Below are 445,642 nucleotides of genomic sequence, written 5' to 3' on the forward strand. Positions count from 1 at the left end.
ATATTTTAATTTGTTTAACACTTTTTTGGTTGCTACATGCTTCCATATGTGTTATTTCATAGTTTTGATGTCTTCAATATTATTCTACAATGTAGAAAAAGTTGGGTCTCTCCTGTGTGACCCTCCACTCCAACACTTCCTGGCCTCAGACAGGAGACGCTATGACACCATGGGGTTTGTAAGGCTGGAAGAGAGGAAGGGAAAAAAGAAACGAGAGAGAGAGAGAGAAGGTGGGAGAGTAGACTGCTGCTGGGGCTAAAATAAGAGGAAAACCAGTGGTGCGCTGTGGGTGTGTGATGGCAGGAGTGTAACGAGGTTGAGGTATGGGCTGGGTGGGGAGGGGTGGACTGGGCTGGGTGGGGTGGGCTGGGCTGGGCTGGGAGTTTGGGGGTGTTGGAGGGCGTGAGGTGTTGCAGACACGGGCACTGTACCTCTTCACATGCCCTCATCAACACCAGCACAACCCAATCCCTCTCACCCCAGCTTCGCTCTCTCCCTAGCTTTCTCTTTCTGTCAACCCATAGAAACACTATCCTGCCCAGCCCCATGCCCCTTGCCTCCCAGACCTGCCACCTCCTGTCTCCCCACCTACTGCGGTGACATTGGATCATTTTATTTTTTTATAAAAGATTTGTTATTTCCTCCGTGCTCTCTCTTTCCTTCTCTCTTTCTCCCTCTATCGTTCTCTCTCCCTTACTCTCTCTCTCTCTCTCTCTTTCCTTCTCTCTTTCTCCCTCTATCGTTCTCTCTCCCTTACTCTCTCTCTCTCCCTCTCTCTTTATCTCTCTTTCCTATCCTGCTCTCTCCCTCTCTCTTTCCTATCCTGCTCTCTCCCTCTCTCTTTCCTTCTCTCTTTCTCCCTCTATCGTTCTCTCTCCCTTCCTCTCTCTCTCTCACCCTCTCTCTTTATCTCTCTTTCCTATCCTGCTCTCTCCCTCTCTCTTTCCTTCTCTCTTTCTCCCTCTATCGTTCTCTCTCTCCCTCTCTCTCCCTTCCTCTCTCTCTCTCACCCTCTCTCTTTATCTCTCTTTCCTATCCTGCTCTCTCCCTCTCTCTATCCTCTCTCTCTCTTTCTCTTGCCCTCCCTCTCTTCTTCAGTCTTGGAGCTGTTATTGCGGGCCGCTGTCAGATTCAGGTCAGCGACGGGAGGCGCAGAGAATGCGATTTCAGCTCCCCCACTGCCTGGACGTGTAGAGGGTGAGATATTTGAGGAGGAGGAAGAGGAGGGTGGAAGAAGAGGGTGGGTGTGCGTACTGAACCCACCCAATCCACAAAGTCTGTGAGTGTGTCTGACTCAGGAAATGGAAGACTGAGATGGCACAGTGTCTAACTCATATTACAGGGGTTTTCAGTAAACGCAAATCAAATCAAATCAAAGTTTATTTGTTGCTTGCGCCGAATACAACAGGTGTAGTAGACCTTACAGTGAAAGCTTACTTACAGGCTTAAAGGTGTGTGTGTGTGTGTGTGTGTGTGTGTGTGTGTGTGTGTGTGTGTGTGTGTGTGTGTGTGTGTGTGTGTGTGTGTGTGTGTGTGTGTGTGTGTGTGTGTGTGTGTGTGTGTGTGTGTGTGTGTAGGTAGGTAAGTAAAGAAATAAAACAACAGTAAAAAATACATTTGAAAATAACAGTAGCAAGGCTATATACAGACACTGGTTAGTCAGGCTGATTGATGTTGTATGTACATGTAGCTGTGGATAAAGTGACTATGCATATATGATGAACAGAGAGTAGGCGGGTGGCGGGACGCAATGCAGAAAGCCCGGTTAGCCAACGTGCAGGAGCACTTGTTGGTCGGCCCAATTGAGGTAGTATGAACATGAATGTATAGTTAAAGTGACTGTGCATGTAAGATAAATAGAGAGTAGCAGCAGTGTAAAAGAGGGGTTGGGGGGGCACAATGCAAATAGTCCGGGTAACCATTTGGTTACCTATTCAGGAGTCTTATGGCTTGGGGGTAAAAACTGTTGAGAAGCCTTTTTGTGTAGAGGTCCTGGATGGCAGGCAGCTTTGCCCCAGTAATGTACTGGGCCGTACGCACTACCCTCTGAAGTGCCTTGCAGTCGCAGGCCAAGCAATTGCCTTACCAGGCAGTGATGCAACCGGTCAGGATGCTCTCGATGTTGCAGCTGTAGAACCTTTTGAGGATCTCAGGACCCATGCCAAATCTTTTTAGTTCCCTGAGGGGAATAGGCTTTGTCGTGCCCTATTCACGACAGTCTTGGTGTGTTTGGACCATTCTAGTTTGTTGTTATTGTGGACACCAAGGAACTTGAAGCTCTCAACCTGCTCCACTACAGCCATGTCGATGAGAATGGGGGCGTGCTTGGTGCTGCTTTTCCTGTAGTCCACAATCATCTCGTTAGTCATGGTTACGTTGAGGGATAGATTGTTATTCTGACAAAGATATGGCTTAGCCTCCAATCCTGAAGTAACGAACTGCCCCTCCCCTCCTCACAATGTGATGTGCCTCCTAACCAACGCAACTCTCCATTGCATTCTCCCAAAGCCCCCATCCCCACATATAAGCAGCCCTCAGAGCTAGACTTGCTCAGGAGGTGAGAGGTTAAACGTGGCCATTCGGCCAGACACCCATCATGTCCGTCGCCCCATAATGACTCGTCTGTAGGCCGACTGACTGGAGGACAGGTTCCATCATATCCCAGATCGCATCACCAGGGTCAGCCCTTTCCCCCATAATCCCTCTGGCTGCTGATGACAGTGCGATTTAAGGAAAAGAGAGGTGGAGGGTGTGTGGAGGATGGGAAGAGGGGGCAAGGGGAAGGGTTGGCACCCACAGAAAAGAGAGAAAAAACCTTGACGGAGGCAGTGGATAAGACTCAATTTGAGAAAGCCTGTAGTGGGAAATGACTGTTTTTAGCCCCCATCATGTCATACAGCAAGGCCACTTTACTGGGGCCCGTAGGCAATTTTACAGGCTGCTTTCTGCTGTGGGATTTACTGGATGTGCAGTTAATAGTTTATATAGTTCAGTGGGAGCAGCAGGGATTAAAGATGGAGTGTTGTTCATCAAAGAGAGCACGAGACAGGGGGGATGGAGAGAGTGAGATAGGGGAGAAGGTATTTATCCGTAGACAGCCAGGGGTTTGGATGTGGTACAGACTGCCCCAACTGACCCGTGCTGGGTCCATCATAACATATACTTCTTCACAGTCCAATGGTCATGCTTTAAAAATGATGTACTTTTTGTCTGTGCATTCCCCCATTCATCTGTCTATGTCCACTTCTTTCTCTCTGATTCTCCAATTCTCTGTCCTTCTCCCTGTTGTTTCCTTCACTCTCCATCCCCTCACCATCCATCTCTCAAGGCTTCACTTTTTCATTTGATCTTTCTCTCTTGTTCCCTCTATCACTCTGACTTTTCCTCAATCCCGTTGCCTTACACCATCTTTCCCTCGACCTCCCTCCCTGTGTCTCCTTCTCTTTCCACTCTCCATCCTCCTACTCTCACACCCTTCAGTCCATGTGGGCAGACTGCTGACTCGGGGTTGTATAGATCCTATTGTTCAGCTGTAGGTGTGATCTGAGGTAGAGACAGTAAACATTGCACACTGCTAGTCCTCTGTAGTGGTGATACAGTACCTGTGTGTCATGGACTCTGGCACCCACTGCAAACATCACAAGGTGGCTGAAAATTAAACAGGGGCTCCCTTCCCACCTGTGGCCTAGACATGTGTGAGCTTCAAAACAGCCTCCTAGTGTGTGTGCGTGGTGTGTGTGTGTGTGTGTGTGTGTGTGTGTGTGTGTGTGTGTGTGTGTGTGTGTGTGTGTGTGTGTGTGTGTGTTATTGAGCACAGTATGCCTGTCTCTTTGCATTAGAGTGCCAGGCCCTTCAAACACAACTCTAGCCAGCTGGGTCAAATATTTGGCCCATGCCCTCTCACTCCTCTCTGACATCCCTCTCTCACTTCTCTCTGACCTCCCTCTCTCATTCTCTCACTTCTCTCTGACATCCCTCTATCACTTCTCTCACTTCTGTCTTACTTCCCTCTCTCATTCTCTCACTTCTGTCTGACTTCCCTCTCTCATTCTCTCACTTCTGTCTTACCTCCCTCTCTCATTCTCTCACTTCTGTCTGACCTCCCTCTCTCACTTCTGTCTGACCTCCCTCTCTCATTCTCTCACTTCTCTCTGACCTCCCTCTCTCATTCTGCCACTTCTCTCTGACCACCCTTTCTTATTCTCTCACTTCTCTCTGACCACCCTCTCTTATTCTCTCACTTCTGTCTGACCTCCCTCTCTCATTCTCTCACTTCTGTCTGACCTCCCTCTCTTATTCTCTCACTTCTCTCTGACCTCCCTCTCTCATTCTCTCACTTCTGTCTGACCTCCCTCTCTTATTCTCTCACTTCTGTCTGACCTCCCTCTCTCATTCTCTCACTTCTGTCTGACCTCCCTCTCTCATTCTCTCACTTCTCTCTGACCACCCTTTCTTATTCTCTCACTTCTCTCTGACCACCCTCTCTTATTCTCTCACTTCTGTCTGACCTCCCTCTCTCATTCTCTCACTTCTCCCTGACCTCCCTCTCTCATTCTCTCACTTCTCTCTGACCACCCTTTCTTATTCTCTCACTTCTCTCTGACCACCCTCTCTTATTCTCTCACTTCTGTCTGACCTCCCTCTCTCATTCTCTCACTTCTGTCTGACTTCCCTCTCTTATTCTCTCACTTCTCTCTGACCTTCCTCTCTCATTCTCTCACTTCTGTCTGACCTCCCTCTCTTATTCTCTCACTTCTCTCTGACCTCCCTCTCTCATTCTCTCACTTCTGTCTGACCTCCCTCTCTCATTTTCTCAATTATGTCTGACCTCCCTCTCTCATTCTCTCACTTCTGTCTGACCTCCCTCTCTCATTCTCTCAATTATGTCTGACCTCCCTCTCTCACTTCTGTCTGACCTCCCTCTCTCATTCTCTCACTTCTCTCTGACCACCCTTTCTTACCTTCTCTCACTTCTTCTCTGACCTCCCTCTCTCATTCTCTCACTTCTGTCTGACCTCCCTCTCTCATTCTCTCACTTCTGTCTGACCTCCCTCTCTCATTCTCTCACTTCTGTCTGAACTCCCTCTCTTATTCTCTCACTTCTCTCTGACCTCCCTCTCTCATTCTCTCACGTCTGTCTAACCTCCCTCTCTCACTTCTGTTTGACCTCCCTCTCTCAGTCTCTCACTTCTGTCTGACCTCCCTCTCTCATTCTCTCACTTCTGTCTGACCTCCCTCTGTCATTCTCTCACTCTCTCTGACCTCCCTCTCTCATTCTCTCAATCATGTCTGACCTCCCTCTCTCATTCTCTCACTTCTGTCTGACCTCCCTCTCTCATTCTCTCACTTCTCTCTGACCACCCTTTCTTATTCTCTCACTTCTGTCTGACCTCCCTCTCTTATTCTCTCACTTCTCTCTGACCTCCCTCTCTCATTCTCTCACTTCTGTCTGACCTCCCTCTCTCATTCTCTCAATTATGTCTGACCTCCCTCTCTCATTCTCTCACTTCTGTCTGACCTCCCTGTCTCATTCTCTCAATTATGTCTGACCTCCCTCTCTCACTTCTGTCTGACCTCCCTCTCTCATTCTCTCACTTCTCTCTGACCACCCTTTCTTATTCTCTCACTTCTCTCTGACCTCCCTCTCTCATTCTCTCACTTCTGTCTGACCTCCCTCTCTCATTCTCTCACTTCTGTCTGACCTCCCTCTCTCATTCTCTCACTTCTGTCTGAACTCCCTCTCTTATTCTCTCACTTCTCTCTGACCTCCCTCTCTCATTCTCTCACGTCTGTCTAACCTCCCTCTCTCACTTCTGTTTGACCTCCCTCTCTCAGTCTCTCACTTCTGTCTGACCTCCCTCTCTCATTCTCTCACTTCTGTCTGACCTCCCTCTGTCATTCTCTCACTTCTCTCTGACCTCCCTCTCTCATTCTCTCAATCATGTCTGACCTCCCTCTCTCATTCTCTCACTTCTGTCTGACCTCCCTCTCTCATTCTCTCACTTCTCTCTGACCACCCCTTCTTATTCTCTCACTACTCTCTGACCTCCCTCTCTCATTCTCTCACTTCTGTCTGACCTCCCCTCTCATTCTCTCTCTGACCTCCCTCTCTCATTCTCTCACTTCTGTCTGACCTCCCTGTCTCATTCTCTCAATTATGTCTGTCTTTCCTCTCTCATTCTCTCACTTCTGTCTGACCTCCCTCTTCTTATTCTCTAACTTCTCTCTGACCTTCCTCTCTTATTCTCTCACTTCTGTCTGACCTCCCTCTCTCATTCTCTCACTTCTGTCTGACCTCCCTCTCTTATTCTCTCACTTCTCTCTGACCTCCCTCTCTCATTCTCTCACTTCTCTCTGACCTCCCTCTCTCATTCTCTCAATCATGTCTGACCTCCCTCTCTCATTCTCTCACTTCTGTCTGACCTCCCCCTCTCATTCTCTCACTTCTCTCTGACCACCCCTTCTTATTCTCTCACTTCTCTCTGACCTCCCTCTCTCATTCTCTCACTTCTGTCTGACCTCCCTCTCTCATTCTCTCACTTCTGTCTGACCTCCCTCTCTCTTATTCTCTCACTTCTCTCTGACCTTCCTCTCTTATTCTCTCACTTCTGTCTGACCTCCCTCTCTCATTCTCTCACTTCTGTCTGACCTCCCTCTCTTATTCTCTCACTTCTCTCTGACCTCCCTCTCTCATTCTCTCACTTCTGTCTGACCTCCCTCTCTCATTCTCTCAATCATGTCTGACCTCCCTCTCTCATTCTCTCACTTCTGTCTGACCTCCCCCTCTCATTCTCTCACTTCTCTCTGACCACCCCTTCTTATTCTCTCACTTCTCTCTGACCTCCCTCTCTCATTCTCTCACTTCTGTCTGACCTCCCTCTCTCATTCTCTCAATTATGTCTGACTTCCCTCTCTCATTCTCTCAATTATGTCTGAACTCCCTCTCTTATTCTCTCTCTTCTCTCTGACCTCCCTCTCTCATTCTCTCACTTCTGTCTGACCTCCCTCTCTCACTTCTGTTTGACCTCCCTCTCTCAGTCTCTCACTTCTGTCTGACCTCCCTCTCTCACTCCTCTCTGACCTCCCTCTCTTATTCTCTCACTTCTGTCTGACCTCCCTCTCTCACTTCTGTCTGACCTCCCTCTCTCACTTCTGTCTGACCTCCCTCTCTCACTTCTGTCTGACCTCCCTCTCTCATTCTCTCACTTTTCTCTGACCTCCCTCTCTTATTCTCTCACTACTCTCTGACCTCCCTCTCTCAGTCTCTCACTTCTCTCTGACCACCCTCTCTTATTCTCTCACTTCTCTCTGACCTCCCTCTCTTATTCTCTGTTCCCGGTCACCCCAGGTGAGTCAGCACCAGACTCACCCAGAGCTCCCTGTTGATCACATGTTTTTACCTATCTCTTTCCCTGAGTTTTCTCCCTCTCTCCAGCATAAGGCGCTAGTCAATTCAGGCGCAGCTGGGAACTTTATGGATCGCGGACTCGCTCTTAGGTTAGGGATTCCGCCCGCTGGTGCCGATAGATCAACCCTTCTCCGTGCAATCCCTAGATAGCCGACCGTTAGGGTCAGGGCTGGTCAGGGAGGCCACGGTTCCACTGGACATGGTAACGCAGGGGGATCATAGGGAACGGATTAGTCTCTTCTTTATTGATTCACCTGCGTTTCCAGTGGTGCTGGCGATTCCCTGGCTGGCTAGTCACAATCTTAGGATTTCATGGAAACGGGGCTCTCTAGGGGTGGTCAGAGGAGTGTTCAGGTAGGTGTAGAGGAGTTTCCATCGGTGCCACGACGGTGGAGAGTCCAGACCACGTATCCACTGTGCGCATTCCCTCAGAATATGCTGATTTGGCTATCTCCTTCTGTAAGAAGCGGGCGACCCAATTACCACCTCATCGACGAGGGGATTGCGCGATAAACCTCCAGGTAAACGCAGCACTTACCAGGAGTCACGTGTACCCGTTGTCACAGGAGGAGACGGTGGCTATGGAGACACATGTGGCTGAATCTCTGGGACAGGGGTACATTTGGCCGTCCACGTCACCGGTCCCCTCAAGTTTATTTTTTGTGAAGAAGAAGGAGGGAGGTCTGCGTCCGTGCATTGATTATAGAGGTCTAAATTCCATCACAGTGAGGTTTAGTTACCCACTACCTCTCATCGCCACGGCGGTAGTTTTCAAAATAGAAGCCACTTCCTGTTTTGATTTTCCTCAGTGTTTTGCCTGCAATATCAGTTCTGTTGTACTCACAGACAATATTTTGACAGTTTTGGAAACTTTAGAGTGTTTTCTATCCAATACTAATAATAATATGCATATATTAGCAACTGAGACAATGGGCACCTTTTCATCCAAGCTACTCAATACTGCCCCTGCAGCCATAAAAAGTTAAAATAGTGTAAAATACTTGTATGCTTGAGGAATTTTAATTATGAGATTTTTGTTGTTTTGAATTTGTCGCCCTGCACTTTCACTGGCTGTTGCGGGGGGGGGGGGGGGGTGATTCTGAGCGGAACGGGGTTCCCAGTCCCAGACAGGTTAAAGTCCTGAGGAGGATAAACGACGTGTGTTATAGGTTACAGCTCCCTTCTTACTATCGTATTAACCCCTCAGTTCATGTGTCTCTCCTCAGGCCGGTGGTAGCTGGTCCCCTGCAGGAAAGTGAGGTGCCGGAGGTCCTTCCGCCCCCTCTGGACATCGAGGGGTCCCCGGCGTACACAGTACGTTCCATTCTGGACTCTAGACGCCGGGTGAGGGGCCTACAGTACCTCGTGGACTGGGAGGTGTATGGTCCGGAGGAGAGGTGCTGGGTACCGGTGGAGGGCATCTTGGATCCATCACTGCTGAGGGATTTCCATCGCCTCCATCCGGATCGCCCTGCGCCTCGCCCTCCGTGTCGCCCTTGAGGCCGGTGTCGGCGCGCTGCAGGATCCGTGCGTCAGGGGGGGTACTGTCACGACTTCCACCGAAGGTAACTCCTCTTCCTGTTCGTGCGGCGCTCGGTGGTCGTCGTCACCGGTCTACTAGCTGCCACCGATTCCTTTTTCTTTTCTGTTGGTTATGTCAATATTGGTTTCTCTGTTCTGTTTGTGGATGGTTGTGTTTGTTATTTTTGTTTGGTGTCCTGTTTGGGTCGGTCATTATTTTGCCTGTTGTTTTTGGCGTGCCCTGTCTTACCGGAATAAATACGGTTTCCCTAAACCTCTGCTCTCTGCGCCTGACTCCGCACCCACCACTCCTAGCTCTGTGACATGTTCACTGCTGTTTGTACAACGAGTTGGATTGAAAAATAACAAAAATACCAACAAAAACTACAAGGGGGCATTCACGCTAGTAGTCAAAAATACCAACAAAAACTACAAGGGAGCATTCACGCTAGCAGTCAAAAATACCAACAAAAACTACAAGGGAGCATTCACGCTAGTAGTCAAAAATACCAACAAAAACTACAAGGGAGCATTCACGCTAGCAGTCAAAAATACCAACAAAAACTACAAGGGAGCATTCACGCTAGCAGTCAAAAATACCAACAAAAACTACAAGGGGGCATTCACGCTAGTAGTCAAAAATACCAACAAAAACGACAAGGGAGCATTCACGCTAGCAGTCAAAAATACCAACAAAAACTACAAGGGAGCATTCACGCTAGTAGTCAAAAATACCAACAAAAACTACAAGGGAGCATTCACGCTAGCAGTCAAAAATACCAACAAAAACTACAAGGGAGCATTCACGCTAGCAGTCAAAAATACCAACAAAAACTACAAGGGAGCATTCACGCTAGTAGTCAAAAATACCAACAAAAACTACAACGGAGCATTCACGATAGTAGTCAAAAATACCAACAGAAACTACAAGGGGGCATTCACGCTAGTAGTCAAAAATACCAACAAAAACTACAAGGGAGCATTCACGCTAGTAGTCAAAAATACCAACAAAAACTACAAGGGGACATTCACGCTAGTAGTCAAAAATACCAACAAAAACTACAAGGGGACATTCACGCTCGTAGTCAAAAATACCAACAAAAACTACAAGGGAGCATTCACGCTAGTAGTCAAAAATACCAACAAAAACTACAAGGGAGCATTCACGCTAGTAGTCAAAAATACCAACAAAAACTACAAGGGAGCATTCACGCTAGTAGTCAAAAATACCAACAAAAACTACAAGGGGGCATTCATGCTAATAGTCAAAAATACCAACAAAAACTACAAGGGAGCATTCACGCTAGTAGTCAAAAATACCAACAAAAACTACAAGGGAGCATTCACGCTAGTAGTCAAAAATACCAACAAAAACTACAAGGGAGCATTCACGCTAGTAGTCAAAAATACCAACAAAAACTACAAGGGAGCATTCACGCTAGTAGTCAAAAATACCAACAAAAACTACAAGGGAGCATTCACGCTAGTAGTCAAAAATACCAAATAGTCAATTATAAGAATAAGATCTCTTGGAAATGACATTTTCAAAAGAAAATGGGTTATTTTGCCAATTGAGGCAACATGTTTGTCTGTTATTTTAAGATCAAATTAATGCATTTCTAGAAATACAGACATTTCTGTTTCTCGCCTTATTTTGTTGACTGAAGAACTCTTCTCTCAGCCACATTGATCAGTTACACTAACAAGGCCATACTATGGTGGCCCGGAGAGTCAAGACAAAGCACCTTGTGCACCACAAAATGTATCCAATGTCAACTCAGATCTTCATTTTCTTATGTCAAGCTCTTCTGAAGACAATTGTGAGACGTATTAGAAGTTTTATGAACAGTTAGAGAGATCCCGAAGGCTTGGCAGTTAGTTGTCAAAAACCCTTATAAAACACTTGTTCTGGTGGGGAATTAGCCAATAACCATGGCAAGTGGCTTTGAAGGTGACCCATATTTTATATATTTTTCTATTTTACTGCTGGCCTGGCGAATTGAAAGTGAAATTTGTCCGTGAGGGAGCGAGAGCCGTGTGAAGGGCAAGGTTGTAAAGGCCTAGTGGAGAGAGGATGGGGGAGGCTAAACAACGATCTGGATGGCCGGGGTGGAAGTGGAGGTGTGAAAAAGGTTGGGTGGAGGGGGGAGGAGGGCACTCCCTGTTTGGTCACAGAGCCTGACTACATGGGTTACAGTCCAGGTGGTTTAGGTCAGGGTGTTTTCATTAGGTTATCATGTGTTTAGCACCAGACTACCACCATGCATTGCCACCCTACCACCCCATGTGAAGAGAGAGAGAGAGAGAGAGAGAGAGAGCAAGAGACAGACATATTGTGAAGCTCTTTAATGAGACATCATCGTTTAAAAAGGGAGAAATAAATCTAATCAAATCCTATTTTATTGGTCACATGCGCTGAATACCATGAAATGCCTTGCTTACGAGACCTTCAAATCAAATCAAATGGTATTTGTCACATGCGTCGAATACAACAGGTTTAGGTAGACCTTACAGTGAAATGCTTACTTACAAGCCCTTAAACAACAATTTCAGTTTTAAGAAAAATAAGTGTTAAGTAAAAAATAGATGAGTAAAAAATAGTTAAAGAACAACAGTAAAATAACAGTAGCGTGGCTATATACAGGGAGTACCGGTACAGAGTCAATGTGGAGGCTATATACAGGGAGTATCGGTACAGAGTCAATGTGGAGGCTATATACAGGGAGTACCGGTACAGAGTCAATGTGGAGGCTATATACAGGGAGTACCGGTACAGAGTCAATGTGGAGGCTATATACAGGGAGTACCGGTACAGAGTCAATGTGGAGGCTATATACAGGGGGTACCGGTACAGAGTAAATGTGGAGGCTATATACAGGGAGTACCGGTACAGAGTCAATGTGGAGGCTATATACAGGGGGTACCGGTACAGAGTCAATGTGGAGGCTATATACAGGGGTACCGGTACAGAGTCAATGTGGAGGCTATATACAGGGAGTACCGGTACAGAGTCAATGTGGAGGCTATATACAGGGAGTACCGGTACAGAGTCAATGTGGAGGCTATATACAGGGGTACCGGTACAGAGTCAATGTGGAGGCTATATACAGGGGTACCGGTACAGAGTCAATGTGGAGGCTATATACAGGGGTACCGGTACAGAGTCAATGTGGAGGCTATATACAGGGAGTACCGGTACAGAGTCAATGTGGAGGCTATATACAGGGAGTACCGGTACAGAGTCAATGTGGAGGCTATATACAGGTGGTACCGGTACAGAGTCAATGTGGAGGCTATATACAGGGAGTACCGGTACAGAGTCAATGTGGAGGCTATATACAGGGGGTACCGGTACAGAGTCAATGTGGAGGCTATATACAGGGGGTACCGGTACAGAGTCAATGTGGAGGCTATATACAGGGAGTACCGGTACAGAGTCAATGTGGAGGCTATATACAGGGAGTACTGGTACAGAGTCAATGTGGAGGCTATATACAGGGAGTACCGGTACAGAGTCAATGTGGAGGCTATATACAGGGAGTACCGGTACAGAGTCAATGTGGAGGCTATATACAGGGGGTACCGGTACAGAGTCAATGTGGAGGCTATATACAGGGGGTACCGGTACAGAGTCAATGTGGAGGCTATATACAGGGGGTACCAGTACAGAGTCAACGTGCGGGGGGCACCGGTTGAGGTAATATGTACATGTAGGTTAGAGTTAAAGTGTCAATGCATAGATAACATAGATAACAGCCAGAGAGTAGCAGCAGCGTAAAAGTGGGGGTTGGGGGGTCTGGGTAGCCAGCTGTTCAGGAGTCTTATGGCTTGGAGGTAGAAGCTGTTAAGAAGCCTCTTGGACCTAGACTTGGCGTTCTGGTTCCGCTTGCCGTGCTGTAGCAGAAAGAACAGTCCATGACCAGGGTGGCTGGAGTCTTTGACAATTTTTAGGGCCTTCCTCTGACACCGCCTGGTATAAAGGTCCTGGATGGCAGGAAGGTTGATGTACTGGGCTGTACGCACTACCATCTGTAGTGACTTGCGGTTGGAGGCCGAGCGATTGCGATACCGGGCAGTGATGCAACCAGCTCTCGTTGGTGCAGCTGTAGAACCTTTTCAGGATCTGAGGACCCATTCCAATAGGCTTTGTCGTGTCCTCTTCACAACTGTATTGGTATGTTTGGACCATGATAGTTTGTTAGTGATGTGGACACCAAGGAACTTAAAGTTCTCAACCTGCTCCACTACATCCCCATCGATAAGAATGGGGGTGTTCTCTGTTCTCCTTTTCCTGTAGTCCACAATCATCTCCTTTGTCTTGATCACGTTGAGGGAAAGGTTGTTATCCTGGCACCACACGGCCAGGTATTTGACCTCCTCCATCTCATCTCCGTCGGTGATCAGGCCTACCACCGTTGTGTCGTCAACAAACTTGATGATGGTGTTGGAATCGTGCGTGGCCCTGCAGTTGTGGGTGAACAGGGAGTACAGGAGGGAACTAAGCACACTGCCCTAAGGGGCCTCCATGTTGAGGGTCAGCGTGGCAGAGGTGTTGTTGGCTACCCTCACCACCTGGGGCCGGCCAGTCAGGAAGTCCAGGATCCAGTTGCAGAGGGAGATGTTCAGTCCTAGGGTCCCTAGCTTGTTGATCATCTTGGAGGGGTCTATGGTGTTGAACGCTGAGCTGTAGTTTATGAACAGCACTATCACATAGTTATTTTCCCTTCTGTCCAGGTGGGAGAGGGCAGTGGTGTGCGAATTGGAGTGGGTCTAGGGTGTCTGGGATGATGGTGTTGATTTGTGTCATGATCAGCCTTTCAGTGCTACCGTGCGATAGTCATTTAGGCAGGTTACCTTGGAGCTCTTGGGAACAGGCACAATGGTGGTCAGTTTAAACAAACTGGGATTACAGACGGGGACAAAGATAGATTAAAAATGGCTGTGTGGTCTGCACATGCTTTGAGAAGGCGCCCTCGTATTCCGTCTGGCCCCGCGGCCTTGTCGAGATCACACAGTCATCCGTAAAAACAGGGGCTTCACGCGATGCACAGCATTATATTCCTCGAAGTGAGCATAAAAGGCATTTAGCTCGTTTGGGAGTTCTACAAGAAAGCAAGCAAGAGAGAAAAAGTCCACTTTGCTGAAGCAAAGATGACTTGGATGACTTTAAGAATGATGGTAGACAGTTTAAAACTTCTCCCCAATCGTCACAAATCGGCCAGACTCCTCCGCTGCAATTAGAAACAAACAAGGGGAACACAGCTCTGAAAAGAACAGAGAAATTGACCCACTTAAATATAGTCAACAATAAACTAGCTTCTCTATCTCTATGTTGTTACTGCTTCTGTCTCTCTGTCTGACTCCCTTTTGTTAAAGCAGAGAGAGAGAAAAAAAATGGTATTGTGGCTGAAATTGCTGTTGTGTGATGTTTGCTGTGCCCAAATCGAGGGACAAATTATGCTGTCAGGAACACATCCAGTCAGGATGAAGAGGAGATTAGAGGAGAGCACTTCAAATGTTTACTGTTCATCACCTTTAATGACTGGTAATGCAAGAGGTGTGGCTGTTCCTATTAAATGTGAGTCTGAATCCATAAGAGGGATACTTGGTTGTTAGAGCAAATTATAACATGGCTATTATGTGGTACAATGTTTCTCTGAAAAACTGTTATTACCGTGGGGAGATGCTTTGTGTGTGTGTGTGTGTGTGTGTGTGTGTGTGTGTGTGTGTGTGTGTGTGCGTGTGTGTGTGTGTGTGTGTGTGAGTTCACAAGGGTTAGAGCAAAGTAGTTTGTTGAGAAGGGAGTATTACATGCAACAGCTGCAACGCAACCTCAAAAGCAAATCACTTAGTCTACAATCACCACTTTTCTCTATCTTTTGTGGAGTCTATCATTTCCTACACTAGCAATTCATATACAGACTGTGTGTTTTAGTTCTTACCTTCTTTTTCAGTTACCAGAAGCTGTGGTTAACCTGAGCCCTTATATTGAGTTTTTTGCCTGGCCATTGTTTGTGTTTACATGTTGGTGTGTGAGTGTGAGTGTGTGTGTGTGTGCGTGCGTGCGTGCGTGCGTGCGTGCGTGCGTGCGTGCGTGCGTGCGTGCGTGCGTGCGTGCGTGCGTGCGTGCGTGCGTGCGTGCGTGCGTGCGTGCGTGCGTGCGTGCGTGCGTGCGTGCGTGTGTGTGCGTGCATGCGTGACATTTGGATTGAGTGGCTCGAGGCAACAGTCTCTTCTTTTGTCCATCCCCTGCCCTCAACATGACAACATTTTGTTTCTGTGGCCCTGAAGTGAAGTGTACTTGGCAACCCAGTGAAAAGGTAGAACGCCTTGTCCTGACCTTGTCCACTTGTTGTCTAAGGTTCCTGTAGATGACCTCACACACGCCATTCTTGGAAATACAGACTCAATTTTTTTTTTTTTTATTTTACCTTTATTTAGCCAGGCAAGTCAGTTAAGAACAAATTCTTATTTTCAATGACGGCCTGGGAACAGTGGGTTAACTGCCTGTTCAGGGGCAGAACGACAGATTTGTACCTTGTCAGCTCGGGGGTTTGAACTCGCAACCTTCCGGTTACTAGTCCAACTCTCTAACCACTAGGCTACCCTGTTGGTTGGAGCAAAAAACATAAAATAACGGTTACTAAGTCAGATTGACTAACACACTCGTGACTGAACACTCGTGTACACAGCAGTAATGTTTATTTCTGAAGATTCACCAACAACTAATGTACAGCTTATTCTTGATCCAAATATGATGGAAGATGAAGTGTACTGTTCAGTACAAAGTGTACTCACTAAAATAAATCAATTAGGATCAGGCAAATACCAAAAGCCCTTCAACCAAGATTAGCTCACTGACTAGGGTATGGTTCTGTCGGTCAAGGCCCAAAGTTGGAACAATTATGTTAATCACACGTGTAATGGTGCTCATCATTGAGTGGCTTGTTAAAGTGACAGTCAGAGCTGGGCTGAAGTGAGTGGACCTCTTCACTGTGATAGCTGGCGCTGTTGGCACTGAGTGGCACAGAATAGAGGTGTGTAGCATGGCACACTTGCCAACAGGGGGAGAGAGATTTCCCCAGGATGACAATGGGGCTGGGTTTTTACAGAACAAAGGAAGTTTGTAGATATTCAGTTGCTTTCCTGTCGAGTTTTCCTTATTACTGTAGATAGGTTTACATCCAACAAAATTCTGTACATACAGGCAACTAATGTCAGATAATAATGAGTGAACTAGCTATATTAACTCAACCAATTTTTTTCCCAAAGGTAGGCACCGCATTAGACAAACAACGCCCCTGTCAAAGCCATCAATTGGCAGCGTCCTCAATTGATTCCCCACACAGTTCCTGGATTAGCTAAGGACGACTTAATTGATTCAACACAGTCAAGTGATCTTCCTACAAATATTGTTTTTAACTTTGAAGGAACTGACAGTCAACTAAACCTGAACTGCTTTAGATGCTGAAAACTTCCTCCAGGCAACAGGGTTTTTTCTACAGTGAGTGGCTGCTGGTGGAAAGATAACTCCTGCCTGTCCTGAATTTCAGAAGCGCCCCAAAAACATGGGCGCATGGAGCGAAACAGTCCTATAGCCATGGGTCACTGCCTTGCTTCACTAATCAAGAAGTCTTGAGATACATTTGGTTGATAACTGATAGGCGTTGTAGTAGCATGTGCCTTGCAGCAGTGCACGGAGTGAGAGAGTCTTTTTAGGTTTTTCCTGACTTTGCTGAAGTATAGCATTAATCTTGCCTGGAAGCACTGGGATGACAGAACAGTTAGCATGGGCACTATCAAAATCCAGTTCAGTAGCAGTGCTTTCAAAGGCATCTTCATTGTGTAATGATCGCCTTACAGAGGCTGTGTTTTCATCGGTTGTTCAGCATATCTACTGCTCACCAAGTAACAGCAACATAAGTGTATTGTACTTGAACTTACTGTTCATTTTGAATGTATTGTGAACGTACACAGAGTATGCAAAACATGAAGAACATGACAGACTGACCAGGTGAATCCAGTTGAAAGCTATGATCCCTTATTGATGTCACTTGTTAAATCCACTTCAATCAGTGTAGATGAAGGGGAGGAGAGAGATAAAATAATGATGTTTAAGCCTTGAGACAATTGAGACATGGATTGTGTATGTGTACCATTCAGAGGGTGAATGGGCAAGACAACATATTGAAGTGCCTTTGAACGGGTTATCGTAGTAGGTGCCAGGTTTGTGTCAAGAACTGCATCGTTGCTGGGTGTTTCACACTCAACAGTTTCCTGTGTGTATCAAGAACGGTCCACCACCCAAAGAACATTGAGCCAACTTGACACAACTGTGGGAAGCATTGGAGTCAACATAGACCAGCATAACTGTGGAACGCTTTTGACACCTTGAAGAGTTCATGCCCTGACAAATTGAGGCTGTTCTGAGGGCAAAAGGGGCGGGGGCGGGGAGTAATGTTCAGTATCAGTGTATTGTTCCTACACCAATGTCTTCCCATGATGTGTCCATTCCCCTACATTGTCAACGCATCATTATGTTGTTTCTCTCCTACCTCTTGCAAACCTCTGACGCCGGTCTACAGCAGCACAGGGAGAGGCAGAACAGCACATCTGCCTTTCCCCTGACGCTGATAACAGACAGGAATAGGAGAGAAGGATTTACTAGTTTGCCAGGAACACGTGTTTGTGCAAGTTTCTCAGACAGTGGTCTACTGAGAGCTAGGAGGATACTGCTAAAAACCTGTCCTCTCCCCAGAGCTAGGAGGATACTGCCACAAACCTGTCCTATCCCTAGAGCTAGGAGGATACTGCTACAGACCTGTCCTCTCCCTGGAGCTAGGAGGATACTGCTACAGACCTGTCCTCTCCTCAGAGCTAGGAGGATATTGCTACAGACCTGTCCTCTCCCTGGAGCTAGGAGGATACTGCTACAGACCTGTCCTCTCCCCAGAGCGAGGAAGATACTGCTACAGACATGTCCTCTCCCTAGAGCGAGGAGGATACTGCTACAGACCTGTCCTCTCCCTTGAGCTAGGAGGATACTGCTACAGACCTGTCCTCTCCCTGGAGATAGGAGGATACTGCTACAAACCTGTCCTCTCCTGAGAGCTAGGATGATACTGCTACAGACCTGTCCTCTCCTGAGAGCTAGGAGGATACTGCTACAGACCTGTCCTCTCCTCAGAGCGAGGAGGATACTGCTACAGACATGTCCTCTCCCTGAGAGCTAGGAGGATACTGCTACAGACCTGTCCTCTCCCTAGAGCGAGGAGGATACTGCTACAGACCTGTACTCTCCCTGGAGCTAGGAGGATACTGCTACAGACCTGTCCTCTCCCCAGAGCGAGGAGGATACTGCTACAGACATGTCCTCTCACTACAGCGAGGAGGATACTGCTACAGACCTGTCCTCTCCCTAGAGCTAGGAGGATACTGCTACATACCTGTCCTCTCCTCAGAGCTAGGAGGATATTGCTACAGACCTGTCCTCTCCCTGGAGCGAGGAGGATACTGCTACAGACCTGTCCTCTCCCTAGAGCGAGGAGGCTACTGCTACAGACCTGTCCTCTCCCTAGAGCTAGGAGGATACTGCTACAGACCTGTCCTCTCCCTGGAGATAGGAGGATACTGCTACAAACCTGTCCTCTCCTGAGAGCTAGGATGATACTGCTACAGACCTGTCCTCTCCTGAGAGCTAGGAGGATACTGCTACAGACCTGTCCTCTCCTCAGAGCGAGGAGGATACTGCTACAGACATGTCCTCTCCCTAGAGAGAAGAGGATACTGCTACAGACCTGTCCTCTTCCTAGAGCTAGGAGGATACTGCTACAGACCTGTCCTCTCCCTGGAGCTAGGAGGATACTGCTATAGACCTGTCCACTCCCAGAGCTAGGAGGATACTGCTACAGACCTGTCCACTTCCAGAGCTAGGAGGATACTGCTACAGACCTGTCCACTCCCAGAGCTAGGAGGATATTGCTACAGACCTGTCCACTCCCAGAGCTATGAGGATACTGCTACAGCCCTGTCCTCTCCCCAGAGCTAGGAGGATACTGCTACAAACCTGTCCTCTCCTGAGAGCTAGGAGGATACTGCTACAGACATGTCCTCTCCCTAGAGTGAGGAGGATACTGCTACAGACCTGTCCTCTCCCTAGAGCTAGGAGGATACTGCAACAGACCTGTCCTCTCCCTAGAGTGAGGAGGATACTGCTACAGACCTGTCCTCTCCCCAGAGCTAGGAGGATACTGCCACAGACCTGTCCTCTCCCTAGAGCTAGGAGGATACTGCTACAGACCTGTCCTCTCCCTGGAGCTAGGAGGATACTGCTACAGACCTGTCCACTCCCAGAGCTAGGACGATACTGCTACAGACCTGTCCTCTCCCCAGAGCTAGGAGGATACTGCTACAGACCTGTCCTCTCCCTGGAGCTAGGAGGATACTGCTACAGACCTGTCCTCTCCCCAGAGCTAGGAGGAAACTGCTACAGATCTGTCCTCTCCCCAGAGCTAGGAGGATACTGCTACAGACCTGTCCTCTCCCCAGAGCTTGGAGGATACTGCTACAAACCTGTCCTCTCCTGAGAGCTAGGATGATACTGCTACAGACCTGTCCTCTCCTGAGAGCTAGGAGGATACTGCTACAGACCTGTCCTCTCCCCAGAGCGAGGAGGATACTGCTACAGACATGTCCTCTCCCTAGAGCGAGGAGGATACTGCTACAGACCTGTCCTCTCCCTAGAGCTAGGAGGATACTGCTACAGACCTGTCCTCTCCCTAGAACGAGGAGGATACTGCTACAGACATGTCCTCACCCCAGAGCTAGGAGGATACTGCCACAGACCTGTCCTCTCCCTAGAGCTAGGAGGATACTGCTACAGACCTGTCCTCTCCCTGGAGCTAGGAGGATACTGCTACAGACCTGTCCACTCCCAGAGCTAGGACGATACTGCTACAGACCTGTCCTCTCCCCAGAGCTAGGAGGATACTGCTACAGACCTGTCCTCTCCCTGGAGCTAGGAGGATACTGCTACAGACCTGTCCTCTCCCCAGAGCTAGGAGGAAACTGCTACAGATCTGTCCTCTCCCCAGAGCTAGGAGGATACTGCTACAGACCTGTCCTCTCCCCAGAGCTAGGAGGATACTGCTACAAACCTGTCCTCTCCTGAGAGCTAGGATGATACTGCTACAGACCTGTCCTCTCCCCAGAGCTAGGAGGAAACTGCTACAGATCTGTCCTCTCCCCAGAGCTAGGAGGATACTGCTACAGACCTGTCCTCTCCCCAGAGCTAGGAGGATACTGCTACAAACCTGTCCTCTCCTGAGAGCTAGGATGATACTGCTACAGACCTGTCCTCTCCTGAGAGCTAGGAGGATACTGCTACAGACCTGTCTGTCCACTCCCAGAGCTAGGAGGATACTGCTACAGACCTGTCCTCTCCCCAGAGCTAGGAGGATACTGCTATAGACCTGTCCTCTCCCTAGAGTGAGGAGGATACTGCTACAGACATGTCCTCTCCCCAGATCTACGAGGATACTGCTACAGACATGTCCTCTCCCCAGAACTACGAGGATACTGCTACAGATCTGTCCTCTCCCAGGAGAGCTAGGAGGATAATGCTACAAACCAGTCCTCTCCTTAGAGCTAGGAGGATACTGCTACAGAGCTGACCTCTCCCCAGAGACAGGATGATTTTTGTATCTATTTTTTTAACCTTAATTTAACTAAGCATGTCAGTTAAGAACTAATTCTTATTTACAATGACGGCCAACCAAAAGGCAAAAGAACCCCTGCAGGGAAGGGGGCTGGGATTAAGAATAAAAATATATAAAATACATAACATATAAATATAGGACAAAACACACATCACAACAAGAGAGACAACACAACACAACATAAAGAGAGACCTAAGACAACAACATAGCAAGGCAGCAACACATGACAACAACATGGTAGCGAAACAACATGGCAGCAGCACAAAACATGGTACAAACATCATTGGGCAAAGACAACATCACAAAGGGCAAGAAGGTAGAGAAAACAATACATCACACAACGTAGCCACAACTGTCAGTAAGAATGTCCATGATTGAGTCTTTGAATGAAGAGATTGAGATAAAACTGTCCAGTTTGAGTGTTTGTTGCAGCTCGTTCCAGTCACTAGCTGCAGCGAACTGAAAAGACAAGCGACCCAGGGATGTGTGTGCTTTGGGGACCTTTAACAGAATGTGACTGGCATAACGGGTGTTGTATGTGGAGGATGAGGGATGCAGTATATATCTCAGATAGGGGGGAGTGAGGCCTAAGAGGGTTTTATAAATAAGCATCAACCAGTGGGTCTTGCAGACTCTATACAGAGATGACCAGTTTACAGAGGAGTATAGAGTGTACTGATGGTCCTATAAGGAGCATTGGTGGCAAATCTGATGGCCGAATGGTAAAGAACGTCTAGCCGCTCGAGAGCACCCTTACCTGTTGATCTATAAATTACGTCTCTGTAATTTAGCATTGGGTAGGATGGTCATCTGAATCAGGGTTAGTTTGGCAGCTGGGATGAAAGAGGAGCGATTGTGATAAAGGAAACCAACTCTAGATTTAACTTCAGCCTGCAGCTTTGATATGTGCTGAGAGAAGGACAGTGTACCATCTAGCCATACTCCCAAGTACTTGTATGAGGTGACTGCTTCAAGCTCTAAACCATCATAGGTAGTAATCACACCTGTGGGGAGAAGGGAATTCTTCTTACCAAACCACATGACCTTTGTTTTGGAGGTGTTCAGAACAAGGTTAAGGGTAGAGAAAGCTTGTTGGACACTAAGAAATCTTTGTTGTAGAGCATTTAACTCAAAATCCGGGGAGGGGCCAGCTGAGTATAAGACTGCATCATCTGCATATAAATGGATGAGAGAGCTTTCTACTGCCTGAGCTATGTTGTTGATGTAAAGTGAGAAGAGCGTGGGGCCTAGGATTGAGCCTTGGGGTACTCCCTTGGTGACAGGCAGTGGCTGAGACAGCGGATTTTCTGACTTTATACACTGCACTCTTTGAGAGAGGTAGTTAGCAAACCAGGTCAAATACCCCTCAGAGACACCAATACTCCTTAGCCGGCCCACAAGAATGAATGGTTTACCGTATCAAAAGCTTTGGCCAAGTCAATAAAAATAGCAGCACAGAATCAAGGGCAATGGTGACATCATTGAGGACCTTAAAGGTTGCAGTGTCACATCCATAACCTGAGCGGAAACCAGATTGCATACCAGAGAGAATACTATAGACATCAAGAAAGCCAGTCGGTTGATTATCGACAAGTTTTTCCAACACTTTTGATAAACAGGACAAAATAGAAATTGGCCTTTAACAGCTGGATCAGCTTGATCTCCACCTTTAAATAAAGGATGAACCATGGCTGCCTTCTAAGCAATGGGAACCTCCCCAGAGAGGAGAGACAGTTTGGTGTTTGGTGATAGGCTTGGCGATGATAGGGGTAGCAACCTTAAAGAAGAAAGGGGCAAAACCATCTGATCCAGATGTTTTTGGGGGTCAAGTTTAAAACTTCTTGCTCCTACTTGAGACGCAGATGTCTCAAGTAGACACCTGGAAATGCAAATGCGCTACGCTAAATGCTAAATGTACTCGTTAAAACTCAAACGTTCATCAAAATGCACATGCAGGGTATTGAAATAAAGCTACACTCGTTGTGAACCTAGCCAACAAGTCAGATTTTTTAAATGCTTTTCGGCGAAAGCATGAGAAGCTATTATCTGATAGCATGCAACACCTCAAAATGCCTGAATGCGACGTAAACAAAGATTTAGCTTATCCGGCGCTACACAAAACGCAGAAATAAAATATTAAACATTCAGTACCTTTGACGAGCTTCTTTCTTGGCACTCCTATATGCCCCATAAACATCACTATTGGGTCTTTTTTTCGTTTAAATCGGTCCTTATATACCCAAAATAGCTTTCTATGGAAGCTGTGTCATTCAGAAAAAAACATCGTTTTTAAACGCTGCGTCATTTTTTTAAATAAAAAAAGTTGACGATAAACTTTCACAAAACACTTCAAAATACTTTTGTAATCCAACTTTAGGTATTAGTAAACGTTTATAATCTATCAAAATGATTACAGGGCAATGTATATTCAATAGCTCCTCGTCTTCAAATCAATGGCTGCCAATGTGCACATTCAAAACATCCTGGTGGAGACCGGAAGAAATTGAATCCAGTTAGTTGGATTTACCAAGAAAAAACTCCCTGGAAAATGACGACAATGGCGACATCGTGTGGAATCTGTAGGAATTGCATGCAGATCCATAATTAATTTTGTGCCCTTTTAACAACCCATGAAAGTGACGCATGGAAATTATTTTTAGCTTTCAGAGAGCAGTTTTTCTTGCGTTTTTCGATGAAACACACGATCTGTTATAGTCACAGCCGTGATTTAACCAGTTTTAGAAACTTCAGAGTGTTTTCTATCCACACATACTAATCATATGCATATACTATATTCCTGGCATGAGTAGCAGGACGCTGAAAAGTTGCGCGATTTTTAACAGAATGTTCGAAAAAGGAAGGGGTAGACTTAAGAGGTTCCTTTCGTACCTCGGACTCAGTGACTTCCTGCAGGGAGAAATCTATCGGGGCAGGGGAAAAGAGGGAGAAGCATCGGGGATGTTCGCATTAGAAGGGGTGGGAGATGAGGAGATGTTGGACGGACAAGGAGGCATGTCTGAGTCAAATAGGAATCCTGACTTATTGAAGTGGTGATTAAAGAGCTCAGCCATGTGCTTCTTGTCAGTAACAACCACATCATCAACTTTAAGGGACATGGGCAGCTGTGAGGAGGATTTATTCTCCAGGTCTTTAAACGTTTTCCAGAGCTTCTTGGGGTTAGACCCACAGAGAGAGAACTGGTCCTTAAAGTAACTAACTTTGGCCTTCCGGATAGCATGTGTGCACTTATTTCTCATTTGCCTGAACGAGAGCCAGTCCGCCTGAGTATGCTTGTGCCCAGCCTTTCACCAAATGCAGTTCTTGAGATGGAGTAACTCTGGAAGATCACGGTCGAACCAGGTGCTGAAGCTGTTTTTAATTCTCATTTTCTTTATGGGGGCGTGTTTGTTAACAATACCACTGAAAAAATCAGAAAAGAGCCTCCCGGGTGGCGCAGTGGTTAAGGGCGCTGTACTGCAGCGCCAGCTGTGCCATCAGAGTCCTGGGTTCGCGCCCAGGCTCTGTCGTAACCGGCCGCGACCGGGAGGTCCGTGGGGCGACGCACAATTGGCCTAGCTTCGCTCGGGTTAGGGAGGGCTTGGTCGGTAGGGGTGTCCTTGTCTCATCGCGCACCAGCGACTCCTGTGGCGGGCTGGGCGCAGTGTACGCTAGCCAAGGTGGCCAGGTGCACGGTGTTTCCTCCAGCGCATTGGTGCGGCTGGCTTCCGGGTTGGATGTGCGCTGTGTTAAAGAAGCAGCGGCTTGGTTGGTTGTGTATCGGAGGACGCATGACTTTCAACCTTCGTCTCTCCCGAGCCCGTACGGGAGTTGTAGCGATGAGACAAGATAGTAGCTACTACAACAATTGGATACTACGAAATTGGGGAGAAAAAGGGGTAAAATTAAATTTAAAAAAAAGAAAAAATCAGAAAAGAAGGTCCAAGTGTCTTTGACAGAGGGGATCAAGCTGATTCTATAACATTTTACAGAGGCCAAGACACTGCTACACATCTGTCCTCTCCCCAGAGCCATGAGGATACTGCTACAAACCTGTCCTCTCCCTAGAACAAGCAGGATACTGCTACAAATATGTTCTCTCCCGAGAGCTAGGAGGATACTGCTTCAGACCTGTCCTCTCCCAGAGCTAGGAGGACACTGCTACAGACCTGTCCTCTCCCTGGAGCTAGGAGGATATTGCTACAGACCTGACCTCTCCCAGACCTAGGAGGATACTGCTACAGACCTGTCCTCTTCCTGGAGCTAGGAGGATATTGCTACAGACCTGTCCTCTCCCAGAGCTAGGAGGATACTGCTACAGACCTGTCCTCTCCCTGGAGCTAGGAGGATATTGCTACAGACCTGTCCTCTCCCAGAGCGAGGAGGATACTGCTACAGACCTGTCCTCTCCCTGGAGCTAGGAGGATATTGCTACAGACCTGTCCTCTCCCAGAGCTAGGAGGATACTGCTACAGACCTGTCCTCTCCCTGGAGCTAGGAGGATATTGCTACAGACCTGTCCTCTCCCTGGAGCTAGGAGGATACTGCTACAGACCTGTCCTCTCCCTGGAGCTAGGAGGATACTGCTACAGACCTGTCCTCTCCCTGGAGTTAGGAGGATATTGCTACCGAGACACCAAGGTGAGGGAGAAGACCATGGCAGTGCTCTGCATCTAGGAGAGAAAAACACCAAGACAGAAAGAAACCAGGTAAAGTAGAGAAAGGGAGAAATAATGAGAATAGGGAAAAAAAGATTAAGAAAGCAGTAGAGAGAAAGAGGGAGATGAAAGAACAGAGTGAAGAGGGTTCTAGGTTGTAAAGAGGGAGGTGAAAAACAGAGAGTGAAGAGGGTTCTAGGTTGTAAAGAGGGAGGTGAAAAACAGCGAGTGAAGAGGGTTCTAGGTTGAAAAGAGGGAGGTGAAAAAACAGAGAGTGAAGAGGGTTCTAGGTTGTAAAGAGGGAGGTGAAAAACAGCGAGTGAAGAGGGTTCTAGGTTGGAAAGAGGAACGTGAAAAACAGAGAGTGAAGAGGGTTCTAGTTTGGAAAGAGGGAGAGGAAAAAACAGAGAGTGAAGAGTGTCCTAGGTTGGAAAGAGGGAGGTGAAAAACAGAGAGTGAAGAGTGTCCTAGGTTGGAAAGAGGGAGGTGAAAAACAGAGAGTGAAGAGGATTCTAGGTTGTAAAGAGGGAGGTGAAAAACAGAGAGTGAAGAGGGTTCTAGGTTGGAAAGAGGGAGGTGAAAAACAGAGAGTGAAGAGGGTACTAGGTTGGAAAGAGGGAGGTGAAAAACAGAGAGTGAAGAGGGTTCTAGTTTGGAAAGAGGGAGAGGAAAAAACAGAGAGTGAAGAGTGTCCTAGGTTGGAAAGAGGGAGGTGAAAAACAGCGAGTGAAGAGGGTTCTAGGTTGGAAAGAGGGAGGTGAAAAACAGAGAGTGAAGAGGGTTCTAGTTTGGAAAGAGGGAGAGGGAAAAACAGAGAGTGAAGAGTGTCCTAGGTTGGAAAGAGGTAGGTGAAAAACAGCGAGTGAAGAGGGTTCTAGGTTGAAAAGATGGAGGTGAAAAACAGAGAGTGAAGAGTGTCCTAGGTTGGAAAGAGGGAGGTGAAAAACAGAGAGTGAAGAGGATTCTAGGTTGTAAAGAGGGAGGTGAAAAAACAGAGAGTGAAGAGGGTTCTAGGTTGGAAAGAGGGAGGTGAAAAACAGAGAGTGAAAAGGGTTCTAGGTTGGAAAGAGAGAGGTGAAAAAGCAGAGAGTGAAGAGGGTTCTAGTTTGGAAAGAGAGAGAGGAAAAAACAGAGAGTGAAGAGGGTTCTAGGTTGGAAAGAGGGAGGTGAAAAACAGAGAGTGAAGAGGGTTCTAGGTTGGAAAGAGGGAGATGAAAAAACAGAGAGTGAAGAGGGTTCTAGGTTGGAAAGAGGGAGGTGAAAAAACAGAGAGTGAAGAGGGTTCTAGGTTGGAAAGAGGGAGGTGAAAAAACAGAGAGTGAAGAGGGTTCTAGGTTGGAAAGAGGGAGGTGAAAAACAGAGAGTGAAAGGGGTTTTAGGTTGGAAAGAGGGAGGTGAAAAAGCAGAGTGACTAGGGTTCTAGTTTGGAAAGAGGGAGAGGAAAAAACAGAGAGTGAAGAGGGTTCTAGGTTGGAAAGAGGGAGTTGAAAAACAGAGAGTGAAGAGGGTTCTAGGTTGGAAAGAGGGAGGTGACAAAACAGAGAGTGAAGAGGGTTCTAGGTTGGAAAGAGGGAGGTGAAAAACAGAGAGTGAAGAGGGATCTAGGTTGGAAAATGGGAGATGAAAAAACTGAGTGAAGAGTGTTCTGGTTCGGAAAGAGGGAGAAGAAGGCATAGAGATAAGTAAGTGTGTAGTGTGAAGAGGTCTTGAGAAAGAGGTAGAGAGGAGTAGCAAAAGAGAAGGGAAGAGAAGGGTGTAGAAAGAAGAAAGTGTGTGGACAGAGAGAGAGAGAGAGGAAGAGACAGAGAGGGAGGACAGGACAGGATTGGAGAGTGAAGGGGAGGTGTAGAGAGAGAGAGAGAGACTGGGATAGGAGGGGGAGCAGAGAGCTAGGTGTATGTGGGAGGGGGGGCTGAGTGTGAGAGGGGTTAATAGCACAGTGGAGGCTCAGGGCTGATAGAAATGCAGAGCGCGTCCCACAGCCTGCTGCTCAGTGATGGGCTGGAGGTGAGATCTGGCGCCTGCTATAAAAGAGCTCATTGAAAATAATTCAGAGTGACGGCTGTGCAGGAAGGGAAACAGGGGAGGAGAGGGGGAGGAGAGGGGGAGGTGGAGAGAAAGGGGGAGTGAAGAGAGGGAATGGAGAAGGCATGGAGAGAGAGAGGAAGAAGTAGAGGGATGGATCAGAGTAGGTGAGGAGAGCGAGAGGAAAGAAGAGTCAGAATGGGTAAGAAAGCTTAAACAGTGAGGGAATGGGAGACCTGTGGGAGGGTTCTTGAAGGTATTTTTTGGCGGGGTGTTGAAAGGAAAGAACAAGGGTAAGTTAGACTATATCAAGATCCATTATCATATTCAGAGAAAGAGACAGGAACAGTCATTATGACACCAGCACTATTTTTTTGCCAATGATTTATGACTCTGTTTGATTATTGGAAGGCTAACACACTGACTTCCAGGCTGTATGTGTCCTATCCAAACACTAATCCAAAACATCTTGGCTACCTTGCCTCATGAGTTGAAAACATTTTCCAGTTGGAGCGTACACAAACACAAGCTCCAATCCCCTGGTTGACACCCTAGCGTGTCTCTTTGGCTGTTTAGCTAGGGCTGTATGTCGGCACACAGAGATGAGAGCTGGGGGCTGAGGCCCATTTGTGAGGTCAGAGTTCACAGTGTAGTGGCGTCACTGGGCTGGACGTGTCACCACACAGCCAAATGTGCCTGGCCCTGCCACTTTAAAGAGATGGAGGGATAGAGAGAGGGGTGGATGGAGGGAGGACTGGTGGATGGATGGGGAAGGGAGGAATGGAAGAGTGGTAGATGGAGTGATGGAGGAAGGAGTGGTAGTGGAATGGAGGGGAGGGTGGAGAGGCGAACCTCTCGGCCTTACTATAATAATGTGGACCCCTCCTGACCTCTATTAAACCTGTGTAAAGCTCATCTCAGACAAAGGACAAATTATATGGTAACACCAGCACGTTAAGCACACAGGGAAGCTAGGGAGAGGCATGCAGGGGTTAATGGGGCTTGGTGCTCACCAGCAGGGGGTGGAGGGGGAGATGGATGGGTGTAGGGGGGATAGGGATGGAAAAAGGGGTGATATTGGGTGGTGGGGATATGGGATGACGGTGTGTTGGTGCAGGGAAGGACCCCGCTGGGAGTTGGACCCCTGTACCAACTTTAGACACCCTCCTCCTATCTGAACAGCTGCTTCTAAACAGCCATCACTAACACAGAGAGGCTGCTGCCTACATACAGACTGGAAATCAATGGATCACTAGTCACTTTAATAATGCCATTTTAATCATGTTTACATATCTTGCATTACTAATCTCAGAAGTATATACTGTATGTTATACCATCTATTACATCTTGCCTATTCTGCTCTGTCATGGCTCATCCATATACTTATATGTATATATTCTTATTCCATTCCTTTACTTAGATTTGTGTGTATTAGGTAGTTGTTGTGGAATTGTTAGATATTACCTGTTAGATACTGCAGCACTGTCAGAACTAGAAGCACAAGCATTTTGCTACTCTCGCAATAACATCTGCTAACCATGTGTATGTGACCAATACAATTAGTTTAGATTTGATTTGGACCTTATATCTGGATGATACATACTATGTACAGTGCCTTCGGGAAGTTTGAAGACCCCTTGACTTTTTCCACAAAAATACATAAATCCTCATAAATCCTCATTAATTTACACACAATAACCCAGGTTTTTAGAAATGTTTGCACATTTATAAAAAAATAGTAATACAGAAATACCTTATTTACATAAGTATTCAGCCCCTTTGCTATGACACTCAAATTTGAGCTCAGGTGCATCTTGTTTCCATTCATTATCCTTGAGATGTTTCCACAACTTGATTGGAGTCCACCTGTGGTAAATTAAGTTGATTGGACGTGATTTGGAAAGGCACACAACTGTCTATATAAGGTCCCACAGTTGACAGTGCATGTCAAAGCGAAAACCAAGCCATGAGGTTGAAAGAATTGTCCGTAGAGCTCCGAGACAGGATTATGTTGAGGCACAGATCTGGGGAAGTGTACCAAAAAATGTCTTCAGTATTGAAGGTCCCCAAGAACACACTGAAGCATGGTGGTGGCAGCATCATGATGCGGGGATGTTTTCAGTGGCAGGGACTGGGAGACCAGTCAGGATCGAGGAAAAGATGAACGGAGCAAAGTATAGAGAGATCCTTGATGAAAACATGCTCCAGAGCGCTCAGGACCTCAGACTGGGAGCGAAGGTTCACCTTCCAACAGGACAATGACTCGAAGCACACAGCCAAGACAACGCAGTTGTGGCTTCAGGACAAGTCTCTGAATGTCCTCGAGGGGCCCAGCCACAGCCTGAACTTGAACCAGATCGAACATCTCTGGAGAGACCTGAAAATAGCTGTGCAGCAACGCTCCCCATCCAACCTGACAGAGCTTGAGAGAATCTGCAGAGAAGAATGGTAGAAACTCCCCAAATACAGGTGTGTCAAGCTTGTAGCGTCATACCCAAGAAGACTCGATGCTGTAATCGCTGCTAAAGGTGCTTCAACAAAGTACTGGTCTGAATACTTCTGTAAATGTGATATTTCCGTTTTTTTATTTTATAAACTATATTTGCAAAAACTCAGAAAAAACGTTTTTTGCTTTGTCATTATAGGATATTGTGTGTAGATTGATGAGGTGAAAAAATAACAATTTAGTCAATTTTATAATAAGGCTGTAACGTAAACAAAATGTGGAAAAAGTCAAAGGGTCTGAATACTTCCGGAAGTCACTGTAGGTAGCCTATAGTGTGTGTGATTAATTCATGCATTCATAGAAAATATGAATTAATGAGTATCTGCGCTCGAAAGTGAGTAGGCCTATGGGCCATTTAATAGTCAATATCAGAAGCCGAAAAGCAATGGAGGGGGTTGGAAGCACTACCCCATACCCCCATAGAGACAGTTCAGTTCGTTCAGCCGCCCTGGCTCATGGTGCTGGCCCCAGACTTCAGAACACTATGTCTATGATGAGATATTGAGCTGGCGCTGCACATTGCACACTGATTTATATAAAATACCATCTCAGAGCTTCCAGGAGGAACCCGGGCCTTGTATTTCACTGGCACACAGCCTTTTAGCTCCATCGAGGGAGGGGGTGGGTGGGAAGGGGATAGAACGTTTTTGAAGTTTAGAGCCAACTGTTAAGCCAGCGAAAATCAAATTCATTCCAGAATCAACCTGACAAATCAAATCAAACACACGTCCCTGTGAATACACTAAACAACAGAAAAACACAATAATTTGGAGAAGACGGTTTCTAAACACTCCCCCCATCATCTCAAACTGGAATCAAATCACGGCAGCGGCTGCCTCTCAATAGCTGATCAGTTTAGCGTGGCTGGGAACGTTGCGGTAAACATCGACAGAGTCATTTTCTGGCATATTAATGTTTACATCCAATCAGCAGGATGTGGGGGTGGCCTAATTAACTCAATCAGCTGGTGGAATGTAGTGTGAATGAGAACCCCACCTAGAGACCACACAACATTGATCACTCCAGCCCCCTCTCCACTCAATTGTTTTTTTGACAGCACTTCAGAGCTGCTGAATTACCACAAGGCTACATATGGTGATTAAAAAAGTAGTGGGGTTTTTGTTTCTTTCTTTGCCGTATTCTTCACATTAAGAAGAAACACCGGGCAATAAAAATGCTCGTAAGGTGAGGGGTTTAAATTGTAATAGTTACATGATATGCTTGATCATTTTAGTTCAGCCGAATGTTGTAATTTCGTTATCCGTGCCAGAGCAAGAAATTATCAAACTGGTAAAAAATGTCTTCGTTTTAGAGAGATAATGTATTTTTTCACGGCATGCAGTGCATCAAGAAATTGATTGGTAATGGGACATGGGGGAATGCAAACAATTTCTAGTCAATCAGTGAATTAGCAAAATAATGTTTTTACTCAGCAGCTCCAACCAGACTCGTTCTCTACACCCCACCTCTTTCTCTACTCTACATCACCCTGGTGTTATTTTCCCTGGTCCCAAACACACCCCATCTCTCTCTCTACCCTACATCACCCTGGTGTTATCTTCCCTGGTCCCAAACACACACCACCTCTCTCTCTACCCATCTCTCTCTCTCGCCATCTCCCTCAATCCTCCTCTCTCTCTCTCTCTCTCTCTCTCTCTCTCTCTCTCTCTCTCTCTCCATCTCCCTCACTCTCTTTTTCAAACTAGCCTTGCTTCCTTACCTCCCTCCCCATCTATGAAAAAGCAGCAAATAAAAAGTTACATTAACCCTGCACTGACCTTTCCCATGTAATACAGTGCAGCCTGATGGGGTGGACCGGGAGCTTCATCGAAAAGCTGTCGCTCTGCGCCACCCCAAGCACTGCCTGGGGAACATTTACCGGATAATTAATATATTAAATGCATGAAAAACAGTTACACAGGGGCCCCTTCGTCAGCTCATCCACGGCACAGGGGGAAGAGGGATACAGCCTGTGAACCATCAATATACAAGCATCCCCCTTCAATGGGCCATCATAAAAACTGCTCATAATTTTATGGCTTCATTCACGGCCCCCCGCTGTAAAGGAAGGCCATATTTGTGGAATAGACACCGGCTGGAATGCGCTTTTAACCAATCAGCATTCAGGATTAGACCCACCCTTTGTATATTTCCTCGTAATTCACCAGCTTTTTTATGATTTGGAGGTTTTAAGCCGCCGCCCACCGCAATTATAGAGGTTCTCCTGGCCCTGGCGTGAAGGACGTGCAGGGGTCAGTGGTGGCGAGCTGCGAGCCCCGTGACTGAGCGGGACAGAGGGCTCAAAACAGGCTAAAAATACACACAGACACCGCCTGCTTCGCCACACCGCCTCACACTCAAACTCACTGCCACACCCCCCCACCCCCAATCCACCATCTCTGTTTCCACACACACATACAGTACAATGGCATATGTTTATAACCACTAGACCCCGACCATACACTGTGCTCCTGATTCCATCCAGAGAAATATACGTGAAAAGAAAGGTTGTTGTTGACTAAATGAAATGACTGTTAGGAAATATAAAGGATTTCCTTATGTAGGAAAAGGGACTGGGAGTGAGATTTCCTAGCATGTTGTTTACCAGTCTATCAGCACAGATGGTAAAGGATGTTAAAAGAGGGGAAAGTACTGGAAATACACAGTAGACTTGCTCTAATTCATCAGACATTCCTCCCATGCTCTTCAGATTGACACAATTCGGATTCAGCAGCTGGATTCTCTTTGTCTGAGGTAAACATTGCATTTGGTTTTGGAAATGAGAAATGATTTATTATGAATGTTGAAATAACCGGCTGCTCTCTTTCTACCTGACTCTGTTTCTCCCTATATAGTCCATAATTAAACTGCTGCCTGCAATTTTCATGGAACATTAACTTGAACCACGTGACGATTTTGATCGTCACAAACACACAGACACGCATACACTGACTGGCATGTGTACGTGAGCACAGGCAAATACAGAGGCACGTGCATGCTCACACGCCACAGAGATGTACAAACATACAGACGCACACTGCTCTGCTCACACAGCTAATTTGCACACACTCAATCACAAAATCCACACAGACACACCCACCTTCATACCAAAACATATTTAGACTTAAACACAGAAATGCATGAAACAGGCAAACATCTACAACCCACTTATAGATACAAACAGACACCTGCTCGTGCAAAACAAACCCACACAAAAAACACTGCACATAAAAAAATGAAATATGGCTTGCATTGCCACAGATAGACAATGGTATATTACTGTACATTGTCTATTCAAGATATCACATAAATATACAGAATCAATACAAACACAGGACTTCCTGTTGTATGCAATAAATTGAGATACAGAATCCCAGTAATTGCTGCAGACTGCTAAAATGAGCCCAAACACTCTCATCTCATCCTCCCTTTCCTTGGCTTTGGAATCAGCTAAACTGCATTTCACACAATGCCCTCCCACATACGTAATCGTGTCTGTGTGCCTATCCGTTACCAAGAAATATCCCCCGAGACCCAGCCCATATTAATAGTCCTATTCATTAAATATTACTCTTGTGGTGGTGGGGGTGTAGCATAATACTGTCCCGAAGACAAACTGAGATCCAGGAGTAAGCCTAATACATTTTCTGGAGCAAACGCCCCGATTCCACCAAATGACATTCTGTACCGTTAGCATTTTATAATGTGACACAAATGGCTCTCCGGCACAATTTAAAATCCAAATAGTGAACGGGGGAGTTCTGACAATGCCTCGATCACAGCTTTATTCTATGCTAGCAGAAAACAAACTAAACAGATCACTGGGACTGGGTCAGGTTAACACTGCAACATAAGTCAGTGCTCAGTGGTAAGCTCTAGTCTATGGCATGCTACAAAGGACAATTGACTATATCAATCGTTAATACTACTGAGCGAAATACATGAGCTGTACATTTAGTTCATTGTTTAGGGTTAAGATTGTACTAAGGTATTGTTAGGGCTAACAGTTAAAGTGATGTTCTTGAAGAGAAAACGTGATATACTTTTGTATTTTACAGCATGAACAGATATAAACCACATTCAGTTCTTCAAGGCTTCCACAGTGACTGAGGCAGTAGAATTGGTCTAGCTTCCACAGTGACTGAGGCAGTAGAATTGGTCTAGCTTCCACAGTGACTGAGGCAGTAGAATTTGAGTAGCTTCCACAGTGACTGAGGCAGTAGAATTGGTCTAGCTTCCACAGTGACTGAGGCAGTAGAATTGGTCTAGCTTCCACAGTGACTGAGGCAGTAGAATTTGTCTAGCTTCCACAGTGACTGAGGCAGTGGAATTGGTCTAGCTTCCACAGTGACCAGTAGAATTTGAGTAGCTTCCAGTGACTGAGGCAGTAGAATTGGTCTAGCTTCCACAGTGACTGAGGCAGTAGAATTGGTCTAGCTTCCACAGTGACTGAGGCAGTAGAATTGGTCTAGCTTCCACAGTGACTGAGGCAGTAGAATTGGTATAGCTTCCACAGTGACTGAGGCAGTAGAATTGGTCTAGCTTCCACAGTGACTGAGGCAGTAGAATTTGAGTAGCTTCCACTGTGACTGAGGCAGTAGAATTGGTCTAGCTTCCACAGTGACTGAGGCAGTAGAATTGGTCTAGCTTCCACAGTGACTGAGGCAGTAGAATTGGTCTAGCTTCCACAGTGACTGAGGCAGTATAATTGGTATAGCTTCCACAGTGACTGAGGCAGTAGAATTGGTCTAGCTTCCACAGTGACTGAGGCAGTAGAATTGGTCTAGCTTCCACAGTGACTGAGGCAGAAGAATTGGTCTAGCTTCCACTGTGACTCAGGCGGTAGCATTAGTATTAGTATTTATTAGGATCCCCAATTAGCTGCTGCAGAGGCAGCGTTTGCTCTTCCTGGGGTCCAAACAGGAAACAGCCTGTCAAATGCTCAAAACATTCATATCGTTAAAGAAACCTTGTACTTGCGGAATCATTGGTTCAAATAACTTATTTATCATGAAATACCATAGGAACTGTCACGTTCTGACCTTTATTTCCGTTGTTTTGTCATTATTTAGTATGGTCAGGGCGTGAGTTGGGGTGGGCAGTCTATGTTTGTTTTTCTATGATTTGGGGATTTCTATGTTTCGGCCTAGTATGGTTCTCAATCAGAGGCAGGTGTCATTAGTTGTCTCTGATTGAGAATCATACTTAGGTAGCCTGAGTTTCACTGTTTGTTTGTGGGTGTTTGTTTCCGTGTCTGTGTTTTTCACCACACGGTACTGTTTTGGTTTTCGTTCGTTCCACGTTTATTGTTTTTGTATTCAGTTGTTCATGTTGAGTATTTCTTATTAAAAGAACCATGGACACTTACCACGCCGCATATTGGTCCTCCGATCCTTCTCGCCTCTCCTCTTCAGAAGAAGAGGAGATCCCTTACAGGAACATTCATTTAGATCACCCACACACAAGATACCGATAGTTTCACTGTGTAGTTGTTAGTACAATCATTAAATATTGTAGTATAAAATATGTGATACATGTTTCATTATGCTACTACACGTAAATACATCACTGTAAAAGGACTAGTAGAGAGAATACTACAGACACAGTGGAATCATTGAACAAAATATGATTCAATAAAATCACAACAGGTTTCTTTGAATCAAAGCAAAAATAATTAACCAAAAAAAAAGAAAAAACAGTTAAAGGTCAACTGCAGTGCTCCTCACCTGGCTTACTGTAAAACATAACTGCAGTGTTCCTCACCTGGCTTACTGTAAAACATAACTGCAGTGTTCCTCACCTGGCTTACTGTAAAACATAACTGCAGTGTTCCTCACCTGGCTTACTGTAAAACATCACTGCAGTGTTCCTCACCTGGCTTACTGTAAAACATAACTGCAGTGTTCCTCACCTGGCTTACTGTAAAACATAACTGCAGTGTTCCTCACCTGGCTTACTGTAAAACATAACTGCAGTGTTCCTCACCTGGCTTACTGTAAAACATCACTGCAGTGTTCCTCACCTGGCTTACTGTAAAACATCGCTGCAGTGTTCCTCACCTGGCTTACTGTAAAACATCACTGCAGTGTTCCTCACCTGGCTTACTGTAAAACATCACTGCAGTGTTCCTAACCTGGCTTACTGTAAAACATCACTTCAGTGTTCCTTACCTGGCTTACTGTAAAACATAACTGCAACATCACTTCAGTGTTCCAGTGTTCCTACCTGGCTTACTGTAAAACATCACTGCAGTGTTCCTCACCTGGCTTACTGTAAAACATCACTGCAGTGTTCCTCCCCTGGCTTACTGTAAAACATCACTGCAGTGTTCCTCACCTGACTTACTGTAAAACATCACTGCAGTGTTCCTCACCTGGTTTACTGTAAAACATCACTGCAGTGTTCCTCACCTGGCTTACTGTAAAACATCACTGCAGTGTTCCTCACCTGGCTTACTGTAAAACATAACTGCAGTGTTCCTCACCTGGCTTACTGTAAAACATAACTGCAGTGTTCCTCACCTGGCTTACTGTAAAACATCACTGCAGTGTTCCTCACCTGGCTTACTGTAAAACATCACTGCAGTGTTCCTCACCTGGCTGACTGTAAAACATCACTGCAGTGTTCCTCACCTGGCTTACTGTAAAACATAGCTGCAGTGTTCCTCACCTGGCTTACTGTAAAACATAACTGCAGTGTTCCTCACCTGGCTTACTGTAAAACATCACTGCAGTGTTCCTCACCTGGCTGAATGTAAAACATAACTGCAGTGTTCCTCACCTGGCTTACTGTAAAACATTGCTGCAGTGTTCCTCACCTGGCTTACTGTAAAACATCACTGCAGTGTTCCTCACCCGGCTTACTGTAAAACATTGCTGCAGTGTTCCTCACCTGGCTTACTGTAAAACATCGCTGCAGTGTTCCTCACCTGGCTTACTGTAAAACATTGCTGCAGTGTTCCTCACCTGGCTTACTGTAAAAAGCAAGACAAAAGATTGATTACTGTACTTCTATATTTCCTTCAACCCTGTCTTGTGGATTTGGCCACAGGTTCTCATCCACATCACAACGGATGTTTTCATTAGCCAAACATCTTGGGAAGAATCTTCTGGCATGGCGAATCCAGGCCTGACACTGGTCTGCCGTGATGTCATTGCATGTGTCATCCAAGGCCTGGAGAAATGCGACTTGTTCATGAGGGCGCCTATCATATACCTTCCACCTCCATGTGGAGAAAAAATCCTCAATCGGGTTAAGGAAAAGAGAGTATGGGGGTAAGTACAGGGTGGTAAATTGAGGATGGGCCTGAAACCATGCTTGAGCATGGTGGAACCTGACATTATCCCACACATTATCCCACACAATGACATAGACCTGATTTAGCTCATCAAGGAAGGTTACATTCGAGCAGCGAATCATGTGGCTGCCTGCAACTCAATATATAGAGTATATAGAGTAGAGAGCTTCAGATGTTGTTCGACCAAACATTAGAATGGGCAAGATGCGTCATCTAAGCAACTTTGACCGTGGTATGATTGTTGATGCCACACATGGTGATTCCAGCATCTCAGAAACAGCTGCCTTCCTGGGATTTTTACGCACTACAGTCTCTAGAGTTTACAGAGAATGGTGCGATAAACAAAACACATTCAGTGAGCGGCAGTTCTGTGGGCAAAACACCTTGTTAATGAGAGAGGTCAGAGGAGAATGTCCAGACTCATTCAAGCTAACAGAAAGGCCACAAATGCTCAAATAACAGCTGTTTAAAACAGTGGTGTGCAGAAGGGCATCTCTTAACGTACAACACCGTGAATAATTCAGGCTATTGTGGAGGCAGTACTAGCCAGTACTAGATAGGTGTACGTAATAAAGTGGCCGGTGAGGGTACAGTAATGTCAAATCTGAAAACGTGGTCTGGAAAAGTGGTACATGGGACCATAGAAACAGTGTCTGATAAAGAATGATGATGAAATATTACATCCATAGATAATGTAGTCCATTTGGTTCATGTTCCACGGTAATTGGTGTCAATGGATCTCGTTATTCTGAAACTTTCATGATCTAAACATGGAATATTGTTCATCAGTTTCCATAAAACTATGCATTAAGAGTAATGCAACAATTACTTATCATTTTGATCAGTTGTATCAATTGATTGTGAGATCGTTGTAATGAAATGAATAGACAGTCATCTCAGATGTAATGTGTGAATTGTATTTTGAAATAGTAATACTTTGATGTTAAGTTGTGTCATTTTGAACAGCTGATTTTAGTTCAATGAACAAATGATCTTAACTTTATGTGTATTGTATCCAAGTAATTGGAAAAAGTGTTAGTTTTGAAAAATTTGCATTTTGATCATTGGTTGTGAGATTTGTGTCTAGTGTTTTGAAAAATGACATCAAGGTTCTGAAATTAGTGCCAAAGTGATTGTAAAAACCTGTAATACAACGCAAAATACAATCACAGTCCCCGTCCCCGTCGTGCCGTATGGTGTGTTTTTTTATCTGTTTTTTTGCAAGCTTGAGTTACCTGAGGTGGCCCAGAGTTCCATGTAATCATGGCTCTATTTAATACGGTGTGTTTACCAGACTCTGTTCTGCACCTGGGGACTGTGAAGAGACCTCTGGTTAAATGTCTTGTGTTGTACCAATGAGTGTCCGAACTGTGTGTCAACTGCTTGAACAGACAGTTCAGTACCTTCAACACACCAATACCTCGCACAAAGACCAAAAAGGGACTAAGATGGTGCTGTAGAGGATGGCTGCCGTTTCATGGCTCTTAACCAATGTGTTTTTTCAAATTTTTTGTAACTTATTTTGTACATAACGTTGTTCTACTGAAAAGAGCTTCTGGAAATCAGAACAGCAATTATTTATCTTGAACTGGACAACGAATTTCTCTTTAATGAGTCGGACAAGAGGGATTTACTCCAGTCACCCGAATAGGCCCTCAACATCGTCATTCGCAGAGACAGGAAATATATCGCGGAAAGAGATCGGGGTGCCTTGTGAGAATCCACCGATGAGTGGCTATTCTGCCCTTGCCATCTGTACTACTGGCCAACTACTGGCCAAAGCACGTATATCCCACCAACAGGACATTAAAAACTGTAATATCTTATGTTTCACCTAGACGTGGCTGAATGGGGACATGAATAACATACAGCTGGCGGCAGGATAAAACAGCAGCCTCTGGTAAGACAAGGGGTGATTCTGGCACTAAGACCGCACTTAATGAACTGCATACTGCCATAAGCAAACAGGAAAACGCTCATCCAGAGGGGGCGCTCCCAGTGGCCGGGTACTTTAATGCAGGGAAACTTAAATCTGTTTTACCTCATTTCTACCAGCATGTTAAATGTATAACCAGAGGAGAAAAAACTCCAGACCACCTTTACTCCACACACAGAGAAATGTACAAAGCTCTCCCTCGCCCTCCATTTGGCAAATCTGACAATAATTCTATCCTACTGATTCCTGTTTACAAGCAAAAATTAAAGCAGAAACACCAGTGACTCGGTAAATAAAAAATTGGTTAGATGAAGCAGATGCTAAGCTTCAGGACTGTTTTGCTAGCGCAGACTGGAATATGTTCCGGGATTCCTTCGATGGCATTGAGGAGTACACAACATCAGTCAATGGCTTCATCAATAAGTGCATCGATGACATTGTCCCCACAGTGACTGTACGTACATACCCCAAACAGAAGCCATGGATTTCAGGCAACATCCCCACTGAGCTAAAGGGTAGGGCTGCCGCTTTCAAGGGGTGGGACTCTAACCCAGAAGCTTATAATAAATCCCGCTATGCCCTGGCGAACCATCAAACAGGCAAACCGTCAATACAGGACTAAGATCGAATCATACTACACCAGATCCGATGCTCGTCGGATGTGGCAGGGCTTGCAAACTATTACAGATCACAAAGGGAAGCACAGCCGAGAGCTGCCCAGTGACACGAGCCTACCAGATAAGCTCAATTTCTTCTATGCTCGCTTGGATGCAAGTAACACTGAAAAATGCATGAGAGCACTAGATGTTCCAGACGACTGTGTGATCGCGCTCTCCGCTGCCAATGTGAGTAATACCTTTAAACAGGTCAACATTCACAAGGCCGCAGGGCCAACATCATTATCCCAGAAACCCTAGACACTCTCCAATTTGCCTACTGCCCCAACATATCCACAGATGAAGCTATCTCTATTGCAATCCACACTATCCTTTCATACCTGGACAAAAGGAACAGCTATGTGAGAATGCTATTCCTTGACTACAGCTCAGTGTTCAACACCATAGTGCCCTGAAAGCTAATCACTAAACTAAGTACCCTGGGACTAAACACCTCCATCTGCAACTGGATCAGGTGGTAAGGCCAGGTAACAACACATCCGCCACGTTGATCCTTAACACGGGGGCCCCTCGGGGTGCATGCTCAGTCCCCTCCTGTACTTCCTGTTCACTGCATGGCCAGGCACGACTCCAACACCATCATTAAGTTTGCCGATGACACAACAGTGGTAGGCCTGATCACCAACAATGACGAGACAGCACATAGAGAGGAGTTCAGAGACCTGGCCGTGTGGTGCCAGGACAACAAACTCCATCAACGTAATCAAGACTAAAGAGATGATTGTAGACTACAGGAAAAGGAGGACCGAATATGCCCCCATTCCCATCGACAGGGCAGTAGTGGAGCAGGTTGAGAGCTTCAAGTTCCTTGGTGTCCACATCACCAAGACAGTTGTGAAGAGGGCACAACAAAACCTATTCCCCCCTCAGAAGACTGAAAAGATTCGGCATGGATCCTCAGATCCTCAAAAGGTTCTACATCTGCACCATCGGTTGCATCAATGCCTGGTATGGAAACTGCTCGGCCTCCGACGCAAGGCACTTCAGAGGGTAGTGTGTATGGCCCAGTACATCACTGGAGCCAAGCTTCCTGCCATCCAGGAACTCCATACCAGGCGGTGTCAGAGGAAGGCCCTAAAAATTGTCAAAGACTCCAGCCACCCTGATCATAGACTGTTCTCTCTGCTACCGCACGGCAAGCGGTACCGGAGCGCCAAGTCTAGGTCCAAGAGGCTTCCAAACAGCTTCTACCCTCAAGCCATAAGACTCCAGAACATCTAATTAAATGGCTACCCAGACTAATTGCCCCCCCCCCCCCCTTTACACTGCTGCTGCTCTCTGTTATTTTCTATGCATAAGTCACTTTAATAACTCCACCTACGTGTATATATTACCTAAATTACCTCAACTAACCGGTGCCCCAGCACATTGACTCCCTATATACCCCCAGTATATATCCTTGCTATTGTTATTTTACTGCTGGTCTATAATGATTTGTTACTTCATTTCTACATTTTTTGTAGGTATTCTTCTTAAAACTGCATTGTTGGTTTAGAGCTTGTAAGTAAGCATTTTACTGTAAGATCTACACCTGTTTTATCCGGCGCATGTGACAAATAACACTTGATTTGATTTAATGCAGTCAATCTCTCTTCAATTTTTAGCCAATAGAGATTGACATGCCCTCTGTGTACATCTAAGTGCAATACGTAAAGTTCTGTTCTGGACCAACTGCAATTTTCCTATATCCTTCTTTGCCGTACATGACCACACACCTGGGCAGTGGTCCAGGTGGTCTACGCTCCAACTGTGAAGGAGCTAAACCAAAGGCAGCAGATACAACAGCCAGAGAGTAGGATTACTAGATCTAGGTTGGGTGCCATAGTGAATGAAGTAAATACAGAGGCTTACAGTGAGACCTGGCACCAATCTATCATCTGATTTCAATTACACCAGTGAACCCTGGTACGAAACAGTTTTTATAATAACATCCTGTCTAAAAAAATATCACATTTACATCATGTAAATACACCAATGTAATTGAATGGCCACAGTGTTTTAAATTGAAGTGTGTAAGGAACAATACATCAGAGTGCTGTATTGTAACAGTCAGGTCTGCTGGGTTGAGGAAGACAGTGTATTCCAGAGATATGGAGGGAGGAACCAGTAAGATAGTCATACATAAACCCCCCCAAAATATTTGCTGTTCTACTAATTTAGTCACAAACATTATTTTACAACTGATGATGCTTGATACGCCACCAAAATGTTTATCAAATTGCGCAATGGTTACAGCATCAAACAAAACAAAGCAAATTTGGAAACTAATCAAAACATTTATTTTCGTAGTGCATCAACAATGTTTTTTATTCATATACTAGTTTTACTGGAATACAGATTTGTTTGAGTAGCACCATGGGTATTCTCTAATGGAAGCCAGTATCAGCAGAACGCCCAAAACACTGACACAAACCATGTGTGTTTATATACCCTAATTAGCCACGGTTTATACATAGCATGGCAAATTAAGGCAAATCTCTGGTTTTGGCCAGGTTGTGATTGCCCTCCGACAACATCTCTCCATCCTCCTCCCTGTGCAAGAGGAAAACAAATTCATAAACTGCTGCTATATGAAAGAAAACAAGAGGAAGAAACTGGAGAAAAAAAACATACAGTTGTAGCCAAAGTGGCGAGCCAGCGTTGTGAGCTTACAATACGGAATATAGGTGATCCCTGAGAGCTGGTGCTAAGCAGGCCTAATCCTGTTGACAGAGAATGGGCACAGGGAGCCATGCCAGGGTCGCATTGAGCTGTGGCTGTATGGAGCACCAGGGGAATTACTCACCATGGCAAGGGTGGTCCTCCACCACCACGAGCCTGTCTGAGCCTGGGCTGCCAGCGGGTACCAGAGGCACTGGGGTGGGCATGCCAGCCAGCCACCCAGGGTTCTCCCTTAGCCCCCCACCCTCCTTCCTCCTCACCCACTCTGAGCCCTGCTGCAGGCCAAGCCTCCTATACTACTCTGGCTTGGAAACTGGCTTGGGACTTCCTGTAGGATTTGGTCTTGGTGACATTTTGGTGTCCCCGCCACGATGGCTCCAATTAGGAGGGCACTGAGGGCTTAGCCAAAGATTAGCCAACAGTAGAAGGGACGGGAGAAGGCCTCCGTCAACACGTGTCATCACTGTTACTCCGTGTCCGGTAGCAGGGACAATGGAGACAAAGAAACCTGCTGGCATCTCATCTCTCTTCTTTAGGTTAGATTGATATTATATATTCAGGCAGAAACACAAAGACTGACTACTAGGAGGTGAGTCTAAGACGTCTAAGAGACAGTCTGGCATTGTTCCTCAAAGTGCACGTGTCACTCCTCATGCTCTTAGCTCTGAGATTGAGTCCAAGTGTGGTTGAGGAGACTTAGTGCCAGCGTCCCTGGATCTCAGCTCAGATTTTCCTAAGGCATTACAAGAAGTGTCATAGTTTTAATGCAATGATCTAGATGAAGGGTGATCTAGAGTACAAATGCACAAAGGGAGACATTATTAACTGTCTTCAGTACTTTAGCTTTCTGAGTTTCCCTCCATCTCTCCACCTCCTTTCCCCTTAAATTTTAGAATATTCTGCAGTTAATCAGGTTGTGTGCATGTTAGCAGGGCTATGTAGTGGAACGCCTCTCGTTGAGACCAACAGCCACCTCTCTGCGTCCATTACGCTGGTATTGATATGGACAAAAAGGGAGGGACTCCTCGAGGGGCCGTAAGTGGAAGCCCCCCTCCATTAACCATCCCTCCCTCTATCCCTCCATCCCCCCAGCTCTCCTTTATGAGGAGTGTCCTGATGATCTGATAGATGGGAAGGTAAAGGCCAGCCGTGCCACTCCACTGCATCCAAGAGGAGAGCTGGGACAGATAATGTTACCACACAAACACACACACATACGCACACATAAACACGTACATGCAAATATTCACATAAACATGCAAATACACACACACACACGCACGCACACACGCATACACACACACACACACACACACACACACACACACACACACACACACACACACACACACACACACACACACACACTACAGTGTAAGCCTGTTGCACTGTGTGCCTCTTGCCCTGTCACAGGAATCACATTGGGGCATTTCCCACCATGGCCTATTACAGTATGGTGCGGATATCAGTGGAGCTTCCCCAAAACTGTTCCACATCACAGGCTTCATGTCACAGCCCCAGCCAGCCAGCCGTCAATGCCATGGGGGTAGAGTTCCCTGGCAAGACCCAGAGAGAGATGGACAAATTCCATTTTCAGTGGATGGTTTAACTGGTTTTACTGTGCCGCAGAAATAGGCAGGACATTTCAGGTTGCGTTTCTTCATGCGATCTGCATTGCTGATGCTATGGCCCTGTTGGAAACACACTACATGGGAGAATAAGGTCGAAAGCAGGGCTCTAGCCCAGCAATGATGTCCATGCACTTTGCAGGCAAGGATTCAATCAGGGGATCCTACGTGTACACACTGTGTTGGGGCTTCCATGGGATGATTAAAGAGTGATAATAAGGGTATGGGTCAGTCCATTATGTAATAGCCAAGGTACAATATCAATAGGAATCCCACATCACATTGGTAAGTACCAACACCAAGCAGTGAGCTACGATTCTGAGCCAAGGGTCTATGCTCTTATAGGCCCACTGTGTATTCTGATGTCACTTCTCTGATGACAATCAATATAATAGACATAAATCAAACTATAGTTCAACTATAGTTGTGTGTGTGTGTGTGTGTGTGTGTGTGTGTGTGTGTGTGTGTGTGTGTGTGTGTGTGTGTGTGTGTGTGTGTGTGTGTGTGCAGCCACAGCCCTAGCAGCTGTGAGCAGATGTCATTGTAAGTGAGCAGGGAGTTGGGAGAGAGAGAAATGTGCTGGGCCAACCCTCTAATTTACGCATGAGAGGAGCTGCACCACCGATATTTACATTTAAATTGATGTTTCAGATACTTAATTAAAGACGAGGACTGGGCTCTTCTGGTCGACGGCAGCTTCTTCATCATCCTCCTCCTCGCTGGAGCTCACTGACCGCTCACTGGAACCCTGAGCACTTCCCCAAACCCACCAGTATATTCCACTGGCATCAAGGCCAGCTAATGACAATAGCTGTCTGTTTTGTCCTCTCTATGGTAATTTCAGAGAACATTACTGAACACACAATGCCCCCTGGTGGTGTGTTATGCTCCACCAGAACTCACCACAACATCAGAACTCTTCTTGTACTCCAGCAAGTACTCACTAAATCATGCAACATCATAACTAATCCTGCTTGTATAGTCTCACAGTGACAGCTAACCCACTCTGAAGACCCTGTGTAGCCCTGGAGGGGGTAGTTTAAAACTGGGTGTGTTCTGGCAGGCTGTTTTGGAGCTGTCATTATGAGACAAATATGAATACAACTCTGTTGCTCCTGTACTTTCTGTCTTGGGTGCTTATGCAACATGTATTTAAAACATGATTTTGAAAGTCCTGGCTGGTAAAAAAAAAACACAATGGGGGAAGGGGCACCAGAGCTAGACAAGGAGGGGGGCTACGCTTTGTCTAAGTAATGGTGGGTGGTGGGGGAGACTACTCTAGGATAGCACTATACCACTATGCAGTATTATAATGGGCTCTGATGGGGCCAGGGCCCTAATGCAGAGGCACTCCACTCCTGATGAACGACCCTCCCAGCACGCTCCTCTCCTCTCCTCTCTCCCCTGCCCCTGGACCCTTAGAGGGGCTCCTAGCCGCCTGTAGGACACACCCCTCCATCACCACCACCACTTTCTCCCAAAACAGCATTCTAATAGATTTTAAAAGAGGGTTATTAACATTACCTGCTAATTATGTTAAGGACCTAATTAGTGAAAGAGAAAAAAGGCATTTTTTTGTCTAATTAGGTTTTGTCTCTAAGTACGGCCTGATAACCAAGGGAATGCTGCCTGCACGGAGATCTCCATAGAAATGAGAGTGCAATGAGCCAGGGAGAGAGAGGCTCCTCTCCTTCGGAAAAGAAGTTAACCCTTTAAGTCGGAGACTTGACTCTATTAACAGCGGAGCTGGCAGAGGGCAATTACCAGCCAAATGGTTTATTTAGGATGTGTTTATCTGGGAGTGGGAGCTGCATCATTCAGCGCGTTATAAACTCAATACAAGGCTTCATTACCGATTACAGTCACTGGGTGGTAATACCTTCCTGATAGCCAACTGAAGCCTGATGCTATCAGCCCCGTTGCTGAATTATAAGGAATGGGACCTAATTTTTCAGCCACTCGGCTCGGCTCGTTCCCCTGCTGTTTCCTCCACTCACTCGCTACCCAGTGGGTGTGCTGCCACAGTCACTTCACCAGGGTTCCAGGCTAAGGAATGGGCATGGGAAGAGACAACGCACTAGACAACTACTCAGCCACAGTAAAAAGGGAGCGAACAGACCCACATTAGAGCAACAACATCATTACTGAAAAGAGAGAATTAAGATTTCCGCTGAGGCATTCAAATACACCTACAGAAATATCCAATGAAATACCAAATATTGTATCAGATTCTGGTAGAGTTAGAACAATGCAGTGGAATTTACTATCTTGAAGGACACCGACCTGTTTAACACCTGACTGATGCTACTTCACAGGGCATTGTCAGGGCTCGTAGCATCATCACAGTAAAATGTCAGAGAGCAGGGTCTACACTCTTAGAAAAAAGGGTTCTTCGGCTGTCCCCATAGGAGAACCCTTTTTGGTTCCGGGTGGAACCCTTTTGGGATCCATGTAGAGTGATTCAGAAAGTATTAAGAACCCTTTACTTTTTTATCACAGGAGAGCCATTTGAACATAAACGTGCCTTCTGGAACATGTTAACTTTCATATGCCTTAATAACAAACTTGTATGCCATCTGTAAATACAAATAAAATTGTTAAATTACGAGCCTTGTTGGTTAAGCCACAGAAAAAGAGGGCAACCTTCCCAATAGTCATGATTGGCTGAGATAATGAGTGGGCTGGACATGCAGAGAGAGGAGTTCAGATTGGTTTGCCATATAGAAGGCTTCTGTCTAGCTGGTCAGTCTGTGTTGGTAATCCTGCCGAACATGGCTTTTTTTTTTAAATGTATAGTGTAGTGGAGCTGCATAACTGTTGATCTCCACTTTCTGGCGGATTGAGTTTTGAAATCAGTTGAATTAGAGTATGATAGCTAAAGAGATGGAGTAAACACCTGCCTCTGGATTACATCTTCAAACTAAAGGCAACCATGGCATGGCATCCGTGACAAGGAGACACCATGTCCATCATGAATGATGATGTATATGGGTAAGATAGCTAGCTAGCTACATTTTCAGATGTTACATGTTTCTAATTTTGACTGAAAGTTGTTTCATTTCAAGCTAAAGTGTACTGTTAGCTAGCTAGCTGATGTTAGCTGGATGGCTCCCTAGCTAACGTTACATGTATGATGTTATTATTTGTATCCCAGAGCCGTTTGCTTTGCTAGTTAGAGCCTAATGTTAACTAGCTAACATTGAACCTGGTTGGTTAGCTAACACTACCAGCAGATTCATGCAAGGCGTAGTAACATCATGCTAACATTAGATGGCTGGCTCGCTATAGCTAACGTTACGTGATGTGTATGATCTTACCCGTTGTTTACCTAGCTAGGTTCATTGTTTAGCTAGCTAGCAACATGTCTTAACAATAGACTCCACTATGCAAGTAACCATTTTGGGTGCGTTCATAAATTCAGTCTGAGTATGCCAGAGCACAGAATAACTGATGAATTTACGAATGCACAACACCCGTTGAATATGGCCGGTGTCAGTAAACATCGGCAAAAAAGTATAATGAAATTGTTCCCATCAGAGCTGGTTAGGCTGTTTTCATGTTATCCAGAGGTAAACAAATCATCGGCCAGAGCGCCAAGTGCGTGCTCTGAACGCTCTGAGAGTGAATGAAAAGGTGTAGACAAAGAAGAACTCTTCACTCAGATACCAAAATATTCAAAGGCTATTTTTTCAATAGTGAGTTTTCAAGTTTATCAACTTTCAAAGCAAAATTACTTTCCCATTGTTCTTCAAAAAAGCAGTGTATGATATACCATTTTGTAGCTCTGAGCCGCTACTTTTATCCAATGAAAAAACACAATTTCATAATTTTACGTTACAGCATTATTCTAAAATTGATTAAATAGTTGTTTTCACCCTCGTCAATCTACAATACACACAATAGCCCATAATGACAAAGAAAAAGAGGTTTTCTGAAATTATTGCAAATGTATAAAAAATACAAAACTGAAATATCGCATTTACATAAGTACTCAGACCCTTTACTCAGTACTTTGTTGAAGCACCTTTGGCAGAGATTACAGCCTCAAATCTTCTTGGGAATGATGCTACAAGCTTGGCACACCTGTATTCAGGGAGTTTCTCCCATCCTTCTCTGCAGACCCTCTCAAGCTCCGTGAGGATGGATGGGGAGTGTTGCTGCACAGCTAGTTTCAGGTCTCTCCAGAGATGTTCGATCAGGTTCAAGTCAGGGCTCTGGCTGTGCAATACAATGATATTCAGACACTTGTCCCGAAGCCACTCCTACGCTGACGTGTTCTTAGGGTCATTCTTCTGTTGGAAAGTGAACATTTGCCCCAGTCTGAGGTCCTGAACCTTCTGGAGCAAGTTTTCATCAAGGACCTCTTTGTAATTTACTCCGTTCATCTTTCCTTCAATCCTGACTAGTCTCCCAGTCCCTGTGGCTGAAAAACATCCCCACAGCATGATGCTGCCACCACCATGTGTAACGGTCGTCGTATGAAGGAGAAGAGGACCAAGGTGGAACGTGGTAAGTGTTCATATCTTTTAATGAAGTAATAGAACACTGAACAGAAACAATAAACGACCAACGAACAGTCCCGTAAGTTGAATGACAAAAAACACTAAACAGGAATATAAACACCCACGAAACACAAGTGGGAAAAGGCTACCTAAGTATGATTCTCAATCAGAGACAACTAACGACACCTGTCTCTGATTGAGAACCATACCAGGCCAAACGCAAACACAACATAGAAAACAGAACATAGACAACCCACCCAACTCACGCCCTGACCATACTAAAACAAAGACAGAAATAAAATAACTAAGGTCAGAATGTGACACCATGCTTCACGGTAGGGATGGTGCCAGGTTTCCTCCAGACGTGACTCTTGGCATTCAGGCCAAAGAGTTCAATCTTGGTTTCATCAAACCAGGAATCTTGCCTGGGAGTCTTTAGGTGCCTTTTGGCAAACTCCAAGCGGGCTGTCTTGTGCCTTTTACTGAGGAGTGGCTTCCGTCTGGCAACTCTACCATATAGGCCTGATTGGTGGAGTGCTGCAGAGGTTGTCCTTCTGGAAGGTTCTCCCATCTCTACAGAGGAACTCTGGTCACCTCCCTGACAAAGGCCCTTCTCCCCCGATTGCTCAGTTTGGCCGGGCGGCCAGCTCTAGGAAGTGTCTTGGTCATTCCAAACTTCTTCATTTAAGAATGATGGAGGCCACTGTGTTATTGGGGACCGTCAATGTTTTGGCTCCTTCCCCAGATCTGTGCCTCGACATAATCCTGTCTCGGAGCGACCCCGGGATGCTGGTATTCTAGGCAGAGTTGCAAAGAATAAGCCGTATCTCAGACTGGCCAATAAAAAAAAAGATTAAAATGGGCAAAAGAACACAGACGCTGGACAGAATTATGGCTTTTTCATTGCAACTCTGCCTAGACGGACAGCATCCTGGAGTCGCCTCTTCACTGTTGACGTTGAGACTGGTGTTTTGCAGGTAGTATTTAATGAAGCTGCCAGTTGAGGACTTGTGAGGCGTCTGTTTCTCAAACGAGACACTCTAATGTACTTGTCCTCTTGCTTAGTTGTGCCCCGGGGCCTCCCACTCCTCTTTCTATTCTGGTTAGGGCCAGTTTGCACTTTTCTGTGAAGGGAGTAGTACACAGCATTGTACGAGATCTTCAGTTTCTTGGCAATTTCTCACTTGAAATAGCCTTCATTTCTCAGAACAATAATAGACTGATGAGTTTCAGAGGAAAGGTTTTTGTTTCTGGCCATTTTGAGCCTGTGCTCGAACCCACAAATGCTGATGCTCCAGATACTCAACTAGTCTAAAGAAGGCCAGTTTTATTGCTTCTTTAATCAGGACAACAGTTTTCAGCTGTGATAACATCATTGCAAAAGGGTTTTCTAATGATCAATTAGCCTTTTAAAATTATGATCTTGGATTAGCTAACTAACAGAATGTGCCATTGGAACACAGGAGTGATCGTTGTTGATAAAGGGCCACTCTACGCCTATATAGATATTCCATTTAAAAAATATGCCATTTCCAGCTACAATAGTCATTTACAACATTAACAATGTCTACACGGTATTTCTGATCAATTTCATGTTAATTTAATACACACATTTTTTTGTTTTTCTTCAAAAACAAAGACATTTCTAAGTGACCCCAAACTTTTGAACGGAAGTGTACAGTTGAAGTCGGAAGTTTACATACACTTAGGTTGGAGTCATTAACACTCATTTTTCAACCACTCCACAAATTTCTTGTTAACAAACTATAGTTTTGGCAAGTCGGTTAGGACATCTACTTTGTGCATGACACAAGTAATTTTTCCAACAATTGTTTTCAGACAGATTATTTCACTTATCACTGTATCACAATTCCAGTGGGTAAGAAGTTTACATACACTAAGTTGACTGTGCCTTTAAACAGCTTGGAAAATTCCAGAAAATGATGTCATGACTATAGAAGCTTCTGATAGGCTAATTGACATAATTTGAGTCAATTGGAGGTTTACCTGTGGATGTATTTCAAGGCCTACCTTCAAACTCAGTGCCTCTTTGCATGACATCATGGGAAAATCAAAAGAAATCAGCCAAGACCTCAGAAAGAAAACTGTAGACCTCCACGTCTGGTTCATCCTTGGGAGCAATTTCCAAAAGCCTGAAGGTACCACATTCATCTGTACAAAAAATAGTATGCAAGTATAAACACCATGGGACCACACAGCCGTCATACTGCTCAGGAAGGAAACGCGTTCTGTCTCCTAAAGATGAACGTACTTTGGTGCGAAAAGTGCAAATAAATCCCAGAACAAAAGCAAAGGACCTTGTGAAGATGCTGGAGGAAACAGGTACAAAAGTATCTATATCCACAGTAAAACGAGTCCTATATCAACATAACCTGAATGGCCGCTCAGCAAGGAAGAAGCCACTGCTCCAAAACCGCCATTAAAAAAAGCCAGGCTACAGTTTGCAACTGCACATGGGGACAAAGATCGTACTTTTTGGAGAAATGTCCTCTGGTCTGATGAAACAAAAATAGAACTGTTTGGCCATAATGACCATAATAACATCGTTATGTTTGGAGGAAAAAGGGGGATGCTTGCACGCCGAAGAACACCATCCCAACCGTGAAGCACGGGGGTGGCAGCATCGTGTTGTGGGTGTGCTTTGTGCTTTGCTGCAGGAGGGACTGGTGCACTTCACAAAATAGATGGCTTCATGAGGATGGAAAAGTATGTGGATATATTGAAGCAACATCTCAAGACATCAGTCAGGAAGTTAAAGCTTGGTTGCAAATGGGTCTTCCAAATGGACAATGACCCCAAGCATACTTCCAAAGTTGTGGCAAAATGGCTTAAGAACAACATACTCAAGGTATTTGAGTGGCCATCACAAAACCTGACCTCAATCCTATAGAAAAAGCATGTGCGAGCAAGGAGATCTACAATCCTGACTTAGTTACACCAGCTCTGTCAGGAGGAATGGGCCAAAATTCACCCAACTTATTGTGGGAAGCTTATGGAAGGCTACCCGAAACGTTTGACCCAAGTTAAACAATTTCAAATTAATGCTACCAAATACTAATTGAGTGTATGTAAACTTCTCACCCACTGGGAATGTGATGAAAGAAATAAAAGCTGAAAAAAATCATTCTCTCTACTATTATTCTGACATTTCACATTCTTAAAATAAAGTTGTGATCCTAACTGACCTAAGACAGGGAATCTTTACTAGGATTACATTTCAGGAATTGTGAAAAACTGAGTTTAAATGTATTTGGCTAAGGTGTATGTAAACTTCCAACTTCAACTGTATATATTTTTATTACTTTGTTTGCAAACTGATATGTGACACGTATTAATTCCAAAATAACATGTAAAACAGGCTTCTTTTTTTTGGCTAAAAATGTGGGGCTGAAACATAGCCCCACCTGCCCTGAATGATGGGTTGTCACTGATCTCAAGGATGATCAATGAAACAGGCTGCTCAACTTCAAGTGTCATAGCAAAGGGTTTGAATACCTATGTAAATAAGTTATTTATATTTTTTATTTTAAATACATATCCTAAAATGTATAAATACCTGTTTCCGTTTTGTCATTATCGGGTATTGTGTGTAGATTGATGAGGAAAAACATTTATTTAAATCAATTTTAGAATAAGGCTTTTACATAACAAAATCTGGAAAAGTAAAGGTGTCTGAATGCTTTCCGAATGCGCTGTATGTACTGTACAACCCTCTGTGGAAAGGATTCTAAATGGAACCCAAAAGGGTTCTACCTAAAACCAAAAAGGTTCTACCTGGAACCATAAAGGGTTCTTCAAATGGTTCTCCTATGGGGACTTTTTTTCTGTGTAGAGGAGCAGAGCAGAGTGCAATGCCACATCCTGGCACTAGGTCTGGGGTCAAAGGTCAACAGATGAGGTGGCCCTCATTGGCACACAGAGAATTAAGAGATATCCGATAGTGATGGAGAAATGGTGGTACAAAGAGGGGGCAGAAAACTGGGTTTGCTTGTCATCTCTGGTTACCACCACGCTAAAGGTAGCCTATTGAAGGGCCCTGGCAACAACCCGCTTCCTGTGTGATTACATGTTTAATTTACTTCACATCTAAAAAAATGATCTGCTATGACAGAGCCAATTTGTAGTGATCCCTGTATGAGTGTCAAACAGGCAAACTAAAGGGGGTTGCTGCAGTGAAACCTCTCTTCTACAAGCCCTAATGGAATCTCAATGAACCCCATGCCGCTGGGTCCGCCAGAGGCAGACAGCCAAGGACCCTCCTTCACCCGCTGCACACCTCTCACACCTCTCGCTCACTCCTGTTATTATCACTTCAACCATCCTGGGTAAAGAGCCAGGAGGTCTGAGGGGGGAGAAACAGTACCAAAGGGAGGGAGGTTACCATCACTTACAGCCATGTACCTTGACATTCTCCAGATCCAGTTGGGTAGGGGAGGGGAGCCAAATAGCAGCCTTCTAAACTGACGGAGCCGGACACTGTGTTTAAAGTCATGGCTGATCGTAGAGGAGCGCTGATGTCCAATTTTATTTTGAAACCTTGATTCATAAATAGACAGAGAAGGCATGGATATGTTTAACATAGGTGTCTATCTGGCTGTCAATTTAAAGTGTCTCTTTTTCACCTTACAGGGAAAAGAGAAAAAAAAGGCGGTCTTTGAGTTGAAATTATTCAAATTATACTAATGTTCCATATCTTGGAAAATTGCAGGTGAAATTGGTGTGCTGCAATTGAAGGTTGTGCTGTTATCTCTTGTTCATAAACATTGGGTCGTTGAGTGTTCTGCCCTCTGAAAGCTTTAAGCATATGTCCAAAGAAATCAAACATAAAATATGCAAATTAATGACTATCAGCAAAATAGAAGCAATAGATGATAAATTCAATGCTATGTAAACAAATGTTTAACATTCAAATTGAACCTTCCCTTGTAAAGTTGATGGGACCGCATGCTTCTCTGCATAAAAATGTTACTCAATAACATGCAAAAACAAGAATTTGCTTACGGTCACCTTCAATGTAAAAAAAACCAACATGTCTGCAAAGTATGTCTGCATCTGCAGAGGTTATTATTTGTCTCCGTGTCCTTGGTTTAATCGAATGGCAAACTCCAACACTACAGTTGTATGAAATGAAAATAATGAAACCCACAACCCTGGTCTCTTAGAAAAAAAGAGTTCCAAAAGGGTTCTTCGGCTGTCCCCATAGGAGAACCCTTTTAGGTTCCAGGTAGAACCCTTTTGGGTTCCATGTATGTACACAACTCTCTGTGAAAAGGATCCTAAGCCAGAGAAGATGCTTTCTTTCCCAAACCTGCTACCTAAACAAGTGTCCTCTCCTCTCTCCCTGCAGTAAGGTTAACATAACCCACGCTGCGGGAGTACAGTCTAGGGTCTAGACTACGGTGAGAATGTTTACTGTTTTGCCCAACCCAGCCTGACCCCGGCCAGGGGAGAGACAAGATGAATTTGACAGCTAATGTAAACATAACAGCCAATCATAAATCAAGGAAGCAGGCGTAAGTCGATGATGAGAGTTAATCAATACTGGCCTGACTGGCATTGTGTGAAATGGCACTCCATTTATTAACAGGGGACTCTGAGGAGAAACTTTATTCACATTAGAGTATGCACGGTGACGAGAGGTTAGGGGGAGGGTGGGGGTGAGGCACAGGGAGGGAGAGGGAGTGAGGGTGCTTAGTCACCGCTGCAGCCAGCAGCCAAGCGAGACCTGGCCTGGCAGACTGGCCCATGGAAAAAACACAGGCAATCCAGACAATACAATACAAGAGTCAAAATACAATATGTTCCTCGGTCTCTTACTAATCTTGAAGAGAAATGACTATGTTGATTGTGGTGAACATTTCCTATCCAAAGGAAATATTTTGGTCACTTCACTCTAATAATGTCAGGCAGCAAATTATTTCAAGATCTTTCATGATTGTTACACACTTTATCAGGCTGTATCAGTTCGGCTGTAATGTCTCCAGGGTTTCAGTACACATGGCATCTAAAAAGACAAACGACAGCACTGAGTAGGTCCACATAAAGTGTATAAGATATTTCTAAGTTGAGTGAAATTGTTCTTTAAGAGAGACAGAAACAGACAGAGACAGAAGCTTAGACAGAGTCTGAGACAGAGGCTGAGACAGAAACTGAGACAGAAACTGAGACAGAGACAGAGGCTTAGACAGAGTCTGAGACTGAGTCCGAGACAGAGCCCGAGACAGAGTCCGAGACAGTCAGAGACAGAGACAGAGACAGAGACAGAAACTGAGACAGAGACAGAGGCTTAGACAGAGTCTGAGACTGAGTCTGAGACTGAGTCTGAGACTGAGTCTGAGACTGAGTCCGAGACAGAGTCCGAGACAGTCAGAGACAGAGACAGAAACTGAGACAGAGACAGAGGCTTAGACAGAGTCTGAGACTGAGTCCGAGACAGAGTCCGAGACAGCCAGAGACAGAGACAGAAACTGAGACAGAGACAGAGGCTTAGACAGAGTCTGAGACTGAGACTGAGTCCGAGACAGAGTCCGAGACAGACGCTGAGACAGAGGCTGAGCCAGAGGCTGAGACAGAGTCAGAGGCTGAGACCGAATCAGATGCTGAGACCGGGGCTGAGTCCCAGACAGAGGCTGAGACAGAGGATGAGACGGAGGCAGAGACTGAGACAGAGCAGAGGGTGAAACAGAGGCTGAGACAGAGGCGAAGATGGGGTTATTGAGGTAGGAGTAAAGACAGCTCTTTAGAGTGTGTGAGCGAGCGGACGGACGGACAGACAGACTGGCGGTTGAGAGAGCTGGCTGATTTGAATGGGTCTGGCTGGTCTCCTCTGGGGAAATTGGGCCCTGAGAGTGGAGTTGTGATTTACTCTGGGCCCCTGGCTGGTTTTTCTGTCTGGCTGATGAGCTCCAGGCTCCTAGCTGCTGGGGCCCACGCCACCAGGGGATTGGCTCTGACCAATATGTTCCCTTCCAGTCTAAAGGACAGGGCTAACACGCTACAGGAACCCTGGCCACGCACTCGCTCTTCTCCTTCATTTAAAGTCCCTCTCTATCTCTACCTCCTTTGCTCGCTATCTATCTCACTCTCTCTCTCGCCCATTGCTTTTCTTCCTTTTCATATCAGACCTTTATCCTGCGCTCACTCCCTCTCTCTTTACCACTCTCCCTCCTGATATCGGGACCTTTTTTTCCATCTTGTCTCCTTGCCCCTCATCTCACGCCCCCTCCCTCTCCCCCTCTCCTCTCCACTTGCTCTCCCCTCCCTCCCCCTCTCCTCTTCTCTCTCTCATGCTACTTCCCAGTGCTGCAGTCATTTTTCCTCACCTGAGGCTCATTGCCAGTTCCGGGGGAATGTATGGCTTTATTTGTACGGCGCTGGAGTCTTATTGGATTCCTATTGCTCTGGAACAGGAGAAACACATTCCAGATTCATCAAGGGACAATTTAATTCAGAATTCATGAAGTGTGCATCCGTCAAGGTGCCAGCTCCAAGGTGCCCTGTGCATTCTCTCTAAGCTCCTTCTCTACGGTGCATCCCACTCCATCAGTACCTCCAGGCCCATTTCCCTCCCTGATTAGAAAATACCGTTGGTTTCCTGATGTGGCTCGATATCAGGTTTAAACTAAAAAAGATATCACCTATCTCATAAGGTCTGACTCCTGCTTTAGATCCAGACACCAATCTACTGGTGAAGGGAGACTGGACACCAAGGTTAATAACCTTCACTCACCATACATTCTTCAGACTATAGAATTCCATGTCTTCTTTTCTGTGGCTCACAGAAAGTATTACCCAGGTTTCTACCACTGCCAGCCCTGCAAGATGAGAGAAATCGTTTCAGCCATTCATCAGCCCTCTAATGGGTGCTCTGTGCAGATCTATCTGGCTAATATCTGGACATATACAGTACATAGTTTGTTGGGACCCGTTGGCTCATCTTACTCTGTGGCTTGGAGTTACAGCATGCATTTGAGGTCGTATTTGGGTCATTCCACGAAAACAGTGCCTTTTGCGTCACTTTGATATGTTAAGTATATATTGTGCACAAATATTTGTAGCCATATAAATTAAATAAAGTGAACTTTAATATAGACGACAAAGTATATTCATATAAAAAAAATGAAGGAATTAAGACAAAGTTAAAGTGCCATAATGTATCATTTTGAAATGTCCCTCTGTGCACACTGTGACTTCTAGGACGATTTATAGCCCACTTAAGCCCAACATTTCTCAAAATTTCCACCATCATTGTAAAGCCTTTTTGTTTTGACAAAGTTATTTATTGAATGTGATTAGTGATTCATCTAATCACATGAAATGTCTGTCCCCGATTTTAAGGTCAACCCTGTTACTTGAACTGAACTTGATTTTTATTAAGTTCAATATGTGCTCTTTATGACATAATCTTAAAATCAGGTGAAATAAAAATAAAACATTGACAAAGATACACTCTGTCAACTACCCATTTAAGTCCAGGGAAGTGAGTAAAATGCTGCTTGTGTCATGGAGGTGCAGCCCATAGAAGTGAGGAGTGTTCCATGGACAACCACCCTGTCTCCATCACTACTATATATCTGGCCTATATTTTTTGTTTCCCTCGTTTGAATCTGTAACTGTCCCCACATTCCCCAATAAAGATGACTAACTATAACATCAACTACCCTTTTGAATGAAGCTCTAATCTTCTTCTATATTCAGTCTTGGGGATGAACTGCTGTGCTTTGTGAGGAGCTGGACCATAAGCTATTAACTGTCAGAACTATTGACAGTTGCAGGTGTCAATATGGTGTACAGCAGAAACAGCCAGAAGAGTAATGGCAGAGAGAGAGGATGCCAATTATAGCTGAGGGAACCTTAAATCTACAGGACACAACACAGGGGATCAATATGCATTCACAACCTGACTGTGGTGTCCACTAGAACAGGACAGTCTACACAGGAGCTTTCATCACGAGGCCAGCTATGGGATCATTGGTGCTTCCACTCCCTCAATGGGCTGTGTCACTTCCAACTACACGAGACTCTCAGTACCACAGCCAGAATGTCTTTATTTCATTGTTTGTGGTCAAAGCAACGTTCAACCTTACCTGGAGCCTTCAATCCCCTACGACCACAACAACTAGAGGACAAGTCTACACAACACAAACAACAGGGGTGATTGACACAAATGCACCACAGACATCTGCACCAAGACAGGGGGGAAAAACCTATGTGACCCCCTTCCCACACACACAGACGCACACACAAACACACACACACACAACCCTTTCCCCCAGCCCCTTATTCCAGCCTCCCCCTGTCCTGACCTCTGAAACCGGTTAGAAAATGTCACACAATCTCCCTGCACAGCAGTGGCTGCAGCAGTGCTGGGATCCAATATGTTTCCATAATTGGGCCTGTAACAGGGGCAGAGTCCAAGGCAATTAATCCTTTCCTCCTCTGTTGTTTAGGCCCGGATGGCAGTGACAGGGTGCTGAGTAATTGGATGGGAGCACGCTTGTCCCCTCCACTTTACATTAATATCCCGACTCTAATTCCAAACAGTGACCAGCTCCCTTGGACCAGCGACCAGCTCCCTCCGACCAGCGACCAGCTCCCTCCGACCAGCGAAAAGCTCCCTCTCACACACACTTCCACCATGAGACATCAGGCCCATATGGGGTAAAGGGGCACGTGCCCCCTCAGATTTGTCTTGTTTAAAAAAGTTAGCAATCAAGTTAAAATATATCTAGCTTGTCAAACTATCTTAGCTGGCATACCTGCTGGCATGGTTGGTAGAGCAAGCAATAACTAAATGTACTGAATAAGGCTCACTCACATTCCTTTCCATCTTTTACCCAGATTTTATCAGAGATGCAGAGAAGAATATTTAGTTTCCAGGAAGGTAATGGCAGAGAGAGAGAATGCCAACCACCAGTCAACAACATACAGACAGCTCAAGAGGTATGCTAAGATTTGCAGAAAAATCTAATTTTTTAACATAGAATAAAGCATAGTGATTATGGCTTTAGATTGCAGAACAAAATCTCTTTTAGGTGTTCGAAAAATGCTACATTTTCCAACTTACAGACGGGGGTCCTCGCCCCCGACGACCTGTTGTTAACTGACTTGCCTAGTTAAATAAAGGTTACACATTTAAAGTAGATTTCTGACTTTCTGTGCATAATGGACCACTTGCTGACGAAGGACAATAAAGATCATCAAACAAGACTAATAACATACATTTTGGAAATTAAACAAGGTTTTTGTAACAAAAACATAACACAATACAATATTTTTTTTAAATAAATAATCAAAGACAGATTTTGTCAACATTATTTAAAATAATTATTTAAAAGGAGACCTTCTACATTAGTGAATGGAGTAGGGAACCATTTGTGGAAAGTGGTAATCCTTGCAGCTAAATCCAATATGTTTTAGTAAGAAGGAAGGGTCGAAGAGAGGTGTGAGTTCAGAGGTCATTGAGACCACATCCAGTCTGAAGGCTGTGAGACTGACAGCAGTGTAGTGATGTAAATCATTCCGTCTGAGATGATACGCAACGGCACTGAAACTCACACACCGTTCAGGACATAGCAACAGGAGATACAAGCGACAAGAAAAAGTATGTCAACCCTTTGGAATGACCTGCATTTCTGTATAAACTGGCCATACAATTTGATCTGATCTTCATCTAAGTCACAACAATAGACAAACACACTGTGCTTAAACTAATAATACACAAACAATTACAGTTGAAGTCAGAAGTTTACATTCACCTTAGCCAAATACATTTAAACTCAGTTTTTCACAATTCCTGACATTTAATCCTAGTAAATATTCCCTGTTTTAGGTCAGTTAGGATCACCACTTTATTTTAAGAATGTGAAATGTCAGAATAATACAAATGTTCTATAGGATTGAGGTCAGGGCTTTATGATGGCCACTCCAATACCTTGAATATGTTGTCCTTAAGCCATTTTGCCACAACTTTGGAAGTATGCTTGGGGTCATTGTCCATTTGGAAGACCCATTTGCAACCAAGCTTTAACTTCCTGACTGATGTCTTGAGATGTTGCTTCAATACATCCACATACTTTTCCATCCTCATGATGCCATCTATTTTGTGAAGTGCACCAGTCCCTCTTGCAGCAAAGCACCCCCACAACATGATGCTGCCACCCCCATGCTTCACGGTTGGGATGGTGTTCTTCGGCGTACAAGCATCCCCCTTTTTCCTCCAAGCATAACGATGGTCATTATGGCTGAACAGTTCTATTTTTTTTTCATCAGACCAGAGGACATTTCTCCAAAAAGTACAATCTTTGTCCCCATGTGCAGTTTCAAACCGTAGTCTGGCTTTTTTATGGTGGTTTTGGAGCAGTGGCTTCTTCCTTGCTGAGTGGCCTTTCAGGTTATGTCCATAAAGGACTCATTTTACTGTGGATATACAGTGGGGAGAACAAGTATTTGATGCACTGCCGATTTTGCAGGGTTTCCTACTTACAAAGCATGTAGAGGTCTGTCATTTTTATCATAGGTACACTTCAACTGTGAGAGACGGAATCTAAAACAAAAATCCAGAAATTCACATTGTATGATTTTTAAGTAATTCATTTGCATTTTATTGCATGACATAAGTATTTGATCACCTACCAACCAGTAAGAATTCCGGCTCTCACAGACCTGTTAGTTTTTCTTTAAGAAGCCCTCCTGTTCTCCACTCATTACCTGTATTAACTGCACCTGTTTGAACTCGTTACCTGTATAAAAGACACCTGTCCACACACTCAATCAAACAGACTCCAACCTCTCCATAATGGCCAAGACCAGAGAGCTGTGTAAGGACATCAGGGTTAAATTGTAGACCTGCACAAGGCTGGGATGGGCTACAGGACAATAGGCAAGCAGCTTGGTGAGAAGGCGACAACTGTTGGCGCAATTATTAGAAAATTGAAGAAGTTCAAGATGACGGTCAATCACTCTTGGTCTGGGGCTCCATGCAAGATCTCACCTCGTGGGGCATCAATGATCATGAGGAAGGTGAGGGATCAGCCCAGATCTACACAGCAGGACCTGGTCAATGACCTGAAGAGAGCTGGGACCACAGTCTCAAAGAAAACCATTAGTAACACACTACGCCGTCATGGATTAAAATCCTGCAGCACATGCAAGGTCCCCCTGCTCAAGCCAGCGCATGTCCAGGCCCGTCTGAAGTTTGTCAATGACCATCTGGATGATCCAGAGGAGGAATGGGAGAAGGTCATGTAGTCTGATGAGACAAAAATCAAGCTTTTTGGTCTAAACTCCACTCGCCGTGTTTGGAGGAAGAAGAAGGATGAGTACAACCACAAGAACACCATCCCAACCGTGAAGCATGGAGGTGGAAACATCATTCTTTGGGGATGCTTTTCTGCAAAGGGGACAGGACGACTGCACCGTATTGAGGGGAGGATGGATGGGGCCATGTATCGCTAGATCTTGGCCAACAACATCCTTCCCTCAGTAAGAGCATTGAAGATGGGTCGTGGCTGTGTCTACCAGCATGACAACGACCCGAAACACACAGCCAGGGCAACTAAGGAGTGGCTCCATAAGAAGCATCTCAAGGTCCTGGAGTGGCCTAGCCAGTCTCCAGACCTGAACCCAATAGAAAATCTTTGGAGGGAGCTGAAAGTCCGTATTGCCCAGCGACAGCCCCAAAACCTAAAGGATCTGGAGAAGGTCTGTATGGAGGAGTGGGCCAAATTCCCTGCTGCAGTGTGTGCAAACCTGGTCAAGAACTACAGGAAACGTATGATCTCTGTAATTGCAAACAAAGGTTTCTGTACCAAATATTAAGTTCTGCTTTTCTGATGTATCAAATACTTATGTGATGCAATAAAATGCAAATCAATTACTTAAAAATCATACAATGTGATTTACTGGGTTTTTAGATTCCGTCTCTCACAGTTGAAGTGTACCTATGATAAAAATTACAGACCTCTACATGCTTTGTAAGTAGGAAAACCTGCAAAATCGGCAGCGTATCAAATACTTGTTCTCCCCACTGTAGATACTTTTGTACCTGTTTCCTCCAGCATCTTCACAAGGTCCTTTGCTTTTGTTCTGGTAATGATTTGCACTTTTCGCACCACAGTACGTTCATCTCTAGGAGACAGAACGCATCTCCTTCCTGAGCGGTATGACAGCTGCGTGGTCCCATGGTGTTTATACTTGCGTACTATTGTTTGTACAGATGAACGTGGTACCTTCAGGTGTTTGGAAATTGCTCCCAAGGATGAACCAGACTTGTGGAAGTCTACAATTTTCTTTCTGCGGTCTTAGCTGATTTAATTTGATTTTCCCATGATGTCAAGCAAAGAGGCATTGAGTTTGAAGGTACGCCTTCAAATACATCCTCAGGTACACCTCCATTTGACTCAAATGATGTCAATTAGCCTATCAGAAGCTTCTATAGCCATGACATCATTTTATGGAATTTTCCAAGCTCTGAAAAGGCACAGTCTACTTAGTGTATGTAAACTTCTGACCCACTGGAATTGTGATACAGTGAATTATAAGTGAAATAATCTGTCTGTTAACAATTGTTGGAGAAATTACTTGTGTCATGCACAAAGTAGATGTCCTAACCGACTTGCCAAAACTATAGTTTGTTAACAAGAAATTTGTGGAGTGGTTGAAAAATGATTTTTAATGACTCCAACCTAAGTGTATGTTAACTTTCGACTTCAACTGTATATTTTCATGTCTTTATTGAACACACCGTGTAAACATTCACAGTGCAGTGTGGGAAAATTATGTGAACTCTTGGATTTAATAACTGGTTAACCCTCATTTGGCAGCAATAACCTCAACCAAATGTTTTCTGTAGTTGCGGATAAGACCTGTACAACGGTCAGGTGGACCATTCCTTTTTACAAAACTGTAACACCCGATCCTTTTGCTCAACCTCTCCATGGTGCCCTCGTTCTCTCCCTCTCTCCCCCACTTCTCTCCATGGTGCCCTCGTTCTCTCCCTCTCTCCCCCACTTCTCTCCATGGTGCCCTCGTTCTCTCCCTCTCTCCCCCACTTCTCTCCATGGTGCCCTCCTTTCCTCCCTCTCTCCCCCACTTCTCTCCATGGTGCCCTCGTTCTCCCCCCCCCCCCCCCACTTCTCTCCATGGTGCCCTCATTCCCCCCCCCCCCACTTCTCTCCATGGGGCCCTCGTTCTCTCCCTCTCTCCCCCACTTCTCTCCACGGTTCCCTCGTTTCCTCCCTCTCTCCCCCACTTCTCTCCATGCTGCCCTCGTTCGCTCCCTCTCTCCCCCACTTCTCTCCATGGTGCCCTCGTTCTCTCCCTCTCTCCCCCACTTCTCTCCATGGTGCCCTCGTTCGCTATCTCTCTCCCCCACTTCTCTCCATGGTGCCCTCATTTCCTCCCTCTCTCCCCCACTTCTTTCCATGGTGCCCTCGTTTCCTCCCTCTCTCCCCCACTTCTCTCCATGATGCCCTCGTTCTCTCCCACTCTCCCCCACTTCTTTCCATGGTGCCCTCATTTCCTCCCTCTCTCCCCCACTTCTTTCCATGGTGCCCTCGTTTCCTCCCTCTCTCCCCCACTTCTCTCCATGGTGCCCTCGTTCTCTCCCTCGTTCTCTCCCCCACTTCTCTCCACGGTGCCCTCGTTTCCTCCCTCTCTCCCCCACTTCTCTCCATGGTGCCCTCGTTTTCTACCCCCCCCCCCCACTTCTCTCCATGGTGCCCTCATTCCCCCCCCCCCCCCCCCACTTCTCTCCATGGGGCCCTCGTTCTCTCCCTCTCTCCCCCACTTCTCTCCACGGTTCCCTCGTTTCCTCCCTCTCTCCCCCACTTCTCTCCATGCTGCCCTCGTTCGCTCCCTCTCTCCCCCACTTCTCTCCATGGTGCCCTCGTTCTCTCCCTCTCTCCCCCACTTCTCTCCATGGTGCCCTCGTTCGCTATCTCTCTCCCCCACTTCTCTCCATGGTGCCCTCATTTCCTCCCTCTCTCCCCCACTTCTTTCCATGGTGCCCTCGTTTCCTCCCTCTCTCCCCCACTTCTCTCCATGGTGCCCTCGTTCTCTCCCTCTCTCCCCCACTTCTCCACATGGTGCCCTCATTTCCTCCCTCTCTGCCCCACTTCTTTCCATGGTGCCCTCGTTTCCTCCCTCTCTCCCCCACTTCTCTCCATGGTGCCCTCATTTCCTCCCTCTCTCCCCCACTTCTCCACATGGTGCCCTCATTTCCTCCCTCTCTCCCCCACTTCTCTCCATGGTGCCCTCGTTCTCTCCCTCTCTCCCCCACTTCTCCACATGGTGCCCTCATTTCCTCCCTCTCTGCCCCACTTCTTTCCATGGTGCCCTCGTTTCCTCCCTCTCTCCCCCACTTCTCTCCATGATGCCCTCGTTCTCTCCCACTCTCCCCCACTTCTTTCCATGGTGCCCTCATTTCCTCCCTCTCTCCCCCACTTCTTTCCATGGTGCCCTCGTTTCCTCCCTCTCTCCCCCACTTCTCTCCATGGTGCCCTCGTTCTCTCCCTCGTTCTCTCCCCCACTTCTCTCCACGGTGCCCTCGTTTCCTCCCTCTCTCCCCCACTTCTCTCCATGGTGCCCTCGTTTTCTCCCCCCCCCCCCCCCACCCCCACCCCCCCACTTCTCTCCATGGTGCCCTCGTTTTCCCCCCCCCCCCCCACCCCCCCACTTCTCTCCATGGTGCCCTCGTTTTCTCCCCCCCCCCCCCCCCCCCCACTTCTCTCCATGGTGCCCTCGTTCTCTCCCTCTCTCCCCCACTTCTCTCCACGGTTCCCTCGTTTCCTCCCTCTCTCCCCCACTTCTCTCCACGGTGCCCTCGTTCGCTCCCTCTCTCCCCCACTTCTCTCCATGGTGCCCTCGTTCGCTCCCTCTCTCCCCCACTTCTCTCCATGGTGCCCTCGTTCTCTCCCTCTCTCCCCCACTTCTCTCCATGGTGCCCTCGTTCGCAATCTCTCTCCCCCACTTCTCTCCATGGTGCCCTCGTTCGCTCCCTCTCTCCCCCACTTCTCTCCATGGTGCCCTCGTTCTCTCCCTCTCTCCCCCACTTCTCCCCATGGTGCCCTCATTTCCCCCCCCCCCCCCCCACTTCTCTCCATGGTGCCCTCGTTCTCTCCCTCTCTCCCCCACTTCTCTCCACGGTTCCCTCGTTTCCTCCCTCTCTCCCCCACTTCTCTCCACGGTGCCCTCGTTCGCTCCCTCTCTCCCCCACTTCTCTCCATGGTGCCCTCGTTCGCTCCCTCTCTCCCCCACTTCTCTCCATGGTGCCCTCGTTCTCTCCCTCTCTCCCCCACTTCTCTCCATGGTGCCCTCGTTCGCAATCTCTCTCCCCCACTTCTCTCCATGGTGCCCTCGTTCGCTCCCTCTCTCCCCCACTTCTCTCCATGGTGCCCTCGTTCTCTCCCTCTCTCCCCCACTTCGCCCCATGGTGCCCTCATTTCCCCCCCCCCCCACTTCTCTCCATGGTGCCCTCGTTCTCTCCCTCTCTCCCCCACTTCTCTCCATGGTGCCCTCGTTCTCTCCCTCTCTCCCCCACTTCTCTCCATGGTGCCCTCCTTTCCTCCCTCTCTCCCCCACTTCTCTCCATGGTGCCCTCGTTCTCTCCCCCCCCCCACTTCTCTCCATGGTGCCCTCATCCCCCCCCCCCCCCCCCACTTCTCTCCATGGGGCCCTCGTTCTCTCCCTCTCTCCCCCACTTCTCTCCACGGTTCCCTCGTTTCCTCCCTCTCTCCCCCACTTCTCTCCATGGTGCCCTCGTTCGCTCCCTCTCTCCCCCACTTCTCTCCATGGTGCCCTCGTTCTCTCCCTCTCTCCCCCACTTCTCCCCATGGTGCCCTCATTTCCCCCCCCCCCCCACTTCTCTCCATGGTGCCCTCGTTCTCTCCCTCTCTCCCCCACTTCTCTCCATGGTGCCCTCGTTCTCTCCCTCTCTCCCCCACTTTTCTCCATGGTGCCCTCGTTCTCTCCCTCTCTCCCCCACTTCTCTCCATGGTGCCCTCGTTCTCTCCCTCTCTCCCCCACTTCCCTCCACGGTGCCCTCGTTCTCTCTCTCTCTCCCCCACTTCTCTCCATGGTGCCCTCATTCTCTCCCTCTCTCCCCCACTTCTCTCCACGGTGCCCTCGTTCGCTCCCTCTCTCCCCCACTTCTCTCCACGGTGCCCTCGTTCGCTCCCTCTCTCCCCCACTTCTCTCCATGGTGCCCTCGTTCGCTCCCTCTCTCCCCCACTTCTCTCCATGGTGCCCTCGTTCTCTCCCTCTCTCCCCCACTTCTCTCCAGCTCCTTTTCTGGACCATTTGTAATCTCTTCCAGCGACTGTTCTAAACAAATCAATAGAGCTATAATAGCACTGCTCACGCTTTGTCATTTTTATATCATTAGTTTTCTTTTTATATGCGCTTACTCTCATGCATCAAGAGAGGGGAGGGCAGGGGGAAGGAGTGAATACAGTAGAGCACGCTACAAAACTTTATTTAGTGTTCTATGAATTTCAGATCAGTTATGTTTCATAATGACACAGCAGTGCAGTTTGCAGTCATGGGGGGAGGCAGTAGGGGGAGGGTAATGGGGGGCAGGGGTGGCGACGGAGAAGGCAGAGGGAGAAAAGGGAAAAATCGATAGGAGCAGCACACTTATCCCCGGCATGGCGGAGAGTGGATCTATTGTGGAGGAATTATGATTTATGTCAGGGGTAGAAGGGCCGTCAGGGTGCGTCAGGGACGGAGGTGTGCGCCGATAATGATTAATGCCCACTCTCGGTCCCTGGAGACAACCCAGCCTGCACTGCTCTCCCTCTCCTTCCCTTGCTCCCTCGCTCACCCCCCTTTTTCAATATTTTCCCCTCTCTCACAGGTCTCCTTTCATGTACAAAGAAGGTCTCTCTCTCTCTCTCTCTCTCTCGCTCTCTCTCGCTCTCTCTCGCTCTCTCTCTCTCGGCTGTGCATGGTGTGGGTGATGGATTCTTGGCTCCCCAGCCGTGGGGCTGCAGGACAGGGGCGGTCACTTTTAAAATGGACGTCAGCACTTTGTCTCTGCCAGGCCTGTCAGCATTCACCACACTGCACGGCAGAGAGGAAGCTAGACGGCGAAAGAGAGCGAGAGAGAGAGAGAGATGGACAGAGCCATAGAGGGACCCTGATGAAGGGAATTAATAGATGGAAGAGGCCTGGATGGCGGGGGACGGAAAGAGAAATGAAGCAAAAGGAGAGGGAGAGCTTGTCTCCTCTGTCATGCCCTGGCTGTGGCAGGCCGTAGAGACAACTCAGTGATGTGAGTCTGTCTGTGAGCCTGAAGAAAGAACCATACCACGACACAACACACACGCCTGTCATGACAGAGGACCTGTAACTGTAGAGGGAAAATATCTCAACCTTAAAATCACTTTCAACTGAATGCTAAAAGCAACCCATTCACTATTGTCCTACAGTACAATATTATATCCAAATAATAATACATAGAGATAATAATAGTACATATTGAGAAGTCTGCTGAGAGTCTCTCGCCTCTTTCGAATACAGTCAACATTGTCCTATTGTTCTTTGCAGAACCAAGGATATCGGAAACACCACTGAATGGGGTCAAGTCTTCGCAGCGTCCATTTCTATGTCCTTGTGCTTGGTTTCAATTACCGATTGGTCAACATTCAAAATCTAACGCTATTATGGAGCTCATTGAACTGAATACAGGGAGAGGAATGAAAAACATGTTAATGCAATGACAATCTTTTCCATATCACCTCTGGTCCACTTAAAAGAAAAAAGAGGAAGAAAAGTAGGGGAGATTGAAATTCAATGAGCGATACAGCACACCCAGGAGACATCCATAGTGCACGTTGCTCCACTTTGTGTGGGCTATTCAAGAGGAACCTTAGTGTGGAAGGCAGCCTTTGGAACGGAGTCTCATTATTACCTGTGAGGCAGGGGCGCCCTGTGAACTATTCTAATGTGTGGCCGTGTGAATGAGACTGGGGGTAAGGGAGGTGGGGAGGGGAGAGGGTGGTGTTACAGTCTATTGTGTCCAACCACTACTTGAGTCTACATCTCAGCAACACTTGAGGATGGGCATCGCAGTTATCCGTCTCAGCCGCTAGAGAGTAAGACTAGGTCACACCACACACACACACACACACACACACACTAAATAAAGACACTTATTTACCAGAGAAAACAAGACAAAAGAAAAGAGGCAGGGTAAGAAAATTATCTCAGGCGTCTATTTTCTCTCTGGATGCGAGAGAGTGGAAGGCAGAGATACAGGCAGGTAGGACTGAATAAACAGAGGGAGAGAGAAATAGAAAAAGAGAAGTAGAAGAATAGATGTGGAGCGCACAAGGGGCACTGGGTACAAAAGCGAGGCTGTGGGGGGAAGGTAGGGACGACAGGGGAGGGAGCGGGGCTGAAAACCTCATTTCCACCCTCCACTGCCTTCCTCTGCCTTGTGTAAGAGATTACCCTACAGCACACAAGTTGACGGGGGCGCAGCACCCTTACTGGGGGAGAAGGGGGGTCACAAGAGCACACACACACACAAAAATGATATCCTAACGAGTTCATACAGAAAATATACAAAATATACAGATTTACAAAATATTAAATATGTAGAAAATATACAGGCAAACAAACAGAAAATCTACTTTACAATACCCAACACACGTTCCCTCACTGGCCTCCGGATACCACTGTGGTAATTAAGAGAGAAAGAGAGAGAGGTGTGTGTGTGTGTGTGTGTGTGTGTGTGTGTGTGTGTGTGTGTGTGTGTGTGTGTGTGTGTGTGTGTGTGTGTGTGTGTGTGTGTGTGTGTGTGTGTGTGTGTGTGTGTGTGTGTGTGTGTGTGTGTGTGTGTGTGTGTGTGAGAGAGAGTGTGAGAGAGTGAGAGAGTGTGAGTGTTTGTGCCAGCCTTGAACGTTTGGCCTGAGATGCAGCACCAGGGCCAGTCCTATCTCACCGATCGATAACAAATCAGGCAGCACCAGAGAGAGTAGGAAGAATAGAGGAATGGAGGGGACCAAAGGACTGTTCCTACACCCTGTCTATAGCATGAGGACATCTGACTGTCTATCCCTCACACCTACATCCACCCACCCATCCATCCCATGTGTGTTTGTGTCTTTTTCTAAAAGTGTCTAGTATGAGTGGCTACAAGTAAACACAGGCAGCTAGACAGCCTTTCCTGTCCCTCCAATGTCTCTCTACCTCCATGTTGTCCTTCAACTCTACACCATCCTCTGCTGCCTTATCTCTACTCCTGTTTATTCTGTCTATCACACCACCGGCTTTCAGATCACAGAAATGAAGTGGTTGGAGGGATACTGAGGAATAGACGGTTATTTCAAATGGAAGATTTGGTCAAAAAAAAATCCAGGGAATTTTTTGAAAGGCTGGATTGTGGGAATTGTGCCAACTGAATGAGAGTGATATACAGTGACCCTCGGCTAGCCATAGTGTCTGGGATATGAGCTGCAATGTAAGCTAGCGGTTCTGCTGCTCAAAACATGCCCCCACAGTGGCAGCTATCAACTGTAAATATAGAACTATGCATGCTGATGACACACATTACCTTAATGGGTGGACAGTTGAGAAAGGTTCCAGCTAGCACTTTGTTAAAGAATAGTATACATTACAGTATGTGTCACGTTGTTAAAGAATAGTATACATTACAGTATGTGTCACGTTGTTAAAGAATAGTATACATTACAGTATGTGTCACGTTGTTAAAGAATAGTATACATTACAGTATGTGTCACGTTGTTAAAGAATAGTATACATTACAGTATGTGTCACGTTGTTAAAGAATAGTATACATTACAGTATGTGTCACGTTGTTAAAGAATAGTATACATTACAGTATGTGTCACGTTGTTAAAGAATAGTATACGTTACAGTATGTGTCACGTTGTTAAAGAATAGTATACGTTACAGTATGTGTCACGTTGTTAAAGAATAGTATACATTACAGTGTGTCACGTTGTTAAAGAATAGTATACATTACAGTATGTGTCACGTTGTTATAGAATAGTATACGTTACAGTATGTGTCACGTTGTTAAAGAATAGTATACATTACAGTATGTGTCACGTTGTTAAAGAATAGTATACATTACAGTATGTGTCACGTTGTTAAAGAATAGTATACATTACAGTATGTGTCACGTTGTTAAAGAATAGTATACATTACAGTATGTGTCACGTTGTTAAAGAATAGTATACATTACAGTATGTGTCACGTTGTTAAAGAATAGTATACATTACAGTATGTGTCACGTTGTTAAAGAATAGTATACATTACAGTATGTGTCACGTTGTTAAAGAATAGTATACATTATAGTATGTGTCACGTTGTTAAAGAATAGTATACATTACAGTGTGTCACGTTGTTAAAGAATAGTATACATTACAGTATGTGTCACGTTGTTAAAGAATAGTATACATTACAGTATGTGTCACGTTGTTAAAGAATAGTATACATTACAGTATGTGTCACGTTGTTAAAGAATAGTATACATTACAGTGTGTGTCACGTTGTTAAAGAATAGTATACATTACAGTATGTGTCACGTTGTTAAAGAATAGTATACATTACAGTATGTGTCACGTTGTTAAAGAATAGTATACATTACAGTATGTGTCACGTTGTTAAAGAATAGTATACATTACAGTATGTGTCACGTTGTTATAGAATAGTATACGTTACAGTATGTGTCACGTTGTTAAAGAATAGTATACATTACAGTATGTGTCACGTTGTTAAAGAATAGTATACATTACAGTGTGTGTCACGTTGTTAAAGAATAGTATACATTACAGTATGTGTCACGTTGTTAAAGAATAGTATACATTACAGTATGTGTCACGTTGTTAAAGAATAGTATACATTACAGTATGTGTCACGTTGTTAAAGAATAGTATACATTACAGTATGTGTCACGTTGTTAAAGAATAGTATACATTACAGTATGTGTCATGTTGTTAAAGAATAGTATACGTTACAATATGTGTCACGTTGTTAAAGAATAGTATACATTACAGTATGTGTCACGTTGTTAAAGAATAGTATACATTACAGTATGTGTCACGTTGTTAAAGAATAGTATACATTACAGTATGTGTCACGTTGTTAAAGAATAGTATACATTACAGTATGTGTCACGTTGTTAAAGAATAGTATACATTACAGTATGTGTCACGTTGTTAAAGAATAGTATACATTACAGTGTGTCACGTTGTTAAAGAATAGTATACATTACAGTATGTGTCACGTTGTTAAAGAATAGTATACATTACAGTATGTGTCATGTTGTTAAAGAATAGTATACATTACAGTATGTGTCACGTTGTTAAAGAATAGTATACATTACAGTATGTGTCACGTTGTTAAAGAATAGTATACATTACAGTATGTGTCATGTTGTTAAAGAATAGTATACATTACAGTATGTGTCACGTTGTTAAAGAATAGTATACATTACAGTGGGTCACGTTGTTAAAGAATAGTATACATTACAGTATGTGTCACGTTGTTAAAGAATAGTATACATTACAGTATGTGTCACGTTGTTAAAAAATAGTATACATTACAGTATGTGTCACGTTGTTAAAGAATAGTATACATTACAGTATGTGTCACGTTGTTAAAGAATAGTATACATTACAGTATGTGTCACGTTGTTAAAGAATAGTATACATTACAGTATGTGTCACGTTGTTAAAGAATAGTATACATTACAGTATGTGTCACGTTGTTAAAGAATAGTATACATTACAGTATGTGTCACGTTGTTAAAGAATAGTATACATTACAGTATGTGTCACGTTGTTAAAGAATAGTATACATTACAGTATGTGTCACGTTGTTAAAGAATAGTATACATTACAGTGTGTCACGTTGTTAAAGAATAGTATACATTACAGTATGTGTCACGTTGTTAAAGAATAGTATACATTACAGTATGTGTCACGTTGTTAAAGAATAGTATACATTACAGTATGTGTCACGTTGTTAAAGAATAGTATACATTACAGTATGTGTCACGTTGTTAAAGAATAGTATACATTACAGTATGTGTTTGTAAAAGCAAGGACATGTTGTGATGATAATGTTACCCACCTCATCAAGTAGTAGAGGGGCGACACATGTCTCCGGATAGCACTTTACCTAAGAAAGGCACTTTACTTAAGAAAGGCACGATGTTTATTGATAAGTCATGTTATAGTTTCCAGCTGAAGAGGAGATGCTCACATACAATAGCTGTGGTTATTTGTTTTTTGGAGCACAATGGGAGGTGAAATCCTGAAAGGGACACTACAGACAGGTGGGTTGACAACATCACGACAATGATACACACGCATCTTGGAGGCTAAAGGCAGTGTGTTGTTATGATTCTGAACGGTCAGATAGCTAGCAACAATGACAAGAAGCTGCCATGCGGGGAATCATTTCAGCTACTTGATAACTTGTCTTGAGGTGTTTTGAGGAGACTTATGTCACATCAATGCTAATTTGGCAGATATTTGCTAGCTAGCTAAGCAACAACTGTAACAATTAATTTGAGAGACAACAAGTTGCTCACGCATCGATTTTGTTGGCAAACAACCCGCCCGTCTATTTGGCTCAGCAGTGTCTATGGTATAGTAGAGCTATACTGTCTATCCAAACCCAAAGGTGCTTTGAAAGATTTTGACTCAATGTAAAGTAGAGCCCCTTCAGTACATGGATAATCAGGAGCTCATCTCTGTCTGGCTAAATATAGGGCTGTGACACTCAGAGTCAGAGGTCCGTGCCTCTCGGGCTGACCGCCAGGAGGCTGCTATTCCACATTTTGATCTAATTTATTACTGGCTCTTAAAAGTGAGGGTTGGTTGGTGATGCTACAGACTGGTACAGTCAGAGAGAGGATGTGCCGTGTTGCATTGGGTGGAGCGGGGGGGGTGGGGGGGGGGGGTAGTGTTAAAGTCTTTACCACGCGGTTGGCGAGGAGGAAGGATGGGAGGGAGGAAAGAAGAAAAGAGGTGGTGTCACATCGGCGGTGAAAATAGAGCAGATCCCAGCGGCGAAACTATTACAGCCTGTGAATTATAAAACTATTAACCAGAATGTAACTTCCAATTAAAAGATGATTCAACACCGAGATCTGATGGATGAATTTTGATTAAGTGAGGACTCCATTAGGAGCTTAGGGAGATGGACGCCGGTCGACAGCACCGCTACTTAAGAGGCAACGGTCTAATAAAGATTTGACTCTTTTTGGGGAAAATTAAGGTTAATTACTTTAAATAACATGGCTTGGAGCACATTAAAAAACACATGTTTTATTCTCAGGACATTTAGGATAGAGTATGGGCCATGCTCGTCTGGCTGAGAATATCACGGCAGGTGATTATCGGTTAAGCATACATACAGTACACAAACACACCAATATATACACACATTAAAAGAAAAAATATACCCATGTGTGAGTCCAGGGTCCGGTGAGCCCCATAGCTCTGTGTCACACTGTTGTGATTACTGATGAAGTCTGCCATTGCACATTGATTGGTCAAACACAAGAGGGGGGAGTGGATGGTTATAAAGGGAGTCAAATACACTCACTGTATGGCACTACACTCATACACAAGTTGGTTCAACAGTCCACCTCTTCCTCTGAGACACAAGACACGCATACATCAAATCTATTCTTGTCCGTATACCAATACATCAAGACTACAGAGGCTTTCACGTACTTCAAATTCAAACAATCATGCCAATTCATACAATATAGTAACTTTATGATGCAGATTCACTACTGAGTCTAAAACTAACAAAGGATGCTGTTTTCCAGGCTTGTTTTGATACCAAGACACCCTCAGCCACAGCAACACACAGCCTTAGCGATGTATGCGATCAATGTACATTTCCCACTCATTTGATTTGTTTATAAAGTCTGTGCCAGCTTTGACCACTGAGGAGACTCTAAAGGGGGGATACCCTCCTCGGGTCTTGGGTGGATCCCATTCTGTTCTCCCTTTCACAAGTAACTTTTACATTTGTAACCGAGGAGGTGGATAGGTACCGGCCCTTTCTGAGGGAAGAGGAGGAAGAAAGGAGGAGGAGTAGGAGGAGGAGGAGAGGAGAGAGAGAGCTTGTCTGCTGTGTAATTGACAGTGACAGAGAGCAGTCAGCCCTGATTAGTTCAGGCTTGGTAAGCAGTTCATTACCAGCTGGGGTTGAAGGGGTGGGATGGACAGTGGGAAGAAGAGAGGAGAGGAAGAGGAGAGGAAGAGATGTGAAGAGATGTTGGCTGAGCCTTGCCACTGTGTGTCCCATAATTAGAGAATACAGACAGGGGCCATCACAACATGGCTGATTACTCCTCTGGCTTTAATATATTCTTTACGCTGTGCGATCACTGTTCTCCTCTGGGTTCCTTGTAGTTACTGTGGAATAGAATGTGGTACTGGACTGATCTGGTTCTTCAGATCTTGTGCATGACAGAGGTGGTGAGCTGCAGTGTGATGTGGTTAGCTTGCAGCAGACATACTTGTTAGTTGGACTGTACACACACTACAAGATCAGTAAACCATAGCAGGAGATTTCAGAAGGGGGGGAGAAGGGTTGGTGGGTGAAGAGATGCTCACAGCAGCCTCTGGGCAAATAACTTATGGAAGTTTGAAATAAGAAAATGCACTCGTCCGCACAGGGCAAACAGGCAGGTGGCGAGCCAATCATGTGCTCTAATGTTCTATTTGCCATACGGCACCAGAACCTTCCCGGCACTAAGCTCTCGGTAAAACACTGGGGGGTGGGGAGGGGGGTGAGATGTGGACTGAGCCTCACGGTGGTGAGTAAACACTATAGGGTCTCTCCCCCTCTTCCTCCCTTCCCATCTTTCCTCTCCATCTCCTAAAATTGTGTTCTGCATTGTCTCCCTTCAGTCGGCTGAAATCTCCCAGAGCTACACAACACTGCTCTGTCTACAGACAGCACAGACTGATCAAATAGTGTGTGCGTGTGCGTTTGCTTGTGCGGGTGCAGGTGCGTGTGCATGTCCGTTGGATAGAGAGGGAAAGAGAAAAAGATAATATTTGTGTATTGCCAGGGAAAGGCAGCCTAATGTAGAATTGCAGAAGCCAAGGCCTGTCCCGAACTGTTCCATCATCTAAATTCTAATCAAACATCATTTACAGCTTGTTTTATTTGGGCCTCTTGAGAGACTGTCCCTTCTGCCTCTTTGCCATGGCAACCAGTGTCTCATTTCAGAAGTGTCATGCCACATTATCATCTCTGGCTCACACACTCTGCCTGACAACTTCTCCCAGCCCCTGGTGACAAAATGCACAGCCTTGCTCTGCACCTCGTGGTCTAACTCTCTCTCTCTCAGTCCCTGGTGACAAAATGCACAGCCTTGCTCTGCACCTCGTGGTCTCACTCTCTCTCTCTCAGTCCCTGGTGACAAAATGCACAGCCTTGCTCTGCACCTCGTGGTCTCACTCTCTCTCTCTCAGTCCCTGGTGACAAAATATACAGCCTTGCTCTGCACCTCGTGGTCTCACTCTCTCTCTCCCAGCCCCTGGTGACAAAATGCACAGCCTTGCTCTGCACCTCGTGGTCTCACTCTCTCTCTCTCAGTCCCTGGTGACAAAATACGCAGCCTTGCTCTGCACCTTGTGGTCTCACTCTCTCTCTCTCCCAGCCCCTGGTGACAAGATGCACAGCCTTGCTCTGCACCTCATGGTCTCACTCTCTCTCTCTCCCCCAGCCCCTGGTGACAAAATGCACAGCCTTGCTCTGCACCTCGTGGTCTCACTCTCTCTCTCTCAGTCCCTGGTGACAAAATGCACAGCCTTGCTCTGCACCTTGTGGTCTCACTCTCTCTCTCTCAGTCCCTGGTGACAAAATGCACAGCCTTGCTCTGCATCTTGTGGTCTCACTCTCTCTCTCTCCCAGCCCCTGGTGACAAAATGCACAGCCTTGCTCTGCACCTTGTGGTCTCACTCTCTCTCTCCCAGCCCCTGGTGACAAAATGCACAGCCTTGCTCTGCACCTCATGGTCTCACTCTCTCTCTCCCAGCCCCTGGTGACAAAATGCACAGCCTTGCTCTGCACCTCATGGTCTCACTCTCTCTCTCCCAGCCCCTGGTGACAAAATATACAGCCTTGCTCTGCACCTCGTGGTCTCACTCTCTCTTTCTCTCGTCTTTTTTCGTTCTGTTATTCTCTCTGTTCCTGTGGAAATTCAATGTGTGATATACCTTACCTAATTCGATACAGGACCTCAGACCTGCATCTGTAACACAACAGAAAATATGATTTAATTATAGATAACAGATTACCAATTCTCATCAAAGTCATATAATCATACAGTATTTAGACGTACAAAATATGTTGTGCATTAGAATGATATCTACAATAACTTTAGAATGTGGTAAATGAGTGAATATATGCCTGTATTTATATTCATTTTCTTACGTAGTATTGGTCCAATGACAAATGTACTGTAAAAACAAGCAAGGCGACTGAAGATGGCAAATTACACAGAGATGGAGACACCCCAATAAAAAATATAATTTTATCCCAAATAAACCACATGTTCCATTGATTGGAAACCCACCACTGTTTTGATATCAGCCTATCACAAAACATCAAATCAAAATATTGGTGAAGACCTCCACTTATCAGACCTGGTTCATGTGTTTCGGCACGCAATGCAAATTAGACGCCGTGGAGGAACAACCATGCGTCCTCCGCCATGTTAAATAACCAGCATCAATGCAGGGCTCGAGCCTGAAGAGAGGCAATCAGTTGCAAGGATATTTGCTTACATGTGTATCAGCAATTTGGTGAATTCCGATTTGTCATCCCCCCTCCTCATCCCTCCTTCCCGCTGTGTGAGCGGTGGCGTGCAGAGCAGGTACACATCAGCATGGTGGGCTGTGGGCCAGCTGCTGAGACTGAGGCTGCACTCCTTCCTCCTCCTCCTCCTCCTCCTCCTTTCTCTACAGGGAATGTGATTCCCATCATCAGAGGCTGCAATTTTCACAAAACAATGTGAGATCACACGGCACGGTGGCGAGGCTCGGCAGCCCCTGGCCGCTGAGGTGCCCAGCGTCTATGCAGATTGAGGGATTAATGTCCCTGTATGTGTGTGTGTGTGTGTGTGTGTGTGTGTGTGTGTGTGTGTGTGTGTGTGTGTGTGTGTGTGTGTGTGTGTGTGTGTGTGTGTGTGAGACAGGGGGGAGACAGGGAGGAGAGTGTAGATTGTGTGTGTGATGGTGGATGTACTGCGGTGTACCTTCTAACAAGACAGAGGGTTCAAGCAGGGTAAATGGAAAAAGTAGTCATCTTTCTCTCTCTGCACCCCTCCTTTTAATATCAGTGTATTCAAAAGGAAGCCACTAAGCTGCAAGGCCCCTCTTAAACATGTGAGACAAAGATAAGCAGTGGGCTGTGGTGGAAAGACATAGAGTGAGGGAGCATGACTTTGCCAGGGGAAAGTTTTCTGGCTAAAAAACGAAAGGCTCTAGACAATTTGGGAGGCAGTGTTCCATAAGCACGGAATAAACATAGCATCAATACTGTGCATTGAGGCTGTGTGTGTAGAGACTGTGCATTGAGGCTGTGTGTGTAGAGCCTGTGCATTGAGGCTGTGTGTGTAGAGACTGTGCATTGAGGCTGTGTGTGTAGAGACTGTGCATTGAGGCTGTGTGTGTAGAGACTGTGCATTGAGGCTGTGTGTGTAGAGACTGTGCATTGAGGCTGTGTGTGTAGAGACTGTGCATTGATTGAGGCTGTGTGTGTAGAGACCGTGCATTGAGGCTGTGTGTGTAGAGACCGTGCATTGAGGCTGTGTGTGTGGAGACCGTGCATTGAGGCTGTGTGTGTAGAGACTGTGCATTGAGGCTGTGTGTGTAGAGACTGTCCATTGAAGCTGTGTGTGTAGAGACTGTCCATTGAGGCTGTGTGTGTAGAGACTGTGCATTGAGGCTGTGTGTGTAGAGACTGTCCATTGAGGCTGTGTGTGTAGAGACTGTGCATTGAGGCTGTGTGTGTTGAGACTGTGCATTGAGGCTGTGTGTGTAGAGACCGTGCATTGAGGCTGTGTGTGTGGAGACCGTGCATTGAGGCTGTGTATGTAGAGACTGTGCATTGAGGCTGTGTGTGTAGAGACTGTCCGTTGAGGCTGTGTGTGTAGAGACTGTCCATTGAGGCTGTGTGTGTAGAGACTGTGCATTGAGGCTGTGTGTGTAGAGACTGTCCATTGAGGCTGTGTGTGTAGAGACTGTGCATTGAGGCTGTGTGTGTTGAGACTGTGCTTTGAGGCTGTGTGTGTAGAGACCGTGCATTGAGGCTGTGTGTGTAGAGACCGTCCATTGAGGCTGTGTGTGTAGAGACCGTGCATTGAGGCTGTGTGTGTAGAGACTGTGCATTGAGGCTGTGTGTGTAGAGACTGTGCATTGAGGCTGTGTGTGTAGAGACTGTGCATTGAGGCTGTGTGTGTAGAGACTGTGCATTGAGGCTGTGTGTGTAGAGACTGTGCATTGAGGCTGTGTGTGTAGAGACTGTGCATTGAGGCTGTGTGTGTAGAGACTGTGCATTGAGGCTGTGTGTGTAGAGACTGTGCTTTGAGACTGTGCTTTGAGTGAGTGAGTGAGCAAAAAAGAGAGAGAGAGAGAAAGGGAGAGAGACTTGCGAGTGAAAGTGACACTGTGTGGCTGGTTCCAGGTCCTTGCTGTAATTTCCTGGCAGGCAGCAGGATTTTGCCTTGCCGTGGGCTACAGCTACGGTGGCTGGCTCTACTGTGGAGCAAACATCCAATCAGGGTCTGAACCACTCACCTCACTGACCTTCTGTGAGAGCTAAGCTGCTCCCTCGTTGGTAGGGGCACCACGTGAATACTGGACAAACACACGCCACACACACACACACACCACACACACACACACCAACTGAAGCATTTTTTATTTTATTTTGTATAGTACATTACATCTTCGGGCTCACATGAAGAAAGAACAATAATGAACATGATAAGAACAAGTTTTTAAAAATCCCTCCAAAAAAACACTGTTAGGGCTCAGTAGCCAAGAGAGGAAAGAGAACAGAGCAGTGCCTCAGAGTGCGTTGGTCTGTGGCCTGTGAGAGGCGAGAGCAGCAGGAGAGAAGTGATAGTCTCTCTGCCTCCAATTGATCAGTCAGAGAAAAGGAGAAAGGCCCCAGCATGAACATGAGGAGCAGTACATCAACTATAAGCTGCCATCTCTTTCTTCAACCCTGTCCCTCCCTTGAACAAACACTCTCACACACTCTCTCCTTCTCTCTCTCTTTCTCTCTTTCATTCTCTCGCTCAAATTCTCTCTCATTCTCCCCCTCTGTCTCCCTCTCACCCTCTATTTACACATCCACTGGCCAGATCCTCTTCTGACCATATTGGATGCTTGAATGATGACTAATCAACCAAACTTAATGATGATTCTCTGGAGGCACGGAGGTAGAGGTAGGTAAAGGGGAGATGAGGAAAGGTCTGTGGCCAGGTGTAAATATACCACAGACCTTGTCGGAGCAGGGCTCCTACAGCAGACACCCAGCAGACACCCTGACAGCCTTAGTCTCCAAACCCCACAATGCACACACACACAGCCGGTAGTGAACACAACACAATGTTAGAGTGGTCAGATGAGCCAATGGGCTAAAGTCAGAGACTAAGGATCAAGGTCAGTAAGATCCCTATTGAAGGGATTGTCTGTACATTATGTACTGTATTGGCTACACATTTAGCGTACTCCTGAATACCCTGAATATCCTGCTTACTCAAAGTGTCTACACATTTAGCGTACTCCTGAATACCCTGCTTACTCAAAGTGGCTACACATTTAGCGTACTCCTGAATACCCTGCTTACTCAAAGTGGCTACACATTTAGCGTACTCCTGAATACCCTGCTTACTCAAAGTGGCTACACATTTAGCGTACTCCTGAATACCCTGCTTACTCAAAGTTGCTACACATTTAGTGTACACCTGACTACCCTGCTTACTCAAAGTGTCTACACATTTAGTGTAGTCCTGACTATCCTGCTCACTCAGTGGCTACACATTTAGTGTACACCTGACTACCCTGCTTACTCAAAGTGGCTACACATTTCGTGGAGCAAATTGGCGAATAACTCATGAACCATAATGTACCAATGAGCTGTCAACAATTGTGTGTGAGGGACTCATTTAACACTGGGAGTGAATGGGGGGGGTCTGACGTTGACAACAGGCAGACTAAACAGTGTGATATTACCACTAGTGTGGGACCTACTACTCACACTAAACACTGTACAGTATTATTAACAGGTGTCATTTCACATAACTACAGTTGTCTGCAATAAACAAAAGTATGTGGACACCCTTTCAAATGAGTGGATTCTGCCTCTGGAACCAACGTCAGCACAATAACTGTTCGTAGGGATCTTTATGAAATGGGTTTCCACGGCCAAGCAGCCGCACACCAGCCTAAGATCACCATGCGCAATGCCAAGCGTTGGCTAGAGTGGTGTAAAGCTCGCCGCCCATGGACTCTGGAGCAGTGGAAACGCGTTCTCTAGAGTGATGAATCACACTTCACCATCTGGCAGTCTGACGGACGAATCTGGGTTTGGCGGATGACAGGGGAACGCTACCTGCCCGAATGCATAGTGCCAACTGTAAAGTTTGGTGGATGAGGAATAATGGTCTGGGGCTTTTTTTCATGGTTCTAATTAGGCCCCTTAGTTCCAGTGAAGGGAGATCTTAACTCTACAGCATACAATGACATTCTAGATGATTCGGTGCTTCCAACTTTGTTGCAGCAGTTTGGGGAAGGCCCTTTCCTGACTCAGCATGACAATGCCCCTTTGCACAAAGCGAGTCCCATACAGAAATGCCTTGTCGAGATCGGTGTGGAAGAACTTGACTGGCCTGCACAGAACCCTGACCTCAACCACATCGAACACCTTTGTGATGAATTGGAACGCCGACTGCGAGCCAGGCCTAATCACCCAACATTAGTGCCCAACGTCACTAATGCTCTTGTGGCTGAATGGAAGCAAGTCCCCGCATCAGTATTCCAACATCTAGTATAAAGCCTTCCCAGAAGAGTGAAGGCTGTTATAGCAGCAAAGGGGGGACCAACTCCATATTAATGCCCATGATTTTGGAATGAGATGTGTCCACATACTTTTGGTCATGTACTGAATAAGGAAGCGGCAGGTGGGCCCATGTTGGCCTGATAAAGAGCACAGCAGAAGAGCTGACAGGACTTGAAGTGATGTAGAGTTTCAGCAAAAGAGTTACACTGCTATTAGATTCACTGTAAAAACACAGTATATATCAGTTTCAAAGCAAAGGCACAAGGACACACAAAGATTCTCTGTCTCTCATACACACACGTACACAGACAAACACGGTCGCACACACATACACACCACAGATATAGCTGTGCTTATTTCAATCAGGTGACATTTGTTGTTAACGAACACTGGAGAGGAGGTATGCCACTGGCTAACCTTTCAGCAGTGAATTATGGGAATTTACCTTCATGCCTCAGTGCTTTTGCTGTTTGGCTGCCGTTAGTGTCTAAATCAAAGGCTGGATCTGCTACATCGGCATTTTCCCCTCTGCAAGGGCAGCCGTCGCACAAGCGCTTGATGATGGGTGACATTTACCACGTAGCAGTGTTGTGGCCTTGTGCTATTGCAGACAGCAGCACAGCGCCCAGGAAGCACACACAAGTCAACAGCAGCTCTGCAATGGCAGCCATATTACCTTCATATCCCCTTACAACAACAAAATACTGTGTGTGTGTGTGTGTGTGTGTGTGTGCGCGCCACGGGAGAGCCGAGCGACTGACTCTGCCTGACTACGCAAAACTCGACCCCGTCTCTTCCTCAAGACGTCTCTAATTTATTTTACGGCTCAACGTAATTTTCCCTCAAAATGCTGTTTTCTCTTCTCACAGGCTCCTCTTCAGCATGTATTCTAATTACTGGTGGCTCGCTTTGATCTGAGTCCTGCTCCTCACTATACACTGACTCCAGCTTCCCTGGGATCTCATTTCATTAAGGAGCCTCATCTCTTCGTCTCTTTTTGGCGGGCTATTTATTTTCAGAGATCCAGCTTCAGTTACAGAGGAGGGAGGGAGGGAGGGAGGGAGATATAAAGTGGTAGGTTGTATATCATAGAACTAGTTATTTTTTTAAAAGGGGAGACTCTGGCGGAGCGTTGCATGCCATGTAGTTTTCCCATCCCACGTCGTCGGTCGGATATGTGCTGGGCGGTTCCAAAACATGGTCCGTAGGGGTTTGGGAGAAACGAGAGGTGGGGCTGCTGGGGGAGGCGGGGGTTGGAAACGGATTAGCTCTGGAGTCCGAGTTGAGATTACCTCATTAAAAGTTGAAGCGGAGGGTTAAGGAAGCTTTCGTCTACGCCGGCTGATGTTAAGTGCTTCTGTAATTTTGCGCCTCCCAAATCAATCACGGCGTTAACACGTACTGTATAGCACACTGGACATGCTGTAGGAGACGTCTCAAAGCAGGGGATGGCAGGGGATGAGCTGGGAAATCATTTTAACGTCTCTTTGTTCGTTCAGAAGCAAACTAAGGCAAACTAAGTGAAATGGACAAATCCCCTCCCAAACTATCTCTGCTCTTACTTGCGTATCCTCAATCATCATATATGTTACATGGCTACATTGTTTTTCAACAGCAAATTCTATTGTGATACACCCCCCATCTGATCAAAGGTCTTAACCTACATACGACTGGATGACTGCATTATTCCAGAAACTAAATCCCATGAAGGAAACAGACAGACAGAGGTTAGTCTATATCACCCCGATACTGTATTGAGGAAGACATTCCCAGGAGGCCAGCATTATCTCCGGGAGTCACAATGAAGCTCTTTGCATGTTATTACCCACAAGTCTATTCTTCAGGATAGAAGCAAGTAGGGTTCAAATGAGTCCAGTGTTCTTCTGTCTCCAGCCTAGTTACAACAGGGAGCAGGAGGAGGATGTCAGAAAGGCTTGACGGTCGGACCACGAAACGGTCCACGTTATCTCCCTGGGACAGGACAGAGCCAGGCATTTTCAGAGCGCTGTTTTCAACCTGTGACCGCTCGCTGTGTCGCCATTAACACAGAGTTAATTAAAGCACAACTCGTTCTCTTAGCAGGGGGCCTGAGCCTGCCATTTACAACAAATATACCACACTGGTAACACAATACACACACACACTGCAAACAGACACACATGCATGCATACACATACAGACATGCTGAACAGTTAATCAAATGGCAAACTAGACCCTTTTTTTATTGACCCCCTTCTTTTTTTGCACTGGCTCTATAGACTAGACTGGCTATATTCCCACACACATTCTAACACATACCACACAGATACTACAACACACACACACAAGTAATGGCGCCGGAGTGGATGGCAGCCGTTTTATTGGCTCTTATCCAACTGTGCTATTTTTTGGTTTTTTTTTTGCATTGTTTGTAACTTATTTTGTACATAATGTTGCTGCTATCATCTCTTATGACTGAAAAGAGCTTCTGAACATCAGCACAGCGATTACTCACCTCGAATTGGATGAAGAATTTTTCTATAATGAGGCAGACAGAAAGGATATACTCCTAACTTTCTTTCCCATCTGTACTGCTAGCTAACGCTCAATTGCTGGAAAATAAATGAGACAAATTGAAAGCACGAATATCCTTCCAACAAGACATTAAAAACTGTAATATCCTATGTTTCACCAAGTCGTGGCTGAGCGACGACATTACTAACATGCAGCTGGCGGGTTATACACTCTATTGGCAGGATAGAATAGCAGCCTCTGGTAAGACACGGGGCGGTGGCCTATGCATATTTGTAAACAACAGCTGGTGCACAATATCTAAGGAAGTCTCGAGGTTTTGCTCGCCTGAGGTAGAGTATCTCATGATAAGCTGTAGACCACACTATCTACAAAGAGTTTTCATCTGTATTTTTCATAGCTGTCTACATACCACCACAGACCGATGGCAGCACTAAAACCACACTCAATGAGCTGTATACGGCCATAAGCATACAGGAAACTGCTCATCCAGAAGCGGTGCGCAAAGTGGCTGGGGACTTTAATGCAGGGAAACTTAAATCAGTTTTACCTCATTTCTATGTGCAACCAGAGGGAAAAAACTCTAGACCACCTTTACTCCACACACAGAGACGCATACAAAGCTCTCCCTCGCCCTCCATTTGGCAAATCTGACCATAATTATATCCTCCTGATTCATGCTTACAAGCAAAAATTTAAGCAGGAAGCACCAGTGACTCGGTCTATAAAAAAAAAGTGGTCAGATGAAGCAGATGCTAAACTACAGGATCCACTGATCCTAGGCCATCATTGTAAATAAGAATTTGTTCTTAACTGACTTGCCTTAATAATTGACATCTCCACAGAGGTACTCTGGAGCTCTGTCAGAGTGACCATTTGGTTCTTGCTCACCTCCCGGACTAAGGCTCACCCCCAATTGCTCAGTTTGGCCTTGCCGCCAGTTCTAGGAAGAGTCTTAGTGGTTCCAAACTTCTTCCTTTTAAGAATGATGGAGGTCACTGTGTTCTTGGTGAGGATAAATTTGTATTGAATCCATTTTAGAATAAGGCTGTAACGTAACAGAATGTGGAAAAAGTCAAAGGGTCTGAATATTTTTTGAATGCTCTGTACACTCACACACACAAATCTATTTTAACGCCACATACACACACTCACACATAGAAACACTTTCACGCGCTTCACACACGCTCCTACTACTCTGTTCATTGTCTATCCTTATTGCCTAGTCACTTTTACCCCTACCTACATGTACATATTACCTATGTATATTACCTCAACTACCTCTAACCCTTGCACATTGACTCGGTATTGGTACTTCTTGTATATAACCTCGTTATTGTTATTTTATTGTGTTACTGTTTCCTTTTGAATTTATTTAGCTTTATTTCGTTTTCTAACTTTTCAACTCTGCATTGTTGGCAAAGGGCTTGTGCATTTCATGCCAAAGTCTACACCTGTTGTATTCGGTGCATGGGACAAATAGCATTTGATTTGATTTGATTCATTAAAAGAGCAGCCTTTCATACAGCTTTACTGTATTTTGGGAGACGCCATTTGATCACACACAAAGGCTTTCCTTTGATGGCCGCTTATAGGAGCTCTGTCCAATACTGATGACAGAAAGACTATCTTAAAACCACCAAATAATGCACACAGCTTGCGTAACAGGACTCCAAGAAACAACAATATGTAATGGAAGGACGTGGGGGGCTTTTTCACAACATGGGATCACACGGAGGTGGGGGGCTTTTTCACAACACAGAACCACACAAGACATGGGGGGCTTTTTCACAACATGGGATCACACAGAGGTGGGGGGCTTTTTCACAACACAGAACCACACAAGACATGGGGGGCTTTTTCACAACCCGGGACCACACAGGACATGGGGGGCTTTTTCACAACACGGGACCACACAGGACATGGGGGGCTATTTCACAACACGGGACCACACAGGAGATAGGGGGGCTTTTTCACAACACAGGACCACACAGGAGGTGGGTTTGTCCATCTGTCTGTCTCTACAGAGGGTCACAATGGGAGGGGTGTTGAGGGGTGGCGACACCCGCTCCAATGTGCTGACCGGTGCCGCCGCACCACACAGAGCCCTGGTAACACGGCCGGTCGCCCTCCTCCTCCGTCTCCGCTGTCAGATATGCTAGCCTGCTTTACCTGCTGCGATTCCATTAGCAGGCTGCCTGTTCCAGCACTCGAGTGTTTCTGTAGCATATTAAACAGATTAATAGAACAATGCTCCAGGGAGGGAGCGGCCTGTCAATCTCGGCTAAAAACACAAAAGCAGAAAATTAAAAAAGCCTGTGGCTGAACTCCAGCACTGATAAAAAGCCACTGGAATCTTGCGTGGAGAGAAAGGGGGTGGGAGGGACGGTCGGATGGATGGAAAAACACAGATGGTAAATATTTATTCTCCTATCCTGCTTACTAAACACACGGACACACACAAGCACACATACAGACAGACGTACGCTCATTCACGCACACACATTCATAAACAGAGCTGCTACTGTGGTGACCAGAATGACAAGAAGTAACATTTGCTCAACAAGGAAGAACATTGTAACAGCAAGAATCCAACAAACCTTCCCTTACACCAGGAGAGTCAGTATTTTATGGCTTACTTGGATAAACTACCATCTACATTCTCCTTTTAGTCCAGATGCACTATTTTGCAATTATTAGACATCGCCCTCTGTTGATTCAATGTAAATCCAGAGTGCCTCCCTGCATTCTTCCATCCTCTCTTTTCTGATGTGAAGGAATATATATCAGAGGAATGGATCTGTGGGCCAAGCTGTGCCTGGTGGTGAAGGAGGAGATGTCTCGGTCTCATCCTGTGAGATTGGTGAGAAATTCAATCTGGTGCAGCAGTCTGTTTCTGGGTGAGATACTGGGAGATTGAGTGAGGTCTACAGAGACCCGAGAGGCTTCACTCCTGTCTTTAGATTCACAGGCATGGCACTCAAAGACGGAGAGCGAGAGAGAGAGAGAGAGAGAGAGAGATTCAGAGAGAGAGATTCAGAGAGAGAGAGTCAGAGAGAGAGAGAGAGAGAGCCAGTCAGAGAGAGAGAGTCAGAGAGAGACAGACAAAGGCAGAAGACAAAGCCCACATCACGACAGCCAAAGAGCAAGCAGTGTGTATAATGTGTTGTGTTGTGTGATTGGGGCAAAGATGCAAAGAGGTGGTTGGCAGATGAAGCAATATATTCTCTCCTCATATTTTATGAAGTAAAAGTGCTCTGTTTGGGAAGAGGGAACAATATACACTATATATACAAAAGTATGTGGACACTGTAGAATGTTGGCCATAGAATGTTCTTACTGAAGACCTCAGTGACTTTCAACGTGGCACCGTCATAGGATGCCACCTTTCCAACAAGTCAGTTCATCAAATTTCTGCCCTGCTAGAGCTGCCCTAGATAACTGTAAGTGATGTTATTGTGAAGTGGAAACATCTAGGAGCAACAGCGTCTCAGACGCGAAATGGTAGGCCACACAAGCTCACAGAACCGGACTGCCAAGTGCTGAAGCACGTAACGCGTTAAAATCATCTGTCCTCAGTTGCAACACTCACTACCAAGTTCCAGGCTGCCTCTGGAAGCAACGTCAGCACAATAACTGTTAGTTGGGAGCTTCATGAAATGGGTTCCCATGGCCGAGCAGCCGTACACAAGCCTAAGATCACCATGCACAATGCCAAGCTTCAACTGGAGTGGTGTAAAGCTCTCCACCATTGGACTCTGGAGCAGTGGATATGCATTCTCTGGAGTGATGAATCACACTTCACCATCTGGCAGTCTGACGGACACATCTGGGTTTGGCGGATGACAGGAGAACGCTGTTTGCCCCAATGCATAGTGCCAACTGTAAAGTTTGGTGGAGGAGGAATAATGGTCTGGGGCTGTTTATCATGGTTTGGGCTAGGCCCCTTCGTTCCAGTGAAGGGAAATCTTAACACTACATCATACAATGGCATTCTAGATGATTCTATGGCAACAGTTTGGGGAAGGCCATTTCCTGTCTCAATACACAAAGAACTTGTTCTCAACTTGCCTACCTGGTTAAATAAAGGTGAAATAAAAAGCGAGGTCCATACAGAAATGGTTTGTCGAGATCGGTGTGGTAGAACTTGACTGGCCTGCACAGAGTCCTGGTCGCAACCCCATCAAACACCTTTGGAATTAATTGAAACATAGACTGTGAGCCAGGCCTATCATAAACTCAACCCATTTCAACAATCACCATTGAGAACCATGAAAACCTGCAACCCTTTAGCATTCATATCATTGTTTTATCTTCAACAAAACGGATCTCAATCTAAACAATAGAGTTCAAAAAATGCGACAGAAATCAAGCAGAAGCAAAACGCAGGTACAGTACTGATCTCACAATGTGAGTGCGGATGTTGCAAATCATTTTTAATAGTTGTCATCAGATGGTTCATTACATTAAACTATCCTGGCTAATATCCTCTAATCCAATGGCTCTCCCACATCCTGAGGCTATGAGCTCAGAGAGAGGAGGGGCAGCGGGGGGGGGGGGGGGGGAGAGGAGGCAGGCAGTAGCCCAGTGTATAAGCAGGTTAATTGCCCTGATGCAGAGACTGGCTGGATCACAGCAAGAGGAGCCCATTTCAGTTCATTGTAAACCGTCCCATTCTGTTACCCTGTACTGTTCTGTTCCATGCCAGCCAGGCACACAGGCAGACTGACAGGCAACACAGAGGCAGGCAGGCAGGCAGGCAGGCAGGCAGGCAGGCGAGAAGGCGGGCAGCCAGTGAGTTCCAGGGGCAGCACAGAGGCAAGCAGGCAGGCAGACGGGCAGCCAGTCAGTCCCAGGGGCAGCACAGAGGCAGGCAGGCTCGCAGGCAGACGGCAGCCAGTCAGTCCCAGGGGCAGCACAGAGGCAGGCAGGCTCGCAGGCAGACGGCAGCCAGTCAGTCCCAGGGGCAGCACAGAGGCAGGCAGGCAGGCTCGCAGGCAGACGGCAACCAGTCAGTCCCAGGGGCAGCACAGAGGCAGGCAGGCAGGCTCGCAGGCAAACGGGCAGCCAGTCAGTCCCAGGGGCAGCACAGAGGCAGGCAGGCTCGAAGTCAGACGGGCAGCCAGTCAGTCCCAGGGGCAGCACAGAGGCAGGCAGGCAGGCTCGCAGGCAAACGGGCAGCCAGTCAGTCCCAGGGGCAGCACAGAGGCAGGCAGGAAGGTAGGGGTCTCACAGACTGTATGTGACGACGCGTGGTTGAGCAGGCTGTGTGCTCGGGGTGAGAGCGCTGACACACAGCGCCACCTAAAGGAGGGAGATGTCAAAAGCTTTGCTCCTCGAACAAACCAGCTCGGTCTAAACATATACACACAAACACACAAGTTGGTACACGATACTCTTAGTTATCAGGTGTAGGTTCTTGCATTCCCCAAAGGAAGTGTGAATTCTCCAGTACTGAAGATGGAGATTGTGAGATGTAGCCTAAGGAATCTTAGCCTCAGAGTTTGATCAAAACAGGTGGCTCTGGATCTTCTAATATTTCTATACCACCTGTCCTGGGGTCTGTCTCCGCCATCTTGACCTTCATATGGATGCCCTCTACCGCTCCATCCCAGAGCTCTGTGCTCTCTTCCTCTGAGTGTGACACCCTCCCCATTCACACACACACACACACACACACACCTCAAGATCCCCTCCTATCCCTCACTCTCTGAGCTGCCCTCTCTCTCCTCCTCTTCTTCCTCCCCTCCCTGCTTCCATCCCTCGTTTGCATTCCTCTCCTGGGCTGGGTCCTGGATCATCGCCCGCTCGGGCTGCCCGGCTGGCCCTGTCTGTTTTCATTCCCCTCTGAGAGGACAAGTCGTTTGGGAGAGAGGGGAGCAGATGACCAATGGCTTCTGACCTTTTCTCCCTCAATATAACTCCTCCGCACCGCGCCGAGAAAGTGGCAATCAGGCTAGGCAGAAGTGACACCCTGATCTGAGCATGGCCGAGCCCCACACAATCACAGTGTTACTTCCCATCAATATGCGACTGCGGGTGGGTGGGTTGGTGGTCGGTTGGTGGTGGTGGGGTGGGGGAATGGAGGGGTCTGCGGGTGAGAGGAGGGTTAGCTTAGCTGTGGTGCTGCACAGGTCACAGCCAGGATTCCCATGACAACACACACAGATTAACACACACACACTTGTTTGTTTTGCAGGACAGCAAAGACTAACTTGCATGATTTCTCTTTGGTCCAGAAAGTAATTTTTCTGTTTCACCAACTACAAAAAGGATACCATTTGATGCCAGTTAGTCTTGGGCTTTCATTTCGATGCAGATTTTGAGGTGGGGACATGTGAGTTGGAGAAGCTTTCTCTTTATTTTGTGCGGTCTCTCCATCCAATTGGTTGGTGTTGAGCTGCAGTTCCAAAGATCATTCCCACTATGAGAGGATTCATTCAGTCATTCATAGCAATAGATTACAGTGTCCATCCCGGCGTCTCCAGATTCCAGGCGAGTCAATTACATAAACCGGGGGAAAATCACAGGATAGTATTTCACGGCCTGCTCAATATGAGGCAGTTCCATGACTGTTACTGTCAGACGTGGCACATGTGGGAGGAGGACGTAAGCCAGTGTGAAATACAATGAAACGCTGTGCACTCTGGGAACACATGTTAGAACATGAGCTGCCATGAAATAGACTGACTTAGAGAGTGGTTTCAGGACATAGACTGTGGAGTAGTAGGCTCTGTTCTGTAAGCCACCAAAACAAACATGTCTGGTGTCTGAAGAGACAGCGGGGCCACAGTGAGTGTGGCTTCCTAGTGGAACAAAGTATTGTGGGATGCGGACAAAGTATGCACAGTGGTGGATTAAACCGCGTTTAAACCAAGGAAATATGTAAAGAGGAATTATATTACAGATTATTTTCCAAATCACCTTAACAAAATGTCTTGGTGGAGCTGAGGGAAGAGGATAAATGAAGGCCACAGAAATGTATGGGATATAATTAAACAAATTGTATGCCAAACTAAAGTTGTTGTTCAGGCATGAGTTTCCATGTTGAGACGAGAGAGAGAAGGAACACATCTAAGTGATGATATGCCTCAAAAGGGGGCATTATCATTTGAAAAGATCCCGTCAGTGTGGCTTCGTCCCCTCTGTGCTGAAAATAAAATTGCCTGATGTGTAAGATTTACCTTTGCCACGCTTGGCCCTGATCAGGCGCGAGGGTCGCAGCTTCACGTGTCATCTGGTGGCTCCATCGCCGTGCCTCCAATTTACACACAGCGCTGCTCTGTATTTCAAAGGAGCCCCAGCGCCAGCCTCCTGTTAGCTATCGCTATCTGGGCCCCACCGCGCGGAGGCAAGATTAGGCCAGCTGGAGAAACCGCTCGCTGCTCTGTACCCCCCCTTACCCCCTCCACACACCCCATTTACATTTTCATATGAGATTTTCCTCCCCTGCTCATCCCTCCTTCGTTCTCTTCCCCCTCCTGGGCCTTAACTAGCCTGTCCTCCACACATCTTTCTCTCTAGCTCTCTCCTTTCTTCAGATGGGCTGGAGGAGAGAAGTATACCGCCACGCATTGGAGACAGCTGGTATTGCTTGCTCTCTCTCTCTCTCTCTCTCTCTCTCTCTCTCTCTCTCTCTCTCTCTCTCTCTCTCTCTCTCTCTCTCTCTCTCTCTCTCTCTCTCTCTCTCTCTCTCTCTCTCTCTCTCTCTCTCTCTCTCTCTCTCTCTCTACTCAGCTAATGGAATAATGAATTAAACTTTTGATGTAAAAACAAACAGTTCCTTAGCAGTGCAGCTTTCAATTATTTAATCTTTAAGAAAGTGACATGCTTAAGCAGAACATAAATAGATCAAAGAGTTACTAATAAATCTGAATTGAGAAAAAACGCATTCAAACAATATTGGCAAATTAAACAAGTTGGAGATAAAAAAAAGGAACACGCTCTCATGAGATTGTGAGCTGTTCTGTGAATTTGCAACCGAGCCTGAAACATTGTATGGCGAAAAGTGCAAAACGTCTAAATACAGACTGTCTGAGAAAGACATCAGAGTACTACTTCCTCCCTACACTCCTCTAAACCATGTATATGCTGAGATAATGAGAGTACTACTTTCTCCCTACACTCCTCTAAACCATGTATATGCTGAGATAATGAGAGTACTACTTTCTCCCTACACTCCTCTAAACCATGTACATGCTGAGGAGATAATGAGTTCTACTTTCTCCCTACACTCCTCTAAACCATGTATATGCTGAGATAATGAGTACTACTTTCTCCCTACACTCCTCTAAACCATGTATATGCTGAGATAATGAGAGTACTACTTTCTCCCTGCACTCCTCTAAACCATGTATATGCTGAGGTAATGAGAGTACTACTTTCTCCCTACACTCCTCTAAACCATGTATATGCTGGGATAATGAGAGTACTACTTTCTCCCTACGCTCCTCTAAACCATGTATATGCTGAGATAATGAGTTCTACTTTCTCCCTACACTCCTCTAAACCATGTATATGCTGAGATAATGAGTACGACTTTCTCCCTACGCTCCTCTAAACTATGTATATGCTGAGGAGATAATGAGAGTACGACTTTCTCCCTACACTCCTCTAAACCATGTATATGCTGAGATAATGAGAGTACTACTTTCTCCCTACGCTCCTCTAAACCATGTATATGCTGAGATAATGAGAGTACTACTTTCTCCCTACGCTCCTCTAAACCATGTATATGCTGAGATAATGAGAGTACTACTTTCTCCCTACACTCCTCTAAACCATGTACATGCTGAGGAGATAATGAGTTCTACTTTCTCCCTACACTCCTCTAAACCATGTATATGCTGAGGAGATAATGAGTTCTACTTTCTCCCTACACTCCTCTAAACCATGTATATGCTGAGATAATGAGTACTACTTTCTCCCTACACTCCTCTAAACCATGTATATGCTGAGATAATGAGAGTACTACTTTCTCCCTGCACTCCTCTAAACCATGTATATGCTGAGATAATGAGAGTACTACTTTCTCCCTACACTCCTCTAAACCATGTTTATGCTGGGATAATGAGAGTACTACTTTCTCCCTACGCTCCTCTAAACCATGTATATGCTGAGGAGATAATGAGTTCTACTTTCTCCCTACACTCCTCTAAACCATGTATATGCTGAGATAATGAGTTCTACTTTCTCCCTACACTCCTCTAAACCATGTATATGCTGAGATAATGAGAGTACGACTTTCTCCCTACGCTCCTCTAAACTATGTATATGCTGAGGAGATAATGAGAGTACGACTTTCTCCCTACACTCCTCTAAACCATGTATATGCTGAGATAATGAGAGTACTACTTTCTCCCTACGCTCCTCTAAACCATGTATATGCTGAGGAGATAATGAGTACTACTTTCTCCCTACACTCCTCTAAACCATGTATATGCTGAGATAATGAGAGTACTACTTTCTCCCTACGCTCCTCTAAACCATGTAAATGCTGAGGAGATAATGAGTACTACTTTCTCCCTACACTCCTCTAAACCATGTATATGCTGAGATAATGAGATTATTACTTTTTCCCTACGCTCCTCTAAACCATGTACATGCTGAGGAGATAATGAGTTCTACTTTCTCCCTACACTCCTCTAAACCATGTATATGCTGAGGAGATAATGAGAGTACTATTTTGTCCCTACGCTCCTCTAAACGATGTATATGCTGAGGAGATAATGAGTGCTACTTTCTCCCTGCACTCCTCTAAACCATGTATATGCTGAGGAGATAATGAGAGTGCTACTTTCTCCCTGCACTCCTCTAAACCATGTATATGCTGAGGAGATAATGAGAGTACTACTTTCTCCCTGCACTCCTCTAAACCATGTATATGCTGAAGAGATAATGAAATGAAACAGGCATGAAGAAGACGACCCTGATACTTTGACTCCATCAACTGCCAAGTGATCGGGGTGGTTGTCAACTGAAACAGGCCACCTCTCTCTTTCTCTCCCTCCTACCTCTCTCATTCCCTCTCTATCTCTCTGAGATGGACTAGATGCTAATGGAGAAGAGAGGAGAGAGTGTTATTATTTGGGAGGCAGTCCAGGCTGAGAGAAGAACCCTCCATTCTGAATGCCTGTCTCTGGCAGACCTTGTTAACTCTGTTTGGGGGAGAATCTCATTTAGGGGGACGCTGGATGGACTTTAAGCCCGAAGAGAAAGGGAGAAAGAGAGAGAGAATGAGAGAGAGAAATAGAACCGGAGAGAGCTAAGGTGATGCATTGCTCCAGTAAATGCCCATGACTCACCCTGAATATCAAGGGCAGGGAATCACCCTCTCTCCGTCCTATTCTCATTGCCTTCACGTTGAACAAACACAGAGGCTTCACTTTGCCTGCTGTGGGTATGGCTTTGCAGAGATGAATAATCTCTAACTCCCAGCCCAGAGAATGCACTACATTACATCAAGATGTACGTCTTAAGGTGCCATATACAGTAGCATCAATAGAATATTGTGTTCCTTCGAGGGAACCATGTCCCTTTGGGTTCTTCCAAGAAACTAGAGGTCTTTCAAACTCCAAACATTGCTTGCTTCCGCTATATTCAAGGGATATGAGTAAAAATAAGACTGCTAAGATATTTGAGCCTGTGAATGTGTAACTATATGGTTGTGCTTGGATGGTGTGCATGTAGGAGAGAGAAGGAGAGGCAGAGAGACTCATTTTACATTTTCTGCATGTTCCCGATGGCAGACAGCTGACCTTCAGCACAGACACGCTTGGGTGGGTAACAGCGCTCAAATTACGTCCGTTCCAAAGGACTACATGAAACAGCCAGTACGCTTTAAAGTTGTTCAATTAGATTATCCTTTTCATTTCTTTCTTCTAGTGTGCAATCAAGGGACAGACACACACCAACAACCAAACAAGCCGCTGCATATGCTGCCAAGCACACACAGGGAGGGTGAGGGAGGGAAGAGGAGGGGAGAAAGAGAGAGACTGAGACTGTAACCAATCGATGCAGCAGATCAGGATACTGAAAGTTTGTCCAGACCTGGACACAGAAAGTCTTTGAAATGTTAATATGGAAGAATTGTGTCTTATGATGCAGGATGAATACAATTAATAATAATAATACTTGTTTCTAAAACTCAAATGATAAACTATTTGAGGGAATGACGGGAAATGATTCTATTCATTTCTAAATGACCAATTACCAACGCAACTCATATGTGTGTCTGTGCAAAAATAACAATCACTTCCAGGGCACTCATGCTTACACAGTAATACACACACACACACACACACACACATCACAGACACATCAGTCTCCTATCTCACACTTCGCTGTGATTCCGTCTCTCTCCTCCCCCTTTTCTGTGGCTGACACTGCTCTGCATCCCACCATCCTGTCGAGGTGACAGTCATTTGGACAGCAGCTCATCACACATTAACATGCAGCTGTGTGTGTGTGTGTGTGTGTGTGTGTGTGTGTGTGTGTGTGTGTGTGTGTGTGTGTGTGTGTGTGTGTGTGTGTGTGTGCGTGCGGAAAAGGGAAGGAGAGGGTACTTTCAGGGGATTTGCAGTAATTATATGACAAAATGCTGGCGAATCTCTCTGGGTGCTGAATAGAGGCCCACGGGTCAGGGGATGAAGCACTCTCGTCTGGGTAATTTGTAAATGTCATTCAGGTGGGGTCCTCTGTCAAAACCACGCCAGCCAGCAGGGAGTAAGGGTGGAAGGTAGGGAAGGAGGGTGGGAGGCTAGAAAAAGGAAAAGCACAGCAACCTTTAGTCATGCAGATTATTCTAAAACAGGTGCCAGGTCTCCCTCCTTCTGAAGGACCGGTCTGCTGTGGTCTGTTGGGCTGCTGCTGACTGGTCAGGGACTTCCTCATTTTGACATTCAGTCAAAATGTGCATGAATGATACAAATATATTCATGTCATCTAATACTACCGTTGTTGTTTTGACAAAAGGTGCAGCCGATGAGAGGCAATATAGATTTGATTCCAGTTTAAAAAAGTATGTTTTTTGTTGTGTGACACTGAATTTGCAATTCATTTGTGTGAGCATGAATAGCGTGAGTATCTGTGTTTTCTGTCCCTGCTCTCAACAGACAGGTGACAGAGGTAAGACATGTGGGGGGAAGGGTGTGTGCTGTCAAACGAGCCCAACAACAGAGCGTGTTACTCCGGCTTCAAATAATCACTGCGACGCGTATAGCCCAAGCCTCAATCGATGCCCTATTACCATTATCTTTGAAAAGAGCTGGCTCATTTTCCTCTAAGTGGCCGATCAGTGTTGCCTGTAAACCAGGGCATTAGGTGCCCCCCCCCCCCCCCCCCCCCCCCCCCCCAAACATGCCAGCCCATGGGAGTGACACCCCCCACCTTCAGTCACCCTAACCCTGTCCGAGGGGAACCGTGAGGAGGCATGGCCGTCATCCTCAATACAACCTGAGTTGGTCATTTGTATGTAATCATGAAACCATGGTGTCTGGGAATGCATTCTGAACACAAAGCGTCAAGGACTCTTTCTGGCTCAGTCGCTGGAGGAATGCACTAGAGTCACACTAAGGTTTGTAATGTTTGCTCTCACCCACTCACTATTTCTGTGCATATATTTAATACTATGAGCACAAATACAATAAGGTGAAATCAATGGCTTTTTAAATACATGTTTCTTAAAGCCGAAGTTAACTTTTAACATTGGTGATGCCGGATGTAGAAACCTTCAAAAACGTTAAGAATTCCCCTCATTTTGAAGTTAATGCATCACAGTGTTTGATTGTCTGCAGTGTGTTAATTGCTGGGCTAGTGAGCTAAGAGCTACAGCAGCATACATGTGACCCTAAGAAAATGCCAATCAATGGCCCCCACAAGAAACCCTATGTGTCTAGCTAATTGAATTTCAATGAAACCAAGGTTGGGTTTTCTAGTTTTAATCTGTGTCGCTGTTTACTCAACAGATTAATTCAGTTCCAACCTTCCAGGCAACAATCATTCGTATAAAATAACAAATATTGAGCTTCGAAGACACTGTCCATGGACATGAGCCACCAAGACAGGGCATTGACAGAAGTAGTGTCGTAATGCTAAGAGAAAGCATAGACTTCCTTTAATATGATTAAAAAGCCATCATCAATGGACAGAATCAGCTATCAGAAACAGATCAAGGACAGAGTGTTACAGTGGAACAGAGAAAGCAGACAGCTTTCAATTCAGTAAACAAAAGCAGGAGAAAACTCAGTCTAAACCAATACAACAAGAGTTGAAGATTCTAACCGCATTAGAAAAAGTAGACCAATTTATTTCTAAAAGAGAGGGAAAGGACAAATAAACTGCTCAGACATACATTTCCTGCAGTGGTGCGCGAGGCACTCATTGGTGACTTTTATGGCTAGGTAGTGGGAGGAACGGCACTATCAGACTATTGGTTTTTATTACAGAGGGTATGATAGGGCCTGCTGGAGTGATGTTATACTGTTCCTGTCTGGCTGCACCATGACGCACTGTTCCAGTCGTCACCCTCCATGGCTGATCGTTCCAGTCGTCACCCTCCATGGCTGGTCGTTCCAGTCGTCACCCTCCATGGCTGATCGTTCCAGTCGACACCCTCCATGGCTGATCGTTCCAGTCGTCACCCTCCATGGCTGATCGTTCCAGTCGTCACCCTCCATGGCTGATCGTTCCAGTCGTCACCCCTCCATGGCTGATCGTTCCAGTCGTCACCCCTCCATGGCTGATCGTTCCAGTCGTCACCCCTCCATGGCTGGTCGTTCCAGTCGTCACCCTCCATGGCTGATCGTTCCAGTCGTCACCCCTCCATGGCTGATCGTTCCAGTCGTCACCCCTCCATGGCTGATCGTTCCAGTCGTCACCCCTCCATGGTTGATCGTTCCAGTCGTCACCCCTCCATGGCTGATCGTTCCAGTCGTCACCCCTCCATGGCTGATCGTTCCAGTCATCACCCCTCCATGGCTGATCGTTCCAGTAGTCACCCCTCCATGGCTGATCGTTCCAGTCGTCACCCCTCCATGGCTGATCGTTCCAGTCGTCACCCCTCCATGGCTGATCGTTGAACACCCCGTCCTCTGGTAAACTAAATAAATATAAAGAGATCTATGAATGCCCAGGCAGGTCCCTATATTGGCCCATCTAGAGAACAGGGGAACTATCAACCTGAGGCATGTGCTAGGCCAGCTTGATGTCATTTTAGATTTTCACTGTAACCCTTCAACCCCCCTGCTGTCCTATTCAATTCAAAAAAAGGAATGCCGCAACTTCCACGTCGAAACCATTATTAAGTGCCCTTCAAATCGGTAAACCAAGCTGTGAAATTTAAAAAGGAGACTAGATACCAAAAAAGCCCTAAGCAGCCGTTAAGAATATGACCACTTGAATTATCTCAAGGCTAATGACTTTAGCACAGGTGTGAATCTAACTAACTAGGCTACATCGCAGAGAGTAAGTTACCCGTGAACATTCCACTTTGTCATGATAAACAGTGGCAGGGCAGTCTTGAGACTCTCCATGCACTGTGTTTGTGGCTGTATCAGAGGGATAGGGGGAGTGGGTGGGTGTTGTGGGGTAGAGAGAGGGTCCCAGTCCCTCCACAGTGCAGGCCTGATCCACCGAGAGCCTCATGCTGTCGGGGACCATCCCATTTGAATGCTCCGGCTTCCTTTATCAGTGGCACAAGTGGTGCAGAAAAATTGCTTGGGATTAATTTGGGGGGCCTGTGAACACACAGCTGGGATCAGTGAATACAGCTTCCTCAGAGGTGGCGCTCCTTAATACTGGGCTTGACACACTTTTATTAACACTGGGCTGCTCCGTTTAAGTGTTATATTTTTCAATGGTCGAAGGCTACGGTGCAACTTGAAATGGTATTTAGGAAGTAACAACATAAGTGTACAAAGTGATAAGGAAATTAAACCTCCCCAAAACGTAAGGGTTTTACTCTCCCTCTTTGGTTGTGAAGCGTACTGTAATTGTATGTATCTGGCCCACCCAACACAGGATCACAGTGGGATCTGTGTAAATAACTACAGTATAACACAGTGTGGTCTGTGTAAATAACTACATTATAACACAGTGTGATCTGTTTAAATATCTACAATATAACACAGTATGATCAGTGTAAATAACTCAAGTATAACAGTGTGATCTGTGTAAATATCTACAGTATAATCTGTGTAAATAACTACAGTATAAAACAGTGTGATCAGTGGAAGTAACTAAATTATAACACAGTGTGATCCGTGTAAATACCTACAGTTTAACACATTGTGATTTGTGTAAATAACTACAATATAGCACAGTATGATCAGTGTAAATAACTCAAGTATAACACAGTGTGATGTGTGTAGATAACTACAGTATAACACAATGAGATGTGTGTACATAACTATATTATAACACAGTGTGATCTGCGTAAATAACTACAGTACAACATAGTGTGATCTGCGTAAATAACTACAGTATAACACAGTGTGATCTGCGGAAATAACTACAGTATAACACAGTGTGATCTGCGGAAATAACTACAGTATAACACAGTGTGATCTGCGGAAATAACTACAGTATAACACAGTGTGATCTGCGGAAATAACTACAGTATAACACAGTGTGATCTGCGTAATTAACTACATTATAACACAGTGTGATCTGCGTAATTAACTACAGTATAACACAGTGTGATCTGCGTAATTAACTATATTATAACACAGTGTGATCTGCGTAAATAACTACAGTATAACACAGTGTGATCTGCGTAATTAACTATATTATAACACAGTGTGATCTGCGTAAATAACTACAGTATAACACAGTGTGATCTGCGTAATTAACTACAGTATAACACAGTGTGATCTGCGTAATTAACTACAGTATAACAGTGTGATCTGCGTAAATAACTACAGTATAACACAGTGTGATCTGCGGAAATAACTACAGTATAACACAGTGTGATCTGCGGAAATAACTACAGTATAACACAGTGTGATCTGCGTAATTAACTATATTATAACACAGTGTGATCTGCGTAAATAACTACAGTATAACACAGTGTGATCTGCGGAAATAACTACAGTATAACACAGTGTGATCTGCGGAAATAACTACAGTATAACACAGTGTGATCTGCGTAATTAACTATATTATAACACAGTGTGATCTGCGTAAATAACTACAGTATAACACAGTGTGATCTGCGGAAATAACTACAGTATAACACAGTGTGATCTGCGGAAATAACTACAGTATAACACAGTGTGATCTGCGTAATTAACTACAGTATAACACAGTGTGATCTGCGTAAATAACTACAGAATAAAAAACATTGTGATTTGTGTAAATACCTAAAGTATAACAGTGTAGTCTGTGTAAATACCTACAGTATAACAGTGATGTGTGTAGATAACTACAGTATAACACAGTGTGATCTGCGTAATTAACTACAGTATAACACAGTGTGATCTGCGTAATTAACTACAGTATAACACAGTGTGATCTGCGTAAATAACTACAGTATAACACAGTGTGATCTGCGGAAATAACTACAGTATAACACAGTGTGATCTGCGTAATTAACTACAGTATAACACAGTGTGATCTGCGTAAATAACTACAGAATAAAAAACATTGTGATTTGTGTAAATACCTAAAGTATAACAGTGTAGTCTGTGTAAATACCTACAGTATAACAGTGATGTGTGTAGATAACTACAATATAACACAGTGTGATGTGTGTAGATAACTACAGTATAACACAGTGTGATCTGCGGAAATAACTACAGTATAACACAGTGTGATCTGCGGAAATAACTACAGTATAACACAGTGTGATCTGCGTAATTAACTATATTATAACACAGTGTGATCTGCGTAAATAACTACAGTATAACACAGTGTGATCTGCGGAAATAACTACAGTATAACACAGTGTGATCTGCGGAAATAACTACAGTATAACACAGTGTGATCTGCGTAATTAACTATATTATAACACAGTGTGATCTGCGTAAATAACTACAGTATAACACAGTGTGATCTGCGGAAATAACTACAGTATAACACAGTGTGATCTGCGGAAATAACTACAGTATAACAAAGTGTGATCTGCGTAATTAACTACAGTATAACACAGTGTGATCTGCGTAAATAACTACAGAATAAAAAACATTGTGATTTGTGGAAATACCTAAAGTATAACAGTGTAGTCTGTGTAAATACCTACAGTATAACAGTGATGTGTGTAGATAACTACAGTATAACACAGTGTGATCTGCGTAATTAACTACAGTATAACACAGTGTGATCTGCGTAATTAACTACAGTATAACACAGTGTGATCTGCGTAAATAACTACAGTATAACACAGTGTGATCTGCGGAAATAACTACAGTATAACACAGTGTGATCTGCGGAAATAACTACAGTATAACACAGTGTGATCTGCGTAATTAACTACAGTATAACACAGTGTGATCTGCGTAAATAACTACAGAATAAAAAACATTGTGATTTGTGTAAATACCTAAAGTATAACAGTGTAGTCTGTGTAAATACCTACAGTATAACAGTGATGTGTGTAGATAACTACAATATAACACAGTGTGATGTGTGTAGATAACTACAGTATAACACAGTGTGATGTGTACATAACTACAGTATAACACAGTGTGATGTGTGTACATAACTACAGTATAACACAGTGTGATGTGTGTACATAACTACAGTATAACACAGTGTGATATGTGTACATAACTACAGTATAACACAGTGTGATGTGTGTAGATAACTATATTATAACACAATGTGATATGTGTACATAACTACAGTATAACACAGTGTGATGTGTGTAGATAACTATATTATAACACAATGTGATATGTGTACATAACTACAGTACAACACAGTGTGATGTGTGTAGATAACTATATTATAACACAATGTGATATGTGTACATAACTACAGTATAACACAGTGTGATGTGTGTAGATAACTATATTATAACACAATGTGATATGTGTACATAACTACAGTATAACACAGTGTGATGTGTGTAGATAACTATATTATAACACAATGTGATATGTGTACATAACTACAGTATAACACAGTGTGATGTGTGTAGATAACTATATTATAACACAATGTGATATGTGTACATAACTACAGTATAACACAGTGTGATGTGTGTAGATAACTATATTATAACACAATGTGATATGTGTACATAACTACAGTATAACACAGTGTGATATGTGTAGATAACTATATTATAACACAATGTGATATGTGTACGTAACTACAGTATAACACAGTGTGTTGTGTGTAGATAACTATATTATAACACAATGTGAAATGTGTACATAACTACAGTATAACACAGTGTGGAGAAAAAGTACAGGAGCTTTTCTACCAACTGCACTTTTGTCTAAAAATACAGTACATTTTTTAGGGGACCCAGATCATGCACATTTTTGTTGTCCTTCAGCACTTACACACCGGTCTACCACTAGAGGTTCTCCTCCAGTGTCTGTGGTTCCATCTGGTTCTCCTCCAGCGTCTGTGGTTCTCTGTGGTTCTCCTCCAGTGTCTGTGGTTCCAGCTGGTTCTCCTCCAGTGTCTGTGGTTCTCTGTGGTTCTCCTCCAGTGTCTGTGGTTCTCTGTGGTTCTCCTCCAGTGTCGGTGGTTCGCAGTGGTTCTCCTCCAGTGTCTGTGGTTCTCTGTGGTTCTCCTCCAGTGTCTGTGGTTCCATCCTGTTCTCCTCCAGTGTCTGTGGTTCGCTGTTGTTCTCCTCCAGTGTCTGTGGTTCCATCTGGTTCTCCTCCACAGCATCTGTGGTTCTCCTCCAATATGTATGTGGTTCTCTGTGGTTCTCTCAGGTTCTCCTCCACAACATCTGTGGTTCTACTCCAATATGTATGTTGTTCTCTGTTGTTCTCCTCCAGTGTCTCTGGTTCTCTGTGTTTCTCCTCCAGCGTCGGTGGTTCTCTGTGGTTCTCCTCCAGCGACGGTGGTTCTCTGTGGTTCTCCTCCAGTGTCTGTGGTTCTCCTCCAGTGTCTGTGGTTCTCTGTGGTTCTCCTCCAGTGTCTGTGGTTCCATTTGGTTCTCCTCCAGTGTCTGTTGTTCGCTGTTGTTCTCCTCCAATGTCTGTGGTTCCATCTGGTTCTCCTCCACAGCATCTGTTATTCTCCTTCAATATGTATGTGGTTCTCTGTGGTTCTCCTCCAATGTCTGTGGTTCTCCTCCAGCATCTGTTGTTCTCCTCCAGTGTCTTTGGTTCACTGTGGTTCTTTGTGGTTCTCCTCCAGTGTCTGTGGTTCTTGTCTAGTGTCTGTTGTTCGCTGTGGTTCTCCTCCAGTGTCTGTGGTTCTCTGTGCTTTTCCTCCAGTGTCAGTGGTTCCATCTGTGGTTCTCCTCTAATATGTATGTGGTTCTCTGTGGTTCTCCTCCAGTGTCTGTGGTTCCATCTGGTTCTCCTCCACAGCATCTGTGGTTCTCCTACAATATGTATGTGGTTCTCTGTGGTTCTCCTCCTGTGTCTGTGGTTCACTCTGGTTCTCCTCCAGTGTCAGTGGTTCTCTGTGGTTCTCCTCCAGTGTCAGTGGTTCTCTGTGGTTCTCCTCCAGTGTCAGTGGTTCTCTGTGGTTCTCTTCCAGTGTCTGTGGTTCTCTGGGGTTCTCCTTCAGTGCCTGTGGTTCTCTGTGGTTATCCTCCAGTGTCTGTGGTTCGCTGTGGTTCTCCTCCGGTGTCTGTGGTTCTCCTCCAGTGTCTGTGGTTCCATCTGGTTCTCCTCCACAACGTCTGTGATTATCCTCCAATATGTATGTGGTTCTCTGTGGTTTTCCTACACATTGTATGTGGTTCTCTGTGGTTCTCCTCCAGTGTCTGTGGTTCCATCTGGTTCTCCTCCACAGCATCTGTGGTTCTCCTACAATATGTATGTGGTTCTCTGTGGTTCTCCTCCTGTGTCTGTGGTTCGCTGTGGTTCTCCTCCAGTGTCAGTGGTTCTCTGTGGTTCTCCTCCAGTGTCAGTGGTTCTCTGTGGTTCTCCTCCAGTGTCTGTGGTTCTCTGTGGTTCTCTTCCAGTGTCTGTGGTTCTCTGTGGTTCTCCTTCAGTGCCTGTGGTTCTCTGTGGTTATCCTCCAGTGTCTGTGGTTCGCTGTGGTTCTCCTCCGGTGTCTGTGGTTCTCCTCCAGTGTCTGTGGTTCCATCTGGTTCTCCTCCACAACGTCTGTGATTATCCTCCAATATGTATGTGGTTCTCTGTGGTTTTCCTACACATTGTATGTGGTTCTCTGTGGTTCTCCTCCACAGTGTGTCTGTGGTTCTCCTCCACAGTGTGTCTGTGGTTCTCCTCCACAGTGTATGTTGTTCTCTGTGGTTCTCATTTACAATGTATGTTGTACTCTGTGGTTCTCCTCCACAGTGTGTCTGTGGTTCTCGTCCACAGTGCATGTGGTTCTCTGTGGTTCTCCCCCACAGTGTATGTGGTTCTCTGTGGTTCTCCTCCACAGTGTGTTTCTTTGTCCAGATAGGAGTAATGGAGCTAATGAATGAGGCCAGCTCTCATACACCCCAACACCACACTTTGATTGATGGTTGTTGCTGCCTTCAGCCCAGAATTGCACATATACCAGCTGACAGTGCTGCAGAACTGCTGGAGTAGACACTGGGCTTTGAGCACCAGTCAACTGCACCAGACTAGCTATCACTGGCCTCTTCAGCTTGAACACACACATTCACATAAAACACACACATACATACAAACACACATAAAAACAAATACAGGCACACACACACAAACGACTAGACCTATCATCTGTCTGTTTCCTTAATGCTGATGGCTCCAGAGCAACGGTGATATGGTCTCTCTTATAGCGGACACACTCCAGCAGACAGCAGCTTGCTTCCAGCAAAAAGGTTTGTTTTATGTGGAAAACGATATCAAAGTGAAATACTATTGAAGGGTAAATCAAATATGCGGAGCGGGGAGGAAAAAACATAAAGTATCCATTTCAAAGTCATTTTCACCTGAATGTTATTCTAACGCTCTTAATAACTGACGCTTTTTTATGATGTAATAGGACACTGAAGACATCGGCAGTTGGCTCCCCTGAGGCGAGAGATAAAGTGGTGGACAGGCTCAGGAACCATCAAGAAAGCACGGTTCCACTGAACTGCACCGCAGTGCACCGCATTACTCCCACTCGCAAAGGTCACGTTCAAATAAGCTTTGCATTGGTTACACACACATATGGACAGAGAGAAATGAGAGGGAAAATACACAGATATGCAGCAGTGCCTGTCTCATGAGTCCTGTGTCATTTTACAGCACATATACTACTGTATTACTGTATGTGCATCACTCAGGGCCTATAGTGATGACAGGTAGTGTTCACTTTGAACTCTTCGCCTATGAAGACACAGCAATGCTCTGCATCATTGGTCATTTAATGTCCTATTAACATGGAATTCAAACCAGGTGTTCAAAGGGAGACAAGAGTAGGGGAAGTGAGAGCGAGAGCGAGAGAGCGAGAGAGAGAGAGAGAGAGAGAGAGAGAGAGAGAGAGAGAGAGAGAGAGAGAGAGAGAGAGAGAGAGAGAGAGAGCGAGTGCGAGTGCGAGTGCGAGTGCGAGTGCGTGTGAGTGTGAGTGTGAGAGCGAGAGCGAGAGCGAGAGAGAGAGAGAGAGAGAGAGAGAGTGAGACTGACTTTAGACAGTCAGAGAGACACACCAACATAGAGAAAGGAGAACAGAGAAGAGAACCAGAATAAACAGAGTGGTTAGGAAGAGTAGAACAATGTGGGTGGGATACATTACGGTGAGCCAGCCAAGCAGGCAGGCAGTGTGTGAGGAAATGGTCTGGATAGCCACCGCTGCTGTGTGGCGGTTGGATTTAACAAACGTGTCTGAAAGCAATCAAACAATGTCTGGCCCAATCTACGCCTTCATCACGATAAGAGGCAGCAGTAAGGCCGGCTGGCTGGGGAAGCGAACGGCGAGCGGGGCCGCTCTCTAATCAGAAGCCGGACCGGCGTAATTGCCTGCTACAATCTATCTCTGCCACCGCCGGCCACCAGTCTTACACACGTATTAGACAGGGGCCCGGTTCATTTCAATACGCCGTGCCGAGCGCCGTCAAGTGAAATTGGCAGGGTAAATAGGAACTGCTGTTTATTTCCCACTACCACACACACACATACTATACACACACAGCCACATGCACACACATCCACAACCTCGGTTGTCGTATTCAGGCAAAACAGGGGAGTAAGAAAAGAGAGTGCCATTAGCTCAGGCAGAATCCACCCCGACCGACAGAAATTACTGTCAGCGGGGCAGCCCTGCACTGCGAGCCGCAAAACAATGGCGGGGGAGTCCAAATTAAAGCACAATAAATCACAAGGTGTTTAACTGCGCGGAGCGTTTGGGAGCCTTGCCTCATTCTGCAGGAGTGGGTGAGGGTGGGGAAGGGGCATGAGTGTGTGGGGGAGAGGGGTGCGATGTGAAGGTGCTGGGGTTGGGGTATGGGGGATGACAGTATCCCACCCCACACACAGCAGTATGGGAACGGGTTGAGGAAAAGCTCATAATGGGAGAAAAGGCTTATTCTGCGTCCACCTCAAACCAGCTTCAACCACAAACACTTCCACAACTACACTGGGAACAGTTGAACATTGATTGTGATACTCCTGGTATCTCTTAACTGTGATTTTCATACAAGAATTAGGGCTTTCTTTCTGAAACATTACATTTTCATTTCAATTCAATATAATGCTTGGCCACAACAGTGGCCTCGACTAAGTGCTGAACTGGGAGACGATACACAAACCTGTAGAAAAAAACCTGATCAGTGTAAACTGATGAACAACAACAGGAGTGTAGAGGGGCACTTTAACATAATGGTAGCAGTCAATGAAAACCTGTCCCATACCAGACAACACAATCAATATACTAGATGACCCACAAATGACAACACACACAAATTACTACAGCAACAAAAGAATGTTGGACAAAGGGTGGTTCATCGTACAAAAATATTATTCAAGGTCTTTCAGGAGTGTATAGGTAGTATCTTAGTATCTGTCATTTTAAATCAAATTGCTTTGTCCAGTTCCCTTTTTATATGAAATACACTATATATACAAAAGTATGTGGACACCCCTTCAAATTTGTGGATTTGGCTATTTCAGGCTCACCATTGCAGACAGTTGTATAAAATCGAGCACACAGCCATGCAATCTCCATAGACAAACATTGTCAGTAGAATAGCCTTACTGAAGAGCTCAGTGACTTTCAACGTGGCACCGTCATAGGATGCCACCTTTCCAACAAGTCAGTTTATCAAATTTCCGCCCTGCTAGAGCTGCCCCAGTCATCTGTAAGTGCTGTTATTGTGAAGTGGAAACGTCTAGGGGCAACAACGGCTCAGCCCCGAAGTGGTAGGCTACACAAGCTCACAGAATAAGACCGGCGAGTTCTGAAGCACGTAACACATAAAAAATGTCTGTCCTCAGTTGCAGCACACACCACATGTTCCAAACTGCCTCTGTAAGCAACGTCAGCACAATAACTGTTTGTCGGGTGCTTCATGAAATGTGTTTCCATGGCCAAGCAGCTACACACAAGCCTAAGATCACCATGCGCAATGCCAAGCGTCGGCTGGAGTGGTGTAAAGCTCGCCACCATTGGACACTGGAGCCGTGGAAACGCATTCACTGGAGTGATGAATCACGCTTCACCATCTGGCATTCCGATGGGCGAATCTGGGTTTGGTGGATGCCAGGATAACGCTACCTGCCCCAATGCATAGTGCCAACTGTAAAGTTTGGTGGAGGAGGAATAATGGTCTGGAGCTGTTTTTCATGGTTCGGGCTAGGCCCCTTAGTTACATTGAAGGGAAATCTTAACACTACAGCATACAATGAATGACATTCTAGAAGATTCTGTGCTTCCAAGTTTGTGGCAACCGTTTGGGGATGTTTCAGCATGACAATGCCCCCATGCACAAAGTGAGGTTCATACAGAAATGGTTTGTCGAGATCGGTGTGGAAGAACTTGACTTGCCTGCACAGAGCCCTGACCGCAACCCCATCGAACACCTTTGGGATGAATTGGAATGCCGACTGTGAGCCAGGCCTAATCACCCAACATTAGTGCCCAACCTCACTGATTCTCTTGTGGCTGAATGGAAGCATGTCTCTGCAGTAATGTTCCAACATCTGGTGGAAAGCTTTCCCAGCAGAGTAGAGACTGTTATAGCAGCGAAGGGGGCACCAACTCCATATTAATGCCCCTGATTTTGAAATAAGCTGTTCAATGAGCAGGTGTCCACAGACTTTTGGTCATGTTGTGTAAAAGGACAGAGGAGCATTTTGTATCATTTTTGTAGGGCACTAGCACTGCCTTTATGAGGGTCCTTGTGGTTTTTCAATCAGCAATAACAGCAGTATTTGGTGACTACCTATCGGAGAGATGCTCTTACAATGATATTTGATCTCCAGGTTCAAAAGGCCTGAGAATCATTCAGGCTCTCTTTTTTTTAGGTCGGCACGTTCTCCTGCCTGCTGAATGCACCATTTCACACACAATGGAGGCCCTTTCAAAATAGGTCTAGCCTAACAGCTATTTCTAAAATTACTTCTTATTACTTAAAATATGTTTTGAGTCGTCTTTTAAATTACAATGGGTCTGTCAATTGGCTGGACCCTGAATTATTTTTGCCAGAGAAGACAGGCAAACAATTTTGAACTCCTCTGTCTCCCTGAAAGGTGATAAACCATTTCACTTTAAGAGGGATGCACAGCATTTTGTGGGGCACTTACCTCTGGTGATGGGGCATGGGGGCATCAAACCCACTCCTAGAAGCAGTTATGTCTATTGTCTACAACTGATGTGTATCATCTCCTTACACACAATCTAAGGCTAGATATACTACATCTGCAGGGCACAGAAATTATAAGAATTTGATTGACCAGAGTCATTTCTCTGCTTATCGAATGCCCACTCTGAACAACCCAGTATGGCCAGTAAGTGTACTGAAAAATACATTTTCACACAGATCTTTCCACATTATGGTGACTTTAAACAAACTTTTGCAACAGTTAATGATGACCAAGACCACATAACAGGGCAGTTTTATTTCAAAGCTGTATGGAACTGGATCAGTGGCACCTTGTAGCCTTCATAAATGTTAACTGAACAGAAAAATTATAGGAATGTTAGTTGGGTCAGTGATATTCCCATCCAAGACATTACCAGGCTTTGGGGGATGCATTGGAGTAAAATGGTAAGAGGATGTCCTTAACAAAGAAGCCAGTCTTTGATGTCTACCAATGTCACAGTGAGGACTCCATGTCCAATGGCACTCAAAGAGCAGGAGGCATAGGAGACATTACACTGTCCTTTGCCATGCATAAATCAGCTAGTAACTGCTAAATCAATGCTACTTATTGTAAAACAATGGACAGCAGAGCATGCCAAGTGGATTCCACAGCCACCGAGGTGCATCAAAGTCGGAACCGAGAGACTGAGAAACAGCTTCTTTCTACCTACAGGCCATCAGACTGTTAAAAAGTCACCACAAGCCTTAGTCATGGTTCTAGCCGCTACCACCCGGTGCTCTACCCTGCACCTTAGAGACTGCTGCCCTATGTACATAGAGTCGTTGAACACTGGTCACTTTAATCATGTTTACATACTGTTTTACCCACTTTATATGTACGGTATATACTGTATTCTAGTCATTGAACAATGGTCACTTTAATCATGTTTACATACTGTTTTACCCACTTTAAATATATATATATTGTATATTTATATACATTATATGTATATACAGTACCAGTAAAAAGTTTGGACACACCTACTCATTTCAAGGGTTTTCTTTATTTTTACTATTTTCTACATTGTAGAATAATAGTGAAGGCATCAACACAAATAACACATTGAATCATGTAGTAACCAAAAATATGTGAAAATATAAAAATCTAAATAGATTTTAGATTTGAGATTCTTCAAAGTATCCACCCTTTCCTTTGGTGATGCCCTTGGGGCGGCAGGTAACCTAGTGGTTAGGGTGTTGGACTAGTAACCAAAAGGTTGAACGATCGAATCCCCGAGCTGACAAGGTAAAAAATAATCTGCTTGCTTGGGCCAAGAAACAAGAGTGTGCAAAGCTGTCATGAAGGCAAAGAGAGGCTACTTTGAAGAATCTCAAATATAAAATTTATTTTGATTTGTTTAACACTTTTTTGGTTACTATATGATTCCATATGTTATTTCATAGTTTTGATGTCTTTACTATTATTCTACAATGTAGAAAATAATACAAATAAAGAAAAACCCTTGAATGAGAAGGTAAGTCCAAACTCTTGACTGGTACTGTATATATTTATACTCTGGCATTGCTTGTTCTGATATTTCTTCATTTCTGGATTATGTGTGTATTGTTTTTATATTTTTATTATTGCTAGGTATTAATGCACTGTTTGAGTTAGAAACACAGGCACTTCACCTGCACCTGCAATAATATCTGCAAAGCTGTATACCCGACCAATACAATTTGATTTGATTTGTCCGTAACCTACAAGGCTACTACTTCAGCGCAACCATCTTTTCTCCTAAATTATTTGACCATAAGGCAAATGCTGCAGAGGCCTATGACACACCGGCTAGATAAGTTGTGTGCAGTAAACTGGTCCTCAAAGCCCAGTGTCTACTCCAGCAGTTCTGCAGCACTGTCAGCTGGTATATGCTGCTTTCAACCTAGAGGTGCACAACAACAGTCAATCAAAGTGGGCCGGGTGTCGGGGTGTGTAAAAGCTGTCCTGGTTCATTAGCTCCATTACTCCTCACTGTAAACAGAGAGACACACTGTGGGGGAGAACCACAGAAAACCACAGAGACTGTGGAGGAGAACCACAGACACTGTGGAGGAGAACCACAGAGAACCACAGACACTGTGGAGGAGAACCACAGAGAACCACAGACACTGTGGAGGAGAACCACAGAGAACCACAGACACATTGTGGAGGAGAACCACAGAGAACCACAGACACACTGTGGAGCATAACCACAGAGAACCACAGATACTGTGGAGGAGAACCACAGAGAACCACAGAGAACCACAGAGACTGTGGAGGAGAACCACAGAGAACCACAGATACTGTGGAGGAGAACCACAGAGAACCACAGAGAACCACAGACACATTGTGGAGGAGAACCACAGAGAACCACAGACACACTGTGGAGCAGAACCACAGAGAACCACAGATACTTTGGAGGAGAACCACAGAGAACCACAGACACATTGTGGAGGAGAACCACAGAGAACCACAGACACACTGTGGAGCAGAACCACAGAGAACCACAGACACTGTGGAGGAGAACCACAGAGAACCACAGACACTGTGGAGGAGAACCACAGAGAACCACAGACACATTGTGGAGGAGAACCACAGAGAACCACAGACACACTGTGGAGCAGAACCACAGAGAACCACAGATACTGTGGAGGAGAACCAGCCACACTGAAGGATAACCACAGAGATAGAGACAAAAAAAAAGCACATTACATCAGATAAACATTTATGATAATACAACAGTCATTTTGAAAGGTTTTTCAAATGCTTAAGTTAGTCATGAATGTTGTAAATATCTGTGTTGGAGACACATTGTGTTTTGTCATCGCAGATAAGGTGAAATAAATAAATGCCGTCATGTGTCCAGAAACATGCTAAAGCATTAGTTTTTACACTTTTTTTGTGCAATAAGGTATTTGCTTCTAGTCATGTCAAATCATGTAGTGCTTCTGTCACACAGGGACATGGAGAGCCCAGCTCTGAAAATAACAGAGCCAATGCAACATTTCTCTACGGGGTCCTATAGGTTCACAGCTCCATCTAGTGACTAGCATGAGGCATCATGCTATTTCTAAATGTACGGAAAACTTCAGCTGGCATCTAATACAAGACTTGCAAATAATTGAATTCAATGAAGCACCTGAACACAAAGCACTGGCATCATGACACAATATGGACAGCTCAATAACTAGAAATAAACATGAAATAAAATGTGAAAATACGAAAAGATATTCCAATATTCACAACATACTGGCAAGTATAGCAAACATTTCATTAAAGAAAAATGCCTGATGTTCTAAGAAAAGTTGGTCACTTTTCAATGGACATTTCTCATTATGGTATTCTGGTTCTCTGAGTCTTGACGTCTCCCACAGAAAGTAGTTGGAAACAACTTATCATAGAAATAGAGACATAAATGTGTCACCTGTCTATCAGCCATGTTGTAACGAACACACTGCCTATGGCAGCTTTACCTTCTACAATCAACCTGCCTATCTGAAGAGTGGAGTAGAAATACAGGAATATAGAACCTGCCTGTAACCCCCCACCCCCCACCCCACCCGAGTTCCACAGTCTGGGCCTGCTACTGCTACCACCACCGCACCGAGAGGGAATTTACATTTTAATAGGCAGAGCTGCTCACCGCCTCCGAATGAGGGTATATGCTCAGCTGAACAGCAGGAAATGCACCCTACTGCAGAAGTTTAGAATGAACCCCGAGACAATTCCTGAGTCACACAGACGGAAAATTATATTTTTTGCCCAGCCGTCTATCTGTGAAGCCACCACATCATATACATAAACACACATGATATCTGTGGAGCTACCACATCATATACATAAACACACATGATATCTGTGGACTTACAATACCTCATCATATACATAAACACACATGATATCTGTGGAGATACCTCATCATATACATAAACACAAATGATATCTGTGGACCTACCTCATCATGTACATATAAATAAACACACATGATATCTGTGGACCTACAATACCTCATCACATACATAAACACACATGATATCTGTGGAAATACCTCATCATATACATAAACACACATGATATCTGTGGACCTACCTCATCATATACATAAACACACATGATATCTGTGGACCTACCTCATCATACATAGTACCAGTCAAAAGTTTGGACTTACCTTCTCATTCAAGGGTTTTTCTTTATTTGTACTATTTTCTACATTGTAGAATAATAGTGAAGACATCAAAACTACGAAATAACACATATGGAATGCTGTAGTAACCAAAAAAATATATTTTAGATTTGAGATTCTTCAAGGTAGCCACTCTTTGCTTTGATGACAGCTTTACACACTCTTCACATTTTCTCAACCAGCTTCATGAGGTTGGAATGCATTTCAATTGACAGGTGTATCTGGTTAAAAGTTCATTTGTGGAATTTCTTTCCTGCTTAATGCGTTTGAACCAATCAGTTGGGTTGTGACAAGGTAGGGGTGGTATACAGAAGATAGCCCTATTTGGTAAAAGACCAAGTCCATAATATGGCAAGAACAGCTCAAATAAGCAAAGAGAAATGACTGTCCATCACTACTTAAAGACATGCAGGTCAGTCAATGCATGCACTTCAACCGATCGCTGCCCACACCCGCCCGCCTGTCTAGCATCACTACTCTGGACGGTTCTGACTTAGAATATGTGGACAACTACAAAAACCTAGGTGTCTGGTTAGACTGTAAACTCTCCTTCCAGACTCACATTAAGCATCTCCAATCCAAAATTAAATCTAGAATCAGCTTCCTATTTCGCAACAAAGCATCCTTCACTTATGCTGCCAAACATACCCTCGTAAAACTGACCATCCTACCGATCCTTGACTTCGGCGATGTCATTTACAAAATAGCCTCCAACACTCTACTCAGCAATGTAGTCTATCACAGTGCCATCCGTTTTGTCACCAAAGCCCCATATACTACCCACCACTGCAACCTGTATGCTCTCATTGGCTGGCCCTCACTTCATTTCGACGCCAAACCCACTGGCTCCAGGTCATCTATAAGTCTTTGCTAGGTAAAGCCCCACCTTATCTCAGCTCACTGGTCACCATAGCAACACCCACCCGTAGCATGCGCTCCAGCAGTTATATTTCACTGGTCATCCCCAAAGCCTGATTTGGCTGCCTTTCCTTCCAGTTCTCTGCTGCCAATGACTGGAACAAATTGCAAAAATCACTGACGCTAGAGTCTTATATCTCCCTCACTAACTTTAAGCATCAGCTGTCAGATTAGCTTAGCGATCATTGCACCTGTACACAACCCATCTGTAAATAGCTCACCCAACTACCTCATCCCCATATTGTTTTTTTCTTCTTCTCCTTTGCACCCCAGTTTCTCTACTTGCACATTTATCATCTGCACATCTATCACTCCAGTGTTTAATTGCTAAATTGTAATTATTTTACCACTATGGCTTGTTTATTGCTTTACCTCCCTAATCTTACTACATTTGCACACACTGTATATAGATTTTTCTATTGTGTTATTGACTGTACGTTTATTTATCCCATGTGTAACTCTGTGTTGTTTGTGTCGCACTGCTTTGCTTTATCTTGGCCAGGTTGTAAATGATAACTTGTTCTCAACTGGCCTACCTGGTTAAATAAATGTGAAAATAAAAATAATAATAAAAATACAGAACATTTCAAGAATTTTGAAAGTTCCTTAAGTGCAGTCGCAAAAACCATCAAGCTCTATGATGAAACTGAATCTCATGAAGACCGCCACAAGAAAGGAAGACCCAGAGTTACCTCTGCTGCAGAAGATAAGTTCATTAGATTTACCAGCCTCAGAAACTGCAGCCCAAATAAATGCTTCACAGAGTTCAAGTAACAGACACATCTCAACATCAACTGTTCAGAGGAGACTGTGTGAATCAGGCCATCATGGTCGAATTGCTGCCAAGAAACCACTACTAAAGGACACCAATAATTAGAAGAAACTTGCTTGGGCCAAGAAACACGAGCAATGGACATTAGACTGGTGGAAATTAGACCGGGGGAAATCCGGTGGACATCTGTTCCAAATTTAAGATTTGTGTGAGACGCAGAATAGGTGAATGGATGATCTCTGCATGTGTAGTTCCCACCGTGAAGCATGGAGGAGGAGGTGTGATTGTGTTGGTGTGCTTTGCTGGTGACACTGTCTGATTTATTTAGAATTCAAGGCACACTTAACCAGCATGGCTACCACAGCATTCTGCAGTAATACACCATCCCATCTGGTTTGCGCTTAGTGGGACTATCATTTGTTTTTCAACAGGACAATGACCCAACACACCTCCAGGCTGTGGAAGGGCTATTTGTTCATAAACAAACATCCAGAGAGAAACTGAATGTTGGGTACTGCAGTGCTACCTTAGATTTGGAGGATAGGTGTAGACTAGATTACTTAGCATTGTTTTGACCCAGCCTGGTGGGGGACTGGGACTGTGGCTGAGGCTGGGGCGGGCGATGCAGTCAGTGGCAGATAACTGCAGCAGCACAGAAGCCTTAACTCTTGGCTCTCAGTCTGCCCATGCTAAGGGGACTGTAGCGGTTCCAACAATGCTGTCATTAGCCACCAAACAAAGGAAAGGATGTGGATCCATAGGATATGGAAGAGAGGAGAGGAGGCTCATCTTAACTTCTGACTGTCAGACAGGCCTCTTGGGGGCACAGGGGGAGGTCAACACAGTGCTAGCTCTGGAGGGATGGATGGAAACTAGAGCACTATGGAGAATATTAGCATGTTGTACCACTGGTCACTGGGGGCCATAGAGAGACAGTACCTCACTATGAAAGAAAAAGTCATGATTTTATGTTGTTAAAAGGGGACGAGACTTTCCTGTGTTTTCTATACACGGAGTATAACAAACATTAACACCACTTTCCTTATATTGAGTTGCCCCTTTGCCTTCAGAACAGCCTCAACTCGTCAGGGCATGGACTCTACAAGATGTGGAAATCGTTCCACAGGGATGCTGGTCCATGTTAACGCCAACGCTTCCCATAGTTGTCAAGTTGAGTAAATGTTCCCTTTGGGTGGTAGACCATTCTTGATACACACGGGAAACTGTTGAGCGTAAACACCCAGCAGCTTTGCAGTTCTTGACCCAAACCGGTGCGTCTGACACCATGCCATACCCAATTCAAAGGTACTTACATATTTTATCTTGCCCATTCACCCTCTGAATGGCACACATACACAATCCATGTCTCAATTGCCTTGAAAATTCCTCTTTAACCGGTCTATTCCTCTTCATCTACACTGATTAAAGTGGATTTAACAGGTGACATCATTAAGGGATCATAGCTTTCACCTGGATTCACCTGGTCCGTCTATGTCATTGAAAGAGCAGGTGTTCTTAATGTTTTGTACACTGTGAAATTGTGAAAATGATGATAATACCCTTTTAGTGTAGGAGCTGTTTGAAAACACCATCTGAAATTTCCGCTTGTTTTGCAAGGCTGGCGCTTTGGCCTGCGACATCACTAGGCGGTGTAAGTTAAAAGACCAATAAGAAAGAGAGTTTCAAAACTCTCTGCCAATAACAGCTAGTTTTCAGGTTACATATCCCTCCCATTAGGGTCCTCCAACTATCTCCCTCACTCAGACCAATCCCAGACAATCCTTTCATATCGAGATAAAGAATGGCTGCATTGGACCTTAGGAGTTAAGCTGAATTGACTGTTCTGTTCAAATTCATGATCTCAACCAATAAATACAAACAGAGTAATTAGCATTTTCTGTTTTCTGAAATTGTTATCAGATTCTGGTGGTTGTTGGATTTTCTTAGTAGCCTATCACTTTTTTTTATATATGTTGATCTTTCGAAAGATAATCTTGTGAAAATAGCCAGATAAATGAAATGTGACTGTAGATTGTGGAAGCCTAGGTTGTAGATGGTGGCGGGTCCCTCCTCTACAAATAACTGGGATTCATTTATGTTCCAGCTTCATGCCCTTGTTCTCTGTAATGCAGCTTTCCTTCTGTTAACATCAGACTTGTGGTTTCTTATGTTTGATGTCGTGCCATTTATTCCATTCCAGCCAATACAATGAACCCATCCTCCTATATCTCCCCCCCCCCCCCCCCCCCTCCCCCCATCAGCCTCCTCCGGTTGACATAGCTAGGCGCTAGGTGCTAGACTAAGCACATTAATCCTTGAAAATGACCCCCTTTCTCCATTTCCTACTCTTTTTCTCCCCTTTCCCTCTCTTGTCTATTTTCACAGCGTTGGTAGTGTATGTCTGTGGCACTGTGGAGTGTGAAATGGCACAATGTGTCACACAGCTCCAGGCATGCAATCAAGACGAGCTGGGGCCCCTCCCCAGCCTAATTAATAACTATTGAACATGCTAACAACAATCAACACTAATTAAATACGCGCTTGTTGACAAGGGTGCAAGTCTTATCAAAAGCACAAGGCGGGAGGGGAGGGAGGGGATGTTGATGGGATATTTGGGTGTGTGTGAAAGGGGGTGGGGGGAGGGGCAAAAACCGAGGGCTTCTGTTTTCAGTAATTAGTTAACGAAGTGCCCCAAGTCACACTTAATTCCAAGCCGCGACATTACTGTGTGTTTGTCTGCCTGCCTCTCTCCGCTGGCAGGGGATACAGGACAGTCAGCCCAGCTGGGGACCAGACGTAGAAGTCATATAAACATTACTGTGTGTTTGTCTGCCTGCCTCTCTCCGCTGGCAGGGGATACAGGACAGTCAGCCCAGCTGGGGACCAAACGTAGAAGTCATATAAACATTACTGTGTGTTTGTCTGCCTGCCGCTCTCCGCTGGCAGGGGATACAGGACAGTCAGCCCAACTGGGGACCAGACGTAGAAGTCATATAAACATTACTGTGTGTTTGTCTGCCTGCCGCTCTCCGCTGGCAAGGGATACAGGACAGTCAGCCCAGCTGGGGACCAAACGTAGAAGTCATATAAACATCACTGTGTGTTTGTCTGCCTGCTGCCCTCCGCTGGCAGGGGATACAGGACAGTCAGCCCAGCTGGGGACCAGACGTAGAAGTCATATAAACGTCACTGTGTCCCAAATGTCACCCTATTCCCTGTATAGTATAATACCATGGTTGTGTTTACACAGGCAGCCCAATTTGGATTTTTTTCCACTAATTGGTATTTTAACTAATCAGATCAGCTCTTTTGCCAATAATTGGGCAAAAGATGAGAATTGGGCAGACTGTGTAAACACAGCCTTTTTGACCAGAGCCCATAGGGTGTCATTTGGGACACAGCCTCTGTGTTTAAACATACATGTGTATTGTAGAGGTGTACAGTATGTTTGAGATCCATACACTAGGTTGGACAGACATCAGAGGCAACAGTCAGACATATGCCAGTCACGTGACAGTAGAGCTATCACGTGACGACACAGTAGTCAAACTAATCATCAATATGACCTGAAAAAACTGACTGCACATGAGTGGTTGTGCGAGTCCTGGGCTTTATATTGCTGAGTCCTTACTAGATACTTGTGCAGTTTACAATACAAAACTAAATTTTTCCCATTCTGACATTCACAGAATTTTAAAAAAAAGCTGAAGGTCAGTGATGTACAGAGTGATATTACATGTAGGAGGTTTGGTGGAGAAAGAGGTGCATGACGAGTTGAGAGGTCAATCTGGTGGGGGTTTTAAACGCTGTAACTACGTGTGATTACCTGCCCTGTTTGGACCCAGGAGATGTTATGCTACAGCTCAGGGAAGTCACCGCTGATATTATTGTACAACTTGTGCTTCAACCAAACAAAATCAAAATCTCTTAGTTTACAAGCAAGACGTTTGACCCCTTCATGTTTTCAAGTCTGCACACTGCTATAGCCTACATGTTCAAAACAGATTTGACCGGATCAGCACTTCTAGCCTTTTTCTGGAGTTGGGTCCAGGAGAAAGGCTGCCTGGCAGGGTCCATACTATACAACCAGAGTATGTTCCTCCTAACCCCCACCCTGGCCTCTGGCCTGGCCTACTGACCAAGCCCCCATGCTTCAGTCCCACTCTCAAAGCAGGGGTAATTTTGAGTGACAGCTGCCACAAGGCACGGCCCACGTATCGACAGCAGACGTTTGTTCCCATGATCGGTCCCTGATAGGCAATTGAATTTGTGAGTGACCCTAAACAATTGCAGGGACGAGGATAAGCAAACGTCCCTTCCCCAGGCCCCTACTGGGCCCCCACTGGGCCCCCCACTGCCCATCCTAATCAATAAGGACCCGATCAATAGCCAATGACCGATACTGATCACTCTGTCCTGTCTGCTGCCTGTTCCCTTCCCAGCAGCACAGGGTTGGTGTGAGAGGGAGGCTCTACCCTCCCCCTTCACTTGTTGAGTATAGCCCAACAGACAGACAGAAGTATAGTATTGGACATGAGCGTAGACACAAACTCTGCCATGTCCTCTCGCTATCTCTCTCACACACAAACACTTTAATTAAGACAGAAAGAATGCAGATCTAATAATTTAAAACCACCTGATCTTTCATTTCAGGGATAAACCAGATGTTTTTTCCAATAAGACATGAAGAGCATTGCTGTGTCTCTGGGGCAGCAGGTGAGAGTGGGCATAGACTCAGTGGATCAGCTGCTGTGGTAGCCGGTCTGATGTCACTCCTATATAGTTGTTTCTGTAAACAGGCCTCACAGTTAATCAGATTTACAAAACCCCACCTGAGGGGCACTCCAGACCCGCAAACAGGCATGATGGATGTCAGGCCACTCAGCTGCAGTCCCCCTCTCAACTCCCTTCCACCCTACGCCCAGCCCCCTCGCCACATATGGTCGAGGACGTTCCCCCTAACGAGATAGGCTTGAAAAATGTAAGAGACAGGCATAGCAGTGTGCCGCCGGTGAATGAATCTCCACAGAAAAGCACTTGTGGATAAACTGAGGGGCAGCAGCAGCGGCGTGGCGATCCAGCCAGTGAGACCACAGCAGCTGCAGCAATTATAGCCAATTAGCTGTGAATTAAAGGGGAACTAAGAGAAGCATGGGAAGTTTAAGAGACATTCCTTATTGTGTGTTTTCCGAAGAGGGACCGTTTCTATTGATTTATTTCTACATTTGAGTGCTCCACACATCTGTTGGTAAACGTTTGCCTTGGCGGGCCTGGCTGTCTCAGTCTCTCTGAGCCAAGGAGAGTTAGTTAACCGTTGTCGGTAATTAAATGTCTGAGCACCCCCTGAGAAACCTTGTGCTGTCGGGATGTGTTTTCAAGGCAACACTCAGCTAATGCTTAAAGTCTTGTTTGGAGGTTGTGTGGTTTTTAGACATCTTTCTGCATATCGCCATCCCACCTAACTGCGACCCTCTTTTTCACAAAAGTGAAGCAAGTAAATAACATAAAATAGCAATGACCTTCTGTAAACAAACCAACGTTACTGAGATATCCCAGATTCCTGCGCTGCTGCGGTAAACACACACAAGCGTCTGCTGCTGAGACGTTCATTTGGTGCATTGTGAACACAGCTCGATGTTAATTGCACAGATGACGGTTGGCTTTGATCTGCGCTGGCCTGCCAGGATGGAGGCTTTTCTTCAGCGAGCTAGAGAGAGGTGCAATTATGGCCTGATCGATACCGATGTTTCCTTCGGAATTTCTCTATCAATTTCCAATGAAATACACACAAAAACAGCAGCCTTGAGGTGTCAAAAAAGGCCCGTTCACTCCCCCCACTCCAGTCGAAGTTGTTTATGTCGCGTAATTGAAATTCTTTCATTGTCTTTCAGTAGAAAGACAGTCTGTACAAACTACTTAAGTGGACCCTTTCACAAAACAACACTACTGAACAGTAAACATATAAATGGTGTTGGTGCAGAAAGGACTCGGAGGAAAAGTATCTCAAGTCTGTCTGTTCATATTTAACCTTTTCACCAAAATAAAACAACTTCGGGGAAGAAAAGAAAACCCTTCTAGCAATGTAGGCTGTGCTTTTAGACGAACACAAACAGATATTCAACACAGTGTGGCTTTCGTCCAGGGCAAGAGGTCAACTTCTACTCTGGCCTAAATTGGGATCATAGGGCTCTGTGCAGGCCAGTCAAGTTCTTCCACACCAATCTTAACAAACCACTTCTGTATGGACCTCGCTTTGTGCACGGGGGTATTGTAATGCTGAAACAGGAAAGGGCCTTCCCCAAAGTGAAGGACAGAATCGTCTAAAATATAATTCATTGTATGCTTTAGCATTAAGATTTCCCTTGACTGGAACTTAGGGAACTAGCCAAAACCATGACAAACAGCCCCAGACTATTATTCCTCTTCCACCTAACTTTACAGTTGGCACTATGCATTAAGACAAGTAGCGTTCTCCTGGCATCCGCCAAACCCAAATTTGTCCGTCGGACTGCCAGATGGTGAAGTGTGATTCATCACTCCAGAGTCCAATGGAACTGCCAATGAACAGTTCTTGTTCTGATGTTGCTTTTAGAGGCCGTTGTGTGGCCTACCACTTCACGGCTGAGCCGTTGTTGCTCCTATACCTTTCTACTTCACAATAACAGCACTTACAGTGCCTTGCAAAAGTATTCATCCCCCTTGGCATTTTTCCTATTTTTTTGCATTACACCGTGTAATTTAAATGGATTTTTATTTGGATTTCATGTAATGGACATACACAAAATAGTCCAAGTTGGTGAAGTGAAATTAAAAATTTTACTTGTTTCAAAAAATATAAAAAATATATAAAAACTGAAAAGTGGTGCGTGCATACGTATGTATTCACCCCCTTTGCTATGAAGCCCCTAAATAAGATCTGGTGCAACCAATTACCTTCAGCAGTCACATAATTAGTTAAATAAAGTCCACCTGTGTGCAATCTAAGTGTCACATGATCTGTCACAAGATCTCAGCATATAGACCTGTTCTGAAAGGCCCCCGAGTCTGCAACACCACTAAACAAGGGGCACCACCAAGCAAGCGGCACCATGAAGACCAAGGAGCTCTCCAAACAGGTCAGGGACAGAGTTGTGAAGAAGCACAGATCAGGGTTGGGTTATTTAAAAAAAATCAGAAACTTTGAACATCCCACGGAGCAAAAAATGGCACCACAATAAACCTGCCAAGAGAGGGCCGCCCACCAAAACTCACGGACCAAGCAAGGAGGGCATTAATCAGAGAGGCAACAAAGAGACCAAAGATAACCCTGAAGGAGCTGCAAAGCTCCACAGTGGAGATTGGAGTATTTGTCCATAGGACCACTTTTTAGCCGTACACACCGCAGAGCTGGGTTTTACGGAAGAGTGTCCATAAAAAAGCCATTGCTTAAAGAAAAAAATAAGCAAGCATGTTTGGTGTTCACCAAAAGGCATGTGAGAGACTCACCAAACATATGGAAGAAGGTACTCTGGTCATATGAGACTAAAATTGAGCTTTTTAGCCATCAAGGAAAACGCTATGTCTGACACAAACCCAACACCTCTCATCACCCCGATAACATCCTCCACACAGTGAAGCATTGGTGGTGGCAGCATCATGCTGTGGGGATGTTTTTCCATCGGCAGGGACTGGGAAACTGGTCAGAATTGAAGGAATGATGGATGGCGCTAAATATAGGGAAATTCTTGAAGGAAACCTGTTTCAGCTTTCCAGAGATTTGAGACTGGAACGGAGGTTCACCTTCCAGCAGGACAGTGACCCTAAGCATACTGATAAAGCAATACTTGAGTGGTTTAAGGGGAAACATTTAAATGTCTTGGAATGGCCCAGTCAAAGCCCAGACCTCAATCCAATTGAAAAGCTGTGGTATGACTTAAAGATTGCTGTACACCAGCGGAACCCATCCAACTTGAAGGAGCTGGAGCAGTTTTGCCTTGAAGAATGGGCAAAAATCTCAGTGACTAGATGTGCCAAGCTTACAGAGACATACCCCAAGAGACTTGCAGCTGTAATATCTGCAAAAGGTGGCTCGACAAAGTATTGACTTGAGGGGTGAATAGTTATGCACGATCAAGTATATATTTTTTTCACAATAAAAAATATTTTGCATCTTCAAAGTGGTAGGCATGTTGTGTAAATCAATGATACAAACCTCCCAAAAATCTATTTTAATTCCAGGTTGTAAGGCAACAAAATAGGAAAAATGCCAAGGGGGATGCAGGGCAGAAATTGACAAACTGACTTGTTGGAAAGTTGGCATCCTATTACGGTGCCACGTTGAAAGTCACAGTTCTTCAGTATGGCCATTCTACTGCCAATGTGTGTCTATGGAGATTGCATGGCTGTGTGCTCAGTTTTATACACCTGAAGTAGCCAAATCCACTCATTTGAGAGGGTGTCCACATACTTTTGTATATATAATGTGTCATTATACAATTCAACCCAGTTCGATCCAAAAGCTTTTAGTGTCCATGTTAGAGATTCCACACAACACAAGGGGATTCAGCTTCTTAATCCTGTTCTCCATCATGTATAGTATGCCCTGATGACTGAGGTATCTCTTCCCGCTCTTCTTTAGCAAGCCAACTAAATAGAGAAGCATCAGTGTGGAACAGGGACTCCAGTGTTCCCTTTTCAATTTGAATGGCAATAGAACAACACATTGTGGGAGAATCAGCCCTGCAATGGCCTTGACTGTTCATGTTTAGTAAATACCCTCAATAGCTCATAGCAAATCACATAAAGAAAACAAGACAATGCACTTATTTTTGAGTATCTAATTGCCAATTAGTAACCCAATTGCAAAATGCTATAGTTTCTCCCTAATTGATAGCTTTCACAGCAATAACCTCCCTGGTAGGCTGCGTTCGCCTTGGCAGTCCCACGCAGCAAGCCACATTTTACCTCATTAGATTACTGCAAATTGCAGAAACTGGGAAATGTGTTCATTTACCTAAGTGGTGTGATTGAATGTATGTTTATGAAGCTTTTATGAAATCAACATTTCTTCTCGCCACGTCTGTTTCTTGTTGCTTTCCAGACACAGTAGGTAACAGCTACCCTAATTACAAACTGAACAGAACAGGGAAACCTTTTGAACATATGGCAGATCCAAACTCTGATCAAGTCTAGCTACAGTACAATCTAGCTACAGTACAATCTCAAAACACTGGCGACTATTGAAAACATTTTAGGGATCTTGGTGTGAAGCCAACTTAACCTTTTTTTTTTACATCCTCACAAAGAATCAGACCTCGATGATCTCCATTCGTATTACTGCTTATGTCCTACTTTACCCATTTCTGTCTCCATTTCAATTACTAATCAAAGGAGTCCCTACTTTATTTGGCACCATTGGTGTTTGGACAATAGAGACTCTCAGTGGGGAGATGATGCTGTGTGTAGTTGTATGCCTCCTCAGAGAATGTTGGGGTGGAGTGGGGTATGTGTGACAGAGGAAGGTGTGACTGTGAGCAGCGATTCTGACACTTTCCAGCACGTCGCAGCATATTTGTAAACATCGTTAATCACAGATTAGCAGATGGGGACGTTAATTGCACTGGAGGAAATAACGAGACCCAGAGGATGATTCTATTTATCGACTTCCATTGTTACTGATAAAGGCTATGTGTGTGTGTGTGTGTGTGTGTGTGTGTGTGTGTGTGTGTGTGTGTGTGTGTGTGTGTGTGTGTGTGTGTGTGTGTGTGTGTGTGAGTGAGTGAGTGAGTGAGTGAGTGAGAGAGAGAGAGAGAGAGAGAGATGGGATACACATTACCTGAGGAAGAGAGGTCTAAATTTGAATAAACCAACACCACTCTTTTGTTGCCACATACCCACAATCCCCTGTGTTGCTTCAATCCACCAACGGAGGCCCAGCACCATCCCCAGATCTACTCTTCTACCTGACAGTTACTAGCAGTGCCAAGTCCACACCACCTCTTCCCAGTACCATACACTCCCTCGATCACACAAGTCAAAAAAAATAACTCAAAAGCTTAAAAACATGGATAAACCAGACATGCACACACAACATGTTACATACTTAAACAAACCACTATTGTACTCTCTCTATACATGTTATAGTTTGCAGAGTGCCCAGAGAAGGCTAACAATAAGGGTTCAATAGGTTCAGTTGGGTCTAACAAATACTTCAAATCAACCAGGAGAGTCCCTGGAGAGTCCCTGACATGGCAATAAGGAACCTTAACATAAAGAACTGGACGTCTAGGTACTGAGGTGGGCAAAATATAAAGCATATGCAGCAGAACAACAGCCAGAGTAACACATTAACTCAGCATAAGCTATTCATCCATGCTAGATCTGAGAAACACATCCAATCAGACAGTAGCACACATGTATGTCTCCTGTTACTTCCAAATGGTCCCTGCAGTTGCAGAGGAAACCGCTGCTCTGCGTTGCCACGGCGGACATCCAGAGTGATGTGGCTGCCACGGTTCAGAGGTCCAGGGGTCATCCGCTACTCTTCCTCATCCTCCTCCTTCCTTTTGTCCTGAATGCTCTGCCATAGAACACACCACACTATGCATCCACCACTCCCCAGATATAACAGTACCTTCTACAAACACAAAGATAGATTTGCAGAGCACCCTGTGCATGGTTTCCACCAGTTATTTTCAAAAGAGAAGAGCAAGAGAGAGAACACAATTATTTGTGTTTTTTTGCACCAAACGGTAGGATGTCTTCCCTCCACCTTGGCCATTTTGTAAATGTTCTATTGCCTTCTGAAAATAACAGATGCACTCAGTAAATCAGACCTGTAGTATCTAAATCAATCAGGGCCCTCTAAGTTAATTGATAGCTAGCTAATCCAGTCACTAAGTACTGTACTGCCGCCTGGCCTCTGCTTGGGAGTATGTCCAAAGTAAACAGCAACAACAGAGCAGGTCATCAATGCCTCGTTTCACAAGCCACGGAGGGAAGAGGGTGACAGAATATCAATCAACTATAGAATACCTATCAATTATAGAATACCTATCAACTACAGAATACCTATCAACTACAGAATACCTATCAACTATAGAATACCTATCAACTATAGAATACCTATCAACTGTAGAATACTGAACCTATGAATTATAGAATACCTATCAACTATAGAATACCTATCAACTATAGAATACCTATGAACTGTAGAATACCAATGAACTATAGAATACCTATCAACTGTAGAATACTGAACCTATGAATTATAGAATACCTATCAACTATAGAATACCTATCAACTATAGAATACCTATGAACTGTAGAATACCTATGAACTATAGAATACCTATCAACTGTAGAATACTGAACCTATGAATTATAGAATACCTATCAACTATAGAATACCTATCAACTATAGAATACCTATGAACTGTAGAATACCTATGAACTATAGAATACCTATCAACTGTAGAATACTGAACCTATGAATTATAGAATACCTATCAACTATAGAATACCTATCAACTATAGAATACCTATCAACTGTAGAATACCTATGAACTATAGAATACCTATCAACTGTAGAATACTGAACCTATGAACTATAGAATACCTATCAACTGTAGAATACTGAACCTATGAACTATAGAATACCTATCAACTATAGAATACCTATCAATTATAGAATACCTATCAACTACAGAATACCTATCAACTACAGAATACCTATCAACTATAGAATACCTATCAACTGTAGAATACTGAACCTATGAACTATAGAATAAATATCAACTATAGAATACCTATCAACTATAGAATACCTATCAACTATAGAATACCTATCAATTATAGAATACCTATCAATTATAGAATACCTATCAACTATAGAATACCTATCAATTATAGAATACCTATCAACTATAGAATACCTATCAATTATAGAATACCTATCAACTATAGAATACCTATCAACTTTAGAATACGTATCAAGTATAGAATACCTTTTCTACGACAGAATACCTTTTCTACTACAGAATACCTATCAACTATAGAATACCTTTCAACTATAGAATACCTATCAACTATAGAATACCTATCAAGTATAGAATACATTTCAACTATAGAATACCTATCAACTATAGAATACATTTCAACTATAGAATACCTATCAACTATAGAATACATTTCAACTATAGAATACCTTTCAACTATAGAATACCTATCAACTATAGAATACCTATCAACTATAGAATACATTTCAACTATAGAATACCTTTCAACTATAGAATACCTTTCAACTAGCTACAGATCTGAGACTGAAAGGAACAATATTACAGACAGACCACTCTGTTAGAAGAGAGCAGAGTGTAGAACAGGGGTCTCCAGCTCCAGTCCTGGAGAGCTACTGGGTATGCAGGAGTTTGTTCCAGCCTGGCACCTACATGATTCAAGTAATTGCAATTGAAAAAGAATGCCACTGAATGGGGCTGAGAGCACGACATCACTAGAAATGAGGCCTAAAAAAGGAGAAATGTGTTCAGGAACTGCCTAGTTGTGTTAATGAATTATTCTGTGGACTGAGGTAATATAATACAGCGTCTGCAGAGAGGGGCTTGATAACAATTGGATCTGAGGTGAACAGAACAGGACAAGAAGTTCACCCCTCTCCTCCAATCCACTGTGCCACTGTCTGTCGTCCCATGCTCTATTCACCCGAGAAAGGACAGAGAGACTGAGAGAAAGCAAGAGAAAGGGAGAGGAATCGATAGTAGTTGCATGTCTCCCCACACATAGCAGAGGTGAAAGGAGAAGCCTGCACCAGAGACTGTCCTCCTGAGTAATTACATGAGTGAAGCTCTTAACGTACAAAACTGACCTCGCTTTCAAGTGTACCAGTGTTAATAATCAGTGTTCATAATGAAAATAATCCATAGGTTAAGGTCCTCGACAACCTTGCTCCAAGCAACAATTGCAAAGAAGGAACAGCATGGTAAATTGCGGTTTCTACAAGAGCAGTGATATGCTACTGCCCCCTGGTGTACAAGGAAAACAAGGGAACACACAGGGGCATGAACACCAACTTGTACATTGAACCACACCTGTACATTGAACCGCACACACACACACACACACGTACTGAACAAAAATATACAACGCAACAATTTAAACGATTTTACTAAGTTACAGTTAATGTACCGTGCTTCTACACCTGCATTGCTTGCTGTTTGGGGTTTTAGGCTGGATTTCTGTACAGCACTTTGAGATATCAGCTGTTGTACGAAGGGTTATATAAATACATTTGATTTGATTTGATGTATCGAAAATAGTCAATTGAAATAAATTCAATGGGGTCTAATCTATGGATTTCACATGACTGGGCACAGATGAAGCCAGGGAGGAGGGCATAGATCCCACAGGGGAGCCAGGCCCAGCCAATCAAAAGGAGACTTTCCCCACAAAAGGGCTTTATTACAGACTGAAATACTTCTCAGTTTTATCAGCTGTCTGGGGGGCTGGTCTCAGCTGATCCCGCAGGTGAAGAAGCTGGATATGAAGGTCCTGGGCTGGCGTGGCTACACGTGGACTGTGGTTGTGAGGCCGGTTGGACAAACTGCCATATTCTGGAAAACGACGTAGGACGCAGCTTAAGGTAAAGAAATTAACATTCAATTCTCTGGCAACAACTCTAGTGGACATTCTTGCAGGCAGCATGCCAACTGCCCGCTCCCTCAAAACTTGAGACATCAGTGGCGTAGTGTTGTGTGACAAAAACTCCACAATTTTGATCTTGTCTCATCACTGCAACTCCCCAAATGGGCTCGGGAGAGGCGAAGCTGGAGTCATATGCCATCCCATCTGGTTTGCGCTTAGTGGGACTATCATTTGTATTTTAAAAGGAAACTGACCCAACGCACCTCCAGGCTGTGTACGGACTATTTGATCAAGAAGGAGAGTGATGGAGTGCTGCCTCAGGCCTCCACAATCACCTGTCCTCAAACCAATTATTTTGTGAAGTGCACCAGTCCCTCCTGCAGCAAAGCACCCCCACAACATGATGCTGCCACCCCCGTGCTTCACGGATGGGATGGTGTTCTTCGGCTTGCAAGCCTCCCCCTTTTTCCTCCAAACATAACGATGGTCATTATGGCCAAACAGTTCTATTTTTGTTTCATCAGACCAGAGGACATTTCTTCAAAAAGTACGATCTTTGTACCCAACCATAGTCTGGCTTTTTATGGCGGTTTTGAAGCAATGGCTTCTTCCTTGCTGAGCGACATCATTTTCTGGAATTTTCCAAGCTGTTGAATGGCAAAGTCAACTTTGGGTATGTAAACTTCTGACCCACTGGACTTGTGATACAGTGAATGATAAGTGAAATAATCTGTCTGTAAACAATTGTCGAGAGAAATGACTTGTGTCATGCACAAAGTAGATGTCCCAACCGATTTGCCAAAACTATAGTTTGTTAACAAGAAATATGTAGAGTGGTTGAAAAACTAGTTTTAATGACTCCAACCTAAGTGTACGTAAACTTTCGACTTCAACTGTACAAGTCTAAAATCACAATGCGCAATACTAAGCGTCGGCTGTAGTGGTGTAAAGCTTGCCGCCATTTGACTCTGGAGCAGTGGAAACGCGTTCTCCGGAGTGATGAATCACACTTCACCATCTGGCAGTCCGACGGACTAATCTGGGTTTGGTGGACCAGGAGAACGCTATTTGCCCCAATGCATATTGCCAACTGTAAAGATTGATGGAGAAGGAATTTGTATTTATTTTATTTAACCTTTATTTAACTTGGCAGGGGAGTTAAAACAAATTCTTATTTACAATGATGGTCTACCCCGACAACGCTGGACCAATTGTGCTCCTCTCTATGGGACTCCCAATCACGGACGGTTGTGATACAGCCTTGAATCGAACCAGGGTCTGTAGTGATTCTTCGTGGTTAACGAGTAACCACGAAGAACATCTGTTCTGTATGGAACCCAAGTAGTGCTCCTATCTTTTTTACTTGTAATTTTCCTTCCCTGAATATTGTGAGATAATAAGCACATCATGTAAGTCCATTGGACCTGTAGTAGGACATTCTTCAGAATGGCTCATCGGAAAGTCATTTTGTTCACTTTACATGCTTTCACTCCGTGTTGTTAAAGGCCCCTGGGAACTGTGGCCATAGAGAAATAGGCAAAGCGACAGAAATAACTCCTCCCTTTCTTCTAACCATGCAAAAATAACATTTGAATCAGTGGTGTAGGTGGACGTTCTTTTATTCACCAGGCCCAATACTCAAACTTTGTCATTTGTTTAACAAAGTCTATTAAAATGTATATTATCGGTCTCCATAAAGAAAGCATTATGAGTTATTGCTGACTAAGATCAAGAAATTATCATTAGATACGAATATAAATGCAAGTATTTAATAACATTGTGTATTACAGTTCATGCCTTTTACGAGGCAAACTCATGTTACAAGGCATGACCGGTGATGCGCTACTGCCCCCTGGTGTACAAGGAAAACATGACAGCCACACAGGGGTATGAACACACCTGTACATTGTACAACACATCCATTTACTGGTAGCATAACTTCATTCAGAAGCAAAAACAGAACTTTGTGAGCCATTCAACAAAATGGTTGGTAGCATTTTTTTTGTTTATCAATGCTGAACTGAAATGTGTAATATATCTTCGCATTGACCACAATGAAAAATTGAAAACTAAACAGCCCGTAAATGATTTACCACGTGCATTTCAACAGATCTATACATAAACCTGGTTTGTTTATTATACTATTGGTAAGTTCTGAAGAACATCTATCCTTAGGACCACTACTTGGGTTGGGTCCCATATTTTGTTTACCCTGTGCTGAACACAAGTTGTGTCATGACATACCATAACTGCAGTTCCTTCAGTTTCTCCAAGTTCATGGTGAGTATTTAAGTGTAGCTACCCTGTCCTAGTGAATGTAATGAATGGCTGGACTGATAACTGTGGGAAAGTTCAGTCATCAATCCCTTTCCATGGCATTGTGCCACAAAACCGGTATAAATGATTCTCATTAAAACAAAAATAAACAGATTTCACTACAGCCCTTTCTTCATGTGTCATTAAAGGCCAATAGGACCATGGCCATAGAGGAATAGGTGAAGCGAGAGCGATGACTCCTTCCTGCCATCCATACATACAGAAAATATAAAGCAGTTGTGTAGGAGGACATTATATTACTCACCTGGCCTCATACTTTGTAGTAATTTGTTTATTAGTCTATTAACTGACTCCATAAAGATAAATAGCAATGTGCCAGCAAGTATAAGTTATTGCTGACTAAGATCAAGAAATGGTCATAACTAATATAAAACGCAAATATTTAATAACAATGTAAAAGGAATGAATTCCACTATACAAGGAAAAATCATACATTTAAAAGCCATCCTTGGTGATAACAAGGCATTAGTCTAGGCATGATGTGAGTGAGAGAGTCAGAAGCCTGCTCCCACCTCCTCCCGCCTGTGTTTGCCTTCACGGACATTGATTCCCATCATTAGAGAGGAGTGTCCAATATCTTGTCAGTATATTCCAAAATCTTTGCCGTGGCTAGAATCAGTCTCTCAGGACAGGTCGGATAGCCTCTCAATCACCTCCCACAGCTTCCTGGCCAAAGCATCATCCCGCCCCTTGGCACCGACGTCCTGTAGTGCACAGGAATATAAGTAGCGTCCACTCAGCAGCTCAATACGCTCTTAAAGCCCACAGTGCAGGGTGGTCTGAGCTCCCCTCTCAGGCTACTGACCTGGGCGGAGGCTGTAGGTGGAGGGCTACTGACCTGGGCGGAGGCTGTAGGTGGAGGGCTACTGACATGGGCGGAGGCTGTAGGTGGAGGGCTACTGACCTGGGCGGAGGCTGTCCCATCCAGGCGGTTGGCCAGCACCCGGTTGAAGACCACATTGCACAGCTTGCTGTGGCAGTAGGCCCTGAAGTTAAGCCAGGTAGACTGGCCTGGCACCAGATCCTTGACCCAGGAGGACAAAGTCCACAGAGCCTAGACGGTGTAGGTGAGCCGACACGTTGACACTGCTTCAGCCGATCCAGCAGCAAGCAGGTCAACAGGAAGTGACCTAGGTGGTTGACCCTGAACGCCATGCCAAACCCATCCTCAGTGTGGCCAGGCCCCAGCATTCCTAAAACAAATCTAATCGTATTGGTCACATACGTCAAATACAAGAGGTGTAGAGTTTACCGTGAAATACTTACGAGCCCATAACCAACAATGTAGAGCTAAAAATACAAATATTTGCTAAAAAAAGAAAGAGGGAGTTGAGGTAATACAGTATGTTCATGTAGGTAGGGGTAAAAGTGACTATGCAAACAAGGTGACACACAGTGAGATCAGAGGGAGTTAGACAACACATAATGGCCAAGTATTTGTCATCAAATGAGAATTATTTTATCCATGATTCATTAGGGTTAATTTAATAGAGAAAGTACGTTTTATGTATTGGGAATTCATGTTTACATTCCCTCTCTGCCACACCTGCATTGTTGATGAGCAGGCCCAATCTGGGTTCAGTCTTTAGGAAGGTTTCAGCAAAGGAGCGAACAGACTTCAGACTCCCCAGATGCAGCTGCATGAACACCACCTCATTCCCCCGGCTCCCTATAAAACAGAGGAGGAATCAAACTGTGGATTTCAAACACCATACATTTTCAGACAGGTTAAACAAATCTCAAATCAGTATGTATTGAGATGCCGACTCCACAATCTTATATTTACATTATTTATTTTATCTATAAGGCTCCTCTAACCCTTCTGATATCATAGACAGCAGCCTCTGCCTTCTGTTTGCTGCGGCAGGCAGGGATGAACCTGGCACCTCTCTTGGCCAAATCCAAAGCAGTAGCCTTTCCAATACCAGTGTTGCTCCCTAGGGAACAACAAAACACACTTGAATGTAAAGGTCTTCAGCATGAACGCACTTGAAACGTAAGCACACTAAAACAGTCCCCATCACGTAGCAAGGCAACAACATTTGCCTAACTAAACTGTTACAAAAGCAGTCTTCCCTTTCAGTGTCACACAGCAGCATCTTCACTCGCTGAACACGTTCTAATAAAGTATCAAATACAACGCAAATTTAAGACATTATTACAGTACCGAGCATTGTTTCTAAATTTGGTAAGGTAATGTCGTTTGCAAGCTATCAAAGTTCAGCAGACTAACTTGCTGCAGCATGCGCCGTTTTTGTTTTATTACACCAAGCGTTTCCGGGTTTAATTTATAGTTGCTGTACGGAAGTATTCCACCAGATGTCGTATTTGTCGGCTCCATATTGAGGGTATACATTCTAATCAAAATCATTTGTGGGCAGTGTAGTAGTTTATTTCCTCTTTAGGCGTTCTACTTCATTCAAGTGAATCACTCTGAATAATGAAATATTCCCAATCACAAACGACTCATTACATATTTTGCTAGCCTATGTTTTTTTTGCAGAGGTGTAAAGTAACTAATTCCAACTCCTCTCTATACTAACTCAGTCGTTTATCCGAGTACTTGTAGGTTGAGTGTTTTTAAGTCAGTCATTTTACAGAAAATGTCATTAAAGTAACAGTACTTCTACTCGAGTAGGATATTTCAGTACTTTGTTATAAATAACATAAATGTACTTAGTTACTACTGTACATCCATTCCCTCTTCCTTTTTCAATTGAATGCATGGAAAATATCATGTGTTAACGTTCAGGTAATCTTAGCTAATTATCAAGGTCAATTTTTATATTTTAAAAGTAACTCAATTACTTTTACTCTGAGTACTTTTTACTTGAGTAGTTTTACACCAGTAATTTTACTTCTAAAGTAGGATATTTCAGTACTCTTCACCAGTTTTTTTTATTCCAATCCATATGATCAAGGCAACAAACAGCATCAGCTCCTCTGCTATATCCACATGATCTATAAATGCTGTTCCCAAGGCTCAATTGCTACGCATGTAGAGAGCTGGGTGAGGAATGAGAATACATGATCTGAAATATGAATGGATGCGCTGTTAGGTGCTGGCACAGTTATTATACAACCACCAATGAATACACAACAGCTTCATTGAGCAACATGTACTTTATTCCCTTCAGTCTTGAATTGCCCAGTAAGCCTATGCTTCTTCATTCCAACATCCACCGTTTTGGGTGGGTCCTTTCATTATGTTCCAGATATGATATCTACTAGGGCAGAGTGGAACACCCTAAGTCACGTGGGGTAGGCCTAAGATCTTAGAAGTTAATGCACAAGATCAATCCTAGATACCAATCACACATGAGTAAGCACTTTTAGAATACCTGACACTGTTGGTTGATTTAAAGGGTAAGTCAACTCAAATGTCAAAAATCATTTTGCACACAAAGGGGTCATAGGGGTAGGTTTTCACTAGTCCACACAGACTCTCACTGACTTCCCATAGCTTCTTGGCCACCGTGCCGTCTCTGGCCTTAGACGTTCCTGACTGTACAGTTGTGGCCAGAAGTTTTGAGAATGACACAAATATTAATTTCCACAAAGTTTGCTGCTTCAGTGTCTTTAGATATTTTTGTCAGATGTTACTATGGAATACTGAAGTATAATTACAAAGGTTTTTATTGACAATTACATGAAGTTGATGCAGAGTCAATATTTGCAGTGTTGACCCTTCTTTTTCAAGACCTCTGCAATCCGCCCTGGCATGCTGTCAATTAACTTCTGGGCCACATCCTGACTGATGGCAGCCCATTATTGCATAATAAATGCTTTGAGTTTGTCAGAATTTGTGGGTTGTTGTTTCCAGGCCATGGACCCAAAATATCGATGTTCTGTTCCCCGAGCCACTTAGTTATCACGTTTGCCTTATGGCAAGGTGCTCCATCATGCTGGAAAGGGCATTGTTAGTCACCAAACTGTTCCTGGATGGTTGGGGGAAGTTGCTCTCGTAGGATGTGTTGGTACCATTCTTTATTCAATGACTGTGTTCTCAGGCAAAATTGTGAGTGAGCCCACTCCCTTGGCTGAGAAGCAAACCCACACATGAATGGTCTCAGGATGCTTTACTGTTGGCATGACACAGGACTGCTTCTACACCTGCATTGCTTGCTGTTTGGGGTTTTAGGCTGGGTTTCTGTACAGCACTTTGAGATATCAGCTGATGTACGAAGGGCTATATAAATAAATTTGATTTGATTTGATGGTAGCGCTCACCTTGTCTTCTCCGGACAAGCTTTTTTCCAGATGCCCCAAACAATCGGAAAGGGAATTCATCAGAGAAAATGACTGTACCCCAGTCCTCATTAGTCCAATCCCCGTACCTTTTGAAGAATATCAGTCTGTCCCTGATGTTTTTCCTGGAGAGAAGTGGCTTCTTTGCTGCCCTTCTTGACACCAGGCCATCCTCCAAAAGTCTTTGCCTCACTGTGCGTGCAGATGCACTCACACCTGCATGCTGAAATCCTGAGCAAGCTCTGTACTGGTGGTGCCCCGATCCTGCAGCTGAATCAACTTTAGGAGACGGTCCTGGCACTTGCAGGACCTTCTTGGGCGCCCTGAAGCCTTCTTCACAACAATTGAACCGCTCTCCTTGAAGTTCTTGATGATCCAATAAATGGTTGATTTAGGTGCAATCTTACTGGCAGCAATATCCTTGCCTGTGAAGACCTTTTTGTGCAAAGCAATGATGACGGCACGTGTTTCCTTGCAGGTAACCATGATTGACAGGAAGAACAATGATTCCAAGCACCACCCTCCTTTGAAGCTTCCTGTTATTCAAACTCAATCAGCATGACAGAGTGATCTCCAGCCTTGTCCTCGTCAACACTCACACCTGTGTTAACGAGAGAATCATTGATATGTCAGCTGGTCTTTTTGTGGCAGGGCTGAAATGCAGTGGAAATGTTTTTGGGGGAGTCAGTTCATTTGCATGGCAAATAGGGAATTTACAATTAATTGCAATTCCTCTGATCACTCTTCATAACATTCTGGAGTATATGCAAATTGCCATCATACAAACTGAGGCAGCAGACTGTGAAAATTAATATTTGTGTCATTCTCAAAGCTTTTGGCCACGACTGTACAGTTGGAGAAGTAGCGTCCAGAGAGGGGCTCCAGGTTGGTCTGACATCCCTGAAAAATAAAAAGGAGAGCGGCACACTCTACGAGGTCAGATGCAATAATTTAATAACCTAATAACCAATGTTTCAACAGACAAGCTGTCTTCATTCATCCAGGTCAGTCAGACACCCCAACATAGTGTTCTTGAAGAACAACATGGAGATGACCTTCAACAGCATTAACAATACAGTGTCTGCATAACGGCCCAGCTCAGGTTAGATTAAACCCAGGAGAAAAAAAACACAAGCACTAGAGTTGAGTTATCCATTCATAAAACATATATATAAAAAAAATCTATATTAGTTATTTAGACGCTCTTATCCAGACTGACTTACATCAGTGTATTAATCTTAAGATAGCTAGGTGAGACAACATATCGTTGTGGGATTTATTTAAGATACTCTTTAAAGAGGTAGGTTTTCAGACGTTGTCGGAAGATGGTCAGGGACTACACTGTCCTGATATTAGGGGGAAACTTGTTCCACCATTGGGGTGGGTGCCAGAACAGAGGAGAGCTTGGACTGGATCATTAGGCATTTTATTCTACTTTACATTCAACCAAGGTAGAACTAACTTGAAAACTGCAGATACCATTACATTCAAAAGCTTTATAAACCTGACTTAGCAGCACTGACCTGGGTGGAGGCTGAAGTAGGTAACATTTGTGTCCTTCAGTCTCTTGGCCAGTTCATGGGTGAAGAGAACATTACACAGCTTGCTGTTGCTGTAGATGTTAAAGACATCCATGGCAGACTTGCCTACTCCCTAAGTGCTCGAGCAGTTTAAATACATTTTGCCAAAATTATGACCCAGGGACGCCACATTAACCACTCGACTCGGACTGCACTCCTTCGACTGTCCTGAAGCAGGTTGGTCAACAGGAAATGACTGATGTGGTTAACACCAAACATCATCCCCAAGCAGTCTTCTGTGTTGCCCTGAATGTAAATACCTGAGAGGAAACGAGACATCATTCATCCGTAATCACTTCTATGGGTTGATGGGAGTTCAGGGTGCATCTCAATAGTCTTAAGTAGCTTCATCTCCTCACAGCCTTTATTTCATCCTGTAATGATGCAAAGGAACCGGACAGGTGTATTGCTTTCACCTGCCATGTCAGCACAAATAAAGAAGGGTAGAGGGAAGAGAGAAAAGTTTAGAATTATCGAGATACACCCAGAAAAAGAGTGGTCCAACAATACCTCCTCAATCCTCCTTCACCTCTCAATCTGGGTCCAGTCTCATGACGATTTCAGCAAAGGAGCGAACAGACTTGACTCCCCAGGTCCAGCTGCATGAATACCACCTCATTGTTCCCACTCTCCTACAGGACACAGGCATTTCTTTGTTACTCTGTCCCAATTTAATTGAACAATTGATGCCGAACCATTCATAGATTTATCATTTTCCAAAACGCCTCTTTTCACTTCGACTGCCACCGCACGAGGGTTGTGATGTAATAAAATGTGCTATTGTGAAGAAAGTCAGATTGTTGAACATCTCATTCATCTCAGCTCTCCGCTTGCTGTGGCTGGCCAGGATGACCCTGCCACCTCTCCTGGGCAGATCTAGCACTGTCATCTTCCCTATGCTTGTGTTACTTCCTGGAGAATTAGTATTTATAGGATCAATGCAATGTAGGGGAGATCGGAGGCAAATGTAAAAATATATATTTTACTCTATATATATAGACCACTTGAACTATGCCAGTCATTTTTTTTTACATCAGTATCCTAATCATTCATAGGTCAGTACATAAAACAGTTGGGTTACAATACTGACTTTAATCCACAGTCTGGACGTTACATTTGCCCCCAGTGCCAGGGTCAAATGTAACACCTAAAAAATAAACCAAATAAATTCAACTTCAAATACTTCTGTTTGATTTATCACATTATCATAGACATATGTAATGATTTTGCTATCAAATTATGTCTAAGTAACCAACCAATATTTACAGTAACACCCATTTGTGAATGGCCATTCAGTTCCTCTCAAAACATCTGAATAGTCTGATAGTGCCCAAATGATATCTGTTGACAACATATTTGGCAATCTACAGGACAAGGATATTTAATGTTAGTTTTGTATAATTCATAAAAATCTTAAGGTAAAATCACTTTTTTTTTTTCATCATTTGGCTTAGGTTCATTTTAACACTATGTTACAATTGCCCCCAACCCAGCAGCCATGACACAAAACCTCATGTGCCTAGCAAGAGACAACAATGTCAATGTTTAACTAACAGATAGTGATGAAAATGATGCTAGCTCGAGTTCTTGGACATTAAGGCTCAGACAGTACAAGAAAATACAGTGCAATATTTGTCTGAAACTCTTCAACCAGGAAGATAACGTAAATGGGCATGTACTGTACTCTAACTTGTTTCTGTTTGGAGAAGTTCTAATTGTTACAAACACCCCCTGTTACAATTGTCCCCAGTCTCCCCTACAACCTGCAGCAGAGTGTTCGTTGAGTTTTACAACCAGGGAAATCCCCAATGAAATAATATACAAAGACAAACGAATTTAAGAATGCTATATACAGGAAATGTACAGACAAAGAAAATTACATCTACTCTACATTATTACATAACAGTGCCATGAACTTTCCTCCTGTGTCAATGTGGGGAAATACAGGAAGCATTGACAAAAACAGACACCAGTTACGAGTTCTCATGCTGTTTCACATTGCTTTTGCATATTGCCCCTATGACAAAGATGTTATGAAAAATCATATAGGCCACCAATACCACTCCAGCAACAAGAACAAAGGCAGCCATTGAGCTTTCAGATCCTGTGTAGCACTCAGTAAAGAGACCCATAGCACACACTGCGCCCTCTGGAATTCCTTACCATAAAGTTATTCTCATGGTCTAGAATTCCTTACCATAAAGTTATTCTCATGGTCTAGAATTCCTTACCATAAAGTTATTCTCATGGTCTACAATTCCTTACCGTAAAGTTATTCTCATGGTCTACAATTCCTTACCGTAAAGTTATTCTCATGGTCTACAATTCCTTACCGTAAAGTTATTCTCATGGTCTACAATTCCTTACCGTAAAGTTATTCTCATGGTCTACAATTCCTTACCATAAAGTTATTGAATCAGCCTCCAGTATTTATGCTGCAGTAGTTTATGTGTCGGGGGGCTAGGGTCAGTTTGTTATATCTGGAGTACTTCTCCTGTCCTAGTCGGTGTCCTGTGTGAATTTAAGTGGGCTCTCTCTAATTCTCTCGGAGGACCTGAGCCCTAGGACCATGCCTCAGGACTACCTGACATGATGACTCCTTGCTGTCCCCAGTCCACCTGGCCGTGCTGCTGCTCCAGTTTCAACTGTTCTGCCTTATTATTATTGGACCATGCTGGTCATTTATGAACATTTGAACATCTTGGCCATGTTCTGTTATAATCTCCACCCGGCACAGCCAGAAGAGGACTGGCCACCCCACATAGCCTGGTTCCTCTAGGTTTCTTCCTAGGTTTTGGCCTTTCTAGGGAGTTTTTCCTAGCCACCGTGCTTCTACACCTGCATTGCTTGCTGTTTGGGGTTTTAGGCTGGGTTTCTGTACAGCACTTTGAGATATCAGCTGATGTACAAAGGGCTATATAAATACATTTGATTTGATTTATTCTCATGGTTACTCTGCAGCGCAAAGAGCTCTACTTTCTGTTGAGTTGCGGGAAAGCTTAAACCACACCCCATTGGACAGCACAGGGCATTTTAGCTTTTCTTCTTATTTGCTTTGTTTGGATTCTTCTACTGAAGCTTTCATGCTCATCTCTCTCTCTGTAGGGCAGGCATGAGTGCCATCTTTAAATTCTAATTCAGCTGATAAATGGTTAGGAGGATACTTAGGCAAAAGCTATGAATAGTAGCTGGAGCCATCAAAAAACAAACAATCAAGACAAACATTCTTAACATTTTAGGCTTATTTGCTGTTTTGTAAGAAATATAAATAACGTCTCTAATTAAATGTCCCATAAATCATTGTTAGGTAAGAAAAAGCAAGCGCTTCATCCATATATTTCTATTCATGTACATTTTATAAAGAAAAACTGAAAGAATTACAGATTTGTTTTGAAAGAACACAGCATATTGGTTAGTAGGTTGAAGCCCAGTTAAAACTGGAGATTCACAGTGGTTTTCTTAAGAGGATAGGCCACTCAGACTCTCACTGACTTCCCATAGCTTCTTGGCCACCGCGTTGTCTCTGGCCTTAGCATAGAGGTTCCTGACTGTACAGTTAGAAAAGTAGCATCCAGAGAGGGGCTCCAGGCCCTCCTGCAGGGCACAGTGTAGGGTGGTCTGAGACCCCGCCACAGTGTCCTTGAAGAAGAACATGAGGAAAGGCTTCATCAAAATCATGAACACCTTGCTGACATTGCGAAACAGTTCAGAGTTGATGGCTCCTGAAAAACAAAATAAACCCACGTTTATATTGGTTATAACTTGCAAACCAATAAATGTACTATTATTCAGACACATGGGGATTAGAGTAGGCTGTTGGGAGTAGCTATAGGAGGATGGGCTCTTTGTAATGGCTGGAATGGAATAAATGAAACAGAGCCAATCATGTGGTTTCCATATGCTTGATGTGTTTGACACCATTCCACTCCAGTCATTACAATGAGCCCATCCTCCTATATCGCCACCCACCATCCACAAGGCGGGGATGCATAAAAATACTGCATTTCAACTAATCAATACAAGACAAGTCCTTCTAACCCATACTTGGGCACAATGAAGATTTTATACATAACTGGGATATAGTGCACTCACCTGGGTGAAGGGTGTAGCAGGTAACATTTGTGCCCTGCAGTCTCTTGGCCAGCTCATGCGTGAAGAGAACATTACACAGCTTGCTGTTGGCGTAGATGTTGAAAACATCTGTGGCAGAATTTCCAACTCCTAACTCCTTGTGAGTGCTCAAACAGTTGAAGTCGATGGTGCCGAAGTTATGACCGATGGATGACACGTTGACCACTCGACTCGGACCACACTCCTTCATACGGTCTAACAGCAGGTTGGTCAACAGGAAGGGACCGATGTGGTTGACACTAAACATCATCCCCAAGCCGTCCTCTGTGGTGCCTGGCATGTAAATACCTGAAACAAAGGGGAAGTAACTTATTTCCATTTTGGCTTCATGAAATACTACAAAATAAGTTTTACTCAGATTGATACCAGCTGCCTCACTTCCAAAATGTCTACACTGGTGTCAGGATATTACGTGGGTAATATTGGATGGGTATTACCATGTGCCATGGTTGGTGGGCTTGGTTAGTTGAGACAGCAGTCCAGCGAGCTCTTTTGGCTGGAGCATAATTTGTAGCCTACAACACCTTGGCTGCATGTTCAATCGCTATGAAATGTTCCAGCTCTATGAAATGTTCCAGCTCTATGAAATGTTCCAGCTCTATGAAATGTTCCAGCTCTGTACACAGGCTCTTGTGACACCTCACTAAGCACTAACTTCAAATCCATCTGGAAAAGGCTGTCTGTACCAGTAGTGGTCAGTGCCATTTAAGATGAGGGAGGATTCGTTTTTTTTCCCATGAGCATGGCCTTATTTCTATTACAGTATATTGGATGACTCTCATTCATATTCCATTCACCCAGTTCAATGTAACAGCGATAGGTTTAGGAACCTACATGACACTAACATTTTCCCTATACCCATGAGGTTGCTACAACCTAGCCTATGACAGACAGACACATGGACAGACAGTGACACATTCAATACCGCCTTGCACACTCTTGCCTGCATCTAGCTGATCTAGGGTGTAATCAATAGTCCAACAGTTGCAACGAGAGTGTCTATTGGACAAATTCAGGTATGTTTATCCCAGTTTAAATAAATACAAAATTCCAAGCCGCTACACACAGTTTACATCGTTGTCACCATATTTGCTAAAGTAACGTCATAGACAGCAGCATAGCTAATAGAACTAATGTGTTTGTAAACCCCTACAATCATGCAGTAACGTTACAGTACACAGTCAGTGAGCAGTTACACCGTTGGGCCCCGGTGGCAGTAAATTTGTAAATCCAGAAGTTGACCTTGACTTGGAAGAGTTCCAGTGTTGTGTTGGATAGTCACAGCCAGCTAGCTAACATAGCATCCCTCTGTTTGAGCAGGGTGTTTGAGTAGGCTAAACTAATTAGCTGCATTTGCTAGCTAAGTGACATTGGGAAAAAATGACTCTCGCTTGCTTCTTCAATTTGGAATAAATTAATTTGTTCAAAACTGTTCAACTATTGTCTTTCTCTGAGTAAACTACTCACCACACTGTGTGCACTGCAGTGCTAGCTAGCTGTAGTTTATGCTTTCAGTACTAGATTAATTATCTAATCCTTTGATTGGGTGAACAACAGTTAATTCTGCAAGAGCTCTGGTAGGTTGGATAATGTCCTCCGGCATTTGTCATAATTACTGTGAAAGTCTATGGAAATGGGTGAGAACCATGAGCCTCCTAGGTTTTATATTGAAGTCAATGTACCCAGAGGACAAGCTAGCTGTACTCCAGCTACAACATGGTGCTACCCTACAGAGTGCTGTGGAGGCTACTGTAGACCTTCTTTGCAAAATTGTGTTTTAATCAATTATTAGGTGAGATGTGATTATATTTAGTATAGTTTTATCTAAAAAGGATAACTTTTTAAATGTTTAAAAATATATATTTTTATGAAATACACTGAGGATGGTCCTCCACTGGTCTGTACAAGACTAAATACAATGTCATTTTTTTTTTATTTTTTTTTTTTTTATTTCACCTTTATTTAACCAGGTAGGCTAGTTGAGAACAAGTTCTCATTTGCAACTGCGACCTGGCCAAGATAAAGCATAGCAGTGTGAACAGACAACACAGAGTTACACATGGAGTAAACAATTAACAAGTCAATAACACAGTAGAAAAAAGGGGAGTCTATATATACATTGTGTGCAAAAGGCATGAGAAGGTAGGCAAATAATTACAATTATGCAGATTAACACTGGAGTGATAAATGATCAGATGGTTATGTAAAGGTAGAGATATTGGTGTGCAAAAGAGCAGAAAAATAAATAAATAAAAACAGTATGGGGATGAGGTATTAAGTCTCGTACAAGGTTGCGTGTATTGAAAGAGGGCCGTAGCGCTGCGAGAAACAACCACTGCAAGCCACACCTGCATTGTTGATGAGCAGGTCGAGTCTGGGCTCAGTCTTTAGGAAGGTTTCAGCAAAGGAGCGAACAGACTTCAGACTCCCCAGATCCAGCTGAATGAACACCACCTCATTGCTCCCGCTCTCCTATAGAACACATTTCTATGTTACAGTACTATTTTCATACACAAATTATAATAGAGAAATCCTAAAACCGCCGCAGAAAAAAAAAGACTAGCCATACACTACTGGCCATTATAGGGGCTAAACTGGTCAAAGAGTTTTCAATCTCCTCTCACCCTCTTGATGTCAGCGAGCGCGGCCTCAGCTCTCCGTTTGCTGCGGCAGGCCAGGATGACTCTGGCACCTCTTCTGGCCAGATCTAGAGCTGTCATCTTCCCTATGCCTGTGTTACTTCCTGGAGAAAGTGGGCATAAAAAAGTATTAAAGAAAAATATTATATGGGAAGGTGAATAATAAAAGTTTATGATATTACTCTTACATTTATGCAGGTGGGAAGATTTTTAAAAAAAAACATGCTTTTTTCATCTTTGGTCATGATTATCCAACATTGATTAATAAAATAGGAATGGAAATCACTGGAAAAGGACTTACCAGTTACGATGACAGTTTTCCCATGCAGTTTTGCTTTACTTGTGCATCTCTTTCCTTTAACCACAACACTGTGATAAATATATGCAATACCAACTACCAAACCGACAAGCAAATAGGTATACATCCTTCTCTCTCCTGTGTGAAAACACCTTTGCTTTCAAGAGTGTAGACAAGCTAATTTTAACTCATTGGAGAGCTGCTGTGAAAATATAAACATACCCTTATCAGCTTCACAGTGGATTCAGTTTGTTTATCTGGTGATTGCGCAACTGGACAAACCGGAGTCGCTCTCTCAGGGCACGGCCATGGAAGATAAAAACAGTCAAATCCGAGCAAAAGGGTTTTACCCTTAGACATACATACACTGCATGACGAAGAGTACACTATATACACAGAAGTATGTGGGCACCCCTTCAAATTAGTGGATTTGCTTATTTCAGCCAAACCCGTTACTGACAGGCGTATGCAATCGAGCACACAGCCATGCAATCTCCATAGAGAAACATGAGCAATAGAATGGCCTTGCTGAAGAGCTCAGTGACTTTCACCGTGGCACCGTCATAGGATGCCACCTTTACAATAAGTCAATTCATAAAATTTCTGCCCTGCTGGTGCTCCATCGGTCAACTGTAAGTGGTAGAAATGGAAACGTCTAGAAGCAACAATGGCTCAGCTGCGAAGTGGTAGGCCAAATAAGCTCACAGAATGGGACCACCGATTGCTGAAGCGCGTAAAAATGGTCTGTTCTTGGTTGCAACACTCAGAGTTCCAAACTGCCTCTGGAAGCAACGTCAGCACAAGAACTGTTCGTCGGGATCTTTATGAAATGGGTATCCATAGCGGAGCAGTCGCACACAAGCCTTAGTTCGCCATGCGCATTGCCAAGCGTCGGCTGGAGTGGTGTAAAGCTCGCCGCCATTGGACTCTGGAGCAGTGAAAACACATTCTCTGAATTGATGAATCACACTTTTCCATCTGGCAGTCCAACGGACAAATCTAGGTTTGGTGGATGCCAGGAGAACACTACCTGCCCCAATGCATAGTGCCAACTGTAAAGTTTGGTGGAAGAGAAATTGTCATGCTGAAACAGGAAAGGGTCTTCCCCAAATTGTTGCCACAAAGTTGGAAGCACAGAATTGTCTAGAATGTCATGCGGTGGCATTAAGATTCCCTTCACTGGAAAAAAGGGGCCTAGCCCAAACCATGTAAAGCAGACCATTATTCCTCTTCCACCAAACTTTATAGTTGGCACTATGCATTCAGGCAGGCAGTGCTTTCCTGGCATCTACCAAACCCAGATTTGTCCATTGGACTGCCATATGGAGAAGCGTGATTCATCACTCCAGTGTCCAAAGGTGGCGAGCTTTACGCCACTCCAGCTGACACATGGTGATCTTAGGCAGGGCTGCTCGGCCCTGGAAACCCATTTCATGAAGCTCCCGACAGTTGTGTTGACTTGCTTCCAGAGGCAGTTTGGAACTTGGTAGTGCATGTCTCAACTGAGAACAGACCATTTTTACATGCTTCCGCAATCGATGGTCCAGTTTTGTGAGCTTGTGTGGGGGGGGGGGGGGCTAACACTTCACGGCTGAGCCATAGTTGCTCCTAGACTTTTCCATTTCACAATATCAGCACTTAGTTGACCGGGGTAGCTCTAGCAGGGCAGAAATTTGACTAACTGAGCTCTTCAGTAAGGCCACTCTACTGCCAATGTTTATCTATGAAGATTGCATGGCTGTGTGCTCGATTTATACACCGGTCAGCAACGGGTATGGGTGAAATAACCAAATCCACTAATTTGAAGGGGTGTCCACATACTTTTGTATATATAGAGTCAATTGCAACTCCTATTTGCCAGAGCTAGCTGTACATGACCACCACCTACTGGAAAGTTCACTCAAGATTTATTACTGAAAAAAGCATTTTAGACTGTTGACCCCATGTCTCAAAGTTATCAAGAATGCAGCACGAGGAGACATTTTTAAGTTTGTTCTTAAAAAAATCTGTATTTTCCAGAGAGGCAGAAACCGACAAAGAACGAGTGTTAAAGCGAGAGCTGAAACGTTGACACTATTTACACCATGGATTTCAGCATGGAGCACACAGGTCAATGGGAGGTACTGTATGCTTAAAAAAACAACCACAATGGTTTATGTACAGGATATCCAATTGAAAAGCACCAAACATATTGACATTAATACACTGTACATACAAATGTGTGTATAACCATGTTAGGGAGCATGAATGTATAACTAGCTACCTGTGGTGCTAACGTAGCCACACCAACAAAAATGTGAGTACTACAATTTCAATATCATAAAATGAAATGTTTGGGCTACATGAGCTGGCTGAAAAATAAGGAAATGTTATATAACTACACTGGCAAAAATGAGTGAAATATTTGAAGTCCAATGATCTTCGAGAGGAATTGACATCTAAATAACAGATTTGAGGTTGAATTTAACGTGAAAGTATAAACAAAATATATATTTTCCCTGCGTGACAACCAGCTCTGTAGGGTTCCCTTAGGTTTGACTGCAAAGAGGTGAAAAAGAGAGAGTTTGGGCTATGGAACCAAGGTGCACTTGGTGGAGCTTGATAGTCTGTTTGTCTGCCTCCTCTTGGCTGGGGGTGGTACTGGCAGGGGTGGTATTGGCGGTGCCAGTGGTTCCCTCTTCTTTGGGCTGCTTGCTGGTGAACTCAACAATGCTGAAGACAAACTGCATGCAGCCCAGTTTGATGTAGCTGCCGTGGTGAAGCAGCGCTGTGCCCTCCCAGCCAGCCCCGCTGCCACCAATCAGGCTGGAACTGCTGGCCTTACAGTTGCAGGGGAGCCTGGATCCTCCCTGGGGCTGGCAACTCATCACTCCTCCTGATGGCATCAGGCCAGTCCTGGGGCCGGGCCCTGCCTCAGCCCCCTCCTCCTGCTCTCTCATCTTACAATGGCCTGAAGAAAGAGGGCACCGTCACTCACAAGTGTCCTACAGACACACAGTGCTGACCAAACCCTATGTCTCCAGGTTTAAGGTGATGGGGCAAAACAACCAACCACATGTTGCACACAGGAGAGATAGGGGGTTTCAAACTTAGCAAAATTGATAAGTGTGTGTGTGTGTGTATGCTGAGGTGTGTTCATATACTTAGGTGTGTGTGTGTACTTACGGACAATGCCCTGCACTTTGGACACCAGGCCACTAACCGGGCTGGGGGAGGCCTTCTCAGAGAAGTCACAGGAGTAGAGTACGTTGTCCACCGTGGTCCCATGCTCACTGTAGTTGAGCAGCTCGTAGTGCTTGGTGTTCTACAAACAGGTACAAGATAACCATCAGTCATGTTGTCTGTAGTGCTACTTTTATTTCAAATATTGCTCACTGCTCAGCAAGGGGTAAAATAGTTTTTGTTCGACAAGCTATCAGTGTCTGGAACAGGACAGACAACCTACCCCGTCGTAAAAGATGCAGGCGTGTTTTCCAGATACATAATTACAATGACCATAGTTTGTAAGGCACACATCCATGTCAGCACCTACAGTGGGTTGTCAGAGAGAGAAAGACTGATGAGACTTTGTCCCATGTTGAGTAAAGATCACAGTATTTCATAATACAGCATGGGTAGTCCTTACCAGCTCCTATGTACAGGGTCCTATAAGACATGTTGATGGCTCCTCCCTTCCCCATGAGTGGATAGAATGTTGCTCTCGCCTGCACCTTCGGTTCTTCTGTGATCGGGACAGATTTTGGAGGAATTACATTTTATTGTGTAAAATTCTTATGACCCTAAAATGACACTGCCAGCAGTGGGGCGGGGTCTTACCCTCTGTGCGTGGTACGGGAGACTGAGGTTTGAGGGCGACGCTGATGGTGGGAGGAGCGGTTAGACCGCTGCCTTGGGGGGTTGGGGGCGCTTTGGGGGGAAACAGCTGCTGTATCCTCTGCCAGGCCAGGAGTTTGACCAACTCCTCATCCAGGTTACTCAGCTCCATCTCTGTACGAACAACATGTTTCAACGTCATCATAGACTTCGCTTGAAGCAATCCTGTATCACAGCCATCTGTAAAGTTTTAGACTTTATTCAACAATAAAAAAGTTATGTTTTTAAACTAGACAGCAAGAGGTGCTCATCACCTAGGCCTAATTCTAAACAGTGGTTCAGGTAGAATGGTGTTGAGGTCTCTACATACCCCCATCCCCTTCCATCATGGCCTTCATGCCACCAGACAGGTCTGCTATGGAGGTGGAGAGGGAGCTGGGGAACATGGAGCTGCCCTTTAGATCTGGCCCTAAGGAGAAACAGGGAGGTGTGGTGGTGGGCTGTCTTGCTGTGCTGGAGTCTTTAACGGCTCTGGGTGGGGTAAAGACATGGACACCCAGGTTGGGGCTGGGGCCGAGCTTCAGCTCACTGAAGCAGCTCAGAGGGGTGGCCCCTGTCTTGCCTGGAGGAGTCCCGTAGGCCTGACTCTTGACATCCTGCCCTGTAGCTGCACACGTCGAAGGGGAACAACCTTTCTGGGTGCAAGACTCCAGGGGGCTGCCCCTCTCCGTTTTAACCACAACCCCTCTTCTCAGGTGATTGGGCAGCCCCAGAGCAGAGATTGGGAGTGAGGCTAGGGGGTTGAGTATGTGCAGCTGGAGCTCTGTCTGTCTGCAGGCACCTGAGGCAGCGTCACACGCTAATGGCCCATTGGCTTGCACAGGCTGTTCCGTCAGGGGTCCGTTGTGTTTCCTGCACTTCAGACAGGGCCTCACCGTGCAGCAGCAGCTCTCCTGGCCCTGCGAGAGTTCCTTCAATACAGGGGCTCCCTGGGGGCCATCAGATGTATTGCAGGGCTTAGAGCAGGGGGCAGGCAGGGCAGAAGCTGTCCTTTCTGCAAGGGGCAGAGTGCTGCTGCTCTCTAAAGCCACACAGGGCTTAATGTCTGTCTGTTCAGAGTCCCAGTCTGACGAGGACTTCTGCTTGCCAGATAAATGTCGCATGATGCTGCACTGGAGCGCCATGACGTCTCTAAGCCACTGAACAACGAAGAAAAAAAACATTTCAGTGAAAATAAGCACCTTCACCCATCCATCAACTCTCCAAATAAACATCAATTTACAGTTATTACACATTCAATAATTGGCAGGTCATTCCTAGCATGTCTGGACCCATGTCTTCTAGCTGGGCCAGTGTCCAGTGATTTTTTTATCAAGTGCTTTAGTGGCGTCTCAGGCACAGCCCAAAGGAACCACTGAATCTCAGTGTAGTAGACAGATACTAGTGGGTGAGTTTGTGCTGTGTGTCTGTCATGCCTACCTCCTGTTGCTCCGCCTGGCTGGTAAAATGCTGAGGGGAGCAGTCCTGGTTTGGGATGCCATTACAGATCAGCTCCCCGTTACGCACCGCTGCAGGAGCCAACATGGCCGGGGGGTTCTTGTACTGGGACTTAATAGCGTCGGGTACCTGGAGGGGCAAACAAACACCCACACACAACATTATTTACAGGAGCAGTGAAGTCCCAATGTGGTTCTTCACATTCACTCTTAATGTAGATTCGTTGACAAATCAATACATCTGTCTTCATCACCACTAGAGTATTTCAAACTGAAAAGCAAAAACGGATTTCATAACATTATATGGCTTTTACAGACTCAGTGGGCGTAAGCAACCTTGAGCGCCTTCGTCTTGTGGTGGACACCGCTGCGGACAGGCGGGTTCTGTCGGTGGACCCATCGCAGGAAGTCCACCTTGACTGCATGCTGGGATATTCTGTCCTGGAACTGGTCTAAGAGCTTGCAACGGCTGGTAAGGGACAGGCTCCGCCGGTTCAGCTGGAGAACAGGACAGGAGGCCATGTCAGGAAAAAGAGCGACGTCTACTCCTGAATCAACCAGTAGCCAGACACTATGCACTTGTAACACGTCTATAGACCCTAAAGCTCAGCTGGAGAACAGGTCACGTCAGTAACAGAATAACTTCTACATACTAGGGTTGAGAGATATCACAATATTATTGCATATTGGTGATGCTTGATATCACCCAAACACAACTACAAACCCTTTTCCCTATACAGCGAAAACAGAGCCATTCCTATCTAAAAATCACCACATCCGTATTGTTTTTAAGCCTGCCAAAATACTTAACCCCAATTCCATGCATGAGGATGCTTGGCCACCAGATGACACCGGGGGGTTGGCTACATCACTTACCACCAAGTGCTCCATATGGTTGGGGCACATCCACCTGCCTGTGGGCATGGCAGTGAGTGGGGGGTCCAGGCAGTCCATGTGGAAGAGCAGGGGGCAATAGTCACACTGAACCAGGGGGGCCATTCTGCAGTTCCTATAGGATAGAAAGGAGCACAGAGAAGAGCGTAAGCTTGGATTAGCAAAGTCAACCAACCAACTAATGCACGCAGACATACACAAACTCAGAAAATATAAGGAGTCTATTTGGATTCCCTGAATACAGATTGTATTTGAATAATCTGTGTTGATATAACTAACGATGACGTTGCGGGTTTGATTGACTAATCATACCTGGTGCAGGAGAAGCAAACCCTGACTGGCAGAGGAACGAGGCCGTTGGGGTCCATCTCATGCGGTGGCCTCCTGAAAGTCTTCATGATCAGCTCCTCTTTCCTCCTCCGTTTAGTGCTGCCTGGCAGTGCTGTGGTGCAAGTGAGCTCGTTGGGCAGCTGGAACTGCGAGGGGTTCCTCTCCATTGCAGCGGCAATGAGCAGCTGAAAGGGCCTCTTGAGGAGCCGTGGTGTGGGGGTATGGGTGGCGGTGGCTTGCTCAGGTTCCGAGCACTGGGCCTCCACCACCACCTCCTCCGCCTTGGCCATCTCGTCAGCCTCGTTCTGCTCCTCCGAGGGGGTGGCCGTGTCCGTGGAGGAGGTGTTGGATGTTGGCGTGCCCGGTCGGCTGCTGGCCCGCCGCTCAAGGTGCTCCAGACGCTCCAGATGTACGGCAGCCACCCGCAGCCCGGGTCCTGCTGCTCCGACCCCGGGGGGCAGCCTGTCCAGGCGCAACGTAGTGGTAGTAATGGTGGTGGTGCCCCGCTCCAGTTCAGCTGCGGGGGGGGAGGAGCGCTTGGAGAGGGGCCTCTCCCTCTCCAGCAGGCCATTTGTCGGCCCAGCCTTCTGCTCCCGCTTCTGGGGATGACAGTGAGAGACCAGCTAGGATCAGACAGTATTCACCACCACTAGGGTTGCTGCAATACTTTGACTCGTATTTATACATTGAAAATGGGTGTTAACAGGCTAACACATTTGAAGCATAATAACATCTCTGTTGTATCATTTATTGTTGAAACCTCACCTTTCTCCGTACGTTGCAGCGATGACACATCCAGTCACCAGGAGGTAGCATTTCTTCACTCAATGGTGGGTTACTGTAGGAACCACAAAAAAATAGCCATAAAAAAAAGGACTTTTCTGCTTGTCATTTTATTCATAGGTCCAACGTGGATCAATTGCTATGTAAACTTTATACGGGCTAATGCCAAACAAAGCATCTATTCAATTTTGAGGCATAGGCTATAAATCAGGGTATAGGGGAGTGTTTTTTTTTATTTAACTAAGCAAGTCAATGTAGAACAATTCTAATTTACAATGACAACCTACCAAAAAGCATAATGCCTGCTGCAAGGACAGGGGTTGGGATTAAAAATACAATTTTAATATAGGACAAACCACGACAAGAGACACCACAACACTACATAAAGAGAGACCTAAAACATAGCATAGTAGCAGCACTACATGGCAGCAGCACAAAACATGGTGCAAACATTATTGGGGAAAGGTAGGGACAACAATACATCACGCAAAGCAGCCACAGGTGTCGGTGTTCATGATTGAGTCTTTGTTGCAGATCGTTCCAGTCGCGAGCTGCAGTGAACTGAAAAGATGAGCTACCAAGGGATGTGCGCAGAACGGGTTTTGTATGTGGAGAATGAGGGCTGCAGATGATATCTCAGGGGTGAGTGAGGCCTAAGAGGGTTTTATAAATAAGCATCAACCAGTGGGTCTTGTGATGGGTATATAGAGATGACCAGTTTACAGAGGAGTATAGAGTGCAGGGATGTGTCCTATAAGGAGCATTGGTGGCAATACTGATGACCGAATGGTAAAGAACATCTAGCCACTCGAGATCACCCTTACCTGCCGATCTATAAATTACATCTTCGTAATCTAGCATGGGAAGGATGGTCATCTGACTCAGGGTTCGTTTGGCAGCGTCGGTAAAAGAGCAGCAATTACATTAGAGGAAACCAAGTTGAGTATACCGTCTAGCCATACTCCCAAGTACTTGTATGAGGTGACTACCTCAAGTTCTAAACTCTCAAAAAGGTAGTAATCACACCAGCGGGGAGAGGGGTAGTCTTCTTACCAAACCACACAACCTTTGTTTTGGAGGTGTTCAGAACAGGGTTAAGGGCAGAAAACACTTGTTGGACAAAGAAAGCTTTGTGGTAGAGCATTTAACACAAAATCCAGGGAGGGGCCAGGATCAGGCCTTGGGGTACTCCCTTGGTGACAGGCAGTGGCTGAGACAGCTGATTTTCTGACTTTATACACGGCACTCTTTGAGAGAGGTAGTTAGCAAACCATGCCAAAGACCCCTCAGAAACACCAACAACCCTTAGACGGCCCACAAGAATGGAATGGTCTACCGTATCAAAAGCTTTGGCCAAGTCAATAAAAATAGCAGCACGAATCAAGGGCAATGGTGACATCATTGAGGACCTTAAAGGTTGCAGTAACAAATCCATAACCTGAGTGGAAACCAGATTGCATACCAGAGATAATACTAGACATCAAGAAAGCCAGTCAGTTGATTATTGACAAGCTATTCCAACACTTTTAATAAGGACAATATAGAAATTGGACTATAACAGTTAGGGTCAGCTTGATCTCCCCCTTTAAATAAAGGACACACTGTGGCTGCCTTCCAAGCAATGGGAACTTCCACAGAGAGGAGAGACACGTTAAAAAGATCAGAGATCGGCTTGGCGATGATCGGGGAAGCAACCTTAAAGAAGAAAGGGTCTAAGCCATCTGACCCAGATGTTTTTTTGGGGTCAAGTTTAAGGAGCTCCAATTAGCACCTCTGATTCAGTGACTACCTGCAAGGAGAAATGTTGTAGCCGGGCAGGGGGAAGAGAGGGGAGGAGCAGGAATGTTGGGCAGGCAAGGAGGCATGGCTGAGTCAAATAGGAATCCTGACTTAATGAAGTGGTGAATAAAGAAATCGGCCATGTGCTTCTTGTCAGTAACAACCACATCAACATTAATAAGGGCAGCTGTGAGGAGGAGGGTTTGTTCTCCAGGTCTTTTTCCAAAACGTCTTAGGGTTAGACCCACAGAGAGAGAACTGCTTCTAAAAAGTAACTAACTTTGGCCTTCCGGATAGCCTGAGTGCACTTATTTCTCATTTGCCTGAACGAGAGCCAGTCAGCCTGAGTATGTGTGTGCCGAGCCTTTCGCCAAAAGCAATTCTTGAGGTGGAGTAACTATGCAAAATTCTCATTTTCTTTATGGGGGAGTGTTTCCTAACAATAACACTGAAAATATCAAAAAAGAAAGTCCAAGCATCTTATACCAACTTAGAGGCCAGGTCATGAAGGAAGGTTCACTCACTAAAATATTTTAGCAAGTGTATGACAAAATCGGGACAGGTCGTTTTACTGAGCAGCCATTACGAACACAGGCTGTAAAACAGTGATCACTAAGGTCATTACAGAAAACACCAGACTGTTACTTATCAGGTTTATTTGTAAGGACAAAATCAAGTAGAGAGTAACATTTTCTGGATGTTTGGAGTCATACCTTGTGGGATTGGTAATAATCTGAGAAAGATCTAGGGAGTCCCATTGCTTTAGGATTTGGTCAGGTGGTTTAAGCATGTCCCAGTTTAGGTCACCTAGCAATACAAATGCAGACTTAGTGTAAGGGGCCAGGAGAGAGCTTAGGGCATTTAGGGTACAGGCTGGTGCTGATAGAGGACGAGAACACCCAGCAACAGTTAACAAAGAGCTATTTGAAAGTTTAGCTGGTTTTAAGCATTAATCAAATTGTTTGGGGACAGACTTGGTGGAGACAACCGAGGTTATAACCAGAAAGGTTAACATCAGTGTTCAAAACTCTTCCTTAACCACATCTCAGTAATGTCCAACATCTGGATTGGAGCTGTGAACCCACACTTTCAATTGATTCACTTTAGGTAATAAGCTAAATCAGTGAAGCAGATCGCCCCAAATCTGACTTGTGCTCTAGCAACAGTAGATGGGCCAGGGTGTACATGTACATTTCTAGATATCATCAGCAGTAATACAATCAGGGCACAGCAGAGGGCAGGGTGGGCTCTGCAGTGTTGATTAATGACATTTGAATGTGCATTAGATGGCAACAAGTTCATATTGTACAGTAATTTCCTCAGGCAACGTGAATACAAAGCCGGAGAGATGTGGTTATAATTGGATGGGAGGCCAAGAGTCCTTGTAACCAATAGAGAGTCAGAGTCCCGAGTGTGGAAACAAACAGTCTGTCCCTCAGTCGGATAAACAAGCAAGTTCATAGTCAACAAAGCCTCCAGGACTCATGAGGCAAATAGCATAAAGCACAATAAAATAATCGAACGACTTGGGGCTAGCCATTGTAAGTTCAGAGTCACTCGCCCCAACAGTGCGTGTGTGCTGGAGGCGACGACAGGCCAGGGCAGACTGAACAGATTTCCAGGTGGGATCCAAGCAGCAGTGAAGCAGGCAAAGGGAGTAGGTGTCACACCCACAGGGAGAAGCTTTTTTGGGGAGGCAGATTCCTTATAGACAATCCCAGCTAGCTAGCAGGTTTCTGTCCATTGTTTTTTTCCACTTGGAAGAGGTGGTTGTTAGCCAGCTATATATCTCTTCAGTTTCGGCAAATGGTCCTTTACGACATCCAAACAAATGGCTGTTGTGTTTTGGAGATTGTGAGGAGGATATCATCTGATGTGATCAAAGCAACAATATGGTTTCTTATTGCGGTAATGTACAAATGAAGTGTCTTGTCTCCATATCAGTTCAAAATAGAGATCAATCCAGGGGCTACTGTATTGTGATGATGTAATTGACCTGTGCTGGAACAGGTCTATGTTTCAAAATACCACAACATAGCATATCAAAATACACATTTTAATATCTAATGCAAACCTTACTTTAATGCTTGAGTGTTTACAGTTAGAATGGCTTCTTTTCTAAATGCCTGTCTCCATCTAGTGGGATTAATGTGACACTGCCTGGCATGCCCACTTGTCAAAAAACAGGAGTTAGTCAATATTGAAAATTGTTTTTACTTTATCTTTAAAATCACCAACACAGGGAAATTAAGCACAATAATGTTGTTGTACTCTAGACCAGTGTCAGGAAATGTTTTGCTCGGTCTTGGGCAATGAAGACAAACTCTTCCAGAGACAGCTCCCATTCAGTCAGCACAAATATCCACACTCCTTTCTTGACACAATTTCTTATGGCCTATTGAAACCTGGGCCTCCTACTTTACTGGTATTATTAGAGTCCTTTACATTAATCGAAAAATGGGAAATTGTTTGAAAGTTTCATGCTCACTGTTAGTAAGGGGAGACCAGGGAAATTGTAACATATTTAGTATTTGCAGCTTTTATAGACTTGGGTTACTGGTAATATGTAGAGTGGCTCTCTATTTGCCATAAGCATGCATTTCATTTCACCATTCTGAATGTCTAAAGAACATGTCCTTGAAATCTGAACACAGAACATGTTTACCTTATCATGGCGATTTCACACAATTACAATCATGGTCTTGAATTGGTCTCGCTTTAGGTGGTCTACGAACAACACCTAGCTGTGATGCTCATAAAATATATTCTACTACCCAGTTTATACAGCCTGACATCATAATGAATTGTTGGAATGCTTTCTGTTGTTTCCAATCTAGAAGATATACAGCTACTGCATTGGCAGTTGTCAATGTGATTGTATGATGGAACTGAAATTAAAATCACACAGCTAAAGTTACCAGCAATGGCAAATTTTACAGTCAATGACCACCCAAGGGGATATGCAAATGTTCTATTTGCAAAGACAGATTATACTCAGTCCTCTATGTGGAAAACCTTGTACTGTAGCCTAGTTCACAACCAAAACCTGCACTATTGGCTCATATGACATAAACTGTAGCTACCAACCAACATGACACATATCCAGATCTTGCACAACTGTGTGGTGCAAATGTCTAAATGGATGTCCCCAAAATGCACATAATATGCTCATCTCAAATCGAGTTATAAGCACGGTAAATCAGCTTTAATATCATAATTATATTCCTGCTAAAAGTCAAGAGAAACGTCAGTAAAATGGCGCTGGAATAAAACGTTTTTCTTCTTAGGTCGCCATATTGTAAACAGAGGCACACGCTCCCAGAGCAGCCTCGACTCCATTTTCAGCCAGCGTTCTCAGTTAAGAGTTGGTGAGAGACGATGCCTGGAGCCAGCAGACCTAGGCGGAGGCTGGCTGCAACCATTTAGCGGTTAATTTTAACCAAGCCCCCCCCCCCCCCCATTTAATTTAACATCTCAAGTGTGGTATTTTGCACAGCGGCAAGGTTCTGGAAGAAGCTGGATTATCTAAACAGGACAGCCGGCAGTCATTCTGAATCCAGCAAAATATGCACGATCCTTACCAAGCTAGTGGGATACAAGTATCATTTTCACACATACCAACATTGTAGATGGAAGGCGGCAGGACAATGGTCACAACACAGAAGGTCCCCTCCCTCATGACAACTATCACAGATGTCGTGGTTGGTGGCCCTGCTCTTTCTCCGAACGTCCCTTTCACTCCTCCGATTCCTCTTTTCGCCATCCTCTGACTTGGGGGGTGCGAGCAGTGTTTGAATTTGCTGTAACAAGTTGAACACGTATGAGAAATCTGGATCGCCAAATTGAACTACCTTCACTGCCCATTTAGGTTTATTGTCCTTGTTGCTAGCACATCAAACAAATAAAGTTAAGTGTATGATTCAGTATAATCTCAGGAACATAATTGTTGATAATAGGTCAGTAAACTATAAATCGCCTACTGATGGAAGCTAGGGTATTTACTGTAACGTATGCAGCAGTGATCAAAGCAGCTGACAACAAATAGTTTTAAATATGACTGTAGTTAAGCTATAGTTAGAGTAATAGCACGTTTCTCATAAACTGGCTAGTTACACATCACAAAGATAGGTGGTTTGTCTTCAACTTCATCCTAGCCAACGGCGTTAGAACAGAATTACAGCCTCAAAATATAGTTATATGCTTCCATCCTGCTATCTAGCTAACCATGTCCATTTGGCTCGCTAGTTAGATAGTTAAAACACTTAAAAGGTTGCATTTTAACTGAAATTAGCAACGTTGTGGTGACATGCCTCACCTCCATTAAGCCCCCAGAGGTATCCAAGTCGTACACAATCGTTGGCGTCTCCATTTTGTCCCACATTCACCCAGCAAAGCAGTCGACGACTTCTTGCAGAGAATCCTATGCTATGGAACCTAGCTAGTTTAGTTCCACGCCCAGTGTGGCTCTGTCGAGCCCCCCCCCCCAACACTTGTTTCCTCCAAATTGTCTTTCTCGGTTTATTACTGAATATTGTAGAGGGAATAACTGACCCAGTCGTTATCTAGCCGAACGTAGCGACCTCGTACGCAAGCTAGGAATTGCTACGTTAGCTAGCTGCTGTATCTGAATAAGATATAGACACACACTAGACTGATAGCCAAAGTACCTATTTAGACAACTGTCTTGTACCCTCGGTAATTTAGCTAGCTACTATAACGTTAGTTTGCCACGCCAGCCATCAATGTTCGCTTGCTAACTAATGGCAAGTATATCACGAATGTTATGAGTTTCTCACAAACCTTAACTTTGAGCCCATTCTAAACTGTCTTGTTGTCAGGTTGGTGAACAACTGTGAATGTATCTGTGAGGCCTAGCCATGGTTCTTGTTTCTGCTCCTAGCTAAGAGAAGACGCTTGAAAATTCTGCAAACCCGCTCGCTTCCACTTTGCATTGTCAACAGTCAGAATATACAACATGTAAAATGGCAAATTAAGCGTTATTTCCAACCAAGGGTTGCAAAATGCGTTTTGTTTATTCTTCCAAGAGTGCAGGTTCCTCAATAATAGTATTTTTGTTATGAAAAATCAAATGCATCAATGTTGCTAGCGGCAATATCCTCTCCGAGTTGGCGCAACTGCGAATGAAATTACGTTTGAGCATGCGCGTTTCAAGATTGTTAAAAAACATGGCCGCGGCAGCACATAAACAGTTGTCACTAGTTACCAAAGCCATAAAGTCAAAATTGGGTATTTCGTAAAAATTCATGAAAACTAAAATGTACTTTTGGTCTTAATTTAAGGTTAGGAAAAAGTTTAGCAGTGTGGTTAAAGTTGCAGATTTTAGGTAGATAAATTGTAGAAATAAGCGGGTTTAGCCATAATTAAGACTTTGTGGCTGTGGTAACTAGAGACGACGACACAAACTAATAAAAATGTCATGCGCGTGAGAAGCCCTCAAAGACAGCTGGCAAGCTAACTTGAATAATTAGTTGGAGCTGCTAAGTTGTCAAATAACAGCTAGATAACTACACCAGTTTGCTTATATTGATCAACTTTAACGCGCTATCTTCCCCTCTATTTGTGACTGACCACCAACGATGCTTGCAAGCAAAACTACCCTCCTCATTTCAATGTAGCCTTCGCTACGCCCTCCATCTATATGGACAATCATAGCAGAGTTTTCTTATGCTATGGTATATTGGCGATCACACAATTTAATGTGCAGGATGGAAACAGGTTTCCCAAAAAACTGAACAAACTACAAATAAATAAATAAAACTTTCTGTTAAAAATCTGATCCCTACACAGGCTCAAGGGGAACCTGTGAGGACGGGTCTTCAGGTGCCAGTACCCCTTGCAAGTCTTCAGATGTCCCCAACAAATTTCTGCCAGCCACAATAATGTCCAGTTTATTAGACTTATTTGAGACTTGTGCCATACAGTTTATAACTGTGGCAATGAATGCAATGAAATAAACCTTTTTAAATTAACACAGGGTATCTTTCTTGTGGAAGCAAATATTAACTACAGGCTGTGGTGCATCCGCTACCATATCTTCACCAGCATCACTTGTTTTCTTCATTATTTTTAATTGCCTCCGCATCGGAGATTGGATTGACCTCTAACTTTTGCCACCTCAATCTCCTTCACCCTTACAGGGCCTTCCAGGAACAGCAGCGCCTCTTCAACCTCAGGAGGCTGAAGAAACTTGGCTTGTCACCTCAAACCCTCACAAACTTTTACAGATGCACAATTGAGAGCATCCTGTTGGGCTGTATCACTGCCTGGAAGGCAACTGCATCTCCCACAACCGCAGGGCTCTCCAGAGGGTTGTGCGGTCTGCACAACACATCACCGGGGGAAAACCTCCAGGACACCTACAGCACCCGATGTCACAGGAAGGTCAAAAAGATAATTAAGGACAACAACCACCCGAGCCACTGACTGTTCACCCCAATATCATCCAGAAGGCGAGGTCAGTACAGGTGCATCAAAGCTGGGACCGGGAGACTGAAAAACAGCTTCTTCCTCAAGCTTCTACCTCATCAGACTGTTAAATAGCCATCACTAGCACAGAGAGGCTGCTGCCTACATACACAGATTTTAAATCATTGGCCACTCTAATAAATGGAACACTAGTCACTTTAATAAAATGTACATATTTTTCATAACTCATCCCATATGTATCTATCTACTGTATCTTAGTCTGTGCCGCTCTGAAATTGCTCATCCATATATTTATATATTCTTAATTCCATTATTTTACTTAGATTTGTGTGTATTTGGTATTTGTTGAGAAATTGTTAGATATTACTTGTTAGTTATTGCTGCACAGTCAGAAATAGAAGCACAAGCATTTCGCTACACTCACAATAACATCTGCTAAACATGTGTATGTGATCAATACAATTTGATTTGCATAAATTATTTTGAAAAGCAACTGCTGCACCGACACTTTTATTTTGAAAGGATATCACCGCACCGCTTATTGTTGGTGACTTTACACGTGCAGTGGGGTCGCTGTTGTGAAATGTCTAGCGACGTTCGGACTGAGGGTTTTCGCGATGCACTCCCTCACTGACCAATTCAATAATGAGTCAATAAATCAAAAAGTAACACTAGAAATGTACTGTAATGACCTGACTAGATCATAAAGGAACAATTGTCCAGACAGAGGTTTGAGTTTGCGAATTGACGGTTTATTAACCAAACTGTACACAGGCTACTGTAACTGTCTCTTGTGAAGGCCAGACATAAGAGAGAGAACAAAGGCTAAACCTGGTCTTAACTTCCAATGCTCCATCCCCCTGCCCAAACCCCCTCCACTCCGCAAACCGCCAGGATGCCCGGCATCAGAACATTCCTGGCATTCCCGTGATTGGCAGATAGCAGGTTGATTGGCATGTCGGACCCCGCGAACACTGGGTACTGATAAGTACAACACAACCACCTACTAGCCTAACACATAACACACAGCTGTCTGTGCGGGTCGCTACAGTACATAACAATAAATATGCTATATACAGGGGAGGGGGCACAATCGATTTGAACAGAGGGGCAAAGTGGATGACTTCAAAATTAAGTTTACCGTTTGGGCAATCATGTTTCTAACCGGGGGACTGACATGTTTCCCAATGCTGATTTCGAAATTCAGAATATGATCAACAAAGCGCACAGCGACACACTGAGAAAAAAACGTTAAACAGCATCTTGTCAAACTGCTGGGAAAGTTTTGCGACTCTTTCCCGGAGGAGAACAGGAGAAAAGACGACTGGATAAGCGACCCTTTCGAGTTGAGATGGGAAGCGTCACGTTGCCAAGCAACGAATAGGCTCTTTTCGTGGAGCTGTCGGACTGAGCATGCGCTACCCGGAAATGACACTGTCAAAGTTCTGGAGCAGCGTAATGGGAGAGTATCCTGCTCTCGCCTGTCATGCATTCAGAATCATGCTCCCCTTCAGCAGTACCTATCTGTGTGAAAGTGGCTTCTCTGCTATGGCCATGCTGAAAACTAAAAGCAGAAACTAACTGGACAGCCCGCATGACCTCCAAGTTGCCCTATCAAACAGACTTCAATAAACGTATTTAACTGAAGAAACACCCCTGCTTTCTCACTGATAGGCCACACACACACACACAATAAATGAACAGGACTGGTATGTTTGGCTTTTGTTTAACATTATTGAACTTGTATGTGTTACTGTTCATTAACATTATTGGACTGGTTTTGATGTCATGTTCTGAGTCTGATCATTTATTACACCCCATTCCTGGACCGACCGCCTAATTAAATGGCTTATTCTCTTGAATTTATAATACATGTGTTCTCAGTTAATATGGCTGTGTAGCCTAATTACTTTATTTAATACCATAATTGAGAACAGATTCTATTTTGCAAATGAAACCTGACCAATAAGGCAGCTACAATACAACATTATAAAATGTTATCATCAACAGTCCATAATAATGGGTCGCGACTCATTTGTTATTGTCAAATTTGGGTCCCCAGGCAAAACCAGTTAAGAACCGCTGTCAGATCAAAGTTTTGCCCAACACTTCGCCTGATGGCAGTATTATTAGAGTAAACGCCGTAAAATGAACATTGGTGCCATCTGGTGGCTAGTTGTGCTAATCAAAGTTATTTTTGCTGTTAGGCTACTCGAAAAAGTTGGACTGAATTTGAATGAGGATAGCTAGTACTGTACAATATGTTGTCTTATTTGGGGAGTATTTGTCAGAATATTTTACCATAAGCATTTTTTTGTTCAGTCCCCCCATTTTAGTAGACTGGGTGCCAGTGTGTCTGCTCTGTTGTCAAATGTTCTATCTATATCGATGCTTCCTCTCCTTACCATTTTTGGTTAGAAGTGAAAGTTCACTGGCAGGGCAGAGGAAAACGATGGAGCAAGATAAAACTGGGTCAACAACATTCTGCTTATTTTTCTCACAGATCAGGAAACATCTAATCTCTATACAGGGTTCTGTTCCCAAAACAATAATTTGTTACGGACCTGACTCATTGTCAATCTTTCAAAAAATGACGTTGAGGAAAAGCCAGTTAAACCCCTCCCTGGTGGCAGTATTTTTGGTGACCAGTAGATGATGCTGATACTACATGACAAGACAAAAGTGTGAGGCACAAGTATAGCGAGTCACCGTTTCCCCAGCAGTTCGGAATATATTTACGCCACTTATTCCCCATCGCTGTCTGTTATAAATGTCTACTTATATCAGAACATGTTAGACTATTATTCAAACATAAATTACCTAACTATAGATGGTACCAGACCACAGTGCGTGTTGTTGGTCTTGTCTACACTGGTAATCTTACCCACGGTGGGTATAAGGCTCTATAGGGATAAAGATAATGTATGGCGAACCTTATACATTTATGTAGCCTATACGGGAAGACCACCCCTTCGCCGCTACACTGGCTGTAAATCTGCTACTCTCTGAACTACAAACTAGTACACTACACCGGACATGAGTCTGCTACACCTCCAACCCCAAAACCTCTACACTGTCAGAGGTAGCTACAATCTTGACTTACTTTGACTCAATGAGAAGCATGGGTCATCTGACAAAAGCTTCCTCCAGTGTGTTCGGTGTTATGCGGTTTTCTTCACTTCTTCAAAGGACATTCTTGCTTCCTTCAGCTCTTCTTTATTCATGTATACTGTACATATCAGGGCAAATTCAGATGAACGACTAAGAGGGCAAAAAGGCTAAATGCATCTCGAAGTGAACCAGTAATCCTTAATAAATTATTTAATGAGATTGTGTGTCAATTTTTTTCTGAATAATAACTTTATTGAGGACGTTTTGTTCATGAACTGGCTTAATCAGTGTATATACAATGAATCAAAAATAGATTATAGAAGTATAATCATTGTCATCACACCTGTTTGTGTGAATAAATATTATCAAGTGACAATGATAAAAAGAGAGTTTGAATGGTGATGCATTCTCCTATAGAATAAGCTATATTATTTTAGGCAAATACATTGCATCAGTTTTAAGAATCCCCAATCCACAACAGTGATTTCTTAAGCTTTAACCTTCCCTGGTTTTCAAAACTAATGGCACTAGAACTTATATACACTTTGCCATAGACTTTTTCAGAGATTTGCCAATCCAATATCATTCATGAATACCTTTCAATCAGCATGTTGAAGACACACATACAATTGTGTATGAGAAGAAATTAAATGACATTTTCTTTGTATTACTACATCTCTATTTTATGATCCATATGAAATCAACAATGTAATAATCTCAGATGAACCAATGCAGTATCAGAAATATACATGATATGAACATTGCTTAATAAGGGCCTTCATTTTAAGGCACATTCAGATGTTTTTAATCATAGGAGGTTGCATAAAAAAAGAGGTGTGTTTACATGTTTTTGAGAGGGTCAACTTTACAATTTGCAGCTATTGTACAAAAAAAATTAAAAGATGTTTAAATTGTCCATTGTATTTGAAAGGTTTAAGAGTCCAAGTTATTATGATATCCCTCCAATCATCACAATCTAGCTCTTTTGTGGTGTGCCTTGCCTCAAAATAAAAATTCCCTACAAGCTGTGTGACAAATATATCGTGTTGTATTGACACATTCCATTTTTTGGACTAGATACAAACTCAGCTTTCCCATTTGTGAGGTTCGACATTGGACTGACGTCTTTAGGGTTTGATCATCTCAGGATAAAAACTGTACAAACACTGCTGTTAGGCCATTGCTGTTGAAGCTCTACAAAAAGAATCATGTTTTCCAGTCTTTGCAGTGATGGCCAATGTGGGCTGGGCAGAGACATGTTCAGTAGACAGAGGGAAAGGTGGTGGAGGCAAGCGGAGTGAGGTGTGAAGGGGGGGGGGGGGGTCTGAGGAGTGCAGACAAACTTCCACAAGGCAAACCATCTTGAGACCAGACCTGTCAATGCTGAAACACGTAGTTGTGCCTCTAGATGGAAACCTCATACTCTCTTGTGTCCTGTGAAATGAGGACATAGTTCTGAATTAGGGACAAGCTTGTACACAATAAGGTATAGTGAGACAGAAGTAGAGTAGATCATATTCCTACTATGATCACAAAGGCTATTCCTCTTTTTGTGAATGAGCCATGTGATAACTGACATGTGTTTGTAGACTATGATAGGGATATCACAGGGATACGTTTAGTGTCTGGAAGAGATCAGCCCATATAATGTGAGGCTTTTCCATTTTCACCTGAGAGAGGGGACAATGACCTTAAATTGTCTATACACACACACCATTGTCTATACATACCATTCACATACATACAGTATACTGTATATTTATTTATATTCCATTTCTCGTTCTGATATTTCTTTTTAACTTTTAGATTATGTGTGTATTGTATTATATTGATAATTATTGTTGGAGCTAAAAACATAAGCATTTTGCTGCAATTGCGATAACATTTGCAAAACTGTGTATGCGACCAATTTGACTCTATTTTTTATTTGATTTGAGAGGTTTGTACCTCTCCTCTGACCCATTTAAATGTGCTCAACCTACTGTGGGCTTTAGTTCAATAAGCTCACAGTGTGAAATAGGTTCAGAATGTGGAATTGATGAAGACTGACTGACAGACAGAGTGGAGGCTAAATAAGCAGGTTGTAGCCTAGCGCTTGGTCTACCTCATTGTTCTTCAGGAGTGCAGTCATGAAAGGATAGAGAAACAAACAGACAGAGAGACAATTGTTAGTTATCTGAAAGCATGAGCATGAAAGCATCAGACCTGGGTAAAATATTTGACATCTTTCAAATACCATTTGAACCCATGTCTAAACAATGTCATAGCACAAAAATAAAGCTATGCTTTGTCAAATGAACTAGGAAACCTTTTGTTTGCATCAGGTGTAATGAAATGGCCCTTGTCAATGACTGAAGGTGAACGGAGTATAGCTTTACACCCCTCAAACCTATTTCTATATCACCTAACGGTAAATTCGATTTGGAGAATGAACCTGCAATATGGCAAACCAGATGGTGCTTTAAGTGCATCCTCTCAGACACGGATGACAGCGTCTGATTTCAACCTTTTGGGGGGCTTACTGATTCCAACAGGCATCTTAAAGAACCAGTGAATATCTCTATATCAGAACGTACCGTAGTCTCTGTTTTGTAGAGGGAGTTGTCGAAGGTGGACTCTCCTGGGATGTGGTCATATGGTAAGGAGGTGGACATGGGAAGACACAGAGGCTTCCCCTGAACCCTAGAGAACACACACACATGCAGTGACTTCAGAAAAAACTCAGACCCTTTGACTTTTTCAAAATATTGTTACGTTACAGCCTTATTCTAAAATGGATAAAACCTTATTTACATAAGTATTCAGACCATTTGCTATGAGACTTGAAATTGAGCTCAGGTGCTTCCTGTTTCCATTGATCATCCTTGAGATGTTTCTACAACTTAATTGGAGTCCACCTGTGGTAAATTAAATTCATTGGACATGATTTGGAAAGGCACACACCTGTCTATATAAAGTCCCACAGTTGACAGTGCATGTCAGAGCAAAAACCAAGCCATGAGGTCGAAGGAATTGTTCGTAGAGCTCTGAGACAGGATTGTGTCAAGGCATAGATCTGGGAAAGTGTACCAAAAAATGTCAGCAGCATTGAAGGTCTCCAAGAACACAGTGGCCATCAATCTTTAATGGAAGAAGTTTGGAACCATCAAGACTCTTCCTAGAGCTGGCCGCCCAGCCAAACTGAGCAATCGGGGGAGAAGGACCTTGGTCAGGGAGGTGACCAAGAACCTGATGGTCACTCTAACAGAGCTCGAGAGTTCCTCTGTGGAGATGGGAGAACCTTCCAGAAGGACAGCCATCTATACAGCACTTCACCAATCAGGCTTTTATGATAGAGTGGCCAAACAGAAGCCACTCCTCAGTAAAAGGCACATGACAGCCTGCTTGGGGTTTGCCAAAAGGCACCTACAGTAAAGACATCTTAGATCATGAGGAACAAAATTCTCTGTTTCGATGAAACCAATATTGTACTCTTGTCAAGTGTCAAGTCTAGAGGAAACCTGGCACCATCCCTATGGTGAAGCATGGTGGTGGAAGCATCATGTTGTGGGGATGTTTTCAGCGGCAGGGAGACTAATCAGGATCAAGGAAAAGATGAACGGAGCAAAGTACAGAGAGATCCTTGATGAAAACTTGCTCCAGAGCGCTCAGGACCTCAGACTGGGGCGAAGGTTCACATTCAAACAGGACAACGACCCTAAGCACATAGCCAAGACAATGCAGGAGTGGCTTTGGGACAAGTCTCTGAATGTCCTTGAGTGGCCCAGCCAGAACCCGGACTTGAAACCGAGCTAACGTCTCTGGAGACCTGAAAATAGCTGTGCGGCAAAGCTCCCCATCCAACCTGACAGAGCTTGAGAGGATCTGCAGAGAAGAATGGGAGGAACTCCACACATACAGGTGTGCCATGCTTGTAGTGTCATACCCAAGAAAACTCTATGCTGTAATCGCTGCCAAAGGTTCTTCAACAAAATACTGAGTAAAGGGTCTAAATATTTATTTTATTTGTAATGAATTATCAAACATTTCTAAAAACCTGTTTTTGCTTTGTCATTATGGGGTATTGTGTGTAGATTGATGAGGGAAAAAAACATTTAATACATTTTAGAATAAGGCTGTAACGTAACAAAATGTGGAAAAAGTCAAGGGGTCTGAATACTCTCCAAAGGCACTGTAGTGTCACAAGGGCAGCATAGTATACTTACAACATGATTACAGAACCTAGCTGGTCTATAGCTATTGGTTAGACTCAGTGCTTGACTTGGGCAGGAGCTCACCGAGTACCAGCACCCCAAATGTTCTACAGCTTGAGCTCAAAATTATTGAGGAGCTCCTGCACCTAAATATAAACAGTATCGGCAACCAAAATCTGTACCGGCCCCTATTTTCAGTCCAAGTCAACCCCTGGATAGACTACTAGGTATTATGGATGATGATAGCTTTCATAGTTTCAAAGTATTTTGTTTATCTATATAAAGTAGGAATACAAGACCTACTTAGAGAAGTAGAGGTAGATCCCGATGATGAAGACCATGATGAGGGCCACTGGTATAAAGACTGTTAGAGCTATGTTGGCTCGCTCCATGATGTAGTCTGCACTGGCAGCTGGTGAGCAGAGAGGTAGAGGAATCAACAGGGACACACTCAATTGGTATGATAACCTAAAGAGGCACACTTCAATGTAACACGCTTGAAGTTGCTGTGAAGTACTGTATTTCATTTTTAAAATTTGGTCTTGAATTGATGTTTTAATTTGAAAGATCTTACAATTACTGTGCAGACTTGACGGCACTTACCGTCTAACCTGCGTTCATTCATAAACTCCATTGAGGAGGCTGTAAAGAAATGGAGAACATCAGAACACAGATGTTAAAATATACAGACAGATATATTGTTCATCATGAACTACTGTGAACAATGGTAGAGTGAACTACACACACATGGGAGTATGTGTCTGCAGTTCCTACCTCCGCAGACAGGAGGCAGGCTGCTCCACTGTGAAGGGTGTCCAGGGACACAGCGGAGGACAGGCTCCCCCAGCAGCTCATGGCCTCTGAGGCAGGAGAAGCGCAGCGTTTCCCCGGCCTGGTAGAGAGGCTTCTCTGAGATCTGGGTGCTGTAAGATGGGATGCCAGGGTTCCTGCAAGGCTCATAGGTCACCGCTGAGAGAGGAGTGGACAGGACACACACACACAGTCAACATCATATAATGTATTTCTGTAAACAGCTAGTAAAACTCTTGGTGTATTGTATGAATTGGACACACTGCCAATCCAGCTTGTTCTGAGAACCGTATGTTTCTTAAAGCTTGGTGAAAGTGTGGTTGTCCTATGGTTATTTTGCATACAACCTTCCCACAATATTCTGTGAATAGTGCAGGATACCCAGCTAGCACATAACTTTCTGAAAACCAGGTGGAAATTGTACTACTTCAGCGTAAGGTTTCCTCATGGTTCTATTTAAAGTAATGCTCTCAAATTGTTCAGAATTGCTAAGAAACAACGTTCTTCTATGAGACTTGTAGTACTTCAGCATAACGTTTTGTGCCGATTTCCTCATGGTTCTATTTAAAGTCATGTTCTCCGAACGTTATAATAGTTTGCCTAATTTCAATTTCTGTGAAAAAACAAGCATTGTATCATGTAGAGAATCATTATACCATCTAAACCAGTGTGAAATATATTTTCAATAACCAAAGTTATTGTATTTTCAACTGATTGAAGCAGATGTACAAAACCAAATATAAAAACAAAAATGCAAGAATGGGCATAGAAATAAAGCACATAGAACATATCTACAGCTTCTTAGACTTGCTTTTAATGAGAATTACATATCTCCCATTTCTATGGGAATTTGGTCAGGTCGCCCCCAAAAAGTTACATATCGCAGTTTTAAGAAACAACGTTCTTCTATGGGAATTTCAGTACTTAAGCATATCGTTTTCTGCAGTCATGTTCTCAGAACATTAAGAACTTTCCATAAAAAAACAGAAGAAAAATGTGTTTACGTTAATAGAAAGCTCTAAGAATGTTATTTAAAAACATATACATTCCATTCTCAGTGTCAGTCAACAAAACTCTCTATCCTCTATCTTGATAGGTTTGCTGGGATGCCCACTAATTGGGCACAACTGATTTTAAAGGTACAATATGTCACTTTTTGGGTTACCTGACCAAATTCACATAGAAATGTGAGTTATAGATCTGTCATTCCCTTTGAAAGCACGTCTAAAAAGCGGTAGATCAGTTCTATGTGCAGTATTTCTATGCTTTTCGTTTCATTTTTGCATCTTTTACTTTCAGTTTTGTACACCAGCTTCAAACAGCTGAAAATACAATAGTTTTCGTTATTGAAAAGTTATCTCACAGCGGTTTAGATGGTACAGTGATTCTCTACACTCTGAATGCTTGTTTTGTCACATACTGAAATGATTAGAATTAGAACTATTCAAATTTTAGCAACCAAGAAATGGTGGAGCGATTCCTGCATATTGCACCTTTAATTAAGTGTTTTTTTTTAAAAACGGAGTCTGTTTGAATAGTCTAAAATGAGCAGCTTTGTATGAGTTTAAAAAAACATGACATGCTAGCTCCATCCTAGTGACATAGTGGACTAATTCCATGGATTGAGAACAGAAGATCATAGGTTCAAATCTAACCGACACTGTGCCACAATAAAAAAAATACATGTGCTTTCATGATTAATGCCTAAGGGACTGATTGAAATGTACAGAATGGTTACCTGGAGGGAAATGGGGGAGGGTCATGGTTTTTCAATTTCACTCAAGGGGAGGGTTTAGTATTTTTTAAATCTAGTCCAGGGAAGGCTCATGTCATTTGTAATTGATGAAATTTCAATATCCCTCATTGTTGTAGAATTAGCTGCTTATTAGGCTATATATGGTGTTGTTGACTGTACGTTTGTTTATTCCATGTGTAACTCTGTGTTGTTGTTTGTGTCGCACTACTTTGCTTCATCTTGGTCAGGTCATAGTTGTAAATGAGAACTTGTTCTCAACTGGCCTACCTGGTTAAAAAAAGGTGAAACAAAAAAATAAAAATCGATATTGCCCCTCATCTCTGATTATCCGCTGGGCATGCAATTTAAATTGTGCCTATAGGCTATTTAGTGTGGTCTCAATCAAATGATCCATAGCCTATAGGCTACGAAGTGCATGTTTGGAGAAGCACAGAGCAAAGTTATATTTCTAAGATAGCTGCTGGGACGGTGTAAATAAAACCAGGCTGCATTACACACTACAATGGATGTTCCACCCCTGAGCCCTGCTCTGTTCTTGCTGATCAAAAAACGTGAAAAACACATAGACAGGAACAATCACCCACAAACACACAGTGAAACCCAGGCTACCTAAATATGGTTCCCAATCAGAGACAATGACGAACACCTGCCTCTGACTTGAACATAGAAATAGACAAACAAGACATGAAACATAGAATGCCCACTCAGATCACACCCTGACCAATCAAAACATGAAAATACAAAGTAAACTATGGTGTTGTGAGAGGAAGCTCAGTATCTGGTCGACTGGCGGATCTGGGAGAATCTGGTCGACTGGCGGATCTGGGAGAATCTGGTCGACTGGCGGGACTGGCGGCCCTGGCTGCTCCATGCTGACTGGCGGCCCTGGCTGCTCCATGCTGACTGGCGGCCCTGGCTGCTCCATGCTGACTGGCGGCCCTGGCTGCTCCATGCTGACTGGCGGCCCTGGCTGCTCCATGCTGACTGGCGGCCCTGGCTGCTCCATGCAGACTGGCAGCTCTGGCGGCTCCTTGCAGACTGGCAGCTCTGGCGGCTCCTTGCAGACTGGCAGCTTTGGCGGCATCCTGCAGAAAGGCAGCTCTGGCGGCTCCTTGCAGACTGGCAGCTCCTTGCAGACTGGCAGCTCTATGCAGACTGGCAGCTCCTTGCAGACTGGCAGCTCCTTGCAGACTGGCAGCTCCATGCAGACTGGCAGCTCTATGCAGACTGGCAGCTCCATGCAGACTGGCAGCTCTATGCAGACTGGCAGCTCCTTGCAGACTGGCAGCTCTATGCTAACTGGCAGCTCCTTGCTAACTGGCAGCTCTATGCTAACTGGCAGCTCTATGCTAACTGGCAGCTCTATGCTAACTGGCAGTTCTGAACAGGCGGGAGACTCCGGCAGCGCTGTAGAGGCGGAAAGCTCTGACAGCGCTAAACAGGCGGGAGACTCCGACAGCGCTGGAGAGGAGGAAGGCTCTGGCAGCGCTGGACAGGCGAGGCGCACTGTAGGCCTGATGCGTGGTGCTGGCACTGGTGGTACTGGGCCAAGGACACGCACAGGAAGCCTGGTGCGGGGAGCTGCTACCGGAGGGCTGGGGTGTGGAGGTGGTACTGGAAAAACCGGACCGTGCAGGCGCACTGGAGCTCTTGAGCACCGAGCCTGCCCAACCTTACCTGGTTGAATGCTCACGGTCGCCCTGCCAGTGCGGCGAGGTGGAATAGCCCGCACTGGGCTATGCAGGCGAACCGGAGACACCGAGCGCAAGGCTGGTGCCATGTAAGCCGGCCCAAGGAGACGCACTGGGGACCAGCTGCGTAGAGCCGGCTTCATGGCATTAGGCTCGACGCTCAATCTAGCCCGGCAGACACGCGGAGCTGGAATATACCGCACCGGGCTATGCACCCGCACTGGAGACACCGTGCGCACCACTGCATAACACGGTGCCTGTCCGGTCTCTCTAGCCCCCCGGTAAGCACAGGGAGTCTGCTCAGGTCTCCTACCTGGCATAGCCATACTCCCTGTTAGCCCCCCCCCAAGAAATGTTTGGGGCTGCTATGGTGATAGTTCAGGAGAGACGATGGCTTCTTCTGATTAGGCCTAGTCCAAAAAATGCACTATCTTGCGCACAGACTAGCCTATAGCCTATGTTCTGTTCAGTTTGAGAAGCAGAGCGCGAAGGACAGAGGGTCAAATTTGATAGCTTGCTACTACTATAATTTATTTGAATAAAAACAATGTTTCTTGCCCATGATGTATTTATGAGAGTTATTGACCTCACAATAATCCAGATTCACGTAACGTACATTGTGGTGCTGAAACTTGAAGCAATACCCGCGGCACAACCAATCAGAAATGGAAAGCTCATTTTAATTAGACTTCACTAACAACAAGAGGGCTTTGTGTTGAAGCCTATTTCTTTGACAGACAATTAGGCTATTTTGTGTCGGTCAATTCCTCCACCTACCATGCACTCTTTAAGTAGCCTACCTCCGTGTTAGTGAAGGGCTGTTAAATTAAAACCAAGACTGAGAGGGTATGCCACAGGCCTACATTTTTATTAAAGAAATTTGCAAAAAAAGCATAGGCCCACCCCTTGTTAGTTGAAGATTTTTAAGAAAATAAAAGGGATCTGATTATATAAAATCTCTATAACAGCACTTTGGTCAGCAATGCTTTATGCTCGAAACAAGCTGCAAAATACCCGGGAAAGACTAGACTTTGCTTGGGAAGTAATCTAATTCTGTCACTATCAATTGATTAAGCTATTCACTTTCTGTACAATAGAATATGTTTAAACCCAGACAGCTTTTAAGGAAACACTTGTGACCTTCTCTCGTTGGGTTAAGCCACGGAAGACAAGTAGCCAGCAGTTAAAGCTTACATTTTTCTGCGTCGGTAGGTCTACTCTGTCTGGGGTGGAATGGTAGGTCTACTCTGTCTGGGGTGGAATGGTAGGTCTACTCTGTCTGGGGTGGAATGGTAGGTCTATTCTGTCTGGGGTGGAATGGTAGGTCTACTCTGTCTGGGGTGGAATGGTAGGTCTACTCTGTCTGGGGTGGAATGGTAGGTCTACTCTGTCTGGGGTGGAATGGTAGGACTACTCTGTCTGGGGTGGAATGGTAGGTCTACTCTGTCTGGGGTGGAATGGTAGGTATACTCTGTCTGGGGTGGAATGGTAGGTCTACTCTGTCTGGGGTGGAATGGTAGGTCTACTCTGTCTGGGGTGGAATGGTAGGTCTACTCTGTCTGGGGTGGAATGGTAGGTCTACTCTGTCTGGGGTGGAATGGTAGGTCTACTCTGTCTGGGGTGGAATGGTAGGTCTACTCTGTCTGGGGTGGAATGGTAGGTCTACTCTGTCTGGGGTGGAATGGTAGGACTACTCTGTCTGGGGTGGAATGGTAGGACTACTCTGTCTGGGGTGGAATGGTAGGACCACTCTGTCTGGGGTGGAATGGTGGGCCTAAATTATGAAAGTAGCCTACCATGCTCAGACTCCTAATGAAGTCACCGACTTAATTATTTGCAAACAAGACACACTGATTTGGCATTGGAGAAATATGATAAGGTGAACACATAGCCCTATTTCTCTGTCCATTCTTAGCCTATAATTTCGGTAATTTGTGTGGTATTAAAAAATATTCTGCTAATGGGTAAAATTACGTAGAATTGCAGGACATGTTTATAAAAGGCCACTTTTTTCTCAGACCTGCAAATACGATGATAGACTCATGCAATGGTTTTACTATATATAAGATCTTTCTAACCCTACTCTTGTCCATGGTGGTCTACGAACCCATGACCTTTTAGCCTGCATCCCTGTGTGCTATCAACATTTCTGCGTTGCCATCTACTGTTTACAGGATGAAGAACAGTTTGTAAAACTGCATATCTAAGGCTTTGCTCTGTCCAGGAAGTGAGGGTAAACAGTAGACAGTGCTCTGCTATCCACTTTGTTTTAAATATTATTTTGGTTGTAGAAGAGGGTCACTTGTTATTTTTTTTCAAGAGTTCAGTGAGGGTTTAGGTCAAATATATTTTGCCGAAGGGAGGGTCATCCATTTTCAATTTCAAGTCAGATTTTCTCCATGTAACCCTTATTATAAATAACAATCACTCCCTAAACAAATCCCATATCTTCTTGGAGTTAAACAGTTAACCCAAACTAAGCCAGTTGTGTTGTTAAAAGTCTTATTGAAATCTATTCTCATAATGTTATTTAATTACCTTCAAATAACCTATAATTTCTGTTCTCAGAACATAAATAAATCTTAAAGGAAAACATTCAGGGAAATGTAGCAAAACGTTCTTAGAACCTCCCTGCAACCTAAAAATGTATGTTCCCAGGACAGGTGAAATTTTCACTTCCGTTCTCAGAACGTTTAAAAGAAATCAGTTTTACCAGCTTTGTTCCCAGAACCAATGGGAAACCAAAAACGAATATACCCACAATGTCCAAGGAACCATGTGCTTGCTGGGAAGTGTGTATGATGGAGATGTTTTAGCAGGCTGAAGCCCAGGGGGTACGTACAGTCACATTTGGGTAGCCTCTCGCTCCATTTAGGTCCGGAGGAGCCGTGGTTGTAGCAGGAGAGCAGGCTGTTTCCAGAGAGAGTGTAGCCCTTGTTACAGATGTATTGGATGGTGGAGCCTACAGTGAAACGCGGGCTGGACATCACCCTGCGACTGTGCTCCACAGTACCTGGGTCTGTACACGACAGCACTGACACACACACACACACACACACACACACACACACACACACACACACACACACACACACACACACACACACACACACACACACACACACACACACACACACACACACACACACACACACACACACACACACACACACACACACACACACACACACACACACAGACACACACACACACACATAAAAAAACAGAGTTTTACTCATGTGCAGGGAATACAATTAGTTATTTTTTTTAAAATCATTAGCAGTTGTCAATGCTTATTTGTGGTTAACCAATGGGGCCAGAGTGGTGCCTGGGCCTTTTTCTAATTAAAGCCTGCAGACACAAACCCACCGAGCTGGAAAATAAAGAGATTATCTCTGTGTTTCAGTCCCACACAACAGCAAACCATGAACCCAATCCTGGGTCTAGTAGGATAAAGGTCAGTATGGCAATAATGTTCACGTGACAGACGTCCAAATGAGTCTCCAAACCCCTGTGTCTTGTTATCGGTCAGTGATGCTGTGCCTGTCACTGTGTGAGACGTGACCAAGACCAAGGACTTTGTCACACTATCCTGTCTCTACTCCGCAGCATCCAGGTCGTCTGGATAGAACAGGAGTAATGTGTGGAGGAGCTGGAACACAGAGCCTACTCACCTCACTGATACGTTGGTCTATACATAAAAAAGGGTTGTGTTGTCAGAAAAGCAGTGAATGCTTTTACCCATCAGCCTCTGCTTTAGCCTGTCCTTAACTGAAACTGCTTCTCACACCTAAAATGCACCTTCTGTGTGCCAGTGTGTGTGTGGTAGTCACCTCTCTCACAGCTGGGCAGGTCTCCACTCCAGGTCAGGTCCCACTGGCACATGAGCAGCTCTGTACCCACCAGCTGGAAACCTGGGTAGCACTGGTAGGTGACCACCGTGCCATGGACCAGCTCAGGGTGGGAGGTGCTCTTCCAGCCGTTGGTGATCTCTGGGAGCTCTGGACACGTGTCGTTACGAGGCACTTCTGTATCCATGAACGAAGGAGAGAGAAAGGAAGCCAGAGAAAAAGGCACTGACTTCACAGAGCACACAGAGCTTGAGTGGTGTGGTTTTGCATTCAAATGAATGAACCTCAGGACAAACACAATAGAGGACATCCATTTTGTAGGAATTTCAATCTAGTGTGACAAGTGCCATGCAATCGGATGTCTGTCTGCCAGGCAGCCTGGCGGGGTCCGTTCTAGCCACAGCAGAAGCCAGAGAGGGCAGGGCACCCTGCAGACGAGGCTAATGTGGACAAACACACGCAGTAATTGTGTTTGGGTCTCTGACGGGCACAATACCAGACAGCTGCACCACTTGGCTGGGCCTTGCTTTCCATCTCTGTCAGAGGCATGAACAGACTATAAATCTCTCTCTCTCTCTGCCTTTTCTCTCTCTCTCTGCCTTCCCTTTGTCCTCTCTCGCTTCTCTCTTTTACTCACTCTTCTCTCTCCCAGTCATCAGTATTCTGCTGCCTCCTCTTTCTCCCTCTCTCTACATGGAATTCATTACGTCTTATCAGATGTCTGCTTTATGGGTTGGCTCCGCTCCGGTGTCGTGACGACCGTGCTGATGGAAGGGGCCCCTTCCTTTTTATGTTTAAGAGAGTCTCCTCCTCCTGAACCCTCTAGAACTCTCCTCCTCCTTACTCATCTCCCCTCTTCACTGCCCTTCTGTCTCTTTAACTCTTTACTTCTGTTCACACTCTCTCCTAACTCACTCCGGAGTCTTACCGAAGAAGTGCACCACAAAGCCGTTGCCGTAGCCATAGATGTTGGTGGCCGGGTCAGACTGGAACTGGATGGTGACGTCAGCCATGGAGGTGTAGAGTTTGAAGTGTGGCCGTGAGCCACCGTACTGACCGAGCACCGTAGCAGTCAGGTCATCTCCATCATAGAACGTCAGCAGATCGTTCTTCCCTATGTTGAGGCTGGAGCACAAAGACAGAAGGAAAATATATTTCACCGTGCACAATGAATTGGTTTTCATGCACACTCTCACATTACTAGCTCATTTGTCATATAGTTTCTTTGTCATTGTTTTCTGTATCTGTTTTAAAAACGTGAAAGCATCCTCACTAAAATACGTTTGTTGCTTTGAGACGCTCCGTTTAAAGGTTCCGTTTACTTTGGAGCACCACAGCTCTACTGAAAAGAAAGTGACAAAACCATGAGGTAATTTATCACTTTCAAAAAAAATCTCCTGTTTTAAATGTGTCACCTGAGACAGAGCCCTCTGCTTAAGAACCAGGACAGGATGTAAAGTAGGGAGGAAATCACACTCCGCCAGAATCGGGAAGTGACCTGTTACTCTTTCCTGTCTCAAATTAATCACAAGTGGCTCCTGATAAAACTCATTACAACGCAAGCAATTGAACTATTAATCACTTTGGAGCCTAACAGAAGAAAAAAAACGGAAAGATTTGAACGATAAAGAGATTTGGTTCTGTAATACAGTCGTGTATCAGTAGTGTATTGTATGACATGAATAACAGAGAGAGTGTAAAAATGTCTCAATCTCATCGACCTGTTTGCACTCTGTAAACTGAGTTAAGAATCAAGACATTAAAAATATGATGCACATACGACTTGGCAAAGATCAGGTGTATCAGACTAATTAAATGTCAGGACAGCTTAGCCTACCCACTGGGCACAGACTTGAATTCAACGTCTATTCCACTTTGGTTCAACTTAATTTCATTGAAATGATGTAGAAACAACATTGATTCAACCATTGTGTGACCAGTGAGTATTTTCTGCTGATGCATCTGTATTACCCCTACAGAAAATGCTAAACCTGCAGTAATTAATTGACACCTGAAAATGCTTCTCACCTCAACAGAGCGGGACAGATTGAGAAATTGTATCAGCTTGCATTAAATTTGTTGTGATGAAGTTAAACAAGCCTTTGCATAGCTGTGCTGCCGTATCTGCAGCGAAAATTAATCATGCTTTCTATTGTGTGGCAGTGATTTGATTTAGTGTAATTTAAACACAGGCTCAGATTGACTCAGCCCACAGGCCCAGCTGCCTGCCACCATGTTCCTTCAGAATGCATTATCTCAGACAACTCCTCATCTGCAATGGCATTCTCTATTCCCCACCTCTGAGAGAACTTGACATTCATGTCCAGGACAAGTAAAACATAAATACCACCTGCCCGTTTCTAGCTAGTTTGAGCAAAATTAATACCCCTCAATACAAATCACAATTTGATTAAACGCAGTCATTTGTGAGTCATGATGGCTGCTCAATGATCATTAGAATCTTCTCCTTTCATCTCACCCCTGCACCTCTTAATTCCCACAGACTAACCTGAATGAATGTTCTGATGGAATATCCCATTTCTAATCCACTCCTCTCTGGCTTGTGAGATCTTGACTGGACAGGGATCCAGATCCACTGCCCTTCACTCCGCCTCAACTAGGCTAACATATCCAGACAAGCAGGCTCAGAGTCAACACAGTTATCAGTGATACTAGTGATGAAATAAGTCAATGAGTTCTCCTGCCAACTTCCAGCCCTGGGAGACAAACCTAATCAAGGTATAAGTGCTATAACTAATATTTGATGCATCAATGCATGAAATATCCTGTCGCTCTTCTCACTAAAAAGTACACTATAATGGAAGCCAAAATGGAAACTACCAAAATCACTGTCTGTCTTTCACATCATATTTGACTTGCAAACTATTTCCTCCCTTATTAATGCCATAGGACTACTGGGGTGGTATATACAGTGTGTGTATATTGGTATGTACGTGAATGTATGCATGCATGTGTACAAATTATTTACATGAACTAGAACTGCCAAAAGTCATATGCATGGGTGTTTGTGTATTTCTGATAATCATCAAGGCAGAGACACAGCTAAATCACATTCCCATACACTCCTAAACACCATTTAGGCGTTGGAGCACTTCGTCAACATTTGGAGCATCTGAACTTAGGCTGCTGAACTACACCCCAGGTGTACCATCCTCCACACCTGCATGTCATTCACAGCCCCTCCTCCTGCACCTGAGCCCTTAACAGGCACCTAGCTAGCCCTCCTGGTTGGTTGGGATGAACCAGTCGTCATTAGAAGGGCCCTTGAATGAGTGTCCCAGCCGTCATTAGGGCCCCTGGTCCTGTGTGATTGTGGGAGTGGTGAACAGGACGCTGGGCAGTGATGAATGATTATAGAGGAATGAGAGTGTTCTCATTACTGTGGTAAAGTGTTCCTAAACCCTGGTAATGAGCTTTAGGAAGGCACACCGTGCAATTGTGTTCCAGAACACTGGCGTGACTAGTGGGCCAGGAGGGAGCCATCAGACATGGAACATGCGAGTTCATGGCACGAAAGTCTGTGTGTTCAGATTATCACTCCTTGTGCAGCACTGGTTTCATCACTATGATCAGAGGATCCCTGAGGATGTAGTGAAGGATAACAATGGTTTGAGTGCTGCCTTTAAACTGAGATTTCAGATGTTAGGTTCTAATATTTCTCCTTGTTCAGCATATGCTGATATTGATGTTCACATCAAAACTGAAGGAAATGGCGAGGAAATCCTGTAGATGATCTCTCTGTCTCACTCCCATGCACACTCAAGCTGAATTCTCATCAACGCACCGAGGTTGAGCTGAACGTGCTTCACCGTTGTCCCTGAAAGTCATATCTGCCCAAATCGCTTCCCCTCTATATGAATAGGAAATTAATTATGTTGACAGCTTCTTGTACCAAACATGGGGGATGCCATTTAATACAATGCTTCAGAATGTACAACCACAGCTGAGGCGTTCCGAAGAGAGAGAGAAGAGCAAGAGAGACAACATATGCAAATGAGCCAGTTCTTAATTAAGGAAGCCAAATGATTGTACGCATGGTTAATCTATCAGGGTCTGACACAGCAGGGTCTTCTGTTCCCAGCCTTCACCTGACATCACTATCACGGAAAACACTCACTCCTCTCCCCTGCTCTGCTCAACTCAACCTATCTGATTCAGCAGAACACACACCACCTCTGTCCGAACCCCCGTTAAATAATTAGTTTCCGCTCCAGTTGGTAATTAACCTTTGTCTGCTGGTACTTATGTGTCCCATCCAAGAGCAAGATATTATTTTATCTTCAGCCCTTTTCTCTTTCATTTGTTTAACCAGTTACAATGGGGTAGTTCTTTGCACTGGCAGTTTCTGTTTGAAGTCAGGCCTGTGTTTGTACATCAGCTGTAAAGCTTCTCCTAATGATCTGAGTGCAGAGACGTGCTGCAGAGCTCAGGCGCGGGTGAAGATTCTTAGAAAGGTTAGAGCTACTCTGTGGTGGGGCGTTCTCCACTTGAACTGCTATGGGAAGGGGAACGCCAGGACGTTACTGAAAGGGTTCCCATAGCTAACATCCTTCTTCTGCATCTGTATAACATGTTATATCTTATGTTCAGGAGAATCTGTAGTGAAGAACGTAAGAGATAGTTAAGATACGTACACTTGGATGTCTAGCATGATCCTCCTGTCCTCCTCCACGTGAATCCCCCAGATGCAGTCCTGGCCGCTATCGTAGGCCTCTGGCCAGTTAGGAGACAGGACCACTCCAGCAGAGTCAGTCATCTCTCCACTGCATACAGCTGTAACACACACACACACACACACACACACACACACACACACACACACACACACACACACACACACACACACACACACACACACACACACACACACACACACACACACACACACACACACACACACACACACACACACACAGATTAAGCAAAAATACTCTGTTCAACAATATCATATGGCTCATTTCCTACAGAACAAAAACACACAGCATACCTCTGCAGGCAGGCTCAGTCTCGTTCCACTGGGGGTTGTTGTGGTCCATGCACTCAATGATGACAGAGCCCTGCTCCAAGGTGTAGCCAGGGTCACAGGTGAACTCTACCACCGTCCCCACTGCCCACGTGCTGTCATTACTGGTGAAGTTACCGTACTTGACGAACGGCTCATAGCAGTGGCCCACTGCAAACGCTATGAAGGAGAGGATATGTGGATCAGTCACAGAAAAAAAGGCCAGACTGTGACACTGAGCCCCATGTCTGCCATGCAGTGGGCCATTGACTTTGCCCGTTAGCTCGCCTCCTATCAGGGACGGAGCAGACCCAGAGGTTAATTTTATTGGAGGTCTGTTGCGTCAACCCACTGACTGACATGCAATGGTTCAAATCAGGGTGAGAGGAGCACTATTAAATCAGTTCCACCCTGTGTCAGATTGATGAGGGTAATGCTGTTAAAGACAACCCACACACGGTCCATTAGAATAAGCAGCGCTGCTCTCTCACAGCGTAATCCCATTTGCTACAGTAAATTGAAGCCCTAATCAGATTAAATTGATCTGATTGGATAATGACTCCAGGACCTGTGATGTGGCTCTGACTCCAAGCTCTGAACAGCCCTTTGAAAAGGCACCTATAAGAATGAGTTGCCACACGTAGAGAGGATGACTGGGCATGAGCATGGAGAACAATAAAGCATTTGAGAGTTCCTAGCTAAACTAGTGAGAGAGTTCGTAGCTAAACTAGTGAGAGAGTTCCTAGCTAAACTAGTGAGAGAGTTCCTAGCTAAACTAGTGAGAGCAGAGGACTTTAATTGATTCTTATGTTTGACTTCTTTCCATTCCAATTCTTTAGAGGAGGGAAAGATGAGGAGAGGGCCTGAGGCAGTGTCTTTTGGTTATACTAGTCTGCAGGGCATGATGCGTTTCATAAACAACAGGTTTTAGCTCCACTCATTTTACATTGCTGGAGTGTGTGAGGGAAGTTTGAGTGCCCTTGAGTACACTTTCCAGAGACCTGAAGACTTGTGTTAGATCCCCATGCCTGGTCTTGTGGCACACAGGGAACCTATGTTCTAACCACTTGTGTTAGATCCCCATGCCTGGTCTTGTGGCACACAGGGAACCTATGTTCTAACCACTTGTGTTAGATCCCCATGCCTGGTCTTGTGGCCCCACAGGGAACCTATGTTCTAACCACTTGTGTTAGATCCCCATGCCTGGTCTTGTGGCACACAGGGAACCTATGTTCTAACCACTGTTCTTTCTCATTTTGGGGGCACTGAGCAAATCTGAGGTCTTGTGAGCGGAAACTTGAATGTTGGGAGAATTTTGTCCAACTTCCGCCGCGAGTTTACAGTGAACACTGAGGCTGTACCCTTACAGTTTTAGACAGTAGCCAATAGGCTATTGTGGCTAATTGAGCATAATGTAGGACTACCAACAAAACCAATGGAGCAAATCCCATAACATTTTCACATGGAAATAGCTTTTGATTTCTATGATATAGACTACAGTAGAAGTAGTAGAAGAAGTAGTAGAAGAAGAAGATATGTGTTCAATGCAGACCTACATTGCATGAGACTTTTAAAAACGTTTTTATATTATGAAGGGCTTGACATTAATTAATGATTTGACTTGGTCTGTAACACCATGGGCCAAATAGGTGACTGTAAATTGCATTGTATTGTGTTGTATGATGCAAGAATCCACTTTACAAAATAAAATATACAATTATTACCATACAGAGAATTAGACACTGTAGACTACCCCTCTGCCTATTGGTTTATTTGCATATCTCAAAATGTATTTGCATGCCTCAAAATACAACACTGCCCCTTCAATGAATTAAGACATAAGTGTTTTACCTGACTAGCTTTTCAAAACCAGCTTGAAATGTAGCCGACACATTTTGTGCTCTTGCAGGAATCTCTTAATCAGTAACTCCCCATTGCTGACCTATACTTATCTATAACTGGGCTGATAACTCAATAACTAGCAAAGAATATCTACAAATGTGCACACGTGAGACTCTGATCTTAAACTGATCTGAAAAGCGTTTTCACACCTGGTTGACTGAAAGACCACTCGTGGGCTACCCCCGCCAATAGTATTTTACTTCGTTGCGCCCTAACTCTGTCTATAACAAAATCACAGACTCAATCTTATAAAGGGGGCGGCAGGGTAGCCTAGTGGTTAGAGCATTGGATTTGTAACCGGAAGGTTGCAAGTTCAAACCCCCGAGCTGACAAGGTACAAATCTGTTGTTCTGCCCCTGAACAGGCCCACTGTTCCTCGGCCGTCATTGAAAATAAGAATTTGTTCTTAACTGACTTGCCTGGTAAAATGAAAGTTAGATTTATTTTGGGGCTTATATAATGTTGATTCGATCACAGAAAAAAACATTCATCTATATGTTGCAAACTCAATGAAGTTCAATCTCTTGGGTCTTTGAGCAGCATGGCGTTTCTTCTGCGTGGCAGTCGTGGAGGAAGTGCGTGGGAGTGCACGGACGCAGTTTAAAGTGAACGTTGGTTCTAACCCAGTCAGAAACATTGGTGCCATGACCTGGAAGGGTCTCTGTGAGATGGAGAAGGTCAAAGGGGGGTCAGGTGTAACCGAGACCTGAAGAGTTGCGTTAGCTCCCATGGGGATGTGTCTACCTTGGTATCTGATGGCGATGCCGGTGGAGGTGCCTGTTCCATCAGTGGTGAGCTCTATGAAGAGGGGTCTGGAGGTGCTCACCAGGCCCTCGTTGGGCAGGTACTCTACCTCATATGAGTCATACATCGGAGGAGAGTCAATGTTCTTCCCATTTTTGATCAGAAGCCTGAAAGAGAAATTAAAACACATTAGTACCTGGTTGGATTTCTAAGACTGTAATATGTATTGTGGGCACATTTTCAGAGTTAACTCAGCTAACTGGACAGAAGCCCCTAATGAGATGACGCAACAGGAAGGAAAATTATACAGTATTAAAGCATTGGGCTGGACTGTTCTGCACAAATGGCCAGTGATATCATTCAGTACAGTTGAGCAGCTAGCCTACTGACCTGATTAAAAGTATATTTGTTATTGTTACCAGACACAGCTGCTACCGCTCATAAAAACAACATTATCTTAACTCAAATATGTGTGTCCTTGTCAATTCAATTCATTCACTTGAAGCACCTTCTTGTGAAGTGTTATATTGCCTTACAAACATTCACAACAGCTTATAGATGCAATCATAGAGCATTAAGACTCCAATAAGGAATATGAATAGACAGTCAAAAAACAAAGTAGGAAGGTGATTGAAGTGAAATGTATCCGATTATTTCAGTATTTCTCTCTCTCTCTTTCTCCTTTCCTCTCTCACCATTTTCTCAAAATTGGATTTCCATTCTGACACAGAGACACAGATGTTCCACTGAATCTCAATCTCAGATGATGAGGCGATGCCCTGAAGTGTAGCAGAGGAATGGACTGGTAATATGACATGTGTGACAACAGAACCATGAGCCTGCAGTGAGAATCATGTCCAACTGTCACAGAACCAGCAGTAGGACTCTGTTGGCTGCTTGTTGAATGATTATTAAACTCAAGTGAACACTTAGAACTGGATAGTGTACTGGAGTAGAGCACTAAGGTCAGAACACTGTAGCAGACTTGGGTTCAGACAGTATTTTCTTTATTTTAAAGTTATGTACTTTATTGAGTTAGCCTGGTGCAATACAACCAATGGAATAGCCCTCTAAGTGCAAACCCCACTCATCTGGCACCCAAGGTCAAAATATTTGGAAGAAAATGAACACTATTTGAACCCAGGTCTGACTGACCACTCTAGTGAAGTAAACCCCCTGACTGACACCACACCTGTCATCGTCCTCTGCCAGGGCCACCTTCTCAAAGTGGACGTGCACTCGCTGTCCCTCTGGGGCCTCCAGCAGCCAATGGCATGTCAGGTTGTTGCTGTAGTTGCTAGGGAAACCGGGTGACACAATGCGTCCAACCGTGGCATTCCGGACAATGCCACCACAAGCAGCTGGGATGCCCATGGAGAATGAAGTAGGAATGGGAGGAGAGGAGAGAAAGAAGATGGGAAGTGGAGAGAAAGAAGATGGGAGGAGGAGAGAAAGAAGATGGGAGGAGGAGAGAAAGAAGATGGGAGGAGGAGAGAATGAGGATGGGATGGAGAGAAGGAGGAAGGGATGGGAGAAGAGGAGTGAAGGAAGATGGGAGGAGAGGAGAGAAGGAGGATGGGAGGAGAGGAGTGAAGGAAGATGGGGGAGGAGAGGAGTGAAGGAAGATGGGGGAGGAGGAGGAGAGAAGGAGGATGAGGAGAGAAGGAGGATGGGAGGAGAGGAGTGAAGGAAGATGGGGGAGGAGGAGGAGAGAAGGAGGATGAGGAGAGAAGGAGGATGGGAGGAGACGAGAGAAGGAGGAGGAGAGAAGGAGGACGGGAGGAGGAGGAGATAAGGAGGATAGGATGGAGAGAAGGAGGAAGATGGGAGGAGAGGAGAGAAGGAGGATGGGATTGGAGGAGGAAGAAGAAGTAGAGAGAGGTATTTTAGTCTGGGAAAAACATTTGCTTAAAATCCCAGTCAAACAGAATGTGTAACGAAAAAGAATACCTTGGGAAACAATGGCTAGAGATAAACCATGAGAACACAATGAGTGGAGGAGTAAGAGCAAGCTCTGAGTTTGTGTAAAGGGAATAAAAGAGAGAGTGGGTCTGGTATTGATATCAGTGTATCACAACAGATGAGGTGAAGGTCAGCTAGGTAGACACAAAGCTTAATTAAAGCAGAGCAGCAGCCTCAGCCCTAACCTTCCCTGTGGCACTCTGCCCTGCCATCAGTAATCACACCCTGCAGACACCATGCTGTGGGACCACGGTCTGGGGCAGGCAGGCAGGCATGCACGCACACACACACACACACACATACAGTTTAAATGGTTTGTTTGGTCACCCAATATAAGGAGAGAGAATCCTTATACTATCTAAACTATGCCTTTAAGATGCCCAATGCTCAGAGGGAGCCTCCCTGCTGTCCATTCACTGTTAAAACAATGGAGAGACCCACTGTTCCAAATGTTTATCTTATCTGACTAGGGCTAAAACATTCACTTACTATTCATCACTGGTGCTCATCTGAGCAGAAAAATGAGATCCTACATCTAAACTGTCTGCTTCTGAACTGTCCTGCACTGGGGATTGAACCCTGTCTGAATCTGGCTTGTTATGCAAGATGAAATACAAGTAGACTCAAGAGGTGAACTTCCTGTAAGATAAAATATGATGGAGTCTCTGGTGCTCGTGGCTTGTTTTGTTTAGTTCTTTACTTCCTAGGAGAGGTCTGACTGAATAGGATTGTCTGTTTAACATTCACCACCCCAGTACAACATACACTGCAGCTCACACCATTAAGGCCCAAATCAATGATTAATAAACCCCAATGAACTTTTGAGCAACACCAAGCTGAGTAAGTGTGAGATCATTCTAGTGGAATTAATTGCTCCAGCGAGGACAACGTGTTTATGTACTTATACGCCTCACTTGTTGCAAAGGGAAGAACTGTGTTGATGCTCTGGTAGGAATAGTTACAGGACAAATCACAGGGAATGTAAATTCATTTTGAAACACTGTGATAAGGATTGAGAGGGGAAGAGTGTTTTTGTCTATTAATATGTTCAACAACTGTGGAGAAAGTCTGTGTGCATAGCAAGGTGTACTGGTCCCGTTGGGGTAAATGGATGTGAGAGGTGTGTAGCTAGCTACCCCCAGCCCTCACCATGGCACTGCGGCTCCGTGCCGCTCCAGTAGGGGGTGCTGGCGTTGAGACAGGTCAGTGTGTTGGTTCCCTGCAGATGGTACCCAGTCAGACAGTAGAAGTAGGCCTCTCCCCCAGAGTGGAGGCTGCTCACAGACACATCGCCACAGACCGGCCGCTGGGGAAAGGTACAGCTCAACACAAAGGCTGTGGGATGAGAGAGAGGGAAGAGAAGAGAGAGAGAGAATGAGAGTTGGACACAAACGGCGACTAACAGCATCCAAGCTGACTCAAAATAAAAGTGTAACAACAGAAAAATACTTTCTTGCTCATCATAAAGCCTTTTAGAGGGAGGGGAACCAAACCTAAAGAATATAGAGAGAGAAGTGTGAGGATGAACACTGACAGGTCATAGACCCTATCCTACCAGAGTACACGTCTATAGACAGTACATGTCTATAGGACCTGTGCTATTCCAGAGAATAACCTTAGTGTCTCAGGATGATGGATTGGTCTGGCCATATACCTAATGGAGGCCATGAAACTGGCATTTTTGTCTTCCTCCTGCCTCTCCATACAGGTACATTCATGACACATTACACACACATACAGTATGGCTTCCTAATGCATATCATGCTCAACAGAATGCATTGCTTGGCTGAATACCCACTGAGGGACCTAGATCAATAACAGTACTGTTTTTTACTCAAACTGTGAACATGTAATAGGGACCTGGAGTACTGTCTGTATATCAAGAATGACCCACAAGTGGATCTTTAACAAACAACTGGTAGTGTTTTCCCCTCATCTCCAGCTATTTTGAACAGATATATGTGTGGTTCTCGCTCCAGGCTGTCTGTCTGACTGTACTTGTTGCAGCTTCACTGTTATCCTGTTGGAAGGCAGTGCAGCACTCCACCATTGATTCTGTCTCAAGGAGACATTGCCAAGGAGGTGATGACAGTAACAGGGTACCCATAGAGGATATGATGACAGTAACAGGGAACCCATAGAGGATATGATGACAGTAACAGGGTACCCATAGAGGATATGGGTAACAGGGAACCCATAGAGGATATGATGACAGTAACAGGGAACCCATAGAGGATATGATGACAGTAACAGGGTACCCATAGAGGATATGATGACAGTAACAGGGAACCCATAGAGGATATGATGACAGTAACAGGGAACCCATAGAGGATATGATGACAGTAACAGGGAACCCATAGAGGATATGATGACAGTAACAGGGAACCCATAGAGGATATGATGACAGTAACAGGGAACCCATAGAGGAAGTGATGGCACATACTGTACAGTTCAGACCATTCAGTTCAAGTCAAAGTACGCTTCACAGGAGCTCCTCTGAGAGTAAAACTTGGGTCCAGGACTATCTCCCTGGCTGGGTAAGAGCCTGTCTGTCATGAGGACAGCCTGTTGGACCTAGGCTAAATGATACCGCCTCCTCCCCTCCATCCTCCCCCACTTAAAAACCAACATCGATAAAAGGCCAGAAGGAGAGGGTCGTGCAGAGATAGAGGAGAGGCCTGCTGCTGATGGCTGTCTAATCTTTCTAGTGCATGCAATATGAAAGCTAAAAGCGCTCCTCTGAGTCAATGAGCCAATAAGCAGGGCCCAGACACTCCCCTTGGCTATCCATTTTATTTATGGTTTATTGTGGGGTGCGGTGTATCAGCACAGCAGGGCCTGGCTTAGGGGTGAAGGCGTGGGGGTGTTGTTATAGCATCATCACCCTGCTGTTTCTGTTTCAATTAGACTAATACAGAGGGGGCACTGGAGGCTGGCCTAACGTGGAGCTGCTCCCAACCAGGTACTAAATCACACTGGCAGCCAGCCTCCTCCTCTCCACTGTCTCCACAGCTTTCTCCTCCCACTGTGTTATAGAGGCCATAAAATGAGATGGGTTCACTATGGCTGGTAACGATACCGTTGGAACAACTGGCTTGGGAGATTAGCTGGCGGCTAAGTAACACTAGCAGATTCAATGGCCATCTTTATATTCTGAGTAGCCCTCAACACCCGGAGAGGTATGATAGGGTGCACACTGGGCCATAGAGCTCAGTCACATGCTCAGTCCACATTCAGGCCACCACACAGGGACAGCGGAACCAAATATAGCCTACAAAATATCACCACGTTTTTACCAAAATTGTGACTTTACAGTGTTGTCTGTAACACTTTGTCACTACGAGAGCTTCGGACTATAAGGTTCTATCTACAAAAAGTTGATTCTGAGATAATTGACTGTAAAGCTATGAACCCTCATTGGTTTGAATGGTGTCAACAATTGTTATATTGTGTTATTTTGAACTTAACAACATGAACTGAGATATTTAGGCTATGTCGATAATTACATTTAGACAGAAACGCAGATAGAACTTTATTGTCCCAAGCTATCCACATTACCAACCTTTTCACAACCTACAGTGCCTTGCGAAAGTATTCGGCCCCCTTGAACTTTGCGACCTTTTGCCACATTTCAGGCTTCAAACATAAAGATATAAAACTGTATTTTTTTGTGAAGAATCAACAACAAGTGGGACACAATCATGAAGTGGAACGACATTTATTGGATATTTCAAACTTTTTTAACAAATCAAAAACTGAAAAATTGGGCGTGCAAAATTATTCAGCCCCTTTACTTTCAGTGCAGCAAACTCTCTCCAGAAGTTCAGTGAGGATCTCTGAATGATCCAATGTTGACCTAAATGACTAATGATGATAAATACAATCCACCTGTGTGTAATCAAGTCTCCGTATAAATGCACCGACACTGTGATAGTCTCAGAGGTCCGTTAAAAGCGCAGAGAGCATCATGAAGAACAAGGAACACACCAGGCAGGTCCGAGATACTGTTGTGAAGAAGTTTAAAGCCGGATTTGGATACAAAAATATTTCCCAAGCTTTAAACATCCCAAGGAGCACTGTGCAAGCGATAATATTGAAATGGAAGGAGTATCAGACCACTGCAAATCTACCAAGACCTGGCCGTCCCTCTAAACTTTCAGCTCATACAAGGAGAAGACTGATCAGAGATGCAGCCAAGAGGCCCATGATCACTCTGGATGAACTGCAGAGATCTACAGCTGAGGTGGGAGACTCTGTCCATAGGACAACAATCAGTCGTATATTGCACAAATCTGGCCTTTATGGAAGAGTGGCAAGAAGAAAGCCATTTCTTAAAGATATCCATAAAAAGTGTTGTTTAAAGTTTGCCACAAGCCACCTGGGAGACACACCAAACATGTGGAAGAAGGTGCTCTGGTCAGATGAAACCAAAATTGAACTTTTTGGCAACAATGCAAAACGTTATGTTTGGCGTAAAAGCAACACAGCTGAACACACCATCCCCACTGTCAAACATGGTGGTGGCAGCATCATGGTTTGGGCCTGCTTTTCTTCAGCAGGGACAGGGAAGATGGTTCAAATTGATGGGAAGATGGATGGAGCCAAATACAGGACCATTCTGGAAGAAAACCTGATGGAGTCTGCAAAAGACCTGAGACTGGGACGGAGATTTGTCTTCCAACAAGACAATGATCCAAAACATAAAGCAAAATCTACAATGGAATGGTTCAAAAATAAACATATCCAGGTGTTAGAATGGCCAAGTCAAAGTCCAGACCTAAATCCAATCGAGAATCTGTGGAAAGAACTGAAAACTGCTGTTCACAAATGCTCTCTATCCAACCTCACTGAGCTCGAGCTGTTTTGCAAGGAGGAATGGGAAAAAATTTCAGTCTCTCGATGTGCAGAACTGATAGAGACATACCCCAAGTGACTTACAGCTGTAATCGCAGCAAAAGGTCGCGCTACAAAGTATTAATTTAAGGGGGCTGAATAATTTTGCACGCCCAATTTTTCAGTTTTTGATTTGTTAAAAAAGTTTGAAATATCCAATAAATGTCGTTCCACTTCATGATTGTGTCCCACTTGTTGTTGATTCTTCACAAAAAATACAGTTTTATATCTTTATGTTTGAAGCCTGAAATGTGGCAAAAGATCGCAAAGTTCAAGGGGGCCGAATACTTTCGCAAGGCACTGTATTTATAATGAAATGTTAGCAGGATTTTCAGGCTAGTTTTTCCTCCTCATGTACCTGCTCTGCCAGAACTTAAACATGTTCACAATTTATGCATTCACAACCCTCCCAAACCAAGCGTTGAAGATGCTGCTAAGCACCCAGTCTCATGACTAATTCCAGACGCGTTGTCATCTCTTAGCACAGAAGAAGACATGTAGAATGGGTGGCAGTTTGCCGTCACAGCGGTCACCTCAGTCCCCTCAGCCATTTGACTCTTCTCTGCCTGCAATCAGAGAGAGGCCTGTCCTCATAACGCAGCAGCACTAGCTTGCTAACAGAGACGAATGGTCTATTAAGACTCCTGTATTTTACATGACCTAATGGAAGATGTATCCTCCTCCACAACATCCACGAGCATTAATTATGAAACACAGAGGGGATTCATTTGCAGCCAGGCTCATCAGGCCTTATTGAGAATAACCGTGTGTGACAGGCTCACCGAGGAGAGAGGACAGGGGCATATGGGAAATCTGTTTCAGTGTTTAGATTGGATTAAACGCTGCCTCACATTAACCTCCACGGAACAGCGAGAGCAAAGGAAGGGTAAAATGACCTTACCGACCTGTGAGTCTGAAGGCCCCTAAGGGATGTGGTGGTGGGGAAGGGGTGTCCTTTTGCCCATCATAGAAGGGAGAAGACACATGCGAGAATGACATTGAATCTACCTGGCAACAAGCATGCATCTCTCTGCCATATCCCCATGTTGGGAAGTAGGGAACCATATTTATGCTGTACACTTAAAATATGGTAAAAAAGAGTGGACAGAAGGTTTTAGACACGAACAGAAATATATATTTTTTCTGATTGCATAGCTTCAAACTCTTACTTTGTACCCTGGTCATAGACACACAAGTCTACCTCGTTCCCATGGAAATACTACAGTAGCAACACACCTCTCAATCCTACTCAAACCTCAGGTGCCAAAAGCACAAAGGCAATAAAAAGCTCTTGCTTCATTAAATTTACAGCATGCTTTCATGCTCTTTTGGTAATGGGCGTATGGTGTAATAATGTGAATCCATGAAATGTCTCACTACAGCAGATCACCATGGAGTTGCTATAGGAGCTAACTGCCAGCAAATACAATAACTTAATTAAAAGTGAATAGACTATCGGTTGCCGTTGCAGTTAAAAACCCACGGTCCTCCGTTTTTATATGTCTTTGCTAATGCTAATGAGATTGTGATGTGGGGTCTATAAAGAAAAGAACCGAAGAGAGAGAGGAGGGGCTGAAATACAGCAGAACTTCAGAGGTTCACATCGAATGACTGAAAGACAGACTGACTGGACACACAGATGGTGTGGGTCTGTGAAATGTTGGGGTTTGATTGATGTCTGTTCCACATTCACTGGGAATCGAGCAGAGTTCAAGTCTCACACAGAAAAAGTCACCAAATGAACCCTATATTTAGTTTATTTCATGGTTAGCTGGATGCCTTAGGTTTGGGTTATTCTGAGCTGACCTGGATGGATCACTATCACCAATAGACTTAAAACATCCCATCATCACAGACTAACCTGTGGGGACAGAATCATTAGGATGCAAACACATGAAAGGCAGTAGAGGAGAATCGGTCATGCTACCTCTCTGAGTGGGATGATGATTGCTAGACATAATAATGCGTGGCGGACATGTTAATGTCTTCACTTCTGCTCTGCTGTGGAAATATGTAGACCAGAATCAGGATGCACAGATGGCCTGTTAATCAACCCTGACAAGGAACTGCAATGACAAACATTCTCATGAACTTTCCTCTGTGACTCCTCTGCTTATTTTTGTTCTATTTTATAGGTGCCTTACACATTAGAGCCTTGGAGTCAGCAGTTTGGCGGTACTTTGGAATTTGGTGTATTATATTACCTTTACCTTACAAAATGAAATTACTCTAATCCTAACGGTAGTTCATTCATAATTACACTGCTGTGTGTTCATTGACAAGCCCCGTTTATTGACGTTAAGCAGGGTTTGGTTCTTATCAGTCAGTCCATGCCTTGTTTATGCTTGACCGGCTCTTTTGAATACCTAATTCTGTTTGCTGCCGTTAAATTTCATGCTATTTCCCTTCTTATTAAACATTTAATATGGTGGTAATTGAATTCAGTAAGAATCTATTCTCTTCTACTATTACGTTAACGTGAAATCCTCTGGCTGTAATTACTTCTCAACGATAGTTTAATAATAAGGAGATGGATCACTATTAACTGGGCGAGGACAAAGTGAATTTTAAAAATATCATTATATCAGTGTAAGTTTGAAATCAATTTGCCACCATTTTAATGGTTTTCATTAAAAAAGGATTAAGTTACAGTAAACGTGGGCTTCTCGCTACAAGGAAATGATAAGCAACCAGACTTGTAGGTTACCAAACAGTGAAGAGAGAGAGAGAGAGAGAGAGAGAGAGAGAGAGAGAGAGAGAGAGAGAGGGGGAGCGATACGGAGAGGAGAGACAGAGGGAGAGAGAGAGAGAAAGAGCGATACGAAGAGGAGAGACAGAGGGAGAGAGAGAGAGAGAGAGAGAGAGAGACAGAGGGAGAGACAGAGACAGAGGGAGAGAGAGAGAGAGAGAAAGAGCGATACGGAGAGGAGAGACAGAGGGAGAGAGAGAGAGAGAAAGAGCGATACGGAGAGGAGAGACAGGGGGAGAGAGGGAGAGAGAGAGAGAGGGAGCGATACGGAGAGGAGAGACAGAGAGAGAGAGAGGGAGAGAGAGAGAGAGAGAGAGAGCAATACGGAGAGGAGAGGAGAGAGAGAGAGAGAGAGAGAGAGAGAGAGAGAGAGAGAGAGAGGACTAGACGAGAGAACAAATGTTGGTGTTGAGGGTCAGTGGGTCTTAATCTTGCGTCGTCCAGTGGCAGCATTTCTGACGTGTGTCTGACAGGGTGTCGGGGGACGCTTGTCTAACATACTGCCTGGTGGCTGTGATGTGAAGTGTGTCTGAAGACGGCCACAAGGGACCAAGGCCACGTTTGAAAGAGTTTGACAGAGATACACTCCACTTCAATCCCACTGCTCCCTCTGCCACCACACACACACCAGCCACACTAATTCATGTCAATCTAAAATGCTCTCAGTTAGGATCACCACTTTATTTTAAGAATGTAAAATGTCAGAATAACAGCAGAGAGATTAATTTATTTCAGATTTTGCTTCTTTCATCACATTCCCAGTGAGTCAGAATGTCACGTTCGTCATATGAATCGGACCAAGGTGCAGCGTGGTATGAGTACATTCTTTGTTATTATAAGAATGAACACTGGACAAACTAACCAAAATAACAAAACAAACCGTGAAGCTATATGAATAGTACAGACAGGCAACTAAACATAGAACAAGAACTCACAAATACCAAAGGGGAAATGGCTATCTAAATATGATCCCCAATCAGAGACAACGATAAACAGCTGCCTCTGATTGGGAACCATATCAGGCCACCATAAATATACAAATACCTAGACCTACAAAACCGTAGACATACAAAACCCCTAAACAATACAAAAACTAGCGTATCCACCCCAGTCACACCCTGACCTAACCAAAATATAAAGAAAACAGAGATATCTCAGGTCAGGTCATCACACAGAAGTTGACATACACTCAATTAGTATTTGGTAGCATTGCCTTTAAATTGTTTAACTTGGGTCAAACATTTTGGGTAGCCTTCCACAAGCTTCCCACAATAGGTTGGGCCCATTCCTCCTGGCAGAGCTGGTGTAACTGGGTCAGGTTTGTAGGCCTCCTTGTTCGCACACGCTTTTTCAGTTCTGCCCACAAATGTTCTATAGGATTGAGGTCAGGGCTTTGTGATGGTCACTCCAATACCTTGACTTTGTTGTCCTTATACCATTTTGCCACAACTTGGAAGTATGCTTGGGGTCAATGTCCATTTGGAAGATGCATTTGCGACCAAGCTTTAACTGATGTCTTGAGATGTTGCTTCAATATATCCACATCATTTTCCATCCTCATGATGCCATCTATTTTGTGAAGTGTACCAGTCCCTTCTGCAGCAAAGCACCCCCACAACATGATGCTGTGCTTCACGGTTGGAATGGTGTTCTTCGGCTTGCAAGCCTCCCCCTTTTTCCTCCAGACATAACGATGGTCATTATGGCCAAACAGTTCTATTTTTGTTTCATCAGACCAAAGGACATTTCTCCAAAAAGTACGATCTTTGTCCCCATGTGCAGTTGCAAACCATAGTCTGGCTTTTTATGGCAGTTTTGGAGCATTGGCTTCTTCCTTGCTGAGCGGCCTTTCAGGTTATGTTGATATAGGACTCATTTTACTGTGGATATAGATACTTTTGTACCTGTATCCTCCAGCATCTTCACAAGGTCCTTTGCTGTTGTTCTGGGATTGATTTGCACTTTTCGCACCAAAGTACGTTCATTCAGACGCGTCTCCTCCTGAGCGGTATGACAGCTGCGTGGTCCCATGGTGTTTATACTTGTGTACTATTGTTTGTACAGATGAATGTGGTACCCTCAGGCATTTGGAAATTGCTCCCAAGGATGAACATGACTTGTGGAGGTCTATAATTTTTTCTGAGGTATTAGCTGATTTTTTTTCTTTTCCCATGATGTCAAGTAAGGAGGCACTGAGTTTGAAGGTAGGCCTTGAAATACAGCCACAGGTACACCTCCAATTGACTCAAATTATGTCAATTAGCCTATCAGAAGCTTCTAAAGCCATGACATAATTTTCTGGAATTTTACAAGCTGTTTAATGGCACAATCAACTTAGTGTATGTAAACTTCTGACCCACTGGAATTGTGATACAGTGAATTATAAGTGAAATAATCTGTCTGTAAACAATTGTTGTAAAAATTACTTGTGTTATGCACAAAGTAGATGTCCTAACCGACTTGCCAAAACTATAGTTTGTTAACAAGAAATTTGTGGAGTGGTTGAAAAGAGTTTTAATGACTCCGACATAAGTGTATGTAATCTTCTGACTTCAACTGTAGGTGAAAAGACTCCAATTCCATCTCAAAAACTGATTTTCCTGCCTGATTCCCTGGTTTTGTAAATGCAGGTTTTACAAATCCAAAATGTTTAATTGATGTGTCCATGAGAGTTTAGGATATAATTAAGGAAAGAGCAGACTAAACTTTGAAGAGGTACATGTGTAGGTGGAGATAGGATTCATGTTTTGAGCTTCTAGCATCCCTTTTGTCGCTGTCTGAAAGCAGTTGTGTCTTTTTCTTTAATTCAGTGTATATGTGTGTATGTGCCCACATGGTCCTATGTGTGATTGCAATAATCAAATGCATAAATGGTATATGGGAGGACACCGTTGGCCTTTTGTCTAACTATGTATTTCTAATCACTCACTGCATATACACTACAATGGACACCTTAGTCCACCACAAGTAATCATTAGCCCAATCATTATGGTTCTGCATTATCACTGCCATTCAGGGTTGGTTCAATGGCAATGGAGGCTGGACCTGAAGGCCTTTGTCTTATGGAAAAGGGTCTGTTTTTAACCTCAAATGATCTTCTAGAGCAGTAGTTCTCAACTGATTTTGTCTCGGGACCCAAATTGTCTATAGAAGATTGATGTGACCTTCTTGTCAATTGCTGGAAGCTTCATGGTTTGTTCTGAATTACAGTGAATTGTTTTGACATTTATCTGTCAGTAGAGATAGTGGGTTCAAGCCAATGACACTATTTATGAAAACCAGTGTCATCTAGTCTTACATGACCTTAGAGGGCGTGCCAAAACTATAACCGCTGTATCGCTGAAATTGGGCAGGAATTTCTAAACTGAGTTAAGTCACTATTGATCGTTTCGGCAACCACTCCGCCCTTCTCCATATTTCATCAGTGGATTAATTGAGATGTATTTGTTGACAGGAGAGGCAGTAGAGACCTAATGCCTGGTAGGCAGGCTAACAGCAGCATTTGGCAGGAGACTGAGGAACATTGGGGAATGTGGTGTAGGGGAGAGTGAAGGGTGAATATTGTTTTCCACATTAAATTACAAGAACTATGCAGATAATACTGATCTGATCTGTGTGGGCTACAGTCTCATGAATGTTCAATCATAAAATGAGAAGTGTGTTATTTGTATTCTAAACAAAACTACTGTAAATGTATTAAGTGTGTGGATAGGTCTACTGTATATGTAATATGTGTGTGGATAGGTCTACTGTATATGTAATATGTGTGTGGATAGGTCTACTGTATATGTAATATGTGTGTGGATGGGTCTACTGTATATGTAATATGTGTGTGGATGGGTCTACTGTATATGTAATATGTGTGTGGATAGGTCTACTGTATATGTAATAAGTGTGTGTATATGTATATGTAATATGTGTGTGGATAGGTCTACTGTATATGTAATATGTGTGTGGATAGGTCTACTGTATATGTAATATGTGTGTGGATAGGTCTACTGTATATGTAATATGTGTGTGGATAGGTCTACTGTATATGTAATATGTGTGTGGATAGGTCTACTGTATATGTAATAGGTGTGTGGATAGGTCTACTGTATATGTAATATGTGTGTGGATGGGTCTACTGTATATGTAATATGTGTGTGGATAGGTCTACTGTATATGTAATATGTGTGTGGATAGGTCTACTGTATATGTAATATGTGTGTGGATAGGTCTACTGTATATGTAATATGTGTGTGGATAGGTCTACTGTATATGTAATATGTGTGTGGATAGGTCTACTGTATATGTAATAAGTGTGTGGATAGGTCTACTGTATATGTAATATGTGTGTGGATAGGTCTACTGTATATGTAATATGTGTGTGGATGGGTCTACTGTATATGTAATAAGTGTGTGGATAGGTCTACTGTATATGTAATATGTGTGTGGATAGGTCTACTGTATATGTAATATGTGTGTGGATGGGTCTACTGTATATGTAATATGTGTGTGGATGGGTCTTGGGTTGGCCCTGATCTGGCCTAGTCTTTGCACCATCAGAGGGACTGTCTCAGTGGGGAAGCGATGGAGGGGCTGATAAACAATTGTGTGAGAGACCGACAGCGGCGTGAAAATAGAGTTGTATCCCAGGGGACAGAGAGCGCCGTGGAACTGGAGTTGTACCCCAGGGGACAGAGAGCGGCATGGAACTGGAGTTGTACCCCAGGGGACAGAGAGCGCCGTGGAGCTGGAGTTGACCCCAGGGGACAGAGAGCGCCGTGGAACTGGAGTTGTACCCCAGGGGACAGAGGGCGGCATGGAACTGGAGTTGTGACCCAGGGGACAGAGAGCGTCGTGGAGCTGGAATTGTAACCCAGGGGACAGAGAGCGGCATGGAACTGGAGTTGTACCCCAGGGGACAGAGAGCGGCATGGAACTGGAATTGTACCCCAGGGGACAGAGAGCGGCATGGAACTGGAGTTGTAACCCAGGGGACAGAGAGCGCCGTGGAGCTGGAGTTGTAACCCAGGGGACAGAGAGCGGCATGGAACTGGAGTTGTACCCCAGAGGACAGAGAGCGGCATGGAACTGGAGTTGTACCCCAGGGGACAGAGAGCGCCGTGGAGCTGGAGTTGTAACCCAGGGGACAGAGAGCGGCATGGAACTGGAGTTGTACCCCAGGGGGCAGGAAGCCTGAGGTGCTGGAGTTGTATTGAGGGGGCAGGAAGCCCTTGGAGCAGGAGTGGTATTGAGGGGACAGGAAGCCCTTGGAGCTGGAGTGGTATTGAGGGGGCAGGAAGCCCTTGGAGCTGGAGTGGTACCCCAGGGGGCAGGAAGTCCTTGGAGCTGGAGTTGTATTGAGGGGGCAGGAAGCCCTTGGAGCTGGAGTGGTATTGAGGGGGCAGGAAGCCCTTGGAGCTGGAGTGGTACCCCAGGGGGCAGGAAGCCTGTGGAGCTCTGGGTCGAGGGGACGACACAGACAGATGTGACTGTCAGTAGTGAGACTTCACCAGATGTGAGGGGAGCCTGGGAAGGGACATGTTTCTGCTGACTGCCCTCCACTTTAACTTGTGTATGTGTATACACGCATGGCACTCACATACACATTCACTCTCTCTCTCTCTCCCTCTCGCTCTTCTCCTTCTTCATCTCTCTCTCTCCCTCTCTAACTTTCTTAGGTGTCTAACTTCTAAATACCAGGCAAGTAACTTGATGTCAATGATGATGATAATGCCCCAATACTCTCAGATAGTGGTTATGAATAAAAGGAGACAAAGAAGGGAAACAAGTGTTGGGAAGGTTTCGTGCTGAGTTTCACACTTTCTCCCAAGTCCTTGAAAGGCTGTTACTAAACAGCTGCCAAGCGGAGGTGTTGGAACAAGGTCTTCATCACCAACTTTTATCCCAAATCTGTGTGGAGAGTGTTTTCCTCCACTTGATTCTTGTTTTCCTCTTGTTTCATTGATCTTTCTCCCAGAGCAGCTGGTAAATAAAGACTATCTCTACTGATAGATGATGGTGATATTACCATATCATTACCTGCTGCTTAAAATGTATCCACAGGTAATTACTGTTCTTATGACTGCTGGCCAAATGGGAGATGGGCTGAAGCTTTGATAACCATCAGTGTTTCCATGCCAATAGAGCCACAGTACACTGTGCCAGTAATGGGTGCTCAGAACTGGCCTGCTACACTAGATGACTAACATACAGCTCTAACGATGTATGATGATGTAGAGCAAACTACATGAAGAGAGCGAGAGAGACAGAGAGAGAAGTATTTAAGGTACTCAAAATGGTGATAGCAAATAGACAAGACAAGACAGGAGAGCAAGCATTACAATTATCCTAGGCCAGTTGATTTAAATGAAAAATATCAATACAGAACTCATTTACATATGCGTGCTTCATAAATACTGAGCAAATGTTCATAGCACCCACAATGATCAACACAACTCGCTCTTTAGTTCCCTCAAATTCACTGTTTGATCAATCTTCCTCCAGGAATGATCTATTAAGACAGTATTGAATTCATTACCGGTCACCTCAGGCAGAGGAGATGATGATGATTCATGATTTAATCACAGACACTAGCCTGGTTTCCATCTTTAAAACAAATCAGTCTCCTGCTCACTGGTTGTCTGATCACATTCTCCACACCTCATTACGAGACAAGGTGCTTTGCAGAGCAAAGAGATTGTAATATCAGAGCAATCATCTCAATACACGTAAAACTGTCATGGTGTATAAATGAACATGTTACCACTCTCCCTCTCCTGCTTATGTCACCTGGCAGATATTCAGACTTTATCTTACTTTGAGATGAAATGTTATTAACATAGACGTTGGTGTTTAAGTGTTAAATATCAAATTACATATCTTTCTGTACAAATCAAGAGCCTCCTTGGATTAGAAATGTATGGAAACGAACAGGGAACATTGTAGTATGCTCTTAAAAGCATGATGATGTCCTCAAAGTGACTCCAAAGCCATTAGAAGAGCAATGTTTTGATTTCAGAGCTTGTATAGGCAGCCTATACCAAAATAAAAAAACTGCAAAGGCCAAAGTAAGTGGAAAATCATGAATATTGGTATTTGAGCAAACAATTCCCCTAACCAAGCACTGTCTTAGTGTAGGATAACTCTCATTCTGCCAGAGGCACGCAGAAAGATGACTACTTGATTTATGGATCCATAACTTAAATTTGATGTATTCTAATGGGAAGTCAATTTGTTTCCAGGCAGTGTTTCATTGAGATTTAATGCACTTGTGATTAAGGTGACCCCATTATATGCTAATTACTCAGCATGCCCCGAGAACCAATTTTTTTATTATTAACATTGAGCGAGAGCGAGGAAGGGAGGGAGTGAGAGAGCGGAAGAGAGCGAGAGGGAGATAAAGAGTCAGAGAAAAAGAAAAAGAAAGAGAGATTCCCTCTATGAACATACCAGATGTCATCAAATTATTCTCCCCTAAGTTATTTTATTTCTGTCTGCTACAGAATGCACCATACTGTATGTCACAGACAGGGGAAAATAGTTAGAGGCCACCCTCATATAGCCAGCCCAGATCAGCACGACGCGCTGCTCAGGGAATATCAGGTCGAGCAGAGGAGGGTGTGGGGGGATGGGGTGGGGGGGACCACTGTGTCAGGTAATTGGAAGTTTTGTAAAGAAGCAGAAAGTTATTATCGGTGGCGCTGCGCCGTGCCCTGCCATATGATTGCCATGCTATTTAATAGAGCAGCAGAAGCCTGCCACAGAAAGCCATGAAGGTCCCCCTCACTGGGTGGTGAATACCACCCACACAACTCGCAAAGGAGAGAGAGAGAGGAAACGAGAGAAGGAGAGAGAGAAGAGGGGGGGGGGGGGCATAGCATGATTCAGAGAGGGATGGGTGAGCGGGAAATGCAATTCTTATTCAACCGGTAATCTAGGCATTGTTCGGAATGGCACTACTCATTTACAAACCTGCCGCAGTTCATTAACTCACAAAAACAAAAGAATCTGAAAAAAAATATTTGTAAAGTTGCTTTTCTATTTCACCACAATGTGTAAGCAACAGGGCTCATAACTGCATGCAGTCTCCTTCTGACAATGACAATTAGAAGAGCATCATCACAGCAACTGATTATACTGCCAATTGACAGCGGTGTTATTTTGTGGCTAACATGAGCACATTATGTTGACAAGGGATAACAGGAGGGTGAGCCCCAGTGTACAGAAGGGTGAGCCCCAGTGTACAGAAGGGTGAGCACCAGTGTACAGAAAGGTGAGCCCCAGTGTACAGAAGGGTGAGCCCCAGTGTACAGAAGGGTGAGCCCAGTGTACAGAAGGGTGAGCCCCAGTGTACAGAAGGGTGAGCCCCAGTGTACAGAAGGGTGAGCCCCAGTGTACAGAAGGGTGAGCCCCAGTGTACAGAAGGGTGAGCCCCAGTGTACAGAAGGGTGAGCCCTAGTGTACAGGAGGGTGAGCCCCAGTGTACAGAAGGGTGAGCCCCAGTGTACAGAAGGGTGAGCCCCAGTGTACAGAAGGGTGAGCCCCAGTGTACAGAAGGGTGAGCCCCAGGAGAGTGAGCCCCAGTGTACAGAAGGGTGAGCCCCAGTGTACAGGAGGGTGAGCCCCAGTGTACAGGGTGAGCCCCAGTGTACAGAAGGGTGAGCCCCAGTGTACAGAAGGGTGAGCCCCAGTGTGAGCCCAGGGGACAGGAGGGTGAGCCCCAGTGTACAGAAGGGTGAGCCCCAGTGTACAGAAGGGTGAGCCCCAGTGTACAGGAGAGTGAGCCCCAGTGTACAGAAGGGTGAGCCAGAGTGTACAGAAGGGTGAGCCCCAGTGTACAGGAGAGTGAGCCCCAGTGTACAGAAGGGTGAGCCCCAGTGTACAGAAGGGTGAGCCCCAGTGTACAGGAGAGTGAGCCCCAGTGTTCAGAAGGGTGAGCCCCAGTGTACAGGAGAGTGAGCCCTAGTGTACAGAAGGGTGAGCCCCAGTGTACAGGAGAGTGAGCCCTAGTGTACAGGAGAGTGAGCCCCAGTGTACAGGAGAGTGAGCCCCAGTGTACAGAAGGGTGAGCCCCAGTGTACAGGAGAGTGAGCCCTAGTGTACAGAAGGGTGAGCCCCAGTGTACAGAAGGGTGAGCCCCAGTGTACAGGAGAGTGAGCCCAGTGTACAGAAGGGTGAGCCCCAGTGTACAGAAGGGTGAGCCCCAGTGTACAGAAGGGTGAGCCCCAGTGTACAGAAGGGTGAGCCCCAGTGTACAGAAGGGTGAGCCCCAGTGTACAGAAGGGTGAGCCCTAGTGTACAGGAGGGTGAGCCCCAGTGTACAGAAGGGTGAGCCCCAGTGTACAGAAGGGTGAGCCCCAGTGTACAGAAGGGTGAGCCCCAGGGTACAGAAGGGTGAGCCCCAGTGTGCAGAAGGGTGAGCCCAGGGGACAGGAGGGTGAGCCCCAGTGTACAGAAGGGTGAGCCCCAGTGTACAGAAGGGTGAGCCCCAGTGTACAGGAGAGTGAGCCCCAGTGTACAGAAGGGTGAGCCAGAGTGTACAGAAGGGTGAGCCCCAGTGTACAGGAGAGTGAGCCCCAGTGTACAGAAGGGTGAGCCCCAGTGTACAGAAGGGTGAGCCCCAGTGTACAGGAGAGTGAGCCCCAGTGTTCAGAAGGGTGAGCCCCAGTGTACAGGAGAGTGAGCCCTAGTGTACAGAAGGGTGAGCCCCAGTGTACAGGAGAGTGAGCCCTAGTGTACAGGAGAGTGAGCCCCAGTGTACAGGAGAGTGAGCCCCAGTGTACAGAAGGGTGAGCCCCAGTGTACAGGAGAGTGAGCCCTAGTGTACAGAAGGGTGAGCCCCAGTGTACAGAAGGGTGAGCCCAGGGGACAGGAGGGTGAGCCCCAGTGTACAGAAGGGTGAGCCTCAGTGTACAGGAGAGTGAGCCCCAGTGTACAGAAGGGTGAGCCCCAGTGTACAGAAGGGTGAGCCCCAGTGTACAGGAGAGTGAGCCCCAGTGTACAGAAGGGTGAGTCCCAGTGTACAGAAGGGTGAGCCCCAGTGTACAGGAGAGTGAGCCCCAGTGTACAGGAGAGTGAGCCCCAGTGTTCAGAAGGGTGAGCCCCAGTGTACAGGAGAGTGAGCCCCAGTGTACAGAAGGGTGAGCCCCAGTGTACAGAAGGGTGAGCCCCAGTGTACAGGAGAGTGAGCCCCAGTGTACAGAAGAGTGAGCCCAGGGGACAGGAGGGTGAGCCCCAGTGTACAGGAGGGTGAGCCCCAGTGTACAGGAGGGTGAGCTCCAGTGTACAGAAGGGTGAGCCCCAGTGTACAGAAGGGTGAGCCCCAGTGTACAGAAGGGTGAGCCCCAGTGTGTGAGCCCCAGTGTTCAGAAGGGTGAGCCCCAGTGTACAGGAGAGTGAGCCCTAGTGTACAGAAGGGTGAGCCCCAGTGTACAGGAGAGTGAGCCCTAGTGTACAGGAGAGTGAGCCCCAGTGTACAGGAGAGTGAGCCCCAGTGTACAGAAGGGTGAGCCCCCAGTGAGCCCTAGTGTACAGAAGGGTGAGCCCCAGTGTACAGAAGGGTGAGCCCCAGTGTACAGAAGGGTGAGCCCCAGTGTACAGAAGGGTGAGCCCCAGTGTACAGGGTGAGCCCCAGTGTACAGAAGGGTGAGCCCCAGTGTACAGAAGGGTGAGCCCCAGTGTACAGAAGGGTGAGCCCCAGTGTACAGGAGAGTGAGCCCCAGTGTACAGAAGGGTGAGCCCCAGTGTACAGAAGGGTGAGCCCCAGTGTACAGGAGAGTGAGCCCCAGTGTACAGAAGGGTGAGCCCCAGTGTACAGAAGGGTGAGCCCCAGTGTACAGGAGAGTGAGCCCCAGTGTACAGGAGAGTGAGCCCCAGTGTTCAGAAGGGTGAGCCCCAGTGTACAGGAGAGTGAGCCCTAGTGTACAGAAGGGTGAGCCCCTGTGTACAGAAGGGTGAGCCCAGAGGACAGGAGGGTGAGCCCCAGTGTACAGAAGGGTGAGCCCCAGTGTACAGAAGGGTGAGCCCCAGTGTACAGGAGAGTGAGCCCCAGTGTACAGAAGGGTGAGCCCCAGTGTACAGAAGGGTGAGCCCCAGTGTACAGGAGAGTGAGCCCCAGTGTACAGAAGGGTGAGCCCCAGTGTACAGAAGGGTGAGCCCCAGTGTACAGGAGAGTGAGCCCCAGTGTACAGAAGGGTGAGCCCCAGTGTACAGAAGGGTGAGCCCCAGTGTACAGGAGAGTGAGCCCCAGTGTACAGGAGGGTGAGCCCCAGTGTACAGAAGGGTGAGCCCCAGTGTACAGAAGGGTGAGCCCAGGGGACAGAAGGGTGAGCCCCAGTGTACAGAAGGGTGAGCCCCAGTGTACAGAAGGGTGAGCCCCAGTGTACAGAAGGGTGAGCCCAGTGGACAGGAGGGTGAGCCCCAGTGTACAGAAGGGTGAGCCCCAGTGTACAGAAGGGTGAGCCCCAGTGTACAGGAGAGTGAGCCCCAGTGTACAGAAGGGTGAGCCCCAGTGTACAGAAGGGTGAGCCCCAGTGTACAGGAGTGTGAGCCCCAGTGTACAGAAGGGTGAGCCCCAGTGTACAGAAGGGTGAGCCCCAGTGTACAGGAGAGTGAGCCCCAGTGTGTGAGCCCCACAGAAGGGTGAGCCCCAGTGTACAGGAGAGTGAGCCCAGTGTACAGAAGGGTGAGCCCCTGTGTACAGAAGGGTGAGCCCAGAGGACAGGAGGGTGAGCCCCAGTGTACAGAAGGGTGAGCCCCAGTGTACAGAAGGGTGAGCCCCAGTGTACAGGAGAGTGAGCCCCAGTGTACAGAAGGGTGAGCCCCAGTGTACAGAAGGGTGAGCCCCAGTGTACAGGAGAGTGAGCCCCAGTGTACAGAAGGGTGAGCCCCAGTGTACAGAAGGGTGAGCCCCAGTGTACAGGAGAGTGAGCCCCAGTGTACAGAAGGGTGAGCCCCAGTGTACAGAAGGGTGAGCCCCAGTGTACAGGAGAGTGAGCCCCAGTGTACAGGAGAGTGAGCCCCAGTGTTCAGAAGGGTGAGCCCCAGTGTACAGGAGAGTGAGCCCTAGTGTACAGAAGGGTGAGCCCCAGTGTACAGAAGGGTGAGCCCAGGGGACAGGAGGGTGAGCCCCAGTGTACAGAAGGGTGAGCCCCAGTGTACAGGAGAGTGAGCCCCAGTGTACAGAAGGGTGAGCCCCAGTGTACAGAAGGGTGAGCCCCAGTGTACAGGAGAGTGAGCCCCAGTGTACAGGAGAGTGAGCCCCAGTGTACAGAAGGGTGAGCCCCAGTGTACAGAAGGGTGAGCCCCAGTGTACAGGAGAGTGAGCCCCAGTGTACAGGAGAGTGAGCCCAAGTGTTCAGAAGGGTGAGCCCCAGTGTACAGGAGAGTGAGCCCTAGTGTACAGAAGGGTGAGCCCCAGTTTACAGGAGAGTGAGCCCCAGTATACAGGAGAGTGAGCCCCAGTGTACAGGAGGAGGCTGCTGGAGGAGAGGATAAATCAACCTCTCAGGCCTTGTCTATATTGTCACTTCACATTGGTTACAACTCACATTCTGAAACTTGGTTTGTTGTTGTGTAGTATTTGATTAGGTTGATGGTCTAGTGCTGTGCTGTGGTGTGGTGCTTGGTTGGTGGTTGTGCTAGTGCTTAGCGTTTGGTTGCCCTCAGGTCTTACCTTGGTATCTGAGCAGGAAGGACCCAGGCTGGGTCTGTCTCTGGCTGTGGAAGTGGATGGTGATCTGGTTGCTCCAGCTGCGTACCACCAGGCCCTTCAACAGGATAGACTCGTTGGCCAGAACAGAGGGCTCCCCTCCTCCCACATCCTCAAACGTCACCCGCTCCCCCTCCCACAGGCTCACATTCATCACCTGCATGGACAAACACACACAGAGGAGACCAGTTCAATAAAGGACACACATAAATACATACAAGTACATAGACTTGTAAACAGGGTGACAGAGAAATGTGGTCAGATGAAGCCGCCTGCCTCCTTCACTGAGGTTTTACCATCATACGATGGCACCTAAGAGATATGCCTCCATGTCACTTCACTGAGTTTACTCTCATATAAAACCCAGAGATATGTCTCAATGTCACTTCACTGAGTTTACTCTCATATAAAACCCAGAGAAATGCCTCCATGTCACTTCACTGAGTTTACTCACATATAAAACCCAGAGATATGCCTCCATGTCACTTCACTGAGTTCACTCTCATATAAAACCCAGAGATATGCCTCCATGCCTCTTCACTGAGTTTACTCACATGTAAAACCCAGAGATATGCCTCCATGTCACTTCACTGAGTTTACTCTCATATAAAACCCAGAGATATGCCTCCATGTCACTTCACTGAGTTTAGTCTCATATAAAAACCCAGAGATATGCCTCCATGTCACTTCACTGAGTTTACTCTCATATAAAACCCAGAGATATGTCTCAATGTCACTTCACTGAGTTTACTCTCATATAAAACCCAGAGATATGCCTCCATGTCACTTCACTGAGTTTACTCTCATATAAAAACACCTAAGAGATATGCCTCCATGTCACTTCACTGAGTTTACTCTCATATAAAACCCAGAGATATGCCTCCATGTCAATTCACTGAGTTTACTCTCATATAAAACCCAGAGATAAGTCTCAATGTCACTTCACTGAGTTTACTCACATATAAAACCACCTAAGAGATATGCCTCCATCTCACTTCACTGAGTTTACTCTCATATAAAAACCCAGAGATATGCCTCCATGTCACTTCACTGAGTTTAGCCTCATATAAAAACACCTAAGAGATATGTCTCAATATCACTTCACTGAGTTTACTCACATATAAAACCCAGAGATATGCCTCCATGTCACTTCACTGAGTTTACTCTCATATAAAACCCAGAGATATGCCTCCATGTCACTTCACTGAGTTTAGTCTCATATAAAAACCCAGAGATATGCCTCCATGCCTCTTCACTGAGTTTACTCACATGTAAAACCCAGAGATATGCCTCCATGTCACTTCACTGAGTTTACTCTCATATAAAACCCAGAGATATGCCTCCATGTCACTTCACTGAGTTTAGTCTCATATAAAAACCCAGAGATATGCCTCCATGTCACTTCACTGAGTTTACTCTCATATAAAACCCAGAGATATGTCTCAATGTCACTTCACTGAGTTTACTCTCATATAAAACCCAGAGATATGCCTCCATGTCACTTCACTGAGTTTACTCTCATATAAAAACACCTAAGAGATATGCCTCCATGTCACTTCACTGAGTTTACTCTCATATAAAACCCAGAGATATGCCTCCATGTCACTTCACTGAGTTTACTCTCATATAAAACCCAGAGATAAGTCTCAATGTCACTTCACTGAGTTTACTCACATATAAAACCACCTAAGAGATATGCCTCCATCTCACTTCACTGAGTTTACTCTCATATAAAAACCCAGAGATATGCCTCCATGTCACTTCACTGAGTTTAGCCTCATATAAAAACACCTAAGAGATATGTCTCAATATCACTTCACTGAGTTTACTCACATATAAAACCCAGAGATATGCCTCCATGTCACTTCACTGAGTTTACTCTCATATAAAACCCAGAGATATGCCTCCATGTCACTTCACTGATTTTAGTCTCATATAAAAACCCAGAGATATGCCTCCATGTCACTTCACTGAGTTTAGTCTCATATAAAAACACCTAAGAGATATGTCTCAATGTCACTTCACTGAGTTTACGCACATATAAAACCCAGAGATATGCCTCCATGTCACTTCACTGAGTTTAGTCTCATATAAAAACACCTAAGAGATATGTCTCAATGTCACTTTACTGAGTTTAGTCTCATATAAAAACACCTAAGAGATATGTCTCCATGTCACTTCACTGAGTTTACTCTCATATAAAAACCCAGAGATATGTCTCCATGTCACTTCACTGAGTTTACTCTCATATAAAAACACCTAAGAGATATGCCTCCATGTCACTTCACTGAGTTTACTCTCATATAAAAACCCAGAGATATGCCTCCATGTCACTTCACTGAGTTTAGTCTCATATAAAAACACCTAAGAGATATGTCTCAATGTCACTTCACTGAGTTTACTCACATATAAAACCCAGAGATATGTCTCCATGTCACTTCACTGAGTTTACTCTCATATAAAACCCAGAGATATGCCTCCATGTCACTTCACTGAGTTTACTCACATATAAAACCCAGAGATATGCCTCCCTGTCACTTCACTGAGTTTAGTCTCATATAAAAACACCTAAGAGATATGCCTCCATGTCACTTCACTGAGTTTACTCACATATAAAACCCAGAGATATGCCTCCATGTCCCTTCACTGAGTTTACTCTCATATAAAACCCAGAGATATGTCTCCATGTCACTTCACTGAGTTTACTCTCATATAAAACCCAGAGATATGTCTCCATGTCATTTCATTGAGTTTACTCTCATATAAAACCCAGAGATATGTCTCCATGTCACTTCATTGAGTTTACTCTCATATAAAACCCCGAGATATGCCTCCATGTCACTTCACTGAGTTTACTCACATATAAAACCCAGAGATATGTCTCCATGTCACTTCACTGAGTTTACTCACATATAAAACCCAGAGATATGTCTCCATGTCACTTCACTGAGTTTACTCACATATAAAACCCAGAGATATGTCTCAATGTCACTTCACTGAGTTTACTCATATAAAAACACCTAAGAGATATGTCTCCATGTCACTTCACTGAGTTTACTCTCATATAAAAACACCTAAGAGATATGTCTCCATGTCACTTCACTGAGTTTACTCTCATATAAAACCCAGAGATATGTCTCAATGTCACTTCACTGAGTTTACTCTCATATAAAAACAACTAAGAGATATGCCTCCATGTCACTTCACTGAGTTTACTCTCAAATAAAACCCAGAGATATGTCTCAATGTCACTTCACTGAGTTTACTCTCATATAAAACCCAGAGATATGTCTCAATGTCACTTCACTGAGTTTACTCTCATATAAAAACACCTAAGAGATATGTCTCCATGTCACTTCACTGAGTTTACTCTCATATAAAACCCAGAGATATGTCTCCATGTCACTTCACTGAGTTTACTCTCATATAAAACACAGAGATATGTCTCCATGTCACTTCACTGAGTTTACTCTCATATAAAACCCAGAGATATGTCTCAATGTCACTTCACTGAGTTTACTCTCATATAAAACCACCTAAGAGATATGCCTCCATGTCACTTCACTGAGTTTACTCTCATATAAAACCCAGAGATATGCCTCCATGTCACTTCACTGAGTTTACTCTCACATAAAACCCAGAGATATGTCTCCATGTCACTTCACTGTGTTTACTCTCATATAAAACACAGAGATATGCCTCCATGTCACTTCACTGAGTTTACTCTCATATAAAACCCAGAGATATGTCTCAATGTCACTTCACTGAGTTTACTCACATATAAAACCACCTAAGACATATGCCTCCATGTCACTTCACTGAGTTTACTCTCATATAAAACCCAGAGATATGCCTCCATGTCACTTCACTGAGTTTACTCTTATATAAAACCCAGAGATATGTCTCCATGTCACTTCACTGAGTTTACTCACATATAAAACCCAGAGATATGTCTCCATGTCACTTCACTGAGTTTACTCACATATAAAACCCAGAGATATGTCTCCATGTCACTTCACTGAGTTTACTCTCATATAAAACCCAGAGATATGCCTCCATGTCACTTCACTGAGTTTACTCACATATAAAACCCAGAGATATGTCTCCATGTCACTTCATTGAGTTTACTCTCATATAAAACCCAGAGATATAACTCTATGTCACTTCACTGAGTTTACTCACATATAAAACCCAGAGATATGTCTCCATGTCACTTCATTGAGTTTACTCACATATAAAACCCAGAGATATGTCTCCATGTCACTTCACTGAGTTTACTCTCATATAAAACCCAGAGATATGCCTCCATGTCACTTCACTGAGTTTACTCTCATATAAAACCCAGAGATATGCCTCCATGTCACTTCACTGAGTTTACTCTTATATAAAACCCAGAGATATGTCTCCATGTCACTTCACTGAGTTTACTCACATATAAAACCCAGAGATATGTCTCCATGTCACTTCACTGAGTTTACTCACATATAAAACCCAGAGATATGTCTCCATGTCACTTCACTGAGTTTACTCTCATATAAAACCCAGAGATATGTCTCCATGTCACTTCATTGAGTTTACTCTCATATAAAACCCAGAGATATGTCTCCATGTCACTTCATTTAGTTTACTCACATATAAAACCCAGAGATATGTCTCCATGTCACTTCACTGAGTTTACTATCATATAAAACCCAGAGATATGCCTCCATGTCACTTCACTGAGTTTACTCTCATATAAAACCCAGAGATATGCCTCCATGTCACTTCACTGAGTTTACTCACATATAAAACCCAGAGATATGCCTCCATGTCACTTCACTGAGTTCACTCTCATATAAAACCCAGAGATATGCCTCCATGCCTCTTCACTGAGTTTACTCACATATAAAACCCAGAGATATGCCTCCATGTCACTTCACTGAGTTTACTCTCATATAAAACCCAGAGATATGCCTCCATGTCACTTCACTGAGTTTACTCACATATAAAACCCAGAGATATGTCTCCATGTCACTTCACTGAGTTTACTCTCATATAAAACCCAGAGATATGCCTCCATGTCACTTCACTGAGTTTAGTCTCATATAAAAACCCAGAGATATGCCTCCATGTCACTTCACTGAGTTTACTCTCATATAAAACCCAGAGATATGTCTCAATGTCACTTCACTGAGTTTACTCTCATATAAAACCCAGAGATATGCCTCCATGTCACTTCACTGAGTTTACTCTCATATAAAAACACCTAAGAGATATGCCTCCATGTCACTTCACTGAGTTTACTCACATATAAAACCACCTAAGAGATATGCCTCCATCTCACTTCACTGAGTTTACTCTCATATAAAAACCCAGAGATATGCCTCCATGTCACTTCACTGAGTTTAGTCTCATATAAAAACACCTAAGAGATATGTCTCAATGTCACTTCACTGAGTTTACTCACATATAAAACCCAGAGATATGCCTCCATGTCACTTCACTGAGTTTACTCTCATATAAAACCCAGAGATATGCCTCCATGTCACTTCACTGAGTTTACTCTCATATAAAAACCCAGAGATATGTCTCCATGTCACTTCACTGAGTTTACTCTCATATAAAAACACCTAAGAGATATGCCTCCATGTCACTTCACTGAGTTTACTCTCATATAAAACCCAGAGATATGTCTCAATGTCACTTCACTGAGTTTACTCACATATAAAACCACCTAAGAGATATGCCTCCATCTCACTTCACTGAGTTTACTCTCATATAAAACCCAGAGATATGTCTCAATGTCACTTCACTGAGTTTACTCTCATATAAAAACAACTAAGAGATATGCCTCCATGTCACTTCACTGAGTTTACTCTCAAATAAAACCCAGAGATATGTCTCAATGTCACTTCACTGAGTTTACTCTCATATAAAACCCAGAGATATGTCTCAATGTCACTTCACTGAGTTTACTCTCATATAAAAACACCTAAGAGATATGTCTCCATGTCACTTCACTGAGTTTACTCATATAAAACCCAGAGATATGTCTATAAAACCCAGAGATATGTCTCCATGTCACTTCACTGAGTTTACTCTCATATAAAACCCAGAGATATGTCTCAATGTCACTTCACTGAGTTTACTCTCATATAAAACCACCTAAGAGATATGCCTCCATGTCACTTCACTGAGTTTACTCTCATATAAAACCCAGAGATATGCCTCCATGTCACTTCACTGAGTTTACTCTCACATAAAACCCAGAGATATGTCTCCATGTCACTTCACTGTGTTTACTCTCATATAAAACACAGAGATATGCCTCCATGTCACTTCACTGAGTTTACTCTCATATAAAACCCAGAGATATGTCTCAATGTCACTTCACTGAGTTTACTCACATATAAAACCACCTAAGACATATGCCTCCATGTCACTTCACTGAGTTTACTCTCATATAAAACCCAGAGATATGCCTCCATGTCACTTCACTGAGTTTACTCTTATATAAAACCCAGAGATATGTCTCCATGTCACTTCACTGAGTTTACTATCATATAAAACCCAGAGATATGCCTCCATGTCACTTCACTGAGTTTACTCTCATATAAAACCCAGAGATATGCCTCCATGTCACTTCACTGAGTTTACTCACATATAAAACCCAGAGATATGCCTCCATGTCACTTCACTGAGTTCACTCTCATATAAAACCCAGAGATATGCCTCCATGCCTCTTCACTGAGTTTACTCACATATAAAACCCAGAGATATGCCTCCATGTCACTTCACTGAGTTTACTCTCATATAAAACCCAGAGATATGCCTCCATGTCACTTCACTGAGTTTACTCACATATAAAACCCAGAGATATGTCTCCATGTCACTTCACTGAGTTTACTCTCATATAAAACCCAGAGATATGCCTCCATGTCACTTCACTGAGTTTAGTCTCATATAAAAACCCAGAGATATGCCTCCATGTCACTTCACTGAGTTTACTCTCATATAAAACCCAGAGATATGTCTCAATGTCACTTCACTGAGTTTACTCTCATATAAAACCCAGAGATATGCCTCCATGTCACTTCACTGAGTTTACTCTCATATAAAAACACCTAAGAGATATGCCTCCATGTCACTTCACTGAGTTTACTCACATATAAAACCACCTAAGAGATATGCCTCCATCTCACTTCACTGAGTTTACTCTCATATAAAAACCCAGAGATATGCCTCCATGTCACTTCACTGAGTTTAGTCTCATATAAAAACACCTAAGAGATATGTCTCAATGTCACTTCACTGAGTTTACTCACATATAAAACCCAGAGATATGCCTCCATGTCACTTCACTGAGTTTACTCTCATATAAAACCCAGAGATATGCCTCCATGTCACTTCACTGAGTTTACTCTCATATAAAAACCCAGAGATATGTCTCCATGTCACTTCACTGAGTTTACTCTCATATAAAAACACCTAAGAGATATGCCTCCATGTCACTTCACTGAGTTTACTCTCATATAAAACCCAGAGATATGTCTCAATGTCACTTCACTGAGTTTACTCACATATAAAACCACCTAAGAGATATGCCTCCATCTCACTTCACTGAGTTTACTCTCATATAAAAACCCAGAGATATGCCTCCATGTCACTTCACTGAGTTTACTCTCATATAAAACCCAGAGATATGCCTCCATGTCACTTCACTGAGTTTAGTCTCATATAAAAACCCAGAGATATGCCTCCATGTCACTTCACTGAGTTTACTCTCATATAAAACCCAGAGATATGTCTCAATGTCACTTCACTGAGTTTACTCTCATATAAAACCCAGAGATATGCCTCCATGTCACTTCACTGAGTTTACTCTCATATAAAAACACCTAAGAGATATGCCTCCATGTCACTTCACTGAGTTTACTCACATATAAAACCACCTAAGAGATATGCCTCCATCTCACTTCACTGAGTTTACTCTCATATAAAAACCCAGAGATATGCCTCCATGTCACTTCACTGAGTTTAGTCTCATATAAAAACACCTAAGAGATATGTCTCAATGTCACTTCACTGAGTTTACTCACATATAAAACCCAGAGATATGCCTCCATGTCACTTCACTGAGTTTACTCTCATATAAAACCCAGAGATATGCCTCCATGTCACTTCACTGAGTTTACTCTCATATAAAAACCCAGAGATATGTCTCCATGTCACTTCACTGAGTTTACTCTCATATAAAAACACCTAAGAGATATGCCTCCATGTCACTTCACTGAGTTTACTCTCATATAAAACCCAGAGATATGTCTCAATGTCACTTCACTGAGTTTACTCACATATAAAACCACCTAAGAGATATGCCTCCATCTCACTTCACTGAGTTTACTCTCATATAAAAACCCAGAGATATGCCTCCATGTCACTTCACTGAGTTTAGTCTCATGTAAAAACACCTAAGAGATATGTCTCAATGTCACTTCACTGAGTTTACTCACATATAAAACCCAGAGATATGCCTCCATGTCACTTCAATGAGTTTACTCTCATATAAAACCCAGAGATATGCCTCCATGTCACTTCACTGAGTTTAGTCTCATATAAAAACCCAGAGATATGCCTCCATGTCACTTCACTGAGTTTAGTCTCCTATAAAAGCACCTAAGAGATATGTCTCAATGTCACTTCACTGAGTTTACTCACATATAAAACCCAGAGATATGTCTCCATGTCACTTCACTGAGTTTACTCTCATATAAAATCCCAGAGATATGTCTCCATGTCACTTCACTGAGTTTACTCTCATATAAAAACACCTAAGAGATATGCCTCCATGTCACTTCACTGAGTTTACTCTCATATAAAAACCCAGAGATATGCCTCCATGTCACTTCACTGAGTTTAGTCTCATATAAAAACACCTAAGAGATATGTCTCCATGTCACTTCACTGAGTTTAATTACATATAAAACCCAGAGATATGTCTCCATGTCACTTCACTGAGTTTACTCTCATATAAAAACCCAGAGATATGCCTCCATGTCACTTCACTCTCATATAAAAACCCAGAGATATGCCTCCATGTCAATTCACTGAGTTTACTCTCATATAAAAACCCAGAGATATGCCTCCATGTCACTTCACTGAGTTTAGTCTCATATAAAAACACCTAAGAGATATGTCTCCATGTCACTTCACTGAGTTTAATTACATATAAAACCCAGAGATATGTCTCCATGTCACTTCACTGAGTTTACTCTCATATAAAAACCCAGAGATATGCCTCCATGTCACTTCACTGAGTTTAGTCTCATATAAAAACCCAGAGATATGCCTCCATGTCAATTCACTGAGTTTACTCACATATAAAACCCAGAGATATGCCTCCATGTCACTTCACTGAGTTTAATCTCATATAAAAACACCTAAGAGATATGCCTCCATGTCACTTCACTGAGTTTACTCTCATATAAAACCCAGAGGTATGTCTCCATGTCACTTCACTGAGTTTACTCTCATATAAAACCCAGAGATATGCCTCCATGTCACTTCACTGAGTTTACTCTTATATAAAACCCAGAGATATGTCTCCATGTCACTTCACTGAGTTTACTCACATATAAAACCCAGAGATATGTCTCCATGTCACTTCACTGAGTTTACTCACATATAAAACCCAGAGATATGTCTCCATGTCACTTCACTGAGTTTACTCTCATATAAAACCCAGAGATATGTCTCCATGTCACTTCATTGAGTTTACTCTCATATAAAACCCAGAGATATGTCTCCATGTCACTTCATTGAGTTTACTCACATATAAAACCCAGAGATATGTCTCCATGTCACTTCACTGAGTTTACTATCATATAAAACCCAGAGATATGCCTCCATGTCACTTCACTGAGTTTACTCTCATATAAAACCCAGAGATATGCCTCCATGTCACTTCACTGAGTTTACTCACATATAAAACCCAGAGATATGTCTCCATGTCACTTCACTGAGTTTACTCTCATATAAAATCCCAGAGATATGTCTCCATGTCACTTCACTGAGTTTACTCTCATATAAAAACACCTAAGAGATATGCCTCCATGTCACTTCACTGAGTTTCCTCTCATATAAAAACCCAGAGATATGCCTCCATGTCACTTCACTGAGTTTAGTCTCATATAAAAACACCTAAGAGATATGTCTCCATGTCACTTCACTGAGTTTAATTACATATAAAACCCAGAGATATGTCTCCATGTCACTTCACTGAGTTTACTCTCATATAAAAACCCAGAGATATGCCTCCATGTCACTTCACTGAGTTTAGTCTCATATAAAAACCCAGAGATATGCCTCCATGTCAATTCACTGAGTTTACTCACATATAAAACCCAGAGATATGCCTCCATGTCACTTCACTGAGTTTAATCTCATATAAAAACACCTAAGAGATATGCCTCCATGTCACTTCACTGAGTTTACTCTCATATAAAACCCAGAGGTATGTCTCCATGTCACTTCACTGAGTTTACTCTCATATAAAACCCAGAGATATGCCTCCATGTCACTTCACTGAGTTTACTCTTATATAAAACCCAGAGATATGTCTCCATGTCACTTCACTGAGTTTACTCACATATAAAACCCAGAGATATGTCTCCATGTCACTTCACTGAGTTTACTCACATATAAAACCCAGAGATATGTCTCCATGTCACTTCACTGAGTTTACTCTCATATAAAACCCAGAGATATGTCTCCATGTCACTTCATTGAGTTTACTCTCATATAAAACCCAGAGATATGTCTCCATGTCACTTCATTGAGTTTACTCACATATAAAACCCAGAGATATGTCTCCATGTCACTTCACTGAGTTTACTATCATATAAAACCCAGAGATATGCCTCCATGTCACTTCACTGAGTTTACTCTCATATAAAACCCAGAGATATGCCTCCATGTCACTTCACTGAGTTTACTCACATATAAAACCCAGAGATATGCCTCCATGTCACTTCACTGAGTTCACTCTCATATAAAACCCAGAGATATGCCTCCATGCCTCTTCACTGAGTTTACTCACATATAAAACCCAGAGATATGCCTCCATGTCACTTCACTGAGTTTACTCTCATATAAAACCCAGAGATATGCCTCCATGTCACTTCACTGAGTTTACTCACATATAAAACCCAGAGATATGTCTCCATGTCACTTCACTGAGTTTACTCTCATATAAAACCCAGAGATATGCCTCCATGTCACTTCACTGAGTTTAGTCTCATATAAAAACCCAGAGATATGCCTCCATGTCACTTCACTGAGTTTACTCTCATATAAAACCCAGAGATATGTCTCAATGTCACTTCACTGAGTTTACTCTCATATAAAACCCAGAGATATGCCTCCATGTCACTTCACTGAGTTTACTCTCATATAAAAACACCTAAGAGATATGCCTCCATGTCACTTCACTGAGTTTACTCACATATAAAACCACCTAAGAGATATGCCTCCATCTCACTTCACTGAGTTTACTCTCATATAAAAACCCAGAGATATGCCTCCATGTCACTTCACTGAGTTTAGTCTCATATAAAAACACCTAAGAGATATGTCTCAATGTCACTTCACTGAGTTTACTCACATATAAAACCCAGAGATATGCCTCCATGTCACTTCACTGAGTTTACTCTCATATAAAACCCAGAGATATGCCTCCATGTCACTTCACTGAGTTTACTCTCATATAAAAACCCAGAGATATGTCTCCATGTCACTTCACTGAGTTTACTCTCATATAAAAACACCTAAGAGATATGCCTCCATGTCACTTCACTGAGTTTACTCTCATATAAAACCCAGAGATATGTCTCAATGTCACTTCACTGAGTTTACTCACATATAAAACCACCTAAGAGATATGCCTCCATCTCACTTCACTGAGTTTACTCTCATATAAAAACCCAGAGATATGCCTCCATGTCACTTCACTGAGTTTAGTCTCATGTAAAAACACCTAAGAGATATGTCTCAATGTCACTTCACTGAGTTTACTCACATATAAAACCCAGAGATATGCCTCCATGTCACTTCAATGAGTTTACTCTCATATAAAACCCAGAGATATGCCTCCATGTCACTTCACTGAGTTTAGTCTCATATAAAAACCCAGAGATATGCCTCCATGTCACTTCACTGAGTTTAGTCTCATATAAAAGCACCTAAGAGATATGTCTCAATGTCACTTCACTGAGTTTACTCACATATAAAACCCAGAGATATGTCTCCATGTCACTTCACTGAGTTTACTCACATATAAAACCCAGAGATATGCCTCCATGTCACTTCACTGAGTTTACTCTCATATAAAACCCAGAGATATGCCTCCATGTCACTTCACTGAGTTTACTCACATATAAAACCCAGAGATATGTCTCCATGTCACTTCACTGAGTTTACTCTCATATAAAACCCAGAGATATGCCTCCATGTCACTTCACTGAGTTTAGTCTCATATAAAAACCCAGAGATATGCCTCCATGTCACTTCACTGAGTTTACTCTCATATAAAACCCAGAGATATGTCTCAATGTCACTTCACTGAGTTTACTCTCATATAAAACCCAGAGATATGCCTCCATGTCACTTCACTGAGTTTACTCTCATATAAAAACACCTAAGAGATATGCCTCCATGTCACTTCACTGAGTTTACTCACATATAAAACCACCTAAGAGATATGCCTCCATCTCACTTCACTGAGTTTACTCTCATATAAAAACCCAGAGATATGCCTCCATGTCACTTCACTGAGTTTAGTCTCATATAAAAACACCTAAGAGATATGTCTCAATGTCACTTCACTGAGTTTACTCACATATAAAACCCAGAGATATGCCTCCATGTCACTTCACTGAGTTTACTCTCATATAAAACCCAGAGATATGCCTCCATGTCACTTCACTGAGTTTACTCTCATATAAAAACCCAGAGATATGTCTCCATGTCACTTCACTGAGTTTACTCTCATATAAAAACACCTAAGAGATATGCCTCCATGTCACTTCACTGAGTTTACTATCATATAAAACCCAGAGATATGTCTCAATGTCACTTCACTGAGTTTACTCACATATAAAACCACCTAAGAGATATGCCTCCATCTCACTTCACTGAGTTTACTCTCATATAAAAACCCAGAGATATGCCTCCATGTCACTTCACTGAGTTTAGTCTCATGTAAAAACACCTAAGAGATATGTCTCAATGTCACTTCACTGAGTTTACTCACATATAAAACCCAGAGATATGCCTCCATGTCACTTCAATGAGTTTACTCTCATATAAAACCCAGAGATATGCCTCCATGTCACTTCACTGAGTTTAGTCTCATATAAAAACCCAGAGATATGCCTCCATGTCACTTCACTGAGTTTAGTCTCATATAAAAGCACCTAAGAGATATGTCTCAATGTCACTTCACTGAGTTTACTCACATATAAAACCCAGAGATATGTCTCCATGTCACTTCACTGAGTTTACTCTCATATAAAATCCCAGAGATATGTCTCCATGTCACTTCACTGAGTTTACTCTCATATAAAAACACCTAAGAGATATGCCTCCATGTCACTTCACTGAGTTTACTCTCATATAAAAACCCAGAGATATGCCTCCATGTCACTTCACTGAGTTTAGTCTCATATAAAAACACCTAAGAGATATGTCTCCATGTCACTTCACTGAGTTTAATTACATATAAAACCCAGAGATATGTCTCCATGTCACTTCACTGAGTTTACTCTCATATAAAAACCCAGAGATATGCCTCCATGTCACTTCACTGAGTTTAGTCTCATATAAAAACCCAGAGATATGCCTCCATGTCAATTCACTGAGTTTACTCACATATAAAACCCAGAGATATGCCTCCATGTCACTTCACTGAGTTTAATCTCATATAAAAACACCTAAGAGATATGCCTCCATGTCACTTCACTGAGTTTACTCTCATATAAAACCCAGAGGTATGTCTCCATGTCACTTCACTGAGTTTACTCTCATATAAAACCCAGAGATATGTCTCCATGTCACTTCATTGAGTTTACTCTCATATAAAACCCAGAGATATGTCTCCATGTCACTTCATTGAGTTTACTCACATATAAAACCCAGAGATATGTCTCCATGTCACTTCACTGAGTTTACTCACATATTAAACCCAGAGATATGTCTCAATGTCACTTCACTGAGTTTACTCATATAAAAACACCTAAGAGATATGTCTCCCTGTCACTTCACTGAGTTTACTCTCATAAAAACACCTAAGAGATATGTCTCCATGTCACTTCACTGAGTTTACTCTCATATAAAACCCAGAGATATGTCTCAATGTCACTTCACTGAGTTTACTCTCATATAAAAACACCTAAGAGATATGCCTCCATGTCACTTCACTGAGTTTACTCTCAAATAAAACCCAGAGATATGTCTCAATGTCACTTCACTGAGTTTACTCTCATGTAAAACCCAGAGATATGTCTCATTGTCACTTCACTGAGTTTACTCTCATATAAAAACACCTAAGAGATATGTCTCAATGTCACTTCACTGAGTTTACTCTCATATAAAAACACCTAAGAGATATGTCTCCATGTCACTTCACTGAGTTTACTCTCATATAAAACCCAGAGATATTTCTCCATGTCACTTCACTGAGTTTACTCTCATATAAAACACAGAGATATGTCTCCATGTCACTTCATTGAGTTTACTCTCATATAAAACCCAGAGATATGTCTCAATGTCACTTCACTGAGTTTACTCTCATATAAAACCACCTAAGAGATATGCCTCCATGTCACTTCACTGAGTTTACTCTCATATAAAGCCCAGAGATATGCCTCCATGTCACTTCACTGAGTTTACTCTCATATAAAACCCAGAGATATGTCTCCATGTCACTTCACTGAGTTTACTCTCACATAAAACACAGAGATATGCCTCCATGTCACTTCACTGAGTTTACTCTCATATAAAACCCAGAGATATGTCTCAATGTCACTTCACTGAGTTTACTCACATATAAAACCCAGAGATATGTCTCCATGTCACTTCATTGAGTTTACTCTCATATAAAACCCAGAGATATGCCTCCATGTCACTTCACTGAGTTTACTCACATATAAAACCCAGAGATATGTCTTCATGTCACTTCATTGAGTTTACTCACATATAAAACCCAGAGATATGTCTCCATGTCACTTTACTGAGTTTACTCTCATATAAAACCCAGAGATATGCCTCCATGTCACTTCACTGAGTTTACTCTCATATAAAACCCAGAGATATGCCTCCATGTCACTTCACTGAGTTTACTCACATATAAAACCCAGAGATTTTCCTCCATGTCACTTCACTGAGATAACTCTCATATAAAACCCAGAGATATGCCTCCATGCCTCTTCACTGAGTTTACTCACATATAAAACCCAGAGATATGCCTCCATGTCACTTCACTGAGTTTACTCTCATATAAAACCCAGAGATATGCCTCCATGTCACTTCACTGAGTTTACTCACATATAAAACCCAGAGATATGTCTCCATGTCACTTCACTGAGTTTATTCTCATATAAAACCCAGAGATATGCCTCCATGTCACTTCACTGAGTTTACTCTCATATAAAACCCAGAGATATGCCTCCATGTCACTTCACTGAGTTTACTCTCATATAAAAACACCTAAGAGATATGCCTCCATGTCACTTCACTGAGTTTACTCTCATATAAAACCCAGAGATATGCCTCCATGTCACTTCACTGAGTTTAGTCTCATATAAAAACCCAGAGATATGCCTCCATGTCACTTCACTGAGTTTAGTCTCATATAAAAACACCTAAGAGATATGTCTCAATGTCACTTCACTGAGTTTACTCACATATAAAACCCAGAGATATGTCTCCATGTCACTTCACTGAGTTTACTCTCATATAAAATCCCAGAGATATGTCTCCATGTCACTTCACTGAGTTTACTCTCATATAAAAACACCTAAGAGATATGCCTCCATGTCACTTCACTGAGTTTACTCTCATATAAAAACCCAGAGATATGCCTCCATGTCACTTCACTGAGTTTAGTCTCATATAAAAACACCTAAGAGATATGTCTCAATGTCACTTCACTGAGTTTAATTACATATAAAACCCAGAGATATGTCTCCATGTCACTTCACTGAGTTTACTCTCATATAAAACCCAGAGATATGCCTCCATGTCACTTCACTGAGTTTACTCTCATATAAAAACCCAGAGATATGCCTCCATGTCACTTCACTGAGTTTACTCTCATATAAAAACACCTAAGAGATATGTCTCCATGTCACTTCACTGAGTTTAATTACATATAAAACCCAGAGATATGTCTCCATGTCACTTCACTGAGTTTACTCTCATATAAAACCCAGAGATATGCCTCCATGTCACTTCACTGAGTTTACTCTCATATAAAAACCCAGAGATATGCCTCCATGTCACTTCACTGAGTTTAATCTCATATAAAAACACCTAAGAGATATGCCTCCATGTCACTTCACTGAGTTTACTCTTATATAAAACCCAGAGATATGTCTCCATGTCACTTCACTGAGTTTACTCACATATAAAACCCAGAGATATGTCTCCATGTCACTTCACTGAGTTTACTCACATATAAAACCCAGAGATATGTCTCCATGTCACTTCACTGAGTTTACTCTCATATAAAACCCAGAGATATGTCTCCATGTCACTTCATTGAGTTTACTCTCATATAAAACCCAGAGATATGTCTCCATGTCACTTCATTGAGTTTACTCACATATAAAACCCAGAGATATGTCTCCATGTCACTTCACTGAGTTTACTATCATATAAAACCCAGAGATATGCCTCCATGTCACTTCACTGAGTTTACTCTCATATAAAACCCAGAGATATGCCTCCATGTCACTTCACTGAGTTTACTCACATATAAAACCCAGAGATATGCCTCCATGTCACTTCACTGAGTTCACTCTCATATAAAACCCAGAGATATGCCTCCATGCCTCTTCACTGAGTTTACTCACATATAAAACCCAGAGATATGCCTCCATGTCACTTCACTGAGTTTACTCTCATATAAAACCCAGAGATATGCCTCCATGTCACTTCACTGAGTTTACTCACATATAAAACCCAGAGATATGTCTCCATGTCACTTCACTGAGTTTACTCTCATATAAAACCCAGAGATATGCCTCCATGTCACTTCACTGAGTTTAGTCTCATATAAAAACCCAGAGATATGCCTCCATGTCACTTCACTGAGTTTACTCTCATATAAAACCCAGATATATGTCTCAATGTCACTTCACTGAGTTTACTCTCATATAAAACCCAGAGATATGCCTCCATGTCACTTCACTGAGTTTACTCTCATATAAAAACACCTAAGAGATATGCCTCCATGTCACTTCACTGAGTTTACTCACATATAAAACCACCTAAGAGATATGCCTCCATCTCACTTCACTGAGTTCACTCTCATATAAAAATCCAGAGATATGCCTCCATGTCACTTCACTGAGTTTAGTCTCATATAAAAACACCTAAGAGATATGTCTCAATGTCACTTCACTGAGTTTACTCACATATAAAACCCAGAGATATGCCTCCATGTCACTTCACTGAGTTTACTCTCATATAAAACCCAGAGATATGCCTCCATGTCACTTCACTGAGTTTACTCTCATATAAAAACCCAGAGATATGCCTCCATGTCACTTCACTGAGTTTAGTCTCATATAAAAACACCTAAGAGATATGTCTCAATGTCACTTCACTGAGTTTACTCTCATATAAAACCCAGAGATATGCCTCCATGTCACTTCACTGAGTTTACTCACATATAAAACCCAGAGATATGTCTCCATGTCACTTCACTGAGTTTACTCACATATAAAACCCAGAGATATGTCTCCATGTCACTTCACTGAGTTTACTCTCATATAAAACCCAGAGATATGTCTCCATGTCACTTCATTGAGTTTACTCTCATATAAAACCCAGAGATATGTCTCCATGTCACTTCATTGAGTTTACTCACATATAAAACCCAGAGATATGTCTCCATGTCACTTCACTGAGTTTACTATCATATAAAACCCAGAGATATGCCTCCATGTCACTTCACTGAGTTTACTCTCATATAAAACCCAGAGATATGCCTCCATGTCACTTCACTGAGTTTACTCACATATAAAACCCAGAGATATGCCTCCATGTCACTTCACTGAGTTCACTCTCATATAAAACCCAGAGATATGCCTCCATGCCTCTTCACTGAGTTTACTCACATATAAAACCCAGAGATATGCCTCCATGTCACTTCACTGAGTTTACTCTCATATAAAACCCAGAGATATGCCTCCATGTCACTTCACTGAGTTTACTCACATATAAAACCCAGAGATATGTCTCCATGTCACTTCACTGAGTTTACTCTCATATAAAACCCAGAGATATGCCTCCATGTCACTTCACTGAGTTTAGTCTCATATAAAAACCCAGAGATATGCCTCCATGTCACTTCACTGAGTTTACTCTCATATAAAACCCAGAGATATGTCTCAATGTCACTTCACTGAGTTTACTCTCATATAAAACCCAGAGATATGCCTCCATGTCACTTCACTGAGTTTACTCTCATATAAAAACACCTAAGAGATATGCCTCCATGTCACTTCACTGAGTTTACTCACATATAAAACCACCTAAGAGATATGCCTCCATGTCACTTCACTGAGTTTACTCTCATATAAAAATCCAGAGATATGCCTCCATGTCACTTCACTGAGTTTAGTCTCATATAAAAACACCTAAGAGATATGTCTCAATGTCACTTCACTGAGTTTACTCACATATAAAACCCAGAGATATGCCTCCATGTCACTTCACTGAGTTTACTCTCATATAAAACCCAGAGATATGCCTCCATGTCACTTCACTGAGTTTACTCTCATATAAAAACCCAGAGATATGCCTCCATGTCACTTCACTGAGTTTAGTCTCATATAAAAACACCTAAGAGATATGTCTCAATGTCACTTCACTGAGTTTACTCTCATATAAAACCCAGAGATATGCCTCCATGTCACTTCACTGAGTTTAGTCTCATATAAAAACCCAGAGATATGCCTCCATGTCACTTCACTAAGTTTACTCTCATATAAAAACACCTAAGAGATATGCCTCCATGTCACTTCACTGAGTTTACTCTCATATAAAACCCAGAGATATGTCTCAATGTCACTTCACTGAGTTTACTCACATATAAAACCACCTAAGAGATATGCCTCCATCTCACTTCACTGAGTTTACTCTCATATAAAAACCCAGAGATATGCCTCCATGTCACTTCACTGAGTTTAGTCTCATGTAAAAACACCTAAGAGATATGTCTCAATGTCACTTCACTGAGTTTACTCACATATAAAACCCAGAGATATGCCTCCATGTCACTTCAATGAGTTTACTCTCATATAAAACCCAGAGATATGCCTCCATGTCACTTCACTGAGTTTAGTCTCATATAAAAACCCAGAGATATGCCTCCATGTCACTTCACTGAGTTTAGTCTCATATAAAAGCACCTAAGAGATATGTCTCAATGTCACTTCACTGAGTTTACTCACATATAAAACCCAGAGATATGTCTCCATGTCACTTCAATGAGTTTACTCTCATATAAAATCCCAGAGATATGTCTCCATGTCACTTCACTGAGTTTACTCTCATATAAAAACACCTAAGAGATATGCCTCCATGTCACTTCACTGAGTTTACTCTCATATAAAAACCCAGAGATATGCCTCCATGTCACTTCACTGAGTTTACTCACATATAAAACCCAGAGATATGTCTCCATGTCACTTCACTGAGTTTACTCACATATAAAACCCAGAGATATGTCTCCATGTCACTTCACTGAGTTTACTCACATATAAAACCCAGAGATATGTCTCAATGTCACTTCACTGAGTTTACTCATATAAAAACACCTAAGAGATATGTCTCCATGTCACTTCACTGAGTTTACTCTCATATAAAAACACCTAAGAGATATGTCTCCATGTCACTTCACTGAGTTTACTCTCATATAAAACCCAGAGATATGTCTCAATGTCACTTCACTGAGTTTACTCTCATATAAAAACAACTAAGAGATATGCCTCCATGTCACTTCACTGAGTTTACTCTCAAATAAAACCCAGAGATATGTCTCAATGTCACTTCACTGAGTTTACTCTCATATAAAACCCAGAGATATGTCTCAATGTCACTTCACTGAGTTTACTCTCATATAAAAACACCTAAGAGATATGTCTCCATGTCACTTCACTGAGTTTACTCTCATATAAAACCCAGAGATATGTCTCCATGTCACTTCACTGAGTTTACTCTCATATAAAACACAGAGATATGTCTCCATGTCACTTCACTGAGTTTACTCACATATAAAACCCAGAGATATGTCTCAATGTCACTTCACTGAGTTTACTCTCATATAAAACCACCTAAGAGATATGCCTCCATGTCACTTCACTGAGTTTACTCTCATATAAAACCCAGAGATATGCCTCCATGTCACTTCACTGAGTTTACTCTCACATAAAACCCAGAGATATGTCTCCATGTCACTTCACTGTGTTTACTCTCATATAAAACACAGAGATATGCCTCCATGTCACTTCACTGAGTTTACTCTCATATAAAACCCAGAGATATGTCTCAATGTCACTTCACTGAGTTTACTCACATATAAAACCACCTAAGACATATGCCTCCATGTCACTTCACTGAGTTTACTCTCATATAAAACCCAGAGATATGCCTCCATGTCACTTCACTGAGTTTACTCTTATATAAAACCCAGAGATATGTCTCCATGTCACTTCACTGAGTTTACTCACATATAAAACCCAGAGATATGTCTCCATGTCACTTCACTGAGTTTACTCACATATAAAACCCAGAGATATGTCTCCATGTCACTTCACTGAGTTTACTCTCATATAAAACCCAGAGATATGCCTCCATGTCACTTCACTGAGTTTACTCACATATAAAACCCAGAGATATGTCTCCATGTCACTTCATTGAGTTTACTCTCATATAAAACCCAGAGATATAACTCTATGTCACTTCACTGAGTTTACTCACATATAAAACCCAGAGATATGTCTCCATGTCACTTCATTGAGTTTACTCACATATAAAACCCAGAGATATGTCTCCATGTCACTTCACTGAGTTTACTCTCATATAAAACCCAGAGATATGCCTCCATGTCACTTCACTGAGTTTACTCTCATATAAAACCCAGAGATATGCCTCCATGTCACTTCACTGAGTTTACTCTCATATAAAACCCAGAGATATGCCTCCATGTCACTTCACTGAGTTTACTCTCATATAAAACCCAGAGATATGCCTCCATGTCACTTCACTGAGTTTACTCAGATATAAATCCCAGAGATATGCCTCCATGTCACTTCACTGAGTTCACTCTCATATAAAACCCAGAGATATGCCTCCATGCCTCTTCACTGAGTTTACTCACATATAAAACCCAGAGATATGCCTCCATGTCACTTCACTGAGTTTACTCTCATATAAAACCCAGAGATATGCCTCCATGTCACTTCACTGAGTTTACTCTCATATAAAACCCAGAGATATGTCTCAATGTCACTTCACTGAGTTTACTCACATACAAAACCACCTAAGAGATATGCCTCCATGTCACTTCACTGAGTTTACTCTTATATAAAACCCAGAGATATGTCTCCATGTCACTTCACTGAGTTTACTCACATATAAAACCCAGAGATATGTCTCCATGTCACTTCACTGAGTTTACTCACATATAAAACCCAGAGATATGTCTCCATGTCACTTCACTGAGTTTACTCTCATATAAAACCCAGAGATATGTCTCCATGTCACTTCATTGAGTTTACTCTCATATAAAACCCAGAGATATGTCTCCATGTCACTTCATTGAGTTTACTCACATATAAAACCCAGAGATATGTCTCCATGTCACTTCACTGAGTTTACTATCATATAAAACCCAGAGATATGCCTCCATGTCACTTCACTGAGTTTACTCTCATATAAAACCCAGAGATATGCCTCCATGTCACTTCACTGAGTTTACTCACATATAAAACCCAGAGATATGCCTCCATGTCACTTCACTGAGTTCACTCTCATATAAAACCCAGAGATATGCCTCCATGCCTCTTCACTGAGTTTACTCACATATAAAACCCAGAGATATGCCTCCATGTCACTTCACTGAGTTTACTCTCATATAAAACCCAGAGATATGCCTCCATGTCACTTCACTGAGTTTACTCACATATAAAACCCAGAGATATGTCTCCATGTCACTTCACTGAGTTTACTCTCATATAAAACCCAGAGATATGCCTCCATGTCACTTCACTGAGTTTAGTCTCATATAAAAACCCAGAGATATGCCTCCATGTCACTTCACTGAGTTTACTCTCATATAAAACCCAGAGATATGTCTCAATGTCACTTCACTGAGTTTACTCTCATATAAAACCCAGAGATATGCCTCCATGTCACTTCACTGAGTTTACTCTCATATAAAAACACCTAAGAGATATGCCTCCATGTCACTTCACTGAGTTTACTCACATATAAAACCACCTAAGAGATATGCCTCCATCTCACTTCACTGAGTTTACTCTCATATAAAAACCCAGAGATATGCCTCCATGTCACTTCACTGAGTTTAGTCTCATATAAAAACTCCTAAGAGATATGTCTCAATGTCACTTCACTGAGTTTACTCACATATAAAACCCAGAGATATGCCTCCATGTCACTTCACTGAGTTTACTCTCATATAAAACCCAGAGATATGCCTCCATGTCACTTCACTGAGTTTACTCTCATATAAAAACCCAGAGATATGCCTCCATGTCACTTCACATATGAGTTTATGTCACTCATATATGTCAAAACACCTAAAACCCAGAGATATGCCTCCATGTCATCATGTCATATCAGAGATATGCCTCCATGTCACTTCACTGAGTTTACTCTCATATAAAACCCAGAGATATGCCTCCATGTCACTTCACTGATGTCACTTTAGTTTACTCTCTCATATGCCTCCATGTCACTTCACTGAACCCAGAGATATGCCTCCATGTCACTTCACTAAGTTTACTCTCATATAAAAACACCTAAGAGATATGCCTCCATGTCACTTCACTGAGTTTACTCTCATATAAAACCCAGAGATATGTCTCAATGTCACTTCACTGAGTTTACTCACATATAAAACCACCTAAGAGATATGCCTCCATCTCACTTCACTGAGTTTACTCTCATATAAAAACCCAGAGATATGCCTCCATGTCACTTCACTGAGTTTAGTCTCATGTAAAAACACCTAAGAGATATGTCTCAATGTCACTTCACTGAGTTTACTCACATATAAAACCCAGAGATATGCCTCCATGTCACTTCAATGAGTTTACTCTCATATAAAACCCAGAGATATGCCTCCATGTCACTTCACTGAGTTTAGTCTCCTATAAAAACCCAGAGATATGCCTCCATGTCACTTCACTGAGTTTAGTCTCATATAAAAGCACCTAAGAGATATGTCTCAATGTCACTTCACTGAGTTTACTCACATATAAAACCCAGAGATATGTCTCCATGTCACTTCACTGAGTTTACTCTCATATAAAATCCCAGAGATATGTCTCCATGTCACTTCACTGAGTTTACTCTCATATAAAAACACCTAAGAGATATGCCTCCATGTCACTTCACTGAGTTTACTCTCATATAAAAACCCAGAGATATGCCTCCATGTCACTTCACTGAGTTTAGTCTCATATAAAAACACCTAAGAGATATGTCTCCATGTCACTTCACTGAGTTTAATTACATATAAAACCCAGAGATATGTCTCCATGTCACTTCACTGAGTTTACTCTCATATAAAACCCAGAGATATGCCTCCATGTCAATTCACTGAGTTTACTCACATATAAAACCCAGAGATATGCCTCCATGTCACTTCACTGAGTTTAATCTCATATAAAAACACCTAAGAGATATGCCTCCATGTCACTTCACTGAGTTTACTCTCATATAAAACCCAGAGGTATGTCTCCATGTCACTTCACTGAGTTTACTCTCATATAAAACCCAGAGATATGTCTCCATGTCACTTCATTGAGTTTACTCACATATAAAACCCAGAGATATGTCTCCATGTCACTTCACTGAGTTTACTCACATATTAAACCCAGAGATATGTCTCAATGTCACTTCACTGAGTTTACTCATATAAAAACACCTAAGAGATATGTCTCCCTGTCACTTCACTGAGTTTACTCTCATATAAAAACACCTAAGAGATATGTCTCCATGTCACTTCACTGAGTTTACTCTCATATAAAACCCAGAGATATGTCTCAATGTCACTTCACTGAGTTTACTCTCATATAAAAACACCTAAGAGATATGCCTCCATGTCACTTCACTGAGTTTACTCTCAAATAAAACCCAGAGATATGTCTCAATGTCACTTCACTGAGTTTACTCTCATGTAAAACCCAGAGATATGTTTCATTGTCACTTCACTGAGTTTACTCTCATATAAAAACACCTAAGAGATATGTCTCAATGTCACTTCACTGAGTTTACTCTCATATAAAAACACCTAAGAGATATGTCTCCATGTCACTTCACTGAGTTTACTCTCATATAAAACCCAGAGATATGTCTCCATGTCACTTCACTGAGTTTACTCTCATATAAAACACAGAGATATGTCTCCATGTCACTTCATTGAGTTTACTCTCATATAAAACCCAGAGATATGTCTCAATGTCACTTCACTGAGTTTACTCTCATATAAAACCACCTAAGAGATATGCCTCCATGTCACTTCACTGAGTTTACTCTCATATAAAGCCCAGAGATATGCCTCCATGTCACTTCACTGAGTTTACTCTCATATAAAACCCAGAGATATGTCTCCATGTCACTTCACTGAGTTTACTCTCATATAAAACACAGAGATATGCCTCCATGTCACTTCACTGAGTTTACTCTCATATAAAACCCAGAGATATGTCTCAATGTCACTTCACTGAGTTTACTCACATATAAAACCCAGAGATATGTCTCCATGTCACTTCATTGAGTTTACTCTCATATAAAACCCAGAGATATGCCTCCATGTCACTTCACTGAGTTTACTCTCATATAAAACCCAGAGATATGTCTCAATGTCACTTCACTGAGTTTACTCACATATAAAACCCAGAGATATGTCTCCATGTCACTTCATTGAGTTTACTCTCATATAAAACCCAGAGATATGCCTCCATGCCTCTTCACTGAGTTTACTCACATATAAAACCCAGAGATATGCCTCCATGTCACTTCACTGAGTTTACTCTCATATAAAACCCAGAGATATGCCTCCATGTCACTTCACTGAGTTTACTCACATATAAAACCCAGAGATATGTCTCCATGTCACTTCAATGAGTTTATTCTCATATAAAACCCAGAGATATGCCTCCATGTCACTTCACTGAGTTTACTCTCATATAAAACCCAGAGATATGCCTCCATGTCACTTCACTGAGTTTACTCTCATATAAAAACACCTAAGAGATATGCCTCCATGTCACTTCACTGAGTTTACTCTCATATAAAACCCAGAGATATGCCTCCATGTCACTTCACTGAGTTTAGTCTCATATAAAAACCCAGAGATATGCCTCCATGTCACTTCACTGAGTTTAGTCTCATATAAAAACACCTAAGAGATATGTCTCAATGTCAATTCACTGAGTTTACTCACATATAAAACCCAGAGATATGTCTCCATGTCACTTCACTGAGTTTACTCTCATATAAAATCCCAGAGATATGTCTCCATGTCACTTCACTGAGTTTACTCTCATATAAAAACACCTAAGAGATATGCCTCCATGTCACTTCACTGAGTTTACTCTCATATAAAAACCCAGAGATATGCCTCCATGTCACTTCACTGAGTTTAGTCTCATATAAAAACACCTAAGAGATATGTCTCAATGTCACTTCACTGAGTTTAATTACATATAAAACCCAGAGATATGTCTCCATGTCACTTCACTGAGTTTAATTACATATAAAACCCAGAGATATGTCTCCATGTCACTTCACTGAGTTTACTCTCATATAAAACCCAGAGATATGCCTCCATGTCACTTCACTGAGTTTACTCACATATAAAACCCAGAGATATGCCTCCATGTCACTTCACTGAGTTTAATCTCATATAAAAACACCTAAGAGATATGCCTCCATGTCACTTCACTGAGTTTACTCTCATATAAAACCCAGAGGTATGTCTCCATGTCACTTCACTGAGTTTACTCTCATATAAAACCCAGAGATATGTCTCCATGTCACTTCATTGAGTTTACTCTCATATAAAACCCAGAGATATGTCTCCATGTAACTTCATTGAGTTTACTCTCATATAAAACCCAGAGATATGTCTCCATGTCACTTCACTGAGTTTACTCTCATATAAAACCCAGAGATATGCCTCCATGTCACTTCACTGAGTTTACTCACATATAAAACCCAGAGATATGCCTCCATGTCACTTCACTGAGTTTAATCTCATATAAAAACACCTAAGAGATATGCCTCCATGTCACTTCACTGAGTTTACTCTCATATAAAACCCAGAGGTATGTCTCCATGTCACTTCACTGAGTTTACTCTCATATAAAACCCAGAGATATGTCTCCATGTCACTTCATTGAGTTTACTCTCATATAAAACCCAGAGATATGTCTCCATGTAACTTCATTGAGTTTACTCTCATATAAAACCCAGAGATATGTCTCCATGTCACTTCACTGAGTTTACTCACATATAAAACCCAGAGATATGTCTCCATGTCACTTCACTGAGTTTACTCACATATTAAACCCAGAGATATGTCTCAATGTCACTTCACTGAGTTTACTCATATAAAAACACCTAAGAGATATGTCTCCCTGTCACTTCACTGAGTTTACTCTCATATAAAAACACCTAAGAGATATGTCTCCATGTCACTTCACTGAGTTTACTCTCATGTAAAACCCAGAGATATGTCTCATTGTCACTTCACTGAGTTTACTCTCATATAAAAACACCTAAGAGATATGTCTCAATGTCACTTCACTGAGTTTACTCTCATAAAAAAACACCTAAGAGATATGTCTCCATGTCACTTCACTGAGTTTACTCTCATATAAAACCCAGAGGTATGTCTCCATGTCACTTCACTGAGTTTACTCTCATATAAAACCCAGAGATATGTCTCCATGTCACTTCATTGAGTTTACTCTCATATAAAACCCAGAGATATGTCTCCATGTCACTTCATTGAGTTTACTCTCATATAAAACCCAGAGATATGTCTCCATGTCACTTCACTGAGTTTACTCACATATAAAACCCAGAGATATGTCTCCATGTCACTTCACTGAGTTTACTCACATATTAAACCCAGAGATATGTCTCAATGTCACTTCACTGAGTTTACTCTCATATAAAACCCAGAGATATGTCTCCATGTCACTTCACTGAGTTTACTCACATATAAAACCCAGAGATATGTCTCCATGTCACTTCACTGAGTTTACTCTCATATAAAACCCAGAGATATGTCTCAATGTCACTTCACTGAGTTTACTCTCATGTAAAACCCAGAGATATGTCTCATTGTCACTTCACTGAGTTTACTCTCATATAAAAACCCAGAGATATGCCTCCATGTCACTTCACTGAGTTTAGTCTCATATAAAAACACCTAAGAGATATGTCTCAATGTCACTTCACTGAGTTTAATTACATATAAAACCCAGAGATATGTCTCCATGTCACTTCACTGAGTTTAATTACATATAAAACCCAGAGATATGTCTCCATGTCACTTCACTGAGTTTACTCTCATATAAAACCCAGAGATATGCCTCCATGTCACTTCACTGAGTTTACTCACATATAAAACCCAGAGATATGCCTCCATGTCACTTCACTGAGTTTAATCTCATATAAAAACACCTAAGAGATATGCCTCCATGTCACTTCACTGAGTTTACTCTCATATAAAACCCAGAGGTATGTCTCCATGTCACTTCACTGAGTTTACTCTCATATAAAACCCAGAGATATGTCTCCATGTCACTTCATTGAGTTTACTCTCATATAAAACCCAGAGATATGTCTCCATGTAACTTCATTGAGTTTACTCTCATATAAAACCCAGAGATATGTCTCCATGTCACTTCACTGAGTTTACTCTCATATAAAACCCAGAGATATGCCTCCATGTCACTTCACTGAGTTTACTCACATATAAAACCCAGAGATATGCCTCCATGTCACTTCACTGAGTTTAATCTCATATAAAAACACCTAAGAGATATGCCTCCATGTCACTTCACTGAGTTTACTCTCATATAAAACCCAGAGGTATGTCTCCATGTCACTTCACTGAGTTTACTCTCATATAAAACCCAGAGATATGTCTCCATGTCACTTCATTGAGTTTACTCTCATATAAAACCCAGAGATATGTCTCCATGTAACTTCATTGAGTTTACTCTCATATAAAACCCAGAGATATGTCTCCATGTCACTTCACTGAGTTTACTCACATATAAAACCCAGAGATATGTCTCCATGTCACTTCACTGAGTTTACTCACATATTAAACCCAGAGATATGTCTCAATGTCACTTCACTGAGTTTACTCATATAAAAACACCTAAGAGATATGTCTCCCTGTCACTTCACTGAGTTTACTCTCATATAAAAACACCTAAGAGATATGTCTCCATGTCACTTCACTGAGTTTACTCTCATGTAAAACCCAGAGATATGTCTCATTGTCACTTCACTGAGTTTACTCTCATATAAAAACACCTAAGAGATATGTCTCAATGTCACTTCACTGAGTTTACTCTCATAAAAAAACACCTAAGAGATATGTCTCCATGTCACTTCACTGAGTTTACTCTCATATAAAACCCAGAGGTATGTCTCCATGTCACTTCACTGAGTTTACTCTCATATAAAACCCAGAGATATGTCTCCATGTCACTTCATTGAGTTTACTCTCATATAAAACCCAGAGATATGTCTCCATGTCACTTCATTGAGTTTACTCTCATATAAAACCCAGAGATATGTCTCCATGTCACTTCACTGAGTTTACTCACATATAAAACCCAGAGATATGTCTCCATGTCACTTCACTGAGTTTACTCACATATTAAACCCAGAGATATGTCTCAATGTCACTTCACTGAGTTTACTCATATAAAAACACCTAAGAGATATGTCTCCCTGTCACTTCACTGAGTTTACTCTCATATAAAACCCAGAGATATGTCTCCATGTCACTTCACTGAGTTTACTCACATATAAAACCCAGAGATATGTCTCCATGTCACTTCACTGAGTTTACTCTCATATAAAACCCAGAGATATGTCTCAATGTCACTTCACTGAGTTTACTCTCATGTAAAACCCAGAGATATGTCTCATTGTCACTTCACTGAGTTTACTCTCATATAAAAACACCTAAGAGATATGTCTCAATGTCACTTCACTGAGTTTACTCTCATATAAAAACACCTAAGAGATATGTCTCCATGTCACTTCACTGAGTTTACTCTCATATAAAACCCAGAGATATGTCTCCATGTCACTTCACTGAGTTTACTCTCATATAAAACACAGAGATATGTCTCCATGTCACTTCACTGAGTTTACTCTCATATAAAACCCAGAGATATGTCTCAATGTCACTTCACTGAGTTTACTCTCATATAAAACCACCTAAGAGATATGCCTCCATGTCACTTCACTGAGTTTACTCTCATATAAAACCCAGAGATATGTCTCCATGTCACTTCACTGAGTTTACTCTCATATAAAACACAGAGATATGCCTCCATGTCACTTCACTGAGTTTACTCTCATATAAAACCCAGAGATATGTCTCAATGTCACTTCACTGAGTTTACTCACAAATAAAACCCAGAGATATGTCTCCATGTCACTTCATTGAGTTTACTCTCATATAAAACCCAGAGATATGCCTCCATGTCACTTCACTGAGTTTACTCACATATAAAACCCAGAGATATGTCTTCATGTCACTTCAATGAGTTTACTCACATATAAAACCCAGAGATATGTCTCCATGTCACTTTACTGAGTTTACTCTCATATAAAACCCAGAGATATGCCTCCATGTCACTTCACTGAGTTTACTCTCATATAAAACCCAGAGATATGCATCCATGTCACTTCGCTGAGCTTACTCACATATAAAACCCAGAGATATGCCTCCATGTCACTTCACTGAGTTTACTCTCATATAAAACACAGAGATATGCCTCCATGTCACTTCACTGAGTTTACTCTCATATAAAACCCAGAGATATGTCTCAATGTCACTTCACTGAGTTTACTCTCATATAAAACCCAGAGATATGCCTCCATGTCACTTCACTGAGTTTACTCACATATAAAACCCAGAGATATGCCTCCATGTCACTTCACTGAGTTCACTCTCATATAAAACCCAGAGATATGCCTCCATGTCACTTCACTGAGTTTACTCACATATAAAACCCAGAGATATGTCTCCATGTCACTTCACTGAGTTTACTCTCATATAAAACCCAGAGATATGTCTCCATGTCACTTCACTGAGTTTACTCTCATATAAAATCCCAGAGATATGTCTCCATGTCACTTCACTGAGTTTACTCTCATATAAAAACACCTAAGAGATATGCCTCCATGTCACTTCACTGAGTTTAGTCTCATATAAAAACACCTAAGAGATATGTCTCCATGTCACTTCACTGAGTTTACTCCCATATAAAACACAGAGATATGCCTCCATGTCACTTCACTGAGTTTACTCTCATATAAAACCCAGAGATATGTCTCAATGTCACTTCACTGAGTTTACTCACATATAAAACCCAGAGATATGTCTCCATGTCACTTCATTGAGTTTACTCTCATATAAAACCCAGAGATATGCCTCCATGTCACTTCACTGAGTTTACTCACATATAAAACCCAGAGATATGTCTTCATGTCACTTCATTGAGTTTACTCACATATAAAACCCAGAGATATGTCTCCATGTCACTTTACTGAGTTTACTCTCATATAAAACCCAGAGATATGCCTCCATGTCACTTCACTGAGTTTACTCTCATATAAAACCCAGAGATATGCATCCATGTCACTTCACTGAGTTTACTCACATATAAAACCCAGAGATATGCCTCCATGTCACTTCACTGAGTTTACTCTCATATAAAACACAGAGATATGCAACCATGTCACTTCACTGAGTTTACTCTCATATAAAACCCAGAGATATGCCTCCATGTCACTTCACTGAGTTTACTCTCATATAAAATCCCAGAGATATGTCTCCATGTCACTTCACTGAGTTTACTCTCATATAAAAACACCTAAGAGATATGCCTCCATGTCACTTCACTGAGTTTAGTCTCATATAAAAACACCTAAGAGATATGTCTCAATGTCACTTCACTGAGTTTACTCACATATAAAACCCAGAGATATGTCTCCATGTCACTTCACTGAGTTTACTCTCATATAAAATCCCAGAGATATGTCTCCATGTCACTTCACTGAGTTTACTCTCATATAAAAACACCTAAGAGATATGCCTCCATGTCACTTCACTGAGTTTACTCTCATATAAAAACCCAGAGATATGCCTCCATGTCACTTCACTGAGTTTAGTCTCATATAAAAACACCTAAGAGATATGTCTCCATGTCACTTCACTGAGTTTAATTACATATAAAACCCAGAGATATGTCTCCATGTCACTTCACTGAGTTTACTCTCATATAAAACCCAGAGATATGCCTCCATGTCACTTCACTGAGTTTACTCACATATAAAACCCAGAGATATGCCTCCATGTCACTTCACTGAGTTTAATCTCATATAAAAACACCTAAGAGATATGCCTCCATGTCACTTCACTGAGTTTACTCTCATATAAAACCCAGAGGTATGTCTCCATGTCACTTCACTGAGTTTACTCTCATATAAAACCCAGAGATATGTCTCCATGTCACTTCATTGAGTTTACTCTCATATAAAACCCAGAGATATGTCTCCATGTCACTTCATTGAGTTTACTCTCATATAAAACCCAGAGATATGTCTCCATGTCACTTCACTGAGTTTACTCACATATAAAACCCAGAGATATGTCTCCATGTCACTTCACTGAGTTTACTCACATATTAAACCCAGAGATATGTCTCAATGTCACTTCACTGAGTTTACTCATATAAAACCACCTAAGAGATATGTCTCCCTGTCACTTCACTGAGTTTACTCTCATATAAAACCCAGAGATATGCCTACATGTCACTTCACTGAGTTTACTCTCATATAAAACCCAGAGATATGTCTCCATGTCACTTCACTGAGTTTACTCTCATATAAAACACAGAGATATGCCTCCATGTCACTTCACTGAGTTTACTCTCATATAAAACCCAGAGATATGTCTCAATGTCACTTCACTGAGTTTACTCACAAATAAAACCCAGAGATATGTCTTCATGTCACTTCATTGAGTTTACTCTCATATAAAACCCAGAGATATGCCTCCATGTCACTTCACTGAGTTTACTCACATATAAAACCCAGAGATATGTCTTCATGTCACTTCATTGAGTTTACTCACATATAAAACCCAGAGATATGTCTCCATGTCACTTTACTGAGTTTACTCTCATATAAAACCCAGAGATATGCCTCCATGTCACTTCACTGAGTTTACTCTCATATAAAACCCAGAGATATGCATCCATGTCACTTCACTGAGTTTACTCACATATAAAACCCAGAGATATGCCTCCATGTCACTTCACTGAGTTTACTCTCATATAAAACACAGAGATATGCCTCCATGTCACTTCACTGAGTTTACTCTCATATAAAACCCAGAGATATGTCTCAATGTCACTTCACTGAGTTTACTCTCATATAAAACCCAGAGATATGCCTCCATGTCACTTCACTGAGTTTACTCACATATAAAACCCAGAGATATGTCTCCATGTCACTTCACTGAGTTTACTCTCATATAAAATCCCAGAGATATGTCTCCATGTCACTTCACTGAGTTTACTCTCATATAAAAACACCTAAGAGATATGTCTCCATGTCACTTCACTGAGTTTAGTCTCATATAAAAACACCTAAGAGATATGTCTCAATGTCACTTCACTGAGTTTACTCACATATAAAACCCAGAGATATGTCTCCATGTCACTTCACTGAGTTTACTCTCATATAAAATCCCAGAGATATGTCTCCATGTCACTTCACTGAGTTTACTCTCATATAAAAACACCTAAGAGATATGCCTCCATGTCACTTCACTGAGTTTACTCTCATATAAAAACCCAGAGATATGCCTCCATGTCACTTCACTGAGTTTAGTCTCATATAAAAACACCTAAGAGATATGTCTCCATGTCACTTCACTGAGTTTAATTACATATAAAACCCAGAGATATGTCTCCATGTCACTTCACTGAGTTTACTCTCATATAAAACCCAGAGATATGCCTCCATGTCACTTCACTGAGTTTACTCACATATAAAACCCAGAGATATGCCTCCATGTCACTTCACTGAGTTTAATCTCATATAAAAACACCTAAGAGATATGCCTCCATGTCACTTCACTGAGTTTACTCTCATATAAAACCCAGAGGTATGTCTCCATGTCACTTCACTGAGTTTACTCTCATATAAAACCCAGAGGTATGTCTCCATGTCACTTCACTGAGTTTACTCTCATATAAAACCCAGAGATATGTCTCCATGTCACTTCATTGAGTTTACTCTCATATAAAACCCAGAGATATGTCTCCATGTCACTTCATTGAGTTTACTCTCATATAAAACCCAGAGATATGTCTCCATGTCACTTCACTGAGTTTACTCACATATAAAACCCAGAGATATGTCTCCATGTCACTTCACTGAGTTTACTCACATATTAAACCCAGAGATATGTCTCAATGTCACTTCACTGAGTTTACTCTCATATAAAACCCAGAGGTATGTCTCCATGTCACTTCACTGAGTTTACTCTCATATAAAAACACCTAAGAGATATGTCTCATTGTCACTTCACTGAGTTTACTCTCATATAAAACCCAGAGGTATGTCTCCATGTCACTTCACTGAGTTTACTCTCATATAAAAACACCTAAGAGATATGTCTCATTGTCACTTCACTGAGTTTACTCTCATATAAAAACACCTAAGAGATATGTCTCAATGTCACTTCACTGAGTTTACTCTCATATAAAACCCAGAGATATGTCTCAATGTCACTTCACTGAGTTTACTCTCATATAAAACCACCTAAGAGATATGCCTCCATGTCACTTCACTGAGTTTACTCTCATATAAAACCCAGAGATATGCCTCCATGTCACTTCACTGAGTTTACTCTCATATAAAACCCAGAGATATGTCTCCATGTCACTTCACTGAGTTTACTCTCATATAAAACACAGAGATATGCCTCCATGTCACTTCACTGAGTTTACTCTCATATAAAACCCAGAGATATGTCTCAATGTCACTTCACTGAGTTTACTCACATATAAAACCCAGAGATATGTCTCCATGTCACTTCATTGAGTTTACTCTCATATAAAACCCAGAGATATGCCTCCATGTCACTTCACTGAGTTTACTCACATATAAAACCCAGAGATATGTCTTCATGTCACTTCATTGAGTTTACTCACATATAAAACCCAGAGATATGTCTCCATGTCACTTCACTGAGTTTACTCACATATAAAACCCAGAGATATGTCTCCATGTCACTTCACTGAGTTTACTCTCATATAAAACCCAGAGATATGCCTCCATGTCACTTCACTGAGTTTACTCACATATAAAACCCAGAGATATGCCTCCATGTCACTTCACTGAGTTTAATCTCATATAAAAACACCTAAGAGATATGCCTCCATGTCACTTCACTGAGTTTACTCTCATATAAAACCCAGAGGTATGTCTCCATGTCACTTCACTGAGTTTACTCTCATATAAAACCCAGAGATATGTCTCCATGTCACTTCATTGAGTTTACTCTCATATAAAACCCAGAGATATGTCTCCATGTCACTTCATTGAGTTTACTCTCATATAAAACCCAGAGATATGTCTCCATGTCACTTCACTGAGTTTACTCACATATTAAACCCAGATATATGTCTCAATGTCACTTCACTGAGTTTACTCATATAAAAACACCTAAGAGATATGTCTCCCTGTCACTTCACTGAGTTTACTCTCATATAAAAACACCTAAGAGATATGTCTCCATGTCACTTCACTGAGTTTACTCTCATATAAAACCCAGAGATATGTCTCAATGTCACTTCACTGAGTTTACTCTCATATACAAACACCTAAGAGATATGCCTCCATGTCACTTCACTGAGTTTACTCTCAAATAAAACCCAGAGATATGTCTCAATGTCACTTCACTGAGTTTACTCTCATGTAAAACCCAGAGATATGTCTCATTGTCACTTCACTGAGTTTACTCTCATATAAAAACACCTAAGAGATATGTCTCAATGTCACTTCACTGAGTTTACTCTCATATAAAAACACCTAAGAGATATGTCTCCATGTCACTTCACTGAGTTTACTCTCATATTAAACCCAGAGATATGTCTCCATGTCACTTCACTGAGTTTACTCTCATATAAAACACAGAGATATGTCTCCATGTCACTTCACTGAGTTTACTCTCATATAAAACCCAGAGATATGTCTCAATGTCACTTCACTGAGTTTACTCTCATATAAAACCACCTAAGAGATATGCCTCCATGTCACTTCACTGAGTTTACTCTCATATAAAACCCAGAGATATGCCTCCATGTCACTTCACTGAGTTTACTCTCATATAAAACCCAGAGATATGTCTCCATGTCACTTCACTGAGTTTACTCTCATATAAAACACAGAGATATGCCTCCATGTCACTTCACTGAGTTTACTCTCATATAAAACCCAGAGATATGTCTCAATGTCACTTCACTGAGTTTACTCACATATATAACCCAGAGATATGCCTCCATGTCACTTCACTGAGTTTACTCACATATAAAACCCAGAGATATGTCTTCATGTCACTTCATTGAGTTTACTCACATATAAAACCCAGAGATATGTCTCCATGTCACTTTACTGAGTTTACTCTCATATAAAACCCAGAGATATGCCTCCATGTCACTTCACTGAGTTTACTCACATATAAAACCCAAAGATATGTCTCCATGTCACTTCACTGAGTTTGCTCACATATTAAACCCAGAGATATGTCTCAATGTCACTTCACTGAGTTTACTCATATAAAAACACCTAAGAGATATGTCTCCCTGTCACTTCACTGAGTTTACTCTCATATAAAAACACCTAAGAGATATGTCTCCATGTCACTTCACTGAGTTTACTCTCATGTAAAACCCAGAGATATGTCTCATTGTCACTTCACTGAGTTTACTCTCATATAAAAACACCTAAGAGATATGTCTCAATGTCACTTCACTGAGTTTACTCTCATAAAAAAACACCTAAGAGATATGTCTCCATGTCACTTCACTGAGTTTACTCTCATATAAAACCCAGAGGTATGTCTCCATGTCACTTCACTGAGTTTACTCTCATATAAAACCCAGAGATATGTCTCCATGTCACTTCATTGAGTTTACTCTCATATAAAACCCAGAGATATGTCTCCATGTCACTTCACTGAGTTTACTCACATATAAAACCCAGAGATATGTCTCCATGTCACTTCACTGAGTTTACTCACATATTAAACCCAGAGATATGTCTCAATGTCACTTCACTGAGTTTACTCATATAAAAACACCTAAGAGATATGTCTCCCTGTCACTTCACTGAGTTTACTCTCATATAAAAACACCTAAGAGATATGTCTCCATGTCACTTCACTGAGTTTACTCTCATATAAAACCCAGAGATATGTCTCAATGTCACTTCACTGAGTTTACTCTCATGTAAAACCCAGAGATATGTCTCATTGTCACTTCACTGAGTTTACTCTCATATAAAACCCAGAGGTATGTCTCCATGTCACTTCACTGAGTTTACTCTCATATAAAACCCAGAGATATGTCTCAATGTCACTTCACTGAGTTTACTCTCATATAAAACCACCTAAGAGATATGCCTCCATGTCACTTCACTGAGTTTACTCTCATATAAAACCCAGAGATATGCCTCCATGTCACTTCACTGAGTTTACTCTCATATAAAACCCAGAGATATGTCTCCATGTCACTTCACTGAGTTTACTCTCATATAAAACACAGAGATATGCCTCCATGTCACTTCACTGAGTTTACTCTCATATAAAACCCAGAGATATGTCTCAATGTCACTTCACTGAGTTTACTCACATATAAAACCCAGAGATATGTCTCCATGTCACTTCATTGAGTTTACTCTCATATAAAACCCAGAGATATGCCTCCATGTCACTTCACTGAGTTTACTCACATATAAAACCCAGAGATATGTCTTCATGTCACTTCATTGAGTTTACTCACATATAAAACCCAGAGATATGTCTCCATGTCACTTTACTGAGTTTACTCTCATATAAAACCCAGAAATATGCCTCCATGTCACTTCACTGAGTTTACTCTCATATAAAACCCAGAGATATGCCTCCATGTCACTTCACTGAGTTAACTCACATATAAAACCCAGAGATATGCCTCCATGTCACTTCACTGAGTTCACTCTCATATAAAACCCAGAGATATGCCTCCATGCCTCTTCACTGAGTTTACTCACATATAAAACCCAGAGATATGCCTCCATGTCACTTCACTGAGTTTACTCTCATATAAAACCCAGAGATATGTCTCCATGTCACTTCACTGAGTTTACTCACATATAAAACCCAGAGATATGTCTCCATGTCACTTCACTGAGTTTACTCTGATATAAAACCCAGAGATATGCCTCCATGTCACTTCACTGAGTTTACTCACATATAAAACCCAGAGATATGCCTCCATGTCACTTCACTGAGTTTAATCTCATATAAAAACACCTAAGAGATATGCCTCCATGTCACTTCACTGAGTTTACTCTCATATAAAACCCAGAGGTATGTCTCCATGTCACTTCACTGAGTTTACTCTCATATAAAACCCAGAGATATGTCTCCATGTCACTTCATTGAGTTTACTCTCATATAAAACCCAGAGATATGTCTCCATGTCACTTCATTGAGTTTACTCTCATATAAAACCCAGAGATATGTCTCCATGTCACTTCACTGAGTTTACTCACATATAAAACCCAGAGATATGTCTCCATGTCACTTCACTGAGTTTACTCACATATAAACCCAGAGATATGTCTCAATGTCACTTCACTGAGTTTACTCATATAAAAACACCTAAGAGATATGTCTCCCTGTCACTTCACTGAGTTTACTCTCATATAAAAACACCTAAGAGATATGTCTCCATGTCACTTCACTGAGTTTACTCTCATATAAAACCCAGAGATATGTCTCAATGTCACTTCACTGAGTTTACTCTCATATACAAACACCTAAGAGATATGCCTCCATGTCACTTCACTGAGTTTACTCTCAAATAAAACCCAGAGATATGTCTCAATGTCACTTCACTGAGTTTACTCTCATGTAAAACCCAGAGATATGTCTCATTGTCACTTCACTGAGTTTACTCTCATATAAAAACACCTAAGAGATATGTCTCCATGTCACTTCACTGAGTTTACTCTCATATAAAAACACCTAAGAGATATGTCTCCATGTCACTTCACTGAGTTTACTCTCATATTAAACCCAGAGATATGTCTCCATGTCACTTCACTGAGTTTACTCTCATATAAAACACAGAGATATGTCTCCATGTCACTTCACTGAGTTTACTCTCATATAAAACCCAGAGATATGTCTCAATGTCACTTCACTGAGTTTACTGTCATATAAAACCACCTAAGAGATATGCCTCCATGTCACTTCACTGAGTTTACTCTCATATAAAACCCTAAGAGATATGCCTCCATGTCACTTCACTGAGTTTACTCTCATATAAAACCCAGAGATATGCCTCCATGTCACTTCACTGAGTTTACTCTCATATAAAACACAGAGATATGCCTCCATGTCACTTCACTGAGTTTACTCTCATATAAAACCCAGAGATATGTCTCAATGTCACTTCACTGAGTTTACTCACATATAAAACCCAAAGATATGTCTCCATGTCACTTCACTGAGTTTGCTCACATATTAAACCCAGAGATATGTCTCAATGTCACTTCACTGAGTTTACTCATATAAAAACACCTAAGAGATATGTCTCCCTGTCACTTCACTGAGTTTACTCTCATATAAAAACACCTAAGAGATATGTCTCCATGTCACTTCACTGAGTTTACTCTCATGTAAAACCCAGAGATATGTCTCATTGTCACTTCACTGAGTTTACTCTCATATAAAAACACCTAAGAGATATGTCTCAATGTCACTTCACTGAGTTTACTCTCATAAAAAAACACCTAAGAGATATGTCTCCATGTCACTTCACTGAGTTTACTCTCATATAAAACCCAGAGGTATGTCTCCATGTCACTTCACTGAGTTTACTCTCATATAAAACCCAGAGATATGTCTCCATGTCACTTCATTGAGTTTACTCTCATATAAAACCCAGAGATATGTCTCCATGTCACTTCACTGAGTTTACTCACATATAAAACCCAGAGATATGTCTCCATGTCACTTCACTGAGTTTACTCACATATTAAACCCAGAGATATGTCTCAATGTCACTTCACTGAGTTTACTCATATAAAAACACCTAAGAGATATGTCTCCATGTCACTTCACTGAGTTTACTCTCATATAAAAACACCTAAGAGATATGTCTCCATGTCACTTCACTGAGTTTACTCTCATGTAAAACCCAGAGATATGTCTCATTGTCACTTCACTGAGTTTACTCTCATATGAAAACACCTAAGAGATATGTCTCAATGTCACTTCACTGAGTTTACTCTCATATAAAAACACCTAAGAGATATGTCTCCATGTCACTTCACTGAGTTTACTCTCATATTAAACCCAGAGATATGTCTCCATGTCACTTCACTGAGTTTACTCTCATATAAAACACAGAGATATGTCTCCATGTCACTTCACTGAGTTTACTCTCATATAAAACCCAGAGATATGTCTCAATGTCACTTCACTGAGTTTACTGTCATATAAAACCACCTAAGAGATATGCCTCCATGTCACTTCACTGAGTTTACTCTCATATAAAACCACCTAAGAGATATGCCTCCATGTCACTTCACTGAGTTTACTCTCATATAAAACCCAGAGATATGCCTCCATGTCACTTCACTGAGTTTACTCTCATATAAAACCCAGAGATATGTCTCCATGTCACTTCACTGAGTTTACTCTCATATAAAACACAGAGATATGCCTCCATGTCACTTCACTGAGTTTACTCTCATATAAAACCCAGAGATATGTCTCAATGTCACTTCACTGAGTTTACTCACATATAAAACCCAAAGATATGTCTCCATGTCACTTCACTGAGTTTGCTCACATATTAAACCCAGAGATATGTCTCAATGTCACTTCACTGAGTTTACTCATATAAAAACACCTAAGAGATATGTCTCCCTGTCACTTCACTGAGTTTACTCTCATATAAAAACACCTAAGAGATATGTCTCCATGTCACTTCACTGAGTTTACTCTCATGTAAAACCCAGAGATATGTCTCATTGTCACTTCACTGAGTTTACTCTCATATAAAAACACCTAAGAGATATGTCTCAATGTCACTTCACTGAGTTTACTCTCATAAAAAAACACCTAAGAGATATGTCTCCATGTCACTTCACTGAGTTTACTCTCATATAAAACCCAGAGGTATGTCTCCATGTCACTTCACTGAGTTTACTCTCATATAAAACCCAGAGATATGTCTCCATGTCACTTCATTGAGTTTACTCTCATATAAAACCCAGAGATATGTCTCCATGTCACTTCACTGAGTTTACTCACATATAAAACCCAGAGATATGTCTCCATGTCACTTCACTGAGTTTACTCACATATTAAACCCAGAGATATGTCTCAATGTCACTTCACTGAGTTTACTCATATAAAAACACCTAAGAGATATGTCTCCATGTCACTTCACTGAGTTTACTCTCATATAAAAACACCTAAGAGATATGTCTCCATGTCACTTCACTGAGTTTACTCTCATATAAAACCCAGAGATATGTCTCAATGTCACTTCACTGAGTTTACTCTCATGTAAAACCCAGAGATATGTCTCATTGTCACTTCACTGAGTTTACTCTCATATAAAACCCAGAGGTATGTCTCCATGTCACTTCACTGAGTTTACTCTCATATAAAACCCAGAGATATGTCTCAATGTCACTTCACTGAGTTTACTCTCATATAAAACCACCTAAGAGATATGCCTCCATGTCACTTCACTGAGTTTACTCTCATATAAAACCCAGAGATATGCCTCCATGTCACTTCACTGAGTTTACTCTCATATAAAACCCAGAGATATGTCTCCATGTCACTTCACTGAGTTTACTCTCATATAAAACACAGAGATATGCCTCCATGTCACTTCACTGAGTTTACTCTCATATAAAACCCAGAGATATGTCTCAATGTCACTTCACTGAGTTTACTCTCATATAAAACCCAGAGATATGTCTCCATGTCACTTCATTGAGTTTACTCTCATATAAAACCCAGAGATATGCCTCCATGTCACTTCACTGAGTTTACTCACATATAAAACCCAGAGATATGTCTTCATGTCACTTCATTGAGTTTACTCACATATAAAACCCAGAGATATGTCTCCATGTCACTTTACTGAGTTTACTCTCATATAAAACCCAGAAATATGCCTCCATGTCACTTCACTGAGTTTACTCTCATATAAAACCCAGAGATATGCCTCCATGTCACTTCACTGAGTTTACTCACATATAAAACCCAGAGATATGCCTCCATGTCACTTCACTGAGTTCACTCTCATATAAAACCCAGAGATATGCCTCCATGCCTCTTCACTGAGTTTACTCACATATAAAACCCAGAGATATGCCTCCATGTCACTTCACTGAGTTTACTCTCATATAAAACCCAGAGATATGTCTCCATGTCACTTCACTGAGTTTACTCACATATAAAACCCAGAGATATGTCTCCATGTCACTTCACTGAGTTTACTCTGATATAAAACCCAGAGATATGCCTCCATGTCACTTCACTGAGTTTACTCACATATAAAACCCAGAGATATGCCTCCATGTCACTTCACTGAGTTTAATCTCATATAAAAACACCTAAGAGATATGCCTCCATGTCACTTCACTGAGTTTACTCTCATATAAAACCCAGAGGTATGTCTCCATGTCACTTCACTGAGTTTACTCTCATATAAAACCCAGAGATATGTCTCCATGTCACTTCATTGAGTTTACTCTCATATAAAACCCAGAGATATGTCTCCATGTCACTTCATTGAGTTTACTCTCATATAAAACCCAGAGATATGTCTCCATGTCACTTCACTGAGTTTACTCACATATAAAACCCAGAGATATGTCTCCATGTCACTTCACTGAGTTTACTCACATATTAAACCCAGAGATATGTCTCAATGTCACTTCACTGAGTTTACTCATATAAAAACACCTAAGAGATATGTCTCCCTGTCACTTCACTGAGTTTACTCTCATATAAAAACACCTAAGAGATATGTCTCCATGTCACTTCACTGAGTTTACTCTCATATAAAACCCAGAGATATGTCTCAATGTCACTTCACTGAGTTTACTCTCATATACAAACACCTAAGAGATATGCCTCCATGTCACTTCACTGAGTTTACTCTCAAATAAAACCCAGAGATATGTCTCAATGTCACTTCACTGAGTTTACTCTCATGTAAAACCCAGAGATATGTCTCATTGTCACTTCACTGAGTTTACTCTCATATGAAAACACCTAAGAGATATGTCTCAATGTCACTTCACTGAGTTTACTCTCATATAAAAACACCTAAGAGATATGTCTCCATGTCACTTCACTGAGTTTACTCTCATATTAAACCCAGAGATATGTCTCCATGTCACTTCACTGAGTTTACTCTCATATAAAACACAGAGATATGTCTCCATGTCACTTCACTGAGTTTACTCTCATATAAAACCCAGAGATATGTCTCAATGTCACTTCACTGAGTTTACTGTCATATAAAACCACCTAAGAGATATGCCTCCATGTCACTTCACTGAGTTTACTCTCATATAAAACCCAGAGATATGCCTCCATGTCACTTCACTGAGTTTACTCTCATATAAAACCCAGAGATATGTCTCCATGTCACTTCACTGAGTTTACTCTCATATAAAACACAGAGATATGCCTCCATGTCACTTCACTGAGTTTACTCTCATATAAAACCCAGAGATATGTCTCAATGTCACTTCACTGAGTTTACTCACATATAAAACCCAGAGATATGTCTCCATGTCACTTCATTGAGTTTACTCTCATATATAACCCAGAGATATGCCTCCATGTCACTTCACTGAGTTTACTCTCATATAAAACCCAGAGATATGTCTTCATGTCACTTCATTGAGTTTACTCACATATAAAACCCAGAGATATGTCTCCATGTCACTTTACTGAGTTTACTCTCATATAAAACCCAGAGATATGCCTCCATGTCACTTCACTGAGTTTACTCTCATATAAAACCCAGAGATATGCCTCCATGTCACTTCACTGAGTTTACTCACATATAAAACCCAAAGATATGCCTCCATGTCACTTCACTGAGTTCACTCTCATATAAAACCCAGAGATATGCCTCCATGCCTCTTCACTGAGTTTACTCACATATAAAACCCAGAGATATGCCTCCATGTCACTTCACTGAGTTTACTCTCATATAAAACCCAGAGATATGCCTCCATGTCACTTCACTGAGTTTACTCACATATAAAACCCAGAGATATGTCTCCATGTCACTTCACTGAGTTTACTCTCATATAAAACCCAGAGATATGCCTCCATGTCACTTCACTGAGTTTACTCTCATATAAAACCCAGAGATTTGCCTCCATGTCACTTCACTGAGTTTACTCTCATATAAAAACACCTAAGAGATATGCCTCCATGTCACTTCACTGAGTTTACTCTCATATAAAACCCAGAGATATGCCTCCATGTCACTTCACTGAGTTTACTCTCATATAAAAACACCTAAGAGATATGCCTCCATGTCACTTCACTGAGTTTACTCTCATATAAAACCCAGAGATATGTCTCCATGTCACTTCACTGAGTTTACTCTCATATAAAACACAGAGATATGCCTCCATGTCACTTCACTGAGTTTACTCTCATATAAAACCCAGAGATATGTCTCAATGTCACTTCACTGAGTTTACTCACATATAAAACCCAGAGATATGTCTCCATGTCACTTCATTGAGTTTACTCTCATATATAACCCAGAGATATGCCTCCATGTCACTTCACTGAGTTTACTCACATATAAAACCCAGAGATATGTCTTCATGTCACTTCATTGAGTTTACTCACATATAAAACCCAGAGATATGTCTCCATGTCACTTTACTGAGTTTACTCTCATATAAAACCCAGAGATATGCCTCCATGTCACTTCACTGAGTTTACTCTCATATAAAACCCAGAGATATGCCTCCATGTCACTTCACTGAGTTTACTCACATATAAAACCCAAAGATATGCCTCCATGTCACTTCACTGAGTTCACTCTCATATAAAACCCAGAGATATGCCTCCATGCCTCTTCACTGAGTTTACTCACATATAAAACCCAGAGATATGCCTCCATGTCACTTCACTGAGTTTACTCTCATATAAAACCCAGAGATATGCCTCCATGTCACTTCACTGAGTTTACTCACATATAAAACCCAGAGATATGTCTCCATGTCACTTCACTGAGTTTACTCTCATATAAAACCCAGAGATATGCCTCCATGTCACTTCACTGAGTTTACTCTCATATAAAACCCAGAGATTTGCCTCCATGTCACTTCACTGAGTTTACTCTCATATAAAAACACCTAAGAGATATGCCTCCATGTCACTTCACTGAGTTTACTCTCATATAAAACCCAGAGATATGCCTCCATGTCACTTCACTGAGTTTACTCTCATATAAAAACACCTAAGAGATATGCCTCCATGTCACTTCACTGAGTTTACTCTCATATAAAACCCAGAGATATGCCTCCATGTCACTTCACTGAGTTTACTCTCATATAAAAACACCTAAGAGATATGCCTCCATGTCACTTCACTGAGTTTACTCTCATATAAAACCCAGAGATATGTCTCAATGTCACTTCACTGAGTTTACTCACATATAAAACCCAGAGATATGCCTCCATGTCACTTCACTGAGTTTACTCTCATATAAAACCCAGAGATATGCCTCCATGTCACTTCACTGAGTTTACTCTCATATAAAACCCAGAGATATGTCTCCATGTCACTTCACTGAGTTTACTCTCATATAAAACACAGAGATATGCCTCCATGTCACTTCACTGAGTTTACTCTCATATAAAACCCAGAGATATGTCTCAATGTCACTTCACTGAGTTTACTCTCATATAAAACCCAGAGATATGTCTCCATGTCACTTCATTGAGTTTACTCTCATATAAAACCCAGAGATATGCCTCCATGTCACTTCACTGAGTTTACTCACATATAAAACCCAGAGATATGTCTTCATGTCACTTCATTGAGTTTACTCACATATAAAACCCAGAGATATGTCTCCATGTCACTTTACTGAGTTTACTCTCATATAAAACCCAGAAATATGCCTCCATGTCACTTCACTGAGTTTACTCTCATATAAAACCCAGAGATATGCCTCCATGTCACTTCACTGAGTTTACTCACATATAAAACCCAGAGATATGCCTCCATGTCACTTCACTGAGTTCACTCTCATATAAAACCCAGAGATATGCCTCCATGCCTCTTCACTGAGTTTACTCACATATAAAACCCAGAGATATGCCTCCATGTCACTTCACTGAGTTTACTCTCATATAAAACCCAGAGATATGTCTCCATGTCACTTCACTGAGTTTACTCACATATAAAACCCAGAGATATGTCTCCATGTCACTTCACTGAGTTTACTCTGATATAAAACCCAGAGATATGCCTCCATGTCACTTCACTGAGTTTACTCACATATAAAACCCAGAGATATGCCTCCATGTCACTTCACTGAGTTTAATCTCATATAAAAACACCTAAGAGATATGCCTCCATGTCACTTCACTGAGTTTACTCTCATATAAAACCCAGAGGTATGTCTCCATGTCACTTCACTGAGTTTACTCTCATATAAAACCCAGAGATATGTCTCCATGTCACTTCATTGAGTTTACTCTCATATAAAACCCAGAGATATGTCTCCATGTCACTTCATTGAGTTTACTCTCATATAAAACCCAGAGATATGTCTCCATGTCACTTCACTGAGTTTACTCACATATAAAACCCAGAGATATGTCTCCATGTCACTTCACTGAGTTTACTCACATATTAAACCCAGAGATATGTCTCAATGTCACTTCACTGAGTTTACTCATATAAAAACACCTAAGAGATATGTCTCCCTGTCACTTCACTGAGTTTACTCTCATATAAAAACACCTAAGAGATATGTCTCCATGTCACTTCACTGAGTTTACTCTCATATAAAACCCAGAGATATGTCTCAATGTCACTTCACTGAGTTTACTCTCATATACAAACACCTAAGAGATATGCCTCCATGTCACTTCACTGAGTTTACTCTCAAATAAAACCCAGAGATATGTCTCAATGTCACTTCACTGAGTTTACTCTCATGTAAAACCCAGAGATATGTCTCATTGTCACTTCACTGAGTTTACTCTCATATGAAAACACCTAAGAGATATGTCTCAATGTCACTTCACTGAGTTTACTCTCATATAAAAACACCTAAGAGATATGTCTCCATGTCACTTCACTGAGTTTACTCTCATATTAAACCCAGAGATATGTCTCCATGTCACTTCACTGAGTTTACTCTCATATAAAACACAGAGATATGTCTCCATGTCACTTCACTGAGTTTACTCTCATATAAAACCCAGAGATATGTCTCAATGTCACTTCACTGAGTTTACTGTCATATAAAACCACCTAAGAGATATGCCTCCATGTCACTTCACTGAGTTTACTCTCATATAAAACCCAGAGATATGCCTCCATGTCACTTCACTGAGTTTACTCTCATATAAAACCCAGAGATATGTCTCCATGTCACTTCACTGAGTTTACTCTCATATAAAACACAGAGATATGCCTCCATGTCACTTCACTGAGTTTACTCTCATATAAAACCCAGAGATATGTCTCAATGTCACTTCACTGAGTTTACTCACATATAAAACCCAGAGATATGTCTCCATGTCACTTCATTGAGTTTACTCTCATATATAACCCAGAGATATGCCTCCATGTCACTTCACTGAGTTTACTCACATATAAAACCCAGAGATATGTCTTCATGTCACTTCATTGAGTTTACTCACATATAAAACCCAGAGATATGTCTCCATGTCACTTTACTGAGTTTACTCTCATATAAAACCCAGAGATATGCCTCCATGTCACTTCACTGAGTTTACTCTCATATAAAACCCAGAGATATGCCTCCATGTCACTTCACTGAGTTTACTCACATATAAAACCCAAAGATATGCCTCCATGTCACTTCACTGAGTTCACTCTCATATAAAACCCAGAGATATGCCTCCATGCCTCTTCACTGAGTTTACTCACATATAAAACCCAGAGATATGCCTCCATGTCACTTCACTGAGTTTACTCTCATATAAAACCCAGAGATATGCCTCCATGTCACTTCACTGAGTTTACTCACATATAAAACCCAGAGATATGTCTCCATGTCACTTCACTGAGTTTACTCTCATATAAAACCCAGAGATATGCCTCCATGTCACTTCACTGAGTTTACTCTCATATAAAACCCAGAGATTTGCCTCCATGTCACTTCACTGAGTTTACTCTCATATAAAAACACCTAAGAGATATGCCTCCATGTCACTTCACTGAGTTTACTCTCATATAAAACCCAGAGATATGCCTCCATGTCACTTCACTGAGTTTACTCTCATATAAAAACACCTAAGAGATATGCCTCCATGTCACTTCACTGAGTTTACTCTCATATAAAACCCAGAGATATGCCTCCATGTCACTTCACTGAGTTTACTCTCATATAAAAACACCTAAGAGATATGCCTCCATGTCACTTCACTGAGTTTACTCTCATATAAAACCCAGAGATATGTCTCAATGTCACTTCACTGAGTTTACTCACATATAAAACCCAGAGATATGCCTCCATGTCACTTCACTGAGTTTACTCTCATATAAAACCCAGAGATATGCCTCCATGTCACTTCACTGAGTTTACTCTCATATAAAAACACCTAAGAGATATGCCTCCATGTCACTTCACTGAGTTTACTCTCATATAAAACCCAGAGATATGTCTCAATGTCACTTCACTGAGTTTACTCACATATAAAACCCAGAGATATGCCTCCATGTCACTTCACTGAGTTTACTCTCATATAAAACCCAGAGATATGCCTCCATGTCACTTCACTGAGTTTAGTCTCATATACAAACCCAGAGATATGCCTCCATGTCACTTCACTGAGTTTAGTCTCATATAAAAACACCTAAGAGATATGTCTCAATGTCACTTCACTGAGTTTACTCACATATAAAACCCAGAGATATGTCTCCATGTCACTTCACTGAGTTTACTCTCATATAAAAACCCAGAGATATGTCTCCATGTCACTTCACTGAGTTTACTCTCATATAAAAACACCTAAGAGATATGCCTCCATGTCACTTCACTGAGTTTACTCTCATATAAAAACCCAGAGATATGCCTCCATGTCACTTCACTGAGTTTAGTCTCATATAAAAACACCTAAGAGATATGTCTCAATGTCACTTCACTGAGTTTACTCTCATATAAAACCCAGAGATATGCCTCCATTTCACTTCACTGAGTTTACTCACATATAAAACCCAGAGATATGCCTCCATGTCACTTCACTGAGTTCACTCTCATATAAAACCCAGAGATATGCCTCCATGCCTCTTCACTGAGTTTACTCACATATAAAACCCAGAGATATGCCTCCATGTCACTTCACTGAGTTTACTCTCATATAAAACCCAGAGATATGCCTCCATGTCACTTCACTGAACCCATATAAAAATCCAGAGATATGCCTCCATGTCACTTCACTGAGTTTAGTCTCATATAAAAACACCTAAGATATATGTCTCAATGTCACTTCACTGAGTTTACTCACATATAAAACCCAGAGATATGCCTCCATGTCACTTCACTGAGTTTACTCTCATATAAAAACCCAGAGATATGCCTCCATGTCACTTCACTGAGTTTAGTCTCATATAAAAACACCTAAGAGATATGTCTCAATGTCACTTCACTAAGTTTACTCACATATAAAAACCCAGAGATATGCCTCCATGTCACTTCACTGAGTTTAGTCTCATATAAAAACACCTAAGAGATATGCCTCCATGTCACTTCACTGAGTTTACTCTCATATAAAACCCAGAGATATGTCTCAATGTCACTTCACTGAGTTTACTCACATATAAAACCCAGAGATATGCCTCCATGTCACTTCACTGAGTTTACTCTCATATAAAACCCAGAGATATGCCTCCATGTCACTTCACTGAGTTTACTCTCATATAAAAACACCTAAGAGATATGCCTCCATGTCACTTCACTGAGTTTACTCTCATATAAAACCCAGAGATATGTCTCAATGTCACTTCACTGAGTTTACTCACATATAAAACCCAGAGATATGCCTCCATGTCACTTCACTGAGTTTACTCTCATATAAAACCCAGAGATATGCCTCCATGTCACTTCACTGAGTTTAGTCTCATATACAAACCCAGAGATATGCCTCCATGTCACTTCACTGAGTTTAGTCTCATATAAAAACACCTAAGAGATATGTCTCAATGTCACTTCACTGAGTTTACTCACATATAAAACCCAGAGATATGTCTCCATGTCACTTCACTGAGTTTACTCTCATATAAAAACCCAGAGATATGTCTCCATGTCACTTCACTGAGTTTACTCTCATATAAAAACACCTAAGAGATATGCCTCCATGTCACTTCACTGAGTTTACTCTCATATAAAAACCCAGAGATATGCCTCCATGTCACTTCACTGAGTTTAGTCTCATATAAAAACACCTAAGAGATATGTCTCAATGTCACTTCACTGAGTTTACTCTCATATAAAACCCAGAGATATGCCTCCATGTCACTTCACTGAGTTTACTCACATATAAAACCCAGAGATATGCCTCCATGTCACTTCACTGAGTTCACTCTCATATAAAACCCAGAGATATGCCTCCATGCCTCTTCACTGAGTTTACTCACATATAAAACCCAGAGATATGCCTCCATGTCACTTCACTGAGTTTACTCTCATATAAAACCCAGAGATATGCCTCCATGTCACTTCACTGAGTTTACTCACATATAAAACCACCTAAGAGATATGCCTCCATCTCACTTCACTGAGTTTACTCTCATATAAAAACCCAGAGATATGCCTCCATGTCACTTCACTGAGTTTAGTCTCATATAAAAACACCTAAGATATATGTCTCAATGTCACTTCACTGAGTTTACTCACATATAAAACCCAGAGATATGCCTCCATGTCACTTCACTGAGTTTACTCTCATATAAAAACCCAGAGATATGCCTCCATGTCACTTCACTGAGTTTAGTCTCATATAAAAACACCTAAGAGATATGTCTCAATGTCACTTCACTAAGTTTACTCACATATAAAAACCCAGAGATATGCCTCCATGTCACTTCACTGAGTTTAGTCTCATATAAAACCACCTAAGAGATATGCCTCCATGTCACTTCATTGAGTTTACTCACATATAAAACCCAGAGATATGTCTTCATGTCACTTCATTGAGTTTACTCACATATAAAACCCAGAGATATGTCTCCATGTCACTTTACTGAGTTTACTCTCATATAAAACCCAGAGATATGCCTCCATGTCACTTCACTGAGTTTACTCTCATATAAAACCCAGAGATATGCCTCCATGTCACTTCACTGAGTTTACTCACATATAAAACCCAAAGATATGCCTCCATGTCACTTCACTGAGTTCACTCTGATATAAAACCCAGAGATATGCCTCCATGCCTCTTCACTGAGTTTACTCACATATAAAACCCAGAGATATGCCTCCATGTCACTTCACTGAGTTTACTCTCATATAAAACCCAGAGATATGCCTCCATGTCACTTCACTGAGTTTACTCACATATAAAACCCAGAGATATGTCTCCATGTCACTTCACTGAGTTTACTCTCATATAAAACCCAGAGATATGCCTCCATGTCACTTCACTGAGTTTACTCTCATATAAAACCCAGAGATATGCCTCCATGTCACTGCACTGAGTTTACTCACATATAAAAACACCTAAGAGATATGCCTCCATGTCACTTCACTGAGTTTACTCTCATATAAAACCCAGAGATATGCTTCCATGTCACTTCACTGAGTTTACTCTCATATAAAAACACCTAAGAGATATGCCTCCATGTCACTTCACTGAGTTTACTCTCATATAAAACCCAGAGATATGCCTCCATGTCACTTCACTGAGTTTACTCTCACATAAAAACACCTAAGAGATATGCCTCCATGTCACTTCACTGAGTTTACTCTCATATAAAACCCAGAGATATGCCTCCATGTCACTTCACTGAGTTTACTCTCATATAAAACCCAGAGATATGCCTCCATGTCACTTCACTGAGATTAGTCTCATATAAAAACACCTAAGAGATATGTCTCAATGTCACTTCACTGAGTTTACTCATCTATAAAACCCAGAGATATGCCTCCATGTCACTTCACTGAGTTTACTCTCATATAAAACCCAGAGATATGCCTCCATGTCACTTCACTGAGTTTAGTCTCATATACAAACCCAGAGATATGCCTCCATGTCACTTCACTGAGTTTAGTCTCATATAAAAACACCTAAGAGATATGTCTCAATGTCACTTCACTGAGTTTACTCACATATAAAACCCAGAGATATGTCTCCATGTCACTTCACTGAGTTTACTCTCATATAAAAACCCAGAGATATGTCTCCATGTCACTTCACTGAGTTTACTCTCATATAAAAACACCTAAGAGATATGCCTCCATGTCACTTCACTGAGTTTACTCTCATATAAAAACCCAGAGATATGCCTCCATGTCACTTCACTGAGTTTAGTCTCATATAAAAACACATAAGAGATATGTCTCAATGTCACTTCACTGAGTTTACTCTCATATAAAACCCAGAGATATGCCTCCATGTCACTTCACTGAGTTTACTCACATATAAAACCCAGAGATATGCCTCCATGTCACTTCACTGAGTTCACTCTCATATAAAACCCAGAGATATGCCTCCATGCCTCTTCACTGAGTTTACTCACATATAAAACCCAGAGATATGCCTCCATGTCACTTCACTGAGTTTACTCTCATATAAAAACCCAGAGATATGCCTCCATGTCACTTCACTGAGTTTAGTCTCATATAAAAACACCTAAGAGATATGTCTCAATGTCACTTCACTAAGTTTACTCACATATAAAAACCCAGAGATATGCCTCCATGTCACTTCACTGAGTTTAGTCTCATATAAAACCACCTAAGAGATATGCCTCCATGTCACTTCATTGAGTTTACTCACATATAAAACCCAGAGATATGTCTTCATGTCACTTCATTGAGTTTACTCACATATAAAACCCAGAGATATGTCTCCATGTCACTTTACTGAGTTTACTCTCATATAAAACCCAGAGATATGCCTCCATGTCACTTCACTGAGTTTACTCTCATATAAAACCCAGAGATATGCCTCCATGTCACTTCACTGAGTTTACTCACATATAAAACCCAAAGATATGCCTCCATGTCACTTCACTGAGTTCACTCTGATATAAAACCCAGAGATATGCCTCCATGCCTCTTCACTGAGTTTACTCACATATAAAACCCAGAGATATGCCTCCATGTCACTTCACTGAGTTTACTCTCATATAAAACCCAGAGATATGCCTCCATGTCACTTCACTGAGTTTACTCACATATAAAACCCAGAGATATGTCTCCATGTCACTTCACTGAGTTTACTCTCATATAAAACCCAGAGATATGCCTCCATGTCACTTCACTGAGTTTACTCTCATATAAAACCCAGAGATATGCCTCCATGTCACTGCACTGAGTTTACTCACATATAAAAACACCTAAGAGATATGCCTCCATGTCACTTCACTGAGTTTACTCTCATATAAAACCCAGAGATATGCCTCCATGTCACTTCACTGAGTTTACTCTCATATAAAAACACCTAAGAGATATGCCTCCATGTCACTTCACTGAGTTTACTCTCATATAAAACCCAGAGATATGCCTCCATGTCACTTCACTGAGTTTACTCTCACATAAAAACACCTAAGAGATATGCCTCCATGTCACTTCACTGAGTTTACTCTCATATAAAACCCAGAGATATGCCTCCATGTCACTTCACTGAGTTTACTCTCATATAAAACCCAGAGATATGCCTCCATGTCACTTCACTGAGATTAGTCTCATATAAAAACACCTAAGAGATATGTCTCAATGTCACTTCACTGAGTTTACTCACCTATAAAACCCAGAGATATGCCTCCATGTCACTTCACTGAGTTTACTCTCATATAAAACCCAGAGATATGCCTCCATGTCACTTCACTGAGTTTAGTCTCATATACAAACCCAGAGATATGCCTCCATGTCACTTCACTGAGTTTAGTCTCATATAAAAACACCTAAGAGATATGTCTCAATGTCACTTCACTGAGTTTACTCACATATAAAACCCAGAGATATGTCTCCATGTCACTTCACTGAGTTTACTCTCATATAAAAACCCAGAGATATGTCTCCATGTCACTTCACTGAGTTTACTCTCATATAAAAACACCTAAGAGATATGCCTCCATGTCACTTCACTGAGTTTACTCTCATATAAAAACCCAGAGATATGCCTCCATGTCACTTCACTGAGTTTAGTCTCATATAAAAACACCTAAGAGATATGTCTCAATGTCACTTCACTGAGTTTACTCTCATATAAAACCCAGAGATATGCCTCCATGTCACTTCACTGAGTTTACTCACATATAAAACCCAGAGATATGCCTCCATGTCACTTCACTGAGTTCACTCTCATATAAAACCCAGAGATATGCCTCCATGCCTCTTCACTGAGTTTACTCACATATAAAACCCAGAGATATGCCTCCATGTCACTTCACTGAGTTTACTCTCATATAAAACCCAGAGATATGCCTCCATGTCACTTCACTGAGTTTACTCACATATAAAACCACCTAAGAGATATGCCTCCATCTCACTTCACTGAGTTTACTCTCATATAAAAACCCAGATATATGCCTCCATGTCACTTCACTGAGTTTAGTCTCATATAAAAACACCTAAGATATATGTCTCAATGTCACTTCACTGAGTTTACTCACATATAAAACCCAGAGATATGCCTCCATGTCACTTCACTGAGTTTACTCTCATATAAAACCCAGAGATATGCCTCCATGTCACTTCACTGAGTTTACTCACATATAAAACCCAGAGATATGCCTCCATGTCACTTCACTGAGTTCACTCTCATATAAAACCCAGAGATATGCCTCCATGCCTCTTCACTGAGTTTACTCACATATAAAACCCAGAGATATGCCTCCATGTCACTTCACTGAGTTTACTCTCATATAAAACCCAGAGATATGCCTCCATGTCACTTCACTGAGTTTACTCTCATATAAAAACACCTAAGAGATATGCCTCCATGTCACTTCACTGAGTTTACTCTCATATAAAAACACCTAAGAGATATGCCTCCATGTCACTTCACTGAGTTTACTCTCATATAAAACCCAGAGATATGCCTCCATGTCACTTCACTGAGTTTAGTCTCATATAAAAACACCTAAGAGATATGTCTCAATGTCACTTCACTGAGTTTACTCACATATAAAACCCAGAGATATGCCTCCATGTCACTTCACTGAGTTTACTCTCATATAAAAACCCAGAGATATGCCTCCATGTCACTTCACTGAGTTTAGACTCATATAAAAACACCTAAGAGATATGTCTCAATGTCACTTCACTGAGTTTACTCACATATAAAAACCCAGAGATATGCCTCCATGTCACTTCACTGAGTTTACTCTCATATAAAAACCCAGAGATATGCCTCCATGTCACTTCACTGAGTTTACTCTCATATAAAAACCCAGAGATATGCCTCCATGTCACTTCACTGAGTTTAGTCTCATATAAAACCACCTAAGAGATATGCCTCCATGTCACTTCACTGAGTTTACTCTCATATAAAACCCAGAGATATGCCTCCATGTCACTTCACTGAGTTTACTCTCATATAAAACCCAGAGATATGTCTCCATGTCACTTCACTGAGTTTACTCTCATATAAAACACAGAGATATGCCTCCATGTCACTTCACTGAGTTTACTCTCATATAAAACCCAGAGATATGTCTCAATGTCACTTCACTGAGTTTACTCACATATGAAACCCAGAGATATGTCTCCATGTCACTTCATTGAGTTTACTCTCATATAAAACCCAGAGATATGCCTCCATGTCACTTCACTGAGTTTACTCACATATAAAACCCAGAGATATGTCTTCATGTCACTTCATTGAGTTTACTCACATATAAAACCCAGAGATATGTCTCCATGTCACTTTACTGAGTTTACTCTCATATAAAACCCAGAGATATGCCTCCATGTCACTTCACTGAGTTTACTCTCATATAAAACCCAGAGATATGCCTCCATGTCACTTCACTGAGTTTACTCACATATAAAACCCAGAGATATGCCTCCATGTCACTTCACTGAGTTCACTCTCATATAAAACCCAGAGATATGCCTCCATGCCTCTTCACTGAGTTTACTCACATATAAAACCCAGAGATATGCCTCCATGTCACTTCACTGAGTTTACTCTCATATAAAACCCAGAGATATGCCTCCATGTCACTTCACTGAGTTTACTCTCATATAAAAACACCTAAGAGATATGCCTCCATGTCACTTCACTGAGTTTACTCTCATATAAAACCCAGAGATATGCCTCCATGTCACTTCACTGAGTTTACTCTCATATAAAAACACCTAAGAGATATGCCTCCATGTCACTTCACTGAGTTTACTCTCATATAAAACCCAGAGATATGCCTCCATGTCACTTCACTGAGTTTACTCTCATATAAAAACACCTAAGAGATATGCCTCCATGTCACTTCACTGAGTTTACTCTCATATAAAACCCAGAGATATGCCTCCATGTCACTTCACTGAGTTTACTCACATATAAAACCACCTAAGAGATATGCCTCCATCTCACTTCACTGAGTTTACTCTCATATAAAAACCCAGAGATATGCCTCCATGTCACTTCACTGAGATTAGTCTCATATAAAAACACCTAAGAGATATGTCTCAATGTCACTTCACTGAGTTTACTCACATATAAAACCCAGAGATATGCCTCCATGTCACTTCACTGAGTTTACTCTCATATAAAACCCAGAGATATGCCTCCATGTCACTTCACTGAGTTTACTCTCATATAAAAACACCTAAGAGATATGCCTCCATGTCACTTCACTGAGTTTACTCTCATATAAAACCCAGAGATATGCCTCCATGTCACTTCACTGAGTTTAATATAAAAACACCTAAGAGATATGCCTCCATGTCACTTCACTGAGTTTACTCTCATATAAAACCCAGAGATATGCCTCCATGTCACTTCACTGAGTTTACTCTCATATAAAAACATCTAACAGATATGCCTCCATGTCACTTCACTGAGTTTACTCACATATAAAACCACCTAAGAGATATGCCTCCATCTCACTTCACTGAGTTTACTCTCATATAAAAACCCAGAGATATGCCTCCATGTCACTTCACTGAGATTAGTCTCATATAAAAACACCTAAGATATATGTCTCAATGTCACTTCACTGAGTTTACTCACATATAAAACCCAGAGATATGCCTCCATGTCACTTCACTGAGTTTACTCTCATATAAAAACCCAGAGATATGCCTCCATGTCACTTCACTGAGTTTAGTCTCATATAAAAACACCTAAGAGATATGCCTCCATGTCACTTCACTGAGTTTAGTCTCATATAAAAACACCTAAGAGATATGTCTCAATGTCACTTCACTGAGTTTACTCACATATAAAACCCAGAGATATGTCTCCATGTCACTTCACTGAGTTTACTCTCATATAAAAACCCAGAGATATGTCTCCATGTCACTTCACTGAGTTTACTCACATATAAAACCACCTAAGAGATATGCCTCCATCTCACTTCACTGAGTTTACTCTCATATAAAAACCCAGAGATATGCCTCCATGTCACTTCACTGAGTTTAGTCTCATATAAAAACACCTAAGAGATATGTCTCAATGTCACTTCACTGAGTTTACTCACATATAAAACCCAGAGATATGCCTCCATGTCACTTCACTGAGTTTACTCTCATATAAAACCCAGAGATATGCCTCCATGTCACTTCACTGAGTTTACTCTCATATAAAAACCCAGAGATATGCCTCCATGTCACTTCACTGAGTTTAGTCTCATATAAAAACACCTAAGAGATATGCCTCCATGTCACTTCACTGAGTTTACTCTCATATAAAAACCCAGAGATATGCCTCCATGTCACTTCACTGAGTTTACTCTCATATAAAAACCCAGAGATATGCCTCCATGTCACTTCACTGAGTTTACTCTCATATAAAACCCAGAGATATGCCTCCATGTCACTTCACTGAGTTTAGTCTCATATAAAAACCCAGAGATATGCCTCCATGTCACTTCACTGAGTTTAGTCTCATATAAAAACACCTAAGAGATATGTCTCAATGTCACTTCACTGAGTTTACTCACATATAAAACCCAGAGATATGTCTCCATGTCACTTCACTGAGTTTACTCTCATATAAAAACCCAGAGATATGTCTCCATGTCACTTCACTGAGTTTACTCTCATATAAAAACACCTAAGAGATATGCCTCCATGTCACTTCACTGAGTTTACTCTCATTTAAAAACCCAGAGATATGCCTCCATGTCACTTCACTGAGTTTAGTCTCATATAAAAACACCTAAGAGATATGTCTCAATGTCACTTCACTGAGTTTACTCACATATAAAACCCAGAGATATGTCTCCATGTCACTTCACTGAGTTTACTCTCATATAAAACCCAGAGATATGCCTCCATGTCACTTCACTGAGTTTACTCTCATATAAAACCCAGAGATATGCCTCCATGTCACTTCACTGAGTTTACTCAAATATAAAACCCAGAGATATGCCTCCATGTCACTTCACTGAGTTCACTCTCATATAAAACCCAGAGATATGCCTCCATGCCTCTTCACTGAGTTTACTCACATATAAAACCCAGAGATATGCCTCCATGTCACTTCACTGAGTTTACTCTCATATAAAAACCCAGAGATATGCCTCCATGTCACTTCACTGAGTTTACTCTCATATAAAACCCAGAGATATGTCTCAATGTCACAACACTGAGTTTACTCTCATATAAAACCCAGAGATATGCCTCCATGTCACTTCACTGAGTTTACTCTCATATAAAAACACCTAAGAGATATGCCTCCATGTCACTTCACAGAGTTTACTCTCATATAAAATCCAGAGATATGCCTCCATGTCACTTCACTGAGTTTAATCTCATATAAAACCCAGAGATATGTCTCAATGTCACAACACTGAGTTTACTCTCATATAAAACCCAGAGATATGCCTCCATGTCACTTCACTGAGTTTACTCTCATATAAAAACACCTAAGAGATATGCCTCCATGTCACTTCACTGAGTTTACTCTCATATAAAACCCAGAGATATGCCTCCATGTCACTTCACTGAGTTTAATCTCATATAAAACCCAGAGACATGTCTCAATGTCACTTCACTGAGTTTACTCACATATAAAACCACCTAAGAGATATGCCTCCATCTCACTTCACTGAGTTTACTCTCATATAAAAACCCAGAGATATGCCTCCATGTCACTTCACTGAGTTTACTCTCATGTAAAAACACCTAAGAGATATGTCTCAATGTCACTTCACTGAGTTTACTCACATACAAAACCCAGAGATATGCCTCCATGTCACTTCACTGAGTTTACTCTCATATAAAACCCAGAGATATGCCTCCATGTCACTTCACTGAGTTTAGTCTCATATAAAAACCCAGAGATATGCCTCCATGTCACTTCACTGAGTTTAGTCTCATATAAAAACACCTAAGAAATATGTCTCAATGTCACTTCACTGAGTTTACTCACATATAAAACCCAGAGATATGTCTCCATGTCACTTCACTGAGTTTACTCTCATATAAAAACCCAGAGATATGTCTCCATGTCACTTCACTGAGTTTACTCTCATATAAAAACACCAGAGATATGCCTCCATGTCACTTCACTGAGTTTACTCTCATATAAAAACCCAGAGATATGCCTCCATGTCACTTCACTGAGTTTAGTCTCATATAAAAACAAATAAGAGATATGTCTCAATGTCACTTCACTGAGTTTACTCACATATAAAACCCAGAGATATGCCTCCATGTCACTTCACTGAGTTCACTCTCATATAAAACCCAGAGATATGCCTCCATGCCTCTTCACTGAGTTTACTCACATATAAAACCCAGAGATATGCCTCCATGTCACTTCACTGAGTTTACTCTCATATAAAACCCAGAGATATGCCTCCATGTCACTTCACTGAGTTTACTCACATATAAAACCCAGAGATATGTCTCCATGTCACTTCACTGAGTTTACTCTCATATAAAACCCAGAGATATGCCTCCATGTCACTTCACTGAGTTTAGTCTCATATAAAAACCCAGAGATATGCCTCCATGTCACTTCACTGAGTTTACTCTCATATAAAACCCAGAGATATGCCTCCATGTCACTTCACTGAGTTTACTCTCATATAAAAACACCTAATAGATATGCCTCCATGTCACTTCACTGAGTTTACTCTCATATAAAACCCAGAGATATGCCTCCATGTCACTTCACTGAGTTTACTCTCATATAAAACCCAGAGATATGCCTCCATGTCACTTCACTGAGTTTACTCAAATATAAAACCCAGAGATATGCCTCCATGTCACTTCACTGAGTTCACTCTCATATAAAACCCAGAGATATGCCTCCATGCCTCTTCACTGAGTTTACTCACATATAAAATCCAGAGATATGCCTCCATGTCACTTCACTGAGTTTACTCTCATATAAAAACCCAGAGATATGCCTCCATGTCACTTCACTGAGTTTACTCTCATATAAAACCCAGAGATATGCCTCCATGTCACTTCACTGAGTTTACTCTCATATAAAACCCAGAGATATGCCTCCATGTCACTTCACTGAGTTTACTCACATATAAAACCCAGAGATATGCCTCCATGTCACTTCACTGAGTTCACTCTCATATAAAACCCAGAGATATGCCTCCATGCCTCTTCACTGAGTTTACTCACATATAAAACCCAGAGATATGCCTCCATGTCACTTCACTGAGTTTACTCTCATATAAAACCCAGAGATATGCCTCCATGTCACTTCACTGAGTTTACTCACATATAAAACCCAGAGATATGTCTCCATGTCACTTCACTGAGTTTACTCTCATATAAAACCCAGAGATATGCCTCCATGTCACTTCACTGAGTTTAGTCTCATATAAAAACCCAGAGATATGCCTCCATGTCACTTCACTGAGTTTACTCTCATATAAAACCCAGAGATATGTCTCAATGTCACTTCACTGAGTTTACTCTCATATAAAACCCAGAGATATGCCTCCATGTCACTTCACTGAGTTTACTCTCATATAAAAACACCTAAGAGATATGCCTCCATGTCACTTCACTGAGTTTACTCTCATATAAAACCCAGAGATATGCCTCCATGTCACTTCACTGAGTTTACTCACATATAAAACCCAGAGATATGTCTCCATGTCACTTCACTGAGTTTACTCTCATATAAAACCCAGAGATATGCCTCCATGTCACTTCACTGAGTTTAGTCTCATATAAAAACCCAGAGATATGCCTCCATGTCACTTCACTGAGTTTACTCTCATATAAAACCCAGAGATATGTCTCAATGTCACTTCACTGAGTTTACTCTCATATAAAACCCAGAGATATGCCTCCATGTCACTTCACTGAGTTTACTCTCATATAAAAACACCTAAGAGATATGCCTCCATGTCACTTCACTGAGTTTACTCTCATATAAAACCCAGAGATATGCCTCCATGTCACTTCACTGAGTTTACTCTCATATAAAACCCAGAGATATGTCTCCATGTCACTTCACTGAGTTTACTCACATATAAAACCACCTAAGAGATATGCCTCCATCTCACTTCACTGAGTTTACTCTCATATAAAACCCAGAGATATGTCTCAATGTCACTTCACTGAGTTTACTCTCATATAAAACCCAGAGATATGCCTCCATGTCACTTCACTGAGTTTACTCTCATATAAAAACACCTAAGAGATATGCCTCCATGTCACTTCACTGAGTTTACTCTCATATAAAACCCAGAGATATGCCTCCATGTCACTTCACTGAGTTTACTCTCATATAAAACCCAGAGATATGTCTCCATGTCACTTCACTGAGTTTACTCACATATAAAACCACCTAAGAGATATGCCTCCATCTCACTTCACTGAGTTTACTCTCATATAAAAACCCAGAGATATGCCTCCATGTCACTTCACTGAGTTTAGTCTCATGTAAAAACACCTAAGAGATATGTCTCAATGTCACTTCACTGACTTTACTCACATATAAAACCCAGAGATATGTCTCCATGTCACTTCACTGAGTTTACTCTCATATAAAACCCAGAGATATGCCTCCATGTCACTTCACTGAGTTTACTCTCATATAAAACCCAGAGATATGCCTCCATGTCACTTCACTGAGTTTACTCACATATAAAACCCAGAGATATGCCTCCATGTCACTTCACTGAGTTCACTCTCATATAAAACCCAGAGATATGCCTCCATGCCTCTTCACTGAGTTTACTCACATATAAAACCCAGAGATATGCCTCCATGTCACTTCACTGAGTTTACTCTCATATAAAACCCAGAGATATGCCTCCATGTCACTTCACTGAGTTTACTCACATATAAAACCCAGAGATATGTCTCCATGTCACTTCACAGAGTTTACTCTCATATAAAACCCAGAGATATGCCTCCATGTCACTTCACTGAGTTTAGTCTCATATAAAAACCCAGAGATATGCCTCCATGTCACTTCACTTAGTTTACTCTCATATAAAACCCAGAGATATGTCTCAATGTCACTTCACTGAGTTTACTCTCATATAAAAACACCTAAGAGATATGCCTCCATCTCACTTCACTGAGTTTACTCTCATATAAAAACACCTAAGAGATATGTCTCAATGTCACTTCACTGAGTTTACTCTCAAATAAAACCCAGAGATATGCCTCCATGTCACTTCACTGAGTTTACTCTCAAATAAAACCCAGAGATATATCTCAATGTCACTTCACTGAGTTTACTCTCATATAAAACCCAGAGAAATGTCTCAATGTCACTTCACTGAGTTTACTCATATAAAAACACCTAAGAGATATGTCTCCATGTCACTTCACTGAGTTTACTCTCATATAAAAACCCAGAGATATGTCTCCATGTCACTTCACTGAGTTTACTCTCATATAAAACCCAGAGATATGCCTCCATGTCACTTCACTGAGTTTCACTTCACATATAAAACCCAGAGATATGTCTCAATGTCACTTCACTGAGTTTACTCATATAAAAACACCTAAGAGATATGTCTCCATGTCACTTCACTGAGTTTACTCTCATATAAAACCCAGAGATATGTCTCAATGTCACTTCACTGAGTTTACTCTCATATAAAAACACCTAAGAGATATGCCTCCATGTCACTTCACTGAGTTTACTCTCAAATAAAACCCAGAGATATGTCTCAATGTCACTTCACTGAGTTTACTCTCATATAAAACCCAGAGATATGTCTCCATGTCACTTCACTGAGTTTACTCTCATATAAAACCCAGAGATATGTCTCCATGTCACTTCGCTGAGTTTACTCTCATACAAAACACAGAGATATGCCTCCATGTCACTTCACTGAGTTTACTCTCATATAAAACCCAGAGATATGTCTCAATGTCACTTCACTGAGTTTACTCACATATAAAACCCAGAGATATGCCTCCATGTCACTTCACTGAGTTTACTCTCATATAAAACCCAGAGATATGCCTCCATGTCACTTCACTGAGTTTACTCTCATATAAAAACACCTAAGAGATATGCCTCCATGTCACTTCACTGAGTTTACTCTCAAATAAAACCCAGAGATATGTCTCAATGTCACTTCACTGAGTTTACTCTCATATAAAACCCAGAGATATGCCTCCATGTCACTTCACTGAGTTTACTCTCATATAAAACCCAGAGATATGTCTCCATGTCACTTCACTGAGTTTACTCTCATATAAAACACAGAGATATGCCCCCATGTCACTTCACTGAGTTTACTCTCATATAAAACCCAGAGATATGTCTCAATGTCACTTCACTGAGTTTACTCACATATAAAACCCAGAGATATGCCTCCATGTCACTTCACTGAGTTTACTCTCATATAAAACCCAGAGATATGTCTCCATGTCACTTCACTGAGTTTACTCACATATAAAACCCAGAGATATGTCTCCATGTCACTTCACTGAGTTTACTCACATATAAAACCCAGAGATATGTCTCCATGTCACTTCACTGAGTTTACTCTCATATAAAACCCAGAGATATGCCTCCATGTCACTTCACTGAGTTTACTCACATATAAAACCCAGAGATATGTCTCCATGTCACTTCATTGAGTTTACTCTCATATAAAACCCAGAGATATGTCTCCATGTCACTTCATTGAGTTTACTCACATATAAAACCCAGAGATATGTCTCCATGTCACTTCACTGAGTTTACTCTCATATAAAACCCAGAGATATGCCTCCATGTCACTTCACTGAATTTACTCTCATATAAAACCCAGAGATATGTCTCCATGTCACTTCACTGAGTTTACTCTCATATAAAACCACCTAAGAGATATGTCTCCATGTCACTTCACTGAGTTTACTCTCATATAAAAACACCTAAGAGATATGTCTCAATGTCACTTCACTGAGTTTACTCTCAAATAAAACCCAGAGATATGCCTCCATGTCACTTCACTGAGTTTACTCTCAAATAAAACCCAGAGATATGTCTCAATGTCACTTCACTGAGTTTAGTCTCATATAAAACCCAGAGATATGTCTCAATGTCACTTCACTAAGTTTTCTCTCATATAAAAACACCTAAGAGATATGTCTCAATGTCACTTCACTGAGTTTACTCTCATATAAAAACACCTAAGAGATATGTCTCCATGTCACTTCACTGAGTTTACTCTCATATAAAACCCAGAGATATGCCTCCATGTCACTTCACTGAGTTTACTCACATATAAAACCCAGAGATATGTCTCAATGTCACTTCACTGAGTTTACTCTCATATAAAACCCAGAGATATGTCTCAATGTCACTTCACTGAGTTTACTCATATAAAAACACTTAAGAGATATGTATCAATGTCACTTCACTGAGTTTACTCTCATATAAAACCCAGAGATATGCCTCCATGTCACTTCACTGAGTTTACTCATATAAAAACACCTAAGAGATGTGCCTCCATGTCACTTCACTGAGTTTACTCTCAAATAAAACCCAGAGATATGTCTCAATGTCACTTCACTGAGTTTACTCTCATATAAAACCCAGAGATATGTCTCAATGTCACTTCACTGAGTTTACTCTCATATAAAAACACCTAAGAGATATGTCTCAATGTCACTTCACTGAGGTTACTCTCATATAAAAACACCTAAGAGATATGTCTCCATGTCACTTCACTGAGTTTACTCTCATATAAAAACACCTAAGAGATATGTCTCAATGTCACTTCACTGAGTTTACTCTCAAATAAAACCCAGAGATATGCCTCCATGTCACTTCACTGAGTTTACTCTCAAATAAAACCCAGAGATATGTCTCAATGTCACTTCACTGAGTTTACTCTCATATAAAACCCAGAGATATGTCTCAATGTCACTTCACTAAGTTTTCTCTCATATAAAAACACCTAAGAGATATGTCTCAATGTCACTTCACTGAGTTTACTCTCATATAAAAACACCTAAGAGATATGTCTCAATGTCACTTCACTGAGTTTACTCTCAAATAAAACCCAGAGATATGCCTCCATGTCACTTCACTGAGTTTACTCTCATATAAAACCCAGAGATATGCCTCCATGTCACTTCACTGAGTTTACTCACATATAAAACCCAGAGTTATGTCTCAATGTCACTTCACTGAGTTTACTCTCAAATAAAACCCAGAGATATGTCTCAATGTCACTTCACTGAGTTTACTCTCATATAAAACCCAGAGATATGTCTCAATGTCACTTCACTAAGTTTTCTCTCATATAAAAACACCTAAGAGATATGTCTCCATGTCACTTCACTGAGTTTACTCTCATATAAAAACACCTAAGAGATATGCCTCCATGTCACTTCACAGAGTTTACTCTCATATAAAACCCAGAGATATGCCTCCATGTCACTTCACTGAGTTTACTCTCATATAAAACCCAGAGATATGTCTCAATGTCACTTCACTGAGTTTACTCTCATATAAAAACACCTAAGAGATATGTCTCAATGTCACTTCACTGAGGTTACTCTCATATAAAAACACCTAAGAGATATGTCTCCATGTCACTTCACTGAGTTTACTCTCATATAAAAACACCTAAGAGATATGTCTCAATGTCACTTCACTGAGTTTACTCTCAAATAAAACCCAGAGATATGCCTCCATGTCACTTCACTGAGTTTACTCTCAAATAAAACCCAGAGAGTATGTCTCAATGTCACTTCACTGAGTTTACTCTCATATAAAACCCAGAGATATGTCTCAATGTCACTTCACTAAGTTTTCTCTCATATAAAAACACCTAAGAGATATGTCTCAATGTCACTTCACTGAGTTTACTCTCATATAAAAACACCTAAGAGATATGTCTCAATGTCACTTCACTGAGTTTACTCTCAAATAAAACCCAGAGATATGCCTCCATGTCACTTCACTGAGTTTACTCTCATATAAAACCCAGAGATATGCCTCCATGTCACTTCACTGAGTTTACTCACATATAAAACCCAGAGTTATGTCTCAATGTCACTTCACTGAGTTTACTCTCATATAAAACCCAGAGATATGTCTCAATGTCACTTCACTGAGTTTACTCATATAAAAACACTTAAGAGATATGTCTCAATGTCACTTCACTGAGTTTACTCTCATATAAAACCCAGAGATATGTCTCCATGTCACTTCACTGAGTTTACTCATATAAAAACACCTAAGAGATGTGCCTCCATGTCACTTCACTGAGTTTACTCTCAAATAAAACCCAGAGATATGTCTCAATGTCACTTCACTGAGTTTACTCTCATATAAAACCCAGAGATATGTCTCAATGTCACTTCACTGAGTTTACTCTCATATAAAAACACCTAAGAGATATGTCTCAATGTCACTTCACTGAGGTTACTCTCATATAAAAACACCTAAGAGATATGCCTCCATGTCACTTCACTGAGTTCACTCATATAAAAACACCTAAGAGATATGCCTCCATGTCACTTCACTGAGTTTACTCTCATATAAAACCCAGAGATATTTCTCAATGTCACTTCACTGAGTTTACTCACATATAAAACCCAGAGATATGTCTCCATGTCACTTCACTGAGTTTACTCTCATATAAAACCCAGAGATATGTCTCAATGTCACTTCACTGAGTTTACTCTCATATAAAAACACCTAAGAGATATGTCTCAATGTCACTTCACTGAGGTTACTCTCATATAAAAACACCTAAGAGATATGTCTCCATGTCACTTCACTGAGTTTACTCTCATATAAAAACACCTAAGAGATATGTCTCAATGTCACTTCACTGAGTTTACTCTCAAATAAAACCCAGAGATATGCCTCCATGTCACTTCACTGAGTTTACTCTCAAATAAAACCCAGAGATATGTCTCAATGTCACTTCACTGAGTTTACTCTCATATAAAACCCAGAGATATGTCTCAATGTCACTTCACTAAGTTTTCTCTCATATAAAAACACCTAAGAGATATGTCTCAATGTCACTTCACTGAGTTTACTCTCATATAAAAACACCTAAGAGATATGTCTCCATGTCACTTCACTGAGTTTACTCTCATATAAAACCCAGAGATATGCCTCCATGTCACTTCACTGAGTTTACTCACATATAAAACCCAGAGTTATGTCTCAATGTCACTTCACTGAGTTTACTCTCATATAAAACCCAGAGATATGTCTCAATGTCACTTCACTGAGTTTACTCATATAAAAACACTTAAGAGATATGTCTCAATGTCACTTCACTGAGTTTACTCTCATATAAAACCCAGAGATATGTCTCCATGTCACTTCACTGAGTTTACTCATATAAAAACACCTAAGAGATGTGCCTCCATGTCACTTCACTGAGTTTACTCTCAAATAAAACCCAGAGATATGTCTCAATGTCACTTCACTGAGTTTACTCTCATATAAAACCCAGAGATATGTCTCAATGTCACTTCACTGAGTTTACTCTCATATAAAAACACCTAAGAGATATGTCTCAATGTCACTTCACTGAGGTTACTCTCATATAAAAACACCTAAGAGATATGCCTCCATGTCACTTCACTGAGTTCACTCATATAAAAACACCTAAGAGATATGCCTCCATGTCACTTCACTGAGTTTACTCTCATATAAAACCCAGAGATATTTCTCAATGTCACTTCACTGAGTTTACTCACATATAAAACCCAGAGATATGTCTCCATGTCACTTCACTGAGTTTACTCTCATATAAAACCCAGAGATATGTCTCAATGTCACTTCACTGAGTTTACTCTCATATAAAAACACCTAAGAGATATGTCTCCATGTCACTTCACTGAGTTTACTCTCATATAAAACCCAGAGATATGCCTCCATGTCACTTCACTGAGTTTACTCACATATAAAACCCAGAGATATGTCTCAATGTCACTTCACTGAGTTTACTCTCATATAAAACCCAGAGATATGTCTCAATGTCACTTCACTGAGTTTACTCATATAAAAACACTTAAGAGATATGTCTCAATGTCACTTCACTGAGTTTACTCTCATATAAAACCCAGAGATATGTCTCCATGTCACTTCACTGAGTTTACTCATATAAAAACACCTAAGAGATGTGCCTCCATGTCACTTCACTGAGTTTACTCTCAAATAAAACCCAGAGATATGTCTCAATGTCACTTCACTGAGTTTACTCTCATATAAAACCCAGAGATATGTCTCAATGTCACTTCACTGAGTTTACTCTCATATAAAAACACCTAAGAGATATGTCTCAATGTCACTTCACTGAGGTTACTCTCATATAAAAACACCTAAGAGATATGCCTCCATGTCACTTCACTGAGTTCACTCATATAAAAACACCTAAGAGATATGCCTCCATGTCACTTCACTGAGTTTACTCTCATATAAAACCCAGAGATATTTCTCAATGTCACTTCACTGAGTTTACTCACATATAAAACCCAGAGATATGTCTCCATGTCACTTCACTGAGTTTACTCGCATATAAAACCCAGAGATATGTCTCAATGTCACTTCACTGAGTTTACTCTCATATAAAACCCAGAGATATGTCTCAATGTCACTTCACTGAGTTTACTCTCATATAAAACCCAGAGAAATGTCTCAATGTCACTTCACTGAGTTTTCTCTCATATAAAAACACCTAAGAGATATGTCTCAATGTCACTTCACTGAGTTTACTCTCATATAAAAACACCTAAGAGATATGTCTCCATGTCACTTCACTGAGTTTACTCTCACATAAAACCTAGAGATATGCCTCCATGTCACTTCACTGAGTTTACTCACATATAAAACCCAGAGATATGTCTCAATGTCACTTCACTGAGTTTACTCTCATATAAAACCCAGAGATATGTCTCAATGTCACTTCACTGAGTTTACTCATATACAAACACTTAAGAGATATGTCTCAATGTCACTTCACTGAGTTTACTCTCATATAAAACCCAGAGATATGTCTCAATGTCACTTCACTGAGTTTACTCTCATATAAAAACACCTAAGAGATATGCCTCCATGTCACTTCACTGAGTTCACTCATATAAAAACACCTAAGAGATATGCCTCCATGTCACTTCACTGAGTTTACTCATATAAAAACACCTAAGAGATATGCCTCCATCTCACTTCACTGAGTTTACTCTCATATAAAACCCAGAGATATGTCTCCATGTCACTTCACTGAGTTTACTCTCATATAAAACCCAGAGATATGTCTCAATGTCACTTCACTGAGTTTACTCTCATATAAAACCCAGAGATATGTCTCAATGTCACTTCACTGAGTTTACTCTCATATAAAAACACCTAAGAGATATGCCTCCATCTCACTTCACTGAGTTTACTCATATAAAAACACCTAAGAGATATGCCTCCATGTCACTTCACTGAGTTTACTCTCATATAAAACCCAGAGATATGTCTCAATGTCACTTCACAGAGTTCACTCATATAAAAACACTTAAGAGATATGCCTCCATCTCACTTCACTGAGTTTACTCATATAAAAACACCTAAGAGATATGTCTCCATCTCACTTCACTGAGTTTACTCTCATATAAAACCCAGAGATATGTCTCAATGTCACTTCACTGAGTTCACTCATATAAAAACACTTAAGAGATATGCCTCCATCTCACTTCACTGAGTTTACTCATATAAAAACACCTAAGAGATATGCCTCCATCTCACTTCACTGAGTTTACTCTCATATAAAACCCAGAGATATGTCTCAATGTCACTTCACTGAGTTCACTCATATAAAAACACTTAAGAGATATGTCTCAATGTCACTTCACTGAGTTCACTCATATAAAAACACTTAAGAGATATGTCTCCATGTCACTTCACTGAGTTTACTCTCATATAAAAACACTTAAGAGATATGCCTCCATCTCACTTCACTGAGTTTACTCATATAAAAACACCTAAGAGATATGCCTCCATGTCCCTCCATACAAAATCTTATCAAATACAGTACCTTCCCCCAGGAAGGGAAGAAACAGTTTTCTGGGCTGTTAATCTAACATGGAAAAAGGAAAGACTGTATATATTAAATGACAGACAAAGAGTCCAATATATGTCAGAATCCATCAGCTGGAACTCCAGAGTATGATTGGTGAACCTTGGGTCACAGAAGATGGTTCCAGGCCTTGACCTGTGAAAGCTCTGTTCCAAAAGGTGTCAGATAGAAGGAGCAGGTGTACTGTGTGGGTGAGAGGTGTACTGTGTGGGTGCAAGATGCACTGTGTGGGTGAGAGGTGCACTGTGTGGGTGAGAGGTGCACTGTGTGGGTGCAAGGTGCACTGTGTGGGTGAGAGGTGCACTGTGTGGGTGAGAGGTGCACTGTGTGGGTGAGAGGTGCACTGTGTGGGTGCAAGGTGCACTGTGTGGGTGAGAGGTGCACTGTGTGGGTGAGAGGTGTACTGTGTGGGTACAAGATGCACTGTGTGGGTGAGAGGTGCACTGTGTGGGTGCAAGGTGCACTGTGTGGGTGAGAGGTGCACTGTGTGGGTGAGTGGTGCACTGTGTGGGTGAGAGGTGCACTGTGTGGGTGCAAGGTGCACTGTGTGGGTGAGAGGTGCACTGTGTGGGTGCAAGGTGCACTGTGTGGGTGAGAGGTGCACTGTGTGGGTGCAAGTTGCACTGTGTGGGTGCAAGTTGCACTGTGTGGGTGCAAGGTGCACTGTGTGGGTGCAAGGTGCACTGTGTGGGTGCAAGGTGCACTGTGTGGGTGCAAGGTGCACTGTGTGGGGCCTCTAAGCTAGCGCGAAACGATGAGTGGTCGTCTGACGTGTTTATTAAACACGTAACTATATAAAGTCTCTGTGATTGTGCTCTTATGAGGACAGTGCTGCTATAGCAACAATTGTCAACATTTTCCACACACAACACCCCATAATGACAAAGCAAAAACAGTTTTTTTTCATGTTTGCTCATTTAAAATACCTTATTTACATAAGTATTCAGACCCTTTGCTATGAGACTCGAAATTGAGCTCAGGTGCATCCTGTTTCCAATGATCATCCTTGATGTTTCTACAACTTGGAGTCCACCTGTGGTAAATTCAATTGATTGGACACACACCTGTCTATATAAGGTCCCACAGTGACAGTGCATGTCTGAGCAGAAACCAAGCCATGAGGTCAAAGGAATTGTCCATAGAGCTCCGAGACAGGATTGGCCGCCCGGCCAAACTGAGCGATTGGGGGAGAAGGGCCTTGGTCAGGGAGGTGACCAAGAAACCAATGGTCACTCTGACAGAGCTACAGAGTTCCTCTGTGGACTCCACCAATCAGGCCTTTGTGGTAGAGTGGCCAGACAGGCACCCGATAGCCTGCTTGGAATTAGCAAAAAAACACCTAAAGGACTCGGACCATGAGAAATAAGCTTGAGGGGATCTGCAGAGAAGTATGGAATAAACTCCCCAAATACAGGTGCGCCAAGCTTGTAGCATCATATCCAAGAAGACTCAAGGCTGTAATCACTACCAAAGGTGCTTCAACAAAGTACTGAGTAAAGGGTCTGGATAATAATGTAAATGTGGTATTTCAGTTTTTTTTTTGTATACATTTGCAAAAATGTATAAAACCTGTTTTAGTTTTGTAATTATGTGGTATTGTGTGTAGATTGATGAGTGGGGGGGGGGGGAACCATTTAATCAATTTTAGAATAAGGTTGTAACGTAACAAAATGTGGAAAAAGTCAAGGGGTCTGAATACTTTCCGAATGCACTGAATAATGCACAACAACAAGTTGATGTAGTTTTAATTAACTCATGGCTACAGCATTGGATAAAAGTCCCATTAAACAAAGGTCATCACAACCTAATCACATTATCCAGAAATCCCCATGTCAATGAAATACTTCCAGAATACTGTTGGGATAATCCAGTTTGTGTTGGCATTAGTCCTGACTGTCTACCTCACACTGATCTAATCCTGGATCCACACACGTCTGTCTGACAACACGGACATGGTTTGTTTTGTTGATATGCAAACAGGAGGTCAACAGCACGTTAAGGTTAAAAGCATCATAATCCATTAAAGTCGAATTACTACAATATTAATTAGGCTCCTCCCCCAGAGTAAACAACTATGTCCCAATCACCACAATCTGTGTTGCTCACTATATATTTAAAAGCAACACATGAAAATGAAATAACTCAAAAATAATTCAAGTGACACGTTCCAATAAAATAAACACCAGATTTTGTAGAGCATGTGGGGGAGGAGATGTATGCTTTCTGCTTTCTGTATCTCTCCCTGCAGCAAACCACTCCCCCTCTCCAGAGATTGCCCTTCTATCTCTACAGAGGTAAGAAGGAACAGAGGGAGGAGGGAGGAATAAAAGAAAGAGAATAAAGGAGAAAGCTCCTCTAATTACGTTTCTCTGTTCCCTCCTTCAAATGGTCCCACGTTGTGTGAGTGTCTGTGAGGGTACTAGAGTATGTGGGCTGCTAGCTAATTATAGACTATGATTAAGTAGGGGGTAGGGAAGGGATAGAGCACCAGCACTAACATCTGTTCCAGACAGGAGAACTGGGCCATGAGGAGGAGAGGACAGAGAAGAGAAGGGAGACGAGAGAGAAAAGGGGAGAGAGAAGAGAAGAGAGGGAGGATGAGATGGGAGGGGTGGGGAGATAAAGAGACAGTCAGGGCCATGGAGAGTCATGGTTCTGCTGGTTAATATTGAGGTATTTCTGTCTGGGCCACTTGACACAGTGACACCTGGTCCAACACTGGACACAACACACACTGCTACACACATAATACCATACACAAAACAACTAAGATTTGTGTAAATCACAAGGTACAAATCCTGGCACACACACTGAAAAAGGGAGACTTTGTGGGATTTCCTGTGTGCATTCATATGCCTGTCCTTGAAATGGTCTGGCAAGGCTGTCACAGACAACAGTTGCTATTACATGAGACCTGAGGCCATTGAATGGTAAGAGAGAAGCAGTGATTAGTTAAGCTCTTCCAGAGGAAATTGAACACAGTGTCACCCTGAGCTGAGTCTTTCTTCCTGAAAGCCTGTTTCTATTTGATCGCCTGTGTAATCCTGGTTCGAAGGGGCTGGTTGAATGCAGATCTGTTGAGGTTGTTCCTGCTGAGCCAAGGTCGGCTGAAGGTGAAGAGCTGAGTAGTTTTCTACAGAGAGAAGAGATTACAGTATGTGGAAGCAAACTGGACAGCAGGGACTAAACTATACTGAACAAAAGAAATACGCAACAATTTCAACTATTTCACTAAGTTACAGTTCATATAAAAAATCAGTCAACTGAAATAAATTCATTAGTAATCTATGGATTTCACATGACTGGGCAGGGCCACTGAGGAGCAAGGCCCAGCCAATCACAATGAGTTTCCCCCCACAAAAAAGCTTTATTACAGACAGAAATACTCCTCAGTTTCAGATGATCCCACAGGTGAAGAAGCCGGATGCGGGGGTCCTGGGCTGGCGTGGTTACATGCGGTCTGTGGTTGTGAGACCGGTTGGACGTACTACCAAATTCTCGAAACAACAGTGTAGGCGGCTTATGGTAGAGAAATTAACATGTCATTCTCTGGCAACAGCTCTGGTTGACATTCCTGCAGTCAGCATGCCAATTTGCATACTCCCTCAAAACTTGAGACATCTGTGGCATTGTGTTGTGTGACAAAACTGGACATTTTAGAGTGACCTTTAATTTCCCCAGCACAAGGTGCATCTGTGTAATGATCATGCTGTTTAATCGCTTCTTGATATGCCACACCTGTCAAGTGGATAGATTATCTTGGCAAATGAGAAATGCTCACAGAAATAACATGTTTGCACAAAATCTGAGAGATAAGCAGGTTTTTTTTGCATATGGAACATTTCGGGGGGGAAAATTCAGTGGCCTCGAAAGACTCAGGTCCAGGCTCAGACAACTCCTACTGAATGTATCCTATCAGCTAGCTTTCCCATCCCACAGAGGGTATAAGAGCAACGAGGGTAAAAAACCCACAGGCAAAGCTTCACTCATCCTCCTAAGAGATGGAACATTCGCACGCTTTCCGCGTCTGCACTTATCTCATTTTAACATTCACCTCAGCCGTTTCGATCTCATTATCACCACAATTCCTACATGCCTGTCGGAAAATTGGTTTTATGCAGCATGCCTGAATTAAGCAGGGAATTTGTAGACAAGGGACAAAAAGTCGTAGGGCAAGGAAAAGCCAGCAACAACGTGAAAATAAGAGTTAGGTTATATGGAGTGAATGGAAATCATTTGTAGCCATGCTGTGAGAGGCCTATCATAATAAACGTAGTATACCAAACATTAAGAACACCTTCCTAATATTAAGTTGCACCCCCTTTTGTCATCAGAACAGCCTCAATTCACCGGTGCATGGACTACAAGGTGTCGAAAGCGTTCCACAGGGATGCTGGCCCATGTTGATTCCAAAGCTTCCCACAGTTGTGTCAAGTTGTCTGGATGTCCTTTGGGTGGTGGACCATTCTTGATAGACAAGGGAAAACTGTTGCTTATGGAAAACCCAGCAGTGTTGCAGTGCTTGACACACTAAAACAGGTGCGCCTGGTACCTACTACCATACCCCGTTCAAAGACACTTAAATATTTTGTCTTGGGGAGGGGATTCACCATCTGAATGACACACATACACAATCCATGTCTCAATTGTCTTAAGTCTTAAAAATCCTTAATCCTCTCCTACCCTTCATCTAAACTGATTGAAATGGATATAACAGGTGCCATCAATAAGGGATCATATCTTTCACCTTGATTCACCTGGTCAGTCTATGTCATGGAAAGAGCACGTGTACCTAATAAATATGGAATACTTTATATTCCGTGTGACAGCATTTCAGTGGCAAGTGTTGATTCATGTAATAGATGTCCAGTAATCCACCTCTGTTCCACACAGAAACGTTTCATTAAAAGTTGCTTTTGTATGAAGTACATCTCCTCTACACTATTATTTAGAAGGTGGAGAGTAGAGCATCAGAAAAGCATTAGCTGTCCACTTATTCTCATTGTTGGCCTGTTTTCCTGATGTTAATAGTTGCTGTATCCAGATCTCATTGTCCAAATGAGCTGAACTAAGAGGACCACATTCTGATGGAACTTCACAATTCTCCATCTTTCTCTCTCTCTCTCCCTTATTTATTTCCTTTCTGTCTCTATGTCCTCCTTGTTCTGTCTCTAAATCTCAGAAGACCTTTCTGATCTCTTAATTCATTGACTCTGTCCCTTTGTCATTATGTCCTCTCTCTGTTAAGTCTCCAACACGGTGATGTGGGAGAGGTAGAGACAGGAGAGTGAGGGGAGCTGCCTTACAGCCTACAGACTTACAGCAGACTGAATCCAAGACAGGTGAGCAGGCTGATGATACCCACCAACACCGACTCCTTGACCAGGAAAAAATGCATCTTAAAAAACCTCACCAGAAAGGATTCTAAAGTGCTGTACAGCACTTTCCACATCTAAAAGCCCTGCCTCGGTCACATTGGTAAACTTCAAATCCTCTGCCAACAATAGCAAAGTACAAAAGAGGCAAACAGAGTGCAGAAGGAGAAATGAGTAATGGACTTTCCCTCCTTCCCTCTCTTCTTTCCTTCGTCTCACACTCCCTCTATGACTCTCTGACTATCAGCCATGGCACTGGAGATTGGCCTGTGTGGCAGCAGGTGTGACTGTGACTATAGCCACTTCCAGAGAGTGGCTGTGGTGTCGTGAGTGTCACCATGTGGGAGCAGTCACCGGTCAGTCATCTCATCTACTGCCTGATCCTGTCAGTGTCTGCCTGGAGACAGCAGGTGCACATCACAAACTGGGAGGAAACTCAGTATGTGAACTAACATGGCTGCCATCACTGCCACTTGTCCCGCTGAGTTAAGTGTTAGGGATAGAAATAAATAACGCTGAAAATAACCAGCACTTCACACTGAGTCAGAGGACATTACAGTCTTGTAAGGACCTTTGTTGGCTTAGCTGGAAAGCCCACATTCACAAACCGGGTGTCTGAGAGACTTTTTAAGTATCTGGGCTGCTGTTGGGCTGAAACAGACTATAGATTGTGATTCAAATCCCCTCTTGTCTCAGTGAGGAAAGAGCAGTGAGAGAACAACAGTCAACGTAGTCACAGCGAGTTATTCACACCGTCACCCAGGTGGTGCAAAGTACCGGTGCTCAGTAGTGCTGACAAGACAAACAAGCACAGTGAGATCACTGAGAGCTGGGCTCTCTCACTGCCACTAAGTGCATCTCCTTGTTTCTCTTTCCTCCAGTGTTGTATTCACAGAGCCCATGTGGAATCTGCTAATTGCACTTCTCCCAGCTCCTCTGTGGCCCCTCCATGGTTCCTAACAGGCATCAGTCAGCCCACAACAGGAGGAGAACATACACTGTGACGAAGGAAAAATACAAGGGGCCTAGTCCAGAGAGAGGAGGGGAGAGGCGAGGGGAGGAGAGGAGAGGCCTGGTCCAGAGAGAGGAGGGGAGAGGCGAGGGGAGGAGAGGAGAGGCCTGGTCCAGAGAGAGGAGGGGAGAGGCGAGGGGAGGAGAGGAGAGGCCTGGTCCAGAGAGAGGAGGGGAGAGGGGAGGAGAGGAGAGGAGAGGCCTGGTCCAGAGAGAGGAGGGGAGAGGCGAGGGGAGGAGAGGAGAGGCCTGGTCCAGAGAGAGGAGGGGAGAGGGGAGGAGAGGAGAGGCCTGGTCCAGAGAGAGGAGGGGAGAGGCGAGGGGAGGGGAGGAGAGGCCTGGCCCAGAGAGAGGAGGGGAGAGGCGAGGGGAGGGGAGGAGAGGAGAGGCCTGGTCCAGAGAGAGGAGGGGAGGGAAGAGGGGAGGGGAGGAGAGGCCTGGTCCAGAGAGAGGAGGGGCGAGAGGAGAGAAGAGGAGAGGCCTCTGTGACACCAGCTTCTCCAAAAGCTGGATAGAAGTAGAAATTATGTTTTATAGGATGTGGAGGTGTGGAGGCAGCTGTTTGACAGCTTCTTCTGCCTGAGCTGAAACACCAGAGCCATTGTGGAGCAGAAATTTCAGGGATAGAGATATTGGTTTGACACACACCACACATACTCCTAAGACTGGGTTATTGTACAGTACATATTACTGGTGAGCTCTCAGTGCTGAAAATACAGCTCTCTCCCACAGATGATGACTGGTCATTAAAAGGCCCTTGTTTTTACTTACCTCCAGGTCCCTAGTTATGATTGAGTTGTGGACTATCTATCAGGAGATGAGAGTGGATTGGGCCAGGGTATTGATTCTTGTCCCTCCAGCAGTTAAAGGTCTGAGCCGTGTGCTTTAGTGTACTGAGAGTCAGTGCGTCTGGCCCTGTAGGCTAGAGCCTGAACTCTACTGCTGTTCAGTCAGGGAGGGAGCCAATGTGCAAATAGCACGTTGCAGGCGACTGAACGCTGCATGCCTCCTCTTCCCCTCTGACACACCGTAACCTAAAAAATTAGTCAAAGGTTCGGGACACACATCATGTTTATGGTAATAAGGATCTACATGCAATATGTAGCCTACATGTTCCAGTTGTGCGTGGCTCATGGCTGAGGTTGAGTAATCAATTATCCTCTGCTCCCAGGTTTATGTCATCTTCTGTAGTCTTTGGCGCACGTATGTCATTTCACTACGAAATGTGTGCAGAGTGGATAATTATTTGCAAAAGAGAGAAACAAATCCTCGACTCACACAGAGAGAAAATGGAGAAACAAATGTGTTTGAACATGTATATATTTTCTAGCAATTTTGTTGTAGCCCTAGTTGTAAAGTATGTCAAGATGTCAATAGTTATATATATACACTGCTCAAAAAAATAAAGGGAACACTTAAACAACACAATGTAACTCCAAGTCAATCACACTTCTGTGAAATCAAACTGTCCACTTAGGAAGCAACACTGATTGACAATACATTTCACATGCTGTTGTGCAAATGGAATAGACAACAGGTGGAAATTATAGGCAATTAGCAAGACACCCCCAATAAAGGAGTGGTTCTGCAGGTTCCACAGACCACTTCTCAGTTCCTATTGTTCCTGGCTGATGTTTTGGTCACTTTTGAGTGCTTTCACTCTAGTGGTAGCATGAGACGGAGTCTACAACCCACACAAGTGGCTCAGGTAGTGCAGCTCATCCAGGATGGCACATCAATGCGAGCTGTGGCAAGAAGGTTTGCTGTGTCTGTCAGCGTAGTGTCCAGAGCATGGAGGCGCTACCAGGAGACAGGCCAGTACATCAGGAGACGTGGAGGAGGCTGTAGGAGGGCAACAACCCAGCAGCAGGACCGCTACCTCCGCCTTTGTGCAAGGAGGAGCAGGAGGAGCACTGCCAGAACCCTGCAAAATGACCTCCAGCAGGCCACAAATGTGCATGTGTCTGCTCAAACGGTCAGAAACAGACTCCATGAGGGTGGTATGAGGGCCCGACGTCCACAGGTGGGGGTTGTGCTTACAGCCCAACACCGTGCAGGACGTTTGGCATTTGCCAGAGAACACCAAGATCGGCAAATTCGCCACTGGCGCCCTGTGCTCTTCACAGATAAAAGCAGGTTTACACCGAGCACATGTGACAGACGTGACAGTCTGGAGACGCCGTGGAGAACGTTCGGTGGTGGCGGTGGGTCAGTCATGGTGTGGGGTGGCATTTCTTTGGGGAGCCGGACAGCCCTCCATGTGCTCGCCAGAGGTAGCCTGACTGCCATTAGGTACCGAGATGAGATCCTCAGACCCCTTGTGAGACCATATGCTGGTGCGGTTGGCCCTGGGCTCCTCCTAATGCCAGACAATGCTAGACCTCATGCGGCCGGAGTGTGTCAGCAATTCCTGCAAGAGGAAGGCATTGATGCTATGGACTGGCCCGCCCGTTCCACAGACCTGAATCCAATTGAGCACATATGGGACATCATGTCTCGCTCCATCCACCAACGCCACGTTGCACCACAGACTGTCCAGGAGGATGCTTTAGTCCAGGTCTGGGAGGAGATCCCTCAGTAGACCATCCGCCACCTCATCAGGAGCATGCCCAGACATTGTAGGGAGGTCATACAGGCACGTGGAGGCCACACACACTACTGAGCCTCATTTTGACTTGTTTTAAGGACATTACATCAAAGTTGGATCTGCCTGTAGTGTGGTTTTCTACTTTAATTTTGAGTGTGACTCCAAATCCAGACCTCCATGGGTTGATAAATTTGATTTCCATTGATAATATTTGTGTGATTTTGTTGTCAGCACATTCAACTATGTAAAGAAAAAAGTATTTAATAAGAATATTTCATTCATTCAGATCTAGGATGTGTTATTTTAGTGTTCCCTTTATTTTTTTGAGCAGGGTATATTTAAATATGCCATATCATCCCAGACAGTCAGTCTTTAGTGAAGCACTCTTCCTCAGTCCTCCAAAAAGAATCAGGGTGACACTTCTTACAGAATATTGAATTGACACCCTTTATTAAATTGTCCAAGCAGTGACCAATGCATCCCAATCAATCTCTGCCATCAACCCAGACAGAGACTGCAGATAGAACTGTACTTTATTGAACCGTGCCGAGGTCCACTTAAGCCAGAGTAGTTGGGAATATTGACCCATCAGTCGATACTCTTCAGTACTACCCACCATGGCTTCAGTGAGCTGCTGAAAGGTCCTCTCCCACCACCTGCACACTTCTGAAGTGGACAGAACTACTGGGCTGGACATGTCTTAGCTTGGCCTGCAGTGCACTGATCTATGAACTGACACAGACATGTGGGACTACAGCGGAAAGTGAATCAATCCTCCTACTTTCACATGACAACACTGTTGGGTGGTTAACAGAGGGTCTCTGACTTCCAACCAACTTCCACTCCTCCTCCCAGACTGCAGTTTAAACACACTGTATATAACGGCACATGGTAAACCTGATGGGTGTTGCCTTTGTGTGGAGTTGTGAGGGTGGTACTATATACTATATAGACTTCAGGAGTTTGAGAGCTAGAAACACTTTTCAAGAAAATGTCTCTCTCCATCCCTCCCTCCCTCCGCCCTGAGGCAGGGCCGGAGCAGGAAATACTTGGGACCCTATGGTCTGATGAAGCAGTGCACTAGGCAGGTGTGGGCCGTAGACCTCAAAGCAGGGCAAATAAACAAATGCTGCCCAAGGAATAGTCCACATCAGTCTTTATCTTCTTGCCTACATCAAGGCAACCATTTAAATCCAGCTTACGCTAAAATGAATGATAAACTGGAGTTGTTAAGACCCACATTCTACAAAGCCCCCTGGTCTAGAGAAGTCCTTTGAAGTAGATTAATCCAAAAGATTTCCAGATAAAAGGAATTATCAACCCAGTCTTTTAGAAACAGGATGACACCACCTGGAGTGTAGTGGGGTGTAAAGGGGTGTAGAGGGGTGTAGACTGAGTGTAGTGGGGTGTAAAGGGGTGTAGACTGAGTGTAGTGGGGTGTAAAGGGGTGTAGAGGGGTGTAGACTGAGTGTAGTGGGGTGTAAAGGGGTGTAGACTGAGTGTAGTGGGGTGTAAAGGGGTGTAGAGGGGTGTAGACTGAGTGTAGTGGGGTGTAAAGGGGTGTAGACTGAGTGTAGTGGGGTGTAAAGGGGTGTAGAGGGGTGTAGACTGAGTGTAGTGGGGTGTAAAGGGGTGTAGAGGGGTGTAGACTGAGTGTAGTGGGGTGTAAAGGGGTGTAGAGGGTTGTAGAGGGGCGTAGGGGGCGTAGCGGGGGGCGTAGTGGATCATGGTGGGGCGTAGAGGTGTGATCCACACATTGTCTGAATGCCACATGATTTAGTCAATCAACCTGAGGGTAAGGTATCTTTAATGAAGTTAAGAGGAGCTGCGGAGACATTTTAACAGGAAGACATTAAAAGAGTCCCGTAAACAAGCAAAAAGACTGGACACATAATCCATAAGTAATTCATTAAGAGAAGAAGCTTCCTTACATCTAAATCACATTGAATAATTCAAGACGAGGAGATAAGAGAAGAGAGAGACGTATACTGAGTGGACAAAACATTAGGAACAAAAGATTTAAGTGTCTTTGAACGGGGTATGGTAGTAGGTACCAGGCGCACCGATTTTAGTGTGTCAAGAACTGCAACGCTGCTGGGTTTTCCACACTCAATAGATTTCCCTTGTCTAACAAGAATGGTCCATCACCCAAAGGACATCCAGACAACTTGGCACAACTGTGGGAAGCATTGGAGTCAACATGGGCCAGCATCCCTGTGGAATGTTTTATACACCTTGTAGAGTCCATGCCCCAAATAATTGAGGCTGTTCTGAGGGCAAAACTGGTTGTAACTTAATATTAGGAATGTTTTTTACACAAATTGTATGTACACTCAGGGTATACATGTGCTGCTGTCCCGGGTGTTAGCAAGCGCAGGCAGGCGATGATAGGAAGAACAGTGGAGAGGAAGAACGTTCACCTCTCTCCACCCTCCACCTCCTCATTTTCTGTTCTTTCACAGAAGACATGAAGCAGCTGGGATGCATCATTGAGAATGATTTGCGGTACATATTAATTTCATCCAAAATATATTAGATCAAGCATCTGGAAGGTCAGAGAGGTAATGGCTATTGTATATCTTCTGAGAGAAAGAAGCTGAGCTGGAGAAGTAATCATGTGGATGAGAGGCTTCAGGTGGAGGTAGATTCCCTGTTTAAATCACTGTGTCAGCTTCCAAAGGTCAGTCGCTGCACAATAACAGTAAATACCTTGGAACTGCGTGGTCATCATCATCATCATCATTTTGAAGCACTAGTGTGGTTTTGCCCACGAGCCAAAATTGAAATTTTGGATGTTGCATTTGGGTATCTGATGTAATTTCTCGACAGGATGTGTCAGTCTTGTGTGTTCCTATGTTTAATCCACCATATTTTTTATAGACAATCACTGTTGTTGATGTACAAAATGAACACGCTTCTAGCAATAAAAGTGGCGGTCTGACCTGTATCTCTACTCCATAGCCCATGTAGACCGTGACGGTGTAGGTGCAGTCCACAGAGGAGTAGTAATGAGAGCTGGACGGCTGGGGCGTCTCTATGTAGCCCTCTGGTGCTGTCAGGTTGAAGATACAGGGAACTGCAAGGACAGAAGGAAAAACATTGAAGACCAATGACACCCCTTCACTAACTGACATGGGGTGGAGCAAGCTGGAGAAGACTGCCCAGAACAGAGTTTGATGGAGAGGAGTCGTCGATGGCCTACGCTCCCAGAGGAGCGATTGGCCTAAGTAAGTAAGACTAACCCTTCCTGATCCCTCCCTGGTCCCATTCTCTCACTCACTCACACCAGCCCCCCTACGTTAATAGTGTTTCAAGGTTTTCAAATTTTCTGCCCGAATCAACAGAGGCCGTCTCACTCTATCCTCTTTGGTTGTGTGGCTCGAGGGACAGATCAGGTGGAGGGAATAACCACAGACAATTTTCTGGTCGCCTTGAGGTGTTTCTGCTCGACCGTTTTATTTGATTTCTGTCTTTCTGAGTTTCCTCCAGAGATAGGGATGACAACAGGAAGTTACTGTGTGCTTGTATGTGCGTGCTTCATATGTAGGTGTGTGTAGGTGCTGGTATATTCATGTGTGTACCTGTGTGTGTGTGTGCGTGTGGGTGTGTGTGTGTGTGTGTGTGTGTGTGTGTGTGTGTGTGTGTGTGTGTGTGTGTGTGTGTGTGTGTGTGTGTGTGTGTGTGTGTGTGTGTGTGTGTGTGTGTGTGTGTGTCAGACATATTGGGAGATTTCCCCATCCTGCCCTTCATTAGTTGTGAAGGGGTCCCCGTGGGTAAAGCACAAATGAAGCAAAGCCTGTGTTTGGAGCGTTCCACTCTAAGATTCCAACCTGGACTTAGGAATAGACGTAACATAGTAAACATAAACCTGTCTCTCTCCAGTGGTTATGATATGTTACGTTTCGTATGGTATGTATTCATTTGGGGATGTCCATCATCCAATATGTATGACATGTTGCAAATTACAATACGTATGATATGTTACTAATTGCAATTCGTACAATAATGTTATGAATTTGCAATACTTGGCAAATATTAGCTAGATGGCTAATGCGTACTTTAGCTAGGTGGCTAACGTTAGCTAGGCTGGGGTTGTTTAAGGGTTAGGGTTAGGTTAAAAGGTTAAGGTTAGGGGAAGGGTTGACTAACATGCTAAGTAGTTGCAAAATAGCTAAAAAGTGGTAAGTAAAAAGTTGCAAAGTTGCTAATTTCCTAAAATATTAAAGTTGTCAGTGATGAGATTTGAACACGCAACCTTTGGGTTGCTAGAAGTTCATGTTATCCTTCAATGCATCCACTCCAACCAAACACCCTCCTTTTGTTTTTTGCCTTGCCTTGCCTTTAACCATACCAAACATAACATATCATAATAACTTGAGTGTCCTGTATTTACGTTTACTATGTTACAGCTATCTAGTCTATGAGACCAGGCTGAAAATTCTCCTTCACTCCCACCATAACACAAATGTGTCTCAATATCTCATGGTTGCAATCTGGTTTCCACTCCATTTCAGGAGCTCTTGATTGAGTGTGAGAGGAGCAGGAATACTGATGTTGTAATTAATTTAAGCCCCTTGGCTGTTTAGATATGTGAGCTGCAAACAGAGAGGATTGAGATTGTGAGCACACTGGTGTCTCAGACAGACAGACACAGAGCTGCTGTGTTGGAGAGGGTGAAATTCAGCCACTTTACAACCCACCAAGGCCCAGGATTATCTCTAGAAATGTATAATGACAATCTGAGCATGCTGTTCATTATACAGTATCTTCACAATGAAGACAGAATCGTGGAAACTGGTGTTGGGTGTGGTGCAGGATATTGTATTTGACAGTAATTCGTACACCGTATGTCTCTGGTTAAGAGTAGGTGATCATTAGAAGTGTGTAGCTACATAGCCTGGCTGTGTTACATTACCTGGGTTGGGCAGGCTGGTGGTGATGATGGTGGTTGTGGTTATAGTAGTCGTAGTGGTCTCATCATCCACATCACCAGATACTGCAGAAGTGTCCATCGCTACACCATCACTGGCATGGCTCATGTTGTGTTCTGCTGACTTCCCTTTATCCTTCTCCACTAGAGTGGTCAAGACTGGGGGAGTCATGGTGGATGGGGAAGGGACCTCAGAGTGCCTGTCATCCATAGGAGCAGACAGGTTGTGAGTGTTTGAGTGGGGAGGGAGGGCAGAGGTGTGCATGACAGGAGTGGTCAGGGTATCCATGGCATCAGCTTCTTCCTCTGTCCTCCTCCCCCTGCTATTGGTCAACGCCCCTCTCTGAGTCACAGAGACACGCCCCCCTGGAACAGAGCTACCCTGTGTTGCCAACGGTGACGTGGCTGTTGCCACAATGGTAGTGGTTGAGGCAACATCGGAGAAAGCCAGCTCTTCCTTGTGTGGCACCGTGTGAGTGGAGGAGGGGTCTCTGGCAAAGTGGGGACCTGAGGGTGGCATAGTGGGATGGGTATCCACACCCCCACTGTCCTCAAAGAAATGCAGCTGTCCTTGGAGGGACTCCTGAAGGAGGAAGCCCTTGTAGAGAGTGTGATGGTTGGGGACATTCAGGGGAGGGGCGGTTGTCACCAGGGGGATCCCTCTGTCAGTGTCCCGTGTGTTGGGGTACGGGCTGGGCCCTCCACCTTCAGACTGTCCCCTCTGTGTGACGGACGTCCCATCCTCAGAATAGGAACCTGGAACAACACAGACAGAACACATACAGTATTGGGACAGTATGGTGGTAGAAATGACAAACGTTGTTATGCACATGCGCTGTATGAGCCTGTACAGTTCCACTGTCTGTTTCTCTCATGTAAGAAGAAGCCAGTGTTTTTCCTCTCTCGTTTTTAAGTAACTTGGTCACGTGACCAAAGACAAAGAGCCTCTGAGAGTGACCACAGTTTTTGAGTCCATCTTGTTATTTTCGTATCTTTCAAGGGCACAGCTGTGTGGAGACATGAAGAGATCAGAGGCTAGCTTGAGCTGCAGCGACAATTCTATCAGCAGAAAGGGGTAATAAAACTGACGTTCTAATTTGTTTGTACACTATGTTCCCATCGTGATCTCACACACCTGCTAAACTGCCACAAAGGTTATAAAAGCGGAGACCCAACTCTCCCACGGACCTCCCGGTTTTATAGCAGAGATATTGCCGGGTAAATGCGGATTATTGGGAACAAAACCCATTGACAAGCAAAAACATATTTTTCAGGAAAAGTGTCTATTTTTTAATTAATCAATTCTTAGAAAAGGAAGTAGTTCCTAATGAAATATTGTTTGTTTTGGTTTCTGAGCATGTGTGTGTAGACAGAGTTTTCCACAATGGGAGTCAAGAGCAGCAAGGGAGAGCCTTGCCTGTCTGACCTGCTGACTGGAGGTAATGGCAGGTAAGTGGGGCAGGGACATTCTGGAACAGCTACCGCTCAGGCACAAGGTAGAAGATTTTCCCTTGAAAGGTGCATTAAGTGAAGCCTTATCAGCAGAATGTAGGAAGAAGTTGCAAGATTTTGAGACAACCAAGAATGGCAAAGCAAATAGGATAGATTGGGATGATTTCAGGAAATGGGAAAGAGAAGCAGAACACAGGACTAATAGGAGAGTTAAAGGCATAATGGTACAAGAAAGTAAGAAAGAAGAATAGATGGAAGAAGATAAGAGAAAAATAAGAAATTGGGATGACGACAATGATTTTCCACCCACATATTCCACGCCTCCCGTTCCTGCTCCGGCCCCAGCTCCAACAGTCCAACTGCCTATCTATCTATCCTGACCTGAACCTGATTGACTTGGGGGGAGGGGCCAGTTCCCAACAAACCCCCCCATGAGGAGCCAGCATCCGTTTTACACACCACCCACATTGACTCCCATGTCTGGTGTTGATGGGCTCAGAGGTCTGATTTGCTCTCCATCCCCCTCAACCGTAACAACAAGAACTGGCCCAAAAGGGGACCCGACATAACCTTTCTCATTCAGGCACCCCTGGTAACATTCCCAAATCCACAACCTCGACCAGCTCCTGATGATCCTGGTCATGCTGATTGGCACCCAGAGGTCAACATCCAGAAGACAAGACGAGATGAAGGAGATTGCCAAGGACCTCTCTCACCCCACCAAGGACGCAAGTGATTTCACCACACAGCTGCTTAATCTGGTCAAGGTGTACAAACCATCTACAGCTGAGGTTGCCCACATCTGCCGCATCAAGATGGGACTGTGATGGGCAGACGTGGAAGGAAGATTCGATGAGAACCACCGCTGGGGTGAGAATGGAACCTATCAGACTCAACTGACTTAACCGTAACAAAGAACATTACCCAGCTATGACTGATTGGGCAGCTGTCCATAGCTGCACACAAAAGGCCAAAAATGTTTCTAAACCATTCTACATTAATGTGGATGCTACCATGATTACGGATAATCCTGAGTAGTGATGAGTGAGAAAGTTACAGAGGCAGAAACATCATCCCCTCCTCCTGTTATTGTAATGGTGAAAGGTTAGCATGTCTTGGGGGTATGACATTTGTGCATCTGTGACTTTCTCACTCATAATGTTTCCCGATTCATTCAGGACTAGACGTAATCATGGGAGAATCCATGTGTTTAGAAACATATTCTAATTTGAAATGACACAATACATTATTTACCATTTCTACTGGGCACAAAATCATCTGAAACACAACCACAACAAATGCATACCACAAATTGAACTGAACTGACTATATTTATATACAGTCCTTTCTATGACGTGTCAAATAAAACAAGCACAATGTACACATTTCTTCTTACAGGAGCAGCATGAGTTTTGTAAAATAATCCACTCCTTGGCTGGTATTAAATAAAATCCACACTCTGTATGGCAATGACATGTGAAAGCTGTTGCCAGGGGAGAGAAGACTGAAAATACACACACAGAAGTTGTAGGTACTGTAGATCCTTGCTGGTAAAAGTAAAACATCTTATTAACCAATACTGCATTTCAAATACTAATAGTATTGTTAAATTAAATTAGTATTTGAGGCTTTACATCAAATGTCTGACTGATAATAGGGTCTCAGAATCAGATCTACAATAAGAATTTACAGTAGTACTATCAAAGACAAATGTATTTGAAGAGGTAGCAAACAGCATACTGTAAGTATCAAATGGTATTACCATAGATATATATGGAATAACTGTATAACCACAGGGTATTTGTTATAAACCCTTTGCACATCCCCCTCTCTCCCCCTTTCTCCTTTCCTTTGTCAGAAGCCAACACTTCAGGAGACACATGCACAGAGAGATTCACAGAGAAGGGAATAAGCTTCAGCGGTACTTTGATGTTCATCATTTTAGTTTTCTAAAGGCACCACCAGAAAAAAGTAGGTTTATCTTGAATAATCCATGAATTCAATATAAACTCCATTGATTAAAGTTCTGAGAAACCTTAACATCATAGCTATGAGGTCTGGGCTCAAGGCTTCACAAAACACGGAAGCAAAACTCCTTCTTAGGGAAGCACAGTCAATCCAGTTGAAAGAAATCCAGTAGATTCCTTTTGAAAGAAAAGACCAATACTCTTGCATTTTATTTTGAAACTACATTATGCACACACACACACACACACACACACACACACACACACACACACACACACACACACACACACACACACACACACACACACACACACATTGACTGAAAGTTGGCTACATCATCTCTACGCTGTACTATGAATAATTGAACACCATGGTGTTATTTTAATCTGAGTAGCCTGGGTCTCCCTTGGGTCTGGGCCTGGGTGAGGATCTTAAAGATGAGTGGTGCTCTCGCTCTTGAATCAACAGTAGTACACAGGGGCATGTGTTCAGACCAGAGGTTGGAACCGGATCAGGGAACAGAACCAAAAACCGGAAAATAACGAGATTTTCAGAAGAGGGTTTTTGCAGGTTTTCCTATGTACAAAGCATGTAGAGGTCTGTAATTTTTTATCATAGGTACACTTCAACAGTGAGAGACGGAATCTAAAACAGAAATCCAGAAAATCACATTGTATGATTTTTAAGTAATTAATTAGCATGTTATTGCATGACATACGTATTTGATACATCAGAAAAGCAGAACTTAATATTTGGTACAGAAACCTTTGTTTGCAATTACAGAGATCATACGTTTCCTGTAGTTCTTGACCGGGTTTAAACACACTGCAGCAGGGATTTTGGCCTACTCCTCCATACAGACCTTCTCCAGATCGTTCAGGTTCTGGGCGGCAGGGTAGCCTAGTGGTTAAAGCGTTGGACTAGTAACCGGAAGGTTGCAAATTCAAATCCCCGAGCTGACAAGGTACAAATCTGTCGTTCTGCCCCTGAACAGGCAGTTAACCCACTGTTCCTAGGCTGTCATTGAAAATAAGAATTTGTTCTTAACTGACTTGCCTAGTTAAAAAAAAAAAAAAAAAAATTTCGGGGCTGATGCTGGGCAATACGGACTTTCAGCTCCCTCCAAAGATTTTCTATTGGGTTCAGGTCTGGAGACTGGCTAGGCCACTCCAGGACCTTGAGATGCTTCTTACGGAGCCACTCCTTAGTTGCCCTGGCTGTGTGTTTCGGGTCGTTGTCATGCTGGAAGACCCAGCCACGATCCATCTTCAATACTCTTACTGAGGGAAGGAAGTTGTTGGCCAAGATCTCGCAATACATGGCCTCATCCATCCTCCCCTCAATACGGTGCAGTCATCCTGTCCTCTTTGCAGAAAAGCATCCCCAAAGAATTATGTTTCCACCTCCATGCTTCACGTTTGGGATGGTGTTCTTGGGGTTGTACTCATCCTTATTCTTCCTCCAAACACGGCGAATGGAGTTTAGACCAAAAAGCTATATTTTTGCCTCATCAGACCACATAACGTTCTCCCATTCCTCCTCTGGATCATCCAGAAGTTGGCAAACTTCAGACGGGCCTGGACATGCGCTGGCTTGAGCAGGGGGACCTTGCGTACGCTGCAGGATTTTAATCCATGACGGCGTAGTGTGTTACTAATGGTTTTCTTTGAGACTGTGGTCCCAGCTCTCTTCAGGATATTGACCAGGTCCTGCCATGTAGTTCTGGGCTGATCCCTCAACTTCCTCATGATCATTGATGCCCCACGAGGTGAGATCTTGCATGGAGCCCCAGACCGAGGGTGATTGACCATCATCTTGAACTTCTTCCATTTTCTAATAATTGCGCCAACAGTTGTTGCCTTCTCACAAAGTTGCGTGCCTATTGTCCTGTAGCCCATCCCAGCCTTGTGCAGGACTACAATTTTATCTCTTATGTCCTTACACAGCTCTCTGGTCTTGGCCATTGTGGAGAGGTTGGAGTCTGTTTGATTGAGTGTGTGGACAGGTGTCTTTTATACAGGTAACAAGTTCAAACAGGTGCAGTTAATACAGGTAATGAGTGGAGAACAGGAGGGCTTATTAAAGAAAAACTAACAGGTCGGTGAGAGACGGAATTCTTACTGGTTGGTAGGTGATCAAATACTTATGTCATGCAATAAAATGCTAATTAATTACTTAAAAATCATACAATGTGATTTTCTGGATTTCTGTCTCTCACAGTTGAAGTGTACCTATGATAAAAATTACAGACCTCTACATGCTTTGTAAGTAGGAAAACCTGCTAAATCGGCTGTGTGTCAAATACTTGTTCTCCCCACTGTATATGGCTCCAGGAACAGAACTGTTATTTTAAAAGCATGGGAACCGGTTCATAACGTTATTTTACATTCTGGGCATTTTTTTTCAGTCCCACAAAAAAAGCAACAAAGCACCTATGCAAAGCCCCCCCTGTGTCGACTACAACTTCTTCCTACCTACCAGCTGAAAATCTTTGCCAGTGTGTGCATGTAGGCTACCTGCCCCTCCCCCTCAGAAGCATAGCTGTAGCCTGAAGTTACAAGCATGATTCAGAAGATAGGGAGAGAGATTTTTATTAGAGATTAATGGATTAACTTTTTCAATGCTAGTTAGAGATACTATAGTTCACATTCCAGATTGGATTTTTAAAACTTCTTAAGGCTAAGGGGCAGTATTCGGAGGTTCGGATGACTGACGTGCCCAAAGTAAACTGCCTGTTACTCAGGCCCAGGAGCCAGGATATGCATATATGGTAGCATTGGATAGAAAACACTCTGAAGTTTCTAAAACTGTTAAAATAATCTCTGTGAGTATAACAGAACTGATATGGCAGGTGAAGACCCGAGGAGAATCCATCCAGATCTTTTTGTTTTTGAGGTCACAGGCCATTCCAATGCTTGTCTATGGGATATTCAATAGAATTCCTCCCAGATTACAGTTCCTATGGCTTCCACTAGATGTCAACAGTCTTTAGAAAGGTTTCAGGCTTGTTTTTTGAAAAATTAGCTAGTAGTTGTAGTATTTCAAGGACTCATTTGGACTGTAGTCTTGAGGCACGCGTGGATGAGGGCGCGCACTTTGCTATTTATCTCCGTTATTGAACATACTACATTACGTCTTAAATTGTATCATTTATTTACATATTAGGGTACCTGAGGATTGATTAGAAATGTTGTTTGACTTGTTTGGACGAAGTTTACCAGATTCCTTTGTCTGCATGAGTGGAACGGGTGGATTACTGAATCAAACGCACCAACTAAACTGATTTTTTTGGGATATAAAGAAGGACTTTATCGAACAACACAACTATTTGTTGTGTAGCTGGGACCCTTGGGATTGCAAACAGAGGAAGATCTTCAAAGGTAAGTGATTTATTTTATTGCTATTTCTGATTTTTGTGACGCCTCTGCTGGTTTGGAAAATGTTTAAAATGCTTGTGTTGCGGAGCGCCGTCCTCAGATAATCGCATGGTAAAGCCTTTTGAAATCTGACAACGCGGTTGGATTAACAAGACATTAAGCTTTTAAACAATGTAAGACACTTGTATTTTCATGAATGTTTAATATGACAATTTTTGAATTTCGCACTCTGCAATTTCAACGGATGTTATCGAGGTGGGTCGCTAGCTACAAAAAAGGTTGTTGTTTTATTAATCCTGGTGAAGCTAGCTTCTCTGGTCCAATGTTAAGCCAACTCTGAAGTTCAAAGACATTTAAAGTTCCTCCACAGAAGGAAAGTAGGTATAATTATGTGGGCCTAAAAGTTCAAAGACATTTAAAGTTCCTCCACAGAAGGAAAGTAGGTATAATTATGTGGGCCTAAAAGCCAATTTATGCTTTATCTGAAAATGTGGTGGGAGGCGCTGTATGGGTGGTGTGATGCCTCCGGAGGCATGCAGAGGCCGTGCGCCGCACAAATTTTGTAACAATGCGGAGGGCTCTGTATAGCTCCGCATTAACATGATTGGTTGACAGTAGGGGGGAGGGGTCCTGTATAAACACAAACTCGCCTTCCTTGATATCTTCCTTCACAACAGCCCTGCTCTGCTCCGTGAAACGCAAGAAGTATGAATGCTCTGACTTCTGCAGAAGATTGAACATGCAGCGCCTTTAATTTAGATAATGCATGTCCTTCCAAGATGTCCAGCATTTCAAGCCAAGCCTCCTCCTCCACCCTCTCTCGTTCTCTCCCTACCCGCAAAATGTCTCTCACGCCCTACACTTGTCTTTCCATCACGCATGTAAACAACTCACTGAGATATAGCTTAGCTGTAGCTCCATAGCAAGCTGCTTTATCCACACAGCCTGATTTGTGAGGTAATTTAATGAAGAGCTAAATGTAAAACAATTATGATTTCAGAAGTTTAAAAAGGAGCAGAAAGGAACGACAAACTGTACGTAAGAAAGGAGCATGTCCTTGCCCTCTCCTCTCCTGCCTAGGTAAAGTAGCAGGCTCAGTTCACCTCAGCAGTGTTCATCAGTGTTCTCCTCTCAGATCCACAAATCAATACAGCTCCACTGATAGTGGGTGTCCTTGCATTGATCTAACTTGCTTGGGCTTTGTCCCTGGTCATTATGGAGATGAGAGATAACCTGCTTGGGCTTTGTCCCCGGTCATTATGGAGATGAGAGAATGACCTTTTCCAAAGGTGCCTGGCTGGGTGTAATTGGGTGAGTGTAAAGGACGTGGTTTTACAGGACCAGAGGGAAAATGGCAAGTGAAGTGAATGTGTTCTGGCCTCAGCCTCTATTCTCTCCTGTAGAGTAGCACAGTATGAGTCATAATACCCATAAAACCTAGCGGGTTAAGGGTATTATGACACCTCCACTGTGGGTCTCTATTAGTTTGTGTGCTACCATAACTAATCAATATGAGCTATCCCCTAGCCCTATAAAGGGCTATCCCCTAGCCCTTTTGTTAAGTCAATATTACATTTCAGACATGCAACTGTGAAATTGATGGTTGATACGATATTATCTACCTACTCCTCATATTCTGAGGGAGGGAAGCAGAACCTGTTCAGACAGGATAACGGACAATTTGATTTGAATTGAGCTCCAAAGACAGAGAGAAATCTAATCAGACGGTCTTATTGTGCATGTTGCCATGCAGAACACACTATTTTGACATCTTTGGTTGATATTTCTTTTCACACACCACTTGATTAACTTGCTCAAAGCTTGGAAGCTTCCCATCATTGCCTTCTCACTTCCTGTTTGCATGTTGAATCAGTATCTCATGCCGGTGCTGTTTATGACCTTTTGTTGTTTGTGATAAACTGTAACATGTCAAATATGTTCTATGTGCTTCCAAAACAACAGATGATCATATTTTGACGAAGTAAGGCTGGAGAGAAAATGTCTCTGCTATTCTGAAATCTTAAAATGTATTTGAATTATTGCCTCGCGAAACTAGGGTACGGCACTGTTGTGTGTGTGAGTCTAGTGCCCTGTTATGCATGCTGTCTGTAGCTCTGCGCTGTGTGGAAATCCTTGGTCTGTGTAATGTAAATGATAACTGGGCTAAAGCATAGCGTCTCTCTGATTTCTCTGCCCACGTAATTAGAGTAGACTAGCAGCACATCGTTATCGCTGTACCATCTCAAAATATTCATTATCAGGCCCTGTGTGTGTTATACTTAAGTGGGCGAAACAATCTAGCAGGACACAAATCAAAGACATTACATTTGAGGCACAGTCAGAGTTTTCCCTTTTCCTCTTCATTCTTACTGGTTTTATATCTCTAGTGCACTTTTAATATGTCCTCCATAATAGGAATGTCATTGGTCAAGATGCTCCTCACGATAAGTGTGCGTGCGTGTGTGACTTTGTGGGGTGATTGATAAGGAGGAAAACTGTGCGGTTCAGAAGGAGGTGCGAGAGAGAAACCACTGTCTGGAACAGGGTTTGGAACCGTTCCACTGTTCCGACCAGCAATATAAAGTTCTGAACCGTTTCAAAAATATCATACAAGAGCTTCTTGCAGGATTGTTTCAATGTTTCGATCTGAAATCATAAAATCAAAGTTGACTGGTCTCATACACAGTTTTGCAGATGTTATGTCAGGTGCAGCAAAATGCTTATGTTTCTAGCTCCAAGAATGCAGCAATATTCTTTGCTTCCTTCTAATGTTCTGAGTACAGTGGCTTGCGAAGGTATTCACCCCCTTGACATGTTTCCTTTTTTGTTGCCTTACAACCTGGAATTAAAATACATTTTGGGGGGTTTGTATCATTTGATTTACACAACATGCCTACCACTTTGAAGATGCAAAATATTTTTTATTGTGAAACAAACAAGAAATAAGACAAAAAAATAACAGAAAACTTGAGCGTGCATAACTATTCAGGTGTGCACAGGTGTGCATAATGAAGGGCAGCCTGGCACCCTTGAGCGCCAGAGAGGGGGAGCGCGAGCAGGCAAGACACCCACAAAAGGGCTTTATTACAGACAGAAATTCTCCTCAGCACCCCCTCTTCCCCTCCTCAGATGATCCCACAGGTGAAGAAGCCGGATGTGAAGGTCCTGGGCTGTCATGGTCACACGTGTCTGCTAAAATGATGTTGGAGGAGGCTTATGGTAGAGAAATTAACATTTAATTATCTGGCAACAGGTCTGTTGGACAGTGCTGTAGTCAGCATGCCAAATATACGCTCCCTCTCAACTTGAGACATCTGTGGCATTGGTTGGCCTTTTATTGTCCCCAGCACAACTTGCACCTGTGCAATGATCATGCTGTTTAATCAGCTTCTTGATATGCCACACCTGTAAGGTTTATGGATTATCTTTGTGAAGGACAAAATGCTCACTAACAGGGATTTAAACAAATATGTGCACACAACTTGAGAGCAATAAGCTTTTTGTGCATATGGACAATTACTGGGATCTTTTATTTCAGCTCATAAAACATAGGACCAACACTTTACATGTTGCTTTTATATTTTTGTTACTGTATGTTGAAACATCTCTATCAGGGAAAATGTACCACAAAACACAATCCAATTGACTGAGAAGACACAATGTGATGTTTGTATATGTAACGGCCGTTGTTGGTGGAAGAAGGTGAGGACCAAGGTGCAGCGTGGTATGTGTCCATATTTATTAAATGAACACGGAAATAACAAAACTAACAAAGAGAATGACCGAAAACAGTACTGGCTGGTGCAGACACACAACAGAAACAGAAAATAATCACCCACGAAACACAATAGAAAACAGGCTGCCTAAATATGGTTCTCAATCAGGGACGACGATTGACAGCTGCCTCTGATTGAGAACCATACCAGGCCAAACACAGAAATAGCAAATCATAGAAAAACTAACATAGACTGCCCACCCCAACGCACGCCCTGACCATACTAAAACAAAGACAAAACAAAGGAACTAAGGTCGGAACATGACAGGACCCAACCCCCCCAAAGGTGCGGACTCCGGCCGCAAAACCTGAACCTATAGGGGAGGGTCTGAGTGGGCGTCTGTCCGCGGTGGCCGCTCTGGAGCCGGATGTGGACCCAAATCCACCATAGTTTTTGTCCGCCTCTTTAGCAGCCACCGTGGCCTCTTTAGAGCGGCGACCCTCGCCGCCGACCTCGGACTGGGGACCCTAGCAATGGGTCCCGAATGGACGGGAGATTCCGGCAGCACCGGACAGGCGGGAGACTCCGGCAGCACCGGAGTGAAGGGCGATTCCGGCAGCTCCTGGCTGACGGGCGGTTCTGGCAGCTCCTGGCTGACCGGCAGCACCGGAGTGAAGGGCGATTCCGGCAGCTCCTGGCTGACGGGCGGTTCTGGCAGCTCAGGACAGACCGGGAGACTCTGGCAGCTCAGGACAGACCGGGAGACTCTGGCAGCTCAGGACAGACCGGGAGACTCTGGCAGCTCAGGACAGACCGGGAGACTCTGGCAGCGGAGGACAGACTGGGAGACTCTGGCAGCTCAGGACAGACGGGGAGACTCTGGCAGCTCAGGACAGACGGGGAGACTCTGGCAGCTCAGGACAGACCGGGAGACTCTGGCAGCTCAGGACAGACGGGAGACTCTGGCAGCTCAGGACAGACGGGAGCACCTGTAGGGAGGAGACGGAGAGACAGCCTGGTGCGGGGGGCTTCCACCGGAGGGCTGGTGTGTGGAGGCGGCACCGATAGACCGGACCTTGGAGGCACACTGCAGATCTCAAGCACCGAGCCTGCCAACCCTACCTGGCTGAATGCTCCCCATAGCCAGGCCAGTGCGGCGAGGTGGAATAGCCCACACTGGGCTATGCTGGCGAACCGGGGACACCATGCGTAGGGCTGGTGCCATGTGTTACGCACGCCTCTATGAAGAGGGAACGCAACACCCTGCTACAACTAAACTCTCCGTGAAGCGAAAAAGGTATGGACTGTAGGTGCGAGCAAGAATGACAACAGACAGAATGTGGTACCGTTTACAAGGACTTTATTCCTTTACACGGTAATATGGGGAAAAGGGGCTGGACGGAACCAAAGCAAAGAAAGTAAATCTCAAAGCCCCCCCATCTCCTATCTTACCTGCCTAACCACTTTTACCTAATTTAGCTTCAGAAGGAATGGGTAATTGGAGACAGCTGCTTCTTGACGAGGGGGAGAGGTCAGCTCTCCAATTAGCCACATGCAAATACACAAACTACAACACATAAACTGGGGAACGTAACACCATGTACCCCGGCCCGAGGAGACGCACTGGAGACCAGATGCGCTGAGCCGGCTTCATGGCACCTGGCTCGATGCCCACTCTAGCCCGGCCGATACGAGGCGCTGCTATGTACCGCACCGGGCTATGCCTGTGCACCGGGGACACCGTGCGCCTCACGACATAATACGGTGCCTGCCCGTCCCTCTCTCTCCACGGTAAGCATGGGGAGTTGGCATGGGGAGTCTCCTACCTGACTTAGCCACACTCCCCGTGTGTTCCCCCCCAATACATTTTTGGGGCTGCCTTTCGGGCTTCCTTGCCAGCCGTGTTCCCTCAAAGCGCTGGCTCCCTTTACCTACTGCCTCCGCTCTCCTGGCTGCCTCCACCTGTTCCCATGGGAGGCGATCCCTTCCAGCCAGGATCTCCTCCCATGTGTAGCAACCCTTGCCGTCCAGAATGTCCTCCCATGTCCATTCCTCCTTATAGCGCTGCTCCTGCTGCTGCTGCCTGTTACCACGCTGCTTGGTCCTTTGGTGGTGGGTGATTCTGTAACGGCCGTTGTTGGTGGAAGAAGGTGAGGACCAAGGTGCAGCGTGGTATGTGTCCATAATTTATTAAATGAACACGGAAATAACAAAACTAACAAAGAGAACGACCGAAAACAGTACTGGCTGGTGCAGACACACAACAGAAAACAGAAAATAATCACCCACGAAACACAATAGAAAACAGGCTGCCTAAATATGGTTCTCAATCAGGGACGACGATTGACAGCTGCCTCTGATTGAGAACCATACCAGGCCAAACACAGAAATAGCAAATCATAGAAAAACTAACATAGACTGCCCACCCCAACTCACGCCCTGACCATACAAAAACAAAGACAAAACAAAGGAACTAAGGTCAGAACGTGACAGTATATCAGATAAGGCATCATATTGAACCCTGTGATAGCCAGGACACGGTTGTAAAGTGGACCCATTGGTCAAATGCTTACTCTTAAAAAAGTGGTTCATCAAAACCAAGTTTTTTTTGTGTCTGCCGCCCGATCAAGTCCCTCTTCCTTCTGTGTTGGACCGATTTGCTCAGCTTGGTGTTTAGTTGGAAAGTTGAGCAATTACTTTGCTTTCCAGGCATACAGACAGAGAAGATACACCACCAGGGCATGACAAGCTGGATTACTGTTCTTGTGATGCAGCCTCTAAGAACTCAGAGAAACTGGATGATCAGACCACCACATCACAACTGGAGAGGCTGGGAACATACCTGCCATCGCTATGGCAGTAAGGTAATAATGTATTATGAAAAATCATCTCAGATTACCAGTATACACTAAGAAAATACTGCAGAGAGATATACGCTATGTCCAAAGAGCAAAATATAAGACGTTCAATTAACCTATTCCCGGAATTAATGACGTTCAAACAGCACATTTCCACTCCTCAAAGAACCAGGTGCTTTTATATCATTATAAAACCAGACCCTCCTGGAATCCTTAAAAGGGAAAAAAAATTCTGCTATCAGCAGCTTCTCTAATTGAAATCCTGCAGTTTTATGCCAATTCCTTCTAAATCGTCTTCCAGGAAATGTTATTTTTCTTCTTCTAGATAGGCCTGTCTAGTGTACGTCTTTGTTTTGTTTGCTGCAAACATTCACCCCTGAGCTCCAGATTAGCGATGCTGGCTCTTTGTGAAGCTGCACAAAGCCAGGGCAATTAAAGGCTCTTCTCTGCCTTAACAAGCTCTAATCCAGACACGCTTTCATTTCATTTCAATTTCCCCTCGCTGCCTGGTTGTGCCAAAACACAGAGAACGACAGAACGGGCCTGCTAGGCTAGTGCTCACAGTGGAGCAATCTAGGAGAATTCATACTCAACTAAGCTCAGTCACTTCTACAGCCAACAACTGTCTGCCTGCCACTGGAACTCAAAATGTCCCTCAAGAGTTAGTGTGTTGGGGAGATTGGAGATTCATCTATCCCAGTGTTTCCCAAACCTGATCCCCGAGTACCGCACAACAGTACATATTTTATTAATTGTAACACTGGACAAGCACAGCTGATTCAACTTGCCAACTAATCATGAAGCCTTTGATCTGAATGAGGTGTGTTTGTCCAGGGCTATAACGAAAATGGGCACTGTTGAGTGTACAACCTCAAACACTCTACAAGTTTTACATTTTCACCATTTCAAGAAAGTTCTATCGCAAACTGATGATCAAATTAAGATCCTACATCTGTAGGCACAGTTAAATTATCTGGTTTGATATTCTTCTTGCTTGAGGACATACGTTAAAAAAATACATAATTTAAACAATTATAGCCACATGATCAATTAGCATCTGATTCAAAGCCAATGCTGATTAGCTGGTGTTAAATACCATAGAAGTGGTCCAAACCATTATGTGGTCAATGAGGCAATTAGCTCAGATGGGCTTCTGTGGCTCATAAAAACCACTTAGTCCATCAATGCAGTTTGTTTGATGCCAAGAGCCTGACAGGTTCAGGAAACAGGACTGTGGGGTAGAGTGATTACTCCATCAGCCAGGGCTGGGATCAGAGTGGATTTATGGCAAGGCCATGTCAGCAGTGCAGATACACACACACACACACACACACACACACACACACACACACACACACACACAGGGTGCTGTACTCTAAAAATTCCAGATGAGGGACCACAGGTGCAAATTAGCGTGATAGCCAAATCTGCTGATAAACCTGTTTGTGTGGAGCTAAACTGGTTGAAGGATGAGTGGAGCTGAAAGGAAGCCAAGCAGCCAACAGATGGAAAGTCAGTGTAGGAAGAGAATGCTTTAGGGTAACAACACCATAATGCAGCTGTCTGTCAATACAGCTCCACGTATCCCCCACATCACACGTCAGAGGCCCCTCTCGCTAAACATACAACACAGCCAATTGTACCCCACTGGCAACAAAGACAGAAATGCCAAAGGTTTCTTTGGGAATGGGTTTGCTTGTCTGCCTGAATAAATACTTATTACATCTTTAAAACAAAGGTAAAGTAAACGGTGTCACCCTGCAAAAAAGTAAACCACAGCACTAGTGAAGGAGAGGAAGAAAAACTCTCAACAGCTACAATAATTATGCTGATGATTATTGTAGCTGTTGAGAGTTTGAATGTGATAAAATAATTTAAATGTTTAAAGATAATGATTAAATAATTCCACCCTGAAACCTAACTATTAGGGATTATAGTGTATGTAGCATGTATAAGGAATAATTAAACTATTAAATGTAAGTCCAACTAGGCTCAGAAGAGACCTGTGAGGGAGAGAAATGTGTGAGTATGTGTGTGCCTAAGAAAATACCAAGAACAATTCATCTGTGTTTGACCCGACCTGCCTAGAACTCTGAGAAACTTATGATAGGACAGGGAGTACTTCTCAAGGTTTCTCTAATCTCAGGGGAATGGAACTGTCGGCTGGGTAGTGATACACAGTGGTGAGAACTATGGAGAAGGATACAACTCACCAACTGTTTGTGTGTATGTATGTGTGTAGGATACCTACTGTTTGTGTGGAAGTATGTGCGTAAGTAGGGAGCAAGTATAAAATGGATGTCTTTGTATAATGGACTTCAGAGTGCTCTTGTGAATAAACGTTTTGACTATTGTAAGCTTGGAACTCTTGTCTGTTTCATTCAACCAGAACCTTACAAACTCTGGGTTGCAGGCTGAGTAGATTAATTGAAGTTTATGAACATTGATAACGAAATTCTCATAACAGAATGGTACTGTAGCCACTTGCAACAGCTGCCGCATCTGGCTTCATCACTGTTTGAGACATTGGCTGCCTGGTATGTAATGGAAGAACTAACGTGCTGTGAAATGTATCAACATCTCCTCAGCACAGTCATGGTTCCGTGAATACATACCGTACAGCAGCGCTCTCCAACCTTGTTCCTGGAGAGCTACCGTGGTGTAGGTTCTCTCCAACCCATTTCCTGGAGAATGAGCAGGGTTGGAGAGCCCTGCTGCAGAGGAGCAGGGTTGGAGAGCCCTGCTGCAGAGACTGAGATAAGAGTATAAGTATGTTTCTATTTAGATACATAGCTGGACAGAAAAGGTTATTGAACCTGTAAGCCTTTTCTTGACAAGATACTTTAGTTGACCCCCTAAGTAAACCAGCCTGGAGCCTGACTGTCACAGTCACTCAATTTCACTATTTATATTGCTATCAAATACAGTCTCACCATTCTGAAGCCCTGTCCCTCAGGTGCACTGCAGTGGGATATCTGGAGCCAGGAGCAGATGCACCTGTCCTGAGCCCTTCATTGTAATAGAAGCTTCAGCACCTGTACTGTCTCTACTCCTGTCTGTCTCCAAGCATTTTTTTTACACTTTGGTAATTTAGCAGACACTCTTATCCAGAGCAACTTACAGTTAGTGCATAGCTTGGTGGAACAACCTCATATCACAGGCATAGAATGTAAAAGTGTTCCTCAATAATGTAGTTGTCAGTAGAATCAGAGCTGGGAGGGGGGTCAAGCGCTGGTTAAGTGTTTTTGTTGGGGGGGGGGGGGGTGGTTGAGGTGAGGAGGATTATTAAGATAGTGTTTGAAGAGGTAGGGCTTTGGAAGATGGGCAGGAACTCTGCTGTCCTAGCTTCAGGGGGAAGCTGGTTCCACCATTGGGGTGCCAGGACAGAAGAGCGGTCCCGGCCGTCTTGAAGCCTGACTGGTTAGATCATTCTGAGAGAGATGATGAAAAAAGTTGATCAGAGACAGCATGCTCAAGTGTTTTGGAAAGAAAAGGGATACAGGTATAGTTTGAATAACATTGAATAAAATCTAAGGTTACCCGTCAAAAGTACACATCAATTTCTCACATTTCAAGACAGAAAACACACAGCATTGACCCAACAGATCCACAGATGACGCAATCTCAATTGCACTCCACACTGCCCTTTCTCACCTGGACAAAAGGAACACCTATGTGAGAATGCTGTTCATCGACTACAGCTCATTGTTCAACACCATAGTGCCCACGAAGCTCATCACTAAGCTAAGGACTCTCCCCTCCCTCCGCAACTGGATCCTGGACTTCCTGACGGGCCACCCCCAGGTGGTAAGAGTAGGCAACAATACGTCTGCCACGCTGATCCTTAACACCGGGGCCCCTCCGGGGTGTGTACTTAGTTCCCTCCTGTAATCCCTATTCACCCACGACTCATTAAGTTTGCTGACAACACAACAGTGGTAGGCCTGATCACCGACAACAATAAGGCTGCCTATAGGGAGGAGGTCAGAGAACTGGCAGTGTGGTGCCAGGACAACACATTTTGAGCAAAACAAAGGAGCTGATCGTGGACTACAGGAAAAGGCGGGCCGAACAGGCCCCCATTAACATCGATGGGGCTGCAGTGGAGCGGGTCGAGAGTTTCAAGTTCCTTGGTGTCCACATCACCAACAAACTATTATGGTCCAAACATACCAAGACAGTCGTGAAGAGGTCACAACAAAACCTTTTCCCCCTCAGGAGACTGAAAAGATTTTGCATGGGTCCCCAGATTCTCAATAAAGTTCTACAGCTGCACCATCGAGAGCATCCTGACCAGTTGCATCATTGCCTGGTATAGGCGGTGTCAGAGGAAAGACCATAAAATTGTCAGAGACTCCAGTCACCCAAGTTATAGACCGTTTTCTCTGCTACCGCACGGCAAGCGGTACCGGAGCGCCAAGTCTAAGACCAAAAGGCTCCTCAACAGCTTCTACCCCCAAGCCATTAGACTGCTGAACAATTCATAAAAATTGCCACCGGACAATTTACATTGACACCCCCCCTTGTACACTGCTGCTACTCACTGTTTGTTTGTTACCTATGCATAGTCACTTCGCCCCCACCTATACGTACAGATTACCTCAACTAGCCTGTACCCCTGCACACTGACTCAGTACCGGTGCCTCCTGTATATACTCAAATCAAATCAAATCAAAGAAAATTTTATTTGTCACATACACATGGTTAGCAGATGTTAATGCGAGTGTAGCGAAATGCTTGTGCTTCTAGTTCCGACAATGCAGTAATAACAAGTAATCTAACTAACAATTCCAAAACTACTGTCTTGTACACAGTGTAAGGGGATAAAGAATATGTACATAAGGATATATGAATGAGTGATGGTACAGAGCAGCATAGGCAAGATACAGTAGATGGTATCGAGTACAGTATGTACAAATGAGATGAGTATGTAAACAAAGTGGCATAGTTTAAAGTGGCTAGTGATACATGTATTACATAAGGATACAGTCGATGATATAGAGTACAGTATATACGTATGCATATGAGATGAATAATGTAGGGTAAGTAACATTATATAAGGTAGCATTGTTTAAAGTGGCTAGTGATATATTTACATCATTTCCCATCAATTCCCATTATTAAAGTGGCTGGAGTTGAGTCAGTGTCAGTGTGTTGGCAGCAGCCACTCAGTGTTAGTGGTGGCTGTTTAACAGTCTGATGGCATTGAGATAGAAGCTGTTTTTCAGTCTCTCGGTCCCAGCTTTGATGCACCTGTACTGACCTCGCCTTCTGGATGATAGCGGGGTGAACAGGCAGTGGCTCGGGTGGTTGATGTCCTTGATGATCTTTATGGCCTTCCTGTGACATCGGGTGGTGTAGGTGTCCTGGAGGGCAGGTAGTTTGCCCCCGGTGATGCGTTGTGCAGACCTCACTACCCTCTGGAGAGCCTTACGGTTGAGGGCGGTGCAGTTGCCATACCAGGCGGTGATACAGCCCGCCAGGATGCTCTCGATTGTGCATCTGTAGAAGTTTGTGAGTGCTTTTGGTGACAAGCCGAATTTCTTCAGCCTCCTGAGGTTGAAGAGGCGCTGCTGCGCCTTCTTCACGATGCTGTCTGTGTGAGTGGACCAATTCAGTTTGTCTGTGATGTGTATGCCGAGGAACTTAAAACTTGCTACCCTCTCCACTACTGTTCCATCGATGTGGATAGGGGGGTGTTCCCTCTGCTGTTTCCTGAAGTCCACAATCATCTCCTTAGTTTTGTTGACGTTGAGTGTGAGGTTATTTTCCTGACACCACACTCCGAGGGCCCTCACCTCCTCCCTGTAGTCCGTCTCGTCGTTGTTGGTAATCAAGCCTACCACTGTTGTGTCGTCCGCAAACTTGATGATTGAGTTGGAGGCGTGCGTGGCCACGCAGTCGTGGGTGAACAGGGAGTACAGGAGAGGGCTCAGAACGCACCCTTGTGGGGCCCCAGTGTTGAGGATCAGCGGGGAGGAAATGTTGTTGCCTACCCTCACCACCTGGGGGCGGCCCGTCAGGAAGTCCAGTACCCAGTTGCACAGGGCGGGGTCGAGACCCAGGGTCTCGAGCTTGATGAGCTTGGAGGGTACTATGGTGTTGAATGCCGAGCTGTAGTCGATGAATAGCATTCTCACATAGGTATTCCTCTTGTCCAGATGGGTTAGGGCAGTGTGCAGTGTGGTTGAGATTGCATCGTCTGTGGACCTATTTGGGCGGTAAGCAAATTGGAGTGGGTCTAGGGTGTCAGGTAGGGTGGAGGTGATATGGTCCTTGACTAGTCTCTCAAAGCACTTCATGATGACGGATGTGAGTGCTACAGGGCGGTAGTCGTTTAGCTCAGTTACCTTAGCTTTCTTGGGAACAGGAACAATGGTGGCCCTCTTGAAGCATGTGGGAACAGCAGACTGGTATAGGGATTGATTGAATATGTCCGTAAACACACCGGCCAGCTGGTCTGCACATGCTCTGAGGGCGCGGCTGGGGATGCCGTCTGGGCCTGCAGCCTTGCGAGGGTTAACACGTTTAAATGACTTACTCACCTCGGCTGCAGTGAAGGAGAGACCGCATGTTTTCGTTGCAGGCCGTGTCAGTGGCACTGTATTGTCCTCAAAGCGGGCAAAAAAGTTATTTAGTCTGCCTGGGAGCAAGACATCCTGGTCCGTGACTGGGCTGGATTTCTTCCTGTAGTCCGTGATTGACTGTAGACCCTGCCACATGCCTCTTGTGTCTGAGCCGTTGAATTGAGATTCTACTTTGTCTCTGTACTGGCGCTTAGCTTGTTTGATAGCCTTGCGGAGGGAATAGCTGCACTGTTTGTATTCGGTCATGTTACCAGACACCTTGCCCTGATTAAAAGCAGTGGTTCGCGCTTTCAGTTTCACACGAATGCTGCCATCAATCCACGGTTTCTGGTTAGGGAATGTTTTAATTGTTGCTATGGGAACGACATCTTCAACGCACGTTCTACTGAACTCGCACACCGAATCAGCGTATTCGTCAATGTTGTTATCTGACGCAATACGAAACATCTCCCAGTCCACGTGATGGAAGCAGTCTTGGAGTGTGGAGTCAGCTTGGTCGGACCAGCGTTGGACAGACCTCAGCGTGGGAGCCTCTTGTTTTAGTTTCTGTCTGTAGGCAGGGATCAACAAGATGGAGTCGTGGTCAGCTTTTCCGAAAGCCTCGTTATTGTTATTCTTATTGTGTTACGTTTTATTTTAGCCTACTTGGTAAATATTTTCTTCTTCTTGAACTGCACTGTTGGTTAAGGGTTTGAAAGTAAGCATTTCACGGTAAAGTCTACACTTGTTGTATTCGGCGCATGTGGCAAATAAAGTTTGATTTGATATCAATATATGACAGAATAGCGTAAACAGGAATAACATTGTTCTCTGGGTGGAGCATGCTGCTTCAAAACCCTTGGAGCCGACTCTATTCTCACTGCTGAGACAGAGTGTCACTAATGTAATGGTGTTCCACATGGCTGCCTGTCTTCAGTGTACTAACATACGCAAACATGAGAGTTTACTGCTTTCAGGCACAGCAAGATAAGCCTAGAGATGGGCCTCTCTATTCCAACAGGATGAGAGAGGTCTCAGATCACAGCACAAATGAGAGTGAGAGAGGGGGGAAATAGATAGAGCAGATGTCACGCCCTGACCTTAGAGATCCTTTTTTGTCTCTATTTTGGTTTGGTCAGGGCGTGAGTTGGGGTGGGTATTCTATGTTCTATGTTGTGTAGTTCTATGTTTTGACCAAGCAGCGTGGTAAGGAGGAATGGATGTGGGAGGACATTTTGAATGGCAAGGGATCCTGGACTTGGGAGGAGATCCTGGCCGGGAAAGATCGCCTGCCCCGGGCACAGCCCGGTGCGCAACCTTCCAGCTCCCCGAATTGGCAGGGCTAGAGTGGGCATCCAGCCAGGTCGGCGCATCTGGCCACCAGTACGTCTCTACGGCCCGGGATATCCTGCGCCGGCTCTGCGCACTGTGTCTCCGGTGCGTCTGCACAGCCCAGTGCGTCCTGTGCCTGCGCCCCGCATCTGCAGGGTGAAAATAACCATCCAGCCAGGACGGGTTGTGCAGGCTCTACGCTCAAGACCTCCAGTGCGTCTCCACGGCCCAGTGTATCCTGTGCTTGTCCCCAGAAGGACAGGGACTCCTGTATGTTTCCCCAGCCTGGTGAGCCCTGTGGCAGCTCAACGTACCAGACTGCCCATACGTCTCCTCCCTCCAGTGATGATCCATGGCAAGAAGCCTCCAGTGATGATCCGTGGCACGAAGCCTCCAGTGATGATCCATGGCACGAAGCCTCCAGTGATGATCCATGGCAAGAAGCCTCCAGTGATGATCCATGGCACGAAGCCTCCAGTGAGGAGTCATTGCACGAAACCTCCAACGAAGGCCTCTAGTCCAGAGCCTCCAGCGAAGGCCTCCAGTCCGGAGCCTCCAGCGAAGGCCTCCAGTCCGGAGCCTCCAGCAAAGGTCTCCAGTCCGGAGCCTCCATTGAAGGTTTCCAGTCCGGAGCCTCCAGCGACGTTCTCCTGTCCGGAACTTCCAGCAATAGTCTCCAGTCCGGAGCCCCCAGCGAGGGTGCCCAGTCTGGGTCCCGCAACGATGACAGCGGGGTCTGTCTCCAGCGACGTTCTCCAGTCCGGAGCCTCCAGTCTGGGGCCCGCAACGATGGTGCCCAGTCCGGGGCCCGCAACGAGGGTGCCCAGTCCGGGGCCCACAACGAGGGTGCCCAGTCCGGGGCCCGCTACGAGGATCCCCGGTCCGGGCTTGGCGACGAGGGTCCCCACACCAGAGGTGCCACCAAAGTGGGGTGAGCCAGTGGTGGAGCGGGGTCTGTGTCCCGCACCTGAGCCACCACCGTGGATAGATGCCCACCCAGACCCTCCCCGATAGGTTTAGTTTTTGCGGTCGGAGTCCGCACCTTTGGGGGGGGGGGGGGGGGTACTGTCACGCCCTGACCTTAGAGATCCTTTTTATGTCTCTATTTTGGTTTGGTCAGGGCGTGAGTTGGGGTGGGTATTCTATGTTCTATGTTGTGTAGTTCTATGTTTTGGCCGGGTAGGGTTCTCAATCAGGGACAGCTGTCTATTGTTGTCTCTGATTGAGAACCATATTTAGGCTGCCCTTTTTCCCACCTGTGTTTGTGGGAAGTTGACTTTGTTTATGGCACATAGCCTTGAGCTTCACGGTTTGTTTTGTAGTGTTTATTGTTTTGTTCAGCGTCTTTTCTAAAATAAAGGAATATGTCGGCTCACCACGTTGCACCTTGGTCCTCTTCCTTCAACAGCCGTGACAGCAGAGTATGGACAGGAGGAGGGATGATGAAAGTGACAAATAACAATAAGGGAAGTGAAGTAAAGTAAAGACGGAGAGGAGAGACAGAGGAAAAATATGGTTTTAATGAGTTACAATCTGGCAGGTTAAGTCTCTTTAGTGCAGTTACCTTGACCATAGCTTACCCTTTAGTGGGCGCACTACACCAGCTCTACTGACGTCTGAAAGACACTGTACAGTACGTTCCATACACATAGGATGTAGGATCTTCATCTGAAAGATACTGTACAGTACGCTCCATACACATAGGATGTAGGATCTTCATTTGAAAGATACTGTACAGTACGCTCCATACACATAGGATGTAGGATCTTCATTTGAAAGATACTGTACAGTACGCTCCATACACATAGGATGTAGGATCTTCATCTGAAAGATACTGTACAGTACGCTCCATACACATAGGATGTAGGATCTTCATTTGAAAGATACTGTACAGTACGCTCCATACACATAGGATGTAGGATCTTCATCTGAAAGATACTGTACAGTACACTCCATACACATAGGATGTAGGATCTTCATCTGAAAGATACTGTACATTACGCTCCATACACATAGGATGTAGGATCTTCATTTGAAAGATACTGTCCAGTACGCTCCATACACATAGGATGTAGGATCTTCATTTGAAAGATACTGTACAGTACGCTCCATACACATAGGATGTAGGATCTTCATCTGAAAGATACTGTACAGTACGCTCCATACACATAGGATGTAGGATCTTCATTTGAACAGTTTCTCACAGCAAGAATATTATCCTGCAGCAACAGGAAATGTGAATTATTGTGTGCATTATAATTAATGGACTTTCTTTGTAGGGGTTGATAGATTTATTGTCGGGCAAATCAAGTCAGACATGTTTTTTTATTGTTGTTGTTTTTGTGGTTTTTTTTATTTCCCCCCGTTTTCTCCCCAATTTCGTGATATCCAATTGTTTAGTAGCTACTATCTTGTCTCATCGCTACATCTCCCGTACGGGCTCGGGAGAGACGAAGGTTGAAAGTCATGCGTTCTCCGATACACAACCCAACCAAGCCGCACTGCTTCTTAACACAGCGCGCATCCAACCCGGAAGCCAGCCGCACCAATGTGTCGTAGGAAACACTGTGCACCTGTTACAGTTTGCAAGGAATTTCCTGCAACGACAGGGTGATGAAATTAAGATCCTATATCTATACCTGTGATATGTCTAATCTGTTAACCAGCCTTCAGTGTGTAACGTTGTTCAGAAAATGTGAGGGCTTATCGTGTCAATCTATTTCACCGTTGACGCCCCCCTTGGGTTGTGCCGTGGCGGAGATCTTGGATGGCTATACTCGGCCTTGTCTCAGGATGGTAAGTTGGTGGTTGAAGATATCCCTCTAGTGGTGTAGGGGCTGTGCTTTGGCAAAGTGGGTGGGGTTATATCCTTCCTGTTTGGCCCTGTCCAGGGGTGTCATCGGATGGGGCCACAGTGTCTCCTGACCCCTCCTGTCTCAGCCTCCAGTATTTATGCTGCAGTAGTTTATGTGTCGAGGGGCTAGGGTCAGTTTGTTATATCTGGAGTACTTCTCCCGTCCTATCCGGTGTCCGGTGTGAATTTAAGTATGCTCTCTCTAATTCTCTCTTTCTCTCTTTCTCGGAGGACCTGAGCCCTAAGACCATGCCTCAGGACTACCGGGCATGATGACTCCTTGCTGTCCCCAGTCCACCTGGCCGTGCTGCTGCTCCAGTTTCAACTGTTCTGCCTGTGATTATTATTAGTTGACCATGCTGGTCATTTATGAATATTTGAACATCTTGGCCATGTTCTGTTATAATCTCCACCCGGCACAGCCAGAAGAGGACTGGCCACCCCACATAGCCTGGTTCCTCTCTAGGTTTCTTCCTAGGTTTTGGCCTTTCTAGGGAGTTTTTCCTAGCCACCGTGCTTCTACACCTGCATTGCTTGCTGTTTGGGCTTTTAGGCTGGGTTTCTGTACAGCACTTTGAGATATCAGCTGATGTACAAAGGGCTATATAAATACATTTGATTTGATTTGATCGTGGCCCAGTAAGCACAACATGGCGGGACCTACTGAGATGTGGTGTTGGTAGACATTCAGGCCTTGTGAGCAATGAGGCGGACTAGCAGGTGTGATAACGTGTGTGTGCGTGCAGCAGTGGGTGTGTGTGTTCAGTGGTGTGAAACAGAGGAGGCATCAAGGATCTGTCTGACACAGGGGACAGACCTAGAGGAAACACTGTGGCTAGGAATGACTAATGAACTAGACGTGGTGTCTGTCCACTGCAAGAGCACTCAACAGGAAAATAGGCAATCAAGTCACCTGTGTTATTTCGTGTGGTTTGTCTGACTTGCCTGAGTGCAAGTTTTTTTCTTGATTTCCCAAGTGCAAGCTGTAATCACGGCAGTGTGGGAGGGAAGTTGACTGAAGGGATAAAACATTAGAAAAATAAACAAACATTGCAGTCTGTTTGTCTAGGGGCTATGTTCTTTGGGGGTTTTTGTGATTAGAAAAGTTAGAATTGGAGCTAAATAAAAAGGGAAGTATTAGATGCTGATAATGACTTTCAAATTCCACCACCAAAGCTTTCTGCATATCAGCATAAAAAGCAGAATGAGATTCAATGGACAAGGACAGAGGGAGGGAAGGCAGTAGACACAGAACTCACAAAGCCCCGGGCTACGGACAGGTCTGCAGAGCAGAACACTCTCAGGCTGACCCTGAATGCACCCAGCAGTTTTGCATTAATGTGGGTTCGATGTACGATACCACAACATGTTTTCATTATTCATCTTATATATATATATATATATATATGATTCACTGTTCCAACAGAAAGCTGAAAAGACAGAAAGTTATCATATGCAATATGAATCATGGCTTATGTTAAATTATAAATCCTATATGGTAAAGAAGATATTGCAACCAAAGGCCCAGTTCAAATCAATTGAATTGTATTTCACCACTTGTCATATTCAAATAAATAATTCAGTGTATACAGCAGGTATCATTGTTGAGGGCAGAGTGACTGAGGGAGACTGAAATAGAAATGTGTTTTTTACTGAAGATTTGACATGGCAAAATATCGACTTCACCAGTGGGTGTAGACTAGAGAGCTCTGCAATATCAATTGGAAGGCTTCAACACTGATCTGTTGGGGATCTAAACACACTATTGTTCTTTGTTCAATCTGATAAAAAGCTTGCTTTCAGATGTTTACTGTAGGCCTATAGTCTCAGAGCAGAGTGCTGTTACAGTGAACCAAATGAATTAACACATCCACTGGCTCTGCCGACCAACCATGCACTGCACTGTTCACATTTGGTGAGGCTCCAGGACTAGTGTCCTTGTAAATGGAGCCATTCCCATAGAATTAATGGCATTAAATGCAACTGTCAAGGCTAATTTGTTCCACAACACAGGATCTGTGTGCTCTCTGTTTCTCTCACTGTCTCTCTCTTTCTGTCTCACTCACTTTCACTCTGTCGCTCGTTCTCTCTCTCTCGCGCTCTCTCATTGTTTGTGTCCTTTACAGGATCACAAGAGAGAAGGTGCCCTGTGATCTGGTAGGATAACATCTATGTTGGGATCAAACTGTGTGTTGTGTGATAGCATCCTGTGCCAGACAGATGTGGCAGTCTTATCAGAGCAGCCTGCCAGACAGACATGCCACAGCACCACCACCACCTGGCTGTCTGTCTGACACATCTAGATAACTGAGACCAGACACACACACAGTGATTCAATCACAGATGGGCACACAACCACTCCTGCCTGCCCCCTCAAGCTCCTCATCTTCCAAAACAAATACCCACCTTCTGTAAGGAGTGATGCCGGACATGAGAAGCAGGTACGGGGAGTCAAACATTTAATCAGGAACAGACATAGAACACGACAGGAACAGCGTCAGTACACGGGTAAACAAGGACATATAACAAACATCAATCCAGCAGGGAACAGAGATAGGGAACAGACAGATATAGGGAAGGCAATAACACAAGTAATAGAGTTCAGCTGAGTCCAATGAGAGCAGATGCGAGTGATGGGGAAAGGCAGGTGTGCGTACTGATGGTGGCTTGATTGCGTAATCCTGGAGAGCCTGGCGCCCTCGAGCGTCAGGGGGAGGAAGAGCGGGAGCAGGCATGACAGTACCCCCCCCCCCCCCCCCCTCTAGGGGCGTCCCACCTGGGCGAGCCGGCCGAGACATGGGAGCTGGGCAAGCAGGCTGGGAGAAGGGGAGGAAGAGCGGGAGCAGGCGTGACACCTTCATCGACTGAGGGATGAGAGATGAGAGATAGACTGTATACCATAACTGGAAATACTGGGGGAGCTTTCTCCAATGTTGCCATGTGCTGTGAACTAGCACAGAGAAACATCTCTAAATAATAATTTACAATTGTTATGGGACCAATGTTTGATTTGGAAAATTAGCAAACGTCAATATTCCAGATTGCTGCTGTTTAGCACCTAGCTATCTACCCATTGCAGCATAGCATGATTCCCACTGGGCAAAAATTGGTTGAATCAACGTTGTTTCCACGTCATTTCAACCAAAATAATCTATGTGATGACCTTGAATCAATGTGGAAAACTGATTGGATTTGCAAAAAGTCTGAAACATATGGCATTATTATTATTTTCATCCAACTTTTAACCAAAATACAAAGACATTATGACATTTTTTGTTGATTTCACTCTGAATTCACGTTAGTTGACAACTCAACCAATTGTAAATCAAAACTAGACGTTAAACTGACGTCAGTGGCCAGTGGGTCTGTTGTGACAACAGCAAGCAACCACTTCTGCCACCCAACTTTAGTTTCTGGCTCTAAGAAAGCATAAATTATTCTCCTCTGATTACTCTTGGCTTATAATTATGGAGCTTGCAGGCCGGTCGGCTTTTAGCCTTAATTCAATAAGCTTGTTTGTGCATGGCGGTGACAGTGGATTGCAGCTGTTTATTTGCAGCTGGGTGATGGCTGTGCAGGTGGTGCACATCCTCAGAGATGTTCCATCAGGCTTCTATTTCTAGCACCACAACATACTGTACCCCCTAAACTCACTGGAACTGACACACTCCCATTTAAACACCATGTTCCTCTGTGTCAACATCACTAAGAATCTATCATGATCCAAACACATCAACACAGTCGTGAGGACGGCACGGCAACAATTCTTTCCCCTCAGGAGGCTGAAAAGACTTGGCATGGGACCTCAGATCCACCAAAAATTATACGGCTGCACCATCGAGAGCATCTTGACTGGCTGCATCACCGCTTGGTATGGCGACTGCTTGGCATCCAACTGCAAGGCTGGTAGTGCATACAGCCCAGTACATCACTGGGGCCGAGCTCCCTGCTATCCAGGACCTCTATACCAGGTGGTATCAGAGGAAGACACAAAAAATTGTCAAAAACTCCAGCCACCCAAGTCATAGACTGTTCTCTCTGCTTCCAAACGACAAGCAGTACCGATGCACCAAATCTGGAACCAACAGGACTCTGTAGAATTCTACCATCAAGTCATTCAACTGCTAAATAGTTAGTCCGTGTAGTTATTGGTTAACTATTTAACTATTTGCATTGACCCTTTTTGTACTAACTTTGACTCACATACGCTGCTGCTACTGTTTGTTATCTATCCTGTTACCTAGTCACTTTATTCTTAGATATCTACCTCAATTACCTTGTACCCCTGCACAAATCAACTTGGTACTGGTACCATGTGTATAAAGCCAAGTTATCGTTACTCATTGTGTATTTATTATTATGTGTTATTACTTTTCTATTATTTCTCTATTTTCTTTCTGTCTGCATAGTTGGAAAGGGCCCACAAGTAAGCATTTCACTGTTAGTCTACACATGTTGTTTACGAAGCATGTGACAAATAACATGTGATTTGATTTTAAACACAAGCAATCTCAATGGTTTCACCTGTATGAATAAAGGATCAATAAAATGGATAGATCAGTCATGTGGAGAACATGGGAACAGCTCTACTTGTGATGGAGATCAAACATTCTGAGGTGGAGTGGAGATCTCTCCAGATCTCTCCAGATCTCTCCAGCCTAAAGGAGAAGAGATCTGGGAGGCAAGTGAGCTGATAAACTTATTGATTTGGGAGACAGACTGACCGGGATTGCCCTTGAGTGATGAGAAACTGATAAAAAAACTGTTGGATTTGTCTACACTGGAGAGAAAAACACAACCTAACAAACTCAGTCAATCCAGTGTCTCTATAGTCAATCCAGTTCTGCTGCCAGATATGAGGGCAGGATGGGGGCTCCTACATTCACTCCAACATATGAGCTCATGGATGAGAATAATATATGAGAACGAGAATATGAAAGCAGAATCCTTGCCATTTCCTCTTTAATAGACTGTCACTGATATCCAGTTCAAGGTCTCTGGGTCAGTCAGGCTTTTCCATTAGTTAAAGTCAAACAGAGACAGATACTTTAAACACCTTCCTTTTCTGTCATCTGAGGACTGCACATCTCTACCTGCTTGGTTCAAACAAAGGCTTCGGGTTGACACTCATATTAAGGAGAGGTCTTTTGACAAAGGCACTGAATCTAATATTTTCACAGTTTGACAGCGCTTTCAAAAGCCTGCACCTTGAATAATAAGCCTAGTGACAAGACTGCAGTAATGGTCTAAAGAATATAACACGCAGGTAATACGTCTGGTGGGAGCAGATCTGCCTTCACAGTATGGAGAATTCCATTATGTTGATAAGTGCTGTCTATAGCCCTAGTGGGAGGACATTGCAGACATCATTGTTGAAGGCAGACTGAGGATTCAGCCGACTGGAATCTCACCACAAAAGAAACAGTTTAGGGGCTGGTTTCCTGGACCCAGATGACGCATAATAACGGTCACAAAAGCACTTTAAAATTAGATTAATTTTAGTCTAGGAGTAGGCATAGTCTGGGTCTGAGTTACAGGCCCTTAGGTAACATCTATGGGTTGTAGATACTCCCCAACAGGCAGTCTGGTTGGCAATCCCTCATCTTTACTCCTCTCCCTCCCCACTCCCTAATTTGTGCTCTCTTTTTAATAAACAGAGCAAATTGAAAGACACACACATAAAAAGACACACAGGTCAGTGTTTCAGAGCTGAGTACTCCTCACATCCTTACAGGGTCGTATCAGAGCTGAGTACTCCTCACATTCTTACAGGGTCCTCTCAGAGCTGAGTACTCCACACATCCTTACAGGGTCCTCTCAGAGCTGAGTACTCCTCACATTCTTACAGGGTCCTCTCAGAGCTGAGTACTCCTCACATCCTTACAGGGTTTTCTCATTTGCAGCCTCTGGGCTCTCCCATGCTGTTCACTAACTGTTGTTCCTCCACCCTCTCTCATCTCTCCCTCTCTTATTCACAACCACTCCAGCTTCAGTTTTGTTTCTCCTGATGTGTAGACTAGCCACAGATGCTTCCACCACTCCACCCCCTCCTCCAACGCTCACAGTGTCCAATACCTGTCTTTCAATTCCTTTTCGATTTCATTTCTTCCTGCGCTCCTTTTTGCCTATCTATCTTGGCCCTCCTCTTGCCACTCAATCCATCCACTTTTCTCCCTCTCTCCTCAGCTCTTCTGTGAGGTAGCGTGAGTGGGTTCTTCCTGTGCTGAGTGGAGGAGTTGAGAGAAAGAGGAGTGTGTATGTGTGTGTTGTAGAGTTATGAGTACTGTCCGCCAGGTTGTAATCATCCTCTGCAGCCTGTTACTCTGTTCACAGAAACACTAACCTTTAACAGATAGAGCTAAACTCAAAGGTTTACCGCAAGCACAGAGAGAAGGTCATCTGTTTATCAGAAACCCTGTTAACAGCCTACAGCCACAGTGACATGGAGATATGGAAAGTATTATTCGAAGCACTGCAATACTTGTGAATATCTCCTCCCAAGAATGGATTTGAAGAACAGCTTAAAGCTTAATCCAATGTAATTTTAATTTCATCCTTCAATGTGAATTTTGAAGGACAAAAATTGGGCATAGGTAGCCTACTACTGGTAGCACTATTCTCTCAGAGCATCAAAAAGTCCTAGCCTTCCAGAGCCAGACATGAACATCAGGTTAGATTTGGATTTGGTTGTAGTATGTTGCTGTATTTACTGTGGGATCAGATCATTGGGAGAAGGTACCACAACTACACTGGCTTTATCTACAGAGATGTGAAGCCAGACACTGTCAGATAGACTATCTGGAGTTGTGGCTCTCTCAATCCTGACAATCATTCTTAATGATACAAGCACAGGTACAGGAAGGTGTCATTTTCACATAACTAGCCGTTTCACTCTTTTGTTGGAGCACCATTTAAGATCAAAACGGTGTATTGCAGCCAGTAGCCGACAAGATAACTGCTGTTGTTTGAGGTGTCAAACTCCAGAAGAAGAAAGCAGGAAACATGTCTGTCTGCCCCTTAGCCTGTAGCTCACTGCGCTATTCTAATTAGAACTACAAAGCCTCTCTTCAGATGTTTATCTGAAAAACTGATGCTGCCGACACAAAAGTATCTGCCAGAGATAAAACAGAGAGGGAAGGCTGATATACAAATACCCTCAAGGCTGTGATCTGTACTATTTAAAAGTGACTGTGGGTAGTAGTACTCATCAGAATCTCACTTCCCACACCATGCCGTAATATCTTCATTAAACACTGGAGGATAGATTGGAGGAAAAAAGCTGACAATTGAGCAAGTGTTTCTCTTAAGATTGGGTGCCAATTTCCATACTAAACCAATATGGTGGGTGGCAGTGGTGTATACATCTGTAGTAGTTATACTAACAAAACAGCTAAAAGGTTAAAAGTGGAGCGAGTAAATCTACCCTCCCTTGGGCAAAAATGGGATCTATAGCATTAGCCAGCATCAACCCTGTGGTGGTCAGGTAGGAGAGAGACAAATACTGCCCATTAAAGTGTCATTTATGGCAAGACAACTTTAAATCAGAGAACAGGGTTGGATTTTTTCTTCTTTTAGTAGATTGTTGGGACTATTTTGCAGACAGAAGATGCCGTCCCTGAGATCTATGGTGTGATGACAGATGTTTGTGCTGAATCAGATCATTACTATGACACTGTTCAAACGGAAAACCAGGGAGCATGGAAATAGAGCAGAATGTCAACAGCAAAGTATCTCTCCACAGCAGCAGGGGGCTCTGGGAAGCTGATATCAAGTCCAAACGGAAAGGAAAGCGGTTAGGAAGGAGAGTATTTTGTCTCAGGAAGTACAGGAGGTTTAATGGGATTTCACCGTTGTCATCCAGGGCCAGATAGTGCAAATCCCCTCCACATCCCCATGGTTAGGACCTGAATGATAATGACCAGTTATATTTAAGACACTAGCTGCTGCTGTTCAAGCGGAAAAAACAGGATGACACAAACTAGAGGGGAAAAGCTGATTCATGCTTCAGTGTCAGATGGATAGGTCCCCAGTCGTTGATACAAGACCAAGGGAGACTTGCAGTCAAAATGGTGTAGGTCTGATGAAAATTACAAGGAAAGGGCGCAAATGAAATAACGGAAAAAGTATCAAGTTTTCTCTTTGATTTTTCTCTTCAGTCCTCTCGGAAAAAAGCAGACATTGTACAGGTGCAAACAGTTCCTAAATTGGCCCATGATGTACACTATACAGCCGTAAGACCAGCCTGGAAATAACCTGTGCTTGCTTCACTGAGCAGTAACTTATTGAGCCTCTGCTGTACTTGGCAGTGCTAATCATTCCATGGCTTGAGCGCGTCCTCTCCAGTGGAACATCATCATCTCATTATACTGCTCTGAGAGCACTCTTCCTCACCCTGGGCCTGTGTGCTTAGCATGCCTGGAAATCACCAAGCCTCTCCTGCTCTGCCTGAATACAAATCAGCCCAAACCTGGAAGTCATATGTTTTAATAGGGGGTGCATTTTATGAATTTAAAGAATCCGCCTGAACACACAACCCCGAACCAGGAACTCATATGTATTCAGATGGCGTGAATGCTAAAGTAATCATTCCAAAGTAATGAGGAATTTAAATATTCATACATGGGCAGTGATGTGTTCCTCAGAAGGAATAAGGAGTTAGCTAGGAGATGGAGGAGGAGGCAGAGCTCCCTCCCTGTGTTGCTGACCTTTCCTCCTCACAGCCAGGTGAGTGGTAGTAAACTGCTCCTGAAGAGCAGGCTGTGCTCCATGGCCTCTAGGCTGCCACCAATACATAATCCTGCTGACATTTCAATTGGCTGCCCGCTATCCACCCCCTTACCACCACCCTCCCTCCATGCCGCACGCCACTCGCCAAGGCCTTTCCACAAACAATTATTTATCACGTCTCAGTCAGGTCCCAGAGGTCCCAGAGGCTCTTCATTCTTTCTTCCTAAGCTTCCTCTGATTTCTACCATTGAAAGCCACTCACACACACAGTGCTGTAAAAAGTGCCCAATTGTCATACTTGCGTAAAAGTCAAGATACCTTAATATAAAATGACTCAAGTAAAAGTGGAAGTCACCCAGTGAAATACAACTTGAGTAAAAGTCTAAAAGTACTAGGTTTTAAATATACTTAAGTATCAAAAGTACATGAAATTAGTCAAATATACTTAAGTATATAAGTATATAAATAATTTAAAATTCCTTATATTAAGCAAACCAGAAGGCACAATTGTAATGTTTTTTTTTACGGCTGGCTAGGGGCACACTCCAACACTCAGACATAATTTACATACAACACATTTGTGTTTAGTGAGTCCACCAGATCAGAGGCAGAAGAGATGACCAAGGATATTCTCTTGAAAAGTGTGTGAATTGCATTGAAAATGTAATGAGTACTTTTGAGTGTCAGGGAAAATGTAAAAAGTACAATATTTTATTTTGGAATATTGGAAAGTAAAAGTAAAAGTTAGTAAAGTACAGACACCCAAGAAAACAACTTAAGAATTACTTAAGTATTTTTACTTGAGTACTTTACACCACTGCACACACTCACACACACACAGACACACACTCACACACACACACTCACACACACACAGACACACACTCACACACACACACTCACACACACACATCGTTTACAGGGTTTTTCAGGTCCAAAGACAGCTCTAGGTGAAAGACGGTAGGGCTAATCACTATTGGGCTGTGTTTAAGGCACTTATGTAAAGCCTCCATTACGTAAAGTCCTTTAGATCTGTCTGCATTACGTAAAGCCCTTTAGATCTGTCTGCATTACGTAAAGCCCTTTAGATCTGTCTGCATTACGTAAAGCCCTTTAGATCTGTCTGCATTACGTAAAGCCCTTTAGATCTGTCTGCATTACGTAAAGCCCTTTAGATCTGTCTGCATTACGTAAAGCCCTTTAGATCTGTCTGCATTACGTAAAGCCCTCTATCTGTCTGCATTACGTAAATCCCTCTACATCTGTCTGCATTACGTAAAGTCCTCTACATCTGTCTGCATTACGTAAAGCCCTCTACATCTGTCTGCATTACGTAAAGCCCTCTACATCTGTCTGCATTACGTAAAGCCCTCTACATCTGTCTGCATGATGTAAAGCCCTCTAGATCTGTCTGCATTACGAAAAGTCCTCTAGATCTGTCTGCAGTGCAATGATTTCCCATAATTAAAGAGTGTGTGGAGCCAAGCATGTAGCATTGGTCTCTCCAGGAGGAGTATGTAGCATTGTTCTTTCCAGGAGGAGTATGTAGCATTGGTCTCTCCAGGAGGAGTATGTAGCATTGGTCTCTCCAGGAGGAGTATGTAGCATTGGTGTCTCAGGAGGAGTTGGTAGCATTGGTCTCTCAGGAGGAGTATTGTAGCATTGGTCTCTCCAGGAGGAGTATGTAGCATTGGTCTCTCCAGGAGGAGTATGTAGCATTGGTGTCTCAGGAGGAGTTGGTAGCATTGGTCTCTCAGGAGGAGTATTGTAGCATTGGTCTCTCCAGGAGGAGTATGTAGCATTGGCCTCTCCAGGAGGAGTATGTAGCATTGGTCTCTCCAGGAGGAGTTTGTAGCATTGGTCTCTCCAGGAGGAGTATGTAGCATTGGTCTCTCCAGGAGGAGTATGTAGCATTGGTTTCTCCAGGAGAAGTGTGTAGCATTGGTCTCTTCAGGAGGAGTATGTAGCATTGATCTCTCAGGAGGAGTATGTAGCATTGGTCTCTCCAGGAGGAGTATGTAGCATTGGTCTCTCCAGGAGGAGTATGTAGCATTGGTCTCTCCAGGAGGAGTATGTAGCATTGGTCTCTCCAGGAGGAGTATGTAGCATTGGTCTCTCCAGGAGGAGTATGTAGCATTGGTCTCTCCAGGAGGAGTTGGTAGCATTGGTCTCTCCAGGAGGAGTTTGTAGCATTGGTCTCTCCAGGAGGAGTATGTAGCATTGGTCTCTCCAGGAGGAGTATGTAGCATTGGTCTCTCCAGGAGGAGTATGTAGCATTGGTCTCTCCAGGAGGAGTCCAGCCACACCGGGACAGAGGCAGAAGCCACGGAGCCCTTTAAATGTAATGAATACCGCCCAGCGACCCCACCAGCTCCCTGGAGGGATGTGGGGTTTAGCAAGGCCACCATTTTCTAAGGAAATACTCAACCTCACACCTATAGTCCAGTAGAGAGAGCCTCCCGTGACCTCAGTTCTACCCCTGTAGGCCTTCCTCACAGATTTCCTCTCTCTGTGTGTTTGAGGGTAAGAGCGTCATACAGATCTCCATAATTAGCAAAAACAATGATGACACTTGCAGTGGGGTGATTCTGAGTGTCTTAATGGAGGAACTTCCTGCTTTGTTCTGTGGAGAGCATCCTCAGGAGATGTTGACAAACATCTCTTCTGTTTGTAATGCTGAAATCCAATTGGGGTTGGAGATATAGTAGGAAGTGCAACAACATGTAGAGATGTAGAGGCAGCCAGCGATGAGATTGGGAGAAGAAGACCCAAGGGGGCAACATTATAGATCGGGCAGGTAGTCAAAGCCGTAAAGCACATGACCCCTGGAGGAAATGGACCACAGATCAGATTTGCCTGTACTGGAGCTATAAACACCTGCTCTGCTCTCTTCTTCAACCTGGCTATGTGCCTGTGTGTCAATACACTTCCTGATCAGCTGTCAAGGCCCGCTCTCAGGAGGCCAATGAAATGGCCTGACCTTGAGCAAGAGAGCAGATTGAACTAACATGCCAGCAGAGGGGATTTCACCACCGTACCGCAGCCTAATGGAATGCTTTCCAAGGAACGGTGAGTGAGTGATGGCTCAGTGTCAAAGAGCTTCCCATCTGTACCCATAAACCTGGAAGACGTTAGAAAATAGTCAATAACTTTGCCCACACACACACTGTATAGACACACATACACACACACTGTAGTACACACAGTATACTTTGTGTACAAGTTGGCTCGTGTTCAGGGCTGGATTCCCTACAGCTGGGACTTAATGCTCCCAAACTAACAGACGAGCCAACGTTAGTCCCCGTTAGTCTTTGGAGTCAAGGTTGCTATCTAACACCCCATCGGAAGTAGAGACATAGATACTGATGCAGAGAAGTCTGGTCCCTATAGACTGACTGACACAGAGCTGGGTCCCCATGACAGGTAGAGACCGAAGGTACAGCAATCCTCTTTCACTGCTAATGTGCTTGACTGGACTAATCAATATCACTGTACAGTATGAGCACGTTATAAGAGAGGCTGTTAAATGAATGGGAGTGGAACGGCCTGGAGCAAAGAGAGGTTTCCCTCCTCGTCTCCCTCGTATTAATACTGGAGCTCCTGACATCTCCAGGAAGAATCCGTTTTATTTATGTAATCTGCATTAGGCCATTAGACACCAGTCAAAACTTTGTAGAAAATGTGGTCTAAATCAGATTGGAGATGACTGAGCTGTAGGCCTATTCTCTAGTCTAGCTCTTTTGAAGGGAATATAAATTACAAATTAAAGCAACACTTCATTGATCATTTTTTTGTTGAGTTTTATTGTAACTGATTATTAGGGTTAATGTGATAGGGTTTAATCATTTGGTATAGATTATTTGACACAAAAACTTAAATGAATGTATACATCTGGGGATGCATCCTTTTGTGTTGATATTGTGATGTGGGTGTTTTGTTTTGGCTTCTGCCTAGTAGACAGCTCAATATGCATCATCAAAGTGTCGGGGAGGGGAGGGTGGGTGATGAGAACTGATGCTATCACCCAACATCCTTCTGCTTTCCAGAGAATTTGGAAGTGTTTCTTAATTAATAATGAAATGACTCGTGACTGGGAGCACCATTACTGAGGCTCAACTAATCATAATCAAGATGCTACTGATTAACATGTAGTGCTCATTTAAAAACAGGCTCTTGCAACGTTGGGTAAAAACAACCAGAGACGCACATTAAAACCCAATTATGTTTGTTATGATTTATTTGGGCTGCTGCGTCTAATGACGTCTGTGAAAACATGCAGCCATTAGACAGCAGTTGTGAGAAAATGTATAGAGCTTAAAACACCACAGTGCAACCAAGGACTCATCATAATGAACTGATTATGAAACCATCTCCACATTCTGCTATTGTGGGAAGCAGGAGCTTTGAGATCATATGGCTCACATCACTCTTGTCACAATCTGAGACACAAATAAACTAAACACCACAAGAGGTTCAGAACAAAAACATCTTTAGTGAGCTTAATGCTTACTCTAACGCCAGATGTCTATACAAACAACTCTTCAAACCAGAGACTTCAATAGAAGCTAATCTAAAAAAGTAGTTGACTACTGTGCCCTACTAATACTGTAGCTCTGCGTAAGTGCAGAGTGAAAGCAGGGCTGCCTAAACCACTGACAGCATGTTAAACATAGATAATTACACATAGATAATGGTCTCAAATGAAGGAATGTTCCTTTCCTGTTTTATCACAGCGGGCACCTTCTCTCCCCTCTACAGGAGACTCTTCTTCCCACCTCCTCCTCTCCCCTAACTCCTCTTCTCTCCCTCACTTCTCCTTTCCTCTCCTCCATTCTCCTTCTTCCTCCTCTCTCCCCTCACACCTTTCCTTCCCAGTTCCTCTCCTCTCACTCCTCTCCCCCTTTCATATGCATTGGCTAGGGTAGGTTCACTAGCTGATTGGCAGAATGTAATGCTTCTCCGAACATTTTACTTATCAGTCCATGTCCTCTTTGTAACTAGGAGCATTTTCACACATGGCTTTGAGCTGAAGTTTGGTTATTTGTTACTTTGTATTTTTTTTCTTTGGTCCGGGTTGGTTTCACATTGCCAAACTAAAATGCCTAAACAAAACCACGTGTTCATCCAAGTCATTTGTATATCCTCACGTTAAATCCATCTATGATTATCATGAAGCATAACTTGTGTCCCAAACCTTATATTACTCTCTCTTTCTCTTCCAACAACATGCGGGAGAAAATAGCCGTTCTGACTGCAACGGGAATAGAAGATATTCATTAGCCTATATCCCCGGTATAGCCCTTGTCTCCTCTAATCTGCATCAGATGCACTCATAAATGCGCTGCTAGTGTTACTCACATAATGTTTCAGAGAAATCAAGGTATGGTACTTCATGCATTTAATCACACGCTGGCAGTCAGGCAACCAATAGGCCTTATACTGCGCAGCTCTGGTTCTGGTAGGGCGGCAGGGAGCCTAGCGTTTAGAGTGTTGGGCCAGTAACCGGAAGGTTTGATTACCCGAGCCGGTGAATAATCTACCAATGTGCCCTTGAGCAAGGCACTGTCATGACGTTGGCCTGTTGGGGGAGGTTTATGACCCCCATAAATACCTTTCCCCATTTTTCCTCTCTCCACTCTACCGATTTGACTACTGAAAATGCCTTTGTAACATAGAGAGTCTGGTAACATCGAAAGGTGGGAAACCGAACCATATTTCGTTAATCCAACCAGTTGAAAACATGCGTTGATACTTAATGAATATGATCTCAGATCAGTTGTTGTCTGAGACATTACTACTAATGACAGGATGACTGTAAACTGTATCTTGGAAAGTCGACACATTCTAGTTATCCAATTCACATGGAATTGTTGTTTAATTTAAATGTTTAAATATGAAACTATTTGTGAAAAGATTAAATGTAATTTTAGCTTCTTAAATGAGAGAATGGTTTGTCATAGAGAAACTCTGCTCACTCAGAGGCCCCGCCCAAGTGAACAGACTTTGGTTGTAAACTATGAAGCACGCCCTTCTTTCACCACTATATAAACCTATTGACAAAAATTCTACTTTCAGTTCCAAGGACGAGAGGACGGCGGTCCCCACGTTAAAAAGACAAAGATCACCAATAGAACTAAGCCAACCTCAGTGTGAGCTCTGGTTGAACGACAAGAACCTAACGAAATTAGCATCGAATTTCAACGTGAAGATGACAATTAACACGCTGAATGGATGAATTTTGACTATACCAGCCAGAATATAGCATGAGCTTGAAGTACGGCAACTTGGTATGAATTTTGAACTCTTATTCACTAAAGAAGGGATACCTCCTAGCCGTTGTGTTAGCAACCACAGCTGTAAACGTGGGCTAGGAGAGGACGGACAGAGTATCCATTCTACCACGCTCCAGTTCACCACTTCAGAGGACAAGAGATCCATGCTGGACAACCCGACCGTCTATCAACGACCAATCTACCAAAGCCCAGCTTAGAGTAAATATTTATTTTATTATCCTATTTCAAATGGGTTGTTATTTAGAATGCATAAGATACTGTATTTACGATAGCATAGCTGCCTAAGGCCCGATAGAGACACAAAATCTCTTTGTTCCTCAGCCTTCCCGCTCTTTCATTCAAAACCCAACCTCCTTCCTTTGTGTAACCAGCCGTCATATCTGTTCCGTCCGCTTGTGACGTTTTCCTTTATGACATAATTTGTAATCAATGTATGATCCATTCTGTGTAGATGTAATTCTGTTCTGATTCTGATTATTTAGGTATTTAGTAAATAAATAATTAAACCAATTGTTGTATTGCTGATTCAACTTGTTAGCCAGGGTTCGTGAAGATAACCAAGAATTTATAACTTTCAGATGAGACTGAATAAAGTGATGATTAAATATTGACTGCTACTGATGTAAAAGATGACTAGGTCTTTAAGAGTTTATTCGGAAGATAACAGCTCTATAAACATTATTTCGTGGTGCCCCGACTTTCTAGTTAATTACATTTACCTGATTAGCTTAATCAGGCAATATTTATTCAGAGAAATTATTTTATAGAATAGCATGTCATATCACTTAATCTGGCATAGCCAAAGACACGACAGCACTTAACTCTAATTTGCTCCAGGGGTGCCATACTATTATGGTTCACACTATAAAACAACACAGTTTGTGTGACAATAAAAAAAGTATTATAAAAAATAACATTAAAAAACGCACCACAGTAGGAATGGAATCGGACTGAGACCATCCTTTCTGAAGGAACCACGGAGCGTTGTTTAGTGTGCTCCCGAGTGGAGATATAACCGAACTAAGGAGGAAAATGAGCCAGATTTAGGAAAAACCGGTCCAAACCAATTTGGTGTGAAAGCCCCTAAGAAGGATGACAAACACAGAAACAGAGCAAAGCAAATTCACACCAATAAAGCAGTGAAAACATGTAATGCCAGAAGGTGATGGTAGAATCAGCCCAGCAGAGCGTTCACCCCCCCCCCCCCCCCCCCCCCCCCCGGTTCTGCTGGAGAAACTGATCATGTTCTGAGAGAACGGTCTACACAGTCCATTCAACTGGAGCGGATTGAATTAGTAGGAGCAGAGAAGGCAGTCTCCCTCACAGCAAGGAGGCTGCTTGGCCTGGGATCAACAGTGACTTCAACACACAGAAATAGATTTGTATTCCAAGTTGGTGAGAAAACGTGTAGTACTGGATGTGTGTCTGTAATGAATGTGTACACACCATCTTCCCTAGCTAGCCCCGCCTCGCCAGCCCACCAGCTGGACCAGCCCCAGAGTGAAACAGCAGCCTCCCCAGCTCACCTCTGCTCTGAGGCAGAGCAATTCTTTGATCTCCCAGCCACCTGGCTCTCTCCTGTTAGGAGTCCACTCCTCCACTCCTCTCTGTAAACCGAGATCAAGGAGCATGGTTTAGCTGGAGAACCACCAGATGCAACAGCTAGAGAGAAAGAGAGAGCCTGAGCCTATAACAGCGGTATCACTTTGAAAGCACGGGTCAGAGCTTCACTTCCCTTTGAAGTCTGTGCAAAGTTGTACCTCCCTATTGCTTTCCATTACATTTCATCACCCTAAAACTCCATGGAAACAATATGATTTCTTACAATACCAGGTTGTCCTATTGAGGTGAAATGCATCTTTTTCAAGGAAACAACACAGTGTGCTTCATAGAATTCTGGGCAAATAGAGGGGTTTGAGTGTCAAATATGTAGGCCTAATATGTATAAAAGTCAGTCAGATGTTGGCTACAGCCCCAGTGTGTTGGCAGTGTCATTAAACAACGTGGCAAAGAATTACATTTACTCATACTGCTGTAGTGTCCGTGGCATCGTCCTCATGGCGTGTAGGTGGTAACAGCCATAGTGAACCAAGTAAGACAGAGATAGTGAACATGACCTGGGCTTAATGACACTTTAATGGGGAACTGATGGGGACTGTTGGAGACAAACCTCAGTGGATTCAGTCTGTGTTTCTATGGAGTCCACCTCAGAGTGAGAATGGACTCAATGAGCCATGAGAAACACGCTAATTGCAGTTTCTACTTCATATGGTCTGAGTGTGAAAACAGTCATTATTACACAGTGTTGCCTTCTCTTCAGCACGGGGCTGACTGGGACCTCTGCTATACGCCTTATGACGAGATGCAACTATGGCGTACCATCTACCATGATGATGGACAGGATGAGCAGGTTAGGACATATATACAGTTAGTAGCGAAGTGTAGATTAATGAGGAGTAATCATAGATGGTATGTGTTTGCACCAGCATGTTGTGAATCACCACACAGTGTGACTCATTCTGAAGCACAGCTTTGTTTATTTACAGTTAGTAGTTGCTTGAAGCAAGCTGGTAGTCTTTTATTAAAAACTAAAGAACAGCCTAAAAAAAACATGCTCCAGCAATGGGTGGTTCCTCTTGACATTTCTACCTTAATTCAGTGCTAGGCCATTAATAATATAGGAGACATTTTGAGGCCAAGGCTGGTGCACTGAACTAAAGGAGTAAGCGTTTCTCTCTTTTCAGTGGCTTGCCTACACTGACAAAGATTGCATTTGGTTAAAAGAAACTGTTACCGCGAGTCGGAACTCTCTGAGGAAGAATCCTCCAGATAGCTGAGCATCAGTGAAAGCAGTTGGAGCTCATAACAAGGTGAAAACCCAGAGGTTATTGTCAGCGCACTTTGTTTTCTGTTAAACATACTTTCTTGCCCCCGTCAGTTTACCTACTGCAACCGCTTTTGAAGGTAACTACTGCAGGGACAATCTTACAACCAGTTGTGTAAAGTACTTAAGTAAAAATACTTCACAGTACTATTTAAGTACTCTCGTTTTGGGGGGAATCTGTACTTTACTTTACTGTTTATGTTTTTGACAACTTTAACTTCTACTTCACCACATTCCTAAAGACAATAATGTACTTTCTACTCCAAACATTTTCCCTGACACCCAAAAGTACTCGTTACATGACAAATGTCCTTAGCAGGACAGGAAAATGGTCCAATACATGTACTTATCAAGAGAACATCCCTGGTCATCCCTACTGCCTCTGATCTGGCAGACTAAACACAAATGCTTCTTTTGTAAATTATGTCTGAGTGTTGGAGTGTGCCCCTGGCTAGCCATACATTTAAAAAACAAGACAAGTCTGCTTTCCTTAATATAAAGAATTTGAAATGATTTATACTTTTACTTTTGATACTTAAGTATATTTCAGCAATTCCATTTACTTTTACTTTTAGAACCAAATACTTTTAGACTTTTACTCAAGTAGTATTTTACTGGGTGACTTTCACTTTTACTTGAGTAACTTTCTATTAAGGTATCTATACTTTTACTCAAGTATGACAATTGGGTACTTTTTCCACCACTGCTTTCAACACACTCCAGCTTTCAAATAAGGTGAACATTGAGAAATTAGGCTTAGAGAAATTACTTTATATTGCATATTGAGATTTACTTTTGTCTTCCAAACGATTCTATAGCTACTGTCTACACAGTAGTTGCCAATGTAGACACACCATAACTGCTGTAATTCTAAGAGACATTGCACAACATTTTATTAAGAAAGGGGTATCAACTGGACCCCAATCACATGAACTACATACAGTGGTCAGCGTTTGTTGAACAGGTAAAAGGTCATGTTTTAGGGGGAAACAGAATAGAGAAAGAGAAAAGTTTTACAGCAAGGGAAGGGATAATCCCTGTCTCTGCGTGAGGATAGCAGGTGAATAACTCCACAGGGTTAGTTTGTGTGTGTGTGTGTGTGTGTGTGTGTGTGTGTGTGTGTGTGTGTGTGTGTGTGTGTGTGTGTGTGTGTGTGTGTGTGTGTGTGTGTGTGTGTGTGTGTGTGTTGGACAACAGCACAGCACTTTACTGTAGGATGCTTAACAACATGGAGCAGGATCAGAGGTCAAGCCACGGTTAATGCTGCTCCAAATTGCCTTTCCTTATAGATTTTCTCTTATCAAGGCTAGAGAGAGAGGTGGGGAGGTCATGTAATGGAGGCAGAGGAGGGAAAAGATGAGGAGGTAATGTAATGGAGGCAGAGGAGAGAGGGATGAGGAGGTTATGTAATGGAGGCAGAGGAGAGAGAGATGAGGAGGTCATGTAATGGAGGCAGATGGGAGAAGAGATGAGGAGGTCATGTAATGGAGGCAGATGAGAGAAGGAGAGAGCGATGAGGTCATGTAATGGAGGCAGAGGAGAGAAGAGATGAGGAGGTCATTGAATGGAGGCAGAGGAGAGAGAGATGAGGAGGCCATGCAATGGAGGCAGAGGAGAGAAGGAGAGAGATAGAGATGAGGAGGTCATGTAATGGAGGCAGAGGAGAGAGAGATGAGGAGGTCATGTAATGGAGGCAGAGGAGAGAGAGATGAGGAGGTCATGTATTTGAGGCAGAGGAGATGGGGAGGTCATGTAATGGAGGCAGAGGAGAGAAGAGAGAGATGAGGAGGTCATGTAATGAGGGAGAGGAGAGGAGAGAGATGAGGAGGTCATGTAATGGAGGCAGAGGAGAGAAGAGAGAGGTGAGGAGGTCATGTAATGGAGGCAGAGGGGAGAAGAGAGAGATGAGGAGGTCATGTAATGGAGGCAGAGGAGAGAAGAGAGAGATGAGGAGGTAATGTAATGGAGGCAGAGGAGAGAAGAGAGAGATGAGGAGGTCATGTAATGGAGGCAGAGGAGAGAAGAGAGAGGTGAGAAGGTCATGTAACGGAGGCAGAGAAGAGAGAGGTGAGGAGGTCATGTAATGGAGGCAGAGAAGAGAGAGATGAGGAGGTCATGTAATGGAGGCAGAGAAGAGAGAGGCGAGGAGGTCATGTAATGGAAGCAGAGAAAAGAGAGGTGAGGAGGTCATGTAATGGAGGCAGAGAAGAGAAAGGTGAGGAGGTTATGTAATGGAGGTAGAGAAGAGAGAGGTGAGGAGGTCATGTAATTGAGGCAGAGAAGAGAGAGGTGAGGAGGTAATGTAATGGAGGCAGAGAAGAGAGAGGTGAGGAGGTTATGTAATGGAGGCAGAGAAGAGAGAGTTGAGGAGGTCATGTAATGGAGGCAGAGGAGAGAAGAGAGATGTGAGGAGGTTATGTAATGGAGGCAGAGAAGAGAGGTGAGCAGGTCATGTAATGGAGGCAGAGAAGAGAGAGGTGAGGAGGTTATGTAATGGAGGCAGAGAAGAGAGAGGTGAGGAGGACATGTAATGGAGGCAGAGAAGAGAGAGGTGAGGAGGACATGTAATGGAGGCAGAGAAAAGAGAGGTGAGGAGGTCATGCAATGGAGGCAGAGAAGAGAAAGGTGAAGAGGTTATGTAATGGAGGCAGAGAAGAGAGAGGTGAGGAGGTTATGTAATGGAGGCAGAGAAGAGAAAGGTGAGGAGGTTATGTAATGGAGGCAGAGAAGAGAGAGGTGAGGAGGTTATGTATTGGAGGCAGTGAAGAGAGAGGTGAGGAGGTCATGTAATGGAGGCAGAGAAGAGAGAGGTGAGGAGGTTATGTAATGGAGGCAGAGAAGAGAAAGTTGAGGAGGTCATGTAATGGAGGCAGAGGAGAGAAGAGAGAGGTGAGGAGGTCATGTAATGGAGGCAGAGAAGAGAGAGGTGAGGAGGTCATGTAATGGAGGCAGAGAAGAGAGAGGTGAGGAGGTTATGTAATGGAGGCAGAGAAGAGAAAGGTGAGGAGGTCATGTAATGGAGGCAGAGAAGAGAGAGGTGAGGAGGTTATGTAATGGAGGCAGAGAAGAGAGAGGTGAGGAGGTCATGTAATGGAGGCAGAGAAGAGAAAGGTGAGGAGGTTATGTAATGGAGGCAGAGAAGAGAGAGGTGAGGAGGTTAAGTAATGGAGGCAGAGAAGAGAAAGGTGAGGAGGTTATGTAATGGAGGCAGAGAAGAGAGAGGTGAGGAGGTCATGTAATGGAGGCAGAGAAGAGAGAGGTGAGGAGGTTATGTAATGGAGGCAGAGAAGAGAGAGGTGAGGAGGTTATGTAATGGAGGCAGAGAAGAGAGAGGTGAGGAGGTTATGTAATGGAGGCAGAGAAGAGAGAGGTGAGGAGGTAATGTAATGGAGGCAGAGAAGAGAGAGGTGAGGAGGTTATGTAATGGAGGCAGAGAAGAGAAGGGGCAGAGAGGACCAGCTGCTATACATGAAAAGGAAAGGAGGTAAAAGGGTTGGAGGGGAAAGGATGGCTTGCTATGCTTACTTTTTAAATCAATACAATTACCGACAGACCTTATACTGTTTAAATAGGTATGCCTCAGACATACAGATTCTAATTTAATTTCCAGCCTAATGTACACTGATGTACACTAATGCCGCATATCGATGATGTTTAATAGTCCAGAAATATTATGTTTTCAGCAATTCCACATCCATAATAAGTCCTAAACATTCATCCAGTACAGTACATAAACAGTGCATTCGTCATTTGTGTTCACAGTAGTTCCAACAGCAGAGTGACTGTTAATTAACTGTGGGTAATTGAGCTGAAGCCAGGCTGTGTTGTTGCTGAGGGCCACTGGTCCACCACTGTACTCCCTGGACAGCTTTCAGTGCGCCCAGTTAAACACAGATGAGTGACATATTGCAAATTAAAGCAAATCAATGAAAACAATATACCACTATCAATGTAATCTGCCTGCTCCCAGAGTGGGTTGGAGGGAGGTCAAAGGCAAAGGCTGTTTTGGAATTCTAAACACTTGTCTGTGTGTGTGTGTGTGTGTGTGTGTGTGTGTGTGTGTGTGTGTGTGTGTGTGTGTGTGTGTGTGTGTGTGTGTGTGTGTGTGTGTGTGTGTGTGTGTGTGTGTGTGTGTGTGTGTGTGTGTGTGTGTGTGTGTGTGTGGGTGGGTGGGTGGGTGGGTGGGTGGGTGGGTGTGAGTGTGGGTGTGTGTGTGTGTGTGTGTGTGTGTATGTGTGTGTGTGTGTGTTTGTGTATGCGTGTATGTGTGTGTGTGTGTGTGTGTGTGTGTGTGTGTGTGTGTGTGTGTGTGTGCCTGCGTGCCTGCCTGCGTGCGTGCGTGCGTGCGTGCGTTCGCGTGTCACAGTCCTCCATCAGCACTACCAGCAATGGAACCAAGGACAATTACATAGATGGAATGAAGCAATTCCTGGCTGGAACTCTTCTCCTTCAAACACCACATTCCACTCTCTCTTTCTCTCTTTTTCATTTTCTATTCACCCCCTGTCCTTTCTTCCTTACAGAGGGCTCCTGCAACAGGGAGATTGCTATAGCCCTTCACTCATGAATGAAAACGTGCCTTTTTCAAAGGACTGATGCACAGATTTCCTGCATGAAAGCACAAGACTTTCTAAGTGTTACTCATGGTAGAGATCCTGCCTTTTTTGATCAGGTCCTACCAATTAGCAGCTACCGTCTTGTGGATGCGGTGCACATTATATTTTGTCACAACACATTTTGTCTCAACTCTTTCCATACAACAAACATAAAGCAAGACTGTTATTAATTCCACACAAAATTAAATAAGGCTGAAGGACTAGACACAGAGTCCCTTAGCAACAACACATTTAATTGGCACATCCTTCCTTTTCACAGGGTTGTTGATCTGGTACTGCTACTGCCTCTACATAGCTCCATTCTAGTTTTTTTTATGTTAGTTACTATTAAAAAAATATAATAATCTTTTAAACTGCATCGTTGGAAAAGGTTCCTAAGCAAGCATTTCACTGTAAGGTTTACACCAGTTGTACTCGGCGCATGTGATAAATATAATTGGATTTGATTTGTCCATAGAGTAATAGCATCCTTGTTTCCTTCTCTCCATGGCATGAGGGTGCCTGTCAGTCATTTCAAAGGTGTTTCTATCCCTCTGTACAATAGTATCCGCCCACAGTGTTTTAACTGTACCTGGCTGTGTTGTCATGGGGACTAAAGTCAAAGCAATACGATTTGGCAATTCACCCTGTCATACAAGGTCATACGATATTGTAAGTTTGACAATCAGATTGCCTTTTAATCACAGGGTGGACGATGGGGGCCACCATCACCACAAAACAAATGAAACACTGACAGATGAAGCTGCATCTTCTATCGGGAAATGACTGTGCACTAGAATAACATTTCAAGCACACATTTCAAGTATCTCAATCTAAAAGTTCTGGTCAGCCCACTTCTATGAGCTACGGGAATAAAAATGCATTCACTTGCTAAACCCTAGCCTCCGCACAATGAATGCAGTGGACCCATTCAAGATCGATAGCCATGGCCTTCACAAAAGAGGACCGATCTCTCCAGCGCTCTCCATCTTTTCCACTCGAGAACCCTTTAAATCAGAGTACAGAGGGCCCTCGTACACACCTCCAATCTTTTATGACAGAGGTTAGGGCCAGTTTCAGCACGGTCAACTGACTGCGGTGGCAGTAGATTGCATTGCGGCAGCCATGGTGGCTCTGTGACTCTGTGGAGCCGGCTGGGGATTGAGGACGACACGTTGTTTAATGGAGGTTCCACCGGGGGCAGGGTTGCAGAGCTGCAGGGCCCCAGTGAGCAGCTGGTCAATTTCCCTGGGAGCTGCACAGTTCAGACCCTGAGTTTCCAGAGGAGATCCCTCATTTAGTTGTGTTTTCAAACTGTGTATTCTAATGGATGGTGACTGAGCTGGAGGAAATATAGCACTTCTTCTGGGTAAGCAGTTCTCTGAAATACAGGTTTCACAGAGACATCCAGAAGTCTGAGGTCAACAGGGGCACAGCAATGTGTCCCCTGGTAAGTAATCAATATCTCAGACAGCATAGTGTATTTTTTTTATTTTTTATTTTTTTTTTTTATTTTTACCTTTATTTAACCAGGCAAGTCAGTTAAGAACAAATTCTTATTTTCAATGACGGCCTGGGAACAGTGGGTTAACTGCCTGTTCAGGGGCAGAACGACAGATTTGTACCTTGTCAGCTCGGGGGTTTGAACTCACAACCTTCCGGTTACTAGTCCAACGCTCTAACCACTAGGCTACCCTGTATGTCAATAGCTGTCTCCTATGGGATAGATGTGTATAGTCAGCGAGGAAAGGAACCAGGCTACAGAGAGAGATCCATGAAAATCCCTGAAGAGCTTCAGATTGAAGATTTAAGAGAAACACTATTGCTGAGGGGGTTGGATAAACCACCAAACAGGCAACCTTATGTTCAATTATAGTACTAGATTAATTGTATCCCTCAAATGACTACTTTCAGGGAAGGGAAATATCTCTAAAACAGAGATTCCCTGTATTTTATTCAGGTTTCTGAGAGACCAATAGAGACAGGATGTTTGACCATGGCAGAAAGACACAAAGACCCATGTCCAAATAACCATGTACAGTCCCACAGGCCTGCCTGCTTTCTACAAATATTAAGCAAATTACCCTAACCAATCAGCATTCAGGATTAGACCCACCTGTTGTATAATTCTAAATAAATAAGTGTTTGGGGAACGGATTGAACTAAGTGCTTTTCCTTTGCCTTTCTCCTCCATCCATGCCCAGGTGGTGCAGAGGAAATGGAGGATTGATTGAAAAGGCTGCTTGAGTGTCTTTATGTTGAGAGAAGACAGCTGGTAATTTTCAACATTGGAATAGAGCTCGATGCTCTGTGGATGAATGCAGGTGGTTGTCACTGTAGTAGGGCCTCTCTCTCTCTCTGTAGTAGGGTCTCTCTCTCTCTCTCTCTCTCTGTCTCTCTCTCTCTCTCTCTCTCTCTATCTCTCTCTCTCTCTATCTCTCTCTCTCTCTCCCTCTCTCTCTGCGTGTGGCTCATTCACATCCTCTAACCACTCAAGACATAGCATTTTCCCTGCAGAGTTAATGTGTCCTGCATACTGGGTAAATAACCTCTTTTCATTGACTTTCAGAAATGTCCTATGAAAAAAAACTTGTTTGAAATTCAACTATTATTGATGTAGAATGCAACAGTCTTCCCAACATAACTAGCAGTGCCAGCTTTTGTGTCAACATTGAAAAGGAAGATTAAAATGAATAAACTTTAGCCATTGAAATATTCTTCACATTATCTAAATTAGGTAAGCTATGCTCAATGAACAGGCTAAAAGTCCAGCCTCAGGTGTCTCTATGAATCCCTCTGTGTAAAACCCCACTATTCTGTATACAACCTGAACTGAAAGTGTATGTCGTAAGATTAACACCTAAACCCTGAGCTGCAGCATTTGTCTTACTTATGCATCTCCATTCTTGGGGCCTTCAGTGGCCATCTGTTTACCTCTCTGTGCCGAGCTAGAGCCAGCCTGACAGCAAGGTAAATAACGACGATGCTGATTCCTTCCGATGGGATCCGCCGCCGTTTCCAAGGATTTGCATTATTCATCTTTATTACCGTAGAGACTAGGGCTCCAAGGATATCTGACACGAGTGCTTCATATGGTCAGTTCATGACAGACAGACTGTTCTGCTCCACAGGCATGGGAGAAGGGACATTTAGTCTCCCTTTCTACTCATATAATTGCCAATGCCAACCTTGATAAGCCCAGAGTGATTCCTCCTAAAATACTATCCTTCAAAAGGTTCAGGGCCAACATTCACTCACAACCTCTGTGTTATGTTCCCTAAATCAGTTTTGAAGATTCAAATTCACAGGCGCAAAGCATCCATTTAAACTTACCATGTCTTACACTTCACCATTTACAACCATGTACAATAAAAAACCTGTTTTAGAACTGTGATGTACATATTTGAAAACAGAAGGGGGGGGGGGGGGGGGGGGCTCTATAGTATTCATATGGCAACATCTCCCCACAGCAGCTTGCATGACAGTCTCTGCTTTCATATCATCCTCAAGGAGAGCATGATGGGTTGGCTAACTGTTAATAAGCAAAAGCTGTGAAACAGCTTGACTACAAAGTATGTACATATGTGGCAATGAACGGAGGGATACTGAGAATAACCCCAACAGAACTACTAGAACTGTTCCACATCATAGCTTGAGTCTGTCAGAGCTGAATACATCCCCACTACGAAGGGCATGAACAGAGCTGGCTAATAACGCTCACGAAAAATGCTCATTCAGAAAGAGAGAGAATGGAGAGCGAGGAAGGTCTCTTGTTATCTAGTAACAGCTTTAACTAACAATCTTTTTGCGTTTCGGCCTATTGCTAGTAACAATGTGATGTCCTATACGTAAGCCATGGACATCTGAGTTGTACTCCGAGCAAGAGTCCCGTAGGACTGCCTTAAAGTATATAGAGTGAAGTGAGGAAAATCCACAGCAACACATTAATCACATCTTTATGGGGACTGAGAGACTTTATGGTAAAAGCCAAGTGTGAGATGGGTGTGATGGTGGGAAATAACAATTACAGTACAAGTGGTATAGGGCCCATATTCCACCAAATGGATTCAGGACAGTCAGTCTTGTGGTTGTCATCATGGTAAATAAAAAAGTTGACCAACTAAGAACAAACAAACAGCACTGTCACCCCTATCTACTTGACCCCTCCTGCATAAAACACGAAGGTCCAAAACATGTCTGATGAGAAGAAAAAAAGTGTGTTGTTTACTTTCAGATGAGTTAAGCAAGTGTTGACCTGCTGCCTGTGGAAGTGTTGATCTGCTGCCTGTGGAAGTGTTGATCTGCTGCCTGTGGAAGTGTTGACCTGCTGCCTGTGGAAGTGTTGATCTGCTGCCTGTGGAAGTGTTGATCTGCTGCCTGTGGAAGTGTTGATCTGCTGCCTGTGGAAGTGTTGATCTGCTGCCTGTGGAAGTGTTGATCTGCTGCCTGTGGAAGTGTTGACCTGCTGCCTGTGGAAGTGTTGATCTGCTGCCTGTGGAAGTGTTGACCTGCTGCCTGTGGAAGTGTTGATCTGCTGCCTGTGGAAGTGTTGATCTGCTGCCTGTGGAAGTGTTGATCTGCTCCCTGTGGAAGTGTTGATCTGCTGCCTGTGGAAGTGTTGACCTGCTGCCTGTGGAAGTGTTGATCTGCTGCCTGTGGAAGTGTTGATCTCCTCCCTGTGGAAGTGTTGGCCTGCTGCCTGTGGAAGTGTTGACCTGCTGCCTGTGGAAGTGTTGATCTCCTCCCTGTGGAAGTGTTGGCCTGCTGCCTGTGGAAGTGTTGACCTGCTTCCTGTGAAAGTTCTTACCTGCTGCCTGTGCACACGACCACAGCTGATTTCCTCCAGGTCTGGTCTGGTCTGATCCTGGTTCGCCCGTCTAGATGAAGAGCCCTCCAGACACGACCTGGCAGTGTGAACCAAACGTGGGGGAAAGAAAGATAGCTGTCCAAGGGCCTAATGGTTCCAGAGAGGCCCTCAGCTCTGCATGTATACCACACGCCAGCCCCAATTAGCCAGGTGTACACAGTTTCCCAATCCATGAGAGGAGAGGAGAGGATGGGTTGGTACTGATTCCCTGCACTAACGTTTGCTCTCCTCCTCAGTGGTCAGATCGATAGACCGACTGAGCTTCATGGTGAGGACGGATGAGGTAGCGATGGAGGAGGGAATAGAAAAGCAGATGAGGAGTGTGTGAAAAAAAAAACACTAAACTTCATCTTAATAAGAACACATAAGAAAAAAGAAAACTGTCTAGCTCCGGAAACTTTTCTAGTGGATTTCAATTCAAGCATGATGTTATGTATCTTACTGACTGTGTGCGTCAGGTCATTGGCCCAAGCAACACAATATAAATGGGAGGCAGGATTTATTTACATTATGGAGTAGAGCCAGGCGGAGACAGCCTGGAGAGTAATGCATGGGGACATATGGCCAGAGTGCAGACCAAATTGGCCATTGATTTGTAATGAACGTCCCCAAGCCTCTCAGCAGACAGCTCGCCGGGAGAGAAACCAAAGGCTGCTATGTGACATCACCAGTCATTCACACATGAATAGCGTTAATGTTCTATAGCTCTGCTTTCAGACCAGACCCACGGTACTGAGTGTTCAAGTAGAACAGGAGAAAGAACTGGAGAGCCACAGGATGGTACTGTGCAGTATGTAACAAAGAGGCAGGACAAGAGAGGAACAGGTTTGTTTCTTGTTTGGAACGGTACAAGCCATGCAGAAATAGACTGGAGCATAAATTACGTTTGAAGATGACAGGGGGCTGCATTCCCAGTAATGGAGCGTAAACAGGTAGAACTACTCAGATGTTTACTCGGATGTTTACTGTGATGTTAACTTGGGTGTTTACTCGGATGTTTACTCAGATGTTTACTCGGATGTTTACTCAGATGTTTACTCGGATGTTTACTCTGATGTTTACTCGGATGTTTACTCGGATGTTTACTCGGATGTTAACTTGAATGTTTACTCTGATGTTTACTCTGATGTTAACGTGCGTGTTTACTCTGATGTTTACTCTGATGTTAACTTGCATGTTTACTCTGATGTTTACTGTGATGTTTACTGTGATGTTTACTCTGATGTTTACTCTGATTTTTACTCAGATGTTTACTCGGATGTTTACTCGGATGTTTACTCTGATGTTTACTCGGATGTTAACTCGGATGTTTACTCTGATGTTTACTCGGATGTTTACTCGGATGTTTACTCTGATGTTTACTCGGATGTTAACTCGGATGTTTACTCTGATATTTACTCAGATGTTTACTCTGGTGTTAACTTGAATGTTTACTCTGATGTTTACTCTGATGTTAACGTGCGTGTTTACTCTGATGTTTACTCTGATGTTAACTTGTGTGTTTACTCTGATGTTTACTCGGATGTTTACTCTGACATTTACTCAGATGTTTACTCTGACGTTTACTCAGATGTTTACTCTGATGTTTACTCAGATGTTTACTCAGATGTTTACTCAGATTTGTGAGTTATATAATATAACTCAAGGACTTTTGTCACAAAGGAGACGTATTGTTCCATTCAGAGATGGAGATATAGTAAACCAGATGAACACAGCCTTCAGGAAACCTGCTTTGACTGACAGCAGCTGGGGTAAACATTTCTCAGGGGCAGTGGCTCGATTCAGAGAGACACGCATGCAGAGGGGAGAAGACGGAGGAGAAGAGAATGACAGCATTCAGTTCCACCGTCATCCCAGTGCCTCGCCGCACCGCCTGGGATGTGTCAAAAGATCTATTCAGACTGAGCCCTCTTCCTTCCTTCCCCGGGAGACGGGATCAGACTGAGCCCTCTTCCTTCCTTCCCCGGGAGACGGGATCAGACTGAGCCCTCTTCCTTCCTTCCCCGGGAGACGAGATCAGACTGAGCCCTCTTCCTTCCTTCCATGGGAGACGGGATCAGACTGAGCCCTCTTCCTTCCTTCCCCGGGAGACGGGATCAGACTGAGCCCTCTTTCTTCCTTCCCCGGGAGACGGGATCAGACTGAGCCCTCTTTCTTCCTTCCCCGGGAGACGGGATCAGACTGAGCCCTCTTTCTTCCTTCCCCGGGAGACGGGATCAGACTGAGCCCTCTTTCTTCCTTCCCCGGGAGACGGGATCAGACTGAGCCCTCTTCCTTCCTTCCCCGGGAGACGGGATCAGACTGAGCCCTCTTCCTTCCTTCCCCGGGAGACGGGAACCAACAGCTGCTTTACAATAACACTCATTTCCAATTGAGTGTGTCAAAAGGGAAACTCTGAAACAATTTGAAGGGTATTCATGGTCTGAATAGACTCTGATGGCACAAGGAGGAGCTCACTGGGACAGGTTAATCACCGGTAATAGAAAAGCATGTGTTGAACATTTTAAATCCTCCCAATGATATAATCTTCATCAAATCTCGAAGCATCTATGGTGTTTAATTAAAGGAGATGTCCCCTCTTTCCAGCTTCCCCCCCCCCCCCCCAACATGCCGTGAAGTAATGCTGATTGCGTCAGATCACTGACACACAGAGCAAATTGCTTTTTCTCTGCGGCGGGGACAAGGAGAGAGGAACGAGAAGAGAGAGAGAGAGAGAGAGAGAGAGAGAGAGATAGAGAGAGAGAGAGAGTGAAGAGAGAGCGAGAGAGGATGGAAGGAAGGAAACTGGGTGGAAGTTCAGCCTGTTTAGCCTATATTCAATATCCTTGTTTTCTGTCACGCCCCTGATCTGTTTCACCTGTCCCTGTGATTGTCTCCACCCCCTCTAGGTGTCATTTATTTTCCCTAGTGTATTTATCCCTGTGTTTCCTGTCTCTCTGTGCCAGTTCATCTGGTATGTTTAGTCACGTCAACCAGAGTGTTTTTCCCTGTACTCTTTTTCTATTCTCTTTTGCTAGTCCTCCCGGTTTTGACCACTGCCTGACTCTTGACTACTTTCCCACCTGCCTGATCATCCTGCCTGCCCTGATCTTGAATCTGCCTGCCCTTAGGTACCTATTGGACACTGAACTGGCTTTGACCTTTAACCTGTACATGACCATTCTCTTGCCTACCACTTTCTGGATTAATAAACAATGTAAGACTCCAACCATCTGCCTCCTTTGTCTGCATCTGGGACTCGCCTTGTGCCTTGATCATTTTCATAAAAGGTCTGTCATCTTCACTGCAATATCTACACCTGCTGCAGCGTGTCAAGGAACGTGACATCCTCTCGGACGATGAGAAATACTCTTTCTAGAACATCACCTCTCATCACAACCTCCAAGATCTATCGTACTCTTTTATATAACATGAATGGCAGTAAAATGTTACTCTTAAAGACAAGCTTAGAAGATGGTTGTATACATTTTTAATAGCCAGTAATTAGGGGGGAGCTAAAAAAGCTGAGCAGAGCTCGATTATGATTTCTCTTTGCAAGCGTTTGTGTGTGTGTGTGTGTGTTTGCATGCATACACACACACACACACACACACACACACACACACACACACACACACACAAAGATGCAGTGTTTGCGTGCTATAGGGTGAAAAACAACCGCTACAATTAGAAGAAAGTAGTGATAGTGGCATATTCAGGTCAAGCTCAGAGCTCCAACATGGAAAGCTTAACTTAATAAAACATAAAAGACAGCAAAAATGAGGCCTTCGTAATTGGACTCTGTGTGCCAAGCCTCAGACATCACACATGGCTTTAGATTGATGACACTTGTTCTAATATTGCAATACAGAGTGATTGATGACAACTTCAAATCTGGAAAATGTAACATCTCTCAAACTGATTATTCTTGCTTTTACACACACACACACACACACACACACACACACACACACACACACACACACACACACACACACACACACACACACACACACACACACACACACACACACACACACACACACACACACTCACACACTCACACACACACACACACACACACACACACACACACAAAAGCTTGTTCTCAAACCTACCCTTCAGCACACGTATGGTTGTCTGGGGTAATTGATTATTGAAAATGAAAAGCTGTGCTCTGCGCCCACACAGACACCAACGGGGAATATGGGAATATTCACTACATCACATGAACATTTTTCTGTGTCCAGATCTACTCGATTCAATAATTTAAAACAGGAGGATCCATTTCTGTGTACATGCATGTGTGTTTCCATGTGTGTGTGTGGACTCCAAGGGTGTGCATGTGTGTGTGTGTGTGTGTGTGCATGTGTTTGATGTTGTTCTAGCTGTAGCCAGTCTTTCCTCCACCAGCCATTTGTCTCAGCTCTCTCTCTATCTCTCTCTCTCTCTCTCTCTCTCTCTCTCTCTCTCTCTCTCTCCCTCAGCTAGCCGTACTAATCTCCTATCAGACCTGTGTCAGTAGATGACAGAGGTGGCAGTGCAGGGAGTCCCCTCCAGACCACCACCCCTCCAGACCCCCAGCCCTCCAGACCTCCACACCACCAGCCCTCCAGACCTCCACACCACCAGCCCTCCAGACCTCCACACCACCAGCCCTCCAGACCGCCAGCCCACCAGACCCCCAGACCACCAGCCCTCCAGACCACCAGCTCTCCAGCCCTCCAGACCGCCAGCCCTCCAGACCCCCAGACCACCAGCCCTCCAGACCCCCAGACCACCAGCCCTCCAGACCGCCACACCACCAGCCCTCCAGACCGCCAGCCCTCCAGATCCCCAGCCCTTCAGCCCTCCAAACCTCCAGACCCCCAGCCCCCCAGCCCTCCAGTCCCCTGGCTCTCCACACCGCCAGACCACCAGCCCTCCAGACCCCCAGACCCCCAGCCCTCCAGTCCCCCGGCTCTCCACACCGCCAGACCACCAGCCCTCCAGACCACCAGCCCTCCAGACCCCCAGCCCTCCAGCCCTCTAGCTCAGCTCAGCGCTAGGCTAGGTTTTTTATCAGGGCATCAATATGGAGAAAACAGACACAGAGCCGCACCCCAAAGCTCACAGACATTACTTAGTACATCTATTTCATCATGCCCATCTAGTGTGGATGTTGACGGGAGAACAATAACAAAAACAGCTGATATTGTCAATCATTTTGCTGCTTTTTACTTTGCCATAATGCTCCCCAGAATTCAGCTCCACTGAAATACAGATTTAATTGGTCACTGGAAAAGGGGACATTTGCAAATGTATGGAAGCATGCTAAACTGTGTCCAATCCTGAAAGACAGCAAAGAACCCATTACTCCTGCCAATAGGCGACCAATCAGTCTGCTCCCTTCACTCAGTAAGATATTGGAGGGTATTGTGAGTAGAAAAATATAGGAGTAGATGGAAAAGAATGGTCTGATTACAGCCAATCAGTATGCTTATCGCAACAACCATTCCACTACCACTGCATTGGTTGATATGACTGACCAGTACCTCAATGCTATGAATAATGGAAGGTTTGTGGGTGTACTATTTTTAGATTTTAGTGCAGTATTTGATTTAGTGTGTCATGTCTGTTGTTGGTAACAGTGTGTCATGTCTGTTGTTGGTAACAGTGTGTTATGTGATGCTGCCGCTTTTGAGCGTCCCCTCTTGATATGGTCCTCGGGGTGGACTGTAATCATAATGGGAACAGGAGAGAATCAGTTCCCTCTCCCGGGAACATCCTATTCCTCTCTGCCCCTTATACTGTCCCTGTGCGACGAATCCTTGTGCTCGGACACTTCCCACAACTATCCGGCACCACCACGAACTATGAGTGGGAGGACAGTGGACTGGAAAGGGGAGTTTTGATCTCATTTTATTAGGATCGTTTAGTCCTCATTTGGACTAATCTTCCAAGAGTCCTTAAACATGAAAATACAATTTTCACATATAACACTGTTACAAGCATACATAACACACTGTTACCAACAACAGACATAACACACTGTTACCAACAACATACATAACACACTGTTACCAACAACAGACATAACACACTGTTACCAACAACAGACATAACACACTGTTACCAACAACAGACATAACACACTGTTACCAACAACAGACATAACACACTGTTACCAACAACAGACATAAAACACTGTTACCAACAACAGAGTATAACACACTGTTATAGGAGTAGATGGAAAAGAATGGTCTGATTACAGCCAATCAGTATGCTTATCGCAACAACCATTCCACTACCACTGCATTGGTTGATATGACTGACCAGTACCTCAATGCTATGAATAATGGAAGGTTTGTGGGTGTACTATTTTTAGATTTTAGTGCAGTATTTGATTTAGTGGACCATGAAATAATTTTGACAAGATTATTGCATTCTGTTAAGGAACAGCATTGAATTGGGTACAGTCATATCTAACTGACAGGAAACAGTCCACTTATATCAATGGTTCATTTTGTTCCCCTTTTAAACTGTGGAATACCGCAGGGCAGCTGCCTTGGACATCTTCTTTACTTAATATATACCAACAACCTTCCTTATGCCTTATCTGAAACTCAAGCTACTATATTTGCAGATTATACTACAATTTATACAGCAAGACAATCAGTTTAACAGGTACAACAAGCTCTACAAGTACATATTGCAAATATCAGGGAGTGGGTTTGCCAGAACAAACTTGTTTTGAACACCAAGAAAACCAAGGTTATGTTGGTCTGTTCCACCAGGAAAAGGCCAACACAGCATGGGATACAATTAAGTATGGGGGGAGTACAAATTGAGGAAGTGGAAGAAACCAAACTACTTGGTGTGCAGCTAGACAACTGCTTATCATGGTTGTCTCAAATAATTAATCTATGTAAAAAATAAAAAATAAAAAAATGAATGCATGATCAGAAGGATAGCTAAATATTTACTGGGAAAGATTCTTAAGCAAACAACCCAATCATTAATTGAGAGTCAGGTGAACTACTGTTCTGTGGTCTGGGGACATCAGCAAGTTCAATTAGGAGGCTGCAGATTGAACAGAACAAAGCAGCAAGGATTGTTTTAAGGTGGAGACATGGTTGTTCTGTTGTAGTCATGTTCAAGGCTCTTGGTTGGTCATCAAGCAACAAGATAATTGAAAAGAACAGGCTTATTTCATTTAAAACGGTCAAACTCTAGTCACAACAGTATTCAGTTGGTAAGAGGCAGACATTCAGTAAATACTAGGAATAGATTGTCCACATTCTGTGTTATCCAGACAGAAAAGAGAAATAGGCAAAATAACATTTTGATTTAGAGCAATAAAGAAATTGAATAATGTATCTGAGCAAACCAGAAACCTTTCAATATATAAATTCAAACAATATTTTAGAACCATTTAAATATAATAAATTGGAAGATTGTGCAGGACCATGGTAGATGAAGGAACAAATCTATCTTTTCAGACAGTTAGAGTATTTATCTGGCCAATATGTCAGTGTGTTATGTCTGTTGTTGGTAACAGTGTGTTATGTCTGTTGTTGGTAACAGTGTGTTATGTATGTTGTTGGTAACAGTGTGTTATGTCTGTTGTTGGTAACAGTGTGTTATGTCTGTTGTTGGTAACAGTGTGTTATGTCTGTTGTTGGTAACAGTGTGTTATGTCTGTTGTTGGTAACAGTGTGTTATGTCTGTTGTTGGTAACAGTGTGTTATGTCTGTTGTTGGTAACAGTGTGTAACAGTGTGTTATGTCTGTTGTTGGTAACAGTGTGTTATGTCTGTTGTTGGTAACAGTGTGTTATGTCTGTTGTTGGTAACAGTGTGTTATGTCTGTTGTTGGTAACAGTGTGTCATGTCTGTTGTTGGTAACAGTGTGTCATGTCTGTTGTTGGTAACAGTGTGTCATGTCTGTTGTTGGTAACAGTGTGTTATGTCTGTTGTTGGTAACAGTGTGTTATGTCTGTTGTTGGTAACAGTGTGTTATGTCTGTTGTTGGTAACAGTGTGTTATGTCTGTTGTTGGTAACAGTGTGTTATGTCTGTTGTTGGTAACAGTGTGTTATGTCTGTTGTTGGTAACAGTGTCTTATGTCTGTTGTTGGTAACAGTGTGTTATACTCTGTTGTTGGTAACAGTGTGTTATACTCTGTTGTTGGTAACAGTGTTTTATGTCTGTTGTTGGTAACAGTGTGTTATGTCTGTTGTTGGTAACAGTGTGTTATGTCTGTTGTTGGTAACAGTGTGTTATGTCTGTTGTTGGTAACAGTGTGTTATGTATGTTGTTGGTAACAGTGTGTTATGTCTGTTGTTGGTAACAGTGTGTTATGTATGCTTGTAACAGTGTTATATGTGAAAATTGTATTTTCATGTTTAAGGACTCTTGGAAGATTAGTCCAAATGAGGACTAAACGATCCTAATAAAATGAGATCAAAACTCCCCTTTCCAGTCCACTGTCCTCCCACTCATAGTTCGTGGTGGTGCCGGATAGTTGTGGGAAGTGTCCGAGCACAAGGATTCGTCGCACAGGGACAGTATAAGGGGCAGAGAGGAATAGGATGTTCCCGGGAGAGGGAACTGATTCTCTCCTGTTCCCATTATGATTACAGTCCACCCCGAGGACCATATCAAGAGGGGACGCTCAAAAGCGGCAGCATCACTGGCCTCATGTGCCTCCTATCGGCCAATAAAGACACAGCACTCTGCACTATCAATGATAGTGCTGAGATTGTATTGTAATTTTCATTATAATTAGGGAGGAGTAGCAGGGGTTATGCCTTCTCGCTGTGAGCAGACACAAACTTCTTCCTCCCCTATGATTCTCACAAACACAACATGAAACCAGTAGAAACACACAATGTGCTGTGAAACAGCATGTTGACATTAGAGCCCCTGACACACAACTACGCAGGCTTTTGCATCCTGCCCTCAATTAATGCAGCCTATGAGATTAACTATATCTATGGACAGATTGTAAATACACTCAGGGTACAAAAAAAAACATTTGCCCTCAGAACAGCCTCAATTCATTGAGGCATAGACTCTACAAGGTCTTGAAAGCGTTCCACAGGGATGCTGACCCATGTTGACACCAATGATTCCCACATTTGTGTCAAGTTGGCTGGATGTCCATTGGGTGGTGGACCATTGTTGATACACACAAGAAACTGTTGAGCATGAAAAACCCAGCAGTGTTGCAGTTCTTGACACACTCAAACCGGTGTGCCTGGCACCTACTACCAAACCCCGTTCAAAGGCACTTAAATATTTTGTCTTGCCCATTCACCCTCTGAATGGCACAATCCATGTCTCAATTGTCTCAAGGCTTAAAAATCCTTATTTAACCTGTCTTCTCCCCATCATCTACACTGATTGAAGTGGATTTAACAAGCAATATCAATAAAGGATCATAGCTTTCACCTGGATTCACCTGGTCAGTCTGTCATGGAAAGAGCAGGTGTTGTTAATATGTTGTACACTCAGTGGACAGTACATTGATTCAACAACAACAAAAAGATGGGGTATTACTGACCAACCTAAAGTCAACCTATATTTACCCTCACCCATTCTTCATCAATTTGTCACCCATTTTTAGCACAGCACAATGCTATCAATTTAATATGGGCTCCAGCTTTTAGCTCACTGAGCCTCTCGCTCAGTGCTCAAACTGGATTGATGGAGCCTCACATTAGCTAGAGTGCTTTTACAGGTGCTTCTGTTCTGCAGTAAATTGCAGCTTCAGAGGTTCAATAGAAGGTGACTGATAAGGACAGGGAGGCCCACGGACTTCTGAGGTCAAAAGGTCAGGCTGATACAGTGATGTGGGATCAATGCAGAATATGAACATTCCCTCTGGGGCCAGGTTTTCCCAGCTGCAGGCGTGAAGGAGCCGTTTAATACCTATTCTTTATAATATCGGACATGTATTCGTGGATCTAAAAATCCGTTTAAATTGTGGTTATAATAGGTTGATGTATTACTTTATCAGATAAATATGTGCATGATTCTGCCAAAGTCTGACGTCTTTTCCCACAACATAGATACCCTCCTTTTTTTCTTCCTTTGTTCATACCGTTCTATTCTATTAAACATCTGCTCAAAATCATTTTTTTATCTCAGTAAATTCAGGATATGAATTGAAAGACCAATTATTTAAATATTGTACCGTATTTATCTTCAATTAGGATTTGAATTGTTCCATTGGAATTTCAATCCTTCCTGATGTGACACAAACTGACGCACAGGGGCACTCAAATATGGAGGAAAAAACAGAACCAAACATATTCTGCAGATTGGATATACTGTACATGTATGATGGGTCTGCCATGATCGACGTTGTGTGACATGCATGTTTACGTGAGCATCGTGTGAAGTACACTGTGGGTGCAAGTCAAGACCAACCTTTTAACAAATATTTATGTGGGTAGAATTATCAGATGCAGGCCAAGAAAATATTGTCTGGTTGTCTTTATAGGTTTATTTATTCCAAACTATCCTAACCCCTCTACCCATACAGTGCGCAGCTCTGTACTTTATTCAGTAATGTTGTCAAATCAAAGGCAGGAATAGTGCAGCCAGCTGTAAAACCAATGTAGGTCATTCCAACGTTCTTAGAACTAATATACATCTTATTTCATGATTAGATCTCCTTTGAACACATTTCTTAAAATATGAGATAGACATTGACACGATATTCATGAATTATTAAAAATGATTGGCCCACTGCCAAGCAAGAATTAATTACATTTTCCATCCATGTAGGTTATATATGGGCCTATAATGATTACCGATTAAAATACACTTCAAAGGACATGATATTTGACACAAATTAAGATAAGTTTACCACACTTTATTAGTCTACGATTGTTTAAGTTGTTACAATACTTACAATTATTTAAAGTTTGGATTTGGAATTTGCTTAAACGATTTCTAAATTACCATCACTTGTTAATGTATAACTTCTTTAAATGAATGTGTTTAACTAACCGGATAGCCAATTGCAATTAGTATGGCTTGTGGTGAATTCTTCATTGCAGGCAATACATAGGCTACTGTATCGCCTAACACTATAATATAGCCTAACAATTATAATAGTAGGCTACAACATCTGCCGTTAATATAACGATATATTCTCTTCTCCACATGAGTTATTTGAGAAGAATTGCCGTAAGGGGACCATTTAAACCTCAGTATAGGAGGAAACACAACCGATAGCCAACTGTGACTGACCTCCCACAAACATATCTTAATCTGTAGTTTCCCAGATGGCCTACCAACAAAAAAGAGTCACACATAATTGGATACAGTGGCAAGATAACACCGGCGGGTCGGAAACAGAATTGCTTGCAATACACATGTGCACAAGCGACCAAATAGCCTTCCGTTATATGATTGAGCATCTTACCTTCAGCGCCTATGTCCGTCATCATTGCAAAGAGAACCATCATAACGACTTTGTAATCTCGTGCCGCACTCATGCTTCCTTTCAGTAGCAGTCCTCTGCTAACAGAAAATAATGTCCTTGGGATCAACACTTTTCCTTAAAACAAATAGAGACTGCTCGTGCTCTGCAAAAGCCACTTGCCGTGAGACCTCGGGATCGCACACTGCGCAGCACTGGCGCTCCACACTTATGAGAGCTATGTCCTGGTGTCGTTATCAGCTGATAGACAGAGACAGTTCAATTCCAACGCTCGCTAAGTCGATTTCTCGTTGGGTATGCCGTTCTCTTTCTTCAAGTCAGCTCACCATCGTTGTTTCAGCACCGCGGACAGCTCCTAGCGACAGCAACTGGAACAACTGAATTCAGCACTGTGGAAAGTTTGTTTCGTTACCGTATATAATGTAATACTGCCCTCATGTAAATGACCTTCGTATGACAATGGCTGTGCTTAGTTCCTTAACTTTGATAACAACATCAATAGACACATCGATTACAGCCGTTTCCAATCCATTACAAACTCACTAACAATTATTGTGAACGCTAACAGTCTTGTTAACAGGCACGATGCAGCACTAGCATTGCAATGAAAACATCATATTGCTCTGTAAATAGGTTGCTTATGTTATTAGTGAAAAAGTATTTGGAGTTTCAAGACAAACAACTCGAAAAATAAACATTTCACTATAATCACTCCTTTAACACTTTTATATCTGGATTATTATACCAAAATGCAAAAACATTTTGGAGAAGAAAATATAAAGTCTTGAAAAACATATTTTACAGATGTTACCTATACAGTGAGTTATTTCTCATTAGCATGTTGCACTCTGGAAATAGCTAAATCTGCACAAGAGAGAGAGCAACACTTTCAAATCAAACATGGCAGTAGACAGAGGGGTTTATGGACATAATATAGAATTGTTAAGTGATGCTGCCAGTGCTAAGATATTGGGAATGGTATTGATTGAATGGTAACGCAGGTCGTCTCTCCACTGTGTGTTTCCTCTTGGAGTGTATCGGTTTCTGAGGGGACGTGCTTTCTTTCTCCTGAAACCTCTTTGCTGTTTGTGGGACCACACACTGGGTGCACTGGCTCAGATTCATGACCATTCAAAGCCTGTTCATGAAACTGGTAATTATGGCTAAATAGAGGGAAATCGTTTGAAGACTTTAATCTCTAAAACTCTTGATGTGTAGTAGAGTCTTGCCTCACATCGGATTTGTTTTTCCAGGCTTTTTTTGTGTGTTAGCGTGTGTGTGTGTGTGTGTGTGTGTGTGTGTGTGTGTGTGTGTGTGTGTGTGTGTGTGTGTGTGTGTGTGTGTGTGTGTGTGTGTGTGTGTGTGTGTGTGTGTGTGTGTGTGTGTATTGTATTTTGTAGATTTTGTGTATGCAGGGCTCCCTTGCGAAAGAGAACTTGGCCAATAACTGAAAGGTCACTGGTTCAAATCCCCAAGATGACTAAGTGAAAATAATATGTTGATGTGCCCATGAGCAAGGCAATTAACCCTGATTGCTCCTGTAAGTTGCCCTGGATAAGTGTCTGACAGAAGACATTAATGTAAAATAGGTATGCCTTGCTTTACTACAACTGAGAGTGATGAGCACTGAACAAGAGCGGTCCCACTGTGCTGACACAGAGCAGACTCTGGGTAACTGGTCTCACTGGCTACATCAATGGCTGTATCTGAATGGTACCTTACTCACTATATAATGCACTACTTTAATCCAGAGCCCATAGGGTTATGTCCAAAGGAGTACACTAGATAGGGAATAGGGTGCCATTTCAGTCACAACTACTGTCTTAGTTTGCAGCTCTGATGCACCTTAGTTCTGGTTCCGTCCTCCCAGCATGTTGACCCTCAGCTATCGATTGTCTCACCATGAGAATGATGTCAACAACATTGTGTGGTATGGTGTTTTTACTGAGACAACATTAGAATCCAAACAAACAAATGTATGCTGTGTCTCAAAGTAGCCTCTGGCATAGAAACTAGGCTTAAATTCTCAATGCTGGCCTTGTATACAAAATAAACTATAAGGATTCACACACACACACGCACGCACGCTCGCACACGCACACGCACACGCACACGCACACACACTGTAAACAAATATGGTCATGCATACTCAAATATTACGAATATGTTTCGAATCAAAAGACGACTCCATGAATAATTGCATTCATACTGCCTTAAAATTATGCACAAGAGTGATATCTTATTTCATAGCATCTGATACATTTAAATACTGTAGGTTCTACAATCCTTTCCTGTATGAGGCTTCTTCCACAAAAAGAGTTGTCTTTTTGTCAATTTGTGTAATGTCTTGAGGAATCTAATAAGCCCAAGATCGCATTGCGCCAGTTATGGTTTAGCTCTGTGCTCAGGGAGTTAGCTGTCTTTAGATGTTGCTCTGCTCTGGTTCTGCTGAAATCCTATGCTCTCCCTCATTTCCTCTCCATTCAGAGTCTGCCAATCTCACTGTCACTTACTGTTCCAGCGTAGACAGCAGCTATTGGAACAGCAAATCAAATCAGTCAAATACATACACTGTAAGCTCTTCATTGTGTTCTGTGATGAAAGGCTGCAAAAGGCTAGGAGTGAGAAACCGTACATATCCAAGGTTTTGGACTTGATTGCTTTTTAGATCATAGGGTTGACCTACGACTGGGTGACCAACTACAAAAGTAGGCCTTGTGTTATATTATCCAATAAATAAATCAGATCCTTATACTCCCTCCTGCAAGAAACACTAATTATCTCACCTCATTGGCTACACATTATTTAATTAAATGCAAAATGAGAGTAATCTAAGTAATACTGGCACAAAATACCTCCTCTCCCCCTACCCTCCCCCTCGCCTCCCCTCCCTTCCTCCTCTCCCCCTACTCTCCCCACTCCTCCCCTCCCTTCCTCCTCTCCCCCTAACCTCCCCACCCCCCCACTCCCTTCCTCCTCTCCCCCTACCCTCGCCCACTCCTCCCCTCCCTCCCTTCCTCCACTCCACCCCCACCACCACTTCTCCCCTCCCCGCTCCTTCCCTCCCCCTCATCCCCTCTTCCCTTCCTCCTATATTAAAGCATCTATCCACCTTCAGGGGCTTATTTGTCTTAATAAGGAAAAGTGTCCTTGCCAGCTCTATTAGACATCCATCCCCTGAATTCATTTCCATTCTGCCCCAAGGATAGATCCCCAGGCACTTCCTTCCTGATGAAGATATTCTGGCTGCACGGCCTGTCTGGTACAACAAGGGAATAAGGGAAAAAGAGATAAAAAGCAATCTAATCAAGGTTTTATTCAGCATGATATGCTATGTGGTATACATAACTAGTTTTCTTTATGCCTCAATACAGACACGGCCTGCTTGCTAAATGGAATACGAAGTCTGTACACAATATATCAAGGTGAGACAGAGGGAATCATTAGGGTTTTGAGATATCGATGTTTCTGGTCATAGAATATCATGTACCAATTGCTTTTGTTATGTTGTTCATCCATTAGCTAGAAATAGATTATAAAATAACAACTTTAAAGGGACATAATCCAACAATTTGTATGCTATATCCACAGCTAGTTTTTAATCCATTAAGAATTTCCGCTGTTTGAAAATTCCAACTATGCTCTGCTCAGTGGAGAGTGCCCTGGTAATTTTCCCCTCTCTCAGTGCGAGGTAGACTGACTGCACCTTGACCAGGTGTGACCTGCATACCCAAGACTCCCCTCACCAACCTTGTTGTCACACTGCTATTACTCAAGAGAGAGGAGCTGTCTGGAGTCCCCTGTCTCTGATCTAGTGTTGGAAAAAGAAGGAAAAGACACAAGGCCCCAGATACAGATCCTCATCCTCTGGCTCTCCTCCTGCCACCACCCCCACCTCCACCCTCCTTCCCCAGGGACACATTCATCTCCACCACCACCACCTCCACCCTCCTTCCCTGGGGACACATTCACCTCCACCCTCCTTCCCTGGGGACACATTACTCTCCACCTCCCCCACCTCCACCCTCTTTCCCCAGGCACACATTCATATCCACCACCCCCACCTCCACCCTCCTTCCCTGGGCACACATTCCTCTCCACCACCACCACCTCCACCCTCCTTCCCCAGGCACACATTCATCTCCACCTCCCCCACCATTTGGTGCCAGGATTACTTGGATTATTACATTTTTTTATTTTGAATGTAATGTAATGTAATATTTGATGTTGCTCTTTTCTGTTACTGTTCTGTAGTTTGTCATGTATTTGTATGTTTTATGTGCACCCCAGGAAGAGTAGCTGCTGCATGTGCAGTAGCTAATGGGGATCCTCATAAACTAAGCTAAACTGCCACCCTCCTTCTCTGGGGACACATTCTTCTCCACCACCCCCACCTCCACTCTCCTTCCCAGGGATACATTCATCTCCACTGGCCAGATATTTGTTATGCCGACGTCCGTGTGCTTGGTCTCCCAGATAAATGCAAGAGGAAGCAGAAAACATTTAGCTTGGGGGAATGGAGAGCCTTGCACCATGGCGACACCTGTCCCAAAGAATAATTGTTTCACATGGCGCTTCTGTGTATTCTGACTGGTTCAACAAAAAAAGTAGAATACTTTTTTTGAATTAGTTGGGAGAGGATGAAAACCACTGAACTTGCAACTTCTGTGCTCAAAACTCATTTGTTGCGTTTTATTTTGCATGCCCGCCAGTTTTGACAGTCTCTTCAGGTGAGCCGGTAATCTCCTTGAACTGAAAGCATCCCAGATGCCAAAAAAGTCTCACTATGATGTGACGAAAAAATCTAACAAAACCCTCTGCTTTAGCTGACTGGTGTTTCAAACAGCATACCACATCATATAATATGACTTCCTTAAAATGATGCACAAACTGTTGCACATCTTGTCAAGGCATAGGGCACTCTACCAGGTAAAGTCCTGACAGTTGTCAACAGACTCATTGCTCTACACATCTTCACATCTTCCTGCTTTCTCAGACCAGCAGTTTTATTGTCACTGTGCGCTGCAGAGCCTACAGCAAATCTGATCTGCACTGACATTCCTCATCTCCAAATAAAAGCTAAAGGGCAAAGTTCATCTGTACTGTCCTGGACACAGCCTGGGGGTAAAACCACCACACAGAGAAGTCACTGAGTAAAGTTTCACTCATTTTGGAGAACAGTGTTCAAGGGGACTTTTAAGTGGACCCAGTGGATCCTCAGATCAAGTCCACTACAGAAGAAGAAGCAGCTCACAGGCATTCACTATAACAAGTGTTATTATGTAACTTTCTATGAGATTTAAGGTTGTACAAAATGGATGGATTTCAATACAATGTGTGTAACATGAACATAGTCGTACCATTCTTGACACCAAATTCCATTGAACAGTAGAAGTTACCTATGTAAGTTACTAAATATAAAACAATCCTTTGTAGGTTGATTCTAGCCTTGGTCCCCCTGTGTTTTTCATTAGTGAATCTATGCATGTCTGGCAGCTCCAGAGGGAGAGATATCGACAGCTGTCCCTACCTCCCACGTTGAGACACAGCCTACCCAGAGATGTGTTATTTAATGATGGCGTGTGCACTATTCCTGGAAGAAATGTAATAAAGGCAGGGTTGAAACGCCTGGCTTAATAAATATTACAAATATTTATAAACAACATATTCCACCAAATAGCTACAGTTGAAGTCAGAAGTTGACATACACCTTAGCCTAATACATTTAAACTCAGTTTTTCACAATTCCTGACATTTAATCAGAGTAAAAATTCCCTGTCCTAGGCCAGTTAGGATCACCACTTTATTTTAAGAATGTGAAATGTCAGAATAATAGTCAAAAGAATGATTTATTTCAGCTTTTATTTATTTCATCACATTCCCAGTGGGTCAGAAGTTTACATACACTCAATTAGTATTTGGTAACATTGCCTTTTAACTTGGGTCAAACGTTTCGGGTAGCCTTCCACAAGCTTCCGACAATAAGTTGGGTGAATTTTAGCCCATTCCTCCTGACAGACCTGGTGTAACTGAGTCAGGTTTGTAGGCCTTCTTGCTCAAACAAGCTTTTTCAGTTCTGCCCACACATTTTCTATAGGATTGAGGTCAGGGCTTTGTGATGGTCACTCCAATACCTTGACTTTGTTGTCCTTAAGCCATTTGGCCACAACTTTGGAAGTATGCTTGGGGTCATTGTCCATTTGGAAGGCCCATTTGCGACCAAGCTTTAAATACCTGACTGATGTCATGAGATGTTGCTTCAATATATCCACATAATTTTCCTACCTCATGATGCCATCTATTTTGTGAAGTGCACCAGTCCCTCCTGCAGCAAAGCACCGCCACAACATGATGCTGCCACCCCCTGCTTCACGGTTGGGATGGTGTTCTTCGGCTTGCAAGCCTCCCCCTTTTTCCTCCAAACAGTTCTATATTTGTTTAATCAGACCAGAGGACATTTCTCCAAAAAGTACAATCTTTGTCCCCATGTGCAGTTGCAAACCGTAGTCTGGATTTTTTTATGGCGGTTTTGGAGCAGTGGCTTCTTCCTTGCTAAGCGGCATTTCAGGTTATGTCGATATAGGACTCGTTTTACTGTGGATATAGATACTTTTGTACCTGTTTCCTCCAGCATCTTCACAGGGTCCTTTGCTGTTGTTCTGGGATTGATTTGCACTTTTGCCACCAAAGTACGTTCATCTCTAGGAGACCGAACGTGTCTCCTTCCTGAAGGCTGCGTGGTTCCATGGTGTTTATACTTGCGTACTATTGTTTGTACAGATGAACGTGGTACCTTCAGGCATTTGGAAATTGCTCCCAAGGATGAACCAGACTTGTGGAGGTCTACAATTTATTTTCTGATTTCTTTTGATTTTCCCATGATGTCAAGCAAAGAGGCACTGAGTTTGAAGGTAGACCTTGAAATACATCCACAGGTGCACCTCCAATTGACTCAAATTATGTTAATTAGCCTATCAGAAGCTTCTAAAGCCATTATATAATTTTCAGAAATGTTCAAAGCTGTTTAAACTCACAGTCAACTTAGTGTTAAAGGCACAGTCTACTTAGTGTATGTAAACTTCTGACCCACTGGAATTGTGATACAGTGAATGATAAGTGAAATAATCTGTCTGTAAACAATTGTTGGAAAAATTACTTGTGTCATGCACAAAGTAGATGTCCTAACCGACTTGCCAAAACTATAGTTTGTTAACAAGAAATTTGTGGAGTGGTTGAAAAATGAGTTTTAATGACTCCAACCTAAGTGTATGTAAACTTCCGACTTTAACTGTATATGGCAGATCACTGGTTTTATAATTCAAGGTTACACATTAACACGTGGACTCATAAATGCACCCACATACACACACATGCACACACACACCTGGAAATGTACATACCCACACGCACGCACACACACACGCACGCATATACACACGCACGCATGCACACACACACGCACGCACACACGCATGCATGCACGCGCACACGCACACGCACACACACACACACACACACACACACACACACACACACACACACAAACACACACACACACACACATATTACCACTTATCCAAGAGTGCACTCCAGAAGTGAAGGTAATCCCATTCTCCCTCCCTCACTAGATGTGCATCAAAGACCAGCCATTAAATTGTCAGAAATAGGGCCATGGAGAGACGGAACGTCCGCCATCTAATCCTAAACCCATCCATGTACAGAGGAGAGGGGCAATCCAGTGGAATCATTAACGGAGACATACAGTAGGGGGAAGGGGGAATGATTTGGGTCAAACAGAACAGATTTATTTTGGGAGAAATGTAAAACATTTGCTCTTATGGTGCACCATCACATAGCCTATAAGACCCCAGTTTTGTGTTTACATTCTCTTGCCTCTACTGGCACAGCTCCCAGCTGAAAGATACTCAGTCTGTGAGGCAGAGGGGGGTAAGCGCAAACTATTTATTATTCATGGACTTCAGTTATTCATTAGACAGACCTGAGCCTCCTCCTGTAATGGCATTGGCAATCATGAATATTTACACCAGGTACTTTATATTTAAACATGACTTGGTATAAATAGCTGGCTGTAAATGCCAGGTAAATAGCACTAGAATGGTACTAAAAGGTTCTGCCTTGTACGGAATCTTATTTTCAAGCTTGACCTTTTCCAATATGGAGCTGTCCTACATCTTGTTTTCTGGGTGACAATCTATCCAGGTGACCAAAGAGCGAAAATGAGGAGAAGTCTAGAAGCATGACAGTAGCCATACATTAAACATTTAGACCTAGCACCAAAAGTCTACCAAGCATTGATATTTTTTGTCTAAACTGTAAAGGTCGCAAAACGCCTGCAAAATTTCTCTGGAAACTTCTAAGTGGAAAATGTAAACAGAGCTTACGTAATAGAGTAGCTCCCAACATCAAAGAAATGTTGAATGCAAATCTTTTTCCCTTGAGTCACTAAAACTTTTGCAACAACATCATTCTTATCCATTCAAACAGTTCCTGATGTTGAGACATGGTAATGTTCCCTAGAATGTCCTGACACTGCAGTTTTATGTGCTGCTAGCTGCAGGCAGAGCAGAAAGGGGAGCAGACTTTACAAAGTAAAGAGGTAAATGCCGTTCATCATATTACAGCAGGGGGTGTTTCGCTGGTGTCTCAGCGGCACTCTTCTGCCATGCACTCGCAGGGAGTAAACTTTCACTGCCGGCAGATGGGGATTTCAGTGTCTCAATAAGGCTTTCCAGTCGTAAACAACACAATGTCTCATTTCATCTCTCCACAGAGTTTAGCAGTCTAGCTGGTCTCTGGCTGGGGAATAAGGCTTGGCTGGGAACAATCATGACGACCAGCGATGCCACTATGAGCAGGCGATGGACACATGATCAGGACACACATGCCTCAACATTAAATAATAGCAGACACAGGTAATCTGGAATTGTACATTAACCATATGGTTAAAGGATTAGAGTGTAAATAGGGTTAAATGCAGATGGCTCATGAAAATCTTGTCTGTCTAAATATACTGTAATGTCAGCAAGTCTCATCAAAAAACAGGAAAGATTTTTAGTCATTCTAGAAACAATCCAGTGGGGGTGTGACAGACATAAAGAGAAAGGATGTGCTCTCTGCTTGGTTAATTAGGTTGTGATATGGCAGCCCAGAGTCTGTGGGGGGCGCTCACCCTTCAGCTGTGCATGACAGGGCAGAACAGTGGGGCGTGACCAGCTGACCCTCTGCAGGCCTGATGTACCACAGGACCCATCTGCTCAGCCTGCTGTCCTGCCCACTGTCCACGCCACAGACCATAACCCTGTTTTTTATTTATTTTATTTCACCTTTATTTAACCAGGTAGGCAAGTTGAGAACAAGTTCTCATTTACAATTGCGACCTGGCCAAGATAAAGCAAAGCAGTTCGACACATACAACAACACAGAGTTACACATGGAGTAAAACAAACATACAGTCAATAATACAGTAGAAAAATAAGTCTATATACAATGTGAGCAAATGAGGTGAGATAAGGGAGGTAAAGGCAACACAAAAAAGGCCATGGTGGCTAAGTAAATACAATATAACAAGTAAAACACTGGAATGGTAGCTTTGGAGTGGAAGAATGTGCAAGAAAATGGGGTGCAAAGGAGGAAAATAAATAAATACAGTAGGGGGAGAGGTAGTTGTTTGGGCTAAATTATAGATGGGCTATGTACAGGTGCAGTAATATGTGAGCTGCTCTGACAGCTGATGCTTAAAGCTAGTGAGGGAGATAAGTGTTTCCAGTTTCAGAGATTTTTGTAGTTTGTTCCAGTCATTGGCAGCAGAGAACTGGAAGGAGAGGCAGCCAAAGGAAGAATTGGTTTTGGGGGTGACCAGAGACCAGCACCTGCTGGTGCGCGTGCTACAGGTGGGTGCTGCCATGGTGACCAGCGAGCTGAGATAAGGGGGGACTTTACCTAGCAGGGTCTTGTAGATGACCTGGAGCCAGTGGGTTTGGCGACGAGTATGAAGCGAGGGCCAGCCAACGAGAGCGTACAGGTCGCAGTGGTGGGTAGTATATGGGGCTTTGGTGACAAAACGGATGGCACTGTGATAGACTGCATCCAATTTATTGAGTAGGGTATTGGAGGCTATTTTGTAAATGACATCGCCGAAGTCGAGGATCGGTAGGATGGTCAGTTTTACAAGGGTATGTTTGGCAGCATGAGTGAAGGATGCTTTGTTGCGAAATAGGAAGCCAATTCTAGATTTAACTTTGGATTGGAGATGTTTGATGTGAGTCTGGATGGAGAGTTTACAGTCTAACCAGACACCTAGGTACAGTGCCTTGCGAAAGTATTCGGGATGTGGACCTTTTGCCACATTTCAGGCTTCAAACATAAAGATATAAAACTCTATTTTTTTGTGAAGAATCAACAACAAGTGGGACACAATCATGAAGTGGAACGACATTTATTGGATATTTTAAACTTTTTTAACAAATCAAAAACTGAAAAATTGGGCGTGCAAAATTATCGTTTAGGACCTTGAGCATGGCTGAGATGCACCCATGACCAGCTCTGAAACCAGATTGCATAGGGGAGAAGGTACAGTGGGATTCGAAATGGTCGGTAATCTGTTTGTTGACTTTGCTTTCGAAGACCTTAGAAAGCCAGGGTAGGATAGATATAGATCTGTAGCAGTTTGGGTCTAGAGTGTCTCCCCCTTTGAAGAGGGGGACGACCGCAGCTGCTTTACAATCTTTGGGAATCTCAGACGACACAAAAGAGAGGTTGAACAGGCTAGTAATAGGGGTGGGAACAATTTTGGCAGATCATTTTAGAAAGAAAGGGTCCAGATTGTCTAGCCCGGCTGATTTGTAGGGGTCCAGATGTTGCAGCTCTTTCAGAATATCAGCTGACTGGATTTGGGAGAAGGAGAAAAAGGCTTGAGCGAGTTGCTGTGGGGGTGCAGTGCTGTTGACCGGGGTAGGGGTAGCCAGGTGGAAAGCATGGCCAGCCGTAGAAAAATGCTTATTGAAATTCTCAATTATAGTGGATTTATCGGTGGTGACAGTGTTTTCTATCCTCAGTGCAGTGGGCAGCTGGGAGGAGGTGTTTTTATTCTCCATGGACTTTACAGTGTCCCAAAACGTTTTTGAGTTTGTGTTGCAGGAAGCAAATTTCTGTTTGAAAAAGCTAGCCTTGGCTTTTCTAACTGCCTGTGTATATTGGTTTCTAGCTTCCCTGAAAAGTTGCATTTCACAGGGGATGTTCGACGCTAATGCAGAACACCATAGGATGTTTTTGTGTTGGTTAAGGTTCTAAATTTCTTGAATGGGGCATGGATATTTAAGATGGTGAGGAAGGAATTAAAAAAAAAACAGGCATCCTCTACTGATGGGATGAGATCAATATCCTTCCAGGATACCCCGGCCAGGTCGATTAGAAAGGCCTGCACGCTGAAGTGTTTAGGGGAGCGTTTGACAGTGATGAGAGGAGGTCGTTTGACCGCTGACCCATTACGGATGCAGGCAATGAGACAGTGATCGCTGAGATCTTGGTTGAAAACAGCAGAGGTGTATTTAGAGGGCAAGTTGGTTAGGATGATATCTATGAGGGTTACCGTGTTTACGGCTTTGGGGTGGTACCTGGTAGGTTCATTGATCATTTGTATGAGATTGAGGGCATCAAGCTTAGATCGTAGGATGGCTGGGGTGTTAAGCATGTTCCAGTTTAGGTCGCCTAGCAGCACGAGCTCTGAAGATAGATGGGGGGCAATCAGTTCACATATGGTGTCCAGAGCACAGCTGGGGGCAGAGGGTGGTCTATAGCAGTCGGCAACAGTGAGAGACTTGTTTTTTAATGAGATGGATTTTTAAAAGTAGAAGTTCAAATTGTTTGGGTACAGACCTGGATAGTAGGACAAAACTCTGCAGGTTATCTTTGCAGTAGATTGCAACACCGCCCCCTTTGACCGTTCTATCTTGTATTAAAATGTTGTAGTTAGGGATGAAGATTTCAGAATTTTTGGTGGTCTTCCTAAGCCAGGATTCAGACACGGCTAGAACATCCGGGTTGGCAGAGTGTGCTAAAGCATTGAATAAAACAAACTTAGGGAGGAGGCTTCTAATGTTAACATGCATGAAACCAAGGCTATTGCGGTTACAGAAGTCATCAAAAGAGAGCGCTTCACACAGAGCCACCACTATGGTCAGCCCTCCACCCTCCTCCACCCACATCCCCAACCACACAGACCCACAGCTATGATGGATTGCAGATATATGGTAATAACAGGCTACTAACACCCTTAATATCTCTAATTCCCTCCAAATCATGACCGGGTTGCTGACCATTTCATTACCAGTAGGTTAACTACTTCATGTGCTTACAAATGAGAGGGGCTCAATATCAGTTTCATCAGTGTAGGAAATTGGTATCTTTGAAATGACACTCTTCGTCTCAAAAAGTGCGTTGAAAAGAAGATACTTTTGGTCAAAAGTGTCAGGGTGTGAGTTTGCAGGGGAGCATGTGCTGGTTGCTGTTGTGTGTTTTTAAAGGAGATTGTGCCTCACCTCGACGCCATGGCCCCTCTATTCTTCTGTCTGTCTGCCTGTCTGCCTGTCTGTCTGTCTGTCTGTCTGTCTGTCTGGTGGTCGATGGGGATGAGCTATCTGTGTGCTGATCGATTGCAAATGAGAGCCATTCAGAGAAATGAGTTGTCTGTCCACGGAGTGAGAGAGAGAGAGGGAGAGAGAGAGAGAGAGAGAGAGAGAGAGAGAGAGAGAGAGAAAGAGAGAGAGGGAGGGAAGGAAGGAAAATCAATGTGCTGTTCTCTCAATATATGTCACAGCCAGACCAATTCTAAGCTGCAGATTGGAAGGTTGTGTGCATTTGCAAATATGATTCTCAGATAGCAGGTGGCAGGTAGCCTAGTGGTTAGAGCGTTGGACTAGTAACCGAAAGGTTGCTGGTTTGAATACCCGAGCTGACAAGGTGAACAATCTGTCAATATGGTTCAAATCCATACTTTATCACATCCAGCTGTGATTGGGATTCCCATAGTGTGGTGCACAATTGGCCGAGCAACAACTGGATTTGGCCGGGGTAGGCTGTCATTGTAAATAAGAATTTGTTCTTAACTGACTTGCCTAGTTAAATAAAGGTTAAGTCAAAAATAAATAAAAAAGTCTGACCCTGTAAAACAACACATTTCACTGTTGTTATTTTGTTGTTCTTATTTTTTAGGATGCCAATTTGGTCAGGATGTGACTCTATGTAAAACACTAGAGTTGTGAATTCTGGAAATTAAGTAAGCTAATGAAAAAATTAATTATCACAATTTGTTTGTGCCTGGTTGTTGGTTGAGTTGGAAGATACTATCTTTACTTTTACACTAACCCATAAATGGTGTGCAATTATTGTAACCATAAGAACAATTGGAGCATGGAGATGTCCTCATAGCAAATTGGGAAGGGGAGGACCTCGTATAACCATGGCAACAGGAACAGGATCAATCATCTTAAATAGGCCTAGCTATCTATGGCTCTGTCTGAGCTAACTAACCCTTGATATGTTTGACTTTGCTGCCGTGTAAAATGAGTGAGAATACACTATTTCACCATCTATTTGGCCAACAAGACTGACCCTCTCAAAATGTTCAAGGCAAGAGGGTTGCAAACTTGACATCTCTACTAATGTTGTATAACATTTTTTCCTCTTGCTTTTTGAAGTTATACAGTTTGGAAATTGTATGAAATTATGAGCTTTAATTTTATTTTAAATATTAGTTTTTTTGGTCAAATAACATCATTTTGAATTCCTAGACCTGCTTGGTTCTCCATGTTCACATGCGCACCGCAATTGTATGCAGGACTGACCAAAGAAACAGTTTTGTAGGCCTACAGCTGATTTCTTCGCCAACATTTCTTCTGAATGTAGATCATATAAGAACAAGAGCTTTTAGATCAGTAATCTTATGTGTAATTTAAATACGGCCATATTTAGCATGCACGCTGTGGGGAGAGTTGCCGCGTTCAAAACAACTGGGAACTCAGAACTGGGAAATCGGAAATCTCCGATTTCAGTGCTTTTAAAACAACTGGGAAGTCGGAAAAAAATGAGCTCCTACTGGGAAAAATTGATCTGAATAGTCATCCAACTCGGAATTCCAAATCTTTCTAGAGCTCCGTCTTTCCGACGTGAAGATCACTGAAGTCATGATTTAACCTCGTATTATTCGAGTCCACAGTTGTTCTGAACGCCGCAAATGTAGTGTAGACTTGAGCATGCTGTCAGTCGTTGTTACATAACGGAAAGTTTGGCCAGGGGGCTGAACCGGAGTAACATAACACCGGTCAAATGAGGAGTCGCGGTGCCCTGTGAATACAGGCTACATCAGACTCAAGACATGTCTTCCCAAGACTACGACTGCATAGTGATAGGAGCCGGAGTTCAGGGCTCTTTCACTGCCTATAACCTTGCGAAAAATAACAAGAAAACACTTCTACTTGAACAGGTTTGTAATTTATAAAGCGATTTGGCAACAGTTACAACGTGTCAACCAACAACATCATTTATATGGTGTCAACTCCAATGCAACGACTTGTTGGTAGACTACATTTTAGTAATTTAGCAGACGCTTTTATCCAAAGTGATTTACAGTAGTGAGTACATACATTGTCGTGATGGTAACTCGTGGGGATCGACCTGTCTACCAACTGAGCCTACATCGCATAATTGCACGATTGACGGGGTTATTATTTATTTATAAGTGATAACGTTTTTCTTTGTATTTTCATATTTGGACTGGCCTAGGTATAGTTTCAGCATGTTTCAAACTTCCATGTGAATATGCGGCAATTTCGAAATGTTATGTCTAAATCAGACCATGTCAGCTAACATTTTTTAGATTGGTAAATCAGTCTAGTCAGCTTTCTAAACTTGTAGTATTTTTTTATTTATTTTTACCTTTATTTAACTAGGCAAGTCAGTTCAGAACAAATTCTTATTTACAATGAAGGCCTACTGGGGAACAGTGGGTTAACTGCCTTGTTCAGGGGCAGAACGACAGATTTGAACCTTATCAGCTCCAGGATTCGATCCAGCAACCGTCAATGCTCTAACTACTAGGCTACCTGCCACCCCTTAGTAATATAGTAATCATGTTACAATTACTGACAGCCAGGGGCCCTGACCTCCAGGGGGCCCCCATTGATTTTCTTAGTCACTCACTCAGAAATCATATGAACATGGCAAAATGTGTTGAATTGCAGAAGATTTGCTGTGAAACTGCAAACGTTTCTCTCCACCCCATGGTATAATGTGTAGAATTGCAGAACATTTGCTGTGAAACTGCTAAATCTTCTCTCCACCCCATGGCAAAATGAGTAGAATTGCATGATTTATAAAACTGCTAAATCGTCTCTCCACGCTATGGCAAAATGAGTAGAATTGCATGATTTATAAAACTGCTAAATCTTCTCTCCACCCCATGGCAAAATGAGTAGAATTGCATGATTTATAAAACTGCTAAATATTCTCTCCACCCCATGACATAATGAGTAGAATTGCATGATTTATAAAACTGCTAAATCTTCTCTCCACCCAAAGGCAAAATGAATAGAATTGCATGATTTATAAAACTGCTAAATCTTCTCTCCACCCCATGGCAAAATGAGTAGAATTGCATGATTTATAAAACTGCTAAATCTTCTCTCCACCCCATGGTATAATGTGTAAAATTGTGCAAACTTGCTTTAAAACAGCAACGTTTTCTCTTTGCTCCATGACAAAGTTTTGCTTAGGGCCCCAAAAGGCTAGGGAAAAAGGTCCTGTGAATATGACAATGGCAACTCCAACTCTGTTTCTGAATGCCTTGTTCCTCAGTTTGTCCTGCCGCACTCTCGTGGCAGCTCTCATGGCCAGACACGCATCATCCGCAAGGCCTATGACGAGGACTACTACACCCACATGATGGAGGAGTGCTATCAGCTCTGGTCCCAGCTGGAGAAAGAGGCCAACGTCAAGCTGTACAGGTGAGGACCTTAAGAAAAAGTACAAGGTCTGTCTCAATAGGGGGAAGCAGCATTAGAAGAACATTGTGAAAGCTTTATACCAGAACACTGAGATTTGTCACATTCAATCTGTTTCACCAGTGTTCAAGCAGCAACTCAATCTGTGTGAGCTATAGATGGATGACTTTCTCATTACCTCACACGTCACTGAATCACCCCAGACAGCTCCCTGCCTGCCTTTGAATGTGGAACAAGGATTTTTCATCTCAATAAACCCCAATTCTCATTCCCAGAGCGAGGAGGGTTTGTTCTTGTAAATACTACAGCAGAATCAAAGTTAGAGTCAAACAGTCAGAGCCTTCAACCTCTGCCTCCCCACCTAAAGCTTCCCTGAACCATTGTCTTAGTTTGAAACCCATTTTGGTTGTCAGTATCAGTCAGCTGCATAACAAATTGGTCATTATACTGTTAGATGACTGATGGATCAATCACCAGTCTTCTACCGCACCCATGTTATGTTCCCAAGGCAAGCACACAATAGCTATAGATCTCCCTCCCTCGGAGCAGCCATCCACGGCAGATGACTGATCGGTCCCCACACTAAGGCCACCTGTGCCCTTGGGCTGGCTAAAACTACAGCACAATGAGAAATGTTGAAGCTATGGCTGCGTGAATCTTTCTGAGCAGTTTGTATTTGTATTTCTCAGCCCTGAGGATAGACTTTGAGATGGGTTGGACGATAACCAAATGCCCTTTGACCACAGACCATTATGCATAGTGGTATGGCCACACATACATTGCAACCAGCAAACCAGTCTCACTCAGTCACCACACAGCGTGACATAGGTGGCATGGAAGCATGCATCATGTTTAGGACCTTACATGCACTCACGCTTTGCTCTCTCCTTCATTCTCACACACATGTGGACACACAAACACACACACACACACAGTCACACACAGTCACACACACTCCTAAAATTATCTGATGAACGGGTAAGGCCGTTAGCAGGTGCTGGCTGATGCATCATGTGGGTTGACAGATGTTGGAGCAGCCTTTAGAAAGCACTGTTCTCATAGGGCAGGCCAGCCATCCATCAACCAGACTGCTGCATTAGGGCCCCCTGTTTTTCATAACCTTTCACTCTGAGATCTTATAACTTACCACAGGCTAGGATTTTACAACATTAAATATTCTCAGTGTACTCGGTTTGCAAACTGTTGTTTCATCAGATTGCCTTCATTAGATTAGATTGTAAGAGGCCATCTGTGATTTACAGTATACTTACAGGTAAGCTGTTGATTGATTGTGTGGTTCAAACCACTTGCAAATGTGACGACTGGGTTTTCACCAGGGTCTTCTATGTATCACACACAGAAGGTTGGTTGGCACCTTAATTGGGGAGGACAGTAATGGCTGGAGCAGAATTGTTAGAATGGTTTCAAATGCCATTCCATTCGCTCCGTTCCAGCCATTATTATGAGCCATCCTCCCCTTAGCAGCCTCCGGTGGTATCACAAGACTGTGTTAGTCTGCTGAGCTAAAACCCTTAGCTCGGGGGGCCAACGTATGTCTTCAGGTCTCAGACATGGTTATTCATCATGTGAGCATGGTTCTCTGAACCCCAATGATTTTAGTTTAGCGCTAGATCAATTCCGTATCACGGAAGATCCACATTATAGTGCAATTGTAATTTAAAGGTAATTTCCGGTTGAGCCAACATAACGTATACCGTGAATTCAGTCTCCGGAAACTTAATTCTACATTTTAATTGTGCTATTGTGCGGATCTTCCGTGATACGGATTGAATCTAGGAATTAGTTTATCTTAGTTTATTTATTTCCACAAATGAAAACAGGACATTCACTACATGATGATTAGGACCTCCTCTCCCAGACGTACAGGTCTGCTAGTGATGGGTCCAGAGCAGGGGGACTACCAGGTGTTCAAGTCCACCCTGGAGAGGAACAAGGTTCCCATAGTGATCCTGCCGAGAGAGGAGTTCAGCCAACACATCCCCCATGTTAACCTGTCCCAGGGAAACGCAGCCCTGGTGGACACCACTGCCGGAGTGCTGTACGCTGACCGCACACTCAAAACTGTACAGGTAAGATGCTGTACGCTGACCGCACACTCAAAACTGTACAGGTAAGATGCTGTACGCTGACCGCACACTCATAACTGTACAGGTAAGATGCTGTACGCTGACCGCACACTCAAAACTGTACAGGTAAGATGCTGTACGCTGACCGCACACTCATAACTGTACAGGTAAGATGCTGTACGCTGACCGCACACTCAAAACTGTACAGGTAAGATGCTGTACGCTGACCGCACACTCATAACTGTACAGGTAAGATGCTGTACGCTGACCGCACACTCAAAACTGTACAGGTAAGATGCTGTACGCTGACCGCACACTCAAAACTGTACAGGTAAGATGCTGTACGCTGACCGCACACTCATAACTGTACAGGTAAGATGCTGTACGCTGACCGCACACTCAAAACTGTACGGGTAAGATGCTGTACGCTGACCGCACATTCAAAACTGTACAGGTAAGATGCTGTACACTGACCGCACACTCATAACTGTACAGGTAAGATGCTGTACGCTGACCGCACACTCAAAACTGTACAGGTAAGATGCTGTACGCTGACCGCACACTCATAACTGTACAGGTAAGATGCTGTACGCTGACCGCACACTCAAAACTGTACAGGTAAGATGCTGTACGCTGACCGCACACTCATAACTGTACAGGTAAGATGCTGTACGCTGACCGCACACTCAAAACTGTACAGGTAAGATGCTGTACGCTGACCGCACACTCAAAACTGTACAGGTAAGATGCTGTACGCTGACCGCACACTCATAACTGTACAGGTAAGATGCTGTACGCTGACCGCACACTCAAAACTGTACGGGTAAGATGCTGTACGCTGACCGCACATTCAAAACTGTACAGGTAAGATGCTGTACACTGACCGCACACTCATAACTGTACAGGTAAGATGCTGTACGCTGACCGCACACTCAAAACTGTACAGGTAAGATGCTGTACGCTGACCGCACACTCATAACTGTACAGGTAAGATGCTGTACACTGACCGCACACTCAAAACTGTACAGGTAAGATGCTGTACACTGACCGCACACTCAAAACTGTACAGGTAAGATGCTGTACACTGACCGCACACTCAAAACTGTACAGGTAAGATGCTGTACACTGACCGCACACTCAAAACTGTACAGGTAAGATGCTGTACACTGACCGCACACTCATAACTGTACAGGTAAGATGCTGTACGCTGACCGCACACTCAAAACTGTACAGGTAAGATGCTGTACACTGACCGCACACTCAAAACTGTACAGGTAAGATGCTGTACACTGACCGCACACTCATAACTGTACAGGTAAGATGCACACTCATAACTGTACGCTGACCGCACACTCAAAACTGTACAGGTAAGATGCTGTACACTGACCGCACACTCATAACTGTACAGGTAAGATGCTGTACGCTGACCGCACACTCAAAACCAGGTAAGATGCTGTACACTGACCGCACACTCAAAACTGTACGGGTAAGATGCACTGACCGCACACTCAAAACTGTACAGGTAAGATGCTGTACGCTGACCGCACACTCAGAACTGTACAGGTAAGATGCTGTACACTGACCGCACACTCAAAACTGTACAGGTAAGATGCTGTACGCTGACCGCACACTCAAAACTGTACAGGTAAGATGCTGTACGCTGACCGCACACTCAAAACTGTACAGGTAAGATGCTGTACGCTGACCGCACACTCAGAACTGTACAGGTAAGATGCTGTACACTGACCGCACACTCAAAACTGTACAGGTAAGATGCTGTACGCTGACCGCACACCCAAAACGGTCCAGGTAAAAGTGGCAAACAGTTTGGTATGTATTGCTTACAAATCTGTAAAAGGCATTCTGCATTATGTTTGCATCCTAGAGGAGGTCATTATTACCAGATGCAGTTAATTGATTGGCCATGTACCTTTAACCCACATTGTCTCAGTGCCTCTTCTAGGGTGTGATAAGACCTCCATAAAGTACAGCTCTCCCTTTCCTTTAGTGCTGTCCTGTTTGTCCTTTACATTACCCCAATGAGTGTCTGACTCTGTAATGATCATTCATTAGTGTTTATCAGCGGCTAGGTAATTGTGTTTTGACCACTAATTAGGAAATACATGATGGCTTGTACACACAATTTGGGAATACTGTATATGGCGTGAGGGAGACAGATAGACCAAGAAAATATGAACTGAACAATGACAAATAGCTCTCATATACCATATTTAATTCATATGCCTAGGTACACATACTACAATGACAAAAGTAGTATTTTTTTTTACAACGATAAATACCGACATAGGAACTTTTTATAGCATTGAATTGAGTTTATTCAGACATTGGCAGGGAGAAACAAAGCATTGGAGAGAAACAGCCTGAAAACACCAAGTGAAATGCTTCATTATTTTACTGCTACCTCGGAACAATTATCCTGTCTTGTATTGATTGAACAGATTTTTCCTCTCGGTTGTTCAGATCAAGCATAAAGCATACATTACAACTTGTCATTAGTCGTGATAATAGATGTTTCTACAGCCGCCAAGATTACCACCATGTATTCTCATTCTGTCTGTCTAGTTTCATAACCTCCTATCAACATTCTGTCTCACAATCTGCCAGCGTCGATCGTGATTCATTGATGTTTTGTGAAGGGGTGGGGTGTCTGTGACTTTGAGAGTTTGCACATGTGCATAACCATGAGTGTTTTTCCACTAATCGGGCAGTGGTGATTTTAGCATGTAAATCTTGGTGGGGCAAACTCAATGTTTTTTTGTTGTTGATGCATGCCAGCAAAGCCACTACGCAACACATAAATTGCACTATAACGGTGAAAAACGGTACCCACAAACTGTTAGGGCTTACATAAAGCTGTCCCAACAGCAGAGTTTTCTTTTCAGCACCATGGAGGGAATCGTTACCACCACTACACCTGGCTATCAGTGGGGCCTTGTCTGGCAGCGAAATAGTTCATTCAGCAATATTTAGTGCTTTTTTTTAAAACATAGCTGATATGGCTGACTTGCTTAAACAAATGTGGTTACTACTGACAATTGAGATGTGGAAACTATGACATAAGGGAACAATGAGCGCACAAGAGGCAATACGTCATTTCGATGAAGACATTAATGAGCTAGCTAGGACAGACGTAGTCAATATAACTGTTCAGCAATTTCAAAATGTACAGCGAAACAATTCATAACATGGGTCGTTCTTACAATATTTTCCCTGTACACCAAGTCAAAACCATAGGATAAATAAGGGGGCATATAAGCAGACAATGAAAGCTCTTATAATATTACATTACATTACATTTTTCTAAAACAGGCTATAGGCTACATGTGCACCACCAAGTTATGAGGGGGAAAGGGACCAAATTATTAGGGTTAGGCACATGGGCTACTTATTACAGCTTATTACAACTTACCAGCTACTACTACTTGATGATTTCTAACTTCTTCCATGTAAGAATGATGGAGGCCACTGTGATTTTGGGGACCTTTAATGCTACAGACATTTTTGGTATCTTCCCCAGATCTGTGCCTCGACACAATCCTGTCTTGGAGCTCTATAGACAATTCATCACAATCAGCAGATAGGTTGTATCTCTCAGGCTCACATAGGCATCCAGGTCTCTTACCTGCACTCTAATCTACTAGATATTAAGACTGCTTTAATACGGTTTCAGCTGCCCTGCCCCTTGGTTGTCTGTCTTATACCTGCCTAGACATCCACATTCCACTTCCTGTTAAAGTTTAATTAACCCTCAACGGAGGAGAAGTTCACCTCAGGATTTGGTGTGACTGGGATGCTTACATGGACTGTAAACTTCACTTGCATTATTTACATGTTACCTGCTTGATACTATTCCACTTCAGTTACTAAGGTTCCTCTGTGTCAGTTGGTCTCATTCATTTTGAACACACCTTACACTAAGGTGTTCTTTCTCTCCATCACCAGAGACAGTTCCATAAACTGGGGGGCGTGATCAAGGACGGACAGAAGGTGATTGACATCACACCGGGCTCTGTGGTAACCGTGACGACAGTCAGTGGGGTGTACAGAGCTAAGCGCTTGGTGATCACAGCTGGACCCTGGGCCAACACCCTGCTGTCCCACACAGGCCTTCAGCTACCACTGCAGGTAGGCTACTCACTGTAGAACCAGCCAACTCAATACCTCTAACATGAGCTCACACTCCAAAGCACTCCAGTGGAATTCAGTCCACTACTGTCACACCAGGCATACTATGATATGCTCCATATCTTTGATATTGTCGAACCGCAGTGTCACAAATGTTATACACTCAAACACAAATAGACAATAAGGCAGTTGCAATTGAGCTTTATGGAGCATGTATTTGACAACACAAGATTTAAGAAAGGATTTAAAGCATAAAGGATTTAAAGCTCTATTCCAAAGTTCAGCACGCAACCATAAAACCCATACCCCATCACATCATTAATGTCAGTAGATAAGGGCAACATTTTGTCCAACCCCAGGTCGAAAAACAAGTCCAATCTCCCTCAATATAGGCCTCCCTCCCCCAGATTATAAGCAGGGAGTGATGACCCGTCATAGCTCTGTTTGGTTCAAGGCAAACCAAGAGGAAGAGTCTGCAGCCCAGTGCTGGCGGAACACTCAGTCTGCTATGAGGAATAAACTAAACAAACCCATTCATAGACTATCTTTTACACAGGGCGGTAGGGAGGGAGCCAGCCAAGCAATCTCACAATATATCACCCACCCAAAAGAAAAGGTGATGAAAAAATACTGCGCGTTATTTAAGTTGAGAATTGGAGTTTGTATTGGAATTGCATTATTCAGGATAGCGAGAGGGGCCTGTGGAAGCCATGCCTGAGTGAGCACATAGAGAAAGTATGAGGTATGAGCTTGCCTTAAATACTGCTCTCTCTCTCTCTTTCTCTCTCTCCACCTACTGAATTTTGATGGTCCCCAGAATGAGACGGCTGCCTGTTAGTTTATTCAACTAAAAGCTAGCGAACATTGTGTCCTTATTACCACGTTCTGGGAAGATGTGATTTGTCTGACTGTGTATGCATTTCATTAAATCCCCATTCTCACTGCCGCTACACCACCGCTACCTTTGTAATTGCAGTTGGATTCGATACAACGATGGTAATGGGTAACATAAAATCAAATCTTATTTGTCACAAGCGCCAAATACAGACCTTTACAGTGAAATAAGAAATAAAAGTGGGGGAATTCAAATAGTCTGGGTAGCTATTTGATTAGATGTTATGGCTTGGGGGTAGAAGCTGTTTAGAAGCCTCTTGGACCTAGACTTGGCGCTCCGGTACCTCTTGCCGTGCGGTAGCAGAGAGAACAGTCTATGACTAGGGTGGCTGGAGTCTCTGAGTCTTTTTTTTTGTCTTTGAGGGAGGTAGGAGGGGGATGGAAACATCTTCCCAAGTGCAAGGATCTTCTTTAATCAAATCCCTTATTAAACTAAGAATAATTTTTACGGAGGCCTATACCTGGGCCCTGGGTCCTTGCACTGTGCTGATGACTGTCTATCTGTCTGTTGCTTCCCTGATTAATTAGGTGATAAAGATTAACGTGTGCTACTGGAGTGAGAAGATCCCCGGCTCCTACAACGTCCAGCACCGCTTCCCCTGCTTCATCCAGCTGGAATCAGAGGAGGCAAAGCATCACATCTACGGCCTCCCATCCAATGAATACCCAGGCCTGATGAAGGTTTGGGCTTTTAAATACCATAATGTTCCACACAAGATTCAGTGATGCATTTGCTTTGGTGTCAAGCAAGGTTACTAACCACACAAGCATAGTCCACCAAACCACCTTTATTACACTGTTTCCTAGTCTTATTATGTTGAATTTAAATAGAAATACATTCAACTTTTGCTGAGCTCAGAAGTAGGGCAGCAACACTGTCAGCCCCCAAAGTTATCCAACACTTCCGGATACATAATCACAAGGGAATATTTTCTGTGTTGCGCTTCCATTTTCTATTCCATCTCTATTTTGAGCATGATGGCAAGCCAGCAGGAGTTGGGAGAGTAATAGCAGCACATGCATGCAAAGGAGAGGGACAGATGGCTGTGCCACATCACATTATTCACTCTGTGGTGTAGTCAACAGTGCTTTGTAACCCATGTACTGTAGATAGAATGCTAATGCTCGGTCAGGCTAAACCATTTTTATTTACCTTTCAAAAGAAAACACACTTTTAATTACCTTTCAAATAAAAATGTGGACACTTCATAGAACATTGCATTTACATGACATAGGCCTTATACTGTTCTACCTAGGGTCGATGTTCCTGGTAAGGGCACTCCGACTCTAATTACGTTCAATACAGTTTGTTTGCATAAAGGTCAGTTGATGAGGTTTTTCTTCTCTTTTTGAAGATTTGCTACCACACGGGCCCTGAGACGGACCCTGATGAGAGAGACAGACAGACGGACAGGGGGGACATAGACATCCTACAGCGCTACATCACCCGCTGCTTCCCTGGCCTGGTGCCCATCCCTGCTGTGGTGGAGAGCTGCATGTACACAGTGAGTATTACCCGTTTCAGAGCTGCATGGGGCTCCCGAGTGGTGCAGTGGTCTAAGGCACTGCATCTCAGTGCTAGAGGTGTTACTACAGACCATGGTTTGATTCCAGGCTGAATCACAACCAGCTGTGATTGGGAGTCCCATAGGGTGGTGCACAATTGGCCCAGTGTCGTCTGGGTTTGGCCGGGGTAGGTGGTCATTGTAAATAATAATTTGTTCTTAACTGACTTCCCTAGTTACATAAAGGTTCAATTATAAAAATATGTACACAACGTTAACCTGTTAACATCTCTGCTGCTTACTGTATCCCAGTAATGGCCATAATACAGTAATGGCCCACAATGGCAATTTACTCAATTTACTGAACAATTAGAATACCATAATCTTTTCAGTTGGGCTTCATTGTTTATAATCTAAAAATCTTTAATCTTCCTACCAAGGCAAGGTACAGAATAGAAATTGGATGAGGGTGGTTCTGGAGTTGAAAATGCAGAGCGAGAACCATTGCGCTGTTTGCCATACCAATCACATCACATGCTCCACGGCTGCATTACCTTTGGGATTCAAACACTAATGGAAAACATCACAGACACTGAATATGATTGGAAACCACATGTCATTCCTGCCCCTTAGTCAGAGTAGCCTACTGCATGGAGAATACTTAGTGAGAGTAGCCTACTGCATGGAGAATACTTAGTCAGAGTAGCCTACTGCATGGAGAATACTTAGTCAGAGTAGCCTACTGCATGGAGAATACTTAGTCAGAGTAGCCTACTGCATGGAGAATACTTAGTCAGAGTAGCCTACTGCATGGAGAATACTTAGTCAGAGTAGCCTACTGCATGGAGAATACTTAGTCAGAGTAGCCTACTGCATGGAGAATACTTAGTCAGAGTAGCCTACTGCATGGAGAATACTTAGTCAGAGTAGCCTACTGCATGGAGAATTAGTCATTTTTACATTCAGCATCACTCCGTCAACATATGTTTCAGGATGTTGTATATCCCAGGAAATAATCAGAATTCATGTAAACATTACAGTTTTGAAAACATAGCTTGTCCGGGTATGGGGTAAGTTGAGCTGCCTACACATTTCTGAACTCAATAAAATATTACCACTACCATTTAAAACCATGTCTACCTTTTTCCCCCAAACATAATCACTTGTTTATCTTTTAACCATTTTAAGCATATTTTAACACAGACTTAACATCTAACAAACACTTTGTACTTTTTAAAACACTTTTAACATAGGCCAGGCCAGGCCCTGTAGTTACCTCATATCCCAGCGATAAGGTCTTGCATTATGCCAGGGAAGAAAACAATTTGTTTAACTTGCCATTGGCTCAACAATTGCCTGAATATACCCCAAGGCAAACGTTTTGACTATATTAGTCCAGACAGCTACAAGGATGCACTATCTTGCTAGGACCCTTATATTGAAGCTTATAGAGACCCCAACTGATGTATAGAACAATCTTTATTATCTACTTTGGTTTAGATACAAGAATGAAACTTCTAACAATACATACATCTTTTTTTTTGTATTTTCACCCCTTTTCCCCTCCAATTTCGTGGTATCCAATTGGTAGTTACAGTTTTGTCTCATCGCTGCATCTCCCGTACGGACTCGGGAGAGGCGAAGGTCGAGAGCCATGCGTCCTCCGAAACACAACCCACCCAAGCCGCACTGCTTCTTGACACAATCGCCACTTAACCCGGAAGCCAGCCGCACCAATGTGTTGGAGGAAACACCGTACACCTGGCGGCCGTGTCAGCGTGCACTGCGCCCGGCCCGACACAGGAGTCGCTAGTGCGCGATGAGACAAGGATTTCCCTGTGTATAAAATCGAGCACACTGCCATGCAATCTCCATAGACAAACATTCACAGTAAAATGGCTTTACTGAAGAGCTCATCAACTTTCAACATGGCACCGTCATAGGATGCCACCTTTCCAACAAGTCAGTTCATCAAATTTCTGCCCTGCTAGAGCACCCCCGTTCAACTGCAGTTATTGTGAAGTGGAAATGTCTAGGAGCAAAAACGGCTCAGCCGCGAAGTGGTAGGCCACACAAGCTCAGAGAATGGGACCGCCGGGTACTGAAGCGCATAAAAACCATCTGTCCTCGGTTGCAACACTCACTATTGAGTTTAAAACTGCCTCTGGAAGCAACGTCAGCACAAGAACTGTTCGTCGGGAGCCACACATATGCATAAGATCACCATGCGCAATGCCAAGCATCGGCTGGAGTGGTGTAAGGCTCGTCGCCATTGGACTCTGGAGCAATGGAAACGTGTTCTCTAGAGTGATGAATCACGCTTCACCATCTGGCAGTCCGACGGACGAATATGGGTTTGGCTGTAAAGTTTGTTGGAGGAGGAATAATGGTCTGGGGCTGTTTTGCATGTTTCGTGCTAGGCTCCTTAGTGCCTGCGAAGGGTAATCTTAACTCTACAGCATACAATGACATTCTAGATGATTTTGTGCTTCCAACTTTATGACAACAGTTTGGGGAAGGCCCTTTCCTTTTTCAGCATGACAAATCCCCCTTGTACAAAGTGAGGTCCATACAGAAATGGCTTGTCAAGATTGGTGTGGAAAAACTTGACTGGCCTGCACAGAGCTCTGACCTCAACCCCATCGAACACCTTTGGGATGAATTGGAACGCCCAAGTGGAATGTTCAACATCAGTGCCAGACCTCACTAATGCTCTTGTGGCTGAATGGAAGCAAGTCCCCGCAGCAATATTCAAACATCTAGTGGAAAGCCTTCCCAGAAGAGTGGAGGCTGTTAGAGCAGCGAAGGGGGGACCCTCTCTATATTAATGGAATGAGATGTTCGATGAGCAGGTGTCAAGATCATTTTGGTCATGTTTTGTAACTTGCTTCCCACTTTTTCCATGTGGTTTCTTCCTTCACAGACTACATTAAATTATATTTGGTCAAATTATACATTTTGTGTATGGTTTCCTAGAAACAAGGGTGGCTCAATTTACCCCTTTGGTTCAACTCACCCCACTGTCCACTACTGGATATCATCTCCAATCTTCAAACATATGGTAGTTGGGGTCCAAAATGGACAGGATTTATTCTTCTCAGATGTGTTTCTTGAACCAAGCTGCTAGTTCCCTCAGTTGTTTTCTCTCTCTTTCCCTCCCATTCTCTCTCGCTCCCTCCATCAACATCTTATGGACACATTTCGCCTGAATTGCCTCCCCCTCTCTGGTTCTCTCTCTCAATTCACCATATCTTTCTGTTGCAGGTCACGCCAGACGAACATTTTATCCTGGACCACCATCCCACTCATAGTAACATCGTCATCGGAGCAGGCTTTTCAGGTGTGTACCTGTTGAACATGAGTATTGTCCTCTGTGGCCCAACATAACATGTCCCGCAGCCCCACATCATACCCCAACATGACTGCATCCATAGTGTCACTCTCAACATACAGTAAAATAGTGGATGTGTGTGGATGAGCACAGGCCCAAAGAGTGTGGCTTTAAAATGTTTTTTTCACCACTGAGACCCGGCACACACTCCGGTCCAGAGTGGTGCTGAACATCACAGAGCCCTCTGTATCTACTTCAGCTCTATGTACTGTAGCTGTATCTTAGAGTGAGATCTTACACAGGGAAAAGTCAGACAACTTTTAATTAGACAGTCTTTCAAGCCGGCTGTGAAGAGTGAAAAGTTGAGCTATGAGTCCAGACCCGTTTTTATTCCCTAATTAGATGCTCTCAGGGCCCAGGGGCCCTCTTTGTCTGCTCTCACTCTCTCTCTGTCTCTCACTGTCTGTGTGGTGCGGGTGAGGCAGTGTGGGGGGCTTCTCCTCCCTGGCCCAAAGGGCCAACGGCTGGGGTCTCCTGGCTCCTGTTCCATCTGCTCTGATAGCCGCCTCCTACAGTAATTATATGTATAATTCATTTTCACTTGTAATAGCTTTTAAAGGACCTGGCTGGCACACAGTGCAGTTGGCTGGTGAGAGAGAGAGCTGCAGGGATAACAAGGAGGATTAACTCCAAGGGTTAGAGAAAGCCATTTGACAAGCCACATAATCAATACAAGGGAAAGTATGAATTGAATAAGTGTTTTGCTTCTGAACCCATTGGTCCCTTGATGGTGGAATCTGAGGGGTAAGACATTTTGATTTTCAAGTCCTTTTTCTATGGAAAATTAACCATAATAGGATGACTGTTAATCACGGTCTATTAACCTGTTCTGCTTGCATTTACCATATTATCAGTGTTTTAACCATGTGCTATAGTAAAGACTTTGCATCACTATGCTGTGTTCAATCAGTGCACAGGGCTAATCACAATGCTACAAAAAACTTGCAGCTCCTCTTTCTCCTCTCCTCTGTTTGAGTTATCAAAAGCCATGGGCACAAGTGCTTTAAAGCAAGTCCTGGGGGTTGCCATGGTTACAAAGGCACCCAGCTGGTTTGGGCCTGCCATTGAGAGCCCATCGCCTCTTCCTACGAAAAACGCATGCAGCGAACTGTCAGAGTGACCTACAGTTCGTTCGCTATAGCCCCGGATGTAAATCGCTGAAGCTTTTATGACTTCAAAGCCCGTCTGGATCCATGGGAGCTCTGAGAAGTTTATCAGGGAGAGACAAAACTCACGCAAGGCATTCTTAAGCCTGGTAGACATTCAGAGTTTTCCTTCCCCTCAGACCCATAGCAACAAGAAGAATCCACCTCTCCTGAGTACAGCGTCAGTTTCCTCATCTCACCCCTAGGCTGACAGCTCACGGCAGGCTCATCGCTGATAGGAGGGACACATCTCCTTAATTTATCTCTGGCTTGAGCCCACTTAAATGAATAGATGCCCTGTGACGGTCAGAGCAATAGCTCCTGTCCTCTTTGATGTGCTCCGTCATGCAGGGCTCAAACAGGCTGCCTGACTCAGACAATGGGCCAGAAACACACAAGCTATTAATAGAGGCCCATTGTAGTGTTCCACAAGGTGCAGGTTATATATTTCAGCATATTATAGACTCTAGGCCAACCTGAAATGACACCCTTTGCCCTATTCCCCCCTTTATAGAGCCTATATAAAGCCTTTATAGAGCCTATATAAAGCCTTTATAGAGCCTATATAAAGCTGATAGGGTGCTCTTGAGATGCAGCCTCTGAGTTTGAGGACCTACCTGCCTCACTTACTGTGATTTGTTCTCCCCCCAGGTCACGGATTCAAGTTTGGCCCAATCGTTGGCAAGCTGCTGTGTGAACTGAGCCAGGGAGAAGTGCCCTCCTATGACCTCTCCCCCTTCAGAATCAGACGCTTCCATGCCCACTCCAAGTCAGCACTGTAGGATCGGGACCGCTGGCTTTAACAACCATTTCCTCAGGAACCAGACCTTTACAAAATGAAGAAATTAAAGGTTTTCATACCAGTGTGTCTGAAGCCTAAACAAACAATGGCTGTTCGTAAATAAAAACTTACTTTTCCAGCTAATCATTGAGAAAAGTGATGTCGGGAGGAGAGCCTTGAAATGAGAAGAGGAAACAAATCAATGATTCACTAAAGCTGATTCCTCAGCTGCTGTGTTTGTACTGCTCTGTAAATCATACTCTCATAGCCTCTGCTTGGACCTGGGACCCGTCCTGCAGCATTTCAGACAAGATTAATAATAATGTATTACATTTGTAGTGCACCTTTTTGTAATGCACATAATAAATGAGCAAATGAAAAATAGTTTAAAATGACAAAACAAATATATCTAACCATATCATGAAAGCAACAAAGCCTAAGAGGAAGGCCATAATGGAACGGCCAGCTGATAGAGAATCTAAAGGCCAACTATGACATTGTTGTACAACTGTAAACGCAACTGTAAATTTGTCATCTGTGACAAATGGTATTAAACTTGGGAAAAAATGGTCCCCCTATTGGCCCATATGATTTTATGCATCACTACCTCTCCCCTTCTCACCTCCCCGAGTGAGGCCTTTTTCAAGTGAAGCACATAGTTAAAAAGACATCAGCCGTGGAGCCATTTGTCTTTGCGCAGCCAGCTGTGTGTGCAGTGTGTGTGCAGTGTGTGTGCAGTGTGCAGCCTTTAGCAACGTGTGCCTCTGCCTGTACCTTTGTCCCCATGTAAACATTTTAATCACTAATCAGCCAGCCTGTTACAATGGTTGCCAACCACAGCCATCAGTGGGAATGAGAAAATGACACAGCGAGACGCAGAGAGATCAGCGCACCACTCAGTCCCTCAGCTCTTAAGTGACTTTGAATTGATAGAGAATTAGGAGAACATTAAACATGAAAATGCAAATTTCACCCAGCAATATTCAGGGGGAAAGGACACACTGGAAAATCTACTTTTGAACATGAATGCATGGGATACCCTTTTAATAAGCAGAGTAACTTTTGAAAGTAGTGCCCTTTTTCTGCCTCTCTATGGCCAGTTAGCCAGCTTTATGGTTCTGGGTCCTAGTGCCCTTTTTCTAATTTACTTTGCCACAAATACAAGTTCATGTAATTTGGTTGAACTATCCCTTTAAGCACTTGATAGTCAAAGGATAACGCTGGTCTGTCAGATGGGGCAATTAGACTTTACCCTCAGTTAATCAGACATAGGCCGTATTATAGTATAGGCATAAAACCTGAGCTGACAGGGAAGGAGTGCTGGTGGTGGGATGAACGTAGCCTGAAGGGAGACATGCCACCACGAGGAACCAGAAACTCACCCTTGTTGCTGCCGATGTGACATGGAGAAACAGGAAGAAATGTAGCTCAGAGAATGACAGGAAACGGACAATGATAGCAACGTTTTCCACATCACCACACAACTAGAAGGCGGTAACACAGACAGATAAGCAAGACCTGTTTTAATTTTTTCTCCTCTCAGCAGGGTTATTTGTCCTGTCTGCTAGGTATGTTCAGAGGGCAAGAGTGGGGCTCTTATCAGATAGAACACCTGCCATGAATTTGAAAAGATGTGCTTAAGGGGCTTAAGGTTTTCATCTCTGATTTGCATATTCAAATATATTTCTACCACTGCTTCGACACTAATAGAACAGTGGCTCTTCTTTTTCTCTAATAGGAGCTTTTTGTCAGCTTCCATGGAAGATTAAACAACTAACATAACTGTTAGTTTCCTGTCCGTCTGCCCCTAGTCTCCTCTGTTCCCTCTCCGTCTGCCCCTAGTCTGCTCTGTTTCCTCTCCGTCTGCCCCTAGTATCCTCTGTTCCCTCTCCGTCTGCCCCTAGTCTCCTCTGTTCCCTCTCCGTCTGCCCCTAGTCTGCTCTGTTTCCTCTCCGTCTGCCCCTAGTCTCCTCTGTTCCCACTCCGTCTGCCCCTAGTCTCCTCTGTTCCCTCTCCGTCTGCCCCTAGTCTGCTCTGTTTCCTCTCCGTCTGCCCCTAGTCTCCTCTGTTCCCACTCCGTCTGCCCCTAGTCTCCTCTGTTCCCTCTCCATCTGCCCCTAGTATCCTCTGTTCCCTCTCTCCGTCTGCCCCTAGTCTCCTCTGTTCCCTCTCCGTCTGCCCCTAGTCTGCTCTGTTTCCTCTCCGTCTGCCCCTGTTCCCACTCCGTCTATCCTCTGTTCCCTCTCCATCTGCCCCTAGTCTCCTCTGTTCCCTCTCCGTCTGCCCCTAGTCTCCTCTGTTCCCTTCTCCGTCTGCCCCTAGTCTCCTCTGTTCCCTCTCCGTCTGCCCCTAGTCTCTTCTGTTTCCTCTCCGTCTGCCCCTAGTATCCTCTGTTCCCTCTCCGTCTGCCCCTAGTCTCCTCTGTTCCCTCTCCGTCTGCCCCTAGTCTCCTCTGTTCCCTCTCCGTCTGCCCCTAGTCTCCTCTGTTCCCTCTCCGTCTGCCCCTAGTCTCCTCTGTTCCCTCTCCGTCTGCCCCTAGTCTCCTCTGTTCCCTCTCCTCTGTTCCCTGTTTCCTCTCCGTCTGCCCCTAGTCTCCTCTGTTCCCTCTCCGTCTGCCCCTAGTCTCCTCTGTTTCCTCTCCGTCTGCCCCTAGTCTCCTCTGTTCCCTCTCCGTCTCCCCCTAGTCTCCTCTGTTTCCTCTCCGTCTGCCCCTATCTCCTCTGTTTCCTCTCCGTCTGCCCCTAGTCTCCTCTGTTCCCTCTCCGTCTGCCCCTAGTCTCCTCTGTTTCCTCTCCGTCTGCCCCTAGTCTCCTCTGTTCCCTCTCCGTCTCCCCCTAGTCTCCTCTGTTCCCTCTCTGTCTGCCCCTAGTCTCCTCTGTTCCCTCTCCGTCTCCCCCTAGTCTCCTCTGTCTCCTCTGTTTCCTGTTCCCTCTCCGTCTGCCCCTAGTCTCTCTTCTCTGTTCCCTCTCCGTCTGCCCCTAGTCTCCTCTGTTCCCTCTGTTCACTCTCCGTCTCTGTTCCCCCTCCGTCTCTCTTCTCTGTTCCCCTCTCCGTCTGCCCCTAGTCTCCTCTGTTCTCCGTCTCCCTCTCCTCTGTCTCTGCCCCTAGTCTCCTCTGTTCTCCGTCTGCCCCCTATGTTCCCTCTCCGTCTGACCCTAGTCTCCTCTGTTCCCTCTCCGTCTCCGTCTCCTCCATCTGCACCTAATCCTCTCTGTCTCCTCTGGTTCCCCCTCCTCTGTCTGCCCCTAGTCTCCTCTGTTTCCCTCTCTCCGTCTGCCCCTAGTCTCCTCTGTTCCCTCTCTCCGTCTGCCCCTAGTCTCCTCTGTTCCCTCTCTCCGTCTGCCCCTAGTCTCCTCTGTTCCCCTCTCCGTCTGCCCCTAGTCTCCTCTGTTCACTCTCCGTCTCCCCCTAGTCTCCTCTGTTCCCTCTCTCCGTCTGCCCCTAGTCTCCTCTGTTCCCTCTCTCCGTCTGCCCCTAGCCTCCTCTGTTCCCTCTCCGTCTGCCCCTAATGTCTCCTCTGTTCCCTCTCTGTCTGCCCCTAGTCTCCTCTGTTCCCTCTCCGTCTGCCCCTAGTCTATGTTCCCTCTCCGTCTGACCCTAGTTTCCTCTGTTCCCTCTCCGTCTGCCCCTAGTCTCCTCTGTTCCCTCTCCATCTGCACCTAATCCTCTTTGTTCCCTCTCTCCGTCTGCCCCTAGTCTCCTCTGTTCCCCCTCCGTCTGCCCCTAGTCTATGTTCCCTCTCCGTCTCCCCCAGTCTCCTCTGTTCCCTCTCTCCGTCTGCCCCTAGTCTCCTCTGTTCCCTCTCTCCGTCTGCCCCTAGTCTCCTCTGTTCCCTCTCTCCGTCTGCCCCTAGTCTCCTCTGTTCCCTCTCTCCGTCTGCCCCTAGTCTCCTCTGTTCCCTCTCCCCCTAGTCTCCTCTGTTCCCTCTCTCCGTCTGCCCCTAGTCTCCTCTGTTCCCTCTCTCCGTCTGCCCCTAGTCTCCTCTGTTCCCTCTCTCCGTCTGCCCCTAGCCTCCTCTGTTCCCTCTCTGGCTGCCCCTAATTTCTGTTCCCTCTCTCCATCTGCCCCTAGTCTCCTCTGTTCCCTCTCTGGCTGCCCCTAATCTCTGTTCCATCTCTGTCTGCCCCTAGTCTCCTCTGTTCCCTCTCTCCGTCTGCCCCTAGTATCCTCTGTTCCCTCTCTGGCTGCCCCTAATCTCTGTTCCCTCTCCGTCTGCCCCTAGTCTCCTCTGTTCCCTCTCCATCTGCCCCTAGTATCCTCTGTTTTCCCTCTCTGGCTGCCAGAGACAGAAAACACAAAATGACTGTCAACTATGAGAGTGAGTGCTAGGTACAGTGACATGAACAAGTATTTTCCCTCTTTCCCCCTGATTTTCTCAATTTTTTTACATATTTTTCATACTGAATGTTATCAGATCTTCAACCAAAACCCAATATTAGATAAAGGGAACCTAAGTGAACAAATAAAACAACAATTATATACTTATTTAATTGATTTCATAATGTCACGCCCTGACCTTAGTATTCTTTGTTTTCTCTATTATTTTGTTAGGTCATGGGTGTGTTAGGTCATGGGTGATGTATGTGTTTTTGTCCTGTCTAGTTTGTTAAGTGTTCTTCGTCTTCATTAAAAATATGTATTCATATCACGCTGCGCCTTGGTCTCCTCCGTACAACGAACGTGACACATAATCAAAGTTATGCAACACCCCTGTGTGAAAAAGTAATTTCCCTTACACTCAATAACTCATTTTTCATGGCACTGTTATTCATGGAAATGACTATGATTTGGAGGAATTTGAAAATGGAATGGTGTGAGTAATGTGTGGTACACAGGGGTGGTTGGAATGGGGAACTATGGTGGAGCTGAAACAGGTGGTTGAAGGAAGGCTGGTATTCAACTGAAGCAGCATAGCAACATGCAGTATGTTAGGTATTTGGTAGCTAGGCACCTTTCTGAACTACTAACAGATTACATCGTCCTCATCATTACCTGTTATCAAAATAGTGTGGAGATGACAACTGGAAACAGTCACCTCACACTGAGGACAAGATGGGGAGAAATAAGGAATGCTGTGAGACATCCACAGACAGGTTACATTTTCATTTTAGCTGATCGAACACATGAGAATGGGAATGTTGTTGTGTTTACCACACGATAAGCTGTGATTTGGCCTTTAGCACGTACAGGTTGTGTTTGTCTATTAATATTCAAATGAGTTTGAGTTTGGGTGTTTCAAGTGCTACAATTACCTTTTGGGTGGTAGGTCATTCTGGTCTCCATTTCACAATAAATAAACACTTGAAAGATTAGTTTCGTAAGTATACTCAGCTTGCTTGGGGCTAATGTCATCATTTGTTGTTTTTACAAACGTAATTAAATTTGACATTAAAATGCAACATTATCAAGTGTATTAAAATGTTAAATGAATCCAAAGTTTGAATGACCTCGTAAATAATAAAGTTACAAAAAAACTTCTAAATATGTTGCATAGTGTGGCAAATGTATCCATATTTTGTCCCCCATAAATAAACAAAATGTGAGATACTCCACTGCGAAGATCATGGCATAAAAAGATCAGACTGAGGTCAAACTGAGGGAAAATGCTGTTTCGTAATGTAAACTGAGGAGCAGTCCCAACGAGAAGTTGTCATCCTAAATACTGTCTAATCTGTGCAGTAGATATTAACAATCTTTTGTTGAGACCTTTTGATGACCTCACCACCATCTGTAATGTAAAAAGCAGAGTCCTTTTGGAGGTAAACCACTGCCATATGGTCAAGCCCCTCCCACACAAAACCCCAGAGGTGAGCATTGCTGTAAGGTCAGTCTTCCATGCAAAGCTCTAGGTATGGCGTCAGTCGGCCCACCTGTCTCCATGATTAACAGTATCCATGGGTTACTGAGCCTCTAGGCAGCAGCAGGACCCCTGGGCATCCACCATCCATGCACCATACCCTGCTAGGGACCTACAGTACAGTGGAGGAGGATGAGGTGGGAGGTTAACAACTCAAGCCATTCTGCCTGCCTGCAACCATTGTGAGGGAGGAATCACACACATCCATGTGGTGAAGTAGTTACAAGGCCTTGACAGAACAATGCACATCTAGGGAAAGGGAGGGAATTTCAGCTCGCGGTTTGCTGCTCTTGGCCCAAGGGTGATGTTTCAATTCAACTCATTTGATAAAGCCAGGTTGGCTAACATGGGTTAAATTGAGAATTTGGTGTGGGGGAGCTCTATTTGGGCGGGTTAGGGTCAGGAGTAAGGTTAAGACAGGTTTTAACATAAGGCAAGAGTTGGGGTTTGGGTTGAGACTAGGGTTAGGGTTGTGGTAGAGGCTGGGGTTAGGGTTGTGGTAGAGCCTGGGGTTAGGGTTGTGGTAGAGGCTGGGGTCAGGTTTGTGGCAGAGGCTGGGGTCAGGTTTGTGGCAGAGGCTGGGGTCAGGTTTGTGGTAGAAGCTGGTTGGTTTATAGTAGAGGTTAAGGTGTGTAGAGGCTTGGGTTGTGGTAGAGGCTGGGGTTAGGATTGTGGTAGAGGGTAGGGTTGTGTTAGAGACTGGGATTAGGGTTGTGTGAGAGCCTGGGTTTAGGGTTGTAGTAGAGGCTAGGGTTGTGGTAGAGCCTGGGGTTAGGATTGTGGTAAAGGCTGGGGTTAGCGTTGTGTGAGAGGCTGGGGTTATGGTTGTAGTAGAGGCTAGGGTTGTGGTAGAGGCTGGGGTTAGGATTGTGGTAGAGGCTGGGGTTAGGGTGGTAGTAGAGGCTAGGGTTGTGGTAGAGGCTGGGGTTAGAATTGTGGTAGAGGCTGGGGTTAGGGTTGTGTGAGAGGCTGGGGTTAGGGTTGTAGTAGAGGCTAGGGTTGTGATAGAAGCTGGGGTTAGGATTGTGGTAAAGGCTGGGGTTAGGGTTGTGGTAGAGGCTAGGGTTAGGGTTGTAGTAGAGGCTAGGGTTGTGGTAGAGGCTGGGGTTAGGATTGTGGTAGAGACTGGAGTTAGGATTGTGTGAGAGAATGGGGTTAGGGTTGTAGTAGAGGCTAGGGTTGTGGTAGAGGCTGGGGTTAGGGTTGAACAGAGATGTAAACGTAAAACTGGGATTAGGGTTGTGGTAGAGGCTGGGGTTAGAGTTGAACCGAGATGTAGACGTAAAGCTGGGGTTAGGGTTGTAGTAGAGGCTAGGGTTGTGGTAGAGGCTGGGGTTAGGTTTGTAGTAGAGGCTGGGGTTGTGGTAGAGGCTGGGGTTAGGGTTGTAGTAGAGGCTAGGGTTGTGGTAGAGGCTGGGGTTAGGGTTGTAGTAGAGGCTAGGGTTGTGGTAGAGGCTGGGGTTAGGGTTGTAGTAGAGGTTAGGGTTGTGGTAGAGGCTGGGGTTAGGGTTGTAGTAGAGCCTAGGGTTGTGGTAGAGGCTGGGGTTAGGATTGTGGTAGAGGCTGGTGTTAGAGTTGAACCGAGATGTAGACGTAAAGCTGGGGTTAGGGTTGTAGTAGAGGCTAGGGTTGTGGTAGAGGCTGGGGTTAGGTTTGTAGTAGAGGCTGGGGTTGTGGTAGAGGCTGGGGTTAGGGTTGTAGTAGAGGCTAGGGTTGTGGTAGAGGCTGGGGTTAGGGTTGTAGTAGAGGCTAGGGTTGTGGTAGAGGCTGGGGTTAGGGTTGTAGTAGAGGTTAGGGTTGTGGTAGAGGCTGGGATTAGGGTTGTAGTAGAGCCTAGGGTTGTGGTAGAGGCTGGGGTTAGGGTTGTGGTAGAGGCTGGGGTTAGGGTTGTGGTAGAGGCTGGGGTTAGGATTGTGGTAGAGGCTAGGGTTGTGGTAGAGGCTGGGGTTAGGTTTGTAGTAGAGGTTAGGGTTGTGGTAGAGGCTGGGATTAGGGTTGTAGTAGAGCCTAGGGTTGTGGTAGAGGCTGGGGTTAGGGTTGTGGTAGAGGCTGGGGTTAGGGTTGTGGTAGAGGCTGGGGTTAGGGTTGTGGTAGAGGCTGGGATTAGGGTTGTAGTAGAGCCTAGGGTTGTGGTAGAGGCTGGGGTTAGGGTTGTGGTAGAGGCTGGGGTTAGGGTTGTGGTAGAGGCTGGGGTTAGGGTTGTGGTAGAGGCTGGGGTTAGGGTAGAGGCTGGGGTTAGGATTGTGGTAGAGGCTGGGGTTAGAGTTGAACCGAGATGTAGACGTAAAGCTGGGATTAGGGTTGTGTTTGAGGCTGGGGTTAGGGTTGTGGTAGAGGCTGGGGTTAGGATTGTGGTAGAGGCTGGGGTTAGAGTTGAACCGAGATGTAGACGTAAAGCTGGGATTAGGGTTGTGTTTGAGGCTGGGGTTAGGGTTGTGGTAGAGGCTGGGGTTAGGATTGTGGTAGAGGCTGGGGTTAGAGTTGAACCGAGATGTAGACGTAAAGCTGGGGTTAGGGTTGTAGTAGAGGCTGGGGTTAGGGTTGTGGTAGAGGCTGGGGTTAGGGTTGTGGTAGAGGCTGGGGTTAGAGTTGAACCGAGATGTAGACGTAAAGCTGGGGTTAGGGTTGTGTTTGAGGCTGGGGTTAGGATTGTGGTAGAGGCTGGGGTTAGGGTTGTGGTAGAGGCTGGGGTTGTGGTAGAGGCTGGGGTTAGGGTTGTGGTAGAGGCTGGGGTTAGGGTTGTGGTAGAGGCTGGGGTTAGGATTGTGGTAGAGGCTGGGGTTAGAGTTGAACCGAGATGTAGACGTAAAACTGGGGTTAGGGTTGTGGTAGAGGCTGGGGTTAGGGTTGTGGTAGAGGCTGGGGTTAGGATTGTGGTAGAGGCTGGGGTTAGAGTTGAACCGAGATGTAGACGTAAAGCTGGGGTTAGGGTTGTGGTAGAGGCTGGGGTTAGGGTTGTGGTAGAGGCTGGGGTTAGGATTGTGGTAGAGGCTGGGGTTAGAGTTGAACCGAGATGTAGACGTAAAGCTGGGATTAGGGTTGTGTTTGAGGCTGGGGTTAGGGTTGTGGTAGAGGCTGGGGTTAGGGTTGTGGTAGAGGCTGGGGTTAGAGTTGAACCGAGATGTAGACGTAAAGCTGGGGTTAGGGTTGTGGTAGAGGCTGGGGTTAGGGTTGTGGTAGAGGCTGGGGTTAGGATTGTGGTAGAGGCTGGGGTTAGAGTTGAACCGAGATGTAGACGTAAAGCTGGGATTAGGGTTGTAGTAGAGGCTAGGGTTAGGGTTGAACCGAGATGTAGACGTAAAGCTGGGATTAGGGTTGTGTTTGAGGCTGGGGTTAGGGTTGTGGTAGAGGCTGGGGTTAGGATTGAACCGAGATGTAGACGTAAAGCTGGGATTAAGGTTGTGTTTGAGGCTATCCTACTTTTATACTACTTTTTATCCTACTTTTCTTTTTGGCCTTAGATGCAGGAGCCCGGCTCAATTCAACCACTGTTCGTCAGGTTGACAAATATGTTGAATAGGTTGACTAATTTGTTGAATAGGATAACTAAGTTATAGCACAAACACTGTTGTTTTGTCCGCCTCGAGAGAACCAGGCGGGTGGATGGAGTGGCTTATGATGTCATAGTTTACTCCTGAAGGGGGAATGGATAGGGAGAGGAGAACCAAACCGTAAACTGTAAATATCCTAACAAGTACTAGGAGGACTGGCCAAGTACGTATTGATGGTGCATTGATTCATTGATCTTGGTGTTTATGGTGTGTTGAGGACTGCACTGCATGGTGCAAAATGGCCGATCAATATCCCATTCCTTATTCCCTTACTAAATTGCACAGCTAATGTAAAGTACTGCATGACATGTCATTGGACAGCTGATTAAACAGTTTTATGTTGATTCCTGACAACGCTGACCACCACACAGAGACAGACCAGGCAGAACCACACAGTACTATTCCTCCTGGCCCTCTCCCCCCTTCTAGTTGAAGATGAAACATTATTGAACAGCTTGCATGCCAGAGCAAATTACACTGCGCTGGGCAGTGTGCCGTTGATGTGACACGGGGGTCAGAAGCAGGGGTCACGAGTCAGCCAAAAAACAAGACAGCCTGTCACGGGGAGGCCCAGGGGGAAGAGGATACAGCAGCAGCGGCATTTGGAAGTGTAATGAGCTTGGTGGCACTGTTGCCGGGAGACAGGGAGAACACTGAAGGTATCAGATTCTTTTACATCTCTTTGTCACCTCCTCCCACTTCCCTCCCATTCCTCGCTATCCCATCCTCTTATTCCTCCCGCCCTCTCTCCTCTCTCTCCCCCATTCCCCACCCTCCTGTCCCAATCTTAACCTTCCATTCCCGCTGTCTCTCCCTCCCCTCTTATTTCTCTCTCTCTGGCAAGGGTAACTACCGAATGAGCAATTTCCACCAGTCTCATGATAGTGTGCTATATTGATTAAAATGATTTTAAGTGAATTCAAAGATGGGAGTTAGTAATGTACTGGACAGAGAGGGGTTATTTTCCTGTCAGGGAAAGCTAGCTCAAGGAATATCAAACAATCCAAGATAGTAATTTTATTTTATTTATTTCACCTTTATTTAACCAGGTAGGCAAGTTGAGAAGAAGTTCTCATTTACAATTGCGACCTGGCCAAGTTAAAGCAAAGCAGTTCGACACATACAATTACACATGGAGTAAAACAAACATACAGTCAATAATACAGTAGAAACAAGTCTATATACAATGTGAGCAAATGAGGTGAGATAAGGGAGGTAAAGGCAAAAAAAGGCCATGGTGGCAAAGTAAATACAATATAGCAAGTAAAACACTGGAATGGTAGATTTGCAGTGGAAGAATGTGCAAAGAAGAAATAAAAATAATGTAGTGCAAAGGAGCAAAATAAATAAATAAATAAAATAAATACAGTAGGGAAAGAGGTAGTTGTTTGGGCTACATTATAGGTGGGCTATGTACAGGTGCAGTAATCTGTGAGCTGCTCTGACAGCTGGTGCTTAAAGCTAGTGAGGGAGACAAGTGTTTCCAGTTTCAGAGATTTTTGTAGTTCGTTCCAGTCATTGGCAGCAGAGAACTGGAAGGAGAGGCGGCCAAAGAAAGAATTGGTTTTGGGGGTGACCAGAGAGATATACCTACTGGAGCGCGTGCTACAGGTGGGTGATGCTATGGTGACCAGCGAGGTGAGATAAGGGGGGAATTTACCTAGCAGGGTCTTGTAGATGACATGGAGCCAGTGGGTTTGGCGACGAGTATGAAGCGATGGCCAGCCAACGAGAGCGTACAGGTCGCAATGGTGAGTAGTATATGGGGCTTTGGTGACAAAACGGATGGCACTGTGATAGACTGCATCCAATTTGTTGAGTAGGGTATTGGAGGCTATTTTGTAAATGACATCGCCGAAGTCGAGGATTGGTAGGACGGTCAGTTTTACAAGGGTATGTTTGGCAGCATGAGTGAAGGATGCTTTGTTGCGAAATAGGAAGCCAATTCTAGATTTAACTTTGGATTGGAGATGTTTGATGTGGGTCTGGAAGGAGAGTTTACAGTCTAACCAGACACCTAGGTATTTGTAGTTGTCCACGTATTCTAAGTCAGAGCCGTCCAGAGTAGTGATGTTGGACAGGCGGGCAGGTGCAGGCAGCGATCGGTTGAAGAGCATGCACTTAGTTTTACTTGTATTTAAGAGCAATTGGAGGCCGCGGAAGGAGAGTTGTATGGCATTGAAGCTTGCATGGAGGGTTGTTAACACAGTGTCCAAAGAAGGGCCAGAAGTATACAGAATGGTGTCGTCTGCGTAGAGGTGGATCAGAGACTCACCAGCAGCAAGAGTGACATCATTGATGTATACAGAGAAGAGAGTCGGTCCAAGAATTTAACCCTGTGGCACCCCCATAGAGACTGCCAGAGGCCCGGACAACAGGCCCTCCGATTTGACACACTGAACTCTATCAGAGAAGTAGTTGGTGAACCAGGCGAGGCAATCATTTGAGAAACCAAGGCTGTCGAGTCTGCCGATGAGGATGTGGTGATTGACAGAGTCGAAAGCCTTGGCCAGATCAATGAATATGGCTGCACAGTAATGTTTCTTATCGATGGCGGTTAAGATATCGTTTAGGACCTTGAGCGTGGCTGAGGTGCACCCATGACCAGCTCTGAAACCAGATTGCATAGCAGAGAAGGTATGGTGAGATTCAAAATGGTCTGTAATCTGTTTGTTGACTTGGCTTTCGAAGACCTTAGAAAGGCAGGGTAGGATAGACATAGGTCTGTAGCAGGTTGGGTCAAGAGTGTCACCCCCTTTGAAGAGGGGGATGACTGCAGCTGCTTTCCAATCTTTGGGAATCTCAGACGACACGAAAGAGAGGTTGAACAGGCTAGTAATAGGGGTGGCAACCATTTCGGCAGATAATTTTAGAAAGAAAGGGTCCAGATTGTCTAGCCCGGCTGATTTGTAGGGGTCCAGTTTTTGCAGCTCTTTCAGAACATCAGCTGACTGGATTTGGGAGAAGGAGAAATGGGGAAGCTTTGGGCATGTTGCTGTGGGGGGTGCAGTGCTGTTGACCGGGGTAGGGGTAGCCAGGTGGAAAGCATGGCCAGTCGTAGAAAAATGCTTATTAATGTATCTCACACACACTTCAATTCAGTTCTATCTGAAAAGAGGGAGAAATGTCATTGTAGGAAGAACCCAATTAATGTATAATTAATTTTTAATGTGCTGCCTGCCATCCAGCAAATGTGCAACACATCCCTTCTGATGTAAATCTCTCTCTAGCTTCCGACCCCCTATATTGCCTCTGGCTAATGTAGCTACAGTGAGAGGTGGCTCCTGCTCCCGATTTCGAATGTCTGCATACCCTCTTGTTTAGGGAAGTCTTCCTGAGAACTCCCATTGAGCAAGAGGGAGCAGAATCACTTACACATATTTGGCCTTGCCTCTAGTCATTTCCTGCTAGCTGGCTTTTGGGGGGAGTAGCAGGGAGGAAACGGGGAAGATCACAATTGCATACTCCTCATGTCCTCTCTCCTCGTCTCCTTCTCAAAACCCATTGGAGTAGAAGGTCAGGGACCTCTGGCTTTTTCTTCCTATGGGTTTTGAGGAGAGGAGGAGAGAGGACATGAGGAGTATGCAATTGTGATCTTCCCCGTTTCCTCCCTGCTACTCCCCCCAGCAGATCTGTTGCACTGTTAGACCCAGGAAGAGGACTCCTGCCATGACTATCTACTAACACCAATCAGAGTCCACCCACAGGCCCTCAGCACCAATCAAAGAGCTTTTCCATACATGAGGCAATTAGAGCGCTACAAGGCACTAATGTTGTGCCTTAAAACAGTTTGGCTGATATATAGACATGGGATGTGGCGCAGAGGTCCAAGGCACTGCATCTCAGTGCTAGAGGTGTCACTACAGACCCTGGATCGATTCCAGGCTGTATCACAACCGGCTGTGATTGGGAGTCCCATAGGGTGCACAATTGGCCCCGCGTTGTCTGAGTTTGGCCGGGGAAGGCCGTCATTGTAAATAAGAATTTGTTCTAAACTGACTTGCCTAGTTAAATAAAAGTTAAATAAATACAATGTTTTTTAAATTGTGTGAAGCTGTAATGTCTGCTTCCAACTCACACTCTCAAACACATAGATCCCCTGAACGCAATTCACTCTCCATATCCCAATCATCTGAATTCTGATCACCTGTTCACACACCTGTATGTCATTATCACACACTATTTAGTTCAGTTCTTTGCACCCCATCATTGTGAGGTATTGTTTGTTTTGTGACACTTCTATTCTGAGCTCTGTTTTTCCAGTAATTTACTCCTCCCATGTATGATCGTTTTTGCCTGCCTCACTAATGGCGCCTTTTGCCTATTCCCTGTCTGTACTTTAGCCTATTGTATTTCCTGTTATCAACATATTGCCTGATCTCCTGGACAACGTTACTAGCCTTTTTCCTGCCTGTACTGTTGCCTGTTTGGACCCCTGTGTATGACCTTCTGCCTGCCCCTGGACCCAGCAACCTGCCTCCTCCTGGTGTCATTTATAAATAAACACCTGCTGCGCCATGCGTTTGAAACCAACTCTCTGTCTCCCATCATGTTCATTACACAAACATTCTGTAGCATAGAGATGTCATTCTGGATGTCTTTCTGCAATGCAAATGTGGTACTTGGACATTTCCAAGAATGATACAGTATTACCTTGCCAATCTGGGTGCAAAGACATCCAACAAGAGCAGGCTTTTAAAACTGTTAAATGTATTCTTCATACATAATTATTACTTGTAATATTTTTCAAGATCTTCAGTCAAAATTACTCTTTTATCTTGATGAATCAATCTCTTAAAGTCTAGAACTATTTGTGTTTAAGTCTTAATTCCAAACACACTTCCACCAGAAAAGTTGACTGTGAGAAATGTATACTGTTTATTTCATTAAAAATAATAAGCATAAGTGAGTCACAGATGAAAGTTTTTAATATTTTAAATGAACACGAGCATTTCCCAGTTCCAATTATAGCTTGTAATATTGTAAATCAAGTAGGTGTGAACCAGACACGTCGAACATCCATCTAACACCTGCCATCCAGTGGCATTTTACTTGACAATAACAACCTATTAATACACGTGTTAAATAAATCACAGCTAACATGCCATGGGTACATTGATGGAAATTATTTGTGATTTTATGTAGGCTAAAGAGTATTTAGTAATGTCATGACTGACCAAAGGCATATAAAACGCCACAAAACCAATAATCAGAGATGTCATCTGCTTTCCTTTAGATAATTACTCATTCGTTTGGCTGGGAGGCAATAATGTGTGGTTTGTGCCCTATGTCTTTTAACTCTTCATAAAAAACATGACATAGAAACGCATACATTCTGTCGTTTTATCCTCGTATCTGTCCTGGAACAGAACCTCTAATGTCTGTATTTCTGGTCACAGCAGGAGAGGATCCACAGAGTTAAATGAGGGGTAAAATGCATGGCACAATCTACGCCCAAATCAAAATATGAGATTGAATATTGACAGTTTGACAGATTAGATCTTGCTCCTCACCCAATATAAATCCATTTTCCAGAACAATTACTATCTCGTCAGCAATTCTCAAAGACCAGACAATTATATGAGTGCTATGATAGAATAAGGCACATCATAAAAGCATTGCACATTGACATTCGTCACACTGGTTTTTATCAAGTTATAGTGTTCCCCTATATACAGTACCAGTCAAAAGTTTGGACACACACTCATTCCAGGGTTTTCAATATTTTTTACTATTTTCTACATTGTAGAATAATAGTGAAGACATCAAAACTATGAAGTAACACATATGGAATCATGTAGTAACGAAAAAGGGTTAAACAAATCTAAATATATGTTATATCCTTCAAAGTAGCCACCCTTTGCCTTGATGACAGCTTTGTACACTCATGGCATTCTCTCAACCAGCGTCATGAGGTAGTCACCTGGAATGCATTTCAATTAACAGGTGTGCCTTGTTAAAAGTTAATTTATGGAATTGCTTTCCTTCTTAATGCATCTGAGCCAATCAGTTGTGTTGTGACAAGGTAGGGGGTATACAAAAGATAGCCCTATTTGGTAAAATACCAAGTCCATATTATGACAAGAACAGCTCAAATAGAGAAAGAGAAACGACAGTCCATCATTACTTTAAGAGATGAAGGTCAGTTAATATGGAACATTTCAAGAACTTCAAAAGTTTCTTCAAGTGCAGTCACAAAAACCACCAAGCATTTGGATGAAACTGTCTCTCATGAGGACCGCCACATGAAAAGAAGACCTAGAATTACCTCTGAGTTAACTCATTAGAGTTACCAGCCTCAGAACTTGCATCCCAAAAAAGTGCTTCACAGAGTTCAAGTAACAGACACATCTCAACATCAACTGTTCAGAAGAGACTGCTTGAATCAGGACTTCATGGTTGAATTGCTGCAAAGAAACCACTAAACCACACCAATAAGAAGAAGAGATTTGCTTGGGCCAAGAAACACGAGCGATGAACATGAGACCGGTGGAAATCTGTCTTTTGTTCTGAAGAGTCCAAATTTGAGATTTTTGGTTCCAACTGCTGTGTCTTTGTGAGACGCAGAGTAGTTGAACGGATGATCTGCATGTGTGGTTCCCACCATGAAACATAGAGGAGGAGGTGTGATGGTGTGGGGATGCTTTGCTGGTGACGATGTCAGTGATTTATTTAGAATTTAAGGCACACTTGACCAGCATGGCTACCACAGCATTCTGTAGCGATACGCCATCCCATCTCGTTTGCGCTTAGTGGGACTATCATTTGTTTTTCAATAGGACAATGACCCAACACACCTCCAGGCAGTGTAAGGGCTATTTGACCAACAAGGTGAGTGATGGAGTTCTGCATCAGATGACCTGGCCTCCACAATCACCCGACCTCAACCCAATTGAGATGGTTTGGGATGAGTTGGACCGCAGTGTGAAGGAAAAGCAGCCAACAAGTGCTCAGCATATGTGGGAACTCCTTCAAGACTGTTGGAAAAGCATTCCAGGTGAAGCTGGTTGAGAGAATGCCAACAGTGTGCAAAGGTTGGCTACTTTGAAGAATCTAAAATCTATTACACTTTTTTGGTTACTACATGATTCCATGTGTTATTTCATAGTTTTGATGTCTTCACTATTATTCTACAATGTAGAAAATAGTAAAAATAAAGAAAACCCCTTGAATGAGTAGGTGTGTCCAAACTTTTGCCTGGAACTGTAGGTCCATGGAGAGTTATGTCTTGTGTGCTGTGTATTGTAGCACTTCAAAGACAATTCAGTGTGTGAATGAAAACTACAATACATTTTACTAGAGTTGTATCAAATTTAGTGCTCTGTAGGATGTTGTGCAACCACTTTTCAAACACAGTAAACTAGCCACTGTCTCTACAATGAGAGAGACAGTGATTGAGTGGCTACTTTATGAACTAGAGTGCATTAGCCCTGTTGTAGAGAAAGTGTATTGATTCTGAATGATGGTATTTGGAAGGTGCAGTATTAAAAGGTCACCTTGGCAATGTGGGCGTGGCTGTCAGATATTTGATAATAGTGGAAAGGGGAGATGATTTTTTCCGTCAATGGTTATCTGTTGGGACATACAGTACTGCAATGCTACAATGGGCTTCTTCCCTTTTGTTCTTGGGTGATAGCAGTACCTGGCTATCTGCTGTACTGTGCTCCTAATTACATAAGGAGCAGTACTTGGCTATCTGCTGCATCGTGCTCCTAATTACACAAGGAGCAGTACCTCACTATCTGCTGCACCGTGCTCCTAGTTACATAAGGAGCAGTACTTGGCTATCTGCTGCACTGAGCTCCTAGTTACATAAGGAGCAGTACTTCACTATCTGCTGCACCGTGCTCCTAGTTACATAAGGAGCAGTACTTGGCTATCTGCTGCACTGTGCTCCTAGTTACATAAGGAGCAGTGCTTGGCTATCTGCTGCACTGTGCTCCTAGTTACATAAGGAGCAGTACTTGGCTATCTGCTGCACTGTGCTCCTAGTTACATAAGGAGCAGTACTTCACTATCTGCTGCATTGTGCTCCTAGTTACATAAGGAGCAGTACTTGGCTATCTGCTGCACCGTGCTCCTAGTTACATAAGGAGCCATACCTGGCTATCTGCTGCATCGTGCTCCTAGTTACATAAGGAGCAGTACTTGGCTATCTGCTGCACCGTGCTCCTAGTTACATAAGGAGCCATACCTGGCTATCTGCTGCATTGTGCTCCTAGTTACATAAGGAGCAGTACTTGGCTATCCGCTGCTGCACCGTGCTCCTAGTTACATAAGGAGCCATACTTGGCTATCTGCTGCACTGTGCTCCTAGTTACATAAGGAGCAGTACTTGACTATCTGCTGCACTGTGCTTCTAGTTACATAAGGAGCAGTAGTTGACTATCTGCTGCACTGTGCTTCTAGTTACATAAGGAGCAGTAGTTGACTATCTGCTGCACTGTGCTCTTAGTTACATAAGGAGCAGTACTTGACTATCTGCTGCACTGTGCTTCTAGTTACATAAGGAGCAGTAGTTGGTAATTTGATGCACTGTACTCTTAGTCAAGTACTGCTCCTTATGTAACTATCTGCTGCACTGTGCTCCTTGTTACCTACGGAGCAGTACTTGGCTATCTGCTGTACTGTGCTCCTAGTTACATAAGGAGCAGTACTGGCCATCTGCTGCACTGTGCTCCTAGTTACATAAGGAGCAGTACTTGACTATCTGCTGCACTGTGCTCCTAGTTAAATAAGGAACAGTACCTGACTATCTGCTGCACTATGCTCTTAGTTACATAAGGAGCAGTACTTGACTATCTGCTGCACTTTGGTCCTAGTTACATAAGGAGCAGTACCTGGCTATCTGCTGCACTGTGCTCCTAGTTACATAAGGAGCCGTACTGGGCTATCTGCTGCACTGTGCTCCCAGTTACATAAGGAGCAGTACTTGGCTATCTGCTGCACTGTGCTCCTAGTTAAATAAGGAACAGTACCTGACTATCTGCTGCACTATGCTCTTAGTTACATAAGGAGCAGTACTTGACTATCTGCTGCACTGTGCTTCTAGTTACATAAGGAGCAGTAGTTGACTATCTGCTGCACTGTGCTCCTAGTTACATAAGGAGCAGTACTTGACTATCTGCTGCACTGTGCTTCTAGTTACATAAGGAGCAGTACCTGGCTATCTGCTGCACTGTGCTTCTAGTTACATAAGGAGCAGTACTTGGCTATCTGCTGCACTGTGCTTCTAGTTACATAAGGAGCAGTAGTTGGTAATTTGATGCACTGTACTCTTAGTCAAGTACTGCTCCTTATGTAACTATCTGCTGCACTGTGCTCCTTGTTACCTGAGGAGCAGTACTTGACTATCTGCTGCACTGTGCTTCTAGTTACATAAGGAGCAGTAGTTGGTAATTTGATGCACTGTACTCTTAGTCAAGTACTGCTCCTTATGTAACTATCTGCTGCACTGTGCTCCTTGTTACCTGAGGAGCAGTACTTGACTATCTGCTGCACTATGCTCTTAGTTACACAAGGAGCAGTACCAGGCCATCTGCTGCACTGTGCTCCTAGTTACATAAGGAGGAGACTATTATTTCTGTCAGTGACTAACTAGGATGCAATCTTAATCTTTTGGGACATACAGTTACTGTGGTGGTTGTGGCTACTCCCACACAGTAAACAAGGTTTCCCTGCTAATAGCTGTTGTGTTGAAGATGATGAATACATGGTAGGCTAAACACTGTAATAGTGCCGGGTCTCTCCTTTGCTGTATAGTGAATCCCTCCATCTGTCCTCAGACTAAAAACCATTTGCCATGAAATGTTCATAAGAGAGGGAACAGATTTCTTTGAAAACAAGATAAAGGTCATAGTCAATATGAACTCGTGTTCCTGTTTTGAAAGGCCTCAGAGTCAGGGTCAGTGATACTGTTGACATTTCTCAAAGCTGCAGGAAACATCAAAGTGGATGCATGAGAGAACAGAATTTATTTATCTTTTCCTTTCATTTATTTTTTTCCACAGCATGCCCTCCAGAAATGTTTAGTACAAGACTATTTTCTAATGTGCATATTTAAGTCTGAAAAGAGAGACCGGAGCTTGGAGGCTGAAACACCAATGCAGAAAATATCAAACAAAAACCCACAGATAGAAGAAAATTACAGTCTGGAGTCATCATTTATTTACAATATATTAAACTGTAATGCAAAATTATTACTTATAACAAGTGGTCATTTTGTTCAATAACGAAAATAAACATGAACTATTTTGAAAGCTAGTATGAATCAATACAGATATTTATACAGTCCGCAATGTGTACAGTCCGCAATGTTATGTTCACTAATTTCTTTGTTTTCATTTTTCCCCCAGGTGTTTTATGATGACTCAGGTTTAAGAGTATCATATAACGACATCATAAAACAGAAAATTCCTTTTAAAAGTCACGTTGACTGCATAGAGCAGGGTTTCCCACACGCGGTCCTGGTTTAGTGTTTCCCCTGCACTACACAGTGGATTCAAATCACCAACTCATCATCAAGCTTTGATTAGCTCAATCCGCTGTGTAGTGCTGGGGCAAACACCAAAAAATACACCCGGCGGAGGAGCAGGACCGAGTTTGGGAAGCCCTGGCATAGAGAACAAGGGGATGTGATAGACGAGTGTCTTTAAAAATCATGTGTAATACAATCACACCAAACTTATCCCTTCACGCAGAGTATCAACAAAATCCTTTCGGCCCCACTTGCCATGTACAGATGGATAATACACATTTTGGCAGGCCTGCTAAATTCATTAACGCTAATTCATAAATACTAAAGAGACAGCCGAAGGGTTCATTGTAACGCCAAGCAACCGTAAAAGTGTGGGTCTTTAATATCTTCCTGGTTAAACTGTTGCGCTGTTATAAAGGGTAGCATTGGTTCAGGACAGAATACTGATGAATCCTACATGACAAATAGGCTTCAGAAACACTGAAAAGGATTTGAATGCATTATATCCCGTTTACAGAGTGGTGGATTTAACATGCTGGTTGAGGAGACCTAATCCTCACCATGTGTAATCCAGTATGGTATGGTCCAAATGTGGGTGTTGAAGGAGATATAAACTAAAGACAAACCACCATAAAGCGTGGTGTTGAATATCATTCCCTTTGGAAAGCAAAGCACATCAAATGGAGAGAAAAAACAAGTGAAAAGCATAAGAACAACAACAACCACAATGACAGAGAGAAAAAAACAGCTGAGCCAAAGACCCTCCCCCAAAAGCATTTCTGCAAAGTACTTAGTTCAATTCAAGTTGAAATCATATGAGACAAAGCATTTCATAGGATACACTACACTCAAACCTCCTGGAAATCATGTCCTTGATGGCAGCACTCTTGAAAACAAATTCTAATTCTAGATTAAAAAAGGAAGAGAAAGGACTGAAGTTTCATCACAAGCAGTTTGGTGCTGCAGCTCTCTTCTGTTGTCTTCCCGTTAGGCAAAAACAAGTAATAAAAAAACAAGCAGATGAGCCGATGAAAGCGTCTTTGTTCGGTGTGGCGCAGCGTGGCACTGTAGACAGAATCTAAGCACAGCTGTGTGGGTGCCAGCTGTAGAGGACCCTACTTATATCAACGGCACTTCTCCCAAAAATAAACTCTGGTCTTTTTTTTTACCAGGACGAGCAAATAGGAAATAACACAGTGTACACACCTAGTTGCAACAAAGGCTTTTTTGGTATTTATTTTCTCCCTCTTTTTTTCTTGTTTTTTTTCTTTCTTGTCTCCCAATGCAGTGATAAAACATCAGGGAACATAGCTACAGTTCCTTGGCTCAGTTACAACCATGATCATGATCAAATCTAGGAAGGAGGAGGCGATGGCTCCAGCCAAGCAGCAGCTGTCCTCATGCAGCTAGCAGAGACAAGAAAGACAAGTCATTATTAATGGAGGTGCTGTTCAACTGGAGGGGCCAGATCCAAGATGGAGACACACAGTCACATGTGACTGGTGAAATACATTAAGACAGGGATGGCCCAGTGGAGTGGAGTGAGAGAAACCATTGGTGTTGTGTACTGTACACTGATGTACTATGGCACCTTCTCTAGACCTTAGCAATGCAAGCTGTTTTGTAATAGAATAATAATAATGACAGTCATAGTATCATTGCCATGTTGCAGGGTTAGAAGAACAGAGTGGTTGTGAGAGTGTGCACGTGTGTGATAACAGCACAGTGAGTCCAATCATGCACCACTGGGGCCCTCTCAACATGCAGCCTGTGTTGGCTGGTGTGTGTGTTAACTACGTTGTCTCAGAGGGCTTGTCTTCACTGTCACTGTTGTTCAGGTAGCTGCCGCGTGTATATCTGGAGCGGTAGGACCCTCGAGACGCACCACCTTCTTTTTGTTCTTCCTCCTCTTCTTCCTCAGATTTGTCCGAGCAGAAACGTCTTCGGCTAGGAGGACTGGAAGGACAGAGAAAGAAAAAGGATCAAAAGACAACTCCTGAGGATAGTTGGGACACAGTGGGGCACGATCATTACCAAACATCGATCCAATGTTCTTATCCTTTATGTAATGTTAGACATTATAAATGTACACAAACACATGCACGGATGCATACTACCGTAGCTTTAGTCAGAAAACTAAAGTAGGTCCATTTGTATACCATTTTTTTAACAAAAAAACGAACTTATTCCACAGAGAGAATGTGATGGATTCTGGTTCTGGTTTGTGGTTGAATGAATCTGCTATGCACTGTGGCTTCCTCTCCAAAAACAGAAGAATGGCACACCTACCGTGCACTGGCTGGCTTCAGTACCCTCTCTCTGTCATTAGATAGTCTTCCTGCAGCCTACCGCTATTGCTAGTCTGAACAGGATTTAACATTCAGGCCTGCTTAAATAATGCAAACCTAGTGTTAATTACTGTCAATCGGGCATCTAAAAAGAACTTGCTGCTTGTGTAAATCGATGCAGTGGGTCTAATTACGGCCAGAGTTAATGGGGCTGCAGGGGAAATCTATGGTGGCCGTCTTAATTGACGACCCCTGGTATTTTCTTATTTCCGGGGCCATAAATCAGGCTGATGTTTGGGTGGAGAACTAGTGAGCAGCACTACGGCTACACCCAAGTCAGCTTTGTCTTTTCCTCCGATCTAAGCCCCTGCTGCTAGGCTAATCGGCATTGTAATGCATCCACAACACGCTTATCTCTCTCCCTCATCCCCACCCCCTCTCTGAATTACAGCAGTGCAAAGCAATGTCACAATGATTGCCATTGAAGAGATGCAAATTCAAATTGCTTTCTGATGAGCTCTCGTGAATTAAGGACCTCAATTAGTATTTAGGAATTGAGAGTGTAAATAGAAAACAAAAATGTCTTAAGATGAGCCAAGTGAAATTGTACATCTCTACAGTAATGATGATGCACTGTTGAAGCACTAACAGGAATAGGTCAAGTAAGTCAAAGTGATGCATCATTCATAACACAACTGATGTGGTATTAGGCTTTCAAAAGGTGACTGGATATTTAGGTTATATTATATTGTACTCAGGAGAGGATTGACTGAGCAACCTCTCTCTGTGGTTAGACCACAACACCATGCAGTGGACACACTCCTACACTCCACACCAGGCAACAGGCATCACCTACTGCCAGCCTCAGTCACTGTCCCGTCTGTACAGATACTTCATCATCAGGTTGTCCACTTTCTTCTTCCTATTCTTCTCCTCCTTCTTGTTAGGAAGGGGCTGCCCTTCAGCAAGCCTCCCCGCCTCCCTCTCCCCCTCTGGGCTAGAGGCCTGGCGGCCAGGGGCTCTCTTCACACTGTTGGTGCTTTTGTAGGAGATGGTAGAAGCACCAGAGCTGGAGCTAGACTCTGAGTCAGACTCTGAATCCAAGGATGAGGATGAAGAAGAGGACTCCTTTTTGGACATCTTTTTGGACTTCTTGCCTTTGTTCTTGGAGCTGCCCTTCTTGCTGCAGCGGTCATCATCGGAGCCGTCTGACTCGGAGCTGTGGCTCCTCTTCTTCTTCTTCTTGCCTTTGCTCTTCTTTCCACTGTGGCTGCGGCTGCAGCTGCGGCTGCTCATACTGCTGGAGGACCTCCTACAATCCACGGCCGACGCTGAGCGTCTCAGACTGCTGGTGCTGCGCCCGCTGTCCGCCTCCCTGTCGCCTCTCCCCCTAACGCTAAGCACACTCTTCCTGTCGTCCTCTGTGTCGTCCTCTTTCCTCCCTGCCTCGGCCTCTGAGTCTTCCAGGCTGGTGCGTTTGAACTTGATGGGTTTGAAGTTGAGCACCTCGTTGATGGCCTTCTCCAGGTCGGGGTCCAGGTAATTGCGGTGGCTGACGGTGGCCGGCTTGACGTCCGAGGTGTCAGGGAGCTCGTCATCATCTCTGTAGGAGCGGGCGGGTGGCGGGGGCATGGACAGGCTGCGTCCCGAGGAGGAGTGGGGGCTGTAGGCCGTGGAGCGCTCAGTGAAGGCCACGCTGTGCCCGTCCTCCATGTCATCAAACTCGCTGAGGCGGCAGCTGCGGAAGTCAGATATGCGTGAGTCAGCACGGCTTACGCTGCCAGGGCTCCTGCCCCCAGAACGACGACTAAGAGAGGGGCTGCTGGAGCAGCGACCACTTCTTCCATATGACTCGTCCGTACGGTGTGCGGAAGTGCTGCGGCGGCTCAGGGGACTGGACATACCCAGGCTGATGCTCGACTTGGTGTCGTCCTCTGGGCTCAGGCCACAGCGCGTGGTGGCAACGCAGGCCCGGCTGGGGGCCATGGAGGACACGGTGGACTCTTTGTCGAAGTCCCCCCAGCGGCTGTCCATGCCCTTCCTAGCCCTGCTGGTGGCTTCAGTGTAGGCCTGGGAGATAACTGAGCCACGGTCATCATCATTCCCAGTCTGGGACTTCCTCCAGGAGCTGGAGCTGACTGAGTAGGAGTCACCCTGGGGTGAGGAGCATTTGGGCTTGGCCTTACGGAAGGAGGTGATAGACTCCTGGGAGTCCTGTTCCTTCTTGAGGGAACTGAAGAGGGAGCTGTCGTCCCCTTTACCTCTGATGGAGTCATTGATGTTGGAGCGCTTCCTGTAGCTCAGGGAACTCATCGCAGACACTGGCCTGCTCTGATCTACCTCTTTCTCGTTGCCCTCTTTGTTAAACTCTTTCCACTCTTTCCCTTCCTTTGCGTCTACGTTTACGGCAAATCTAGAAAGAGGGAGGGAGGGAGGAGTGGCAGGACAGAAAAAAGTTGAAGTAGATGGAGGAAGTGGAAGAGGAGGAAGAGAGAAATAATGATAGATGAATTACAAACTTAAAAAGGAGAGATGAATGATAGGAATAAACAGGAATAAGATGAGCATATATTGAACTTAGCAGGAAGAAAGTAAAGACAAGTAGATATAACAATGATTCAAACTAATGTGGGTTAGAGAATGTCTGTTTGAATTCACAACTTCAACACAGAAAAAAAACAGATGCACAAGATACAAATTTAAGATATGTACTGACTCGAGAAATACCCTCAAACAAAATGTCTTGTTCAAATCAATTCCTTTATGCAAAATCAAAGTCTCTGTTTTGAACTAGTTTAGTAGGGGGGGTATTCATTTGAATTTCATGTGTGTAAATGTTAGAAATAATTATAGTCAAGCATCTCATTGTGGTTAAATATGTTGAGTGATTCAGCAAGAGAGCTGGACACGCACTTCCCATATGTGTGTGTTTCCGTCTTAACCAACACACAGAACTGAGATCAAGGAACTGAGCCCTCCTGAAGGAAGGGAAGATGTCTGTGGGGACACACAGTTACGAGAGATTTAAAAACTCTTACAAGTATTTCAAAGTTGTGAGCAGCTGAAGTGGGGGTGTGGGACAGACAAATCTAGGGCAATCGAAGCTGTCAGACACATCCATTAATCTCAGGGAGAGGGGAGAACGGGAGAGCGAGGAAGAGGAGGGGGGAAAGAGGAGGGGTGTAGGTATGCATGCCAGCTGGCCACTGGGCATGTCGATAAAACTGCCAGGGAGGCGGCTGTCATCAAGGCAGTGACAATAAAAGACAAAGAGGCTGGAGGAAACACCAGTAATAATAATAATAACACCTCCCTATGTCTAGCCAAGTGTTCCAGTCTAATTGTTTTATCTGCATTGGGAGCTAAGTGCTAGGCTGGACGACGTCAACATCCTGATAGGGGGGGACTGGACACTAAAACCAGTTTGGGCTGCTCTGTAAGCAGGGGGAATGTGCGTGTGTGTGATAAAGAAGCAGTGGTGAAGACAGGACCATAGTGGTGAAGACAGGACCATAGTGGTGAAGACAGGACCATAGTGGTGAAGACAGGACCATAGTGGTGAAGACAGGACCATAGTGGTGAAGACAGGACCATAGTGGTGAAGACAGGACCATAGTGGTGAAGACAGGACCATAGTGGTGAAGACAGGACCATAGTGGTGAAGACAGGACCATAGTGGTGAAGACAGGACCATAGTGGTGAAGACAGGACCTTAGTGGTGAAGACAGGACCTTAGTGGTGAAGACAGGACCTTAGTGGTGAAGACAGGACCTTAGTGGTGAAGACAGGACCTTAGTGGTGAAGACAGGACCTTAGTGGTGAAGACAGGACCTTAGTGGTGAAGACAGGACCTTAGTGGTGAAGACAGGACCTTAGTGGTGAAGACAGGACCTTAGTGGTGAAGACAGGACCATAGTGGTGAAGACAGTACCATAGTGGTGAAGACAGGACCATAGTGGTGAAGACAGGACCATAGTGGTGAAGACAGGACCTTAGTGGTGAAGACAAGACCTTAGTGGTGAAGATGTGCCATACTGACCTGGAGCTCTTGAGGCTGCCGTCATCTGAGAGGTTCTTGGTAGATCCCTTGTTTTTGGACAGCCAGGACTTGACCCCGTCCACACAGTCTTCAATCTCCAAGTCAGATGAGTCTCCCTCACTGTGTGGAGGGGAGGGACAAAACACAACATCAGTGGGAGGACAGGGTGGGAGTAGAGGAAAAGAGAGGTGGGGAAGAGCTGAAAGAGTGATGGAGAAAATGTATAAAGAGGAAGAGGGAGAGGAGATGGAGGGAGGAGTGAGAGAGGGATGGAGTGAAGTTGAAGAGAGAAGGAGAGGGGGAGAGAAGGATTCTGTAGTATTGGAAGTTAGTGAGGCAACCAAGGAGGACCACATAATTGAATTAGGAGAGAAGACAATAGAAAACCACATGCACTAGACCACAGGAGCTCTAGGAAACACACACATCGCCGCACTTGTTGTCACTGTTAGGAGTGTTATCACTGTGGCCCTGTGGTTAGTTGGCAATGGGGCACAGTTTGTCCCCCAAAGAGGACTCAATTCCATTCACTCTGATCCAAAGCCACTCAAGTTAAGGTGGAGCACAAGGAGAGAGACCAGGAATGGGATGAAGTGGAAAGTGAAGAGAATGGGCACAAAACCTAGGATTTTCACTTTCATCTCACCCACTTATCTATTCCCTCCACAGCCCCCAAAGTTGCGGTTGAGCTCTTGACAAAATGATTTGGTGCACAGCTTGGGTGCTGAGCTGTTTTCTCTCTAAATTATCATTATGGCGTCGACAGACTACTGCGAAGCGTGAGGAGAAATGGAGGGTTGTCAGAAATTTGACACGGTTGAAAAGAGCATGACACTCATTAAGTGCCGTCAGAGCCCAATGCTCATGTGGTGCTGCGAAATTAAGGTGTTACAGCTTAATAATAAAACTGAGACATCGATCGGGGGTGGTTCAAAATCTCCACATCTGCTTTTAAAAACCTCTTATCTTGCTGTGGAGTAGAGAGAAAATAGCTTTTTCAGGACGTATACTGCACAAGACCCACCAGCACATACAGTAGCTACAATTAAAATCGTTAAGAGGCAGAGATACAAAAGCATCCCCTGATCATAGAATGGTCATAACTAGGCAGCTCTGTTTTAAACTGTACAATAACTTCAAATACTAGGCACTAAGATGGCAGTGTTTATAAGGGAAGGAGAAGGTTGGGAGTCGAGATAAAAGCATTTCTCTAGGAGGGAAGCTGTAATTAACTTTGCAGGCCATTCCTGGCCTATTTGACAATGTGGGGACGTTCAGTGAGAATTGTTATTGTGACAGAGTGAGCGGATGGCTTTGGCACAGAGGCCTTGTCAATATAGGGGCAAAGAAAGAATGAAGGAGACCTGGGAAAAAACAAGCTAAAGTTAGCTAACCGGTGCAGACAATTCAATGACTGTTAACTCATCTCCTCTCCTCCGAGATAAAACAAAAAAATATACAGTGGGGCAAAAAAGTATTTAGTCAGCCACCAATTGTGCAAGTTCTCCCACCATACTTTGCAAATAAATTCATAAAAAATCCTACAATGTGATTTTCTGGATTTTTTTCTTCTCATTTTGTCTGTCAGTTGAAGTGTACCTATGATGAAAATTACAGGACTCTCTCATCTTTTTAAGTGGGAGAACTTGCACAATTGGTGGCTGACTAAATACTTTTTTGCCCCACTGTATATATATATAGAAAAATCTCTTCTATTTGTGTCTTTGTTGGGCTTTGCGAGTCAACTCCTCCCCAGCCTCTTAAGATTTGTCTTTTATCCATTCACTTATCTGCCAACATACTGCTTTGAAGAACTATCGCCGCCCCAGGAATACTAAGAGCACTGATGTTGCTTTAAAGAAAGAAAAAAATCGAAAAACCTAAATTGTTTAAGAATCTTTTTTTGGGGAAGGCTGGCATTTTTTTCTCTTGACCCTGATTACATCACCAGGGAAAAATTACATTAGCTGTCATTATGCAAAATCAATGTCAAAAACCCTCCGTACAAAATAGTCAAAAATGCATTAATTCAAGGAGAGAATTTCCTTAAGCACTAATTTTTTATTCATTTATACAAGTACAATCCTGTTGAGATTCAAATGTTTTTGGGGGGTGAAGGAGACCTGTCCACGACTTGAAGGATGTGCTTCTCTTTCCCCTTGTGCATTTTGTCCAAGGAGGAGCCAGTGGGTAAATGGAGGTGATGCATTCAGATCACAAAGGCCTTCCTTCCCCCGGGCCGGGGCCAAAACAAACCGACGGGATGACGGACCCTTTATAATCGAGCGCTTCACACATGGTGTCACACACGATTTATATCCTTGACCGCCATACCATTAGTTAAGCCGTGCCGAGAGCCCAGGGGAGGCAAACAAACACAGCGTGTGGAGGGAGACATTAATTGTCTGTGACAATCTGCCTCCATTGGTTGTACATCTCTGTTACACACTATTACATTCATCATTAGCTCCTATGGATCCTCTTCTGCTTCCTCCGCCCTGCTCCTCCTTGATGTCCCTGAGTCTTACAAGCGTCTGTGTTGATGTTAAGAGCATTTGGGCTTTTATTAGGCAGCTCAGCCTAGACAGCAGCTTCCTATGGGGGTTCAACACAGCCAGCCAGCCAGGCATCAAATCAAATCAACTTTTATTTGTCACATACACATGGTTAGCAGATGTTAATGCGAGTGTAGCAAAATGCTTGTGCTTCTAGTTCCAACAGTGCAGTAATATCTAACAATAATATCTAACAGTAATATCTAACAAGTAATCTAACAATTCCCCTAACAACTATCTAATACACACAAATCTAAAGGGGTGAATGATGTACATGTAAGTATATGGATGAGCGATATAGGTGCAATAGATGTATATACTGTACTTTATACCATGTGATTAGAGTAATGTAAGATATGTAAACATTATTAAAGTGGCATTATTTGGAGTGCATTGCATTAAGTGACTAGTCATCCATTTATTAAAGTGGCCAGTGATTGGGTCTCAATGTAGGCAGCAGCCTCTCTGAGTTAGTGATGGCCTTGAGTTAGTCTGATGGCCTTGAGATAGAAGCTGTTTTTCAGTCTCTCGGTCCCAGCTTGATGCACCTGTACTGACCTTGCCTTCTGGATGGTAGCGGTGTGAAAAGGCACTGGCTCGGGTGGTTGATGTCCTTGATGATCTTTTTGGCCTTCCTGTGACATCGGATGCTGTAGGTGTCATGGAGAGCAGGTAGTTTGCCCCCGGTGATCAGTTGTGCAGACCGCACCACCGTTTGGAGAGCCTTGCGGTTGTGGGCTGTGCAGTTGCCGTACCAGGCTGTGATACAGCCCGACAGGATACTCTCGATTGTGCATCTGTAAAAGTTTGTCAGGGTTTTGGGTGACAAGCCAAATTCCTTCAGCCTCCTGAGGTTGAAGAAGCGCTGTTGCGCCTTCTTCACCACACTGTCTGTGTGAGTGGACTATTTCAGTTTGTCTGTGATGTGTACGCCGACGAACTTAAAACTTTACACCTTCTCCACTGCTGTCCCTTCGATGTTGATAGGAGGGGGGGGGTGGACTGGGATAGTGAGCAATTGAATATGTCCGTAAACACACCAGCTGGTCTGCGCATGCTTTGAGGACGCGGCTAGGGATGCCATCTGTGCCAGCAGCCTTGTGATTGTTAACACGTTTAAATGTTCTACTCACGCCAGCCACGGAGAAGGAGGGGGGGGGGGGGGGGGGGGGGGGTGCAGTCCTTGTTAGTTAGGCCTCGACGGTGGCACTGTATTATCCTCAAAGCGGGCAAAGAAGGTGTTTAGTTTGTCTGGGAGCGTGATGTCGGTGTCGGTGCCGTGGCTAGATTTCTTTTTGCAGCCCGTGATTTCCTGTAGACCCTGCCAAGAACCTCGTGTCTGAGCTGTTAAATTGCGACTCCACCTTGTCCCTGTACTGGCATTTAGCTTGTTTGATTTCCTTGCGGAAGAAATAGCTAGTCTGTTTATATTCAGACATATTCCCAGACCTCTTTCCATGGTTAAATGCGGTGGATCGCGCTTTCAGTTTTGCTTGGATGCCGCCATCTATCCACGGTTTCTCGTTAGGGTAGGTTTTAATAGTCACAGTCTTTATAAAACACACTCACCGAGTCATCGTATAGGTCGATGTTGTTCTCTGAGGCTGACATATTCCAGTCCGAATGATCAAAACAATCTTGAAGTGTGGCTTCTGATTGGTCGGACCAGCGTTGAATGATTCTCGTCACTGGTACATCCTGTTTGAGTTTCTGCCTATAAGACGGAAGGAGCAAGATGGCGTTGTGGTCAGATTTGCCGAAGGGAGGGCGGGGGGGCTTTGTATTGCTTCGCGGAAGTCAGAGTAGCAGTGGTCAAGGGTATTGCGCATGCGGTAGTGCAATCAATAACTGGAAGAATTTAGGTAGACATGTTCTCAAATTTGCTTTGTTAAAATCCTCAGCTACAATTAATGCAGCCTCAGTATATATGGTTTCCAGATTGCATATAGTCCAGTGAAGTTCCTTGATGGCCGGCTTGGTGTCTGCTTGAGGGGGAATGTACACAGCTGTGACTATAACTGACAAGAATTCTCTTGGTAGGTAAAATGGCCGGCACGTGATTGTAAGGAATTCTAGATCAGGTGAGCAAAAGGACTTGAGTTCCTGTATGTTGTTATGATTACACCATGAGTCGTTAATCATAAAGCATACACCGCAGCTCTTCCTTTTCCCAGAGGTGTTTATCTCTGCCGGCGCGATGCATGGAGAAGCCCGGTGGCTGAACCAATTCCGACAACATATCCCGAGAGAGTCATGTTTCCATGAAACAGAGGATGTTACAATCTCTGATGTCTCTCTGGAAGGCAACCCTTGCTCGAATTTCATCTACCTTGTTATCAAGAGACAGGACATTGGCTAGTAATATTCAGGAGCGGTGTGCGATGTGCATGTCTACGGAGCCTGGACGGGTGGTAATTGTAATTGTAATTTTTTTACCCCTTTTTCTCCCCAATTTCATTATATCCAATTGGTAGTTACAGTCTTGTCCCATCACTGCAACTGCCCTATGGACTAAGGAGAGGCAAAGGTTGAGCGCCTCCGAAACACGACCCTGCCAAACTGCACTGCTTCTTGACACACTGCTCGCTTAACCTGGTAGCCAGCCGCACCAATGTGTCGGAGGAAACACTGTCCAGCTAGGCCCGCCAGAAGAAGTCGCTAGATTTCGATGAGACAAGAAAATCCCGGCCAAACCCTCCCCTAACCTGGGCGACGCTGGGCCAATTGTGCTCTGCCTCATGGGTCTCCCGGTCACGGCCAGCTGTGGCACAGCCTGGGATCAAACCAGGGTCTGTAGTGACGATGCAATGCAGTGCCTTAGACCGCTGCGCCACTCGGGAGGCTCATAATACAGAGATCTGAGGTGCAGTTAAACTCTTACTTGACAGATTCACCACTTGGATTTGTTGCGTTGCTGGCTCCGGGCGCGGTGGCTGGTCCTCATGGCGTTGTTGCTCTTGGTAGTGACGTCTGTGGTCTGGTTGTGGAGAATGTTGTCATGTCCTGTTGTCGGTAAGGTCTACAGACGGCTTTGGATCCATGGCGTCCCCCTAAAAAAAGAGGACTGTGAGCCAGAGGGGGAGTGGCCATGTGCAGTAACAGCTGGTGTTTCCTCTTCACTTGAGCATGTGTAATCAGTAGAGGAGCCACAAAACAGTCCTAACTGTCACGTCTGCTCCCCCTATTCCCTCCCCTTGGCGCTTTAGGGCACCAGGTTGCCCTGCATCACGCACTCCTGCCCTGCATCACGCACTCCTGCCCTGCATCATGCACACCTGCCTTCCATCACGCACACCTGCCTTCCCTCGTCACGCGCATCAGGGTTATTAGACTCACCTGGACTCACTTATCACCTGTTTATTTCCTTCCCTATATTTGTCAGTCCCCAGCTCTGTTCCCCACTGCTGCTTTGTATTGTTTTAGTCTTTAGTGTTAGTTTGCTGACGCTGTTCCTGTCTCGTTCCATGTCCGTTATTTATTAAATGTTTTACTCCCCGTACCTGCTTCGTCTCTCCAGCGTCATCTCATGTGACACGTGATTTTATTGATTTTACATGTGATTTTATTGATTTTACATGTGATTTTATTGGGTAATCGGGCGCAGGTTGGGGTTCAGCAAGTAGGAGACTGCGTTGACTGCGTATCCCTTTGGTATTTGTGGATCTTGGCTGCTTTAAGGTCCTCTTGGAGTGCTTTGGTCGTCTCTTTGAGTGTGCAGTTGTGTCTGGTGTCAAACTCTCCAGTACAGTATGTCCTTGATGGAGACAATTATAGTATCCAATTCGGCCTTAAACATTTGTTAGGATGGCGCACCATCGGTTGTTAAAGTCCTTGTTCTCTGTAAAGATAGCTGATGCCTTTTGAATGCGCAATACTTTTGGGACTCTCTTGTTGTGGCAATATTCTGAAAGCGTACCTACATGTAATTCTAGGTGTGCAACTTCTTTTGTTTTTCAACTTTCGGCCAGTCAATTGTCAATTATTTCTATGTATTATATACATGCCCATCCAACAAAACTTTGTTATCAAATCAGTAGTTATTATTGCCATTACTGCCTAGTACTGAACAACATAAAAGACATTGTTAGGATTCAATAACAAAAACCCTGGAAAAAACAGCTGGGGTCTCTCATCCAATTACTCCCTAAAAAGACGAACTTCCCAACACCACATTCTCTGCTGTAATACGCAAGTGTTGTTCAAGCCCATCATTAAAGGTAGACTCAGCTAAATGATGTTGCCACGAGCAGCACCACAGATATTGAGATGAGCGAGATGCAAGACTTGACTTTCAGACAGTCACATACAGTAGCTGTGCATGTGCATGGGTTTGCTTCATTCTGTTCACAGTGTGGCATCCACAGGAACAAAACAGTGGAGAAGTTGAGCCTCACGCTTCAACGCTCTTAGTTGTTGCGAAAAATGACCCACTATGCTGTTTACTTTCTGCATCGACGTCATATCGCGGAGTCTACCTTTAACATTCAGAACACATTCTACTTTAACAAAATGCAGCACTTTACAATACTGCTTAACAAGGGTTGAACAGCAGGAACGTCAGTAACTACTGTAAGGGCACATGGACATGGGACTGGAATGGCCCAGACCCAAAGGTTAACACTGCATGTGAGCCACTTTCCAGACGAGCAGAGAGCTTTTTGTAAGACATTTGAGGGTTCTGCATTATATAGTGAGTGTAAAAGATTCATGAGGAACACACCATTTGTCTTTCCGTCGTCAGAGGCAGACAGTCATATCTCACATCCACCCCAGAGCAAAGCTCTGAAATATTCAATAGGCCCTGAGAGCGGGCGTGCAGCCTCTGGGCAAAGAACGCTGTTCAAACAAGGCACAGCGGTGTCCAACAGAACCCCCGGAGGACACGCTGGGACAGCAAACACAAGGGGAGAAAGGAAGTAGGGTTCTCACTGGAAAGGTCCAAGAACTGAGCCCTGGTGGACACCACATGACACTTACCCAGCGATGGATGCTTACTACGGCAGTTAGATATTATATATATTACCGCAGTTTAAGGCGTTACTCAATGAATAACCACACAGACACTCTGGGGAAGGGGTTGTTTATGCTTGGTTTAGAAAAGCATGTTGTCAATGGCATTCATGCAGTTCAGCATGTGGCCTCATGCAATGAAGAGTGTAGCAAATTAGGCTATGGGGGAATAGCTGAGCCCTGGAATAACGATGCAGTATCACTGAGCTTGTTCGTTGAATGGTATCCCATAGTTAAGTCCTTATGAAGTGACATATGGACTATGCCGTAAGTCATAAACTTGAACTTATATGAGATGGCTTGAACATGGACAATATATCTGCTGCTTGATATTGCATCCTTTCCAGTGAAGGGCATCAGACTATTCCAAAATAGCATTTAAAACAATGTCAAACAACACAAGCTCCAGTTCCTCACGTTTTGTTCCTTCTTTTCTGATACTTTGTCACCATGTCTTGTAAACTGGTCATGATGATGGATGAAAGACAGAGACACAAAGAAAGAAAGAATACAAACACAAAACAAACAGAAGAGAAAAGTGAGACAGGAAATGGGTAGGTACAGTCCAAGTAAACCAAAAGAATGTGATGAATAGGCTAATGCTTGAAGGATCTAAAACCTAAATCATTGTGGATATCATGGCTGATGTGGTGGTGATGACCATATATATCCTATTCAATTACTAGTATTCTAATTCTATGATGATGACCCTGTGGTTCTATTAAAGATATTTCCTCCCAGTGGGAGAGATTCAAGCGCTGCATATTGCTGGGTTACTGACTCAGCACACCACATCATCCTGATCCCAATCCTGTTACCGCGTAGAGAAGAAAGAGTACACACTATACTCAAACCTGACTCACAGAGGGAAGAAAGGCCTTCTCCCCGGGACTGCACTCATAAACAAACAAATAAACAAACAAGGCTCGGCAGGAGCAGAGAGCGAGTAAATAAATAAGGAACGGGAGGAGACGGAACTCGATTTCACTGACGTAGCTTTAGCTAGCTGCCTATCTCACCGAATACAGGAAACAAAGAATATATATATTTTTAAAGGCCTGAAAATTAAGCCCAGCAGTTTTCAGCACATAAATCTTTCATATTGTGTGAATAAGAAAAGACAGAGTCGGGGGAGAGTTCTCTCTGATTGCTTTATCCAAGGCCTCTTTCAATGGAACATCCATCCTGACTGGGTCATTCTCTCTCTCCATCTCTCTCTCTCTCTCCGTCGCTCTCGTCGTCTTCCTACCATCTCTTCTGCTGAGTTTATCTACAGTTTAACTGTGTAACAGTAGCTGCTCTCTATGCTCAGTGCGTGCTGACGAGCTGACACTTGCTGTCATGAGAGGACATGAGGTAAATTAATTATATTAAGTGAATTTATATGTTTGGGCACTAAATAGACAGCTATACCTATTGTATTAGGTTAATGTATATGTCCAGGCACAAAATAGACAGCTATACCTGCTGATGAGGTCCTCGTTGCCGTCACTCTCCATCTCGTCCTCGATGGCGGCCTGGAGGTCACCAATCCTCTTGAAGGCTAGTTTAAGGTCCGCCTGCAGGCTCTGATTGGCTGCCTCCAAGCTTTCAATATCCATTTCCTGTCGGAAGAGAGTGAGACACTCTAAGCTAAGGTCCCAGCATTACACCTACATCAGACCATTTCTGAAGTCTCTTTTGTCGTTCTCATTTTTCTGAATGTCTAATAATCCTGAACAAAGCAAGGTTGATGGGAACTGCAGCCGTTATTTCATATCTTCAAAGCGCCCCACTGTAAAAAGGCAGTCTGTACAGCGCCCCAGTCCCCTCGACCCATTTGTGACTTTGGGTCTTACCAGCTCATGTTTCTTGCGGCTGGCCTCTCCCTCCTTCTTGGCCAGTTCTCCCATCTCCTCCTTGATATCTCTGATCTGTCTCTGGAGCCGCTTGTTCTGCTCCTTCTCCCGGGTCTCGCTGGTGCTGCGGTGATCCCGCTCCTCTGTTAGCTTCTCAAGGTTCTCCTTTAGACGGGCCACCAGGCTCTGAATGACCAACAGCAGACAGGGACCATGTTAGAAGAAACACTGCACTCACAGTCTACATCTGGCACAGGTCAGAGACCGTATCATGCATGCAGCTATGAGAGATACTCCATATCTAAAATAGGATTCAGTTGAGGAAAAACCTACACCAAAAAAATCTAATCATATTGTATCGGTCACATGCGCCGAATACAACAGGTGTAGACCTTGCCTTGAAATGCTTACTTACAAGCCCCTAACCAACAATGCAGTTCAAGAAATTAACTTAGTTGCTTTGAGATATTCCCCAAGTAAGGGCAAGAAACTACTAATTAAATAGAGTCTACTTGCTAAACATTGTTCTGCTACATACTGTATTTGCTCCGCAGAAGAATGCTCCAGCATTTCATATGAGCACATACAGCAACTTCAATGCACTGAAAAGGCTGAATCCAGCCTCCACTAATGCTAAACAGCCATTAGCCTCCAGCCTTGTCGATGTTTCACACTGTGAGTGGGTGAGTTCTGCTCTCTGCCCTCTCAGATGTTTATTGATTGGCCTCCTATAGTTTTCTGTCTACCAGAAATATCCAGCCACTCACAGTGGTTTCAAATGCCATGAGTAGCAACAAGACATGGCTAAATACGACCTTAAAACCCCTTATAACTTTGGACGTATCCTTCCCAGAACTGAACAATTCTTAGTTGGTCTTTCTATTATTCCATCCAGTGGAGAACATTGACAGAGAGGGATTCTCTGAGAGAGTTTTACTTTTAGATTGGAGTTAAAGCAGTGTGTCTGGCTGTCTGCACATTGATGGTAATTACAAGTCCAAAAGTTGCAAATGCAGAGATGCATTTGTCTGAGGGGAAGAAAATGGATTTCTATTTTTCCCTGGCTGTGTGTGAACAGTAACCTTTATCCTTCACTTAAATGTTTGTCGCAGGCAATATCACAATGTCATTTGAAACTGACAGAATAACAAATTATTTTGTGGAGTGAATATAATATGAGCTAGTCAGAGGACAAACATAGCAGAAGGCATTATCTAACTGTGATATGCTAACAGTCTAAGTTAGAAGGTTATGAGGCTGAATCCAGCACTAAAAATATAAATAACCGTTTGTGAGGTGGCAAAACTTGCATGGTGGAGGTGGTGGGAGTCAATCGTCCCTCACTTCAACCACTGGGCAATTCTCCCCCCCCCCCCCCCACACACACACACACACTAGACAGGCCGCCAGGCGCAACCAACGCTCCTTTTCTAGAATGCCCCTCAGCCCCCCTGCATGCTCTCACCTCCAAGCGTTTGACCTGTGTTTTCTCAAACTCCATCTTGGTCTCCATCTCTCGGATCTTCGCCTCCTGCCTGCTGACCAGGGACTTCTCGACCATAGACGTCTCCTGGAACTCCAGCTGGCTCTGCAGTGCCGAGAGCTGAGGGAGTGAAACACAGGAGTAGGAACACACAAACAAGGAAGGGTTTTAGAAAGAACAACATACCGTAGCAGAAACAAACTGCCACCATACAGTATATTATGTTAACTCAGCAAAAAAAGAAATGTCCTTTACCAAGTCAACTGCTTTTATTTTCAGCAAACTTAACAGGTGTAAATATTTGTATGAACATAAGACTCAACAACTGAGACCTGAACAAGTTCCACAGACATGTGACAAACAGAAATTGAATAACGTGTCCTTGAACAAAGGGGGGTCAAAATCAAAAGTAACAGTCAGTATCTGGTGTGGCCACTAGCTGCATTAAGTACTGCAGTGCATCACCTCCTCATGGACTGCACCAGATTTGCCAGTTATTGCTGTGAGATGTTACCCCACTCTTCCACCAAGGCACCTGCAAGTTCCCTGACATTTTTGGAGGGAATGGCCCTAACCCTCACCCTCCGATCCAACAGGCCCCAGAATGAGCAATGTGATTGAGATCCGGGCTCTTCGCTGGCCATGGCAGAACACTGACATTCCTGTCTTACAGGAAATCACGCACAGAACAGCAGTATGGCTGGTGGCATTGTCATGCTGGAGGGTCATGTCAGGATGAGCCTGCAGGATGGGTACCACATGAGGGAGGAGGATGTCTTCCCTGTAACACACAAGCTCAGTCCGATGATGCTGTGACACACCGCCACAGACCATGACGGACCCTCCACCTCCAAATCGAACTCTCTCCAGAGTACAGGCCTTGGTGTAACGCTCATTCCTTCGACCGTAAACGACTGTTTCCCATGCTTGTTCAATGGACCATAAACAATGAATGAACATGCACCGGTGGAACGGTCGTTAAGACACTAACAGGCAATTAAGGTCACAGTTATGAAAACTTAGGACACTAAAGAGGCCTTTCTACTGACTCTGAAAAACACCAAAAGAAAGATGCCCAGGGTCCCTGCTCATCTGTGTGAACGTGCCTTAGGCATGCTGTAAGGAGGCATGAGGACTGCAGATGTGGCCAGGGCAATACATTGCAATGTCCGTACTGTAAGACACCTAAAACAGCGCTACAGGGAGACAGGACGGACAGCTGATCGTCCTCACAGTGGCAGACCTCGTGTAACAACCCCTGCCCAGGATCGGTACATCCGAACACCACACCTGCGGGACAGGTACAGGATGGCAACAACAACTGCCCGAGGTACACACACCAGGGCTTTAGGCCTGAGGGCTACTCTCTTTATTCACACCAGGGCCTTAGGCCTGAGGGCTACTCTTTATTCACACCAGGTCCTTAGGCCTGAGGGCTACTCTCTTTATTCACACCAGGGCCTTAGGCCTGAGGGCTACTCTCTTTATTCACACCAGGGCCTTAGGCCTGAGGGCTACTCTCTTTATTCACACCAGGGCCTTAGGCCTGAGGGCTACTCTTTATTCACACCAATGGCCTTAGGCCTGAGGGCTACTCTCTTTATTCACGCCAGGGCCTTAGGCCTGAGGGCTACTCTTTATTCACACCAGGGCTTTAGGCCTGAGGGCTACTCTCTTTATTCACACCAGGGCCTTAGGCCTGAGGGCTACTCTTTATTCACACCAGGGCCTTAGGCCTGAGGGCTACTCTTTATTCACACCAGGGCTTTAGGCCTGAGGGCTAATCTATGAGCCATGCACCTCTGTCATTTCACACCTCTACTGGGTGCTTTTCACATCTCTACAGTGGGTCCAGATCCAAATCAACCTTCCTCTTTAGGAGTAACCCGGGCTCTCTCGATTGAGTGGTTCAGAGTTTTAACATAGTTCAGACCAGGATAGGGATTCAAACACCGGACTTTGTTACATGCACTACATACAGTGGGGCAAAAAAGTATTTAGTCAGCCACCAATTGTGCAAGTTCTCCCACTTAAAAAGATGAGAGAGGCCTGTAATTTTCATCATAGGTACACTTCAACTATGACATACAAAATGAGAAAAAAATTCCAGAAAATGTCATTGTAGGATATTTAATGAATTTATTTGCAAATTATGGTGGAAAATAAGTATTTGGTCAATAACAAAAGTGTATCTCAATACTTTGTTATATACCCTTTGTTGGCAATGACAGAGGTCAAACGTTTTCTGTAAGTCTTCACAAGGTTTTCACACACTGTTGCTGGTATTTTGGCCCATTCCTCCATGCAGATCTAATATAGAGCAGTGATGCTTTGGGGCTGTTGCTGGGCAACACGGACTTTCAACTCCCTCCAAAGATTTTCTATGGGGTTGAGATCTGGAGACTGGCTAGGCCACTCCAGGACCTTGAAATGCTTCTTACGAAGCCACTCCTTTGTTGCCCGGGCGGTGTGTTTGGGATCATTGTCATGCTGAAAGACCCTGCCACGTTTCATCTTCAAAGCCCTTGCTGATGGAAGGAGGTTTTCACTCAAAATCTCACGATACATGGCCCCATTCATTCTTTCCTTTACACGGATCAGTCGTCCTGGTCCCTTTGCAGAAAAAGCCCCAAAGCATGATGTTTCCACCCCCATGCTTCACAGTAGGTATGGTGTTCTTTGGATGCAACTCAGCATTCTTTGTCCTCCAAACACGACCAGTTGAGTTTTTACCAAAAAGTTATATTTTGGTTTCATCTGACCGTATGACATTCTCCCAATCTTCTTCTGGATCATCCAAATTCTCTCTAGCAAACTTCAGACAGGCCTGGACATGTACTGGCTTAAGCTGGGGGACACGTCTGGCACTGCAGGATTTGAGTCCCTGGCGGCATAGTGTGTTACATATGATAGGCTTTGTTACTTTGGTCCCAGCTCTCTGCAGGTCATTCACTAGGTCCCCCCGTGTGGTTCTGGGATTTTTGCTCACCGTTCTTGTGATCATTTTGACCCCACAGGGTGAGATCGAGGGAGATTATCAAATGGTCTTGTATGTCTTCCATTTCCTAATAATTGCTCCCACAGTTGATTTCTTCAAACCAAGCTGCTTACCTATTGCAGATTCAGTCTTCCCAGCCTGGTGCAGGTCTACAATTTTGTTTCTGGTCCTTTAACAGCTCCTTGGTCGTGGCCATAGTGGAGTTTGGAGTGTGACTGTTTGAGGTTATGGACAGGTGTCTTTTATACTGATAACAAGTTCAAACAGGTGCCATTAATACAGGTAACGAGTGGAGGACAGAGGAGGTCTGTGAGAGCCAGAAATCTTGCTTGTTTGTAGGTGACCAAATACTTATTTTCCACCATAATTTGCAAATAAATTCATAAAAAATCCTACAATGTAATTTTCTGGATTTTTCCCCTCATTTTGTCTGTCATAGTTGAAGTGTACCTATGATGAAAATTACAGGCCTTTCTCATCTTTTTAAGTGGGAGAACTTCAGCCAATTGGTGGCTGACTAAATACTTTTTTGCCCCACTGTATCTATTACTCAAAGCGTAGATACGTGCCCCTGACTGAATTGCTTTTAATTATTTCTAAAAGTTGCTCCGCTGTTTCAAAGCAGAGAAACTATTTGTTAGGAATAATAATTTCCTGAATATTGACTTTGGGACGTACATCGAGGTCAGACGAAGACTTTTTGTTTAATCTGAAACCAATGTAGCTAAACTAACAACTAGACTTATGCCCTCCAGTCCAACTCAAGTCTTTAAATAGGCCTAAAGTAACCTTCAAGGAAATAAAATATTACCGTTTTAAAACATACTGACTATATATTTATTCTTAATATTCTTGTATTTCGATGTGAATTGAAAGAAACTGTCCTTTACAAGCTCCTGTATGAGGGAGCCCCTGGGTGTACATTCAATAAGATGACAGCTTCCCTGCCATAATGACTGACTAGAGAGAGAGAGAGAGTGAGTGGAAGAGAGAGAGAGCAAGCCAGAGATGGCGGGGGAGAGAGAGTGAAAGGGGGATTCGGACACTGCCCTCATAGCCTGATGTTGATGATAGACGACCCCCCCCCCCCCCCCCCCCCACCCCCCTCAGCAACAGTGGGGATAATTGTTCCGAGGCCAGGGTCTCTGATGGTTATCACCAGACTGGAGCGCCACAATGTGAGTGTCACGCTACAACACAAATGTCCCGTGTCTGGGTCGGATTATGGGGCAACAGACAGAGAGAGGTAAAGGTATTACAGGTTTGATCCCCTGCAGGGTCACCTTGATTTGATAAGAAAAGGCACACAGACTGTGACCACACAACACTGTTCCACAATGAAATCACTACGACTGAAGGGTGCGTATGTTAAAGCTGGGGACTACTAAAGCCAAATGCCACATCATTGCCACTGGGCACCGTGACAGACAACAGTCCGACAGACGTTCTCTATCTTCAACTGCCAAACAGAGTCGACAATTTTGGTTATTCTGATAGACACATCTCTAATAAGACACATTGATTATCCCATGTCAATCATTTGTAAGGACTACCATGCAAAGAGAGGAGATAGGGGTTGAGGACTTTAAATTCCATGAGGCAGATGACTTATGTCAGCTAGCTAGTCCTGCTCAATGAGTCCCATTATGTTGTTCTAAGTGCAGACAAAGTGATGCATTAGGATAGCACTGTCTATCCCTATACCCTCCCAGCTGTGTCCTAGTGAACTGTACCTTCTCCTGGACATCCTGCTTCTCCTTGAGGGCCTCCTCCAGCTGGGCTTGTAGGTCAGAGATCTGGGCTAGGTTCTGGGTTGACTACACACACACAAACAAGCTACTGGTCAGTCTGATCTCTACAGTGTATTGCATCATGTTTACTTTAAGTAGCACAGTACAACATATTATATTCCTCCCCATTTGGTCTAAACAGCTAAAAAACAGATTGATAAACAACCATAAACAAACATGTTGATGGGACCATGTCACAGCGACATATTTTTAAAAGCAAGAGTAGGGAGGGGAGACATCAACACACCGCATTTCAATGTGACCTGTGTGAAATGAAATATTAGAGATTAGTGCTTTTTTTCTGCTACATGAAGCGCTCCGCATAGCGAGCCCAGGGGAACAGCTGTCTCACTTTAGACGGGATACATTCATTTGCAGCTAGTAGAAGCAGATCACTCATATTTCCATCAGTGTCAGCCAGACAGAGCTCACTTTTCATCTCCACTTGATAGCAAACTGCTCTACACAGTTACATTAACACTAATGGAGAGCACTAAGCTGATGCCAAATACTATTTACACCATTGAAATAATGCAGAATGACCCTTGCATTGTGTGTGTTACCTGGACGACAGCTGACTTGTGCTTCTTCATGAGCTCGTTCATATCCTCCTGGTCCTCCTCCATACGAGACTGAAGATCATTCTTCTCCCTCAGCAGCCTGCTCAACTGCTCTTCCAGCTGAGAGAGACAAACAGAGAGAGAGAGACACACAGAGAGAGAGACACAGACAGAGAGAGAGAGACACACAGAGAGAGAGAGAGAGACAGACAGACAGAAAGAGAGAGAGAGAGAGACAAAGAGAGAGAGAGACACAGAGAGAGACACAGAGAGAGAGACACAGACAGAGAGAGAGAGACACACAGAGAGAGAGAGAGAGACAGACAGACAGAAAGAGAGAGAGAGAGAGAGACAAAGAGAGAGAGAGACACAGAGAGAGACACAGAGAGAGAGACACACAGAGAGAGAGAGAGAGACAGAGAGAGAGAGAGAGAGACACAGAGACAGAGAGACACAGAGACAGAGAGACAGAGAGGGAACAGACATTGAGTAAAGCCAGTGTGTCTGTGTACACTACCGTTCAAAAGTTTGGGGTCACTTAGAAATCTCCTTGTTTTTGAAAGAAAAGCCAATTTTTTTGTCCATTAAAACAACATCAAATTGATCAGAAATACAGTGTAGACATTGTTCATGTTGTAAATGACTATTGCAGCTGGAAACGGCATATTTTTAATGGAATATCTACATAGGCATACAGAGGCCCATTATCAGCAACCATCACTCCTGTGTTCCAATGGCACATTGTGTTAGCTAATCCAAGTTTATAATTTTAAAAGGCTAATTGATCATTAGAAAAACCTTTTGCAATTATGTTAGCACAGCTGAAAACTGTTATCCTGATAAAAGAAGCACAACACCAGTCTCAACGTCAACAGTGAAGAGGCGACTCCGGGATGCTGGCCTTCTAGGCAGAGTTGCAAAGAAAAAGCCATATCTAAGACTGGCCAATAAAAATAAAAGATTAAGATGGGCAAAAGAACACAGACACTGGACAGAGGAGCTCTGCCTTGAAGGCCAGCATCCCGTAGTTGCCTCTTTACTGTTGACGTTGGGACTGGTGTTTTGCGAGTACTATTTAATGAAGCTGACAGTTGAGGACTTGTGAGGCGTCTGTTTCTCAAACTAGACACTATAATACACTATAATAATGTACTTGTCTACAGCAACTGAAAAGCCTGCAACACTTAAAAGAGCTGCAGCAAGATTCGGAATGGGTAGCAAGGAATAAGTTAGTCCTACATATTTCCAAAGCTAAAAGCACTGTATATGGGACAAATCATTCACTTAAACCCTAAACCTCAACTACATCTCGCAATGAATAATGTGGAAATTAAGCAAGTTGAGGTGACTAAACTGCTTGGAGTAACCCTTGATTGTAAACTGTCATGGTCAAAACATACTGATACAACAGTAGCTAAGATGTGGAGAGGTCTGTCCATAATAAAGCACTGCTCTGCCTTCTTAACAACACTATCAAGGCAGGTCCTACAGGCCCTGGTTTTGTCGCACCTGGACTACTGTTCAGTCGTGTGGTCAGGTGCCACAAAGAGGGACTTAGGAATATTGCAGTTGGCTCAGAACAGGACAGCACGGCTTGCCCTTAAACGTACACAGAGAGCTAACATTAATGACATGCATGTCAATCTATCATGGCTCAAAGTGGAAGAGAGATTGACTTCATCACTACTTGTTTTTGTAAGGACAAGCTGAATGGACACCCAACCATACCCCACAAGACATGCCACCAGAGGTCTCTTCACAGTCCCCAAGTCCAGAACAGACTATGGGAGGCACACAGTACTACATAGAGCCATGACTACATGGAACTCTATTCCACATCAGGTAACTAATGCAGCAGTAGAATCAGATTTAAAAAAACATGTACCTTAAAAATACACCTTATGGAACAACAGGCACTGTGAAGAGACACACACAAAGGTACAGACACATTCATACGCACACATTGTGAGATTGTTGTATGGTGCTATTAAACATCTTGTATTGTATATATGTAGTAATAATGTTAGATGATACTGTTTTATCTTTTGTTTTATATGTTATGTAAGTGCTTCAATGTGTTTGGACCCCAGGAAGAGTAGCTGCTGCCTTGGTAGGAACTAATGGGGATCCCTAATAAATACTAATACAAACACAGGATCACATACTGTCTTTTCCCAGTCATTATCAACCTAGCCAATTATTTGTATTTATTTTAATTTTATTTAACCATTATTTAAGTAGGCAAATCAGTTAAGAACAAACTCTAATTTATAATGACGGCCTACCAAAAGGCAAAACGCCTCCTGTGGGGATGGGGTCTGGGATTAAAAATTTAAAAATTTAAAATATATAAATATAGGACAAACCAAACATCACTACAAGAGAGACAACACTACATAAAGAGTTACCTAAGACAACATAGCATGGCAGCAACACATGACAACACAGCATGGTAGCAACTAGAGGTCGACCGACTATGATTTTTCAACGCCGATACCGATTATTGGAGGACCAAAAACCGATACCGATTATATCAGCCGATTTTTATTTATTTATTTGTACTAATGACAATTACAACAATAGTGAATTAACACTTATTTTAACTTAATATAATACATCAATAAAATAAATTTAGCCTCAAATAAATAATGAAACATGTTTAATTTGGTTTAAATAATGCAAAAACAAAGTGTTGGAGAAGAAAGTAATATGTGCCATGTAAAAATGTGTGCCATGTAAAATATGTGCCATGTAAAAAAGCTAACGTTTAAGTTCCTTGCTCAGAACATATGAAAGTTGGTGGTTCCTTTTAACATGAGACTTCAATATTCCAAGGTAAGAGGTTTTAGGTTGTAGTTAATATAGTATTTATAGGACTATTTCTCTCTATACCATTTGTATTTCATATACCTTTGACTATTGGATGTCCTTATAGGCACTATAGTATTGCCAGTGTAACAGTATAGCTTCCGTCCCTTTCCTCGCCCCTACCTGGGCTCGAACCAGCAACACATCGACAACAGCCACACTCGAAGCATCGTTACCCATCGCTCCACAAAAGCCGCGGCCCTTGCAGTGTAAGGGGAATAACTACTCCAAATCTAAAAGCGAGTGACATTTGAAACGGTATTAGCGCACACCCAGCTAACTAGCCAGCCATTTCACATTGGTTACACCAGCCATTAGGCTGATAGGCTTGAAGTCATAAACAGCGCTGTGCTTGTGAAGAGCTGCTGGCAAAATGCACGAAAGTGCTGTTTGAATGAATGATTACGGGCCTGCTGCTGCTCAGTCAGACTGCTCTATCAAATCAGACTTAATTATAACATAATAACACACAGAAATACGAGCCTTAGGTCATTAATATGGTCGAATCCGGAAACTATAATTTCGAAAACAAAACGTTTATTATTTTAGTGAAATACGGAACCGTTCGGTATTTTATCTAACGGGTGGCATCCCTAAGTCTAAATATTCTTGTTACATTGCACAACCTTCAATGTTATGTCATAATTACGTAAAATTCTGGCAAATTAGTTCGCAATGAGCCAGGCAGCCCAAACTATTGCATATACACTGACTCTGCGTGCAATGAACGCAAGAGAAATGACACAATTTCACCTGGTTAATATTGCCTGCTAAACTGGATTAGTAGTTATAACTAGTGATTATGATTGATTGTTTTTTATAAGATCAGTTTAATGCCAACTAGCCATTTACCTTGGCTTCTACTGCATTCGAGTAACAAGCAGGCTACTCGTGGAGTGCAATGGTTAGAGCGTTGGACTAGTTAACTGTACGGTTGCAAGATTGAATCCCCGAGCTGACAAGGTGAAAATCTGTTGTTCTGCCCCTGAACAAGGAAGTTAACCCACCGTTCCTAGTCCTATTGAAAATGAGAATGTGTTCTTAACTGACTTGCCTAGTTAAATGAAGCTATATAGAAGAAATCAAAAAAATTTAAATGGAAATCTGTGTCCAAAAATACCGATTTCCAATTGTTATGAAAACTTAAAATCGGCCCTAATTAATCCGATTCCGATTAATCGGCCGACCTCTAGTCGCAACACAACATAACAACATGGTAGCAACACAACATGGCACAAACATTATTGGGAACAGACAACAGCCAAAGGGCAAGAAGGTAGAGACAACAATACATCACATGAAGCAGCCACAACTGTCAGTAGGAGTGTCCATGATTGAGTCTTTGAATGAAGAGATTGAGATAAAACTGTCCAGTTTGAGTGTTTGTTGCAGCTCGTTCCAGCCGCTAGCTGCAGCGAACTGAAAAGACGAGCGACCCAGGGATGTGTGTGCTTGTTGTATGTGGATGATGAGGGCAACAGTAGATATCTCAGATAGGGGGGAGTGAGGCCTAAGAGGCGGTAGGTAGCCTAGTGAGGTGGCAGGTAGCCTTGTGGTTAGAGCGTTGGACTAGTAACTGAAAGGTTGCAAGATCAAATCCCTGAGCTGACAAGGTAAAAAGCTGTTGTTCTGCCCCTGAACAAGGCAGTTAACCCACTGTTCCTAGGCCATTCATTTTTTTTAAAAGAGGGTTTTATAAATATATTTACCATATCATATGGAGACAGAAACATAAACATTTTACCTTGAAAGTAGCCATAATTGCAAACGATTAAACCCTTCCAATAGAACGTAAAAAAAATGTTTTGTTACAAATTGAACTTTAATTAAATGAGTTGACTCTTCACATGGGATGATTTCACTGAACAACAAAAGAAAGGAAATATTGAATGGTCCCCAATGATCCATCACATCTCACAAAAATGTTTTCAACATAGATATGTAAAATGATAGTCTAGAAACTAAAGCGTTGGTTGCCTTCCTCTCAGCGTAAGTATAGAGTGCAGTGATGTGTCCTATAAGGAGCATTGGTGGTAAATCTGATGGCCGAATGGTAAAGGTTAGCGACTAATGCCTAATGCTAGCAGGGTGTTCCTAACGGACTTCTGTGGAAACGTCAGAGGCGTAATCCCATTTCTATAATTACTTCAACAATGCAGAGGGGGGCAGCAGGGAGATGAGAGGGGCTGGAGACAGGATGTATTAATAAATGATGAATAATGTGGATATCAGAAAAGGATAATGAATCCATTAGTACATAGCTGAGAGATGAGAGGACTTGTAAAGCACGCTGGCACAGTGACATCCATCTTATTCACATAGAGGGAAAAACAGACCGGAGGAATGGATAATGGACCACATCTGATGAATTTCACCAAAATAGAACCAACAGAATTCCTTGGAAAGGAATTGCAAGATTTCATACTGGTTTTAATGACATGGTTGCTATTTTAATAAGGAGATACCCATTCAATGTTTGTTTCCTATGTTAAACCAAATAAATGCCCTAATTTCCCCCGAAAAAAGCGCAGGTTAAGTAAACATCAACCCCAATATAGACTTTTTTGTTCCTTCTGTACTTCAATGCCATAATTAAAATAATAAAATAAACCATTGACAATCATGTTAAGAAAATGTCCATTTAGACTGATGAAACATCTATACATCCATTTCTCCATCCACCTCACCCAGTTTCTATTGTTCCTGACCTGCTGCGGTGTGAACTCAATTACCATTCCCTCTCGCTGCCGAGACAATATTCACCCAATGGCAGCTGTATTAAACTGTAATGCATTTCAAGGTGATACGTCTTGTTCAAATTAGAAATGTTCACGGAAACATTCCATCATAATGCCAGTCTTACCGCCGAGAGAGGTGGATGTCACATCAAGAGAAAGGTGAGGATGAGGAGAGAGAGAGAGAGAGAGAGAGAGAGAGAGGGAGGTAGGAAGGTGTAAAAGGAGAGGGGGATGAGAAAATTCAGGGGAGAGGAAAAAAATAAGGAGAGAGGTAAGAGAAGGAGAAAAGAGGAGAGGTAAGAGAAGGAGAAAAGAGGAGAGGTAAAAGAATGAGAAAAAAAATAAGGAGAGATGTAGAGAAGGAGAAAAGAGGAGAGAGGTTAGAGAAGGAGAAAAGAGGAGAGAGGTAGAGAAGGAGAAAAGAGGAGAGAGGTAGAGAAGGAGAAAAGAGGAGAGCGGTAAGAGAAGGAGAGAGGTAAGAGGAGGAGAAAAGAGAAAGAGAGGTAAGAGAAGGAGAAGAGGAGAGGTAAGAGAAGGAGAAAAAAATAAGGAGAGGTAGAGAAGGAGAAAAAAATAAGGAGAGGTAGAGAAGGAGAAAAGAGGAGAGAGGTAGAGAAGGAGAAAAGAGAAAGAGAGGTAGAGAAGGAGAGAGGTAAGAGAAGGAGAAAAGAGAGAGTGGTAAGAGAAGGAGAGAGGTAAGAGAAGGAGAGAGGTAAGAGAAGGAGAAAAGAGAGAGTGGTAAGAGAAGGAGAGAGGTAGAGAAGGAGAGAGGTAAGAGAAGGAGAAAATAGAGAGTGGTAAGAGAAGGAGAGAGGTAAGAGAAGGAGAGAGGTAAGAGAAGGAGAAAAGAGAGAGTGGTAAGAGAATGAGGTAAGAGAAGGAGAAAAGAGAAAGAGAGGTAAGAGAAGGAGAGGTAAGAGAAGGAGAAAAGAGAGAGAGGTAAGAGAAGGAGAGAAAGAGAAAGAGAGGTAAGAGAAGGAGAGGTAAGAGAGAGTGGTAAGAGAAAGAGAGGTAAGAGAAGGAGAGGTAAGAGAAGGAGAAAATAGAGAGAGGTAAGAGAAGGAGAGGTAAGAGAAGGAGAAAAGAGAAAGAGAGGTAAGAGAAGGAGAGGTAAGAGAAGGAGAAAAGAGAAAGAGAGGTAAGAGAAGGAGAGGTAAGAGAAGGAGAAAAGAGAAAGAGAGGTAAGAGAAGGAGAAAAGAGAAAGAGAGGTAAGAGAAGGAGAGGTAAGAGAAGGAGAAAAGAGAAAGAGAGGTAAGAGAAGGAGAGGTAAGAGAAGGAGAAAAGAGAAAGAGAGGTAAGAGAAGGAGAGGTAAGAGAAGGAGAAAAGAGAAAGAGAGGTAAGAGAAGGAGAGGTAAGAGAAGGAGAAAAGAGAAAGAGAGGTAAGAGAAGGAGAAAAGAGGAGAGGTAAGAAAAGGAGAAAAGAAGAAAGAGAGGAAACAGAGATGGCTGTTGGGTTGTTGCCATGACTCCCCTTAGAGCCCACACAGATGGTGTTGTCCTGATTAAAAGGTAGTTCACGGTGATAGAGTTCTTGAAATGTGTTGACATTTTGTCTTCTACTCAAGTGTTTCTTTGTCCTTTAGAGCTGCCTTGTCCATCTAATTGATGACTTTGGCAGAGCTCCAGATCTAAAGGTATTGTCCTAGTGTCCTTAGGAGCACACCGGCGACTTTGTTGAAAAAGGTGTGTAGGAAGATATCACAGCAGTGACTCGCTTCTGCAGATTCATGCTCCCCAACATCCGTAGAGTACGACTCTACCTCAAACATGAAGAGGTGCAGGTCCTAATCCAGGCACTTGTTCTCTCCCGTCTGGACTACTACAACTCACTGTTGGCTGGGCTCCCCACTTGTGCCATCAAACCCCTGCAACTTATCCAGAAGGCTGCAGCCCGCCCGTTGTTCAACCTTCCCAAGTTCTTCCATGTCACCTGCTCTTCAGCACACTCCACTGGCTTCCAGTCTAAGCTTGCATCCACTACTAGACCAGAGTACTTGCCTACGGAGCAGCAAGAGGAACTACCTCTCCCCACCTTCAGGTTATGCTCAAACCCTACACCCCAACCCGAGTACTCCGTTCTGCCACCTCTGGTCTCTTGGCCCTCCCACCCCTATGGGAGGGCAGCTCCCGCTCAGCCCAGTCCAAGCTCTTCTCTGTCCTGGCACCCCAATGGTGGAACTAGCTTAGGACAGAAGAGTCCCTGCCCATCTTCCGAAAACATCTGAAACCCTACCTCTTCAAAGAGTATCTTAAATAATCCCATAGCACGCCATCACCCCCTTCTCCTCACCCCTCCCCCCCAACACCTTGCACACTCGGAATACATTTCATTCAACCTCTGAAAACCCTCCCACTTGCTGTCCTTAGGAGCACACCTGCCATTCTAAATGCTTTCACAGATGAACATACATGGTGGCGAGTAAAAACACTGCCCTAGGTTAGAGTTCATGGTGTATGGAATAAGTTAGAGGTCATGGTGTAATGAATAGGTTAGAGGTCATGATGTATGGAATAGGTTAGAGGTCATGATGTATGGAATAGGTTAGAGGTCATGGTGTATGGAATAGGTTAGAGGTCATGGTGTATGGAATAGGTTAGAGGTCATGGTGTATGGAATAGGTTAGAGGTCATGATGTATGGAATAGGTTAGAGGTCATGGTGTAATGAATAGGTTAGAGGTCATGATGTATGGAATAGGTTAGAGGTCATGATGTATGGAATAGGTTAGAGGTCATGGTGTATGGAATAGGTTAGAGGTCATGGTGTATGGAATAGGTTAGAGGTCATGATGTATGGAATAGGTTAGAGGTCATGGTGTATGGAATAGGTTAGAGGTCATGGTTTATTGAATAGGTTAGAGGTCATGGTGTATGGAATAGGTTAGAGGTCATGATGTATGGAATAGGTTAGAGGTCATGGTGTATGGAATAGGTTAGAGGTCATGTATTATTGAATAGGTTAGAGGTCATGGTGTATGGAATAGGTTAGAGGTCATGTATTATTGAATAGGTTAGAGATCATGGTGTATGGAATAGGTTAGAGGTCATGTATTATTGAATAGGTTAGAGGTCATGGTGTAATGAATAGGTTAGAGGTCATGGTGTATGGAATAGGTTAGAGGTCATGTATTATTGAATAGGTTAGAGGTCATGTATTATTGAATAGGTTAGAGGTCATGGTATATGGAATAGGTTAGAGGTCATGGTGTATGGAATAGGTTAGAGGTCATGGTGTAATGAATAGGTTAGAGATCATGGTGTATGGAATAGGTTAGAGGTCATGTATTATTGAATAGGTTAGAGGTCATGGTGTATGGAATAGATTAGAGGTAGGAAGGAATGGTGTACTGTACTCACAGCCTGTTTGGCTTTGGAGATGTCGTCCATCTGCACATGCAAGTCCTCAATCTCCACCTCCATAGACTTACGGGCCTTCACTGCTGCCGCACAGGTGAACTCTGACTCCTCCAGCTGAGACAGAGGGAGAGAGAGGTCCAAATTCTATAGAAATTTTATTCTGATGTTTCTGGACTTTCCCAGTATCTCTGTGGTGTGTCACGCAGGTGTAGGAACTGGACAAGTATGCTAGGGGTACAACCTACCTGGTTTTTGAGCTGGGCGATCTCTCTCTTGCTGGGGGCGTTGTTCTTCATGTGGTCCAGCATGATCTGGGCGTCGGCCAGCAGGGCCTTGGTGCGCTTCAGATCCTTCCTCAGCCTCTTCTCTGTCTCCACGTCTCTGGGGATCACCTGGGGACAGCAGCAACACAACCAGATTACGACCAGCTCAACATACACCACACACTAATCACAGTACCAACAAAAGCCTGCATAATCTGTAACTATCCAGTAGGAGGGTTGACAGCCACTGGACATATAACTAGTCTGGGTAAAGACTGTCCAAGGTGGACTGGTAGTGGGGTGTCTGACAGTACCTGGTCCTGGGCAGACAGCAGCTTGGTCTCCAGTTCTCTCCTCTCACGTAGGACCCTCTGTTTGTCATTAAACTCCTCCTCCAGCTGGACTTCTATCTGCTTCAGCTGAAAACACAGGAACACACTATAATGTGATCCAACTGAAAGAGACATGTTTACATAATAAAACTGATTCATCGTCTATGTTTGTGCTTTGGAGACGAAACCAGCTATTTGTGGCTATTATAGTCACACATTGTCACAACTAATCATTTGCCTTTAGAGTAATGTAAAGTTTCCGGTGTGTGCTGTACCTTCTTACTGCAGGACTGTCTGATCTCCTCCACCTCCTCGTCTTTACTCTCAATCTCCTTGGAGTGTGTCTGGCGCAGTCTCTCTGTCTCCATCTCCAGACGCAGCTTAGCCTGCACATCACAAAGACAGAGTATGAGTGTCATCCTCAATGGAGTATGTGTGTATGTATGTGTGCGCGCACGCACATCTGCGTTCAAGTGTGAGTCTCTGTGTGCGCACGTCTGCATGTGTATATACAAGCGCGTGTCTCTGTGTGTGTCCCTAACTCTATACCTGCTCCAGCATCTGTATAGTTCCGGCCTGTTCATCCAGCTCCTCTTCCTGGTCTTTGACCTTGGCCTCCAGGTCACGCATCGTCTTCTTCACCTTGGACAGTGATGCCTCGTCCTTGGTCTCTTGGGACGACAGGTCCAGCAGCTCCGCCTCCAGCTGTTCTAACTTCACGTTCTGTGCACACATCTCCAGGTCCTTGCCCTATAGGGAGAGAGGAGATACACATTAAAACACACATCTCCAGGTCCTTGTCCTATAGGGAGAGAGGAGACACACATTAAAACACACATCTCCAGGTCCTTGTCCTATAGGGTCCTATAGGGAGAGAGGAGATACACATTAAAACACACATCTCCAGGTCCTTGTCCTATAGGGAGAGAGGAGATACACATTAAAACACACATCTCCAGGTCCTTGTCCTATAGGGAGAGAGGAGATACACATTAAAACACACATCTCCAGGTCCTTGTCCTATAGGGAGAGAGGAGATACACATTAAAACACACATCTCCAGGTCCTAGTCCTATAGGTCCTTGTCCTATAGGGAGAGAGGAGATACACATTAAAACACATCTCCAGGTCCTTGTCCTATAAAACACACAAGGAGGTCCTTGAGAGGAGACACACATTAAAACACACATCTCCAGGTCCTTGTCCTATAGGGAGAGAGGAGATACACATTAAAACACACATCTCCAGGTCCTTGCCCTATAGCGAGAGAGGAGACACACATTAAAACACACATCTCCAGGTCCTTGTCCTATAGGGAAAGAGGAGACACACATTAAAACACACATCTCCAGGTCCTTGTCCTATAGGGAGAGAGGAGATACACATTACGGGTGTTTTCACACAATTAGTGTGAAGTCGGTGCGGTTCCCTTAATTTTGTGTGCAGTGTGAACACTTCAAACCCCTCAAAAGAACTCCTGAAGCCAACATATCATCTGGAGAGGTCCGGTTCCGGTTGTAGGGCATGGTGAACCCAAAGGTCCCCAGGTTCGCTTGTCGTTATTCCCACGCCACACACTAGACTACTGCAACACCGTTTCCCCTGGCATAAACCCTCACACTAGACTACTGTAACACCGTTTCCCCTGCCAAAAACCCTCACACTAGAATACTGTAACACCATTTCCCCTGGCATAAACCCTCACACTAGACTACTGTAACACCGTTTCCCCTGGCATAAACCCTCACACTAGATTACTGCAACACCGTTTCCCCTGGCATAAACCCTCACACTAGACTACTGCAACATCGTTTCCCCTGGCATAAACCCTCACACTAGACTACTGCAACACCGTTTCCCCTGGCATAAACCCTCACACAAGACTACTGCAACACCGTTTCCCCTGGCATAAACCTTCACACTAGACTACTGCAACACCGTTTCCCCTGGCATAAACCCTCACACTAGACTACTGCAACATCGTTTCCCCTGGCATAAACCCTCACACTAGACTACTGTAACACCGTTTCCCCTGGCATAAACCCTCACACTAGATTACTGCAACACCGTTTCCCCTGGCATAAACCCTCACACTAGACTACTGTAACACCGTTTCCCCTGGCATAAACCCTCACACTAGATTACTGCAACACCGTTTCCCCTGGCATAAACCCTCACACTAGACTACTGCAACACCGTTTCCCCTGCCAAAAACCCTCACACTAGAATACTGTAACACCATTTCCCCTGGCATAAACCCTCACACTAGACTACTGTAACACCGTTTCCCCTGGCATAAACCCTCACACTAGAATACTGTAACACCATTTCCCCTGGCATAAACCCTCACACTAGACTACTGCAACACCGTTTCCCCTGGCATAAACCCTCACACTAGACTACTGCAACACCGTTTCCCCTGGCATAAACCCTCACACTAGACTACTGCAACACCGTTTCCCCTGGCATAAACCCTCACACTAGACTACTGCAACACCGTTTCCCCTGGCATAAACCCTCACACTAGACTACTGCAACACCGTTTCCCCTGGCATAAACCCTCACACTAGATTACTGCAACACCGTTTCCCCTGGCATAAACCCTCACACTAGACTACTGTAACACCGTTTCCCCTGGCATAAACCCTCACACTAGACTACTGTAACACCGTTTCCCCTGGTATAAACCCTCATACTAGACTACTGTAACACCGTTTCCCCTGGCATAAACCCTCACACTAGATTACTGCAACACCGTTTCCCCTGGCATAAACCCTCACACTAGACTACTGCAACACCGTTTCCCCTGGCATAAACCCTCACACTAGACTACTGCAACACCGTTTCCCCTGGCATAAACCCTCACACTAGACTACTGTAACACCGTTTACCCTGGCATAAACCCTCACACTAGATTACTGCAACACCGTTTCCCCTGGCATAAACCCTCACACTAGACTACTGCAACACCGTTTCCCCTGCCAAAAACCCTCACACTAGAATACTGTAACACCATTTCCCCTGGCATAAACCCTCACACTAGACTACTGCAACACCGTTTCCCCTGGCATAAACCCTCACACTAGACTACTGCAACACCGTTTCCCCTGGCATAAACCCTCACACTAGACTACTGCAACACAGTTTCCCCTGGCATAAACCCTCACACTAGATTACTGCAACACCGTTTCCCCTGGCATAAACCCTCACACTAGACTACTGCAACACCGTTTCCCCTGGCATAAACCCTCACACTAGATTACTGCAACACCATTTCCCCTGGCATAAACCCTCACACTAGATTACTGCAACACCGTTTCCCCTGGCATAAACCCTCACACTAGACTACTGCAACACCATTTCCCCTGGCATAAACCCTCACACTAGATTACTGCAACACCATTTCCCCTGGCATAAACCCTCACACATTGCTGCCACAATAGAGAGAAGATGATGATGTGCTGATTCTGAGAAAAAACAAGTGCTTTTTCTGGATAGGTATATTGATTAGCAATTATCAAGGATGCACTGAAATTCAAAAATATGTGTGTAGTTTTAAGGTCAGATTATTTGTTTGCAATATGTGATCTAATATGTGAGCTAAGAGATCTTCATCAGCTGTTTATTGATTGGGGGTTTGAATAGTGTGAGAATCACAACATAGGTCATAGCTCTCAAAGTAGCCTACATGGGGTGTACAATTTTCAATTATAGCATTATTTAATCTGCAGTTATTATTCTGCTATGTATTCTGTTACCAATAATATTTACGTGTTATTAGTATCTTCTGATTACAATTATTAGGTCTCATCTGTTAACAAAGATTAGCTTCCAAAAGTTAAGTTGGTATCAAGTTGTCCGATAACACAAGGGAACTGAGTTATTTTACCCCGGAGTTGACTTTAAAGAGGACTGAGATGGGTTATTTTAAAAGAGGTCTATATGTGAAAACACCCTAAGACACACATCTCCAGGTCCTATAGGGGGATACACACATATTCAAAAATGATTTGTTTTCATTCAAATAGCTGTGCTTGATTGAGTTTGCCATGGAGCCAATGGAAAGGCCAACCCCAGCCACTCCGGGAAGACTCAAACACTCAAAGTACTTGAAAGATTACAAATACTATTTGAACCCATTTTTGGCACACACACACACACACAGATGTGGTAGGCCAGTAGTGTTGGTGTTTGTACAGTACCTCCAGTTGCTGTCGCAGGCTGAACACTTCTCCAGTCAGCATGTCCTTCTCTCTGCTCAGCTTCTCTCTAAGATTCTTCTCTCTCTGGACCTCCTCCTGAGACAGGTTCTGCTCCGAGTCAAACCTGACACACACACACACACACACACACACACACGTTAATGCCTTGCCTAACTAGACACACACCCTGCCGTGAGTCCCCTATCGACATAGAACATACTCATACTGGTACAGTATACAGTGGGGAGAACAAGTATTTGATACACTGCCGATACACTACACGGCAGGACCTGGTCAATGACCTGACAAGAGATGGGACCACAGTCTCAAAGAAAACCATTAGTAACGCACTACGCCGTCATGGATTAAAATCCTGCAGCACACGTAAGGTCCCCCTGCTCAAGCCAGCGCATGTCCAGGCCCGTCTGAAGTTTGCCAATGGCCATCTGGATGATCCAGAGGAGGAATGGGAGAAGGTCATGCGGTCTGATGAGACAAAAATAGAGCTTTTTGGTCTAAACTCCACTCGCCGTGTTTGGAGGAAGAAGAAGGATGAGTACAACCCCAAGAACACCATCCCAACCATAAAGCATGGAGGTGAAAACATCATTCTTTAGGGATGCTTTTCTGCAAAGAGGACAGGACGACTGCACCGTATTGAGGGGAGGATGGATGGGGCCATGAATCGCGAGATCTTGGCCAACAGCCTTCTTCCCTCAGTAAGAGCATTGAAGATGGGTCGTGGCTGGGTCTTCCAGCATGACAACAACCCAAAACACACAGCCAGGGCAACTAAGGAGTGGCTCTGTAAGAAGCATCTCAAGGTCCTGGAGTGGCCTAGCCAGTCTCCAGACCTGAACCCAATAGAAAATCTTTGGAGGGAGCTGAAAGTCCGCATTGCCCAGCGACAGTCCCGAAACCTGAAGGATCTGGAGAAGGTCTGTATGGAGGAGTGGGCCAAAATCCCTGCTGCAGTGTGTGCAAACCTGGTCAAGAACTACAGGAAACATATGATCTCATATGATATGATGAAAGGTTTCTGTACCAAATATTAAGTTCTGCTTTTCTGATGTATCAAATACTTATGTCATGCAATAAAATGCAAATTAATTACTTAAAAATCATACAATGTCTCTCACAGTTGAAGTGTACCTATGATAAAAATTACAGACCTCTACATGCTTTGTAAGTAGGGAAACCTGCAAAATCGGCAGTGTATCAAATACTTGATCTCCCACTGTATGTGCACACACACACTCACCATAACGGTGATAGGCACGGGGGGAGTGTTTGTTGTCCTGTTTACGTAGTGAACTAAAGAGGCTTTGACAGCAGGGGCCTTTAACAAGCACAGCCAAGCTTAGAGACCACACAGAGGGTGTGTGTGTGTTTCTCCCCCCCAGGAGTTCCAGGAGACGTCCATAGTGGAAAAGTCTCTGTTCAGTTGGCTGGAGGCCAAGTGTGTGTACACACGCACACCAAACATTTGCAGTGTGGTTGCAGCATTCCAGTAAGTTTTCTTACTGTGTGACACTACATAGCCTTTACTGATCTGTATTATATCTCTCCTACTCTGCTGAGACATGATATCACTCAGTAACCATTACCACAGAGAGAGAGGGGGGAGATTGAGAGAGAGAGAGAGAAGGGGGAAAGCGAGAGAGAGAGAAGGGGGAAAGCGAGAGAGAGAGAGAAGGGGGAAAGCGAGAGAGCGAGAGAGAGAGAGAGAAAGATCTGCCTTTGGTCTAAAGAGCAGGAACCCAGACTTTATCAAAAACATTTGAAATACAGACATTGTCATCCTATAAGAAACATGCTATAAAGGACACGGACCCACTGGTTGTCCTCTAGTTTACAGAGAGCTGGCAGTCCCATCCACCAAACTACCAGGTGTGAAACAGGGAAGGGACTCAAGGGATATGCTAATTTGGTATTGAACAGACCTATTAAATTAGTCAAAACAGGAAAATTTTACATCTGGCTAGAAATTAATAATGAAATTATCAACCTACAGTTGAAGTCGGAAGTTTACATACACCTTAGCCAAGTACATTTAAACTCAGTTTTTCACAATTCCTGACATTTAATCCTAGTAAAAAATCCCTGTTTTAGGTCAGTTAGTTAGGATCACCACTTTATTTTAAGAATGTGAAATGTCGGAATAATAGTAGAGAGAATTATTTATTTCAAATATTATTTCTTTCATCACATTCCCAGTGGGTCAGAAGTTTACATACACTCAATTAGTATTTGGTAGCATTGCCTTTAAATTGTTTAACTTGGGTCAAACGTTTCGGGTAGCCTTCCACAACCTTTCCACAATATGTTGGGTGAATTCTGGCCCATCCCCCCTGACAGAGCTGGTGTAACTGAGTCAGGTTTGTAGGCCTCCTTGCTCGCACACTCTTTTTCAGTTCTGCCCACACACTTTCTATGGGATTGAGGTCAGGGCTTTGTGATGGCCACTCCAATACCTTGACTTTGTTGTCCTTAAGCCATTTTGACACAACTTGGAAGTATGCTTGGGGTCAATGTCCATTTGGAAGACCCATTTGCGAACAAGCTTTAACTTCCTGACTGATGTCTTGAGATGTTGCTTCAATATATCCACATAATTTTCCATCCTCATGAAGCCATCTATTTTGTGAAGTGCACCAGTCCCTCCTGCAGCAAAGCACCCTCACAACATGATGCTGCCACCCCCGTGCTTCACGGTTGGGATGGTGTTCTTCGGCTTGCAAGCCTCCCCCTTTTTCCTCCAAACGTAACGATGGTCATTATGGCCAAACAGTCATATTTTTGTTTCATCAGACCAGAGGACATTTCTCCAAAAAGTACGATCTTTGTCCCCATGTGCAGTTGTAAACCGTAGTCTGGCTTTTTTATGGCGTTTTGGAGCAGTGGCTTCTTCCTTGCTGAGCAGCCTTTCAGGTTATGTCAATATAGAACTCGTTTTAATGTGGTTATAGATACTTTTGTAACAGTTTCCTCCAGCATCTTCACAAGATCCTTTGCTGTTGTTCTGGGATTGATTTGCACTTTTAGCACCAAAGAACATTCATCTCTAAGAGACAGAACGCGTCTCCTTCCTGAGCGGTATGACGGCTGCGTGGTCCCATGGTGTATATACTTGCGTACTATTGTTTGTACAGATGAACGTGGTACCTTCAGGCATTTGGAAATTGCTCCCAAGGATGAACCAGACTTGTGGAGGTCTACAATTTTTTTTCTGAGGTCTTGGCTGATTTCTTTTGATTTTTAGAATTCGACGCACCAATTAGAGGTCCAGGACAGCAACACAATTAGACCAAACCAAATCATGAGAAACAAAAAGATAATTACTTGACACACTGGAAAGAATTAACAAAAAAACTGAGCAAACTATAATGCTATTTGGCCCTAAACAGAGAGTACACAGTGGCAGAATACCTGACCACTATGACTGACCCAAAATGAAGGAAATCTTGGACATTTGAAATGTCTCTGTTCCTCTGAAACTTGTGTGGGTGTAATATTAACTGTTATTTTTTTATTGTTTGTACAGACTCAGTGAGCATAGACTTGCTACTGAGAAAGGCCGCCTAAGGCAGACCTGGCTCTCAAGAGAAGACAGGCTATGGGCACACTGACCACAAAACCAGGTGGAAACTGAGCTGCAAAATATATGCCAAATATATGACCATATTAGATACACATATTTACCTCAGATCACACAGACCCGATCATGTGGACTGGGATATGTTCCGCATAGCGTCGAACAACAACATTGATGAATACGCTGATTTGGTGAGCGAGTTTATTAGCAAGTGCATCGGTGATGTTGTACCCACAGCGTCTATTAAAACATTCCCCAACTAGAAACCGTGGATTGATGGCAGCATTCGCGCAAAACTGAAAGCGCGAACCACTGCTTTTAATCAGGGCAAGGTGACCGGAAACATGACCGAATACAAACAGTGTAGCTATTCCCTCCGCAAGGCAATCAAACAAGCTAAGCGTCAGTATAGAGACAAATTCGACTCAGTATAGAGTCGCAATTCAACGGCTCAGAAACGAGAGGTATGTGGCAGGGTCTACAGTCAATCACGGACTACAAAAGATAAACCAGCCACGTCGCGGACCACGATGTCTTGCTCCCAAACAAATTAAACAACTTCTTTGCTCACTTTGAGGACAATACAGTGCCACTGACACGGCCCGCTACCAAAACCTGTGGGCTCTCCTTCACTGCAGCCAACGTGAGTAAAACATTTAAACGAGTTAACCCTCGCAAGGCTGCAGGCCCAGACGGCATCCCCAGACCAGCCACGTCGCGGACCACGATGTCTTGCTCCCAAACAAATTAAACAACTTCTTTGCTCACTTTGAGGACAATACAGTACCACTGACACGGCCCGCTACCAAAACCTGTGGGCTCTCCTTCACTGCAGCCAACGTGAGTAAAACATTTAAACGAGTTAACCCTCGCAAGGCTGCAGGCCCAGACGGCATCCCCAGACGCATCCTCAGAGCATGCGCAGACCAGCTGGCTGTGTTTATGGACATCAATCAATCCTTATCCCAGTCTGCTGTTACCACATGCTTCAAGAGGGCCACCATTGTTCCTGTTCCAAAGAAAGCTAAGGTAACTGAGCTAAATGACTACCGCCCCATAGCACTCACTTCCGTCACCATGAAGTGCTTTGAGAGACTAGTCAAGGACCATATCACCTCCACCCTACCTGACACCCTAGACCCACTCAATTTGCTTACCGCCCCAATAAGTCCACAGACGACACAATCGCAATCCCACTGCACACTGCCCTAACCCATCTGGACAAGAGGAATACCTATGTAAGAATGCTGTTCATCGACTACAGTTCAGCACTTAACACCATAGTACCCTCCAAACTCATCATTAAGCTCAAGACCCTGGGTCTCAACCCCGCCCTGTGCAACTTGGTCCTGGACTTCCTGACGGGCCGCCCCCAGGTGGTGAGGGTAGGAAACAACATCTCCACCCCGCTGATCCTCAACACTGGGGCCCCACAAGGGTGCGTTCTCAGCCCTCTCCTGTACTCGCTGTTCACCCATGACTGTGTGGCCATGCACAACTCCAACTCAATCATCAAGTTTGCAGACGACACTACAGTAGGCTTGATTACCTGGTAGGCTTGATTACCAACAACAACGAGACGGCCAACAGGGAGGAGGTGAGGGCCCTCGGACTGTGGTGTCAGGAAAATAACCTCACACTCAATGTCAACAAAACAAAGGAGATGATCGTGGACTTCAGGAAACAGCAGAGGGAGCAGCCCCCTATCCACATCGATGGGACAGTAGTGGAGAAGGTTAAGTTAGTTTTAAGTTCCTTGGAAGGTTTAAGTTCCTCGGTGTACACATCACGGACAAACTGAAATGGTCCACCCACACAGACAGCGTGGTGGAGAAGGCGCAGGAGCGCCTCTTCAACCTCAGGAGGCTGAAGAAATTCGGCTTGTCACCAAAAACACTAAAACTTTTACAGATGCACAATCGAGAGCATCCTGTTGGGCTGTATCACCGCCTGGTACGGCAACTGCTCCGCCCACAACCGCAAGGCTCTCCAGAGGGTAGTGAGGTCTGCACAACGCATCACCGGGGGAAAACTACCTGACCTCCAGGACACCGACACCACCCTGATGTCACAGGAAGGCCAAAAAGATAATCACAGACAACAACCACCCGAGCCACTGCCTGTTCACCCCGCTATCATCCAGAAGGCGAGGTCAGCTTCTATCTCAAGGCCATCAGACAGTTAAACAGCCATCACTAACATTGAGGGGCTGCTGCCAACATACTGACTCAACTCCAGCCACTTTAATAATGGAAAAATTTTAACAATGCCACTTTTTAATGTTTACACACCCTACATTACTCACCTCATACTGTACTCTATAGCATCTACTGCATCTTGCCTATGCAAGATTGAGAGAGAGAGCGGGGGAGAGAGATTGAGAGAGAGAGAGATTGAGAGAGAGAGCGGGGGGGGGAGAGAGAGATTGAGAGAGAGAGCGGGGGAGAGAGATTGAGAGAGAGCGAGATTGAGAGCGAGAGGGAGAGAGATTGAGATTGAGAGCGAGCGAGCGATTGAGAGAGAGATTGAGAGAGAGAGAGAGAGAGAGAGAGAGAGAGCGGGGGGAGAGAGAGAGAGAGAGATTGAGAGAGAGAGCGGGGGAGAGAGATTGAGAGAGAGAGAGAGAGAGAGAGATTGAGAGAGAGATTGAGAGAGAGCGGGGGGAGAGAGAGATTAAGAGAGAGAGCGGGGGAGAGAGATTGAGAGAGAGAGAGAGAGATTGAGATTGAGAGCGAGCGAGAGATTGAGAGAGAGAGAGAGAGATTGAGAGCGAGAGATAGAGAGAGAGAGAGAAAGAGAGATAGAGAGAGAGATAGAGAGAGAAAGAGAGAGAGAGAAAGAGAGAGAGAGAGAGAGAGAGAGAGAGAGAGAGAGAGAGTTTGAGAGAGAGAGAGAGAGAGAGAGAGAGAGAGAGAGAGAGAGAGAGAGAGAGATTGAGAGAGCGTGTATGTGGTCACTGCATGACAGGGGAGGTAGAGACAGAGATGCACTTTCCTTTACTGTGATAAATATTCCTCACAAAGAGATTCATTATTCACAGAAATTACTACATTTATTCAAAATTTTTACAAATTGAACCCAGAGGAAAAACTAAAAATACTCATGGGCGAAGGAGCAATGGCTCCTCTTGCAGCCAAATATGTATTTTCCTGCCATAGCCTGAGGGACACTGAATAATAACATCTGCATAGTAAGCAGTAACTTACTTATTATTACTAATATTGTTATTACTATTATTATTGCTGTTTATCATTCCAAATATGGGTGGTAATGACAGTGATAACAGTTTAGTGATGGTAGTAGTAGTCGTAGTAATGACTAGTAATGTAATGACATTTCTACTATTGACTGTTACCATTTTATTGTTATTATTTTTATATTTAATTTTGTATTATTATTTACTACCATTTTCTATTATTATTTGCTATCATTTATAATTTAGTTACAATGTATATTGTATACATTGTTGCTTTGGCAATATTGACAATGTTTTTCATGCCAATAAAGCAGCTTGAATTTGAATTTGAGAGAGAGAGAGAGATTGAGAGAGAGAGAGCGGGGGAGAGAGATTGAGAGAGAGAGAGATTGAGAGAGATTGATTGATTGAGAGAGAGATTGATTGAGAGAGAGATTGAGAGAGAGAGAGAGAGAGAGAGAGAGAGAGATTGAGAGAGATTGAGAGAGAGATTGAGAGATTGAGAGATAGATAGAGAGAGAGAGAGACAGAGAGAGAGAGAGAGATAGAGATAGAGAGAGAGAGATTGAGAGAGATATTGAGAGAGAGATTGAGAGAGATATTGAGAGAGAGATTGAGAGAGAGATTGAGAGAGATTGAGAGAGATTGAGAGAGAGAGATTGAGAGAGAGAGATTGAGAGAGAGAGAGAGAGAGAGAGAGATTGAGAGAGAGAGAGAGAGAGAGAGAGAGAGAGAGAGAGAGAGAGAGAGAGAGAGAGAGAGAGAGAGAGAGAGATTGAGAGAGAGATTGAGAGAGAGATTGAGAGAGAGCGGGGAGAGAGAGAGAGAGAGAGAGCGGGGGAGAGAGATTGAGAGAGAGAGAGAGAGAGAGATTGAGAGAGAGAGAGAGAGAGATTGAGAGAGAGAGAGAGAGAGATTGAGAGAGAGCGGGGGGAGAGAGAGAGCGGGAGAGAGAGATTGAGATTGAGAGCGAGCGAGAGATTGAGAGAGAGAGAGAGA

The 445,642-nt window shown here is 43.7% G+C and overlaps 7 protein-coding genes and 2 pseudogenes across 13 annotated transcripts in view; 2 read left to right on the forward strand and 7 right to left on the reverse strand.

Moving 5' to 3' along the window:
* Positions 1-85,180: 85,180 nt before the first annotated feature.
* On the forward strand, positions 85,181-97,222 carry LOC139382616 (serine/arginine repetitive matrix protein 2-like). The gene is made up of 5 exons (XM_071126721.1): positions 85,181-85,255; positions 87,857-88,364; positions 90,354-90,495; positions 95,258-95,270; positions 96,896-97,222. The coding sequence occupies exons 1-5, from the start codon at positions 85,181-85,183 to the stop codon at positions 97,220-97,222; spliced, it is 1,065 nt and encodes a 354-aa protein (XP_070982822.1).
* Positions 97,223-129,170: 31,948 nt separating this feature from the next.
* On the reverse strand, positions 129,171-132,038 carry LOC139382617 (dehydrogenase/reductase SDR family member 13-like; annotated as a pseudogene).
* A 1,202-nt stretch (positions 132,039-133,240) lies between these two features.
* Positions 133,241-137,824, reverse strand: LOC139382618 (retinol dehydrogenase 12-like; annotated as a pseudogene).
* Positions 136,341-143,120, reverse strand: LOC139382905 (dehydrogenase/reductase SDR family member 13-like). Its single transcript, XM_071127165.1, has 5 exons — positions 142,764-143,120; positions 142,448-142,566; positions 142,172-142,295; positions 139,785-140,111; positions 136,341-139,414 (listed from the first exon to the last, which is right to left on the reverse strand). The coding sequence occupies exons 1-5, from the start codon at positions 142,885-142,887 to the stop codon at positions 139,152-139,154; spliced, it is 957 nt and encodes a 318-aa protein (XP_070983266.1). The 5' UTR covers positions 142,888-143,120; the 3' UTR covers positions 136,341-139,151.
* Positions 143,121-144,741: 1,621 nt separating this feature from the next.
* LOC139382875 (PHD finger protein 12-like) lies at positions 144,742-157,004 on the reverse strand. Its single transcript, XM_071127118.1, has 13 exons — positions 156,171-157,004; positions 155,474-155,655; positions 150,059-150,131; positions 149,276-149,892; positions 148,946-149,078; positions 148,406-148,567; positions 148,053-148,199; positions 146,944-147,772; positions 146,577-146,747; positions 146,386-146,481; positions 146,206-146,288; positions 145,926-146,064; positions 144,742-145,710 (listed from the first exon to the last, which is right to left on the reverse strand). The coding sequence occupies exons 1-13, from the start codon at positions 156,234-156,236 to the stop codon at positions 145,289-145,291; spliced, it is 3,120 nt and encodes a 1,039-aa protein (XP_070983219.1). The 5' UTR covers positions 156,237-157,004; the 3' UTR covers positions 144,742-145,288.
* A 4,676-nt stretch (positions 157,005-161,680) lies between these two features.
* Positions 161,681-351,953, reverse strand: LOC139382419 (seizure protein 6-like). The gene is made up of 17 exons (XM_071126458.1): positions 351,663-351,953; positions 288,764-289,534; positions 286,791-286,924; positions 203,649-203,841; positions 184,495-184,680; positions 182,576-182,744; positions 181,384-181,550; positions 178,723-178,917; positions 178,370-178,508; positions 174,643-174,839; positions 173,697-173,891; positions 172,706-172,897; positions 166,381-166,575; positions 166,210-166,248; positions 165,910-166,018; positions 163,990-164,095; positions 161,681-162,847 (listed from the first exon to the last, which is right to left on the reverse strand). Exons 1-17 carry the CDS (start codon positions 351,733-351,735, stop codon positions 162,818-162,820), a joined length of 3,090 nt encoding a protein of 1,029 aa, XP_070982559.1. The 5' UTR covers positions 351,736-351,953; the 3' UTR covers positions 161,681-162,817.
* Positions 351,954-365,972: 14,019 nt separating this feature from the next.
* Positions 365,973-382,231, forward strand: LOC139382997 (pipecolic acid oxidase). The gene is made up of 8 exons (XM_071127285.1): positions 365,973-366,180; positions 367,551-367,699; positions 369,576-369,786; positions 373,747-373,929; positions 375,352-375,504; positions 376,179-376,328; positions 379,593-379,668; positions 381,516-382,231. Exons 1-8 carry the CDS (start codon positions 366,073-366,075, stop codon positions 381,644-381,646), a joined length of 1,161 nt encoding a protein of 386 aa, XP_070983386.1. The 5' UTR covers positions 365,973-366,072; the 3' UTR covers positions 381,647-382,231.
* Positions 382,232-388,194: 5,963 nt separating this feature from the next.
* Positions 388,195-399,172, reverse strand: LOC139382619 (uncharacterized). The gene is made up of 3 exons (XM_071126722.1): positions 399,156-399,172; positions 390,308-390,853; positions 388,195-390,079 (listed from the first exon to the last, which is right to left on the reverse strand). Exons 1-3 carry the CDS (start codon positions 399,170-399,172, stop codon positions 388,195-388,197), a joined length of 2,448 nt encoding a protein of 815 aa, XP_070982823.1.
* Positions 399,173-401,008: 1,836 nt separating this feature from the next.
* The window catches only part of LOC139383202 (unconventional myosin-XVIIIa-like), a 198,639-nt gene continuing 154,005 nt past the window's right edge, over positions 401,009-445,642 (reverse strand). For 5 of the 7 annotated variants that reach the window (XM_071127665.1, XM_071127663.1, XM_071127666.1 and 2 more), the window contains 15 exons: positions 437,853-437,976; positions 434,200-434,400; positions 433,926-434,036; positions 433,633-433,737; positions 433,301-433,447; positions 433,056-433,169; positions 424,095-424,211; positions 423,475-423,558; positions 418,726-418,863; positions 417,261-417,446; positions 416,887-417,026; positions 415,840-415,884; positions 407,858-407,977; positions 404,675-406,231; positions 401,009-403,486 (listed from right to left, as the gene is read on the reverse strand). In XM_071127665.1, coding sequence (XP_070983766.1) covers positions 404,683-406,231; positions 407,858-407,977; positions 415,840-415,884; positions 416,887-417,026; positions 417,261-417,446; positions 418,726-418,863; positions 423,475-423,558; positions 424,095-424,211; positions 433,056-433,169; positions 433,301-433,447; positions 433,633-433,737; positions 433,926-434,036; positions 434,200-434,400; positions 437,853-437,976 — 3,181 coding nt within the window. In that variant the 3' untranslated portion in view covers positions 401,009-403,486; positions 404,675-404,682. The remainder of the gene's footprint in view (positions 403,487-404,674; positions 406,232-407,857; positions 407,978-415,839; positions 415,885-416,886; positions 417,027-417,260; positions 417,447-418,725; positions 418,864-423,474; positions 423,559-424,094; positions 424,212-433,055; positions 433,170-433,300; positions 433,448-433,632; positions 433,738-433,925; positions 434,037-434,199; positions 434,401-437,852; positions 437,977-445,642) is intronic. The other 2 variants (XM_071127667.1, XM_071127664.1) reach the window with 1 other exon arrangement.

The sequence above is a fragment of the Oncorhynchus clarkii genome, chromosome 24, assembly GCF_045791955.1.
Source record: "Oncorhynchus clarkii lewisi isolate Uvic-CL-2024 chromosome 24, UVic_Ocla_1.0, whole genome shotgun sequence".
NCBI classification, from domain to species: Eukaryota; Metazoa; Chordata; class Actinopteri; order Salmoniformes; family Salmonidae; genus Oncorhynchus; species Oncorhynchus clarkii.

What these genes read in the sequence shown, in the direction of transcription:
- LOC139382616 (XM_071126721.1), top strand. Translation starts at nt 85,181, where the DNA reads ATGGGAGGGGTGTTGAGGGGTGGCGACACCCGCTCCAATGTGCTGACC. An exon ending in CCGCACCACACAGAGCCCTG is followed by an intron (nt 85,256 to 87,856) that starts GTAACACGGCCG and finishes CATGCCAGCCAG; the next exon opens with GCACACAGGCAGACTGACAG. An exon ending in GCACAGAGGCAGGCAGGAAG is followed by an intron (nt 88,365 to 90,353) that starts GTAGGGGTCTCA and finishes GGCCCTGATCAG; the next exon opens with GCGCGAGGGTCGCAGCTTCA.
- LOC139382905 (XM_071127165.1), bottom strand. Translation starts at nt 142,887, where the DNA reads ATGTATACCTATTTGCTTGTCGGTTTGGTAGTTGGTATTGCATATATT. An exon ending in GAAAACTGTCATCGTAACTG is followed by an intron (nt 142,567 to 142,763) that starts GTAAGTCCTTTT and finishes CACTTTCTCCAG; the next exon opens with GAAGTAACACAGGCATAGGG. An exon ending in CGCTCGCTGACATCAAGAGG is followed by an intron (nt 142,296 to 142,447) that starts GTGAGAGGAGAT and finishes TGTGTTCTATAG; the next exon opens with GAGAGCGGGAGCAATGAGGT.
- LOC139382875 (XM_071127118.1), bottom strand. Translation starts at nt 156,236, where the DNA reads ATGTGGGACAAAATGGAGACGCCAACGATTGTGTACGACTTGGATACC. An exon ending in GCTGCAACGTACGGAGAAAG is followed by an intron (nt 149,893 to 150,058) that starts GTGAGGTTTCAA and finishes TGTCATCCCCAG; the next exon opens with AAGCGGGAGCAGAAGGCTGG. An exon ending in GTTTGCTTCTCCTGCACCAG is followed by an intron (nt 149,079 to 149,275) that starts GTATGATTAGTC and finishes TCTATCCTATAG; the next exon opens with GAACTGCAGAATGGCCCCCC.
- LOC139382419 (XM_071126458.1), bottom strand. Translation starts at nt 351,735, where the DNA reads ATGAGTGCGGCACGAGATTACAAAGTCGTTATGATGGTTCTCTTTGCA. An exon ending in GCTATGGAGTAGAGATACAG is followed by an intron (nt 203,842 to 286,790) that starts GTCAGACCGCCA and finishes TTGTCCATGCAG; the next exon opens with GTGATGAATGTGAGCCTGTG. An exon ending in CTGGCAGAGGACGATGACAG is followed by an intron (nt 181,551 to 182,575) that starts GTGTGGTGTCAG and finishes TTTCTCTTTCAG; the next exon opens with GCTTCTGATCAAAAATGGGA.
- LOC139382997 (XM_071127285.1), top strand. Translation starts at nt 366,073, where the DNA reads ATGTCTTCCCAAGACTACGACTGCATAGTGATAGGAGCCGGAGTTCAG. An exon ending in GCCTTCAGCTACCACTGCAG is followed by an intron (nt 373,930 to 375,351) that starts GTAGGCTACTCA and finishes CTGATTAATTAG; the next exon opens with GTGATAAAGATTAACGTGTG. An exon ending in CATCGGAGCAGGCTTTTCAG is followed by an intron (nt 379,669 to 381,515) that starts GTGTGTACCTGT and finishes TTCTCCCCCCAG; the next exon opens with GTCACGGATTCAAGTTTGGC.
- LOC139382619 (XM_071126722.1), bottom strand. An exon ending in AACCCTAACCCCAGTTTTAC is followed by an intron (nt 390,080 to 390,307) that starts GTCTACATCTCG and finishes CTCTAACCCCAG; the next exon opens with CCTCTACCACAACCCTAACC.